This window comes from Anas platyrhynchos, chromosome 1 (genome assembly GCF_047663525.1).
Source record: "Anas platyrhynchos isolate ZD024472 breed Pekin duck chromosome 1, IASCAAS_PekinDuck_T2T, whole genome shotgun sequence".
NCBI classification, from domain to species: domain Eukaryota; kingdom Metazoa; phylum Chordata; class Aves; order Anseriformes; family Anatidae; genus Anas; species Anas platyrhynchos.
In genome coordinates this window covers 126,854,563-127,405,506 of record NC_092587.1, presented here as the reverse complement: position 1 = coordinate 127,405,506, position 550,944 = coordinate 126,854,563, and the positions used below count along the sequence as shown (strand labels likewise).

Here is a 550,944-nt window from a genome sequence, read left to right as displayed (position 1 = left end):
CAATAAAACCCAGGCAGTCAGGAGAGCTCGGATCTCGTGAAGCAGATGTTGGCGTCTGGTCAGATCGCTCCTACCCTGAACTCAGTCAACTAGACCGACAGGGACTACAGTGAGGGACAGTCTAGACATAATTAGGATATGAAGGCATGAAGTTGTATGAAATTAAACCCCATCCTGTGCTCCTCTGCGGGTGTGACCTGAAGAGAAATCACATCGAGAGCAAATTGGAAGCAGTGGCTCGTTCCATTAGGGAGAAGCAACTGAAGGACAGAACGAGAGGATGCCCCAGGAATCGCATAGGGAACCCAAGGACTCAGCCCATGCTTGCAGGTGAAATCTTCTCGAGAAGTCTTTGGCATGTGATGTTACTGACAGGCCCATGGGTTCTCCTTTAATCACACACCACAGCGCTCATGCTAAAGAGACACATTATGATTTGCAACTGGCGAACAGCAAACCAAAGGGAGAAAACCACCCATTTTGACACAAGATGAAATATTTCACACCCCTTCCATGGCTCAGAATGTTAACCTCTAACTCTCCGCCTTGAAATCCCAGGTCAAGTAGTCAAAAGACATGAGCTATGACTCAGCAATCCATCCAAACCTGAAACTGTGTGAGCTCATACCTCCACCTGGCTTCCTCCTCCTCCTCCGATTTTCCATTACTTCATTCTCCATATATTTTCCTTCCCATGTTCATTGCACACAAGCCGTATCACTCATCCCAGCCTTCCATTTCTGTTTTCTTTCAAAACATTTAATTTAATTCATTCAAAAACTTTCCCCAACCTGTTCATCTCCCATAACTACACACAAACCCAAAGACAGTTTACAATTAATGCACTACGGTGAACACAGAGATATATGGAAGCAATACGTTCCCTGTGGCTGAGCTGAGCACTCCTTGCTCCGGTCCTTTGAAAATACACAAAGCAGCGTTAAGTTAAAACACAGCAAAACAAAAAACCCACACCCACAAAGCAGCCACCGCTGCCCACTGTGCCTGATAAGCAAAAGCTACCATCTCAGGCAGGATTTTGGTGCATTGCTCAGGTGGGCCAAAGGCATCTCTGGGCTTGCAGTGGTGAAACAGAAGGAAAACAGATCCCCTGTGGAGAAGGGAAAGCAGCTCTCTGTAGAGCAAGCAAGGATCTCCAAGGAGGCCTCTGTATTTCTTCTAGGCCTTGGAGATCCAAGCAGCCTCCTTGGGACATGCACCTCAAAGCGCCGACCGATCTAGTAGCTCACCCCTAAAGCACAAGCATAAGCCAAAGCCAGACTAGAACTGAGCATTTATTTAATTTTGCTCTCCCCACTGCTGTGTTCATGCAAGCACACGCAATTAAAAGGCAGCCCGACGAACGGAAAGCTCTTTGCAGGCCACACCTTGAGTAGCAGAGCACTGCCTCGGGTGAGAGGCCTCTGCTCCTAGCACAGCACCATCAGCATTCCCAGGCAGCAACAGCACATTGCACTGGGATCATGCAGTCAAGATGCAGGGCCCTTCCCTTGTTTTTTCAAAACATGCAGGAGCAAGAAGCACGTGCCAAGACCCTTCCCTCAGAACAGAGGCTCTCCGGCAGGAGGGAGCCCTGCGCGGCTGCACCGCTCTGCAGAGATGGAAGCGGAGGGAAGAATTGTTCAGACCTGCCTGGGAGCTCCACTCCGATCTCAGCAGCATTAGCACAATCGCTTGGAGGAACACAGCACTGCCCTAACTCATAGGAAAACAACCCACATGTGAGAAAATGAGGAATCCAGTGAAATCCCAGCCTTTTGTGCTTGTGAAACAGACTGAGGTGCGCCATCGTTCACGGAGGTCTTCCCAGTGCCTCGCCAGTCCCCCTCAGCTCCCACCTGGGAGGGTGGATGAGCCTTTGTCTTTCCCATCCTTGACCTCACCGCTCAGACTGCCAGCGCAGGGTAATGGCAATTACCATGGTGGTTTTGTGGCGTATTCATTTCCTTCCAGCTGTCATAACTAGAAAGGAATCACTGGCAGGAGCGTGTTCCTGCCAGCTTCAAGCCGTACATCTGTTCACATTTGTCTGTTCGCACAACACGGGATGCGAGCTCCCTTTCCTCCTGCGCTGGCATCTGTCTGCTCACACGATTTGCCCTGGAAGGGCTTTGACTTCGGAGGCTGAAAAGTGAATCTCAGTGGATGAAAATGCCTTCGTGTATTTTAACAAGGCAAGAAGTGCCGGCGTGCAGCCTCCGCCATCAGCACTAAACAGTTCCACGGCAGGTAATGAAAGCTGGAATAAAACTAGCAGCAGCCCATAAAGCTAAGGGGAGAAGCAGCTCAGGAAGGACTCCTTAGATCATACAGCAGGGCTGGGAGACTCCGGAGCTGGTGGGAGCTGATTCTCATTCAGATGGGACAAATTACAGCTAATCAAAATGATCTGCTAGGACAAGGATGGATGATTCATGTAAGGGAGGGAGTTAAAAGCCTATCAGACCACTGTAATGGCATACTTGAAGCACATACAGGTCTCCCATCATCTCCACAGCCACAGCAGTAAGAATTTATTTAGGGCAAACAGGCAGAGGAGAACCTTTTAAGATATATGTGTTTGCTGTTTTAAAATTAATAATCTCTGGGGTTTCTGCTGTAAAAATGAATAAATAAATAAATCACAGCATAAAATGTCTCAAAGTTGCTGACTCAAAACACAGCGAGCTTACAACAGACCTCAGATTTTAAGATAAAGCCCCCAAATGGCTCTGCGTGATCTCAGAAACAACAGGAACACTGACAGGTTGGGAACGGGATCCCACGATCTGTGGGCTAGTCAGTAAGCTTCACGGAGCAAAAGATTGCAAGCAAGGCTTGAGAAAAAAGCAGCAACCCTTTCAGCAGAGAAATGGATGTGAATCACTTTCTGCCTCCCTGCATCACTTAGGCAATTCCAAGCAAGCACTTTTTACTCACTCCAATAGTTTTACATGCAATAAAAAAAGAGAGGAGGAATATATGACCTCCGAAATTGATCTCAAGGGGTCTTTTTTCCTTTTTTTTTTTTCCTTTGAACTAAGCCAGCCTATCTCTGTATAGCTTCAATTCAGCTTAAGCAGCAATAGAAACACAAGGGTGCCTTTTAACTTTTAGACCAGGTTCACACATCTAACGCTGGAACTAAACATTCATTTAACTCTATTATGTGAACAGCTAATCGATCAAAGGAAAAAAAAAAAATACTGCTATCCACTTCTAAAATCTGTTTCAGTCACACGCCGCTGCGTTAAAACAGACCACACTCCTCAGCTCCTACTTCGAACAGCAGACAGGGGACAAACCTAGGAACACTTCACTTTGCTTTCTCTACAACTTTCTACACCATTGTTACTTATCAGTTACTATTTAAAGTCTACAGGAGAACGAGCTTTAAAAATCACACAGTTTTAGAGCAACTGGCATAAAAGTCACTGAAGTGGTGTAGACAAAAAATGGGAAGACTTTCCATCCTTTCAGCCAATGTGACGTTGCTCTTTCATTGTCATTCCTGCAAGAGCCCTACAACATGTACACAGCCACACCGAATGTGTTGGAAGTGCTGTAGCGCCAACTGCGACGTGCACTCGCCCTGCCATGCAGTATTCTTCCATTTCCATACTGCATGGGTCTTCTGCAACAAGGGCCATGAGAGCTGCCAGCCCTCCTGGAGCAGCTGCAGTTTAATTTTACACGGAAGAGATCTTACCGTGCGCTGATGTGTCACAGCGCTGCCTCATGAGAGGCTACAAGACACAGAACCAGATAAGCAGATGAACCCCTGTTGATAGAAAAGCAACTCAGAAAAACAATGACAATACACCATGTTGTCTTTTATACTGCATATGCACCAAGAAGATATTCACTATCTTTTGGGAAAACAGATGCAAAATGCCTCTGGACTGTTGTTACCTCCAAGTTCCATAACTTCTCTGTGAAGTAACTGAGGTTACCATTAACACAATTAACGTTGCTTCTTAAACACAGGCAGATCACTGCAGGGAGGCATCAAAACAACAGACTTCTCTATAATATAAATGATAAATCCTCAAGTATATGAAGTTTAAACTTACTGGTACTATCTGCTTTAAAAAAAATAGTTCGGATCTTCACCTGAACACAGGACAAACTCATTTTTAGGAGTCTCTTCCCCTTAGTGATTTCTATGAGAATTCAGTAAACTCTAAGCAGCAATATACTATATTCAAACCTAAATAGTTGAATATATTCCTGAATTGTTATTTTGAAAGCACAGACCGACCCAAATTCAAATTAATTGCTTCAGATAAACTACATTGGAACAATCTCATCCTTCTGATTAAAGCTTCCTCCCATCAGATGTTGTCACGAACGGCCAGGTATGACAGCTACCCCTGCACACAGATGGTTCTTACACATAAAACAAAACAGGCAACAATGAACAAACTATTTTATTGCTGTTTACAGAGAAGACCATCCCATGGAAAATAAAGAATAAAAAATATATTCTGCTGCAACATTTTGAACGCATGAATCTCACCCACTGTAGCGCAGGGTGAAACCCTGGTACTGTAACTTCACAGTAAGCCCTGCGCACCTGGGCGCACACAGAGCCTCGAACAAATATTTATACCCATGATAGTACCATGTACAAAAAGCTCATTCCATAAAAGCCAAAGGGAAATTTGAAACATCTTTGTTTCTCCTATGCCAATGGCAGTTAAAAAATTAAAACTGTTTTCGGTGAAACTGCATGAGCAGTACTTCTTTTAAGCTAAAGAACTCTGAAATTCAGCATAAGAAAGCACAGAAGAAGTAAGTTTTAAACGCTATGCTCAACATGTGGGGCATTATGTTTTCCTCACAATGTAACTATAACTTTCATATTGTTTTACCAATGATCAAGTCAATATTTTCCGAACACAAAGAGAAAATATGCTTTCTCCAATCAATGCTCTGACCTTTTCTTACTACAAAGAGCGTGCTTGTATTATTCATCTAAGCATACACGCACCACAAAAGATATGCAAAACAAATCAATAGAGATAACCTTTAGTGTCAAATGTCTAATGATGGAATAATAAAAACAAGCCTGGAAGCCCGAACGACTTGCTAAATTAAAATTGCATTGCAGTCACTTAAACTAACAAAATTCTCAGACAAGCTACAAAAAATGTTATTTTGCAGCAGTATCTCTGCTGAAACCTGAGGAGTATCAGAGTATTGGTACAACAAGGCATTTTCAGCAAAAGGATTCATAAAAAATACATTTTTACTATATAGTTTCATATAAAAAGGCAATAAGAAATATAATAAAACCTACCAATTTAGGACTACATCTTCCTTAGCAAATAGCTTTCATCACTTGCACTATTACATACAGTACATTCAGTTTCCTACACAGAAAGTACATTTTCTTATCCCTGATGTATGTTACAATCGGCAGTGACAACAAACTGGTTCATTATCACCGCTGGTTCTTGTAGCTTACACAAACAGCATCAATTTTACCTTAAACAGGCTTATCAATTACATAATAGCACTTCCTGAAAGGAAATATAAGCCCAAAACATCAGAACCAAACAAGTGTTTTCAGAAATACACCAGCATACATGGCTCAGAGTTCAGTGATGACTAACCAGGAGTATTGCATAGTACAGGGATTTTGCCTGCAGGAGTAAATCCACCCTTTGATTGTTTGTCACCTTCTGACTCCAAGAGTGGACAACAAATTAAACAGGTGCTAATGAATATGAAAGTAGAATGTGACCGAAATTACTGGTAAAAAACAAACAAACAAGAAATCGTACAGTTCTCTCTGGCACAGTGCAAAGTACATTAAAGACTGAACACGTATGTACAGTGTGCATGTGTATTTTCATACATATACAGTATGCATTTCCCTGACACATACACGTGTATATATAAAAGCGTGAACACACATATCCATGCCAAACTTAGCAAAAAGATGGAATGTTTATAAGGTGGATGCATTGTTCCAGTCAAAGCTGTCGGTCCCAGAACTGGCTGTTTATACAGCCAATATGATCTTCCACAAAACAGAACTATTATCGCCGGCATAGATTGACAACACACTGTTCATTTGTCCTTGTAACTTTCCAAAGGACCGATAATCACACTTTATAAAAGCTTATATTTGTATTAAACCCTCTTCTCCACAACGCTTCCCTCCCCCCCGACCTGTTCATATGGCTATTCCCTTTATGGAAATCTATGAAGAAAAACCTAGCTGAGTATGACTCCGCTGGAGGACCAGGCACAGCAGTTACTACTGAGATGAGATCTTCTCTTTTACATTTTCCTCGCAATGTAAAAGTTTACAGCCACCCCTGTAAAAATTATTAACACCTGATGCTGTTTTTGTTTTTTTTCTTCCTTTGGGATTCAGCTGTTTTGGTTCCGAATACAAATGCATTGGCTGAAGTCTGCAACGGAGAATAAATGTGCTTTTCAGCACTGTTACCAACCTGCTCCCCAGCCAGTGTGACCAGCAGTCCAGTCCTTCCCTGCAAACCTTCTGAAACAGTTCACAAAATACTGGAATGTAATACAGATTTTCTTTTTCCCCTCTTTATCCTAGACGTCTTTTTCACATTTTGAGAGAGCCTTCAAAAAATACAAATGATTTCTGCAACAAAACACTTTTAAATAAAGGTGATGGCTGTTAACCTGAGAGCTTAGTGTGATGTGAACACACCCTTTGTGGTATCCCCATTGGCTAGTACTTTCCTTGTTTAAGTCTTTCAATGTGGTAGCACAACTTTAGGGCAGGTCCCAGCTTCAGTCCCATATATTTCATTATCATTTCACTCCTCAGTAACAGTAGTGCCTTCCCATCAATTTCCTGCAGAAGGAAGAGAATAAACACAACAACACACAACTGTTTTAACCATCTGCATGGTGACACCGGAAAGTACAATGCATTTGTTTCTACTGCAGTAAAAACGTATCTACCATTTATAAGGCAGTAACTTAGTGCAGTACTTTGATATTTACACCTGGCCACTGAAGGGAAATTTATTTCAGTATTTTTACGGTAAGACTAAGGCATGTGAGATGCTAAACAATATTACAGTAAGTAAAAAACTGACCAAGCAGCCTGCAAAATAAAGTACTAGCTGGGAAAAAGAGGAAAAAAAAAAAAAAGAATAGGTCAAGGAAAGAAAAAAAAAGCTGCAAAGGAAGGTCTGTGCAGTTGGAGATTAAATGATCCAAGCACTGAGGCCTTGCACTGAACCTTGAACACAGCTGTGGGAGGGTTCTGGCGTGTGCATGCAAATAGTCACGCAGAGGAAGGGGTTACAAACCATCTGAATCCGTGAAATAAGACAGATCTACATCCAGGTTAAGGCAGACAGATTGTTAGGATCAAGACCGAGGACAACTTAGGCAGATTGCAACTGCCTGGTTGAGAAGCTGCTGAAATATAGCAGTCCCAAGCTCTTAGTAGCATTACATACCGTAGACAGGCAATTAGTTCCCTAAAACACCATAAAGAAAACCACTCTGTCTTATTTTTTTTTTTAAAACATAAACCCGACAAAGCAAGTGACATTTGGTCTTGCTATACAACTAAGAATAACTAGCACATAAGACAGGAAGTTCTGTAAAAAGTTACTTTGCATTTTCCTTTCAATTCAGCTTAACGTGAAATTTATCTGTTAGTAAGAGCCAGCGCAGAACAAGGGGGAAATACCACTAACGAGAAAGCCAACTTCATTTTGGAGGGCCACGTATAAAATGAAATAATAAAGCAGCTCTTTGCTGAGCTACCTGCCATAGAAAAGCACAGGGAGAAGAAGGAAAAGGGGAGACCAAAAGCAACAGAAACCAACACTTACGAGTTTCTCTCTCTAAATACAACATCTTGTTAGATCCTAGGAAACTCCATGCATTGCTTGGCAAAACAGACAAATTAAACATTTCAATTCAACCTCTGAATTTTAGTATGAATGACCAAGTGCAAAGGTAACCAGGTAAAGCTTCTCTACTTTGGGATAACCAGTCTACGAAACAGACCAAAACACTACATGAGGAGTTTCAGGCAGAAAAATATTTTTTCAGCCTCCTTCTATTACACAAGTGAGTAGAGTCTGTTCTACCTTCACTTGCAAAGACAGTGACAGAAATGAAAGCTGTATGCTAAGAGATTAGTGTGATAGACAAGATCTACTAGAACAGAATGGATATGTGTCATACATGTCTCCTAAAGAGTTCTGCATGTGGAGCTAGAGCCTGCGGATCAGCCTCTTTCACAAAGCGCATTACTTCCTCTATCGACCAGGTGGAAGGATCCTTATTCAACATTCTTGAAGGTTCCCTTTTTAGCGAATTCAGGTCCGGTCCAGTTGTGGAACTTGCAGCTTTCAGGATAAAAAATATTGTGAAAGGAAGAAGTATCACTAGTCTTTACAGGGAAAACACATTTCATTTTACATAAGCCATTCTTACTATTAACAACAGGCTTTTATTATTCATTCTTTGCCATATATTAAGATGAAGGATGTTTTATTTTCCCCCAAGTAACACTGAATTGTTCCATTTGTCTTTAAATACCTTATACAACTGCAGATATTTACAGCAGCATAAACATTAGCACAATGACATACCTAGAGGGATTACTTTTACTCATATTTGGTTCCTGGGTCCTAAGATGTTGGTATTTGGGAACGTGGCAAATGCAAGCTGAAGTGTGCAGACAGAGGGACAGGAGGAAACCCTATCTCCATATTTCAGCAACACAGCAATGGCTGATAAAATGCTCAGGAAGCGAGTTGCACGTAACTAGCACTGCCCAGTCTAGTTTGAGGAAAGTGCAGCAGGCAAGACCCCTCTGGCTTGCACCACAGTGTTAGTTCTAACAGGCTTAGGTTCTGCATTTGAACTTCGGTTAACAAGCCTGACGTGCTTGGCAACAGCACAACATCTCAATCCATACGCAACCTATTTTCTATGGCAAAGAACTTCTTTATTCATAACTCACGGACTTTGTGTGTTAATAAAAGCTGCTATATGCTTTGGAAAGCCTAGGCGTAGAGCATACCTTCAATCCTCCTCTGTATTCGATTCCTACTGACTTCATAGAAACTGCTGCTCCCAGCAGAGCTCAAGGAGAGCCGGCGCAGGACAGGGGCTGAATTTGAGGTAGCAGTCACTGGCTGAAAGGAATTTCTGTAATATGCTGTGCTCCCTGAAGAACGATATTCAGTGGAATTTCGACAGGTCGGGCTGGAAGGATTTACTGAATTAAGTGCAGAATCCATAGAGTCCTCAGAAAAGCGATGCTCTTTGGAAGTGCTGTTTTCTTCTATAGGTAACGTTTCTGCTACAGAAAAGAGAAAAAAAAAGTAAAAAAAAGAAAGCATTGATCTGTTCAAAATAATGGGTTTTTAAACTCTGTTACTTAGATCCTTGCTATGTTCTTCTGAAGATAACTATAGGTTCCAAGCCTGGTAATGAATCTCCTGTGAGGAAAGCACTACTGTAGAATAGTTGACCTCTTCCTTGAGTAATCACTGGGCCCTTACTACATAAATAAATAAATAAATAAATAAATAAATAAATAAATCTAACATGTAAAGTTTGAGACAGCCTTCCATAAATTATTTCACATATATTTGTTAAATATTACCAACAGGGCAGGGACATAAGGATTGTTTTTTAATTTTAAATTGCCTGATGTTAGCATTAATACATACAAAATCTCAGCAAGCATTTCTATGATCTTTTTTTTTAATATAAACAAAAAACTTCTATCAATAACTTCATAAACAAGTGGACAATTATCATCTGTAGATCCCAACATGTCCAGAGACAGCGGCCATCAATAAAAATTGAACAAATTACACACAAAGCTACAGAAGGCAGTGAATCCCAGATACACACTAACACAATGCACCCTGACCACGATGCTGTATCGACGTGTAGTTAAAAACCAGTGAGAACACCACTCCATTCTCGAGCCCTCGTATGACTCATCTCCATTTGCACCAGGCCAACATCTAGCCTGAGAAAGAACTTGGAAGCATGATGTAAAAATCTGTATGAAACAAATGCTGCTTTGGCAGGAGAGCTAAGAGCTGGAAAATATAGCTAACAGGTTCACAGAAGTGTAAACCCCGCAATACCATCTTGAAAATTACTCTTAGCAAAGTTATAAAACATATGCTAGTGGAGTAGCATATTCTTTGGGATAACTGGTACAATCTGCGAAAACAAGTTCCTAAAATATACTCCTTATTACTCCTCTTATATGGCAACTTTCAACCATTTGTTGGGAACATACCAGGATTAAAGCTAAAGGAAGAGCATTTTTCTTAAACAAGAAAGAAAAATCAACCAAACTAAAATAAAAAAACAAAAGCCAACAACACCAGACTGAGCTTCTCAAGCATGTTTAACTTGCTCCGTGAGGCCTTAGGTTCTCTCTCCTGAAACCTGCTTAAAAGTGAAGTTTAGTGAAGAACATTAAGTGTGTTTTGCAGTAATGGTCTTCAGACAACATAATCCCAAAGGGGGGCAAGGATAATGAGAGCATCAGCTCCCTGCTTAGAGAACTCAGCACAGCAAGATCTACAAGATGATGTAACATCTTTCAATAAACTTGATAGTTGTGGCATAAAGAAGCCTTTAAGTACCCAAGCCCCAAAACCACCACTGCAAACTTTATAGTTTGTTAGATCTGTATCAAAAAAGCAGAGCAGCGGATACTGAGGTTTTCAAAGAAAACAAACCCCTTTACATTTGTCAGCTTGAAGTAGCTGCAGCAACTTGCCAAAATGAAACCAAAAGCCATCTTCCTATACAATTTCCAAGAGAATAACAGATGCAGTCAATGATAAGCACTGTAAAATTAGAGGAAACCAAGAGAACATTAGATCAGTAGGAAACGAGAACACTAACAGGAACCTCAGTCAAAGACCAAAAGGCAGAGTTGATATTTCAATTAGCTACAGCAAAGCAACACGAAGGTGTCTAAGGTTCAGCAGAACACACAGACACGGATTTCAGAAGGTGGGAATGCTGGCATGTTGCAGGGGGCAATCATCTTTTACAGCAGGTGCTTGTGCCTGGCAGCTACGCCATCCAATCCACTCCCTCTCCATCCACCCAGCTTCTCTACGAACAAAACCCAGCTGCAGTCTCATTGAAGAAGTGGTCAACTGGCTTGACAGCTGATTCAGGATTGCTGTCTGACACACAGAGCCTTGCCAACAACGCAGCAATGAATGACAGTTTTCCTACCTCAACATTTTGATCAGATGTGTGTAAAAATGGTATGGAAAGCAAACTGGTTTTTTTTTCCTGTTTCATGGGAGGTTCCACTGCAGAATGCCTGATCTGTGGATAAATTAATAAAAAGCTAATAAAAGGCGTTATGGCCTTATGTTTCAATTGTAAGGATGACAATAGAGTGTTTAGGACTGAAGGCCTTAGCAGGAATTGGACGTTTTGTTTTCTTGAAGCTCCTCCGGGAATAGGAAGTCAGTTGTTCTGCCATACATAACTGCGTGATGTAACTGGCTGCAGTGCTAGGAACACTCTGTTTCCAAGGGGAGGGAGACTGGGTTATTTCTCTTTCCTCTCCCTTATCTTTCAAAACTTTGAGAAGAAACTGTTAGCGAGCAGAAAAGACAGCAAAATCTGCAGAACATATCCCTGAGCAGATCAGAAGGAAAACGAGCTGTTTGAAAGACCCTTTCCCACAATTATTCCATTTTGCGTTCAAATGATATTTCAAAACAGCTCTTTCAAGACGACTATGTCTCAATAGAGCCAGAACTTTTCAGGGGCAGATCTTTCTTGCTAACCAGCCCATGACTGACCGCTATGAAATTACCTCCAGATTTTCAGCAGAGGACACTGCCCTAATGGGAAACACACAACACTAGAGAATACTTTGCCTCTTGAAACACACAGAGTGCAAACTCAAACTTCTGAAACCATGGCAAAACTTTCTTTATTTTTGTTTTTACCCCAGGTAACTGCACTTTGTAACGAATTACTGATTTTAAAAGGGATCCAGTATCGAACTACTCCACAAGGCATAAAAAGCAGTACGTGCATGCTGGCTTTCTTTGAGGGAGCTTTCTTACAAGAGAATGCAGCTCTAACTCAAACGCTTGCTTTGTCCAATTAAAACAACTATTTCAGTCGAATTAAATGCTCTACGCTTATTCCTGAAGTCACCTACCAGAAATGCCTGATTTAATTGCATAGATATTGTTCAACTACCCCAGTATTCCTTCAGGAAAGGTACAGTTCTGTATTGACTGTTAATTTCTGTCTTGCTGCTGTTACTGTACATTTGAAATGGTGACTCTTATTGAACTATCACTTTGAACATTTTAATTTGATTTCCTTTTCTGCTTTAACTGAAATCCTATGATTTTCTAATCTGCACAGAAAAAGAGATCCTTCTGCCCACGCTGAGGCTAATAACTACAAAAGGACCCCAGAACCTCAAAAAAAAAAAAAAGAAAAAAGAGAAAAAAGAATATGAAGAAGCAAAGAGCTCGTCTCTATCTGGCTTCAAAAAAAGCCTTTGGCAATTATATCCCAATATACTGCAGCAACAGAAAGCATGGATCAGATGGGATGAGTCACATCAACAAGTTACTATGACTTAACTAGTTAAGTAGCAAAAGGGGAATAAGACCATTCCCTCATAGATCTCTCACTGAGGTTTAAACCAGCATGCTTTACCTCACATCTGAGGCAGACGAAGAGTGGGTGCATGCTCAGTTACTGCAGCTCTGCTGTGGGGCAGGCAAAGGCACTATTTGTCCCGGAGCCAGAGCAGCCTAACAGCTAGCTGCCATGGGGAAGCTGCTCTGCTCCCCTTGCCATAGCTGCATTTTATCCAACTCTTTCCTGCACTCATCTGCGTCCACATGGAGTCAGTCCTGAGAAGTAAACTGCACAGACTCTTGGCTTCACCAAAATGTTTTCTGTGCTTTGGGTCACGGGCTCAGCTTGCCACCCATTCAGGGAGATGTGGGGCCCGCTACAAGGACAAGGAGGTGAGGAAAGCAGGATCAGCACAGCTTTCCGTGGCAGCCAGCCATAAATGGAGCTTAATCGTATCATCAAAATGCACCCTTACTCACCTGTTGGCTCGAGCCCAGAGTTATTAGAGTTGCTTCTAATTTATCTCCTAATCCATTTCAAGGCAATTGGTTTGCTACTAAATTGCCATACATGAAGCAGGAGGCTTCATACATCACCTATTTGCCTGGGTGACTTCATGAAAAATGCAAGCATGTTGAAGAGGAGGACTTCTTGAACTTGCAGTAGATCTTCCATAAGCACAAAATCTGTGCCACTGATCAATAATTAACACACTTCCACCCTGGCCTGTCAAGGACTACAGACAAACTAGACACATGCGTTGCACTCAGTCCATTTTGACTGAGAGTACTGAAATCACAGGTAAACCTCATATATAATAATACTACAATGTAATTACCTTCAGATGGATGAGCATCATTCCTGGGAAGTTTAGGGGAAAGGGGAGCAGTATACGGTGGAGAGTCCTGAGAGTATCGTTTTGCACTTCTGCATTCAGGTATTTCTTCTTTTGCTGTGAAGAGGAAAGTCACCACCTATTTATTCTGGCATAAAACTCTCACAGGGAAAGTAAAAGGACAAAAGCAAAAACATACATCAGGCATTCGCCAGGTTACAGATCAGTTTCTTATGTCACACAAACTCAGCCATTTCAATACAAACCTTCAAAGATGAAGTAACGGTTTAGTTTATATTGTCATCATCCAAACTACCTTGACCTTGGCTACTTTTCTGACAAGTGTTAAAACAAATGACTTTCATCTGACAGACTGAAACAAATACAATTTCTCCATTGGAGAGGAGAAAAAAAAAAAAGAATATGTTTTTTTTTTCTAAAGCAGCTCCTAGAAGTCAGACTCAGCTACCAGACAGCTGTGAGGAAGCTTCATCCCCGATATGAATCTTGTGAAATTGCACTGATGTCAAAGTTTTCTCAGCTACAGCTCCTGATAACCCTCGGGCTGGGATTTGTAATACCAGGCACTGCAAACCACCTGATGGGAGATCTTGCGCAAGCCATTTCCCTCTCACTCTCTCTACACTCCTGGTGTAGCAGAGAAAGATACTGGGCTGATACACAATATCACAAGCAGCCACCTGCAAAAGCCACCTTCTCTACTAGAAGACTAGACAGTATGTTGAGGAATTTAAAATTTTGGAGCTGCCACTGAGCAAGACGAATGAAGATGGAAGAAAGGACTTCTTCCTGTTATGGGATGGGCTGAACTCTATCACCTGTCAGAGCAAGCCCCTTCTTATGAGACAGTGAGTGTTTTTCTGTAAGCTTATTTTATGATTCAAACAGAAATTGAACAGATGAAATGTGAAGTTTTGAGCTTGTTCTCTTAGTAGCAGCCCAGTGATACATACAACATACATATGTTTCCTGGTTTGACTGCAAGGAAGAATTTGCTGAACAAAATGATTTCTGCACATGTGGTATGAGCTATCTCAACCTGTCAAAGCACGTGCACTCTGGAACGAATTCACCACAAACTGAACAATTCAAGTTATAGCAAGGCAGATTAAAAAGTTAAATTCCACAAAGTCACCACGCTTCTCAAAGACAACAGTACTTGAAAATAAGAGCTGCTTAATAGTACCTGGTTTGTTCCTGTCATACTCCGTAGGGCTATGTGCACATCCCATGTAAGGGCTGAAGGGCTGGCTACTGAAAAGATTATCACACTGCAGACTGTGGCAGAGTTTTTCCAAGAAACGTAGGACAAACGATGCACTGTTTACAGAAGGAAGATTGATGGCGTGCTTCTCCCCATCAAAGGAAGCTGTGAACAAGAAGACGATGTCAAACATCCCCCAAGCATCATGAAGTATAACAAAACACCATCAAGGAAAGGAGCTTTGATTTAAACAATGCAAGACATGAGAGGAGTAAACAATCGTTCTGATATTTAACAAATTTATCTCCAAAGGACTGATTCGACCTTCTGTTGGATCCATGCCACTTTAAATTTCTGTGGAAACTCACGTTAATAAAATAACTCTGGATTCACACCAGCATAACAGAACGAAACCTTATGGATAATTTCTATTGCCTGCTTTATAAAGCAGTAACCTCTGCACCACCTATTTGCAGGAGAAAACACTGAAAAGACCCATTGCAGTTTTTGCTGGGAAAAAAAAAAAAAAGGCAGGGGTATTATGCTGGCATCCATTGCCACTGAAATTCTGACTGCAGAAACTGTTTTGCCATTTGATATTTTACCATTGGAGAAATCTGTCCTGCTGTCAACTCTGCAGCGGTCAGGCTCCCATTTATTTCAACAGGAGCAAGGTGGCGGAGACACCACAACAACAGGCTCGAATGAGCAATTACGAAGAGATTGGACATGTGCCAGCGTCTTTTATTTGCTGACTTCCTTCCTCATCCCCCAAACATTCCGACTGATGTTGTTAATGGTATTTGCCTCTTCTGTGACAGTTGGTAAGATTTGGAAAGACTGAATCTTGCAAGCATCACCGGGACACAGATAAACAATCACCATTACATTAGCTGAATGTAGTTACTTCTGATTAGGCAGACATTACAACGAAACAGGACCAGACTTGTAACTTATGCTTAGGGTTGCGAAGAAGTAGCATAGACACCAGGTTTATGCATCGATTTGTCTTCTTGGGTTTTCAGCCTATCAAGCAGCTTTCTGTTTTTAGCACGAGTTTCCAAATGACAAGCAGAGCTGTAGAGGATCACGTTTTGTTGGTGGCAGATGCATTTTCAAAAATGAACCAATAAAAAAAAAAAAAAAAAGAACAGAAATGACAAGGAAGTCTTTAGTTACAGATCTGAGGCAAGGGACATTTCCATACTGTGTTACAGAAGAGGCGATAACATAGGGAAAAATAAAGAAAACGCCCAAGCTTTAGCATATTTTAGGCTTCCTTAGGAAATCACAAGTGTGACTTACACTGCTAACATAAGCAAGCTTATGATTAGAATTAATGGGAGAACACGGGTGAGCATCAACAATAATGTGCTACCTCTTGTCTGCTTTCATGACCCAACACAAGTGCCTAAAATTTAAGAGTCAGTACCACAGGGACAAGCCCTGGACCCACAGGTTTCCATAGCCCATTCATTTTTTCCAGACTCCAATGCTGAGATGAAATCCTACTGACACACATGTGGCTCAGCCACAAGGTTCCCTACCTCCTGCTTGGGGAACGGGTCTCTGCTGGCGTATTTCTGCTTGCAGCTCGACCCGTTTGGAGAGCAAATGGGCTGTGAGACCTAGCACAGGCTGCTCTCCTGGTATTTACTGCAAGGTAGTGCTGTCAGCTCCAACCACAATTTAAAACACTTTATAATAGCCTTACAGGTAGTCTTATGTGGCCTTGGGGAAATTACTTGTTCTCCACATCTTAATGTCTCATTTTGAAAAGAAGCATTGAAAAGAACAATATTATCTTTGAGTTGTCAAGAGGATAAAGCAAGAAACTTCCAAAGCCATCTGACTGCCCCAACAAGGCAGACCATGGGAAAAATCCACAAGTAAGGGTTCAGTCAGTGCAAACACAGCTCCCTCCTACTCCAAACCCCCGAGGGCAACCACAGGAACTCCAAGCAAAGGAGAGGGATCCAGATCCACAGGCACAACAGTCGGCTCTGCTTGTGGATACAGCACATGCTTCTTGCTTCCTAGATAAATGCCAGGGCTGAAAATAAAAAGGAGTACTTCCGAGGTGCAATAACCTCGGCATTTAACGACAAATACAGAGGGAATGGAGCTTGTTTGTGCAATCCCAGCCCATGGGATGAAAAGTCATTCGCATTTCTTTACTTTCCATTGTGTAGGCATGTTTGAAACAGAAAGCCAGGAGAAAGGCTGAGAGCTAAACTATCAGACAAATGTGTTTGTCTGATAGTGAAGAAAATCACCCAAGAGACTGATTTAATTCTCTGCTTGAGAAGATTTATCTGAAACTCAGACTATTTCATCCACCAAACGCCACAGTCTCTGAGCTACAAGGGGAAAAAAAGAGGCTGACACTACCACCATGAGTGGGCTTGTTAATCAAGCCTCTAATTTCCTTTCAGTTGCATTCGCCTGAATTGAAACCTTATGCATCAAGCAAAAATAAAATGGTTTGTGTTTCTGTTTTGAGTAAGAAAAGAGGGAAAAAAGCTAAATTCAACTCCATTCAAAACAATTATTTTCTCTGGCAGCTGAACCAAAGAACCCACTAATTATTCACACATATTCCAGAAAGATTATTTTATCCATGTCCCAGAATACAGCTTCCTCCTATGGCAGATACAATACTTGCCATTAAAGTTCGTGAGTCCACAGAAGATTTAGATTTCTTTGCTTAGTCTCTGATGCAACAAATTATTTTTCTTGCTAGTCTTAAAAAAAAAAAAAAAAAGAAAAAAAAAAGAAAAAAGCCTACACTAAAAACACTTTCAAACAAATTTCTACAAGAAAACACAATTTCATTCTCTCATTTTGTTCTACTGTTTATTTTCTGTTTTTCCATGATGCTCACAAGCACAGCCGGCTGTAATGTGCTACATTAACCCAAGTCACATTTTGTGCTTCTCAAAATGTATCACACGAAAATTTCTGATCAAATGACACGGAGTTTTAAGTGTTTGTTCACCCAGCTTTTCAGAGACCTGCCTGACAAGCCGATAAGACAAGAGCTCAAGACCACAAGAAACTCACTGGAGTCTTGTGGCTCTAACACCTGAGTGAGCTGCAGGACCGAGCTTTGGGAGCAATCTACAGAGGCAGGTTCCTCAACTCCAGGGCTACTGAATCCAGGCCTTGTATTGAAGCCTGGTGTAACCCAGCAATTCCTTTTCCTACAGAATTTGTGAATGTAAATAAATAAGAACTACACAGAAGAGAAGAAGCACCCGTTTTGTGAACAAACTCATGGGGATACATAGGCAAGGACTACTGAAGCTCTGCTCCATGCAGGTCAGGGTACTATGTTTTAAATATCGTTAGACAGCAACATCTTTTATGAGGATTTAATTAAACCTGTATCCCACTAATCATCTTTCACATCTGGTGTTAATGTAAGGAGATTAAAGTAATGCAAAGTCTTTTTACTACCAGTGATGGAATTATGAATTGATGTGCTAACTGCTCTGCAGAATATTTCCTAGCCCAGAAAGAAAAAAAAACGTCAACCAGCAGCTATTCAGTTTGAGATATATGGATAATTTATCTGTAGACCTGCCATTAATATGTAGCAGAGATAAACCTATTCCTTAATAGAGGACATAGGTGGATGAACACTGACCTAAGAGACTAGAGAACGGGGGAAGGGAAGAAGCAGCAAATTTAACATGTGGAATCACTTGCCTGGAAGCTAAACAGATTAGTTGGAAACTTTTCACCCACTTGCTTAAGGCATTAAGAACACAAATACTATGTATGGATAAGATTATGCGAATGACTTGAATTAATAAATCTGATATTTCCCTTGCACTGAGCTTACTTGACAAATGTTTGGCTGCAGCTGTTAAGTGAGGTGCACAAGCTCTACTTATAGGAACCTAACTGCAGAGTGTACATGGAATTTAACTTCTCTATTGCTGAATTCTAATTTAAGAATTGTTCAGAACATCCTCGGCCCACGCTGAGATAAATTACACTCCACCAGTGCTCTCTTAATAACAGAGTTCCCAAGTATATACTCTTGACTGTGCTTATGTGTTACAAAAATGATATGAACTCCCTGCAGTTCCTTCCCCTGTTGCGAAGAAACAGAAATCAAACATCTTCACATACCAGTTATCATCTCCCCTCCGTGATGGCCAGATTTCAGAAATCCAAAGACGGTCTTGGACTGGTAGGCACAATCCACACAAGCCTGTACAGCCTGCTGAAGTACCACATTGACAGGACCCGGCCCAAAGTGATCTGGAAGCTGCTGAACTTTCTTCTTGTCCAGGTGAGGCCCAGAATTTCCATGCTTGTTGACATAAACACACACTGCAAAAGAAGGAGCCGTGTGAACTGTAGAGTACTTCTGCTTTAATCACAGCTGGTGTGCACAGAAAAATAGAGACACGTTTCACACGCCTGATCTGCAAGCTGTTTCTGCAGTTTGAGTCTTGATGACAAGATGTACCGTTCAGCCCAAAGTGGAACACACATACCATCATGCATGCATACTTTTTGAGCATGCAGAAAGTTCTCTCTCTGCATTTTGTTGAGGTTCTCCTGCCTCAGTCCCATAGCCACTTCCCTCTGATCCCTACAGCCTTTCTCTACCCTGCCAAGGAAACAAAGCCATCACCATCTGTGCTATTCTTTTGACTCATCTCTATTCGCACCCCAGTACCAATAAAGTAAAAACTACCGGCAAGTCCTCTGAACTACCAAAAATCAATTCTAAAAATCTGGCCTTACCAAATTGCTTCCTTTTTTTTCCCCTCGTATTTGAGAAGCTGCCACAAACCAAACCCTAAGGCATATGCCTGCCATGGATGCCCGTTCAGAAGCACCTAGGCAGCATTGCCACGTGCAGGTATAATGGCCAGCAGCCCTATCCTCAGCAGCCCCAAACCACTAGTGTATGATTTCCACACTACAGCTTGGCCTTCTCTGCTAAATAAAAGGAACACGCTTCTCTGAAAACTGTGTGAGGTGGTTTAAAGCTTATCACAGAAGCAAACCAGACTTTCGAAAATACTTTTTACAGGGACTATGAAAATCTTTCAAAATGAACAACACTGTAAAAAAATAAGAGGAAAAGACATAACTGAAGATTTTTTATTTTTCATTCTTTTTGACTATTATATGGCCAGGATGGACCCGAGGCACTATTATAGCTTAAAGAAAAAATGTCTTTCTGTGCTGATTAAGCAGACAACCTAAGCATTCGCTATACAAAAGGCTGCCACGTTGTCTTAACTGCGGTGCTATTCGGGCTTAGTTAAAAACATTTGACTTTTATAAATGAAACATTTCTGTGAAGTGTTCCAATGATCTTCTATCTACGTGTGTATCAGCTTACTCTCTGATGTCTTCATCTTGGAGGATGCATCCTTGTATGAATTAAAAAAAAAGATACACATCAGCAAGAAGAGTTTTTGTGACATCTTCTGTCTGATCTCAGTAACAACTGAATCCTGAAAGGTTTATTTTCCTAGGAAACATGTAGGTATTTTCCCCTCATCCATCACTGAAGTGGGGATTGAGAAGGGCCTGACAACTTCTATTGTAAGAACAGTTTTTAAATGTCAAAAGTACCCCAAACAAAATTATCATAATTTATGGACTTTTTAGAAAGTTCTGAGATTTCAGTTGACAACATACAAATTGTTTCATTACAGGGTTACAAGTTCCTCAACGAGTTCGCTCATTAAGTAGCTTATTTTTGTTTTGCCCACCCTGTTTAAGATACTTTTCATTGCCCTTAAGTTTGCTTGTTCTGGGAGGAGGGACTTATTTCCCCTGATCGCCTTAACTTGGTTTTAATGGAATTGCTTTTTAATGTAAGGCTCCAGAGAGACAAAATCTCACTTTTGTTTTTTGATAGTCAAGTGTGAATGATGCTTGAGTATCATATTGGTTTTTCAGCTACATCTGCTCCCTTTTCATATATCGAGGAGTGCGACAGACATGGAAGAACCACACAGTTTCTCTTTCAGACAGAAACAAACTAGTCTCGTTTGTACTAGTCTAGCACTAGCCAGGTCTAGTAGATCTACCAAAAGTCTCTCTGTTCCACCACTTCTTGCTATAACGTAGGCATTTAAATATTAGTTGTGCACAGCAACCTACAAATACCTTAAAAAAAATAGTAGGCGATTCATTATTTGCTGTAATAAGTTTATAGTGTATTTTCCATAAAATGACATAACTATTTTTCTTGAAATGAAAGCAATTTCACACTGAAAATGTCATTATTTTTTACTTTTACCTGTGGATATAACTGCTGCAGTTGCACCAGATAAACTACCTCCATCTTTAAGTATCTGTGTAGTGCCACTGTCCCCATCAGGAGAAGAAAGAGGAGAAGGTGGTGCGGAAGACAGTTGTTCTGGGAAGATTTTTTTCTGTTTCAAGAAAAAAAATAATAAACAAAGTCAAAATGTTTAATGTCTTAAGTAGCATACTAACCCTTTCTACTATCAGTAATCACACTACTAGGAGTGTGTGTAGCTCCTTATTACAAAAGTACCACACACTGCAAAGACGATGAAATCCAGGAAAGGAAGTCCAGAAACTGCTCATTTGCATTGACAGCTACTTGAGTGAAGTAGCAGAAGACAAATGACTTAAAAAGAAACCCACCTCTACCTGAGAAGGAGCAAAAAACCAATGAGTTTTTATGTATCCATTCATAACCCTTCTACATTTTAGGAATCACAGAATAGGTGTTTTGGATTACTTTCCTGGCCATATTCTTCCAATCATCTGGGTTTATCATAACTCCAATAAATTAACTGGGCCATGTATATATTTATATTCACATATAAATCCTGATTCAAATTCAGCTGTCAGCTTTACAGTGCATCTACATTTTCCTTCAACTTGTTTCAAATGGGCTGAAATTCTCAACTAATCACTTTCAGGAATGGGTGTTTTACGCAAGATATCAAATAAACCCGTAGTTATAATCCAGTCACATGGGTTGCCAAAATATTCTTCTTTTCCCAAACCAAACTTATTTGCAGCCTATCATATGACAGACAACCAGAGCTCGTAGCCCAAGGACTTGGAAATTGGTCAGCATGCCTTACCTTCCAACTGAGGAAAAGCAAATGGTGTTGTAATTTGGTTTGGGCCAGGATTTAGGAAAGAGATATACATGAGAAAGGCACTTCTAACATGCTCTGACGTGTTATGAAACTGCACCGAAATAACAGAAGCAATTAATTGGAAAATAGTTCTTCACCTCTTCCTACACCATTTATTTTTGCATGAGAACAGGTTAAGTTCTCGTTTTCTTACCTACCACAAAAGAATAGGAAGGGAAGAGGTTACCCAAGGTCTTGACACTGCTGAAGGCAGCGGAGACCTGGCTACTCTGGATTGACTCTGGTGGTCTGACATTGTTCTGTAGTTAAGAGAAAAATCAGTCAGTTCCCTAAGAGAAGCTTCCACCTACCAGTAACCACTCTTACAAGCACGATATTTACTAAATAATACATTAAAAATTACGCAGTACGCAATCAAAACACACACCTTCCTAAGAGCAACGGTGCTTAACCTCCGCAGAACACCTACAGAGAATAAACTGATTTCCTTCCAAAACCCACAGCACATTAAAGAAAATTTCTGTGCTCATTACAGATCAGAGAAAACACGCTTGGCTGTAGAAACTATTTGACAACACGGTACTGGAGGGAATCACCACGAACACAAGAGAGAGACCGCCAAGGTTTGGCGCTGCTTTGTGAGTGAGTGGCTCAGGTCAAACACCGAGCCAAACATTGATGTATGGCTTGTCAGAAACTGCCCATGCATCTTAACACTGGGAAGCAGAAAGGTCTCATCCTCAGCACTGAGAATCTCCTCCTTAACACAGAGAACAAAAATGCAGTTAGGAAGTCTGGGCTTTTGATCTGAAGCCTGACATTCCTGAAACCTCTCCGGAGAAGGGACTCGCCAGGGGACCAGTTGGCTGTTGTCATGCTGCAAAATACCAGTGGTCGAGTTGAGAGGGACATGGAGGGAGGCAACGGGAGAAATGAGGCATGAAAACAAAACGCAAACACCAAGCTAAGAAGAACCAGCCACACAAACACCTAAGTGTGGTGAGGCTACTCAGTGATTTCTTACCTTGTCCTTTCCTTATTTCGGAAGACATGTTTTGGAAATACAGCGTATCGTGCTTGTTCAACTAAAGTTCTCATTTTGCAACCCCAAACAGAGGAGCAGCAAAGCTACGTCCTCCCAGCAGAGCCCAGCAGATTTGCCTGGTCCGAGTTTCACCACCTGGCCCTGCACACCATCCAGCCCCCACTGACTGCACAGATCTGATGTGGATGCTGCTCTCGTGGGATCAGATTTAGGGCTGTGATCCACACTCAGTCCAAGGCCCTTCCTCGAGAAGTACGTGTTAATCAGTGGGTCTGGAAGGAATGCTTGGCTTTGTTCTGCGAAGTGTACTTTAAAAAACGATGGAAGAGATGCAAAAAGATTTCTGCTTCATTGTGACAGAATTAAAAAAAAACATACTGTGCACGCTGTGGGTTGGGAATGGGAAATAAAACCCAACATGCATGTCATCCTCATGGAGAAGCTTAGAAAACATTTAAATAAAGGAGAAAATGACAAGACAGCTTAACACTCCTAGCTGTGTAATACAAATTAATACCTGCACGATGATAAACGTAGCAGCATAATGAGTTTAAAAAGGCAGAGCCCCAGACTGCCTCTTCAGTGTAAGAGTTAAGAAGTTGAACAAATCTATACTCCATCAGGCATAGACCAACCTTCCCAAACACACAGCCAGCTCACATCTGGAGCACAACTGCACAGTCTGAAAAGTGTGTGGTTTCTTTCTGTATCTGTCTTAAAAAAAAAAAAAAAAAAAGGCATTTCAATCTCTAAGCACGTTATCACTTACACTACATTTGTGTACTCATTGTGAAGTGTGTAAGCTCCGTGGCCCTCCGTGTCAAATACACCCCACAGATAGAGAGCTCCCACAGAGTGATTCCCTCTCCTCACTCAAACAGTACCAGGTATAACGCTGCAAAGACTGCACATGTGTGTAACGTCTTGGCAATCCTACCACGTACTTTAGCAATAGAAACTTTCCATGGCTTCTCAAAAGGAGCTCATTTTTAAAGTTTTTAATGCAGAAGTTACTATAGCGATAGGCCGAGTTAGATGGATAGCTCAAACCCAGAGCCTACAAACCTTAACTCTCGGTTCCCTGGTCCCACAGAGGAAATCAGAAGTGATTTGACCTCACACAGAGCAGGTACCAAGCACAGTGCTCCACGCAGATGTTTCCCATCACCCAGCCCAGAAAGCCTCTCCTAAAGGTGAGATGCCTCCAACTAGTCACTATTTCTTTTTCGTGACAGGCAGAGGAGCACAAAACTCTTAACACAGAAGCGCACATCCTGCTCCACCTGAGTACCTCCTTAAGATACAAAATGCATTCAGTGATCTCCCTTAAAGCCCCTCAGATTTACAGAGAACACCCTGCCCACCAGCTCAGTCTGTCCGGGTGGGCGCAGCTTTCTTCTCTTTACCCTCTGCCTCTGGGAAGTTTCATAAACTAAGCAAGAGATAAAGCTGGATACCACCTGCACCAGTTTGGATGCCTGACTGGGAGGGGAAGGCAGCAGAGAGACCGCTCAGGGTTCATTTTCCACTCCTTGGAATCATTCCTTACCCTGCTGCCATCATTTCAGCAAAGTGACTGGCTCCAGTTTCGTGTGAGCGTCTTTTAGGTGTGCTCCAATAAAGGTGTTTCACTAGCACTTCACACTGACCAGCACTGATGGGAGAGGTCCCACTTGTGCCATTCCTCCATCCCTTCACCTGCACCACCTGCAGTTCTTCCTCTACGCCCACACTGACCCAGGCTGAAGGGAAAAAAAAAGAAAACAACACAAAAAAGCAAAACTTCCACTTTTTGTAAAGCTGGGGGTGGATGGGGGTGAGAAAACCCAACAAAAAGCAATGCCTCCCACCCTCAACTTGTGCTAATGCAAAGCAGGGAGCAACAGGGTGGCAGACACAAACTGTCTGGGGAAAGACACTGCAGGGCTGCTGCTTCAGAGCCTGGCCTCAACACCCTGCAGGGGCTGAACGAGCCTCAGGAAACAGATTGAGCTTCCACAGCAGCTCAGGGCTTGTCTGAATCTGCCCGGCTGTGATCCTGCCCTTCCTCACAGTAGCAGCAGCATTCGTGCTTCTCTGTGGGGATCAGATAAAGATGGGAGTAGAAGGGAGAGGTGTGTGGGCAGCTGAACCAGCCCACCCTGCGATCATTCACCTGCCAGTGCTGGTGGAGGGGAATGGGGTGACAGCAGGGCTGACCCGATGGCAGCTGGTGGTGCCCGAGCATCATCCAGCCCTCGGAGTCAGCTCTGAGGTGAAAAAGGCACCACAGCTTTCAGGCTCGCACCTGGGGAAACCCACTGCCTGGGAGGAAGCTTTGTGGTTCGTGCACGATCTCCAGGACAAGGGGGTAGCCAAGAGATTAACATGGCAAGTCCACCTGCACACTTAAGATGCCTACATTTTGTGCCAAAACCCTTGATGTTCCTAACCCTCTGTTGCTAAACATGAGACAAAGAAGTAAGCAAACTGTGTACATATGGTTCAGTAACAAAATAATCCAGACTGAAAAGCCTAAAGGTTTCCCTGGCTCTTGCAATATTTCTGAAAATGGCCATTCCAGAAGAGTCATTTTCAACAGCAACAACTCACCCATAAAATCAAGCTAAATCGGTATTCCTGTTCTAGAATAAAATAATCCACAGAAGCTTATCCTAAAATATTCCAGAATAGCTATTCTAGATTGTTTCCTATGAAGACAGTTAAAGCCCTGAAGGCTGAAGAAAAGCCAGAAAATCAAATTAAAAAAATAAAAAATAAAAAAAAATCTCACTACAAAATTTTGCAATATAAAGTAAAATAGTAGATAAGGACTAACCTTTTTTCCCGGTTTTAAACTTTTTTTCCTTGTTTTAAGATTCTCAGTATGAGAGGTGCTTTTGGTCAGGGGGGTATTTTTAGGAGACCTGCCCTTCTTGGGAACTGCAGACTGTCCAGGGGGTTTGCCCCGACCTGGCTTCCTGCCTCGCTGCGCTGGTACTGGAGCAGATTTCTGTGGAGACTGCATTGAACGCCGGGTCACTTTGGAAGGGGAAGATTGGATTTTTGCACTGCTCTTTGTAATGGCAACTGAGGAAAAACAAAAACAAAAGGGAAGGGGGGGAAAACCTCAAAATGAATGATGGAAAGCAACTTTTCTAATAAAGGCTTAAAAAAAAAAAAAAAAAAAGAAAAGTGTAGTGCACAATTCACATCGTAAAAGAAATATACGTGGATAGTTTGAACTCAAGCAGTTGGCATGAAACTATTCAACTTCTTTAAAGCCAAAGAGAAAACTCTTATACCCATTAGTTTAGAGGGACTTGCCTAAGAAAAAAAAAACATTCAAATAAAAATAAAAAAAAAAGTATTAATCCACTCACCTTATAAATGCTTTCTGTAATTTTCATTATAACAAGCTAGAGTGCCATTCATCAAGAAGGCCTTCAAAATGCTTCTCAAGTTATACAGCCCATAATACATCCCCTCTCCTCTCAGAGCACTTCCCACTATCACAAGACATGCCGACTACTTCTAGGAAGCTACAAAGCGATTTGGAGCAGTGAAGAAATCATCCAATTGAAGAGGAGAAAGTGGAGCTAGGCAAAGTACCACGAATAAGCATTTGTCTGAAATGCTACTTTAGAAAGTTAAGTTCACATAATTGTACCCAGCTTTTTCTGCCAGGAGCCATCCAGACTTCAATTTTTATTTAGAAGAAGGACTTCCAAAATTAAAGCATAAAATGACATCTATATTCATTCCTAACACTGAATTGGTTCTCTCCAGTCTCCCACTGCAGTACGAAATGGATCCGGCGTGAATGTGCTGTGACTGCATTATAATTTGATGTGAACCTGCAAGCTGTAATCAGATTTCTCTGAGCTACACTTGCTAGTTAGCAATCATTTCCACCCATCTCACCTCTCTGAAGTAATAATGATGATTTTGTTGTAACGTTTCTCTTAGCAACAGATGGATTAAAACACCAGGAGGATGTCAGACAGAACCTAAGTGCATGGACACAGCATCAGGGAGATGCCCTGCACTGTGCTACTGGTGGCCAGCACAAAGCAATGACCCAAAGAGCCCAGGAAGAACTACATGCTGTTTCTTGGACTGGTTGCTGGCGGACAGATGCAAAAGCTGAAAGGGAGAGGGAAGCAGAGGATGAAAATGGGAGATTTTGTGACAGCAAACCACCCTTGTTACAGGAGGTGTGGGAAAAAGGAGAACACACAGCATCTTTGAAAGCATTTCAAGTCTTCACACTAAGATCAGCTGGATTTCTAGCATGACACTGTCTTTCCCACAGCCTTTTGTGGCTCCCTGATGCAGGAAAAGCTCCCCATGATCCACCTGAACTATAAACGCTGTGAGCTTCACGTGATGTGACTTACAAGTATTACAAGCTAGGGTCCAAGTGGGCTTTGACTGTGTCAGTCACCAGCACCTGATGCAAAGGACTACTGCAGACTAAAACTTTAACGTGGGTGACTTCTAAAAAGTTAATTTTTTGGATTTTGGTGAATTTGTAATAATTCTCCCCCCCCAGACCATTAGCACATTGAGACTTTCTGGTAAGCAAATGAAATATATATTTGAAAGGAGATCTCGTGAATATACCTGGAGATTAAGCAGCAGTTTTAACATCTAGCTGCACAAGTGATGGCCACCTCAACAGTTACCCAGCTTTACAACTGTTGTTACTTTAACTCTGAAGTTTTATTTACCTGTTACAAAGTTTTTGCAATATAAAATGTCAAGGCAAGACGAACTACACACTGCAAGCAGACTTCTTATAAAGTACAGGTTCTATAGACACACGTTTCTAAAGCTGTAGGAGCATTTACATACACTGCGATTTGTCTGGTTCAGCCAAACTAATCTAATATTCCTGAATGGCAGGTCAGGAGAAACTCCTTCAGTACGGCTGGCTGCAATCCTAAAACATTAAATACAGACATTATATCCCTAGGTACCCGAGAAGGACCACCTTCTTGACGTGGAAAGCAATCGCTTTCCTTGTATTTGTCTATACCCAAACTTACTTTCATAGGCAATGACAGCTTAAAATAAACCGAGGAGAATTTTAACCACCTCCTGGCAAGGCATTAGGCTCATGTATCTGAATTGCTGAGTGACAACTTGCATTGAGCAATGCTTCTGGAAAAGCAGACAAATATCAACTGTATGCTGTACTAAACAGTATTATATATTATGTCCTACATTAGGCTTACACGACTGTAAAATGCAGCTCTTTTTATTTAGTCATGCCATGCAATTAGGTGTTTAATAAAAGGATCATAAACTCGTACGTAAACATGGGTTTACAAACTCCTCGTGCCTCTGCTGAAATCTCGCACACGCGTATCTGTTCTCCCATGGTAAATAAAGCCAGTGCTACAGACAGAGCTAAGCGCAATGGCAGCAGGGTCTACGAGCACAGGTATGAGCTTCGACCCGCTGGGCAATCCCTACTCCTCTCCAGGAGGATATTTACAGACAAAGAGCAACAAAGCACGGAGTTTAACCGCTGCGGGCAGCCCTCCTGAAACACAGACAGCAAGGATTCTCAGCACAGCATCTGCCTACCTGCACACGCCAGAGGACCAAATATTAGCAGCATTAGCCATTAAGGGGCAGGCTCAGGTCCCATTTGATATTTTTTTCTTCTGACTTAAGGCTGAAGCCGCTTTTTTCACTAGGCAGGGACTACAACAAAGCCCATGCTGCCAGGGCAGCCTCCAAGATAGCAGCAAATAAGGAGGCAGCTATTTGCATTTGTTGATTTAAGAGAGGAGAAGGGGAGGGGGAGCTGGGGGGGCAAAGGGAGACTGCTAAAGTAATTCACATATTGTCTGCAGGCTGTATTGACAGTGATCATCAGTCACCTGCTCATACTTCCTTCACCCCGGCCTTCAGAGGGAGACCAAAGGTTACGCCGGGTCAGAGGATCTGGAGGGAAATGAAAAGACATGCAAAACCTAGCTGCCAGCCCACTGCATCTGCAGACAAAGTTATCCCCACTAGACCACATGTTCCAAAAACTAAGACGTTTTAATAGTCTCATGAGGACTTGTTAAAATATATCGATGAAAAGAATAGAGAGAAAAAATGCCAAGCTCTGCTTGCAATTACTGCAGTATTTAGCTGGGATATTTACAACGGGGGAAAAAAAAAAAAAAAAAAAAGCACATTTGCCTTTTCAGGATACTGCTTTGCATCACAATGCTCTTCTCATTTGCACAAACAAAATAAAGCGTTTGCTTCATGCTGCTCTTCTACAAAAATATCGACCGCTCAAGTTTCAGGAGCTCGATGCGCTGCGTGGCATTCTTTCCCAAGTCTCTTATTTAGATCCAAAAAGCTGTACTGCTGTCCTCAGCGACGGGAGACCAGAGAGCAGCCTACATAAACATGCTTTTCCATAGCAATGTTAGCAACTAAAAGGAGTTTTCAAAGGCCGCCGAGTTCTAGTTGCTCTATGGAGCTAGCAAAGGCCATAGATGACGATGCCCATGCAATGCACCAAGAGCTTTCGTACTGCTAATGACTGCTTGTTCAAAACTTTTTTTTTTCCCCAAAAAAATCACTCTAGTGAGAATAGAGCACGTATGAGCTTTGTATCCAGCATATTTAAGAGAAACGCACAACCCAAATGTCCTGGAACCCCCACCCTAAAGATGCGTTACCACCATTCTTCATTCGTGCAAGCAGATCCGCTGGAGTCAACTGAGCTTATTTACACGAGAAGGGTATCAGGCTTCAGATGAGGGCCAAACGCCACATGAAGGAACGCAAAATTTAACCCCATAACATTATCCCCAAGATCTCTCGCTAGAATAAGTCAGATACTTGAAGACAACTGAAATCTGAAGCTACTGAGAAGCTCCAGCACTTGGGAAGGGGATGGGGCAGATGACAGCTCCGAATCCTCATGCAAGTCTAATTATTAAAATTCCCTCAAATAATCCACAGCGACAGTGTCACTCTACCTCTTTAGCTAAAGCCAAGGAAAAAAAAAAGCTCCTGATTTATAGTATTTAAACATTTTAAATCTACCATTCAGTTAGTGTCACAGAGTCTTCAGAAAGCTGAATTGAGATCGCATGAAGCAAGGTACGGGCCCATTTTGCCATGCACTCCCTGAACACAGCATTGCTTCCTCGGGTGAACGTGCCAATTAGGACAGTAGAAACAGTAACTCGGTGCTTAAACAAGCACTTCTATCAAGACAGAAATTATTCTGTTCCTACTGCAGTACTGTTGATACGCCCCCACTGAGGAAGAAGCTGAATGCGGAATATAAAAGCCTGGCCTTTCTCTCATCTACCAGATACAAAAATAAATAAATAAATAAAAATAAAAAATGAGGCAAAGAAATTGAGCAACTTACCCTAAATCCATGTGAGAATTACACAGTGGAAGCAATGGAAACACACTTCTTGAATTCAAGCCCAGGGTTTTAACTATAAAATTAACCTTTCATTCACTAAGTACTTATTGTGATAGTTCTGACAAACTGGGAAAGGAAGCGGAAAAGATTAGCAAGTTTTCCAAGTAGCTTACTGTCACAGGTTTGTCAACGGGAGTTTGCCACAGGAAGCATGGCAAAGCCCACCTCTACCCAGTTTTAGCATCGTGGTTCTTGATGCTGTTACTTATTCTGCCCAGTTTTTGTCATTATTGCTCCCCACATAGCATCACCAAGATGAAAGGTGGGCCCCAGGTGAGACAAAACACCACAAGCTTCAGGGGGTAGCTTACGTGTACTAACACAGTAAATTGAAATTCACTCAGCCCCATCCACCAGTTGGACAACACAACCCCTCATGATATCAGTATCCAGGAGACCTCCATAAGAGGTCTCGACTTGTGCTGCAAGTGGGGCCTGGCTGAACAGGGAACTCTTGGAAGTAGGGCAGAGAAAGAAGATACATGACCTCAGGAAGCATGGCCTGGCTTCAGAGGAAGAGGACAGAGCTGCAGTCCACATCTGCAGCGAGAAAACGAGAAAAGCCAAAGCTCACTTTGAGTCGACACCGGCCAGTGTGGTGTTAAGACAACAGAAAAGGCTTTTTCAGGTACACCAACAGCAGGAGGAGGTCAAAGGAAAACACAAGACCGATGCTTGAAGCAGAGAGTCACCTAACAAGAAAGGGTAAGTATTTTTGGCCTTTTTTTTGCCTCAGCATTTAACAGTAACAACAGATCTTGGGCTGCCAGGTCCTCAGAGTTGTAGGACCGTGACTGTGGGAACAACGGCTTTCCATCTGTGATCACCGAAACTCTAGGAAGAGTTGTATCAGCTCCATGTTCTTACGTCCACGGGGTGAGATGGGATTCACCCCAGGGTGCTGAAGGAGTTTGTGGATGCTACAAGCTGGACCCCTCTCAACAATTCAGCAAAGGTCGTGGGAGCCTGGAGAGGTCTCTGCTGCCTGGAAGCTGGCCAGTGTTATACCCATCCACAAAAAGGGCATGGGAGAGGGCCCAGGGAACTACAGACCTGTTAGTCTAACCCCAGTCCTGAGAAAAGTTATGCAGAAAAGTGTCCGGGGGGGAGATACTGAAAGGCACTTAAAGAACAAAGCTATGACCAGGCACAGTCAACATGGGTTCGCCATGGGAAAGTCCTGCCTGAGCCACTTGTCTCCTTCTACGATAAGGTCACCCACTCGGTGGGTGAGGGGAAGGCAGGCAGCGGATGTAATCCTTCTGGATTGTAGTGAGGCCTTTAGTCCTGGCCCTCACAGCATCTTTCTGAGCAAGTTGTCCAACTGTGAGCATCTTTGGCAACGAGAGGAGGCCCAGAGGCAACCTCGCTGCAGCCTCCTGAGGAGGGGAAGCACAGGGGGAGGCGCCGGCCTCCGCTCCTGAGGCCCGATGGCCAAGCACAGGCACAGCACAGAGCTGTGCCAAGGAGTTCAGGCTGGGCATCAGGAAATGTTTCTGTGCCATGAGGGTGCTCACACACTGCAACAGGCTTCCTGGGGAGCTGGGTGCTGCCCCGTGGCCATCAGTGCTCAAGGGGTGTTTGGACAATGCCCTCAGTGATGTGCCCTAACTGCTGGGCAGGCCTGACGTGCTCAGGCAGATGGACTCAATGGTCTCTGAAGGCCCCTTCCAAATGAACTATTCTATTCTAAGAGCAAATAAAATATTTTCCATGTAACAATCAAAAATACATGTGCTTGAAGCACTTAGGAGTTTAAAAGGAAATTACAATTACCTTAAATAAGCATGGTAAGACAGTCAAGCAATCAGGCTTACAAACAAGGCCTCTGCTTTGGGAAAGGCAAAACCTTTATTCCTTCCTAAGCGCTTTCTGCCCTGTAGTGGCACCAACCAGGCCTTGCTGCAAGATGCCAAGAAACACTAATACCAAATTAAAAAAAAGCTTAACACGTGAGAGAATGTAGGAAATCAGAGTGTAGCCTGAAGCACTGAGGAGTTTTCATGTACAATTGCGAAGACAGCATAAATCTGCTTACTGTGTGTGCCTAACTACTGTGACCTGTTCATGAAAAGAAGCTGGCTGCACTGAAAGCAAAAGGAAATCTCTGGCAGGATGAAATTGCACAATTTCAGCATGTTTCTTTCTCTAACGAAACTTAAGATTTACTGTACTTATCAGATTTTTTTTTGCTACTTCGAACAATGCAGACTTTTCATAGATTCTACTGTAGCTCTCTCTAAAGTAGTTTCAATGCTGCTTTTGTTTTGTCTGCAAACATTGTGGAGTAGTACTGAAGTTTACAATGACGCTGTACATTTGCGTACAACTCTGCTGAAAATCCAGCAATCCTGACACAATTTCATTATCAACACCAGAGAAGTGCATTAAGTGCACTTTTGGTAACTACTAGCTTAAAGATCTGTACAAAATACTGAGATCATGTCTGAAGATTAAGTAAAACTAACTTAGAAATCATAAAACAGACAAGATATGTTTTAATCTCTACTTGGGCCTGTCTTACTCTTATCACTGCAGACAGCTTTTAGGAGGAGACCACATCATCACAGGCTGACTAGCACAGTGAAAGATGATCACTCTGGCAATAAATGCACGGAACTGGGAGAAAAGCAATGAGCTGACACACGGCGTGGAGGGGGAAAGAGAGGAGGGAAGGAAGGGGGCTAACGATAAAAGCTAGAGTGCTTCACTGCTTTTATTTAGATTACTACATCATCTTCCCTTGTTGACCAGGACTCTTTCCTGCAGAGCGCAGAGAGCAGTTCCTGCTTCACGATTTGCTGCATCACCTCGATCTGCCAGAGATCGAACTTCAGAAGACTGTGGTGGAGCAGATAACAGGGATCTACAAAAGCTGGTCCCTCTCCAGATGCAGCTCACACCTAAATGATAGATATAACTGCAATGAAATCAATCTTTGCAGATGTAACTACTTATTTCCTACATGGCTTGTCCCCACTTGTTCTTTTCTTCATTCTTCTTTGAGGAAGAGGTTTTGCTTACATTACAAATAAGAAGATGGGTTACCTAAACAATTGCCATTTACATGGAATGACTTAACAGTAAAACGAATTTTCACAGAAACAGCAAACCAAAATTGCTCCAACAATCTCCAGTCATCCTGCCTTCTATTTTAATCATAAGCCTCAGATACAAGCAGCTACAGTGCAATACAAAAATATTCTTAGGCATAGTAACAGCTCTCTGTTAGCCAACTGAGTAAAATAAAAATCAACATGTACAGCAGTTAAATAGAAAAGCATGAGAAGTTTGGCCCAGAAAAAGAGTTGATAGAAGAATATCCAAAAGATACCAAAGTTTAAAAAGCCTTTTTAAAACATATCAAAGGCAGAAGTTATATGGACCCAAGAGATGATCAAATTTCAGAACAAGCAATCACAGGCAGTAATGTTAAAGCAACAAGACTCAATGTTCTTCTTGCATTCACGTTCCCTCCAAGGAAGCTCACGCTAGTTCCCATATCAGAACCCCTCTTCACAGGGATTTCAAGCAAGTTCATGACATGAAGTACCAGTAGCAGAGGTCAGAAATCAGAGACAAAACAAACAATAGTGAGTTGGCAGGACAGACAGCCCTTAGATTAGGAAGGAAAAACGATGAAATGTCCAAGCTACTGACGGTACTGTGCAAGTTTGTCTCTAAAATTGCTTCAAATCCAAAGAGTTAAGGCACCTAAAATGTTAAAATGATGCTAACACTCCAGCCAGGAAGGCATGGACAGGACACCTGATGTGTGTACTGGGCAAGTTGCTAAAAAAATATTGTTTTAGCCATAGAACAGAGGTGGTGAACACAAAGATAAATACAATGAGCTGGGGGAGAACCGAACAGCTTTTATAGAGAAAAAGTCACGTCTCACAAACCCATCGTAACTTCTTTTTAAGGAGTCAACACATAAGCAGATGACTGAAAGTCAGCAAATGCAGTCTGTGAACTTGCATTTGACAAGATCACACACCACAGACAAACAAAAAAAAAAAACAGCAATAACAAAAAAAGCCTTAAGAACCCTTAAGTAACAGTGGAGGATATGAGAGAAGGTTCTTATGATACTTCTGAAGAAATTGTTAGAAAATACCAAGCAGTGTCCAGGAATAAATGGACATTTCCACAATCAAGAGGACTCTAGAGAAATCCTGATGAGATCTCTGCTTGGGCTTGTGCCATTTGAACCGTATATGATCTAGAACAAGAACAAAGCATGAAATGGCAACAGATGTTAAACAATTATATAGTTGGTAAAGAAAGATATTGCAAACTAAGCAGTTGCTCAGCAGATGAGGAAATAGAAGATGAAATTCAGTGTCAAGCAATTCAGAATGATCCAGTTTCTGTGACTAATGAAGCATCACAAAAGGGTCATCTTGGAATGAAAATAAATATTTCCAAGACAGTATTAATACATTGCTCAGCAGCAGTTCAAGATCCCAAATACAAATCTAGGAATAAGAGGAATAGAAAACAAAAGAAAAACCAGAACAATGCCACCAAGTCTTAGATACCTCGTGCACTTCTGGTTCCAGTGGCTCAAAAATGACAGCTCAACTGGAAGCTGTACAGAATAGCAAAGGTGATCAGTGGAATTAAACTGATCACATAACAAGGTAAAACAGAACAGGATTTTACAAGTTTGTAATAGAGACAGTTGCGGGAAGATGATAAACCATGGTGGATATGAAGAAAGCTGTTCGGGAATGGCCATTTCCTGACTCCTCCTGTACGAGAACTGGAGGCCCGGGAAGCTGTTTCAGTCCAAGAACTAGAGGGCAAAACATGAAACTAGCAGCAAGGAAAAAGCTATCTCCTCTTCCACACACCTCCCTGCTACAGGATGCTTTAGGAGCTAAAAGTTCATGTCTCCAAAACATAAGTGAACAGAAACAAACTCTTCCAGGAGGCACTCGGCATAAATTATTTGGGGCTTGGGCAGTGCTGGGCCATAGAGTGCCAGATATTAGGAACACATCTGCAAACCTCTCTCCTGCGTGCTTTTGCTTTTCTTCAAACATCTGCTTTCAGCCACTGCTGGAAAAAGCCTCCCGGAGCAGGTCCTTCACATTCGTCCAGCATAGATATTATCATGCCAACTTTTTTCACCAGCCATAGCTCACGCTGCTGTTCCTGTGTGACGAGTCATCTGTAAAAGCACTTAAGGGCCCAAGAGACTCGGAGAAAACAAGCTACTGCATCCTTAAAATATTAACCTTGGGCCAGCAGGTCAACCCAACATCAAGCACTGCTGTCAAACCACACATTACGTAAATTACTACTATCCTAGATATTTCTAAGGAATCCAGCTACAAAATCAGCTAAGTACAGCTTCTGCTCGTATAAACATTAAACAACTACATCTCATCCCACTAAGCACATGCCCTGACACCCAGCCAGGTCCAACCAAGTCACATCTGCTGGAAGGGACCAAAGACAAAGCATCAGCAAGAAGATTAAGGACTGAACATTAGAAAGTTGTTTTGGACTACTGTTTGTACCTACCTTCGTCATTTTATCTTCTATTGATCATGTCTTAGTTCTTGAGCTTATCTTTCTAAAACCAATGCGAGTTACAGAGCGCAAGGCTGAAGAGACCACATATCCTGTTTTGAATAAATTCACCAATATCTAAGAAGGCCGTGTACAAACTGTTCTTAAAAACAACCCATGACAGAGGGCCTACATTCTCTCTGGGCATCCTAAATGGCTAAGAGAGTAAACAGCTGCAATAAAATGTTCTCTAATTTTCAAATCATCTCCTTTACTGCAGTCTCTCTCTTGCTAAGTGCTAAATCAGACAACAAACACGTAAGTCTCATGGCAGGAAATTGTTGTCTTAGGTATGGATGAAAACTAAAGCATCATTTATCATTTTCATACTTAGATTACAGGATATTGTTTTTGCTTAGCGACTAAAATTTGTTTTGTTTTCAGCCCTTCACTAGTGATTTGCCACATTTAAATGACTTCAGGAAAAAAGGAGTTATAAAAAACCTGGAATATTTCACATAATACCAACTCTGAAATCTAAGCCACGCTCCGTCAATTTTTTTCACTCTCTACTGTTGCAATTCAAGACAGAAATACTAAACTAACCTGCAGGAAAAAAGTCTGGGCTACAACGATACCATAATATTTCAAGTGAATTCCTACAATATGTTATCTGTCATGCTTTCTTCCATAACAGGAGTAGTCAATGTTAATGTGACTTAATGAAGAATCCTGACAACATTATCAAATTTCTGAATTGAAATGACTTGATTACACTCTCCTTGAAGCTATTATTTACATTTTAATAAAGGACTCTCATTACAGTACTTTAATGGCTCAAAAGCAATCAAATAACAGTGAAATAAGTAACCTGAGAGCAAAAAATATTTCATCTAGCTATGTAAACTTGACAAATGCACGCCTGAAAAATAAGCACATGAAGCAAAATTTGAAGAAGAAACTTCCTGCTCTGAATGGGGAAAAAAAAGGACCACACAAAGTTTTAATAAAACTGCAGTTAACCTTGGAAACACTTTTAGAACTGCAAACAACAAAATCCTTGGCCTTCACCTTCCTGCTCCCACTTCTATCGCGTCTCTGAAGTTCTCCAGTTTTGACTACACTTCTGCAAGAACGTTGCCTTGGGTCTTATCAGTGCTTGAAGTGTCACTGTTTTTCATAAAAAGGGGATAGAATCCAGAAAGTGACATGGCTAGGTAATTTCAGCCTGCACCAGATTTGAACACACTCAGGAATTGTGTTTATTTTAATACCCAAACAACTGGAATATTTAATCAAATTTACTAACTAATTGTTATACAACCCTTTGATCTCTACCAAACACTAATCGGCCAAGAAGAATGTTGTACATGTTATCTCAAAACACTGCTGGGTTTCCAGCACTGAAACTGGAGTAGACTAAACAATTTCATAACGCTTCTTTCCAAAAGATACAACTGGAGTCAGCAAACTAAACAGTCATAAAAATATCTTCTAAAAAATTTACATCACTTATTTACACGGCCCCTTTCCTATAAAGCCATTTTATTTCTCCATAGCTGACATAATTAACTTACCATAATAACACACCTCATTCGGGACTTCTCAAGACAAAGTCACCCTTCTGAAGAAGCTGAGCTGTGCACTTTACACATTGGGAACACACACCCATCGGGCTGCAGTCAGTTTGGGACCCACTATATCATTTTGGTCAAATGTAGACTGTCCTCAACTCCCTTTCCCATGCCTTCTCACTGCAGGTTTGTACCTGCACATCTTGGATCTGTCCGTACAGCTCCACACACCATTGCTCCCTCGCTGAAATCTGCTGCTATGGACTAAACTAGATCAGTTACTGTGACCCGATAACTGCGGACAGTATTACTGAGGGGCAGGTGAGGACAAGGACACAGAGGAATCAAACAGCTGAGAAAGGGACTCTGAACTCATCTCAGCTAGGTCTTCCATGACCGGTTGACAAGGGACTGAGAAAAATAACAGGCAGGAAGAAAGCAGCAGGAATGACTGATTTCTTCCCTTCTTTGGCACCTCTTGTGGGAGTTCTGTGATACCAGTTTGCTTGTTCCTTACCTAGCAGCAGCTATGAAAGTGCTCACCATTAGAACAGCTCGCTCTGGTCAAAGGTATTGAAGTGTTTAACTAAAACACAGTTTCCTTCTTTAAAAACCTCTTTTTCATTCAAATCGGAAGAGGGCAAGGGTAAAAGAGCCCAAAGAGTTTGGCAGAAAAACCTTGCATTACAGAAATGTGACAGAGTAGGAGAGGGATTACATTCAGGGTATTTCTCTTTATTCTGTTTCTGACTTTCTAGGGTAGGTGGCTTCAGATTATAAAACAAGGTGGCCATTACTTAAGAGGACTCTATAACCATTAAGTACAAATATTCATAAAGGTATGAGGATGATAAAGCATTCAGAAGAGGCAGCTACAAGACAGAATTTTGCGAGTGTGAAGCAAAAGCCTCCTAAATATATATTTTAAACCTTCAACCTTCACAGAAGCAAAGTTGCCCTAATATTCTCTTCTTTAAAAGATTATTTTACTTTATTTTCTTAGCGGTTAGCTTAATGTAAAGTGCTGCTGCAGAGAATATATTGGTATTGTTAAACAGGAGCATCTATCTACAATACAAACGGCAAAACTAGTTTAGGTCCAAGATTTTTCACAATCCCAGGAAAATTCAAGATTATCAAAAGCCCTTCAATGGTAGAATATTAAATAAAATGTTTCCAGAGTTACTACAAACAGACAAACCTGTTTCCCAGAAACTATCCTATTAGCTTTAAAATACGTAAAGAAAATTCAACAATATTTCGTCCTCATCAACTGCTCGCAAATCAAATATCCAGTCTTATCTGCATACAGCCAGCTGGTTTTTAAAATTCTGCTGTAATTGAGGGGAAAAACAATTAAGCAATATTATTAGTCATCTTACCATTGTTCCCTGGTGGTTGTAATGCATCTCCTGTCAAGCTACACCATCCAACTGGGAAAATATCTCGAGAATCACATCTGCACCAATAGTCAAATGCTCCTCTCCAGCCATCAAACGTAACAAAAACTTCATCTCCTTTCACATCTCCAATGGTTGCTGGGCAAATCAAGTACGGGTTCTTTCTATCTATAGCTTCAAGTTTCATTCCAACTTTAAAGCAGTTTGTCACAGGTTTTGGTGGTTCCTACAATAGTAAGATTGGTAGAATATTTGTATTTGTATGACCCTTTAAAAATAATAATAATAAAAAAAAACAACAACAGGAAACCTATTTTTTCTTCAACATTTTTATTTCTTATACTCACTACTCTCAAGAAGTTATAACAGACATTCGAAAAAACTTACTGATGCTGAAAACTTGCATTTGCTTTTTATCTTCTGTGTTATAAAAATCTAGATTCTATTCCCACAAACACGGTTGGGATAATTAGCAAAATTCCCCATGGCAGCCAGGCTGTGCTGGAAGTATTTACATAAGCAATGGGTTGCACCCAATACATTATGCCTCGGCAGCAAGACAGCAAAGACACCACGATGAAATCATTACATGCTAATAAGGAAGAGAAGGTTTGCAGGGAATGGGAATTTCTGGGGACTGATAACTGTCTGGTAAAAGCTTCACCTCTCAATTAGTCCATGAAAAATTCATTAGTACTGGACGTTATTTATAGGCCTCTGGTAACTAAGCCTGCCTTAGACCAATTCCAAATGGACAAAAGAGAACCAGAAATAAAGTCAACGTGACCAGCAGAAGCGTACCCTCACTGCCGAGCTTGTGACCCAAGGGAACCCAAATGACCACCTCAGCCTCAGGAACCTCATTCCCCAAAAATGATCTCAGACATACTGATAGGCCAGCACAGGAAGTATGATTCATCACAGCCCCAAAAATTACAATAAGTTAACATGTAAGCAATGTGGCTGCAGGCCTGAAACCAACTCCTTGATTTACTGACATACTTCTGAATGTCGTTCTCAGTATCAGAAATGAAGACATCCAATGTGACAGCATCACAACAAAACCACATTAATATTACTATTGTTTTCATAAATTGTTTTTCATGTTTCACAGTAGTTTACCCAAGTCATGTTCAAAAACAAGCAGCTTTTTCTACCATCAACTACTTTCTGATTACATTTTAAATGATGAGTAATCTGCCCAGTGAAAACGCTTAACAAAACCTTTCAAAGTACTACTTTTCTCTGATGGTTCTTGCTCTCCACTAAAATTTTTTTTTTTACTCCTGTGCACAATGACTACGTGAATGTGATGCTGTCAAGGAGTGTGAGACAATGCATCGTATCTAAAATCCAGGACACAGAAAATGAACTAATGCAATTTTTCTGAACAACACAACATACTTTAGAAGTCTCAACTCAGGAAAAGAGATGCCATCCAACGGGCAGATCGCTTCCTGTCTGGTTTTGTACCTTGACAATCCACTTCAAAGTAGTTTTATATAATATTCTGGCCTTCCTGTGCTGCAGACAACAGGCACTATATTGGCATCCTCACTAAAAAAATGCAATCATGGACCAATTGATGGAAACTCATTTAGTAGCGGCTCTTTTCCTCTTACCTTCTTGAAGAACGCTGCGGGTGCCATTTCAGCTCCATTTAGAGTTCTTAAGAGAAACATCGGCCACGAAGATGCATTCATCTGGAATCCTAAGTAACAAATAAATTACTCGTATACAATATCCCTACCATCAGTTTGTAAGATATAACGGGAAGAAGATGATATAAAATTGGCTTTACTAATGCCTAATTCCCTGTGTTTTGCACATGGCCAAAATAAAAGTGATCAAGAAGGAACAGACAGGGCAGGTGCTGGTGCAGAAAGCTGTGCAGTACACTGCCATTTTCAGCACTTGCTCATTTGTGACTTTACAATTAAGTGTGTAAGACCTACCAACATGCATGTTCTAGCACAGGAGATTACCAGGTCATCCCACATAGCCCCTGGCTCAGTGGAACCTCCCTGGTACAGAAATGTACCGAGCTGATTTTTCAGGGCCACTTCTCAATCTCAACTTCCTCAGCTCCAGCTTCCCTCATTTATCGAAGAGAGACCCTCTGATTTTTGAAGCTGTTTTAATTCTTTCACCAGACCACAGACGAGAAAAAGACCAACTGGTTTCTCCTCTTCCCGCCCCCAAAATAAATAAATAGAAATTCTTCAACAAAGAGCACACAACAGAGAAGAACAAACATATAATGACTTTAATAAAAGCATGTATCGTATTGAGAAACAAACTGGAAGATATTTCTACTTCAACATCCTTCATTAAACAAGTGAATAAAAAGCACAAACAGTAATCGAATTTGTTCAGCTGAACTACCTTATTCAAGGAGAACAAAGGTTTAGCTGAAAACACTCTCGTTTCTGAGAACCTTCCCTCAGAATCTACTCTCTGGTTAAAGAAACAAAATGAAAAATATCCCCTTTGCTTTCTGTGTTTTCCAAATGAATGCTTCAAAGTAATGAGTAAGGTAACAAACGCAGTGGGCATTTTTTCTACATCTTTAGTATCCTGTGTATCTGGCAGATTTTTATAGGAAAACTGATGTAATAGTGAGAATTGGACATTTCTCCACAAAGCAAACATTACCAAAACCTGCCAGGAACTGATGAGCTTCCTCACAACCGAACCTTGAAGATTCTGTTGAAAAAAAAATGTCCCTAGAAAGGTGGAATGGATTTGCAATTCTTTATCAGTTAAATCATTACATCATCTAAAGTTGGACTGCATGGATTATATGGTTTAGCAGTCCTTGAACTTGCAGCTTCAAGCTATTTTCAGTTGGATAAACAGTTTACGTGTTGGAACTACCTATGCAACACCCAAATTAACACAAAGCTCACACCTGAGAAATGGCCTCATGATTTGAGGACTGCTGAGCTGATCATCACTCCTGGTTTGACACCAGAGTCTTTATGCAATCTAAACACGTGTGATTACTGAAATGCAATATTCCTAACCAGCTAGCAGAGACAGGATACATACACAAAGACAGAGGAACGACAACTAAACAACAGTTTCAATTAGCTTCACTTGTCCTGTAAGTTGTCCTGGTAAAAACCATACAAAATGTTATCTTCACCGTAATTTGTTGAGAACATTAAGCTCTCAAAACCATAAAAGCTCCCCTTTGAAAACCAGAAGCTGGAACAAGACCACTTTTCCTACACTAATCATTTTCTCAAAAACCTTAGGTAACATGTATAATTAAACCGATGTAAAAATCAGGTAGGAGGGGCTATTTTAACTTGTGATTATGAGATAACCAGAGCATTAGTATCCAGAAGGTTCCCTACTACTTAGGGAAAAAAAATAATAAAAAAAAAATCGGTTGCTTAAATGTCTAACAGGAGGTAATTATACACCCAATTAGCTCCCAGCTTTGCCCAGGAACAGGATGCTGTAAAGCTGCCAAAAAAGCTTTTTCAAAAATTTATCTAGGTATGCCAGAATGCTTGATTGCTGGAATTCAGCCTATCTCTAAAAAAAATCTAAGACAGGAGGGACAAAATAATGGCACTTGCATTCTTTGCTGAATAACAGCAATTGTTCTGAAGGCAGGTAAGCTTCTGTTTCTAGATGCAGGGAAACATCTGCTTGTTTGGTGCTGCGCTACAAGCAGCCTGACCGAACAGGAGTAAGAAAGAGTATCCAGAGAACGGCATCAGTCCTTCTGCTGATGGTCACGGAAAGTTTCTCTTTGTAATGGATCGACTGTCCCCATTATACATAACCCAGAGTTGTGTTATTCATCAGGCTAGTTTAGAAACACGTTTAAAAAAAGCACTGTGATCCTGGGCTAAAGCCATAATTTTAATGCCATACATACACGTAAGAACAGACGTACTCTTCTCTATTATGACCCTCCTTCATACCGGTATGACTGTACTCATTCTACAAGGTTGTACCAAGCACTTCAGAAAGGTTATACTGAGTTACTTCTCAAAAAAAATAATTCAGAATATTCCCCTCCAGTCTCAAAATTTTCCAGTGTTTCCATTCAAAATCTCTACATCCATATGAAAGCAGGAAAAAATAAACCCTTTCGGGTTCAGACTCTATCTCAACTAATACTTTTGCAGACTGGCACCCAAGCTGCACTGCTTTCTTGTGTTTCTAAAGCAGCACAACAGCACAAAAATCTACCCTGTTAATCTACATGAAGCATCTTAATGGTTACGTGAACTGCTGCTGTATCTGTTTGCCTGTTTAGGAGCAAATCAAGTTTCACACTGTAATGAAATTACACCTTTCGCTTCACCTTTCTAGCAGAAGATCCAAAAGCTGTTAACAAATACGGTTGGCTGGTTTCTTGAGAGGCCACTAAGAGGAAGCATACCAGTCTTCTTCACTGCACCTCTGCCTTGCCACATGTCACAGTTAGAAGACACCAAAGCCAGAACCATAAGACAGGAAGACAACAATAAGCAATTCTTGGCTACAGTTCATTTTTTACATTAAGAACATTATTTATTGCATCTTTTAAACATTACAAGAAATAGCAGAATAAAAGAAGTGTTACTGTTGTGTTTTGGCTTGGTTTTGTGGGGAGAAAATTAAAGTAAATGTTGGCTATTATTTTTCCATCTTTTCAGAAGCTGAACTATTTTCAGACCAACATGAAAAATCAGTTTCTTTAAAGATTTCCACACCTAGAAGTTTTAGATATAACAAGCATGGTACAAGAATGTAGGTCTAGATATACTGATTAATCACAGCAGACAAAAATGATACCACAATTACATGACCCACAGTAATTAATCAGTTAACTTTGAGTATTTGTTTTATAGCAAAGAATTCCTTTGTACAGTTCCACATTTAATAAACTTTCACAGTAAGCTTTGACTAAGCCCAAGCACCATTTCTCAGTTTGGGGAGACATGCCATGGGCCATACTGCTCATGGAAGGCAAAAGAAATCCTGCAGACTCCTTCTAAGCCCAGGATAGCTGCATCCTGTGCATTGAGGTTTGTCATGCTCACAAACTCCTCATGGCAAGCTGATCCAACCCACATCTGTCAATTTGAGTAGCTGAGAATTGCATGCAGTAAGCTTGCAGCTTGCTAGAGCTCTGGAGTGCCTTTTTCCTGCCTCTGAGCAGAATGCTGCATTAACCAACCCAGTGCCACCTTTCCCAGATCACAAGTTGCTCAGAGTGCCTGAGAAAACATTCCAGTTGTCCTGAACTGTATGCACCTTCTGCAGCCCAGCTGAGCCTTTCACACTCTGGTTAACAGGGAGCGCCTTCTAGTGGGCCACTCTGGTTTCCTGAAGAGGAAAACAGGAGTCAGCCTGCTCCAGCACTCTCAGTTCTTATGAAGGTCTACTAAAAGGAGCACGGACAGCACCTAGGATGAAAATGTTACCTACTCAGGAGGTAGGGTGTGTGCCAGGGGAACATTTTTAGAACGGACACATGACTGTGTCTCACTATTACAAATGCTGTCAGACACTACCATCTAACACTGAGGGCCTCCACTAAAAACAAAAAGCAAACAAATATACAAATAAAAAGACACACAGCAATTATGCTGCTCATTCTTACATCAAAAGAATCCAAAAAAGAAGAAAACCCCACATTTCACTTACCCTGAATTAGTTTGCTCACCTCTCCTTTCCAGTTAAATAACGGTTTGATGAAATGTTAGTACCACTGAATTTGCCAAGCCAAAAAGGTAAAATCAACTACACAAAAGCATTACTTCATACATGTGGGTTCAAAAGCTCTGTTTCTTACCCAGTGGAGGCTGGAGCATGCCCCCTTTCTTCTCACAGGTGCCAATGGGCTGTATGTCCGAGGAATCCACAAGCCTCCAGAAATCATTTTTGTTGTCACTTCCATCAAGCCGCAACCTTAGCCTGGCACCAGTGATTCCAATGACCGTGGCTATACAGACTGAGGTAACGTTGCGAGGATCGTGGGCTTCCAGCTTCATGCCGACTTTGAAATCGTTCGTAGGTGGACTTCTGGACTACAGTAAGAGACAAAAGACCTTTTCTTATTTTCTTTAGCGTTGCTAAATTTACAAGCTAGGTCACTATACAGCTTTCGTTCACCCAAACATAACAAATAACTGCTAAATATCAAGAAGCTTTTCAACTTGCAGCGTTTAGCAGCAGATCAGAGAAGAAGCGTGGATAACCTCCCACCAGCACCATCTCAGACACTTGATGTTTCTGCTTCATAAACATGACTGCCTGCTAAAAAGATCAGCACTGCCAGGAAGGGTAACAAGGGAATCCTGACAAAAACAGGAATACAAAGATGGGGGATTAATACTTGCAGTGAATGGAAAGCAAGGACCTCAAGAAACATGACAATCAACAAAACCAAACAAACAAGAATAAATATTTCTTTTGAACTGAAAGCTAGTAATTCTCATTTTACTAATGTTTTGGAAATTCAAACAAAATTTGAACCCTACAGCACTAGGCACTAAAAAAAAGCTTAAGTCATGAAAAAGGTTCTGCATCAAAAAAAAGCTTATAATGCAAAGAAAGAAGAAAAAGGAATTAATGTTAACTGCAGTTTACAGAAGAAGGAAACAGACAGTCCTAAAGACACACAGAACTTCTGTGCTGAGATATGAACTGCAGCTTGTGCTGATTCACAGAGAACTGAATACATTCATACAAACACACAATGAAATGCCAATTTAATTAGCAGCCATGAGATTTTTGGAAAAAGATAATGGCATGGGGAAAAGAAATGTGATGAATGCAACTTGGTCTTTGAGCTGATCTTTATGTCACAGCTAAAGGTTAAAAAGAGAAGGAGAGTATTTTTTTTACTGAGCTGTTACCAGGAAAAGAGAAAAGCTCACGGAAAAATACAGTGCTGCCAGAGACTGACTGGATGGCAGTCTGCTTGCTTGCCTACTGGAGTAATGTAGGCAATAAGCTCATCTAATTATGATCAAAAATTTGTATCAGCGCTAACTGGGATTGAATGATTCACCTAGTCACGTAGAAAGATTACTCCAAATCTCACTGTTCTCTTTAGCCATCTCTTCCCTTCCAGCCTGAACTTGCTCGTGGTAACTTATATCTTACCTTAAATTCTCTCTGCATCTTTGAACCTAATAACAAAATCTACAGTGTATTTCCAGAGGGCAACCTGATCATTTCGCAGTAATGTTTCATCAAGTTAAGCAAGCCAAGCACTGAGGTTTGTTGTAGGAGGTGATGACTGCTACTCTCTCATCCTGGAAGACCTTTTCTGCGCCTCCTCCAGGAGGAAGCTGCCCATGGACACAGACACCAAGAACCACAGGCAGCCTTCCACGTGCCATTTTAACCCAGTAACTACCCAATACAGACTCACACAACCCGAATCCTAACACGGGAGGCAGGTAGCAGGACCACAAACACGGGCATTCACACTCACCAGATTTCTGTGCCCCTTCCCCTGCCCATCTGGCCAGGTCAGGTAGGGTTGGGATCCACAGTAGGCACACAGGGTGCACCTGTATGCCTGGGCTGAAGAAGCTTGCTACCTGAACAAGCGTTAGCAATATTTTGTCTCCACCACATTCAATTTTTTAAAGCATATCTTGCTCTACCTTCACCATGCTGTGCAGGTGCAGTGTTCCAAACAGACCCTGATGAACAGGAGGAGCCCTGGAGGAGCCAGAGCCCCCCCCCCAAAAAAAACACACACCCAAAGACAAGCAATATTCAGTGAGAGTTGAGGGTAGCATCTGCCAGTGCTGCATTTAGCCAGCAGGCTGTCTGAAAGGGGAGCCTGAGCATATTAAATTTAAAGGGCAATTCAATTTCAGGATATTGCTTGTCAAGCTGTTACTTTCTACAACCATGAAAGGCAACCGAGATTGAAAATTTAGGGACTTGGTTTATTTGTTTGTAGGAAAGGTGAGCTTGTTTAAATAGTAACAACTCAAGGCACTGTACTAAAAAGGTGACTCCTCCATGGCAGTTCCTTGCAGCAAAATAATAAAACCTGCTAGATTAAGAGCCTTGATTTAACCTCTGTTCAAACCACAAGGAGCTTTTATGTTTTAAATTTTCAGCTGCTTGAAAAGAAGTTGCAGGGTGAGAGAAAGGGATGTGGAATGCTTCAAAATTGTAGGTAGTAATTAAAAACAACCGAGAGCAACAGATAAAATACATGCTGAATTAAGATAAAGGCTCTAATCAATTCCCATTAGCTGACTATGCCTGTATCTTAATTTATGGTAGAGACTTTAATCTACTGCTCCCCAGGTCATTTTTAATTACTACAAAATTTGAACTTTGTAAAATTCCCACAAGTCACAGTTTTTGGATATAATTGTCAAATTAAACTTCTCTCCGCTTGCTTTTTGGCTGGCCAGAACAGTGCCTTTCTTTCATTACACAGAGTGAAAATGACATGTACAATTCATGGGTAACCCAATAAAAGTCAAATTAGTCCTACACAAAGCTCAAGCGCTTTAGTTTCTAAAATATGCAAACATTAATTAGTGAGAGGAGCTAGCACTGCGATAATTAACATTGCGTATCACTTTCTACTTAAAGGTCAACCTCTAGAAGAAACAGCAAGTCTGCATATGTAAATTGTTTTGAAATTTGCTAAGCACAGACATTAAAGCTCTTCTTCCCAACCCACACACTGTTTAAGCAATCCAAGTCCCTCAGATTTATGTATCTCAGTTAGTGCACATTACTTAAACACCTTTATTTAAGATGTTATTCTGTTCAGTTCAGACCTCTTGAGCATTAGTAGCAAAGAGAAAGATGCAAGAAAGACACACGAAAAGGCTCCTGAATTGTTTTCTGCCATAGCTATGCATCTCAAGAGCATCTGCTCTGGTCATCATGGCCCATGGTCTGTGAACATGGCACTGCTGCTCTCTGCCTCTACCCAGGCAGGGCTTGGGGTCTCTGCTGGTATCCACTCTGAAAAACACATACTGTAGAATTAATTTCTGAAGATAATAAATTTTAGGTGCTCCAGGCAAAAAGAGATAGGGACATTGCTATTTTTTTTAGCCCTCTCTCACTGAAGCAGCATGAGAAGGGCATTTATCCTCATCTCCTGAAGAGAAAGCTGGGATTCAAGATCTAGTATGAGGAAACACTACCACCTGCTCTCCCCTCTCCCTGTTCTCTGTTCCTCCAAGCAACTTCACATACGCTGTGTGATGCTCCTCTCCTCCTTGGATTATCCATTCATGTTGCTTTTTGTTTGGTCCCCACTGGGGGCCAGTTATCACAGACTGCCAGTGAACCCTTGAAAATACCTTCCTGAACAGATACAGTCCAGCAAACCACACATGCCCAGCTTGTCACACCTGGTACAGTTCTCCCAACCTGAACTACCCGATCCCTCAGCATCCATCTGCCCAGTACCGTGAAGGCATACACACTGAAACTCTTCCTATGTAGTTCTATGCAGCCAGCTCAGACACTCCTCAACTTGGGAACAGACTGGACCGCAGCTCCCCCTACAGAGAGAAAAATCCCTGCAGAGATGACAGTCTCCAGAGGGCTAAACAGCTGAAGGTCATTAGCTGGAGTGGGTTTACATGGTGAGGTTCTGGTTGTGGGGGCTGCAGGGGTCGCTTCTGTGAGAAGAGCCCAGCAGCTGCCCCATGTTAGATAAGGGCCAGCTCCAGGCAGATCCAAATGGATCTGCCTCTGCCCACAGCCAAAAGCCAGTAAGTTATACCTCTGGGAGAGCAAATTTAAGAAAGGGGAAGAAAACTGCTGGGCAATGGCAGCTGGGAGAGCGAGGAGTGAGAAGCAGCCCTGCAGCCCTCAGGTGAGTGCAGCAGGAGGGCAGGAGGTGCTCCAGGCAGGCAGCAGCAGTTCCCCTGAGTCCTGTGCAGGGAGAGGCCCCTGGTGGAGCAGGCTGTCCCCCTGCAGCCCATGGACCCCACATGGAGCAGATCTCCACGCTGCAGCCCCCCCATGGGTGGAGGAGCCCCCGGTGGAGCAGGTGGATGTGGCCTGGAGGAGGCTGCGGCCCATGGAGAGTCCCCGCAGGAGCAGGCCCCGGGCTGGAGCTGCAGCCCGTGGAGAAGAGCCCACGCAGGAGCATTTCCCTTTGAGGAGGCGGAGTGAGAGCATGGTTGTGGTAGAGCTCCGCTGCCCAGTTGGGCAAAACCACCACGTTAGCTCACACGAGATGGTAGATTTAAACTGCATCAGCACATAGATACAAAACCATAGGACAAGGGGGGAATGAAACTTGCACTCCTTACAACCTCTTACTGAACAAGGAACAATACTGAATCCTGATAACCTGAGACTGTAGCTAGTGCGTGCATGCACTTCAGTAAGCTTGATCTTTTAAATTCCTACCTTTGATACATTTAACCTTAGCCACTCTCCGTATTTTGCCTAGCAGAAGTACCACTTCAGCAACTGTAACTACACTAAGTTCAGGGACAAATAGTTTTCTTCATGATAAATCTAGTATTTCCTTTGTATTCTATCACAGAATCACAGAATGGTTTGGGTTGGAAGGGACCTTAAAAATCACTCATTTCCAACCCCCTGCCATGGGCAGGGACACCTCCCACCAGCCCAGGCTGCCCAAAGCCCCATCCAGCCTGGCCTTGAGCACCTCCAGGGATGGGGCACCCACAGCTTCTCTGGGCAACCTCTCCCAGTGCCTCACCACCCTCTGAGTGAAGAATTTCTCCCTTATATCCAATCTAAATCTATCCACTTTCAGTTAAGAAACACTGCCACTTCTCCTGTCATTACAGGCCCTAGTAAAAAGTCTTTCCCCTTGTTGTTTTTTTTTTTTTGTTTGGTTGTTTTTTTTTTTTTTGTTAATATATATTTTTAAACTCCAGTATCTATTACACCCTGCTCTGAAAGAGCACAAATGCAACATATTTGAGAGATCCAGAAAAGAAGCAGTGAATAAGTTCTCCTGCACATGCAAACATGTATTTTGTATATCTTGTAGCTTTTCAGAATTGAAAGGACTCTTAAAGAAATGGGGCTGGAGAAAGACTCCTCTGATTATCAGCCAAATTTTAATTCTCACAGTAAACCTCCAAGATTACTGGAAAAAAATAGAAGATATTTCTGAACTCTGATAAGCCTATCTGTTTTCATTAACTAGTCTTCTTTTGAAGAAAAAGAGTCCAAAGCTACAACTTTAATGAAACCCTCAAAGTTTGGCTTAAGGCAGAAACCAAGAATGGAAAATCTCAGCCTCTGGCTTCTGCCAAAACTGTAAGCTACTGATAAACAGAGATCAAAAGAAGTCAAACAGAAAGTTTGCAAGCAGTCCGAACATAAAAGTTGCTTCATCGTCACCCTGTAACATAGAAGCACACACACATACGCTTGCAAAGTATTTGGCATACCTGTCTGAAGCAATGCAGAGGGGCAGCTACTGATTCAGTCTCTTTCAGATAGTCATCCCAATTAAACTGCTCTGGAAGACATAAGATAAAAAAGATCATACAGACAGTTTTAAAGGGAACACAAATTAAGAGAGGTTGGGGAAAGAGAGGGCAAAAAAAAAAAGAAAAACATCCAACTATCTCACAGAATACATTTTTTTCCAAGAAGAGGATTACAATAAAACGTAAACTCCATCTTTGCAAAATACACAACCCTTGAAATAGCTTTCTGTAAATCCATCAGCAGAAATCACACAATTGGCAGATACCAATATAAACTTCCCACGAGTTCTTCGTTTTGTGGTCCACACACAAAGACACGAGTTGGGATATCTAGACTTAATTCTCTGCACAAAGACCTCCCAAGCATCCCTGGACAAATCCCACCAGTGGTTCCACACCTCAGTGCCCCTAACAAGTGCATGGGAACAGCAGCACTGGTATAACAACTTTAGAGGAGTGCTGAAATAATACATGGAAAAAAAAAACACAGATGTTTTGTGTCTGATGAAGCATATGTTGAGAACCACTATCCCCAGTCCAATAGATCAAAAGGATTAGCTTGGCCTTCCAACTGCATCTTTCTGTCTTTTCCTCTGAAGTCACATAAAGGTCTGCCTTTTTAAGGTAAATACTATTGTAATGTTCAGCAACAGAATCATTTTTTCCAGCGTTAATATTGGCATTGCTTATGTACACAGCTGAGTGTATCCTGCATTTGATTTAATCAGCGTTACCATTTTTTGAACAAATGGAACCGTACGAAGCACTAACGCCACAGATATAAGCAAGCAGTAAATCAATATAAAGCACAAGAGAAAAACTACCATGCCACAGTTTTTGTCCTTAAATCACCTAGGTGAGCTTGTTTGTTTATTTTTCTTGTTCAGGCAGCTGGCATCTTCCTGATGTTCTTGAAGAGCACATCATCACTTAACCCACCCCAAAATAGTGCAACGATGCCACCCAGTGGCTCCAAGCAGCAGTCACTTCACAGAGCATAATCCGTAGCAGCAATGGAGAAACTGCATCATGGTTATCAGTAAAAACCCTACAGGGCACAGCTAAACACATCCCTGCAGTTTTCAGAAGCAAAGAAAAATCAGAAAATGTCAGTGTTTTCTTGCACACTGCTTCTCTGAAGGATGTCTGTCGGTTTGAACCTAGTGTTTGCCTGCATTAGTACAGCACTTAGTGAGGCACTTATATGGGGCTTCAAGCAGAAGAGAAACACCCCTCTGGGCTGCTCAGATCCTCATTTTTTGTCACAGCAGATTCAAAAGGGTATTAATGATCTGCCTGTGACACCACAGAGGGCATGCAGTTGCTAACTATATAGCAAGACAGTAACATTTCAAGAGCTGTTAATTTGGCAGACTGGACTGTCTACAGGCTGCTAACAATGACATTTCGGTAGGACACCTTTCAAGAGGAGAAACCCTATTTCACCCCCTCTGAAAACATTACATCCATACATCTGCATTTCCCAAACTACCTCAGTTGTTATAACAGGACTTGAAATCCTAGGTATTAGAACCATTTTCATCAAGCAAAATGATCTGAAGCTTACATTAGAACCACTCCACTTCTGAAGATAACTGTAGTAAATTAAAGGTCTCAGAAATGCCTGTAATTATCATTTAATTACTGCAATCATAGAAAAGGGAAATTAAAGTATGTTGGTAGCATATAAGATGCATGTCTAGGAAGACAACCATATGGGAAAAAAATCTACCAAAAAAGCTTCCTTGTATCCAACATGCACAGGTAAAGAAACAGTTATTTTCTACATCTTCCTAACTCTAAAGCCCCTGAAAACATACAACTTCTGACAAATGAAGAAAATTCAAGAAAACGAGCTCCTGCTAAATGATTTAACATGCATTCTATTCTCCTTCCCACTCAAACCTGCAGGCTGAATTAAACAGCACAAGAAAAACCTATTATGCAACAAGCCCAACTCCACCAACCCAGCAGCAAAGAGAAAATTGAAAAAAGGAGTTTTTATGCTGAAGAACAAGTAAGCATATAGTAGGAACAGGGAAAACAAAGCAAACAAAAAAAATCACAGAAGGTAATTAGGACACTTGGTTAAAAAAAAAAAAAAAAAAGTCTGTAGCCAGCACAGGAATGCAATTCTGAAACAGGGACGCAAAAAAAATGAGCGTGGCCCAACAGCCAGACTAATTAAAAAGCAATAACAAAAAATGGATGAAATAAGTTTATGCCATTGTTGCTCACAATAGCATAGACTTACACACCAATGGCACTTGCTGTTCTTTCCAAACCTGCCTCTTTTTGACCAGCTCTGCCCATCACAGAATAACTTTGTCTAGAAGGGACCCCACGAGGCCGCTAGTTCGGCTACCTAAAGCAGGTCCCATCACAGCCAGGTTGCTGAGTTCTGAGGATCTCTGTGGGTAACCTCTAAACTCCAATTTCTGGGTTTCATCACCTTCTACGTGAACGTTTTCTTTCCTCATATGACTCAGGAACACCTCACATCCCAACAAGCAAGGCCAAGACATCCTTCCCCTGCACCTTGGAGACGCATCCATCTTGGTCTTCTCCACAGCCACCTGTCAGGCAATTCAAGACAGCAAGATCATCTCCCACAAGCTGCTGCTTCTTCCAGCCAAGGAAATCAGTCTTCTGGTGTTGTTATCCATTTTCTGCTTACATCTCACAACCTTCTTGCTTGTGGTGACCTGCCAGCTGACTTGCTCTGGTACATCACTGTCATCTCCATGCTGGGGAGCTCAAAACTGAGCAGAGTACTCCAGACACAGTAACACAAACACCAAGAAGAAAGGGCAAACCCCTTCTCTCAGCCCGCTGCCTACATCGTTGCTGATTTGACCAGGGGTGCAGTTGACGTTCGTCACCACAAGAGCACACTGCTGCCTCACAGGCCCTTTTGGCAGAGCTCCTTTTGAGGCAGCCCGCCGCTGGCCTGCCTGGCCTCAGCAGGCCCCAGGTGCAGGTGTCTTCCCCTGAGATGTACAGGGCTCCCACCAGCCCGACCTGTAGTTCCCCAAATACTCCCTTCTTGACCCCAGGCATGTGTTTTGCCTTTCTCCAGTCATCATCAGACTTCCCCAGTCACCAAAATGATAGGGAAGCCCCAAATCCGACAGCTCCCACAGGCACCCCATCTGGTGCCATGGACAAGTGGACGTCCAGTTTGCTGGAGTGCTCCCTAACTCCATCGTCCTCTTCCACACACAATGCTTCAGTTTAGTTCCAATCCAAGTTTTACAAATTTTAAACTGAAAATTTAAACTACGATTCAAGTGTAGCTTGTAAATATGTAGAGTCTAAGGTTCTGGTTTATTGTTGCTTAGTACAGTATTACCACAGTCTAAGTTCTGTTTGTACAGATGGAGCACCTCGTGCCTTCTCATCTCATCCCAAGGATCCTTTAGCACACACCTAAAACTTCTGACACGGAGATCTCTCTTTTCTAGTCTTGATCCTACCACCCCTCTTTGCCAAAGACGATGTTTCCTTTTAATTTTTGTTTACACACTCCTGCAAACACAGTAGGTAACGTATAAGGTATTTCATATCCTCCTTTTATTCCTTGTAACCTTCCACACATTGGGATCATTCAGCTAGAATTTTTCTACTCCTGCCTTTCCCTACCTACTTTATTTTTTTTTCAGCTGCTCTTCTCACACTTCTATTTCCCATCCTCTTCAACTTTTCCTATCATGCATCCCCTTGAACAATCTGGAGACTTGCTAGATTGTAGCCCAAAGCACTGTAAAGCAACTTTCTTCAACCAATGACCAAAAGAGGCTCTTTCTTCTTCCTGGCCACCAACAAGCAACAACACAGGACAAAAATTTTCATTTAATCTATCAAAATCAGATACCTTGCACGATATTGAGCAAGTCACTCTCTCTAGGTGTTTGACAGGGCTGAGTCTGGATCTCATGAGTAAATTCAGTGCTCAGAAAGCTGATGAACAGCTAGCCCCCAGTGGAGGAACACTGACGACAGAGTAAAGCCTGCTTGCTTAGCACTATTCCTACACCAAGCATTTTCAACATGCTGCTCCCTACTTCAGAAGAAGGCAAGAAGTTTTATAGTGACTCACAAAATATGGTTTTCTTAGTCACATGTGAACAGCACTTTGCTGGTGGGGGCTGTCTTATGGGGCTCCATCTGTCATGTCAGACAACCTGATTTTGAAATACAGACATGCTGAGTCCAGTCTGACTGGAGTTACACTACTGCAGAGGGGAAACGAGACATGTTTTGAGACATGCAAAGTGCATTTGTAACAGAGCAGAACACTACCACCGATAGGATCCCAATAAATGAAAGAAAGAAGTCTGAGAAACTGCACCAAGCTGTACTAGGGCTGGTGGTAGCAGAGTATCTCATCCGTACGCAGAAGGTCATCAAGGCAACCACTCTATTACTGTACTGGTCAACCAGTATGTTCAATGAATACACAACAGTAACCCACTCCTCGGGCAGTATCCAGGATAACCCCTGAACCAGGCCATTTACTAGGAGTCAGAGGGTATGGAAATGCAAGCTGAGTGAGAGTTTAAGTAACCCACTGATACTTTATCAAGAGCTAAGGATTCCCGGAAAGATTTTCTACTTCAGTCAACAGTACTTGTGACAATTCTTGCTGCCCCAAATTCAAGCAACTACCACAAATATATGAGGAGCATATAGGGATGTTGCTGCCCTCTTACTGAACCTCACAACGGTCCAACTGCCCGCAGTCCCACATACATGCTGCCCCACGGCACCTGCTGAGGATACACCAGAAGTTGTCTACATTTGACACGAAGCTGGATCATTTTTGGTAAGTGTGAAGTTTCCCTTAGTTTGTTATTGATAGACAATTGATTTGAAAACAATTTTTTTAAAATAAAATTAGAATCCAGTTAGCAACACCCAAAAGCCTTTCTTTGGCACCAGCAAATACATTAAGGAAAGTAAAGGTAACTGCGGTATAAGAGGCATTAAACAGGGAAATACATGATTAGAACAACAGACAGATGAGTAAATGATCTAAAAAGTTAGTGTTTACAGAGAGTTTTTGATTATATGTATAACACGTACTTGTCTTAGCTAATAAAACTATCAGACTCAAGTCAAGCAGTTTCAACCATCATTTGCTACACCAAAACATGCTTTGCTAAGTTAAACAAAAGCAATGGTATGTTAACTACCCATCAGTAATAGTCAAAGACATTAGAGGAGGAAAAAAAAGCCTCAAGAGACATTGCAATCCAAATGCATACGTTTCCTTTCAGTACACCTTAACTAATAACCTGACAGCTGCAATACCTACCACTGTTTAAAGACGGGTTGTTTGCCTGCTGATTCTTGCCATCTTTCTCTTTTTTAATATTCTTTGAATCTAAAAGAGAAGATTCCATCACATAATAAATGCAATATTCCCATCATAATGATGTCCAGCATAACACAGAATGCTTTCAAACAGTACAGAATGTGTTGTTCCAAAAACTTTCTTTCATCTACTTCAGTGCATAATCAAAAGGTAAATTATATTGCAAGTTTAGACACTGTACTATTTCTCTTTCAAAATATATTGCAAAGTACAGCATGAAAAAGCAGAGCTTGATTACATTATATCACATTATCAGAATACATCTAGTTGTAGAAAATGTAGTACTAGCTCCACAAAAAGCATTCCTGCCTTTTTTTTCCAAATAACTATATTCAATCTACACAATTTGAGATCCTCAAAATTTCTGGGTATCTTTTTAGATCTTGTTCAGACCATTGCAAGCTGAGAAACAACAAAATAACAAAACCTAATAGTGTATTTCTGAGCTAAAGATGTAATTCTGTATTTCTTTTGTTGAATCCTCGAATCTATTTGCCTCACTGCGGCAAGGACTGATAGCCCCAAGGCTGATGTGGGGACTTGGGCCTGGAAAAGGTAGAGAAAAGGTCCCAGGGGAGGCTGGTCAGGACCTTTAAAGCCTATTAGTGTCGAGACACCTTCCACATATAAGATAACCCAGACCCCAGAGTTGTAGAAAACAAAGAGAATTTCAGTGACTTGAGAGAGGCTACATAGGAGTAAACTGGCAACTACGTAAATGCTCAAAATGTGCTGCAGAAATACCACCTGCTTCTCCCAAGGCACATATGGAATATCCCAGATCCTTGAAAGTATGGGAAAAAATGCAATGTTTACTCCTTTACTTAGTCTTCTTTCTTGACTTGCATGCTCTTTCTTTGAGAAGTTTGTCTTCAAAGGTTTGAAAGCAGCTGACAGGTGTCCAAGGAAAAATCCTTATGGGAGTCGACTTCAGATGGACCTGCTGCAATACTTCTGGGTGGTGCCCACAGAGCTCTAGGCCTTGCTCAGGAGTAGGGCTTTAACCTGCACAAGTGGACACCCTACACCTTGACAACTATCAGCGAGAACTCAAGGGGTAGCACTAAAACTACACCAGTGGCAATGACAAGACACAAGGACAACAGTCACCGTCTCCTTCCTACAGTTCAAAATATATTCCATTCAGCCTCTTTGGGATTGAACTGAACCCAGCCAGTGCTCTGCTGGGTGCTGACAATCACTAGAAAAACCTTTCCCTATGTTCTACAAGCTTGGTTATTCCAGCTTTCAAAAAAAAAAAAAAAAAGGAAAAAAAAAAAGAAAGTCATGGGACTGTCGCATGATAGCTTGCAGAACAGAAGACTTTCCTATCCACTTATTACTGAAGAGGAAATCCAGCGGAGTCCCACATAAGAGGCTTATTGAAGGACAGAACTAATAACTGCTTCCTGCGAATACCCAAAGCTTGAAAGGGCAGCCATGAAAGAACATCGACCCAACAGTGCCAGATTTCAAACGAGATGACAGCCTTTCATGATAAGAGAAATCAGGAACAGGTGAAAGAATGTGGAAACCCATGGCCTGCACACCAGATGAATTTTTGCTGACATCTCCCACCCAAATTGTTTGTTTCCTGTATCAGGTTTAACGCCTATTCCACAAATACTATAGCAAATAAAAACGCTGAAATGGAATACCCTCAGTGGCACATTTTAATTACAATCATCAATTAGAAAACTGTGAGAACAAGAAGAGATGAAAACATTAATGAAAAGAAATAAGTTCCTTAAGATACCTCTTTCATTTGAGCTGGAGGCATCTTAATTGATAATAAAAACTCAAAGCACTATCATTTATTTTTATATAATATACATACACACACACACATATATATATAAGATATATATATATATATATATATATATATGATAGATATATATATAAAGTTTTTATATAAGAATAGCAGAAAGCTATTCTTTAAAACGCTCAAGCAAAACACACCCAGCACATGCAGAGGTATCCAAGAAATAAGTCTGATTAAACCAAGATTGTTTTTCAAGTCCGTCTGTCCCATACTCCCCAGCTTTTACGCATGCCATATTTCAATGTTGGGAAGACCACTACAAAGCTGGAGTGTTTTGTCTGCACAGATGAAAAGCCATTAACTGTAAGAATTACTGTCCTGTTTTCCCTTGAGATACCCTGGGTATACTACCACCTCCCACCACTCGGAAAGGTTTCCCTCAGTCTGCACTTCACAAAGGTTATGATGCTTTGGTGCAGTGCGCCTCTTCCAATGCCATTAGTCAGGGTGGATAAGAATTTATGGATTATTTTTAGAAGAAACATTAAGGAAAATAAGATTTATTAAAAACTGAATTTATAAATCTAAGTGCCTTTAAGTGTGCCAGTTTACATTGGATATTTTGATAGCCTATACTCTGGTAAATTTAATTCCAAAAGATCACTGGAAACAAAATTAAGAAATGGAAGAGTATTATGTCAAATAATTGGACTGAGAAATATGACTCCCTCAGCAAATGAGGCTCAGTTTGGTCAAACTTTGACGTCTAATTTCAAAAATGAGGTCATGAATAGCTCTGCAGGTACAATCAGTATTTTCCCTTCATCTCCCTCAGCTAGCTGCTCAATGATTTACTTCCCTCAAAGCTGAAAAGTGGACTTGAAAATGGGAACTTTATTTATATATTAGAGTTTGAAGAGATTTATTAGTTCTAGAAGCTTGAAGTTCATTGTGACAAAAAGAAGCCAGGTGAATTCATTATCTATCTTTCTCTGTTCATAAAGTTCATTTATAAAGACACAAGCTTGAATGTACTTCCCAATGCAAAACACAGTATGTTTTAGATCACTTTGTCAGAACACAAAAAAAATGAAATGATGCTACTGTGGATCTAATTATATGCTATTCAGTTCTCTTTAAAAAAAAAAAAAAGGCAAAGAAAGAATTGGGTCCTAATTGGGTCCTATTTTCAAATAAAGTGTTAAAAATACAGCAATATATCTAAGTATATATTTAAGAGCTTTTATATTCACTGTGTAAATACATATATAGGTAGCCTATAATGCATACAGGCTAAATATCTACTTTCAAAACCCTGCAAAAGAATGTTTTCTTATAGGTAGCTAGATAAGAATACAGCATATATTAAAATTAATAAAAAATAATTAATTTTTAATTAATTAAAAAAATAAAAAGTAGCGGCACATTCTATTCACCAAATAGCAGTTTTTCAACAGCACACTCCATAAACTAAAGCAGTAGTTACAAAAGAAGATTAGAATAGGTTATTTAACATAGTGTTTTCTCCTTACTGATTCAAAACTCCACGTGTTTACATTACTTCACCCTATCTGTAACCACAGAATTCTTCTGCTGATAAGATTACTCAAGAGACGACAGGCAAGAGTAACCACATCTATCAAGCAAGAAATTAGAGACAAAGAAGAAACAAGACAAAGCTATCTTTACTGGCTTGTGAATGTCAAAAAAAAAAAAAAAAAAAAAAAGCACCGTTAGAACGTAATAAGGTCTGGTAAAGATGATCCTAGTGACCAATTTATATTTCCTCTTATAAACTCTCATGTTGAACTGCAGCTTGTTCTCTGAGACACTTAACAAATCCCCAACACTTCTTTCTGGGATAAGTTAATCTTTCAGCAAACAAGATGGATTCTTTGCCTGTATACTAGCAAGCATCATCTCTTTTGACAGCATTAGTTTTTAGAGGCGTGTTACATGAGGCATCATGTATTTGTCATCTTTTAAGACTTCCTATTTGCTTGCTGTCCATTATGGGGGAAAAAAAGTTCACAGTCATGCCTTCGAGATCTGTGCAGCTACTTCTTAGCCATCTTAAAGTCTTCAACTCCAGCTTGTGTTCAAAACTTGGCAGGAGACCGCTTTTCTCAAAGAAATCCTTTGTCTCTTCCAGACAGACATGAAACACGTCTGGGTGACAGAAACATTTGCTCTTCCCATGCCATGCAGTTACTTACCCTCATACAAAGTTTGCTAAGACGAGCCCAAGACTTACCATAGGTCAGGAAGGGGCTGCCTTTGCTTTCTAGCGCACAGAGTTGTGAGCACATTTTAGCTACCCTTCCCCAAACTTCAGTGCATGCAGTTGAGCATATCAAGACAGAGTGAATCTAAAATGCCTCCTTCCCTTTCTTTCTCTGCTTCCCAGTGGGATTCTTATCTGCCCAGCACAGAGTGCTTCTTTCAGTATATCTACACAACAGCCATACAGAAAAACTACAAGAGAAGGGGGTAGACTTCCTCCATAAACTCTTGGTTCAACAATTAAATAGATGACTGCTGCCATTCCAGAAAATCTATTATAGCAAGACAATTATTTACCAAGGGAGCACACAAGCACATAAAGCAGCTTGGGCTGAAGGTGGAAAGCTCAAGAAAAACACAAAAGTATTAGTAATGCTTTAGGAGGGAAGCCTACTCATCTGAAAGGTTTAAAAAGCAGCAGAAAGCTGGTTTGAAAGCGTGGGTCTTTCTCGCTTTACATTCTCTTTGTTTCACCAACCCAAACACACTTGTTATTTTTCTTCAGCCTCACTCTTTATTTTAGCACTTAATTCACAATTATCTTCTGCAGACATGACACAGTGGGTATCACACCTTTGTACTACACTGTGCATTTGTGGACAAATTTCTTTAAAAGTGTACATTTTTATCTTCAAGAGCTTGTAGAAGACAGCTGCTAATGCTATTCACTGCAGTAAACTTTTATTCCTTGCACTACTCAGTTATCCTCCTGATAAATTCTGTGCAGTTACAAAACAAAGCACTAAATTTCATTTAATACCACATCTAGACACACACTGTTCAATTTTAGAGTAGTATAATGACTTCAAGGCTGTCACAGGACAGAATTGCTTTGGCTGAACTTGTATAGAACTCCAGGCTAAGCTGAATTTAGCACACTTACTCTAAAACAATGTAAACTTCATACTTACCTGCGTTCAGTATATATCATAACTTCTCTTCTTGAATTTCATAGTATCCTAATTGTTAAGTAATGCACCACCACCACAGAAGAGACAGTTTAACAGGTTCCCTATTTTCTTTCCTCTTGGATAAAAGCTATCAGGCCTCACCTTTAGCTGCTGTTCTCCCCATGGTAACACTTCTGTGATCTTCTCTCTCACAATAAAAAGGCTGAAGTTGAAAGACCAGTTAATTCTTCCTTTCAGCACAACAGTTTCCTGTGGAGTAATAATACAACAAGTTAGGGGGGGTTGTTGGGGTTTGGGCTTTCTTGTTTTGGAAAAGGAGGATTTTTTTTTTGTATTGTTGTACAATTATCTTGCTGGTATAAAGTTGCAAACTTTTAACAAGCTGCCTGTAGAAGAGCGGCACATAAACAATGGATATGTCAAAGTAGCAAGGGTATAAAAGAACCCAAACTTTTATTTCGTTGATTTCGACAGTTTGTGGTAGAATGATTTGCATTTTCAGTGAATTTCTAATTCAAAGATATAAAACATGCTTTTTTCCTGTTCTCCCCAACAAACACTACTGAAAAATGGAAGAAAAACTCATGGATCACACGCTCCTCCTGGCTTACACACACAGAATTTATCTTCCATCACATAACTTTAAGCACCTCTGGACAAAATGCTCTTTCAGAACCACACCAGCAAGAGGAACGAAACACTGATGTAAGAAACCCACACAAAGGCACAACTGCTCACTGCTACCACTGCCCGTTACCGCTTATGGCAGAGGAGGGAGAACCCACCACAGGAACGCTGACTGCAGATAACTAGAAGTGACCCACACTCTTGCAGGGCTTAGAAACAACTTAGTTAAACCATTGTAACACAGCAAAAACAATTTCTGTGTGTGTGCTAGTGGGATTTTCTACTCCAGCATCAATTCTTTGCAACTTCGACTGCACTCAAACCAAGTGAAACTCAGCTGAGGCTTCTTACCCCTAAAGCAACAAAACGGGCAAGGTTATTATCCTTTCCCATTCACTATTCAAGTAATAATGCATAAAAATACATTCAAATTTCTGAATTATCTTCTTTGATCACTTTTTTTAAGGAAATCCCATGACCTTACAGTTAATATCATCAACAGTTCAAGATTTTTTTATTATTTTTTTTACTTAAACGTATGCACACTTTTTCAAAGATGAATTTTGCCAAAAATAACATTTTTGGAAGCTATACCTTTCCAGTGCTATAAAAAAGGAATAGTGGTTGAAAAGCAAGATATCTGTTTGGAATTTCTTGAATCTTACACTCACATGCTAAAAATTTGCACATAGATATTTCATGTAACAAGAGGTGTGTCATACAGGCAAGCATTTTCCTGAAATTGTGACATTTCAGTGAAATTTAGAGGAAATTGTACGCCATGGTGGTAGACTGCATGACAAAAACTTTATACAGTGCTAGCCCCATGGCTAAAACAAACTAAATATGGTTTTAAAAAGGCCAATGACTGAAGAATGCGTTTTGTGCGTGTCTGCAGCGCGTGGACATGCCGGATAGTTATTAGAAAAAAACTTAAGTGACTGAGACTTGAAAGCAGTTATAAATAAAACTGGATACTGACATAAAATAAGCAGGTTTTCCTACACAATAGCATTCACAGCATAAGTGATCATCAGGATTAAGAAGAGAAACCCTTTTAAGCCATCAAATAAATTTGAAATACGTGATACTTTCGGAGACTCCCCCCAAAATTCAAAGCTTTTCCGCTGCGAGTAATAAATTGCGAAAGGTGATGCAGAGTCAAAGTAACTGTTTTACAGATTACTTTAAAACAGTGCATGTTTTTTATCTTTTTGTTCCAAGCACCAGATTGCACTTGGTGCAGTAATAAAGATTCCAACCCTGCAGTGATAGTCATCAAGTTTAGCACAACCGGAGCGTCTGTCAGGACATAAAAAGGATTCCAGCGTTTCATTAGCCTCTGCTCCACCAGATAGGCGGTTTTACAGCGTGCCCACCGGCCTGTTAAAAATATAAGACAAGGGAAAGCTCTGAGAGAGCTCTCTGAAACAGGGCGAACCTCAGAGCAGGAATAAAATATACTACTGTTTGGAAGAGGTGCTACTTCAAACCCGCTCACACTTATAGTACTCAGCGTAGAGTCTCTATTAATTAGCTGGTAGATAGTGATGTTTGTCACAGAAGACATTCAAGAGTGGTGTTTCTGGGCCCCTAACAACCGCTACACGATGCTGGATGACAGCAAAATGAAAACTGGGTACCTCCAGAAGACAGGGCAGTCCCAGGAACAGCTTTCCAGCACCACCACCACCTTGCATGAGGGGTGAGCGAGGCTGATCACATTGCCTGCTACCTGAGGCACCTCTCACCATGGCCTCGCCATCCCCAGCAGAAACAGCCAGCTAGACCAGGGGAGAAACCTCCAGATGCTTTTTGGCAAAATTTCACAGAGAGGAGAGAGCTTGAGGCTTCTTTCTTGCGTGTGCAACAGGGTGAGAGAGCAGAGCAAGCAATACAGAAAGTTAAGGTTAAGAAATTAATCTAGAAGCTTTAAGAAACACAGGCAAAAATAAGTAAGTAAAACAAGGCCAGGAAAATGCAAGCAAACATAGAAATGTACTGGCGAGGCTGAAGCATGATAGAGTGAGCATGCACAAAGCAAGAGAATGAAAAACAAAGCTTCAAAAACCAAGCTAACCACAGTGACTGACAGTCATATACAGAAAATGGCCCAAACCCACCAATTTAGGAATGGAAGTACAGAATCTATACCAGAAACCAATGAAAAACTATCTGCTGTACATTAAAAAAGCAGAAAAATGCAGGAACCTAATGCACTGTATGATCTGTAAGGTCCCTCCCAACCCAAACCATTCCGTGATAACATTAAATTCATCATTAGAATATATCCTATTTAAAGCAATAGGGAAGATCTCCACACTCATCAACTGTATTATTTACATCATTTATTTCTTAATTCATCCTGAGTTTCATTCCTTCTCTGATTAGCTTCCGTTGCATCAGCTACTTTAAATTAAAAATAAATAAATAAATAGACAGAAAGCATTCATCTGCCTTTAATTCCTTACTGAAGTTTTTATTGTTAATGCCCAAATCACTCCTACTAGCCACCTCCCACTGTGTAAGTCTTTTGTCAGAAGGACATATATTACTAGACAAGCCTAAACCTTCCCCCTTAGCGCGTCGCTACCACATAGCACCAGGTGTCAGCAAACAGGATGGAAAGCATTTTTCCTAACACTGCTCTTCTCATTTTGAAAGACTTACTCAAAGGCCATGTGTTGCTGCAATTCCCGACCCCTGGTGGCCCACCGAAGGGACAGAGGACACAGAAGCACAGGCAGTCGTCCTCCAGGCTCCGTCCCAACAGGGCGCTTCGCCAGCAACACGCCGCTGCCACTGCCCTCAGAAGGCCCAGCCGCGGGGCTGGCACCACCACCCTGGCCTCTGTCACCATCCTCACTCCCTGTGTCCCTTCGCAGTCCCGTGTATCTCTTCACAGCCCCCTGCGACCCTTCACAGCCCCCTGCCCATCCCACAGCCCTGCAGACCCCGGCCCTACTCCCACACAGGGCAGCCCGTACCTGAGGCACTGACTCCTCTGACAGGAAAGCGCGGTCCCGCCACAGTGACTGCTCCTGTGAGGGGAATGCTGTCTTTTAACCTGCTCGTCTCTTCGCCTGTCATCTCTTAAATAAAAATACTACTTCACACCCTTTGCACAAGCCCTTAAGGTGCTGAAATAGGGCAAATACACAGAATAAGGTTAAGAAGAGGACTCCTGTAACATCCGATACTTCCAAGTCCCCTTGAAAATATCCTTCCAGGTAAGTCACCCGGTGCGTAGCCTCACGTGTACTTCAGGACATAGCAGCACATATCCCTGTATTTCTGCAGCAGGAATCTGAACTAATCTCCTGGAGCACACTGCAGTGCCATTATAGAAAGGTAAGATCTCAGGCTAGGAGAAGAAAAAAAAACTTACACCTGCACAAATATACCATAAGATTACAAGATGTGACACAAGCTTCATAGTCATAAAATCAGTATTATTTAGCATTACACATTTATGAGTTCAAAATAAATAAAAAAAACAAAACACCTGAAGATGAGGTTTTCCTTCATTTATGCATACATAGCCAGCTAGTGTTCTGACAAGAAACTTGATCTGAGTTAAAATCCCTTTGAGTTCAAATTCTCTGTACATAAATAAACACACAGATAAATAAATAAATGTGAGAATCATTCCAGGAAAGGAAATTAAACTTCCATATTTTCATATGGCAGAACTTGTAACGACCTGAGAGATCAGAACGCCTCTCTAGCAGATAAAAGCAGAGCTAGGCTCTTGGAGAATTTATGGGCTTTCAGAAGAGTAAATGCTAGCTAGCCATATGTATTATTATAAAAAACTATGGCTGAGTGTTTCTTAAGCTGTTAAAAGACAAGAGTAGGTAATTATGGCTCTCCAAATATCATTTTTTAACAGCGTTTGCCTTAACATCAAGAAGAAATTTTCTGCACTAGCGGAACTCCTCAGAAAGTCCCCAACAGCGCCCTGCTCACTATTTATGAAGTGATCAGCATACACAAACTTTTAAGCTGTCAGCAGTAAAACACCATTTGTAAATGTTCTGCCCTCCTTCCAGGTAAGTTTACAATCTGCTTTAGGATATGAGCAACTGTAATTACAGTGAATCGTACATTTTGAGACTACAAAAGCATAAGCTCTCAATCTGCACTAAGTGTATGGTATTCAGTACAGAGCAAGGCATTGTGTGTTTTAAAAAGCAGCGTTAACACGGTTTAGACCACAGATTTGTCCCCAAAATTCCTGAAGCAAAAAAATAAATACTTGTAAATGAGAACAGCTGAAAAATTAGGTCTCAGAATTAGATTAAATAACACAGCTGCTATCAACTGAAAACAGAAACATCCCATGTCATACGCTCAATATTTACTATTTGCATGGATGTTTTAAAAATTGAAGTTTAGAGCTGCTCTCTAGCTACAAGTGGAAAATATAAATAGCTTCTCCCCTCTACACACACCCCCCATCCTGCTTTAAAAGTTGGAAGATATGGGGTTGTAAAAACCTGAAAAAGGAAATGGTATGTGTGAAGTCAGCAGTTCAGCAAAGAGGCTGGCTGGCCATTAACAGCTTTAAATATTCTTAAAACACCAGCCTTCCCACATGAAAGGGTATTCTAACATTATATTCAAATAAATCAAAAATACAGTTCGAAGCACTTACATTTCCATCTAAAGTAAAACTGTCAGTTTTAGTAGTTTACCAGTGCATTTTTGCAGTAGCATAAGAGCTCGACAAATTGTTTAAATGTTTTGGTGGATTCAACTCACCAAAATCTCTGTGCTGCTTTTCTGCTTCCCTCTTCAAGCCTGGAATACTGTTCCTGAAGCATTCATCATCATTATTCAGCCTGGCTTCGTTCAAATGCCTAACTCAAATTTCGTTCACGAAGCAAACTAATTAAATCATGCATCAAAAAAATAAATATATACACATACACACATGTCTTGCATGATGAAGACTGGCTAAGAGCTAAATACCTGCACGAAATTCCCTGTACACCCAGATGCACCTCCTCTGCCTCCAGCTCAGCCTCCCCTGACACAGCAGAGAGCTCTCTATTTGTTCTGGGAGGCACCGAGCATACTTTAAGCACAGTGCAAATACAGCAGGTAAGGGAGAAAATAAATTGCTACTGCAAACATAGTAAGAGATGCCCAGAGCCTAGGGCGGAATGGGATGCTAGAGATCCCTACAGGGCTTTTCTGCGCTCATCTCTGACAGACAGCAAGCAACAGCAGCGGTTTTAAAAGCAGTAGTAAGAAAGAGTGTGTGTGCTCAGGGGAAACGGGGAGAAAGACAAGCAGAGGAGGGCTGGTGGAAAAGGGTTTTACAACCTCATAGATAACTCTGGCTTCCTCCCGTCCACATTGCCACCAAGCGCTGCAAGGGACTGCTCAGGCTCAGCCCCGAGAGGATCCGAGAGCCCCACGCACGTATCACAGAGCTGGGAAATCCATCACGATTTCACACGATCACCTTTTGTCTGCTGCAGAAATCTACGAAAGTACACGATTTCTTTTCCAGTGGAGGGACGGAGAACAGCCTTGGGATATTTCTGCATAGATCAGCCTTGCGAGCACCCCACACGGAGTCGGCTTGTTTCAAAGCACGACGTTTGCCTCTCCTTGCTCACACTCAACACCAGCAGTAACAAACTCCTGCTGCCACCTTCCCTCTCCAACCCCTGCCTATTCAGATGGACATTCATGAGTCCTGTTGGGTACCGCAAGGCATTCCCATGGACTCCCGTGCACATACAGGAGATTCAGCACTGGAAGTGCCATCGTGCACGCCCCAGCCCTTTCAGTCTGAGCCCTGACAGACAGCAGCGACAAGCTCCGCCAAATGTAGCAGCCCTGATACCCTTTCACATTCCTCCACGTACGAGACCGGCTTGTACGAACTGCTCTTTCCAAAGGGACTTTTAGGGGCGCCCCAGGAGCTGCGCTGGCGGCACCGACCTCCCCTGCCTGCCTTCATCTGCGGCAGATCCCACGCAGCACATAAATAACGGAGGTGCTCCGCTGTGTGCACGCACCTCGTCGGAATGGCGCTGCTCTCCCGCACGTTTCGTAAACTTCAGATGCTCCCCGAGCTAATGGACGCTGGAGATGATGAAAGGCTCAGCCTCGGCTTCGCCCTGCGCTAAAAGGGCTATCACATTACCCCGAGAAGGCAACAAACTGAGACTTCCATCAAAAAAGTTCAACCCTTTCATGAAAGGCCTAGGTTTCCTTGCTGCCTTAAGTGGAATTTGACCTGATTTGTGAAGCCGAAGGCCTAGAACCAAATGATTCAAAGGAGGACACCTACCTTTAATGTGATGCCTTGCTTGGGTTTAGATGACGACATGCTAAATGGGGAGCCACACAGATAATACATCACCTACAGGGGAAAAATAACACTCCAAAGCCACTGCACACAATGTTATTCTAACAAACCACAAAGAAAAACCACTTTAAGATTAGTTTGGACATAAGATAGCTAGAAAGCACCTTCCCTGTGGGGCAGAGAGGCTATTGCCTGCTAAAACGAGTGGAAGAGCACTAAAGTTCTGTTAGAGGTTTGAGGATTTCAGAATTACTTCCATCTCAATGGCTCTGCCAGCAATTCAGCAAAGCAGGAAGAGTGTGCATGGAAGAACACACTCAGCGCACACTTAGTGGTGCACCAATCTGGATCCAAAATGATCAAATGCTACACACGTAGCAGTCACCTTTGCTAAAGACAAGAACTACGAACCAGTTCTCAATCTACAGTGCTGAAACGAGACAGACAAAACTCACCAGCACAACAAAGAACCGTATATTTCTTCACATCATTCTTATTTACTGAATTTTTTTGTCCTGTTCCAAGGACACACAAACTAAAGCTGCAAGTTCCTGTGACAGCAGTCCTGCGAGGAGGTAGGAGACAGCATATCCCCTCTACTGCAAGTGACCTGGCTGCTCCGTATCCGTTGTGTACGAGAGAAAGCATCAGAGCAAGCCCATCAGGCAGAGATAAGGAGCCTTGTAAAGATAGCTGCTGATTTCTGAACAGCCATGTTGCAGCTCCTGACTTTCCTCCAGACCTATCTCCTCACCGACCAAGCAGAAAGACTAACAAGGAAGAGGCAGGAGTACCTCTGAAGGTTCTTGTACCACCATCACTCATGCCCTGGTTAACTCTGCTCGTAAACGTGCTGAAAGCAACAGGGGAGCGTGCCCTCCACCGCCAGCAGCTGTGCCACGAGTCCTTGCCCCAGCAGCAGCGGGTGCACAGCCCCCTTTGCCCATCCTGCAGGACTAGAGACAAGCTTAAAGAAGACTGCAGATGTGGGATGCCAGCTTCAGGCAGCACGAGGTAGCTCACCAAGCCATCCTGGCACGATGCTGCTGCCACCCAGGCTGGCCAGCCGCAGCACACTTGTACAAAAGATGGGACTGGCACAGGAACATATCCTTAAAAGAAGCTACAGCACCTCCAGGGACTTAACCAAAACTTTTGAGGGTCTTTATCTGCAGCATCGGATTGCTTCTCCACATAGCGCAGGTGAAGCTGTTTGCATGCACATGCTGCCTGTATCTCAGCATTATCAGCCATCACTGCATCTTGACTGCATGTATCTAATAAAAAAATAAACTTGACTGCATATAAATATTATTAAAGCTGCCCACCATTACATCAAGACATCACCAAATTAGAGAAGACTTGGAACTTAAAAGAAATCATACAAATTGTTATTAGCAAAACACTTCCCTATACCAAAAAACTTTCCTATACCAAAAAACACGTCATAGCAAAAAAGAAAGCATTCACCAGACCACACCAGAACATTAATAAGTATTCTGGGATTTCAAATTATGTTGAGCCAAACTAAAAGTATTTGCAAGAATACCAGGGCTATGACGTGCAACGCAAACACCTGTAACATTCAAGCACAAACAATTTTACCTTTAACATTTCTGTTGCTCCACATTTAAAAACAGCTCTATTAAGCCCCAGCAACTTCAGACAGGGTTTCCCATGTCCTAGAGAAATCGGAGTCCTGAGCCGCTGACGTTGCATGTCTTACATTTTAGAGAACACTAACAGCACAGTCCTCGACATTTAAGATTTTAATCTCTGGAAGAAGCAATCAGCACTAAGATTGGGTGCCTAAGGCTACCTCTGTCAAATGGGAGTAAACAGAACTTGAAAGCCCCAGCAGATGCAGAGGTCAAGAAGCTGGTTAACAGCCTCCCTTGTGCGGACCCCTTTGAAGCACTGTCCCAGTCCCCACCTGTAATTTGCTTTATATTTACACTCCGAAAATATTACGGCACACTGCAGTATTTTCAAAGATTATCTGAAAATATACAGGAAAAATTGCATATTTCACCCATCCCTGCTGGAGGCAGAGGTAGCCAGACGAATAAGGTCAGTAGCAGTGTCCTGGACAGTTAGCGACAAATGGCATTTCCTGTTGGCGACACTTCTTATTAATTATCGAGGGATAATTACCCAAGACTCCTTTCCTCCCCGCACACCCACTCCATCACGTATGGACTGCAACAGATAAAGGGAGCGAGCACGGCTCACTCCCAGCTCGCAGTCCCGTGTCAGCACTAAGAAAACAACGAGACACAATTGTGCGAAGAGGACACCCAACGTGCAAAGGGCAGAAGTCGCCACCTACATTTGCTTCGGGCTTTTCCATGTCCCCTCAAGTCCAGCAGGGTCGTTGTTTCGCACACTCAGCTTTTAGGCAGACATCCGAACGAATGCATTCTCTGTACCATGAGTTTCACGCTAGTGAAGACAAAATTATACTCGGCTGTCTCCAACACCTCTTCTGCACTCGGGCAGCTACCGCAGCAAACAACGCCTCTACCTTATCCGAGCACTGCACCGCACGCAGCAAGGGCAGCACCAGCAGCCACCCCCAACAAAAAAAGAGAAAGAAGAAAGAAAAAAAGGCACCTGTACGCTCAAAGTAGCAATGTACAAAGTCTGAGGAAACATCTTTTAGAGGACTGTCACCGCTCCTTCCCTGAACACCTCTACACCAAGATCAGCACTTACCATATGACCCAATTTTAAGAATGCCTTAATCGGAGCTGGTCACCTTTGCGTATCTACATGGCTTTTAATTGCTGTGCAAGGAGTTAATAACACAAAACCAGAAGCAAGCATTTCTTTTTACAGAATCTGAACAGAATTATGAACAGAATATGCAATACTTAATACCAACTAACCTGGAAGACACTACAAGCATGCTGCAGCTCTATTTGCAGCAACTGGAAAACTAGCACAACAACTCTGTCCCAAGAGCCTCAAACAAAATCAGAACACATTATTTTAATATTCAAAACTGGACCTTGTTAAAGTTAGCAGCCCTTATAGTACTTCTATATTTAAATTTCAGTTTCAACACACGCTCCTGCTTGCCTTACCGTGAGACGTCCCATAAATAACGCACCGAAGTGTCTTTAACACGTTTATCCTTCACACCAATTCAATATCTCATCGCCCATAAATAATACTTACGTTTTATTCTGCGCGGGGCTGCGGGGTGGGGGGGGGCAGCAGCAGCGGCGGCGCCGCCTCCCTCAAGCGGCTCCCGCCGCCGCCGGCCGCCTCACGCCGCCGCCATGTTGCGGGGGCACCGCGCATGCCCGCCAGCGGCACCGGGGGCGAGGGCCGGCCGCCGCCGCCCCCTTTCGGCCCGCAGCCGGGGGCCGGGGCTCCGGGACCTCTCCCGGGAGGCCTCGGAGCACGGGGATCGCCTCCCGGGGGCCGCCCGGGGTGCGGCTGGCAGGCGCTGAGCCATCGGTGCTGCCCGCCCGCACCGTGTGGTGGTGCCTGACGCCCGCCGGCGGCACCCCGGGGGCTGGCGGAGAGCCCGTCCTGAAGCAGCGGGCTGCAGGGTGCTCGCTTCCCCCGGGTATTTTTTTGGGGGGGATCGTTCCCGGCAGGATTATGACAGACGTCTCCGGAGTTTGGGGCTTGCTTTCCGTGCCCGGCTGTCGTCTTCGCTGCTCGGGTCAAGCGAAAGCCGCGTCTTAAATCCCAAAACAAACTGTTGCCTGAGAGCGAGATTCCAGTAGTTTTCCTAACAATAATAATAAATAAATCCAAATCTATACCAAAAACCCCTCAAACACTGCTGTATGAAAGTCAAATTCACCTGTCCAACATGAGTATCACACATCTCACATTACTGCTGCCACCTCATTTTAACCACTCTGGGAAGCAGCAAATGGTCCAGAAACAAGGCAAACGAGTCCCTGCAGTAAATGTTAATATTTAGTATTTAGACAACGTGATAGAAATGAGAAAAATCACGCTAACACAAATGTCTAAAAATATATGAAAGAAAGATAAAGGAATACTAAAATATGGTTGCATAAAATCTTTATAGCCAAGTGTGGCGTGCTCATAGCCAACGTAGGTTGATGCTGCTTAATTTGAAATGTTTTTTTTTTTCCCCATTCTCTCTTATTAAGCTCTTGCAGAAAATCAAAAAATCACCTTCATTCTAGAGTTGGATACAGGAATGTGCCACATGCCATGGAATAAGTCCTTGGGAGAGATGTAGGAAATGAAAACGTATTTTTAAGATACCCTTTAAACCCAAGCTGGTACTTGATACAGCATCAGAAAGATTCAGTGGTGACCACACCGATGGTTTCCGGAGCTCTTGATGCCCAGCATGAGCTGGTGTCCTCTGCCTGCTCATCGTGTGTCCCAGAAGCTGAGGAAATCACGAAGTCTGACCAGCATTAATACTGCTTTTTAGATGTTGGGAACTTGGGAATAAACAACAGACATAAGAATAAATGTCTGCGAGATGACAGAGGAGAATAAAATAAAACTTTTAAAGTTCCTTTGTCATCTAGGAGCCAAATTGTGTCCATAACACCTTCACAAGTGTCCCTCACCTACTAGCTACAGCTGATGCAAAACAAAGAATTTCCATACAGGATTATTAGAAAAGGAATAAGGAGTCCTGCCTGCTCCCATTTTCCAGCAGTATGATGAGCTTGTTTCCTGATGACTCACCCATCATCTTTCATTTCCCTTTATAGGTATTAAACTGAATTATTTGGGTCACAAAGGCAGAAAAAAAATAAGTCCTCAGTGTTCTTTACAAAGAGAGATAGAATATGTGTATATATATATATGCATGCGTATTTTATATATATGTACATATACACATGTACATGTACATGTGGCTTCACAGGTTTTTGCAGGGAGATTCCACGATTTTAGAAAGAAGCAATGACATCAAAATAAAAATGTTTCATGGAGGTAGACCCCAATGGACACCTACAACAGTTCAACGTGATGTTCTGGAAGGTTGACGCAGATAAAAAAATTGTTTAAGAGAGCTGGCAGTTCCTCACAGAAACAACATTAAGAGTGTGAGTAAGAGAACCATCAGTCCACACAGAAAAGATAAAGGCATAGTGCATGACCAACCTGGCTGTCACAGGCAATTCCAGAAGCTCAGGCAGGAGTGAAGCGTGCAGAAAAGAGAAGCTTTGTTGGGTTGCTCTGGAGAGCTACAACAGTAGCCCAATCACGCAGGGACGAAATCAGAGGAGAAGACAAAAAAGTGAGATGCAATTGATAAGGGGCAACAGGAGTAACACAAAATCATTCCAAGCACATCACCAGGAATGGAGAAGATCGAGCAAACGATTACTCCAGTGTCAAGCAGAACTGGAAAGTTTTTGACAGGTGACAGCAAGAAAGCCAAGCTTCTTAGTATTTTTGCACCTATTATTGATTTTTTTTTAGAAATATAAGTCATTATTGATTCCTCAGAAGACAGCTGGATTTCAGACTTGACTACCAAGTGAGAAATTATTCAGACAAAATTAGCTGCTTTCCAATCAGCTGCACTGAAAGAACCAACTGATGAAATCTCTGAAACTGTCGCAGAGAATTTATAGTGGGACAGATATTTAGAGGACAGAAAAGGACAAGCACAGCGTTGAAAGGAAAAGCGGAGATAGAAGTTGTATACCGATCTGTTTAAATTCAATGTCCAGGAAAGATACTGGAGGAAATAAACAGGCTATTTTTAAGCACTTATAAAGCAACAAGTTACAGACAACACAGCTTGGTCAATGACAAAAGACATCAAACGTCTGATATCTCTTGCAACAAAGCAAGAGGAATTCTCAGTGGCAAAAAAGCATTGGATGTCGCATTGGATGTCTCTTTAGTAAGATTTCTGGCATAGTTTCTTACAATATTCTTTAAGCAAACAAGGCAAACAAGGTAGGTTGGAGATATTTAGGGAGTGGTTACGAGTGGCTCACTGTCAAATTGGAAGGATGTTGATGAACTCAGCAGTGGTTTAGAAAACGTGTTTATCTAACCGCGGATTATTCCAAATCAGGAGAGTTTATTGTCATGCAGGACAGTTGTGGGATTTAGGGGGATTTTCATGCACTGACAAAAGAGTCTGTAAAAAGGACAGTTCTATTCAACAGGGATAAGTGCATGGTGCTGGGTTGAGGAATATAGGATCAGCTGTATGCATAGGAAATGGGGATTTTCTGCAGGAAAAAAAAAAAAAAAGGCAATTATGTGCAAAAGAAAAGAAGAAAACAATCTGTGGCTATGTGAATCACAGTCTGTACACAAGGTGACGATGTCAGAGTGCTGCAGTGAGAATGTCAAACCATAAGCAAGGATGCGAAAACTGAAGCACAGACTCGGTGTGAAACAGAGGGCTTTACACAGCCCTAGAAAAGCTCAGCAGCAGTGGTCTGTCAGGCTTTGGTAACTGTGTAGACCTGAAGAGAGCAGAAAAGATCAATTTGAATGACCAGATAGCTAAAAGGTATGTTCTACAAGAGAGATTAGGAGACAAAGCTGTAAAATGGTGAGGGAAGGAAGAAGGCAGGCTGGGGGGCTGCACAGCCCCAGACACCCCCAGGTGTCCCCCGGGGTCCCTGCCAGCAGTGAGCTTCACAGCCTGGCAGCTTTCCTGGAGGATCTGCTTCCTCAGGGAAGGGGCTTCATTGCTCCAGCAACCATGCGTGTGCCAGAATAGTTTCAAGGGGAATTACAAATTGCCTTCGTGCTTTCAGAGTCCTCCCTCCTTCAAGCTGTCACGGTGTGGTTGTCCCATGTAACTGAGTATATTACAGGTATATGAGAAGCTGCACAGTTTCGCTCCCTAAAGAAAGACATAATTTAGACATAAACAGGTCTGACTTCCACTCTTTGTTATGTGAATTCAGTAGAAATTGTAGATGTTTTATGTGAAGGCAAGGTGGCACTTTGTTCTTTCCTGAGAATGAATTTTACCTTTTTCTGAACAGTCTCAGAAGTTCTTCAAAGGTGACAATGACATATTCTTTTAATAACATCTTTTCTTTTTTTTTTTTCTTTTTTTTTTTTTCTGTTCTGCTTGCTTGTAGGAAATGCCATCACCTCCTTCACAATTTTTGAACTGTGTAGATTAAGAACAGGAATAATTACAGATGACAAGTGTAAAGAACACTCACTGCAACTATAATAAGTAAAAAAAATAAAAATAAAAAATTAAATCAAGCCTTCTAAAGCAGTTTAGATGTTTAGCTTAGGTGTTTAGATATGCATGCCAGAACTGCAACACCGAAAGGAAAGTTGTGTTATTTTCATTTGCATGGCACACCTGAAAATAACTTTTCTGAGATACAGAAAACTCTCAGAAATAAGTGAGAACAAAATCTTGGCCACAATGCTTTTTAAAATATTTTACGGTATTCATTAGATATTGGTTTGTAGGGGATGGGATAAGCAGCAAGGAACCAATTTCAGATAAGATAGACTTAAGCTAGGAGTAACCTTCTGCCATCAAACAGATAGTGATTAAAATTGCTCCAGCAAGGGAAAACAAATCTGCTTTCTTTGTTTTCTTATTACTTCAGGTGCATGCTTCCCACACAGTGACACGCAAAAAAAAAAAAAACCAACAACCAAGCCAAACAACCAAACAAAAAACACTTACTCCCAAAATACTGGGGACAAAAACCTGTAACAGATTTGTAGTACCAAAAAAGATCAAATTTGAGGTGATGAGGGGCTCTTCTGACATCTGTCAAATGCTCTGAAGCTTCAAGCTGCCTCTTAGTGAAATAAATAATACATAGGGCTAGGCAGAAAATTGTTTTTCTTCCAGAAGAATTTTCCATATTTCAAGTACTTTTTCCATCCTGATTGACACTGAAAAATCAAAATCCCCACTGGGTCCATAAGCTGACCAAGTAAAACCGTTTCAGTAAATGGAAATGGTTTCTTTCAATGGTTCTAAGTGCCCTTATCTGACCCTCTCTTTAATGTTTTTACATAAATTACATTTGAATTGAAATGTTGTGAATCAGAGTTCCCAAAGTTTTCAGAACTTCCAATTCAGAATGTCCTATTCTGAGAAATAAAATATCCAACCATTGTTGTTGTTTGTTTGTTCGTTTGGATCTAAGAACAACAGCAAAATCATCCCTTCACTGCAGGCAATTTCAGTGTACAAATGTTGCAGGAAGCTTTCCAACTAGTCCGAAACTCATGAATAAAATGGGGGAAGACATTTTGCAGAACAGATGTAAGCATGGAGTTTGAAACAAAGCAGTGGCACCAAAAAAACAAAACTTTTATGTCTGAGTCACAATCTGGAGAGATCAGTGGTTTGTGGTAGGGAGCCAAATGCAAATGCTACAATATACCTCCTAAGTCACTGGTCCTTATGCATCAATGGATATTTTAGTCATGTGCCTGACCCAAATTGAGATGTATTTTGTGATAGTTGAAACCTACAGTTAGTTATCATCCAGCTGAGGCGCCGCATATCACCACAGGGCAGGTGGCATCCCGTGCCCCTGTTTTCTCTTATGGCAGTGGCTTTCTCCACATGCTGGGTTCAGCATCTCTTCAGTGTCTCCCGTGAACTTCTTTGAGCAGAATATTGTGGGGCATTTGAGAGGCTGAGTTACCACAGAGCCCCGTGTTGGGTTTGGCTGCAGGGTCCTTGGTTCTCCATCAGGAGGGCCAGGCCTCTGAAGGCTGCTGTGCGTAGGGCTGTGAGGGGACAACCGCTGACTGGTGCCCTCTGAGGGAACACCCCAAACTCTGGAGGGCGTTGGAGCTGGGTTGCTGTGTTCAACACGCACGCTGAGTCCCAAAGAACTGCTAATAATGCCATTGAGACACTCTCAAAGGCTTGGCTGAAAACCACGCACACTTTAGTGCCGTGTGTCAGGCCAGGTATGCTCTGAGAGGCCACCACAGGCATGAATACTCTGACAAATGACATTCTCCTCATGAGCAGCGCCTATTGACGTGTCAAAGCAATGAAACCTGAGATGCTAAAGCGGTTAATCCTGTTTAGTGCCACCGTCAAGTTAGAGATCTGTCAGCATTGTGTTTTACCTCGATGACAGAGGCAGCTTGCTTGCAGCTATCTGCTGGCAAGCTCACAAAGGCCTTCTGCTTTCCTGAAAGACTATTATTTGTAAATAGGATAGCTTATATCAACCACAGAAAGTGATGCTCCACTTACTCAGCTTCTCAACTATTTATTTATTTACGCACTGAGTTTATTCAGCTTCATTAGGAAAAGACACGTGCCTGGAGGCAGCGTGCGGCCTGCTCAGCTTCTGCGGACCGAGCCCGCCAAGTGCCAGGTGCAGCCTCCCTATCAGCAGCCAGAAGTGAGGGTCATTTTCCCCAAAGCAGCTGTTTGCATTAATAATGGACAGCCCCGGATCTGTAATACATTGAGGTGATGGGTTTTCCTTTCACAGAATCACAGAATCATTGAAGAAGACCTCTAAGATCATCTGGTCCAACCAGTAACCTAGTACTGACAAGTCCACCATGAAACCATGCTGTGAAGTTCTACATCTACACATTTCTTGAAGACCTCCGGGGATGGTGACTCAACCACTTCCCTGGACAGCCTAAGAGACTGCAGCAAATGCATCTCTTGCAGCATTTGCATTTGGCTCCCTAATGGAAACACCACAGATCTGTGGTATTATGACCCAGCCTAAGAGGAAGAGGTGCTGAAACAGGATAAAGCAAAGGACAAGTTCTCAGGGCTAAATGATATCCTCAGAGAGTTTTGAAAGAAATGGTGGAACTGCTAAAATAAGATGCACTCACTCTTAGGCAAAACAAAGAGATCTTTCTCAGGAACGTCTTAGCAAAATCATTCTCCACCTAAGGTATTGTCTCCAAATGTTTTCCAAAAAATAGTCAAATATGTCAGTGGTTCCTAAGGCAAACTCTGCTACACTTTGCAAGTGTCTACATAGGTAAAAGGATCATGACCTATAAGCATCCTTGTAGGATCAAAGGATCATGCCTATAAGCAACATCGAAAACAACACTGAAAATAATACAAGCACAATATAAATCAGAGGTATATGTCCTGTTTTGTTTAGTTTTATTATCTCCCTCTCAAAACAGTGCAAATGAAGTTATTTCAAAGACAGATGATGAAATATATGCATTCTCTAGAGACTCTCATACAAGGCCTATACATGGGACTGTTTAATACAGAAATGAATGAGGAACAACACATAAACACCAAAACAAACAAACAACAACAAAAATAAACACCACACAAGAAAACATGGATAATGTAATTCATATTGGCTTTTATTATAAGCATAACATCATTTCCTGAATTTGAATAGCACGAAATTTGAAGAACTGAAATAGAATAAACCCCTTACCACAACATAACATTGCTATCAAAAGTTAAGAGGACATCATAAAGGAATAGACCCATAGAGGTTAAAATAGGCCTGGCCATCTTATGATGATAATAATAGAGATAATTTTAAATAGTGAGCATCCCTTCAGGTTTTTCTTTTGAAGCTGAGAGCTGCTAAAAGGAAGAAAGAAAATGCTTCTTTTTTTTGCCTGCAACAATTGCTTGTACTTTTTTTTGCAATCAGTTGGGTTATCATTGTCAGAGAAAAGTCATGGGACTGCATCAACCTCTGATCTTATAAAGCACAAAAATTCCTTTGTTCCTAAAGATGAAAAACTGTCATGACCAAAATACCAGCTGAACAAGAGGCAGGGAAGGAGAGTCATATTTCTAATGGAAACACCAGGGATGTAAAGAAAATGAGTCATATGAGAAGTAAGAGATCAAATATCTGAATTATCTGAACTTAGCATTCTTATTCCTAGCTGTTCTTTTTTGTGAGTTTAAGTTCTTACACGCTTGGTATTAATAGCTTCATCTTTATTCTTCCACTGTCTATGTATTTAATCTTGTGCTAGGTCTTTCTTTTTGCTCAGTTGCGTGTGAAGTTATTATCAAAATAGCTTCACAAATTAAGCTTTATTGGAAAAATTCTCATGCTTTCAAAGCAAAAGAGGCCATGAACACAGAGACTGAGCCAAGCCCTTCTCAAATGAAGCCCGCTGCACTGGCACAGTGTTGTTATTGCCCAGAAGTTCGTGTTCCCATCACAAGCGGAGCATTTCTATACATGCAGTGAGGATCCTGAGCTCCTCGACTGAATTTTGTGGCTGGGGAGGAAAACTCTTTACACTGGGACAGCAGCAATGCTATGTATTAGATCTATGTATATATGCTATAATATATATATACTTTTATATGTAAAGCATATATAGAATTGGCAGAGGTTGGGAGAGAACAGAGCTGGGAATGGCTGGGAGGTAAGGGACTACCTACTGATCCGCGCTCCCCTCTCAAGATGCAAGCTCCAGCTGAGTTTTGGGCCACTGGACCCATACACATTTCTTTGTGTACGGGAGAGGATTTTTACCTGTTATCTGTTTAAAGGACCCCAACCTCTTAAAAGGAATGTGAAGTATGAGCCCCTTAGCAGCAAGCTGGTCAGAAATGTGTCACTCTCATCAGTCTTGCCAGCCATCTGCTTGAAACTGTCTTAGCTGGAGCTGAGCATGTCTGAGCACAGCTTGGACATTTTTTGTGCTAGGAGTTGTCTAATCCCGCCAAGAGGCAAAGTGCTGAAGGGGTTCCTGCTAAATGAAGGGGAAGGTGGGATCCTATACCTGGTATAGGACCTTTCCTACCTCTGTGGAACACATGGAGTTAATTTCTGAAAGTCTTCTTTCTCAGATTAGAGGTGCCAGAAGCTAAGGAAAGAAAAATGATTTACCTTCAAATAGTTCAGCTGACCTTACACATTTATCACTTTACAGGATTTCATTTTTCAATGGAGCCTATTGTTTCAACACCATTACCTCCACTTTTAACAGACAATTACAGGGCATTTATTTATATACCAGAGACACATTGCTTGGATTTTTACATTCTTTTCACCTGAAATAGTTCTGTCACAAAACAGTTGTTTGTCTCAAGCAAATATTTCTTCTTTCAAAGTTGTACTTAGAAGTACTCAAATGTCTTTGTATTTGCACAAGACAAAGATCTTTTCTACACACTGTGACAAGTGAAGAACAAGTTGTGCTAACACACTGACAAGACATGGATGGCTTAGATAATGCCATACCATTGCACAGACAGACTTTGTTTGAGTATTTTTTTCTCCCTTACGCTAAAAATTAGCTTTCTTCCAGACAGCTTTTGTGAACAAATACCAAACTACTAACGTACTACTTGCATCTACTTTGTTATAATTATAAATAAGTAAATAAGTGATTTTGGATTTCCAAAAGGTTTTCCAAAACTCTCAGTTCCTCCTTATCTCCCCCACCATCAGCCCTATGGCAAACTCCTGAATGTACATGGTCACCTAAATCATTTGAAGATAATTTTGAATAATTTCTGATAATTTGAAGTCCATTTCCCCCCTCATTTAGAATCTGGCAAGTTTCCATGTATTTCCTTCTCTTCCCCTGGCTTGTGCTCACAGTGAACCATTGCAGTTCACGGCACCACTGCTGTATCCATGCCCTCTGCCACTCTTTTAGGCATGGCCAGCTAGGTGAGGGGATGCTCTGAGCAGACATGCCACGGCAGCAGCTGAGTTACAGTATGTTCTTAATTCATAATGTCCAGTTGGAAGCTGTCCCTTAAATACATGTATAAACTCGAAGATGCAATGGGAGTGCAGATTAGCCCATAGAAATCATGTGGACTGTGATCAATTTTTCTCATGGACCTGAGTCTACATTGTAGGATATTTTGTGCTTCCAGATGGAAAGAGCCTACCAGAGATGTGATTTATCTGGTTGAATTTTGTCCTCTGATCCAATGCAGTTACCTAAAGGAGACATGTTGAAGGGCTGTAACACCCAAGTAGTGCATTTGAGGTCATGGGATGGGAAAAACATTATGCCACGTGTTGTCCCAATCCAAATGTCACTACTCTATCCAGTCTTGATCACAGGAAATTACTTTTGAAAATAGAAATTCTCCAGGAGTGTTTTCATTACCTAAGAAACTGCAAACTTGTTTTATTTTAATATACAAAGTCAGGAACCTTTATTTTCAATGTTTCTTGATGTTAACTCTGCAATAAAACATCCATTGCAAAGAGGTGCCCTATAATTCTTATCTGAGCCAAGTTTAATAAACTGATGTCCAAAAGATGCCCAGGGCATTTGGAGAAATGACTTCTGCAAAGAGATAACACAAAGAAGTCACAGTGTTTCTCTTCTTTTTGTTATAATTGAAGTCCTGTACTTCCCTTTAATGAAATCAAAGACCCTTTTGTGCACATTTGCAGTGCTTCAGTAGTTTAAGGTAGCAGTGATCTAGAAATAATATAGCAGGAGCGTGGTAAAAAATCCAGAAAGCTACAGCAGATATGCAGGAAATGGGAAGGTATGCACTTAACCTTAAGGCTAGGCTACAGGCTCCTGTGAGATAGTGCACCTTCCAGCAGAAGGAAAAACTGGCAGACTGAATGGAAGAAAAAGAAGCTGCTGTTTTCATTTCATAGCTTTGGAAAGCCACCACTCTAGCCTTACACATCTTAAAACAACAACGACAAAACACCAAGGTTAACTAGGATTGTGCTTAAATCAGCTCCTGAATTTGATCAAACAAGGTGAATATATTCCAGAAAAGATACATTAACAGGGAGAACGATAAGATCCAGCCCCAAATAGTTTTCTCTCCCTTGTGAGTCAGGACCATGCTAACATGGCCTCCAGTAACACTGAATTTGAACCACATTGCTCTGAAGAACTTCCACATAATATCAGTCCTGACATGCACAGTGTTACAGGTCATAATGACCCTACCTTCAGTCTACCATCAGTCTAAGTATAAAACCATAAAAAGATAGATTTCTACACCTACTATTTTTTTACTCTAGCTGCATTTTAATTTTATGTGTCATGGTAGTTTCCTATATACATATATATATATAAACATTTTTATAGTTGCCAAGACACTTTGTGGTTTCCCTAGAGATACTCTCTGTAGAATGATGTGCTGCACTCATTCTTAGCATTGAGCAATTATTTTATTGCCCCTTAAATCACACAGCTAGCCAGTATGTGGGGCTTTATTGGGTATTTCCACTACAAAACAAAACAAAAAAAATGGAGACCAGTGATGAGTGGTTTTCCTCAGGAATCTTTGTTGGTGACATGGACAGTGGGATCGAGTGCACCCTCAGTAAGTTTGCCAATGACACCAAGCTGGGTGGTGCAGTTGACACACTGGATTGAAGGGATGCCATTCACAAGAGACCTTGACAGGCTTGAGAGGTGGGTCTGTGTGAACTTCATGAGATTCAACAAGGCTAAGTGCAAGGAACTGCACCTGGGTCAGAGCAAACTCAAACATGAACAGAGGCAGGTGATGAGTGGATTCAGAGCAGCCCTGACAAGAAGGACTTGGGGATGTTGGTGGATGAAAAACTGAATGCGAGCCAGAAATGTGTGCTTGCAGCCCAGAAAGCCAACTGTATCCTGGGCTGCATCAAAAGCAGCATGGCCAACAGGGCAAGAGAGGTGATTCTCCCCCTCTGATCTGCTCTCCTGGGACCCCACCTGCAGCACTGCAGTCAGCTCCATGGCCCTCAGCACAAGAAGGACATGGAAACATTAGAACAAGTCCAGAGGAGGGTCGCAAGGATGATCAGAAGGTTGAAGCACCTCTTATACAAAGACAGGCTGAGGGAGTTGGGGTTGTTCAGCCTGGAAGAAGAGAAGGCCCTGGGGAGACCTTACAGCAGCCTTCTAGTGCCTAAAGGTGGCCTACTGGGAAGCTGGGGAGGGACTCTTGGTCAGGGAGTGCAGTGATAGGACAAGGGGTAATGGCTTTAAACTAAAAGAGAGGAGATTTAAATTAAATATAAGGAAAAAATTCTTCACTCAGAGGGTGGTGAGGCACTGGCACAGGGAAGCTGTGGATGCCCCATCCCTGGAGGTGCTCAAGGCCAGGCTGGGTGGGGCCTTGGGCAGCCTGGGCTGGTGGGAGGTGTCCCTGCCCATGGCAGGGGGGGTGGAACCATGGGATCTTTAAGGTCATTTCCAACCCAACTGTTCTGTGATTCTGTTTCCATGAATCTTAACAGTGGCTTAAAATCCAACATTATGCAAATTTAATGGGACATTTATTACTACAGGGCGACTCACTTCTATGTGTTCAGCACCTCCTACAAACTTTCTTCTCTCCATTCCCATGTTACAGAATAAAAAATATTTAAAATAAAAATATTAAAATATTAAAATAAAATATTTAATATTGTAGCATATACCTGATTTGGCTACTTTAGTTCTCACAGGGAGCAAAAATCAGAAAATGTTTCCAAAATGAACTTAAACGCTTCCATTTCAGACAAACTTTCTTTGAAGACTTAAACTATTTTTCCACATCATTGCAAAAATTTGCTGGAATACAAGAAGCTAATGTGAAATGAGTGTCCCACTGAAACTGTGGTTACAATTATTAAAAGTAAGACATGAAAGAGAGCCTCAGAAACACCAATCAGTACAAGATATTGAAGTCAAACAGCAAGAAATCTTCATGTTATAATGTCAGGGAAAAAAAATAGCAAGTATAAAATGAAAATTTCTTCATATTGGCTATGCTAAACAGAAAAAAAAATATGAAAAAGATGAAAAAAAAAAAGCCCTAGAACTGTAATAATAATAATGACAGCAATAACACCAGGAACTGACAGTGCCGCAAAGGGATTAACCAAGATGTGTCATTATCTAGAAGCATTCTAACTTCATCAAAACTACCAGGAAAAAAGATTGTAATTTGAACAATCATAATACAACTCTGGCAGTATTTTTTTCTTTTTATTTTTTTTAGGCAAAGAACAATAACTGTGAGAATCAAACAAGGCATGTTTTAGAGACCAGTTCTGCATACAGGTCAGAAATGTCAATAGCCACTGCCTTTAGGTATAGGTGCAAAAGTCCCAAATCCAAGGCAATGTATAGTGCAGAATCCTGTTGAGCAAGTGCTCAAGAAACTGTTTTCATACATGGCTTGGGCCAAACATTTTGCAGCTGTACACACTAAAGCAGACTGAAGCTGGATCTTCTACTAGATGAGGATGCAGTACAAGTAATGTGAATCGGGCTGTGTTTGTAAGATTACTTGGTATTCTCAGTGTGCTGAATGCAGTGAATCAGCAAAACAATGGAAACCTAGAAAACCTAGGAGTATGCATATGACACTGGCAGGAGGCAACCATGAAATAAATAAGGTGCAATTTATGCAAACTGCTTAGCTAAAAGCTTTGTCCAACATATGGTTTACCATGAGAAGGGCACGACCAACAGTGACTCTTAAGATTTTTGGCCTAGTATTAAACATGATCGCAAATGAAGAAAAATGAAACAAAGGGAGGCTAGCTGTAGAAAAATAGCCTGATTCAACAGCACTTCTGTTTTCCTGCAGTCAAGGACAAGATGGCTCAGAAACGTTCATCTACCAGCATCACTCTGGCATTTCTCCCAGAACTTTCAGGGTCCGCTTGGCAGAAAATACGTAGCTGAATATTTTTAGTGTTCTCAAGATCTCTTATCCCGTGCTTCACAGTCATCTTCTCAGAAACTTTGCTTAGGCTCAAGGTGTGCAACCATTCGCAGCTTCCATATTTCAGCTTCTTCAGTGGTGAGAAGGAATCACTGACCACTGAGGTTAGTGTTTCACATTGCAGGCTAAGCTCAGTGATGGATAGCCTGGATCATGTGTGTGTGGGTGCGAAGAGGATGGGACACATCAAACCAGAGGCAGCAACCCCCATCACCTGGCTTTGATAAGCAGTTCTAGAGAGGATTACGATCAATAGAGAGCACTACCAAGAACACGGAGACTTCCAGCTCTTGAAATACCAGGCCATGATCAGCAGTATCAAAATCAATTGTAAAATCCATCATACCTAAATGAATCTGATCTTAAAGACTCTCTAAGCTCTTACTGATCTTAGAGCAACACACAGACAGTACTCAGGACTGGCATCATCTTGGATCTGTGGCAATGCAAAAAGTGAGCTTAAAATATACTCCAGCTATAGCAGAGGTCAAGTGCCTAAGGAAAGAAGGAGCCATCCTCTCCCCAGTTCCTCTCCTGCCTTGCATGGAGAGGGAAGGAGAGTTGGTGAGGATCCTGCACTGAAGGTCATCGCATTTTTCAGAAAAGTTGGCACTTTTCCTTCCGTGGGAGGGTGTGACAGCAAGCACCAGACTCAGCTCTACTGCTTTGTTTTATGGGCACAGTGAGAACAGGTAAGGGTTGGAATTACACTGTATCTATGCTAGGAAATATCCCTAGGAAATATCCCTATGGTAGATATGCTAGGGAGTATACCAAAAAATCTTCACCAGAGACCAAATGAAACCCAGGAAAAGGAAGAAGTCTGTTGGGACTTTGGACTTCTCATAGTAATCAGGTACATCAGCGCAGGTTGAGCTCCATGCTGTGGTGCCCTCATGTTTGTTTCCTCTTGCACTAATCATAAAGCCATCTCATGTACCTGCATATGGCACTGGAGTCACCTTGGTGTCCAGTCCTAACGCTCTTTTGTCAGTGCAGCTCTTTCTGTTGACTTCAACAGGTTTTGGCAGAAGACTGGCTCAATATCCTCCCATCCTACAGCTAGAAATATGTGGCTCATAAGATATTAAACATGAAATGTTCTTCCCTTTCGCTCTTTTCCCCTTTGTTTTAAATATTTTAGTTCACTGAAATAGAATGGAAAATTTCAAGCCGGAGCGAGTTCTCAGAATATATCAAGCAGCCAGAGAGTTAAGGGCCAGAATTTAAGTTTTGTGAAGAAAAACTCTTAAAATTCTATTACTTCTACCACAAGCAATAGAAAATGTACTTATGAGAACAGTTATTTTAAAATGCCTCCGCAGTTCTTAGAGTCCAAGCCTTAAATCATGAGTAGGTTTGCTCAGAGTGACTGGAATTTGAAATTATCTCAAAAGTAAAGGAAGAGGGCTTGCTCTAGCTTCAGGAAGACCTCTAAGAAGAAGGACAAACAGAATAAACAAAGGGAAACTGATAAAAATTTGGAGTACCCAAAACTCTGAAGGTATGATGCTCAACTTTTAAAGTCCTCTCTCTCGAAACGATCAATAGCTGTAGCACAGAAAGTTCCCATGTGGTTCTTGGGGCATGTGTCAGGCCATCACAATACGGACACTGCTTGGGGCACGTCCAACTTAGCTCCAGAATGTGCCTACAAGAAAGTCAAGTGGCTTCCTTCTCAGAAGATGTTCATATGCTAGTTGGAGTTGATTTTAAAGTGAGTTTACTGCCTTTGTGCCCTCCCCCTGATTAAACTATACAGTTGGAAAAAAAAAAAAAAAGTAACAAAAAGAAAACACAAAGTTGTGTCAAATCTGTCAAAAGAGAAAACAGAGCAGAGAGGAACCTAGATGTGATGTTATAAGAAAGTCAGTGGCTTCAATACAGATTGTGCTTAACCACCAATTTCAAAGCTGAAAAACTTTGCATAGCTCAACACTAGGTAAATGATAGGACAGTGCTGCTCCTTTTTATACCAGTTTGGGAGTTCTGACCATTAGTAGAAGGGCCACCAAACCGTGTCATTGTTCAACATGCACACGTTGTTCGACGAGCTGTTGGGTCATTATATAAAAGGTACAGTCCACAAGCACTTATCAGTCACGGTTAATTCATATGACAGGATTTATTTCCACATTTCACTGTTCAGACAGTTACAGAGGGTTTGCATGTTGTTTTTTTTTTATATATATATTTTTTTTCTTCGCACCTTTCCACCTCCTCACTGCCAATTTAGGAGCTGTTAGTCTCAGTTCATAGTAATTGTGAGAAAATAAAATTCCATCTGTTTCTGTCAGGCAAAGGGAAGAGAGGGAAAGGAATGAGAGAACCAACAGAAAATTCCACTTGCTAGACATCCTTTGCTGCTAGCTATTACCTTCCTAAGGGATCCCTTGCTCGGTTATATTGCACAAAGAACCTAGCACTTAGCATGTGCACAATATTTTAATTTATATATGTCCTCAAATTCAGCACTTCCCAGAATACAGCACCAAGCACTATGTTGCCACTGTTCATCTAAATACATAAATCTGACTCCCATGTGGAAGCAGTGCCGTATAGAACTATTTAACTAATTAACGGACCAAAGCCCATCTTTCTCTCATTGGATTTTCAGCTACAGGCATATTTTTAATAGGAATGTGGAGGAACTCATGCCAGAATTGTTGAGTGTAATAGCAAAATTCAGGCTTCTGTCTTTGCAATCTGTCTTTCCAATAGTTTTGGAATGGCTTAAAGGTGAACAAATAATGAGAAAGAGAGACAGGGAGAGAGGGAAAGAGACATGCAGCTCAGACAGAAGCTGAGATGGATTTAGGCTAAAAAAGCCATTAGGAGTTAAATGATCTGCAAAGAGGAAAGCCTTGAAATTAAATTTCACTAGATATCAAACAGGAGATTTAAGAGTGGTATGTTAGGAGAGGCTCCTTTCATGAAAATGCAAATAGCAGCAAGCTGTTTTAATTATAGGCTGTAAGAGTTGCATTCTGGGAGGATAGAAAAAAAAAAAAACAGAAGAGAGCAGAACCATAAAACATTCCCATCGGTATTTTCAGGTCTTTTTCAAATTTATTCTCAGTCTACCAACATTTTGCAGCCCCATTGCACTTTTCTTCTAGCCCACTGCTAGCCTGAGCTGTGTGTGTGCTGACAGGATTTTTCCTGCTTGGAGCTGTCCCTGGGAGGGTGGGGGTCTCACAGCAAGAGGGGCAGGATGCCATTTAATTCATAGGGGGGGAAGAGCAGTCATGAGCCCCTGTTCCTGTCACGATGCAGGGACCTGTCCCCACTGCTGCCTGGCATGAAGGTTAGAGCCCAAAATCTGCTCCCCTGGACAAAGGAGATGAAAGCATCCAGGTGAAGCAGCTGCAGACCACAATCCTTCACCAGCAAACGAGGCAGACCTTCCACTCCAAACGGCTGTAGGTAACACAAGCAAGTCACTGGGCAATAAAAACCTGGGTTCAGTTTCATTTCTGGCATAAAACAATTCCTGCTGGCAAGAAGAAAGCATGAAGAGAACACATTATCAAACAAGCTCTTCATAAGTGCAATAAAATACAAGCAGTTCACCTGAATAGCAGAGAGACAACTGCCCTTGTCCTTCTCGTCTCTTCATCTCTTCCCACCAGCAGAGGCAGTCAGGTCAGGGCCAGCTCTACCTGAACACCTTGTGCATTTGCAAGCCTCCAGATACCAGCCTCTCCCCTCCTTCAGAGAGGAAAATCCCTTCCCTTCCATTTTCAAACGGAGAACAAACTAAAGCTAATACACAGCCTTTCAGGAATTGGATGTCTGCATGCAAACCAGGTATCAGGCTGCATTAGTTGAGCATGCATTTGTTTAAAGTCTGGAAACATTTTGACGAGGGGTGCTGAGTAACAATCACATCGTAACAGCTCTGTGGTATGGAAAGGGAAAAAGATGAACCCCCTCTGCATTCAAAAACGCATTCAAGCTTCGATGATTGCGCTGTGGTTGAGGCCAGCACTGCTTTCCTGAAGGATTTTTTTGCTTTCCTTCAGTAGATGTCACTGCAGCACAGGATAATGCTGTGCTGCACGCTAGCTCTAGCACAGTTTGGGAGAAAAGGATAATATTAGCCTCACTAGGGAGTGGTCCACCATGGAGAACTGAAGCATTATGCCTTCAGAAGCAGCATTGAGTATCAGCCCTCACATCCAATTTTTGTCTTATGCCTTTGTTACTTGATTGGGACCAAACACAAGGAACTGTTTGCAGTTGAAATTGCATCAGGGAAGCTAATCTGGGATAGCCATCATTCTGAACCAGAACCAGCTTGCACGCAGTTCATTCATTTTGCTTCTGTGGACTCAGATAACCACCTTCCTTCAGATGCAGCCTCCCCTCAAGTCCTTAATCCTATGCATACATTATTCTCACTCATTATTCTCATCAAGAACTCTCCTCTCTGTGTTTTTGGCTCTGATGTGAGAGCAAAATGTCTACCAGGTTAGTTTTTCATTTTATGTATTTTGCTTCTAAGATGGCTTGGCTGCTCATATAGTAAAACAAAATGTTGTTTTTAAGCAGGGTGCAGGGAGGTTGCTTAAAAGAAGAAATCTTCAGATGTTGGCCAACAATGAACATATTTGAAAGTGAAATGTTTACCAGGTTGAACATTTCCATTTAAAAGATATTCCTGGAAAAGCCTGTATGTCAGACATGGAAGGGCTGAAGCCTGAAAGTGAAAATAACAGGATGTGTGTGAGAAGCACCCTGGGAAACCGAGGGGGGTTTTACAAGATGACAACCATGCCTTCAGCAAGCCTGCATGCTGTGAAAGGGACACGGCTCCTAGCAGAGGCATCAGAACGCGCTCGGGAGGCCCAAACCCCTCCTCTTGCTTACTCCTAGAAAACAAACCAGAACCACATCCCTCCCCGTTTCCCCCAGCTGAACAATCAAGCCCCAAAATAGGAAGGGGAAGGCTTATTTTGGAAGCAGGCCGCGTAGCCCCAGGCAGTGTTAATGAAGAGATGGGGCCCACCAGGAGCACTCGGGCGGGGGGGCAGCAGGAGAAGGCCTGCGGCTGCAGCGCCCCAGTGCTGCCTTATCACGAGGAGCAGGAGGTGCAGTCAAGCGAGACAGATCCCCTCCCAAAGCTTTGCCCTGCGTGTATCCCACCTGGGGAAGCTTCCTTCTGAGCTCTGGAAGTAGGTTTACATAATGCTCTCTGCAGGTATATATCCAAACCCCAGGTGACCTTGTCTTGGCCATTTGTTTTTCACTGGAGTTCAAACCCACGTGAAGCTTTGGTACGTACTTCAGCCAACCGTAACTGCCTGGTGTGATGAAACAGAGAGATTAGGTTTTGTTAAGGAAGGGCACTGTTAACAGCTATGCCTTCTCTCAGCTAAATCAATCACCTACCACTTTATTAAACATGATTTCTTTCAGCCTCTCCGACTGCCTAATGAGCACCCTGAGCAGGAGAGAGGAGGAATCAGTAGCTCATTTCCCACCGCCCTCCCCAGAGGAAAGCCCACACATCGAAGCAACTATTTGCAGATGGTCTTTGGAAAGAAACGAAGAAAAATGTTTCGAGGGGCTATGCTTTAAAGCCACTTTCTACTGAGATGGCTAAGCAGAACTTAAGACTTTTTACCATCCAATTTGGAAGATTTTGTCTTGCCTTCTGCTACGTTTTCCTTTCTTGTTGCTTCTACCTGTGACTTGTTTCGCAGCTTCAAGTTTCACACCCACACCCTTCTTTCCGCCCACTCTCTTTGTCTCTGTAAAAAAAACCTGTCATCCATGACTTCTTCATATGTCATTGCCTTCAGCCTCACCAAGGCCTGGATCCTTTTGTCTCTCTCTCCCTCAGAGGTTTCTCTTTTCCAAGCGTTTCTCCCCTCAGCATCATTTCATGGTGGTCACACTGAGCTTTTGCTCTCCCCCTGCCTGTGCTCCTCCCTATCTAAATCGTCTTTCTCCATTTTTAGCAGCATTACATATGACCCTTTTCCTCTGTCCCCTACCATTTTCCTGCTGCCTGTTCTCTATGCAGCAGTTCTGTTTGGTCTTGTTCTTTGATTTCAGCTCAAGCCACTCTTGTTTTCATCATATCCTACGCTAAGTCTGTGCTGATCCATCCGATCCCTTTGCCGAATAGCTGCACGTCGCCCTTCTGCATTCAGGTAGCATTCCTCCTTTGGCTCACCCTATGCCAAAGCTTACTGTCTTGCATTGATTTCATCACCCATTTTCCCAGATCTCTGTTGCTATGTTCCTCCCTTTTAAACAGCAATTGCGTATCCCTCAGCTTCATACTTAACCATCTTCATCTCCATATCCCTTGTCACTCAGTCTTTTGACAACTTCCAGGTCACGAGTATTTATTGGTATTTGTCTCTCCTCTCTTTTCCCATATTTCTTCTTTCCTTTCTCCTTCTGCCTCAAGGACTGACATTCATTTTCAGCCTTCCTTACTCCTCATCCTTTCCTTTTGCCTCTCTCTCACTCCCAAACAGCTAGTTCTGAGACAAGCTGTCCTTCCCCACTACACATTTTTTTACCCATGTTCAGTTCTTCCAGTTTCCTAATTAAGTAATTCTCATTCTCCAGTTTGAGAACATCTGTCATCTCAAGTAGATTTTTTTCTTCCCTGAATCATCCTCCCTCTTATCCTGCTCCTGCATCTTCTTTGCTCTCCTCATTGGGATCTCAACCAGCATCTTCTTCTTTGAGAAGACATCTGCTTTCCATCCCTTCCCTTTCTGTATCTCCTGTCCTTCTTCCATGTCACATATTAAGAACTTCTCTTTTCCAACTCCTCTGTTTGCCTCAGTTCTTCCATCCTGAACTCACTGCTCTTCACTCCTCCTTCAGTTCTCATGCTCCCACAAAAATATATGTGTATTTTTTTCCTGACCCCCTTTTCTCACCAGCTATGGACTGCTCTGCTCCTCTTTTTCATATCCAAGCTAATTGAACACACATCTTCTCCACTTTCAACCTTATACTAGCTTTTCCCCTTAGACAAGACATAATGTGCTCTTACCTGTGTCTCTCCTCAGTTTTGAATGGAACCAAGGTTCAAAAACAAGCATCCAGCATTGGAACCTTGTATTCATTAGCTTTCTGTGACTGTCTTTTCTTTGCTTTCCCCCTGTCCATTACCACTGAAGGCCACTTGGAGCTCTTTCAAGACCCACCTCCAGCATTTATGGTGACTTACCACTATGATGATTTAGTTATTATTTTGAATATTCATCTCTTCACTCCAGATATGCCTGTTTTTATTTGAAGGAAAGTCTCAGAAAATTTGGCTCAGATTTGCTCTTCCTGGACATCACTCCAAGAACAGTATGTTTTAAACAACACCTTCAATTGCATCTCCTTTGCAGTCACAGTGACAAATCTTATCTAGCCTGCCACTTATCTGCACCTTCCACCTCCTTCTTTTTTCTCATAACCAAACTATGCCATAATCCTAACAAGACTAACATTTCTAGTAGAAGGCTTTTTTTGTATTCATCTACATACCGAAAACTCACCCAAATTTTCCTTATGCCAAACATCATTGCTGCAACATCTGTTTCCTTACCCTTGCCATGCACTGCCATAACAATGATGCATCATCATTCAGAGAGACCCCAAGTTCTAAATCATCCTCTTTTACAACCCTTTCTTCGGTCTCTGTCTTCATAGCATCAGTGTATGCGAATGGACTCCATTTTCAAGTCCATTTGTGCTCTGTCCCCACCATATGATCTCCCAAGCTCTTGCATCCAGCCTACCCAGGATGATACTTTCCGTCCGACTGATAAAATTTCACATGGGCACATCCGTATTATCTCCCATACTTCACCCAAGTGCTTTTGCTGAGTTTCTCAGAAAGATCAAGGAAACCTTTTTGTTTTTCCCTTAAAAATCTCTGTTTGAAATTCACCTCTGCCACCATGATACAGATTTCGATAAGTTCAGTAAGTGAAATAACTCATCCTTTTCCAGTACTCTGTCAGCTGCCACCTCTTGAAGAATAAGGCTTTGTGGGCCAGGATTATCTTCTTCTTTGGCGTTTCCATGACACCCAGTCCACTAAGCAGTCAGGCCAAGAGTAGGGCTCTTAGGTACAACGGTGATGGTAACACATACTACAATAGGTGGAAACTGCAACATCTCAAAGGTGTTGATATTGTTCTGCAACCTTCTATCGCTGCTACATTTAAACCATATTTCAGAACATTTTCTTCTGTATGTCAGGCTATGGAAAAAAAATATTAAAAATACATTAAAAGCTAGTTATGTCTTTGATTTCATTGAAGATTACATGTAATGGGACAATGTCAGCCTAGATGCAATGCTTCGTATATTACTTTTTCATACAAAAAGTTTTAGGATTCTGTTTATAAATGCTGTCTGTAGCAGTGTGGGCTCTCCATCAGGCTTGGCTTAGGATGATAGTAAATTCTAATGCTGCTGGAGAGGAAGGATGATTCTTCTTTCCTATGGAAACCTATTCTCATAGAAAACAGGTTATGAGAGTGAGGGATACTGCTTGTATAGGTGCACATGACTCACTGACACAAGTAGGATAGTCACTGAGTAATGTTTGAATGCAACCAGGAGAGAAAGAATGAGGGAGAAGTAAGGCGGAGAAGGAAAATAGAGTATTTAAGTTTAATGAGAGGGGGGCATGCTCTGGGAAACAGTTTATGGAGAGTTCAGAGAGCTCTGAAAACAAGTGATTTTCAGAAAACAGTCACTGGAAAATAAGAAAATATGGAAAATGTGTGATCTAGCCTACTGTTTTCATCCTGACACCATTACTAGGGACACCTGAACATGATGGGAGGAAAGGGGTGAAGTAAGACGTGATCTATGGGACTGTAACAATGTGTGTCTGTGCCATTATTTGGAGGTGAATCAAGGACTGCAACACTGATGGGGCTAGACATACAGGAATTGCCCTCAGCACTCAAGGCGCAGACCTCTACAACAGAAAGCTGCCTTGTAGTCATGCCATCTTCCCCATTTCTTGCTCCAACCAAATGCTGATATAAAACCATGCATTATGCTCAGGGAGGAAACACCTCGTGGGCAAAGCTACCTACGTGCACACTGAAGGTGCCTATTACACACGGTAAGACATATTAGGGTGAATGAAATCCATTAACCATAACTGGTCATTATTATGGAAATAAAGATGTATGGTTCTTTGAAATGTCAGATTGTCTAAATTACAGTAGGCTGGAAAGAAACATTATTTAACTTTGCTCTGTGTACTATTTTCTTGTCATTGAGAAGTTATAAAAACACATTGACTTCAGACTCATAAAAGAACAACAGAAGCGTCTGATAAGAGCCACCTTATTTCATCAGCAAATACAATGCAAATGATGGTTTGCACACACGGGTGGTTTTCATCAGGTATCAGCACTGTCATAAACACAATAAATTACGATAAAAAGTGGACCCAGTTCAGAATATCCAAACAAATTAAATGTCAACAGCTCATTTATTCCTCTTTGCTTCTGCAAGTCAAAACAGTCACATCCTGATCTTGCGGGTTATAATTAGGCTGAGTCCCGGCTCTGCAAAAGCAGAATGCGTATCTCGCAATCTACCCACATACGTTTAGGAAGCCAGAAGAAAGGGCAGTGGTAATGCATAAGAGGAGTATACAGCAGGTGGCTAAGCACTGTAAGCCTATTTATAAACTAAGAGGCAGATTAGGTAAGTTCTAGATCTCTGGTACTTTTCATAGCCTTAACAAGCCTTCTTGAACACGACACTAAAACTATTTCTTACAGACTGGCACCATTGCTTACGTGACTTCCCCCCTACCGAAGGGCTCTGTTGGGTTTGGAAGAGCTGGGCAATTCTGCCACGGGGCTGCCCAGAAAACCTACATCCCTGCTGAATCCCCACAAACATGCATAGCAGGCAGATCCTGGGGAGCGCCCCACTTGCCAAGTTGGTGGAGGATGGTTGCAGCACCCACCAAACGGAGGAGGAAAAAATCAGTTTGCAGAACTTGCGTGGAAATGATCACGCAGAGGAACAAAGCCATAACTCTTTGATCGTGAGCCCAGTGTTTGAAATGAAATGATCCCATTCAAGAGCAATACTGGCAAATTACACATTTTAAAATACACATTTCAAGAAAAGCTTTGTGAAAGGATGTCAGCGCAGTTACAGCAAACTCTACCACCTGAGAATTGTGACTGTCAGCCTTTATTGCACCTATTAAATATGCAATGCTGCATAGGAAATTTGTGGCAAAACACTCTTTAAATTACTGCTTGCTCAACTGAGAGCATAGTTCCTGGGAAAGCAACAGCCAGTTTGTAGAGAGTAATAATAAAAGCAGCATCACTCCCTTTTGTTGCATTGTTTTCTCTCAAGACCCTAGGAAAGAAACAATATCTATTCACTTCTTCACGGTTTTTGTTTCTTCTGTATGTAATGAAATGTCACTGCAAGCAAGAATAATGAATAATCTGCTCCTATCTGTGTGCCAATTTCTCCACTTTCCAGCTAGGCAAAACTCCCATTGATATTTTTTTTTTTTTTCTGTGTAAAAACTCCTCTAAAATGCTCCGCTCCCCTTTTGCTCCGTGCATTTATGTTTACACCTGTCGGGGCTGTACGGCCAGTGCTGCCCACTTGATATCCTCATGCCTCTCCCCGTACGCCCATCGATGCTTGCGTCCATCACCTGGCTGCAAGTGCCAGTGGCGTGGCAGGGATGCAGCTGGTGAGCAGCCCCTTGCTGCCGAGGCTGTGTAATGTCGTGTAGCCATCGATCCAGTATGCCTGCCGCTGGTGCAGTGACCCGTGCAGGCTCCTCGAGGAGGCACGTGCCTGGCACTTCACGCCATTTCCAGCAGAATGGATCAGACCGCTCCGATCTGTGTGGGATGGCCAACCTGACACGAAGCCAGCTAGCGCCTGTGGGACCAAAGAAGGAACCGGGGCAATCTGGCTGCCTTCTTCATGCATTTGTCTCTGGCCTCGATCACTCCATGCCCCAATCTGGAGTCCCTGAAAAAGTGACACTTAGGTGGTCCAAACTTGGGCATTTTCCTCTCCTTTGTATAGGAAAAATGCCTAAAAACAGCATCTTATTATGAATGAGACCCACTTCTTATTTGTATTCAGAGTCATATATATATTATGACTCTCTCTCTCTATATATAATATATATATGATATTTATATTCATATATATCATATATTCAGAGTCATTTTTCCTATTTTAGTGACTTGGTGGAGTCTAGCCCAGCTTCTCACAAGAAAACCTTCATTATAGACCATGACACATGTCAGAAGAAAGGGGCTTGAGCTCCACACCCATGCCTGATTGGCAAGGGTTCACCTTAGAAAATTCCGTCTTTTTGGCTGCGTGAAATGAGCCTCGAGCTCTTGGAGGCAGTAAACAAAGAGCTGTTGTGCTCTGACATTTCTGTCATAACCACAAGGCGAGGGAGAACAATGTTATTATGAATATATTGAAGAAACCCAGAAGACAAGTGGGCTGTGATATCTGATTTCTGGCATGTAAACTTTGGCCTTGTTAAAGCAGAGCTCAAGACGAAGGTTTCTTACAAAGCATTTTATCCGCTCTATCACGCAGCTTATTGTGAGAAACACCCAAACCCAGGCAGCTCTCAGTAAAAATAGTAACAACAGCATGTCAGTGTGTGAATATGGTTACTTGTGAGAAGCACTGTAGGAAAATAAAATGGTTTTTGTGGAGTTTTAACAAAAAAATCCCCTCAGACTTTGCCACAGCCACGCTCCTGTCTCCTTGTTCTCACAGGAACTCGACACGCACCACCACGTCGCTTACAATCTGGCCTCACATGAAAACGACGAGACACACGCATAGAAGAGAAAAAAATAAAATTGCTTTAATTGCTAGCATATGTCACCGGAAGCTCAGTTCGTTATTTTTGAGCGTTAAGTCGTTTATCTTCGTTTGTAACCGGTAGCACCACTGCCTCCCGTCCTGGAGCCAGCACAGGCGGAGGGGAGCGATTAAGGACCACAACAGGCGTTGGTGATGTACAGAGTGCGAACACGGGTAGCACACTTATTACATTTAGTCAGTAGGGTTATATCTTTATTTAAATTCAATTTAAATTTTTGAGTTATGATTATGGGTAAGGATGCTGGGATCACTGCTGCCCCTGTTCCTGCCCCTGTCACTTGTCCCTGTCACTTGTCACTTGTCCACGTCCCCAGCCCTGTCCCTGTCCCTTGTCCTTGTCCCTTGTCCCTGTCCCCTGTCCGTTGTCCCCCGTCCCCAGCCCGGCCCCGCGGCCGTTGCCCGGCAGCCGCCCGCCACCCGAGCCTGCCGGGAAGGCTGAGGGGAGAGGCGGCGGCAGCGGTGGCAGGCTGACGGCCAGCTCCCATTGGTGGAAATTTACAGAGGGCGGGGCTTGGGACCGGCTCCCCGCCCTGCTATTGGTGGAGCGAGCCGTCAATCCGGGCGCGGGGGCGGGGCGGGGCGGCTAGCGGCTTGCGTTGAGAGGCGGGGGGAGCGCGGCCAAGGGGCGGCGGCGGCGGCGGCGGCGGGGCTGTGAGGGGAGCGGCGGAGCCGGCGCCGATCCGGAGCGGAACCGGAGCGAGGTAGGGGTGCGGGCTGGGGGAGCGAGCTGCCGGCTGCCAGCCCCGCCGGCTGCCGGGGTAGTGGCTCCGTGGCTGGAGCTGAGCGGCGCTGCCCGCTGCCGTTCGCCATCCCCGGGGGGCGTTGGGGGGATTTTTTCCCCCAAAATTGGGGGGGGTGTTGGGGGTAACGCCCCGGCCGTTAAACGGCCGCTCAACGCCTCAGCCAGAGCCGTTGGAGGGGCTGGGCTGCTTTTGTGCGTGCGGCAGGGAGGAGAGGAGGGGGGAAAAATAAAAAAAAAATAAAAAAAAATGAAAAAAAGGCTATTTTTATATATATATAAAATCTACCTGCCCGGAGTAGGAGCACGGAGCGCCATTTTAATAGGTGGACCGAGCGGCGGAGGTGTATCGCCTGCTGCCATCGCGCCCACGCAGCTGGGGGCAGCCTGTGGGAAATGGCTCAATTTGGGGATGGGGATGGGGAACCCCCCCCCCCCCTTAATCCCCTTAATTGGGGTGCCTGTGGATGGGTATGGGGCAGAGGACACCTCTGGGAGCCCCCTCCCAGCCTTATTTGTCAGGGTTTCCCCCCAAAATGCGGCTTTTGCTCAGGGTTGTGTGGGGGTCGTGGCGATGCTGAGGTGCCTTGGGTGTTGCTGAGGTGCAGGGGAGCTGCACTGCATGCGAGGCTGGGGGAAGGAGCGAGGAGGAAAGGGGCAGCGTAGAAGCAGCAGCGATCGCTTGCTGCAAGATGCGAGTGCTACACCCGTGTCTTGCACCTAGGGCTGCTTGGGCTCCTTGCTGTCAGGGCTGAGACCTGCGGCTGAGAGCAGCCAGCATCGCTTAAAACCACACACGTTTAATATATACATATTACATCTCACTTCCAAGTATTACATCTCACGGCCAGCGTTATTGGAACGTCAACAGCTTCAGCGAATCTGATATACGGTGTTGCTCCATGTCAGGTATTTTTATCGTGTCAGCCTCCAAAACCAAATCTAAACCCAGAAGTTCATTTTGCTTCCTTCCTTTTGTCTCACTTTGCAATCAGTTTTATCAAACCTGTTAGCGTTGCAGGTGGTACATTCTGCCTCGTTTCTTAAAGCTGGAGGTGTTTAAACAAAGAAATTGCAGTTCTGTTTTAACGCTCTACGTGGATCCTTCTAGTTTAGCCCAAAAATAATGAGGAGAAAATGCCCTTTGAGGTTCAGGTATTGAAATGTTTACTGTAGCTCTGCACTCTTAACAAAGCCCTCGAGAATATCAATTTCATAAGTCTTTCTGCAGTGAAATAGCCACAGGAAAACATTAAAAAAATGCACGGTTGCTGTGAAGAAAATGTCTTTATAATAAAGAGGTTTGGGTTAGCCTGTTGGAAACTATTATTGGAGAGCTGGTCCAGTTAGCTGTAGTACTAGCGCGGTTTGACACTGGCAGTGGCTATTTCTGTTGTGTGCAGCAGGGCTGTGTGAGTGGGAGGCGAGCTGAGGCTGCAAGAACAAGGTGGAATAAGAGAACAATTTCTATATGCAGGAGGCTCTCTCTCCTATATGAAAAGCCAGTTCTCCTCCATTATAAAAATAGCTATTTATAATGCTGCCTATATATGGACGCTCTCGAAAACCATGCGCGTGTAAGCGTTAGCGTGCTCTCTGGAACACACAATGCTCAGCAGTAGACATCTGGAAGATAGAAAAAACAGCAGTTTTCCTAGGTATTACTTAAATTCTGGACAAGGTATGAGCTCGTATTTATGAGATTTTTTTTGGAGCATCCGTGGTTAATCAGAGCAGAGCACAAACGTGGATCTGCTCTGAAAATGGGCTGATGTGGAAGGTGTGTGAAGGCTCTATGTGCTCATCATGTGAACAGAACAAGAATGGCGTGCATTTGTCATAACTTATTTTTGAGGATTTTAGAGAATTTTAGCACTACATTCATGAGCTAAGCTGAACAGCTCTAGGCTTTCATCTTAATTTCCACATCAGGAGATCAAGGCGAGAGAATGGCCAGTGATGTGCTATAGCTAAAGAATGTATGGGATATAATGAGGAATAGAGTTTATTTCCTGTTTCTGAATGCAGAATTCTGTCTTGAAGGCCACTCTTTGTTCTCTTCCACCTCTGTTTGTTTTACCAGACAATTCAAGGGTTGTACCTTCATGTCTTGGTGCAAAGGGATTTGTTTGTGAATAGTAATAACAGCTTTCTGCATCAGAAGCAGGGAGAATTAATTTCACGCTATAAATTAAAATGAGTATTAAAACAATACATAATGGCTTTCTGGGTGTACTTATTAGAACATCAGCCCTCTTGCTGAGTCTGCCCAGTTTAATAATATTAAATATCAATGAAGGAGAAATGTTGATCTTGTGGATGTTCACAATGCTGGTGTGTCCACCTAGATAAAAAGCCTAAGCTTTTTGTTGTTGTTGTTTATGTGACAATCTCAGTATATTACATGACAATCTCAGTGTATTTCTCTATGACTGTGCTAAATAAGATAGTGAAATAATTCATAATTATCCTGAAAGCACCACAAGGGGCCAAAATAAATTTAAAAGGTTCTGCGTGCCTTAAACTTTGCTGCTGTAGGAACATTGTGGGTGCGCACAGCTGCCCACGTTTTCTTTTTTTCTTCCCTTCTCTGAGGCAACCATGAGAACCCTGTAGGAATAAGCTAGCCTGCCAAGAGCTGCCTTGCCTGTGTCCCTGGGTTATTTTCAGCAAGAATAACCACCTGAATGTACGGGCTTTCAAGTCAGAGTTGTGCTCTGCTTCTCTCTTCATCCAAAGGGCTGGCACCTAAGTTATGTCTAGGTGCAGTGGAATTGAAAATAATCCATTGCGTTGGACTTTATTCCTCTTAAAATGAGGAAAATGTGCATGGAATAAACAGTTACAGTTAATACACGATGACTTTCCATAACGCTTGACTGTGATGCTGGAATGTTTAGGTCTCCAGAAGCTTTTAATTCTAGCTTTAGTGCAATGAGATCCAGTTTTCTATTGTTATTTCAGAAGAGATGTCGGTGTTCTAGCTTGCCTTCAGGCTTGTCCTTCAAATCTGAGCAGGTTGAGCCTTCTTGTGCTGGAATTGCCCCTTAACGTCTTGAAAATTAACCCTTTTCCCAATGCCTTTTAAATAATAGCATAGCTTAATTTAACATTGACATTTATTTTGGAAGAAGGAAGGTGGCACTCCTGAGAAACGGTTGCCTGGCAATACTTAAAAATAAAAATAAAGCCCCCCACCAAATTTAGCCTCTGAAAAAACAAAGCGCGAATCAATTCGTAGCTGAATCACAGTTATGCCAGCCACACAGGGCTCCATTATTCTGCCGAATTGTATCGCTGCCTCTGTTAATCTTTTCTTGCAGATGACTATGGAAATACGGCTGTTAATGGTAACACTGCTCCATTCAACTGAAGGTAGGGGAGGATGTGGCTCAGTAGAATCAAATATTTATTCAACTATTCAATGTGCAAAAAAAGAAAAAATAAATCTTGGAGCTTGAATAGGAAAGCAACCCCCCCCAGCCTTTTCTTCACGGTTAGGTGTCAACATTGAAAAGTCCTACTGGGTTGTAGGAATTGTACGTTCCTAGAGAATTCAGAGAAATGGTTAACACTTGAAGTTTTTTATTATTATTATTTTATTTTATGGTGGAAGGTTCTTATTTAGCTTAGTTTGTTAGAGCTGTGCTTTGTTTGTTCTTGCCATCTAGCAGCCATTTATAAAGCCCTTGTATTTGAGACAGGAACCCGTGGCTCTCAAACTCTTGGAAGTTGGCTTTGCGGTATTGATACGGGTTCATTTATTTTTATTTGGTTCCCATGGAGCTGATAATTTTCTAGGGGTGCCTATCAGGCTCTGAATCACCTGCAGTGCACCAGCTTTACGTTGAGCTTAGTGCTTAGGAAGAGAGCAGCTGCTCGGCTGTGCAGTTGCTTGAGCTGGAGCTGGCGGGCAGCTGCTGGAAGGCACCCCAGCCTCCTCCATCCTCGAGCTCGGGGTAACTTCGTGAGCTGGCTGCTGGCAACCGGAACGTCGGCTTGGTTATTTATCTTTCAAGCACAGAAATTTGGGAATGAAATTGAAACCTGAGGGAACACATCTGTGTTTATAAGCTCCATGCTTAGTGCTACATTTCCTAATCTGAAAAAGGTCCTTTTATTTCCTGGAGGAGATCCACATCTCACGAGCTCTCTGTATTTGCCTACGCGTGCGTCAGCACTGTGCTGGTGTTGGAATAGCAGAAGGTCCAGCATGCCCTGAATGTTGCAGGCTCACCGTGCCTGGTGTGCAGGGCTCTTCTTTTCTCCTCTCCCTTTCATCTGGACAACGCTTCCAAGACAGTGGTGAAGAGGGAGCTGCGCTCTGATGTGAGCCCTGTAGCGGAAAAGCTTCAGAAGCTTGCTGAAGGACGTTGGATATTACTCTGTGCTGGCTTTTGCAACCACTGGTGAGAGCGCCTTGCATCTTGTAGCATATCATGTTAATTGCAAATTCATCGGAGCAGTTTTCCATGACTAAATGTAATGTAGTTTGATTGTTCAGCAGCTTCTGAGATGGTGATTTTTTTTTCTTTTTTTTATATATTATGTTTTGACTATTATCTGAAATAGTAGTGAACCAAACAGCGTGGAAGGTAGGCATCTGTCACAGTCAGCTCTGCTGTTCTTGTCAGAGCTACTACACTTGTTCCCAATTTCCGCCAACGTGCTGTGTTCAGTAAAACTTTACAGTAGCTGAAAACAAATTGCAGGAAAAGTTTCCTCTTCTGTTTTTTATTTTGAGCACTTGGCAGCATTTTGTTTACTCCCTGGAGTCACTTAAGCCCTCTCTACAGCTATTTGTGCGCATGTCGTAAGTTAAACATATGTTCAACTTGAGTTGTATTGCTTATGGAGAAGTGTGTGCGGGATTGGGGCCTGTCAGACTCAGGTTTTTCTGTGACTCAAGCCAGGGGTGAAGAGATCTCGGACCTGTCAAAACATACAGCATCTCGTATAATATGTGAAAATGTTTTTAATCTCACATCTTAACTGGGATGTCAAATTCATATTGTTCAGGCTAGTTGATGGACATACTGGCAGCTCTTAAGTATCTTCTGGGTTGGTAGAGTAGGGGATGGGTAAAGATTTGTGGTAACTTAGAGTTTGCTTTTCATGTTAGGTACCAATAGAAATATTTTAATAATAAAAAATAAAAAAAAAAAATTATGTATAAAACCCCTCATCCAAAAGTTAAAGCTGTTCATTAATCAGAAAGTAAGCAGTTGTCCTAGCAGTGATGAGAGATGTTAATATTTCACTCAGGATGTGGACTTCCCTTAGCGATATCCTTTGTGATTGCTGGGTGGACATTGACTGAAGCGAGGTTATGTATTAGTAAGTATAGAGTAAAACCTTCCTCAGCCTTTTTGCTGCTGTTTTTAATCTGATTATGTGGGGTATCTTGAAGTCATACTTGTCATCAAGATGTTAGAGGCCTATTTCATGCTTTTTAGTTGTTCAGCAAGAGGAATTCCTGGTGGCTTGCTGCTTTTTTGGCAGTGCCTTGTGCATTACAAGGCAGCTCTCCTGTAAAACCTCCCTAATTGCACGTGCGCGCAGAATCTGGGTTCTGTTTGGAAGGGAGCTTGGGAGGCTGTCTGGCTAGGCCTTCTGCTCAGAGCAGTGTTTTCATTAAGATATATATATATATATATCCCTGAATATTTCTATATATATGTATTCCTGAAATATCAGTAGGGAGAGGTTGTGTGAAATTTACACTTTCTTCTCCCTTCACAACACCTTCACTATGCTATGCTTGCTTTAATGGCACTGCTGCATTAGCTTCCTTTGAGCACTTGGGAGGAGAGTTGCAGCCAAAAAGAAACAAATGTGTTGGGTGCAAGAACATTTTTCTTTTTTTCTTGTTGACTCAGATTCCCTCCCTTCTTTTTTCCTGCTGTTAATCTGCAGCATGAACAATGTTGTCATCTGCTTGTTTGCTTAACCTTGGCAAAAATATTTCCAGCCTTCCTTGGCAGCAAAGGAAGTTCCAGTATCCCCAAATCTACCACTCCAGCCAAGTTCATGTAGTAGGTTGTTGTCTACCTTTAAAAGCAACAACAACAAAACGAACCAAAAAAATCCACCTTCACCTTAACTAATCCTTGTATGAAAACACCTACACGGAGTCTACACTCACTTCAGAAGTTTCGTGCCTCAAAAACTTGAGCCTACCTTATGGACCTCTTCACACATTCCTGATCCATCTGTTTATCTAGCACAGCTTCTTCTCCATCTCTTCACACAGTCTTAGGCTGTTGAAATGCAAGCCGCCTTTGCAGTTCCTTTAATTGGTAGTAGGCTTTCTTTACTTTCCTACATCTTTCCATGTTTTGTCAAACACAGGATTTTGGGGTGTTTTTTTTTTTCTCCTTTTTGTTGGCATTATTATTACAAAGGATTTTAAAAATTATATGTCATTATGATGTTTTTAAGCAACCATTATTTTTCTACTTAGCTGTGAAATCTTGTTTGGGTACAGCTTGTGTTTCGAGACAGTTATTTATGGAGCACGGTAGCAGTGCATCGTGATGCACAGTCAGTGCTGGGTTGATCCAGTGAGTCTACAGGCTAAAGCTACTACTTTATGCACTATAGCCTATTATAAACCAGAAAACCTTGATGCAGGGAGTGGCTAGGGCTGACGGTGTGCTTTGTGGAACAGGTGGGACTTGAAAGCCTTAATTTAGTTTGAGGGAAGGGCGTTTATGCAGTTGCTCCATCTGTCCATCCATCTGTCCACTAGCTCGTCCTCCCACCCTGCCCGTAACTTCTGAGCCACTTGGTCAATTTTTAGCCAGCTTTGGGCGAGGGGCGGTGTTCTCCTACTCTGATGCAGCCATCCAGGCCTTATGGAAACAAGCAGATGGTTAGAGAAGAGAGACTGGGCAAGAAATGGGCATCTTGGTTTGTGCGTGTCTGTGGTCAGACTCTACCGAGGCATGTTGCTTGCAGGCCTCTGGGCAAACTAAAGGTAATATGGAAAGCAGGAGAGATGTGAAGCTGTTGTGACAGATGATTTCGTTATATATATGTGTAGGATATCATAGGGGTGATTTGGGGATGCTGTGCTCATGGGTGGCCATGGGACCTGGAGTTGTGGAAGGCCTGTTTGGTGCTGCCTGACATAGGTTATGCAGAAGGGTAGCTGAAGTGTTTAAGGAGTTTCTCATCTTTAAAGGAATTGTGGGGAGGTTGTTCAGTTAAAACCTATCATGAAGAACAGGAAAAAAGGAGAGAACTGCAGGCAAAACGTCGTCTCATGTACGTGGGTAAGGGATGGTGCATATCCTACAAAACTGGGGACAGAAATATGAGCTGGATGCAGGAGGAAGAGTGGCAGCCAACCAGGAGGAACTTCAGATGTGGAACCTTGTATATAAAATGGTGTGTGTGTGTCTGTGTGTGTGTGGCAGAGGTCCTATAGCACAGCAAAACGAATTGAGGTCACTGAAATACTTCTTGAAAAACTTGCAGAGCTGAAATGCCTTGTATGCTTCAGGGTTTCAAGAATTCTTTGACTTCCACACAACAAATTGGTTACTTGACTTGCTTTAGAAACTATTTATAGGTGTTAGAAATTAAAAACAAATTTCAGTGTGAAGGTGCCAGCGTGGGACGCCCACAGCAATAAGAAAACAGGATTCTCAGAAGGTGAACCTTGACTCTGCTTTTCCTAACCAAATAGCTGTTCTGTTGTTTGGAGATCTTTAAAAACTTCAATAAATGCTGTGCACATTGATGTTTTAATTGCCTAAAACTCTGTGAATGAGCAGCGTATTTGAAAAACATGGCCTTACTTCTGTCAGCATCGTTGTTTTTTAGTTGCTTCTGCTGACTCAAATTGTGACTCAGAAAAAAAACAACAACACAACACATGTATGCTCGTAGTTGATTTGTTTGAAACTTGGGATTATTTTAGCTCTAAGTCTGGGCACTGAGAGATTTATTTGTATTTTTTTTCCTCATGGGGTAAATCAAACTTTTTTTTCTTCCCTTATGGGGTAAGTCAAACTTGTCTATACAAGTAACAACAATATGCAGCGACTAAAAGCATGTTGCAAATGTGCATGGATGAGGGGAGATAGGAAGGTTTTTGTATTAAGGCCAAAGCCTACTCGGCTTTGATCATACAAAGAACTGAACAATCCTGGGAGGCCAGGAAGCCCGTCCTGTATTTTTCCACACCAGTAAAATGGGTGACCTTTTGTGTGTCTGTTCCAGTTACATTCACTTAAAATAACGTTTGAGCTATTGTTGGCTGTTCCACTGGAAATGAAATGGCAGATCAAGCTTGTTAGCTTGCTCTTCTTCAAAGAAATTGACAATGAAGAAATGTGCTGTCCTTTCAAATAATTAGCCTACATCAAGCTTTAATGCTAGTGAAGAAAGGTGGTTCAACTACAGGAAACGTGAATAAATTATTTTACTTAGTGAACTTTATTTTCTTCCTTTAACATCAACAGTTACGTGATTTTTTTAAGTACTAGTTCTTACAAACACTTTAGCATCTCAGATTTTTAAAAAATTATGAAAACAGTAGTTGCAGTTCTCACTTTGTTACTGTCAAACTTCTCATGGATTTATCTTACAGTGCTTAGGATTTAGTACAACTTTTTGCTCAGTTCTTGAATTTTGCTCATTGGTTTTATTTGTGATTTCTTTTTACTTTGTGAAGTGCAGTGGTAGTTACAAAAGAAGAGTCGCTGCCAAAATGCGAACTTCATGTTCTGTGCACCTTTCCCATCCAATAAATATACATAGCGCCAGATTTATGGAATGACTTAATAAAATATACAAAGGCAGTGGTGTGGGTTGTGTAATTCATGAAAATAAGAATGTGGGTTTGTACTGTAAAATCTTTGGGGCCGGGGCTGTATGATGGGATCCCAATCCTACTTAGTGCTTATGGAAGTTGCTGCAGAAATAGTTGTGTGGTGAATGCTGTACCAAGAAATTGCTACGATTTTTTTCCACCTATTGCAAATGTAAGTAATCAAAAAGGAAAAACACTATTTTCTATCTTTAAAGCTCTGTTTGAATACAGTACTGCGAATTTGGTAGCAGAAGCAGGGATGGAAGCAGGATGATTTTGCTGGGTACACATACAGGTTTCTCATCTGCTCTGGAGCCCTGATGTGGGAGAGCTGGGCATCGTGTGCCAGGAAGGAACATGTGCTTTCTGTTGGGCTACATGGCTGGGAAGGGTCGAGCACAAAGCTGTTGAAGATTGCCTCTGTGCACAGGGCTCCTGCTCGTATTCAGCCCTCCTGCCGGGGACAAAATTGCCTGCACTTGCTGCATGCCACCCCTGGAAGTATGCACGGGGCAGCAGGAGCTGTCCTAATGCTCGAGGGGAAGCATTGCAATAGAGCTTTGAACCAGGGAGCTGCAGGTTGAGCTTAATGCTCAGCGTGGGATTTGACAGCTCTGCATCTAGCATGTGTATTTGGGCGATGTTAATTTATGGGCTCTGTTAATCCTTGCACAGCTCATTTGTATCTCTTGCGATGAAAATCCAGTCCACCTGTGAAGCTGAAGTAATTGGGTTTCATTTGAGGTAAAATGATAGATGAAGATGAAAATGGACCTCTAGAATCAATTACTTTTCCAAGACGGATGGTGAATCTTCCCCAACTTTCTTTTCCTTGTCTGATAGTCTTCAGCATTTTATTGAGGAACTGCAGGACAGATTAAAAGAAATTGGAGGCTTTCATATTCATTTCATATGGCAGACTGGTGGTAAAGGTTCTCTGCCGAAAACCAGAAATAAATTTGAACGCGATGTGAATCGCTTAATGTCTGCCAGTGCCTGATAGTTACACAGAACAGATTTTCATCATGATACTACAGCAGAAGTGGCATTATAGTACGCTTTAATTTAGAGTTTAAATCCAGAAGCAGAATGGCAGAAGCTGAGATTTGTTCTGACATATAACACCAGTTGCACAAAAATGCTTTTGTCTGGTTGTGTTTTGCAAGTGAAAGCAGAAATATGTTACCGTTAGCATGGTGTGTGATCGTGTCTGGATTCTGTGGGGCTGATGGTGGAACAGCAAATGATGCAGGACAAATAAGTATCCGTAGGCTAGAGAAATTGCTCTTGTGCTTGCTCTAAGAATTAGTATAAGGGTACAAAAATACACAAAATATATGGCTAATGTGCCAGGGCTTTAAATACAAATCAAACTTTTTTTTTTTTAAATAAAAATAGATTTTAAATTACATAAAGCCTTATTTCATACTTCACTGAATCTAGTTTGGCTGAGAAGCAGCTCTAAGGGAGGTCTTGCTGCTGTGTCCAGTACTAGTGCATGCCACTGGTTCTCATATGGACCAGCTCTACAGTCATTTATGGTCCTGCAGGTGGGACTGACAGTGGTAATGTATTGATGCTGTTTTTAAAATTATTATTACAAGGAGTATACCTTGTATATATGCCTTTTATTTTTACTACTTAAGAAACAGAGATGACAATGTAGTGCAAACAGCTTATTTTCTCCCTTTTTTAAGGAAATTGGAAGCACTCATACAAAAGCCACAGCTTATATTGAAATTTCTATCCTTTAAACATGCCTCCAAAACATGTGAAATGAAGAGGAATGATCCAAATGGTGTGTAGAATACAGCAACACGAAGGGGAACCTTTTAAAATCACTTTCAAGGAAGTCTTCTGCTGGAATATAATCATACCAGATTACTTTTTCAAATAATTTCTTCAGCTTTGATAAGTCATCTTACCTTTTATCTAATTAAATGAAGTAGTTATTCTTTTCAGGCATTGTTCCTCAACAATACAAAGCAAAATAATATATGGTGGGCTTGTCAGCTTTGTACTTGTTGTAAAGCATCTTAACGAGTTCTAATAATTCCACCTGAGAAAAATAATACTGCTGTTTAATTAATAGCAAAAACAAATCATTGGAAAAGGAGAGACATAGTTAAATTACTCTTTAAAAAAAAAAGTCTAAAGCAGGTGTGGAGCAATTGCACTGCAGTAACTGAGAGAAGTGTCGTCTCCTAGAAGGAGAAACACAAAATACATTTACAAATTGACTTTGAGGAAAGCTGTCAGTAGTGGGGTGAGAATACTGTGCCTGTGTTAGTGATGTTGGGTACAGCTGTGATTGCAGCATTTAAAAAAAAAAAAAAAAAAAGGAATATAAGCCAAGATATCAACTGGACTAAATTCCAGATGAGTAAGAATTATGAATCTGAGAAAATCAAAACCTCTTGCTTTCCTGTCTCTTTTGGTAGAAGCTGCAAACTTCCTGAACTGTGTCTGAACTCATGGTGTGGTTTTCACCTTTGCTTGCCTCTCTTCTACTGTGGTCAGGGTGCTGCCTTTGTTCCTCATATACCACTGTTCATATAGTGTCGTTTATACCCTTTAGAGGTAGAGGAATGGCTGGTGTTTTCTTTGACACCTATTGGTAATGATTAGTTGAGGATGTACTCATTCGAGTAGCCCCTCTGCAAAACAAACAGATGGGATTTCCTCACCTCTCAGTGTATGGCAGTGCTGTGAGCTATCCCTGCGTTGTGCTCCCTGCTGATGAGGCACAACTTAATTGAGCTGGAAGATGCTAACAGCGCAAGTCCTTCATCTATTCTACTTAAGACACCTGGAAGGAAAACTTAAGTAGAAACAAGTTTTGCTGGTGGATGATTAGGCATTTTAGGCAGATTTTGCAGCTTTGTCAATGGCCTGAGTCGGGGCGCTCTGGGGACTCCCAGGAGAGAGAGTCACTGTGCCTGTCTCTGTGCGTCGGAAGTTGTTTGGAGCTGCCTTTGTTTTTTTAATTAAATTACAATTTCTTGTTTCAGAGCATTCGAGATTACTGAATAGAAACCAACACAAAAGGCTCCCTAGGTTGTAGGCTACAGTTAAGCTGGAGTACTGAAGTAAGCTGGGATCACTTTTCACTGTTAATTGCTATTTCTCCTTAGAAGTTCCAGTCATTTATCCTTTGCTGTGCTTTCATCCATTTATATTTAAAAGATGAAAGCTTAGGAAGGTTCTTCTGGATTTTTGCTTGTGATTAGTGACAAGTGACTTGTTTTTTGTATTAGAAATACAAACAGTTCGATTGTCTTGCATTTTTGCTTCGCTGTTGCAGTTTCACAGAACCTTGCAGGGTCTCATTTCTTGTTGGAAAATATTGCTCAAATTTTGAGTGGCTAACTCTTAATAATTTATATTAATAAAGATTGCTGTTTTATGCTGAGATTTGCTTTGAACAAGTGTCCTTTTTTATAGGACCTTTTGTTGAACCTCCAGAATGTCTGATTAAAAATCTGTCATAGAAATGTTTTTTTTTTTCTGTGTGACTTTTCTCCTTTAGGATTGCTGTTGTTGAACAGGGCAGTTGTTGAACGGTGTAAATTTAGGAAGTGCATGGGGATAGAGATTGCTTTACCTATTAACAATAATTATTTTAATGCGAAGACTAGGTTTGATTACTCTCTGCATTGTTTGAGTTTTCAGATGCTTTTCAGTAGCTTAAATGTTGATTCTAGAAATTGCTGGGATGGACTGCTGCTTTTTTTTTTTTTTTTTTTTTCAGTAAGGCTTTGTCCTTGCTGCTGATGAATATTAACCAAAGAGCTTTGAGTTCTTCTCCCACAACCATATTTGCAGTGGGCACTTAATAAGTGACTGTAGTAAACATTAGGAGTTGGATCTCACGGCTCTTTTGTACCCAAATTCACTGTGTGCAGAGAGATTAGGTGGTTTATCATCTCACCTCTCCCAGTTTGCTAGAGAGAGTAACAACCCCAGTGCCGTACTGAAATACATGCGTTTTTTGTCATACATCCAACAGTTTTATTCTAAATAGGATACAAAAACCCTGTATGATCTTCATAGCATTTTTTTTCCTGAAGGCTAAAGGTCTGATAGTAGCTAAGTCATACTTACATAAACTTTACCTTTCAAGCTTTGTCGTTCAGTTATACTCCTGTGTAAGAGGAAGTCAGAAAATGTCTCTTTATTATAAAATATGCAGGTGGTGTATGGTTGGGTTTAAGCAATAATTAACTAATGAGGTGATAGAATGTGGAAGTATAAGAGGGGAATCATGCTTATGAGAATGGAGGTGGTATTTTTTTCCCCTGTAATACAGCTATAAAAGTATCTTACAAATACTATACTCAGGAACAGCAGGCTAATTTTCTTTTCCAACAGTGGGAAATAACTCCTTAAGTGAGATCTGCCGTTAAACCCCATTTTACAGACAGCTTCATCTCTGTTCTTGAAATTTCCAGTGTGGGTTATTCCGTTCCTTAGGCTTCTGCAGTTCTGCGCTTTTTTTGTGTGACTTCTGCAAATGTCAGTTAGGGAGGGGGGAAAAAAAAATCTTGGTTGGGAAAAATCCTGGTGAAATATCAAGCTCAACACTTCAGTGTTTATTTTAGCAATAAAATTTAAGAAGTTCGCTCTTAGATGCCAGATGTGCGCCGTGTCAAGTTGGAATAGATAAAACTGTCACTCTGTGCTGTACATACAGTCAGTGGGGCAAAAAAAAACATGTATAAACTTGACTTCATTTGTTTTTCTGTGAAGTTGAATGCCTGCCTTTGTTAAATAAATTGCACTGAATTTTGTAATACGTAGTATCAGATTAGACGGTTACTTTCTGACAAATAGTCCACTCATGATACAGAAATACTCTGTTTTATAAATGCAAAGTGATCTTAAGGGAAGAAGACTTGTATGATGTGTGAGATTTTCATCTTTGTTTTTTTCTTACATTGCCAATTTTTTTCTCCCCAAATGTACTTTTGAACCTCTTCAGTTGTAGTATAAAGGAAGATCATTGCCATAAGTTTCAGAAGATGCTATGTTTTTATCAGTTGATTTAAAAAAAAAAAAAAAAAAAGACAAACTAATGAGCCACTTGTCTTTTTTCTCCTGCTGCTTTTGTGACCGTTACCTTCAGGTGATATTTGCAATACACAGTGAAACTGTAGAGAATAAAAATATCTAGCCTCGCTTTTTTGTTTGGCTTAAAGATGTGGCTGTGATAGTTTATCCATAATGTACGGTAATAAATTGCGGTACTGAACTAGAACTATTCCCCAAAGGCTTATTTACTGCCAGGTGCCCAAGAAAACACAGAGTGATGCAAGGTTTTGAAAAAGTAAATCATGCTTTCTGCACAGGAAGCCTATCTGAAATTAACGTTAAAAGCTGATCCTTGTTTCAGATGGGATGAGTATGCATTGATCTTTACTTTGAGTTACTGAAGAAAATGTATGTATTATTTAAGATCCTCTCTTCTCACAAGGCATGGATTAAGTTATTTGGTGGTGAATATTGGTCTCTATTGTAAATGTCCTGTCTGTGCTACTGGATGCAAATACACTGAAGGATCAGTGTAACAGTAATTTGTTGCAGAGAGCCAAAAAGGGTTACTGTAGTTTGGACAATGCAAATCTGCAAAAACTAAAGAGGCTAAAGGCTTCTTTAAAGACTTAAGCAGATTAGAAATGTTCAGTTTAATTCTCAAAACTTAAATGAGAGTATCTCAATATTGAAACTGTTGAATTTTAGAACAATAAGGAAAAGAAAGGGAATTCTTTTTTATAAGTTTGTTTCATGTAGAAAAAGCCTGTGCAACAATTGTGCTATTTTCCATTTCCTTCCCTCCCCCCCACTTGCTCGGCTCCCCTTTTGGGCTAGAAGTCCTAATTCAGCGCTGTAGCTGAATTGCTCCACTTACCAGCACTGCCTATGGTAAAATGAGAATAATCACTCATGACTACATGCAGTCAGAAGAACAGGGATAAACCGTGGCTGGAGCTATAATTTAATCACTTTGGAAATTTCTAGGTTCCTGTGTTCCTTCAGACAGCACTTGAGCCAATTCTCGGTGTTCAGGAAAAGCAACCTGAAACTGGGTTGCTCTGGAGCACCCGAATTGTGCTCAGCTTCACGTGAGCTGCTGGAGGTGAAATATATATAACCTATAACCCTTTGCTGGCTCCTCTGGGATTTGAGCCTTTTCTCCTGACATTTGAGCATCACTCAGCTTTGTGGCCTCTTATTAATGAATGAAGCATTTTTAGGAAAAAAAACCAAACATGTATAGTTGAGTCATTGCTTGGTCTTTTTGCATTAACAGTCGCAACTGTTGGTTAGCGAAGGAAGATTCGTTTTCAGCTTGTTCTGTTCCCTAAAGCTGTACTCATTTTACCACGAGCTAAGACTAATAGCATGTAAGTCTGGGAGTAACTACTGTAATCAACTGCTTTAGTCTGCTACAAGCCAATTTATAAAATTTCACTCAGCGATTTGTGTTGAAAGGATGATAACCTGAATTTCGAAAGAAACTGATTTTTAATCTGCATTTGGTGAATAATCCTTGAGTTAAATGGCCCTTCTTACCACTGTCTTGCTGCCAAACGATGGCCTTTTTAGCTTATGGGCTGTGTTGGGAAATGGCTTTGATTTCTTCAGAGTGCACAGAACAGGACTGTGCTGAAGCCTAGATTTGAGGCAGAGGTTATTTGACTTGAGCACAAGGAGGACACTAGGAGGTTTGGGGGTGTCTGTGTGGGAGAATATTTGGGGGAATTGTCTTCACATAGAAATCAGATGCTGGATTTAGTAGACCTGTGGCCATAAATGTGTAGCTATGTCAGTGTTATAGGAAGGCTGGGTCTTCAAAGGCCCCATGGCTGAGGCACGTGGCAATGCTTCATGCAGACTTGTGCAACGTTACTGGTTCCACAAATCTTTGAATTAACTACAGTCAGCAGATCTTACCAGTATTAAGGATCCACTTTTGGTTAAAAAAAAAAAAAACAAACAAACCCCTAGGAGCATCTGAACGTGCATAGAGAGGTTTCAGTAGCATTCGCTCCTTCCTGTAGCATGATGCTTTTTATTTTTTTTTTTTATTTTTTTTTTTTGAAGATGCTGCCTGTTTTCTGTGTGTCTGGTGAAGGAGGGAGATCTGAAAGATACTGAGAATTTGGGTACCTGGATGTGGTGATTGACTCTCAGGTCTCTACTCTGGTTCTGTATTTAGCAGATACTTTTTTGAGGGTTATGAATAAGATTTTTACTCTCCTCACTTAAAATCTAAATTTATAGCAATGAGAAATGTTTTAACCAAGTCAAAAAGTTAAGATGATACTCAAGGAAGGTGGAAGGACCAGAGCTAGAAGCAAATAGAGGAGGAAAAATAACCTTATCCTTCCCTGCCCATAAAAGGGAGAGTAGGCGATTAATTGGTGTTTACTTTGTTTTCACGTAGATGTTTTGGAAGTACCAGTTCTACCATTGCTCGAGCTGCAAGTCCTGTGCCTGGCTGTTCATTCTGTGAATCCCTGGTGAATCAGAGTTTTGCTTTAACAGGGAAGGTCTGGCTGTTCATGTCCCTCTTCCAAGTATATAAATACTGAGGGAGCTGGCAAGATGTCATCCATTTCCTAATGGTGAGAAGTACTGTAGCTGCCTTCAGAAATTCCTCAAGCAATTCTACATAAGGAATTTTCTAACTGAAGTTGTCTAGTTCTCTTTTTTTATATACATACTATAATAACTGCATTACATGATGTAGATCTTCAATATTAATGTGGAAGAAGCTGTGTGCATTAAAATTGCTTCATTAGTAGTCCTTTTCATCAGCATTTAGAGGATGTCATAAGTGGATCGTATTTTATTGTGAACAGGATGGAGGAATTTGAGGCTACTGAAACTTTAGGAACCTGAGAAAGAGAGAACTACTCTTAATCCATTCTGGTGGGGGTAAAGTCATGGTGATGAGAGCCATAAGCAGGACAGAGGTGATAGTTTGAGTGTCACCTGTACACTGTTTGAGTGTACACTGCAGAAGAGTCATAAATATACTTGGAGTTGGGCAAGCAGTGAGAAGGCAAAATTTTGTTGTTTCTGTGGGAATGAAAATAGCCGCTCTGATCCCTTTCAGTAACTTCTCACTGAAATCTTTTCTCTTTTTCGATGTTCAAAATAGTAAACTGTAGTAAATTTTCTTCATCTCTAGGACAAATTAAAAACCTAAAGTCCTGAGAGGACCATGAAGCATTGAAGCATTTTCATACATTTAGTTGGCAGTTTCATCAGTGTCCGGCTTGTAAGTCTGAGGGTTTTTACAGCACAGTAGTCTGACTTCTATTCCACAGTGTTTTGTTATTGCTTTTTAGACTTGACAGTATTCTCTTTATAATGCAAAGTAGAGAACTTGAACAGCTAATAAGTCATCTGCTATTAAAAAAAGAAAAAGTCACAAGGGCTAATACACTGGTAAGGCAAACCCAGCTAACCTAGAATGTCCTGAGCAGTTGTTCTGGGCTGCAGCATCTTCAAAGAATGTTAAAGTTTATCTTTTATCTCCATCTTATTTTCACAGTCAAAATAGCATAGCTCCTGTTGCTTCTTCTGGCATAGGAAGCTAGCCCAGTGAAATCATTCTGTTCCTGGGGGCCTCTAAGAGGGATCATTAAGTAAAAATCTCATTACCTTTGTCTTAGCATTTTGGCCGTGGAACTTTATTTCAAGACAAAAGTTGTAATTGCTGTTCCATCCCTGAAAATCACAGCCATTTGTGAACGTTTGCCAAAATTACTTGCTGTTGTGCTATGCACAGAAGCATCAACTGCACTACATTATGCAACATAACGAATTGGTTTCTTGAATATAGAAGACACGGGGAATAAAGAAGCAAAGCTATTTGTTGTGTTTTTTGTTCTTCTTGTGGTTTTATGTTTTTTTTTCCTTTAGAGGAAGATAAAAAGAAATCCTCTGAAAATTCAGAAGACTGTTTACATTGAAAGAACAGCTAACTGACCTTCAGCAGAGACAAGATCAGCAATACTGTGTTTACGTAAACTCTTGGTTTACACATGTTGGGACAGAGGGTAGCAATGCTTAGAAAACTAATAGCTGCCTCGAAGAAGTACGAGAACGTTAAAATGTAGGAGTTAACCATGGACCAAGACACTGTAGGGAGAGGTCACATAAACACGTGGAGTTTTGCACTCCTCCTGTCCATTTGAGAAATGCTTTCCTGTTTTCTGTGTAATACCATACACCATAGTCTTAGGAGAACTCCAGAAGTGTTTCGGTATTAGAGACTGGAAAGCACCTTTGGAAATCCAAGACCTGCTCAAGCCAGGTCACCTAGATCTGGTGATCACTTAGAACCTGTTGCTCTATCTCAAGGTGAGGGCTTATAATAATAGCAATTAATTCTGACTCTTAGAGTTTTTGATTTAAAACTTTGACTTTTGTGGTGGTTCTTGGACCAATTTTGTGTGGTTTTATTTTTTTTTTTTTAATCTCTATTGTGGTTATGGATCTTTTCTAAGAAGATGTGTTTTCAGAAGTGAAGGTTTAAGATTCATTTAATCTTGTCTGAAAACAGCATTCGAATGCTTCATAAAATCCCGTAACCTGTCGTCGAATGACCTTGAAAAGTTACCTGAATCTAAATGTCACTGAACCAGTTGCTGCACTTCATTTGGTTTTCAAATTTGAAGGGAAAAAAATCTCCTGATCTCCAGCTTGAGGTGCACCCTGTTTATTTCGCTTGTATTCTGGAAGTGCAGTGAATGACTAAGGAGAACGTCTGAGCATTTTTTCCTCAGCTGTCAGTGGTTCACAGATGTTGCTTATGCAGTTACGAACAGGGTTGCTCAGCAGCTTATAATCTGATCACAAGGCACTACCATATTTTTTTCAGTCTCACAAATACACGTTCAACCTGCAGCTGGTTAATTAGCTCTTAAGCAGTTCCTCTGTAATTCATTGGTAAACTCTGCTTGTTTTCTGTCTGTGGGTTAAGCTTCTGAACTAACAAAACGACAAGAAGAGCATAACAAACTTCTTGATGTGGTGACAATGATGAGAGCAAATGGGTTATTTTATGGCAGCATGCTCTGCAATCTGTATTTTTAATATCAGAGGTGTGAGTTTCCTAAAGATTCTCACCATGAACAGGCAATTTTTTTTTTTTTTTTTTGTGAAATTACCATGGTGATCAAGTAGATTGTGGAGCACAGTGAAGAAATACCTTTTTCCAGTTTATGAGTTGAGAATAGGAGGTTCTGGGAACCCATGGAAGGAGCAACTGACATCATATACCTGGGCTTGTGCAAAGCATTTGGTACTGTCCCACATGGCGACCTTGTCTCCAAATTGGAAGGGCATGGATGCGATGGTTGGACCTCTCGGTGGGTAAGGAGTTGGCTGGATGGTTGCACTCAAAGAGTTGAGGTCAACACCTCAATGTCCAGGTGAGATCAGTAACAAGTGGTGGTCCTCGGGGACAAGCACTATTTAACACTATTTGTTGGTGGCATGGACAGTGGGATCGAGTGCACCCTCAGCAGGTTTGCTGATGACACCGAGCTGTGTGGTGCAGTTGGCATGCTGGAGGGAAGGGATGCCATCCAGGGGGACTTTGAGAGGTGGGCCTGTGTGAACCTCACAAGGTTCAACAAGGCTAAGTGCAAGGCCCTGCTTTTTGTCCAGGACAATTCTAAGCACAAATATGGGCTTGGGGGAGAATGAATGGATTGACAGCAGCTGTGAGGAGAAGGACCTGGGGGTGCTGGTTGGTGAGAAGCTTGACATGAGCTGGCAATGTGTGCTTGCAGCCCAGAGAGCCAACTGTATATCCTGGGCTGCATCAAAAGCAGCATGGCCAGCAAGGAGAGGGAGGTGATTCTCCCCCTGTGCTCTGCTCTCATGAGACCCCACCTGGAGTCCTGCCTTCAGCTCTGGGGCCCCAATGGTTTTTAAAAGCTTTAAATGGCTAAAAGAGGGTAGATCTAGGTTAGATATTCAGAAGAAATTCTTCACTCAGAGGGTGGTGAGGCCCTGGCACAGGCTGCCCAGAGAAGCTGTGGATGCCCCATCCCTGGAGGTGCTCAAGGCCAGGCTGGATGGGGCTTTGGGCAGCCTGGGCTGGTGGGAGGTGTCCCTGCCCATGGCAGGGGGGCTGGAACTGGGTGATCTTTAAGGTCCCTTCCAAACCATTCTGTGATAATCAGGTTCAACCATTAATTTAGGGCTACCAAGTGTGCTGTTAAACCATGTTCATAAGCATCTACGTGATTTCTGTTAATGTCCTGTGTTTTATCACAACAGTTTCCATCCATGGCTGGAGTTCTGAACTTTCTAACCTAGTCCTATTTCATATATATGTACATGACAGTTAGTCTTATCAGCCATTTTTCCTTTCTCTCCTAAATGCACGCAGGCCATGTAGCGTGAATGTAACATGAGAAAACTTCTTTGCACTCAACTGCTTATTTTCCAGTGTTCTCCTCCCTTTGCGACAGCAGTTTGTCCAACAACTTTTATGCTGCTGTTGCAATTCACATGTTACTACTGAGGCTGACTTGCAAAGCATAGTGTTTGTCAATACAAACCACAGTGTATCTGCAAAGATCGCTGTTGGTATGGGAAAGTATGGATCAGAACAATGCTCTGTTTGTAAGGTGTTGCTGTTGACACAGAAGTAATAATACTTAGTAATTCTTCACCATGGCATTATAAATCTGTTCAAATGTCCATCTATTCTTGCGGTGTTCTGCTCTGTAATCCTAAAGCAAGAGTTAAAGGTGTATGAAACTGGATCACAGGGAATTTAATACCATGTAAGTCCTTAGTATACATCGAAGCAATGAGTTAGACCTGTGTGAGTCTGTGTTGGGGTTGCTATGGGGGATGCAATTTTGTGAAACACATGGGACACAGCAGTGTTTGTACGGAATTGCTGTGTGGTAGTCTGTTGTTGCTGCTGTCTACAGGCAGGCTTATCACCGATGTTAAAGACATAAACCTCAGGATTTAGGTGAAATCTGGGTTCATGGCAAATGGTATTGCTACTAGTTAATCGGTATAGATCACCAAACATCTTTTCCTTTTCTTTAAGGCTTCAGTTTAACTAAGCTGCACAACAGGTTTCATAATCTGTATTTAAACAATATTTAACTGCTAAGTGTGCTGCTCCCAAATACCATTCTTTAACCAGTTGTAACGTTTCCTATTCACAAGAACACAAAGGTAGTTCCAAAAACAAATCTGATAACTTTGTTTAAAATTACGAGTAGAAATTCTGAGTTGTATTAGGAAGATGTGTTGGCACAATTAAGCATTTCTTTGTGATTTGTTCATTTGCTGTTCATCATGCTGTAATGATATTACTGTGTGGTCCCTTCTGACCACGTGGATACAGTGACTGATACTAAGTCTTAATAGAAATAATATGGTGAGTGAACACTGAACCAGATTTTCTTGGCAGGTGTGTAAATCCAATTATCAATATTAATCTGCAGTGTTAATCCAAGCAACAGAATTTGCTAATTTTTTCCATGGTATTGAAATGGCAAAGTAGCATCACCCAGCATGGCTGGGTCTCCAGTTAGTACAAAACAGCACTGAACAAATACTTAAAGTATTTCTTCTCAGGCTGCAGAGTTCATTATTCTTCCTGTAATGGAAAAAATCATTCACGTCAGCCCTTTCAGAAATCCCAAATAATAAGCTGTGATACAAATTGATAAAACGGCTAGGGGGTTGAGGGCTTTTTATCCCAGTTATTCTAGAAAATGCCACTTCTACTAATGAAACTTGTACTCTATCTCTAGGTAATACTGCAAATGTCCTCCTGAGTAAGCAACTGGCAGTGTTCAATTTAAATTACATCCGCAGCTGTTTTAAGTCCATATCAGTTTGCTGATCTAAGTTTGTGGTTTAAAAAAAAGATACCCATGCGATGCCTGATGAATTGCATGCAGTACTTCAGAAGGGAGCGGTTCCCCCGCCCCCATGTGTGATCTGAACCACTCTCCCTGGGTAATTGCCTTCCCTTCAGCCACGTGCGTATTGAAGACGTATCATTTCCCTTTTTTTCTGCTGTTTTGATCCCTTGGTTTGTTACTGTTCTTGATTTCGGCCTTTCCTGATTCACCCAGCAGCACCTCATCAGCTCTGGCCGCAGGTTTCTCGTGATGGGGTCAAGCAGAAGCCTAGGGTAGCTGTGCTGTTGTATGGACTGCTCTCTTCATATTAACTCCTTTGTTGTGTTCTGCTAACCAACTTCTGAAGGAGTAGTATCACGCAGGAAAGAAATGCAGTGGGTAACTGATACAGGCTTCTTGATATGGTCTTAAACTTTGGGCAGAACAGAAGGCAGCTTCAAGAACTGAGAAAACAAACCCCCCACACAACTAAATGCATGCTGGTTCCAGGTTTGCACAAGGGTGTTTTTCTGTTTTTGTTCTTTAGCCCACTGGCTACTCTGTTCATGATTTGCAGTTCTTAGGATCACTTTGACTTTAGACATCAAAGTATATACATGTAAAGCATTCTCGTGTTATCTTAGTGGCAAATAAAACTCACACTGTCAGAGAAGAGGCCCCACCAGTTCCAAACTCTACGTTCTCCTACATCCATCACTTTTGCTTTGTCTTGCATCTCTGCTGTATGTGGAGCAAAGCCTTCATCAATATTGTGGTTGTCAACATGAAACTTGGACGTTTGATAGCTGGCTTCTGTAATGCTAACCATAGCCTGTGTTACATACAGATTTGGAGGTAAAATGTGAGATATATTAGTTTAGAATATGTGTGGATATGTATGGGGATCTCTAATATTGTTTATTTTTTTTTTCCCCAAATGCGAAAATAAAGAAGATACTGAAGCTTCAGGCCTTAGTGGTTTTTTTGTTTGTTTTTTTTTTTTTAAAGTAGACAAATCTGGAGCTACCATCTATAATGAAGGTTCCCAATGCTTCCCCTTTAAGACCCAGTTTTTAAATTGTTTGCAACTTTTGCCAAATGTGTTTGGGCTGACTTTTTTTTTTTTTTTTTTTCCTCCACCCTTCCTGGATGACTGCCTCAGCCTGATTATTTTATGGATTTGCATGTGGTTTAGTTCTGGCTCTTTTATTTTATTCAAGCCCTGACAGTTAATTGAGAAGGAGAGAAGCTACTTCAGAAGAAAAAAATTAAAAGGTTTCTTTTAAACACCTTCAGCACTTTCACAATATCGAGTAAGTAGTGGAAGGCTCACCTTCCCATGGTTATGCATTTGGTGAAGTTTTCAGAAATATGGTAAAAGCTTGGCCAAGCTTCATACAGCTCTCAGAAGAAAAAAGGAAAGCCACCCACCTGCTTCACCGCCCTTACTGCTGCTTGCAATTCAGCGGCTTACTGGATCCAAGCTTGAGCAGAGCTGGAGGAGAGTAAGGAACTCATCTGACTTGATGTGGAGACAGCTTGAAGTGTAGGATGGCTGAGTGAGGATGGGAGGAGGAGAAATTTGATGACAAAGTGGATGGATTATTAAGGACAGTGTAGAAGAGAACAAAGTTGGGAAATGAGGGTAATAATTGGAGCCTGCTGGAATTTGGGGTTTGGCTGGGGGAGGCTGAGCAGCCTCCCTTCTGTTAAGTCTGGCAAGTGGCAGGGTTCGTCTCATCTCTCTCTACTGCTGTTTCTTCTCAGGACCACAGCAGGGCTGAGGCTGTTGGGGCCCTCTGGGCTCACCTGCTCCAAGCCCTGCCCAATCAGGGACACCCAGAGCAGGCTGCCCAGGCCCATCTCCTGGTGGCTTTTGGAGATCTCCAAGGAGGAGACCCCACAGCTCTCTGGGCAGCCTGTGCCAGGGCTCCGTCACCCACACAGCACATAAGTGCTGCCTGGTGTGTTCCAGTTTGTGCGCACTGCCTCTTGTCCCGGCGCTGGACACCACTGAAAGATCACATTTCAGTGGGAGCAGTAATTGCTTGGACACATGGCTAGTTTAATCTGAGATTCTGACTAGCTTTTGAACTGTACACAAGCATCATGTGAAATGATTAAATCTGCTCTTCAAGTTTCTGCACAGTCTGGAGAGCCTACGTAAAGTATGAACGTGTGTGGATAGACAAATTGTTTTAAAAAAAAAAAAGAGAGTAGCTAGATAGAGTACTTGGTTAAGAAATGAGAAAATCAAGGTGTCTGTTTTCTTAATCTGTGGTTGTCTTTGTTTGCTTTTCAATAATTGTATGATCAGATACCTGCACTCAGCAGGAATTCATAAAAAAAAAAAATATTGGATAACTGCTTATTAAGTGACCATTGTGCAGAGTGAGTAAAACAGTAAAGAAAAAGGTATTTACATTATTCAAACACTCATAGGAGAGCCAAGTTCTGCACTTTCTCATGGGCTCTGTCTCAATGACTGTATGGTACGAGCACTTGGTACTGGGCTCTGATTTCGTGTTACATGTAGAAGGGGGGGTGCTCCCATTTCACCAGACTGAAGTAAGCAGAAAGTTCAAAATGCCTTTTGGTGTTGAGTGTCTTATTTTCAATACCTTAGTTTTTAGTATTTAGTTGAATACCTTAGTACTTCTGCTCTTCTTGAAATCCCTTGCAGCCATGGATGTTCTACGTGCTTGGGAAAACCTGCTTAAGCTATCAAAATTGGAACCCATGGAAGAATGACAGAGGAATTTTTCCATGCTGTGCAGATTTATTTTTTTATGTAACACTAGTTTTATGGAGCTTCAGTGCAGCCCATTTGGAAATAATTAAATTTATTGACTTGTTTGTCATGTGCTAGAACTTCTTGAGCTTAATTCCAGAAACTTTCTGGCCGTGTAACTGGCTTCTTTGTGCTGACTATCTTTGTTCATTAGAGGAGATGGCTAATTAGTGGGAGGGTGAAGATAATCTTATTATTCTTAGTTGAATTTCAGGAAATTTGGCTGCTCTTTAATAGCTTGCTTGTATTGGGATATCTAAAAAACAGTTTTTTTAATAACCCACCATGGATGGAAAAAACATAAGCTTTTTTTTTTTTTTTAAATTGTGTAGATTTTTTAAGAAAACAAAGTATACCTATCTTTGCAGGATGATTCACAGTGCTTCAGAGTATTTATATCCTCAAGCAAGTTTTCAATACTGAACTCAGCATAAGAATATTCTGCCTCATGTACGAGAGTACTTCTGTCTCTCACTTCAGGAAGGAGGGAGGAGTACAGACTCTTCGTGATAGCTACATGTTGGACACACACTGTTGTATAGGTACACTGTGATGCTGATTGTTATGCTTTTTGCTTGCTCCAGTTACCTTACCATTGTACCTTAATAATCTATGTTTGGTATCCAGAAGTGTTTGAACAGCATGGGTTAATGATTTACCCAGACTTACCCATGCTGCTGCTCTGGTAACAACATGGTGGAGCTTTAGAGTCACTTCCAGTGGAGGCAGAGTTGCAAGACAATCCTGAAAGACAAGACAGTTGTTGCAAGACAACAGTGAATAAACATTGGTGGTGTTGCGATATTACATCTTGACGTGTGTTAGAATCACGTGTTCTGGGTGGGTTGATCTGTGGCCTGGCTTCCTCATGAGGATGAGACTATCATCTATCACGAGAAAGTAGCAGCAGGGCTCTGTGGAAGCTTTGGTCTGTTGGGCTGGGGAGTCCTTGTGTGAAGGAGCGCTATTGATCTGGCACCCTGGGGTCTGGGTGGAGGAGCTGTTCCTGGGTATCCTCTTCTGTGATGCCAGCCGAAAGGGGGGAGCACAACGTGGGGGCAGGAGGGAGCCTTCTCCCTATCTTAATAGTGTGAAATCATACAGATTTAAAAACAAAAACAAAACCCCAAAACCTACAAAACGAACAAAAACTATTGCAGCTTTATGGCAAAATAGGCCTTCATCTTTTAAAATTGGATACTAATAACTTTGGGGATTTCTTCCATCACTGAGGAAAAATACACTAATTTACTTCTATAAATCAATATATATGTATAAAAACTTTAAATGAGATGTGGCAGAACTGCGGATTTGTAGTCAGCTATGAATTCTTGGTTTCGCTGACAATTTGGTAGGGACCCGTAGTAGCTAGATTTGAGCATCTGATCACATCCTAAAACACTTGGATCGCCTCCTTAATATTTGCGGACACTTATTTTGCTAGTTTTGGTTTTCAGTTCTATGGCCTTCTGTAAACCTATAAACTCCCACAAAAACACCTAGTGTACTATACAGGTTTCTATAACACATACCTGAGGAAAAACAAATCCCTTCTCAAACACTGTGAAACAGCCTTAAGATGTTTTAGTCTTCCAAATACATGCAAGGCTTACCAGTGAGGTGAAGGCCAACTTCTGTTACCTTCTCGTTGAGCAGTCAGACCCCTGTGAGCACAGCTTTTGCAGACCAACAAACTCAGTTTTCTTTGTTGGTAAGGTTCATAAATTTTTCTTAGATATCTTTCTTTGAATCAGGATAAGAGCCTTTTAGGTGGAGATTTTATTTTGTTTTTTTCCTGCAAAGGACAGATAATTTAGTCCCATGGGTTACTTTTGATGTTACATAGAGGCTTTCGTATAATAGACCCTGAAATACTTTAACTGGATAGTATGTTAGGGAGAGGAAACCACAAAGGTGAGGATGTTAAAATAAATTGTATCACATTTATGCAAAAGATACTTAGACACCTGAAGAATCTATGTTAACTAGGAATTAATGCAAACTAATTCCAATAAACAAACTTGGAGGTATCCTTGAAATGACCGGAGAAACAATGTGTGGATTTGAGTAGAAATGTATAAATTGAAATCTGAGGGGACTAAGCAGTAGGGGCTATGTTCTTTTCAGTATTTTCTCATTAAAATTATCGGAGTACTTAAAAGTCAGGCGGCCTTGGAATGCTTTTTTGCATAGATGACATCAGCAAGGGCGTACTGAAGTCCAGATGGGATCTGTGCTTTTTTGCGTAACCCATATTGGCCTGACAGCCATTACAGCAATCCAAGGCCAGTTATCTGTTGCTGTTGTTTCAGGTATGATGAGGTTTTGAGGAGGTTTGATTGAAAAGATAATAGATACTCAAAAGAAAAATAAATCAGGGCATGTGTTTGCATATGGCAGCCTTTCCCTTCTGCATTTTAATTCAGCATTGATTTTTCAAGAAGATTTTTCCTTTTCAAAAGGTGCACGGCATACCCGTGTGTTTATTGCGTGCTTCTTTCCACATACAGTTGTCAATGGTTTTAACAGCACTGTCAAATGTTTTGTAATAGGGATAAATGTTAAGGTCTACAAAATCAATATCAGTGAAGCATCTCAATATGAAATGCTTTCTATTACAAGAAAATAAAATCTGTTGTAGTATTGTATGACTAATACCTAAAAATAAATACCACATGTCTTGCAAAATTTAATCTGTTCTCTTAAAAGAATCTTTGTCAGTGCCTTTTGCTTAGGGTACCAACTGGATTTGGCTGACTCTATTCACTCTTTATAGTCACTGTTTGACCTATGGATGAAGTTATTTCACAGCACAACTCTTAGTTATTCTTTTAAGTAGACAAAAATATTTTTACCTTAATTGGTTTACATTTTTCTGGTGTGAACAATGTGAAAATACCAATAGGTTATATTTCTTGAGCTCTAAAGGCTTTATGAAATCTTGACTGCAGAATTTCCAGCAGTCCATGTCTGTTGTGTCTTACTCTGACAGACTGAGCTGAGACTTGTGTGGTAGCAATGTGGGGTATTCTACAAGTCTCATTTGGCCCTGTTTGATTGTTCAGCCTCTCTGGGCTCTAGTGTCTCCTTCTGCAATGTGTTTATGGATGGAACTCGTTTAAACAGGAGAGACCAAGTAAGCAGAGGGCTTTTCAAGATGGTGATTCGGTGGGGGGATTGACAAGTGCCTTTGCTTTCTGCATTCTGGCTTGCAGACTTGGAAGGTTTCCCACTCTATCAATGAAGCCTTAGCCGAGTGCAAAGAGGAAGGTAATAAGCCAACATGACACCGAAGGAAATAGATGGGATTCCATTTAGCTCCCTGCAGAGAAGGAAACCTTTATTTTCCTGTGGGGACTTTTCAAGAGTAATTGGGTACCCTTAGAGAAGATTTTAAAAGGAGGAGATGGAGTGAAACTTAACAGTAGTTTGTCAGACTTTGATTTACTTGGCAGAGGCATTTTATGATAGGTCGGTGTTATATTGGGAGATAGTTCCAACAATTAAAAATTAAATAAATAAATAAACAAACTTTGGATGTTGAATGACGTTTTTGCTAAATGTAAATACGTGAGTACAAGAGTGTTCAATACAGAGTCTCCCTTGAGACTTGAATAATTATCTGCTTATCCTTGCACCGTTAAATTTGTTGACGTGCTTTGTGTGTTTTTTTTTTTTTTTCTGTTGTCATTAGCATCAAATGAACTACATCTTTATGGGATTCTTCTTTTGTGTCAGATTCTAGTCAGAGCACTTTGTGGTAGCGTTGCTTTATCTTGTCTTACTAGAAACACTCTGCAATCCTAACAAGGATCATGAACAAAGCCTTGAGCAACCTGGTGAAATGTCTTTGTGCTTTGAGTGAGAGTGGACCAGATACCTACTCCAGTCCCTTCAAACCTGAGTTATTCTGCAGTCCTAGTCTGGTGCACTTTGGTCTTCATAGCTCTGCTGTTCATTTCTGGAAGACAGTTTTGTGTGTGTGTCCATCCATCAGTGTCCCAGCTGATTGTGGTAATTGGTATGTCATGCATGTTCTTGAAGACAAATTCTTCTTACATTTTTGCTTTTGTTATTTTCCATGTAACTATGTACACTATATAATCTAGATATATTTTTATGAATGTTTGTGTATATGTGTGCATGCATATGCATATATAAAAGACAAGTGATGTGTTCCTAGATGCATGGTTTATGTATTTAGAGCTGCTTAGATTTTTTAGTTCTGCTGCTTGACAATTCATGTGGTGTCAGGAGTTTACTACATGAAAGCTGATACTTGCAGCTTCAGCTATAGGTGGTTAGGAAATTGGTGAATGCTTCTACCATGAATTAGATTAGATGGTACACGTATAAAGATGATAGTTTTCAATTAAGGTAGCACATTTGGGTATAGCAGGCTTACACACTTAGGCCAAATGACCTATGAGTGTTGGGTAGTATTCTGCTCCACATTACTCATCAAAAGAAGTCTGGCCTTTGGCAAACGTTGGTTCCTTCCTTCCAGATGTAAAAAGTCTCATTTGAGTTCTCTACCATTTTTCAGGCCTGGCTAGCCATTGCAGCTGAGCATTGTGGTTATGTGTGTGAGCACAGATGCTTGTTTTACTCCTCATGAAAATGCTCCTTGTGAACTGATGGTTCTCTGGGGCAGTCTCTTTCTTGTATCTACGTGAGCACAGAACCAGAAAGATGCTCCTTGTTTGCCGTGGGGAAGATGTGCATTGCCATATTACTGCAATGACAATTGTTACTGATTGTGCCCTAGAGATGTGGTTAGATTATACAGCATCTCTGAAGGGGCTCTAAGATTATATATTATAAGATTATAGCCCCTTCAGAGATGCTGTATAAAGCTACTGCCGTGATCTGCCTGCTGCCTCACATGGTGAGGATGGACACAGGTACTCCCCACGCTACCTGTGGAGCACCTCAGTGGGGCGGAGGTGCCGTGCTTGTGCCCCTGATCTCAAAAGGGCTACCTACAGTAATGCTGAAGGAACTGACTAAAGACTGCCTTTACACAGCAGTGCCTCAGTACTGCCTGGCTTTAAAGGAAAAGAAACAAAAATGAAACCAAAAAGTAAACAAATTGGCTCCCCACCTCACGCCACCCATAACCTGTGTTTCTGTCTCACATCTTAAAGGACTTGTTTGGGGAGATGTTAAGGTTTAAACTGGTGAGGGGTCTGGAGCACAAGTCTTATGAGGAGCCGCTGAGGGAGCTGGGGTTGTTTGGTCTGGAGAAGAGGAGACTCAGGGGGGACCTCATTGCTCTCTGCAGCTACCTGAAGGGAGGTTGTGATGAGGAAGGGGTTGGCCTCTTCTCTCAGATAACTAATGATAGGACTCAAGGAAATGGCCAAAAGTTGCACCTGAGGAGATTTAGGTTGGATATCAGGAAAAACATTTTCTTTATTTTCTTTCAGAGTGGTCAGGTACTGGGACAGCCTGCCCAGGGAGCTGGTGAAGTCACCATCCCTCACGGTGTTCAGTAAGTGCCTGAAGAAGGTGCTATGAGATATGATTTAGTAGCTTAGTGGGTAATATTGGTGATAGGAGGATGGTTGGACTAGGTGATCTTGTAGGTCCTTTCCAACCTAGTGTTTCTATGATTGTATAGCTCCCTTGAGCAAGGTTTCTGAAGGAGGTTTCCCACACTGCAGCAGATCTTTTTGATAAGGGGTCAGATCTTTGGTAGGGTCCCAGGGCCAAGACAGTGTACAGGGAGAAAGGTGGTGGAGAGGACTGGAACCTCGCGCTCCTCTGTCCTTCACTCTGAGGGTGACCTGGGCCGCTGGGGCCTTGCCCTCGCCTTCAGCCCATGATGAGTAGCGTGAGGCCACAGCGTTGCATGGTGAGCTTCCCCAAGGTGTCCTTACCGTGAGAAATAGCATCGTTGCTAGGCAGATCGGTCTCTTGGGAGCAGCAGGGTTTCTGAAAAGTATTCTTCAGAACTTTAAATATCATATCAGAACTTGAGGAGGGGAAATCTTTGTTTTAGGTTTGCGTGAATCTACCGTCACATGCCTTATTTTTAACTAATTAGGTTTAGAAATGATCAGGCTTCATCTATTAAAAGCCTGTTTTCCTTTCCAAATTCCAGCTGATATGCTCTGTGTTCAAACAGTTTACATAAGCTAAGCTGGATAAATTTAAATTGGGTGAAGGACTACCAAAAGGATGCCAATTAAATTAGCTCTGGGTTTTTGTATGAATTACATTTGCCTAATGGGCACTTGACAGTTCTATTACTAAAATAAGTGTTGTGTTATGCGTATAATTTTTGTCTCAAATTCTTGAACTTTGGAAGTTGAATAGTTTGCTGCTCTAATTGGATGCTTGAGACAGAATTAAATACTATTTCTCTCCTGTTAAAAAATTGTTTTACTAAACATTCATCTCAGTATGTTTGAGGAAGTAAACAACAATTTACAAACAGTTTGAGGAGAGCTTGCCTGTGTGTAGTGTGTCTGGAGAAGGGATTTCCCATGTCTTCTGCAGGAGGTAGGGATGCCAGCTGTATTTGATGGCATCATGCATTTAAAAAGGGATGAGCAAATAGGAGAAATCTTCCACTGATGCGCCTGAAATTAAAAATTGCAAGGTCGTACTGCTTCAGGTTTTGAGGTATAAATATTTGTCTTCCTAAGTATAAATATTTGTCTTCCTATAATGACATTTAACATTTCCTATTACTAATAAAACTATATACTGGACATGAAGTAACATCCCCTTGTTGAGGAGAAGTCCATCAGCACTTCTTGCTGTAGACTTGCAATAGTTGCTTCTGTTTGCAGTATGAATATCTATCAATCTTGGGTTTGATAGATTCGCTAACCTTTTTCTTGTGTGATGCATGTGTTAATGTATGCTAAGGGAGTCTTTCAGAGTGCCTGAAATGAGCCATGTTTCATGCTCTATTTCTACTGGTACTTAGCTGCTGCTCGTTTATAGGCTGGGTTAGAAGTAAGATCACTGCATTGTACCACCATTGGAGCTAAGGGTACAAAGTTATTTTATTTATGCTCTCGTTTGGCGAACAAACAAGTCTCTAATAGTTGGGAAGCATGCTGATGGTTTTCTGTGTTCTCCCCCTCTCCCAGTTTAACTTCCAGAGCTACAATGTGTTTCTGAAGGGGCTGGAGATGTTGGGGTTGGAACAGATTCAAATACTGTAACAAGTTCTAAGGAAAGAAGAAGACAGGAGAAGGCTTGCTTTTACACGAGTAAAGGAAAAGGGATGATACCTCCTCCTCACGCCCCCAGACAAGATGAGAGTGGTATTCGATTTTGCATCTGAAAAGTCAGTTTTTAATTGCAAATAAATTAAAATGGTAGGGTAACCTGCTTTGACATCTCAGGGCATTAATGGCAGACTTCATATTTTGAGAAATTGCCTCTTCTAGTGCTGGAGACACTTGACTTTTCTTTATGGTTGTCTTCATTAAAATGAATGTTGTTCTTCAATATGCTGTACAGATTTTTTGCCTGCTACTCAACTTACAGTAGATAGTAGTGTACTGCACACTTCATCAGTGTGAGGGTAGAAGAGGCCCTTTGGTGCTTTGTTGGCCAAATGCAAGGTTGCTAAATGCTCGGTTCCTTCAGTCCAAAGTGTTGCTGTATTGTTGTTGCTTTATTTACAAATGTTTTGTATATGCACTTCTCAGGAGCAGTTGTCTACACCACTCCTCTAATCCTCAGTCTGTTGGGTTTTGTTTCAGAGTTGTTTTATTTTTTTTTTTCCCATGCTGAAAAAGTATCACATATTACTCTAATGATTTAGCCTTTTTTAGCAGATGTTCCAACCGTGGAGGAAGATGTCCATCAGACCCTTTCTTCACTCAGCTTCATTTCAGTGTAAGTTCAACTTGTGAACTTTCATTGAAAATAAGAAATAATGATGTCTTCCTTCCTCGGACAAATTGGAATCTGCTTGAAAGGGCTAAAAAGGGAACAAGAAGTTTTGATTTGAGGAGGCCTAGATATTCGTATCTAGAAGGTCAAGTAATCCAATTTATTCATGTCAATTTTCAATGAAGAAAATAAAGGTGATCATTTAGCTGAAGTTCTACAGTTCTGAAGTTTTAATGAACACTGTGTGTGTATATGTACAGATTTAAAAAAAAAAAAGGGCAAAAAATGATTTAACTTCGTATCTCTGTGCAGCTACTTACGGGCATATGTGTGAGGGATTTTGGCATTGATTTGCATGCAAACCAGTTATGAAATCTGACAGTCGGATTTCTAGGAACAAACAGGCCAAAGCGTTGTTTTCTCAAGCTGAACTAAGCGTAATCGTGCTTTCAATCAAGAAAGTGCCCCGACATAAATATAAGGTATTCTTGTAGAGGGGTGGGAGCTTGGGGGCTTTAAGTGAGGGGCTAAAGGCAATGAAGCAGTAACGTATTTAGAATGGGCCATTGTTTGGACTGAAAGATTAATGATGGCAAGAGATGTTACATTATGTTTTCTTGCTGAATTTCTTGAATATGTTGAATACATTGCACACTCCCCACAAGGAGAGCAGCGACAGTCTTCAAAAGTGAAACTGTAAGCTATTTATTTATTTATTCCCTCTTTTTTTTTTCCTTGACATGAATCAGTATGTTGGACTATTTCATCCTCCTCTTTGTGTATCACTGCTAGTGTGCTTCCAGATGGAGTCATTTTAAGGTATTTGTGAATTTTCCTGTGAACAGGGTGAGTGAGTGACACTGATCGGGTAACACCTGAATAAAAATTTGGAAATTTTCTGAAGTATGAAAAATGTCTTTACTCTTTATATATTACTGCATACTGTCTTTCTGGAGGGGGGGAAAAAAAGAAAGAATAATATGTATCCATAAGGTGAGCAATAACGAATTTTATGTATAATCTACATTACAGGCAGCTCGTTAAATTTATTCTTGTAAAACAATAAGAAAGCATGCAGGGAATATAGCCTATTTTTTACTATTATTCAGTGCTAACAATGGAGAAGAGAGGGTGGCTTCTAAAGTTGGGTACTTAATGCAAATTCATTCTCTTGCATAAGCTGCAGAGCAATAGAACATAACACTGTCATTAAAACTGACTCATAGCGTTCAACAGAAGGTGTGTTTGAGGCTTTAAAAGTGCTAAGAGAATTACTGTAGTCTAGTAAATACCTTGCAGTGGAAAAAATACTTCAGCTACAATATGTTGCAAACCACTTGTGCAAATTCTTGAGTGTATTTTGCCTTTGTAAAGAGTCTGAGCACATGAGCAGAGAAGTGGAGTTGTTATAAACTATGAAGTGTTTTGAAAAAATGGAGGCGAATAGAGCATGAAATGTGTTCGACATCCGTGTTTGAAATTCTAGCTCACGGATGGAGGCTCTTGCACTGCTCGATCATCTTTTAGCTCATTCGTGTGTATGGGGCTGTCTCCTAGACATGACACAAATATCTGTCTAACCGTAGGTGTTCAGCTCTCGAAGTTGCTGTTTGGTGGGGTTGGTTTGTTTGTTTAGAGATGCAAGTAGATGGGAATAGGAAATGAGCCTCCAGCACTGCAGGAAGCATAGATGTTAAACTTGCATTCAAATTGGGTCAGTATGTGGTCTTAGCCACAAAGTGGTACAATCCAAACAACATCACAGTTGTTCCTTTCTGACTTTGGGCTGAGTAAACATCACAGCCCCCGTTCTACCGTGGGTAACACAGGAAACAGGAGATTCTCCCTGTGCCTGTCTCATGTTGGAAGAGCAATGTTAGTTTTAAACATGCCACATGATTCCCTTCCACTGTCACCTTGCCCATTGTCTTCCACCGTGGTGGGCAGTGGTTTCTTTGGCTCTGTGCATCAGGTCAGCGCTGTGATGCTCTGTGATTACTGCCTGGAATGAGATACGTTGATAACGCTACCAGTCAGTTTTAGCTTCCTGATGACCAACGCTCAGGCCTGTGTTATAGTCATTATGTGCATGTGGCTTTGTAGAGCCTGCTGCTACCTTTAGGAAAGAGACAGCTGCTGTGTCTTGCTGTGTTATGTCGGACTGAGCCTGGGAAGCTCTTCCTAATCCTCTGAAAGGTGTGATTTGCCCTGTGCTATCTCCAGCTGTGATTTACTTAGGTTTCTTTGACTTGCCTTTCCTTTTACAGGAAATAAATAAGAGCAATTTGCTGGGAGTAGGCTTTTGTGTCCAAATCCCCCAAATGACTTCTGCGTCTCCCTTAATGCCGTAAGGCTATTTGTACAAGAACTAGGTACGCTAGAAACATGAAAGTCAGTTATGCAAATAATGACTTTGGACGCTGCAAGTCTGCATTTTCTTGTAAGCTAATCATGTAAATCTCATCTCATGATGAACTCGTTGCTCATGCCTGAAGCATCTTCTCCTGAGATTTTAGTTTTCCTCTTTTTCTTTCATTCAAGAACTTCCCCATATGCCAGCCATTCCTTGCCTTCTTCTGTGGCTCCCTGGAGTAGTTTCCCTTCCCTTCCTCCCTCACCCACCCTTCTTGCCCTTTGCCACAGACACTAGATTCCCTCTTTTTTTTCCCTCCCCCATAATTAAATGTAGAAGGCTCAAAGAGAAGTGCATCAAGGATGCAGATCAGCATTACAAGCTTTTTTTTTTTTTTTTTCCTTTCGTTTGGTAGGCCTGCCAACATTGTTTACTGTTTAGATGAAGCTCCCTTTTCTCAAGACCTGTTTTTCAGGTCCTCTTTTGGGTCACTTGCATATCCAGACGTGCTTTTGCTATCGTGGAAATCTCCAATGCAAGAAGCCATCAGCATGGCAGGGAGAAGTTCAGTTCGTGCCTGTGAAACAGTCTGCTTGGGAGAAAGGCCGGGCACCTGCCGCTTCCTGACTGCCTGTAAATATTTTTTCCATTGATGCTTAATCTTCTAACCTGAATGATTCTTCACTTTAGATTATAGTCACTAACTTGTAAATACTATTTATTTATTTATTTATTTATTGTCAGGTAGCTTATGACTTTCAGTAGAAGATTCCTGCACTTAGTTTAGAGATGTTTTTGCCAGAATAGTAGCTATGGTTTTGGCATTCTTACATTGGACTTTTATTTTAAATACTAAATTTCTGACAAAAATACTTGTTAAGCAAGATATATATATTTTTCCAGTATACAGATGATGGTGGGTGGGGGTAGAGAGCAAGTACAAGCTACGTTTGTGTTAAGAAAGTTTGTTTGATGGCTCATGTTTTTAATTTTTATTTATGATTTTATTTTTTAAGGCATTGTGGAGGCTGGCATCAAAACAACATTGTTTATTAAGAAAAAAAAAAATAAGAAAATAAAAAATTACCACATCCTGTTTCCAGAGATGAACCCAATTGCCTCCTAGTGTGTTTGAAGTTTTTTCCTGAGTCATCTGGTGAGATTTCATTCACCTCAAGACTTGCATTTTCCCACAGCAGCTCTGTTCATCCAAAGAAGCAGCACAGTGGTAGGGTTTCAAAGATGGCATGCTTATAACTTAGTTTATACAACACCCGGAGGCCTTCAATGTAGCAAAAAAAAGGTTTCCTTATCAGAGCTTAACATCTAATTAAAGACAAGATCTAAGAATTCACCCAAGAGTTGAAAGAAACAGGAGAGGAAAGGCAAACGTTTTAATGCAAAGATTTGTAATCAGATTTTCATAATAGGGGTTTTGGAATCCTTTAAGTTTGAGAAATAAAACAGAATCTCGTCTGTGCTAGTGTGGAATTAGAGGCACCAAGTTTAGAAATGGCAAATAATTTCTCCCTGTAGCTTAAGTACCCAGGAGGGATATATGGGGTGTAGTAGTCTGTAAATTTTAGTTGTTTTCTCAAACATTCTGGTTAAAGGAGCAGACATCTCCAAGCTCACTTGCTGGGTCTGTGTTCAGCCTTGCTGTGATCCACCTGGGTAAATTGTGCAGGAGAGCAGACAGTCGACCTTTATAATTATGTTACTGGCTCCTCAGTTCCCTTTCGTCTTTACTGAGTGTAGTTCTTCCCGTTTCCACCTAGGAGAGCTGCCCCACGCACTATAACCTGCTCGTCCAAGTGTGTGTCCTCCAGCCTGGAGCTGATTTGCACCATCTCAATTTAAGGCATGAGGATGGCTCACTTTTATTTTTATTTTATTTATTTATTTATTGTTGTTGGACTAATTACAATCACAGTAAAGTCTTAATGCAGCGTGAAGCACTTGGGAAAGCAGTCTCTTGGCTTGGCTTTCACTTAATTGATTTCCTCATCTGTGTGTGTTAAATAGGCTTTTATTTTTTCAACTTGAGTGGCACAAAAAGTCACTTTTCTTTTAGAAGTGTGGTCTGTGTTCAGTGACTCTGATAATAGATGTCATAATAAAAATTCTCTACTGTTAACCACGTTCAAATCTTTTCAGTATTAATTGTACTGATACCTCTGAAATCTGCAAAGTCAGAGCAAATCTCTTGTAAGTAGCTACTAATTCAGTGTGTTTGAAAGGCAGCATCTGCAAATTCAGTGGGATTTCATATAGGGATGTTTCTGTGGGCTTTGGTTTGTTGTGCTTTTTCCTTTCTGAAACAACTTGTTTTGAGGTTGAAAAAGCAAACAACCCAAACCAACCAGCAGGCGCTTTACAGTTTGCCCACTGCGCGGCTTAATCGCGCCTAAGGACTTCTCTGAAATGGAGGCTATAGTGAAAAGCCTTTGGGTTGTTTCTTTAAAGGGTTCGTGCTCGTGTGCTTCCATACTAATGTGACTTTAGTCACGAAATGACCTGTGTGTAGGTGGTAGGACACTCGGGTATTGTATGGCTTCTTTGTGTTCTTTTATGGAAAACTTGCGATGCCATTCTTTACAAGGTTAATTTTTGTAAAATATGGCTCAGTATTATTTAAATGAAATGCCTCTGACTTGCATGGAAAACACATTAAGAAGAAATAATAAATGATTTTACAGTAATTAGAGCATAATCCCGTTCTTAAGCCTGCATAGTACTTTCTTATTAATTAAATATTAAACTTTTGAGGGCTTCCTCTCTCTTTTTTTTTTTTCCCTTCTATATTTATTGGCATATCATTTAAAAGGAAAAAGTGATCTTTTAGGGTTTTTCTCTTTACTTCAGATAGTGAACCAGTAATCTGTATTTAATGACATGTTTGAAAATTACAAGGAAGTGCAGTCATTGTGGTTATTTTGATCTGCATTAGAATACCCACAGAATTCAGTTTCAGCGTTCATTTGGTATTTATAAGTACTTTACATTCACCTTTATTTTTCTGTTCTCTTCTGAGAAAACTCCGTCCCAGCCAAAACCAGCACAGAGAGGAACATCTGATTTTCGGAATGGGAATGGGAGTTATTTTTAGAACAATGAATACAAAACTGGGCTGCCAGAAGGGGGAAGCTGGTAAGATTAAAAGGATTTGAGTCTTGTTTTGTTAGGAGAAAGTCTCTTTAAATCACCAGCATGCTTTCTGTGTAATATCAGAAAGTTTTGGTGGCACGTCCAGTGAGGAATGCAGCAGGGGGCTTATTTTGGGTGGCCTGCTCTTCCACGTGCGTTGTTTTTGTCTGATGAATGAGTGACTGCTGCCACTGGAGAGCGGAGCCCAGCAGTGTGTGTTTTAACAGCAGCTGCCAGAGAGCAGGGGGACGGGGGAGCAGGCTGGAGGAGCTCAAGAGGCCCATTTCTTCCCCAGAATGTGATGCTGAACTCAGTCATGGTCATTTCTTCCGTCGAGCTGCACAGTGCTTCTAACATCTTCCCTTACAGACGCTGCATTGTACTTTTCTTGGGCAGGAGCTCCCTTTGCTCAAGATTGTATCTGAATGTGTTCAACTTTTTATTTTGTTTTGTGGTAACGGAGGAAGATTTTTATGCTCAACGCTCTTTCTTCTAAGCATGAACTTCAAACACAAATGTGGGAATAGAGTCACAAAGTGAGTCCTAATATGTAACTCTTTGAAAAGAGTAGTTTTTTTGGTAATTATTACAGATGAAAAAGCTGTGCCAGTAATATTACTTTATAGCCTGGGGATTTAAAGTCCGTGGCAGATCGTCAAAGATAATATGGAGTTGAATGGTAAGCAACATGACAAATGAGTGTAGGATATTACTGGAGACTGGTGCTCTGAGAGGAGAGAAGGAAAGACTGAAATGAAACAACCAACTTCTAATGAGAACAGTACAAACACTGTGCTAGACTTAAAAAATAAAATAAAATTCTTCCACAGGAACATATTGCATCATATTTCCTTATGACATGAGACCTTTTATCTTAATAAATAAACAAATAATTTTATTGTCCCCCTTTGCCTAACTGTTGGATGCTTCCATATGAAGTGAATGAGTAAGTGTCAGGCTCCTTGGGCCAGATGAAACTGCAGAGGCTTTGGATTTACGGGCTTGCTGGTGAGTGGTATCTCCTGAACACCGGCTGTTTTATTCAGAGCTGCTGCAGGTATGGTGAAGAATGCCCGGCATGCGTAAGGACAAGCATAAAGTGCGTAAGAAGCTGTCACACCCACAATAGGCATATTTGTTGAGGCTCTTGTGAGAAGGGAAGAAGACTAAAATGGAAGCAAAATTGTCTTTCCTGTCCTTCTGTTATGACTCATGGGAGCTGCTTTTGTGCTCGATACTCTTATAATCTGCTTATTTGTCACTGTGGTCTTAGAAGCATCCTGCTCAGCTCCCACTCTTCTTGAGTTGGCAACAGCTGTTAGAGCAGCTCATAAATCCTGCGTTCTAACTCTCACAAGTGAGTTCAGTTCTTACATTCAGATAAGCTGAATTTGGTTTTGAATCTGTACAAGAAAGAGCACTCAGAACACAATAAAACAATCATATTTGATGTCCTGGTCTCCAACCTAATTTTTCTTTTAGGGATTTATCCAAAGAGGTATGTCAAATAGTTTGGAGCTGGTTCAACACTTTTCCTAGCATAGTGCTTGCTTTGGGATGATAGCTGTGTTCAGGTTCTTTTTATTTTTTGATTTTTTTTCACCAGTCTCCTGCCATGGAGGTGAAGTGTTTGCTTTTTCGGCCAGTGATATGAAGATGACATCCCTTGATTTGTAACACATCCAGATGAGTTGGCAGTTTTCTCTGTATCAACAGCTATTTAAAAACACCACCACCAACAACAGTGAAGTCAAGTTCTAATGATGATGTTAGCAATGTTAATAAAAGCTTGCTGGAGCTGAACTTTAAAAACCTCTGAGGTGGTGTAAGCAACCTGTATTTTGCTTTTACATAATTTGTTCAGCTTGACTGTTGTCTTAATTTTGTATTTATTTTTGCTAGCTGTGCTTAAATTTTTTACAAGCAGAGGAGGCTAGATTGAAGCTTAGAGCATTAAAAATGGCAAACTTGTTTAGTTATGGGATCTTGTTGCTTTTAATCTTTTCTTCAGCTTTTTATTTTTTTATTTTTAAACTTTCACATTGTGTATTTTTTTCCATGTTATGAAATGGCTCTTCCTCCTGTACCTTGTCCTATTAGAAGGTCTATTGTATCTTCATGAAATGGAGAAACAAGTGGTAGCCTTTTTCTTCCAAAGGGAGGAGTTAGACCAGCAACACTGCACTAATAGTATGGCCGTATTGCTTACTCTCTCCATTCTTGAAATCAGAATATTACTACCAGCTTCCTACTTAAAACTGTTCAAATGCTGAATTTATTCTTGGTAATCTGTAACAGATGTCATATAGTACTCCTGGCACATTCTTGTGGATCAATACATTCAGAAAAATCCTGAGAAATAAAACTGCACCTCTAATGGGGAGGGGAAGGAAGAGCTGGTGTTAGTAGTGATACATCATGACTAATAGAGCCAGGTAAAGCTTCCTTTTGTGTGTACACGCTGTCTGACACAAAGCATGCCAGGGTCTGCATGAATGCGTGACCATCAGAGACGGATACTTACATGCTGTAAGTTGTTTTACAAGGGTTTCACCCCCCTGTTTTGCTAGTGAACAGAGGAAAATGTTCCGTAAACAGATTAAAAATATTGTTTACTTTTTTTTTGTTTTAGGAAAGCAAGAAAGGTGTTTGCTTACCAGCAAGAAGCTTGTTTAAAAGCTTGTTCAAAATCTATTGGGGAAGAGCTAGTTTTTTTTTTTTTTTTAGTTGCTTTAATTTAAATCTGCGTTATGTAAAACCAGCTGGTGCTTCTTTATTTCACGGCGTTTCGGTTTGCTGACTTGGCTGTAGGTGTTGTAGAGCACTGTGATAGCACTGTGATAGCACTGAGACCATCTCAGAGACCTTCTGGTTTAGGTCAGGAGTCACCTCAGGAAGGTGTGCAAGGAGATGAGCTCTGCTTCTCTGGTGCTGGAGAGAGGAGGAACAGCCTCACATCTTGTGCTGCGAGGCTTGTGATGGAGCCAGCAGGAGACTTCCTAAAACAGACCTGTGCGCTGCTCCGTGCGAAGAATGAAGCTGTGGTTGCTATTAATAAGGTTTTCCTTGCTATTTCCAGTGTTCAGCTGCTTGAAAGAATCCAGTCTGTTTTCACTAAGCCGCAGAATGAAGTGACTCCTGCTATGGAAAAAAACTTGAAATTACTGTTTTGGTTAAAACTTAATTTCTATTTTTTATTTTTGAGAGAGTAACTGTAATAAGAAGACTGCTGGCAAGGTTCATGGAGTTTGGGTTTTTGTATTACCAGATTTCCTGCAAGAATAGTGATTTTTTTTTTAATTTATTTATTTTTAAAGTCTTAACAAGGCCAGCACCTTTCAGAAAGCAGAATGATCCCAGGAAGTTCAATGGGTGCTGTCATGGAGCAAGTATTTTTAGCAGCAGGCAGAGGCTGAAATATTCATAGTGATTATTTTCAGTCTTTCAGGAGCTTTCAGTGGCAAAGATCTTAACCAAGTGTGTGTCTCCTGTCATGAGGTAGCTGGGGTTGTTCCTCTGAGAGAAAATGAGGGGAGCATTACGGGCAGCTCTTCTCTGGCCTGGTTATAGGACAAAGCTGAGCTTCGTGTGTGCAATACACAAATAAGGCCTGCTTTCCATGCCTCTCAGTTACACTAAACAACACTTGAGCAGTGGAGTAGGAAGGAATAAGGTGGGCCCAGCCAGCCTGGATTTACCACTGTCGGGGGAGAGACGAGTTTGAGCTAGTGCCTGGCTTGAGCTGTGTCACCAAGTCGGGGCACAAAGTACCGGCCTGTGGATCCTTTCTGCTGCGTGTGCCATTTCACTTCATTAGCAGTCCTGCTCACTTCAGGATGAGCTTTCCACAAAGTGCTTTCAGCAGGGGAATACATGGTGGTGAGACTGGGAGTAGTGCAGAAGAGGCAGGCCGCTCACGTGGCCTTTTCTTCTGGGAGTTCCCCAGTACGAGCAGTTATATCAGCGGTCTGTCACGGTGCTGCTCGGGTAGAATCCGAGAAACTGGTTTGTGTGCTTCCTTGGGACAGTAAGACTGCATCACTGCTGGTGGGTGGACATTGAGACGTACCTGTCAGACTCCTGCCTTTCAGGAAGGGTAGGCATGCTGCCCTAGATAACATGCGGTGTAAGGAGCCAGCCGCCTTCCTGCCGCCCTAAATTCCCCCTGAAAGAAAAGGGAAGAAGATGTGGTGGCAGGAGAGGGAGGCACACAGCACTGTGTTGCAGGGTGAAAGGGTAGCCGATTGCAGATCTAGCCTTTATTCCCAGTAAAAATACCAAAAAGATCCCTACTGAAGACACTTGCAGGAATCTTTATTTATATAAGTGTGGATCACTAGAGGCTTATGTAGTTTAAAGTAATTTCTGAGAATTTCAGAAATGATGAATGTGGGGAGAGGAACCTGCATTGAAAAAGAAGAGGGTATTTTATAAACCAGGCAAGCTTAGAAAAAAAAATGATTGATTAAAACAGTAAATCAATCACTGAAATAATCCATTAGGGACTGGGTAACTCTTACAACCAACCAGCCATCCCTTTTGATTGAGATGTCGCTGCTTTATTTCCCAAGTTTGTTTCCAAAATACTGGCTTGGTTAGCTCTGGAGTTGCTTTTGAAATACTAACAGCAACAAAAAAATAACTCCCTTTGTCTTGTTCGGGCTAGCATCATTGATTTCTTTCCACTATTGCGTTGTCCTTTTTTATTATACTTGACTGGGTCAACACAAGGCTTTTGGCCAGCACCCACAGCTTACCGTAAAATAACAATGAGACTTCCTCTTCGTCTAAGCCAAACCCAATGTCATTAGCCCGTGCTTGTTCATTACACATAAGTTAATTAGGTAAATTCACCTCTATCCTGCCATCTTGTTCCTTATGAGTACTCCTGTTCTCAGATCACTGAAGTGTAAAAATCTCCTATTGTCATTTCACAGTGTAACTATTAGTTTTTTTTCCCTATTTTAGGCCATGGGATATTTGCCTTAAGATTAGGGGCAAAAAAGCAGTTTGAATTGGCAAAAACAAACCTAGATGTTTCATTTGTTAAACTTCTATTTGTTAAACTTCTACAGGAGGTACGAATGGACTCTAAAACGAAGAGACAGAAAATACTTTGTTGATTTCCCTGTATATAGTTGCTTGATCTAACCTATGGCTCCTTCCATGTTTGAAAAACACTAGGGGAGGGTGGGAAATCTGTGAAAAAAATTTACTTCTTACTACACCTCCATTAAATGAATTGATAGAGGAAATAATTTTCTAGAACTGATTGCTAGTCAGTCTAACAAACAGTTTCCTTGAATTTTTTAAGCAATCATAGGAAATAATAGCAGGATGCTTCCTGTTGTTTAGTGTCCTTTGTGCCTTATTGTTTTTGCTATTACAGAGGACAAATAATAAAGTGGTTAAAACCAACTTGTTTTTGTAACTGTCTGTCAATGTAAAATGAAGTGAGAACATAGGTAATTAAAGGAGTATTTTTTGTTCACTGAGGTAGTTCCTATCAACATCTTGGCTTGCTTCTGTCTTACATAATTTTTTTTTTCTACAAGTTATTATTTTAATAGCCACAGTACTTTTACAAAGTACTTTTACACAGTACAGATTACAAAGCTAGCTGTTCTCAGATAGCAATGTGTATCATGGATTGAATGTGTAAGTTCTATTGACTGTGAAAAGTGGAAGTAAATTGTCTGCTACCATTAATGTTGGACAATAGTGTTTTGATATATATAAATCACTACTATATTTACTGAAATAAAACAAGTTACTTAGTATACTATTTCCTCTTTTTTCCCCCTCCAGGAAGATACTGACTGTCTAGAAATTAGGAAAGCGTGTAAGAAGTCCAGTTGATCAAGGTGGATTTTTTTTCCCAAGAGTCTTTTCACAATTGCCTTTTGCAAGACATTTGGACGCTCCCCATTGTGCCATGTTTTGTGGCTCTTACTGTAAGAAGAATTTGTCTTGATGAAGATTCCTAACATTGGTAATGTGATGAATAAATTTGAGATCCTTGGGGTTGTAGGTGAAGGTAAGTAGTATCTTTATAAAAATTCTAATATGTTTTTTATTGAGATATGATTTAGTCCTTTTGATGATAAGAATTTTTCATTTGCAAAATACTGCTTTTATGCAAATGTTAAGAAATATTCGTTTATTCTGTAGAGCTCCTAATTTCCATCTCAGATTGAAGGAAATGTTTGGAAGACAAAAAAAAAAAAAAAGGGGGGGAGGAGAAATGGGACAGTTTTGTTTAAGTTTATTGTATTAATCTCTTAAATGATACAGGATAGATGTAAATTATCCAACTTATTAGTATATTTAAAAATAATTTTAGTGTTTTAAAACCCATTTACTTTGAAGCCTTTTTAATTTTCAGTGCACAAAAATTTGGTAAGGTGCAAGTTTAGGATGGTACTGGGAACAGTATTATTTCTGCAGCCTGGAGATGGCTGAAGATCTGTATTTTCCTGATTATTTCTGATTTGAGATGATTTTCTGATTTGCTCCTATTTTCTTTGTTTCAGGAGCCTATGGCGTTGTACTTAAATGCAGACACAAGGTAAGTAAATTGCTTTAAGTCAGAGATAAATGTTGGTGTTTGGGTGAAACAATGACTTCTCATGAGAACTGAGGTGTTGCTATGCATTAGATGTGTTGCAATTGGGCAGGACTTTTGCAGTCAGTTATTCAGATTTTTAATTGCAGTACTGTCGGAGGAAACAGCTATATAGAGTACCAAAACCCATTTTTTTTTTTTTTTTAGCATTTAATATTTGCCTGAAATCTTTGAAGTATCAGTAATGTTTCACTCATCTCAACTAAGAAAGTTTTCTTAAAAATAAAATTGGAGTGCAGTTTACTCTGTCTCAATTTGAATATTGAATTAATTTTCCAATACTGCTATATGAGCACACACTCCTCTTGGGGAGGAGGGGGATCTACAAGTCATTTCCACAGCTGTTGCTGGACAATTAAAATGAAGTAAGAAAGCAGTCTACTTCTATGCTTGTTGAATTTAATCTGGAAGAAAATGAAGTGGGGTTTGTTTGTTTGTTTGTTTGTTGTTTTAAAGGAGGGGGTAGGGTGGAACCTTTTTCAGACAAAAGGGAATTCTGGCAAATTATCAATGCTATCAGAAGTGTTGTATAAGTTGGATATATCTGTACCTTCTGCTCATCAGTAAGGACCTAGTTTGCTGTCTTTGGAACTGCCGTGTAGTCATAATAAAATACCTTTTACTTCCCTAAAGCAAAACATTCCTGAATCATAGAATGATTCATTTGTAACGACCCAAGAATACATAAAAGTTTTTTTTATGTATTCGTACCTTGTTCTAGAAAACGTTAACACTGCAGAGGACCTACATTCCTGCAGTGGCTTTTATCACATAAACAAGTTCTTTTGCACAGGAAATGTAGTTATATTTGGAGTGGCTTACATTGTTGTACTGAGAATACAGAGCTGGGGCCTTGCTATGCAATAAGGTTTACCTACCCTTTTAGAACAATTTTTAGAAAGTAATTGTAGTTGTTTTTTTACTTGTTTTGTTTCGTTTTTTTTTAACTTCTGAGATTTTTAGAATACCACATGGTAAGATAATCATCTCTTACCTTCGGTAAAACCAAGGTAGAGCTTTGTGGTTACATTCTTACCTAGTGTATATTAACAGTGGCTATAAAAATAAATAATAATAATAATAAAAAAAAAATGATTAAAATGAGTGATAAACATTGTTCTGACTTGGATATGGATACCTTACAGTATGCCAGATGACCAGAGAGGAATGGTTTTGTGTTAGCAGTGGGAGGTGCTTCTTCATACAGCCAGTGAAAAAATGCTGAATTTCATTGAAGGATCTCATTTTTTGGGTAGTTGCTGCAGCATTTTTTCTGCAACTTCAAACTTAATTGAAACAACATTGGTACTCTAAAACAGACTGTTAGTTATTAACATTTCTAGCAAGTGTGTTTGCTAAGACGAAGGATTTCCAATATTTTAAGCTCACTGAATTATGATTTTTACTTAAGTCAAGCCCTTCCCCCAGTCTCTAAAAGCAGACGAGTCTAGGGGCTATCTGTTTTAGTGAAAAAGAATATCAGAAAATTAAACTTGGATACTTGGATATGTCTCTCTTTCCCCTGGACTTCCTCTGGCTGATGCTCATCTTTACTTTTTCCTATTATACATTTGCAAATATTGAGAGGGACTTGTCCTGAGCTATTTTGCAAGGTACAGCACAAATACATAATGCCTGCTGCATTATGAAAAAATAAAAGAAGACAAAACGTATTGCAGGGTGATATATGTAATTGTTCTCCTTGATCAAGAACTGTTTTTGTATACAAGTAGGAAAGTTATATTAAAAAATACGTAAGCGTTCACTTTCGTGCAGCCTTAACATAATTACCTGCAAATGCAAGGGTATGTTTTGTTTTATTTTTACTGTTTCACTGCTGATCGGCTTTGCTTAAAAATAATGTTCTTTTTTAAGTGGTTCTTCCCCACGATCTGTCTGCAGGTAGCACAGTTAATTTTGAGTGCCTTTTCAGCGCCACGTAAGAAACCCACACTGGAACATCATCTAGTTCTTGTGCTTTCTGGATTTTTTTTTTAAGCTGTATTGTGTATATGAGGCCATCCTTGGTCATGTTCCCTCAGCATATACTGCTTTTCTTTTTGTACAAAGCTAACAATTACGTTTAAGAATTTGAATGCAGAAGTATTTATATTCATCTTTACAAACAGTGGTAATATTCAAGCAGCAGATTTTCAACGACTAAGTCAACTCATTTCCATTGTGTTGGTGAGAGGGTAAAATTTGCATGAAATGAGGAGCTGGTCCTTAATTGCATCAATTTTTGCAACATAATACCGTAGTGCTTCAATAAATATGTAGCTTTTTGTACCCGTACATTTCGGTGGCATTAATAAATGGATATAAGTTGGAGGGAATGGACTAAGGAACAAATACCTTGTCATTATTATATGACTTTTTTTCTTTGATAAGGGAACATTATCAGGAAAGCTAGAGTAGCTCCTCTAGAATGACTGTGTTTACATTATTATATAGCATATTTTTATTACAAATTCTTTATTGCTACTTGTGCATAGCGGTTATTTATCTATTTTTTTCCTGACATGAAGCTAATACAAATAATGCTAATGCTAGGATAAAGCAGATCCGATGTTCTGAGAAGCTTTCTTATGAGAAGACATTTCATAAAGAAATATACAGGAATATATTTGAAAACACAAAATGCATTTTATTCTCATGAAAAAATAGTAAAATACTCTGTCCCGGCTAATTTACTGTATATCATCTGTCCTTTCTGAAAAGAAAAACAATTTGAACAGTTCAGCAGTGTCAGAGATCATGGCTAAGGAAACGAGTCTTTGTTCATGTTTAAGAATGGTAGGTATGTCTTTTAAATAAAACCACCATCCCCTTTTCACTATACGATGTAAACTTGCAGCTTCGTGCAGGGTTATCCTTAATACCCTGCCCACCCCAATAATCCTTATTAGGGTCTTAAGCACAAAGCATTCGGAGAAGTCTGATATCAGTATATGGAGCTAATAGAACAACGCTCTGGCTTAAAATCAATAAAATGATGGGACGGTGCTGTAGGAAAGCTATAGGATACCCAAAGATGAACACACTAAGAAATGAAGCTGAGGGGGGGGAAAGTTAGCTTAGATGTAGTTGTGAAAGGGGAATGTATAAATACACCAGGAGATAATAAACTGTGTATGTAGGAGAGAACGTTGAAAACTATAGCTGTAAGTAGCAGGAGTTTGTAGAAATGGGGTTAATACATCCTTGGACCACTGAGAAAAGTGGATGGATATGATGTCCAGGTAGACAAGGTCGTAACGTTGTTCTTCATTAGTGAGACAATTTGCCATGGGGTCAGGCTGGAGAGGAAGAAGGATTTGAACTTCTGGGGGTCAATTCAGAGATATTAATATGGCATGTCTAGCTTGCAAGTATTGATTCTAACTTCTGCTTTAGTTCTCATCCGCAGAACGTGCGTAAGTGTTTTATCAATGTTCACTTGAATTTTCATCCAGATGCAGTTCTGCAAGAAATATGGACATTTTGTCTTCAGAGCACGACTTCATTACTGTCCAGTAAATAAGGAGTAGACTGCATCTTAAGAAACAAGCACAAAACACCTAGATCCCTAAAACTGATCCCTCTAAGGCAGGAGAAAAACACTGAAAATATGCCTAGGGGAATTTGCCTCCCCCAAACCAATGTGCTCTGGGGACAAGGCAGGAGGGTGTGCAGGAAGGGATGTGGTAACATGAATTTTCTAAAAGCCTGCTAGAATTTTATTGAGTCTCCCAGCCTTGTTCATTCCCTTGCTATGTGCTGTGTGTTTACAGAGTCTTTGGAGCCTGAGGGGGTGCAGTTTAATGATTTAGAAATGTGATGCCAGCTCTTCTTGCATGTACAACATCTCCTGCCTGATAAGATGTTTTTCTGGTCTTTCATTTTAGAAGCGTATCTGGTTTTGGTTGTTCTCTATTGTATTTGAGATATTTTTATACCTTCTTCTTTAAGGTAAACATCACTGAATTCGCTTATTAAAAACAAGTGAAAAGAAACCTTAGTTTATAGAATCACTTGGCTACTTCAGTGCCATAAAGAATAATGACAAATAACCTTTTTAGTAGGTTTAATACATAAAGGCATTTTCATCTTTACCTGATATTTAATTTTGTCCTGTTTGAGCCCTCACTAATACTGTTATTGTCTTCAGACAAATTTTTTGCATGTCTCAGAATATCCTAAAAATATTTACACAGCTTCTTAAGAAACCTGCAGCCTAGTCATTCAAAAATATAATGGATATGTTTATGGGACATAATCACTAAATCTCACTTGAGTACCTCAGCTCTTTCCATGTCTTCTAGCATTACTGAACAGCAGGGTCACAGGTTCCTTGGCCTTCCCTTTGCTTTACCTATTAAAACCCTTTACTTTGCCATCTGCATTTACAGATTTTCAGCTGGTCTGAGCTTTGGCTTTTGAATTACAACCCAGGCACGCTGCAGGAAAGTTTCTTTGTGCCTCCAGGTAGCTCATCTCTGCTTCCGTGTTGTGTGCACTACTTCTTTGTGTTGGAGCTCCGCCAGGAATTCCCTGTACACCAGTGCTGGCCAACTCGAGACAATTTTCCCAGTGTTTTGCATGTTGGAGTGGGCTTTTCCTGTGCTTTGAGGAAGTCTCCCTTGAAGAACAGCCAGCTCTCCTAGACTCCTTTACTGTTTAAGGCTGTCTCTAAGCAGATCCTTGAATAAGAGTAAATATTTTTGGTCTTGAATCTTGAATAAGGATAAAACCTTTTGAAGGTCCCGGGTTGTAATTCTGCTGTTTTTCTTGTTCAGTTCTTCCAGTATCTTGAATTCCCCTATATCACGGCATTTGACATCAGGGATGCTGTTCCCTTGTAACCCCAGTGAGAAAGGCACTTGTGCTCTGTATAGTACCATTTAAAATGGTATTTATTAAGCCTAACCATGTAAAGAAAGTGAGAATAATAGAGACAATTTTACATCCCATTAGATACTGGAACCTGGAGTTGTGCAGTGTCAAAGGGGCCTCCGATCGGTCTGTAGCATGCTGTGCAGACTGCCTGAAGAAGGGGTTATGCCATTGTCATAATTTGAGCTACCACAGGACTTTCTTACAAGAAAACAACTCCATTAATAATTTCTGCTGTCAAACAGAATGGCTGTTTGTGTGAGAGCTTCTTGCTGTGCTTCTAGATAAAGGCAAGGGCATGCAAGTGTCATAATCACAAGTACAGAGTCAGAGCTGCCCGCAGGCACCTTTTGTACGAGGAGCTGGCTGAGTTTATCCTGTGGCCAAGGGATTTATGCAGAACACCACAGACCTGGAGGCCAAGCTGTACCTGCAGCATAGCTCAGCACAGGCCTTCAGGTCTCTGTTTTGCATAAATCTTGTTAGCTGTGACATGGATCACTAACTCCTTGATGTACAGAGGTCTTCTGGTCAGGATGACTGTACGTTGTCACTGCCTCTGAGGCCATGTACCTCAGAAACTTTAATGTTTCTGTTGGTTCACTGATGAGTTACCAAGAAACTGCTTTCTGCATCTTCCCAAAATCTCCTTATAGGCATCCTGTATTGCCCTTTCAGCAGATACGGAGTGCTCAAAGTCCCCCATTAAAACTGAAATTTCTTGTAAGGCTTCTATTTAAAAATATTTTACCTATTTTGCCTTCTTGAACAAGTGTTTTGAAGCAGATGTCCACCCTAATACCACTTCTGCTGTTCTGTCCTCTAACCCTCAGGCAAAAACTTTTGACTTTCTTCCACATTTCAAAGCAAACGTCCTTGCCTTCAAGCCTCTCCTTTGCAAGAATCTCCTTGCTTTTTTAGCTCATCTTCCTGAAATATCCTATGCATCTGTTCATGGCACCAGTCATGCAGGCTATCCCACCACACGATGTGTAACCCTAAGGAGTGATCTCACTGGGGTAACAGTTCTAGGGTAACGGTACACAGTTGCAGAAATCAGGGTTGACTCCCTGTTCCTCCTGTTTCCCTTGACACTTGCATTTGTGTATAGGTATCTGAAGTTTGGTCTGGTCATGTTGCTTTCACAGAGGGAAAGAGCTTCATGCTCATAGGAAATTTGGAGTGCATCTGATATTTATCATAGACATCAAATTCTGAATTTGACTGGTAGGTGTTAGAATCACTTCTCAGACTCATGTGTCTGCTGATGTTATTGATGTTCTTTCTGTTCTCACTGCCGACCTTCTTCTCATGTTGACAAGTTTCCTTTTAGTGACAGAATTAAAAAGTAAGTGTTCATAGAAGTTGTGTTTATCTTCAGTGTGTTGACACTACTGAAAGTCTTGCTTTGGATGTGGCTTGCAAGGCTCCTGTAGCTCTCCAGCATGTGCTAAGCCAAGGACATGGGCTGAATAATAGTCTTCATTAGGGTTTATTGTCAACATTATTTTGTTGGTATTATCTTCTACACCACTCTTTGTCTTTTAATTTGGCTTACTGTTTTGACAGTATTTCCTGTTTGGATTATTGAGAAATTAAATAATGAGTAAAAGAAAAATCTACGCTCTCCAAATGAGCGCAAATTAATGATGGCTGCATTTCCTTTTTTCCCCCTTAATGTTACAATCCTCAATGTGAGGGAGTATTAGGAGGTTTCAGCTACTCAGCTAGAGAAGAAACTAGTATTGTCTGGTACTTGAACCCCAGAAGATGAGCTGTGCTGATTCAAAAACTTCTGCTTGTTGGTGTTCTTATTTTACTGTACTTCTCTAATACTGTGATAATTTTAAAGGACTGTGCCTTTGTTCAGAAGTTGTATCTAGACAGCAAAAGATGCTTAAGTTCACACTACTCCAATGCTTAGCTATGGAAAAGTTGCTTAATCAAGAACAAAAAGCAGCATATATAGTTGTAGGAAGTAGGTCTTGTCAGCTGGACCAGATTTCTTCATTCAAATCGTGTAGAGCTGAAGGAAGCTACATACGTATGTGACAGTTCACTTATAAGTGAGAACTGCACAAGATTCTAATACAATTTTCTGTATAATTCTAGGTTTTTAAGGCTGTGTGGATTTAGAACTGACTGATTGATGGTTGTTTTAAGGTTCCTCAGCTCCGTACTAAGAGGAGGTATTTTTTCATCTGTTCTTGATAGAGAAGGATTGTAGGTACCATGTGGCTATTCAATGTTTTAATGAATAATCTGAAGGTAGATATGAAATTACTACTGTTAAAAGTTATCGAAAACACACTGAAGTGGTAAGCAATAAAAGATAACCTTGAAAAGCATTTAGCATTGTGTGGTAAGTGACTCCATGCAAAGCATGCTTTAAATATTTTTTTCTTATACAATTGACTTTCAAGATTAGGATTTTTCAGTGAAGTCTGAATTATGTCAGGAGCATTTTGAAGCAATCAGTTTTATTGTTTCAGAGTAGAGCTGAAAGCTGATTAATACACAAACTTTTATTGTTTATTACCCTGATATACCTAAGAATAATCATTTTGAGTTGGATGAGTTTAGTTCAGCTCAGCATCGTAAAAAGTGGCTTTGTGAGAGGTAAACAACAGATATTGAAGGGAAGGATGTAAGAACAGGACAAGCATGTTGTGATAATCCCTACGGTATTCACAGCCTCTAATTGCTACAGTGCTACTGGGAAGTAATTATCATCAGAATATTCTAGCACAGATTATGCCAGCAGTGGTGTTGATTTTTTTTTATAACTGTATCTCATGTATATATATATATATATATATACTGTATACTGTATAAAGTATTTTGTCCTTATGCATTTTTTTTTTACATGCCATCAATTTAGAGTTGGCTATCCTTCACCTAAAAACAGGTTAAAAGTACACTGCCAAATCAAAGTACACTGCCAAATTCTACTGATTTATACATCAGATGGCAACAGTAATGGTGAAAACGTGATACCTTGTTGCTGCCTCTGCTTCATCCTCAAAAATTTTGCTATCTTTGATTTTAGTTACAAGTAAAATCAAAGGCAGCATTGCTGACTTTTCCCTACTGATCAAGTGTGGTTTGGCTCTGTGGCAAGGTGATTGTTTTTAATCACGGTCAAGGGCAAACCTCTGTAGAGTGCACCATTTTCTTCCAGTAATGGTAGCATGCATATGGAGGATTATTGCACTTAATGTTGTTCCTTAGGCTAAAGCACAACTCCCTGATGCTTTTTGTGCTGAAACTTGGGTGAAATGCATACGGTGAAATTATGCCAAGCTTTTGAAGTAAATGGTGTATGCCAGTAGTAAATGTTTGTAACAGAGTTGAGGTCTGTTGTTTTGAGTTTTATGCAAAGAAAATACAGCTATTAGGCAGGCTGTAGCGCTGCAGATCTTATCACTCTGATAACCACTTGCTTCAACTTCACCATTAGGCAATGAATAACCTCCCGAATTCCTTACAGGGTTCTGTTTTGAAATACTAGGTCTATAGTATTTCCTTTGAAAACTTTCCGTGGCATTTGAGTGCAGCAGTGAGAAGCGAATTTGATAAGTGGTAATTCACTTCAGGAACCACTTTTCTGTACCCGTAGATAAATGGCATGTGATAAACTCTTTTTGCTCTGCAGGGTAGATGCTAATATGGTGTTGAAAGTTTCTAAAGCTTTCATTTTTTCATTGATGCGTTGTCTATACCTGAACCCGAGCTTTTTCCATAGTCTTTCTCAGTTCCCTGTGGCAGGGCAAAACAATCAAATTAGCATCATATTGTAAATTTTAAATGCTGATATCAGTGAAAACCTGTTTTGCTTTTGTTTTTTTTAATTGCATGGAAGATTCATATATGTACTGTTACTGCTTCGAACATCAGACAGTTGTCAAGAATGGAGGATAAAAATCAAATTGCTGAGATTCCTGGTTTGAAAGGACAGCTGGCTACTTGTCAGGCATGGAAATAAACACCCTAGTGGCACTAGTGGAAGACAGGTGCCTTAGTGCTGACATTTGTCGGTCTGTCTGTAGTCATTTCGATGGGACGGTGCTGCAATCCTGTCTGCAGTTGTTTTTTTTTCCCCCCTCTGAGTCTTTTATGACAGGGTACCAGGCAGCTGTGAGAAAGGGCCCTTGTATGATACTCCATCCCTTTGCCTCCACCTTGGTGCTTGTCATGTTGATGAATGCTGCTCAGATGTTCGGCAGTAGGCAGTATTCAAAAATGGCATTCCCTCTTTTTTTTCCTCCCCAAAGCCTAATTTAGAAATGGGAGGTGTGGGAGAAAGATGAGAGCTTTCGGAGAAGAGAAAGCTAATTCGGTGTAGGAGGAGATACTAAGATTCTTATTTTCAGGAGGGTTGAATTCAAAGCAGCGCAGTGTGAGGGTGGTGTTCGCAGTGCCACAGATCGGGGTGGCTTAAGTGGGACATCGGGTAATGGCATTCCTGCGGTGCAAAGCTGAGTGCGGGGAGACCTGATGCTGCACAAGATTTTCCAAACAAGAAGAAGGAGCAGGAGTAAATACATAATCTAACACCTTGTCCTTCAGTTACCCGCGTTGTTGAGGTATGAGTGGCATAAAGCCGAAGTTAAAAATAGCAGCAGCAGTACACCTTGCCTTGGCGAGGATATGTGAAGCGTGTTGCTGGTGGCTCTTGACTTAAGTCAAAGATAAGTGATTTGTTACATGGAGAAGGAGAAGAGATCAGTATTTTTAGTCACACTTCCAGCTTCTTTGTCACATTAACCGTTGTAGATTAACTTGACATCTGTAATGCTTTTTCTGTTATTTCTTAGAGGAACGGCGTGTCTTTCTGATGGACTTGTGCATAATGGGCTGCATGAATTCCTGCTATGGGTACTGTTTTTTAAATGAAGGATTACTGCTTATTATTGCAGATAGCACTTTTCCTTGGAAGATTGCCAGTAAATAGACAAGCTCCTCAGTAGTAGCTTCCATCTGCAAATGGGTTACATATCATCACACCTGGATTAATACAGGAAACATATTCAGACCTGCAGCAGTGTGTTGTGTGGCTGCCCCAATGGTTTTAATTGCAAAGAGCTAATAGTTGTGTATCTTATTCTAATGTACTGTCAGTGAAAACTTAAGTGTATATCATAAACATACAAGACAAAACTGTCCATGTAAATTTTTCATTTTTTTGCAAGAAGGAATATACTACACTAGAAAAATTAAAGTTATGAACCTGACTGCAGTATTTCTTAAAAGCTGTATAAGAAGAAATGAGGATTTAAGGATTTAAGACCTGATGTAGGGACTTGGATCATTAGGAAACTGGTGATGCAGGCTAGGTAATTCATAGATAATGAAAATTAATGCATAGGAGAAGCAGCAACATATGGCTAATTACAGAACTACATCTGTAGTAGTATGAAGTTGCTTGAATATTGGATTATAGTTTAGTCTTGTCATCAAATTGCAAAGTACTGTGTAGCATAATTGATGCAAAAAAGCTGAATTTTTAAAATTTAGGTTAGTTGTCTAGTTGTCTTTTGAAGGATTCTTATGGACTTCTTAAACTTCTGTAGGACATGCGAGCAGCTCTAAGAAAGCTAGGTTAATCACTGATCTCTGGACACTGTATTTAAATAAAGGCCAATAAAACACAATTCAGTTTTTGAGAAGTTCAGTATTAAATGTACTACGGTAAAGGTGGATGGATCTGGATCATGTGGCTGGTTTTCAAAATTATTTGTAGAAACCAAGTTGACCTAAAATGTTACCACACAAGATAAGTATCTTGGATATACCAATTACATTAACTTACTTCCTTAATTTTTTTGTGAATTTAAAGTTGTTTTTTTTTTTTTTTTGGACTAGGAGTTCTGGAAAAGGAACATTTGACAGTGAAGGTAAAACATTGACAGAAATAGCAGAAGCTTGCCCAGTATTTCACTTTATTTAGAAACTATAGGCTTTTCTAGGTACAATTATTTTTCATCAGAAAGGATTGCAGTACATTTTTTAAATAGTAAATTGTCCTTCTGAATGTCCTGGTTAAAGTTATTTTACATAATTACATAGTTTTGTGTAACTCCTAATTGGTGGTATGCCCTTTTAAAAATAAAGGAAACTCTTTTCTTTTTTGACTAGAAATTGTTGGTTGTGTTTTTGACTAGAAGTGCTCCTTTTAAGGTATAGCAGTGTTTATTTCTCACTCAAAAATGGGATAACAATAAATGGGGAAGAAAGGATAGTATTTTCGGTTTATAACATTACAACTGTTTCAAATGTTTATGTGTAGGTAAAAATACCTGCAAAATAAGTTAATAATTGCACTTACCCTGTATGGTGTTAGATCTCAGCGAAAAGATGAAGGGATTAGACAAGCCTGGCATCAGAGTATGATGATGAAAGCATTTTGGATACAGTGGCTGGCCAGTCTGAGCTCTAGAGCAGAGGTGATACTGTTGAGACTGCAGAGCGCTCAGTGCTTCTGTCTGGAAGGACTTAGCAGGTTTCCTTCAGCTCACAGCAGATGTTACAGGTTTGTACAGAACTGCAAGCATTCTTTATGCTACTTGTCTGTACAGAGAGCAGAAAGTAATATATGTGTATTATAAGACTACAGCTCTCTGGAACACATAGTTTTGATTTGCTGTATTTAGCTGCACCTGGGCAATAAAACTCAATTCATCTGCTCCTTACTTTTGATAAAGAAATCCAATTTTATGTTAGCATTCCTTATTCTAAAGGGTATATATTTAAGCTTTTTTTAGTTTAATTGGAGGGGGGGGACCCAACATATGACAACTTTAGATTTACAAAGTTTCTGTATTTTTATTATATTATCCCTGGATTGCTTTTAGCTTGTATTGGTAGGTGAGACCAATCTTCACGTAAGTTCATTTGAAATCCTACCGCCCTACAACATAATGGCTTAACTTTGCCCTTTATGGAAAATCAGCCACTTTGGGCAATTCTGTGTCCAGGTTTCAAGGTGTACAGCAAAGTGGGGGATTGTTTTTGAGTAGCTCAGGTAACTTGTTACTGGAAGCAGATACCAACGCTGCTCTTTGTTTTAAAGTTGTTTGTACCTTAACTGATAAAGCATCTTCCATTTTGTCCTCAGTGCGAATACTAATTTGTGTAGAGTACTGCAGCATGCAAATATTACTGTAACAAAGCTAAGTGTGTATTTGACAGAAGGGGAAGGTGAATACCTGCAGGATCTTTAAGGGGAATAATTATTCCCACTGCCACTCGTTCTTTCATGGATGTCATCCCCTCATCCCCTTATGCCCCCATTATATAGGTGCAGAGATGCGTTCCCAAGGGATTTAGGAATCTCCAGTGTGAAGTATTGAGGGCAAGGTTTGCTAGCAGTCAAGTGACTGCTGCATCTCTGGAGTTCTCTTGATGGTGATGACAAACTAGTTCTTACATCTTTTGCACATGTTGTACTTGGATGTTTCTCCTCCTTATGGACTGGTCCTTAGCCTCACTCTTAAGTATTTCGGCTTCCATAAATATTAAGTCAGTTTCCTGTTTTTTCTTGTTTGAAATACATGTCTGTAACATTTCCCTTTCAGGCCAAGGGGAAAAGGGCAAGTTCATGCTGTAAGCTGCAACCTAGTTGCCATCCTCCTGTTGTTGCCTGCAGGGTCTGCTTGCAATCAGCTGTGCTGCAGCCTTCTGGGCTTGGCATAATGCTTTCCTCAATTTTACGGTTGGAGCACCATCCTGGGAACAGTTTTCCTCAGCAATAAAAAATGAGTTTTGTGCAATTTCTTCTGCATGCTGCTCTCTGCACATGTTCGTGCTCTCGCAGTGCCACCCCCAACATCCTATTTATACCTATTCTGATCTGCTGCATGTCTGCAGCAGAAACAAGGTGCATGAACGTTTGTTCTCTGAAAAGTTTTGTGTCCTGTTTCCAGTTCTCAGCATAGCCTTGTGTTGCCCTATTGAACAACCGAGTATCAGTTGATCATAAAATGCTTTGAGAGAGAAAGCTTAGTGTTGGCGCTGTCTTATCTAGTATTTTTTAATTTTTAGGCTTTTTTTGATGGCAAGGTTTTCAGGTATCACAGGAGTAGGTGTCATAATTGTAATCACGTGCAGAGATGTAGAAAAATGAAATTATATAGGATCAAGAAAGGACTTGGTTGGCTGGTTATACACCTACCTCCTTTTCTGACAGTACACATCTTGACCAGGAGGCAAGCTATCTTCTTGAAATCAATTAACATTTCCAACAGAGATGGAGTAGTGCCATGTTTATGCACAGAAATATGTTGCAGGCAATGCCATCTGTGGAGTAAAACTGACTAGCTACTTCTACAGGATCAAATTTCCTGTGACTGTTTGTGTGAAAAATTCATCCGGGTGTTGTGTACCTTTTTCCCCCCCCCGCCCTCTCCTCAAGGCATCAGCTAGCTAAGAATGATGTTAAGAAATGTATACAATATACTATCTGGTGGAATTGCAGCCTGGGTTCTGAACCTGCTCGAACACTGTAAGTCTTTCATGCTTCCAATGCTATTAGCGCTGTAGCAAGGAGGAATCTGAACTAAGTAGGGAGCTAACAAGAATCAGCAGGAACGTTACCAGTGACTTTTAGGAAGGCTTATGGGAGGCCAAACAAAATCCATTCCGCAAACGCTAGCAGACCAAATAAATAAATAAATAATAATCATAAAAAATCTTGGGCATATTTCTGTTCAGAAATTCTGGGATGTAGCCCCTTCCTCCTCCATATCCTTCATCCAGGTTCCTCAGATGACCAGATCTCCCAGGTGAATTCAGTTTCAGAGAAGCAAATCAAGGGAGACCAGCCTGTCTATAGTATTTCTTACGTTCTGTTCATCACAGATGTCAGTGAAATTGACAGTTTTTCCATGTATATTGCTTGAAGATTCTTTTGGTGCTTGACCAACATCCCTTTGATTTCACATGTGTACATGTACAGAGCCATACAGAAATGCATATGTAAGCACATGTGCACATTTTTTAGTTAATGAGCTACATCAAGAGGTTTCTTCTGCTCTGTTGTGAAAACCAATGCTAGCCCATTCCTTCTGATGCATCAGCAGAATTTTACATGCACTAGCTAGCACACAGTTATGCCGATCCTTTTTATCCTCATGAGGATGAGTAGAGGTGGATGCTTGTGTCTCAATATGAAGTACAAATGGCAATGATTCTGCTTTATTGAAGTTTTCAGCAGGAGCATACAAGTGTCAACTCAAAAGATGAAGAAAATACTTTACAACTGAAGTTTTCTGATTATATTTTCTCAGATATCACTCGTGTCTTCATCCTAAGGTAATGGTTCAGGAAAGTACTGAAAAATTACCCTCTCTGCTAAAGCATCATGTGCTTTTTCCCTAAACATGTTTGTGTGAAGGAAGGCATTTTTTTTAGCAGTTCTGAGCTAGAAGAAAAAGTGAAAATGAGGTACGTGTATAATTTTGAATTATTTAAATTCTTTGACAGCTCTGTTTCTACAGTAAACAATAAGATCCAGAATTTTTCAATGAGAGAAAATACTACCTTCTGAGATTGTCTGACTGGGATATGATCTTGCATAGAATAAATTTGTAAAGGCAAATGTAGAGGAATAATTAGGTCCATGGATCTTTTGTGCTTGTTTTTTTTTTCCTCTTGATTTTTGGTATAGGGTAGGTTAACAGTTAACAAATTTGCAAGAGCTTTTGCTTTTTTGAGGAGATGGCAATAGCTGTCTATTCACACCATACTACGTGAATGAAGTCTATGTTAGGAGACTTCTTTGTTTTTGATGGTTTTATTTGGTTCTAAAGTAATTAATGGATTTCCTTGATAACATTCTTATATAATACTTACTATACCCAGAGCTTTGGATATTTAATCTTTTAATGTAGTGTAGTTTTAAAAAATAGAAACTAAAAATTAGACATCTGGAATTGTGGTATAACGAAACCAAGTCAGAGGTAGTACAAGCATGAATGCCATGAAAACTGCTGAAAAAACAGAAACTGCTGTTAGAGCTGCTCTTCATGCTCTACATGAGCAGAATGCTTGCTGCTACATCAGTTTACAGAGGACAGAAGACAACCTTTATCTGAAGAAGCTTTGTCATATATATCTACAACTAGTTCAGCCTAATGCAGTGCAGCTTCAAGCTTATTTGTACAACTTTAGTTAGCTTTTGTTTTTTCTTTAATAATCTTAAATGTTTTGTTTCTCCTTAATCAAATATGAAGTAACAGTATTGTTTTTAAATATTAACAAGTAATTTTACAAAGTGAAAGGTTTGAATTCCTTGGGGAGTAAAAGTTTCCAAAGCTCCTCTAATTGTTACTTGTTCTTCCATGTCCATTTAGATCAATCTTACAGTGCCTTGGTATTCAGAGAAGTACAGCTCTGGGACATCAATATATAACATACATTCTGAATCCAATTTTTTTTATTTATTTTTTTTTATGACAACCTTTCACATAAATATTTGAGGTCTTATTCGAGGATCTTAACCTGTAACATCCTCCTGGAATCTTAATGTAAGAAAAATAGCTACTTCCAATGGGGCTGTCTTTGCCTGTTATTTAAAGCTTTATTGATCTCAGGTAATACCTTCTATTATACTGGGAAAAAGAAATAGAAAGCTTCTAGAGGAGATATTTATAGCTTTATGCACATACTCATTGGAGAACGTGTGCTGTATTGTCCAATATGCAAGTTAAAGAAGATGGGTGAGCTTCAGAAATTCTGGTCTTGCTGCTAGCTGTGCCAGATTGCCTTGTGGGATGTGAGAATTGATGCTGTACGGTTGCATTGGCAATGGAGATGTTCTTACTTCAGTAGCACAGTTGGGAATACTTTATTTGTATTACTAGCTTGTATATTGCAAATACAATCCAGTGGTCTGTGGTGTGTAGCAGTGAAACCCAGCAACTCCTGATACAGAGGAGGTAATATATCTGAGGTTAATCACTTTATTTCTAACTGTACTGTAAAAATGTGTGTTTGTACGTGTGTGGAAAAAATAAAGCATCCAGAGACAGAAGGGTTGCAAAGTCAAGTAGCTTGGGTGGAATTAATCTCACCCACTGTTTCAGTGCGTAGGTCTTATGTAAACGAGGGAGATCAGTTATGTAAATTGAGACTCCAGCCCCCAAAAAGCAATTCATACCATCTGGGTAAAATTGGCAACCTTTTGGCCGAATCTTCTCTCCTTCCCCTGCTTTCACTAGCTGTGGGGAAAGCCTTGATCGCACATACTGGGTACATAACTCTTAGCAAGATAGACTGTACTTTGGAAATGTTTGAGGTTTGCTCTAGATGTATTGGGTCTTTTTAAACACAGAGCATACTTGTTCTCCGTTTAAATTTAGCTTGGGAGATTGCGTTTTCTATTTTGGACCTGAAGAAGGGCTTCAGTTTCTTTCGCGTGTATACCAGCAGTTCTAATAAAAGAACGTTACCTTTTCCCCTCAAATACTGCCTTGCTTATGTATGCTGTGATAAACTTACTTTTTTGCACATAATTTTCCAGACTCCTCAAATACAAAATTCATCATAGAGCACCATATGGAGACCCACGCAATTGTCACACAGCTGTCAGCTTCTAGTATTTGATATGGTGTAGCTGGTAGCCTGTTGCCTTCATCCTCTGCACATACCAGGACTCTGTGGAATGGGACTCATCTGTGGTTTCAGTGGGTTTGTAGCTATTTCTGAATTCGCCCATTCCTTTGCTTTCAGTAAAGGTGGATTCCAGTAAAATTGTAGATGTTCACAGATTTATTATCTTATTTGTATACTAATTTCTGAGTCCCATTTCCTTTTCTCAGCTGTCTTCTAATCTGTTTTCAGTCTGCATTTTTCTGCCTGCTCTTCCTAGACTATTTAGTTGCTGTGTTCCCTGGCTGTCAGATCTTCATTCTGCATTTTCTTTTACCCTCCTCTCTCCACCTGTTGTTTCCACATTTGGGGATGCTGTGGTTTAACCACAGCAGGCAGCTAAGCACTGAGCCATTTGTTCACTTCCCTCTAGTGGGACTAGGGAGAGAATAGGAAAAAAGGTAAAACTCAGGGGATGAGATGAAGACAGTTTAATAGGACAGAAAAAGAGGGGAAAATATATATACAAACCAAGTGATGCACAATGCAATTGCTCACCACATGCCAACTCATTCCCAGTCTGTCCCTGAGCAGCAGTGTGGCCAACCCCCCCAGTTTAATTGCTGAGCAAGCATGACACCATATGGTACGGGATATCCCTTTGGTCACTCGGGCCAGCTGTCCTGGCTGTGTCCCATCCCAGCTCCTGATGCACCCCCAGCCTCCTTGCTGGCAGGGCAGCACAAGAAGCTGAAAAGTGCTTGCCTTACAGTAAGCTCTGCTCTGCAACAAGTAAAACATCAGTGTGTTATCAGCGTTATTCTCATCCTAAATCCAAAGCACAGCACCACGCCAGCCACTCAGAAGAAAATTATCTCAGACAGACATAATAAAGATGATGAGACCTTCCCCTTTTGCCAAGAGTTATTCTTTTGTCATATTTGGGCAACCTTTCACCACGATCATAAAGTCTGCATGATAGCTTTTTTTCTGGCTCAAAAGTGCACGCGTATGTGTTTGCAACATCTAAGAGTTGTGTATTAGATAGTCTTACTGGTAGGGGGTAATTTTTGTAAGAATAGATTTAAAAAAAAAAATTAAAAAACAACAAACTTCTTAAATGTTCCTGGAGCTGGTGAGATGTTTAAACTTTTCCTTTTTGAGATTAAAAAATAAAAATACATAGAGAGAAGTCCTTGGACTCTGCAGAAATGACCTGAAGTGAATCCACAAGCTTCTTTCTCAATTAAGCTCCAAAACTGGAATCTTAGAAATGCTATTTTTATGAAGAAGTCTGAGTAATTACAGTTTTTTCCTCATGTTTAGTAGTGACAGAAGTCTTCCTTGGGTGCAGTTTCCTTTATTTCCTCACGTACATTTACATTACCATACACCTTGTTCAGAGGCAGCTCTGTGGTTCCTCCAACCTCTGCGACAGTGATCAGTAAAACCAGTGTATGTTTGAGGTATAAATTTTGTTAGCTGTCCTTTTTAAAGAAATTTGGATTGAATTTGAATCCTAGATACTGTTCTATAAAGAAGAAACAGTCTCTCAAAGGAATGCAGTTTTAAATGCTTGGCAGAGCAGAATGGCAATATTGTTAAGAGACAAGAATTTCTCCCTTATTGGCCAAAGAATGTGCAGTCTGTCTGATCCTGGAGAAGAAAAGCCCTTAAGCCCTTCTTTCTGTATGAACTTGAGTGTAGACACTCTGAGAAGAAATGAAGATGTCCATTTAAACCCATTTTGATATGTAGACTGGAAATTAAAAACAAATAAAATAAGCTAAATTAAAAGGGAACTAGGAAAGAGCATTGATTTAGGATTTATGGGTAACATCCATCAGGCTCATGGAGAGACTTGGAAGTGAGGAGGAACGATCAATGAAATATCAAGAAAAATAATCCTACCTTATGATACTAAAACTAGTTAAAAAATGAGGACAAGTGTAGTACCTATTTGTACCTATAGAACTTCCTCTGTTAGAAAGTTGCCCTAGAATTTGGCTTTGATAAGAGCATAGTGTAGTCAGCAAGTATGTCTCATGTTTTGTTGGGGTAGGGAAAGAGAAAAGAGCAAAAGATAGCTTTTCCTAAATGCCATAGTATTGTTGGGGGAAAAAAAAACAACAACAACAAACAACTTGCTGTAGTTGTGTAGAGGAAGAAGTAGCCAAAGAATTGAGGTTAGAAAACAGAGGTGGTATTTCTCATTCAAATTTCGTGAGTGAACTGAGGCAGAAGGTAACAGAGCACAGACCTTGAACAGAGTATTCAAGAAACTAGTTGGTGGGGAGCTCATGGAAGGCAGCTTAAAAGGCAAGGGAAAGCTCACAGTCCTTTAACAGCATCCTCTGAGCATATGAACAGTCCATCCTGGTGCTCAGGAAAATAGGTAGACTGATCAGCAGGCTGACTTGGCTGAGCAGGGAGTTCATGATGGAGCTCCAAGAGGGGGGAAAAAAAAGTATACAGGAGGTGGAATCAAGGATAGACTGAAAAGGGGGAATATAGCAACATTGATTGGGTGCATCTGGGTGGTGTCAGGAAAGCCAGAGCTCAGCTGAAGCTGAGATTTGCAAGGGCAGCAAGAAGCACATCTGTTGCTAGGTTGGCAGAACAAGGAAAGTGTGGACCCACTACTAAGTGGGGCTGGCAATTCAGTGACAGCAGACCCAGATACGTCGGAGGTGCTTGGTGCCAACTTTGCTTCTATGCTTAGTGAAGGGGTTGAGGAAGGAGATGAATTATCAGCAGTGGGTGAGGATTGAGTCAGGAATTACTTGAGATAAACCGTACAATTTCATGGGACCAGATGGGCAGCATCTGAAGGTACTGAGTCCTTGCAGCAGGGCATCTCTTGATTCACTGAAAGGCTGTGCAGATTGAGAGGTGTCTGATGAAAAGAGAAAGTTTGTTTTAACTATTATTTTAACAGTATTTCAACTGATTTTACTCATGACTGGAAAATCCAAATGCAATTTTCCCTACATTTCACAGTGTGGTTTAACCCAGCAGGCAGCTAAACACCACCGAGCAGTCTGCTCCCTCCCTCCCTCCCCAGTAGGATGAGGGGAGGGAATTGAAAAATGTAAAATGTGAGAACTCGTGGGTTGTGATGAAGACAGTTTAATGGGAAAGAAAGAAGAGGGAGGGGAGGGGAGAAAAAGTTGGTGCCAACACAATTACTCACCACCAGCCAAATGATGCCCAGCCTGTCCCCAAGTAATTGCAGCTCACCCCTAGCCAACTCCTCCCAGTTCCATAGCTGAGCATGACACCCTGTGGTGTGGGACATCCCTTTGGCCAGTTTGGGTCAGCTGTCCTGGCTGTGTCTCCTCCCAGCTTCTTTTGCATCCTAGCCTGCTTGCTTGCAAGGCGGTGTGAGAAGCTGAAACGTCCTTGGCTTAGTGTAAGCACTGCTCTGCAGCAGCTAAAATACTGATGTGTTATCACCATTGCTTTCATCACAAATCCAAAACAGAGCACCATACCAGCTACTATGAAGAAAACGGTCTTCCAGCCAAAACCAGGACACCTGTGCATACTTAAGATGAATATGGGACTTCATTTTCTTTTCATATGTTCCCACGGGTAGTAGACGTAGACAGTTGACATGATTAAGATAGAAATTCAGGTATGTATGTGTGCACCTGTACAAGTGTATAAAATTCTGCTGCAGTGAGTGGATGGCTCATCAAGGAACAGAGAGTTCAATTCATGCTACTAGGGGAGATGAAAGGTATACCTAGATACCTAGGAAATCTCAAATGCTGATGTTTAGGGTTACAGGATCTTGTCTGGAGTGACTCTCCAGCTCTGCTGATTGTAGTCGAAGTTTGAACACCTAGCTCCATGCACATACCTGAATTCAGATGTCTTAAATCTGAAACTGGATTCTGACTGAAGAGTTTCAGCCTAAGAAACCTGCTTGACAAGCCTGTCTTGGTTCACAGTAGATGTTTTTTTAAACAGGTTAAAAGAAAAATGCCTGTCCAACTCTTGATAAGAATAGTCTTAATGTCTGGCCAAATACTTAAAATGTGAAAGTGCCAGATAAAAAATGTTTGGCAGAAGAAAATAGACTGTATCACTTGCACAAGTAAAGATCTCAGAATTAAAGCTTGAACTGTGCTAAGTAAACTTCAGAAGTTCAGCCAATCATACAGATTCGATGCTCAAAGCTGAAAAAATAAAACTGAAGAGTCAGATAAGACTTTCATATTGATGTTTGTTTCAAAAAACTTTCCAATACGAATATGTTTACCTACTCTTGAGTTATCAGGTGCTCAAGGAAGGTTTGGTACATTACAAAGAACAAATAATTATGAAAATAGTGTATTTACATCCATCCTGATGTTCTCTGCATTTATGGCAGCAGCAGTATCTTAAAGAAAGCCATAAAGAGAGTACAGCTTGTCTTACTGTTTTTTTTTCCCTTCTTCATTATCACTTGTATTCCAAGTATTAAGATAACATTATAAAAAGTAATTAAATATCCTAGTCATTGCCCAGTGTAGTGTTAACCTATTTATAAATAGCTTTATTTTTATTACCCATTTTTTTCACAATTTCCAGACTTACCAGGAAAAAAAAAGTAGAACTGGAAGAAGATTGGGATTTGAACCTTAAATGACTACTGATTTTTCAGTATCAGAGAAACTTTACAGCTCCGTACTGAATTTGGGTTCCGTTTTACATCTATGGTTGGGATTAAACAATGCTGTCAAATTGTAAAATGATAGGGATTAGTGCTACTGTAGTGCTACAATAGGACAAAATGAAGCCCAGATTATTTTGAAACAAAAACTGCTGCAATAATACTGGTTTACCATGAAAAGAAAAAATAGCTGCATTTATAGTATTTAAAAGCCGCCTTTTTCTTCCAGATCCTTTTCATTATACTGTTGTACAGATTCTTTGGGAATACATGCTTATTTTCTTGCTTGGAGAAATGTGAATAAATATGAAAAACCATTTGGAACAAGAAAAGTTTCAGTGCTAACCACTATCATCAGCATAGTAGTTAGCAGCAAACACTTCCTTCAGTGTTCTTTTCAAGGTAATATTTGAGGGCTGTGGGGCTGCTTAAATTTTAACATGATAACCTCGGGTTCAAGAAACTAATTCCCACTGGTTATGCAAACCCAGCATTGAGCATAATGCAGAACAAGAACGGAGGGAGAATTTGTGCAGGGCTGACATCAGTCGAGAGCACTCAGCCCCCCGGGCTTCCCTTGGAGGCTGGGGAAGGGGGTCCTCTATTTATGCACCATGTCTTTACGCCTGCTCTGAACCGCCCTGTGCACCTCTGCTGATCTTAGATGAAAGCTGGAGGGACTAGGCTGCGAGGCTGAGATCAGTCTTTGTAACTTGCTGGGAAGCAGAGAGGGGGGAAAAAGCATAAATTGGTAGCTTTCAGGTCGAAGAATATCAAACGCCTTTGTTGTAGTGTGCCCATCTCAGGATTCAGGTGTGCCTCCTACTAAGTGCTCAGACCTACAGCAGGCTGCTCGTGATCCCATCAGGGTGGATTCTGAGGGGTATTTGGAGGATAACGAGGAAATCTGGAATATCTCCAGGGGTGTGGATGTTGGGGATGGCAGATAGATGCCTTCTAACCCCACCTCCCTGCAGGCCTATGGCCACAGTGTTCTCGGCTCCTCATCTTGTTCTTTTTTACCTGGGAGATGGTGTGGCCATCTTCTTTAAAATGGGCACGTTAAGTATATAAATCCTTGTTCCATTAACGGTCTTCTCCAGCACTTAGCTGGTTAGCGAATAACACTTTGCTTTCATGAGACGTGAATGGATTTGTGCTGATTCATTCTAGATGCTTCTTTTCAAGTAGATTCTCACATGTACCTGTTGGAGAAATTCTAATCAATTTTCCAGTAAGTAACGGCATTCTGAAAGCTCAGACATACTATTCTTCATTATTTACCAGGAGATCTGTTTCTTCTTTAAAATAAATAAGTAAATAAATAAACAAACCTTTTTGGATTAGGAAGTAATTTCCTGAAAGTCCTTCAATGCTAAGAGTGATATTTCATAGATAAACCAACTGTGGTTTTTTTTTTTTTTGGTTACTTTTTAAACTGAAAAATAGGAGAATCACATTTTTTCAAGTGAGAAATGTAAGATAAAAACTGAGAAACAGTTCTCAAGAGAAATTCCCAAAGTCTGTTAGGTATCCAAGACTACATAGCACTTTCATTGTACTTAAAAGTGGCATTTATTTTTTATTTTTTAAATAAATTGAATTTATCATTTTTCATGTCTCTTTAATTTACACAGAAGAATCTAAGATAGTCACCAAGATTTTAAAAGTAATATCTGCAAAATTGCCAGCACCTGGTATTAGAAGTCTCGAGAAGGCAGGATGCTGTCCTCTGCTCTGAATGGATCGTCTAGAGGTAGCAGTGCTTTAAGGCAGAATGCAGATGGAGTCAGAGCAGTGTCTGAAGATGTCCTCAGGACCTGATTTATGTGCAGTCGGTGATGCCTGTTACATCTCTGAGCTTGCACTGTGGGTAGCTTGGCAAAAGCTTAAAAATGTTTTTAATGACAAATGTGACATTTATGATAAATCAATCAGTACTGATTAAGATGGTAATATTTTGTAAGTTTTTTGTTTGTTTGTTTGTTTTTTACCTGGACAGTACGTAGACTGGATATGAGAATTATCCATGCCAGGAGCTGGACACTGAGCTATTGTCTGAAGAGGGTGTGCACAAGCAGGCTGAATGTTATATTAACTGTACTCTTCTGTCTGTGCTTCAAAAAAGTCTTGAAAAAAGGGAAAAAAAAACAAACAAAAAAAAAAACACTTGAAAAGCAAAAAGGTATTTTTAGAGAATTAGTTTTACTTTGTAGAATTGCAACTTGACATGTTTTTGAGGAGAAGAGAGCCATATCCATAAAAGAGATGAGATTTCCAAAACAACTTTAAAGTAAAGGGTTAATTTCCCAAGTATTAGTTTGATCTATAAAGATCAGATTCCTACAGAAGCCTGAGTTTTCTCTGTGGAGTTCCCTCATTGCTCGAAGTTCTGCTTTTCTCTGTATCTCTGATTCTGTCGAACTTCTCAGGGGTTAGCAATGTGGCGTCTGTTTGCTTTGTTGCTAGTCTGTCACTTGCTTGAAACTTCACGTAGGGCCCGTATCATCTGACAGCGCCATCATCTGTCTCCTAATCCAGTAAGCATATTCTTACCACCGTACTATATACCTGCAGAATTGGTCCGTATACAAAATACATTGTGTTTTTTCAATCTTATTCTTAGTTTGTGTGACAATATGTACAATTGTGGATCAACAGCTAAGCATTAGTTCATTGCATAGTCTACATATGTTGCTTATCTGCAGCATCATACAATGTATGGAGGTTGAGTTCTTACTGCTTTCCTCCACCAAGGAGGGATATTATATGTACAGCTGACAAAGCTCACAGTTTTTTAATTGTCTTTTTTAACATCTGAATTTCTCCGTAAAATTCTGTTGAAATTTGACAGCCAGTTCAGAATTACTAGTGGTGATGGTAAATGGAGAAACAGGCAAACAGGATGTTTCAGATGCGTTCTTCCTTTGGAAATGAGTTTAAACTGATCAGTGAGGAGCTCCTATTGTTTATATTACCTCATATAAATTACTGAATTGGTTTAGAGCACTCAGCCAGGAAATGGGAAACGTGCACTGAGCTTCAATTCTCTGTTCTGCCTGACAGCACTCCCAAACCCTGCTATTTTGGAGGTGTTTCAAGTCTTGGGGAAATTAAAGAATTTTTGACAAGCAGGTGCATCACATTAAAAAGATCTTTGTACAGTAGTCTTCAGTGATGGTCCATTTTAGCTTTGTCATGACTGCTTCATTGCTAACTGATTCCTAGAGGATGCCATTTAGATACAGTGGGTTCTCCAATAATCCTGGACAAGAATGTCCCAGCTTAAGGAGGAACAAGATGTTACTCGTGTAGCTCCACAAAGCACCAATTATCTACTCTCATTCTGTTCTTATTCCACTTCAAGTTATTTAAGTGTAATACTCTTTTTTGTGTGTGTTTTTTTTTTCTTTCTTATTTTTTTAAGATAGGGTATTTAATTTACTGGAACTCCAAAGCAAAAGGAATTAATGTTATATATAAATTCTTGGTTACTTCATTATGACAATATTAATTAGTTGTATGAAATAATACAATTGTTAAGGCTTTTCAAATGAAAACTTCTTCAACATTTTAGTATTTTGAACTGTCTGGATGACTTTTTTTCCAAATATGTTGTTAATGCTTCCAAAGTAATCACATTCACTATATACATCAGGGTCAGCAGACTAGTGGCACAGAGCCATATGGACTATATATTTTTGAATGGTGCAGAACTATTGTCTGTGTGAGGCAACAACTTTTAATTCCTACGTTTCTTTCAATTGACTTAGCCATTACTTTGGGAATGAAAGTACAGCATTTTAATGGCTGCCAAAACATCTACACATTTTTATTTTCCTTCAAGTGAAATAGGAAGAAAATGGTAGTGGATGAATTCGGCTCATCTGCGAAGTGGTGTGTGCATGCTGTCTAAACATCTTACAGTCAGTAGCGTCTTTTGAGGGCAATTACAGTGCTCCTTTTCTGAACAACCTTTCAGAGGCTTAATTAGCCAAAGTACCCAACGTTAGATACCAGAAGTCAAATGAGTTAAATACGCTCACCCTCTTAGCAGTGTTCTTTCATAGTGCTCCTACTACTGTTGTTATTATAGTTGGAGTTAATAAATATATCAATACTGCAACTTCGTAGGTACAGTAATCCATTCAGTTTAGTTTAGACCGTTCTGTTTGCAAGCTTCCTGAGGCAAAAATATATTGGAACAGCATTTGACATAAAAGCTATAGACAAGCCTTTCAGAGTCATTCCAAACCTGAAACGCATATTACTGCCTCCGTTCTGACGTCTATTTCTTTTATGTTCGGTAAGTTGGTTGAGCAATGTGTGGTTCTTGGACCTTCATAGTACCTCAGCTGAATTTCTGTAATGGCCTTCAGATCAGACCAGTCTATATGAAAGAGATTTTGGGAGCAGAAGAGTAACGCTCGTCTTCTCTAAAGCTTGTAGCATCTACTGAACTACCCTTCTTCAGTGTGAAGTACATGGAGTTTGGTCACTTAAATCAATACGCAACACAGTACTTCCCAGTTTCTCTGATAGATGTTATGAGTGATGGTCAAAGGATCGTTTTTAAACATGCAAATTATGGATACGTAATGTATTACAACCTTACGTTTGTTTTGGACAAACCACAAAGCTCTCTGCCTGGTAAAGTTCACTCTATTTTTAATACTTCCCAACCATCAGCTATAAGATGAATATGCAAACTTATTGTTTTGAAGTTTTCATTTGTTTATTTAAATTTGCAGTGGTATTGATTTTCATCTAGAGACTGTTCAGCATCTACAATAGTAATTCCATTTTTTTTATTTTAAATGGCATCAGGTGTTTTACAGGTTCATATGTTGCGACAATTTGAAGTTAAAAATGGAATAGATGTCTGTGTTGTTTAGTAACCAGTTATGCACATGTCGTCAGATGTTCTAGGAGGAATTAACTTTTTCGTTGCTCTTTTCCAATGAAGCCCCTGTGTGCTGTTAATAGTGGGATATTGTTATATTTTTGAAAAGTGTGAAGTTTGGAAAAGGTGTGTAAGGTAGCTCTAGCTTCTCAAATAAGTCTGGTAGCCGACTGCCTACCTGCTCACCTCACCTTATGCTGTGGCCTTAAAGCTTCTTCCCCATCACCTTACTTAAAATTTGGGTGCTGCACCATCACATGAAGTGATGTAATCGTTTGGCCAGATGCAGTCATGCTCACACAAGAAGAGAAGTGTCTCTGTTGAAGAGAAAAATGTGACCTATGATGGTAATGTTTGGTGAGAACAGATAATTCCTAGAGGACAGTTTTTTTTTTTTTTTTTTTTTGTTTTGTTTTGTTTTTTTTTTGAAAGTATGGAGAATTTATCTTCCCAACATCACATTCTCTGCAGATACATGAAATTTGGAACCCAAAAGCTTTTGGCATCCTAATATTAGATTCAGGTTACTTCAGGTCTCGTTGTAAACCTTAGTCATGTCCTCATATATTATTTTCATTTCTGTTCACAAGGACAAGCACACACACTCATACTTTGGTCAGATAAAAGATTGTTTGACTTTCAGAATAATTAAGCAGCAAGAATCACAGGAAGAACCATTGAAAATGTAATACCTTGTACCAAGTACAAGGTATTTAAAGATTAATTTTGGATATTTAACTTTATTTTTCATGCTGGGGTTCCTAATTGTGATGTCTGCGTACATGGGTTTTTGCATTGCATTTAGCCTGATCGCTGAGATGTTTACCGAGTTTTTATTCATTTTGCTTGGCATTGTCAAATTTCTCTGGATGCTTTTTTATTCTTTTTTACTCTGATGCTTGGGGAGCAGGATGAAACCAACTGGAAAAAAATATATATAACAAATCTTGCTCATTTTACTTTGTTCGCTTTTGCTTTACAGGAGACACATGAAATTGTGGCAATCAAGAAATTCAAAGACAGTGAAGGTAACCTTTTCTGCTGTGTAATCTTTCATGTCAATAATTACCTTGTTAATATCTCTCCAGTTCAAGTAAGAAGTCTAATATAGCAAGATGTGATTTTAAATGATCATGATTTATTAGCTCTGTGAATATTCAAGGCACTTGATTCTTTATACCCGCCTAGGGACTGTATTATACACTCAAACCAGAAAACTTTGGGCAACCTGTTTTAGTGGGAGGTGTCCCTGCCCATGTCAGGGGGCTGGAATTAGATGGTCTGTAAGGTCCCTTCCAACCCCAACCATTTTGTGATACTAACTACCTTCCTTTCTTGGAAACAAGACTGGCTTTTTGGCCTGCACATGTTCACGACAGTGAAGCCCAGTATGCTGTCATAGGCAAAACTGGCAATCAGCTGCTGAGAGCAGATGTCTACCTTGCATGCATCAAAAGTTAGCCCTAATCCCTCCTGGCCTAGCACAAACAGAAAGAGAAGCTGAGTGTGAAGTAATAAAAGGAGTAATCCCAGTCAGAGGTGATGTAGCTATAATCAGCTGTGCACCAAGGCTTTAGCAGAAAGCTCAACAGTCTAATGACGTGGTTTAAAGAAATAGCAGCTGTTTTATTATAGCAAATTTCCATTTTTTGGTATTGTTATGGAGTTGTGGATGGAGGTGTGGTTGGTTACAAGGACTGTAATTTTCAAAGTCGGTTAGACACAGCAAATTCAGATTGGCGTCTGTCATTTCCTGCAATACAAACTCTCACAGTGCGGGTAATTTTGCCAGATGCTTGAAGGGTGTAGCTGATGAATCTTCTGCTATTCAGAAATCTGTTTTAAATCCCTGTTAAAGAAAGAAGATCATTTAGTTGTGGTGGCCATCTTGACCAGGTCATGAGATTACTTCAGAGTCACATTTTCTACTTCGTGTCAACTGTTGAGTAAACATCAAAGACAATGAGGCTCAGTATTAAGCTCTAAACAGAATTATGATGTTAGACAGTACACCAAAAAAAAAATAAAACAAAAAATGCATCCTTGCCATTAGTTTTGGCTTTCCATGAGAATTACGTAATAGCAGTTTACATGACTGATGACTGCTTTTCGGAGTTGTAGCTAGTTGTTTACAAGTTTCTGGAAATACGACAGAAGTTCTTTTGATAGATTTGATTCAGGCCATTTCACATCTGTCTTTTTAATATGGTGCTTCATTACAAATCTGAATGTACTGTAATTGTCTCTATTGCCATTTTTGTTTCGCTGAATTTTTGCTGTTTGACATGTGCATGCTAAATGAGCTGGAAAGAGTGTGTCTAGTTTTAGAAGAAATTATGTAATTGGGCTGATGCAAGCCAACACTGAGCACTCAGTTTCAAAATGAAACGATTTAGATGGGTTTAAATTATATATTTTTAATCAAAACATTTGTGGTGCTAGTATTTTATTTTTCTCTCTTCTCCTGCTACTCTTCAATATTTTTTCATCTACTGATGATGATTGTATGCGTTCATATGACCTGTGCTTTTCTCTCTCTCCTACAGACCTGTTTTTACTTTTTGCTTGCTTGGAAAAGCAGTTTCTCTTCCTTTTTCTCTTATTTCTGTGTCTTTGTGGTACATGACCTGCCAGAGGGATTTAGTTTTGATTTCATGCAGTCATACACCATTCAATAGTTGTGGATAACAATACTAAGAGATTGAGAACCTGTCTTCTACATGTGCATGGGCAAATTTGCTGAATTAATAGATTCTAATATACTCCATTTTATTTGATAGTTCATTGGTACTATCCTCTGGAACTCAGCCAGTTCAGTCACTAACCTCAGCAAAGTGCTTATTCGTCAATAAGCACTCTACAAATCTTTTTTTTTTTTTTTTTTTTCAACAACCTTCAGACAACTAAATTGTCAAAACAATAGTTGAGTATCTTGACTTAGAATCACAGATTCAAGGCTTCATTGAATCAGTATTTGCTTTACTGCCCTCTGTGGCCAGGCCACTACATTGATCTGCTTTTCTGAATTTCATTTAAAAGCCGTATGTGGAAACTTAAAGGACTTACAAATCTGTGCTTCTGCCTTAATTTGTCATGTTTTTAAATTACTTTAGAATCAAATAGATCTTTTTTGTTCAAAACCCAGCAATGTTTGCATTCTAGTGCTTCTGGTGAGAACGTAACTTTGTCAGTGCTTCGTGCATGTGATAATTATATGTGGGGTGGAGGATGTCTGTACAGATACAGGCATATTTTTGGAAGTCTATTAGTGGTCTTCATAATGAAAAGATAAAAATGCAAATTATTGCTTCTTATGAAGCAACATTTTCTGCCACTGGAAGCCACGAAGGTAATGAAGGGAAGACTGTAAAGGTTACGTAATGAGTGCACAGCCATCAGCTACCTCTCTTCCAGCTATCTCTTTTTAATCAGGGATTCAAAATAAAGATTCATAACACTTCTAACTGTTTTCTTAAATAAGTTTTACTTTGTCACTTTTGCATTCTAGAAAATGAAGAAGTCAAAGAAACCACTTTACGAGAGCTTAAAATGCTTCGCACTTTGAAACAGGAGAACATAGTGGAGCTGAAAGAAGCCTTCAGAAGAAGAGGAAAATTATACCTAGTATTTGAATATGTGGAAAAAGTGAGTTGAGTTTATACTATCCTTGCCACGCTTAGATCATCAGCTTAATGAAAAAGTCTTTAAAATTATTTACACATTTAAAAATGAAACACTTATAATCTATGAAGAAGAACAGCAGAAAAACTGTAATACAATCTGAATTGTTGTAATTACACATTTATTGTGAAAAAAATGGCACCGATAACTTTATTACTGTTTTTATACTATGTGTTGGTCTTTAAAAAAAAAAAAAAGAACAGTTCTTCCATACATGAACAAACATATTAAATTTTGTACACTGGAATACATATAATTTGAAGAAAATTTTCCATCCAAATGCTTCATTTTTAATTGTGAAGTAGATTAACTGCCATGTGTTATATGTGTAATGAATTTCTTAGTCTTTCAGAACAAGATCATAGATTTTTGACCTTGGAATTTGTTGCAACTTTCTCGATCCCTGCCTGATAAAAATAGGATTTTTGTTTGAATGTTTCTCTAACAAGTCCACTATTAATCGTTGCTTAGAGGTATTTGGCAAAGATCACTGTCATTATTTCCAATCCTGACCTCATTTGAAGCAATTCCAAAACTTTCTTAGATTGGCCTACTATTGCCAAACATTCTGCCCTGTTTCTAGGGAGAAACAACCTAGAAGAGATTGGTTCTCTGTTATTTTTTGCAACCTTTGTGATGATGGTAGACCTTACATCTGTATCCTAAGCATTTAGCATTTCTTCATGGAAATAATTAGATGGTATTTGGATACAGTAAAATTAAATGCAAGCTTAAATATATGTAGCTTTCACGAGATACTGTTCCCTTGATTGAAATTTTCATTTAATGAAAATTTCTTGCCAATCCCTGCCAATGTGATGTTGCAGTACAGCTAGGTGCTAGTCCTTTTCAGTCAGTTCTTTCCTGTGTAAAGGTTCCCCACCCTAAATAGTGTCTCATTTACCTCAGTTTGCAATTTACTATGTGGTATAACTTCATTGCATAATGGGAGGTGACCTATTTTAGGCCATGGCTTGGCATAAGTCATTTTTGTTTTTCATCAGGTTAGCAACTCCAAATGTGGTGGATCTTTCTTAGCCGTAACATCTGAAGCTTGACTTGTTCCACTCATATTCGTTGTGATTGTTCCAGATTTGTGGAATGTCTTTGAACACACACCAAGCAGAACATATATTTAATTTTCTATTATAGTTGAATTAGCTAAGCTCACCCTAGTAGTGGGTTGGAAGACAAGCATCAATAAAAGACACTTAATTTCTCTAACAACAGCATATTTCAAAAAACGTTAAAGATAGACATTATGTGTCCAATGCCATTTTTGTTCTAAAATTGTTTCTATATGAATGACCATCTTTACTTACAGTTAAACTTCACTTTCCATGAATGTTTCACATTTTCAGATGTGTTGAGTAGTTTCCACTGGTTCTTATAGATGTCTATAAAACCAATCTAAAGCCCAGGATGATTTCTGTATTTTCAAATGAGAAAGAGTAGAAGGAATTAAATAAAACATGGTACAATATGCTAATACTTGTTTTAACTGGTGATGAACAGCATGTGTTCTTTAGGGAATCTTAGCACTGCAATACTCAAATCCAGATTACTTAAATTCACATTTAGTCTAATCTTCTTTATCCATTACCCTTAGTTAATGTCTTCATATAGGATTATGTCTTGCTGTGTTGATGTTACTATTTTCATTCATATTTGTAGCACTGACTTTTTGACATAACTTGTCCGGAACTATAGGTCTCTGTGTGGACAAGAATATGACAAATGAATATGGTTCCTTAAGAGAAAATTCCTTCTCTGAGCTCTGAAGTGTTGCACACAGCACCTAAGTTGCAGTATTTATTCACAGACTGTAAAATTCAGAAATGTTTTTAAATATTAATAGTCTCCCACTTGTTTTCTCTTCTATGTGTGTTATTAAAATATATTGCAAGGGAAACATCACATTTTCTTATACAGCTAAAGAAAATGTTTATCAAAGCTAAGGTAAACTTATTTTAAATGAAAAATTTGCACAAATGCTCAAATTCGTAATAAAATGAATTGTGTAAGGCAATATAGCCAAAATACTTATTTCCGTTTCAGTTTTCATTAAATAACACTCTATCCTGTCTTCAAGTGGGCTGCTGATGCCCATTATTCATTCAACTAGGATTTAGAGTACAAATTCCATTGTACTTCTAATTGTACAAAATTGGAGACATTTGCTAATATAATGGAAATCTGAATGTCATTTTTCAAAGGGGAAGCTTACTATTATAAACAGTTTAATTTTTGCATTGGTATATCTGTGAAATAGTATGGGCATAGTTACTGTAATGCAAAGATGTCTAGGGTCAATATAGCTGATAAATAACTATAGGATAGGTTATAGGTTACTGTTTATGCCCCTGTGAGGCATTTTTGTGTTATCTCATTAGCGATATTTTGTAGCTTTAGGTTGCTTTTATGTGCCCATTCACATACAGACATGGCTTGTGATTAATCATAGTTCTGCTATGTGAAAGCCATAGAAATAGCTTATTAATATTTAGAAAATGCTCTGTTTTACTAATTTTTCATACAGCCACAGTGACCTGGTATTTCTATTCAAGCAAGTTTCTGTATGTAAATGACTATTTAGAAGCTTTAGGATAATTGGTTTGATGACAGCTTTTTAAAGACTTGTGGTACATTTGTGGTTCACCTTCAAGGCTTATTGTTTTCACAAATGCTTTCTGTAGAATGAAAACAGCTTATCTATGCTTATCATTAGAATACACTCCCTGAGTGTTAAACTATATTTTTTTTCATAGTCAGTGGTGTATGTTGTTTTCAGAAGGCTGAAAATGAGTTGTGTTCTAGCTACTACAGTATAACTTATCGAAATAATGTCTTTTAAACTTTTAGAATATGCTTGAATTGCTAGAAGAAATGCCAAATGGAGTTCCACCAGAAAAAGTGAAAAGCTATATCTACCAGCTAATTAAAGCAATTCATTGGTGTCATAAGAATGATATTGTTCATAGAGGTAAGTGTGTAGCTCTCCACATGGAAATAAGCCCCTGATTGAAATTTACTTTGTACCAAGAAAGAGATTATAGCTTGAAGTAATTTGCATTTAACATAAACATAAGCAGTTCCTCTATGTCAACAACAGAGAGAAAATCTCTAAATTTGGCTGGGTCTTAAGCCTGCCACCTGACTTCATATTACTTTAAAACTAAGTTCATCTACTTAAAAAGCTTGCTGTCCAGTATCTTTGGTGTATGAGTAAAGGTTATATTAAATGCACAACGAAGTAAAACTGAAGTACAAACATTGCCAAAGGAAAAGGAATTTTTAAACATTTCTTGGCACTCAGTCGTTTCACTTCTGAATCTGATAATGGAATGGTAGTAGAAAATTAACCCAGAACTTAAAGCTTACTCCCCTGTGCTTTACTTCTGCTTACAGCAGTTCCTCCCAGCTCCTACATGTATGACTTAGGCTATGTATATTTACTTTCTCTCCTAAACTTCAAGGACTTCCAGTCCATATTTTGATGTATGATAATGTCTAGCTTTATGTAGTTTTTTGATTCATTTGTATTTTGCTTTGTGGCTTTGAAGGAACAACTTTTCTTTCTAATTAATGTTTCCAATAAATTACAGTTCTCATGCAGTTTACTTCTTGTATTTTAGACAGATCAAAATGTAGGCAAGAGTCTGAAATATTTTGTAAAATACACTTTGAACAAGTATAACATACACAGATACTACGACATGTAGATAGGAATAAGGCACAGACTTAAAACCAGAGAACACACTTTCTCTAAAGAAATGGCAAGAAACGCTTAAGAAGGGCATTGTAACTGAAAATGTTGAGCACGACACAACAGCTTAGTGATTAACAACAGCTTAGTGATTGAGTAATTCAATGACATTTTTTGTATTGTTTTGCAATATGCAATATTCTACATGTTGTTTTGCTCTCCAGAAATATCTGTAAGCAGCTTTTACTTTCCAATGTTTTGTTGGAAAATGCTTTAAGAGACTTTACGTGGCAGAAAATGATTTCAGCTTGTTCACAGATAGAATTGCTGTAGCTTGTAATGCGTTGTTTATGATTGCAAGAGTATCTTGAAATACATTATTATTAAATAATATTGTTGGCAAAGTTCAAAATTAGGAGAAATTAACAGCTGTCTTTTTTTTCCTTTGTTATTTGATGCTCTAGATATCAAACCAGAGAATCTCTTAATAAGTCACAATGATGTTCTGAAGTTGTGTGACTTTGGTAAGTTCAATAGATGGATTTCTTCTTACCTTTTCAAGGAAAATCTCTTGCAGTGGATTTTCTTGCCTTAGTGTTTAAAACCCTTTTAGTGGTCATTACTGAGGTTTGTGGCAATTACTTTAATTTCAAAAATCTATGGGCTTAATTTGCATACTTTGGAAATACCGTGTTGCCATATCAATGGAAATGCTGCACTTGTCTCTGCCTTATTTGATAGGGTTTTTACTAGCACTGGTACTGGCACTTAAAAAGAACAGCACAGATGATAAACTGATTAGAAGGCTAGCCAAACTATAGATTTATCTAGCCTGCATGTTAAAAGAAAAGATGGTTCTTGTTTTTGAAAGACAAAATATATTTTTGTATACTTTTTAAACCACCGGCTTTCGTGGCCTGTTAGGTGTATAGTTACAGATCAATTTTTATAGTTGTATTAATCAAAAAATCGTGTCAACATATGATTAATGGCTGAAGGATAGAGTCAGAGTGGTACTGGTACTGTTAACTTTCGTATTTCCTGACTTATCAATAGTCAGCTTTAAGTCTTTGAAGAATCAGCACCCAAGTACAAGACAAACTTTGCCCATGTGAGTAATCCCCAGAAGACAGCAGGGTGGCATATACACTGTTCCAACAATCTCTATTTTTATTTTAAATGCTACATAAACACAGAATAAAATATTGTTCCCTCTAAAAAGCTTACAGTTTGGCTTGGTGAAATAAAATTCAATTCCATGCTGCTACCCAAGGGCACTTTTCAAGAGAGCACTTTGAAAGCTGTCATTTCAAACCTTTGCAATTTTGAATGAAAAGAGGAACCACTGAAAAAAAAATAAATAAATTGCAGTAGGTTTTTAGGAACACAGAAAAAGCATTTGTCTTTTGCAGTGCTGCTTTTCTTTCAATCCTAGGGGTATTTTTGCCTAAGCATTCAGCACCAGCAAGCATTCCAGGAAAAGCCTTAGAATATTTGGTCCACATGAGTTCTTTGAACTGAGGGCATCTGACAGCGCACAGTGGTGCTGTTGGCGGTGCCTGCAGTGCCTTGGCCCTCTCTCTGGCCAGGGACCTACTGCCTGCCCCTACGCAGCCGCCCTCTCCTGCCAGCTTAGGCCCTTCGAGACCCCCAGGGTTGCCGGTGCTCTGGTGGGTGGCAGGGGCAGGTGGCGTGCCTATTGCCCCTGTGGCTTCAGCTTTGGGTGTCTGGGGGACACAATTGCTGCCTCTTGCAGAGCTTCACATCCAGTCGGCAGACAGTGCTTGCCCTTGACTAGTGTGTGCTCCAGTCAGGACAAATCGTGTCATGAGGAGGAGCATCCCATGGTAGTGCTCCCTTCCTTCCTCCATCTTTGTCCTCCTGAGAGCGAGGTTCGCCACTCGAGCTGGCACATGCCATCAGCTAAGCAGCCCTTGTACACCAGAATGTGTGTCAGCAGCCTTTGTGCTTTGCACTGCAGAAAAATGGAAAGCCAAACAAGCTGTACAATCATGTTATGGACAGCAGTTTTCTCACCAGATAGAGGTAATGTGAATTCTGTCAGTGGAGACAATCTGCGTTGTCCATAGGCTTGCTCGTGTCATACCCTCAAGGCAGATTCTCCTTCTGCTGTTGGAAAATAAATGCAACCCAAAAGTCCTTCTGGTGCTCAGCAGAGCCTTAAGGAAGAAAATTGGAGGAACTTCTGTTGTTATTGTTCACATGGATTAGTCTGGATTTTGCTTATAGTCTTGGACTTAATTTCAAATTCTAAGCAATACTTACAATTTGGGATCGATTCTAATTTTTAGCCATGTTGCTAATTAACATTCCTGTTAATAGCTTAAGTTATTACTGTAAAAATCAAAGATTATTACTGTCAGAGAGATATTATCCACAAGAGTGTTCCTTGCACATGTACAGATTGGGATGTAAGAGTTTGCCTTCTAACATGGTTTAACATATGTTACCTGCCTACCTAACTTCATTTCTTGGAACACAAGTACTTGTCACGTACAGTGCCACATTCCTCATGTGACAGCAACAAATGCAAGTAAAAGGTCTGTGCATCAATCCCAATGCAGACATTGCAGTAATTGGGTGTTCGGGAATAGCCCAGTGGACAGAACAATTTGACTAGAAAAAATAATAAAAATTAACAAGATAGTTCTTCGTAATCCTTGTGCCATGTTCTGTACATATCGTACCAGAAAAAATGGGGTTGAATGTGGTGCTTGCCTGGACACATGTTGTGTGGGTGTCATTTCTGCCAATAGAAATGGGAAAGAGAACAGCACAAAATGCCGATTACAGCAGATGCATCTGACTTGTTAGAAATTGGTAGGCATTCTGTTTAGTATGCTTGCTGTTTCAACACCAGGGCTTCAGAATTACTTGTTTTAAAAATGGCTTAATTTCTGTATGATACATGAGCACAGAAATCATGAAACAGGGCTGGAAAAGACCTCAAGAAATTCTCTAGTTCTTCCACCTACTCAGAGAAATGATTAAGCCTGTTCGTGTCATTCCTGACAGGTTTTGCTTAGCTTATTCTTGAAGATCTCAGTAATTCATGTTCTTTACTGTTCCTAGGCACCTATTTAAGTCCTTGCATGTCATTAGGAGGTTGGACTTAGATAATCTTTGAAGGTCCCTTCCAACTGAATTATTCTATTCCTTTAATGTTAGAATTCTTTACATTGTCTAACTTAATGTGCCTTATTTCTCTGTAAGAAACTGCCAGTCTTCTGAACTCCTTTTTCCCTCACACCTTTTACCTTGACATCTACCCTCCTCTCCTCAGAGTTGTTTAAAGTCCTTTCTTGAAATCTCATTTTTATTTTCGTTGTTTGCCTTCCTTGCATTGGGATACAAGCTCTGTTGCTTTCATAGTTGCTCTCACCCAAATCACTTTCCATGTTCATGTTCTGATCTATTTCTTCTTGCTGTTCAGAATTTGGTCTAGTCTTCTGCCTAATTACCTTCTCTTATGTTTTGTGTCAAAAATTGTACCCAATACCTCAGCACAGTTTGGAGGTAGGGTCAGTAAGCTAGCTCTGCCACAACAGAAAAGTAGCAATTGTCCTGTTAGAAAGGTTTTATGCTTTTTTGAACTATCAATTCTGCGCATCATCTTTCAGCATGGTGACATACAGTCAGAGCAGTAGTGCATCCATAAAGTGGTTTCTTACACACCTGACAATATCTAGATGCCACTGACTTGATGCTCTGGTGCTGGTGGGCTGGTGCTGTACACTACTACCACATGGGCTGCTGTGATGTGATTATTTGTATCCTGTGGCCCCTTTATCTTTCTCCCATCATTCAGGCTAAGGCTTCCCAGTTTTGGCTGTCCCATTTCCTCAGGATGGCTCTTGGTTATTTTCCTTCTCGTTTTTAAAAGCACGAATCAAAGATTTTTCCCGGACCAGATTAATCAGATGGGTCATGTAATTTGAAACAGAAAGAGGGCTGCCTAAGCAGTTCTAAATATAGCAATGTTTAGAAATTTACCCAAAAGTTAAGTTAGTTTTAAGTAATTAAAAAAAAATCCTTTGAAGTTTTTTCTCTAGCAGCATCAGTAATGTTCAACAGCACTGTGAGAACAGATTAGAATTATTCTTATTTTGAGATGCCTTTGAAATATCTTTTCATCATTGTACAGTCCTTTCCATTTACTAACCCTTGAAGGGAGAGGTATCTTAGAATTAACAGCTGTAACCTATGTCAAAAACAAATTTATTGTTTTCTCAAGCCACTAGTCCAATAAAATAGTCTCTGCACCCAAACCTTTACTCCAATTTGGAGTAAATTAGTGTACCCATAGGGAGCAGGTGGGGCTGGAGTCCTTCACTAATGCTGCCAAGTGAGATACACTTTCAGAATACTAAAAATCAATCAATAAATAAATGACAGCCTTACAAGCATAGTTGTGTGGGAAAATCACTTTTGGCAGCTTCTGCATAAGAACTCAGGAATAAAGAAAAATGACTGTTGCATTTAAGCAGCACTTATTGATTCTGAAAATCAAATTATGCTTTAACTTCTGCAAGACTTTGTACTTTTTATTCTTTCTTCATCGCTCATGCAATAATGGAAGGTTTCACTGAAGTGAGTTTTTGACCAAGTTTTAGTGCTACATCCCAGTAAGGAAGCATTTAAAAAACGTTGGTTCTGCATTTCAGTCCCAAAAGTTTGTTCCAGTTTGAGGTCAATTTCAACAGCAGAGACTTGCTGTTGAGATCTGTCTGAACTCTTACCTTATTATTAATTACTTGTTGGAAAAACAGTAAGATGCTTGATACTTTACCAAAAACAGTGCTGTCAGCTGCCCTAGAGTACTTCTACATGAAGAATCTAGTAACGTCATTATTGTGCTGCTCAGCTCAATTTTTATAAATGGAGGAGAACAAAAATAAAATTCAACTTATTCCTACTACTGGATTTTTCAGTATATGCACTTTTCTCACTGTTGATCTTGTTAATTGTTATACGTTAAGACAGAAGTTGAGTTTTGATACAACTGCAAGTAAGTTGACAGTTTTTTGGTTCTTAACAGAATGATGTGGAGGAGGAAGTTAATTTGGACTTGCTTTCTGATCCTAATTCACTGAGAGCCTTGTTATCAATACAATGCTAAAGCAGATGGGAAGCTGACATTTGTGGAGTGACCTAAATGCAGAAATAAAGCCGTTTTTCTGGTCTTTGGTAGAGTCCTGCCTTTTGTAGTTTGGGAGAGATTGCCCCATTTTTTGCCAAGAATAACACATGGCTGCTTGACCACATGAGAAAGTGGAATGCAGTGAGACTGTAGTAGTTAAGATCAATGACTAACGTGTCTACTCATTGCATATATGGTAAGTTTCTATTGTTATGAATCCTCTTCTGCAAACAGTATTTCACAGTGAAATTTAGTGGCAATCGCTCAATAACATACATGGCATACTGACTGTAACTTTTACCAATCTGTTCCGTTATAGTGAAGTCCCAAGCATAATGGCAAAACACCATAGATTTCTGAGGACATTACACAAGTAAAGTAGTCATTAAAGCAGACATTCTGACTTTCAGTGTTGTATCAATAAAAGGTTGTGTTTCAGTAGATGAGCAGTCCCTGGAAACATTCTGTGCTAAACAATTTATTTCTGTTTAAATAGATATGACCTCTTACCTCCAGAGTCATTGGGGATATGCATATTTACTTAAAATTGAATACAGTCTTTTACACGTGTTTTGACAGGCTTTGCTCGTAATCTATCTGAAGGAAGCAATGCTAACTATACAGAATACGTGGCTACCAGATGGTACCGCTCACCTGAACTGTTGCTTGGGTAAGTACAGTTTGTAGAGCAACCATGATAAATCTTGACTGATACTTTGCATTTTGTCGAGCACCTTTTGTAAAATTTGCCAGTGGAGAACTGTAGTTGATTTAAAGGGAAGATTTCAAAAGACTTCCACATTGTCATCTTTGTCATTGTTCAGTGTCATTGTTCATTTCCAGTAGGTTGGCATGAATCATTGACACGCTCACCTGTCTTGAACTGAATGGTATTTAACTGACTGAAAGATAAAGCTACTACATCACAAACCTACTTCAGATGCTCCTCCCCCTGATGTTCCCTTCGAAAGATGTTTGTATGGTAGTCCTGTATGCTGAAGTGTTCATTTTGTTAGCCTCATGTTGGATATTGCATAGTATTGGCAGTGCAGCTTTCACCATGTTACACTCCTAGTTGTCTTTATCCTTTAAGTCAGAACTATGGTTTGGCTTTCATTCCCAGTTGCTCTTTCCCAGCACTGCTGAAATGGTAAGAGGAAGGGTACTAGCTTCTTAACTTTTTATAAGTACCACCTCTTAAGAACATGGGAGTGGGCAATTTGAAAGTTTTCGAAATCAAACAGGCAAAGCAGAGGGCTGGCATGGATGAGCAGGGATCATCTTCTAGAGCTTTGGTGGAAAAGGAAAATGTATGGACACCGGAAGCGAGGTCTGGTGACATGGGAGGACTACAAAGATGTTATTTCCCGTTGTAGAGACATAAGTCATGGCCAGAGCTCAATTAAAGTTGATGCTGGCCAAGGACTGTGGGGGACAATAAAAAGGGCTTTTTTAAAAATACATTAGCAACAAAAGGAGGACCAGAGAGAACACTGGTCTGTTACTTGATGAGGATGGTCACCTCATAAATAGGACTGTAGACAAAGCAGACATTTAATACCACCTTCTCCTCTGTCTTTAACACCAGTGATGGGCACTGGGACTCCCAGAGCCCTGAGTTGAAGGACCATGACTGCAGGAACAATAAACTCCATGCCTACTCCAAACTTGTGCAGGATTTGTTGCTTCAGCTGGATGCACAGAAGTCTGTAGGACCTGGTGGGGTTCATCCCAGGGTACTCAGAGAGCTGGCTGATGTCATCATGAGACCTCTCTGAATTATTTTTCAGTGGTTTTGGGAATCTGGAGAGGTCCCAGTCGACCAGAAGCTGGCAAATGTTGTCCCAGTTTTCAAGAAGGGCAAGAAAGAAGACCCTGGTAATTATAGGCCTGTCAGTCTCCCTTCAGTGCCTGGTAAAATTATGGAGAAGATTTTTCTGGGAGTTTTTGAAAATCACTTGAAAGACAGTGCAGTCGTTGGTCATAGCCAACACAGAGGGGAAGGTCCTGTTTAACATGATTTCTTTTTATGACAAGATTACCTACCTAGCTGACCAAGGGAAACCAGTTGATGGAATCTTTTTGGATTTCAGCAAAGCTTTCTGTACTGCTGCTCGCAGTATCCTTTACAAAATGTCCAGCTTGAAAAATACATAATACAGTATGAACAACTGGCTGACAGGCTAGGCTCAAAGGGTTGTAGTGAATAGGGTTACATTAGGCTGGCAGCCAGTCACTAGTGGGGTTCCGCAGGGCTTCGTTTTAGAGACATTTCTCTTGAATGTTTTTGCAAATGATCTGCATTCAGGATTCAAATGCATACTAAGTAAGTTTGCAGATTACACAAAAATGAGAGGAACTGTTCATTCTCTTGAGAGTAGAGAGGCTTGCAGAGAGATCTTGACAGCCTAGAGGGCTGGGCAGTCACCAGCTACATGGAATCTAATTAGCAAGTGCTTTGGTCTGCATCTGTGACGGGGCAACCCTGTCTGTATGGACAGACTGGGAAACGAGAGGCAGGGGAGCAGCCCTGTGAGATGGGAGACGGGGGTTCTGGTTGATAGCAAGTTGAATATGAGCCAACAGTGTGCCCTGGCAGCCAGAAGGGCCAACCGTACCCTGGGGGCATCAGGGACAGCATTGATAGCCCATCAAGGGAAGGGGTTGTCCTGCTGTGCTATGTGCTCGGGGTGTCGCCTCACCTCACCTCAAGTACTGTGTGCAGTTTTGGGCACCACAATATAAGGAAGACGTAAAACCATGAAAGTGTGTCGAAAGTAGGGACACAAAGATGGTGAAGGGTCTAGAGGGGAAGATAACATGAAGAGCAGCTCAAGTCAGTTGGTTGTCACGCTGGTGTTGGATGTGAAGGCTTCCCACCCGCGGCGTGACTTAGCGGATGAGTGCAGAGGCTTTCCAGCCGTCCTCACCCAGCCGTCTGCTCCCCTGAGCTCCCCCTCCACGTATCCCACTCCCACAGAAGCCACCTCAACCCCAGGGCTCAGCTGGCTGGGGCACGGCCCGCAGGCTGCTTCCCTGTCCACAGAAACTCCCAGCAGAGGATGCATCTGCCCTGGGCACAGGGCAGCATTTCAGGTCTTCCACACCATCCCTCAGTCTTGTCAAGATTTTTCTGTCTGCCACAGTATGAAAAGGACATCAAACTATCAGAGAGTGTCCAAAGGAGGGCTACAAAGATGGTGGGGGGTCTAGAAGGCAAGACATGAGGAGCGGCTGAGGTCCCTTGGTTTGCCCAGCCCCAAGCAGAGCAGGCTGAAGGGACGCCTCATGGCGGCCTGCAGCTCCCTCACAGGGGAGCGGAGGGGCAGGCGCTGAGCTCTGCTCTCTGGGGACAGCGACAGGACCCGAGGGAATGGCACGGAGCTGGGACAGGGGAGGGTCAGGCTGGGAAAGGCTCCCTTAGGGAAAGGCTCTGCACCCAGAGGGTGGTCGGGCACTGGAACAGGCTCCCCGTGGAACTGGTCACGGCACCAAGCCTGGCAGAGTTCAAGGAGCATTTGGACAATGCCCTCAGACGTAGAGTTTGATAAAAATCAATTCTTTTTTGTGACGCTGTGGGGATCCAGGAGTTGGACTTGATGATCCTTGTGGGTCTCTTCCATCTCAGGATGTTCTGTGATTCTATGATTTTTCAACTGGTCAGGAAGAATTTGTTGAAGCAGACTACATGAATCATTTTATTAAAGCATTGAGAAGTTAGTTTCATGTTGTTTGTGGAAGCAGTAGTTGCATGAGTCGCCTTATAATTTAATTTCACTCTTTTATTAATCTGTAAAATTAACATTTTACTACTTCACAATGTTTAACAGATTTTCAAATATTGCTTGGACAAATTCACAGGACCTAAAAGGGCAAAAGTAGTTGGAAATGTACTTCTTGTGGTCTTCCCATTGCTATCAAATTTACAGTGTGTTTTTCTATACTGCATGAACACTGATAAAATGCAGTTCCTGAATATATAACATATACATATAGGGATATTCTAGAAGTAAGGAATTGGCAGCCACAGGAGCAAACAGAAAGTACTGGTCACTTATATTCTTTAACCAAAACATTGCATGCTGCTGAAAAACAGATCTTTCTTGGAACCTTTAGTTAGCACTGAACCAAAGAACAGACATTTCTTGAATATGTAAAGCATTGGATAATAAATATTCTTTCAATAAAGTCATACCAGTATTCCCAGAGCTGTGCTAATCTTAATCAAATTGGTATGCAGTTGTGTTGTTATATGCAGAATAGTATGTTAAAGTTGCTGTTAAAAACCTCAAAGCTCAGGTTTTCATATTTTGGAGAAGACAGATGTAACTGAACTTCCAGCAAAGTGTGTACGTGTATACGTACGACATACTCTCACAACTTGGAAAGAAAGCATCAATCATGGACTTTTCAGTTTTACAGCACTTCACACTTTGTCTATAATCTTAATTAAGATTTAAGAGGAAAGACATGAAAAACTTGACAGACATGGTATTAGTATGACCTGCAGTTTTCAAAACTATTTGATTAACAAGGAAATTTATCAGGAATCATGTCTGCATGTAATTGACTAAACTTGATTAGCTTGTACAGGAAGGGGACTGGGGTATGTGTATGGTATGTGTATTCAGTGCGTATGACTTCAACTTTGCTGGTGTATGTTTTTAATGCCAAGTTTTTCTGGCTTAGCATGATGTCTTTTTCTTGGCAATCCTGTTCTTGTTTCGCAATCATCTTATCCATCCTCCCATTTTACCAAATCTTTATAAACATCTAATAGTGGAAAGTCTTTCCAACATTATTAAATATTTATATTTTACCTTTTTTTTTTTCAAGTTTTAATGTGTCCCAGAGAGGTTTCTCTTTTGTAATAAAGTTCAAATACTTAAATTTCCTGAGGAAAGAAAATGCTGCGTAGTTACTCACAGAACATCCAAAATCTGCTCACTTTGAAGAGCCTCGGGTAACCGTTAGTGGAGGGCTCTGTACTCCTGGATGACAAAACATTGCTAAAAGCTAGTGGATTTTAGCATAACATATTTCTAGATGATAATATGTTTTGGAGAGTCTAAGTTGTGCAGCAGTACGCTACAGTACTCCTGATTAGTAGTTATTAGGTGTAACTACTTCTATTAGAAGTAATAGGAGTTACTTCATTTCTCCAGCCACCTCATTCTTGCATTGCTCGCCTGTTGTGCTCTGGAAGATTGATTGTGCCAGTCAGTAGAACAGGAGTCTTGAATCTGACTTTCCAAATGAAATTGTTTGGTCTTACTCTGCCACTTCATAAGAAATTAGTGTTTTCTGTTTGACTACGGAGCAAATAATGGAAACTTCCTAAACAGTGATTCAGGTTACTGTATTTGTGTTAGCATGGAAAGGTAATGGCCCTGTCTAAAAGGAGTTTTAGCCCATTCCTCAGTTGAAACTCTAGCTCATTCTCCAAGGCCCTGGGCTACAGCAGCATACCTTTTTCTGACTTCAAATCTCGCTGTTCAGAAGTGTGCCTTTTAAAGGGTTGCAACTAAATAATAGCTTGTTTTACTGTCGTAAAAAGGTAGGATTTTTTAGTTAGACTCTCACAAACTGGTTTGCTAACAGATCCTCAGTTTATCCGTGGTCATTTCGTTGTCAGTGGTCTATTTCAATGGGGGCAAACTTTGAATTTGTGACAATTCCATTTGTCTGGGGACTGCAGTGTCTCATGGCAGATTCAGAAAGGCAAACAGTTCTTGAAATGTTGGTGTCCCGTTTCAGCCTTCCTGGCTACCTTCAACTCCTGCAGTACGCATCTCAGTGGGCCTGTGATTTCACCTAGGCTACTGTCCAGCTAGAAAAGCTCTCTTGCCTTAACCTAACTAAACTATCTCAAGGGTTACAGCGTCCTCTGATCAAGTGCCCTCCCCATGAAGTGAAGTAATTGATCGGGAGTGGTTGCAAGCAGGGAAAAGTCTGACTTTTCTTCTTTAATCTAAGGGTACACTCTCCATAAATACCTTTATCCATCAGCATAAGGAAGGAATAAAGGGAATAGATTTACGATAGGATTTATCAACTGCAACTCCAGAAACAGGCAAGCCAGCTGTAACTTGAAAATATCCTGAAACAGAGGTTGAGTCGTTGGATTGCAAGTTTCAGAAAGAAGAGAATCAATGAAGTATGTTTTCAGTTTAGTGTTTCTTCCTGTCTTTATTCTTGTTTATTCTTTTTATATGCTTTTTCTTTGACCTGAGAGGAATTCCCCCCCTCATTCTGCCCAAAACCTTGACATCCAAAAGAAATTCTTGGCATAAGTTGAGTGTTTACAAAACAGCTTAAATCCGTCAAGCAAGAACTTGGGCATACAGAAAATGAGGTGCTTCGGAGCACTAAAAGCCAAAAGCATGTAACGCATTAGCTGTTGCGTGATTGAGATGGGCTGCTAAAGAAGCTGACCAAGGAACAGAACCGTAGAGGGAGAATCAGAAACTGTCCAAAAAGATTCTGCTTCTTCAGCATTCGTTGCCATCAGTCTGCAGGTTGCAATAGTCCCTCACCCTCTCCTCCTCATACAAACATCTATTTTCTATATTACAATTTTCTGCCCTGTGTATCTTAAGTCTATCATTTTTCCTGACCATAGCATCCTTATTGCCCGTTCTTCCCTTAAATACCCCTGTATGTAGTCTCAAGAAAAGCTGTTGTAGCCCTTTCCAGTGTAATACGCACACCATTGAGCCTTGTTTCCAGCAAGCTCCCTCCACCTCTTCGTTCCTGACCTAGCTTCTTTTGTCAGTAGCTGTTTAAAATACAGGTGGGTGCCATCCACCCACCACACAACGTTGCCTGCACACAGAGACTGCCCCTCCGAATTTCTCTCCAAAGCCCCACCTGTGTGCTTGCTTCAGGGAATACTTATTTTGTGATGCTTTCATTTTGTCCTCATCTGTGGTTTTCAACTGTTGAGTAGTTTCAGAAATTGCTTCAGGGACATTCTGTTTTCTCTCTAGTTAAAATTTGACTGTATGAAGGCTGAAACAAAGATTGCTTATTGTTTCTGTCCTCGCAGTGACCAGATCCAGTGTGTCTATCAACCTGCTAAGCACAACAGAAAAGGCAATTTCTATAATGCAGAAATACTGTATGGTCATTAACCTCTGGATAAAAGGGAAATTCGTGTTAGTTTAACTTTGGTAACAGCATCTTGGTCAAAAAGATTATTCTTGTAAGCTTTTTATTTTTTACAAAGGTAACCAAATCCCTGGGGGTCCTTGAAAATTCCTGTCCTGTCTATTGACGTCAATATGTCAAGCGATCCAGTGCGGAAACAGAGGACTTGGTATATGAGATGGCTTCTTTAATGTTAAAGTTTATTTTTCTGAGCTGTAAGGAAGCAAGGCATGGAAAATACAGCCAATAAACTAAAACAGCTTAGTGAGAGGATGGTGCCAGTGGGTGAAAAACATTGTACTTTAACTTTACAGAGCCCCATATGGAAAGGCTGTGGATATGTGGTCTGTGGGCTGTATCCTGGGCGAGCTGAGTGACGGACAGCCCTTGTTCCCTGGGGAAAGCGAGATTGACCAGCTCTTCACCATTCAGAAGGTGCTAGGCCCACTGCCAGCCGAGCAGATGAAGCTCTTCTACAGCAACCCACGCTTCCATGGCTTGCGGGTAAGAGAAAGCTTTGTTCTTTTTTTTTCCTCTTATAATTTACTCACACAGTATTTACACTATTGTCATTGTTGCTGTAAAGGTTCTTTTCATTTAGAGTGTTATCTGCTGCATGTGTTTCTGTGCAAGTACAGGATATTTAGATCATGAGGCATTCATAATTCAAAGTCAAATTCCAATTATACCATTATTGAGTTGGACAAGTAAGTTAATTTTACTATTAAAAGCTGATTTAAAAAAAATAAAAATCTGTTTATTTGGCTTTTTTTGTCATGAAAGTTAGTATTGATACCTAACTTAGCATTGCTGTGCAAGCTGTGCACTATGAAGTTTAATGGCACGGCTGTCTGTTCAGGATGTGGACAAATTGTGACCGTTTTCTTAAGGCTACTGTGATGGCGAAATTTGGGTCATGGATACTGCTGTGATGATAGGGGAGCTTTTTACCTTTTTACTTGTATTTCTGGAGATTTGATATAAGCTGCATGAGTCAGAAAGCTTGTTGTTCCCCTTTCAGGGGCTCGCCAATGCCATGTATTGACAAAGACTCAATAGAATAGAGAAACTGCTCAAGTTGGAACACACAGTGTGGCAAAACTCCAGATGAAATATATGATAAATAGCTCTGTTACCTTTAATAGCACCTGGTCAGTGGTTGTGCTTGCTTTTTCTTGAAATGCAGTGGGTTTTTTTGTTTGTTTGTTTGTTGTCGTCATTGTTTCCAGTAGTGAATGTTGCTTAGGTGAAATTATGATCTTGATGAATGGTATGAAATTGTTAATATAAAATCCTATAAAGACATGCTAAGGTTTTAGGAGACCTGGTCTGTGCTAAAGACTGAAGATCTGCGTTTTAGTCTGTCAAAGAGAAAACAGTGAATGAGAAATGGAAAGAGGGGCACCTAACTGTCTTAAAATGTGTTAAAGTTTGCTATAAATTCAGCTTAGCTGATAATGATAGGAAGATTAGTACTTGGCTTAAGATGTAAGGTTAGTTATTTTAGCTAGAAGGATAGCCAGTTCCTAAGAATTTTTGATGAAGCTGGCAGGCCCTATGTCAGAAGTTTTTATAGGACCTTGCAAGAAATGCTTGTTCTTTATGTATTTGATCCTGTTTAGAGCCGGGCTGGACAGGATTTTCTCTTTGAAAAATATTATACCCCTTATCAGGAAAGCTTTAAAAACTGTAAGCAAAATAAATAATTATATCTTAAATATTATTTATTATATTATAGCTGTGTAGTGTAATCTTATTTGGATAAATGCTTTGCAGTGTCTTAGGATGCAAATGAAGTATCTTTGTTTTGTAGCTTTAAAATACAGTGATTCAAGGAGACATCATGGACCTAACGTAATTAGCACAGGGTTGAGAGTCATGAGTCCCTGTTCTCATCCTGGATCAATGGTTTATTGCTCGGCCTCAGCCATGTTGCTGCCTGTTTATCCTCATCTCTGAAGTCATACAATTGATAACAACACTGACATATGCCTTGTAATAGAAACTAGTTGTAGAATACTGAAGTGAAGCCTGTAAAATGGCTTAAACATGAAAAATACTAAAAAATGTTGGTTTGGAATATGATATCCATCAGTTAACGGGGAAAAAATTATTCCATGCTATAAGACAACATTAAAAGTACAGATTTTTTTTTGAATAGTAGTGCTTTTAATGGTGGAAGATTTTCTGTTACATAGCAGACAAGATATGCTGTGCTCATGCAAATTGTTGTGCTGTGATTATGAAAATTGTTATTTACAAGCTGGATTTGGCACTGGCTGTTCACAAGTTAGAAACTAGCCCTTGAAGTAGAAATGTTTATCCATATGATTATCACTAGGCTTTGTGAATCTCTACCGTAAGTACTACCCTATTGTAGCACACAATTAAAAAAAAAAAAATCTAATTCAAATATTACAGCAACACATGTGCATTTATACAGATGCACATTTGCATACTTCATGTTTTCTTCCTGCTTGTTTCCTCCACACACACACACACACACACACACAGAGTTTTTGTCAGTCCTGAAGATTAGGGAGTACTTAGTGATCTCTCTTCCGTCCTTTTGAGAAAGCAAATATCCACGGTATGTTGAAGACCCAAGACAATACAGGATCAGAAAGTACTAATAGGTTCATGCCTTTATGGAAACATGAATGCTAATGTAGGGCTTTAATATTATTCTATAGATTAATTATAAATAAGCTGGAGAATCTGAGCAAACACAGTGAATAGCAATTGCATATTACAGCTTTGCATTTCTTTGGCACGTTTTCATGTTTCCCTAACCATTCCAAATGTAAAATCTGATTTAGAATGGTCATTCTTCATGAAGACAAGAATATTTTGTCCTCTTGGATAGACTGAGGAAGAGCTTGATAAGAAAGAGGAAGTGTGTTTGTTCAGAAGAATATTCCACTTAAAACAAGTTAGTGTCTGCTGAAAATCTGTTTGCTTTGTGTAAACAGTAGTGGAAGTAGGAAAGGCTTGGTCCATCTAGGGTGCTATCTAAGATCAACGTAGCCTTGGACTTAAATAACTAAAGAAATCCTTAATCATTAGGAAACCACTTTAAAAGAAAGCAAAGTAAAATGAAAAATGCAGAGACTATTTAGGAACACACATTCAAATAATGTTCTTTCATTTTCCTTCAAAGCTCACATAATGTCATTTATGAAAAGTAATGCCAGTACAAACAGTGGATTGCAATTCATAGTGACATAACACTTACACACATGCAGTTTGTGTGCAATCCATTCAGCTTCCATATAAATACCTTTTTGGAAAGGGAGGGTTGTACTGCTGGATTACTCTTGAAAGCATAGATTTGGAGGTAGCATTTACTCTGAGGGGAGGTATGTAGGTAAATGTATGCACCTGTATATATATATATATATATATAGCTGTAACAATCTCTAGATGTGAGAGTTAAAAAATGCACAAGTGAAAGTGAAGATATGAAAGTCTTTAAGACTTCTTGCTTGTTGACAGACCAAACATTTAGTTTGCATATGTGTTTATACTATAGAAAACACGTTCGTTTATTTTCATATTTGTTGGGTTGTTTTGTTGCTGTCTTAATCACTGACGTGAATTTTGTTGTTACCTTCTATTTTCAGCGGTGTTAAGTATAACTCAGTATTTTATGTGGGTGTATTTTATGTATGGCTTGAGCCCGTTGGGACATACAGTGATGGCTTTTTATGCATCAGGTATGTGATTGCCAGAAGACAAGACCAGCTCATGTTCCCTGTTGTCAGTACTCTTGCTATGATGCGTTAAGAGGGCTATTTAGAAAACACACAGTTAAGATGTGGATGGGATCAAGCCAGGCTGCAACTGAAGCACTTTTGCATACTATTAGGCAAATGCCACAACTCTGGGAACTGCTAACGAAGTGTCTGGATCTCAGCTGCGTTGTTTTGGATAAACTGTGATTAATGCCAATCAGCTGGCTGGCTGTTGTTTTGTTTCGTTTCATTTTTCCAGAGGCTTCTCTGGCATTCAAATGTGCAGTTTACTCTAAAATTCAGCCTAAGTTGGATCCAGGAGGATTTTTTAATGCCTATCTTGGATATCCAGCTTTAATTTCTAATTCTGAAAACACTGGAATATATGTGCTTAGCATTTAAATTGGAAGTTACTTCACAGAAAGGAGTTTACCTATTTGTTTGGTGTCAGTTCAGTGCATGCCATAGTCTGGAATTGGATCTCTGGTGTCTGTTTCTTTTCAATTCATTGTACTTGACATTATGTTATAGCACACAAATATTGAGCGGATTTTCTTCCATTTGATTAAAAAGAAGAAAAGATTGTTTTTATTTCATTTAACTAGTGCCTTGTTTACAAGGCAAACAAACAACCCAAAAACATAATCAATCAATTCTATGTTTTTGTTTTTGTTTTCTTCCTTGAATCTTTCCTGCCTGTGTTGTTCTTTCCAGACAGTTAGGACTAGTTTCAAATACTTCCTTCATCTGGTTTTGTCAAGACTGTAGCTGACAAAAGATGCCCTCCAGCAGTGTGTACTACTTCCCATGATGTTGCCGGTTCTTACTGCTGCATGATCACAGGAATAATCCTGAACCTTAAACTTCTATAGTTGCCGTTCTGGTTTTGTGATGTTTTCCACTTAAAAAGCATTTGCAGAATTGTCTCTTAATCTTTGATATTTAATTAGTACTGTATTTGTGCAAAAATAATTTTTCTTGAAACTATTTTAAATTATTTGGGAGGGGTATATTAATTATGTTATTTCTGAATCTATTTTAAACCACCCACCTCATGTCAGTCATTGTGCCACGAGCACATTTATAGATCTAAGTTGATGACTTCTTGTTTCAGAATGGTTCCTTGAGTGCCCTACTAATCAAGAATGCTTTCTTTGGTTAACTAGATGCATATTGTACATTAGCAGTTATTTGTTTCATCGTAATGTTTTGTAACGTTTCAGAAACCTGTAACTTCTTCAATGCATATGGTTTCCATTAAGTTACGTGTTTTTATTCACTGAGGAGGTTTTTTCAAATGTTGTGTTCATGTATACCTTGTTTACATTCTCAGTATATTTATGCTGTATTACTTTTACAGTTTCCTGCAGTCAATCATCCGCAGTCTTTAGAGAGAAGATACTTGGGCATTTTAAGTGGTGTATTGCTTGATCTTATGAAGGTAGGCAAATGTATTTATTTTCTGTCTGTAGTATATAGGCAAATATGTTAGTGAATTTTTAACTTTGTTTCCTATAGAGTACATCTTACAAATACTTGTGAACTTCCTTTTGAGATATTTTGATGTCACCGTGGTTTATAGGAAGGCTTGATATTTCTTAGGAATCAGGAAAATATCTTCTGCAAATGCCAGGAGAGTCTGTTCAAATTTGATTGATTTGATAAGCAATACATACTCCAGACAAAAGAACCACCATCATTTGTGGCAATGTGCATTCACAGTGACAACCATTCAGATTCACAGGTTATGTTAGTAATGCTGGTGGGTGAGTTCTCAACCTGTAATAAATTTAGATAAATCCGCAGTGAAAGAGGATTAGGCTTACCTGAGTTGTTGTTCATTTGTTAATGGATAAGCATGAGGACATGGACAGTTGTTAAAGATAAACTTCATGCGTGGTAAACTTTTTTTTTTTTTTTAACCTGTCTGAGGCCTTAATTTGCTTGCTACCACTCACATCTTCACAGCATGTGTGTTAGGTTGCTCTTCAGACCTGTTTTGTAACAACTCAGTTCCCCATGACTCAACTAGGATACAGTTTCTTGCCAGCTATCAGGGGAAGCTGGATTTCCTCAAAATGGCCAAACATTGTAAAACATTCTGCTATACGTTTCTGCCATATTTCTGGGTACGCAGCGCATACCCACATTGTTGTACTGCAAGAACTTCACAATGGTAAGCTGCAGTACAACCCTCCCATTATTTCAGTCACAGTAAGGTGAAAGAGTGAGCCATAGTGACAAAAATTAAGCGTAGAATCGGTTTTCTGTTTTCTAGTTCACATAAACCTTTTTTTTCCTGGCATCATATTAGCTGTAACTCAAGCTCTAGTAACGTATATCACAGAACAACAAATTCAAGATGATTTTTCAGACTGTTGCTACACATGCTGGGGGTTGCTTTTATTTTCATTTTATCCTATTTGTTATATGTTATATTCCAATGTCTTTTGTGTTCTTTTGATAAAAGTTGCAAAATGAAGTATTGAATATTAAGGAAGCATAGAATTACAAGGAATTCCATTCCATTATGATTTAAGAAATTCCTTTCATCTTTCCTCTTCATATTTCTCTGTACAAGGTGAGAAAGGCCAGGCATCTCCTAGAGGGACTATTTCGTGTTCAACCCACAGTACTTAGTTCAGAAGCTGGAGCATTGTTAACGAATGAGCAAAAGATAACAACAAGAGAACAGAAGAAACCTGTGGTTAAGTTGCATGCTGTAAATGCTCTACATATTTTCCTGTATGCCTTCTTTTCTCCAGACATTGGGCAGTCTGGCACATGTCCACAGTTGGTGTGTTCCTCATTATCTGCATTCCCAGGGACCTCAGGTCTGATTGCTAGATTACTGAATAACCCACACTCCAACTTAAGTCAGCTAAAGCTGACATATGTATCTCTGTTTACAGAGCATTTCTGGACTAGGTGAATGAAGAGTCATCCATTTGATGCTGTTGCTTTGCTGTTTCTCTCCTCCCCTCTCCTTCACAAATCATGGTGTTCTGCAAGCACAGGTTTGGGAATTGGAAGCTGGTTTTGCATATGCTGACTTGGGCAAAAAAAAGAAGTTGAATTATCTTGTGCTTCTTCATATTATCTGTCATTCAGTTGTCTCCCTCATCCATCAGCAGACTTTTTTTTTTTTTTCTGAGCTTCCATTTGCTGCTGAGATCCTGTAAAATCAAGAGATGCTACTTGATGTTTCTTACTTGATTTATCTATAGCTAGACTTTGGCATTCCTAATGTCATCCTCTGTGCCAAAGCAGTGTTTTTGTATTCCTCCTTTGTATCCTGTCCTTGGCCTTCTACTTCTTATATATGCCTATTTTGCGTTTTTGTTCTTCAAGCAGCTCCCCATTTAGCCAAGCTGACCTTGTGTGAAATTTTGTGGTCTTCCACACAATGAGATGCTTTGTTCCTGCACTCTCAGGAAGTTTTCTTTGAAAATCAAGTGGCTCTCCTAGATGCTTTTCTTCTAATAGCAGTTTTTCAGGTTATTCTGTCCAGGAATCCCCTACAGAATCTGAAGTCTGTGATCCTTTATTTGCATCCTAACCATAAACATCTCAGGGTTGCTACATCTCTGACTATCTTCTCTGACCAGTACTTTACCATTAGTGAACAGCAGGTCAGGTAAAGTGGAGTCCAACCCCTGGTTGTTTTGCCTCTCTAGCAGCTGGATTAGGAAATTGCCACAAACATAGTCTAGAAATCTCCTGGACCATCTACGCAGGCTGCATGTCTGGGTAGCTGAAGTCTGCCATGAGGATGAGGACCTGTAATCAGTAGATTTCTGCTTGTTGTAGGAAGAGTCGTTTTAGATGTGTAGTTGGTAGCACGCCCCCACCATAACATCATAAATGTTGGCTTTCCCTTCTAATCCCAACCCGGAGATACAATGGATATACCTTCCTTTTCATGCTGGCACTTTGTACAGTTCAGGCACTTGTTTATATGGAGTGCCACTCCTCTTCCTCCCCACCTCCCTGCTTCTGAAGCCAGCCATACCCACCAGTGACCATGCCCCTGCCATCAGCCCTGTCCCTGTGACTCCTCTGTGATTCCAGTCAGGTTCACAGCCTTACGATTGCCCATGGACTTCCAGTACTCCTTGCTTGTGGTCCAGCCTTTGCAAGAGGCAAACAGCCTCTCTTCTGACAAGGAATGTACAAGTCACATTTGTGTGGGCCAATTCTATCACTGTAGTGATAAGCACCAGAAATAAAGGAGGGAAAGAAAAAATCACTCAGTACAAAGTTTTTCACTTGAGAAAGGCAGATGCTGCATGCTGTGTGACTGAACTACACTGAAATGCTGAACACTTGCTTTGTTTTTTGAGCATTTTCCATTTTGAAGCGCAGGGATCCTGTGAAGGGAAAACTATTGTGTGGTCAAGTGGCTGAATACTATGCTAATGTGTATACAGATATGCGTTTGGTGCGTGTATGTGTATCCTTCTGCATATATACACATACTGTTGTTCTCTAGTGAACCTATATAATGCCTAAAATACCAGTTCTTTTTAATAGCCATTCAAACTTTTATCCTTGCTGACAGACATGCATGTTGAAGTATTCCAAGGTATGTTAAGTATGGCCCTATTCCTGCAAAGAACCTTTCAAAGTTATCAAAAATAATCAACCAAATGTTATTTGGTTTTGTGATTAAATGTTCTCTACATGTCAGAAGGTCTCTTTGTTCAGAAACAGCAGATCTTACAGAATTCTAAGGCAAATGTTATTCTGAGTACATTGTAAGCAGTATAAATGATTCTTTAAAAATATGTGGGGTCTTGAACCGTTACCGAAGTTAAAAAAAAAAAAAAAAAAAAAAAAAAACTCTTATATTTGTATATTTTAAAAAATGCTTACTTTAAAGGAGTTTTTTTATATGTCATATACGAGATATAAAGATGGTTCCTATATGTTTGTTCTGTTTTTTTTGTAAAGCCTGTCTCGTAGCATTATATTACTGGTAAATTTAGTATTTTTCATTCTAAGCAACAATGTTGTAAAGCATATCCAGAAAAGTATGCTTAAAATCAGTGTATTTTGAAAATCTGTAGGCATTTATAGATAAAACATACATATTTTTACGTTTGCCTATTTTTGTATTAAACATTTTAAGCACAAATATAGAAGTTTATAAGTATGCTTACATATATCCATTATGTACATATGTACATATATTATGCACATGTAGAATATATATAGCATATATATACATCATAATAAGTATATCCAATGCCTTCCATCCCTTAAGCAGAGCATAATATTTTTGAAACTGTTCATTTTGTATCATGTGTATTATAATTAATATATTCTGGCATTTGCATCTAATCACAGATACAGAGATTAAAAAACTATCACAGTGTTGTTCTTTATTTTGTTACAATTTTGCTGATACAAATACAGATATTAACACATACACTTTGGGATTTGTTTTCCAAAGAACTTACTGAAGTTAGATCCAGCAGACAGATACTTGACAGAACAATGCTTGAACCATCCGTCGTTTCAAACACAAAGACTCTTGGATCGCTGTGGAAGCTCACCGTCACGGTCAGCTAAGAGAAAACCTTACCATGTAGACAGCAACACGTTATCTAACAGGTAAATGTAGTTATGTGACCCTCATTACTGATATTTTCTGTGCCAGTGAATAAGTTGCTATCATGCATATATGGAATATCATCTTTGAGAGAACTAGTTTTTTGACAGTTCAGACACACTGCTCCTTGTTGCTTCACTGAATAAATAAGGTAGACATAGTTTTATTGTATTCTAGCTATTCAAGCTGAATATTTTGGTTAACTTTTTGCATCAGGCTTAATGCTTCTTGTAAAACAACAACAAAACACATTAAAGCCTTTTCTGACATGACAATGGTAAAATAAGTTGGCTTGTTATCCATCTTAAAAAAAAAGTTAGCTTCCTTCCTGAACAACAGTGGGGAATCTGTGATTTGGAGGTGGTCCTGAAATTCCAAAGGAGTGCTTTTCTATTTGGAATGCTGCCTTTACTGTACCTGTGGAAATCTGTCCACAGTTATGATATTTGAAGTTCAAAATTCACCAAAAAGAAATATGTTTGCATTGATCATGCTCCAAATTGGGAATAAACAGAATTTTGTTTGCAATTGCAGTTATGAATTCAGTCTAGTCTACTTCAACTTTAAGCAGGGTGTATTTGCTCAGTGACTCCCCTGTTGAACCCATGTAGCTTGAGAGAGAAGCTACTTGATTTTAATACATTAACAAGACAGGTTTACGTGTGGATGAAATACTTCAGTACAAAGAATCTCACCGTATTCTTTGAACAAAAGCTTTCCTAAAGGTCACCCTCTGAAGTATGCAGAGGTACAGTGGCTTTTAATCGTAGCCATGTTTTTCTTTAGTTCTTCCTGTTACATTAAATATATATATTCCTCATTTTAAGATTTTGGACAATTATGTTTACAACCTGTACTTTTTCTGAAACAAATACCAAAAAACTTCAGCTGATATTGTACATATTTAGGATAGAAGTTGTACCCTTAGAGCTATGGCATCAAAAAAGAAAAGGTAGGTCCGTGGACAACTTCATGTAATATGAAGGCTTACCTACCTGCTTGATTTAAAATTACTAGGTTCCTTACACTGTTAGGTTTTAAATCTCTATACACTTCTAACTTAAAAAAAATTAGCCACAGCACTGCTCAGTCATGGCTGCACTGTTTTGCAGGGCCATCGTAGGTCCAGAAGCAGAACTGTTTTTTGTTTGTTTGTTTTGTTTTGTTTTTGTGGTTTTCTTTTTTTCTGAAAATCTGAATTGTGCAAAAGTCAGGGTTCCTGTGGTAGACCAGGTTTGAGGTTTGGTGTTACAGGGCTTGCTTGGCTGCACAGACCTGAGGCTCAATCCATCTCGATGTCTTTACCAGCTCAACATCCTCTGTTCTCCCTGCTGCATCCACCCACCTCGGACAGACATTATTAGCCTGGAGCATTGATTGGATAGGACTTTTTGGCAGTGCTGACATGCTTGATTGTTCCACTTTAACTCTGATATGCCAGATGTGTTTAAGACTTCATTTTCAGTGGATACACAGCTGATTTTCATAATGTACTGCTTATAGTAGTGATTACACACACGTTACTCACAGACATGTACTGGATTTTATATCTTTTCTTTTTTCTGTGTTAGCATAATCCTTTAACCAAAACTGTGTTTGTCTGTTAGGATATAACCAGTAAAAAACAACAATGTACTAACATTTGCAAACTTGTTACTCTAGTGGGGCTTCTGATGCCTACTTCACAGTTGTTCATTTTGCTGCAGATAAATGTCACAGTTTTAAATGGCAGCTCCCTTCTGAAATGATTATGATTTTGTTGAAGTTATTAATGTATGAATGTGTAGTCTGGTATATTAACGTTTCTTTATGCATTTTAATGTAGAAATCAAGCCAGCAAAAGTTCTGCTTTGCAGTCACACCACAGATCAAACAGCAAGGACATACAGACACTAGGGATTGGCGGCCCAAGAGAAGAGGGTCTTCCAGCAAATGAAAGCTTTTTAAATGGCAACCTTTCTGGAGCTGCACACAGCCCAATGCATACAAAGAAATCGAGCAACCAGCCTGGATCGGGTAACAAAGACCTAGCCAATAACAACATGCCACATCTTCTTAGCCCAAAGGAAACAAAGGCCAAAACAGAATTTGACTTTAACGTGGACCCCAAAAGTTCTGATGGTCCAGGCACAAAGTACCTGAAGTCGAACACCAGATCTCAGCAGAACCGGCACTCGTTTATGGAAACTTCTCAAAGCAAAACCGGGACGCTGCAGCCCGGTGATAAGCATAGTCGCCACAGCTACATTGATACTATTCCACAGTCTTCTAAGAGTCCTTCGTATCGGACAAAGTCAAAGAGCCATGGGGTTCTGACAGACTCGAAATCCGTGGGCAACCTGTCTGAGGCCAGGGCTCAGGCTGCAGAACCGAACAGCAGTCGCTATTTTCCATCCAGCTGCATGGACTTGAACTCCCCCACCAGTCCGACCGCTCCCCGACACGGTGATAACAGAACTTTGCTCAGCCCATCCGCCAGGAATAACCGCAGCGAGGGTACCTTGGACACCCGAAGACCGTCGACCAGGCATTCCAAAACAATGGAGGAGTTAAAACTGCCAGATCATATGGATGGAAGCCATTCCCACTCGCTCTCTGCTCCGCATGAATCTTTTTCCTATGGTCTAGGTTATACCAGCCCTTTTTCTTCACAGCAGCGCCCTCATAGACACTCGATGTATGTGAGCCGGGACAGAGTGAGGTCAAAGGGCTCAGAGGGTGGCTTAAACATAGGGCAAGGGATGGCAGCCAGAGCAAACAGCCTGCAACTGTTATCTCCACAGGTGCAGCATAAGTCACTCACAAGGTCTGTTGGCTCCTCACGAGAAGACTGTACAGAAGATACTAATAGGGTTAGTTCAAAATATCACCTGTTACAGAAGACTTACCTTCCTCGTCTTATTTTGTGTGGGAACAGTGTCCTGCTTTCTCTCTCCTATTTATTTGTTTCCATAGTTAGTTATTCATTCGTGGTGTTGTAAGACAAAGAATGTTAGGTGTTGGTTTTCTTTTTAAAGAAGGTTAAATATTTGGAGTGCAAAATGAGAGACCACGTTAAAAACAGTAATTGGACTGTGAATACTGTTCTTTCAAGGTACTGAAATGTGAGAACAGAGAAACTGTGAAGTTAAAATTTAATTAGTTCATAGTCTGTTACGTTCTCTGTCATTTTTATCGTATTATTTTTGCTTAATTAACCTTCCCATTTTTGTTTTTATTTAGCTTTTCTTGTATGTCTTTCTGTTGTGAATTCTAATCTTAATTTTTGAAGTGAGCTTTTTCACTTGCTTAATAGCATGACGTTATTGATGAAATGGCGTAATGTACCAGAGGGATATCAAAACCTGCAGTATTTCTCCTGATTAGTATGATAAATAACTGAGGTATTTGATGTTGGAGAAGCCACCAGTAAATTGGAGTAAACTGACTCCCTAGCAGCTATATAATGATTACTGTCAATAGTTACCTTACCTTGTTATGTTATTTCATTAGTCTAGAGGAAGGGCCAGTTCTCGTGTTGATTTACTTCCCTTATATAATACATAGGAATTATGTAATGTCTTACACAAGATGACTGTCCCCAGATCCTTAAATTGCTCTTACCATTGATCCAACATTGGAGCAAAATGGTGTGGAGAGAAGTACATAGAACAACTATTTGTTTTTTAATACACATTTGTGTAATAAAGTGACTTCAAGGGAGAGAAATTCTTGTTCAGATTTGTCGACAAATTGAAGGAAGTCAAAGAGCTACAAATATTATTGAAGGTCTAGAAATATGCTTTACTTTAAGAGACTAAACAAACCTCTGCCTACTATGTAAGAAATATGCGTAGTGGACTTAATGTAGTCTGCAAGTAGCACAGCACATAAAAAGTTTTCATGTACTGGGTGGCTCTTCAGTAAGAAAAAAAAAACATAAAACATTTCTTCTTTTAGTATTTATTTATTTAAAAGCACATTAAATAATTATACCATAATTAAAATACATTATTTTTGTACTTACCACATCTTCTCCATTCAGGATTATGTGTATTCATTATAAGGAGAGAAGAAAAATCTCATGAGGAGAAATACAATCTAATTTAAAGAACAATAGCTACTTAGAGAGGATTACAGCTCCATTTCAAAATGAGATTTTATTTTTTCTTTGTGTAATCATTTTGTTCTCTCTCCTATTTCAGTTATAAGTTACACATAAGTTAAATTCTTATTCTTCAAGATATTACTGTAGGAGGGCAGTAAAACCAATATTTGACTTTCTGATAAAAGCTCATGCTGCCTTGTATTCTTCAGAGTATCAGCATCTTTTTCTGAATTATGTAGTGGATATTAAATTGATAAATAACTTTAATTTTATTTCATATTATAGATCATTCTTTGTCTTTTGACAGCTGGTTGACAAACTTTTATTTTGATAAGAAAAATCAATGTACATCCTAATACTTATGGTTTTGTTCATTTTGGTTTACTTTGCAATGCCTAATCATTTGTAAAGAATTCACCTTTATCTTTTATGGTCAGTGTTTGTAATCTGAAGCCTTTAATTCATTGTTTTAAATTGGTATTTCAACCAGCAGAAGTCTGAAAGGAAAAATACTCTTCTGAAATGTATGGCAAGTCTGTAAATTCTTACCTATATTTTTTCATTTGAGTAGTTTGAATAACAAATCAGAATTAAATTAACAATATTCATATGCCTTATGAAGGAATTTACACAAAAGTCATTCTTTGATTTTTTATTTTTTTTTTTTTTGCCACAATCTGTATTACAAATGAAAAAAATTCTCTTCCTTCAGCCTTAGTGAACTTAAAAATTCAGGAATAATATAAATGCTCTCAAATAATCTCTATTATTTTCCTGTTAAATTTTTCCATTCAGTTCTTCTGGTTCTCTCCACTACTGTTCTCTATCTCTGTGCTCACATTTTGTGACGTTTCTGTACTTCCCTGTTTCTGGTTTCTCTTTAGCCATCACTAGGTCATTTTAAAGAAAAGCATTCTTTGTTTGCCAGGTTTTAAATCTTCCTTTAAAAAAGAAAAAAAAAAAAAGACTTACATTCTGTGTTAGGTTGGGTGCTTTTCAAGTCTAAATTACAACACTGTTAATTTAAGGGCTCTTTTATTTTTAAGCTAAATTTATACAAAAGGAGGTAAGCAAAAGAAATCAAGTGCAAGTTGCTATTACTGTCTGATATTTATAACTTCACTGCTGCCAAACAAGAGGTATCTTACAGATAACTTAATCTGAAAAAGAGGTAACTTAATCAAATCTATGAACCTCTTGCAAATTAAAAAAAATAAATAAATCTCTGATTTTAAAGCATTTCTTTAGTTGCATTTCTCATCTTGACAAAGTTTCAAGGGCTGTTTTGTTTTTGACAGTGAGACCAGATCTTTATTAATGAAAAGCGAAATAGATTTTGCAGATCACTCATGCTGAATTGAAATTCCAGTTTTTAATTCTGGTTTGTCATCTTCTTAGGTCTCATCCTTCTCGTTCTAGATTTAAATTCATACAGGGGTCTCAGTACAGTTTCCTGTGAGGTCTTAGAATATTGAATTTTATCTGGTTCCTTCTGCAGAAAGAATTGCAGCACTTGGTTCATTTAAGAACTGTGTTAAGTTATATTTGGTTGCAAATTCCATGCATATGAATGTAGCTGAGGGTGTACTTAAATTTTTAGTAAAGTACCTTCCAGGAAGCATTTTCTTCAGGAAAACAGTCTAATTTAGAAATGATGAAACTCTGTTAGGTCTGGCTTACCTATTCAGTTTATAAATCTCTTAGTTCCGGGACTACCTCTTATTTTGTGTACAGTAGACTTTGTGACTGTTGGTACCTCTAGGTACTACTGTATATCAGCTGATAAGAGATAGTGCTTTGGTGTTGCAATAATCACAAATTACATGCATGTCCTGTTTACTGTTTAAAATTTGCCATTAGCAGAGTGACCAGATTCCATCAGAAACAAATTTAACAAGACCTCCAGTAAAAGATTCCTCCAGAGATGTTACAGCTGCATTTCATTCACGGCGAAAATCTGAGGTCCGCATCATGCTAAAGTATTTAAAATTACAATTAAGAGGCAAAATTTGTTAATGCCATTTTTGTCATTTTGGAAAAAATGAACAAACAGCTAAAACAAATAATTACTGATTACGGGGTCTGTGATTTGAGGCTGGCAGTTATTAATGACATGAAAGGGAAATTGTGTGTAGTGAAGTTGAGAGTTTATTGCTGACTATGTTGGTTAAAGCCACTACAAATCACTTTATAGTCTTTCATTTTAAATAGTTGACTGTTCTTTTGTTTAGGGTGGAGCGTATCATGATCCACACACAGAAGATGGAGCATCTACTAAGGAAAATAGAATTCTGTATAATGACCCTGTTCCAAGAAGAGTTGGCAGCTTTTACAGAGGTAATTTTATGGTGCATCTTTAAAATTTAAACAAGAATTTTAACGTGGAATATAAATGAGGTAGTGAAAAAGTGTACAGGGAACTAATGTGAACAACAAAAAAAATTGGAAAAAGAGTTTTTACTACATTTTCAGATACTAGGTTGACCTGTAAAGTTGTATGTAGTAATTGTATTTGTATTCTACTTTTGCAAAAAGTATTTCTTATTGGAACTTTTTTATATAGTTCCTTATATACCAGAAGATAATCTATTAGAGAAAGTTAAACAAAATAAATGAAAATTATCAGATAAATAGTTTATTAATGTTTCTAAACATTTCCTATTTTAAATTCTTACTAATACTAAATCTAAAAACATTTTTACTTATGACACCCCTATATTCTTATCTTTCGCCCATGTTTACTAAAGTTCAGGGTTTCCTACAAGTAATATCCCAGGATATATATAGTAATATCCTAATATAATCCCAGGAATGTGTGCGCGCGTGTGTGTACATATATATATATGTATGTGTGCATATGCTTATATACGTATACACAAATAGATACTGTTTTAGTATGGTACAGAAGACATGGTAATTTGTGAGCAGATGTCTCATGGCTAAACCTGGGTAATCCTTTTGAAAAGGACAAGGATGATAAGCTAATTACTGTTCCACAAGTGCTAGGAAGCTTGTGGGGTTCCCCTGAACCTTAAGAAGTCACAATCAGCTAAAATTCGATTACGAGTCACCTAATAACCTTAAGTAGAGTCACCAATCTCCCTCTGATCCTCTTCAAGTTGATCAGTTGGCTGATGACCTGATTTAGACATGTTCAAATCTGCCATCCCTCGCAGGTGTCCCTTTGCAATATGCAAGCTTTAACATTGCACTAAAGTTTTAAGTGTTGGAGCAATGCTGTTGAGTTTAAAATTTTACAGTGTAACAGAGAATCCTTGAAGAATCCTTAATCCTGAATTGCTTTTATTAATCTTTAAAACACTCTTAAAACACTGGCCACTGTGAAAGAGAGGCACCAAGAAAGAATGACCTTCCATAACTCATGTGCTAATGAAACTGTAGGTCTGGGGCTGTATTCAGTACTTTATTATAAATTAGAGGTTTCTTCCTCTTTAACTACATCTATGAAACAACTTGATTTTAGTTCAAAGACTTAATACCACTTTTACAATGAAATAATTATATTCAAGTAATAAATTAATAATAGTATATGTAAAAGCTGTTGAAAGAAAAAGTTGCCATGAAAAAGCAAATTCATATATATTCAGTTCTTAAGTATTGACTTCACACGGATGTTATTGGCATGTGCTTTTGTACTAAAGCTTGAAAAAAACTTCCCAATTCAATTTTGATTGATAGTCTAGTGTGATCCTGAAATAATGCTGCAGCTAGTGTCTGATGAATTTTTAATCCACTGCATATATTTCTGGTGATACTCGTACTTCTGATAACGTATTGTATTTAGGTGTGTAGAATCTATTTTGAAAATACAGTATGATTCTTTTGAAAACATACAGTATCTGATTTTGATCCTTTTATTTTTAATGAGTAATTCATTACTCTTAGTTACATCAAAACCCAGTAATTTTTTTCAGGGTGGGTATTAGCCTTTTTTTTTTTTTTAATTAAGTCCTGAGTGAAGATGAATTGTAAACTGTATTATTTCCTGTCTGTAATAACAATATTCCAACCTTACATTCTGTTTTCTATTCTTAACTATCAGTCGCACTTGTGGGCCCTTATAGATAGAGGTGTTCTCAATACCCAACAGCATCTTACCCCAGTTCTGATGATGCCATCATTTTACAACATTGTCTTGGAAGTATTAGTATTAGGCTTACCAAGCTGTATGAAAGCACAAACTACTTTCTTTTTTTTTTTTTTTTTTTGGTCTCTTCATTCTTTGGTTTCTATAAAAGAGGTAGAGAGGAAGCAGACAACTCAAAAGATGCGATTTTGGCAGAGCTCAGTATACAGTGTTTGCTATTTCTCTGTTCAGTTCCATCTCCACGTCCAGAGAGTACATACATAGAAAACAATGTGTCAAACAGAGCCTCTGTATTACCAGCAGACAGCAGCACGGTGGCAAACCACTCAAAGAGACAAACCACCTTTGATACCTGGTGAGTTGTTATTTATACAGATGTGTAGAGAATGGCAGGAAAAAAGGGGGTGGATTTTAAAGAAGAAAAAAAAAAAACTAGAACTTTTTTTTTTCAAAATTTGTGATTATTTATACATGCTTAATTGCTTCCTCTGACTATATTGCCATAGCATTGCATGTTTGCAGTCCCTTTTGAGCAACAAGAAGTACTTCATCACACCATCACATTGATTGCTTTAAAAATTGTACACTTTTGTTCGGTCTTCCCTGATTCTTTTTTCTATTATCAGTCTTTGGTTAAAGATGATGGAAGTGCTTGTGTGCGTATAGCAAGCCCATAGCTTCATCTGTGGATTCCAGAAGCATGAATTGTCAGAAAAATGTAAAAAGTTATCAAAATGCATGTTTCCATATATAAATGACTGTATTAATGAAGAATATAATATTCACCCTACAATGGGGACTGCTGCTCTCTTTGCTTACATACCACAGAAGGAATTGAATATATTATATGGGAAAACGGTGATTTTAAAGGGTTTTAAAAAACATTGCATGACTCCATATAGAACATAGAACAATTAACTATAATTATGCTAGTAGAATGACAACATACGTGTAGCTTTGCAGGACTTAAAGGGGAAATATCTTAATTTTGTTGCTGTGAGAGCTGTACAGCTCTAAAGTACTCTTAATGTTCTACTTTGATCACAATAAAGCACAGTGAATAAAAATAAGCAAATGAAGTTTCAAAGAATTGTTGGGAGGAATGGACTTGTATGCATTCTCATGGTTCAACTGTACTTCATACCGCTATATGAAACACTGCTCTCTGAAAGTGATGAAACTATGCTATTTAACGAACTGTTTCAGTGGTTTGTTGACATAATGTAATTTCATATGAACAACCTATGAATTACCTGCTTAAAAAAGAAGGGGGTGGGACACAAACAACTGGTTATTTCAGCTTTTATTCAGGTTATATACCCAAGTCAGCAACAGAAGATGTTTACTCCAGAACACTTGTCTCCTGCTCTGATACACTAGAGTCTGCTTCCTGTCCTTCAGTAGCTCCACCTACATCAGTTCAGTGGATGCTAGTTTTGGGAATCTCATCAGTTATGTAAAAAGGTGGTACTTATGTTGTAATTTGTGGCTAAAGAAGGTCTTTGTTTCCACTGTTGGACCTTCTTACATCTTTTCCTGTCCTTCATATTTGAATCTTTTTATCTGGCATACAACAGAAGCTAACTGGAATCTTGTTTTGCTTTATATATCATTTGGCAATATATTACCTGTTATAATGTGGTTAATACAAAGAAATATGTAATGTTATTCTAATTCTGAACTGAAATAATAGTATATGTTGTTAGAGCTGGTTGGGAATTTTTTGGCAAAGTATATTTTTCCTTACAATGCTAAATTACCAAAACTTTTCAAAGGAACAGACTAATATCTACTCACCTTTTATTGGAAATATTCTTCAGCTCCAGGATGGAATTCACAGTCAAAACCAGAGAGATACTCAAAATAACAGATATTTGGGGGTCAGCATTACATTTTTTCGTACAAGGAACTCAAGTGCACAGCTTTTGTTCTTCTTTATTTAAACCAGAGATGTGAACAGAAATCTTAGATCTAATAAGTGAAAGACCTGAACCAGAGGTTAGAGGTTATTTTGAAGCACATTCTCTGTTTTTACCCTCAGTATATTCTCTCGAAGCTGTTTCATTTTGTTGAAATAATGAAAGGACCACAAGAGATGCTGAGTATAGCCTACTGAATAAGGCTCTAGATTAACTTTGAGACAGTTAGATTTAAGTCTTTGCTCCACTTACCATACTCAAATATTTCCATTAAGTGGAGCAGCTCCTTTGAGAGAAAAACCCACAGAAGAATAAGCTTTTTGTCTTGTAAAATGGAAAGAATGGCAGTGCCCTCCACATCAAATTACCTGCTATTTTGGCATGCATTCCTCTTTCTCTTTGCTTTTCCAAGTCCCTATTTTCCTGAAATGTTTCCTGCCCAGCTCTACATGTTACTCTGTGCAAGTTGTCCTGGCAATGGTCTAATGTTGTTGCAAAATTGTTCTGTGCCATAAATGCAGATTCCTGAGTGATGTAGAGTCTGTTCCTCTACTTATTTTTCTGTATAGAAGTTGTGTAAATGCTTATGAAAATGTTGAAAGCTCTAATGGAATGTGATTCTGCTTACATCATCAATTTTATGATGAAATAAATATTTGATGTCTGATGGACATACATGACTGGTACATGACAATTCATCTCAAATTATGAGTGACATGTATTCCACCTGGACTTGCCACTACTGTAAAATATGGCTCCTCTCATACTACTGCTCTGTGTTGCCTTTCTTCTGTCAAAGATTTTGTGAATGTTTGCTAGACTGAATTGTCACAAATGTTCCCTTGTCTTTGTGTGCATTTCTTCACTCTGTCCTCACTGTCCTGCCTCTTTAAAATAAAGATGTTATGAACTCAACTTTTGTTACCAGGTTTTACTATTAAATTTCTAGATCATTTCAGAACTTCAGATGACTTGGTTTGAAAAAGGCAAATTTTCATCTTTCTAGAAAATCTTTGAGTTTAATTTCCTGCGAGTGACCTTGAACTTGCTCAATTTTCCATCTTTAGATACAAGAATTTTATTCTCTCTCAACTTTTGTCTCAACCTGGGAAAAATTAGTAGGTAATAGGCAAGATACTTAAACCTTGTTCTGCCAGTGTACCAAAATGCTGACCTGAGTTACTATATGTAATAATTGCTTTATTACAGTTCTAAGTATCTCCTTGGAATAAACTCCAACATGCAGCATTTCATCTTCCATCATGCTGGAGGTGCTTCTTGTGTTGGTTGCTTACAACATATGTGGGGACTTTTGGAAAGTTTGGACCTTTTATGTCCATTAAAATGTATTAATTCTATGACAAACAGCTGGTATATGTTATACCTCCCTCAAAAAATAAGGGGAAATACATACAATATTATTTTATATATAAATACATAAGCACACACACTCTGACTCAAGAACAAAACAACAAGAAAACAAACAAACAAACAAAAAAACACCCTTACTGTTTTATCTATCTGCTGTTAGTTTTGTAACTCCAAAACGTTACAGTATGCTATGAACATGACCCGACTGGCTTTAATTTTGCTGTTTCAATGGCAGCGTGACAATGCAGTCGCACTGAAGTCCATGGAACAAAAAGGTTGCCAATACCTGAACAAGGTGGTTGAAAGCTTGTTCAGTTGTCTGTATCCCATCCATTCCTGCATTGCAAGTACGCTCCAGTTCATTTACAGATTTTTAGATTTTTTTTTCTAAAAATACCAATATTCCAAATTTGTTGTTTGCAAGCTTAAAAAATCAGCTGTGTGTTGCACTGGTTGAGCCTTTAGGAATCTGCTCAGCATAGCCTGAAGATATTCACCTTCCTAATGCTATTGCTCTCCCTCTGACGTTTCCTACCCAAGACTCTCGTATATGCATTATCTCCTACGTTTGCTTTTTTCATCTGTATGGCTGCATTTGAGCCTCACTGCCAATGCATGTAGGCTCTCTTCTAGTAACCAGCAAGTGCCTCTTCCCCAGCCCTTCACCAGTCATCAGTGATTTTTTTTTTTTGTACTAAAATTTGGTAATGAAATACAATGTTACTTGCAAGGAATCCTTACAAAATTGTAGTTGTCAATATTCAGTCCAAGAAATAAGCCTAGGGAAGTACGAGGTCATGAAGCCAACTAGTTCCAAATATTTGTTATTTACTAATATTGAATTATATTGGGGAGGGGATGTGTATATATATGTACACACACATACAAGTATGTATACTTCTTTTTAGTAAAGCCGTAGCCTTAAGTGATACTGTGGTTATAGAGGCTGCTGTGTGGGATTCTGTATATAAGATGGTAGACATGGGTTTCGTTCCAGCTAATAAATCCAACTTTTTCACATGAAAGAAGGTTTTCAGCTTTTAGCAATGTTCTGAGTTGATCTCTTGTTTTTTTCAGCTTTCAGTGCCAGGCTATTACACCTAGAAGTTTTTACTAAGCTTGCAGGACTGATATTTTTATTTTAGGTAAACCGTGTATTTGAGTTTCTTCACTGGTTTCAGACATTTTCTTGCCATTGTTTATGGTAACTGTATAACTTCCAAGGTGGATGGACTTTTTAAATATTCGTTAATATTTTGAAGAAAACTTCAGATATTTCAGTAACTTCTCCTTTAGGCCAAAATCTGACTTACGTAATTGTGAGCTGTGCTGTAAGGGGAGTAAGTAGTATGGTGGCAGCTAAAGAGGATTTCTAACCAGGCTACCTGCTGAAATTAGGGGTACTGAAGAGCACAAGGAATTGCCGAAAAAGGAGCCTTGTGCAGTATGAACGCATCTGTGGCAGCATGAGTGCAGCACGCTTCCTATTTCCCTTTTTTTTTTTTTTTTTTTTGAAGTAAATGCTGAAGCACAGCAGTTTCTTTGCCTCCATCCATACATGCTGCTACACACCGATGTACCTGCATGAAGTTGGATACCTTTCCTCCCCAGGGGCAATAAATGCTAGCGATAGTCAAAGCATTTCTCTAGTTTCTGTGTCTTTTTCCAAATGTCTCTGACCAGAATAACCAATATGATCTATATTATGTGTCCTAAGCATGCAAAAGGCACAAAAAGGGATAAAAGGGATAATGGAGAAGAGGAAATTTTGCCTTTAGTTTCTGCTTGAGGGTGAGTTCTCTCAGTGGGGGCTCTTCTCTAGGGCTAGTCTTGCTTCCTAGTGATAGAGACACAGGCTGTGGTGTAACTGCTGCTTTCAAAAGCTGAAGCTTTATGCAAAACACCAGGACTTGGCCGTTATATTGGAAGAATTACCGTGTGGCTATACCATACAGATTTTTTCTGATAATCCTCACTTATTCCTGTACTGTCCATTGTCTGAAACCCATCTTTCGGGATGCCTAAAATATCCCGGTGTTTCATCTCGGCGATCAAAATGTTCTGCTCTATTTTTACTCAGCGCAAAATCCTGGTGTTGAAACTTCCTGCTATAATGCTATATATGTTCGCTCTCTTCACATAATGAGCATGTGTTTGGAAGCAGTTGCTTTTCAAGGTCAGTGCTTTTTCAGACAACTGTGCTGCAATATGAGTCATAGGAGTTAATGACATAAACCCGTCCATGTAAAACCACTGGCTTTTGGGTAGGCGGCAATTGGAAATGAGCAGAGTTCTCAGCCCCTTGCATTTTTTTCTTCCGGTCACTGGAGTTAACAAAGAGGAAGATAAAAAACAGAATTTCACTTCTGGCCTTTCCACTCACCTGCTGTGGGGAGCAGTTTTCTTGTCTAGGTTCACTGGGCTGAAGAAATGAGTTACACTTGAGTGAATCTGTCTAAAAGCGTGCAAAAATTGTCCCAAGTTTTATTCTAAAGAGTAAGTTCACTTTTTAAAAATACAGCATCTCCGTTGAAGAATAGGTGTTGGAGCAGAAAAGCCAGAGCAAGACGTTGACAAATTTTAAAGGACGGTGCAGGCAAACCATGCTGGCACTTAGGATCTGAGCCTAGTTCTTCAATGGGCAGCACAGTCTCTGGGTTGGTAATTTGCACTAAGGCCATGTTTTGGGGGTACGTTTGCAGATGAGGATGTGCAGTAGCTTCTCTGGGAAAAGATTTGGGAGATTTTCAGCCCTTTTCACATGACTTTGAGAGTGCAAGCAGGATATTTGTGCATGCTTTTCTCCAAGCTTTCTAACAAATTACAGAAGATGAAACTCCTAAAAATACTTCAGTAAATAACTCAGTAGTTGTTTTGTCTGTGTGAAGTTGCTCTTGTGAGTTGACAAAATATGTAAAGCTGTCAGTAATGTTTACTTTTGGGCTCTGCTGTGATGCTTTAAGTGAATTATACAAGACTTACTGCTGTTATGCAATGGTACTAAATCCAGGGACATGACATAAGCAGGGATCTTTAGCAATCCCGTATATTTAAAATATGTGGTAGGAATCTAATAGTTTTACTAAACTAGAGATTTTTCCTGTATCTACTTCCAGATTTCAGATTTCAGATTTTCACATTGTTTGTATCACTGAACATGTGAATGTGTTTTCTGGATCTAGATTTAAGTTGAAAAAATTTAACTTAGCAAAATTCCCACCGTCTACTCTGCCTATAAATCTTTCCTCTAAGCCCATTTCTTTTACTCAATTATTATACCTTGTTACAGTGTTTAAATACTACATGCATTTAGTTAGAACCAGGTAGCACTCCGAGTTTGAGATGGTTTTGGGTAGAAACGGAGGAACTGACCAAACCCCATTTCAGATTGAAGATGCTCATTAATAAGGGGGACAACTGTCGTCATTCCCACCTCGATAATGTGTTTCTCATTTGCTTGGAAAAAAAAGTCAGCTTGGCATGTAGTAGCAGCTGAATCACCAGTTTACAGCATAGCATTTTAAGCCAGATTTAGAACCCAAAGATAACTATAGCAGGCAGCAAAGTGTTGCTACATTACAGTTGCTCCAAGCAAAGCTGCCTCTCTTTGCCATTCAGAGCCATTAGAACTGTGGCTGTCCCTCAGGTTTTCCAGCAAGACAATAGAATAATTTCTTTTTTATTTTCATACAAATTAAGGCTCAAAAGGGGCAATTAGATCATCCAGTATGACTTCACATATGTTAGTTGCCAGTAATTGTCATCCATTCTCTGGGGTTGAGGCCCAGCAGTGCGTCTGGCAGAAGCGTACGCAGTCCTGATTTGAAATGTCAAAGATGGCAAATCCACTCCTTCACTACAGAGTTTCTTCTTGTGGTTAATGATTCTCATTGTTAAAATCAGTGCCCTATTTCTAACAAGACTTCTCTGGCCTAATCATCTACCTACTTGTTCTTGTTATGTCTTTGCCCTATACTTTAAAGGTCTGTAATTTTTGTAATTTCTTCCTGGTTAAGTACCTGTGCGCCACAATCAAGGAAGCTGTAATTGTTGGGATTGGCTTGGCTGTGTTTTTGACATTGTAGAGAGATGGAAATCTCTGACTCTTTTAATGTAGACCATTCTTTTTATCTTCGTGAAACTTCCCATCAGCACTTCCAATTTTCAAAATAGCTTAAAGGGCACTAGAACTGCATACAGCTATGTCTCACCAATGTCCTTCATAAGCCATCTTTTTGCTCTTTATCAGTGCTTTACATCCTTAGTTTACTGTGTACACTTAAAGTAACGTGTTGGATATCAGCTGTAGTTAATTCTGCTGTAAACAAGATATGAGGGAGAAATAAATAAAATTCAGTCTGCAGGGAAGTCAACTGTTCCACTTTTGGGTCATCTTCTTTTGCCAGCACTGTCTCACGCATGCATAACAAACTAACTGAAGTTTCTAAGTTGAAATGGATCCCCAGCCTCCCTGATGATAAATTTGGAACCATGTCAGCAAAGGTCAGGAGTGTCAATTGAAATTGGTTCTGTCTGGCGAACTTTGCAACTCCCAGCTCTCCGGCAAGCAATGGATAAACTGGACCAGTGCTTTTGTACCTCCTCACCAGTTGTATGTTCTCTCAGATACGATTTTCATTTTTCTAAAAAAACTTGTGTGTGAATATTTTGGTTTGAGTATTAAATTCTGGCTTAGAAAAAACATGCATGCTTTAACCTTTTCCCTAAGTAACTCACTGGTTTGACTAATCATTTTACCCTAACACTTTGTTCCTCCTATCCCATTTAATAAGACTGTTACTTGTATAGTAACCATTGAACCAATGAATGTTTAAACATTAAGAATCTTTTTGCTTCAATCAATAATTTTCATTCTTTGCCATAAGGTCTCACCATTACACAGAATTTGCATCATATCAAAATAAACTCTGTCTTACAATACCTTATCTCATGTTTAGGAAAAGTCCTGAAAATCTTAACAGTCACTCTGAACAGCTCAAGGAGAAAGAAAAGCAAGGGTTTTTCAGGGCAATAAAAAAGAAAAAGAAGAAATCTCAAACTGTAAGTATGCAGTTATTTCTAAAAGAAAATAAGTTTATCAGTTTTGAATGGTACTACTTTAAAATGCTAGACTAGTACAGTAACTTTATATTATTTGTGATCATACCTGCATGTATCTATTTGTTCTTTTTCTGTTTTCACTATATGACAGTCAGATACTCTTTCTGTGTCTGTTTTCATTAAGATACTTCAACATCCAGTTTATATGCAAGTTTTAAGCAGATGTTGTAGCAAATCCTTTTGCAGCATATGTTGATACTGTTCAAAAAGTAGCAAATGCATTATTGTGTGTCCTCAGAGCTTGAATAATTTCAGATACCCATTAGGAGGAAATCAAACTGCTATAAAAGAGAATTCTTTAAGAACTTTTTCATGGCAGTGTCTTGATGACAGCTTCCAACTTCTTGCCATACCCTGTGACTGGAATAAGGATGATGTGCCTTAGCCATTCTCAATGTTTTATTTTATGTTGGGGGAAAAGGTGTCTTTTATTGTATTGTGTATGCCTTTGCTATCTTTTCTGTATTTCTACATTTACATCTAGTTTTCGGGAGAGAAACATTATTTATCAGAGGGCAGTGACATATTAGTATTTCAAAAAGTTTTACAATGAAAGTCCCTGTAAGAACTGGGAAAACCTAAACATCATCTCATCTCAATCTTGGAAAACAGTTCTGGAAACAGTAAAATACTTAAAATTACATTTGCATATCTGTTTAACAAAATTTTAAAACTGCAGGTACTTTATCTAAAATTATGGCTAGTAAAAATGTGCTCTTGTAATTCTCAACCAGGCCACCGGGCTTTCTATTAGTATAGTAGTATATTACTAAATTTCATGTGCAAAATAGTGTCAAAAATATACCTTTGTCTCTTTATGTTACTGGTTCTTTCCAGTGTACTTCATTCTTACATAAGTAAAATGAAGAATTCTACCCAACTTTTTTTTTTAAAACATATTTTTTTCATTAAAATGTAACTTTATTAATTTGTTAATAACATTAGTTCCTTTTTTGATTTTGGTGTCATGTCAGATGTTCTCAGTGTACAAAAAAAAAAAAAAGATAACTTTCAGACTTGACTTGGAATTTGAAAATCAAACTGTTTTATCTAGTAGTGGGATCATCATCTCCAACAGTAATGTATGCTCTCCTTTTCAAAGTAGCTTGCTTGAATTCCCCACATTTCAGGTTTGGGTTTCAGAACTCAGTGCCATTGAAAAACTAGGTTGTAATATTTCTGTAAATGAAATGGCAGTTATGGTTTTGAAGGTTCTTGAAATGGAGTAAATTGTGCTCACTCATCATAGTTAAATAGGCTTCAGAAGAAGTTAACAGTACTGCAGGGCAAAGGGGAGTAACTAAGTTAAAATATCTTCTGTCAGAGAGTGAGGTGGCATGACTGGGTATTGTTGGAGGGCTGATCTATTGAAAACTGGGGGAGAGGAGTGTTTGTCTGCTTTTTTTCATTGTTTGTTTAATTTTCTTTGAACTGCATGGAATGTGCATGCGTGTGTTAACTAGCACACAAAAATGCACCATATCTCCTTGCTAGCTAGGTTTTAGGGTAGTGGCTCCTACCTCTCCTTCTGAACTTGTTCACCAAGATACCTGTTCTGAACTAAATATCTAGTTTAAAACTCTGGGATTTTTTGATATCACAATGTCCATGAAAGGGTAAGCACGCCTAATTGGTTTAGGTAGCACGCTGGAGCCATTGGTTTCAGTGATGCATTTGCCAAAAAAAGATGTTATATTTGCACTGTTTTAGATTTCAGCCATTCAGACATGGTGGAAGGGAACATATTAAAAGCCCAGCTGATAGATCAGGTATCAACTACTTCCAGATTAAACTAAGTGAAGGAATTAGAGACTGAGGTGAGTTGTGTTGCAACGCAAAAATCAGCACTTTCCCAAATATCAACTGACAAGCACCTTGCTCTGTAGATACTGAAAACATCACTGATTACAAGCCAGGACAGATTTACACATGCTCCTTACTCCTTTTCATACTTAAGGAGAGGGAGAGAGTGTTTGCATAACGAAAAATGCATTGGCTAGTTCCACCTAGTCTTTCACAGGAGATGCATAATATTTCTGAAATGCGATAGTGATGAAACTGTTGCATCCTCATCTACAAGCTTGCTGACATCAACTTCATTCAACCAGAGACTGAAAAACCTCTTCTCGTTTCTACTTGCAGTTGTTTGACAGAACAGTGTCTAGGGACAGACTGTGCACACCAGTGCGTGTGCAAGTGTTTGCTTCAGACACTGCTCTTTGTTCTTCTTTGTCTGTTCGTTGAGGAAGTCTGCATAAAGAGCATTGGGATGTTCATGAGGGTCTTCCTCCGTGAATGTAATTTATTACCTGAAAATTATTTAGCTCCAAGTTTGACTTCAGTAGTAAAAGCTTTTAACAGCACTGTAGTAATAGCTCTTCAACTACAGCAATAATGGACTCATATCAAAAATCTTAATATATTGTGACTGTCCAAGTTTTTTTCTGAGGCTTAAAACTCTTAGAGTCCTAGATGTATGCAATTCTAGCTATGTACCCTGATACCAGCTTTCTGCAGCAAATAACAAGCTAGACCCAGAGAACAGTCGTATTGAGAAGCATGTAATAGTACGCGATTGTACACAGTGTTAAGAGGGTGATAATACCACATCCATTGCTTACTACTTACATCCACTGTTATTTGGCAAGTTTTGTGTTGCTGGTGATCATCGTAAGAGTCATAAAAGATGACTTGGGACTAAAGATATCTTCTTAATAATGTCATTCTCAAAATCTCCAGTAGTGCGGAAGTGATACCAGTTTCTGATACTTCCTCGTGCAGAGGATTATTCTCTCTAGAGTTCTCCAGGTGTAGTTCTTTATGGGATAACAATCACTACTGTCTGCTATGGGAATTCTTTGGAATATTGTTTTTGAAGAGCTGTTTTTATCCATTCTCCTTTTTATCTTGTTTTGGAATCTTTTAGTAATGCAGCAAAAGGTTTTGATTTTTAGAATCACATTTTTTTCTGCAATCTGTCACTAAGCGTTTTGGTATCCATGAGGGCTGTGTAAAGTGTCAATGTGCACTATCTTCAGAAGAGCCTGAGTTTTGCAGATTGTGGCACATATTGCAAGCTACGGATCTGAAGAGATTATGTACTTTGGAAAAAACAGTTGCAAGTGACCCTTCCTCCTCCTGATGCTTTGATTCCTTTTCAATTTACTGAACTTCAAACAGAAAGTTCTTCTGACCACAGAGTTTCTAAGCAAGCTGTGCTAATTAATGACTTTGTCTTTTGTTAGCTTGGATGGAAACTAGAAGCTGGGAATTTGTTTGAAAACCTTCTCTTCTGGTAGTGCACCCATCGTTATATTTAGTCATATAACCATTTCAGTATAAAGTTTTCTTTTGGTAGGCAAATGGCACAGCAAGTGGCTTGGGCTTGTTTGCACCTGAGAGGAGGAGAAATCATCATGTTCATAATTTTAATACTTGACAGTTCTGTTTGTTGTTTGTGCATCCGTTGGTATGCTCTTTGATTGTCTTACAGAAATAAAAATATAACTGCCAGTGCCCTTGCAGTTGTACGTGAAGTTGTTGAAGGCATATTTTTGTCAGAATTGAAATCATTCATCTTGGAGCCCTAGCTCTTTTTAAAAGCTAAAAATAAAATACTTTTCTTTCTTCCAGAGGTAACTATCAACTACTCATTCTAAAACCGATTGCTGCTATTACTAGTATATCTTTGATATTTTATTTATATAAAAATAAGAAATGCCATAACATTTTATATCATTATCATAAGTAACAAAATTACAAGATTTGATCTATAGCTCAATAAAGTCAACAAGACCTACCTGCAGTTTTCAAAAGACTTTATACTCTACATTCCTAATGGGAGATAAAAATAGGTGATCTCTTTTTCTGTAAGAATACTGATCTCTTTTTCCATGCTGTATATGCATTGAGTTCCTTGAATTTGTTCCATACACTTTCTTCATTCAGTCACTATTATATTTTCCTGAATCAGATTGATACCATGTACTGTTGGAACTACAAAAATATAATTATGAGTTAATATAGTAAGGACAGATCTCCTGAATTGATATACTATGCATTTAGATTTTGTATCTTATATTACAGACAAACTCAACCAACGGGGAGAATCCAAGCATCAAGAAATCCCTCTTCCCTCTTTTTAATTCAAAGAATAATTTAAAGCATAGTTCTTCTTTGAAAAAGCTTCCTGTAGTCACTCTACCCATGGTATTAATTTTTAAGTACAGTAGCTCTGTAAAACGCTCCAGTAAACTTATTTTACTGACTACAGCAGCATGTGTTTTATTTTCATGGGATCACTTTCTCTTCATGCCAGTTAAGTATCTTGGGCCAGTTCCATAAATTTAAGTAAAGTTTGTGGTTCCATTGAAGTAGATTATGTCTTTAAAAAAAAAAAAAAAGTCTCTTGACCATTTGTTATACTGAAAATGTAATGTACACAGCTCCAGAGAGAATGAGCGCCAGGACTAGGGCTAAAGGAGGAAAATAGTTGTGAAATTACCCATGTTTAAATTTTCTCATTCTGTTTCAATCAGGAAAAAAAAAAATTAACCTGGTTTGTTTTATAGCTATATTAGAGATACATTCTGTGTGCTAACTGCTCCTTTATATATAAATTCAATTAGATATTAATGACACATTCTCTGAAAAAAAAACTTAACTCATGTTTCTAACATATTTTTGTTTGTGCTGATTGTTCACGATAAAAGGCAGACTGCATTAAAAATAGATTAAATTTAATTGTTCTTTTCTGCTTAAAATTCCTGAAATAAAAGTCTCTATAAGCTTTACATTGTTATTCTGCCATAATATTTGATGAATTTATATCTTGTTTTTTAGTGCCGTTGAATTTTTTTTATTTTTTAATTTGGCTTGGGTTATTTGTGGAGGAGCAGAAAGATGAGGAAAAGAAAATCTCTTCCTTTGTGATGGCAAAATCGGCCAGATGTCAGTTTAGAGATGATTTCGATCTGCTTCAATTAGGAACAAATTTATAGAACTGATCCTTGGTCTTAACTGCAGTATGGAATGCTTTTTAAATGAAGATGACACTCAACAATTCTGTTGTTGTTGTTGTTTTTTATTATTATTATTATTTTATTTTTCTTGGAAGCCTTGTTTAATTGCTCTCTCTTACAGCAAATAACACTAACAGCATGCGAATGCTTCAAGGGCTAAGGGTAAAGCAACTCTGCATGACCTCCGCAGCCACTTACTCTTACTATGGGGAAAAATAATGAAAGGACATTGCAATTCTGCTGCAGTATTGGGCTTCACTTGCGTTGTGTAATTAACTTGGGAAGAGGATTTACAGCTATTCTTAAGAAATATATTAAAAGCCCAGTTTTTAATGTTTTGTTGCAGATGCCTAGCACTGATGGTCAGGATCTCTTGGCATTACAGAAAGCCATTCATTCTACTAATCACCAGAGCAGCAGGCAGAAGGATTGGCATCCTGAGAAGATGACAGAAATCCAGCCTCATGTAAGTAGCATTATCAGTTCCCTGTATTTTAACATCACGAAGGTATCTTGACAGATTTTTCTCCGGTAAATAGAAAAATTGCATTTGATGTTATTTCCCACCCTCCCCATTCCCTCCTCACTAAATATAAAAACTCATGTACCTGTGGTACTGCATGATTCTTTGAAAATCTAGACACAAGTGACAGGGAAAGGAGGTGAGACTGTATGTCCTTATGTCAGTCACTGAGCCTTTAGAAATGGTGGTTGTGTGCTTGTTTTGGAGATAAACAACGTTTCAGTGCACAGCCGCAGTAGGCACTGCAGTACCGTGGCAGTGCCCTCAAGTGGGGGCCTGCTGCTGCGTGGCTGTGCCTCAGCTGGCACAGGCTGCTGGTTTTGCAGGCTGGCTTGGTGGAGCATCGCACTGCATGAGTGCAGCTTTGTGTCCTCCAGTTCTAAAACCAGCCTGGGGGACAGGGCTTGGAAGGCAGCTTCTCTGCCATGCTCTTGCCATTACAAGGTTGAAAACTTTGAAACATTGAAATTGCAGCTGGTGTGCTTGAGGAAGCAAGTTGTTCTGTGAGCTGTGGAATTTAATGGTGCTGTTATCCTACCAATTTGTGTACTCAGGCTTACCACAGCTCTTGCAACTCATTTGAGTAACCCCTTGTGTCTCTTCTCCTTTGGTGTGCTTTATCAGCTAAAGAAGCTGTGAGGGACAAGAGCTGCTTACCACCCCGCTGCAGGCAAACCAAATACCAAACTGCTGAGCTCTGCCAGCCTTTATTTCAGTGCAGATAATTACTCAAGGTTCTCTCTAACCCCGAGTTGACATTCAGGAAATTTTTAGGTACTTCGTATTTCTGATATCTGCGCCTCATAAAATGTGGCTTGAGGTTCTAAAGTTAATAGCAGGAGTGCTGACAGACGGAGAGCTAATGCAATTGCCTGTGCCTCTGTTTTCATAGGACACAAGGTTAAAATAACCGACGGGAACAAAAGCTTTTTTTCTGAGCTAGCCATTCCGTCTTTTCAGGTAGCTGATGGATTTGAATGATAATGAGAAAGCATTTTTCTCAGGTGTGTAGTCATAGCTTGGAAGGAAATACTCCAAGTGAGTACATACTAAAAGTGAAGAAGTCCTGCAAAGTTCAGGACGTTCGATTTAGGATATGACAGTTTTGTCATAGGAAGTCTGATACGATAGAATAGCAGCGAGAGCAGAAGGTCAAGTGCTTTCCCCGTGTCTTTTAGAGCCAGCCATTAAAATCTCTTCGCAAGCTATTACACCTCTCCTCCTCGAACCACCCTGTCCCTGCTGAGCCTCGCTTCCAGCCCCTGCCAAGCCAGCCGGCCAAAGCCGCTTTCTCCGAGGTGCGAATCCACCCCATGAGTCAAAGCTCCAGCAGCGGCAGCAGCAACGCGCGGCAAGAGGCGCCGGCCAAGGGCAGGCCCACGCTGCAGATCCCGAGCCAGCTGGAGCCCACCTGGCACGTGTCCCCCGTCAACAGGAGCACGAGCGACGGGCCTCCCTACGCCGAGCAGCCGCCCGCCAAGAGCGGGCAGAACGGGCACGCGTACAGCCGAACAAACCGGTCACGGATGCCAAACCTGAACGACCTGAAAGAGACAGCCTTGTAATCGCACTCCAGGCAGTAGGCCAGCTCGCACGGAGGTCAGCGTAGGGGAGTGGTGGTGGTTTCTGGTGATGGTAAGACTGTATTTTCAGCTTTATAAAGGTGTGCAATATGTACATGTGGAGCTATGTTGTTTGGCGCCACAGCGAGAGTCAGGGATTATACAGTAAACCAAGTCGAATTACGAATTACTAGTCATCAGAAATGTCACCGGACGACAGGCAGAGTGTGCCGTCCAGGGAGAAAAAGGTATTGCCATTTTCTCTCATTTACATTCCAGCTTAGAGCACATCTCTGTCAGAAAGCTGGGAGACTTCTGGTATGTATTGGCACTTATAAGGGTGAAAACGTTCATGTCTAGACCTATGCCCTTACTACATTTTTTGCTGCCTAGTTAACACAGTGGGGTTTATGTGATAAAAGTGTATCCCCGTTAAGGGTTTAAAGTTAAATTGTATGTCTTAAATTTGTTTTTTAAACTTCCATATTTGATAGGATTTGTAATATTTATTTATGATGACCTAATATCGTACTGTTATAATCATATCTTTTATGTTATAATGTAAAGTTATTTTGAGCTGTTTGAAACATTGTGAAGCAGTGCAACAGCTACAGTAGTTTCTATAAAAAACTAACAGTAACATTTATATATTGCATCAGGAGTATTTTATTCTATATATAAATATATATATATAAATGGAAAATAACTGTCTGTTTTTTAAATATACTCATTTAAAAGAAAAGTATTGTTATGACACTATCTGCCATATTTTTATACATTTGTGATATAAAGTGCAGTATTATACTTCTAATAAAAGGAAGTTGAATGTGGATATAAATGTGACTGTAACAGTATGAATCTTGCTCAGCTATGAGAGCCCAATATTATAGGAATTACTGATAACAAACAAAAGACAACATTCAATTCCAAGCTTTATTATGGGCTATTTTGTTGGAAGTATTGGCTAAATGTAAGAGACTGCAGAACTGTACAGTAATCTAAATGTGATATGTTCTCCCCTGTGTCCTTAGATTTCCTAATAATAATCATAGGATTTCTGCATCTGCATCGAGAGATTAGAGCCCCAGAACCATTTTTTTTTTTTCCTCTAAAGAGATAAAGTGCCCCATGACTACAAGCTAAAGCAGGTGCTCTTCCACTTAATTGTAGGGGTGAAAACCAAAGAAACATAGCATGAATTGCAAGTGAAATGCCAAACTTTGACACTTAATGCATAGCATGGCACTGCAGATCATGGTATAAGCTTTTATGCATATGTGTATTTTACATCTTGTTTTAGCAATCTATTAACTAATAAGATAAACACTGTATTTAAATTAAAAGTACTCTTGCACTTTTTCTTATATTTCAGGATGTATTTAAAACTACAAATCTGATATTTGGATATTGAGGGAGAAGGTTGCCGTGCAGCTTAATTTCTCCTTAGACCTTACTGTCCCAATATTCCCATACGCAGTTCAGTGACCAGTCTCAGCAAAATACTAGATCTTGGGTTCCAGTCTCCTGTACAACATTGTTAAAACTGCCTTTACGTTGGTGAATGTCAAGTATAGCAAATATATAACCTGATTCCTCTGTTGCTACCAGTAAAATACATGGAAGGTGAGTCAGTAGGAGTCAAAAGAGTTATGCCAGTCTAAACTTTGTGCAATAAGAGGAGAGTCAGGCCTGTAGTGTCAGAACAATACGATCTTTCCTTTTCAAACACGTTCATTCAGCTCCCTCATTACGCTGCAGCATAGTTCATTTTCTATTTGGTGTCGTCAGAAGACACTTGTACCTGCAAACATGTTGTCTGTTCCGAGAAGAGATTAACCTGAATGTAAAATTGATGACTTAGCCATAGATATAGTTAACAGAAGTAGCCAGACAGTAAGAGCTGAACTTCCTACTTTGAAAACAATGCAAACTGGACGTGACGTTCGGTACCTCTTGCATCATACCAAAGCTCTAACAACAACACATTCGGCACAAACACTTTGAAAATCTTTGTCAAGTACAATATGAAAGGATGTTACAGCAGGTTTGTCCAGGGCAAAAATTAAGCCTGGTGAATTTGAAAAACTATAAAATGAAAATTCCTTGTCAATTGCCTGCAAGAAATGTGCATATAATTTTCTATAGATATATATGGTTTATAGTATATTTGTATATGCTATAACATATAGAGTATTTATATAGCATATATAAATACAGTAGACATGAAAGGATATTCAGTTTTTGGTAAGTTCAGTGGGCATCCATGAAGGTTATTGTGAATTTACTAGTCCTTACTATCAATATCAGTATATTTTAAAAGTCTCTCTTCGATTCACCAGTTCATCACAACTAGACTACTCCCGTTCTCTGCTTTGAAATGGGTTGATGCCACTGAAATCCTCACAAAAGCATTGCCTGGGAGTGGGGCTCTAAGCAGTACTATCAGAATGTCTCCGCGTGAGCATTCAGACTAGACTCTTCTGTACTTTATGGATGTATTTCCTTTTGCCTCTATAAGATTTGTATCTTGATAGTAAGAGCTTCCTGCTGGAGATGATGCCACTGGGCTGTATATGGCTGTTCTGGTTTCTAGCAAGGAAAAATGTTTCCCAAGGTTTTTGTTTGTTTGTTCGTTTCCCTCAATATGCATTAAGTTAAATCAGGGTAATCTCTGACTGTACATATAGCTATTTAAAGTAGTTAGCAAAGCTTCAAGAGTGACCTAAGGAATGTTCAAGTATTTATTTGGTGGCCCATATTTACAGAAAGTTGTTTCTACTTCATACTGCATTTTCTTCTCAACTTCAACAAACAGTAACAGATTTAAGTTGAATACTAAATTGTGTTGAATGTATGTAGTATTTTCTTCCTTCTGTTAGAAAGAACTTCCAGCAGCTCAGCCAGCTGGTGCTGGGATAGATTGTGTATTTTTAACCTGGTCTAACTTCCGAATATTTAAAATATTGCTAATGTAATTTCGCTGAGGCTTCCAAAGGAGTCTTATTATATGGCAGAGATTTGCTGTCTCAATAAAGGAGAAGATAATTACAGAGCAAACAATTTTCTAAGTGTGAGCTTTCCTCTTCACTGGTCTTTGAGTCTTGTGCTACATGTTCTATAGATTGACTTACTATAAAGCATCTTATTTAAACAGCATTTTATTCTTTGGCAAGCTGCTTTGCCTTATTATGGCATCATTAATGATGTGAAAAGTAAAGAAACTAAGTTTCAGAAATGGATTAGTCATTTTGCAGAACTCAAGCTGCCTAAACCTGTAGATAAGTTTTTACTATAGCTCTTGAGCTCTTGATAATCGACAAAGAAGCACCTTAAGCTCATCTTAATTGAAACTGTGTGAAGCTATGTGGTTAAGCTGTCCTTTTAACTGCCATGAAAATGCATTAACCTAAAACAACACGTGGGGTTTTTTAACAGACCTGACCACAGAGAACAGTCCCTTAGGGCTATTTAACGCGTTTTGCTCTGTTATCGCAGTCCAAGATCCCTCGTTCCTCCGAGAGGTCGCCAGCACTGAGCACCAGGACGAGCTCTTGGCAGGAAGTCAGCGGCCCCAGGTTCGATCCAGTCTTTCTAAAAAGTTCCCCATCCCACAGGGCTTGGGCCTTGCACCAAGCTTTCATGCCTGATGCCAGGTCAGGCCCACCTCAGCGCACCCACTCTACGTACAGATAGTTGCTCTCTTAGATCAGTATTTAAGCAGGCCTCAAACTTCCAGACTTAACACACACCCTCAGATCATCTTCAGGCTTGCCGCCTTTCTCTCTGCTGGACCAGCTTGTTTCGGGGAGCGGAGCTGCAGTGATTCTCCAAGCAGCAGTGTCCTGCCTGTGGACATGGCTGGTCATTGCAGATGGGTCTCCTAAAGGGTCAATATTCGTAGTATAAAAAGCCACGTACCAACCTTTGTTTTTACTTCAAAAGCCTCTCTAACTTAGCTGAGTAGACCACTGTGTTCACCCAGAAAAAGCTATGTATTTGTAACAGTTCAGTGCTGTAATTCCTTGTAGTGAAGGGAACTCTGAAAGCAATGCTATCATCTATTTAGCTAAGACAAAAAGCAGCCGCTTTCGAGGGGAGCCATGAGCTAGAAGCGTTTGGGGTTTTTATTCTTTTGTTGTTGTTGTCTTAATTTGGTAGCGAGACATGCTTCAGAAATACCTACATGTAATTAATTCTGTATATGCTGAACACTGTCAGAGACTGGGAGAGTATTTGAATCTCAGTCACACACAGAGTACTAAAAGGATAGCCATATATAATATACTGCAAATTGTGGGGTGGCAATGAATGTTCCTTTTTTCCGTTCCAGCTAGCATGAACAATACATTTATTAGTGGGATTTTATCATCAGTCACACATCTGGGCTGTTCGTGTACGTAGGCCCACCACTTGGAATAGGACAGGAGTGTCACAGAAGATGCTTGGAAAGGTGAAGTGCCCTATTAAATCATTTTAAATGACCTTTAAGTCAGGACACTGTATAAGAACAGGTGCCTTTCCCCAAACAGTCCTCTCTAATGGTGTCATGATACTACCCATTCATTAGCTGGGTTTGTAGTGCATGAGGAGAAAAGCCATTTAACTTTCTGGCCTTTGTTAAAAAGGGAGCAATTTGAGTAAACCCTTTCAATATAACACCGCTTGGAAGTTCTAGATGTCGGCTCCTTTCTCAGAGTCAAACAGCACCAGTGCATCATTGCTTCAGGCTCATCAGGCTAGTGAACACTTGTACATGTTGCTTGGTTCAGGTGTTGCAATGAAACAAAGTTCGTGATGGTTAAGCAACGCAAATTTTACAGGAGATCCTCTTAATTTGAAGAGCAAACCTGTCGTAGATAGCCTGTTGTCTCAGCAGTCTGTTTTAATAGCTACCGCATGAGGCAGGATAGATTAGGTTTGAAGTTTACTTGCTCCAAGTTGTGCTCGGATGCTTATTTGTTACCAGGAATATCATTGCATACAGTCAACTGTTCGGAGCAAAAGATGACTTTTTTGCCAAACCAAGTGGAAGATGCACATGAAGTGAGAGGATGAGCCCTCCATTCTTTAATGCTGTTGTTTGAGCCAGTCAGATTGCTTCTCAGGCTCTTCTAGAATATAACCCAAAATATGTCGCCAGGTAAATGTGTCTCTTAAAACATGGCTCAAGGGTCTGAACTTGGAATTTACGACTAAGGCTAAGAGTGACTCTACACATCTCTTGTCTTCTCTACCAGTCAATCTACCTCCTCTCTCTCGCAGAATGTGGTCGAGGTTTGGTTTGTTTGTTCCGAGTTTATTACTGACTCCAAATTTTGAACAGATGTATAAAAAGATTCTTCCTCTAGGTACTGTTAGCAACCAAGTAATAAAATTTTGATGGGCCTTCATCTGGTACACTTCTAAAACCTCCAAGCCATCTTAGCTCTCCTTCTAGAATCCTAACGCCATCCTTTGCACTGCTTTGCAGTCTTCCCTTGCTCTTCCCCCTGTGGTTCTCGAATATTGCAGTTGCCTTGTTCTTTGTTCTTTCTCTAGTGCAGATTATCAGGGAGTTAGAGGCCTTATCTACTACTCCACCCTGTTTGCTGTTTTATTCAAACAGCTATCCTTAGACTTGCTCAGGAGTTTCTTCATTTTTATTTTTCATTTCATCTGGGTGAGATACCGTACCTCATCGTGCCCCCACCAAAACACACAGCCTGCCCGGCTTTCTGTTCCACCAGGTCTCTGTTTTACAGGGCATTGCTTCTCTGGGTCCACTGCGAGAAATGCAAGGTGGCATCTTAACTGTACAGGCGTATAAATGCTTCGTGGAGTAACTGCTTCCGTAGAGCTTTCCATTAGCAAAGTTAAAGCATGTTCATAGCGCAAGATGGAAGATGTTATTCAAGTTTCCTATAGCATATGAACCTCTTGGTGTAAACTCTTGACTTGTAAATCCAATGGCAGAGCTTTTAACTGTTTAGTGAGGCGAAACTCTAGGTGTAGCTAACTGTCTCAGCTTTCCTTTTCTCGTTACTTTTTTTTTTTTTTTTTTTTTTTTTTTTGGCTAGTGCACATCTTAGACTCATACTACTGAAGGATATGTGTAATCTAAAGGAGTGACATCTATATGCATTTGGTTTATATGGAACAATAAGCTAAAATTTTCCATGAAACCATAATTTGTTGGAAATTCTATGCAGGCATTTTTCAATCTGGTTAATCTGTCAAGGACTTCCAGGACTGCTTAGATCTCCACTGTGAAAATCTTGAACTCTGAACTTATTTAATTGGGGAGAAAGAAGGAAGAACTAGGTTAAGAAAAAAAAAATAGGATCTTTTTTTCACAAAAAAATGGGATCTTTTTTCACAATCTGCCAATACAGACTATTCGAACAATACCAGACTGGGGAGGTTGCTTTCAAATATTCCAAATTCATGGATAAGGTTCCCCAATGTTTTTAACAACTTATTAGAAATCTGAAGCGCACAAACTTTTAAATCTATCATGCTTTCTGTTGTGGAAGGAACGTGGTGTGGTGTTAATCCTTTTAATCCTGGAATACAAATTGATTTTAAAATGTGTTGAATATTTAAGGATGACTTCATGCAAGTTAATAAACCATTTGTAAAGTGTTTGTATACAACCCTTTGTATCATGTTGTTGGTACACCTTACCAAATTTTTTTTGGGCATGTATTCCATTCTTAACTTCTGTACAATTTCTATCGTTGCTGTAAATATTCTAAAAGAGAAAAAAAAAAATCCTGTGGTAACCTTAATTATCAGCATGGAAATGGTTAATTTTTACTGAGCACAATGTATTTTTGAATGGGCCTTCCAAAATATGTCTTTAATAAAAATGCAGATTTTGCACTAGAAGACTGGCCTGGCTCGCTGGCTCCTCGTGTTCCTGCCGCGCTCCCTGCGTTGGGCAGGGTAACTGGAAGCAAGCTGAGGAGCCAGGAGCACGTCGTGGTCTCTCTGCTTTCCCTCTGTGCTCCCAGCCAGGACTCGACGTCTGTTGAAGGACGTCTGAAACAGGCACTGCGTGGCTCGTGCCATTGCCACGGCTGCTCTCAGACCGCACTGCTGCCTGGTGCCTCCACTGGGCTGCGTCCCTCACGTCTCAAACAGGGAAACCCCAGCTACTGGCTTTAACTCCCACCAGTGAGTGCTCCACGTTGGTCTCCCTGGGACATAGAGCAGGGTGGGTGTGGGTATCTCCCTCTCTGATGGCCATTAAGGGGTCATTTCTGCAGGAATGCATTAGGGAAAAGGGCCTACTCTTATAGGAGCTGTGCAGCTGGAGGGCCAGAGCTGGTCTCTTACCACATAATTTGGATTGGGCAAGCTTGACTACTCAGCACACTTTCCTCACTTATTTCTGTAAGCACTCCGGTCTAAAAATTCATGGCACGAGGCTAAAAAGAGCTCTTATTCCTACTTCCTATTTCAAAACTCTTCTGTTTTACAAGTTGCAAAGCCATATATTGGTCTCCCTACCTTTGCAGGTAAACTCCTGCAGGATTTCGCACTCCTAGAAGATTGCCTTTTCAGCACTGCTGGTGTCATTTCTGGCTGGCACAGCTGCTCTTCTGGTTAATGGTGATTGGAGGCATCTGTGCCCAAAATTAAAATGACATTGCTATGCCAGGAAAAGTTTGACTTCATGAGGAAAAGCTTTGTAATTGTGTGGCTGCTCCTGTCATGCTTTAATAATGCCCTCGTTCGCACGCGTACTTCAATACGCTGTGTTTATGCAGAGCTGGAAGTCAAGTGCATTTCTAAAAGCGTTTCAGGACCACTTAATTAATTAAGGCTCTCAGCACCCCTCTTTTCAGATAAGAGGCAGAGGTTAAGTGAATTTCCAGAGGTCGATTAGGAGGCGAGCGGCATAGCTCGGATGAGAAGAGAAACGCCTGCTTTAGCGGGCACCATTTTGATGCTGCAGATAAAAGCCAGCAGCAGGTCCCTTCCCTGTCCAGGCTGAGGGGTGAAGTGCAGGCAAAGGACGGGGCGAGGCAGGACGCAAATGAGCTGTGAAATTCAGCGCCTGCCTGTTAGTTCCACCTTATTTATTGCCGTACATCTCCGTCTGGGAAAAGGGTCTGCGGTCCTGTCTGAAACTGGGAGGCTGGAAGAGTGATAGCACAGGTCCTTTCTACCTGCACGGCCTTTCCTTCCTCTGAGGCTTTATCATACCCTAATATAAGCTCAGTCATGTGGTGGCAAATATATTAGCATGGTATCTTGGTATATAAGGGCACGTGCTTCTGCTGACCTTCCCCGCAGAGCTTGCCTGGACTGCTAGGCTAGCATTAATGGATTTACTGATTTCTTATTAAGAAATGTGCCCCTCAACCTATCTGTGGATAGGCAAAACTCATTTTGGGGGAGGGCACGGGGGAGAAGCATGAGTGATGTGACACAGTAATAATCATAATTTCATCAGGTGGGGACCGGTCTTTCCTACATCTCCGTAGACTTCATACTATTGGTATAGTAGACGAGAAGTTTTCAGGCTTGTCAGAACAGCCTATTTTTCTGACAGCTATTATTTAGCTTTATATGCAGGGGGGGAGGAAATTATGACAGAAACATCCACCCTGTGAGTGAATAAAATGTGATGAACTTCATGGACATCCAAAGGTTTTTATGATCTTTTTGGTCACATCTCTTTAGTTTTAGTCACATCTCATCTTTTGCCCCACACAGCAGCCATGCAACTCTCTGCCCGTAGGGATCAGAAGAGGTCACAAGAGGCAGAGCACCTGCCTTAGTGCTGCTGTCGAGGCTGTGGCAATGAACCACCTCCATTTTTTTGGCGTGTCCCACAAAAAAAAACAACAAAACTTCTACAGTAGGGTTTAGCTTTATCACCAGGCATGGCATAAAGCAATGTTTTATTCAAGAAAGCCCTTCCACTTGCAGGGCGGGCATTTACACTGCAGGACCATGGCCTCAGCACACATCAACAGTGAGATGAGGTGGCCGTACAGGCGGACACCTCCTCATTCCTGTCCCAGAGGACTACGCGGGGCTGGCAGGGGCTCAGCCGCACTTGCCCAGGCACTCGAGGAGCTCCATGCGGATGGCGATGCGCACGTGCCAGCCCAGTGGGATGAGGCGGATGTAGCGGGCCACGATGGGCGGCCGCAGCAGGTTCTGCACTGAGGACGACCGGTCCGAGTTTCCGTAGAAAACCTGGTGAGAGAGACACGGGCAGGCGGTTCGGGGACCAGTCAGTGTGACATTCACTGGCACCGTGGCAGGGGGATGGCCACAGGGATGGAGCCATGGGGTAAGCACCGAGCCCCATCCACCCTGCTTCTCCCACAGCCCCCCCGTCTTGAGGTACTTCCCCCCAAGGCCCAACACTTTCATGCAAGGTCCACCCACCCGGTTGTTCCCGGTCTGGTCCTTGTAGTAAACCCAGTTGAGATTCTCGTCGGTGCGGTACTGCACGCTGTACTTGGTCATCCACTCGTCAGCATCACAGCGCCCTTGCGTGAGGATCCCCGAGATCACCTTCACCTCCTTCAGGTCAATCTGCAGCCACTGCCCGTTGTCCTGGTACTTGGAGAGCCAGGCGCACCTGGGGGGACACCGCCAGCCCCGCTGCACCCTCCTCCACCACCCAAACCACCCTTCCTGCCCCATGCAGCCTGGGGGCTGGCCCCCCAGCCCCCCCACGGGCCCCCCATGCGCACAGGGAGGGATTTTCAGACTCACCCGAAGCCTTGGCCGTTGAGGCGGGCCTTGTTGGCTGTCCATGAGGAGTACCAGCCCGTGTACTGCTCGGGGTTGGAGCAGCTGATCTGGTCGGGGGTGACAGCGCCGGACTCAAAGCCCAGAGGCTTGTGGTAGGGGCACTCTGCAGAGCAAGGGAGAAAACATGCTAGAGTCAGGGACTGAGCTGCTCTGCCTCCTGGTTGTGTTTGCCTGGCTCTTTTGTCAGTACCCTCTGTGGTTTCCTTGCACCCCTCTGGCCAGGATGCTCTTAAACCTGGACAACAACCCCTGCAGAATTTTCTGCCCAAGGGAGACAGCAGCTTAATTTCTCACTCCTCTTGCATGCAGTCATTAAACTTCCTAGGTCTGTACTGCTTGCAGCATTTCGGAGGGAAGGTTTTATTAAGATGCTGTGATCTCCCGGTTTCCTTCTTCCTGCAAGCAAGCACAAGCAAATCCAGGATGGATCCATGGTCCTTGATCCTGTCTCCAGGCTACTCACCTCTGCCTGGTCCTTTAGAAATGTCTGGCACAGCTGTTCTTGCCGAGCTTCAGCTCCTCAATTCATTGTCTTCATATACAGCTGTGCCTACACAGCAAAATTGCTGAGCCTGCTCCAATCATCCCTCCACAAGCATCCTCAGATCTCCTGCATTTTCTCTTATGGGGATTATCTTTGTATTTGGAGATGGTCTGGCCTTATGGAAGATGTGCAGGTAGGTTGGTGTCAGTGAGGAGTAATGCCTGGCCCTACTGAAGGCTCAGGGACCTCCTTGTGAGTTTTTGCCTTCAGTCCTTCAGGCTACCAAGCCTGACTCCGTAGGGGAGCAGGGACACACTCATTGCATGTGTGGTGCCCTCATGCCATACCAGCATGGCTCATTTCAAGGGAAATAAAAGAGCAAGTGAAGCTCTGTGCAGGTTTGCTCATGGGTGGGTCATTTTCAAGCTCTAGCCACATCTGACAGACTGGCGTAATGCCTCTCGGTTAGAAAATGAGCGGGGTGTCAGAGCACGCCCAGAGCACAGCGTGACCACTGCCTCCTCCGGCCACTGCCCCGTGGTTGGCACAACGCCCAAGCATACCAGCAGGACGGTCGAAGTCTCATCAGCAATTTCCACCAGGCCAGTATCTTGCATGTCAATATCTCATTAACATATTTTGTTCAGTTGGTCCCTCATTAATGTGTTTTCCCCCAAAAAACACACAGCTGCTGTCCCGCCTTCCTCCAGGCATGGAAACACCAAGTGCATTAACAGCCACTACCAGCTGCTCGAAACCTCTGCACCCACAGCACACACTTCGCATTTATATGACATTAAAGAAACAATCAGAAGGGAACAGATTAGCTTTCACCTTTCTGAAGGGCTGAATGCGGTGTGGTGGCAGGGGTAAGACCATGCTGTGGATTTATAGCCACCTGCCTTCTTGAGGACAGTTAATCATGCCCCCACCAGCTTTTCCACCACATTAAATGAAGTTCAGAAAATAGAAGTATAGAATCACAGGACGGTTTAGGTTGGAAGAGATGTTTAAAGACCATGTAGCTCAACCCCCGTCATGCCCAAAGCCCCATCCAGCCTGGCCTTGAGCACCTCCAGGGATGGGGCATCCACAGCTTCTCTGGGCAGCCTGTGCCAGTGCCTCACCACCCTCATAGTAAAGAATTTCTTCCTTATATCTAATCTAAACCTATCCTCTTTTAGTTTACAGCCATTCCCCCTTGTCCTATCACTTTACTCCCTGACCAAGAGTCCCTCCCCAGCTTTCCTGCAGCCCCCTGTAGGTGCTGTTAGGCCTCCATAAGGCCTCCCTGCAGCCTTCCCTTCTCCAGGCGGCACAACCCCAACTCCCTCAGCCTGTGCCCATAGGAGAGGTGCTCCAGCCCCTTGATCATCCTCCTGGCCTTCTGGACCCATTCCAACAGGCCCATGTCCTTCTTTGTGCTGAGGGCTCTGGATCTGGATAAGTTTCGCTGTTTGTGTAAGAAACTGCTTGTAGAGAGCAGCTGAGGTGGCCCCACCTGTTTACTACTCGGCAGGCTTATCTCAAAGGCAGCGTGGTTTTACTTTTAGCAACACTAATCACCAGATCACAAAACCGCAATGCAATTAGCAGGTCACCTTCTGGCACATAGTGCCACGCTGCACACAGAGACCCCCCAAGCAGATGCTTGGTGCCCAAACCGGCTACACCACATCATGCTGTTACTGCTGACCTGAAGGAAACTCACTGAGTGGCTGTGAGGCCATGCAGAGAGAGCACTGCTACCACTCCAGCACAGCTGATCTGCAAACCCTCCCCGGGCAGCGTGGTCACAGGCAAGGAGTTGTGCAACATGCATTATCCAGGAAACAGACCTTCGTTATGCAAGGAGGAAGCCTTCTGTGCAGCTACAAGATGATAATTTGTGAGAGCAGTCCTTCACACCCAACCTAGCCAGGAGGTCTGGAGCCACTCTTTTCACATGTGTCCCTTCCCTCAATCACAGCTGGATTAATCAGAACCAAATCTGTCTCCTGTCTCTCCTTGGTGCAAGTGACAGCAGGGCAGTACCATGTTTTTGCAAGGCTTTGGACTGAGAACCAATAAATAAATAAGTAAATAAATAAATAAAGGTATTATTAAACAGCAAGAGTATGCAAGGTAAGAGCAGGCTGGCATCCCAGAAGTTAGCAGTGGTAGGGAGCCACCAGAAGAAGGACCCCGTCCCCTTGGGTCCTGTCGCTGTCCCCAGAGAGCAGAGCTCAGCGCCTGCCCCTCCGCTCCCCTCGTGAGGGAGCTGCAGGCCGCCATGAGGCCTCCCCTCAGCCTGCTCTGCTCAGGGCTGAGCAAACCAAGGGGCCTCAGCTGCTCCTCATATATCTTGTCCTCTAGACCCTTCACCATCTTTGTGTCCCTCCTTTGGACACTCTCTGATAGTTTGATGTCCTTTTCATACTGTGGCAGACAGAAAAATCTTGACAAAACTGAGGGTGATGTGGAAAACCTGAAATGCTGCCCTGTGCCCAGGGCAGATGCATCCTCTGCTGGGAGTTTCTGTGGGCCATGCCCCAGCCGGCTGAGCCCTGGGGTTGAGGTGGCTTCTGCGGGAGTGGGATACGCGGAGGGGGAGCTCAGGGGAGCAGACGGCTGGGTGAGGACGGCTGGAAAGCCTCTGCGCTCATCCGCTGAGTCACGCCGCGGGTGGGAAGCCTTCACATCCAACACCAGCGTGGGATAGGGACACCTGTTTTTTTCTCCCTCTCATTTCTGCAAGCTCTGCCGGCGATGTCATCTCTTCCGTCTCTTGCAAATGCATGTTTTTATTTGGTTTCCAGCCTGTCTTGGCTCCACTCAGAGTGCTTCCAGGGTAACCCACCCACCCTCCTCTTCTGGCAGAGCAGCAAGGCCAGACACTGGGTGCCAGGGTGGCCAGTCCCCCCATCTCCCCTGGGGAACCAGGGGCAGCAGAACACACCTCCAGCCATTGCACGACCTCCTGCAGGAGCTGAGAAGAGGTGGCTGCTTGTGGGCACGAGGCAGATACCTCTTTCAGGGGCACCTGGCCAGAGCTGTGAGTCCCTCTGAGCATCAATGTGACACAGGTGTAGACGGGATGTTGGTTCTGTGGGACACATGAGCTAAATCCAAAGACCAGTCTGGCACCAATGAAACCTTCCAGGGGTAACACCTCAGAGGAAATGCAGAGCAGTTGTAGAGGAAAGAGCATGAACAGAAATCTAGGAAATTGGGTCTCTGAGGAGCTGGGTAGGGGTGGCCCAGAGAAAACCGAAACGTAATTATGGTCACTTATTGCTTAAAAATACACTACAAAGAAAGGATATACCATTTTCCACAGCTCCACAGCTTGGAGCAAGCACTGCTGTAACCTCCTCATTACAACACAAGGGGCAATGGGGCAAGCTGCTGAAGACCATAACACAATCACTGCTGAAAATGATCCGGCCCATTACCTGGCATGCACTCTAAGCTGTTAGTTCTGCTGGACCACACCAAGTTAGGACCTCCTTGGCAATCGCATTTGCAAGCCTTGCTGTGCCACAGCTCCAATCTCTCATCCTAAAGGGAAAGAAAGTAAATAAATAAATAAACAATCTGCAACGATAATGACACAAAGCTAAAAATGAGTCCAGAAGCGAGTTTAGTCACCTGTGTGGCTACATAGGGTGACATCCACAGAGAAATAAAAGGTGTCTGCATCTGAATTTGGCAACCTAGTTGGCTGCTGTTGAGCCACGGTGTCACCGCAGGCTTCAGGGCCCCCAAACCATGCCACTGAGTGAGTGCCAGCTGGGTGCCCCCAAAAGGACACTGCAAGAGTGGCAGCTGAAGGTTGTTGCAGAGGAGACCCTGGCACCAGATGCCTCATGGGGGGTGTCAGATTTTACTCCCTGATGCCAACAGCTGCTCCTAAATGCTGCCTGTGAAACTCGGGTGAACTTCATGGCTACAAACCCAGATTCACTCTTGTGGTGCGTGAAGAAGGCGTAGGAAGAATTTCAAAATACAAAGATTTGAAAATTGCCTCAGCTAGGGGGACCAGCACCCTCAACTTGCTACCAAACCTATGGCAGATGTGGTCCCACACCCACCCCACGTTACCCCACCTGGCCCCCAGAGGTGCTGAGCATTTGTTGCTTCTCCTACCGCCTGTGGGGAGCCAGCCGTGAGGACTTACCTCGCCGGGGGAAAGGGCCAGCGCAGCTGGGGCAGGAGGCATGGGGGGAAGAAGAAAGAGAGTTCAGACATGAAGACGCTGCCCACGAACATCAGGAAATGCAAGGAGTATTACTCCTGAGTTGGGTACAAATAAGGGGAGAAAGGACTGATGAATCCCATGCATCTCCCCAGGCTGATTGCCAGGGGGAAGCAAGAGGACATGGGTACCAGCTGGGGGCAGGAACAGGGCACTGTGTATGCCCACTGCGACTTCCCAGGGGGTTTTCTGTTTTATGGCTTTGATGTCTCCTCTTTCTGATCAGACATGCCTGAAACATCCTGAGGAGAAATCCACATCAGCTTCAGCCTCTGCTTTCCACCTGATGTTGCTCCTATTCCTCCTTTCCATCTTCCTGCCCTTAAATTTTTAATTTCCCATTTTGCCCACAGAACCTGGGAGCTGATGGCGGGTGAAATCCCAGCCTGCAGCCACTGCCAGTCACCGGTGGCTTCGGAGGAGACGCGACTCCCCTAGAGGTGGCTGTCATGGGAGCCCTCCCTCTGAACTGAGACGGAGGAAAACAAAATGTAAATGGGTCTTCCCAACCAGTCTGACATGCAAGACTCCTTTCTGTTCTTTTTTTTTTCGATTGGGTGGTTGGTTTTTTTTTTGAGGGGGAGAGGGGGGCAGGAGGTGCAGTGGCTGTAGAGGAAGAGCTTCTATTTTTGCAACACCTGACCTGTTTTATCTCCTGCCTGTCCCTGAGCAATGGCTTTTTTAATACGAGCCCTTTCCTTGCTGAAAGGGCTCTCCCACTTCCCCCTGAAGCCCAAAGCTGACTATTTTAATAGCATTCGGACTGGCAGAGTAGTGTCGAGACAGCTATGAAAATCATTTTTAGAAGCTCCTGTAACTGCTGATACTTCATCAGTACAAGTCAGATGTCAGCCCTCGGGTTTCCGATACCCACGGTGAACTTCCAAGCCACTAAGAGCCAAGCTGTGGAGCAGGTAAAATCTTGCATACAGAAACCATGAGCATACAGCAATCTCCAGACAGAGGTTTTGTGAACAGGAAAAGAGGATCTTTTGATCAAATGAATTAGGCTCTGAATTATTCACTGAAATCCAGTTATGATTTATTCATTCACACCCTGTTACTTTGCTGAGCCTAGGAAGGTCCAACTAATGCTGGTAATTTACATCTTGCATTTATACCGCAAGTTTCGTCTCAAAAGATTCACAAATGCTGTGCAATTATAATCAACTGAAATATAAACTGTATACAAAGCTCCGTTTGTTGCTGAAATGCAACCGCTCCTAGGGCTTGATAGTGAGCTCGAATGTATCAAGAGCCTGAAAGGCGAGCTTATAAAGGAACAAAATGGTAAAGAAACACATAAAAACAATTTTAAATACGGAGACGTTGCCTTTGCTTCAGTTTCCCAGGACCCTTAGGCAAACCTCCAAACGTCCCACCTGGGCAGCGTGGCCTGAGAGCCCCTGGTGTTGGGAGAGGCAAGCAGAGGGAGCGATGCCCTTGCCTGCAGAAGGCTGGAAAAAGCAGTAATTGATATATTGGTGTGTTTGCAGCCGTGATGGGCCCTGTCCTACAAAGGAAATGAAGAGGAAAGCTAGCTGCCAATAGCCTAAAAATGTGATGGCCAGCGTGCTTTTATAGTGAGCGTGTTTGCCTTCAAGGAAGGTTAGAAAGATAATTGGTAATTGTAGGTCAGACAGAACGAATTGCTGCAATTCGTGGAAGAGTCAGAGTCCTGCACGGCCGCCGCAGGCTGTTGTTTTAAAAGCACAGGACTGAAAAAAAAAAAAAAAAAAGAAAGAAAAAAAAAAAATAAAACAAAAAGGAAAGAGCCCTATTTACAGCCCCTGAAGTGCCCCAGGACATTTGGCAAACCATCAGTTCAGTGAAATAAAATATTATTTGTGTGTGTTTGTGTGAGAGAGAGATCCAGCTTGTCCCTTCCGTGTCCCTCCATCCCACGTGCCGTGAGACACATCCAACACACGGCTGGGCACAAACACAGCACAGTGTGTGGGGACTGGGGCTCAGCTAAGCACCCGTGGATGGATTTGGGTGCTCATCCTGGTGGACAGGATGTTTTTTCTCTGCTTCTCCCCTTCCCTCCTCTTTCTAGCGGGGCAATGTCTGGTTTCAGCCCAGATTGCAATGCTCTTCAGGGAAGGATCCAGGTGATGGCTCCATGACCACCACAAGAAATTAATTCCCCAGTGAGGTTTGTGTGAGTCCTGCAATTTGCAAAGGCCAAGGTGCTTGTCTGAACACTGGGGCTCATTGTGTGGCTGCAAACAATGAGCAGGGATTCACAAATCCAGAATGGGCAGGCAGGAGAACAACAGGCTGCCATGCAATGAAGCGCTCTCCTTTTAGTGACAGGAGCAGAAAAGTGCAGGGCTCTGAAAATCTCTGGTCATGGAGAATGTGACTAAACAGGAGGAAGAAAGGAATAAGTAAGTGTGGCCAGAAGTAACATTGGCAAAGGCTGAGCACATCTCAAGAAGGTCACCTCTGGAAAATCATATTGAACGTCCTGAGCATTGCCACGACAGCAAGCGGTCCTTCCTAGAGTGGCTACAATTATTGGCAGGTGTACAAGGATCAGAAAGAGCACTGTAACATAAAATGGAGAATTAAAATAAAGCATAGAGCAAACGTCGGTCACTCGATTTACCCAAGTAAGTCGGTAAGCTGCCTGCTCAGTGCAGGCACAGTATGTGGAAAATGTTAATGACTGTTTATTGACTTTGCAATTTAGGTGGCGTAGATCTTCATCTGGAAAATAACGTTACCTCTCGTCTGTGCAAGCAGCGTCTCCACTGAACAGGGCTCAGAGAGAAGAGCAAAACCTGACAGCTGCTCAGCTCCTTCCCCCCTGCATGTGTGGGACATGGTACAGGGGGAAGGAAAGCATTTTAAAATGTGGAGAGATGTGACTGTGGCCCCAGAAAAGCTGTCTCAGGAATAAAAGAGGAGAAAGGAGTGAATGGCACTGGCTCTATCACGTTTCTGGAAGGGTGCTGCATTTCAGGTTGGCTAAGGCAACACAGAGGGCCAAGAGCAAAGAGCATCTTTACCTGCAAAGAGTGGGAAACCTCCTCGTAGGGGGGAAAACGCAGCCAGGAAAGGGCCATGATGAGCCATTCAGTACTGCACCTTTCTGCCTGCAAAGCAGCCACGAAGCCACAGAGCATTTTGCACCCAAAGGGTCCCAAGCCCTCCGAAAAAGGAGGCGAGTTATCTTCATCTGCAGGCAGGAGCCACCCCGGAGTCTTCAGATCTGCCTCCAGCACAAGATTTGGGGTGCCACACAGGCATCACGAAAGCAGAGGGGAGAGGGGCTCATCCGTCGCGCTCAGCTCCTCCCTCGTGCTCTAAGGCTGTTACCTTTTTCCTCATTTATTTTGTCTGAGTTGCTCTGTTTTTTTCCCTTTTTCATTTTCTTTATTTAAATGGCTTTTTAATTGGGTTTCCATTTTTGTTCATTTGTATCGTGTTTCATTTAGCGTGTTCTGGTATTTCTCCCAAAGTTATAAAAACCTTATATAAATAAGGACAAGAATACCTATTTAAGTCATAGTCATTTCTCTTTTACACCTGCTGTCTCCACAGTGTCTCTGCAAATCTTTTATGTTGTGAAAATATTTGGAGAAAAAAAATCAGGAAAAAAAATCAACCTTTTCCCCTCTTCTTCTTTCAAGCGGGGCAATTATCTTTTTTTCCAAAGTGTTCCTTTGAACATTTTTGGCCTTTTCTGATCTTATTGACGTGTTTGTTCCTTCTCACTCGGCGACGCAGAGCACTGCCTGCATAGTAATTTTAGTAATTTTGTTAGATGTATCAGCTGTGCCAAAGGGTGGCACTAAAGATGTTATTTAGTGCAATCCGAAGGCGGGTTCGGGCTTTTTGATTTTTTTTTTGGTTTTGATTTTTCCAAAGCTGTGAAAAACACAGAGGGGTGAAAAAAAAAAAAATCCACCTTTTTTAACTGTTGAGCTGTGCCTGTTCCCCGACGTGTGATGAGCTGGGACGGAGCGACGTGGCACCAGCACGTCACATTCAACGTGCCCCAGCCCTGTTCGTGTTACCCCCGACTTGGGGTGCTAGGGATGGGGCTGGCAGCTGCTGGGGTGCTGGTGCAGGATCCTGCTGCTGCTGTTTCGGCAGGGTCCCCAGCAAGTGGGAGCCCAGCCAAAGCGCGGGGGCCGGGGAGCTCCTCTAAGCCGCTGGCTCTGCTGGAGAAAATCGTTAAGGAGCTTACGGTGGCATCGGGGCAGGTGGCTCGGGGCTCACCCCCAGCACCTTCTCCACAGTGAGAGAGGAGGGGGCTGCCTGGGCAAAGGGTCGCTGCCCACCGATCATATGGAAGGGGCTGCTTGGGCCGTGGAGCACAGGAAAAAATAAAAACTACACGGTAGATTAAAAAAAGCAGTAAACTAGGGGGGGGGGGAACATAAATACCAAAATAGTGATGCCTGGAAAGTGATCCTGCAAGTGATTTTTCACTGCAGGCTCTCTGAAAATATCCTGATGTGTGGGTGTCTATTAAAGGCAAGCTGTGCCTGGGCTTCAGAGCAAGGTACAAGCTCGTTCCAAGGGCTGACGGCAGTAATGCCGCCCCTCGGGGAAAAACACCAGAGTCTGGGTAACAACCCTCTCCCAAGAAGTTCAGGCACCAGTAACATTTTTAGGTGAAGTGAAGGACAGGTGAGGGATCTGGTACGAGGGCAGTGCACAGCTATGTGCTGGAAGATCAGAAGGAAGACCCATAAATTGGAGCAGGCTACGTCTGAGCATATCAGGATGAAATGGAGGTACAGCTACTGGAGGAACGCTTCCCTGCCCATTGCGTTTGGCAGACCAAAGTAAGCGGTGGAAATAGAGGAGGACTTTAAAAATTAGACAAAGGGAAACACTGAGAATTCAGCATCTATGGGTGATACATCTGTCCCACACCGACACATCAATTTCCAGCTTACAGCCTTAAGACGTTCAGAGCTTTCCTGTCAGCTCTGAGTAAGTCAGAAGTTCAAAAACAACCCCAAAATGATCTCCTCATTCCACATTTGGGTTAATTAAAATGGGAGCAGACCATCACCCTGACACTTCTATCTTCTAGTTCCCACTTAACTGCTATCGTTGTTATTTTTCTGAAAAGTAACTTTGAGAAAGCCCCAAAAATGTTAAATACTTTTCCCATTTACTTTTTAACTTCTGATTGCTTTTTATTCTTAAAGAGCCTTTGAAATTCTTTTCCAGGACAAAATACCTGAAAGAGCCTTTAAGAAAAAGCAGATCTCTACCAGCAATGTCTTGCTGCTAGAGAAAATGATCGGGTTTTGATTAATCAAGAGTTTTGATTAATGAAGGACCAGTCTTTCACATTCTACTGTACCTCATTTTTCAAATCAGCATTATTATTTACTCACTGGCTCAGCTGCACTACAATTTTCTGTGCAAATTCATATTTTGACAAATTACATGGCAATTTTTTTACTCTGCAATTACTTTGTAAGACAGAGTTGTACTACTGAATATTCATAGAGCTGTAAGAACGCTGCTCGCTCATGTACATAAATTACACATCTCCTCCACAATTCCTCCTTCCCCTGAATTATTATTATGCTTCCATCAGAGTGCAGAGGGGAGCTCACTCCGTACCCCACGGCCCCCAGCAGCACAAAGAGGAGTGGATGAAGCAAGGAATGCAAAGAGGGACATCAGAAAGCGCCTCTCGGGAGGCAAAGTGCATACCTTTGTACCAGAAAAGAAGAGACAGCAGGACGCTTCCCATCTTGAGCTCCATCTTTTCCTTCCTCTTTCAGGAATAGCTACTTAGCCGGCTGCTCAGCTTTCTGGGAAGGCATGAGATTAACTTAAGCATTGCCTAAGCACCTTACGCTCCTCCATTCTCGGGATTTTATCAAGCAGCATCAAGCCAACCACACAGTTACTGCTGTCAAGCTGCATCCTAGAGGATGTGCCATGGGTAAAAGGTAAAAAGTACGGAGGTACTGGCACCGTGAGTGAGAATCCAGGTGTGCATTTAGGCATGTCCACATAAACATGGATATGCCTACCTAGAAACTATACATACCCCCCATACAAAGGCAGAGGATGTGTCTAATGCTTATAAAATATAGTCTATTATATGTAGTGAATATTGTCTGTTTTGTGCAGTATGCATTAACTAGCTTCCACCCCAACTATTTACCCCTACACCATCGATGCCTGTCCTAATAATTGCTGTGTGTAGGAATCTGCCCTGGCCTTGCTGCTCTTTCAGTCACCTAATTGCAATGGGCTGAAAACTACAATTACTAGATCAAACAGAAATAGCAGGCTTTGGCTGTTTACTTGCAGAGATGCTAAAATCTGAAATCAAAAAATGAAACCTCCCTTTGCTAGCAGTTCTGCCTATCATGTTCTCTTGTCACTTGGTCACTGCTTTGGGCCCCAAACACAGGGGCACATCAATGCATCTGTAGGCACTCAGCAGAGATGAGCTGAGGCCTGCAGTTATCTACACTCAGCATTGATTACGCCCTTTTTTAGGTCACCCATCCCAAGGAAGGCCAGTCCTCCTCTTGATGTCATCTCAGCCCTCCACCTCCAGCAGTTGCAGAGATGGGCCTGGTCCCAAATTCACATCTACCTCGCAGGGCTGATACATGGCTGCCCCCATCTTCCTCATGTTCCCTTCTGCATCCTCCCGTTGTGCAACCTCCCATAAATAAACCTCTGTTAGCAGGTCGGTCCTGAAGCATCCCACTCCCTGCTGCCACCCCATGCTGTAGGGCACCACATGTGATGGGGCACAGCGGGGCAAGCAAGCAGGCGGCTCACTGCCAGGCACCAGAAAGGGGGTCATTTTCCTCAGGACAGGGCAGCTCCTGATTTTTTGCTTAGAGGCCTCACACTCATTCACAGCATCTCTCACAGGACAGCAGGAGCCATCAGAAGGTCCTGCCATAGGTCGTAGTTTTGTGTGAGAAATACAATAGCTCAGGGATGGTGTTCAGAAACAGCACAGTTATTATCAAAGAGCATTTCATTCAAAGGGATGTCCTCAAAGCTGGCAGGTCCCCGGTTATAAAATTCTTTCCACAGAAAAAAAAAGGGCAGCCTTTGTACAAAAATATGTCTGTGGCATTACAAAATATGGAATTGTTTCACATGAAGAGTCAGAGAGAGTTAAAACTGAAGTTTCTGCACTCCAGACCCTCTGTGTGTATTGCTATTGATAGTGCTTCGTTTTAATAACTGCAAATGGCAAAACCATGCTGCCACTGCAGACAGCATTGCTAAATGAATCACGTAGTTCACTGCTAGCAGCCAGACAAATACTTCCAGGTATAAAAGACAGAAAACATTTTAAAGCCAGTGCACAATACAGCACCACAAAGGGCTATGTTTGCCATTTATTTATTTATTAAAAAAAAAAAAAAAAAAGATACATTTTAGCCTGGCATTGGTTATGATCATGGAACACAATTGTGCCTGGTACAAACAGCCCAGAGTAGGGCAATCTCATTATATCCATGTTTCTAAGTAAAACAGTCAGGTCCACCCTTTCGACACATCTTCTCCAGGTCTAGCTCATGACCTATTGACACTAAGACATTTTTGTATGTTTTTATGGCCCTCGGATATTTTTGCCTGCTTTCTTCCCTTAGACTGTTGGAAATAACACAAAGACCCCCCTGCACCATCAGGATGTTTTTATTGCACAAAGCTGTGAGTATGGCTTGCATTTCCAGGGGTACATAATGGTGTGAAGCCCAGGCAGGAGGGGGAATCAAGCACAGTGGAGATTGACTCAGTGATGAGGATGTTTACTGGCATGCATCCTTCCCCAGAAGAGTGCAGGCACTATGCAGAGTGGCTAGTTGGCCTGCACCACAATTTTACCAGGAGCTTGTTAAAAATTAAACAGCATGGATGGCTGGAGGCCACTGGTTAACAAATGCAACCACAACTCCACACCGTTCGAGCCCTATGCCAGCTTCTTAATGCAGACTTGCACTTTCTGATAGAAGCTTTGTTTTAATGAGAAATTAATCAGCTTCTGGGCACAACAGAGCAGTGTTTCCAGGAGCTTTCCAAAGGCACCAGCAGCTGCAGAGCCTTCCTGGCACTGGACTGTACCTGCAGCAGTGTCCTCGGGGGACAGGCAGGAGATGAAGGTGCCTGTATGCAAGGGAAGCATAGCTCCACACGGTGATTTTGTGTTTCTCCCAAAGTCAGAGTGCCAGACAGCAAAATGAGAGCAACATGCACGAGTTTGTATGTCTGGAATCCAAGCACAGGCGCCACACGATTTCGTAGTGCTAATGTGTGACTGGAGCACTTTGGTCTTAGCACAGTTAGGGAATGTACAAAATACAAATTTATATATGTACGTGTGAACGACAGGCATCGCTCAGAAGCAGGATACAGACGTGCTGAGAGAGTGAAACTGCCAATGGTTCTGGAGCTTGAGTCAAAGCTTCAGGAGCTGTATTCCCTTGGTGGATGGAGCAATGGAGCAATCTACACACGCTGAAGATCTGTCATTTGAAATAAAATAGTAGCTTAAGTCCTCTTCTGGGGAAAAACAAACAAACAAAAACAAAACAAAGCAAAACAAACAAACAAACAAAAAACCTTTCTCCTCAATGCAACAGAACAGATGCAGCTAGTTACTTGGTGCTGGCCGGCAGGATCCGTCCCAGTCCCCTGTGACACTGGGGCTGTCATTAGCAGGGTGAGCATCATGGGATCACCACCCCAATTAGACAGGACATACCTTCACTGAAGGCTTGCCTACACTATATTGGAGAAGTCTAGGTGTAGCTGACTCATATTTGGACCTGGAAACAACCGTGCCATGACAGGTGTTTTACGCTCAAAGCAGGACTTAGCATGGAGATGGGGTCCAGATGGGGTCTCCTCACCTCGGTGTACTGGAGCAAAGGGACCCTCTTCCTTCCACACAGGCACCTTTTCCCCAGGCCCTGAGGAGGCTCCCGGGGTTACCATTTTCTGAAAGCTTGTATGTGCAAAATGAGATGGCATGCAGTTAAGTTGCTGTGATGCAGGGTGAAAAAACAAGATATGAGGAGCAAATGAGGGAACTGCGTTGTTTAGTCTGGAGAAGAGGAGGCTGAGGGGAGTTCCCATCACTGTCTACAACCACGGAAAGGAGGTTGCAGTGAGGAGGGTGTCAGTCCCTTTTCTCAGGTGACAAGTGATAGGGCATGAGGAAACTGCCTTAGGTTGTGCCGGGGGAGGTTTAGGCTGGGTATGAAGAAGAATTTCCTCACAGGGTGGCCAAGCATTGGAAGGGGCTGCACAGGGAAGTAGTGGAGCCCTTCCCCCAGAGGTGCTTCAGAGACAGGTGGCACTAAGCAACAGGGCTTAGTGGTGGGCTTGGTAGAGTTAAGTGATGGTTGGACTTGATAAAATCTAAAGGGTCTTTTCCAACCTAAATGATTCTCTGATTGTGAGTTAATCAGCTCCCGGTTAATACAGGTGACGCTAGGTTCAGCGCTGGGGAGGCACGCAGGGAGCTAACCGCACAGAGGGAGGCCGGCCGCTGCCGGGGTGTCTGTGGGACCACAAAATGGCTGCGGGGCACTGCGGCAGCTCAGCCAGCGGGTGTAAATCCTACAGCTCCTGCCCTGCCAGGGAGACGGCTGAGGGAGCCTCAGTGCCCCAGGGAGCAGCAGCCAGGAGAAGCCACACCTCGCTGCCTTTCTCTACGTATTTTGTTTTGTTTTTTTTTAGGGGGAAAAATGAAGTCCTGCGGTGACACTGTCTAGAAGTGTTTGGACTCTTACAAAAACGTGCTATTGCACAGGGCCTGCGGCAGGTGTAGGGCTGCCTCTCAGCCCCTCTGGTGCTGAGGGGTGACCATGTGAAGCCCTGTGGGGACAGGCTGTCCTGAGTGAGTGGCCTTTCTGCTCCCTGTTTCTCGCTTCTCCACCCCACACAAGGCTTGCTTCGTTTAGACGGGCTTAGCCGGTTGCCCATTTCAACAGGAAAAAAAAAAAAAAAAAAAAAAAAAGAACAAATCGGTATTCATTGCAGTCAAGGTAACGATAATGTTGAGTGTTAGACACAGGAAGAAGAAAAAGTGAACGCCGCTGGTTCCACTGGGGCTCGAACCCAGGACCTTCTGCGTGTAAAGCAGACGTGATGACCACTACACTATGGAACCGCCACGGAAGCCCAACGCCGCGGCGCTCCCCCTATCATGTAGGCATGGTGGGGAAGGGGGGGGCGCCTCTTTCCCCGCCCAGGCGGCGCCAGGCGGGGCCGTTGGGCGGGGAGCGGCGGCTTGTGAGAGAGGGCGGGGAAGCCTGAGCTTCAATATATAATTCTTTATTTTTCCATGTTTATGTTTTTGTTTGTCAGTTCATTAAAAGTTTGATTGAAAATCGTTGAGCGCAGCGTGTTTTCTGGTCTGCAGACAGCTACAGAGCAGCAGCGGAGGGGGGTGAATCGCTGAGGGAGTTTCACCCGCGGTGAGGTTTCCTCTTCGCCTGTGGGCAAGCCCAGGGTGTGCGGCCGGGGGACGCAGGTAACGAGCCTGGCACTGCCTCACAGCCTCACGCTGCATGGCTTGGGCGCTGAGCACTCCCTCCCCGGGCACGTTTTGGGGACATTTTGCTGTCAGCTCCCGCAGCCATCGCTGCCATCTCACCCCCCTGGCAAACGGCTGGCAGGCCTCCCTCTGCACCCTGCTGCTGCTTGGCTTCGCTCGGCTGCTCTCGTCCTGCAGATCAGCAGAGAGCAGAGGGCATCACAGAATCATATCAACCTGGCACAGTGCATTTCGGTGCCCCACAGGTCGGCCAAACCGTGGCAAAGGCGGACTGGGCTTGGCAAGAGCTGCACGAACACCCCCGCTGCTTCTGGGGAGCCTGGCTGCGGGATTTCTTGCAAAGCAGTCACGGGAAAGAAAGCTGTTCGGTGGGGGAGGAAGGTGGAGATGAGCCTCTTGCTGCAGAAGGCAGCGTTTTAAATAGCATGCTGAAAGGGAAGGCAGAATCTGGAGTTTGTCAGTGGTGGTAATGCCCTTGAAGCTGTTGCGTGGTGCCTGACGGATCCACCCAAGTATGATTTATCCCCCCAGGCGCAGCATGGTACATACTAATGAGCGTTCTGAAAACGAGGCCTTTTGCCCTCAAAAACCCGACTGGAGAACTTCGAGGCTTTTTCTTCACAAACCTGGCCGAGGGGCTGACAGGGGGCCTGCCCCCCAGCCCTGCCTCTGGAGCAACTTGTGCCTTCCTGCCCAGCCCCTGCTCTCCTCCCCCGGTAACACCTCAGGGCCACCCCAGCACTCCTTGCTGTGCAGCTGGGTCCGTAGGGACTGTGCATGACACTCCTTTGCAACCAAATTATTCTTTTTTTATTTTTTTTAATGGGAAAGATATATGTATATTACGTGTTGATGCAGCACAAGAAGGCCTAAGTGCTTGTTTCTGCTGAAGGGAAGCTGTTGGAGCTGCTCATGCAATCCACTTAAAGCCGCCCACACATGTAGGGATGTCCAAGATTGCTTGGGTTGTGGCTTGCTGATGGATCTGCTGCAGGAGATGGCTCTTTGTGAGGGTGCAGAGCAAGGCAGGCATCCCTGTGGGTCCAGTCAGGCAGGTATTTATGCATTCCAGGGCTTCCTCGGCATTTGTCACACCACACCGAATTCAATGATCGTCTTAAACATAACATCTGTTATGTTTTACCTGGGGTTTTGCACCACTCCAATAACTGCAGTGCTCGCTATACCAAATCCTCACGTCCCGAAGGGAGTGAGTGACTTGTAGAGGGACAAATGAAGGCTTCTGTTCTGTGCTTACAGGACTGTGGTTAAAAATTGCAATGAGAAATTGTTATTTGTCATATGCAAGGTAAATACATTAATTTTCAGAGGCATGTGGTGCCTGTAAGCAAAACAATGTATTGTTTGTAGCTAAATATCATGGTTGCCATGACTTTTGAAATTATTAATATTTTGCTGAAGCAGCAGGTTATATACAGTTGCAAAATTATGCCTTTTTATTTTTTTTACTTTTGCCTTTTTTGTCATTAGAAGCAGTTTCACAGAAGTAATATGAAAACAGAGGTGAAGAACATGATATTTCTAGACTTTTTTGACCATCTACTATGTATGTGATGGCTGCACTTACTAACTGGTAGGCCTTAAAACAAACAAACAAATAACATATAAAATAAAACCCTTTTACATCACAGTCATCAGTGTGTGAGCCAAACAGCTCCCTGTGCCCTCTTGACCTGGAGAGCCTGACTTAGCATTGAGGGTCCCAAAGCCTGGTAAGCTTGAGGCTTCAGGACATAGGTTTTGCACCAGGCTAACAACATGCAGATCCAACTTTCATTAGGCAATTCTTATGCCCGTTTATTTTTCCCATTTATGCCCATTTATTTATTTGGTGAAATCTGAGTGCTGTAGACAGCTGTCATCTCTACAGGCTCCAAGGGGAGGCTGAGACTAGCTTGTGGAGGAGTAAAGTTGTTGAAATTATGCCATTGGGCATTGCTTTCCAGAATAATCTGCATTCAGCTAACGATTTGTGTGTGTGTGTGTGTGCGTGTTTGTTCATTATTATTATTTCGTTCTCATTTTTACAGAGGGCATCCTGGTGCTTTCATAATGTTCCTGTCCAGTTTCTTGCCCTTCAGCAGTTTGGAGGCTCTACAGCTGCCTTTCTTAGCCCGTGTTTCTGGTTTTATGTACTTTTTGGATGATAATTTTGGTGTCTTGTATCTGTCATCTTTGCACCTCAGAAATGCACATTGCAGGGGGGGATGTCTTCCTGTTCACCCAAATTAACCTCCTTGGGCTGAATTGTGAGAACAGATTTCTGTCATCTCACCAACTAAGACACAGTTTAATATGGAAAAGCCGGATAAAATTATTCCGTCTATTTGTTTCTCCTGTATCTCTTCTGTCCCTTTTATTCCTTCTGTTTGCGACCACGTGTCCAGATCTCTCAGTCGGGGGCTTGTCCCCTGGCCAGTACTTTAAAATACCTTCTTGGATCACATAAAAATACTTCCCTGAGCTTAACAGGAACAACAGCGCAGAAGGAGCACATTCGCTCCAGCTATGTTCCTCTTCCAGCCTTTTTGAAACATACTGACCGCATCGCTTTGTAGCGGGTGCCTCTGAGGAAGAAGCCTGAAGCAGATCTTGAATTATGCATGTGGGATGCCTGCATGGAGGCTGGCTCAGGAGGTTGATTTCCAAAGCATTTGGAAAACAGAACGCGTGCTGTTATTTAAAGGACTGCTTGTAAAGGGGTCTCCCGCTTTCTGCACTAGCAACGTAGCTTCATTTTTTTTTTCTTGTGCTAGACAGCTCAACAAAATATTATCAGCGTGTTGTTGCCTGCTGTCTGTTGCAGCTGTTGATGCTTGCAAAATCCTCTTCAGCATCTTAAATGTGCGTGTGATACGTGGCTGCTGAGCAAAAAAGCTCAGCATGTGTGTGACGTGTTGGCGGGACTGGTGTGTTCCCTTTCCCCCGTGTAGAAAGGAGGATGGTCTTGTTAGCTCCAGCCTTCGTCCTTGGACTTGGATGGGAAAGGCTAATTTGGAAGGCACTTTTGTTTGTGTTTCCTCAAGCTGCACGTTTCCGTGATCCCCACACGTAACTGGAGAGGTGCCTTAGCCCAGCAAGACTGTTTTTTTTTTTATCAGGTTGCTCAGTCACGTCAGACCACTGAGACAGGGGACGAGCAAATTCCATGAATGCCAGGAGAAAACAAGCAGGAGAGTCTTTGTCCTACAGGATCTAACAGCTAAAGGTTCGATTCCTCTCCCACTCATCGTGGATGAAGCATTTTCTGATGGATTTCTTGGCTACTGGAACAAACCTCATAGCCTCTCGTTAGCAGAAATCTTGCTAAATGCCAGCGTAGATGAATTTATCAGACACAGTCAATGTTTTATAAATGGCGTGTATCCCCAGAGTGCAGAGGAAAGAGGTTATGATGTATTTTTGCTTGCATGCATTTTGGCAGAACAGCGTGATCATACATAAATGATTAGCTACTGTAACTCTGATCAAGGCAAGCGCATCCTGCCAGAAAAGCAAACATCAACGCTCTTCTGGGTCATGCCGAATTGTGGAGCCTGCTATGTATTTTCTTTGCTGCCTCACTTCACAGGAAAGGAATAGCTTTGAGAGTGGAAGCTGGTGTCTGGCACTCCAGAACCTCAAGGACTAGCCCAGTCAATCCAACCAGTGCATTCACACGGTGCCTTCGACTTTGTGGGTTTGGCACTTTTAATATCTTTTGCATGTTAAAAAATGTGTCCATTCTGTCACAGTGAGGGAAAGCCTCTGTCCGTCCAAAAAGATGATTTGAACACTGTGTCCAAGTGCCCAGGACCATGTATAGTGGTGGAACCACAATACATGTGTCTGCTGATACCTGGTATTTTTGAGTTTGCCAGTGTACGTGTTCAAAATCGTGGTGTCCCCGTGCTGCTCGTGCAAGACCTGGCAGATTCTTCCACCAGCACTTGGACTTGGTGGCTCTGCCCTTTTTGGGCACCTGTGAAGTGACTGTGAGCACACGGCCAACGAGGCAGGGAGCTATGTCAGAGGTGTGGGCCTTGCAACCAGGGATCAGGGTTTGATTTCAAATCATGCAGCAGCACAGCACGGCTTCCTGACCGCACAGGGCAGCCACGCTCACCAAACCTCTCGGCCTGTCCCACCTCTTCCCAGCAAAGGGATCGGATGAGCTGAGTCATGAACCCGAGCCCCAGTCACACCCTTATGGGGAGCACCCAAATCACTAACGTGTGGTTACAGTGCCTCGTGGCAACTTCAGCTGGCAGCATTTCTTTCCTTAGGAGCTTGCATAATCATGCCAGTCACATCAGGTAACCAAATACCCAGACAGTCTGCACGGCTTTTTTTTTTTTTCTCCCTCGTGTAGTCCAAGATCTGCTAAGATGCAAATCATTGCCTCATCCCGGCGGTAAGGCCGTGCCTCTTGAGAGAGGCCATGTGACTTCAGATGCGAAGCCAAGAACTTCAGCCCATCCCTGTCTCTGCCTGAGATTCGGGAGGCATGGTGACCAAACAGGTCTCCAACAGCACGCAGCGCAGCCGGAGGGCTGCAGCCATCAGCTTTCACATCGGGCTGGACGGTGGAAATGGCTTTTTCCCCTGACTGCTTCTGAGGAGCAGGGCTCAAGAAATTTCCTCTCGGGAAGCTGAATAAACAGGTGGGAAGCCTGTGCGTTGCCATTTGTGAGCTTCAGATCCCCTGGGAGAGCTGGAGTACCTGTTCTGCTGAGCTGCACCCCTCATTGTGCAGTGCTGGTTCCAAAAGGGGACGGCTTTGTCTTTAAAAGGGAGCCTCTGAGGGTACTCGTGGAAAAAAATCTCTGTGCTGCTGAAGAAGAAATAAAAATCAGGTAACTTCTTTGGGTCAGGTATATATCTTTTTTTCTTAGCTCACTTTTAAGGAGCAAAAATTGCCTACATCCTATGTCTATGCAGTGAGTGATAGAGGTGTGTGGTACTATTTATAATTCTGCCCTGAGAAAAAGCAGTGTGCTTCAAACTATAAAGTTTGACCTGGACTGAATCACTTATCCAGAACTTCTGAGTACTGATGAGATCAAATAGCTCTGAGGCTACCGTAGGCTACCATATTTCATGTAGTTTTTGCTTTAGGGGAAAAAAGAAAAAAAAAAACAACAAACTTTTAATGATGATAATCTTGAACCTTGTTCTGATGCTTAACTTAAACTTGATTAAAACCAATATAACTTTCATCTGAAGCACAAATTTCGTTTGTAAATGGGCTCAAATTTCAACACATATTCTGGAGCTTTGCTTTTTAGCCTATTTCCCCCTTCAAGTAAGGAGAAGGGATGTCATGGGATATCATCAAACTCCTGATCATTATCTGTCTGACAGTCGTGATTCAAATTTCCCACTTCCTCTAGGATAATAACCTACAACTGTCGTTGCCTTTTATGCTTCTGTTGGGTCTCCATTCAGTAGAAATAATTTTGCATTGGGATTTTGAGTTTTCTCCTTGCTTCCTACAGGGTCCTTCATCTAGAGGCATTTAATGTTTCCGAAAAGTGGAATGATAGCTTCTTTTATACTTTAAGGTGATCTACATCCTATTTGTGTGCTTGTATTTACTACCTTCCTCACCCCCCTCAAGTCTTTCTTTGCAAAACTCTGAGGCTGCTTGCTTTGTTTATTTTCTACACAAAACCTGGAAATGTTTTGTGTAAATGTATCACCCCTTTGTAGATTACATGAACTGACTTTCTCCCATCATTTTCCTACAGATTCTCTTTGGACTTGCATGCAGTTCCTGAACTGAGTCATTGTTTGCACAATCTCTGCATGCTCACACCTTGTGGATCTTGCTTTTACTTACTTTTGCAGTGCGTTTTTGGGCTCAGGAATATGAGTCCACCTTAATGAGTTGGCATATCTTCATCCTGTTCCCTTTCAGTGAGGCTCTGCTGTTTTCCCATTGTTGCTACATCCATCCTGTATTGATTCCTGGCCCAAACATTAAGATCTATCAAGCCATTGCCAGAAGTGATTCCAGCAGCTCTGCATAGAGCTTAACTTTGCTTCTCTGAGCAGGCTGAAGAATATTTTTCTGCTATGTATTTGAAACAAATACGTTGAAACAAAAAGGCTTTCTCCTTTCTTTCTTTCACCTGATAGGAATGCCAGTTTTTCCCATGGATATAAAATAACAGAGAGCTAAACACGTATTGCTTTGTCAATGTTTGATGTTACTATATCACCCCTTGGTTGGCCAATCTCAATGTTGATTTATAAAATGACTGCTCTGGTGGTCCACAGCCAGGTTCTCTTTCACTGCATTAGTTGACTGTGGCAGCTTCATCCCACTTTCTGCAGGGTGAGTCTTTTAGCTAATGAATCTAAATTATTTCTATATCCTTCATCCTTGGCAATCCCGACTCTGGCAGTAAAGCAGTTCTGAAGAACTGTCCCTCTAAGGGTACTGACCTGGACGTTGTGATTTTGTGCCTGGGGTTCTCTTTTCTAGGTTATTTTGCTCTTTCCTCCGTCATTCCCTCAGCAATGCACAGAAGAAAATCCATCATAAACCCATCTTTTATATTTCTTAGTACTCTGCAGTCCTCATTTCCAATGGAAAGCATCTCTAAGTGAAGCCTGTGAGTCACAGAAAATTAAAATGTTAGTAGTGAGAAGACATCAAAGCCCCTGGCATTGGAAGCATCCATCCATCCACCTGATCTTAATGGGAAAACTGTCCCTACCTCACCACCTCTGCAACCACATGTACCTTGTAATGCATGTTATGGGAGGAGATAACTGCCTGGTAACAAGTATGGTTGAGAAACGGAGTAGGAAAAGGAGGCACATCACTGGAGATTGAAACAACTTGCAGGGGACGTAGCATAGCTATGGAAATTTCATCCAAAGAAAAATAAAAGGAGGAACGTTACTTTCTTTGTTTATCAAAGGGAAGAAATAAATGGAATAAAGAGTCAGAAGTTAAAGCCTAGTGGCTCTCATTCATATGTCTTCCATATCCACAAGCTTGACCTAGACCCAGCTCACACCTGTCTGCAGTAGTGTGGCTTATCTAAATTTAAAAGAAGCACTAGGCTTGAAGAAACAGCTCTCTGCCCAAAGGACCTGCAGCCTGATTTCATTAAAAGTCAGCTATAAATCTTTATGAGATTTCCCTTATTTTTGAGGCAGCCTGGTCTTTACATGACTGAGAAGCTGAAGGCGTGATTGATTTGGGGCAGCACCTATTACACCCTTATCAGACACTGCCGGCTCATCATCTCTGCAAATCAGGCAGCTCGGGATCTGACAGCCAGGTTTCTGAATGCTTGCTGCAGTTCAGCCTTCAGGGACTCCCACCCAAAAAAGAGCAGGATGTGCCCCTGCTGCCTGGCCTGCTGCTTGTCTGTTGGCATGGTTGGAGCGACATTTTATTTCGCTTCAGTGGATGGGCCACATATTCATTGCCTGTCCGATCACAAATTCACCTTTTTGCTGAACTGAGGGAAATGTAGCAATTTCTTGGAGTTATATCTAGGAATGGGATGGATCACTGCCTTGTAGGTACTGAATTATTGTCTGCTCTTTAGTGAACACGACAGACTCCCTTAAAGGTGAATTATACAGTACCCAGGATGCTAACACAGCATTATATCCCAAATTCTCATCCAGCTACCTTCTCTCACTGAAGCCTGTTCTGATACCTTGAGATAAAGCCTAACTTTCCATTTCTCCTGGAAACACTTTGGGGAATTTTGTGATGGCAAATGATTGTTCACTAGCCATCGCTGCATTACATTGTAAATATGTTTGTAGAAATAACTCTAAATTTTAAACACTTGTTTTTCAACCTTCTTACCCATGGAAAGCCTTTGTGGTCTTTGCCTGGTATTTTGAAACATGTTTGGCACAGAACAGGAGCTACCTTGAACTGATGTACCTTGGGGGAAAAGAAGAGAGACTTCTTCCTCTGGAGATGCTTGGTTAGGAGCAAAGAGGAGCTTTTACCTGGAGGAGACACTGGCTCTTTCCATAGTGGGTTGTTCTGATTTTTCATGGTCCTGTAGTCTGACCAGAAGAGCAGAAGGAGAATTCACTGAGCCGAGATGGAGGCTGTGCTGGGGTCTGGAGATGTGGGCTGGCTGCCAGGGCAGCTCTGTAGCCACCTGAGAAGCTATCAGGAAACAAGGCAGTAGGTTGAACGTTGGCTATGTCCACTTCAGGATACAGACATTTGGGACCGAAGATGATGCTTCCCCAGGCTTGGAGTGTATGGCTTCATTTCCTGCTGCTAGCATGACATTTCTGTTCCTGCCTCTATTATTCCTTCACTCAATGATGCTCGAAGTCAAAGAATTTAGGGGTAGGAGGAGGGAAGAGTGGGGACGACTGGGAGAGAAGCCCAAGTGGTAGCAAGTAGGGTGCCATGGCCTTCACTTGCCTGGGTCATCAGGGCACTGGTGGTTCTGTTTGGGGCTCACGTTCCCCGGTTGCTCAGGACGCGCTGCCCTGCCCCTGGGCACAGGTGGTCTTGCTGGAGCAAGGCTGAGATTGTAAGCTCTGGTTTGGTCTTGGTCTTCAGATTGCTGCTCAAGTCGTGACGGGCTGGTTTGAGATGGTCTAGCGAAGGCTCTTCTTTCTCTGCAGAGGGCATGTGAGGAGGTGGTGCTCAGGGCAATAGCAGTGGTCTGGAGAGAAAAGTCGAGCCATTGGCAGTATCAGTGCTGTATTTGCTGCTGTCAGAATCATTGCTTGGCTCAAAATTAATACAACCACACTTTTTTGGATTTCAGTTTCCCTTCAGAGGGAAGAAAAGCAGAATCCATAAACACCCAAACCTAAAGTTCTTCTTTCCTGAAATAAATATTGACATAGAAGGTGGCAGACATCACAAAATGTACTTTATTTATTGAAATCAGGGGTCTTTTTAGAATGTTTCTGTACAGATGCAACAGAAAAATTGATATTTTATTTAAATGAAATCTGATTATGAAACAATTTGCTGTGCCACTGTTTCTCCTTGTAAAGTTGTTGGTGGTTATGATTTTATTCTGTATAAATCTGGGTGGGGGTTTCTGTTCATCTAGAATCTATGGGAAAACTTTCTTCTCTCTGTAAATAAATGATAAACAGCTTTAGGAGACTGAGGGATAAAAGGATAAATGGAATGCTAAGGTTCCTTTTCAAATGAGCAGTGATAAGAGCACTGGCGTTCGTTGTTATTTTTATTTTTATTGTTATTTTTTTATTTTTATTTATTTTTATTTTTATTTTATTTTTTTGCTTGTTTGTAGTAACATCAGATGTAGTTTCAAGTCCTTAGTATTTTGCAGCTCTGATTTTCCAATCACAAGAATAAAAAGCAACATGCCTGTCTTGTTACTTGTCTGTAGTAGTGAGGCTTTGGCTTGGGCTAAGAAATCCCCAGTGCACATTAACATTTCAACTAACATGTCGGGAGCAAACTGTATTCATCTCTGAGTTCCTCTGTCTTGAGTGCAAGTTGATGGTGATCAGATCTGGGGGGAAAAAAATGAGTATGGTTTATTAGTTCAGGTTTTATGGGGCGTGCTGTGAAGTCATTAGTGATGAGCTGTAGGTGCTTTACATTCAGTGTTGTCAAGCCTTTTTCTTTTTCCTCTCCTTCCCCTCCTCCTCTTAGCAGTGAGAAGAGGAGCACAGGAGCCCTCCTCGTGGCTGAAGGACCAACATGAGGGATGCATGCAATGCTAACAGCGAGAGACATATGCTTCCCACCAGCAGTCATTAAAACCAGGCAATGGAGCACATCGTTACAGACATGGGGTGCAACGCTTCCATAGATGACAGAGAAGAAAGCAAGTCAGAAAAAGGTGAGCGCTCCCATCATCTCCACATCAGAGGTGTTCTCTCTGTACCACTGGAAGAGGATTGCAAGATAGTATTTCCCCCTAGCCCTGTTGTCAAATGCTTGTTCAGAGAAAATTATTTCCCCCAAATTTTCTTTATTTAAAGGAGTGCCTAGTTTTCGGATGCTGGCTGAGGTCAGGAGGCAACTGCAGAGCACCTGTAGCATCTACACATTGGGTTGGAAAAGATTGATACGGAACAGAAGTTAAATTTCAGGCACGTGCTCACTCACTCTGGCACTGACAAAGCATATAGCGTATGGGACTGAGGGGGGCCTGTCGTGGCTGTGCACAACATGAGGTTCCTGGGTAAACTGCTTCCATTTCCCTGCTGCTGGGTGATAATGAAATGAATGCAATGAAACAGAGCTACTACAATGAATCCCCAAACTGACCTTCTGCCAGATAAGTCTGGCCTGAAATTTTCCCTGACAGCCACTGAGGCTGTTGGTGGGAAGGCCCCACAGAACATGAATAAACATTCTATTTAAAAACTGATTTATTGACTCCCTGCTTTTCAGCACAGTACACCTGGACTTTGCACAGGCATGAGGGGTAGAGGGTTGTCTCAGAGACCCCTGTTCTGACCCTTTGTATTCTTGTTCAAGATCTGATGTTAAAACATTTACTGGGAGCTGTCGTACCTGACACCATGCATTGTCTTAGAGTATTACACCAAATAGCACTGGTTGAAAAGGAAAAGGAAGGCATTGTTGGGCTAGAGTCCTAGACCCATCCATAAAGGAAGGATGGGGTCCTTCCTTTTCAATTTTGCATGCCATGCACCTATGTGCCTTGCAGGGCCACAGAGACAAGTTACTCGGGAATATTTCTGGGGGTGCAAAAACTCAGAGAGGCCATGAGGAGCTGAACTACTTTCTCCGCCCACAACCAACGCTACATGTTGGTGTGGAGCCTGGCTCTGCTATCACAAAGCTGGCTTATAACCGTGTGCTTGTTTCATAATGTCTTGTCCTCTCCCGTTGCTGGTGGTAGTCTTTCTGCTCTTCAGCAGTTGTCAAATTATGCAAAACCATCATTATACCTGCAGTCTGGGGCTGTACATCCCTCTAATGCATTAATAACATACATTTAATGGATACTTGGTGGTGTAGAGATCTTCCACAACTGGTGACTTATTTTGCAGAAGCAGTTTAGCCTAGTGTGAAGGTCATGTTCCCATTAGTCCTGAGAATAACAGTGCTGTAATAAGTACAATTTAAAAAAATAAGAGCAAATATTGTTAGATTTGCAACATTAACCATATTTGGCAATATTCATTGCAAGTGCCCAGGGCCCAACCGTTAAGCGACCCAGAGGGGATTTAATGGGGAGTTTCATGGTTCTGATGCTGGAAATCAATTTCTGTGCTGGTGGCTCTGCTCTGCCCCCTTAGGGACTCGTCTAAACAGAAAAGATGACAGCCTTGCTGTCAGGTCTGGGGTGAGGGGAATTCCAGAAAGGACAGAACACAAGAGAGATCCCAGAGTTTATGCAGGGTGGGGAGTGTGCTCCTAATCGTATAAGGATTGCACTTCATTCAAGCAGGGGATTTTTCTAGGAGGGATACGATATCTGTAGGATGGGAGTCCTTGTTGATTTTGGCCTTGTCTGGACTAGAAAACTTGAGCAATTTAACTGTGCCACATAGTTGTTAATGGTAAAATAAGCAAACAACATGCTATTATGGCACCTGTATGGATTTTTATTAAAAAAAATATCTATAGTGCTATACATATTAATAGAATCACATCTCCACAGAGGTTATTCTTTACTTGTATAACTGTCAATTTAAGAAAAAAATATTCCCATTCAGAGGGTGCCACTCATCCTACTCTTATAATCCCTGGTATGTGCAATCAGTTGAAATGATTGACAAGTATAAACTGTTGTTCCTCTAGTACAGAGCTCTTCTTTGCTGTTTTGCAGGAAAAAAATAAGCACTAGTCTGGGCTGTTGGCTATTATTCATTGCTTTGGTTTGGTTTTAGTATCAACTGTTTATTCTAGCAACTGTAGTAAAATACCAGCATATTAGTGTTAGGACGTTAAGTGTTGTTTTTAGTTTTCTCTTCTTTCTCTTTCATGAAGTTGCAGTGCTGTGCAGCGATGGTTGTATCAAACCCTGGAGTTCTGGAGAACATCTTGGTTTTGTTCCCCTGTTTCTCCTGATCATGTCTGCTCAGAAATGAGCAGTGGTTCCAGCCAGTGTCAGGATCTCAGATCAATGGTCCTTGTTCCTTTGATAGCATCGTCCTGCAGCTGCTTTGACTTGTTCCCCCACGATCAGAAGCCTAAAGACTTTTTGTGTGTGTGTCTTATGCTGAGCTGTTAAGAGCGAGTAGCCCTGAAGCTCCTTGAAAAGAGGTATTAGCTGCAGGGCTGGGGGCAAAGGCTGTTTGTAAACAATACTGTGTACGTCAATGTATGTGTACAATACTGTTTGTAAACATTTTATCCCAAGATCTGTATTTTGCTGGCTTGCTGATATAGCTGGGCAGGCAAAAACTTTCTGTTAAGTGAGGTTCTTACAAGCTTTGTCATTACATGAAGCTCATGTTACAGCTTGCAAAGTCTGAAGCTTTTGACTGCAGCTTGGTAAAAGAATACATTTCATTAGTAGACAAAATTGATCTTCTTTCTTTCCTTACCTTCTCAAAACCCACATACTGCCCATCAGCTGAACATGGCAGACTTCTTATATGCTTACTATCTTCAGGACAAAGAAATGGGTAAGGTTTCTAATAATATAGGCTTGAGCAAGTCAGCTAGTTTGGGATATGTCCCTCAAGACAGAAATAATTGATGCATCATGTATTCATTATCAGAAAACATTTTTCAGTCTTATTTTTACAGACCTCCATCTTAATGCTGACTGTGCACAATGGACTGAATTTGTCATCTGTCTGCAAAGTTCTGCAAAGGTAATGTGTGTTTTCATTGCACTGATCCATTGCCTTCTCTTTTGACAGCAATTAGAGCTGCTGTTCTCATCCAGAAATGGTACCGCGCTAGAAGGGCCCGGCTAGAGATCAGTCGCCGCTATTCTCTGAGTATTTTTCAGTCAATCGAATATGCTGATGAGCAAGATCAAGCACAGGTTTGTAATCCTCAGTTCTTCCTGTACAAGCAGCTGTGTTATTCCCAGAGCACAAACAAAATGGACACGAGACTGTTTCTCCCTACAAAGCTGTGTCCTGAATAATAAAACCACTTCCCTGCCTCACACGTGAACTAGTTAAGTCGTGTGTGTGTGTGTGTGTGTGTATGTATATAAAACTACGTAAGCAGTAGGACACCCGTCTGCCCATACAACCACATCTATGTTAGAAGTTCCTGTAGGATGGCTCTGTTTGCCAGGGACTGCATGTCATTGCGCTATGGGTGATCTGAAATGAGTCAGCAAGGCAAGACATGCAAGAGGGAAATAGAGATATCAATCTCTCAGTACATCAGCCCAGGCTTCCTTCAGAGCCAGTACTGGGTATTAGGAACTTCTAAGGCTTTGTGTTCAATCTAGCATCAGTCTAAAGTGAGTTGGGTGAATAGTGGCTGATTCTTTCTGTCGACTGTAAAGGAAGTCTAAGCAAATATTCTGGATGATGGGCAAGATGAATTACACCCCAAAAAACAACAACATTGATGTAGTCCTAGAATTCTGAATGTCTTCAAATAATGTCAACCTACTGCTTTAGAGGTGATGCTATGGGAACATACATTAGTGTCACAGATCCCTCTACATGGAAAAACTGCTGATATATGACTAAGGAAAGAAAATGTTAATGCTTTTTGGATCCCCTGAACTGATCAGTATGTGTTTGTTCTTTTCTCTTCCATATTCAGCTAGCCAGCTTTTTCACATTCATGCTGGAGCGCTATGCTAGTCCTGATGCAGGTAAGGATAAAAGTCAAAGTAAAATGGGGATTCTGTTTGAAAACCTTATGTGAGAGAAGTTAATTTTCTACGTAATGTTTACAGCCTGTGGCACATGCTGGGATGAGATTTGCTTTCCCAAATATTGCTGTAAGAATTTGGTAAGAATTTTAAGTATTGACTCCAGTCAATATCTGTGCAGTGAGTTAAGATGTCAGACAGGAATGGATCCCTGTTGTCCTCTATACAAACACTCAGAGGTGCTCGGAGAGCTTTCTTACATGTCACTGCTGCTGAGCTGTTCTCATGGTAGTCTTACTGCCCAATTTGCACAGTTTTCTATGCATGTTTTTCTTAGACTATGAGACATGATTATGTAGAAAAAGTGTGACTAATTGGTTTAGGGCAGGTGTAATCAGACAAAGAGGTGGTTTTGTTCTTCCTTTTTCTTTATTTTTTTTTCCTAAAGTAGTTTTAGACCACTTTTAAACTTAATTTATTCTAGATTTTGCTACAAAATGTACCAGTATGTGAATGATTAAAAATGAAACACATTTAAACTGCTGGAGATAAATGTTTATCTGAGCTTTAACTGAGATGGTTACTAACCTTTAATTTTGGAAGTGTTTGGGGATGCTTGGACAAAACTTACTTTTAAGTCAAGCTTGACAGAAGGACAGATTGAAAGTGACTCCCTAAAGCCAGCAAACGAACACTGACTTCCTGAACAAATTGAGAAAAGATCTAATCTCAGCCCTGTTAAAAAGGAGGCTGCCCCCTTCCTATTCAATTACAAGAGAATATACTTTCTCCTTCATCTGGTCCAGCTACAGAATACACCAATTAAAATTTGCACAAGACACTTTGATAGCAGGCTAAAACCATCACCAAAACTGTAAGTGGTTCAGTGTTCTAATGACAACCATTAGAAATTGTAGCCTTTCTCTCTTAAATACCTTAGAGTGCCTCTCTGTGCTCTGCAGAGAAAGAAATTACATTTGAGCCTTGCTGCAAAGCCAAGACAGATGATACAGTTGTCCTTCCTTTGATTTTTTTTTTTTCCATTATCGTCTTATTCTGCAAAAAGTCATTTAACTTCCTGGGAAGGAAGTGGCAAATTTAAAGAAAATAAAACACTGCTCACTTCACCTACTTCTATGGTGACCTCAGTTCAGCTTTTTCACCTGAGCGAGGAAGAAAGTTCTGGTGTTGGGTCTGGGATTTGGTACAATAGTGTTAATCTCTACTTTCATTGTCGTATTAAAAGGGAATTTTACAACTGCTTGTTGTAAAAGGTGATTTATCCACCTTTTTAACCATGCCTATTTTGACAGAAGGGATTAACACAACTGAGGTGCCTCCAGCAACACCAAAAATGATACAGATAGATTGTGTAAGATACGTGTTTAATACAGAAGCAGACCAGGGTCTTCTGCACAAAGGATTTTTCAGACTGAGAAACTGCATATTGAACTTGTGTTGCCTGGTTTGTGGTTAAGTTTGTCCAGCAGCTGGCGATGTGCATTCCTCACTGCAAGCTCTTGCTTGCCTGCACCGCCGAGTGACCTTTGCAGTACTTGTGCCTACGCCAGTGATTTAAGCAAACTCTGTGCCAAACAGAGAGGTTCTTTAATGAACTGCTTCCATTTCTGCTGGATCATGGTCTTAAGATGGGAGCCACTGTGAGTGTAAACATAACAAGCAGAAAGCTTTCAAATTAGCTTTGCCATTCCCAAGCATTTTCTAAAACCCACAATTCTCTGATTTTTTTTATTTTTTTTTTCATGGGTGTCTGGTCACTTAAATGAGGGCAATAGCACATTGTTCAAAAGCCTTCTCCAAGAACATAGCAAATAATATTCTTACCAGAGCACAGGTTGCTTGCTCTTCTCTGTATGTGACGATGAGAAAGCTGCCTGAAGATTTTGTGATCCCTGTTTTTCATTACATTATAAACCCCTCAGGACTCCTCTATTCATCTTGGAATCTGCTTGTTCAGAATGTGTTTTTTCAGAGAAAGAAAGCAGTCACCGTGTCATTAACAAGGTAGAGCTTTTGATGTGATTGTTTGTGTTATACCCTGAAGCTCTTTTCATCCTCTCGTCCTGCTTAAGATGTCGGTGCAGTTGGAGATGCAATTGGGATATTACGTAGCTGTGTGTTGTTCTTGTTCTGCTGGTGATTAAAGGCTATTTCCCAAGGGTTGGCAGGAAGTAAGAATTAAAATGTTTTCCATCCTACACTTCTCTCCCTCCATTAAAACCAAAAAAAATCTGTGTACCTACTCAGCCTTTCAGTCAAGAGATCTCCAGTCAGATGAAGAAAACTGCTTTTCCAGCGAAAGGTGACCCATTTACTCACTCTTTTGTGTGCACACCGAGGGTGAGAAGGTTGCAGACGTGTTCTGGGCAAAGTGCTGGGACTGGGAGTCCAAGGCAGCCCTGGCTGTGCCTCTCAGGGTCCCTGGGCCACCTCCCAGAGTCATTCTTCAAAAGGGAACTGAGCAAGTCTTGCTCTCTGCAGCTTCGCACCCCACCACAGCTCCCTTACAGCACTTCCAAAGCTTTTTGCACAGAGTGATTCCTGCAGTGGGGAATAAGCCACAGCTTGCAGCTTGCCACACCACGAGCAGGGTGAAGGAACAGGTAGATGCTTGGGGCACAAAGGAAATCTTCATCCTGTTCTTGGGCTCCTGGTCCATCTGCCATTAACCTGGCATCTGGTGCATCAGTGCCTGGAGCTTTTGTGTTTGTTTAATGTGGGGTATGGCCACTGGCAGCCCTGTGGGGTCTGCGAGTAGGGGCCAGCACACGCTAATCCCCAGGCTGCATTAGGACATCCATTAGTGGAAGAGGTGCTGACTGCTCCTGGGTGAGACACCCTGTGCGGGAAGGAGCCTGAAAATCAAGCTGAAAGGCTGCCCGAGGAGATGTAAGAGCACTCTACGGCTAATGACCACGGCTGCCTTTTGATTCTTCATCCAGAGGCAGAAAACAGGGTGTGCTTTGCAGAGTTGTGCCCTGCAGGGAAGGAGATTGGGTTTCCCAGCCTGGACACCTGCCAGAAGGGAGCCGAGGCGGTGAGGAAGGCAGCTCTGTGCTCACAGGGGAAGGAAGGGGAAGGAAGACCGCTGACACTGGAGGAGTCACAAGAGGAGAGCCCCTGGGCAGGACCTGGTGGGAGCTCTGAGCCCTGCACGCCTCCTCCTTTCCCGCAGCCTGCGTCCCTCTGCACGGCTGCGCACAGAGGGTGCCGATCAGCTTGCAGCAGAGCAGCTGAGGAGAAACAGTTTTGTTTTTAAATCCGGAGCTGGTAAAAAGGATGCTTTTTATCTGCTTGTTTCTTTAACGTGAATTTTATGCCGGTGAAAGACAAGCTGGCCTTTATGAAGCTCAGAATTTATGAGGCCACATGCAGGTTTTGGCTGCTGTGCGTTTTGAGTCACAGCCACAGGTATTCCTTCAGCAACAAATAATGTATCTGCATTTCCAGTCGCAGGGTTACAGAAAGCTTACCGTCAGCCCAGCAAAAAGAGTTTCCACCTCACGCAAGCAGCTCTGAAACAGCAGCCTGCAGAACTGTCCTCTAGGGCTCTGGGTGTCTCCCTTAAAATAAGAGATGATAAAGACAGTCTGCAGGGAGCAAACAGTGAAATCGGTTGTTCTCTCAGTTATGTATAAAGGGTTTGCAAGAATATATTGGCTTGAAGCAATTAGCAACACTCCTGCTCTCTCCATCTTCAGGAAAATGAGAAGCTGGCTTTGCTTGCTTTAGGTCTTCCATTGGTTTTGTGGCAGCCACCCAAGAACTGGCATTGTCTCCTCATATCAGAAAGGAGTGCCATAAACTCTGCTGTGAAGGAACACTGCTTGGCTGCTGGCTTTTTTAATACTCAGTGAGCTGCTGGCATTTAGCCTAATTTTTTAACGTAGAAAATAAAAGCAGCACAAGCAACTCCTTAAAACTGGTATTAACCGTGTAATCTTGAACTGTAAGCAGGTGACAGTCCCTGGATGATCGACTTCTGAATCTCCTTGCTGTGTGGGGGCAGGAGAAAGCCTGTGACAGGCTGTGTTCTTGTTACCTAAGAGATCACATTGCTCCACAGCATCGGGGCGAAGTGTTTTGCACCCTGACCGCAGATGCTGGTTGTTGGGACGGCGCCTTGGCCTGGTTTTGTTTGTTTGTGTTTGTTTCTGGGTTTGTTTAGCATTGTGGGTCAGTCTGGGGAAACCCAGAGCTGCTCCCCCGTACGAGGTAGGAGCTGGCTGCTCCCATAGTGCGGCAGGGAGAGCATCAGAAACATCCACCGCTTCTGGTCGCTCTGTTACAGCCCCTGTGAGACTGCTGGAGTTTCCACATTCCTGTTTTTCTTCCTTCTCGTTGCAGTTGATGACACTTCCAGCAGCTCCTCTGTTTCTCATGAGGGCGACTCATATCTAACCGAGTATGAAAATATTGAGGTTCCTGACTCCTACTGCGGACCACGGCTCTCGTTCCCCCTTACTCTTGCAGATGCCAATGCTCTTCTTCATGCCTTCAAGAACGGACAGGTACATTGCAACTAGGCTCAAAGAGATATTTCTGCCTTCCTTTCCATCCCACTGCTCTTTTCTGCTAACACTCAGTGGTCAGACAGGCACGTGGTGAGCTGTCCTAGGAATCCAGTCAGGTTGGGAGCTAAGCCAATAAAACCCAAAGCACCACTTCTCAGTTCCCAGGTTTGATTCATTTTTCCCCCATTCTTTAAAGATGAATTGAGTTGCAGGGATTAATCACCTCATTCCGGTGTGCAAGACCCCACTGCAGTGGGGAGAGTGAATATAAACTGTGGCCAACGTGCTAGCACAGATCTCGTGAGCTCTGGCTGCCACTGCTTTACTTGGCAGGGCTTGGTTTGAACTCGTGATCATTTTGCTTAACAATATACTGTATATAAGGGATAACTTTGGGGTTATATGAGGGGTCTACCTTTGCTTTTAATTTACTGAATGATGTTTTGTTCCCCCCCTAATTTTCTGTGGAGACTTATCTTAAAAGTAGCACAATATAAAGCGCGTGATAAATGAGCCTACCCAGACTTCACCTCGTTGTGGCTGGCATTTTGGTAAGGAAATTATTATAGGCAATTGGCCTTTTTTGTTTGTCTTAAAAACATTAATCTCAAAGAGTCAATCTGTAGCTCATCCATCTGTGTTTGAATTAAATGCCTTAAAAATCACTTACTGACCAAATTATTGTAAGAAGCATTAGCAGGGAAGACCAGAAGAGCACTTTTACAGGAGCTGCATCCCTTCTGAAAGGAGCAATCTCTGAAGGCTGAGTGTTCCGTTCTCGTAACATCTTCACAATGAGCATTAGCAAGGCAACCCTTGCTGGAGTTCCCTCTCCTTGGTATTTGTGCAATTTGCTGAAATACCATTTATGGCCTCTGTTTTTGTTTTGTTTTCTTTTTAGAAGTACATCTTTTTTTTTTAGTTCCTTTGAACAGATGACCTTAAGCAATGATTCTGAGTGCTGCATTACCCACTCGCTTACCATTTCTGTAGATGGGAAGAGCAGAAATGGTACACTAGAAATAAAATGGGAAAATATGAACAGCAAGCTCACTAAGCAAGTGCAAAGCTACCAACGCTCCTAATTTCCAGCACTAAACCATGCAGCCTGTAACCATATTTAAGGGAGATCTGTAGTACAAATAATCTGATACAGCTTCCTTGGCAATATGTGTGTAGTGCTAATAAAGCAGACAGTCTTTACTGCTCCTCCTAAAAAGCCTTCCTTTTCTCCCTGATTTTTTTTTTTTTCATAGCTGCTTCATGCCCACTACGTACTGAAGCTGCTATGTGAAACCAAGAAGGTTCTCAAGGAGAAGCCAAATATCAACGTTGTTTCGGTTTCCTACTCCAAGGAGATAACCATCTGTGGTAAGATGCCAAGGAAGATAACTGCTTTGGGCATTTACTATTTTTGTAATCAATGCATAAATGGGAGCAAAACAAACAAACAAAACAATGTTCCTGAGTCGCACTGAGTGCATTTTAAAAAAGTCCTTCTCCTCCTCTTTCCTTTTCTTGTTAAAAGTTTCTGAATGAGTCAGTATTAGTTCAATTAATACTTCAGTGCAGCTTAAATATTGCTGCACTTCCAGCTCTAAAGTGCCACTAAGTACTGTGATCACTGGCTGTGGTTCTCAGTGCTTGGTCCTTTGACTGAGAAAAAGACTTTACCACGATAGTTTACTCACTGATGATTTTAATGAGGGTGTAATAGGAGCGGCAAACAAGACCTTTCATAGACAGCGTGACTGTCATGAACAAATTGAAATGTATAAATAAACCCTCATTTCTAAAGGGACCCAAGAGGATGCATCAGTCTTTATGCAACGAACAAATTAGCCTCACAGAACGATATGTCACAAGGTGAAGAATTAAGAGCTCATTGCACGTCTATTTGATTATGTTTTTGTAACTTATGAGCAAAGGGATGCAGCATGCTGCCACGGCACAGGAAGCAGTAGCTGCAGAACAGAAGAGCAGTGGTGGCATCAGCTCTGACAGCCGTGTCTGCGCTGTGTGTAATGGTAAAGCAGCGTAGGGAAGGGCACTGAGACACGTGTGAAACAGTAACTGATGTTTGTAAGATGTGGTTGTGCACCAACTTCAACTACCAGGAAAGGGCTTCTTTAAATAATGTTCTGGACAAACAATAATTTGTTAACCAACCAAATAAAATACCTCTCCAAACTGAGGAAGCATGGAGTCATGCTTGCTCACTACAGTACGTTGGTGTGAATCAAAACATCCCTCCTGTTGTTTGCATCTCATCTGTGCTGTGCAAGCAGCATCTGAAGGGCTCCCCTTCCTGCCATTGACACCAACAGCTTTTGCAGCCAGATAGATCCTCTGCAGAATAGAGGAGGGAGGCAGGTTTTTAAACCTAATTGGTCCAAAAGTCTTGATGTCCTTAAAATAAGCTGTCCCTCCTTCTATTTCCTTCTAATTTCAAACAAATAATGCAGATTGAATACACATGTGAAGTATTTGTGCCCACACATGTTTAAAATCTATCATGGCCCAAAGGAGTCCTTAGAGTGACTCCAGCAGGTTCATCACCAACCAAAAGTTGCACAGAAGACATATGGACATGGTTAGAAATGACCCTTCTGTCTTTTGATAGAATCATAGAATCGCTAAGGTTGGAAAAGACCTCCAATATCATCTGGTCCAACCACGCCCCTACCACCAATATCACCCACTAAATCATTTTCTTAACCATTGGTGGAGAAAGCCTGTCCTCAGGCAGTTCTGTGGCTTCAGGGTGGTGAGCCACAGGTGCGGGGAGCAGACAGTGCAGGGGGGTGAGGTCCCCCTGCCTGTTCCAAAATAAACCTCAGCAAGGGACAACTCTGCCGCTCCTCTGGCTTTTTCACCAAGGTGTACAGGCACTGATGATCCCTCCATCAGTAGTCATCAAAACCTGGCTCTGAACCAGACAGATGCCTGATTGTGCTTCATACAGTAGGCTACTTGGTAAATTCAAACCTGTTAGTATGTGGAAGTCTATCATATCTCTGAAATACTCATCTGTTTTCCAGGTTGATATTGTGTTTGCTCATCTTACCTCCATTTCCCTGAATGAACCTTTACCTGTGTGACAGGTCTGATCTTCAGATCCACCTGCAAGGACAGAAACTTTATGCAAAACAATTGTGTACTCTTTAAGTGTTTTATTGCCTGGTTTTATTAGGCAACTTCAGCATGTACCTTAACATGAAGTTGATATAATCCCAATACAAGGCAAATTATGAAGGAAAATACAAACTACTAAAGAAGGCATGGGGAAAAACTTCTCAGGACTAGCTTATATAAATCCAGTTTTATAATTCCATGTATTTGGTAACAGATATGTGTTTTTGTTTCCTGTAGGAGATTTGCATGGAAATCTGGATGATCTTTTTTTGATATTTTATAAGGTAAGTGGGCAGCCTGTGATATATCATTTTGACTTTTTGTTATTGAGAATATGTATTTGTCTGATAGTTTTTGTCACTGTTAGAACTGTAAATGTGTGTGCACCTACCACACACATAAACCCCAGAACAACTTGGATGGTGCCTTTGTCATAGCTTTTCCTTCTCCTTCTCCTCTGGCTCACTGTGGAAGAGGAGATCCAGGAGATTTATCTCCTAAATGTCAAGCTGGAGCATGAACTTAAAGGGTTCCTTGCAGTGTCTATCACATCCAGCCCACATTTCCTATTCCATGCTGAGTGAGGTCTAAAATCTGGAGCTAACAGTTCTTGATGTGACACTACACCGCAGATAATTTCAGTCCTCAAGCAGATAATGCAGAAGCTTTCTTGGGCCCTTTCACTGATGCCCATAAAGGTGTTTTTCATTATCGTTTGTTTACAGGAAACAAAAAAGGGTGCTATCTGTTTAAAAGCTTTTGAAACCTTGGAAGCAACCATATAGTCTGCACAAAATGGAAATACCTTGGATGTCCTTTCCATATCCTTAAGCAGCTGCTCACTTTTCAAGTTAAAAAGCATAACTCTTTTACTGAGGTGAAAAAAAAAAAAAAAAAAAAAAAAAAAGGAGCTCCAGGCTATCTTTTTCACCATTGTATATTTAACCGAAGGTGCAGGAGTTTTCCTATATTTAGTTTCCCATTTATCTTTGGCATGAATCACCACCTTTCATTTAGCAGATAGTCTCTCCGATCTGAGTTTTCCGGAGGAAAGGGTTTGTGTCTGATCCTTACACATTCTTCAGCCCTGAATGGAGACTGAAAAGAGCTAAACCAGGTGTTTCAATGATGTAATTCCCCTCTGCTTCCAACGCTGCTACCCTTTATCTGACATGGCTGGATGGAAACTTGGTGGTTTTGTCCAAGTGCGTACCTGAAGCCTGCTGAAGCATAATCAGGCCTCTGCAGGCCTCTGCTTTTCTTATTAACTGATTGCATGTAGCCAGTCCTTTTAGCTGTTATTTTAATTATGCAATCTTCCTTTTTGGAACAGGATATTGAAACAGAATCAGAGTATGATTCAGGTCGGTTTCATATACCAGACCTGTGGGGGAAAAAATAGCTGTTCTGGAGGTAACTGCTGCAGCTATCTCCAAATAATTAAGAAAAACCTGTGAGTGAGGACCAAGTGCTGATTGTAGTGACTTCAGAGCCAGCCCCCCAGCCCTGGGCAGCAGTGCTCATGCTGCCAGCTGCTGTTTGGCTTCGGGGTCCCTCCCCTCACAGCAGACCCTATGCAGTGGGCAGATGTTTTGTCCTCATTTCCAAGCAACTGAGGAAGAGGAGAGCGCGTGGTGGAGTCACGGTGCTGGGACAAGCCCCCAAACCTCAGGCACGGTAGGACAAAGCACAGCCAGCACAGTGCTGGGCACAACAGCACATGTAACGCTGAAACTCAGCAAGGGTGAGGCTCAGAGAATTCCTTTTTTATCTCAATAGCCAATTTGTGAAGTCCATTCGGTCACTGCATTAATCTCTGTCAAATTACAGCATTTCCTGGAGTTCCTTGAAACACTCGCATTTTCAAATATGTATTGCTAGGTTAGATTGTTAAATAGCTGCTAGGGGTAGGAATAGCCCGGAGCTGCAGAGAATGCAGACAACAAACGGAAGTTAATTAATCACTAACCCAGCCGATACAGTAACGATGCCCAGCAGCAAGTTGCTAATCATCAGAGCGCCTTGTTCACCTCTTTGACATGTTGGGGCTGCAACAGCCTTTCATTTGCTGTTGCTCTTATTAGTCAGAACTGTGGAAAAGGAAATAAAAACTTTGCAGAAGCATGGAACAGAACCACAACTCCTCATGGAAGCCAGAAGTTAAAACAAACTCTCCTTTAAAACTACGAGCTGTGGGTAAGCCTTTGCAAGGGAGGCAGGGCAGAGGCTGGAGAGCACATCAGCACGTCTGTCCTTCCACGAGGATGGTGGCTGTGGCGTGGCTGTGTGCACACAGACCATCTGCTGGGCAGTGTCCTGCCCGTGGGTTTTAAAGCAAAGCTTTGATCAGTCCATCTCCTGGTCTGACACAGCCTCGTTCAGGAGGCAGGGTGTGTTGCAGTGCTGCCTGGCCTCCTCAGAGTGGCTTCTGCAGTGGTGATATGGTTTTGTAGATGCTCAGTTGATCGTTCTCGTGCACACCATTTGTAAAAGCAGCAGGTTTTTTTTTCCTGGCAAGCCAAGAGTGAGATGATATTTCCAGTACTCATGACTGGAAATTAAGCTACACGTAGCTGCTGCTATACTTTGTGTAAGCTGATGGCACCCGTTGAGTGTTAATAACTAATCTAACAGCACATACCAGCAATTCACAGGAGTAGCTTCTGATGCCACCATTCACAACAAAGCATTGCTCTGTATCTTCCGGGGAAAAAAAAAAAAAAAAAAAAAAAGATAAAAACTACCTGTACATGCAGTCTTCCAGGTGCACAAGCTTCCTGGTATGTCTTTAACAGCACCCCTGGCAAAGTGCAAGTATGAGTAAAAGTCAAGTAATGCTTTCAGGATTAAAGCAATTGGAAAAAAAGAATTTCTTCACATCTCTGTATTAAGATTCGGACTGTAGTTCTGGAAGCATAGACTGCAAACAATGTAAATATCTGAAATCCAGTTTCTTCTGTGTAAGGAAATGCAAGGACCTTCTGACTTGTGTCAGAAGATAATTTCTGGAGTTCTTGTCATCCGTTCAAAATGAGTGATTCCCTTCTATTTGCAAGTGCACAACTTCCCGGCAGCAGTTGCATTAAGAGAAAAGTATGTTTTATTACAAGAATAATGTTCCTACTGGTCCCTTTCAACTTAATTTAATAGGTAGAGGAATGGATTAGAGACAGCATCATAAGAACCATCAGAGAGGTCGTCTCTTCTCTGATGGTTCATACAGGATGTCTGATTTGGAGATTTCTGTTCTAAGCAGTAGAAATAAATGCTGTGTCTCTGAGTTCTGTATTACGCTTATGTTTTTTTTTTCCAGGTTTTATAGCAAGGAGTTCTCATTAGAAATGGTATTTCATTTATTACAGTAGCATAACAGTCTCCAAATGTCCTTGTTTTTGTTTCTTTCTGCAGAATGGTCTACCTTCAGAAAAAAAACCTTATGTCTTTAATGGTGATTTTGTTGACAGAGGGCAAAATTCTGTGGAAATACTTATAATCCTGTTTGCATTTCTTCTCATCTACCCCAATGATGTACACTTGAATAGAGGAAACCATGAAGACTATGTCATAAACTTGAGGTAGGTTTTAGGGGATGGAAAGGAGGGGGTATCTGATCATTATTGGAAATGTTGGAGCTTTTTGAACGCTGCTTTAGCCACTGTGCCAACATCTGATTTCTAAAACATAATTAATGTTTTATTGGGTATTCAGGTGGAGCTTTGCATCTTCAAGATGTGTGAGGGGGAGCTAAGTACATCCTAGTTACGCACAGACACTCAAACCGGAGTCACTTCTTGTCTCTGACATAATCACAGCCCATTGAAGTCAGTGGTTTCATTGGAGCTGCCCGAGTACCAGAGCAGGGGATGGGTGGAAGGACAATATTTTAGTTAATTATAGGCTTTTTCCACAGCATAGCCACAGACACGAGTGTAGTATGATGGAACCAGGAAACCAGGAGCTGAGACTTTGCTTAACTTCAGACTAAGATGTCACTTCCCAAAAACGGGGGAGGAAAAGGGGGAAGGACATGATAGATGATGCTGTCCATGCAGGTTTTGAGGGAATTTTTACACAACATTGGTTAGGTTCCTTTGAAAATTCTCTCTAATATCTAAAGGGTAAAACTGCTACGCTATTACATTTAGATGGGAAATGGGCTGCTTAAAATGATTGGTCTGGACGCTGTTTCTGATCCCTTATATGCACAAGAAATCAATTTAACTCAATTATTGAGATAAAACAGAAGAATGCACTTTTAAACTGAGGTGAGACATAAATGACAGGAGGAAAAGAGGGTTGGAAAATTCCTGGCAATCACTGTAGCGTGGAAAATGGTGCAGAAAGGGCATACTAAAACACAATTCATGACATTGTTCTATTTTCAGATATGGCTTCAGCAATGAAGTTTTTAGCAAGTATAAGGTAAGATTCTTCCTACTTTCCCTGTATTTTCTTTTAGTCTTGCACATGTAAAATGAAAAATGTCTGAACAAGGAAACTTCCAACCAGATTATTTAGGTATAGTGCAGAATGAGTTTAGTAATGTAGTTAAAATTATTTTGGATTTTCAGTGGCATAACTGACAACACAATTCAAAGCGGTAACATCTTGTGCTCAGTGATCTGTGGGAAGAAGTAAATAACATTGGTGAGGCCACTCAGGAGCACACAGAGAGGTAAATGAAGTGCTGGAGAGACTTTTGAATGGCTCTTAGAGTAAATTTCAGGTCATATTTGTCGGTGTTGCAACTTGGGGTGTCCCCTGGGAGGAACTGTTCGTACAGACAGTTGCAGACACCTCAGCAAGATCTTGAATTCAGAAGCAACAGAATCTATCCGAAATAGGATCTAACCCAAGAGTACACTTTGCAGGTCCACGCGAAGGTAATTTTGTATGTTCTGCAAGATGTCTTCAGCTGGCTCCCCCTTGCCACTATAATTAATAAAAAAGTACTCATCCTACATGGAGGAATTTCAGACACGACAGATTTGGATTTCCTATGTTCACTTGAGAGAAATAAGGTAAGGGAGTGTATTCGTGTGGGGTTACTCTTATATTTTTTAAAAAAAATTAGCAATACAAATGCTAAGATCAAGTTGTTTGCATAAGGAAAGGAAATGGCTACTTTATAAGGCATGTAAGGAAAGAAAGGTCTTGTTTTTCTTCAAAATCAGTCTTTAGAAGGGGAGGTTTCAGTAGGTCTTGGGAGCCAATTGTTTGGCTGCTGTAAAATGACATAGGTCTTTCGACTTTAAAATAGTTGAAAACACTTTAGATACTCCTTCCTGCGGTGATAACACATTAGCCAGAAAGTATGAAAAGTACGTAATTCTCAGGCATTTCTAAACACTTCAGAAATCAATCTAACCACATCTTTTTAGCACCGCCTGTTGCCCCGGGGCTGTGCTGCTGCCATCTGCTTGTGTGGGACGTTCTGCACCTTGCAGCGCGCCCGTGGCAGCACATGTGGGAGAGTCCTTCCAGCAGGAGCAAACCTTGGGACCTGGCCTTGAGAAAGCAGAAACTACTGCTGCTTTTCATAAATTTAGAAGACAGAGGCATCCATTTTTATTTTTATTTTTTATTTTTTCTAGAATGAACAGATACATCTTTTTCAAATCAGTGGAAAATTGCGTGGGGTTTGGTCTGGAAGATTTATACAGCTAGAGATACCTGCTTGTAAGCTGGGTACTTAGGATCCTCATACTCCGCGGAAATCCAGGAGATCTGGTGAAAATCCAGGTCTTGCCACTGGTCTGGTGTAGGTCTCTGGTGCTGTTCCTGGAAGCACGGCCAAAGCCTGGGGGGATTCCCAATGGCCTCTGACTGCCTCTGCACAAAGTCTTCTTCACAGGTCTCCTCTGCTGCTCTCCTCCAGGTCTGGTTCGTGTCTGTGCACCTGGTGCTAATTGACAGACATGGCAGAGCACCCCAGATGGCACAAGACACCAGTGTTTAAGCAGCTGAAATGTGTTCCTTGTCACTTGCGGCTGTGCAACCCAGAGCTGCTGCTCTCACCCTCGTGATTCCTAGCACAGAAGGAAATGTTTTGCCCATCAGCCAGCTGCAGCCCAGTTTGTTTCTCAAGGATGTTAAAAAGAGCGATGAATACACCTGGTTATCTGCACCCAGGCCCTGCTGGCTGAACCAGTGCACTCTGAAACTGGGTGCCTAGGCATGGATACAGGTGTCTCAGCCCTGAGCCAAGTCCTTCCCATGCTTTCCCTGAGGCAGGGAGGGGTGTGTTACCAAGGCACTGCCTACCCATGAGCTGCACAAGTAGCAGGTTGAAGCAGCTGTGCCTGGGCCACAGCTCAGGGCACAGTCACTCAGGGCTTTTAATTGGTACAGCTGGCAACCGACAGGTCTTCAGATGCCGGTCGGTGCTCTGGGGAATCATTTTTTGCGTCATTTTCTTTGATAAATAGTTAAACTTTCTAGTGATGGTCTGAAGATGAGACAGTATGAGAGAATATCCAAAGGGAAGAAAAGACACTCCCCAGGTGAGTCTATGAATGGGCATTCATGGAGCCACAGCATGACTCCAAAAAAGCAGATGTCTGTAAATACTGAAGGTTAAATTTATTTAACAGTGAAGGGACTGGAGTAATACCTTATGAACTGTATCGTTATCCTCCTGATGCTTTGATACATTGATTTCAGCCAAATTAACCTAGCAGCACGCTGTTGTGTGAGAGCAGCAGTGAGTGTGGTTTGACCTCAGTGTAATACACCTGCATATTTTTAGTCTCTAGTGAAGCTGGGCACTCAAGTATCCGCCCTGAGCCCAAGTGCTGTCCCTGCTGTATGGTGAGACCTGGTGGCTGAGTGTGGCTTGGGATGAGCGAGGTCTCGTGACAGGAACACGAGAGCGCTGCTGAACAGGCTGGCGCCTGGCAGATGTGAAGCACGATGCCCGCAGGTGCAAACACCTGCAGCTTCCACCAAACACGAGAGCTCAGGACATCACAAGACTTAAAGGCTGCGTATGGAAAGGGGGGATGGATGTGCCTCTGTATCATTGTGTTCTGGTAACTCTTCCAATATTCCGTGGGGTTTTATTGTTTGATCAGTTTTGTTTTTTGTTTTCAAGTTGAAATCTTTGATGCGGCCACCAAAGCCAGAGAGAGAGGAGCAAGGAAAGGAGAGAGCTCCAACAGCCAGACCCAGCATGTGTGCTGCCAACGAGCATGTTGCAGGGAGAACACGCAGGCTCTCCTCATCGGGCTTCTCTGAGCTTTCCCGTCAAAATTCGCAGTCAGGGCCCACCCTGAAGGAATGGAAACAAGTAGGTGAAACCGAAGACAGGCACAGAGACCCCTGCACAGCAGCAGCAGGGGCTCTGTTCAGAGGGCATGTCCGAGTCCAAGGGGTTTGTGTAACACATCTTTTGGGGGAGTATACTAGTCAGCTATACATTATTCAGATGATTTTGTACAGCTGGTAAAAAAAGGCTTGTGATTTTAAGCCTCGGAAAAGGATTTACACAGTGTTTTCTGTGCCTAGCTGTTAGGAGGAGGAAACTGCTCTGTATGAGGTGTGTTTGCATGCCCTCATGTGGTTACATCTGTTCGTACATACGTGGTTGTCAGATTAAATAGGTTGGATTTGGCAATCAATGTGATTGTACACACCTTTTTTTGGCTGTGGTTTTGGCAGCTGAATGCTGATAGTGTCCAAAAAAACCCAGCTCCTGAGACCTAAAGGTTGATTACTCAGAGCAGGAAGTTTTTGTCCTCTGGCTGTTAGTTTCCCCTTGAATATTAGAGGTAATACAGAGCACATGCCATGCTGTAAGTTAATAAATTGTAACGATTTGGAAAGCTTAATTTGCACATTAATTTACAAGCTCAAAATTGAGTTGTGGATATTTATTTTTTTTTCTGGTCTTCCCTTCAGTCAGCTGCTTTAAGGAGTAGACAGCCTTGTTTTGCCTCTAGAGATAGAGCAAGTCTCTCTCAGAAAATGTGATTTCCCAAGATCTGGCCAAAAAACTAACGTAAAATGCTGTAGTTGCTCCCTCAAATCAGACACTCCCCAACAAATGGGAAGTAAATGTTTTTGTGTAAACCTTTTCCAGTGAGGCTTGAACAGATGCATTTTGCCCCATGTTTGGTGCTGACTGAAATTAGCATGTTCAAGCCCTGAGAATTCATCCTGAAGTCTCGATTCTGCTAAAATGTTGATAGGTGAAATCTTGTTTTGAAATATGAGCTAACCAAAGGCAATAAAGCCAAAGGCAACTCCTGCCACGTATTGAGCAGGTATTCTCAAGCTTAGTTTAGGTAAAACCAGACACAGGTGTCTGTCAGGTCTGCGCTGACAAGCAGGGCATGCCTCTCACATGCACAGGCAGCTTTTGCTCTCTTTGCCCACGCACCGTTCCTGATGCACCGACCAGAGTCTGGAAACCTCAGCTGTGAAAGAAGGCACATTACTGAAAAGATGTTTTGTCTGAAAAAAGGTAATGCAAACTGTAGAAAATGGTTTGTAAGAAAAGTGGAACAGAGGTCCTAGCCCAAGGGAGTGCACTACTGAAAGAAGAAAATGGGAGGCCTGTTGAGGACCTTGTTAGCTCAGGTGTGTTTTCTGCCTGTACTGTGGGGGCTTTTGCTGTGGTCCCTAGTTCAGGCACACACAGCCCGTCAGTCCTTGCCTACTATCAGTCCTCACTTGAGTTTGCTCTTGCCAGGTCATGGACATTCTCTGGAGTGATCCAAGAATGCAGAAGGGCTGCGTTCCAAACAAGCGCCGCGGAGGAGGTTGTTACTTTGGCCCTGACACCACTGCCAGGCTGTTTGAGAGGTATAATCTGAAGCTGTTGATCAGGTCCCACGAATTTAAGCGGGAAGGCTACGAGCTCACTCATGGCGGGAAGGTAAGGTGCTGCCACATAAAGCAGAGGTCTCCCGTGAATTTCAGGGGCACATCCACAGATTTGTCTGCAAAGTTAATTAAGAAAATGAGTGACTTCTTCAAAATGGGTTTGGGGGAATCATGTGCTAAATAAGTAGATGTTAGAACAAATTACGGAGTTCTGACAAACACAGAAGTCTCTACAGCTTCAGGGAGTGGGGACTAGTTCATTACTCATGTGAAAACAAATGAACATCAACAAAATCCCTTAGGACAGCTATGTGTAAATACAGCGTAAGAGATGCTCGTACACTCTTAGAAGCCTTTTAACTTGTTTCTCTTCTGGCGTTGCTTGCTGACATGCTGTATCAAGATGCCAGCAAGAATCCTGAAAACAGCTCTCTTAGACATTTCTGCTACAGTGTGCTATCACACTGCCCTCTAAACTGTGACAGGCCAAAAACGCATGCCTGGAGCACTGACTTGAAAAGTGCAAGCAGTCTGGTGAATGACATCGTTTCTGGTTTTACATGTTGACACTTCATTTTGTAACCTGCAGGTTTTTCTAAGATCAGCTTTAGGAATCAGTGTCACGAGGAGTTGTTCTAGCCAACACAGTTTCTTTTTTTTCCTATGATCAGGTTATCACTATATTTTCTGCCTCTAACTATTATGAAGAGGGAAGCAACAAGGGAGCGTACATCCGACTGAATCCGGACCTGATTCCTCATTTTGTACAGTATCAAGTGCGCGAGTGCACAGACAAGCAGAACTACTGGGAGAGGTAAAGATGCATCCTCATGTGTGCAGTGAGCGTGAGCACCTGCTGTAAATCTGTAGCTTTATTTTACTTTGACAGGCATCTGTTTTCCTTCTTTTTCTGTTTTTCCCATTTAAATATTAATACAGAAGGCAAAAATGTATTTGGAGTGCTCTGACTTAGTTTCCTGAGAAATTCCCAAAGGTAATTAAGAGCTTAGAACAGACGATTGTCAGGGACTCCTGAAGAGCCTATGCCTGTCTGTCAGGTCTGCTTTAAGGCTGCAGTGTTAATCTGGAGAAATCCTGTTATGAATGGAGTCCAAAAAGTTTATCATTACAGCTTTGCCATGCCTAGCACTGTGGTCAGATTTACTAAAGCAAAGCAGCTTAGAATTACCTGCATAAACTTGATTATCTCTTAAGTTCAGCTTATTCTTCTGGGGCTTTGTTTTGTTTTTCCCCAGTGTTGCCTTTTAGGATGACCCTGATGACGCTGCATGTTCAAGAACAGAAGAATTTGATAATGAGTGTTGAAAAGCATAAATTGCTGGAGGATTAAAATCCTTTAATGATCAGCTTTGCTTTTTTTTTTTTTTTTTATCTCAGGGTGAAAACAATTGAACGTTCTGCCTTGCAAATCTTACAAGAGAAGATTTTTGCTCACAGGTCTACGCTCACTGAGGCTTTTGAAAAGCATGACTGCGACAACACAGGTAACGCCACCTCTTATGTGTGCATGGGGGCCTGCTGGCCTGAGGCTGGTTGGTGACACACTCTCACTCCTCCTAGCAGAAGATGTGAGTCGTGAATGCTTATCCTTAGAAAGCAACTTGGAGGGTGGGGTGGGACGTTAAAGTATGAAGAAGGGAAGAATTAGAACACGTGAGCAAACTCACTGGGCAGAGAGTTTGGGCAGGGAAATCTGATTCCAGAAGCTCAAAAGTCAACACCTTCACTCGGGAGCATCTTCAGATGTCAGCCAGGGAACTGGGGGCTCAGAGGATGGAGAACTGGTCTCCTAAGTCTGGGAGCTCTTTGAGTAGTGTGGCGAGGCCACCCACTAGTGGACAAACAGTCATGCATCAGCTGAAGAAAAGTCAGTAATAAATTGGTAGATGAACCTTTTATGTAGGAGCAAGGCATTGATGACTTCTGGCACAAATACAGCTTTTTCTCCTGATGGCTTCTCACCTGACAAGGTTGTCATCTGTGCCCCTAAAATGGCAATTGATAAGGTGTTGGTGCTGGTTCTCCGGCTGCTGAGCAACCGATCAACATATTTCTGCCTTGTTGACTTTTCAGCCATACATCTCTATAGATGCAACTCAGCTCAAATCTGAAGCGCGCTTCATAGAATAATTTGGTTTTCTCCAGAAGTTTTAAAGCATGCTGACCATCATAATAGAATGACAAAATTGTTGCTGTTGAAAGGGACCTGTGGAAACGTTTGGTCTGACCTTGCTGCTCACTGTTAAGAATCTTTTTATTCCCCAGCATTAGGAGAAAATGTTCATGTTTCGTGACCTCTTAAACAAAGTCAGAAGGCATGCTGGTGTCTGATTTGTGCTGCATCATGTACCAAATGTAACCATGAACTGACCCCTTTGGCAGGCAACATTTCTGTCAGTGACTGGGCAGCAGCGATGGAGTCTGTCCTCTGCCTCGAACTGCCCTGGAGGACACTGCTGCCCCATTTAGCCAAGACAGATCCAGATGGAAAAGTTGACTACATGTCGTGTTTTCACAATATGGAAATAGCTCAATCTACAGAAGAGGTAAGGAGGAAAACGCCTCTTTGCAAATCTGGGAGGGAGAGCTTTTTGCAATTTGAGGCACAAGACAGTGGTTTGGCCAATCCGGTAGACATCTACATCTGAACTAGTTACCTAGCTTCCTTTTATAGTCATTGGAGGGAAACAAGTACTTCTAGGGCACGAATCATCATTCCCTGCTAAGGTAGATTCTTAAAATAGGTTGGATGAATCACACGCTAGAACTGCTTCCTACTTTCCGGTGACTCTCAAGGGCATTTAGATAAGGTAGCTGAGGAGATATGTGATGAATCCCACTCGGAGCAGCTTTGCAAATGTGCACAGAACCAATTCTGGCACCTGTAGGATGAAGTCACAGTTGGAGATGGGCTGGAGATGTTTGACCATCTATAGCTGAGGTCTCTTCTTCAGAGTCCAGTTGTTACTGCGCAACTGCTTAGCGGTTTGGTTCTTAGCTCTCACCACCATTTTTCTAACATTGAACATTTGATGTGAGTGCATGACACCCAGCATTTTCTCTAGGTCATTAGTATTTCCACAAATAATCACTGAAGGTAGGAGGTGTGAAGGGTTCCTTTACAGGATCCTCTCACCCAGAAGGGACAGGTTTTAGCTGATTTGGGGCAAGACAAAATATCATCTCTTGGAACTCAAGCATAAGGCATTTTTCCTAGTATTTGACAAGTTAAACTGGGAAAATAGATTTGTATAGTACATATTCTGGTGGCTAAGCTTACTCAAACCCAAGGTCTGAATGCTTTCCTGTGTATGATTTCAACACCAGGTTCAGCCAGCTTTGGTTGAAACGCTGTGCAAATACAGAAAAGAGCTGGAGGTAATCTTTAACATCATGGACGAAGATCACTCAGGTAAGTGCCTGTAACTTCACAGCACCAGCCCTAGGAAGCCTCTACTACTTATCTTTCCCCATGGTTTCCTCCTTAAGGCTTCTATATATAGAGGAACCAGGGGTGATGTCATTTTTCCACTTTAGTGAAGACTAATTTCAGCAGTCAGGCTGTACCCATATAAGGGACAGCGCACAGAGCCTAATTCAAGAAAAAAATCTCACATACTCAATTTCCAGTACTGGTGTCACTTTTGGGGGCTTTTTCTCCCTTCTCCTCACACTCTCGGTATTTACTGCTTTCTTAATTCCACTGTTGAAAGCGGTAGCTCCTTGCCTGCAGTAAAAATGTACTTCAGCCAGGAAATCACAAAAAATCACGCAAGCCACGGTAGGCAGGTAACTGTCTTGCAATAAAGGAGTGTGCACGCATGTAGAACGGGGAAACAGCACTGGAAGAAGCAATTTGCCATCTGTCTCCTTTAGGTTTGATTTCTTTTGATGAGTTCCGCAAGACCTGGAGAATCTTCAGTTCTCACCTGGGAATTGACGCGTACGATGCCTCCATTGACAAGCTTGCCCAGAGCATCGACTACAACAAAGACGATTACATTGACTTCAGCGAATTTTTAGAGGCCTTTCATGTGGTTCACAAACGAGACAAGAAGCCAGCCTAATGAAGAGGCAGAACTTCTTGCAGGTTGTCATGGAAGTTCACCTTCCTGTCATGAGTCACAAGCAGCCTGGGAACCCAATTTCCACACTGACAACCAATAAATAGTAATAGGTGTTGTGGTCACTGTGATGATGTAAACCTGCTAGTAATGAGACCAGAAGAGATGAAAAATCACCATATACAGTATTACTGCCTCACTGCCACATCAGTACCTTACAATTTATCCTCACTCTTGGTTTCACCTCCTCCACCTATCTTACCTGTGAATATTACCAAGGTAGCACCTACAACCTCACGGGAGGAGAAACTTTGGTATGTTTCTTTCTGCAGCCCTTAGAGACAGATGAGAAACAGTATTAGTGACCACAAGGAATATATCTGTCACTCCCTGGGGATATAGCATGAACAACAGAGGCTTTCTGTGGACTGACTATCCAGCCCAGGCGAGATTAAAAAAACAAAAAAAAAGAAGAAGGAAAAAACCCCATATCATTAAAATAGGAAAATAGGTAGTTCTGCATTTAATCTTTCTTTTTGCATGATGCAATAAAATTAAAACATTCCAGGTGACTATGTATCCTCTCTGAAGTTTACAGACCCAACTTAAAGGGTCTTATTTGAAAGGCGTTTACACTTGCAATAGATTTGTTCTTGCCAATGGTTACTTTTGCCTTATGGTTGTTGGGGTTGGGAGCCAAGAAACAGTCATAACCTGTCACTTTAATGCTGGCTAAATCCATAGCATGTTAATATAATGTACAATAGATCCTAAACTAAAGCTTCAGCTTTCACAGTAATGTGTGTGCGGTGTCTTTTTGCCTTTACTAGTGTACTAGTTGGTAGGCTACACATAACGAAGTAAAACACTTTTTGCCTGTAGTTGAACTGCATTTCTTTAAAACCAGGAGATGGATAAGAACACAGAAGTAACAAAGTTTGGTATTACCGAACCTAAATAATCTTGCATACAGTTGAGCATAAATTCTCTGTCAAGTAAACTGATAAATTCTGTAATTGACTTTATGGAAAGCAGCAAGATGGCAGAGCCCAGTGTCCCGTGTCTCCCCTTGTATTCCTCTGCTGCAAGCCTGTGAGCCAATACTCCCTTTCCTGCACCTCACTCCTGGACCTGACTCACTCGCATATTACACTCTGAAAGCAACACACCGATATAAAGTGCAGCCAGATCAGGAACTTTATAAAAAAGACATTACCTTAATTCATCCTTATTAAATACAATGTATGCAGAGTGCTTTCTGGGTAGTAAACAGTTCCAGCCTAACCAGTCTTTAAAATTTAATACTGAACCATGAGGTAAGTAGGGAGTTTTTAATTTAGTAACAGTTTTGAAAATGCAAAGGAAAAAAAAAAGCTATAGCACCCTTCCTAATAATGTATCATTACAGATACAATAGCAGTCCAAGCTTCATAGAGTGCCGTCATTCCTACATCTTATTTTTAGTCAATGAAATATGAAATGCTTTTCCAGAAGTATTTTGTACATTAACAGATGAGCGACTAAACATGCACATACTTATTTCTATTCCCTGGAATAGAAATACGTGGTAATTGATCACAGTGATAATAAATGTATGGTAATTGAGGTCATACTATGAATTTTAAATCAAAGACACTTGTTTTAAAAAAAAAAAAGAGTTAAGAGGTGTTTGTTTTGCTCTAGGCTCTGAACCATTGCTTTAGTGACTTGGTGTGCTCAAGATCTGCACTGTTACATCCATATGTTTAAACCAAAGGATTTATTTACTGAGAAACACACTAGGTGATCTCTCACAATGCATACAAAAACAGGGGAAAAGCACAATAAAAGAAAAAAAAAAACAAAAAACAGGTACCATGCCAATAAAATGACTTCCACATCCAAGTGTGCACTAGTTGTAGCTGAACCGTACCTTGCCACTTATCCCTCCACAGGTCCACAGTGCCCATGATGGTTAACACAGTTCTTGCCTCTCAGAGCATCCAGCAAGCAGCTCCTGGACTGCCAAATTCTCCTAAATCCGAATCACCTCCTGAAGCCTCCCACACTCGTTGCTCTGCCTTGGCTCTCTTGAGCAAGTGCCCAGATGCTGCAGCAGCAGCAGCGCCTCCATGGTAGCTGTGCCACCTGAAGCCTGCCTTCCCTGGGACCACAGGTGCTGGCAACCAGCAACTGAGACAGGCTTATTTCCCTCCTTTCATCAAGGTATTTCAGGTAACTGCATAAAACCACAGCAAATTGCAGCTGGTGCCTGGGGTGAAGCAGGGTTTTCCACTCCAGAAGCAGCCTACCTGTTTTCAGATGAAGTGGCCACAGAGCCATTTCCCTGCATGACACACGCTTACTCTCTCTCCTTAAAGCAGCTCCAAGCAGCCACTGAAGCTTATTTTCAGTGGACAGCATCATGGCACAGGCACAAACCTGGGAGCTGTCTGGAAGAAGACTACCAGGGAGCCCATCCCTAACCATGACTGACAAATGTGCCTTTAAAAAAAATTAATAATAATAACAAAGGAAAAAAAAAAAGAGAAAAACATCAAAGCCTTCCATAAACTCGCCCTGCGCTGGAAGGGTGGCAATTATGCCATTCTCAACTCTGAGGCTATTTGCAAGGGAAAGGATCAGGAGACTTGGGAAGGGTGCTCGGGTGGCTGAGGTTTATCTTTCTCCGTTCAGAGAAAAGGATTACAGGCATAAAACTGTCTGTCACCTTGGAGAAGCTGGAGTCTTGAGATTTTCCTGTGAAGCCCTGGGGATGCCGGGAAGGAAGCCACTTTGTTCAGATTAAAGAGAGAGGCAGCTTCCTGAGCAAGGCCATCATCTCAAATTAGAGGATATTGTAAGACATTTGTCTCTGCGGCACTAGCCCTGTACTAACTAGGTGCAAACGAGATGAGAATCAGGGTAAATGTGTATTAAAAATACCACCTGGTTACCTCCAGTTATTCCTATTCCTCTAATTTACATTTCCCTGGATGTTTCACACTGCATTAGTGATTCACAACAACGACGTACGTTTACAGAGAGCAGGGGAAAAATTAATGAATTCCATCACTTCCCTTGTTTGGGAGACTTTAAGCCTGAGATAGAGCTCCCTCGTTTTATTATGCCTTTTGATCTCCACAGAGTAATCTGTTTTCCCCTTGGCAGAGCTGTTTAATTCTTGCTAATTTAATATGAATTACATTGATGCACTTCGGGCAGAATGAGCTTAATTATTTGTTATTTCTCACACCCTCCCTTAAAAGTAGGCCACATTCCACCTACCTGTCCCCCGCAGGCAGGCATGCACATACCATGATGTTTCGCATGAAGTGCTGAGGTAGTGTATGGCACACACACATGCAGCAACTAAACAAGAGGTTTGAGGCAGCGAAACGGGGAGGAAAAGCTTCCTAGCCTTTTCTCCCTCCTGAGACACTGCTTATTGCATCACACAGCCTGTGCTAGGCAGGAAATCCTGTAAATAAATAATTATGGCTTTTGTCAGGTATGTCATAGTCCCATAGGCCCCGCTTGGAGCGCTGTCGTAAAAAAAGTGGCAAATTCCTGTGGCTATGTCTTTCTCCAAGATACCACCAGTAGCTCCAAACGATTTCTGAAAAGACACACACAGAAAAAGAAGTAGGGAACGTTAGGCATTTATGCTTATGTATTGGGGAAAAAAGAAGGAAAGGCCTCATGATGATTTTACATTCGTGCTGAAGGCACAGCTCCGTTCCCTCATTAAAACCCTTACTGGGATTGTTACAGGATACACACGACTTAGCTGGATCAGCCTAAGTAAACAAGGAACATCTAGCTTCACAAATCTTGTCCTTTTTTTAAATACTTAAATATTGATAATTCTAATGCTTCACACTCTGCTTTCACAATACTCTTCTATAATTAGGTAGAGCTAAAAGCAGCTAACCTGGACGTGAACTTGTTCTCTGCCTTACTGTCTGGCACGTACACAGCGTTGTCTCCGAGCTGTTCTGTTTCTGGCAGCTGTACCTGCACAGCTTTTCTTGACTTTCTGCTGATGGAGGACTGAATGCTTCTCCTCAGAGTGGCTCGTGCAGTGCTTTGGTAAAGCGAAAGTTCTCTTCCATCTGCCCACTTATTTCAGAGCTTGTTAGCAGCTATGATTTTATCCCCACTAAATCTCCCACAATTCTTAAATTAGTTTTCCAAATATACTTCCAGAAGATACTGAGGCGATTTGGTTTTCCTTCGTAGGGGCATAAGGAAAAAATCGTATTCTCCACACACCAAAGAAGGAATAGAGGAGTAGATTTCAAACGTGAAGGCTGCCCCTTGGACTCACTCACCAGTTCCTGCAGAAAGAGGTCGTTGGCCATGTGCACTATTCGATCCACGTGGATGATTCCCCCGATGCTGTTCACCTCCACGTCAGACAGGAACGTAAGGACAAGAATCGCTTCCACCAGGAGCTGCCGGTACTCGGGCTGTGGTACGTGGTTCAGCACCGACTCCACGTGCACAGCAAACTTGATTTCGCAGGGGGTCATCTGGTGAGTGAGAGTGGAAATGGAAATTAAAAACCCACAGATCCAAAAGACTAGCTCCACACACATCCCCCAGGCACTTAAACACATGCTCCTCTCCTCACGTGGGGGCAGCCCGACTGAGGTGAACAAGATGTTTTTATGGCTTTAGCACTGACAGAAACTTTTTGTGTCGCTAGGCCCTGATCCTGCACGCAGTTATGCAACTTCCAGAGAACTGCTCCAGCCCTGCAACCCATCACACACACACTTCACTTGCACACAGGACTGCGGATACTCAGCTTGCAAACTAATTCTCTGCTTCTAATGTGCCAGTCTCGGACATTTTGCCTTCCGAGTACCCTTCTGGCACTGCAGGTTAGTCGCAAAACCAAAATGACTGTGGAGATTTAAAAATAGCCACCTGCTTAGCGTGAATGCGCTTTCACACAGGCGAATACCTACATTGTTTGTAGAGCAGCCTAATTCTCGCTGGCAGAGCTGTATGGATGTCATGTGAAATGCTGACACCCTAGGAGGTTTGTGCTCATTTAGTTTGATTCCTTTAAACAGCAAAATTAGATACTGTCTAGGTCTGACAGGCTAAAAATATAAGCTTATTTATCTACACAATAGGAATAAATAAAGCTCTCCATTCTGCAAAAGAAGGTTTAAATTTGGCAGAAAATTCCAGCTCTTCTCTTCAGCTGTTACCACCAGAAAAGGAGGAAGCCAGAGACAAATTGGGTGCAACCTGACATGAAAAAAGTCTCAGGCATGCAAGTATCTCTCTTCTGCTGAGAGATCTCTGTTTGCAAGAGTTGTTTGTTTCATATTTGTGAACTTAAAACTTGCCAGAGTGCCTAAAGGCAGAGCAGCAATCCAACTGAGGAAAAAAAAAAACTATAAAGAAAGGTTAAGATTATGGATTTAAAGAGTGAAAGCTTTGGTGAGAAACCATCATCCTCAACTGGTGTTTACTCTTGAGGCTGTGATGCCAAAATACATTGGCTGCAGTGGCAGCATTTGAAAAAAATGGGGGTGGGGAATAAGCAATGTGTCTACTTTATTCCAACAAAGCTGAGGTTTTTTGTTACTCCGCCTGAATGACTGTAACCAGCCACCCCCTTTTCAGGCAGTGCTCTGTGTGAGCAATACACTACTGCCATAGAATCACAGAATCACAGAATTTCTAGGTTGGAAGAGACCTCAAGATCATCAAGTCCAACCTCTGACCTAACACTAACAGTCCCCACTAAACCATATCCCTAAGCTCTACATCTAAACGTCTTTTAAAGACTTCCAGGGATGGTGACTCCACCACTTCCCTGGGCAGCCCGTTCCAATGCCTCACAACCCTCTCAGTAAAGAAGTTATTCCTAATATCCAACCTAAAACTCCCCTGGCGCAACTTAAGCCCATTCCCCCTCGTCCTGTCACCAGGCACGTGGGAGAACAGGCCAACCCCCCCCTCGCTACAGCCTCCTTTAAGGTATCTGTAGAGAGCAATAAGGTCGCCCCTGAGCCTCCTCTTCTCCAGGCTGAACAATCCCAGCTCCCTCAGCCGCTCCTCGTAGGACTTGTTCTCCAGGCCCCTCACCAGCTTTGTCGCCCTTCTCTGGACCCGCTCAAGAACCTCGATGTCCTCCTTGTAGCGAGGGGCCCAAAACTGAACACAGTACTCGAGGTGCGGCCTCACCAGAGCCAAGTAAAGCCATGAAGGCATGCAGACAGCGGGCACAGCGAAGGGGCAAACCTACCTCAAAACCCACCCGCTCCCAGGCCTGGCTGGCAGAAAAACTCATCTGCACAGCCCCAGTGAAGCTGGCAGGGGTGCTGGAGGGAAGATCCAGACCTCATCTCCCTCCTGGAGTAGCAGCCACTTCTGTTTTTAAAAAAGGTCCTGCAGCATTGGCCCTGCTCTGCATCTTATGCTGTGATACCCAATGTTCAGTCATGTGGCTAGAAAATCCTCAGTGTTTTACTGTACCTCTCTGGTGGTTGAAGAAGGAAGGACGTACCCATCAATGGACAAACCGTGGCACTGAAACAAGAAACATTTCCACAATGAACAGAAATCATAGTTCTTGCAACTAAGTCTGAGTGAATTCTGATCCAAGCCTGTATGTAAAAATTTTAAGCTAAACAAACAAAAACACCAAGAAAACACCACCAAATCTACCACAAAAAAAAAAAAGAAAAGAAAACCTGTTAAAATTTCACCTTTAGTCAAGAGGCTATTATGTAGCCTGCCAAATGTTAAAAATAACCTTATGTGACACCTGCGTGGTGTTCTGTATTCCACTTTAGCTATTGAAGGGGAGGAAAGTACTTAGAGAGCCACTACAGGAAGGGGCAGACAAAGGACAAAGCCAAATCAATGAGAACCTTCTGTGGAAAGGATGTAGAAATAAAAGATAATGCAAAAACACGACAACAAACCATGAAAATGAGAACCTGTATTTCTCATTTTCACTAAAACAACATTTAGTTAAGTGTTGGAAACCCAGGGCACTTCAGCTCAAGCGTGTCAGCATGCTGTGGTGCTCGGAAATGGGCCACAAACACTGGCAGAGAGGTGGTGTTAGAAATACCAAGTGGTATAGAAGAAAAGGGTGAGAGAACCCAAATGGTGAGAAGGCAGGCTATGGAATGACACATCTGGGTACCTGAGGTTATAAGAAATAAAAAATAAAGAAAAAGGGCACATCAAGAAGAGTCCTTTTGTGAACAGTTCATAGTGTAAGAAATATTTAAATAACTTTAAATAAGCATAATTAATTTTAATAGCCAGAAAACCATTAAATACTGCCAGCTACTACAGTAGGTCACGACAGAAGTGATGTTCACTGTTGAACGTATGTTGAACATACTAAAAGATCCCATCAGCAAATCTACTGGCCATATATGACTCATCTTGGCTGATACCAGCTTCAGAGTAACTGATTTTAAGACAACCAAGAGTGCTCTAAGCTGGTGATGCACATCTTTGCAACGGTGTAGGCTTGAACAGCTCAGTTTTGCAAGCTGCCAAATGCTGTCTGTCATCCAGCAAAGGAGAACAGGTTCACCACTTTGGAGTAAAGAGAAATTCTTAATTCCCCTCTTTTCCTTCCCTGAGATCTGTTTCAGTACATTTCCACACCCCTGTTCTCCAAGGTGCTACCAAAACACAATAAACAAAAACCATCAAGAATGGCATGCGGCTCAGAAGAGCCAGCAAGAGATCTCAAGACATTTTAGAAAAGTCTGTGAAGTTTCCAACCTCATTCCCTGCAGCCTTTTTCAGCTGGAGCACGTGAAGTGCACTGCATTACAGTGCCCCTCCGTGGCAGTGACCACAACTTGCATAAGCAATGCAGAACAGTGGTGAAACAGAATTGTTCAGCCAAAATGCATCTCTGGTGTTTTCAGAGAAAAACACACTTTCAAACTAAGATGTGGAATTGCATTAGTGGAGCCTTTATATGTTTGGGAGACACGTTCCTACTAATAACTCCAGTTTCCACTGGTCTTCCAGCTGAAGATCAAGTTTAACCAGCAACACAATACCCCTAAACCATCACCTTCCCATGTTCCCACACATATTTTTTGCTTCCTGCCTTCCATAGCTGTCAGCCTACCTTCTGAAGGATCTTCCACACTTTCTCATAGAAGCCAACAGGAACTCTGTTAATGGCACCATCGAGCCTCCTCCTGCGCAGCCACTGCCCTTTGCGGTCCCCCCAGCTGATGTCTCTGTCGGAGCCCGTCGGAGAAGTGCTGGTGGGAGACGGCGGGGTGCTGCCCCTCTGTCAGAAACATTAAGGTTTTTGTTAGTTTCCTTCTAGCACCACAAGTGCTTCTGCTTGTGAACATGTTGTTCTGTTACAACGCTAGCTGAGGACCAGGAAAGAAAACCACAGGCCAGGACCTCACACAAGGTGATGGAGAAGGACTGATCCCTCTCTACCTTCCACAACAAGCTTCACTTCTCCAGTACTTCAGTCGTTTCTCAACGAAATAAGCAAGCAGTTCAACAAGGGATAAATCAGTAAACTTCACTGCTTGTTTCAATACAAGGCATGACTGCTCTGACAAGTACCAGTTGAAGGGCAGGGCAGTGTCACTGCTCCACCAGATGGTGGAATTCACTGGCTGGTCTGATTTGGACTTCAGGCTCAGGGATGTGAGGTCCTCCATGCAAATAGCTCCATTAATGTGTGTTGATTAAAAACTGACTTTGTGTGGTCATTTAATTACCATGCCCACCTCTCCGTAAGTAGCCACCTTGTTTCCTTCACTGTCACTGTTGTTCTATTTTGCTCTACCAGCCTTGGAGACTAAATTAGGCAGCAAATCTTCTTCCAAGTTGTGGCACATTCTCACTGTCACACCCATTACTTTCAGCCCAAAGAGGACTTCACTGACAGCCCGTTCTCAAACCCCATCCTCTCTTAAGTAAGGAACTGCCTAAACAAAGTACTGGGGAAAGTGGGAAATAAGACCAAAAAGTACAAGTTTGCAAAGGAGAGGCTCAGTGACCCCACACAGCCAAGCTCTGCAAAAAGAAAATGAAAACAAAGTCTATTCTCTCTCCTGTTGGTGTCAGTGACAGATGGATGATGTTCCCTTGATGGTCTGATGCACCCTATTCCTTTACTTCATGCTGACTCAGATAGTCAGAATCTCCTCCACGCTGTTTAGCAGAGCAAGGGGATGCAGGAGGGTCTGTGCCAAAGCAGAGAAATCCATCTGCACGCAGTAATTACTCTGGCTACTCAGGTGGTTCAGACAGGCAAGTTCTCACTGAACACTTCCATGCATGTGAGTCAAACAGGCTTCAGTTCTACACTGGGATGTGGGACAAGTGAGGCAGCAGCAATCTGGCAGTTGTCAGGCCTGGCCATGGGGCCAGGGGAACGTGCACCTGGGGGTGCTCTGTAATGGTGTATTTAGGGCACCTGAGTGGTGTGCCAGTGACAGCAAGTCTCCAGGCACAGAGATCCTCTCATCACAGCTGCCAGTTCAAGGTGCAGGCGTAGCTGCAAGCCTTCTGTCTCCTGATGACAGATTCGGAGCCTCAGACTTTAAACTGCTGAGGTTTCTGCTGGTAAAATATTTAAACAATTATCTCTTTTCTTAACAGCGAGAGCTGAAGAAGGGCTACAATTCTCTGCCTTGAAAGAACGTGACAGCCTGAGGAGACACCCAGGCCTGTAAAACCCCTGCCTCAGCAATCTGGTTTCATTACTGGCCAGAAACTGCCAGCAAAAATGGTACATTACTGTTAAATACTGATGACACCTGTAATATAATCAAGTAACTAAATCTGCAACAGTGCTTTATCTGCTACGACTACTTAACCTTCAGAAGAACTAAGTGGATCTAAATGAGACTATTAACAGATTACTGATGAGAACGGGCTCCCAGTGAAGATGAGCTAAACGAAGAGGTAGGGTTTTACAACAAGCTTTCACACAGAAGCAGCTGCAGGTGTTCAGAGCCAAGGTTCCTGCACACGCATACACACAGAGCTGCAGGTGGTGTTTTACCGTGGAAGCGAACATGCTGCTTGACATGGAGTGGCTCTCATGAAAGAACTACAAAACAAAAACAGACACCAGCAGGTCAGACAGACAGCCACGACACAACAGGACGCAAACAAGGTTAAGTAACCCATCTGTGCAAAGACGAGGAGCAGGGAATAAGCTCAGGTACTCAGGGGAAAACCATGGCAGGCTCTAGCCTCCTGCAGCGCCGCACCTCAGCTGACTTTGGGACAGCCACGTCTGATGGCCAGGGTCACCACGGCATGGCAAACACCAACCACCACAGCTAAGGAGCATGCTGATGTTTTTCTGCAATTCAGGGTCAGAAAACAAAACACAAAACAAAACAAAAGAACCCAAGCTCCCCACTACCATTCTCCACTCGTTATGTCAGTTTCTCTTTGCAGCGTGAGGCCATCGTGCTGCAGAAAGCCTGCAGGATGCCAGCGGGGTCAGCAGTGTTGAGCAGTGAGCTGCAAAGCAGAGCTTTCACAGGAACATGGATGCACCCCTTTCCACACTGAGCACTTTCCTGTAGCTGTCCCCTCCCAAGCCATGCCCTTTAATTAGTGTTAATGGTTCAGACCTAGGCGAAGTCTTGGTTTTCAGACTCTAGAGACATCAGCAGTAAACAAGAACAAGCTGCAGCTGCTCAGCACACAAGCTCTGGTGTAAAGCAATGTTGGTGTAAGTATTAGAAGTGTCCTTCCTGACACAAAGCTGATTGTCCTCACCCCCAACCCAGCATGACCTAAAATTGGTATTTGGCAAATTATGTAGAGAGTGCAGTGAGATCAGGCAGGAAGCACCATGAATGGACGGGTGGGGGGAATAAAAAAGTAAGAACAGCCAACTCTCCTCATCTGTGCAAAAAATGTTTCCATCTAATGCAAAAACAGTGCAAGGAAATACCTTTTCAGCCTTAAACTGCACAGGGATTCAGCTCAGGCCTGCCTGTGTATTTAAAATAAAATAATGCTGCCGCCTAGTGCCCAGTGCCCCTTCCTTCTGGGAAAGGCTCTGAAGTCAGGCATCCACAGTCGGCTGTAAGACCAACAGCCATGCTCAAACTGAGTTACTAAGGCCACTTTGGAGCCTGCACTAAGCACTCAGCAGCGTTTTCACAGACACAGCTGTACCAATGGAGGGGACAAGGCAACAGTAACACTAAGGCACCAGCACGGCTCAAACACCGCGACCAGATCTCATGAGACACAAACCACACGTTTTGCAGGCACCCTCACTTCCCTGATTGACTGTATAACAAAGAGAATTATTAACTTACCTTTATGTCAGCATCAAATGCCTTATGTCAAGCTCATACAGAAATTCCACTCCTCTCCAGTAGCTTAACAAGCAAACTTGTTTCATACAATCAAGGTGAACACAACACACTTTCTTAGAAACTTAGAGATGGCCTCACAGTAAATGCAAGACTTGCTTATTAAGCTCTCAGCAGAGAGGGTGATTTTGAAACGTTTCTAATATAAAATACTTCATTCTCATATATGCCTTTTATCTGGTCATGACTTTGCCTTAGATGCCACGAATGCATTAGTGCTTGCTCAACTTCTATATGCATCATGTGAAAAAGAACAAAAAAGGAACTACAGTTTGGGAGGAAACGTCCCCTTCATGCTTTCTATCAGCTTTAAAACAAAGGATGTTTGGAAACTTCTGTGATTTACCATTAACTTAATCAGCACTAAAAACAGTCTCCCAAAATGCATACACAAAAATCTGACCTAACACAGCTCCAGAGTACCTGCATTTTCTGATGAGCATTGACGGAAAACCCTCACCTGCTTCATCTCGCTCTTCAGTTTAGTAATACCACTTCTTCCTGTTTTGGTTGCTCCAGAATGCCCCATCTCATGAATAGAAATTGCAGGGCTAGATGAAGAGGAATCCATAGGTCGCACTAGAAGAGGCAAATGGACATTTTAAAAATTATATAGGTAGGAAAACATACGAAGTTGTATCTAGAGGTGGCAGATAAAAGCATGTCCTTTCATAAGCACGCAATGCTCTTTTTGACAGCATCCTTTCAAATCACATCAATAGTTCAAGCCTGATTGCATCAAGCCAGGTGGTAGACCCACAGCTGGATATTGGGGCCTGATCTTCCAAGACACTGAACAATCACAGCATCAAATGACATTGGAGTCACAATGAGTCTGTGAGGGCTTAAGAACAAACCCGGGAACCAGCAGAAGGGCCAGCTGGGAACTCAGGGCATCAGACATACTCCTTGAAGGCAGGCTGGATATGCCCTTTTATGGTCTTCACTCAAAATTTCTTCATTTTAAAAGTTTGCCTGATACAATCTTGAGGCAAGTGCAGGATAGTTTCCATCATGTGTGTGTTTGTTTTTTTTATCCCTCATCAGCTAACATACACAAGTATGTTTAATACATTACCAGTACTTCTGTTTTACATGCACTGAGAGTATAACCTTGCTTATACGATGATCTAACTCTATATTTACAGCACTCACTTAACATACGGACAACTTACAGCTTCTTTCCACACCAAACTCTTTTCCACTGAGAATATGATGTAGGAGATTTTTCATATCAAAGGGGCTTAGATTCATCAAACTCTCTGAAGCTTCTTCACCTAGTTTAAAAACAACCATCAACAAACATTACTATAAGCTGATTTACAAATCGTTTTCCTAACTGAACTGCTGGCTGAATGGGGTCCCCACCACATTTATTTTTGTAGCTAATGCTTCCTTTACAAAGAAAATTAATATGTTGTCATTTCAAAGAAAATAAATTTCAAGACTAAACAACAAACACTGCATGGAGATGACTCTATTTGCATTACTGAACAGCCTGTGCAGGTTGTGTGAAATCTCACTGAAGCTTATGATGAGAAAGCAGTTGCTCCTTCACAGAGCAAGATTGCTTGAAAAATCACTACAGCCATCTCCCCAAAGCAGATCACATAGATCTAAATTACAGAGCTAGAGTTGTTCCATAAAGAACAGCATGCAAATGGAAGGCTTGTGTTTTATTTGATTAAAGGATCGTGCTTGTAAGTGAGAGAGAAAAAGCACATACATACACATGAGCGCACATGTGCACACAGACAAGTCTCTCACAGGGGAGCATGGAAAAGGCAGCAATGAAGCTGAGAGCAATGTACAAAGAAATAACTAAAGGAGCACTGGAAAAAGAGGCATTGAGCAGTGAATGCAGCAGCTTCTGGTACTCAGCTTCAGCTTTGGGGGAAATAGGGTTTTCTGTGTACTCCTCATAGAGAAACAGGGTTATGCCAAAAAATCTCTTAGCTACATTTATCAACTTCTCCTAAGAGACAAACCTGCCACTTCCTCAAAGGCAGGTATCCACCTGATTTTCATAGAAACATAGAATCATTTAGGTTGGAAAAGGCCTCTAAGATCATCTGGTCCAACCTGTTGTCAAAGGGAGCAGCAGTGTCCAAAGTGGGCACCCTTTAAAATACGACTCATGAAGTTCTCCCCTTTGAGGTGTATGAGTACATTAGAAACAGTGATGAGCTAAGCCAGAAAAATATGGTCCAGATCATGCCCCTAAACGTCAGCATTTGACACTACATATTCATCACATTAACTTGATCACTTCTGATGATGGTTTCTTCTTGCCTTTTGACCCCTTTAAACTCCTCTGATGTGGAAAAATCTTCAATGTTTTTTTCAGGTATCACATTAGTTGTTCTTTGTTCAGAAGATAACCAGGATCCTAATCCTTGTTGAAATTAACAGCATTGGATCCCTAAATACACATGCATACAATTTGATGATCAGCACCTCAAACACATACTGGAAGTCAGAGGGCTTAAGTACTTACTATCTACTCCATATTGACAACGTAGGGGGAAAGGAAAGGCAGGAATCTTTAATTAAGTCAAAAAGGGAAGTTATTTTCAAAGTTATTAATTGTATATGTTGAATGAAGAATTTAACACATAAATGAAAAAATGACGACTAAGGTGAAGCAGAAATAATGCCACAAGTATCTCCCATGATAAAATTACACTTACCAGAGCATTTCAGACTCCGAGCCAGCTCAGTGGCCATCACCTGAATTATCAGACCGATGCGGAGCCTGAGCATCTCCATGAAAAGACTAGGCTGTGACCGAACGTACATTGCCAAGTACATAATTATTTCCTGTAAGGACAAATCCATAAAGGCAGCTATTCAAAGTGGGTCCTCTTAGCTTTCCCAGTCACAGCAGAACACTGGCATCGCACTGGGCACAGCTTAAAGAACTTTTTTTCCCCATGCTACTTACCTGTGTCAGGACAGCAATACTGATGTCTTGGCCACTGGCTTCGTAAATAAGATCTGTGAGCTCCTCAGGTGGCAGGGGGCTGCAAGAAGGCAAACCACAGTTAGCAGTCAACTCAGGCTCCTGCTGTTGACTTTGTGAACGTGCTCCGGAAGCAAGTCACCCAGAAACATCTTTGCACTACAGGCTTTTCTGTCTTGGTGGCTGCAATCCTTTCTGAAGTTGAGAAGTAACTTTTAAAACAAGATGATAGCAGCAGAATGGTACCAGCAAGATGCAGAAAGGCAGGCTGCTTCTACTGAGACTGAGCTCCAACTTACTTGGTAATGATTTTCTCACGGGGTTCCGGTGGCAGGCCCACAGTAAGTTGCTTGTGGTGTGACAGGAGGTCTGTGCACGCCTATCATGATGTGACAGGAAACAAGAGACCTTTCTCTGAGTCATGCAAAAGTGATACAGCTTTTAATTCCAGAAAATGAATTGTTTCTTTAGCAATTTTAGGTGCATTTCTATTAACTACCAGATGTGCAGATCCAGCAGAATGCTGTTAACCACTTGCCAAAGATCCCCTGATGTCAGCAGGGCTATGAGACTGCGTAGGCTGAAAGCCTGCTTGCTCACACTGAAATCAGCAGCATAAAGATTATGTACTCCAGTGGGGCTGGAAGATCAGTAAAGGACTTAGAAGATAAACATTTGATTTTTATTTAAGACCCAAAAAATACATTAACGGAAAGCTTGGCAATATTAGCTATATATATATTATATAATATTTATATATAGCTAATACATGTATATATCTATATACATGTATATCCTGTATACTAGTATCTCTCTTTAAAACAAAATAAATTAAAACAAAAAATTACATCACATTTCCAAATTGCGCACCCTGAAATAGATGCTTCCTCCAGTACCAGTGTTTTACTCTTTTATGTGTACTTCCTACAAAAGTAGGTTTTTAATTTTTAGCATCCTGAAACAAACAGCTCACTGACCTGTGTTCTTCTGATTTCCTTAAGTCTGTTTTCCTTCCCTCACCGTGGAACAAAATCACTACTACAAATCACCTCTACTCTCATCCTCCACAGTTCTTCACCAACATCTTTGAAAATTATCATACATAGTTTTCTGTGAGCATGTCTGTACTGCTCATCCTTCATGTCTTGAGGATAGAAAAGGTACCTAATGAAGTACCACGCAGGGTGACTATCACAAATTGCTCCCTGGTATAGGTATGGCTATCAGAGCTTTGAAAATGGACAGGAATTAGAGAAAGAGTTAATTGGAAATAACAGCGTTACATACAAATTGCTGTACTTAAAACAGCAGAGAGGAAATGTTTTTGTAATGGTCAAAATGAAATCTGCGCCCTTAAAATGGATCTTCCTTGCTAATCTTAAGTATTCCCAAATATCCTAGTGCCTCTGTACACCTGCAGCCACTCGCACTACAGACTGCCTGCCCAACGGGACAGGAATTACCAGATCATGTTTTTGCATAATCTCTGGCACCATAACACACTGGTGCTCCAAAAGTGTTTATGCTACGACAACAGCAACAAGCGATTGCCAGCGACCACTACAACTTTCAAAGCACGTAGTTAAGCTTCTCAGATAAGCAGAGATTAAACAAAGCCTTCGCAATCATTTGCAGTTTGACAACCTCAATCCATTCCAACACTAGCACAGTTCTCAGTATGGATGAAAGGTAAAGATGCTGCAGTAAGATTTTAGATCAGAAAAACAACAACTTTTACTGAAAAATACTGCACTAGGTATGTTGTAAAGACCTAGAAGAAGGCAAGCACAAGCCCCACAGGCACTTTTGCTTCATATTGGTAGCCTTATCTCCCTTTCCAGGCAGGAAACTGAACCAGCACTGTTTATATTTCATACCTCTGCCAGGACTTCCACTCTCTTTTTAAGTATACCAGAAATATAACGGATTAACCCCCACTCCTGATTGAGGCCTGCCTTTCTGTAGAGCTCGTTGAGCAGGCAATGAACAGTGACCCCATATTGTCCGTTCAGCTCCGTATCCCAGTCAGGGCCTCTGCCGGAAAACAGAAGGTAATTTTCATTAGACAAAACAAGCAGATTTCTAAGGGCTCTCCTATGAAGGACAGAGAGAGGAAACAGGAAACTAACAGTACTACATCGCTTCATCTTACCACACAACAAGCAGCCTGATTTTGATTGAATTGCTCATTTTGGTGACAGATTTAAGTACACGGGACATGGGGGCCCTTCACCAGAGATCAGGAGACCTTTTGTGACAGCAACTCTCATATTAGCTAGAACACTTAGCCGTAAGACCGTGACTTCAAAGCAACCACCCAAAGGATTTCCCATCAGACTTCAAACTGAGCATGCATGCAGGTAGTTTGCTAAAGGAACACTCCATAGGTTGTTCCTCAGGAGCAAAATTCATCACTTTCTTCAGTACTGCTGAAGACTGCACCCATTTTTTCACACGCTTCAGGGACCTCTGAGTTTTTGTGCCCTGCCTCTTTCTTATCTACTAATTAGATTTCCACGCTGATAAATCAAAGGAGATTTCTGGTCCTCTCCTGGTTTTGAAATTCACTGCATTATGGAAAAAAAGGCACTTCTTGTTGACAATGTTTTGAAGCACCACAGAATGACCTTTCAGCTCCTGTTAGAGGGACAGAGTTCACCAGAGTCCAAGAGAGATATCAGTGTTTAAACAAATCTAGAACAGGAAATTAAATGTCTTTTACGTAGTTAAACAACAACAACAAAAAAAGGTAGTTTTTCAGGATCTCCTTTAATCTTCAAGAGAGGCTACTAAACATTTTGCTTAGGAAAACAAGATCAAAGAAGAGACCCTCACAGGAGAAAGACTAAAATAAACGAAAACGCAATCTCCGTAACACTATGGAAGACCATCTGTGATCAATAAATGCATGTCTTTGCACCCTTAAGCTATTTTTCTGCCAGATTCTAGCTGTATTCTCCTGCACAGAGAAAAGAAAAATCCCAGTAAGAATATGACTCTGTTGGTCTGTATTTGCATTTTGTTCTCATCAAACCTATTTAATGAGCAGCTGTTTACTAACCCTAGTAGCTCGGGTTAAACTGTTCCCAGAAACACTTTGAAGAGCACTGAGTTTTAGCCAATGATGTACTTAAGCATGCAAGGATTAGAGGAAAAAATAGCGACTACTCATTAAAGCTGCATCTGTGCTTTAGTTAGAGAATGACAAGATTAAGTATCCCTCCACTTCCGTCCTTGTGTATAAAAACCACACCAAAGCTTTGAGAACTTAATTAAGTGCCACAAATACAGCAAGGGGTGTTCTTATTCATGTAAAGGATTTATACATTTCACTGGAGTGCTTAAGAGCCTGTATGTATGCACAATTGCGTGCCAATCAGCCTTGAAATTTGCACAAGCATTTTTTTTATTTATGCAAATTATTTATGTAGTCAAGATAACTGAAAATATTCCCGTTAAAGCAAGAAGTATTTTAACCTGTCCCCTCCAAACACTACCCTGAACACTGGCAAGCTCTTGCACAAGAAAAATCAAATACTGGGGCCTTGGCCAACCTGATCTAGTGGGTGGTATCTCTGCCCATGGCAGGGGGGTTGGAACTTAAAGAGATCTTTAAGAGATCTCTTCTAAGCCAAGCCATTCTATAATTCTATGAAATAGCTGCAACCAAACTTAAAGAAGCTGAAGTTTATATTTGGATAACTCACTTGACTATATGCAAGAGGTATAAAATATCTGCTTGATCATGAAGTGTTGGGCATTCGTTCAGATGCTCAACAAGTTTCCTGCAATCCAAATCACCGTGAGCATCTTTAGGTAGGTTCAAAACATTTTCAGAGTCCTAATAACAAAGAGGGTTGAAAATTGAGTAAGTATTGAAAAAAAAGAGGAGATCAAATTCAAACTGTAGTTTTCCATTATAGAACACAACAAACATGCAACATAACTCTGCACTTGGACTATAGATATATCATGTAGTTCCTGTCACATTACTTCAGGCATGAAAAGGAGGCTGATCCCCAGAAACACAACACCCAGAATGGAACTTTTGTCTCTAGTTTTGGTTGACTTAACAAGAAAAGTTATTTTTTGAAAAAACAAAACAAACAAATACTTCATAAAATAAAGAAACAAAATTATTTGCATGCTTTTCCTGTCTTGTCATACACTGCTACTTGCAAAGACACAGAAGCAGAATGGTACTACTTTTATTTTTGGTTGAAATCATTTAAAGTTCTGTCTCTAATCAGTATATACGTGGTGCTTTAGGAATGCAGATGTTGCCATCATAAGTTTTCCAAGCTTTTGAAGCTAGCATGTTAACTAGTCAGATGATGCAATACAGCACTGAGTTCTCAGATGAAGAGAAGTTTCATTTAACAAGCTATCAGCAGTATGTATGGTCCTAAAATACCACTTCCACAGACACAGCCTCTAGAGCAGAATCCTCCAGCAGGCTGGATACAACCTCACGTAACTGCTTCCAGCAGCTGCTCACATACTAGGAGAGAACAAATGCCCAGCACAAACCCATCCTTCATGGCTTCCAGTGGTATTTAACTGGTGCCTTAGGACATCAGGGGTTGGAATTAGATGATCTTTAAGGCCCCTTCCAACCCAAACCATTCTATGATTCTACGATCTGTCCTTTCACATACTATCCTCCTGAACAGAAATTACTATAAACACCATTTCTTGAAGAATATTTCTAAAGGTTATGAATATCCTATTTTTCCGTTTGTGAATTCAACTAGGACCAAAGATGATGATATAAGCCTTGGCCCTTAAAAACAAGCACCTATTATATTACTTTTCTTTACACACCCTATTAAAAAATTCCATGTGATAATGTCTGTTTAACAAAAAACAAAAACAATCAAATAAAAAACTCCCAGCAAAAACACCACCACCACAAAACAAACAAGCAAACCAACAAACTGATGGAATTAACTTTCCATCACCCCAGACAGAATGGGTTGCCTGTGAAGTTAACAAAAATGACAACCAGCATATAACTTGGCTAGTAATGACAGAGAAGGTCATAATATTAAGTGTTAAAAACACAAACAGCATAAAAAATCCCACAGTTTACCTTTCTGTCAAAGGAAAGGGGAGTATCAACAAGATTCAGAGACTTCCGGTGCGTGTTCAGAACTTTAGTCGGAAGAGACATGGAAACAGCTGGAAAGAAAAGCCAGTGACAACAACAACAACTGAAAATCACCCATTTCAGTAACGCAAAAAGTAAAAACACCTACATAAAGCAATTGTAGCAGGTAAAAACAACAGAAACAAAAGAAGCTTGAAGGTTTATTAATATACACTAAAGTTAAGGGAAGCCTTGCCTTAACCCTGGTTAGGGTAAGGCTGCCCTTAACCTGGACATTGGACACTACATACCTACATGTAAAACACTGTGTGCTGGAATCCACTTACAAATTCAGTCAAGGAATTATTTGGGTGAGAGTCCTCTCATCAGTCTAACAGTAATGTAACATTATTAGGAATACTGTTTTCCCTCTCTACACTATACGTTCTTAGAAATTTAGAGAGTACTTTTGTTTTCTGCCATTTCAGTGAAACATTTCATTTCACCACAGCTTCACTAAAATAAGAACGTGCATTTTGTCTGCCTTTGTACAATGACAAAAAAATACATAAGAGAATTCACTGACTCAGGTTCTAAAATTCTATCCAATCAACTCGTTTTCGTAACATTAAATTTGATTCACTGCAAGTTATTTATCCACACGCCGTGACATGGGATACCATGGGAACACTACAGAGCAACAAATTCAGACTCATTTTTATTTCTTGATAACTACAACACACTTGAGTCACTAGCTTTTTTCAAATAGCAGAGTTTGGAAATACTTGAGTTTACCCCTTTTAGCACCCAAAACCAATACTAGGGAGAAATACCTGGAATCTCCAAACCCTTTGCCTTGGCCATTATTGACAGTATCTCTTGAGTGGAATGGTTTGCACTGAACCTGGGTGGTTGATTAGCAGTCTTGGAAGTTGGAGGCAGGTATGACTTCAGTGCTGTACTCTGCAGGATATCATTTATATACTGATCCAGCTCATCCTGGCTTTCTAGTGAGAAATACATAAAAGAAAAGGAGCATTAAATATAAAAAAACATATAAATTATCAGCACTTTCTTTTTCATTACACACCATTCTGTTCCTGTTTATATAGAAAGGCATGCAAAAATGTAAGAATATCATAAGCAAGAGACTCTTAAGCTGAAAAAAAATGGAAAGAAAATAAAAACTAAACAGTTTTTGATACTTCTTAAACAGATAAATTTAGAAATTGTTTTTCCCTTTGAAAAGGATCAAAACGTTTTTTCTCTTGCTGGTAGTCTAAAGACCAGCTCTTCCATACAAACTTGTATGATTCCTCACACTCTCTACCTTCCTCTAGCATCTTTCACACAAACCCAAACTGCTGATTCCTCAGACTCAGTTTTCCCACAGCAATTACCGGTCAATGCCACACCAAGAATGTGGGAAGAATATACACAAACTCCTTCTCCAAACTAAGTCATGCTTGTACTGTTCTCAGGCTGAAGCACGAGAAACCTGAGTGACTATCAACTGTGCACAAATTAGATTCTGCATAGTAAGGCAAACCCAGGCTCTAACTGACAGAACTTTACAGAGAAAAAAAAAAAAGTGAGAAAACTACTACCTTTTTCACAGAAATCTGCTGGATAGCCTCCATATTCACTGTCAGGGCTACAACAGCCTTCGTTAGGGTCATCAAACAGTTTTACGTCACAGTCTGGATCCAGAAAGCTCAGATGCGTATGAAAAGAGGTGGTAAGAAATTCTGATAGCTTGCCTATCTTCACCCTGCAAACAGGAAAGCATGCCAGAGGGAGCAAACATACATCATTTTGATACTGGTTAATGCTCACTGAGCTTTCAACAACTCCAAAATCTATAAGGCTTAGCTGTCAAGTCCACCTTTGGTAACTATGAAGCCCTGGGGAACAAAACTAGTGACCAGAGGTATCTTCATTCACTATGGCCCTTTGAGCTCTGCCACTGATCCAGTTCATCACTTAGTGTAGCATGAACCTGTTCACCTCACAACTGCGGAATTTGTCCAAAAGGATACTGTGAGGGACAGTACCAGAAGTCTTGCTAAAATGCAGAAAAACTACATCCACTATCTTCCCTTCATCCACTAAACAGATGATCTGATTGTAGAAGGATATGGAGTTAGCAAGACAGGACTTTCACTTTGTGAACCCATGCTGGCTGGGCCCGATGGTGGTGTTATCATGTCACTGCCTTTCTTTGGCACCCAGCATGATCTTCTCCCTAAGTTTTCCAGGTACTGAAGTTAAACTATATAGGTCTATGATTTCCAGGGTCTTCTCTCATGCCATTCTTGTAAATTGGGATGTTGGCTACTTTTCAGTCAGCGGGGACCTCCCCAGGTTCCCAAGACCTTCTGTAGGTAACTGAGAGGGGTCCTGCTATAACATGGGAGAGGTGTTGGAACTAGATGATCTTTGAGGTCCCTTCCAACCCAAGCCATTCTATGATTCTATGAACATCCACTAACTCCCTCAGTACTCTGGGATGAATCTCATCAGGCCCAACAGACTTATAAACATTCAGCTGATGCAACCAGTTCCTTACAATTTCAGTATTAACAAATGGAAAGTTGCTGCTCCCCTAGCCATGGTCCTCCACTTGAAGACAGGGCAACCCAAGGCCTATTATAAACATTAATACCTTTTTTCACCTCAGTCTTTAAATGCCTCTGCCTTTAATCAACTATTAATGGCAGTGAGAGATGGTGCACGTCTTGGGAAACAGATTTTTCCCCACTGCATTTGAGGTCCATCTACCATCTGACTCCCACATAACCATTAAAGCTGCTCTCTGTCTTGAGCTCCAGCATGAGGTCTATGCAGTATCACAGGTTCAAACCCAAGGCTTGTACATGATTTAATTAAAAAAATCACAGAGAGAATCATTTGGTGGTTATGGCAGTACCTTGCACCTCCAAAATAACCATCCTCTAACTTTCGTATGGTGGCAAGAACTGCTGGATGAATGTCAGTACCATCATCAACTGAAAAAGAAGAGTGTGAAGCTTACCAACACATTCTTTAATTATCATGGCCAACTAAGTGGATTATTGAGTGTTCTCTACAAAGTAAACTAAATTTAAAACAGAACCAACAAGTGCTATCAATACCAGATTATTAAAAAAAAAAATAATCAAACAAAATCAAAACAATCCCAAACCCCTCCACCCATGACAAGTTCCAACAGGTCTTGTATAGAATTACTTTGGACAGAAATACAAATAGTATGAAGATGGTGAGGAAGTGCAAGGATATCAGGGAGTAAAAAAAAAAAGAAAAATATTACACATCATCCAAGTTCAGCATAGACTTGAGAAAGTTAAACCGTACTTTTGATGTTAAAACTCAGATGTTGAAACAGTCATGCCATCTGTCTCTGCTCAAACCTACCCTCATGCTACTCCCCCACAATAATCTATTCTGCTTGCAACCAAGAAAATCAACTTTACCAAGCATCGTGTGGGTGATGGGAAACGTCAGGGTTGGTCTCCCTGTCATTCTCCAACAAGAAGTGAGGTAAGCCAGCTCTGTCTTGAGCATCTCCACAATCATCTGATTGTCTAGAGCCAGATAGAAGTGATGCTGGTCAGTAAACTAGAAAACAGAGAAATATGGTATGTAAGTACTTGTCAGTGCTCTCCTCTATTTTTTCGCAGTGAAAAAAAAAATGATTTTTTTTGGTTGAATTAACCAAATAAGGCATGCTGTTGGGAAAAAAAAAAAAAAAAAAGACCCATGCTTGTGCAGAACATGCATTTTCTTACACTTCTAGGCTGACAGTGAAAAAAGGAAGCTATACAAATAAAAAGTAGATGATGACCCCCTTGAAGTAGAATTCTCCCAGTGATGAGTTACAGTAACCTATGATCTGAAAGATCAAAGTAGCATAAATGTGGGAGAAAATACAACAGCAGCAATACAAACAATAAACAGGCTTAAGTGCATGCTGGGGACTGGAAACTAGTAACCATATAAGCTCTTGGGAACAATCTAAAACATGAGCACAATAGGAACAGCTGACAGTTACTGTGGAAAAAAAAAAAAGTGTATTAAATGTACAGTGGTAAAGGATGGTGTTCTCTCTGTAAAGGAAGGCCAAGAACCGCAGTAAGTCACTATTACGGCTAGACCTTAAACTGGGAAAAACATGAAAAGTATGTCAAATCAGCCACAACAAAAGTTAAAAGCACACCAGCATTAGGGAGGGGTTGAAAAGGGAAAAGGCTGGGACGTAAAATAAACATCAATTAGTAAGACACATAATGGACAAGGAGAAAACTTTCTGTAAACACGTCAAAGGTAATAGGAAAACACAGAAACTGTGGACCTGTTAATGAAGAGAGGAAGAGGATAGAAAGAGAGGACACAGACAAGCTGAAGCATTCAGTGCCACCTTTACTGACTGATGACCTGTAGTACTACTTATAAAAGAGAAACAGGAGTTCAGCCTGAGCTTGGGAAGAAAAGGTTAAAGAGCACGTAAATTCAAGCTTGCAAAGATGTTTCTTTAGAAAGGAAGGGCCAGAATAATGTAGACCAGACAACCCCATTTCAGTGCCTGAAGTCAATTTGAGAGTGCCAAGAGAATTACAAAATGGTAAAGACAAGATGGTTGAGTCAAAAAACAATCTCTGCAAATCAGTCTAATTTCTAATTTACCACCTAGATGGTACACACAAGGAAGCAGTAGACATATCTTGACTTTTGCAAAGCCTTTCACACTAGCAATCTGAAGAAAAAACATCTGAAAAGGTCAAACTGCTTCAAAATTGCTCTCAAACAGTAGTTATTAACCATTTTCTCAAACAGAGAGGGTGTCTAACTGGGGTCAGCCTTTGTCCTATCTCTAATCAATGTTTTCATTAGAGAACTGGATGAAATGCAAACTATGAAACCACTAAATCTGTGGACATTACTCAAGATCAACAAAAACGAGTTAATTGCTAACCTTCGGAAGGTGAAATTAAACATAAATTCCACTCCATCAGAAAAAGGGGCGAGGGGAATGTTTGCCTAAGAAGTGCAATGGAAAATGTTATAGAGGTTTGTCAAATAAGGAAAGCGTGTTGCTGATGCAAAGATAAATGCCATTTTGGAAAATATTAGTAGGTATGTCCATACTTGACACATGCCAAGGTTTCAGCTGGAGTACAGTGTCCTAATATTTATATAGCAAGATGTGGACAAAGAGATATTTAAATAATAGTCACAACTCTGAGGAATTTTTCCCTAATTTGCAAAAGTGGATATTGGTGTGGTGGAACAACATAACACAATAACCAATCTTCTCGTGCATGAAGTATCTTGTATAAAACCTGTTGTGATCAATTGACCTGGGCAAGAACAGAAAGGGATCCACACTACTTGCAGTAAAACTGATGAAGTCTGGTCATTATGCAGCACTGCAGAAGCCACCTGTGGAATCCACTGAATCTATTCCAATGGAATTTAAAGATTATATTAATCAAATATTTAGGAGGGTGTGAGCATTCCTCCCCCTGCTCCATTTGCTCATGTTTGGTGTAGATGACCCCTTGAACTTCTAGTACAAACGGCTACAATAAGGCCACAAGAAGTGTGTAGTATTTCTTTATGCTTATATAAAAAAAAAAAAAAAACACACGATGTTTAATTGTAGGAGGGTCCAAACTTCTAGTTACATTGAAAAAGCTGCTAAACAGAAAAAGAAAGAACATCGTTTTTTCTAAGTGTCTTTGGGGTTATAGTACTTGGCACACTTGAGTGTAACTACATTTTCCATCTAAGAAATCAGAAGAAACAAAATATCAATGGGCACATTTTTGGATAAATTATTTAATTAGCTAGAATGTTGGTTCAGGCAGCAATCAGTAACAACCTTGCACTATTGATTTGCTGTGGCATTCTGAGCCAAAAGCCAAAGAAGCCAGACTCTATATGACAGAAGAGGCATTTATCAGTACTCCTACTACCTCAATCATCCAACGGTCCTAAAAAACCCGCAAAGCAAAGTACATCTGCTTTATTAGCCCTGCTCTGCCTAAAGTGGAGTGACAGCACATGAAAGCAAAGTTCTTCATTAACGATTAGCCATTAAGTACACAGGGATTCCCCTGCCAGCTTTACATGCTCACCTGAGGGGTAAAGGCAAAAATTTGATTTCTGATCACGTACAGCTTGGAGGTACCCAGCACTCCAATGTGTCGATGTGGACGTCCACTTAATTTCATGTTTTCATTCCTACCTGTAAAGAAAATAGGAAAAAAAGTCACCTAACACTTCCTCTTTGGTTTTCCACAACCACCATTTTAGGCCAAGAGATCTACTTCATTCGTATCAGCAGAGCAAAAGATAGATAAGAATGAGATGCTACAGACTGGTGTGCTTTGTATCAATATAAATCAAATTTTAAATCAATATAATAGCTAGGGTTCTTCAAAGGCCTGATTCAAAATTGAGATTTTGGCTTTACCAACCATGGAATTAGGTCTTTTATATTCATTACTCAGCCCACAAAACTTCACCACCAAGAAGAAGAAGTATGCCCTTTCAAAAAACAGGCCATCAACATGTAACAGAAATTTCATTGCCTTTCACTGTAGAACCTTAAAAGTCCTTGACCTTAAAAGGCTAAAGCACACCTCAATACAGAGACAGATTTTCTTTTCATGGGGGTAATAAAACCCAATTTTCTCAGTGGGGCTTATTAGCTAATGCTCTGCACTGCACCCTTTGCTCCAGCACCCAGGAGCTGACTTGAATCTGTCTGACAAGAAGAATAAGCCAAACAAGTATGTGCCTGAAAAGAAATCCCTGTGAACATTACCAAAAAAGTCACTGTTAAAAACAGTACACCAATGTGTCAAAGCAGCCTACTCACCCCCCACTAGTGAAAGAAAGCTATTTCAAACTATTACAGAATAAATGCAAACTTCAGCAAAGCCCTGCAAATGTTTCATTTGTTAGAAGTTCTTTGTAATAAAAAGACAAATTCTTCAAAAAAAAAATAAAAATCAGTATATGGAATTTTCCTTCACATAAAGGGCACAATTTCTAAGATTTATTTGAAGGCCATGTTATTTTGGATGTTTCAAAGGTTCTAAAAAACTTCCTATTAAAAAAAAAACAACAACAAAAAACACACAACAACAAACATAACAATGAAAAATAAAACCATGAACAGTCTCATGCTCTTCTTCCACATTATCCATAAACCTTATTGCCATGGGAACATGCTATAGATAGGCAGAGAAGCATGATATAGCTCCCCTTACCTATGCTGAAAAAGAAATCTATCAATGTTGACCCACCTCATAAATCTTACTTTGTAGTAATATCCATAGTTTTGAGTCATAAACTTTTGGCATGCTTCAAGTAGTAAAAGTAAGTTCAATTAGGAATACATGTAACAAATTTTCACCAAGACTTCCTTCATTCCAGCAAGGATTATAAGAAGAGCCAGAGTTGGTTGAAGGCTTGTCTGATTTTCAGCTTAACTATAATCAGTTTGAGATTTTGTGCATTTATTTAATCCAGTTGTCAGGCTCAGAGGGACAACAGGCCTCAAGGGCCACTGCTGAGGAATTGGAAATTTATTTAAAGTCTTCAGGTTAGAAAAGACCTAAAGGCTTTTGGATTTGCAGCAGAAATGGAAGCAGCTCTACTCAGCTCAGGGTTGGAAGGAACATAGCAAGAACCTGACAGGCCAGAGTTGCTCTGATAACAGGATAGCTTCCCTGGTTTGGAACCGAAAACTTCCCAGAGAGTCTGCTGGTAGAATGGCAACTGTACTGCAAGGTCTCCAGACCAAAGACAGAAGTATTCTGACTTCTGAAAGGAGAAACATTGCTTTTTCTACATTTTTTTCCAGGCCTTTTTTTGTTTGTTTGTTTTTAAAGCCAGTTTTTCTTTTTGGAAGTAGCTCCTGCAGGACAAAGAGTCAGTGCTTGCCTATCTCTGTCACAACTGGGCACAGAGAAACTTGTATTTTGGCCATTTTTTCTCATGAGTCAGTTTTTCTTCCCTGTTGGAGACTCTTATTTAAGACAAAAGTTGTAATGCTGTTAACCTTCCCTATACAAATGTGGGAGGTTATTTGTGTTTGGTTGTGTGTTTTTATTTTTTTGTTTGTTTGTTTTGTTGATTTTGTTTTTCAAAGTCAAAGATGTTGAGACAATGGGAAAGAAAACATAAAAATAAAGAACTGTACAGCAGTAGAGAGGCTTCCATATTTAAATACCTACCCAACTTGGTGTAGAGATTACTCAGGATGCGAGCTGGCTGCACTCTCAGTGGATGGATATCAGCAATGCTCTGAACATCAATTCCATGGTCTTGCAGTAGATTCTTAATTTGATTAGATTCTGCCAGAATAGTTACTGCATCACAGAAGACACAAACACCAGTAAGAACCAAAGTTCTTCTCTTTTTAACTGACTGCCTTTATTGTCACCTCTCAGCTACCGTGTAATTGACTAAAAATGCACAAAGACCTTACTTCTTTCTTAATTTATGACTCCATGAGATCTAAGGGGATTGCAAGAGGATTTCAGAGAGCTTCAGGCTCTCTGCTGTTCAGTACATCTTGTCATTCTTTTCCACTCTGGATCACAAAGTAACTCAAATTGGAAGGGACCTCACAAGGCCTCTACTCCAAACTCCTGATCAACGCAGGGCCAGCTCTGAGGTTAAGATCAGCTTTCTTGGGGCTTTATCATTTTTTTTTTTTTATCTTTTTCAGTACCACAAGTTTGGACTGTGCAGTCTCTTTCAGGAGACAAGGCTTTGCCCCTGCAAGACCCTGTATTTGTTGCTTTTGTATGGCACATCATATTTACATAGTCAGGTCAATGGCAAAGAGGTGCCATTATCCGTACAGCAATAAATGTTAGAGGCCATTAACTTGGCAGAAGTAGGGGGAAAAAAAGCCCCAAATGGAGGAATTTATAATCCAGAGCCTGATTCTGCCTCTTGTCCTGCATGAAGTTTTGCTCATGCCAGATGGCTCATTGATTTGGAGCTAATAATTCAGTATTCTTTACATTACAAATCGTTGTCAAAGAATGCTAAAAGTAAGAATGCATTTATATTTATGTGAGAAATCAAGCATTTCAGAGTAACACACCACCACCACAATGATACACCAAGGGGGGGGATAAACAAGCACCTGTCTAGGTCAAAATACCACTGATTAAGACTGCTCCTGCTAAATGTGCCATTCTGGAAAAGCAGCCAGCTCAGACCCGGAAAAGGCTTTATCCCTGATCAGTTGGTGTTTGCCCTCCACTTAATTATGTGGGTTTGGCTGTTCCTGAACTGATGAAAGATGCTACTCCCTGAAGCACACAAAAGGCAGCTCTAAGTCTGGCTGCTTTCTGCTCTCTCGCTTGCTCCTCACCTCCAGGAACAGATCCACCCCACTCATTGCTCTCCTGCTTCCCCTGAAAAAGGGCTGAACAAAAACCTGACTGAATGGACAGGTCTCCTGTCAGTCCTGCTCTTTTCTGCTAGTATCTGCCATGACCTTTCTTTTCAATTTAAGATCAAGTCTGCCACTCTCCATTCCCCAGTCTTTAGTCTTAAAATTTTACAGAATCACAGAATTTCTAGGTTGGAAAAGACCTCCAAAATCACTGAGTCCAACCTCTGACCTAACAGAAACCAATCCTCCACTAAACCATATCACTGAGCCCTACATCTAAACATCTTTTAAAGACCTCCAGGGATGGTGACTCCACCACTTTCCTGGGCAGCCCACTCCAGTGCCTAACAACCCTTTCAGTAAAGAAGTTCTTCCTAATATCCAACCTAAACCTTCCCTGGCGCAACTTTAGCCCGTTCCCCCTCATCCTGTCACCAGGCACATGGGAGAACAGACCAAAGAAGTATTTTTTAAGAGGTTTGTTAAAGCTGATCTTCTCTCATGGAAAAAAGCAGCCAGAGAAACAACCCTCTTCTCATTATCACAGTATCCCAAAAGCATCTGTGTACCATGTGAAAACCCACATCATTTTAAGACATGTCTTTCTTCATTCCCATACATATAGACTTCACTGCCACATACTCCCATTTACCCAGAACGTTTGAAAAATTCCCTGACCTTGTACCACAACATCAGGTTTAAATCCAGTGGAAAATCTCCTGTTTAAGGGATCAATTTCACCTGCAGCCAGAAATCCCTAGAATAAAAGCAGAATGAAGAAAAAAGAAAGGACACATACAAAAATTAAGTAAAAGGCTTTTGATGACATCTAGAATCTATCTTAACCAATTTTCATTTTTAATGGGGAAGCAAGTCTTAAAGTCTAGTTTTACCATCCACTAAGCAGTATATTCAATAAAAACAGCTGCAATATTTTTCAGAATAATGTGGAAACGGTTATGACTGACACAATCTGCATATCCTGAATTCCTATTTCAGAGTTGCAGCAAGTGAAGCAATTTGCCAGGTCAGTGATTTTTCTGCAGCTCTACAGAGATACTCAGCTGTTCCTTTAACAAGCCCATGACTAATACTGGACAATTCTGCAGGCATTTTATGCCACAGAATAAGGCACAACCCACTGGAGCCGAAACAGTGCAGAATCTTAGCTCTAAAGCAGCCAAGTCAGCTTGGAGTTCACACTCTTCTAGCCTATGCCATATACCCAGTCCATCTGGCAACTTACTCAGCTTGATAAGAAACAGACAATTTAGTATCTATCTACATATATACAAAAAATAAAAATAAAATAAAATAATAAAAAAAGAAAGCTCCTGAAAGCTCAGAGTCATCCCTTCATTGTCCATGTGCATGTTCTGGAAAATCCAGTGTCCCCTGCCTGACAATCAAATTTTACTTAAAGCCTAACCCAGCTCAGTACAAAATGAAGTACAAACTCACCTACTATACAAGAAATAATTACCTCTGCTAATAAGCAGCTAAGGACGTACATTGACTGGCCCCAAAGGTGAGGCAGCTTTCCCATGGGGACGCGATCCACTGAGTGAGGATTTTCATACTCCTCATCCACCTGACAACAAAAGCACAAACAAGAAAATTACCTTAAAGTTCTGAAGAACAATCATTAACACGGATTTGAAAATACAAAGTCTGTCATCTATCCACTCTAATCTGGTATTATTATTATTACTGATATCTCTTGATTTTACTTCTGAGGCTGAATGCTCTCTAGGACAAGAACTATGCTTCCTTAATGGAAACCACCCGGACTTTCAAAGCTGGAGGTTGAATGGGGACTCTGCATGCAACTAGAGCTTTGGTGTTAGCACCTCCACTTTCTTCTTAGCATCCCTTCACTGCCTTCCCTCTGGCAGCTTGAAGGGAATTGTCTGCTTTCCAGCTCCTTGAACAATGATGCCTGAATTTCAATGATGACAATCTATCTTCCTGAAAGTTAACTTGAAGGTGCTTTCCAAAAATGAAGGCTATTCCACATTTCTTGAGTTAGCAAGAATGTTCAATGGAAAAATTAAGACTATTAATTTAGGAAAAACAAAACAAACAAACAAACAAACAAAAAAAACAAGACCCTACAACAACAACATGACTTGATTTTGCAGTATATACATCTTTTGAGGATAGGGGATAAAACCTGCCAGCTAACATCTTTATCCATCTTTAAGCCATTTTGAAATATATAAATAGCAGGCAAAAAACACCCCATTTATTTGTTGTGTTCATCAGATCATCATCACATCAAAATTCACAAGAAGACTGAACTCCTACACACTTGTTCCCACTAGGCAGATAACTCAGAGCTTCAGCCTCAGATGTCTGACCAAAACATCAGCCTTTGGCATTCCTTCCCTTCTCAGACCAAGCCAGAAGGCCCCACGCCCTTACTGCGTGAGGGCTGAGAAGTCTGCAGTGGGAGGAGAATTGGGCAGGGAGAGATACAAAAGCAAATACCATGGAAGAGCACATAATGTTGTCTGAATTTCTGTCACAATGGGATAAACAGGTAAAACAGTGACAGCAAAAATGGGAAAAAGAAAAACAATAAACAAACTCACAAAAAAAAAAAAATCTAACAAACCCCAATTCATCTGAAACCTGTATTTATCTTAAATACAACCTCTACGAGAAAAAGAGCACAAACCATTGACAGAATAGGCAGGCAGGACAGTTTATGTTTATTTCTTCTTTGAGCTTCAGTTTGTAAATCAGCAGCAGCCCTTTTTAAATATGTCTTGTTATAAGAACTTTAAAATTTTATATCTACTCTAGAACTTCCCTAGGCACTCAAGATTCCGAGCTCCCAGATTTCATCATCTGTAAGCCTGAAGTTTACCATTTGACACTGATTTTGTTATCTATACTTCCCATACAGAAGTGGATGCTTCAGTTTCACAATACCTTTTCTGGAGGGACTGCGTACAGCTCAGGCATTAGAACTATTCCATTCTTTTCTCTAATAAGTATTCCTTCCAAAGCTTCTCTGTACTCTTCTACCTGGAAATATTTACAGAAGGGAGAATTGACAATACATTCAGCGAAACAGAAACAGTAAAAGTTAAAATTTCAGTAATTTTCTGTTGAAAATTAGTAACAAATAAACAACAAGGGTGGTGGTGAGGTGGATCACGACTTGCTGATGGAAGGCTTCAAATTCTCAGATATTGTTCCAGCATCTCAGTATTATCAGCCTCCAAAACATGAGCACACATCTTTAACCAGCAACAAACTACTGAAGCACTAAACACACTACAATTGAGAAGTTACTGGAACAAATTCTGCATGCAATTTGATGATGATGATGCAGTGACATGGAATATGTCAGGACTGACAATATCCACGAGGAGTGTAAGGTGTATGAATTGTTAGCTTTCTACCAAGCACATTTGTCTATGATTTTCTGAATCCTGCTTTACAAGATTGGGAATTCAGTTTCTCTTAAGAATTCACCCTGGGGAAAAATTAAAATAGATGTAAACTGATTAAAAATACCTAAGTTAACTGAATGGAAAATCCTCTTGCTCTTGTGTTGCTAGACAACATGTTATGAACAGGAATATCAGGCTGATACAAAATGAAAAACATTCAGTATTCTTTTTGCCAGATTCCTTATTTTCTCCCCTTTCTTAACTACTGCACTCTGAGTTCTTACAGGGAAGCTGTCTTCCAGCACTACCAGAACTTACCTTTGAAGTCCTACTTCTGCTATACCTTTCTGAGGAAGTATCTACAGTCTAATGCACAAGTTAAGGTACCCACATGTTCTGTCAGAGTACTGAAAATACTAGTGTACCATATCTTTATCCACTCTTTCTGAGTCCTCAGGCTGCTTGTTTTCCTAACAAGTGCTGCCACTGCAACTACATGTTTGCCACAGTAACTATGGAAGACTAGACGCTCACCGGAGTGTCTCAAGTCACTTTATGTTTATACTGTGGGAACTGGGGGCAATTGTACATTCTGAGCTCACCCTAGCACAGAACATCTGCATACCATAAAGATAATCAGGTACAGACTTTCCTAGATCACCTAACTAAATTCTAAAGACTGCTTTCTGAAGAGAGAGCTTATTGCCAGAGTTTCAGTGAACTCTGATTTTTCTCCTCATGAAACAATGCCATTTCTCTCCCCACCAGACTACTTCTGCTTTGTACAACAAAGCAACTCATATTTCTTGTGCTAGTAAATATCTCACTTGATTTATTACCTCTGGCACAGCAAGGTTTTTTGATCTGAAATTCCCAGCTTTGTTTCTGATGGCATTTTATTTATGATGGATTATATTTAGCAAACTCCAGTCCCTCTGCATACTGGGCAATTTTAGATCACATGTATTCGTTACTTCCTTCAAGCCACCAATCTGCAGAACTCTTGGTGTGAACACACTTAGTCCTGGTTACTTGTTGCTCTTTAAGTTATCAGTAGCCTCCAGGAACGACTTTAACCTTTGGAGGGCTACAGTCAATTTAGCTCCCATGACCACTGAATGCTTGACACAGCAAAGGCATGAAACAACTTAAGGAACCAGCAATTAACTTACGAAATCAGTGAAAACGAAATGGCTCCTCATAAGGGTCTAACCTACCCCAAATCTCCCTGAATGTATGAAAGTGAATTCTTGTGAATCCCAGTGAATTCCCAGTGGTGTTTGATGCCAACAGAGCATCAATAATGCACGAGATTCAAATAGTAACACCTAACACACCACAGCCCCAGAGCAGCATGCAAGACCAAAAGCTCCATGTCCTCACCTAGCTACTGGTATCTGCAGTACCTGATTCATCTACACAAATACTTAATTCGTCTACATCAATATTGCATATGGTGAAGGATCTGCCTTCTGCTGGGTTCTACTACAGGAACGGGTCATTGGGACTTTCATGGAGACAACTAGTAAGCAAAATGAACATAGAGCAAAGCTACAACATACTTCTTTGCATTTCCATTCAAAGGTGTTTCCTTTTTCCTCACCTGAATTTTGTCCTCATTAAATACTCCATCAATTAGGAAGTACGTCCAGAACACTGGCCACTCACATTCAATGTTCTCAAACAGCTTGAGCTCAGCAGGATCGTAGTGCAGCCTGCTTGGATCCTGGAAATTCAATCATGTTCATTTAGTCACGGTGCTAAATTAGTCACTCAAACTCCATACATAATGGAAGCCTATTTTATACAAGTAATTAAAACCAAGAAACCAATAAAAACAAAGGAACCAGCTTCCATGCAGCCTCTTGATTTCTTTTTCACATTCAGTCCCAGGCTCATTTAATCTGTTTCCAGACAAATCAACCCTTCCCAGACTTAGAATCTAGGTGTCATCCAATAATTTGTCTCTGCCCTAGTTCAAAGACACCCTGGGGCACCTCAAACACACTGCTTTTCCCTTAGGCACCGTAAGCATGTCACTCCTTGTAGAATGATGCATTAACTTCTCTCAGTAATAAGTGGTTTTCAAACCACTAGTCTCCTTCAGACATGAGTCATTCCCAGGGCGGATGCCTGGATTGCTACCAAAGATGTCGCCATTAAGATGTCTTAACAATGATGCAGAACTTCACCCTTCATGTACATGAGACAAAAAAAACTGTCCATAAACAAGAAATAATGTTCTTCCTAATGTCTACTGAAAATACACATCAGAAATACCTCTCTGGGTGTCTTGTAGCCATCCCGGAGAAAACGACAGCAGCCATAGCGGCCCTATAAAAACAGACAAAATTACAGAAAACTTCTCATAACCATTCTTCTTCATAGACTGACATCTGTGTATAAGCAGTGAGATTCCAGTGCCACTTAGGGATTTTCCTCCCTCTGTTCCATGCAGAGCCCCACCAAGTCTGTCAATCTCTGTTTAAGGATTTTCAGTTAAGAACAGAAGTTTTGCTTCTCTTTCCCTCTGAAAATAAAAATAAATGAAATCCTTACCTGCAGTTTGGATATGATTTCACTCTTGGTTACATTAACAAGGTTGACATCCTCCACTGCAAAAGCCGGGTAAGAAATAATAGAGAGAAGGCCAGCATCTATCTCCTTTGACGTGGATGCCCTTGGCAACATGGAGTAAAGTATAGACTGAGCAAAACAGGAACAAAGAGAGGGATGTAAAATAATTTGTCTTGTTCAAAAGACTACGTAAAATGCAAATGGAATATACTATTTGCAAACTGAGAAAGAATTCACTGCATAATTATTTTAGCTGAGTTAATAGGAGAACACACTTTCATGTGATCTACTATAAACAGGGTGAACAGCGCAGTCTGAAGTCATCCTCATTAAGTTCAGTTAATCAACATTAAATTTAAGAACAAAAGGGAAGGGGAAAGGGACCTGGGTTTTCTCCTGGCAAAGGAAAGAGAAAACTAGTTTTTACCTGACAATGTTCTACTTCGTCAGGAAGAACATGAATCACTGATTTGTGCCCTCCGTGAGCTCCAAAAAGATCGAGTTCATCTATTGCTTCCAAAGCAGCCTTCAAAACAAACACACACACACACACACAAAGAAAAACAAACATTAAATAACTTTTAAGTCAAGTATACACCCTAGCACCCGTGCTTTTCTTCAGAATTAAATTAGGTTAGACAGAAATTTGCTCCACAGACGCTTTTGCAACTTAAAGGGGAAGCACTGAAGTATTTTAGAAAAAATAAATATTTTTGCCTTTCCACTAGAAGGATACTGGTGAGCTGGTGACCCTTCTTATGATTAAAATGCAATGCAAAGCAATGGGGAGCGCTGCTTCTGCTGAGATAATACCTAAAGAATATTTAGTAATAAATGCTTCTCCTGTTCCACAGCCCAAAGTAACTCCTCCATTTAGCAGCCTTTCAATCCTCCTTCCTGCAGGGCTATTCACAGAAAAAGGCTTGCTCAACATGCCCAGGACCATCGGAGGCTGGTTCCCGGAGAGGAGAGCATTGCCATCTCTTTACTGATACCAGCACCTCCTGAGGGAAAGAGAGATGAGATGTCTGCTCTCTGCATTCCTAATGGCCAACCAGACACATCGTGCCCTGTCTCTGCATATCTTGTACCTCACAGCCATAATGTGTATGCCTAGGGAAGACATTAGCAGCCCAACCACTTTGTTTGAGCACCCCTACTTTAACCTAGAAGGCTACGAAACCCTGGCTTTGCTGATGTGGGGCTTGCAGAGCCACCCAGGGACTGGGGCAGGAAGAGAGCAAGGACTGGGCTGCCAGAGCCAGCTTAGCAGAGCTTTCCCCTGAAACTCCAGTTTGCTGGGCTGTGGTAGCACTGAATGCTGTTCCATGTCCATTTGTATCCTGCAGCTTCACCCTAACGCAGAGGGACCACAGCAACCCCCACCAGACTGTTCAAGACAAAAACCTCACGCTGAGGCACCCCCACTGAACCTGCCTTATCACTATTTGACTCAAATGCAGCCAACACCAGCAGCTTCTCCCTCTTGCAGCCAGCCACACAGGATCTTGGTTACTGATAAATCATGCTGAAATGCAACTGCAACTTCAATGTTAATAATACTCAGCTTGTCAGTCCCCCAGATGCCTTGTGAATTATTTCTTAAGACTGATATCCTGCTGTTTTCCAGAATTTACATCTTACTTAATCTTATCACAAAAACATCCCATATAATACTGAGGGTAGATAATTAAGAAGGAGGAACGGAAAAAAAAAAAAAAAAAAAAAAAGGCCACTTCATGAGACTGTACCTCACTGAATCTATCAGATGCATGCCTCAGTGACCCTGCTAGATGTTTTGCAGTCCTTGGAACAACTGTCCTTCAACGGTAGCCATTATCACAAGGATTTGGCACTAAATATTCAATTCACACCCAAACAAAAATTCTTATACAATCAGTTAACAGCTGCAGGGGCCAAGAAAGCTATGCAAAGGAAGCTATTGGGTTCACTAGAGCCATTTAGAGTAAGAGAACAGCCAAGAAGGAGGAGTCAGGAAGACATTCTCACTTTGGCCATCCCTACGGAGCTCGCATTCAGTTCAGGGATGCCCTGGTTTGTCTTATCACCACGTTCCCAAATGCCGTAATCCTGCAAGAATAACATTTAAAAAAAAAAATGGCATGGTTACACACAAAACTAGTTATTTCCCTCCCTTGCCTCCACATGCACAGCCCCACCACAAAACAAGACCCTTGTATGAAACTTGTCTATTGGCCTTAAAAATAAAATAACAAAAAATTCCCCAAGTTTCTGAAGAGCTCCTCCTAATGTTTAAAGAGCAGTTCATAAAGACATATCCCAGCAGGACAAGGTCTATAATCATGAACCACTTTCTGCACAGAACACACAAAGCCCTTTATCCTGCATGCTTCCCCCTGTACCTCTTCAAGTCTTTACTTTCAAAAAAAACGTTTGACAACAATTTGCTCTTTTTAGACAAGCCCATAAGATGAGACATCAGGAGTTATTAATTACCAATAAAGCTCAAAATAATAATTTAAGAAAATCTATTATGATGATAGAACAAATATACCTCACCCAGGCAGCACTAAATCCCTCTACAGCCCTCCCACCATCTCCAGAGGTGCTGCTCACAAGGTGAAGTACTGAGAGATTCTGACATCCTCTCATGGAAAATTAAGCCCATGTTTTCATTCACCATCAATAAATAATTTTCCACCCATATCTGAGCAGTGTTGAGATGTTTAACACTTAAATAAATACTTACAGCAACTTTGTAGGCAGCTTCTATGTAGAAAACAAGGTTCTGAATAAAAGCAACTTCATCAAGGGTGAAGATGATACGTAATCCTGATTAGAAGAGGGGAAGAAAATAATTACACATATTAAAATAGAAATATTTATTCTTCAGTGAGTTTCAAGCTTTTGCGTCTTTGCTACCAAATACTGCCCACAGAAACCAATGGAAAAACTCACACTGACAAGCAGCTGCTTGTTTGTTTTTGGTTTTGTTTTTTTTTTTTTTGTTTTTTTTTTTATTTGCTGCTGATAAAATATTTCAAATGCCACCAATACACATCACTTGTTTCAAAGACCAGCCAAAAAAACACCCTCAGCAGGAGAGTGGCATTCATCCCCAGAGGGCACAGAGCAGAGATGCCTGGGCCAGCTCTGGCTCTCAAGAACTGTGTGGCACAACTCCAGCAGCAGCCCCACCCCACCATCTGCTTCTTGCTCTGCCAGGAGATCACCAGGATAAGAGCTTTATCCTCTCAGGAAGAGCACAAAGTGAAATAGTGCCAGCAAGAAAGGAACACAGAAAGGATTAGTGGCACCTGACTCGATGTGGTCACTCTCTGAAGAAACCTATTTGTCCATCAGCACAATCCACATAGTCTTCAAACACAGCTCTTCTCTGACATGACTCTGTGTAGCTCGTGTATTTGTATGCCAACAAACTTTAAGTGGATGGACACTGCCTTGGCAGTTTACTGTGCTTATGATCCAATTTCACATCTCTATCTCTTTTCCACAGAAACATTTTCCGAGTAATAACTACGCAAAGATCTTTGAAGCTAGTTACAACTCTTTTCCATTTAAATGAAAGCTAAAACACAAAGACTGCAACAACATCCAAGGCTAGCATAACTTCTGCTTACCTGATGCTGTCATCTGTGCCAAGAAAAGCAGGTAAAGCGAAGTTGCATCTACTTGCAGATGTCCCCACTGGTCATCTCCAACCACCGTGGCACAAGTAGCTGAGTTATACTTGGCGTGAAGGCAGTCTTTGGTACTCTGTGTGCATTTGAACTTCTCTACCTTATCTACCTAAAAACCACCAGAGATTTCGAATATGAATAACATTGGAAGAAATTCTCCAAATAACTTCAAAACAAGCACCTTGTCTTAGGAAAGATGAAACACAAGGTCCTAATTTTTGTTACCTCAGTTTGATAACAAAATGAGGTAATAGACAGAGAGTGCTTTAACTTCAGACTCTAGCTAAATCCTTGTCAATTTGGGAAAAAAGTAGATTTAAACCACCTTGTTGAAGTTCAGATCTCTGTTACAGGTATGCATGTTTGGGAAAATCAGTTTGCAAAACGGATTTGCTACAAGCCTGATCTTAAAAAGGTGCAAGTAGGACCAGTTTTGCTCAAAGAAACTACACAACTTTAAAAAGACATCCCATACCACCTTGTACAAGTGCAAAAACACAATCATTTTGCAGGTAAAAAAAAGCAAACAACAAACACATGGAGTATCTGCTTCAAATGAAATGCTTTGTATTTACAACACATACTAGTTCAGCTCATACCTACGCCAAAAAGTTTTCTCCCCCACTGGCAACAAACACAAGTGGAAGTCAATCAAACCATTCACTGCTGCTTGCCTGCAGGTCCGTGGTACTATGCTACTGCCAGATGGACGCTTTCCATACAGTAATGGCTCGGAGAGCTAAGGCTCTTTTCTGGGCACCCACGTTTGCCAGAATAGTTTCCTTCTCTCCCTCCACCCACAGCCCTGCATCTCACCTTGCTGCTACCGGCAGTAGATGTTGCTGGGTTATAACATACCTGTCTCATCATGCACTGTAGGAGCCCCCGCATCAGCTTCACAACGTTCTGCAGGAACAGAGCAAACCAGTGACACTCGTGCATCGCCAGTCTTATCAGATGTTACAAACATTCCAAAGTCACAAAGTTCACATTCCCTGCTAATGTCCTCCCAAACACAGGAAATTGTGTTTGACTCAGATGCTTTAAATGCCTTTTTTAATTTATTTTTTTTTTATTTGGTTGATCCCTATCTAGGAGAATAAATCTTTTCCCATGGGTCCTCTCTAAATAGTGGAGCAACCCTCTGTGGTCTTTCTATCTGGCTAAGGGAGAGTAATGTCACACATAATGGTTTGTAGAGCACCAGATCCAGGGAACACTGCTAAATAACTGCAAGCCATTGACACAGTAACCTGTGGAGTCTCTTCATCTCTTTACACAGCACAGCAGCAAGCAGATGACTAATGTGAAGAAAGGGACTTTAGCGTGCACAAAGAGAAGTACAAGATTTAGTCTGAAATGAAGAAATCAAACCCATTTTTTTTTTAATCCAGAAAATTATTAAAGCCTCAAAAGATGATCAAGCAAACTGAGCCAAGGTTGTGTCACCACAGACCACCCCAGTTTGACAAGTACACATCTGCATAAAGTTTATGCCTTCAAAACTACAGCAGGATACTGACTCCCTTGCCTACCATTTAACCTGCCTCTACACTCTCTCTTTTGATACCCACTTTCCCAGCTATGGACTAAATAAAGTAACTGTGTGAGCTACCTCCCCTTCCAGTTCCCTCCCACTTTGGAGATCTTCACCTTTCTTTCTGACCAAACGTGTCTATACACCATGTATGCCTTTCATGAGACTACACACATGCACATTTCAAAGACAGCTACTTTAAAGGGCATGTTCCTCCTTAAGGGAAAGAACAGTCCAGCAGATAAAATGATATCCCAGGATTCAAGCAACCTAAACTTGATTTTTGGCTCCACAATACACCTCATGAGGAATCTCAAGGTTTAATCTGAGAGGCTTGTAAATCTGGGCATAACATTTCTCGGAAGCCACACAGTGGAAGTTTGACTCCTACCAGTTTCTATTTTGTTTATATTTTAGTTCAGATGTTAGCCTCTCTGTTGCTCAGTTCTCCAAATCTTACTTCCTGGGAGGCAGCTAGAAATACAGGCCACCTTGTGGCACACAGACACTACTGCCAAGGGAACAAAACACCTATTCCATGCTGGGAAAACTGTGCCAGATCCTACACAAGGCAGCAATGCAAGCACACCACTCACAACCACCATCCTATGAAAAACAAACAAACAAACAAAAACAAACAAAAAAATAGCACAGCTGGTTTATGCCAAAAACGTTGACGTACCTGCTCAAGCTCGTAGGCTTTGGCCTTATCCTCGTCCCGGTCTGCATTCTTTCGGTAAGCCATCCCGAGCCCCCACACCGCCAGGATGCTGTAGACGTTGTCCCGTACCCAAGCATCCTTATGGTCAGTACCAGCTGAAAGCAGCCCTGTTACTGGGTTCTAAGCAGAGTACAGAGAGCACAGAATGGACATTATTACCTGAAATCCCATCTATTCAGATGAACCGATTCTTTCCTTATTAAAAGAGAAAGAAACAGAAACAAAAGAGAGAGCCAAGGATGATTTCACACTGGTTGCACACTGCGGCTGTCACAGTTTTACAACAAAAGAGAGGCTCAGTCCTTTCCCAAACTCGCACAAGGAAAATGCAAAATTTCTTTTGATGCTTTGGGATATAACTTACAGCACCTAGCTGGGCATCCTCATCCACCCGGGATGATTAGCTAAGTCACTAGGTGAAATCTGAAACACACCGAGGAAGTATGAACTTAAATTTTGCATATTTGGAGGGAAAACAGGGTACTGAGTTAGGACTAGAAACCTAGATTAGGATCTGTTCTTGCCTGTGGCATGACCTCAGCCTGTGGCATGACCTCGAGGAAGTTAAAGAAATACTACTTCCCTTCCAGGAGGTGAAAAAAATATATGTTTATTTAGCTGTGTGGTTTATGAAAGCTGAAGCATGAATGCATGCAAAGTCCTTTTATATCCTCCAATGTGTAGGACGGCAAATTGTGACGGTGCTTGACAGCAGCGCTGCCTGAAACCCAGCACGCCGAGTGGGTAGTCTCTTGCACTCCAAACACTCCATTAATGTTTTCATTTAATCACTGACTCCCGTCACTTCATTACCATTAATTTTTCAGGCTGTTTGTCAGCTGTGTGTTCAAACAGAGAGGCTGGGATGGATGTAAGATCAATTGCTGCTGGTGAGATATCTGACCCCTGGCATATGGGACCCCTGGCATATGGAACACGGGCTCGGTGCCCGCCGCCACCGCTCAGCATCTCGTGTGCCAGCTCCACACGCCTGGCATGCTCCTGGGCGCAAGGTACAAGGTCAGGCACGTAGCAAGCCCCTGCAGCATCTTAAACCCTTGGCGAAGGGGCTGGAGGCGGATGGTCCATGGGGTCCCTTCCAACCCAAGCCAGTTTCTAAACACCTCCTGCTCGTGGGCACGCAGGTGGCTCGCTCGGGCTCGCTGCTGAAGCCTGGAGACCCATCCCACAGCATCTCCCCAGCCCCTCCCGAGCTGCCTGCCTTGCTGCCACCCGGCGTCTCCCCCAAATCCTCACCGCCCCGTGCCACGCAGGGATGCAGCCCAAGGTCACCCCCGCCTCCCCTGCAGCGACCGCGGAGCCCCCCCAGCGCCTCCCCCCCCGGCTGGGCTCCATTCCCCCGGCCTCGGCTCTGCCCTCACCTGGTGGCAGAGGATGGTCCGCTGCACCAGCCGGGCGTAGCCGTCCAGGCGCACCCCCGAGTTGCTGCGGCTCCTCATGGCCGCCCTCAGCCCTCCTCAGCCCCCGGCCGCGCTCGGCAGCAGGAGATGGCGGCGGCCGCGGGCGGGGCCCGGAGCCGCCTCCTCTCAGCGCCCGGGGCGGGAGCAGCGCCGAGGCCGAGAGGGGCGGCACGGCTCGGCTCTATACCTGACCGTGGAAATAAAAAGTCCTGATCGGGGAGCTGCCGGGTGGCTTGTGGCTCTCTGGCAGCATTTGGGGACGATCTGCACAGCAGGAGCGGGGGCAGGGCTCTCCTCACAGGCTCGTTACCTCCCTCAGTCGCAGCCGTGCAACTGCGGTTCGGTGAGGGTTTCACAACCCCACAACAGCATAAACCTGCACGTTTACTGCTCCAGGGCATCGCTTTTTACTATAAACGTCAACGCAGATTGCACACGCTCAGGGAACAGGTTTGCTCTCCGAGGTGGTGCCAGCTGCACACCGTGTGCTGCTGTTTACCCAAACCTAAGCTCCAAATCTCCTGACACACGTCCTGGGCTTAGCTCCACAACCACAAGTCGATGCGTAGTCTTCCACTCTGCTTTCCCCCAGAAAAGGGGTTGCAGCTTTCAGCAGGCTCTGAGCTGCCATGGCCACACCGCTAGCAGCACACAGAGGAACAAGTGCCAAGTCTGTAGGCCATAATATGGCTTAGTCGCAAAGCTGTATGTGAACTACTAGGACCTGGAAGCCACAGAGCTATGTTAATCACAGCATGCCAACTTGTTTAATTGCATTTTTTGGTTTTGTTTTCCCCAAAATAAAAGCAAATGAAGACTCCAAGCAGTGACAGGAGATACCCTTTCTAGTATGGAATTTAATCATCGAAGCCAAACTCAGCTATGTGCTCCCAGTGGTCTGATGGAAGACTTTCAGCAGACTTGAGGACAAGCATTGAGCAGACAGACTTAGGTCAGACCTTCTCTCTGCTAAAAACAGATCTGCTAGAACCATGAAACGTGAAATATGATGTAGGAAAAAAAAAATAAAGGCAAGGGCAAGGTCAGCATTTTCTCCAGCTCATGTCATCTGAAGAATTGTAACACAATTCAGTATAACGACACATTTATCTAAAAGACAAAGTTTATGTATTTTATGTGTTTACTTGCTGTAAATTTATTATTTTTTACAGTTGAAAATATAAATACAAGAACATTAAATAAATTTACAAGAAACAGTGCAAAGGCAATTCACCAATAGTTAAAGCATTCACAGAAATGCATTCCAGCTACTAGCATTCCAGTACCGTCTTTTATTAACATGCAGTTAAAACCTCATGGATAAATACAACAAATACTTTAAGTTCGCACTTCAAAAGCATATTCAGAGTAGTCTCAGACACAGGTGACCAAAAGAACCCAGGCATTGCATATAGGACTGCAAGAGGGTTTGAGTATTGAAGAGGTTCAGTTGCTGAACTATGAGAGAGCCCCAGAAAGGAGGTGTTCAACTGATGCATTTGGTTGAGAAGAGCATTTCCAGGGCTCCCTACTGAGTCCTCTGGGAAAACAAAGTACTCTCTCCCTTGCAGCATATGCCTGCCTCAAAAAATTCCCCTTCCAGGGTCCATCAGTCTGCAGTGTGGCACTAAATTTGTTCTAGCTCTTTCTCTGGCAGCATCCAACCTTTCTCCAAGAACGCACGGAGCAGAAGAAATGGCCACAGCTGCACACCTGTGTAAGAAGTAGGCACAACCAGGGCTCCTGCTAATTTCTCTTCAAAAGTCTTCACAATGTTGGATGGGTTCTATTTTCGTTCAGGTGTTTCACATGAAGAGCCCAAATCCATCTTTTCCAGACAAATAACACAAAGAAAATGAAACCTTGCTTCATGAATTACTGAGCTAGTGCCTCAGGATTTGGTTTGCCAAAAAAGGACCAAAGTACAAACAGAAATACATTGTAACTGCTCAAGAGCTGCCCCTTAAAAACAGCCACTCAACAAAATGAACAATTTACTAGACTACTAAATACAGCAGCTAGCATTTATTTTCTGTATTTATTTTTTTAATTCAAAAAATAACACGTTGTTACTTTATCGTTGCAGATGAGAAATGGCAGTGTGTTTAATCTCTGGAACCCACACTCAAGACAAAATATTGACTCTGCTGAAATCAATGGCAAAAGCTTCCACTGACTTCCTCCAGCCACTACGGCAACGTAGCTGTATTTAATAACCTACTGGCTACTTTGCTTATCAATCCCTCATTCTTGGCACTCTCCTTTGAAAACACCCAGTTTCTTACACCTCTCTGTTGTCGTATGAGGTCACTAAAGGTTAAAGACCAATAGTGTTTGTATTTACAGTCCTGTATCTGGTGAATGTATTTAAACCACTGTAAGTGATCTTACTTACTGAACAAATTAGCTTCTGTATCATTCTATGTTAAAGTAAATTATTTCAATTAAAGACAAATGCAAAGTACAATAGAAGTTAAAACAAAACAGCAATTATTTTTCTATACAAAGGAATATTTAAATTTACAAGAAATAAATATAAAAGTATCACTAAGATGCTTAAAGGCAGACATTTCCTGCTTATGTACAGCACTATAGCCTGCAACTACAACATACAAAAAGTTGAAGACAGTATAGCTAACATTTTTAAAGATGTAATTTGTATGCAGAAGTTGTAATTTCCTACATTTATACAATACTACCTATGCGTTATAATTATATCCAGATAAACTTAGATGTAATGAAAAAAGCTCTAAACAAAACTTTCTTTTAAATGTAAAAATCCTCAAAAAACCTCTAATGAAGAATGAAAATGGGAACACACCAGCTGTAATTCAACATCTGAAATACCTTGTCAAAACAGTAGCTCCCTCCCCACCTTTTTTTTTTTTTTTTTTTCCAATTAGTAATTGTCCTTGTCAATACATTACATGCTGCCTTGAAGTTTCAGTACCATATATTAAATAAAATCAGTTTTTGGTCTTCTCACATTATGTAAAAACTGTTGAAGTAAATCTCTACTTCACGCTGTAAAACAATGTTCTGTTTCAAAGGAAATCACATTTTCTCAATGAAAGTTAGGCTTCCCCTCTTTGAAGTCCTTCTGAGTGAGATACGGCTATTTTGGCTGCCTGTATCATCCTTTTCTTGGAATGCAAGTTGTTTGCCTGAAAAGTCATGAAGACACACGTCACCGTTCTGTACGCTGAAAGAAACACCATTCTTCTCACTGGAAATATGTCCTGTAGAAACAAAAAAAAATGCATTCCCTATCAGAAAAGTAGGAATTACGTATTTTCAATAGTGAAAGTCACAATTCTCAGAATATGGACTTTGACTCTGAATAAATATCACTAGATAATATGCAAAATAATTCTAATTCTAGTTTTTCATTAACTAGTTAAATAAAAAAGCGTTCTTAGTTTTGCTTTGTATGTGAAACAAGAAACTGTTGGACTAAACATGATACTTTTTTTCCTTTGAAGTGCACTCATCTTGCAACATTTATTTCTGGAGAACAATCAGAATATGGCCTAGCTCCAAATATTTTTCTAAGCCATATTTAGATTGAGAATCTTAAACATTTGGGTAACCCTACAGTGAACATGTGTCATACCACTGCTGATTGCCGCCTACTAATGCAATGTAACACCAGCTCCACAAATGCCTGATTCTCCAGATACAATCTCCTACATCTAGATAATTTTTCTGTGGATTAGGATGTCTTATTGTACCTATTTGTGCAAACACTTCCAGATGGATTTTATTCTCTTTTTTATTATTATTATTTTTTCAGAAAGCATTTACATTTAAAGATGTGTCGTGATCCTGATACCATATGTATCATATGAGTAGGACTAAACAGGATAGAAAAAAAAAACAAACAAAACTAGTATTTCTTCTGGGAGAGGATTATTTTGATATGTTAAACATGAAAAGTAAGTTCAAAAACACTGATGCAAAACTGTCATTTACACCAGAAACAGCAAAATACTAATAAAAAATGTTTAATAAAAACACAAAACATCAGATTTTGCTATTTGCACTAATATAACACTTCACAAACAAACATCATCAGAACTGGCTATTGTTAAATCTACTGAAAAGACACAACAATCAATGCAGAAACTGCTTGCCACTTATGGTTTTGGCAAGAGCAGAAGTACTGGTGAGAAACACTGAGACAGTGAAAGATGAGTCTGTTACAGGGATCAAGATCTGATGTTCCCTAGTACACCTGGCTTCAGTTCATCAAATACCTCGAGTATCCTAGAGCAGAATCCTGCTATGGCTCTGCCCTCCCCTTTCACTTTCTTGCTGCCTTGGGCTTCTGAACAACCCTTGCAGAAGCACGTGCAGGGCCCATGCAAGGCCAAGTTACCCTGTGCAGGGCCACATTACAGGATGGCTTTTAACTATTTCTTGAGGTCTCCAGGGGCAGAAGTATGTGGTGACATTCCTCCCCTGCACTTAACCCTTCCTGCAGAAAGGATTCAGCTGCTTGAGTGACTGGCCTGGACTGCTCTTCTCTCTTCTGCTTCAGCCAGGGCTCTTAGGCACACAGCTTTAGTATCGCTCTACCCAAATAGTTCCTCTATAGCATAAGCATTCACTTTAGGCAGACTGCATGCCTTTCAGCAGTTCGCCTACTCACTCAGGCATATGTCAGTGTATCAGCTGCATCAAAGCCTCATTTCTACACTATTCTTTGGAATTAGACAGTATTTATAAAATAACATGTGAACATGTGTTTTTTCTAGTTAATAAATCTTCCTAGCAGTTTGAAAATGTAATGCATATACAACTAAATCTAAACATTTCAGAATGAGAGTTTAAGGAGGTGAGCTTATAATGATGGCTGTCAAATAAAAATTACAAATTCCTTGCCAAACTACTGAGGTGCCACTGGGACTGCAAAAAGGAAACAACGTCTCAACAGATTATACAAAACCTCTTAAATATAAAGTTGACGTTTAATGATTAATTTAAAAGGTCATCATGCACTAAAACATACACAAAAGTAAAGAGGGTAATATGAGCAGAAGAGCTTTCTTAATCAACTCAAATCAGATAAAGACTGAAATGGGAGACAACAACCATAGTTGCTGACATTGTAATTGAGCATAAATACATGTTTATCCCCCTGCCTGACGGATACTGATTTATTTTAGAAGCAGTATTCTAAGCAGCCATGCCCTAACGCTAGGGCAAAATCTGAGGAGAAAAGGCTATTCAATGAACAAAATCAGAAAGGTTGTTTCTGTTCCTCAGAGAGGCAATTTGCAGGTTCAGTCATGTGATACCTATTGGGAGTTTCCCAAACATGCAAATCTGTAACAGAAAAACAGAAAACGAGGAAATATTAATATGTGATGAAAAGATGAAGTTACATAATCCCACAGGCAAGCAAAACCACATTCTGCATAGACAACCCAAAGATACCATGGCAAATCATTCAATCCTGCATCTGGATTAGCATTTCTGTGGAAGTAGTAGGGCCAAAGCCATTAAGTGTTTATAACTTAGTATATTTATGACATAGGTCTCAATTTCCAGAATTGCTTTTTTTTTTTTTTAGCTCATTTTTAAAAATAAAAATATTACAATATTATTTTGCAGTTCTAGCTGTGAGAGCAGGAAAATCAGGTACAGCAGATTTTTTAGAAGGTTCTGTGTTCCTACCCGGCACTGGGCAACTAACTACCTTCTGGAGGCATTTGTCTAGCTCTTCTGAGACACAATTGCCCCGTATTTAGAAGATTAAGTGTAAGGAATTGTCTTAAAGAGTTTTGTCAGGAAGATGAACTCTATCCAAGCATAAATTTAGACTCTTTTTGTAGAAGTCCTACAGACCCAGAAGAGTCAATCAAACCATACAGGCAAGGTTTCATAAAACCCTTCTGATATAAACGGAGGATGTGGTACAGGGTTCACAGCATTCAAAACATACAATAAAGTGGAAGAGGAGAGGAGATGGGTCATCTGAGACATCTATATTCACGGGTGTATACAAAGTTATATCAAAATTCTTTCAGCTGCTTTGTCTGAGATAATTTTGGCTCAGGCCATGCAGACTCTTACACTGGAAAAATTAATCAAGTGAATAAACTAGGACAGAACAGGAGCATGTCACATAAAATTGACATCCCTCAATGATTTAGACCATCAACTTTGCATCTCGTTCTAAAATACTACCCAAATCAACACCAACTTTTTCTGGAAAGCCACAACAGAACCACTCACTCAGTTGCTATAAAACCTGAATTCTATAAAATATTTCTGTTATCTTTCTGTTGAGAAAAATAGCCAAAATGCATTTGTAGCTGTGTATAAGCACATCAAATGTTGCAGGGGCAGGTATCATTCATCAGAGTAACTATTGTAGCATGACAATATGCTACAAGATGTGCAAGCTTTTGCACCTGAAAATCTCTCTTGTTTTAAAAGATACTACTTTTAACTAAAAATATTGCCTTGCTTTGTATTCGATGGCAGTGAGAGTTACTGGATTCTTATCTCTCAACTAGCCTGTTAGATAGAAAGTATGTTAATTATTGCATTGTGTGGTTTCCAAACACAGGTTTTACATAGGGATGGCAAAAAGAAAGGAACTAATTTTACAGACTCAACATGGAAAGCTATTGAGAGTATGTCTAAATGACATTTGTTGAAGTCTTGTGATTTCTTTACAATATGCAGCTCACACATCCAAATGCACAGTATAACACGTTAAGGGGGCAGCATGTATGAATTCCATAGTTTTTACTCTGTACATCTGAGAGATTATTGTGCTTTCCAGTTGACCATCTGCTTTCTTCTGACACCATGTGCCAGGAAATGAGGACAACCTAGCCTTTGTGAGCATGTCCTACAACTTCATACTAAACAATCTAGCTGATGCCATGACTTCTTAGCCACAACTCTTGGTCAGTTGGGAAAAATACCTTAGGCATACAAATAATTTTACTTCAGAACAACTGTTTCCTGCAACAAAGGTATATTTCTATCAGCAAAAAGTATCCTTAACACAGTGAATATAAAGAGTTATGGAGCAATTTGGCTTCAATACTTACTCTGTAGCCAATAGTGAGGCACCCCTCTCAACAGGGCTTTCTTCACTGAGGTGGTTTTACAGGTTACATTCTCCATTTCTCTCACTTTTCTCCTCCTCTCATAAACAGCTTCCATGTGAGTGTTCCATTAATGTTAGCAGGAGTTCTTCATATTATCTCCTACATCCCTTCTTTCATACTCTCAGAACATCTCTGTGGGGTATCCTACGTTTCGTTCTTATTCCGTCTATGTTTATTTTTATAAGTTTTTAAATATGAACTGCTTTTAATCATTCTTGAAGCTTATTTTCATATCATCAAATGACAAGAAAGGTATTAACAGCAGCTTTGGGTAAATGATAGCATTGTGAGGAATATTACCTACCGTTTCATACGTAAATCAATAGTTCCTACTGAGTAGGATAAATTGGTATTGTAAAACTTTGTGTACAGTCCCCTAAAATAGATGTGTGGTGTTATTTGTGAAGACATTAGGAAATATTCTGACCCTATATTAATAAATAATAATTGGTCAGCATTTCATTTTAAGACAGCATGAAAGAGCATAGCACTGGACGATACGTACCATTTCCATTTGCGTGCACTGAATAATCATTATTCATTAGCAGTGTTGTAGAATTAGTGGAGTTACTGTTTGATTGTAAGGAATTGGAAGAACTGGATACACCTTGATTTACAGTCTGCTTCTTCAAACCATTAGTAGCAGTTCTACTCCAGTCTACAACAGATACACGTTACAGAAAATTGTGCAACTGAGACAAGCAAAACATAAAAATATAGTTAATAATGCATCTAAATTAAAATAAAAAACAGGGCTTTACCCACCCTCCTCATGGTACACTAAACAGATTAATATTCTCCAACAAATGTCATGATTCTTGATGTTTACATTTTTTGTATGTAGTTCCTTTTTCCTCTTTGGCCCTTTTTAATACAAGCCAACTGTCTCAGATTTGTGACTGTAGGCAGATCAGGATTTTCCAACAACTAAAGTACAGTTGATCATCTAAGCTGAAGCATATAAAAAGTGTATATACATGTATATATATAGCTTTATGAGAAGTCAACTACTGAACAACAAAATAATATAAACCTATTTTTAGATTTTTTGATTTAAAGTATGTTTCACCTTGCTCTTGTTGAAGCAATTAGCAAAACTACATTTGACATAGAAGCTAGAACCAATCTTACAGGTTCCTAATGATGATCAAAAGTCTTCCGCAAAGACATGCCCATACATTGCGATGGAAGTGATCAACTGCAGTTAACACCTTAATGCGACAGCATGCAAGAACTGCATCAACTGCCACCTTTAAAAAGCATAATTTCAGAGGTTTTAGCATATCACAAAATACTAGGAACTTAACACTGAGTATAAGTACTGAGAAGTAAAAAAAAAAAAAAAAAAAAAAAAAAAAGTATTTACCAGAGTTTTCAGCCAGCCTGAATTTCCCACAACAAAGGTATCTTCTCCACTGTTTACGGACATTTTCCTTTGTTACACAATAGAAGATAAAAATGAAGAATCCTGCAAAGCAATGATTGACTTTTACTACTTCTTAATAAACAATGTTTTGTTTTTCCTACATTTGTTTTTGATTTCTAATCAAAAGGGATGACACCTTTCTTTGGTGAAAAAGTCGAGAACTCTGAATGCTGGAGAATACTTTTCCATTGAACGCAGATGAAAGGATTCACATCCTTTCATCATCAAAGGATACACAAATGCAAGAAGAACAAATATAACCAAATCCCACAAAGTGCATGAAGTTTCTACTTTCAAATAGGAAGGGAAAATTTCTGCGGATTCTGAAATTTGCTTAGAACTTTTGGAAAAGAATTCAAAGCAATGTCAAACATAGGGCATGATACGACTGTCTACACAGCTCTCAACAAATGGCATGACATTGCCACAGCTTGTATTAGCAGACGACCTGTTACTACCAACTGTAATAGAGCCAGTAATAAAAAAAATAATAATAAATTTGGGATTCCTAGCTCCTGAAGCGCCATTACTGAACTTTCCACAAATTCAAGGAACTATTAATTGGACACAAAATCATAGCTATGTCATTTAGAGAATCATAAAGAAAATAACTCATACCTAAAATATTAAGAAACAGTACCCCCTTTACCACAACTTAAAGCCAAATATTTTCTAGAGGGGACTGGGCTCATCCCTATCTCTTGACAGCCTTGCATTACAGACATTACTTGCTTTGCATTCACTTCTACTGACACACAATGCAACCTAACTCTCCCTGCTAATACACGTCCTCCCTTCCATCTTAAGGAAGAGTAGCACTTGGTCTTTGCACAGTTTTCCAGCTGCAACGTGTCCTTGACAACATTAGGTTTATAATGAATGGAAAAGAACAAGGAAGAAAACTAAATGTTCAGGCTGGCACAGACTTACAAGTATGTTATGTTCACTCTACTTTTAAGGTCAGTTAAACACACAAATTCCTTCTAGGAGAGGTTACTTACATCTTTGGTAGCTTAAATAACTTAACTTTGGCTTTCAGGATGAATATTTGAGTGTAACTACATCTTGCTCTACTCATGGTTCTAATACCACTTTCAAATTCAGTTTTGAAGCACTGGCATAAGTTCAAAGTCAACGCAATTTATACATCCTATATTAGTTTTAATATCAGGATTTGTCTAGCATCTAAGTTAAAATTGAGTAGACGTGGAATTTAGCCTCACATAACAGAGTAGTTTTACCACACAGTCCTGAGTTGGTTCCATGGTTTCATGTAAGACTTGTGAATGTAAGGGTTCAACACCCCTGTTAACCAAATAATATGGTAACAAAAATCAAGATGCTGACGGGAGCAGCCATAAAGGCAACCTGACTATGAGGAAAATACTGACAGAAAATGTCTGCTAAAATATTAACAGAATATGTCTGCCAGCCTGAGAACTACTGGCTTAAGAACTAGACCTGTGAACCAGAAGCATCCTTGAGAAGTGCAGCTGGCCTCTTTGAAGGTCAGCTGGGTACCTAAGAACCAGAGACATCCTGCAGATAATAATAACAGTAAAACCAAGGAACTGTAACTGCAAATTATCTGGAAAGGTTGAAAAATGCTGTGGAACGAAGGTAAAACACCCTGAGAAGGTTGGAATCGGCAACTGCTACTGGCTGTTTTATTCAAAAGAAGCCAGGCAGTCTGGGAAAAGTAAAATTGTGTCTGGAAGAACAGAATCTACACCCTCTTATGTCTCTGTGATATAAAAATGACTTGTTTTTCATGCAAAATGGAATTTCTCTCTCTGAGAACTTGCTGTGCACAGACTTTTCCTACAAGATTTACTTGTTGGGGACACCTGGCTGACTCCAAACTCCACGATGAAGATCATCTTCAAAGTGAAACTCTGTCTGTTGTCACTTCTGGGATCAGTCCTGCTTCTGGGATCAGTTTGCTGAGCACTTGGTACAGGTAACGTTTTGAATATGTATGTGTAAACGTATGTATGCATGCATATATGCAACTAACTGTGAACATATTCACTACTTTACTAGTGCTAAGTTTGTAGTAACCTCTCTTTTGATACATTTGCTGCTATTGATTGCAGCTAAATATATATATATATATATATATATATATATATATATATGTATGTATAATGCTTTTCCGTAATAGCTTGATATATACTTAATTAATCATAGCTACACTTGCTAGAGGTGATTTATGTTAATCTGTATTAAAGTAAACAAATGTATGAAATAAAGCCTCTGTGTCCTTGTGTACTATGGAATCCTGCAAATCCACTGTCACGATCTCTATGCACCCACAGGCCAGGGAACCATTTAAGCTGTGTCCCATACTAAATAGGGGAGTGGTACATACACTGAATTGCAATTTTAATTGCTTTAGCCTCTCTGGAAAATTACTCAGCTAGTCACCTAAAATGCCATTTAAGCAGAAGTTTGTATTCAAAGTGCAACAGGATAATTCAGGTACATCCAGATAACTGTACGCAACTACGGTACCACATGTTTGTATGCAAGCTTTTGAAGCTTCTGAAGTCTGCTTTTGGATATATCCAGTAGCATCCTGGCCTCTGCAAAGCTGCATGCCTTCTATGTACTAAAGGCTCAGGAGTTGGACCACTCAGGAGCTGGACCACTAACTTTACATGTTGCAGCCTTGCCTGTCTCAATGGCCCTTTGACGAATGTCCCCCCTCACCCCTCTGGCTTAGAGGTAAAGAGAAATAACACAGTTTTCACTACATTAATTGCATTATTATGTGAGCACTTACAGTAACTGTAAGTTACTTGTAATTTACAAGTTATCTATTGACTAGAGAAAGACAGTCACTTCCAGCGGTGTCTTGTTTGCACACATTTAAATTCTAACAGTTATGGGTATAAATATATTATACATATCATTAGTAGATACCTTTTCTGCACCTTATGGTAATGTAACAGTAACATAAGATTAGAGTAAAGCAGTATCATATCAAATTTAAGTAACATCTTAAAGGATGTATCAAAATTACATTTTTGCTGCTGAATCAAGAAAGTGCCATTTTCAAATGTTTTTTTCATTATAGCGTAGGCAGTGGGCTGACACACAAAACATGGACTTACCTTGCAACGTGTTAAAAATGGTAAAGAGGTAAGTAAACACATCATTTACTGTGAAGAAAGCAAATCCCCAAGTAATTCCCAACAAGAACGTGAGGCCAGCAACACTCCTGAGGTCTTGAATACTTGTTTTTCTTTGAGCACCAAGTTGTTTTTTCTTTTTAATGCGACAGAGCTGAATCAGCACAACAATGAACATGCTGATATTGATTAGGAATATCACACTAAAGTATCCCACAGCAGTGATATAGAAGACAATTCTATTTTTAATCCAGCAACTAGAAAACAAAAATAAAGTTTGTCAGCTACTACCAGAAAAAGACATTAAGTAAAAAAAGTATGAGATAAAGCCATGCTTTGTTGTAAACACAAACCATTTTTGCCTCTTTTTTAAAAACCTGTATGTTTTTGACAAAGGGTAAGGGCATTCATGTAGGTAGATACCACAAAGCACACAAAATGCTGTAGAGCCATAACATTTCAAAGCTCTCTCATTGCTTCCTTTCCTCCCCCACCTTTACTTTGAAGAAAACCAATTTGGTAGGACCTTCACCCCCCCGAAAAGTACCTCCTTTCAACTTACAATTCATCAGGTCTGGTTTTCAAAACTTTTCCAGTGGATATAAATCCATAATTATCTGGTGATACCGCCAACACAATGGCCACAACTACTGCTGGTAACCCTAGAATATTATGAGAATACATGTAAGTGAAAATCTTGACAAAGACAGTACCATGATAATTTGAAATTACTACATTTTTCAGTGAAGTCTACATTCTGAAATTTGCCTGTTGAATTATGCTGTATACTAGCTGTCTGAAAAAAATAATAATAAAAACTGGGGCATACAAACAAGAGCATGATTTAGAAAGATACAAGATACATTCTCTGCAGCTAACTCCAAATCTTTCTCAATTAAGCAACAAATAGTATCACATCAAACTGATTTAAGACATCAAATACAGCATATGCAATTTTCTTTCTTATGCCTGTTCAAAGAAAACCACCATATTGATTTTAGTGCCTTCAATTGTGTTTAGTCAAGTGGTCAGAGAGAATAATGAGGCCTAGAATCTCTGTCCTTTAACCAGTTATATCTATTTTGACACTTTTTGTTATAAACAGTGCTGTTCCAAGAATGTAATGTATATATATAATGGCATTTATTTTCAAAACAGAACTGATGCCGTCTGTCTAGTAAATGGAAATGGAAGTGAGCACATTAAAAATTGGTTCTATTATATTTGCACAAGTAAAATCCATTATTCATTTGCATTGAGGCAGCCTAAGTTTTTCACTTTATGATCTGAAAAAATCTGCACTTAAGGAGAAGTTCACTATCTCAAATGTGAATATGAATTTGGAATTCATACAATCAGATTTACTGATAATGAATACTTCACCACATACAGGTCATAGCATTTAATGACTGCTTCATTTGCATTTCTGAACTGTGTTACGTTCACTGAGATACTTGGTAAGATGATGCATCTATTTAGCATCCAAAATAAATAAATAAATACATACATACCCCAACCAACAATGCAAAATTTAAGAATGTACTTCCGTACATAGGTATTAAAGACTTTCACGAGGGCAAGATACATGTGGAAAGCTTCTAGGCCCATCCAGGTGAAGGAAACCAATAGGAAATAGTGAAGAAATACAGCAACTGCAATACATAGGCCTTGTGTATTATACAACGCAATCCATGAGTCAAGGAGGAAAACTAGGTTGAGTAGAAGTAATGCAGCACACAGCTGGATTAAGATTTTGGAGGGGTAGTCTCTCCGGATTTTCCTAAAAAGCAAAATTAGTGAGATGACGTCAGCTGTCCTTGGATCCCTGGCTTACTTTCTCTCTTGTATTTGTCAGTGCACAAATGTGAAGAAAAAATGCAATTTTATATTTTCATTCATATATAATGATTCTTAGATTGCATTTATACATTTATACAGTGTTTTATAAAACATTTCCAAATTAATGGTCCATATGCATAAAGTTTGTTATATTAAGATTACATAAATACGAACACCAGCTTGGATTCCTAGGTATCAGTTCCATAATTTTTTTACATTGTATGTTGGGCTTCTCCTTTTTGGAGTACTTCCAAAAAACAAAATGTGAGTGTTCTTTAATGCTAATCTAAATTAGGCTTTCGACTGGGCTTCTAGAACTGTGACAGAGCCAAATAACTCCTTAATGATAGGATAGAGTAAATGTGTGCCAAATTGTTTCTGGAAGGATTTCCAAAACATACTGTTGAGGATTTAATAGTTAAGCCTCAGCCATCTTAAGAAAATGTTCCAAAAAAAAAAGTTGGTATGCCGTAATTGCATTTCATTAGAGAATATAAATGATTTCAAAATGCTATTCAGAAATACTCTCTGTATGTTCTATCTTAAACACATTCCTTCACTCTTCTTCTATAATATACTGTAAAACACTTTAAAGTGTTACTTCATCACTTCTTACTGCATAAATCCTCATGACTAATTAACCTGTCTATAAGATTAACCCTTGAGCAAGACTGAATCAACCCCTTCCAAATTTGTACATTACTGAGACAGAATCTATAACTACTGGAAAGGACTTTGCAGTGGAGATTAAAAGCTATCATCATTGAAGAATAATGGGACTTTGTTGAACAGGTACTTACTCGAAGGCTATGTAGGTCACAAGAGTGATAGAAAGAAAAATTGCAGAGAGACCACAGCCTATATAGGATATAAAAGTCAGTACCAATTCTTGTGTGGGACTTAAAGGAGTATTTCCATACAAGTTCTAAAATGGAAACAAACAGAAGTTAATTTCAGAGAGTATGCTTATTAAATAAAAAAGTGCATAACAACAAAAAAATACCTTCCCTCCTGCACTAAAAATACATTTCTTTAAATAAAAAGAACTTTTTAAAGGTTAATGAAAAACAGAAATGTCGATCTAATTGAGAAATCCCATCTGGTTAAAACACTTAAACACTTTTCAATTTGATTTATACTAATTTCCCTTTTCTACAGAAAAAACAACCGTCTAAATATATAAGGTGTGGTTTAATAAGCACTTAAGCGATTTTGACTTCAGTGGAACTCATGGGCCCCAGTTCAACAAGCAGCTTAAGTACATCACTAATATTATTACTCTACATACTAACACTGAAGTGAATAGAACCTGATTAGTATTTAATAGATGGTATGTGCTCCCTGAATTCTCACTTGCTGAATATGACACATGCTTTAACATTTTCTTGCATAAGGGTAAGACTATAATTTTTGAAATGCTTACCATCAAAACTGCAAAGCTTGTGAGGTGGTTGCATGAACAAACTGTTTCATTTACTCTACTTTCTTTAACAATGCAACCTTCATACGACCAACCTCCATGTCCACCTGTTAAAGAAAAGAGCTTTGTTATTCGTTAAAGCACGTCTTTATATTATTAACATGAGTTAGCATACCTAAAGCAACATCATTATCTTGGGTGGTATCAAGTACTCACCATTTTTATTGAAGTCCCAAAATACACATCTAACTGTTGAATTATCCTGTTTGTGAGTTTAAAAAAAAAAATAAGAAAAAAAAAGATGTTTTACTAGACTGTGAGTTAATGATAAATATATACTTCTTTTACATGAATGCAAAATTAATTTAAGTGTCAATGTCATTGCAGTATCTCCCTAGCAACCCCCACTGTCAGGCTTTTATTTGTTGGGCTTATATATATATATAATTTTTATAGGTTTATGCTTTGGAGAATAAAACTCAAGCATAGGTAGGAAGGATAAAACTTCTTGGATGAGTGATAGAGCAAAATTACATCAAATTAGAGAATAAAAATTAATATCAACGATAAATAAGCAAAGATGAGTGACTTTGAAGGTCTAGTTTGAAATGAATTGTGCACACTATTAAAGCAGAACCAACTGATCTGAATTTTTGGTACAATATTTCTTCTACAACAACTCCAGTAGAGGCAATAAAACTACACTTTGTCTGCCAAAACATAAGTCATACCTGATTAGGTCTGATATTCTGTAAAGTGACAGTAATATTTGCCTTTAAGTTTTTAATTGTGAGGTTAGCAACACTTGATGATATAACATTGCTGATTAAAGATGCATTCTTCAAGGACGGATCCTGGAACGACAAAAAGTAATCAGATTTTAAAATCAAAGAAAATGATGCAGAGTACAGCATACAGAAGTTCAGGTATTATGCGGAGTGAGTATTCAACAAAAATAATTACTTTTTAAATCGGGAAGTATTAAAATGTGTTTTGTGGGAAAAAAGTCCATATTTGATTTTGCTCTAGTCTTGAGTTTAAAACCCTTATGAACAAAGAAAGGATTAAAAAGATACCTGGAACACAGCAGTCTTTTTAAAGAAATTGAATATAATTCTAGAAGCCAAGCCCAGCTCTTCGGGAGGTAAATTTGTCAGCAATGATGAAGGAAGTGTAATTGATCCAAGATTATTTAAGTCTTGAAGTGCATTAATGCCAAGAGAGATCTGAAAAATAAATGCACAGCTTACACTTGATTTCTGTCACTAAAGAAAAAAATAAATTATACCTTATTTTCAGTTTAGAGCTTTGAAATACGTATCTAAGGACTGCCAGGAACTCATTCCTGTCTCTCATTCCTCTCATGTGCCAAAGAACAAATAGTATCTGCAGGCCTGAAAATAGTGCAACTTATTTCAGCTCTGCCTATCATTGAATATACTCTGTCTTTACCCATTTTTGTACAGGGGCAGAACTTCACTGTGGTGGGTAATATTGAATTGAAAACAATGATAAGCAACAGTCTGGCTAGGTCTATATAACTGTGTAGGGTGATTAACATTTCACAGCACAGAAACCTGCAAAACAAATAATTTTTATACCCCATGTGAAAAAGGTATATAATTTCTAGATTATTTTACTACGAAATTTAGGGGTTTTATACTCACGGTACCTACCTATTTCGACATTAAACCTGCCCTGACTATTTTTAATTCCTTGGCTAATTTCAACCAAACTTGAAAGAAGAAAGGCAGATAAAACAGATTTTTAAGCTGTGGCTGCCGAAAAGAAAAGAATTCTACTATTCCATGAGGAAAGCCTCCTCCATTCTTTGCTGGAATTCCTGATTGATCTATCACCATATGTAGAGCTACAGAATGACCCCAGAAAGTACTGCCTCTTGCCCAACCAGAAGGCCCAGCAAAAGTAGGCCAGAGACATGGGAAAAGCGAGCAATAGGAAAGAAATGAGAGTGTCAGGCAGCAAACAGTTGTAGTGGACGTGGAAGGGTGGTACCATAAAGGGACTACGCCAGCTAATGTGGTTACAAGGTAGGGAGAGAAGACGTCTGGAATCTAAATGAAGAATCAGGATAATGAATGCAAAGGAAAAGTATAAGAGAACTAAGGGTCCTGAAGTGAGAGAAGCGAGATTTTTGTGCTAGTACAGGAGCAAAGAACAAACCCACAGGCAGACTTCACTAGTGCCTCTGCTCAGGGATTATAACTGCAATTAAGACTGAACCTTTTAAAAATGAATCCAGAAAACTCCAAGTTTTTAAGTAAAGTGTTAAGCGGAACCTAGAGCTATAAAACCTAAATTCATGTTCATCTGCTAGAAATGGCAAAAATAATCTGGATAAACTACAGTTCAGATATCTCAAGAGCTAAATGATCTAGCATGGTAAAAGAATATCTGAACTGTCCCCCAGTTTTCTGTGCTGCATTTATATGACAAAGAGCTTTGTTTATTGCAAAAACTCTTATTTTTTTCTTGAAAGAATTTCTGAAGTTAAATTTGTGTTTCTTGTAGCACATTAGTCATCTTACATAGAAATACAAATACCTCAGAGTTCACAGGAGATGTGAAACAGTAGCGGAACTGAAGAGAGAAATTATGTGTTTTCAAACAATGTTTGTAACAGAAACAACAAGGTGAGCACTCCTCAGTGACCTACCAATATGGTTTAACTCTTCTGTTTAGACCAGTGGTTTCCAAACTTCTTTTGACTACACACCCATTAGTAAAATTTTTTGGAATATCCACCCCTAGATATATATATATATATGTTTTTATGTATACATTACATACATTGTAAATGTATGTACGTTGTAAAACATACACAAAAATAGAAATCAAAAAAGGATGAGATAAAGATTAAATAATAATTATTTATATATATAAATTTCATTTATTAATGGCAGAAAAATATTTTCTTCCTGCTCCTCAATGGATTCTGTGCACCCCTGCAGCACCCACACCCCACTTTGGGAACAACTGGTTTAGACAGCCACAAATGAAATCCCAAATCAATTCCACTAAAGCATTCCCATTGCTCTGTTTTGAACTAGATGATATTCATTGATGATTCTCTGTATTTCATTGCCAGTGCCATCAGATTTCCAGAAGATCATTACTTAGCAGTTATCTATTTTTCAGCACTACCACCTCCAAGAGTCATCTTAGACTCATGCACTACATATTGCTAGGAAAACAGAAAATAACTCAAATGTTACCATATCATATAATTTTCAGTTTTTCAGTATCACAGAACAGTTCCAGTACTACTAATGGTTCATGCTAGCTTACTATGTGTCCTTCTCCAAGAGGACAGAATGTGCCAGTATCTGTCCAGAACTTTCCATCTCTTCTCACTTAAGCCTCCTTGAACTGGTGGTATTGTCCAAATTAGAATTTCCTCAACCACGAGGGGAGGTTTGAGTGAGACAAACTGGATCCAAACTTTCTAAGCACTTTTTTCTTGGCAAGACCAACTAGTTATGAGCGACAAATATAAGAATGTTATTATACAAGCAACATAATAGTTCTTTCCTGGCACCTGTAGTTTCCTGCAATTAATTTCCTTCTAACATATGAAGCCATCTGGCAACACTCCTTGACAAATTTCAGCACTGTCAGGGTGGGTAATTAAATGACTCATGATTCAGGGTTCTTGAGGCAAAATTATTCAACCAAGCAGTCTATCCATTCTGGTGTTCTGGCGTTATCCTGTAACAGCTTATTAGCTGAATGCCAGTTTCTGCTAACTGTGTTGCTTATTTACTTCATAATAGAAAACAAAAGGAAAAACTCTGAAAGACTTAAAAAGGAAAGTCTTTTTCTCTGAAAATAACATGAACAAAAGATCCTGAAAAAAAATATGTTTTACATATAAACATTAAAACATAAATAACATTAACATTTAAAACTTCATAAAATTTAGAATTATCAGTGCTCTACCTGGAGATCGGATGAATCCTGGACAGAAAAATACATTTGGTTGGAGCGGATGCTATTGGTTTTGACAACTGCCAGAGCCAAGGATGGGGAGGAAAAATCAGCTGACGTTGTTGAAAAGTTCAGTTTTAAGCCCATGTAATCCACCAGTTTTATAATTCTGTTAAGGAAAAGAGATACTCAGTACTACTTCTAAGCACATACCCTTAACGTTCTCAGGCAAGCTGTGGCTATGGAGCAGCAATCCATCCAAGCACAGTATAAAATATGGCTTACTCTGCTCTCTTATTGTGGTTTCAACACAAAAGGTATGCTGTTTTCCCTTTCCATACAAGTACACTAAAGAACAAGTAACATTCTTTTGGATTATGATTCTGAAAAAATGAAACTTGCTAAAGGTAATTTACCAAGACAGTCAATACAACATACCTTTAATCTATTGCCAGAATGACCTACCTGTTAGAAATCTGGGATGGTAGTTGTTGAGAAGCAGTCAGGACTTTGCTAACCTCACTAACCATTCTTTCTACGTAATTTGGCTCTACTTTTCCGGCTGCTAGATCATCTTCTATTTTGGACACAATTTGCTCAGCTGTGGTGACATTGATGGTAGTATATATGGAAGTTATGTACGTAGTAGCTGACAGTATCTTTCCTGCGACAAAAGAAGAGTAGTGCATTTATAAGTATTGTGCTCAACAAATCAAGTAAGCCCTGAGAACCAGAAAAATTAAGCAGTTCTCTTGAAAATTAAAAACCTTACCACAAGTGTAAGGTTTATTAGCATGTTACAGGAAAGAGAATGATTTTTTCTCCCTATGACTTTGCAGATAGCAATATTTTAAGTCTCAGGAAAACATAGAGCAAGGTTTCAAGGGGCCATTGTTGACTCCATTTTTTTTTATTATAAAGGTCCTCTCATGAGAAATCTTCATGGGAAAATACATAGTCATTAAAAATATTCCTAATCAATTAGAATATTTTAAGGAAAATCAAACTTTGATTTTCAGTATTTTAAATACTGATTTGGCAAAATAAAATTACCTAACTGTCTCTGTGACTTTAATTTTTCTGCCAAATATACCTGTTGGGAGCTTAGCACACAGTACTTAACTACCACAGTTACCAAAAAATTGTATAGTGAGGTAGCACTCGTCATGGCCAGAGGCATCAGAACACGTTCTAAAATGAGTACACAGCTTTTGAAAGTTGTGTCAGGCTCGTCACAGTATTTGGAAGGTGATAGCTCAGATACATAACTAAAATCTTGTTAATAAATTTTAAAAGCAAATTCAATATACGGCATTCAAGTTAAAAATATGTATTTTTATCTGTCATATTTACCTGTGCTTCCATTAGTCAGGCTACCATGGCCATCAGCAGTAGAATGAGGATGAGAAGCTGAGACAGAATGTTTGATAGGACCAACAGTAGGGGCCAAAGTTATTGTAAAAGGAGTAAAAGGAAGAGTAGGTGCTGAAGTAATGTTTTTGTTACCAGTAGTAGGTTGAGTTGAATCTGTAGCAAGAGGAATTTGTGCAACAGATTTGGTGGTAGTCTCAGTAGGTGGAAATGCTATTGGAGGTCTGGGGGGAAGCTCAGAAGAGGAAACTGCAGTAGGTTTAGTGAAACCTACAGCTGGAGAAATAATTGTGATAGGCTTGCTAAGATATGTAGCATCAGATTTAATTGAGAGAGCAACATTAGCAACAGATTTTGTTGCAGTTGTGGAAGACAGAGCTGTAGTGAGAGATTTATTAGAAGCTATAGAAGGAAAAGTTGGCCCAGTAGGTTGAGCAGGGGACTCGGAAGTGGAAAGTGTAGTGGTATCAGTGGTAGAAGATGAAGCTGCAGTAGTAGATGTGGCAGAAGTCTCAGATAGAGGAGTTGTGGAGAGAGTTCCAGAAAAAGAAATTTCTGTGAATGGTGGGATCAGTGGTCTAACTGTGGGGTATTGTTTTACAGAAAGCACAGTGGGGGAAAGAAAAGCATTAGATTTGAAGGAAGGAACTGCAGTCTTTTTAGGGGGAGAAGAAGAATGAAAGAAAGGAGTCCATATGGGATGAGGTGGCACTTCTATAGTACTGTAAAAAAAAAAAAAAAAAAAAAAAAGCACAGAAATGCATGTTAAATGTAACATTATTCATATTTTAAAGAAAACGAGTTAGAAGAATCTATATGAATGATATGGACATACTATTAATAGTGCATATTTCAAAATTTATCAGATCAGGTACCCCCTGCTCTAGTGACAAATACTAATTTTGTAGCATTTTGAGGGTTCATGCATTCTATTTTGCTGTAGCTGTTAACTAGCAAATCCATAAATATTACTGTGCCATTTGTTGTCTGCTTTGGAGGTGACCTGATTCTGAACACAAAAAAAAAAAGTTACCTGCATAAGGGAGAAGAAAAAAAAAAAAGAGGGAGGAAGGGAGGGAGGAAGGGGGGGAGGAAGGGGGGGAGGAAGATGTCTTTCGGGTTGTGTTTATAGAGTCCTTCCTACCTATTCTACCACACCATGAAAGATCACTCTACTTATGTGTTACAAAGATTAGGAAATAAGAATGTCAACCTTTTTGTATTTATACTTACTACATTTTTAATTCTTCAGCAGTCAAGGAACAATACTTCAGTGATGAGCAGCAGCACTGTTCTGAGATGACAAAGAAGCATTAACCTAGTTTGTCCTGAAGCATAAAAATTGCTAATACCATTAAGTAAGGTATTCAAATAAGTGTATGCTTTACTTTTTTTTTTTCTTTTTTTTTTTTTAACAATAGTGCATCTTGTATAATTGGTTTTGATTTTCTTCTGAAATGACATTTGCAAGACTGATCTTGATATGCCAAAATAAATGCCCCCAGATTTTTGCTCAGTGCCCAAGAAGCACAGATTTCTCTTTTTAGTATGGTGAACGAACTAGAATGCAAAGATACGTGCTTTTAAACAAAGAGACAAATGGTATGAGCCACCACTCCATACTATCACAATATCACTAAGAGAACTTGACTACATTATAAACTTGTCAATTCAGGCCATCAGTTCAGAAATACATTTGTGTTCTCAAGCTATGTTTCCGCTAATCCTTTCAAAATCTGCTCTATTGATGTACGCAGCAATTTTATACTTTTTTTTTTTTTAACATATACATATCTCCCTCTCCCCACCCAAAAATCAGAAAGGCTGCATTTTTGGTGCATTTAAATTGTTCAACAAAAATGTATTTTTATTTAAAATTAAGTAAGATTTCTCTCTTATCTACTTGGAGGTCACCTGTAAAAATATGACATCTGTAAAAACATCTGAAAGGGTAACTGTGATGAGACTGTGTTTAAAGCACAACTTACCAATTTTGCTTACTTCTGCTCTGTCTCTTAAAATGCTTATATTCTCTTTCTCAGCCAGCTTTAATATGAAACTGCAGTGTATACTATAATGAGAAGAAAAAGCCTTAGGCTCAAGAAACAGATACGCCTTGTCTTTACAATGCATGAAATTAATGACAAATACTAAGTCAGAGAAAGCACTTTTTTCCTAGGCTTTTTCAAACATGAGGATATTTCCAATGTATTTAAAACACTTCATCAAGCTAAAAAGAAGAATAATATATCAGTTTGTGGCAGCTTATTTTCTGTTTTCTCTACAGACACTGTTGATCCTTAAATGGGATCCTCCCTAACCAATGCTAGCCTTTAAACAGTTGGTAATTTTGTAAAGATAATAACAATCTCCATTTTTACTGTAGAGAAACCCCAGAGAGGAACAAGCAACTGGATCGTTATGTTAGTGTATACAAAATCTCCATCACCCGGGGAAAAATCTAGTGTTCTCTCTCAAGACTTCAGAGGGAGCTTAAATGACTCACTCAAGCACAGAACTAGCTTTTTACAATTATGTTTGATGACATGAAACTGTATGAACTAGCAACCATACAGTCAGTATTCTTAATATTAGGCAAAACCAAACACACAGGTGAATGAAAAGACAACATAGAAATGATAACAAAACTTCTTTCCAGCTCACCAGAATGAAGAGTACCCTAACTACTGCCAATAGATGACATGAAGGTGTGATCTGACTTTTTGTCCATTATTATTGTGGGGTTTTGGACTTTTGCTTCATTCTAAACCAGGAAGATAAACCCCAAAACTCAAGTATCTGGGGAAATGAAGTTTCAAATTTTGTTTTAGAATGTAGCATTTCCAATCTGATCTGTTTAAAGTACCATCAGTTTAGCTGTGCATAGCAGTTAAGTTGAGAGACATGATCTACATTTCAGGGTTTTGAGGATCACCTGCTGTGGAGCAGCTTTGCCATTCTGGTACTTCATGGCTTCGTGAGTCTGAACAAGTTTACCTTCTCAGGCTTTCCCTATCCTGAGTATGATCAGTTTCCCAATCTGAAACACTTAAGCAATTACCTCAGAAACACTGCACTGCAGAATTACATTCACAAGCTCTGGCAGTTTGGTGATCCCCAATCTCACAGCCTTAGTGGCTAAGCTGCTAATGTGATGATGCAGGAGAACTACGGCAGGCAAGGCCATATTCCAAATTCAAATTCACCGGATTAATTAAACCAGTTCGGTTAAATATATACATATATATATATAATGTAAAATAAATCAATAATGCTAGGAAACTAACAGGATCAGAATTTCTTTCCTTGTTAGCCTGCATGTATTTCTCCAGCCTGTTTCTCAGACTTAACTTCCTTGATAGCTTTTCTCCTGTTACATAGCCATTCATATCACAGACAATATATGAGCTCTTAAATACAAACTTAAAAAAAAACAAAACAACAAACCTCTGGTTTTCTGCACTGCATTCCATAACAGAGGACTGTAACAACAAGGGAAGAAAAGGATAACATTGTTTTGTCAGGAGAAAGCAGGACTTACACTTAGGTAATGACATTATCAGAAATAAGTTGAAAAAAGTTTTCTAAATAGTAACAACAATTAGTCATCTTACCTCACTTAGTTCTTGCAACGTTTTGTTGAACTCTGAAATTCTTTAAAATAAAAAGTGACAGTCAAGGAAGATTTCTAATTATGTTTCTAAAGACAATTATAGCAGTATTACAAAAAAAAAAAAAAAAAAAAAAAAAAAAAAACACAAGCAATTGCCAAGGAAAAAAATCCAGTTGATTGCTGATTTTTTAAAACTACGCCGTTCTAGTATTGCAAAAACACTTTTCAAAGGACTGAACTTGTCAATAGTTGCCTTTTGTTAGTCACTTGGCACACTAAGTTTAAACCTCTGTCATCACATGTTTTAACAACAATCCACTTATTTAAAGCTTACTTAAAAGAGCGAAAGATAAATCTTAATGTTGCCTTTTGGCAAGCAAGCATTAAGAACAGAATTCTAAACTTATACTCAAAGCCACAAAAGGAAAATGAGTAGGAGATACATGTTTCTTCAAAAACAAGACCTGCTGGCCAACTGTTTCTATTTGATTTTCAGAGGGAGGTTGGGAATAGCAGTAAACACAGACATTCAAACCTCTCTGGAGAGCAGTATGAATATGAAATGTGTCAGAAAGAGAAAGGTAAGCAGAACTATGGCTGGGGACACAACCTAGGCAAAAGCTTTGGTGCTTGTGGAAAGAGGAAAGAGCACATCTCAGGAATGTTGTGAAGGAAGAAGATATACAAAACTAAAAAAAAGCAAATATGACTCCATGAATCAATAAAACCTACAGCCATAAAAGCTCACTTAGTAATTCCTAAGAGACAGACCAAATCCCTGAAACTATGACAGACATTTATCCATGAAGAGCAAAAGCCAAATTGGCATTCTCAACAATCCATAGTTCACATCCTCAAGAATTATTGTCATCACTATTATTAAGATCATCAGCATACAAACAACAAGGCACTCAGGCCTTGTTAAACCCCAAGGAAACTGAAGGACCTAAAATGAAATCAGCAAGTTTGTTAAAACAAACTCCAGTGGTAACTAAAACAAAACTAAGACTACTCTAACCAATATGAACTTGATGATTAAGAAAAACAGTTCACAATTCCTGAAGTTTTTTAATTCTGAAGCGCAGAAATAATGCAAAGTGGAGAGTCTGCTAACCACATGAAAGGGTTGCTTGCTTCATCTTTTTCAAATACTGCAAAGATTTCAATCTTTATTTAAAATTACTTACCTCAGCTCTTGTAGCGTTGGTGCTGAAATTGGAATTAAGTTTGCAACTTGATCATTGATGGTTACGTTATTAATCTGTTAGAAACAAAGATTCCACTGCTAAATAAAACAAGTGATGTTTAGCATTAAAAGAAACTTAGGTTTATTTCACACATTTTAACAGTCTGAAATTCCAAAGATAAGCAGCATTCTTTCTCCTGAATACACTTCAATAGATATTTATGATGACTTTGTTGCCACAACTGAAGGAATTGGCTTATCCAGGATAGACCTAATAACATGATCTAACTTGTGAAAAATATAGGAAACAGGATAGTGATTCCACACTGTCTTATGCTGGAAAATTAGGAAACTGGCTCAGTCTGCAACAGAGATCTTAAGCCAGACATGGAAAAAAACTTTCTAACTGCAATGATAGTGCAGCAATGGAACAAACTACACAACTGACATAAATAATAGACAGAATCCTGGGAGTTAGAAATCAAGAACTGAGGTGAAACACATAGTATGAGTGATCTAAATATATCTGATCTAGCCTCAGGGCTGAGGGGTGTACTAAGGTTTTTCTAAAGGTCCTTTACAGATCTGCATTCTTATGCTCTGGTTTCCACCATTACCTGTTATTTTTACATTTCAAGCAGTGAGTATCTTAATGAAAACATCATCTGACATATATGGTACTTTACACAACCACAGAAATATTCTGCTAAAAAGCGAGAGTTTCAATAGACAGGAAACCTATTTTTTCTACTAGCTGTGAGCATAAAGTTAATATGCTTTGGGATACTCAGGCCTACCCCTACCCAAAGTCAGTGCTCAGTGTAGCTCCTGTGCAGTAGCTCTCTGGGGCAATTTTGCTGACTACCCACAGGCTTGCAGAGGTTGGTGTGTGAAATCTCAGACTGAGTGTAGACAGGGACAGGTAGGAGAAATGTACAAGGACTGCTAACAAGCTAATGTCCTTTTATCTTCTTTTCTTGTCTCTTATTTTCTTCAGTTTTCCATTTATAACAACTAAATACTCTTACCGTGCTGCACAGAATGATGCCCTTTTTAGGAGAGCCTCAACATAAATTATTGTCAGGATGCAATCCAACCTAATTTATGCCCAAACTGCTAGCAGTTTGATGCCAGCCTCCTCAAGTGTCTACATTCATCACCAAAGGAAGATTCTGCATGCCTAAATTTAGACTCTTAATTAAGCAGTTCATACTTCTCTCTCCAGACTTTCCAGGGTTACCTTCCCCTTTTCAGTGGTTATACAGAGAATAATGGACCTTGCTGTAGGAACTTCACTTAGCTGGCGTTCTAAAATTTAGCCATGCGGCAGTTGTTTAGAGAGAGAGAGAGTAGATCCATCTACTGCAAATATTAACTAGCACTGCAAATTGTACTTGAAGTAAAATAAAAGCATAAACAAACATTATAAGAATCATAGTAGGGTATCAGCATTTAAGTGTAGAAAAAGAAACTGACTTCAACCTTCCTTACAACAAAGTTTTTAAAAGAGAGAACACTTACTATTTCTACATTTAGTGATGTGTTACGCTCTTCTCTTGCCTGAAGTTTTACCTTGCCCACATAGAACACTAAAACCAAAAGGCAAAACAGTTGAAGAAAATCAAAACTTAACATGATGCAACTTTACTTGATGTAAATAATTTGAGAATTAAAAAAAAATCACTGTCTTTTGTTAAAATGCAAGGGAAATAAGAACACTTAAACTAGTTTCTCTGATCATTCTCTATTTTTGCAACTGTTTTTCCATTTCTTCAATTACAATTTCCACATATGAATTAGTCTTAGTTTCATTGTTTTCCACATATTCATTTTTGCAGGCTATTTCTAAATTCTTCCTAGTTCTTTTTTTTCTCCTATACAATTCCAAATCTTGTTATGAGCATAAAATGTGAATACATTTATACACACAGAATTGCATTTGACATTGTATACACTAATAGCATACTGTTCTCTTCTTTTCTCAGGTCTGTAATTCTTATCTGTAATTCTATATATTTTGATAAGAAAAACAAGATCAAAAATCTTATAGACTGAACAGTACTTTTAAATTAAAAAACACGTTTTATATTAATTTTAAAAAAGCTACACACAAACTCTCAAATTAGCAATAAAATTTAATAGAGAGCTAGTTTTTATATAGTAACTAAAGGTTGCCTTGTTACTCAGAATAGAAAATAGTTGAACATGACTTTTATAAGAAGAGTGGAAAAAGAAAATCACTGACCTGAAAAATTGCAGACAGATGATGTGTTGCATAAAATGGTTTCTCCTGCTATATTTTTGGGGGAAAAAAGATCTAGTGAGTAGAAGAGTTGAACTTAAGAACCCAGTACTGGCAAACACACATATTTACAATCATTTCCTTGTGTTAAATGTAAAGGTCTTAACATTTCATATACTGTCTAGGGCTTCACTTCTCTAAGTGAAGTCTCTCATTATCTAAGACATGGTGTTCAGAATGAGACACACTGGCTTTGATTAGTTGATTTTGAAGAATTTTCTGTAAGAGTTTCCACAGAATATCTACACACAAGTGGTATATGCTTTTTTTTTTAAAGCCAGCTTGGTGGAAAGCAAAGTAGCATTTAGCCACATTAGAATATAGTTCTATCTAATACAATATGCAACATACATAACTAAGTTGTTAATATATAGGTAGGACTGTGCTCTAGTGGCAATATACATCTGCTTTTTATTAACTGTGTTGTGTGGCTATTTCCAAACTTAATATTAAGAACTAATACAACTGAGATAGTCAAGTCCTGAACTCTCACTGCAACTTTCCAGGTGCAAGCAAGTTCTGATGTAAAGGGCTCTTTGTTGAGATTATCAAAAATAAGCTGATATTTGTAAAAACCACTGAGACAGTAAACTCTTCCTATACAATCAAGATAAAATAGAAATCAGCATAAGTCCCTCAAATATTAGAGTATTCAAATGTTAGGTAGCATGTTATCTGTTTCTGAGGATCCTACTACAGCTAATTACAATGGAACTAAGACTATTCTACCTGACAGAAATCGAACTATGATGCTAGAAAACATGTATTCTCTCATCTAATACAACATGCCTTTAGTTAGTTACAATAAGCCTGTAGCTACCACTGCATTTTTTAACACTACCTATACTGCAACGAAGTAACACTGATCCAAATCAAGTGTTTCGTAAACAGATGGCTCTGTTGTATAAAACCAAAGTAAAGGACCAGGAAGGTATCTGCATCCAAGACAAACTCCTGCACCTGTTCCCAGAAACAGTGTGGCAGCATAATTTCCTTTCTTTAAATGGATTACTTAATTATGTTGAGGAACAGCAAAATGGTTCAAATTAAGCACTATATTTTGGAATGAGAATATAGATTGGCCTCCATTAACATAAAGCAAAATGCTGTTTTCTCTGTTGTTATCATTAATTAGTACCAAATGAAATGGGAAATTTTTCTTTCCTTTATTTCTTTTTCAACTTTCTCTGTGGCCCAAACATATGCCTGTCATAGCCTGTTATTTCTTCAATTTTATCACCATCAACAGCCATCAGAGGGTACGGACTGCAAGCTGCTGACAATATTCAAAATACTAGAAAAAAAAATTATTAGCAATATAAATTTGCTTTCACTCCTTTATTGTCAGTTGTCAGTAAACTAGTAATGAAAATTGCATCAGTACTTTTATTTAAAAAAAAAATCCTTAAAGAAATAAAACATTCATAAATAATTAAATTTATCCAAATTAATTACATGAAGGAGATTTATAAAAACCCAACACACAAACAGGAGCACCACAAAAATAAACAGTAAGGTCAGCCTGGTTATGTTTGCACAGCACCTACTAGTCTTGCTCAGGATCTCTATAAGCCACCAAAACGCACAAAATCAAATAAGCTCCATGAGGATAAACAGCTGATCAGAAGTTGCTATAGCTTCCAATCCTCAAAGATCATCAGATGATAATGGTTGCAAGTTTCTTGCAGGTCATGTTCACACAGTGAAATTATACTAGCCAGTATGGCTCCAAGTCAATTGTTCTACCACCTACTCTAATTCAGTGCAAACATATTCTAGTTGGTCTACTAGACTCCTATATAAATAATAAAAAAAATTTAACTCAGTCTACTCCTATAGACTGTATCTGCCCTGAGAACATCATGTCTGGGTTCAGTCTGCTTCAATCTATTTAAAAGCATGAGAATTTAATTTTTATTATAGTAAACATGGCTTCTGAGACAGCTTCTTACATCTTTGTGCCACTTGACACTGCTGCTCTGACTTACAAGATAAGCAAACCTTTCCATATGTGGCTGTCTAGGTAAGCACAACCAATTCTAAGAAGGATAAAAGAGTATCAGTGGATCATTGATAATCTATGACTCCTACCTGGTGTTATGGTGGGGTAATAGTCAGTGATGTTAAGAGTTTCTGTTGAAAAGAAAAAATAAAATAAACGTTTTAAAATTAAGTTTTCACATTTTAATTTAAAAAGACCATGAGATACGGATCATAAAAAGAAGGTTCCCAATTTCCACTTCCCAAAAAGTCTTCCCAGAAGTGTAAATACATGACCTTTTGTAAGGGAATTAAGTTGCTTTCTGCGTGGGAAAGGAAAAAACTCTGTTCTGAGTAAGATCCACCCAATCAAATATTTATATCCACCTCTGAGCCAGTTACTCTAGCCTCTCCGTTATTCCATTGAAAAAGAGTTGCTTTTAAGGCATGATTCCCATCTGACCTACATGGATACTTCAGTGTAAAATGAGTCACAGTATAAAAATGTCTCTTTCTCCCCAGCAGCTATGAAGAATAGCAGGGCATCCAGCTCAGATACAGATGTGCAGGCATCTGTACTGATAGGGGGTGAATCTACTCCTTGTCTTCAAATGTACACATCAGGAAAAAAGGTGTAGCCAGTTCTCCTAAAGGAGACATTACTGATCCACACATACTGATACACACATATCATGCCAGAGTCTTTAAGGAATGCTGTATAGATTTGAGTTTTGCAAAATATTTTAAATACTACCACAAAATATAGAAAACATTCTATCTATGTATATATGCCCCAAACCTCCATACTTGCTAGACGTAAATATGCCCAGTTTGGGTTTTGGTAAGCAATGCAACATTTCGCCTAAAAAAGAAAGGCTAATGGCTTACTGTTAGTATAACACACTTCAAAACCCTATTACCCATGGAGACTTAAAATACAGATTGGAGACAAATATAATTTAAATATAATGTAAGAAAAGAATTTGGACTAAACAAAACTCACTTGAGGAAAAAAAAAAAAGAACAGCAAACTTTTATGAATGCAACACACGTTCCCTTGCAGATACAACTACCCTCACGCTAATTCTCACCTGCAGTTTTCGCAGTATCATCTGAAGACATCTCTGAAGAAGAAAAGTTAGTAATAGTAAAAACAATAAAAATAAAAATCTAAAAATCTAAAAAATCTAAATCTAAAAAATCCTAAATCTAAATCTAACTAAATCGGAATAGGAGAAACATTAATAAAATCTTGCCTGAGGGACTAATAGGATAGGTGATAAAAGTAACAATAGAGGATTCTGGAACAAAAAAAAAGATAAACAGAAAAGGTATTAATGTAATCTTTTATTTCTGTGAATTTTGGAGAAAGAAGGTTAAGCATGCAACAACTGCATCAGGAACTGAATTTTAATGATCAAAGTTCCTTTTTGGGAACAACTTTAGAGCTCATTAAGAACTTTAATTCAAAAATCTGAGTAGGTATCTGAATACAAATAGCTGGTAATCGAGTTCCTTTAGCTAATTTCCTTTTACTGGTTTCATTCTTTTGTAAGAGGTTGATGAATTTCCCCTATTCAACTGCTCAGCCCCAAGGCCCTTTTTGTGCATGAACTAACAACACTCAAAAGCAGAGATGACACACTTGGCTTGGCAAACTGTTTCTCAAAAAAAGCTATTTTTGCCAGAAACTGTATATAAATACAGTGAGGGAAGGGAAGGGAAGGGAAGGGAAGGGAAGGGAAGGGAAGGGAAGGGAAGGGAAGGGAAGGGAAGGGAAGGGAAGGGAAGGGAAGGGAAGGGAAGGGAAGGGAAGGGAAGGGAAGGGAAGGGAAGGGAAGGGAAGGGAAGGGAAGGGAAGGGAAGGGAAGGGAAGGGAAGGGAAGGGAAGGGAAGGGAAGGGAAGGGAAGGGAAGGGAAGGGAAGGGAAGGGAAGGGAAGGGAAGGGAAGGGAAGGGAAGGGAAGGGAAGGGAAGGGAAGTTTAAAGGTTGCTCAGAAAATAAATGTAGAGTAAGCACATTTTAAGTGTCAGCGCAGCAATGTGAAGCAGTTTGAGGACCACTTTGCATCACTCCAATATAACAACTTAGTGACTTTTTAAAAACAGGTCAGAGCAGCTTCGTAACAGCCAAACATTATGCTTTCAAAATTTCACTGCTGAAAGCATCACTGCCATCGCTAAAAATAGTATCTTAAATATAATTAAAAAAACAAGTTGTCTACTTTGCATAGAGATAGCTGCACATCAAGAGAAAAAGCAATCTACTTGTTAAGGGAAAGGGAGCTTTTCTTTTTATATATTTCCATCAAATTACCCATTTAGAGCCTTTTCAGAACTGCCTTCTTAATTCCATACCCAGAAGAAAGCTAAGCATATTCTGTTTCTAACTAATAGTCCTGAAGACAAATGATTTTCTACAGCAACTTAAAAGCCGCCAAAATATGAGAAATCTGAGTGAAAGCTAAATGCTGACTTCATCTGCATTATTTCACTTGGTACAACAAATATTGAATTGTCTGCAGTTGTTAAAGATGAACCATTCCCAGAGAGTGACTGTATCTGTAAAAGAACAAAAGTGTATGTGTTCTTGTGCCTGTGTTACTTCTTTTCTCTAGAGCACAGTATGTCAGCATACATTAACCAAGAAGGCAATTGACTCTTCCCATGTGTATACAGCCTTTGTTTTTTCCATTATTTTTTTTTCTGTTAAAAATAGATGTCATTGATGTTCATCACCTCTGGTTCTGCAAGTTAAATGACATACATGCATCGAGGCCCTGGGCAACCTGCTCTAGTGGGTGGCATCCCTGCCCATGGCAGGGGGTTGGAACTAGATGATCTTTAATCTCTTCCAACCCAAACCATTCTGTGATTCTATGAGCTACTAGGGTGGGAGATGTACGGGAGCTGGAGTCCCTACAGTGTTCCCCCTCTGTCATCTCTGCAAACTGTTCAGGTTACTGAACAAAAGGCTCCTGATCAAGCAATTTTCACCTACGTCATCCTCAGTGATCACTGACAAAATCCATGAATGATCCTACAAGTTATGCTATTTCAATACAAAGTCAAATGTAGAAAATGAAGACAAAAAATTAAAAATGAAAACACTGATGAAATAAAAAATGAAAACACTGTTGTAATTCATTTACACTACAATTCTTCTGCATTACTTCACATAAAAGCAGCAAGGAATTCATCTAGTGGGAAATAACAGACACTGTAGTATAGCAAAGTCCTGATTTTCTTACCAGAACTAGTTGTTGCAGCTGATTCTCCTGAATGTAGAACTTTTGTTTAATATGTAAAAAAAAAAAAAAAAAGGAAGAAAAAAAGAATATAGATTAATAAATGATGTTTCAGACACACACACAACCATGCTCAGCAGCCTTTCCACATATTATCTAAGTTAACTGCATTCACCAGAAGAGGGCGACACCTGCTTATCAAAAGAACATTTCCAGATTTGAAAAAAAACATGGACATAAAAATCTCTGATTAGATAACCTTACAACTTTTATGAATTTAAATAACATTCTAATAAAGATTATTTATTTCCAGTAAATACTGGACATTTTGCATTGTATAATGTTAAGAAAACAAAGATCATTGTCCCAAGATACATGAAAATTGACAGCTAGCCTGAAAGCCACAGGCCTATCCTGAGTGTCTTGCCAATTCCGGAAATGAGAATCAAATGTATATGACAAGATCACTGGACTTGGCTTATGAAGAACTCTTCTCAGACTCTGCTTAATAACACTGAGACTTGCCATTCAAATTTGATCCCATACATACCAATGCTCTTTTCTATCCGGCAACAAGCAGCACTACAAAAAAATAATTCTTTTCAGGTTTGAACCTCTGATCTTGATAGGAGCCAGCCAACTATTTATATAGCAAACACTAGCTACCAAATCTTTGATGTTGTTACAGCGAGCATTCGGATCAAAAAGAAATCAGGTAATTTGATATCTGGTTCACACAGCAACTTCAAAGCTCTTTCATTCACTGAATGATTTTTGAGGGTGCCATGGGGAAGTACAATCACAGTTGTCACAGAAATATAATATAAAGAGCAGCTGGCTACAAACAGAATCACAGAATGCTTTAGGTTGGTAGGGACTTTAAAGATATCAAATTCAACCCCTCAACAGAAACACTGTTTTAAAACAAATTGTACCTAAGATATTTCAACATCTCCACAAACTCAAAAGCTATCCTGTAATGTTACTAACAAAACACTAATTACACTGTAAAACAAATACTGTTGTGGCAGAAAACAGATACTGAAGTCCTCTGTGGAAAATCAGATGTTTTTGGTTAAACGTAATAAACACAGAGCTTCTGAAATGCTAATCCCTCACATGATTCCTTGCTTAGACTTTTCTTTTGCCTTACTAAAAACTAGTAATAGCTTCTTGCCAAAGAATAAACCTAAATATAATCTCTGCAATGGAAGGAGAATCAGAGTCATCTCAGTGACTTTTCTTGCAAAAATTACTGAAGCTATTTGCACCATGAAATACAAAATAAAGAGAATGATCTGGATAATTAATTTTCAAATATTTACACATTCTTAATTAACTCAATGAATTAAAAAGTCACAGCAGCAGCAATTTTCCTACACACTTTCTAAAGTGCTACAACAATGAGAAAAAAATGACACAGAACCTTCATATACCTGTTATCTGATTTCTTTCAGGCAACATAGTAGCAGCTCCAATTAAGAAGGAAAAAGTTTTCTAGGAGCATAAGTTTATATATATAATTTATACACACACCTACAGACAGATTTTTTTAACACAACCATTTTATATATATTATTATGCTTGGAGTTCTTTTACAATAACTTTTGATTACTTTTTATTTTGTGCTGTCAAAATGTTCATTTGTGTGAAAATAAATTGCTTGGAAAGTACTTTAAGTTTGTTACAGTAGAACTGAAAAGATGAGTTCCAGTTTGTGCAAACAGCTTTACTGCACAGGCCAGTATTTCACCTGCCTTCAGTCAGTGTGACTAATCCTGCTGGTTTTACATTGACAAACCAATGCTCACCTGCTGGTCTGGTGGTTTCTTCTGTATCTGACAAGAGAATAAAAAGAACAGCCACAATTAGGTCATAGATCTAAGGCTAGAGAATTTTGTACCAGTAAACAAAATTAAATAAAAAATACTCCCCTCCTCAAAAACAAACAAAAAACCCCACTAAAACACAAAAAGTAATAAGAGATAACAGGAGAAACCCAACATAGTCAAAACAAAGCAGAAGGCATTTAGCATATTCATTCTTCCTAAGAATTTCAGGGCCCGGCATTCAAATTAAAGTTCAGTCTTAATAAACCAGAACAGTGTGCTAGGAACTTAACCAAAAACAAGAAAGGACAGACGTTTACACTCATCAGCAATGGGTGAAACTCACCTAGAGCACTTACTGTCAATCAGTAAAGCCTTGAGACTATTATTCATGCACTAACCATTCCTACTTATTTTGGGACTGAACGTAATCCTCCTGTTTCCCAGTATGACCCCTAGTTTCTAACAGGACGCAACACCTTTGTTCATGCAGGTAAAAAGAATTATTAAGATGGGATTTTCTCTTCCAATCAGAATGTACTTTTTAAGCACACTTGTATCTTGTACATGTTCACACGCCCAAGAGCCACACCACCAAGAGCATCTAAACAACGAGCAGGTAGACCAGGCTGCCAGAGCTGAAGAGGCTCAGACGGACCTCTCCTGCACAACATCTTTATCTATAAAATGGAGAGACGTAGATTTGATGGCCGGACAACTCAGAGGATAAGGAATTGGCTGGATGGTTGCATTCAAAGAGTTGCAGTCAATGGCTCCATGTCCAGGTGGAGATCAGTGATGATGAGCACTGGGGACTGGGGACTCAGTTGGGACTGGCGCTAATTAGTATCTTTATCAGCAACACAGACAGTGGGATTGAGTGCACCCTTAGCAAATTTGCAGATGACACCCAGCTGAGCAGGGCAGGGAAGGGATGCCATCCACAGGGACCCTGACAGGCTTGAGAGCTAGGCCTCTGCGAACCTCATGAGGTTCAACAAGGCCAAGTGCAGGGTCCTGGACCTGGGTAGGGGCAATCTCAAACATGAATATGAGCTGGGAGAAGAATGGATGGAGAGCAGCCCTGAGGAAGAGGACTTCTGGAGTTTGGTGGACGAAATACTGAATATGAGCCAGCAGCCCAGGCTAAGGAACCCACCTCTTGAAGCATGAAGCATCTGACAGGACACCACACTGTTTCTGCCAACGACAAAAAATAATCTACCCAGGGACTCTGACCTTAAGGTCATTCTCAGATACTTTTGAGCATTTCGTGCAGATATATTCACTGCAGACACACTGCTTTTTCCATTCTCTATATCCCTTCAACCCATTTTGTGGATTTTGAGAATACAAGTAGTATCCTGAGGTAGATAAGAAACCTTGCCCAATGACACATTTAGTATCGTAGGTTAGTCAGTAAGAAGACAGAAATGTCTAAAAACACCAAAAGCACGTAGTCATAAATTCAACAGCACGGGGAACAAAACAAGCTAAAGACAAGCCATGAATCTGGAGCTGGCAAACACAGCAAGTGATGGTGGCATGCATAGCTGTGGAGCACTTTTTCCTGGATCAGATATCTAATCACGACTTTCTTACATCACAGCATTCACATGCCTATTGTTGTTAGAAATTATCTGTAAGAAAGAGGCTTTTCACTGACCAAGGTGCAGCAGTAGGTTCACTAACCAAGTATTTGTTCAGAATCACCTTTGCATACAGAGAGGTGGGAGGAGGAGAGGCTGTCATACATGATTCAATTCCACTTATATTTGTCAACCCTACTCCTCTGTTGTATTAAGAGCTAGAAAAGAATATGAATACAATTTATTTGGAGAAGGATTAAAGTCCAATCCAAAATATTCCTAAAGTTGGCATGCAGAAAGGAAAGTAAAATAATCAAAGGTGTGCTAGCCACAAGCACACAGAACGTTAATTTTCCTTGGGTTCTATGGATAAGAGCAAGAAAATCTTTACACATATAAAACCTGTTTTTATTTGCCTTGTGCATTTTCATGTGCAACACTGTTTATCTGCAGCAGAATAGTCTCTCTTGCACAAGAAGGGGTGTTTCTCAAGGAAAAGGCAACTCCGTTCAATGAGATAAGCACCGGTTTCTGTTCCTACCACGCATCATTAGAAGTGAAAGCAGCAAATCCCTTACCATCTTCCTACCACTTAGCACTGTTCTAACATAAAAAGCTGGCTACGTCAAGATTTGTGAATCATGTCGATGTAGGCAGAGGAAACTGCTCCAGTGGCATGAAACCAGTTCAGCAACTCTTGCCATTGCTCCACACCGCAGCTGTAAAAAGCTTACCTGGGAACCAGAATTCCTTGCATGGTAACAACCTTCATTTCCCATAATGACTTCTCAAGACAATGGGAATCAGCGCAGCCTTAGCAGCTCCGGTCTGTTAGGACACTAAATCCATCAACAGCAGTACTTTAGGCTAGGTCCACAAACCAACACAGCTCTGACAGCACCAAACCTGTGAGCTTTAGTATCTCTGAACTTCATCTCTACGTTAGGCATTGTAGACATCCCCAGGAGAGAGGCATTTCAGGGCAACGTTCACAACAGCCTGTAACCTGTAGTCCTTTTTGGAGATGAAGTGTCTACCTTTGGGTTACAGGTCCCAACTCTAGTTAATATATACATATATAAATATGTGTGTGTGTGTATATATATATATATATATATATATATATATACACACATATATTGACAGCATTCCTTAGCACAAGAGATCGTAACTATCAGTTTACCTGCTCCTTTAGGATGGGACAGTCTCTGCATGTCCCCCTGAGCTTTTTGCCAAACGATGCAAAATTCAAAAATGAATTCAGCCAAAGGGAAAGGAAGAGAGAAGGCTTTGTAAACAGTAGTCAAGATAGGAAAGGCAAGATTTGGGTTCTGGTCCCTGCACCAAAGGCATGGTCACTCACAGCGTGCCCTTTGTTCAGTAACTTTTAGAAATAGGATACAGAGAAAGCCTTTAAAGCATGAGCAGTATAAAATCATCCACCTACAACAGGGAGAATGAAAAATATCCTTTTCTCCTCCCTACATTAACCTACCTTATGGTCTGTACACTCCTCCTTTAAATTTTTGGAAAGGCAACACCCTCTCTGATTCACCTGTCTTCAGGCAGCCCCCTCTGCCAGGAGGAGCTCAGTTTTTCCAGGGTGGAGGAGTGAGAAGCAGCTAGAACCTGGCTGCAGATAACATCCTGCGAGTACTAACCTACTGGCAGCTGCTTACTGCTCCCCTATCTCAGCGAAACAGCGCTGCTGCTGACTAATATTGTTTTACCTAACATTTCATTATCTCCTTTAAACTTTTGCAGAAACCATTCTTTGAGCAAACCTGCGACAGCAACTTGAGTGTTTTTGTAGAAGAAGGAGAAGAGAATCTGAGCTGTCAGGAACCAGAGCCTGCACCTGGACACTCGCTGTGCCTTCAGCAAGGGCAGGGGATGGCAGAGCAGAGCACGAAGGGTCATGTACGCTGACCTACGCCTCTCAGGAAACCTGGTGAGAGAATGTAAGAGACCGTTCTTTCCCTTCAGGTCCATATTCCTATCTGAAATAGGCACTGAACTCTTCCTCAGCAGCAACAGACCTGGACATCTGTAGAAGCACGGATCGTATCGCTGGCAGAAACACGTACATCTACGGACTTCAGTGTTCTGGGGCCTAGCTGGCAGGTTTATGAAATAAAATACCTAGAATTTTATGTGGATTAAATGAAAAGCATGCCAGAAATGAGAACAGCTTATACCATCTCTCAGGACTATTATTCCAAACCAAAGGCATGTCAGATCTCACAAGGAGATAATGGGCAGAATGTGAATGGAAGGGCACCAAGAAACACCTTGGTGGCTAAGCACTAATGTCTCCCCAGGCTGACACCACAGAATGGCATTAGATGACCAAAACTATGTATTTCTGAGACCATCAGTTTTTGACTTACAAACACACACCAAGATACCAGGAATTGGTAAAAATTAGATTCTTGAACGAAGAAGTGGTAGCAAACTTAGTGCTGAAAGTTTTTCCACTGAAAGATTCCATCGATTCAGGCAGGGAAAATGATTTGCATTGCAAATTCTGATCAGAAATGGGAATGCCAAAATTAAAGCTTTTGTTTTGAACAGATATATCGGATCCCCTTCTGGCTCAAAAAAAAAAGTAATTCAAGACATTGTACAATGAAAAGTGAATTCCATGCTGCATTTTTAATCCTTTCCAAACCCTCTTCTAAACACTCTCACAGGCAACAGCTCTCAGTACATGTGGCATTAGTCACCAGCACCACGCAGCAATTACCCTCCACTTGTATTCAGTGTTACTAAGACACAGCGGTGTGGAAATGCCCCTCATGAACTTGCCCATGAATAAAACTGAGAAGTTTGACCAGCAAAACGTCAAAGTGCTGATGTTCTACAATCCATCTACTTACCCATTTACCCATCTATATGCACCCAGAGTACTACACACCAGCACGTAAAAATCTTCCCCAGCCATTCCACTGCAGACATACTGACCCCTATTGACTTTCTGTGTGAGGTAGATTTTGAGACACGCTGGATAGGTTTATAGGATAAAACTAAGGGCGATCTTAATCCCACATGCTATGCCTCTCATGAGGTAAGGTCTCTCTGAGTCTCAGAGGTGGCAGTATGGAAGGAGCGATGGGTTACCCCTGCTGGTCAGACAGAAGTGAAGGGAACAGCGAAAGCACTTGTTCACACTGCCACTTTGGCCAGTTCATTTTAAGAAACCTTAACAGAAAATTTAGGTGCGCTATTTTTAACTCAGCTTTGATGCTAAACAGGCTATTTTGGAAATTTGCTTACCAACACAGGCTTTATCAAACTCTGATTGTTTAAAGATGTACATTAGAGGCTGAGGTGAATCAAGTCACCTCTTCTCTTGTAGGCTGATTTCCAAAAAAATATCTCTTTGGTACCGCAGAAGACGGAGCCAGGAGAACAAAGAAAGGGAAGGTCAAACCTGCATTCTGTTAATAGGTACAAAGTAGAGCTGTACGTGACTCATCAAACAGGCACTCCAGAGTTATGTATTTTTCCCCGTCACATCTATTTACTTCCTTCAAGAGCTTCTAGAGATTTCTATAGCACCGTGTCCTTACAGTTCAAAAAAGAAAATGGTACTGGGGTAAATAATTTCTTTTTTTTGATCTCCAGCTTCCATAAGCCACTCAGTAAACACAACAATACGGCCCAAAGTTTGGTACCCAACAGGCTGCAATGCAGACTGGACAAGTGGCAGCTTCGTTTCAACCTTCTGCCTGAGCAGGTAAAGCCCTGGGGCTCCAGCCTCGCTTCCTGGAAAGCTGATTCTGTCATCAGAAACGTAAACAGCTCACAAAATCTTTAAAAGAGATTATATGAGCCTAAGTCACACCTCCTACTGCTCGTGCCTCCAAACCAGAGCTGTAGCTCACGCTGAAATTTTCCTCACCCTTGAGCATTCAAGGGCAAAAGAGTCACGCGGGGTGCTGGTGACTTCCCATCCATATTATTTTGTTCCCACAAGCCTGGAGACCTCCTCCAGCAACATCAGTAACAGGTTGATCCATACAGGCAGTAAAAAGGACACATGGAAAGAAAAGAACACCACCTTAATCTTAAAGGTTGGGCAGGATGGTTTAGAAAAATTAAAATGTCGCAATCCAACACTGAATTGTATTTATGCAAAAAATGCAACCAAAGGCTACAGACCTTGGAATCCTGTTAAATATTAGGGCACCGGTCCCACAAATGAGGTGATACCTTCACATCCAGTGACACTACTTTAATTATGCCACTGGTCATGTATTTCATTTATTCCTTGAAATCTGTAAAAGATACCCTGTCATCTCCGTGCTCTGTGCATAAATACACAGTGTAACAGTTTGGATATTTATATTTGGGTTAAGAATGTTACTGCTTAATATGTAACTGAAATGATTAATGTTTAAACAGTAAACTTCTTCCAGTTGTCAAGTTACTACTAAAGGTGACTTGCAAATACCCCATGCAAAAAATGACAGTGACACTTGTTGCTCACAAATGATGAAAACTTCTTTGCAAGCATTTAGCATTTTAAACTGACCCATTTTTGTATGTCATTGTATTCTCCTCAATCATCCAGAGCTTTGTATTTCTTAGTACCCTTTTTTTCTTGGATTTTGCAGAGACTATAGTGTTATCACTCACGTTGTCCACATTAAGGTCTGTAGCAAAACAGGAATCAAAAAGGAAGCTACTTCGCAAAAGTTCAGCGTGTCTTTTGAGTGTTTATCATGTGTGTAAATCTTACCAGAATGAGGACTCTGGTCCTTCTAAGACCTAACATGGATAAGAAGCAGCTAGGCAAATTCTTGGTACTCTGAATAACCATTATAAAAATACATGATAAGACCAAAAGAAAAAGGTATAAAGAGTCAACAAAAGGAAAGGCAGAAAAAAGGAGGTAAAGAAACAAGCTGGTAATGTGACACTAGGTAAATCTAAACTCATTAATGGAGTGAGTCAGTGCCTATGAGACACCAAGTAGATAATGGCTCACACTGCACGAAGATCTTGAGAAATCACAGAAATCATGGTAACCCTTGGCTTTTTACAAACTGTTGCTTTATGTAGGCACAAAAAGCCCACTGGATCGTGACAAAATTCTGAAACTTGTCCTCTGGCACAATTATGACCACCATCAATCACATCCTTTTCACCTCGTCTGTCTGCACAGGAAGCACAGCCCTTGCCAGTTATGTTCTTTGCAGCTGCAAAATCGGGTCTTCCAGAAGACTTACTATTCTTAGTCCTGCTGTTTTACCAACAGCAGACAAGTCCCACAAACCAGATAATTTTTACACAGGAAGACTGAAGAACTTTTAGAAAGAAATCCAGTTGGAAGGCTTTGAACTTACTAGGACCATCAGTTCAAGTTGCCTTACACTATTATATACTCCTCCAGTCAATATTTCTTCTCTGTTTAACCGTTGTACTGATATTTACTAAGTATGTGCCTTTCACAGGCTGACTTTTTCTGGAGGGAGGGGAGGCAATCGGCAAAAATGCATCCATGCCTGACAACAGGCAAATACACTGTTAAAAAAAATAAAAAATCCAGTAAACTTCTATTTGAAAAGTTGTTATTCTTCCAAGTTACCTAGAAGAGATAACTTAAGTTTGGCAGCAGAGATTGCCTCTTGTACTGAAACAGACCTCTGCCAGCAGAATTAAAGTTCAGTTTGGCTAGGCAACAAGAGCTTTGGAAACCTTGCACAGTCACTAGAAATCTCCAGCTGTTAGACAAAGGATTCCACAACCCCAGAAATTACTTATTCTAAAATCACTAAGCATTTGTGGCTGGGGCTGGGTGTTGCCTAACCTAGATGTCCTGAGATGGTCAAGGATGCTCTGCATTCAGGACAGAATGGGCTAGAACTGGAAGCAAGAAGTTTGCCCTTTCTGTGCCTGAGTGAAAAGTAACCAGACGCACCACTCTGACCAGGATTAAGTCTGCTATCTGGAAGGATCTCTCTCAAACCTTCCTTGTACCAGCCTTTTTGTCTGGTAGCCAGAATGTTCTCCCTCTCAATCCTAAGGCTGCATTCCTTCAAACACAATCACACAAGAGCAAAAGACAGATATCCTTTCTTCAGTTCTTCTCTCAGATCACATAACCCAACAGAGAAGATGTGCTCCCAGCCATCAGTCCAGCAGAAGCATTTCATTTGTTATGTGACCCGATGTTAAAGGCATCCACCATGGGGCCTGGTTTGTCTGAGGATTTTCTCTCTCTCGCAGAAAAAGAAGTCTGCACACCCTATTTTCATGCCCTTCCTACAACTGAAATATACCCGGTCAAGGAGTGATTTTAATATTACATAGTTAAATAGTATTTGTTGGTTTTCACAAGATAGGTAGGTACAGTTTTTAAGGACAGAGATGATGAAGACTAAAACTGGTGCCACAGTCCAACTGAAGCACCTATGCTATGTAAGTTTTAGGAATCAAGTGAGTTAATCACATTAAAAACTCTGAAAGCCTTGGGGGTAATACCATTTACTGTAGCTGATAAATGGGATCCTACCCAAATTTGATTTGTCTTTTATGTCAGTAGAAAGGATAGCAAAAGCTAGAAAGAAGATTATTCTCTTGCTTTTACTCTATTTCAAGTCTATTAATACTCAATTTCTCTGACAGTCAAATTTTGTTTTGTTTTAAAGGTTTTCATGGTTCTTTTTCAGGTCAGAGAGGAATTTTGAGAATAGTATGGGAAACCATTTGGTCATTTTAATAAAGGAAGACATTACTGATACAGAAACAAGTAGAAATCTGAGCCTCCAGTAACCTTTAAAGATGTAGACCAGACCATGTGCCAATGAAGAAGTGAAAATTTGCACTTGTTGAAGTCCTCACCCTGCAAATGTGCAAAATGAGGACAAGCAATGCTTCCCTCTTTTTTTATTTCCAGAACAGAAGGTGTATAAATGAATTAAGATGACATTGACAGAAAGCCCTAATACTCCACAGAGTTTCAGTTGGATGCATCCTCCTCTCATTGCCATTACATGGACAGCAGACAGACACAAATGTTGGAGCAAGTTGGAAGTCTTCAAAAAGCATAGCAGCAATCCTCTAAATCTGTACGAAAGCTGTTGAGAGCTGCAGATCCCCACATGATTTCTTTAAGCATTTAGTTAGAAATTATCAATTGACAAAGACTATGGAATAGAAATATTAGAAACATTGAGATCAACTTTTCACAAAAACTATTTTAGAAACAGGGGTGTGATGGTACTTACCACATGGCAAAGAGTTATCCTCTTCTATTGTCGTATTATAGACCCAATCCTCCTTTCTCCAGCGCACAACACTACCATCTCTGCAGTCCTTGGCAAGTTTTATATTTGCTTTATCCCACATTCTGAACATGTACAGCTCCCCAGCCATACCCAGGTTAGGTGACGTCGCTGTACCTGGCAGCCTTGCACAGCCGAGTAAAAACTGCCCTTTTCCAGGGAGATCCATTTTTTCAGGTAGCTTCTTGTTTCCTTTTTTTGTTCCATTTATGAATAACTTTACCTCCTTGTCTTCACTTTTCCACTGGATACATATTTGATGCCAGGTATTTTCATGAAGCACTGCTGTCATATTTATTTGATTTCCAAACAACCATATCCCCAATTTACCACGATCTCCGGTAAGTCCAAGATCATACTTATTTGCAGAGAGATTGCTGGTAGGTGTTTCTTGATTGTACACATATGCTGTCCAGGGACTCCTCGAGGAATTTAGCTTGAGGCTCACACAAACAGTGAATTCTCTCAAGGAAAGCAGAGAAATTCTTGGTGACATAATCCAAGGATCTTCACATTCGGTCTTAAATACTGCTTTGTATCGTCCTAGGAAATCCTCGTGATCTAAATAAAGAAAAGGTGATTTGTAAAATTACTTCTTTTTTGAAAGGATCTTCTATATGAATGTTATTCAACCATGTAGTACCTTATTTGGTATTTACCTAAGAGTTTTCAAATGACATATTATCAAACGTCTTCATATCCTTCTCATAAGCTATTTTTTTGCAGTGGGGAGCAACAAATTTGGAGGCAGTTAATCAATCCTAGCTTCTCAAGAAGGCTTTGAGATAAAACTCATGCACAAGATGAAGTACAATCATGTAGCTCCCTAAAAAGGTACTCAAACTACAAGCAGGAGGCAAAGACAGAATCACGTTCCAGTTCCTATTGCCAAGACCACACAGGTATTTTGCATTTAACAGATAGTGCATAAAATGCAGACACAGAGTTAGAAGAAGGAACTGTAAGTCTTACTGCCTTCTCGTCTCCCCGAGTTGCATGCTGCTTTTCTGAAAAATGTCGTGCTCCTTTGTGCTTTTTTTAAAAAACAAACAGACAAAACAAAACAAAACAACAACAAAAAAACACACCCTGAGACACTGGCACAGCTTCAGCAGGAAAGGTAGAAAATAGCCATACTAAGAAGAGAATGAGCTTGGGTAAATTTCAGGAAATGTGGCTTGGAGTCCTTGCTTTGTTTTAAATTTAATCCCATCCAGCCCCCCCTCCCAGTTCTCTAACAGAGCATTTAGTTGCAGAGACATCCAGTCTACGAATCCCACATCTGCTTAGGCAGAGATGGCAACCCGGAGTTTAACCATGAAAATACACAGAATTTTAGGTGCTAACTGTAAATTTACTGATGAAAGCAAAGTGTCAGGCTATGCCAACACTGGTAAAAACAGCAGTGCCGTGGAATACCTGAACTACTTGAACCTGATCTTAATTGTTAAGTTCTTGTTGATGCCTCATTTCCTCCTTTATCCCACTACAGGTAAGTACAGGCTTTTGTGGCTGTAGACGTAAGCTCTCTGGAGTGGGGCCTGACTCTTCACTTCTGAAAAAAGGCACATCCCAGCTATACAATCATTATCACGATTGCTTGCTTTATTGTGCACCCATCAACAACAACGTGAATGCAAATAAAAAAAAAAAAACTCCTGTGGGATGCGTGAGGGAATTATGGGAAAATGAAACAGTGTGGTAGATGCTGAAGCTCTATAAAAGAATACATTACTGATAGCTTTAGGAAGGCATTCATTTATCAATATATGCAGAGCTTTTATGTACCCTCCAGAAAAGGTATGTGAGTAATCATGACTGAATCATAGCAGAGTAAGCTTGGTCAATATACAAATAAAGTCTTTTTTTTCATTAGCTCCCCTGTGAAAAGACAAACCTTGAGGCAACTGGGATCCAGGTTTTCTTTTCAAGGCATGTCCCATTCATAGCCCTAGCTAGCTGTCAGGGTCACTGCCCGCTCTTCTCTGATCATCTCAGCCCACCAGCTTTCCTCAGAACAATTCTGAATCAGGAATTTGCTCAAATTTTGTCCCTCGATCCTGGGGCTGCCAAACTTCTTTTTCAATAGCAATGAAAAACAGGAAAACATTCCTAATTGTGGCAACTCCAGCTTGATACATACAAGCTACCAGAAAAAAGTTATAAACAACATATTTTTTGATCCAATTTCATGGGAAGTCACTGATAATTGCTCTTGTGACATACTAGAGCTCGGAGATTCCCTATGTGACGTTAATTAGCAGAAGCTTGCAGGCATCTTTCACAACCCTGAATCATTCCTGAAGTTCAGCATACACCATGGTAGTGCCATGCAAGGTGAGAGACCAAGCGGACCTGAAGAACTCTTGAGGATTCAGGCCAGATCAAGTGAAATTCCTAATTAGTGGAGAGTAGATTTTTAATGGTGAGACTATGCTTAGCATTGTTCTACACATCCTGGCAATGGGTAAGTGAAACAGACTTGTTCTAATGAGAAGCAATAGAACTACTTCCCCCCCTCCGCCACACCCTAAAGTATGAGTTCACTCATTCACTTTGGCCATTTGTCAGAGTGCATCAGGCAAAATCTGGTATGCTCAGCAAAGAACAGTTCAGCGTAGAAAACTAGTTTTTAAAATGTGACTTAAAAGCTGGGGTGAGGAAGACTGGGTGGGGGGAAATGTCCCAGAAGTGGAATTTTTTTGGATACAGACTCAAATGTACCCTTTTTAGTAAAAGGCAGGCTGCAATTAAAATCAATCTTTTACTTTCCAGTTTGGACAGAGCACAATGAATCTGACTATATGAAGGAAGCAGAGAGCTAGATGCACAGTCACATGCTAACAATTGTGACATAGGCCCCCTAAAGAAAAATAATTGCTTAACTTTTTCACTACTAAGTAGGAATTACACTGGAGGTTTTGAAAGATCTTATGTAGCTGCTGTTCCTCATCGCGCTTACATCAGCAATTTATTTGCATAAATCAAATGCCCTCCAAAATTCCTGTAAGCAAGATTGAGTATACAGAGATTGCCAAAGTGACTGGTGAAGGAAGTCTCCTGACACAGCTTCAAAACATGCAGTCACTGTTAACAATCCAGGATCCCTTTATCTTTCAAAAATTTGAAGTCCTTGTCAATCAAAACTTGAGATATGAATAGCAGACGTAACTTTGGAAGTGAACAAATTCTGAGAGAGGCTTGATTTCATGTTAGGCAGGGCTGAAAATCATAGCACATTCTTTACAGGTGCTTGACACTATGAAGTTGTCAAGGTAGCCAAAGTGCAAGCCAGACATATACAAGCAGTTTGGAGAAACATGAGGCTTCAAAGAGGACGTGAACTTGCAGATGACGGCTGTCTTAATGCAGGTAACCAAGAGAAATGGAGCAAAATGAGATCAATCCTGATGATGATTCTCCTATGCTGCTTTGTGTCGTTCAGGAAGACTTTTGTCCATCAGTACGCAAGGTCTGGTGGATTAGTTTAAAGGAACAAAAAAGTTTACTTAGAGAGGTCTACCCTTCACTATTTAAAACCTTGAAGAAACTGGGATGTCTGGAACACTTTGTCCCAAACAGTTCGTAAAAAAAAAAAAAAAAAAAAAAAAGTGTCAAAAAGTGGTGCCAAAGCTAGAGACCTGATACTAATCTTGTTTGAATTGTTATAGCAAAGGCTTGAAAAACTTAACGTGGCCAGTCGATCCAAAGAACACTGAAAAAGTGCATAAGAAATCATAACCACAATCAGAAAATGCATTTCAGTGGTCCAAGTGGAACACACAGCACAGCACTAAATTAGTTAGAAATTAATTATCAACATCATCTTAGCTAGGTCTGTTAGATATGTGGGTGGATGCAATACAAGAAGGAGATAACATTACTTCAAAGCCCTGGAAGTTCTGTTAATGATCGTTTATTTTCTCTGGTACTTTTGGGCTGTGGCCCACCCTTGACCCTAGAAGTGAGGAGCTGGAACTGGCTGTCCTTTGCCAGGGGCATTCTGAGCTTACGATTAGTTCCTGTGGGTCCAGACAATACAAATCATGTTTGGAAACCTGCCCGTCCAATGTACCTTTATCACCACTGCACAGAAAACATTGCATGGAAGAAAGAATGTTCCAAAAATCTTCAGATTAAGAAAAATAAGCACAAACCTCCAGATGGAGTCAAGGAAACTCCATCCAGTAGGAACTAGGGTCTGACATTTCACGGACGTTTGCTGCGCTCACACACTTTATTTCAGAAATGCAAATTGTTGCATTTCATCTCTAACAGATGCAAGCACTGGGGTTTTCACGCTCACGAAAACTAAGAGCATTCACTTAAGCATGCTCTCTCAAGCACTAGAAAAAATCCTTAAGTGCATGCATCTACTTTCAAACATTTAAAACAAACTTTTTCCTTTTCAAAAAGTAAAACAGAAGTGAAACAGAAATGCAACCTCTCTTTCTTCAAAAATTTCAGGTCGCAATAACCGGTATCTCTAGAAGAGATGGTCAACCATAGGTAATAAGAATTAGACCTGTAGGATTCTTTCAGTACATTAACAGCTATCATTTTCCTTACATTACTAATGGCTACTATATGAGTACAATTGAGCATTAGTTCAGTTGTGTCTTCCCTTCAGTCTAAACAGTCATGTGTTTATGCATATGCACAATCTGGCTTTTAACCAGTAACAACATCCATTAATTCCTGTACATGTGTTTGCCACCTGTAACACATTTGGGTTGTTACACTCCATTAAAATGACATCATAAAAATCCTGATGTATTCCATCTAGAGCTGATAGCTGTTCTTAATAGTAAGTTTAAACTTTCTACATATGGGTCACTTGATTCTGCTGAACGTCTTGGAAATCCGAAGCTAACAACTGTTTCCTCAAAACAAATTTTGTCCCTCGTTTTCATTCACAGCTCTATTGAGATATATGGGGATAAACTACATCGTATTATCCAGTGTCCTATTCATCAGAAGGAACACAGGCAGTTCTTCCCTCTTCCTATTTCCTGGAGAACACAAACACACGTTGTCACCTTAGTTGAGAAAGGAACTGAATAAAGATGCTGCTGACAATGCTAACAGCCTAAAACCTAAACAAAACAACAGACAAGCAAACAAACAAGAGTGTGGAACCATAAATAAACCCTTGTATCAGTTTATATCTTCTTGAAGGACTACTGTCTGGCAAGTCAAGCATAATTAAAAGACAAAATCCCTCTTTGCTTGCTTCCTCAAAACTAGCAGTTGAACTGTTGGAAACTCTGACCTTCTGGTGTACAATAACATGCACAACACAGGAGGCAGCTCTAAAACTAAGCATTAAGTAAGCGACAAAAAAACTCCTGTAATTTTGTAATATTCCAGGCCTGACACTGGCATGATTAATGCATTAAACACTATCAATGCAAGAAGTTTTACAAATGACATGCACTGTATCAGTTGAGGTCCAGAGTAGTGAGACTTGCACCTGCCAGCTTACAGAACAACAATAAACACAGATTTGCTGCTTCTACTGTACCTCATACACAACAAACATCACCATACCAGTTATTCATTTTCTACTAGAAATGACAAGAAGTATTTATTTTTCATTTAGTGTTATATAAAAAGCATACAAGGTTGAATTTGAATATATCATTTCTGTTACATGTTTTGGACCTTATTATCTTTTCCATAGCCATATTCAGATCCACAGCCAGAAACAATGCAGGAGCTTCTTAATGTTCCTATCTGCACTATGTACAGTGAAGCTAAAAGGATCTTGAGATGTTCATGAAAGAGAAGTATAAAACATTTAATAGAGGCTCTGTAATGGTAACAATGCCATTTCAAAAAATTGCAAGAAAGTAGTTTGTCTTGTTATCTTGTATTGTATTTATATTCTTTCCTCGTCCATAGACCAAAATAAGTTACTACTGATGACTTCTTGTGAAAACAAATACTGTGAATTTAGAGTTTGTATATCCCAAGTGAGCATTGTTTTAATTCTTGCTAATGACAATTGTTCCCTTTGATTTCAACAGGGCAGAAACTTGTTCTGTTCTGAATATATCCAGAAGTCCCACTCACCAAGACTAACATTGCTCACTTGGAATACCAACACTAGATGAATCAGGAAAAATGTGTCTTACCTTTGCCTGCTGTAGCCAGGAACAAATGAAGTAAAAGGACTGCTAGAGCAATCCTGAATCTCAATAAAACGTGCTGTATTCTGCCAACACAGCAGTGCTGTTTTCCCCAGGAAACCATTCTAGAAGAAAAAAAATGAGTAAGTTAAGCACAGTGACTATAAAAAACATAGGTGCACAAGCATGACGAATGACTCCTGGTTTCCAACCAAGGAGTGCAATCTTTTCAACACTGTTATACTATTGGGCATACATAGTACACAAATACACAAACACTCTGTAGAGTGCTGGCAAGTCACCAGGAATGAAAAAGCTGCTTGCTGTAGGAAAAAGAAACAAAACACTCAAGCTCTAATTCTCTGAAGAATCACAAATACATCAGATCACAACCATGAGTCCTTCCACAAGTAAAGCTTTCAATATCTGAAAAGCAAACAAACAAACAAACAAAAGCAAAACACAAACAAAACAAAACAAACACAGAAGAAATAGCCTGAGGAGCTTTTCCAAAAGCTTTGTTAATTTCAGAAAGTATATGGCAAGCATGTCCTTGGGTCCCCACCCACAGGTTCTATTACCTGACACTTTAATAGTCAAAGTGTGAATCCCTACGGAACACACAAGACTTTGATTCCCAATCCTCATCTCATTCTCAAAGTAAAAAGTTACTGCAAAGCTCAAAAAAATTAAAAACATCAAAATTCACTGTGTGCAGAACGTTCCTGGAGTATATCATCAAAACCTGATTCCTCCACATCTCTTCCTAGGGATGGCTGCTTCAGGTGAGCAGTGGGACATGGTGCTGAACCTGCCTCCTACTATAAGATACAACACTCTATGAAATGATGCATTTTTAGTCAGATCCTTGCCAAAAAAAAGTACATTTTCTGGATATTTTGCATGCTGAAAGAACGATTAAGTGAAACATTCATGTGGTTTTTGAATGCATTAGCTCTTTAATGAAGAATTTTAGAGACTCATAGTACGAGTGATGATTCTTAAGATAAATGCAAAGCAGTAAACTCGATATATTTATTATATATCTTTTATGTATCAGCTTTATGGCAGATCAGATCATTCTGCATGACACCAGAAGTTTAATTTGGCCATCACGAGTTTAGTGGATTTATGAGTGTATTGATTAGCACTGGAAAAAAGTTTGCAGTCATAGTACCTGTAAACTTTACTGCATTTTCGTACATGCTACATCAGGCTTCAACAGATTTCCCTATTTGGGAACCGTGAACTGTGAATTCCTTCAGGTGTTGTAAATTCATGCTAAGGTTGGAGTTAAACCGATTTTTTTCAAGCTTTTATATTAATGTAAATATTTATTAGCCTAAAATGGTTACTATGGGCTGAACACTCCAAGTAAAATGCCTTGGGAATAAACTGAGAAAGAATAAGTGAGTGAAGTTGCTAGGTAATCAACACTTTGGAAATTGATTAAAATTACATGCAAATAAATTACACAAACATAACAGCGTAGCACAGAAAACAAAGTAATGGCTTTATAAAAATTAGAACTGTGCAACATTACTGCCAGCCAGTGTTTCCACCAGTTACACAGTAGGTGATATTTCTAGCAGAAAAGTTAAATCATACTGATTGTATTGAAGCAGACTGATCTAGATGGTGACCATAGTGTTTCCATTTTGCAGATGCTGGATGCCACACTTAAAACTGAAATGCTCTACAGAAATAAGTCAAATTGTGGCAATACCATGAACGACATCTGCATGGGTGCTGCAGATGTTAATAAGTAGAAAGAAATGCTCCTGATAAAAGGAAAACAAAGATTAAGCATACTAAAACTGAGAGAAAACACATGGTATGCTAAAAGAATGGACACAGCTAACATGAACAATTCTATGCAGGAATGGACCAAACCAGACAAAAATAAACAAACAGAAAAAAACAAGAAACTTCAGAAGCCAACTGGCTTTCTAAAGATTTGCAGGAAACGTATCCTATCAGGCATTTCCCAAACCAGTGTTGAGCTTGTCCTGAACACCTAAGTATCATCTATTCATAAAGCTCTTCTGTCCCATTCAAATTGCGATTCTTCATTTCTCAGCAGTAGAAACAAGTGGCACTAGAATTGTTGTTGTCCTACCATATCACCACGAACAGATAGTTACCGTACTAAAGAAGAGATTTCCCCATGAAACGAAGGGATAGATGTGCAGCTTGGATTTGCTTGGAAGTGATCTAATTTGAGATGAGACTGGGAAGAGGGAGTAAACAGAGAAAGTACACAGAGAAAGTAAACAGAGAAAGCACACACAGCTTTTGGTTGCGCCTTTCTTTTAACACTCGTAAATCATACCGTAGATGAACCATTCTTGAGGTTGTCAGTCAAAAACACTTGAATCCTACAGATAATAAAAAATGACATGCTTTAACATCAGGTCTTTAGGATAATTAGTGTAATTCTGCTACTTAATTTACTGACTGCAGAATCCAAAAATACTCAGCGTATAATTTTCAGCACCTACAAGTTTAGTAATTGGTGTTGGTAAGTACTGAAGCAAACTCTTGCCCTGTATCCCACATAATCCTGACTCAGAATGCCACTAGAGTCTCTGCATCTCTTTTATTCCTCAAGCCTCAGGTCTGCAAAGAGATGTACATGAAATTAGATGACTAGGACAAAGGTTTACTTCCATACCTTCAACCATGCCCTCTGTTTGGTCTGGCAGACCTCCTTACACAATCCCATTAGTGCCTCACCCACTACATAGGACAACTGCATTCTAAGCATCCGAGTTTGAGGGTAGGAGCCAAGAAATCCCTGCTTCTAATTTCAGATCTGCCTTGAGTGCTCCGTAGCCCTTAGGAGTTTGAACAGACCTTACTCTAGCTTAGGCATCCCACAGTGAACTTTGCTAATATTTGTCCAGTGATTAAATGAAAGGATGTAATAAATACTTTCCGCACATTTAGATTTTTATCCCCCTTGTTGGGTTTATTTTTTCTGGACATTGTTCTCACTTCCTGAGAAGGGCCTGGCAAAGATAAATGAGGACAGAGGCACAGATTCTTATTGACAGAATCAAGGATATATCAAGAATCCTGAGGCTATTCAAAGTTATGAATGCAAATTAATGCTCTCAGGGAAGCAGTAACAGCCAGATAGGAGCAAAATGAATGAATATGTAAAGGGAAATCCAGACATGATCACTGCTCGGTTGACTTTTTCAAAGACCTTCAGCATTTATGCTGGCTCATTATTTGTTCCAGTGTCTAGCGAAAATTACTACAAAAGAAAAAAGTTAGGAAATGACATTAGTGCTGCTTTCTTTTTTGCAACAATCTTGTTGACACACTATCAAAGAAAAAGATCCTACTAGCTTTGAGAGTTCTTTTTTTTAAAGCAAGATGTGAAGTAGGATTTCACCACATCTATTGAAATGAGATCATATAATACATTCCAAAATGTTTGGACATCATGTTTCTGTTAAACCTATTTTCATCCCCTCTTTGTACAGGGATTCTAAAGATATTCTCTTAATTCTAAAAAGTAAATTCATCATAAATATACATTTGTGAACATTATAGACAGGTGTAAGTCATTTTTTTCATTCATTCGTATAACCGAACAATTTCATTGTTCATTACAATGGATTGATAGAGTATGACTCATAAGCACAGCATGAATCTGCCTAGTTTTTGCAGCAGGAAGAAAAATTTTCACTTGGAAATCAAGCAAATCTAATCAAGTGCAACAGCTCCTGGGTGTAACTACTGAACCACCCACGTGTGGGAAAGAATTCTACACAGAGACCACAGGTAAAGATGTTGTCATAACTTTCTGGTTGTCATAACTTTCTCACTTGCTATTCTCAAATAACAACTAAGCAACTTGTATTTACAAAGAGCTAACTGCCTGAAGTAGAAGAGAATATTCAATGACTTTCAGAAATTCAGAAAGCAGGAAATAAGAACTGAGGCATAAATCTGTTCCATCCTGTTTCCTCTCCATTGAAAGTGCTGTATTTTGACCAGCGACAGGCTTGTAGCCTTGGTACCCAGGTTTCAGACTACTTATCACAGCTTGTCATTAATTTGAAAGTGATATCAGAATTGGAGGAACTTTCCTTAAAATAAATGAATAAACACACTTTGAAAAATTAGATGGTTGTTTTGCACGCTGTGTTACAAGTTGCAGTTTTGCATTGGCATCACACTCTCCAGAACTTACAGAGGGTACTGGAAACAGCCAGCAAGATGTCTACAGAGGCGTCTGTATTCTTACCATTACTGTTAGCTGCCTTATGTCATGCTATTTTACTAGCTTTCTGATGGCATCGTCCTTCAACACGATGGGAGTTTTGCCTGCCTAAGGAGCACAGTTTCTGCAGGAGCTGTTACTGAAATCTAACAGACTTACGAGGACAACCACTGTATCAGGGAGCTTGCTGCAGAAGGACAGGCAAAATAGGGCCATGGAGGTCTGTATGCCAAGAGCAACTTACAAGAGCAGGCAAAGAAAATTGCTAAAACCAAGGCCCGTAAGGCATCACTCTGCTGTACCCAGCTTTGTACCTCTGAAAGGCAGGTAGCACTACTTGTAGCTGATGTTTTGCAAGCACTTCAGCTCACCAGTCAGTCACATGCACACACCTCAAAGAGGGCTCAGAGGTGCCCCAGGAAAGCAGGCATGCTGAAAGCCCAGTGGGAAGGCAGAGGAGATGGGGGCCAAGCATCTGCAACCAGCCTCCAGGGTGGCTGCCTGGCGCAGCTCCACTCAGCGTGCAGCAAGAGAAACTTGGGCTGCTTTCCAAGTCTGCACCCGCAGTGACCTGTGGGGATACCCGGCCTTCCTTCAGCCACTTCTCGCCTTGTGTTAGATTTTCAATAGGCTTAAAGGCATAAAAATACAGCTGCTTGCACCGTATTGTACTCCGTTAAGCCAGCGTTTGAAAATGACATTCACATTTTACACTGCTTGATGAATATATCTATTTACTGGCAGTTGTTAAAATGCAATAAGCTGTTGGTTCTCTCGTGCTGAGCTTTAGCCAGAGCAGGTTCTCACAGCCAACGCATAAACTGTTGGTAACAGAAACTCATGTTGGAAATTATAGCCCAAAGCAATCAGTCATTTACTTCTGACTAGGCTGTCCACCTCAGGCTGTTTTGTTCAAATCACACTTATTTCATCCATGGCCACTGGGGCCCAATTTGCCTACTTTCACAGATACCCTCTATTAAGATCTTGGATTTTTAAAAAATGAATTTACCAAATAGAAATGTCTGTCGAGGAGGAGGCTGAGAGAATTGAGGTTGTTCAGCCTGGAGAAGAGAAGGCTCTAGGGAGACCTTACAGTGGCCTTCCAGTACCTAAAGGGAGCTGCAGGAAAGCTGGGGAGGGACTCTTGGTCAGGGGGTGTAGGGATAGGAGAAGGGGGAATGGCTTTAAACTGAAAGAGGGTAGATTTAGGTTAGATCTTAGGAATATATTCTTCACTCAGAGGGTGGTGAGGCACTGGCACAGGCTGCCCAGAGAAGCTGTGGATGCCCCATCCTTGGAGGTGTTCAAGGCCAGGCTGGATGGGGCTTTGGGCAGCCTGGTCTGGTGGGAGCTGCCCTGCCCATGGCAGGGGGTTGGAACTGGGTGATCTTTATGGTCCCTCCCAACCCAAACCATTCCGTGATACACTAAAAATCAACATTAAGATTCTGCCTGTTCTTTTGACAGTCTGCATTATTCAAATCTTTACCAGGTGATAAAAGGCAGAAAAGAGCCAAAGAAACATCATATTGCCCAGGTCTGAGAACTTCTTACTGCCTTTAATTACTTTCAGAAATGGAAGACTACAGACTTCTTCCATCAACCCCTTATACTTTCCAGACTGGAACCAAAATGTAGTAAAGTTTCTATGTTATTTTTAAATTTTGGCAGGAGCAAGTTAGATGTAATAGGGAGGACGCTATGTTGGAAAGTCTTATGTCACTGTGAATTTTGGCACATATAGCATCCACCAATTTAAGAGCAGAAGTAGCACCATCGATTTAAAAATGTAGTTCCAGGTGTTTGGTGTTTTTTTAAATGCATTTTTCCAGAAGACAGTAATAGGATTATTACTGTCTGACAACAGTTTGTTTTTCACTAATTCTATTCATTATTTATCAAAGGCTATAAAGTCAGACATACTATGTTCTACGAAATCCAATCACTTTGTTCAGAACATCAGCTTTTGCTAAAACTGCAACGGTAATGAGAAGAGACAGCTCAAGGAATCTCCAAACAAGTCCTCATGACACGAATCTTTACTCCTTTCAAATGTATTTAATCTTTTTCATAAATTGGCTTACAGAGCGCAGCAAGCTGCTTGGTTACACACACTGGCCCTCTGTAGAACTTGTAACTCAGTAGTTCGTTTCTTAACAGAAGTACATGGGAGGAAAAACGCTTGGAGAAATCCATTCTTTTAGTTAGTCTTTGCTCTGCTGCAGGATATCGGTATTAGAAAGATTTTATTTATTTATTTATTTTACAAATACAAGGCTGTGTAAGCCAAGGTCTGCCCTCAGTTACACTCGGAGTTCTCCCCTTATACTTGTGTAAAAGTGTAAGCTTAATCATTATATTTTATGTAAGTGGATTCATGAGTGTAACACCCTACGGATGGCTCTCCATGATGGCATTCAGTACCATAAAGCACTTTAGGTCCTTAATTGTCTCTTACATTAACTTGTCTCATCTTATATAGCACAAAAATGGATCGGGACAACTTCAAGCAACTGCCTTGCTCTCTTTTACCCAGTGTGGCAATGTTTAATTTCCTCATAACCTGGAGATCCTCTTCCTAGCCCGTATAAAAGTTCTGCACTCTCCAGGAAATCCTCTTCTACACTGTGTACTCCCTCAGGAGAACAGTATTATCTGTGCAGTCTATTAAACCTACCAGAGCAAACGAAAAAGCCCTTCAGTGACAATACCTAAGCAGGTTTCTACTTCAAAGAGTTTCCAAAGTACGGACGAAGTATGACAAGCAGAGATGTAATAAAGTAGTTAATTTGTCACAGGTCCGGTTGCTTCAGCTGCAGACGAGTTAAGTTTACATTTGCATTAGTAATACATTGCAGTATGGAGTAGAGTATATAGGTTTCATGGGAGAAAAAAAAGTGTTCTGCAGAGTTAAAGAACAAAGCAAGCTAGAAAAGTTGTAAAAAAATTACAAGGCTATGTTTAAATTGGCACACAGAAAAAGATTAAAGGAATGCTAAGGATATACCTTGAGCCACGCCAGTAAAAGGGATGAAGAAGAGTGTACAAAGATCTTGGCATTGAAAACAAGACAAATACAGCTTTGCAAAACCTTCCTATTCAGTAACAGAACTTGAATTTGATGGAAGGAAAAGAGGGAAGGACAAAGACTTTTCTAAAGCCAGAATATTCAAGCCACTGAACAAAGCAAGCAGACCGTAAGGAGTCAAGTGAGGGCCAGGGATGACAGGAAGATGACTCTTCAGCTCATGCTTTCAACTTTCCTACTCTTAGAAAATAAAATCTGCAAGTTTCTTTCAGATAACTGTAAGTGAGGGAAAGAAATTAAACAGTTGTTTCTGCTAAGTTTACACACTTTCCTTCCTTATTCTCCTTGCTAAGTTCTACCAGCCTGCATAACAGCATCACCCCTCAAAATGTCCAATAAAGAAATGAGATTGTGATTTCATCCTGAACTTTATTTTATCGACTTAACATGTCTCTTGGACCATGCCATTGGAGCTGTTAAAATCTCTTTGGAAAAGAGATTTTAAAGAGCACCACGCTTGCTGGAGGGTTTTTGTTCTTTTTTGTTTTGTGTTTTGTTGTTATTTCCTTTTATGTTTTTATTTTTCTTAAAATAAATAAATAACACTTCTCAGCCTGTTTTAATCAACAGCCCAATGGCCAAAATGCATAGTTTGTATCAGCGTAATAAAGCTCAACATTTTTTAAAGATGGATGCACTGAAGCAAGCATCTTCCAGAGCCCTACTACAACTCTGCTTGGGAATATGGTATCAGTATCCTGTGCAGCACAAGGAACTTTGGCACCTCTTTCTTCATGTGTGTTTCTTCAATATTTTGGGGTCCTCTATTAAGACATTCTATGAAATGGGGTTACGCCTTAACACCTTAGGCTCCTCCTTAGGGTACCATATAAGTCTACAGAGCTCAGAGCCCTGTGGTTGTTCCCTTCAGGAACCAAAGTATCAGCCAATACAGCTGATACAAGTTAGGCAATCCTAACCAACTCCTGAAGACTTGAAAGCAGTCAGACAACAGAAGCTGGTGATTTCAAAGAGACTTCAAACTGATTTAAACCAGCACCATTTCTGTCTTCAGCCCCCACTTACACATCAGCTTCGAAAATTTACTTTTTAGACTCCACATGGTTTCTTTCACCATCACCACTTCTATAAAAATGTGATTAGCCTTCTTACAAATAAACCACCCTAACCACAATGCTGACTTGCTGAAACACAGATAAGAAAAAAAATGCAATTTTAAATTCAAGTTATATGAGTACTTGGACTATGCTATGAATAAGTAATGAAGGAACAAAGTCCCCTAGACTTCAAAACTTGATGTATTGTAGTGCATTATCAGAAACCCATTCAGTCAACTTATGTCCATATAATTAATTTGGTGCAAAAGAAACAAAGATATTCGAAGTCTGGTGGGGAAGTCAAAAATTAAATGTGGAACTTGGCAACTTTCACAATCAGGCATGCCCAGAAGACTAATAAATCCAGACAACCACAGTGATTTATTCTCTAAAAGCATAAAAGAGATTTTTAAGAGAATATCTAAAACACTAAAACATCAGGAAAAAGATGTTGGGTTTTGTAACACGTGCACAATAATGTTCCTGTAATCAGCACACCTACACTGCTCATTTTCTCACCACTTGTACTGTTTCTGAATGTCTCTTATCTTGTCAAATGTGACAGCTTCTGGCAAACCTACTGATGTATCTTCTGGCCTTAAATCTTCAATGACTCTTTTAAGGAATGCCATAAATGAGAACATACATAATGCTTCTGCTGTGAGTGGCTCTTCTCTTTTGGCAACTAAGACGTCAACAGACATACTCATGCAAACTTCAGAAAACAGAAATAATGTGATAAATTCTAACAATATTCTCTAAATTCTATGGAGTGAAAAAGTATTTTAAATAGATTAGAGGACTTCATAAACTATTTCTTTTCCATACATTGTCTCATCTAGCATAACCGACTTTCTACATTTTTCTGTTAAAACAAATAAAAATATGTAAATTGTGTCCCAAACTAATTTTTGTTTTTGTTTTCTCTATGATATATCAAGAACACTATTTCAACAGTCTGCAGAAGAGAACCTAGAATGGAAGAACAAGAACCACTGCATTAATAAGGCATGAGCTGAAAAACAGCTGCTACATCAAACAGCAAACTGACTTCTAGGCTCCACCACCCACAGATAAAACAGAAAAGACTGAGGCTGGAACTTAAGCTGCCACATACACTTCCAACATCTTGTGTTAGTTCCACTACGCATTACCTGAAATGAAACCGTCCTGAGGCTGATGTAAGTTAACACTCAGAGCTTGTGCACCTGTGGCATATACACTGTGTTCAAGTCACAGCTGGAGACAAATCCATGTGACTCAGGCAGGGAGGAGGCAGAGATCCCTTTTTCTTTGGTCTTTGACTTAATGACAACTACAAAGGGTTCTTTATCCACCCTGAACAACAATAAGTTTCAAAGATATTTTGGCACAAAAGAAATGCAAGACTCCTAAGCAATTGAGTCCTACTAATTACCATATAATTTATATAAGTCTGTCTTTTCACCCAGCAAATATAGATCCTTTCCAAACTGCAATTCCACCAGGAACGTATCACTGGAAAGAAGACCTGCTTAGTCATGAGCACCTGTCTGATAAACCCGAAATGTTTCACTTCGCTCCGTTCTTGTTCACAAGATGAGTAGCACCTACCAGCGTTCTGCAACAAATCGTGATTCTCTAGGCATAACACATAACACATTCACCTAGGCATAACAAAACTACCGGACTTACCATTTATCAGAAAGCTCACAGCTCAGGCCAAGTATAGCACGCCCTATTCATTCCAATTCTTCAGTTGAAGTCAATGAGACTAATTCTATGGTCTATCCTGACTTCGGCCTTCAAATAAGCTAACCTAGCATTCCATTGAAAATATAAAATTCAAAACTCATACATAGCAGTTGGTTTTAAAGTCATGCTCTGTTAAGGACACTGATCATAATACATATTAAGAATTAAAAATTGTCAAAATTTAACAACAGTTATTCTTTCATGGAGTCCAAATCTCTCCTGAATCCACCAATACTCTACTGTTATTAGTGGATGACCTGACTACAAGTATTCGTTGCCCTAACTGTATAAACTGAGCAATTAACTTGAGAATTGGAATTTAGTCCTTTATTTCTCTCCAGCTGGCTCTAATTACAGACCATTTCTGTTGATAGGAATACAGGTTTAACATTAAATTTGGATGGCACTGAAGAAAAATCTTGCTTGCAAATGTCATCTGATCTGTAGAATTACCTTAAGATATTAAAGTAAAACTAAGATACTACTAGCATTAGTTTGCTTGATTTTTGACTGCCACTGTAGAAATAATACTACTAACTTGTAGTGTAAGTTGAAAATTGCAGTGGCACTAGTTCATGTCTGAGCAGAAACCCTTTACACACAATTTCTGCCTGCATCTTCTTTCAAAGCATTTTACGTTTGAGTTTGTTTTTATTGACAAGTTCTGCATGCTTCCTTCATGAAGACAAGCACTCAGAGACCCTCCTAAGCAGAGAGATGTTTGCTGTTCTTTAGTTTAATTCAACACACGCATTTCCAGGTCACCCCCCACAGGACCAAATCCTGCTCATTCCACTCCTGTGCACATTTACAGAAGTATACTTTCCATCTTTAGGAAAAAACGGCTGAAGCCATAAATTTTAAGCTTAAGAACAGGAAGATCAGCTTGAGCAGCTGTCTTATAATGATGATGTACGCTGTTAGTTTATGCCAGCAAAGGGATGAAGCTGTACTTTGTGTAGAGACGTGCAATGCCAACAATCCGCACAAGTGACAGAGCTAAAGACCCACGTAATTTGCCTTGGGGCTGAATAACACTTAAACCTGCATGCCAAAGGTTGTAAACTCTCCTCTGGCCCGCGTGGAAGCTCATTCTACCATGTCTTCAGCATGACTATTGCCGATCCCACGTAAGTCCAAACGAGCCCAGGCTTGCTCAATCACACTTTTGATTTGCTGGACGGGCATGCCATCAGAGGGCTGGTGAATTAGTTTACAAACACTTCTTCAGCGCCTTCATGTAAATCAATGAAAAGCAACCAGGCGGTGAAGGCAGCAGCATTCAGTGCTGTTATAAATACTGCCCGTGAGTGACAGAACCTATACGTTCATAAAGCAAAGCGAAAACCATCGCAGCCAGGAAAGGACGCTACCAGCACACTGATCATTCCTCACTCAGTCTAAATGGGCAAAAAAAAGACCTAAAAAAGGGCTGTTGTGCACAACAGGTGCCTCTGAAAGCGCGACCCAGCCTAGAAACGCAGCCCTTTAGGAGGGCTCTTTACCATAAACCGCGCTCAAACCCTACCGAGGCGCCAGCCCAAGTGACCGGCTTTGGGGCTCACGCGATTGCCTCGCCGGTCTCCATCTCCACCGATCTCCTCGCTGCGTTAAATTTTGGGGTGGGCAGCAGGCGGGACCCATCCTGCCACTACACCCCCTGCCCGCACCCACCTGCTAACCCTCACCCTCCCTGCCCCAACATTCCCCAAACGTTCCCAACGCCCCCAACGCTCCCCCAACAGCCCCCAACGTTCCCCAAGTGCCCCCTAATGATCCCCAAATGTCCCCCAAAACTCCCCCGATGTCCCCAACCCGTCTCCCCTCGGCGCGGCGCGACCCCCACCCCGCAGCCGCCGCTCTGCCGGTGCCCAGCCGAGCTCACCTGGCCCCGGGGGACCGCCCGTATCGTGTCGCGTCGTGTCGTATCGTATCGTATCGTGTCGTCCTGTCCTGTGGTGTCCCGTCCTGTGGTGTCCCGTCCCGCCGCCCAGCGCCGCCGCCCTGCCCGCTCAGGCTCCCGGCGCTAGAGGCGCCGCGGCCGGCCCCGGCAGCTTGGGGCAGCCGCTGGCCGCGGCCGAGGGGCGGAGGCAGGCGAGGGAGGTGCTGAGAGAGGCCGGCAGGGAGCCGGGGAGCCCGGCACGTAGCTGAGGGGAGGCGGAGGGGGCACGGCGGGGCTCCACAGCCAGCCCCGTGAGGGGAGGACATGGGTTGGCCCTCAGGGTAAACTGCGCCAAGGTCCCCCCCCGGCTGTGGGTCTCCACGTCCCGCTTGTGTTTGGGGTGAAGCCTGGCGCCCACTGCACATTTTTAGGGAAAGGCTGGAGCTTTAGGGAAAAACAAGTCTTATTCAGTTATATTGAGGAACAGTTATATTGAGGCAACGTGTACAAACTCCATGGACAGCAGATGTTCCCCAGGATGCAGAGTGTGATAATAAGTCCATGGGGGGAGCAGGATTTCATAGAGACATATATGCAACATAGAGCTGGGGTGAGATGAAGAGGCATGTTTCATTTTGCCTGGGTCTGAGGTGTTTTTTGAGGCTTAGGAGTCCCTTTCTATCAGTTTCTAATGGAACTCAAGCCCAGTGCTTTGGTGGTTCCTCAAAAAAAAAACTGAGGCATTTGCTTTCTGTACCTTGGCTAGTGGGATCCTTGCATGTTTAAGTACATCATGTTTTCCTCTCCTAGCTTATACCATCTCGTCTCGTCCTAGCTCATACCACCTGTGAGAAGTAGGTCTCCCTCCCTTCTCACCTGGGTGTCCAAAGTCAATAAGGAAGAGGAGAAAATTGGCCTGAAGGCACTGCTAGGGGTGTGATGTATGATGACACCGTTTGTTGGCAGAGGGTAGAACCTAGCGGTTCTACATCAGTGCTCTTTTGACACATCCACAAACAGTGTGCTTTGCAAATGTGCCTTAGCAGTGTTTCAACAGAGAGGCTGGAAGGTTGAATGAGCTTGGAAACTGAAGCCCAGCTTGCCCCTGGGCATCTTATATGCTGTCAGTGCACGTTTGGTAAGTTTACTGTATTGCATATTGTGTGAATAACTACCAGTGTACAGATAAATGTCAGTCTGGCTCTGGCCATCCAACACCCCTGGTAAACAACATGTTATTTTGGGTAAAAATCAACCAGCTGATGAATTTTCAGGCACTGAAATGTAAGCTCAGGCAGAAGGATTTGCCTCAAAATACCTTCTCTCCACTCAGATCAAGCTCATTTATTAGGAGAAAATACTGTGTGACTTGTAAAAGACAAAAACTCTACTTAATTTGTATCTGAAATTGCTTATTTAAACTGTGTATTACATAAAACTGGGTAATATCCAGTAACATACAGAAAAAAAATAAAAAATAAAAAATTGATTGGTAATGATCTAGGACCCAGGACTATGTAAAGAACTTAATTCCACAAATGCATTTTTATAGCTGTGCTTAACTGAAGAAGTCCCTGAAATCGATGAGCATTCACTCAGATGCCAGTACTCCAGCCCTACAGTTCTAGGACTACGTTGGGTGCGTCACTTACAAGGTGAAAACAAACTCCTATGCACTTCCCAATAAAATGTAGACTACAGCATGTCCAAGGCACAAACATGGGTAACTAAAGGATAAAGAACTTTTCAGTCCCGTTATTTTTTTCATGTTTATGAGAGAACACACACACACACACACACACACACACACACAAAAAAAAAAAAAAAAAAAAAAAAAAAAAAAAGGATCTCTTAATTCAGGTTGCTCAATGCCTCCTTTATTGTAGGCTTGTGCAACACTGAACACTGGCTTACTAGGAACAGCAAGTGACATACGCAGGTTTGAGGGAATGATACTCCCTTGGAGGGAAGCAAGCAAATTTTTTCTCCCCAGGCAAAATGATCATATTACTTACATGCTGAGCAAAGTTCCTGGAGCTGGGAGACTCTCCTGAAATTTACTGATCAAAAGGGGACTAACTTGAAAATGAGGGTAAGGATACAATGAACGGGTGTTGAGATGAGTTTGTCCGTGTATCCTTGTTTGGCCACTTAAAAAGTGGATTTCAAGGGTTTGACCTCTCAGGCACTTTTCACCTCTGGTTAAGAGGATTAAATGTAGAAACCTCAACAGTGACTCCAACAAGTTAAGTGGCCAAATTCCCAATAACTTCATCATGACCAGAATCTCATATTATGCTTTCTAATTGGTTTGGCATGATGGTTTTTTTCTTCTTTTTTTTTTTTTTTTTTAAAGAAATCCTTCTCTATTTGTGTGTGTATATGTTTCCTAGTGACATAAGACATTACTGTAACACATCCCATTGCAGCATTGGTTTCATGTTTATAATTTATGTATGCAAATGGGACTTGTTCTAGCCATGTAATTCATGTCTCAGGCAGTAGAAAAAAAAAAAGGCAAATAATTGACAAGAGGAAAGGGAGAGAAGAAGTGGTGGGAGAGGTGAGCTCTGCTTCCCTTTTCATTTTTGCTGTGAATGTGGGATGCTGTTGTTCGCAGAGGTGCTTGAAGGGACAGAGTTCTCATGTGCATAATTCTCCCTACTCTTTTCCCATTCCTACTGTGCAGGATTGGAGGTTGTTTCACCCTGTGAGACGTACATGGTCAACCACAGGGAGTTCAAGTAGATGTAAAAAAAAAAAAAAAAAAAAAAAAAAAAAAAAAAAGAAAAAGAAAGAAAGAACTAAGCATATAATTAGGGAAATGACTGTTTCAATGAATCACATCGAGGTAACACTCTTTACGTCAAATCTACTCAATTTAAAAGCAAAACAAAAAGACCTCCTGATAATTTCCATGGCTCTGGATTTTGTCTTTTTGCATTTTTTCTCCTTCTTTGACACATTAAAGGTTTGTATGAACAGAGACTGTTCAGATGTACAAATAAACAGTTGAAGTGGCTTGACTTCTCTGTTTAATGTATAAATGCAGCAAAAAAAAAGTAAATCACTCATTTTATTCTATAATCTCATGTACTAGTTCTAGCAGTCCCATAAACTGTAGAATATTAGGTAAAAATTAGGTGTTTTTTAAACTGATGGTAACGCTGAAGTACAATCATCTACAAACCTTTCAGTCCATTTTCTGCTTTCAGCATTGCAAAGAAATAATGAAATGATGTGGACTACTTGTGATGCTAAAAGGAGTTAAACATATCAAGGGAGGAGGATCTTAAGTCTAATCTTAAAGCTACACATATTTAGTACAAAGTTGAGAGCTTGTTTTGTGAAAAAGAGGCTGCCTCTGTTCAAAATTTGTGCCTGGCCAACAAATGCGTATCTCACAAAAGAGTCTTTAGACTAGATAAACCTATCTAACATTCTAATAGAATAACTACTTATTAATATTCTTTTGTCAGAAAGTAGCGTATAGGCGTGGATACACTGAGCACAGTGTTTGCTGAATGTTAACTGAACCAATATGTAAAAGAAATCTCTTAGATATGTAATCATTAAATAAGGAGGTTTAGTCTATCCAGCTGTGTGATTTTACACATGTTGTCAAATACAAAGTACAACACCCAGGGTAAGGTTTTCTTTTGACCGCTGCAGTTTCTTAATAAAAAACTTTTTAAAAAAATAACACAATATGTAATGTCTTCTTTTCGGAAGGTCCAGGAAAGATATTAAATTAAGAATAATTGTAACTCTGTAATTAACATCTAAGCCTCAACTCACCAAAAAAATCTGCATTTCACTAAAGAAAGCATGTTTAGAGAGCTGTGTCTTGTAACATTACTGAAAAGAAGTAAGATTTGTATTCACCGTGGTATTTGGCCTGACTGAATTCCATGTTTCAGGTCCTCCTGTTAGTGCCAAGCAGCCATCTCCTATCTGACTGCATTCCAGCACTGTGTCCCGATTACATTTAGACTTCAAGTGGGACAAAAAGGTGAAAGGCAATTTGCAAGGTACCCAGGTCAAAATAAAAGAGAAAATGTCAATGCTGCTTTGTTCAGCAAAATTTCATGTTACACGTTCAAAGAGGGAGTGGCTGTATGTAGCGGCAGTGTGACCATCCTGCTCTGCTGGGTGATCAGCCCTTTGATACTTCACCCTCTGCATATATTTTCATGCAACACTCCATTTCGTGGAGCTGAGAGCCCTCAGCGTTCCCTGTTAGAGTTAAAAGTGAATGGAGCACAAACTGAAAAGCAAGGAATTCCTTTTAAACGTAAGAAAAAAACATGTTTGTGTTGAGGATGATCAAACTGGAGCAGGTCACCCAGAGAGGCTGTGGTGTCCCCATCCTCAGAGACAACTCAGAAGCCCCCAGGACACAGTGCTGGGCAACCTGCTGCAGCAGCTTCTCAACGATCCTCAGTGCTGTCCTCCAGCCACTGCTGGTCTGTGGCTCTGGGGAAAAAGCAGCTGGTAAGACTCTGCTTTCCCTCGCTATAAAACCACACTTCGGGCCAAGTGAAGGACAATGATCCTCAAATTGTAAAAAACGTGATGGTGACGGAAGGCTCTCATACCCCAAAGCCCAGACTGAGGTGCTAATTAATATTATGGGAAAGAACAAAAAAGAGTTGCCAAGGAAAGCAATTCTGAAGAGAACGCTTGGAAAGGACTGAGACCTTTCAATTCGCTATTTATGGCACTCACTCTTTTTAAATTTTACCATTTTTATTTCCATTAAACAAACGTTTTAAAGGGGTTGTAGCTTGCCCATAAAAAATCAGTCTGTGGATCTTGGCAGGCAAGTTCTCATTCTGGGAACATTTCACTTATTCGTGTTTCTTTTTTTAAAACTTAATTTAAAAAAAAAAAAAAAAAAAAAAAAAAAAAAAAAAAAAAAGCTGTATTAAACCCTGAAAGTTTACACTGGCTGCAGTGATTCCAAATTAATTGCTCTTGTGTAGCAAGGCTTTCATCATACTGTGAGCTGTTAAAATAAAAGCAAGGAGGGAGGTAACTATACCTTTGTCGATTCCCAGGGCTATATAAGTTGTAAAGCAACACAGAAGGATCCTTTTTTTTTTTTTTTTTTGTCAGGGGACACTTTTCCAATCTGCAGTGCAGATCTGCCAGGTACTGGGAAAAATATTTTAGCTTTCATGCCAAATCCTTTCCTCCCTGACAACACTAGTTTTTCCTTTCTTGAGAGGAAAACTTACAGTTGTCCTGTTTAAATGCTGTTTTTGACTTTGCTATATCCTCTAAAGTATTTACAACTTGGCTGTAAAATCGTAGAGGTGACAGGCAGAGTAAAATGTGAGATGCCATCATATCACCAAGGAAGGGAACCTGCTTTTGATGTACAAGAGGATTTTTTTCCCCCCCAGTTTAACACTGTAATTTATTCCTCTGGTTTGCAGTGTTGAGCTATGTTCATACTTCGCAGCAAGTGATTAAATTGGGCAGTGGGGGGAGGCCTTGGCAAACTGCTACAGTACTTTTGGAAGACCCTTCTGCCCTACTTTCAATTCCCATGATTTCACGCCAATGACCATATTCCATTTCAAACTTGTTCACTCTTCAATATTTTAGTAGTTTGGAGGCGAGGAAAGTTGTTCCTAGAAGATCAGATAATCCATGCTGCCTCTGATTTTACACCAGCATAAATATGTTTCATAAAGTTTCTTTTTAATCATATTAGAACTTTTGGGAGGAAAAACAGAGTATGAAAATATTTCAGCTCAGAACATGGAAAGCCTTTCCTCTGCGGACCTGTCTGGGGTGCAGAAGCATATATATGGATGTCACAAGCTCCACTGGCAATACTGGCATTCTGTGGGAGAATAAGGGAAAGGAGAAATCTAGCTTTCGGAAGAGTAACGCATGTGGACTTCACAATAAGTAATTTCTGAGGTGGAATTTCAAATGTTATTGAAGCAACAGCTTCTGGGACAGGCTGTGTGTAGCTAGACAATCACCTGCAGGTCAACTATATTGCAACAACGCCTACGCCTGGTTGGAAGCAGATGCTGTGCATGGCGTGAGCCATCACACGGAGGTAAGATGTGGCGATCTTCAACTGGGATGCACTGAAATCACTGCTGGATTGGCTGATGACAGATGGAAAACAGCAATGAAATGGCAGACATCCGTACTGTTCACCTATAGAACTGAGGTAATATTTCAACCTTTTTCTGTATGCATCAGTTGTTTTATACTAAACACCTTTCTTATTTAGTCTTTTAAAATGTTAACAATGATAACAGTATGTCATTCTTGATGGTGCCAGAAAGCTCTTTGGCTAAGTGAACCACAGTTTTAATAAACCTCAGCACTGCCATTAGTTGTAATTTGACTGACATTCTGAATGCTCTATGCAGAAAATCCACTTCTTGTTTCTACCTAGGTCAAATAATTTGCAATATTAAATATTAAACAGCCCACAATACTGGTGGATTGAGATAAAAAAAGAAGTACATAAAGCCTCAAGTGCCAGGAAATTAACGTTTTCTTTTTCCCTTACATGCCTGTCTCCTCAAATAGTTTGAAAATCTTAAAAGTTCTAGATTTTCCATGAAACTTAATTTTATTTAAAAACTAGTTTTTCCATCTGAAATGACTCCACTGAATAATGCATTTGTATAATAGAAGCTACTACATTTTGTGTTTTGGATAAAGAAGTTTATTTTAATTTGAAGAATTATATTGGCTGTGGAGCTTTCCTGAACTGAATCCCTTAATAATTATTTGTTTTCTTGACTTTCCTCTTTCTGGGTTTCTTTGTTACTTGCCCTGTTTTTCAGATTTTACATATATTCATCTAGACCAGAGCCTCCATGGGATAAGCAGAGTGAAACTCCATGGAGCTTAAGGTAGAAAAACCTTTAAAGAAAACTGTCAGTCTGATTCTAGACTCTTGTATCTCTTCTACATTATTTTTTTTTAACTCTTGAAACCTTACTTACTCCTATTGCTTGCTTACATTACTTACTGTCTCATTCTTAACCACTTTTTCCCTCTTCTTCCCCATACTATTTTGCTGTTGTGGTGCTTGTACCTTGCTAGGCAGCTGAACTCCACCACAACCACTCTCTCACTCCCCCTCCTCAGATGAGGAGGGGAAGAAGAAAAGGAAAGAAACAACTCATGGGTTGAGGTAAGGAACATTTAATTAAAGGAAAAAAATATTAAGGAAAAATATTATTAATTAAATAATTTAACTAAAGGGAAAAAGGCAAAGGGAAAACAACAACAAAAGGCTGTGTGTGGAAGTGTGAAGGAAATTCCCACCAACGAGTGATGCTTGACCACGTCTGTGAAGCAGGGCCTCAATGCACATAGCCAGTGCTCAGAAAGACAGATGTTTTCACAATGAGAGCCCACCCGTCCCCTCTTCTTCCTTTCTCTACCTTTTATGGCTGAGTGTGACACCACAGGGCATGGAATATCCCTTTGGTTGGATTAGGTCAGCTGCCCTGGTGATGTCCTCTCCCCACCTCTTGCCTACCCCCAGCCTGCTGGCTCTGGGGGTTTGTAGGGAGTCCTGATGCGGTGCCAGCACTGCTCAGCAGCAGGCACAGCACCGGTGTGATACCGGAGCTGTTCTAGCTCCAAGTGCAGAGCCCAGCACTGTGTGGGCTGCTGCAGGGAAAGTTAACTCCATCACAGACAGACCCAGTTCAGCTAGCTGCAATGATTTGGACAGCTGTGGAAGCTACATGATTATAGTCTTCTAAATCCAGCTTTGCACTGATAGTATTCACTTTAATACTGAATTTTATCCACATGAGAATTATTGCACTGATATCAAATGGGCATTTTACTGACTATATAAGTCCTTACGCTTGTGTCTCTTATAATTTGGGGAATGCTTTTCTTGTCTTTCACAGCATCTTTAAACTCTTAAGAAAATTCTTCTTGAAGTAAGCAGTTGGATACATATATTCATATTATGAAGAACATGATATTGCTGTATTGCTTTATGCTAAAGAGCAACTTCAATCTTTCAGATTAGGTTAGCTTTATTTTACGAGCAGAGAGAATAGAAAGATACTCAGGAGAAAGCAGTGTTTGTATCTTAGAATCCACCTTGCAGCAGTACAAAAAAAAAATGTGAACAAACTATTATTATTGTCTCTTCATGTAAAGTTACTGGAAGGTACAGATTTAGAGAAAACAAAGACAGAACTTTTCATAACGTTATGCAACCCCAAATTCTGCTCCAAAGTTCTTAAAATTTGCATTGTTTCAAAACTCTGCTTACTTTTCTGTGCTTTACATCAAGTTCTTGCTCAGCCTGGTAGCTTTGAGATCAGGCAAACTGAAACATTGGAGAAGAATAGTAGCACTGTACTTGCGATGCAGAATAATAAAATTGAAACTGTCAGAACTGATATGTCATTATATGATATGTTAGCTATCTCCAGTCTATTTTATTTTGCCAAGGTTCCTTCGTTATAGTCCCTATTCTTTTTTCTAGTGAATTATCCTTTATCACCTTCAAACCTCTCTGACACAAATTTGGATGTCACATGATTTTCTGAAATACGTTACCCCCAAGTTTAAGTTAATATTTATCAAGATCCTGAATCTTTATATTGTTTTAAATAAGCAGATCTTAAATAAAAGCAAATATATCTCAAGTATAATTTATTAGTGTTCAAAAGGCTAGGAGAATGCTTACATGGAGTTGGTGGAGATAAATGTCTGTTTTGAGAGCTCAGGTATTATTTAAGTGATTACTAGGTCTTGTGCAATATGGGTGAAATTCATTGCTTTTTGGATGTAGAACTGGACCTAGTCCTGTCTTTTGGAAAGGAGGTACATTTGTTGCTCAGGATAGTCTTTGAATACCTTGCATACTTTTCAGGTTCAATGGCATCGCAGTCTGATTGTCTGATTCTGAAGCTAAGATACATGGCAAAACTGAAGAACTACATGTTTCTCCTTCATGAACAAACAAGATTTCTGCAGGGAAAAACAACAATAACAACAACAACAAACTTATACCTTATTTTATTTTTATTATTTTCTCTGTATAAAAGGTCCAGTGATGGTCCCTTGGACACTCAAACAGACTTTTAAGTAGACACTTCTTTATGCCAATTTGTATTAATCTCTTTGTTTTGCTAAAGAACCACTAAGGTCTTAAGAGGAGTTTTGTTTAGCTTTTCTCCGTATTTGGAGATGTCCTTTCAAATGGGAACGGGCCTGGAGAGATTGTGCTAGGTTCCCAGGTCAGCAAAATATATATGGCTATGTCCACAAAGCCAAAAGAAAATAATTAAAGGGACAAAATACCACTGTGTTCCATATCTGGAAATAATATTGCCAACCAAAGCTGATGAACACCTGAGATCTCTTGTCAACTGACGCTTGAAGCATGCCTCAGTTAGATAGTTCTGCAGAGCTTGACATAAGTAAGGATAATTGCCTGGAGCAGATCAGACTGGATATAACAACGGCCTTCCTGTTTTCCAAGAATACTGTGGAAAAAAATAGAATAATATAATGCAAAACTACATCAGAACATTACTTATACTCAGACAGTAGGAGCTAAGATTTGATTTCAGTAATTGTGTTTCATTGCACACAGATTCGTATACGTTCTCTAGGGACCATAGATGACATTTTACACAATCTAACATTGTCAGAAGTTTCCCACTAGCAATATAAGTGTTAACCTGGTACCTTCCAGTAACTTCAGGAAAATCATATTTGCAAAGTCTTCTGGCAATGCAGTCTTGGGTACCATGCATCTTTTTTATCTGCTAAGTTTTTATTTAGCCACATATTAGTTGTGGTTTCTTTGCTTGCTGGTAAGTACATTCTTCATTTTATTCAATTGTTTAGTACATTAAAATGTTGTATCACAGATATATTTATTTCAAAATAATTAATCACACTGCACTAATGCTTGGCTCTTAAAAACATTAACTGGATGAGATCTTCAAATTTGTCTTCAAGGTTAGTTCATGCCATTAAAATAATAGAAACTGAGTATTTTATTCAAATGTATGATGTTTGGTAGGTAATTTCTGTGGTCTCTATGTTCCAGAGAATGTATTGGGCATAATAAGTGTAAGAACAATTAATGTCACCACAGCCAACAAGCCAGAGATCACAGTGAGCATCTGGCATGTGTTCCTCTCTGTCATATCTGCACAATTCTTGAGTTCTGTATTTTGTAGCTTTGAGAATTGAGACTGTGGTCCAAGCTGCAAAAATACATAAGCAGAGGCAGTATAGTGTAAAAGGGAACAGATATTGCTGCTTATAAAAGGTAACAGAAACTGTCATAGAGTATGTGGTGGGTTGACCTGGGCCAGTTGCCAGGCACTCACCCAGCCACTCACTCTCCTTCCTCAACAGTATGAGGGACAAAATAAGGTGAAAAGGTTTGTGGATTGAGAAAAAGACAGGCAGATCAGTAACGGACTCAACTCAGGCAAATTTAATTTATGTTTGGATGGTGAGAAACATAACAAAAACACCTTAAAACATCTTTCCCAAACCCTGTCTTCCCCAGGCTCAGCTTCACTCCTTCATTTCCGACGCCTCCATTCCTGACTCCTCTATCGCCTCTGCCACAAGCAGGGTAGGGGATGGGGAATGGGGGTTTGTGGTGAGTTCATGACAGTTCTTTGCTGTTCCATCCTCTCAAAACTCTTTCCCTGGTCCAGCATGGGCTGCGGTCCTTCAGGAACTGCTCCAGCAGGGGTCTTCTCCATAGGCTGCAAGTCCTTCAGGATAAACCTGATCAAGCGTTAGTCCCCCACAGGTCACAGTTCTTGTCAAGAGAAACCTGCTACAGTATGGTTTCTCCAAGGGTTGTCATGCCTTCAGGAAATATTCACCTCCATATCTACCTCCACGGACTGCAGTGTGGGCATCTGCTCCACGGTGGTCTTCTCCGTGGGCTGTGGGAGAACCTCTGCTTCAGCACATTTCACCTTCTGTTGAAGCACGTCCTCGTCCCCTCCTTCTTCTCTGAACTTTCTGTTTGCAGGGTTGTTGTTTCTCACACGGTTTTGCCTCACGTACACTGCCATGTGGCATTTTGCCCTCCAAATACGTTATCGCAGAGGTGGCACCAGGGTGGCTGCTGGACGCAGCCGTGCCCTGCAGCGGGGCCGCTGGAGCCGGCTGGAACCGGCTGTGTCCTTCAAGGCAGCCCTCACAGAGGCCCCCTGCAGCCCCTGCTGCCAAAACCTTGTCGTGTCAACCCAAAGCACTGCATTCAAGTTCAGTGTTCTGTTTTTGGAACTCCACAGCTTACATCAGTTTTTAAAACAGCTCCGAATGAGAGAGGGGTGACCCCCGGACGCCTCTCAGCAAGACACGGGTACCTGGGGGTACAGAGTACCACCCTAATGCCACAAGATGTTTATGAAACCCCAGATTTGTTATGATTCACGTGGCAGTTGGACACGGTTATGACAATAAAATTCTACCATAGACTAATGAAGTATTTTCACAAATTACCTAAGTTAGAAAGCACGATTTGCACATCCTAAGTTGATTGTTTTGCCAAGAAAACATTTCAAAGTCCAATAACTGCATTTTGCATGGAAAATAAAAGCCCTTTGTTTTTCCTGAATCCTGAAAAAAAAATATGCCTGTTTTTCTGCAAATCTATTAAAAATGTGTTTCTCTCAATTTAGTCTACTATCTCCAATTCCATTTCATTTAGGTTTGTTGACACTTCAGATTTCTTTTTTTTTTTTTTTTTTTTTTTTTGTGTGTGTACTGGCTATCTAGCATTCCATTAAAACTATAACTCTAGTTTAAAAGACGCGTCTATTAAAATATAAAGATTTTATCGGATTAAAGATAATGTAGATTTTTAGGCCTAGTAACTCATCTAATCCGGGAAACAGATGTTTTAGATCTGTCTTCAAGCTATTGTTATGTGAACAGAGGGACAAAAAGAGACTTTATAGTTTAAGCATTCCTGCATAATTAGGATTTAGTCTCACAGTTGATAGCTGGAAATCAAAAATCTTGAAAGTACTTATCTTAAGGTACAATAAACCTAGCAACGGGAAGTAATTTACTGGGGGAAAAAAAGGATCTTGCATCCTGGATTCTTCCTCTGACTTGTTTTCCAATATTGTAGCACTTAACTCTCCACATGTAATACATGATTTATATACTGCATAACATGTAATTAGTATATGACTATATAGTAATATGTCTCTGTCAGCCTGCAGTATATACTCTTAATACCTGATTCTCCTCTCAGTTTGCATTTGTAAAACTATAAATTTAGCCTGAGTTACAAGTATGTTCTACTCCTTGTGGGAGGTATATACAGTATTTAATATCTGCGTCAATTTATGCTTATCTTTTAGGTATGCATGTATGTTAAGAGTAAAATAGAATCAGCAACACAATTAAAAGATCTGATGTTTCTTTAATTATTTGGCATCATAAAATCAAAAATTCATCAACTTTTTCTGAAATGTAAAAACAGTTTTCAGCAAACTTGAATTGAGAAATGCCCCTGAGTGTTCTCAGCAAGTATATTATCTGAAAACATTTACTTTGGTATGAAAAATGCTATTTTCATTTGCTTTTGAGTTAGAAAATGATTTCAGCTTAATTTGTTCTGCACCTTAGTTAAGAGCCATGACTTCTTACTGACTCCTGTTGAGAGAAGGGGAGGAGGCATTTCCTGGAGGCACATAAATAACTCTTTGATGCACATAATTTTCAGTAATTTTGTGAGAGACTGAAGAACAATGTATTTGCAAGCAAATGGGTGGAGCTGGGACAGGAATAAAGACGACCCAGTTTCTTTCTAGTGACTAGCTAACAGTAGGTGAGCATATCTTGATATAATTCCAAGAGAATGAGAGAGAATCACTTTGCAGTTCTGGCGGGTTATGACAAGATCTTGTAACAGAGACATGAGAGAGCACGAACTGTAAATGAGAAGTTACCTGAGCTACTTGGTGAATGTGCACTAAAGAGATCTGAGCAACCCAGTACGTACAAGGCCTCGTTTCTACCGATAGCATCAAAGAGTGAGCTGATTTCAATTTGGGAGCAGAAAATGAAGGAAAGTGTCCTGATCTAAAATCATTAGAGAAAGCAGGGGAAGAACGATTCTCACTTTGCAGACAATGAAGTGCAAGGAAGCATGATTTGCTCATGATCTTACAGGAAATGTGTGGGAGAACAGGAGGGATTATTTGTCCCTCCTGACTCCCAGCCCTGCGTCTGGGCGTAAGAACATTCTTCTTCAGTTATGGTATGTATTCCTGAGTGAAACAACTAAGATTTCTCCAAATAAATGCTTATTTACTCTTCGTTGATTAAAAATCTTCCACCACTCTATGCCAAAATTTGACATATATCTTATTAGAAGCTTGACAGTCTTAACCAATCCCTGAATATTCCTTCCCATCACTGAATTATTTGAGCAGTAATGAAAAAGAGAGGCTGGGAGCTGATACTGTTACTTTCAGCTACAACTTTGACCAAGAATGACAGATACTGACATTTTTGCAGATGAATAAACAAAGATTAATAGAGATACGGCTGTGAAGATTAAATAATCTATAGTCTCAATTGGATGGAGAAAATGCTCAAGAAATGTGGTGGGAACATATAATAAGCATCTTGTAGAATGATTGTCAAAGATTAACCATGTTTTATATTACAAAGTCTGGTAATTCATCCAGGTTTAGCTTAATAATAAGTTTGATGTTTTGCTTCAGATATAATACAGATTTATGTGGGTTATCCCATATAAACAACTTAGATACCACTGTCTCCCACAGGAGTAATCAGTAAGTATAAAGGACGAGGAAGTCCTCACAAAGTTTTCCATAGGGAAAAGAAAGCTATGAAAGGCCATTACAATTACAGATGGTATAGAAAGCCTCTGTGGATAAATTCATTAAGAAAGGCAAATGTTAATTCCCCAGGCATACCCACTCCCTATTTTCAGGGACTTTCAGGCTGGTTGTGTTTGCTGAAGAGTGCAGTATCAAGAGACCTGATGATAACCCTTGAATCATAATCCTTTGTGACAGGATGCTACCCATTTGTGTGTATGTGTGGTTATCACAAACTACAGGATTTTCAGATGTGAAACTGCATTTTGAATCGTACTAATGCTATTGTTCCATAACAAATAACTGTGAAATGGCTAAATACACCTGAGCTTTCTCACCAACAGAGAACACGAAGAAGGAGGTGATTATCAAGAAACTCAATCCCTTTATATGCATGAAGCAAAAGTCTTTATATGCATGAAGCAAAAAAGACCTGTTGCTGTGGTTTTATGACTAGGTAAACTATTTCATCACCTCCTCTGCTCTTCTCCCTGTGCCCTTCTCCATGGGTCCTTCTCCCCTTTTCACATCGTGTGCTGCTTTGCACCAGCACAGATGTTCACGTGCCCACTTGGTGAACCAGGGTTGCTCAGAAGGGTAGTGTTAACCTCGGTTTGTGCCTCAGCCCAGGTGGTGAGGAACCACACGGGATGCTTCGCGTGAAGAGAGCAGGACAGCTCATGGAAGGAGCAGGAGCCAGAAAGGGTGGGGGCGCGGCAGGGCTGCTCCTTCCAGTGGCAGTCTGGGCCTGAAGCGCTCATGGGACTGCTGTGTCAGTTAACGCAGTCATTTCCTGTTCTAAATTTAGTTCAAAGTGGTAATGCCAGATATTGCCGTGTGGTAACTGCTAGTGAATTCCTCCCTTTTGAAATAACGAGCACCAAATGTACAGTTAGTGAGACATTTGTTGCTATATATTCAAATTATGTTGAAGGATCAGTCACAGAAGAGGTATGTTCTTACTAAGCCCATGACATTTCTTTTCATTTCATTTTTGATGACGAAACCCTGTTACATCTTTCTCAGCATGCAATGGTTATGTCTCAATGTTTAGTAATTGGGCTTTTTGTATGGAGATTCACTTTAGAAGGAACATGATATCACCTTAAAAGAACTGTGCAAATAAACCCCTGTATTCTGTTGATGTATGTGTGAGTGATTGAAAGGTGGCTGAATTCCTAGACTCATCTGTATGCCATAAATATACATCCCAAAGAAACAGTGCCTAACCTGCAAACCCTGTAAAGCTCTCCTGAGTATAGAGAAACCTTGAGATCTGCACGGAAGGAGAAATCAGGCAGAACCTGATGTCAAAACAGAACTAGTTCATTGATTTCTGGACATCCGAAAAACAGAACAACACTATTTTTGATTGTGTGAGACACTGTGCTCTAGTTCACAGGTGGCTGAAAAAAAAAAAGAAGTGGAAAGAGAATATGCGTATTGTTCCAGACTTCCTGTCTCAAGACATCTGGGCCTTTATTATGGTTGCTTAAGTCAGTGGTTCCCAAAATGAGGTTACAAATCAGTGAGGGCTTACCAGGACATTGTATGAAATTAGAAAAAAAAATGTATATTTAGGTTAATAGATTTAATAATCTATATTAGATTATTAAATTAAAATATTTGTGATAACAGCACATGGAGATTAATCATAATCTGAGCCTGTCTTCCAGTTTGTGGACACACGAAACATCCAAGACATACGAAACATACGAGATATACGAGACATATGAGATATACGAAAATGCTTACAGGAGCCAGTGGTTTCTTAGGGAGCTACTGAAAAACTTTCAGTTAATTCACAGTAAAATCACTTCACTATATCTAAATGATACGGTATCCACTTTAGGGTTGTTTTTCTTTTTTTCCTCTTCTTTAAGTGCCTGAATGATGGAGGGATGACTAAGACCCTTCTGATCCTTCAGCAGATACAGACTTCAGGAGCTCATCACCTGTGGGGACTCCCTGAGTCCTGCAAATGCTGGTCTGTACCCAAAGAACTCTGCCCTATTGTATTTGGGCAGATTGTAATTCTGTCTGGATTTCCTTGTTGTTGAACTAAGTGGTTGGTTGGGAATCCTGTGTAAAGCCTGTTTTTATCTACTTGAATCATCGCATGTTTCTGGAAAGGTAAAGAGCAACCTTAGTAATGTATTTTTTCATGTATGGCCCTAGCCACACAGTATGTACACAAGAAATCAAAAGCAGAAAGGATTAAAGACAAGGAGCCATTGGGAAAACAGGTTAGAGCAGATCAGAGGCAAGGAGGCTACTTGAGATAAGCAGGCTCCAGGGAAAACTTCCTCTTTGCTCCCACGTTCACAGTCCACAATGTGCTGAATCTTGTGTGGGGAGAGAAGCTACTGCGACCTGCAGCTGTTCCAGTAGAAATGCAGTACTGGGAGGCCAGTTAGTCCTCACCGAGAAGAGTTACGCTTCCCAACTGAGGTAGTCAGCATATGGATTGATGCCAGATGCCAAAAGACAGCAAGATCCTACATCTGCAAGCAGATGAAAAAGGCGCGTCCCGAGGCATAATCATACTCAAGAAGTTAAGACCATGGCCTACTGCAGCAAGCCTGAACGCTTGGTCCAACGGGTACCAGGACTGGGATAGACCTCAGTTACTAAAGTTTAAAAAAAGGTGTTATGAAACTTCAGCGTGGAGGTGTGCAAATAGCTAGAAGTCCTACACAAAAGATCTATAGACGGTATCAAAAGCCCTAGTTTTCTATTAAATAATAATATCTTTGTGTTTTGATGACCTTCCTGTCTCCCAAATTAGGAGTTTTTAATAAGTGGATTTTGCAAGCTTTCTTTTCAATAACTGATGACAAATCCAAGGGGTATTGTGAAACTTACTTGGGATCTGAATAAAATACAAAATAGTTTATTTCCAGTGTATTCCAATTATGACATCTTCTTGGCTCAGTGGTATCTAATAGTGCCAAGATAACTTCTAACATTTTTTAAATAATTGGCTGATTTCACAATAGTATCTAAAGTCATCTGATTTTTCTTGGACAACAGCCCGTGATTTTTCTACTGACAGAATAATGACCTAACTGCACGTGTAACATATATTGCCTGCTTAGAAATTCTATTGAATGCCTTGCTGAAACCCACCATCCTGAATTAGTTACGGACTTGTTGGAAACTGGGGAAATTGTCTTACATACAGGATAAGTTTTCTCCCATCAGCAGAGTTCATTTCTCCAGCAATGATAGATCTTCAGGTATTTCTATGATTATTTGTGCATACTAGTCAAGAAGGAGCACCGTCAATCTGATCCAAAGATTAAGCAGAACTGACTTCCAACCTCAGAGCCACAAGAAACTTAAACAAGTCAAGTTCTTTAGGCATTTTCACTTGGTAAACAAGTAATTCTAGCTTCTAAATGAAACAGGCAAGGTAACCGCTGTGGTAATTTCTGCAGAGGTGAGTGCCATACTCTGCTGCATACTGATATGACCTGTCAGCTCTGCAGGCCCCTGGTGTTAGGCGTATAAACAAAGATGAAATGCCTCTGAAATGCCAAGTGCCTGCTCTTGTCATTGACCATCTCACATGCAAAAAAGAGGCTGTTTTGACATCTAAATCCAGATATGGATGCCCAAATCTATTCTATCATAGGAAGTTGACTGAAAATTCTGGCCACAGTCTGCAAAGCACTTTCTGCTTTTTTGTAAAATTACAAAAAAGGATTTACAAAAAAAAAAAAATGATTTTCAGGACTTTAGAGCTGAAAGGGTTTAAACTATCCAGCCCAGAGAAGAACATTTTGGTTCCATTACCTTATCAGACACACTTTAAAGGGAAATAAATCATGTGAGCTAGCTGAACATTGTTTAAAGCAGTCAGTAAGTAGTGATGAAACCACTAGATATATTAAAGGCTTCTAATTAATTTGGACAATATTAAGAAAATATAAAATTTTAAGCATAGTCTTCATTTTAACATGGTTTGCTAATTCAAAGAATTCATCTAATGATTAAAAGGTTTAAAAGTCTTTTAGGCATGTTAATTGTATTTCACTTTTTATCTAAATGCACTTAACAAAACTGAACAATAAAAAACCCACCAACCACCGGAAAATAAAATTTCAATAGAAAACTTGCAGTAGTTCCTCTTCTGTGTGCCATCAGCAGTTCAGTCTGACTGCTGGGGTCAGCAGTGTGGGGAACATTTAGGAACCTGGGGTGATTTTGCAGAGTTTTATATGCTGTCTTTTCTTCCTCTAGTCTAGAGATCATCATCGCTTTCTGTAATTTACATTTTGGTCAACTGAGAGCAATGTATAATTATTTTAGAAACATTACACGTACAGATTCTTTGTTGGTTGCTGTCAAAGTTCCCAAGAAGACGCAGGGAGGAAAATCACTTCATGCCTTTTTGTGATCACATCAGTGAAGTATCAGGGAAAGTGATTATATGATTTAAAAGTTCAAAAATCCATTTGATTTAAGAAAGGGCTTAGAATGCCGCAGCTTTCTACTAAATAAAATGGTGACTGCAAAAATGCTTTGCACTTTCATCAATGTCTTTCTAGCTGTTTATTTTCTAGCAAGTTACCAGCAATGCTCCATTATGTACAGTAAAAAGTTTGTAAAAATAATTTTTCCATTTCTAAAACCAAATACATTGGTTTTGAAACATGATTAGGTTACGGAAGTAAAGCATCCCATAATTACTGAAGAAAAATATTTTCAGACTCTGTGGTGTTTCTGGTTACATCAGGATATGTAAATAAAAGCACTGAGCCAATATCAAAATATTGAAACAAGAATATTGCAATATGAAGGAAAAACTATTACATGAGATCACAGACACTGTAATTATCAAATCATATTTACAAGCTGAGTGTGCCAACTTCAGTTCTTGTTTCTCTGAAGCTATTAAAATTTCTGCGTCACATGCACAGCTGCAGAACTCCAGCCCCTCATTGATTTCAGGAGAGGGAGATTTCAGTCTCTCCACTTAACCGGATGTTTTACTCCACAACTTCTGAAAATAAACACATAGTCAAAGTTCATCTTTAATAATCTCAACACATCCACTTCTTTTGGAAAGGTATGTGCAGGAGAAACAGTGTAAGAGCCTAGTCTCTGACATTTTTAGTGGTGGTGTGTCAGCCTTTCCATTCTAAAGCCTTACTTTGAGGTGTTTATTAATAAATTGTAATGTTTGGCAGAGAAGCTTTTAACACTGAGGAGATTTGTTTTTTTTTTCTAAATAAATAAATATTAAACTAATATAACCATTTGTCATTCCAGGACACAGACAAAGAAATTAAGTCTGTGGTTCCTTTCCACCCCAAGCTGATTGCCTTAAAAAAAAAAAAAAAAAAAAAAAAAGTTTTAAAATGTTATAAATCTCTCTGGCCTCTCGTGTGCGCTAAGATACTTAGGAGTTGGAGCAAATGGAAGAGCCTCAATGATGAGACTGAAAGCTAATCGCTTTCGTAATAAGAAGTGATTCCATTCATTTGTAATGAATTAAATTGTAATGATAGTATAAAATCATTAATGCGTTCGACGCGCTTTTGCTCTTCAGAGCGAAGCAGCACCTGGAGAGGGGCCCAGAGCCCGCCTGTGCTGTCTGGGTTAGGAACATGTTTTCTCGAGCCCTGGGAGCCGCCGCGGCCTCTGGGATGCATTAGGGAGTGGCGTAGCGGCGGCCCCACAGCTGCATCTCATCCCATTTTCCTTGGACCATGCCGCTGCCTTCGCAAGAGCCAGCCGAGGGTGGGGTGTCCCAAGCGCTTCAAACCCTGGCCTGCCCCCATGCTCCCCCAGCCAGAGCAGGGCTTTTCAACACCTACTTAGTGTCAGCGTGAGCTCTCCCGGGCGGGCCAGCGGAGAGGATGCTGCACGCTCGCCTTTGGCTCCGGGCTCTGCTTCTGCTGTGGGGTGGCTCGGGAGGATGCTCCAGCCACCACCTGCTAGCCGGACCCGCTCACTGGCCAGCCCCTAAAAAATACATCTGTAGGAACTGGAGGAGCAGCTCGATGCTGTCAGCCACACGCTGCATGTCTGCTGCTGCCGACAGCGGTGTTTTGGTAGGAATTCACAGCTGGGGTGAAGGGGGAAGGAGGGAATGTCCCCGTCAGCCACAGCGTGACCTCCAACTGGCCCCATGAGCGAGGAGGCTCAGCCCGGGGTTTTTCTCATCCAGCCTTTCCCCACCTCATGCAGAAGGCCTAAGGGAAGGAATGCACTGTGGTTTTGTCTGGATTTACCACAACAATCAGTTTTTGAAAGGCTGCTGAAATGGGTGTGTAAAAAAGCATCAACAGTGGATGTCAGGCGGAAGGATTCTAGAGACTAGACTTTTTTTTTTTTTTCAGATACTTTTAGTGGGAAAGCCACAGATCTATTTTTGCTCTCTACCTGGTCACACAAATATGGAGCACCGTGGCCCATGCAAGCATTGTACAAACAAGTTCTTCTGATGTTTCCTCAAGAGTGCATGTAAATGTGACAATTCAGGGAGAAATAGTGTAGGAAACCCAGTCCTCCAGCCTGAAAATACACCTAGCCTATGACATGTTTATTCTGTTAAGTCATATGTTCAGCTAGCAGTTTGAAAGAAAGTAACTTCGCCCGAAAGAAAGATTTCGTCTACATGTTTTTAGACCAACACAAGGAACCAAAAAGACAACGTACTCTAAAAGAGTCGGGGATACACAAAACTGTATCAGGCTGGCTCCAGGAGAACCCAGAGACCTTATAGGCTTCTGTCTACTTTAGGACTGGCCAATTTATTTTCCAAATATCTCTAGAAAGGGGGGGAATCATTTCACCTTGGGCAGGCTACCCAGTGTAATATATACATATACAGGTTTGTGCTATCGATGGTGTTATCATACAGCCTTAGCTTATATCTGTTCTCTCTCCTGGCCTTTCTTCACCACATTTGCTTACCTTTAATGCTTTCTTATCTGAAGTTACAGCTCAAGTGTTCCCCTGGGGCAGTGCTCGTTCACCAGACAGTATTGCTAGCTCCCATTAAGTACTATTTAAAGTCAAGGTAGGCGGCCATCAGCTGATACTTGAGCTGATGCTTGAACAAGGGATGTTGCTTAGCCCAGCACATTTTAGGTGGGTCACCTGTGCTGCTGGTCAGATCAGGCTCTCTTCCTGCCAGGCTTGCTCACACTCCCACTAAGCTAATTTAAGTGAATCAAGATAACTGCTGGACACACAGGATACTTCTGCTGTTGTCAGACCCAGCTATGAGGTTAGTGTGTTTTTGAGGCAGGGTTTGTTGCAAAAAGACCTTCTTCCTACCTGTGAATAATTCACAAGTTCATCGTGATCACTGTAAACATATTTTGCTATCCCAAAGCTTGTGCCAAAGAGCTTAGGAAATATATATTTTTTTTTCCAGAGTATTTTTTTGACTATTCACTGTTAATGGTATGCGATTAGTCACTACGTCTAACAATTTTTTTCTAGTTGACTGCCCAGATGCCTGAGAGCTTTAAAACAGGAGAAGGAATGATGATTATCAAATCCTGAATAACTGAATAATTGACAAAATTTTTGTACTTGGAAGGGTTTCATGTTGCTGCTAGTGTACCTTAGAACATGTACTCTGTAAAACAAGACACCTGCTCGTGCACCAGAACTTATCTGAAGTTACATACCACTGATAAAGAAGTTTAAGTTACAGCTGAAGTTACTTATATTAAAATTTTTATCATTTTACTTTAGGTTAAAAAAATAATTAAAAAAAAATAACACCCCAATACCAATGCTCCTTTTCTTTCCATCAGAATGTGCACAGCCAGTTTGGGTGTTCCCAATTTCAACTCAATGGCTTGCTCATGTTGATTACATAATGACACATTTTTCCAGGGCTATGGTTGGGTGCAGGTGCTAAGATCAAGTTCTTGGTGTTTTGATTCTCAGGAGGATCCTCAGAAAATGGAGCATCTGGGGTTGCATTTATAATTATAAAATCATGCAATGAGATCATCATAAATCTCTTTGTTTTCATAATAACAGCACGTAACATTTTAAAGCACATAGATTGTATACTTGAAAATTCATTTAACAGGAAACATTCCAACATAAAAAGTCCTGAATTTTTTAAAAACACTGCTTTTTTGTATTCTTGGAGGTTGTTTTACAGTCATCTCTCTCTCTCCCTCTCTCTTTTTTTTTTTTTATAGGCAACTCCTTAATGAATTATTTCCAACGCTTTTCAAAGAAAGTATACAAACTGAATTGCAAACAAAGGCAATACCTAAGCTATGCACTAATGGAAGAATCTTTGTTTAATAAGTGAAATTAAAGCGTGAAAAATCTGTAGCCACTTTACTATTCTCTAAAAAAGCTACAATTTTTATTGGCGTTAATACCTTTTTTTTTCTTATTAAGGAAATGGGAGTTTGTACACAGTACTGTTTGCTCTACATGATACAACTGGAAATAATAAGCTAGTGGCTAAATATTTACTTATTACATTCTTCCCCTATATGCTATTCACCAAGTCATGTGACTTGCAGTTTTACATAGGAAGATGATCAATGATTAACTCAAATTCCCTGGACAATACCGTAGAGATTTCTGCAAAAAGGGTTATATTTATTAGAGACGGGTACACACACAAAGATTATTTCCTCTTTTTTTTTTTTTTTTTTAGGTGAATTCCTTCTGAGTCTAACATACTGTTTTCTTCCTTTTTTTTTCTTTTTCTTTTCTACAGCATTTAGTACATACAGAAAACTGAGAGTGTGACAGAATATCTAAAACACTAAAAAAATCTTATTAAATGTAAAAGTACTTTCCCACAAAACCCGAATATTTCCAGTCAAGATAACTGTTTAGGCTTTCAGTATCCTGAAAAATTTCTAATTTTCTTTAGGATGGCAAGTGTTTTCCACAAGACGCTTTGTTCATCCATGATATTTTCTATGAAGGAAAAAAAAAAAAAAAAAAAAAAAAAAAAAGAAAAAAAAAAGAAAAGAAAGAAAAGAAAAGAACCAAACAAAAAGCTTTCATGAACATTTCAGGCCCTGGAGGGTAAGAACAGCTGATAAAGGGAAAGGTGTGCCTCTCTGCCTGACTCACCTCCAGCACACAGGGACTCCTGTGTGTTCGGTCATGGCCACCTCGGTCGTGTGCAAGGACAGTTCTGCCCCAAGCTGCACCAGTCCTGCTGGGAGGCACGGTGGTGGTGAGGGCAAGTGGAAACAGCAATGTGTCTTGGGGAAATGTTGAGGGAACATTAGTGCAGTTGAGTGACGGAGCCGCACAGAACTGAGGAGGGATTCGCTCCTCTGTCACACACCAGCTGGCTCCTCTGCACTACTCTGTCAGGTGGAAAAGCTGAATGTGCTCCACATCATGGGGCAGGGAAAAGGCCTCCACTGAGGTAGGAAGAGAATATATAGGATTAGCCTCACCTCAAATTTTCCCTCTGCTTGGCATTGGTGAGACCAAATCTGGAGTACTGTGTACAGTTACGTGCCCCCAGAACAAAAGGAGACATGGACACACCAGAAAGAGTACAATGTAGGGCCACCAAGATGTTCAAGGGACTGGGGCACATCTCCTGTGAGGAGAGGCAGAGAGAGCTGGGACTGCTCAGCCTGCAGAAGAGAAGGTTCAGGGGGAATCTTGTCAATGTCTATGAATACCTGAAGTGAGGGTGCCCAGGGACAGAGCCAGGCTCTTTTCAGTGGTGCCCAGTGCCAGAACAAGCAGTAATGGGCACAAACTGGAGCCCATGAGGCTTCCTCTGAGCACCAGGCAGCACTTCAGTGCAGTGTGGATGATGGAGCCCTGGCACAGGCTGCCCAGAGGGATTATGGAGCCTCTGGTCTCGGAGATCTCCAAAATCCACCTGGACGTGGGCCTGGGCAGCCTGCTCTGGGTATACCCCCTGAGGAGGCAAGTTGGACCAGGTGATCTGAAGAGCTTTCTGCAATCTCAATCATTATGTGATGAATAAGGGCAGCCCACAGAGCATGATGAAGACTTCAGTGTATCCTTCCTTGTACACATCCTCCTGAGAAGCTCATTTGCCATTAAGTATGTGCAGGCCCAACAGTTGCACTGTGTGTCTATTAGTTATTCATGCACTGTGTCAGGTACTTCATTGACCAATTTTCCCTAGCAATCTAGGAGCAAATTATCATCTTATTTATTTATTTATTTATTTATTTATTTATTTTTGATGGAGTGGTCGGTGGGAAAGTCAAAACTTAGATTTAATTCATTTCCTGGTCAGGGTGCATGCTTCACTCGCTGATACATGTACACGTATAACTCTTTAAACCACTATACCATTCCATGTACTTCATGGAATATTTTGTCTGAAGCCCAGTTAACCTCTTATTCTCATAATTTCATCCTCATTTAAAAATCAGGGCAAAAGATACGGTGGCAGGAACACATTTACAGACTTATACGAAGGGAAAATAAAACACATTTCATATACCACTATAGATGCACAAACATTGTAACATACCATGCTGAACTACCTCTAATCTTACTCCTAAAGAGATCGCTCCACATCTGCTGTCATCATGGCAATCTCTGTGCCACAACTGTAAATGAACTAGAGACAACAAAGGTGAGGCTGAAGCAAGTATGTTGCTTCCTCAGTGATTTATACATTATATATTCTGTCATGTCATTTACAGGAGAGAAAGAATACTTAAAATACCTGGAATTAAAAATAATAAGTGATAAATATAAAATCAAATTATTTTAGAGGCTGCGGGAAGAAAACAGGAAGTCACAAAATGTCAATGTAGGTATTTACAGAGTTAATGGACTTAAAAGATAGTACGTTGCTTCCACACCACTGCTAGTGTGGTGCATTCCTTATACTACATTCTCCAATACTTCAATCCACTACTATGTTAATATTTTCTATTTATGCTTATTTTTGTTAAGTGCATTATGTTGATTTTGCATTTCAGCACTCCACAAAGACTCCTACCATCATTAGGGTATAAAATAAGCACGTAAGAAAAGAAAGGAATAAAAAAAAAGAAATAATCCTGAGTTGAGAAGTTGCAAAGTAAAGACATAATATTAATACATTAGGCACTCGATGAGTTCATGTGCGCAAGCAGTCCCCCTGAATTTAATAAGAATCTTGGTATCTGAAATCATTTTAGCATATATTAGCATTTTAAACACTTTTTTAGATTATTTACTATATGTCTAAACTTTCTTATTCGGCAGCATCCAAATATTGGACACATATATAGGAAAACAGCCAAGAAATGCTGTTTTAACATAGACACAATGCTGCATTATAAAATTTTAAAAAAAGCGGGAGAGGGGGGGGAGAAGGGAGTGGAAAAAAGGGAAGAAATTTCCCTCTCCTATACAGAGAGAGATTCATCCTTGAGATTACTGAAGCAGGGTCAGGCAACATGGAAGGAATACAGGGACGCTGTTCGCGTTTGTAGGGAGAAAATTAATGTGGCCAAAGCCCAATTAGAGTTGAAGCTGGCCAGGTCTGTGGGAGACAATAAAAAGGTTTTTTTTAGATATGTGAACAGAAAAAGGAGGACCAAAGAAAACACAGGTCCGCTGCTTGATGGGGAAAGTCACCTCACAGACAAGGACATAGGCAAAGCAAAGACATTTAATGCCTTCCTCACCTCTATCTTCAACACTGATGATGGGCTTCGGGACCCAGGGTGCCCTGAGCTGGAGGATCATGATGGTGGGAATGATAAACTCCCAACCAACCCTGAACGTGTGTAGGATTTGCTGCTCCACCTGGATCCATACAAGTCCATGGGTCCGGGTGGGATTCATCCCAGAGTGCTTAAAGAGCTGGCTGATGTCATCGCAGGACCTATCTCAATTATTTTTCAACAGTCTTGGGAATCTGAAGAGGTCCCTGTAGACTGGAAGCTGACAAATGTTGTACCAATTTTCAACAAGGGCAAGAAAGAAGACCCTAGTAATCAAGGGCAAGAAAGAAGACCCCCCGGCCTGTCAGTCTCACGTCAGTGCCTGGTAAAATGATGGAGAAGATGATGCTTGAAGTTACTGAAGTGCACCTGGGGGCAATGCAGTGATTGATCCCAGCCAACATGGGTTCACAAGGGGTAGGTTCTGTTTAACAAATTTCCTTTTATGATAAGATCACCCATCTAGTTGATCAAGGGAAACCAGCTGATGTGATCTTTCCGGACTCCAGCAAAGCTTTTGACACGGTTTCCCATAGGATCCTACTGGACAAAATGTCCAGCATACAGCTAGACAAAAACATCATACAATGGTAGAGCAATTGGCTGACAGGCAGGGCTCAAAGGGTTGTGGTAAATGGGGCCACATCAGCCTGGCAGATGGTCACTAGTGGTGTCCTCCAAGATGCCAGCCGGACAGCTGTGTGGAGGAGAGGCATGCCTATCGTCCAGAACACAGCGTGGGACCCAGCCATGGCTGTAACCCAGGAGGCAGTGTCAGACCCATGCGTGGAAATCAACTGGAGAGTAGCATGGGACCTCGGTGTGGGACTGGACGACCCCCTGGTCCGGCACCCTGGCCAGAGAACATTCCAGATGGAAGGCATCCCCTGTGGGCAGTCCCGGGCAAGGATGGGCTTGTCCTTCTGCCAAACACCGTGGAGCCCATGGAGATGGATCCACCAAAAGATGTGGAGGAACCAATGGGGTTGGATCCACCTCGGCCAGGTCAGACCCACAACTGCCCCGGCCTGCCCCTGCTCCCTGCCATCCGAGCGCACCAGCAGGAGCAGCAGTGCCCGGCGAGCTCCCTGCTCGTCGCGCAGGCTCCATCCCCAGCATTAGCCTGGAGCCGCCAAACACCACGGACATCCCGCAGGCTCCCCTGCAGGATGTCCCAGCAGTAAAGAGCTGTGTTGCCAATTCTCAGGGCTGTGTGAGTGCTTCTTTCCCATCTCCAGCCCCTGTGCGAGAGGCGGCAGCCCTTCTGCATGGAGCCTGGAGGAAGAGCACAAGAGACCCAGCTCCCTTCGGGCTGCTGGTGGGTGACAGGAGGAGAACCCGAGGGCCGCCATGCGCCTTTAACATTTGTGAAAACAGACTGAGGGGTGAAAATAGTAGTGTGTAAGCGACTATGGGTGGGTAATTTCTTATCTTAGGAATGAGTTTCTATATCTGAGTAATTGGTAACGACAGACATAGAGAAGGCTGAGGTACTCGGCAACTTCTTCACCTCTGTCTGCACTGGTAGACGGGCTTCCCAAGTCTTTCATTTCCCTGAACCCATAGATGGAGGCTGGGGGATCAAAGTCCCACCCACTGTAAGTGAAGAGGGGGTTCAAGACCACCTGATAAATCTAAACAGGTACAAGTCTATGGGACCTTGTGCTAGCAAGAAGCTAGCACAAAGTCTGTGCATTCCTTGACTAATGTTTACATCTTTACTTAAATGGAGCATAAAATTTGTGGATTTTTGCCTCTAAGGCAAACAAAATGCAATCCTTTTACTTTTCTGTTTCATCAATATGTAATGATAGTGCACAGATAAATCTGATTTGTAAGCCATGTGCTCTCACTATCCATTTGTGTGTTTTGGTAGAAAACCACTAAAACTTCCATCTATGTCACTCAGGGTACTACAGACACCCAATATTTTTGCAAGATAAGTATGTTGCTTACTGCAAGATTCAAACACACAAACAAACAAAAAAACCCTGCTTTTTACTTAGTACATCCAAAAGACTTCACCTATTCTAGATAATACTGCAGATAATACTATATGAGCCCATGTTGTTTACTTTTTATTTTTTTGTTTAGAGTTATGTGTGGTAGAACAAGAGTTATGAATTTCAGTTTTACATGTATATGTAAGCAGGAGAAAGATAAAAATATTTTATTTGAACCATATCTGACATGGAAAAAAATTCTTCTTCAGATTTTGAATTAAAAGAGAAGGAGCCAAATGTTTTGTTTCCTTTGGCAGCAGAGATTTACAGACTAGGTTTTGTGGGATGATGGTGGTGCTGCTCCGCCAGCTGCCAGCAGAAGTATCCAGCCAACAATGGTGGGCATTGGGGCCTTACAAACATTGGGCTGTGTTGTTATTGCTAAGACACTCGGTCACAGCTTCTCTGTCTAAATGACATCGTAGGTTATTTGGCTGAGGAAAGCACGCACTTGAACCAAGAGTGATGTCTGCTCTGGCCCAGCCGTACGAAAACACGACGGAGATCAGCTTATACTCCACCGTGTCTTCCATCCCTCGCTCACGCATGTTTCCTTCATTCATGAAACCTAAAGGGGCACTGATGCTGAAAGTGAATTATATTTCTGTTACAGTATAGATCATCTCATTGTGATGGATTCTGAGATTGCACAAAATACCGCTCTTTAGGCAATCAGTATCTATGGTCTCCTCTGAGGTATCTGCATTTTCTGGTTATGAAACAGCTGCCATGAATTTACTAGTATGCTCCAGCTGTAACACCTGATTTTCTCTTACCAGTAGCATTATTCCATGATGTTTCTAGTTTAATTATCAAGACTAATATAGTATCTACTCTATGTGACGTTTTTAATGGTTACATCGGATGGTTCTTATAATAGCTTACAGACAATTTAGGAACAACGATTTGTGTGTGTAGGAGGCTATGGCATGTAGTTCTACACCTGCTGGTAAAATAAGATGCTAGCTGGCTGCAGTATCCATCGTGGGGGTCTGATTTTATAGTGCAATTTCAGGTCATCCTTACACCAGTGCCAATGAACACTGCTGGTATTTTCATTAGGGGCACAGATAGATAGTACACTTTACCTTTAATGGCTTGTACATATGTAATCACTAGAGGTCACGTAGAGGATCTAGTGCATGTTAGATCCATTTTTTCATTTGTAAATATTGCTATAATATGTATTTTATTTATTTATTTTTTGCAAATAATACTCATTTGAAAATGTACTATTTTAATTAAAAAACAACACGATGCTCATGCTGTTTTATTATGTTGTAATTACTAAACATTTCATTTCAGTTCACGTCATATCTATACCTCTTTTATTTTGACTAAAAGCGGCAGGGTCATAACCTCACAGTGACTAGCTCAGTGTCTGAGCTGTTTTCCTGCAACACCTAACTTAGTACAACTTGTACAACTTACTGAAGCTGATGACAGCTTCATCAGTTTATGTAGCCAGTGACGAATGGGATTGGCACTTTGCTGGAGTTTGTTTAATCTATACTTTTCACGGGCTTTCTAGCTTCCTCAAGCATGAAACTAGATTATCCTTAGTTCTTCCATAGCTGTGCAAAGAATTAAGCCCCATAGAAATCACTGACATAGTCTATGCCCCCCCATAGTGAACAAGAGGCTCAGGCTATCAGAAAGGTGGCTTTCACTTTGGCGTTGCTTTTGTAACTGCCTGGAGAAGAGACATGAGGCTGCAGGACAAGCAGGCACTGTGCTGATCCGGGCAAGAAGTGCACATTTGAATGACTCTCTCTCTGGGTAAAGCTTACAGTTGGAAAGATCAGGCCATCCTCTGATGATGAGCAATTGTCCCTGGCATGTGAATCTGTTGTACAAGCCAGCAGTGAAGTCTTGTAGGCTTACATGTCTGCTGAAAAGCTAAAAGTTATTTGGGGATGGAGCAGAGGAGGACTAGTTCTAGAGTTAAGTTTGAGAGTTAAGGAGTCCTCACCTCTTCATATTCTCCCTATTTCTGCAGTCCTATCCCTATCAACAGTGAAAGGGTTATCCCATCTCTTGGGTGGACTTCCCTTCTCCCGTAGTTTGTGTTTCTGGAGATTTCAAAGTTATGTGTGTTTGCAGCTCACAGGTGCACAGCCTTGCTGTGAAGATATATTGGTGCATTGATACCTCTTCTTGGAAACTGGAATATAAAGATGCCTGCTGTTTGTGGTCTTTTCTACATAGTCCTAAACACACAAACATAGTGTGTGTGATGATTTGTGAAAGGGTTGGATTGTTTTTGTTCTTATGTTATTAAGTTTGTAAAAACTGGATTAACAAAGCCATGCCAACCACAACAGAACAGTAACATTTACAAGGCAACTGGGAACACCTAATAAACACTAATACGCCGGTGGACACATACACAGTGTCAGAAATACACAGTGTACCATTTGGTCAGTAGCAACTGCTATTTAGTTTTAGAGATAGCACCTTTAAATCAATAGCTCCTTTTTAATATTTAATGTCCTCAAAGCATTAGCTTGCTCTTGTGTGCCTTTTTTCATTGCTAATCGAAGCTATTGGCAATGACCTTGACATTTTTTCTAGGTTTTTAGTGGCTCAGATTTCACTTAAATTAGCTATCAGAGGAAGAGCTTTTTGTTGATTTAAAATTTACCTACATTTTAAGAACTTTCATTGCACTTTGTTATTTCACCAAAAGCCATTCTGTGGTTTCCTATATGAAATGTAAGGTCTAAATTAAAACGGTCTGGACTTTCTATTTTTGTTCTATGTAGTAGCCAGATACAATCCAAGTGACTTCTTTTATATCTAATTATGTTATGCCTGCAGGATAACAAAAAAAAGAGAATTCCAATCTTCCATTGTAATTATCCAGAGAATTCATTGTCAGTTTGGGTTCCCAGAATGGCTTTGTAGCTCGTTTGAAAGGGCATTCGAGATATTTTCTTATTTCAGGATTGTTGTGTAATTGTGGTAGAAGGTACCCAAATTCAATGAAACTTCTGTGTTTATTAAATGTGAAAAATACTTTTACCTTAATAAGTTGTAACTATCAGTGACGGAGTTACTGCATGGTTAACTACATCTCAAGCACTTAGCTGTGTATATCAAGTACAGTGTACGATAATATTCTCTATGACAAAGAAAAGCACACAGCATCTCATTATTTAAATTAGACAGGTAAGAATAAGGAGCAAAGTTCCAGAAATGAAAGCACACAGCAGTTAAATAAGCATCAATCCAACACTGGTTTTCTACAGACTGCTTTCCTGCTAATGGTATTTTAGCAATTATCTTATCAGTTGCTTCTAGCCGAATAGTGATTTACATAATTCTGCTTGTGTAGTTAGACTAGTGTTAGATTGTATCCATTGAAATGAACATAGCTGTTGTATTAAATAGTTCATTTACTTTTCAATGAGTCACAGGAAATACTTAAACCAGTTTACTTTGTACTAGTAAAAGCATTGTACTAAAAGTTACAAAATAAGTAGGATCTGATCCAAAGCTTGTTGAAATCATTCATATCTTTCCACTAACTGCAATTGGCTGCTCATATAAATGTACAGTATTTAAAGAACAGTGATGGTTTCCCCTTTAATTTCTCCCACCTGCAGTAACTCCTGCAGTTTCTCAGTATGTACCTTTCACTGCAGTTTATCACACAATCATAGGACCATGGAATATCCCAGGCTGGAAGGGACCCACACAAATCATCTGGTCCAACTCCTGGCTCCACACAGGACCACCCAAAAATCACACTACGTGTCTGAGAGCATTGTCCAAACATTTCTCAAAGCCCATCAGGCTCGGTGCCATGAACACTGCTCTGGGGAGCCTGTCCCAGTGTCCAACCACCCTCTCGGTGAAGAACATTTTCCTAGCACCCAGCCTGACCCGCCCCTGACACAGGGAGTTACTCAGGTTCCTACACAGAGCCACATTGAGAGCTGGGGTGTGTTGTTAACCCTCCTCTGTGCTCCAGGCTGCGTCTGTGCAAGTGAACTCCAGAGGGGTCTTTCAAAGTAAGCTTGGCTGGAGGCAAACTTGGCAGATTTCCTAGAGTTATATGGCACTTTAGCTAGGCGCTGGACAGACCAGAGGGAAATGTAGGTGATACTTGCTTAGAGCAGAGTAGCACCTATTCTCGGAAGGCATCCGAGAAGGATGGAGGTTGAGCTCCAAGGTCATGACTTTTTCCTGCAAACCACTGCTTGTAGGAGCCAATCTTGCATACGTGACTCCACTGATAGAGGCACATTAATCGCCCAGCAACATACTGAGCATTGTTAGCAACACACCTTGCAGACCAGAGCCAAAGGCAAAGCAACCCATAAAAGTTAATGAAAAAGTTGACATGGAAGCAACTGTGGAGAAAATCCTAGCATAAACTGGAATAAAAATTAATTATATGTATGTGAACAATCCTTTTTCATATAGAGGTCTCAAGACGTTTCCCACATGCGGACAAATATTTTCTCTCTCTGTGGGCAGGTGGGAAAATTAACTGCAAAACTCTTAGTGACTTCCCACAAGTGACAGTGAAGATGAGTGGTAGGCCTAAACAAAATTATGTTGAACTATCCTTTGAGGAATCCTTACTGCAAAATTAATGTCATTCCGTTCTGTTATTTCTTCTGTTATAACTTGTTTTTCCGAAATATACTTATCTCTTCACACTGATGAACACCAACAAGCATAGCTTCCCTGAAGTTACTTATACAAGAAAATACCAATACAAAAACCATAATACTGCTCTTTAACAAGGTTTCTGTGCCCACAGGAGTCTAGATTTGTATCTCTTTGTGCAACAGGAAGCTTCTTCTTTTATACTATACATGAATTTCAGGAAAACTTGCCAGGTTCAGAGGTATGTTCAAGAATTAGTGGTACTCTACAAATGCTGTCTAATGAATCCTGTGGGTTCAGTACAACCAGAAAGAACTTGTCGGGCTCAAATTATTCAGTTCTCTTTTGGTTTGACATTTTACTTTGATGGCTTTGTCCCCAATGAAGCAGACTCTTGAACAGCAATCACAGCTATTAAAATATCAAACTATGAGAATATTAAAATTACTAAGAAATGTAAAGGATTTATTCCATGACGCAAATGCCATGCATGTCAGAATGGCCTGGCTTTTGGAAGTGCTCAGCATGTCTTGAACATCAGGCCTTGTTTACATCTCTCACTCTTAAAATAAGGTATTACAAATTGCAACTTGGACTTGAAAATGTTAGCTCATTTTTGTAGACAGACAGCTCAACGGCTTAGTTAAGTGCAAACATACCTTCCTTGCTGTTGACTTGAAGTGTACTTGACTGGAGGCTTAATTTCAGCTGTTTATTGGCATGCTAATGAAATATAAAAGAGAAAATGCCTTTGTACGGTCTGCTGCTGGTGTTGTTATTGTTTAGTAATTTTCAAAAAGTCAGAATATAGAGACAATGGTGACACTGGGCCAAGCCTGAAGAAATCAGACCTGTTCTTAGATATGTAAATTAATTTATATTCTTAGAGCCAATGCACATTATTCTCCAATTCTTCTGGAATGAGTTATTTGCCTTTGCAGCGTGATTTTTATTTAGGACTTCCATATCCAAGTAATGAAGCATTTAGGTTAAAGTTTATATTAACATTCATTTTATAACAGAGTAAGTAATGGATTCAACAGTCTATCTAGATTGTTAAAGCACCACACCAGAGAACATATAAGCCTGAGGGTTATATACCATGGTAATAAGCAACATGTTTATCTGTTGAACACTTAATAATATGTTGTCATAAATCTCTAATATTCTAGAGATTTAATCTCTAATAAATTAAATCTCTAATATTTTAGAGGTTTATTAATTTTATATTCACAAACCCCTTGTACAGAAAGCGGGACTAGATTCACACTGAAGGAATAACAAAGCAAAAACTTCTAAAATATTCATGTTCTTCTCATGCCTCAGTGTCTTCAGAAGGCGTCAAGAGATATGCACTTCTGGGTCAATTTTAGGGGTGCACTAGAACAGCAGTCCCCTTGCACCCCATGCTAAGGAGTGCACAAGGGGCTGGAGCAGGGTAGAGCACTAAGCTAAGTCAGGCAGCATAGGTAGGGATGGAAGAAAAAGCAGCTTCTGCCAAGGGCTCCTGCAAGTCCAACTGTGAACCACAGTAACAACCAAGCTCAGACATCCAAATGGCAACTCAGCTTCTCAGTGTTCTGCTGAAGAGCAGAGGTCAACAGGCTCATCTTATCCTAATGCAACTTTATTTCTGAGAAAAGAGCCATCAAGGAGCAGAAAGGACATGCAATTGCTATTACTGAATTGCCTCATGTTCCTGGGATGCCTCATTCTAAGTGCAGGCCAGTCCTAAGGAAGAGGCCAAACACAGAAATGTTAATGCTTTTAATTAAAAGATGGCAGCAAAGTTGAATTTATACTGTTAGATCTTCTGTTGAATTCCAGCACTAGCATACACCCTTATGATGGCACCAGTGGACTTTTATTTTGACTCTTGAAGTCATCTTTTACTTCAGATATGCTGATGGAGAGGAACACAGTATTTCTGACAATTCTTATTAAGAAATCCTGCATCTGAGCTACCTCAGATTTCAGATACATTGGATCCAGACCAGGATCCTTTAGCTTGGACTCATCTCTGTTACTAATTAAACTCTCAGAGGAATATTGAAGGAGTATTAAGGTTGCACTGAGTACAACAGATTATGGTAGTCTGTACAACCTTTACCTGGCTTCCTGAAGGAAGGTATTGTGATAATGTATTTAACTACACACTGTCAGCCTTCTAAAAATAGATCTCCTTGGTAAAATTTTCTTGCATTTATCGCTGCAAGTGCTTCAAAAATGCAAATCTGTTTTAAAAATGTCCCTTTGTGGTAAGTAGGTCACTTTAGGTTTATATAGATGAGTGCTCAGAAAACCTGGTTCATTCATTCAGAGTGGTTCAGGTTGGTATAACAATCAACAACTGGTATAATAATCAACAAGTATTGGTATGCAACACATTCAGCCTGCAGCCATAGCAGAGAAGTCATGACACACACTTTTTTGGGTGCCAGAGTGACATTATGGGCCAACATCTATATGCAGATATATATTCCAATATATGTTCAGCCCATTGTAGCACAGGAAGGGTTGGGTCACTGGCTTTTTCAGCGCCACACATGAACTCTGTGTAGTCACATGAAGTTTATGTGGATTCAGGAGCGATGGACCAAATACCTGCAAAAGGGATCCACTCTGGGGTTATTAGCCACCGAGGAAAGCATTTGATTTCAAGTGATTCCAAGGCTCAGGAAATCATTTGAAGTGCTAATGAAGGTGAGCTGAGTACTGGAGGTAGGAGAGAAAATAGTTTGTCATGTTGTTATTCTTCAAAATGGTCTGTTTCTGGCTCATCCTGGAGATAGAAAACTGAGCCACGTGGCCCATGGACTGAACCAGGATTGCCACATATGGGAGCTGCCTTCAGCATGAAGCACATTTTCTCCTGTGATTCCCTGCCTCATAGCATACTCTCCTCCACATCAAGGCTCACCTGTTTTACTGCCATTGGGAAATGTGTGGAGGGATAAATAAATAGTGCCTAGTGCCTGGCCGGGTGCAACTATTGCAATCCATGGGTTAGAAGGGTTACAAGAGCAAGAGGAGCACTCAGGCTTTAAGGGGGAGACCCCGTTGCCTCCAGGGTGAGTGGCATCGTGAGGCAGCAGCTGTTTGCCTGCCTATGGTCTCCTGCATGTCAGACTGAGAAGACTCTGAAGAAAAGGATGATGGAAAAGCCTTCTGTATCTTTGGCAGCTGGAATATGGATACACAATGCCTTGTCTGTGCATTAGTTATCAGGCCATTGGCAAGCCATAAATGTTCCCAGAAAGCAGAGTGATCCGAGTGCCTACCTGAGGCCCTCCCTCACCACAAGTGCCGAGGCGTGAGCTGCTAGACTTGTTCAGCCATCCCATACTTCAATCAGAAGTATGAACTCTTTCTCTCTTCCCTTCCTTTGTCTTTTGTAAACCTTTTAAGTGGCATTCCCTGCTCCGATTCTGTGAATGAATGCTTTTGTTTGCATCTTTGGTTAACTTGGCGTGCATTAAGAGTGATTTCAAGATGACTGAATAACAACAAAGCATTCCCCACCCAAATACACAGTGAAAATATAAACCACAGTGCCTTAACAGCACTACGACATACACCTCCTGCTTATCAAAGGATTACAGCATGTTCTTTGTAGGGGCCAGGACAGGAAGAAATTCCCAGTGATCATTAGACAATGAGGAAGGCTTTTGGCCAGGCAGCGAGATGGTGGGAGCCATGACTGAATCCAGAGAGCAAACCAGTGATGTCTTCTGAGACGGGGTTTGGGCTTGTTCCTAGTTAATTGCAACAAGGACTTCGCTGTTCTGGGAAAAGCAGGGGTCCTCTTGAAGACTAAATACAATGACCTTTGCTGAGACAACTGGAAAAGATGACAGAGACAAGGAAGCTAGAAGAAATGAAAAGGCAGACTGAGGGGCTGCAGGGAACTGGAGGAAGAGGGGCTTCACAGCCATGGTGTCCAAGTGTAGTGCCCCAGGGACCCAGGAGGTAATTTGACTTTGAAAGAGGCCTCCTCTAAGCTTCTGTAAGGAAGGATTGTGTTAAGAGTCTCTTGCAGTCTTTGAAAGCTGACTGAAGAGCATAAAGTAAACAAAGGACCACTGGACGTCTGCTTTACTAATCAAGCTGGAGAGTGACGTGCTGTCTGTTTCCAACAGCCTCGTCAAGGGTGAGCTTCACATTAGCTAGCCTGGAGAAGCTTTGTTTAAAACGTCTTGATTTTGGACTTTCAAGGACAGAAAGACTCTGACTCCTCGTGTCGAGAGAGGACATAGTTTTTGAACAACAGCTGACTCTCACTAGACAGACGCATTCTGTTCCTTTCCCTTGGCTCACAGTCTCTTTAATTAGCTAGTTCCAGTCTTCTTATTCCCTTTCTCATCCACAATTTATTTTTTCACATCCTGATCTCCTATTGCGCATCTCTTCATCCTACTAAAAGTTTTTTGACCTAATTTGTTATTTCACCATTCTGTTCCACCATCCTGATCTGTCTTCTATCCCTTCTCATTCAAATCCCTTTTTTTCTATCTTCTGGAAAACTGGGAGTATAAAGGGAGGCAGATTCCTCAGATCCGGCAGACAGCTACACCTGAGCAGCTTGGGAAAATCTATCAGAGTATAACCCCATTTGTTAACCTGCATCAATGGTACACACACCACCCAGGCAGCACTTTTAGGAACTGCAGGAAGGTGCCCAAGAGCTTGCCCAGAGAGAGTGCCATCTTTGGAGAGTTCAGCAGCAAAAAATTGCATTTAGATTCCACAAAGCTTGTGAGGTTTCTAATTCCCCCCCCCCCCTTTTTTTCTTTTTTTATTTATTTTTTAAGTAAGAGCATATTTAGGTATAATTAACAAATTAACATTTTGGATGTTAATGGGAACATCCAAACATGTGTCTCTGTCACATAAGCTGTACTCTGCCAAATTTGAAGTTCCTGGTCCAAATCAGGAGGACCATGGAGAATATAAAAGGAAAAGGTCTCCAGAATTTCTTAACAAAGGCAAAGCATTGTGCTTCTTTTAAATTTATTCATGGATATGGCTGAACTGCTGGAAAACCTGCATTAGATTAACCACAGACTTCAAAAACTTTACCCAACTGTTTTATTTTTGGCAGTATCAAATTCATGACCATAAATAGGTCTCATGAAGCTATCTTCACCAGGATTGCAGACCTCAGCTCTGTCTAGAATATGCTTGGATGTTTTATATTACTTCTGATTTGTTATATTACTTCAGCCACAGACCTGCAGCAAGAGATTTCACAGTGCTATGTCCCAGTGTTCTCTGTGAAAAACAACAGAATACCATTTAGTTGCTTCATCTGATTGCTGAGATGAGCAGTCTGAGGCCCTTAAAAGAAGGATGTCACAAAAGCTCTACTGTACTGGTAATATTATTGTTGATGTTGAAAAATTGCTTGGATACTACAGCAATGGGCTCTACAGAACGTGCTGCATGAAAGAGAGAAACTAAATATTTGCACATGCTGGAAAGAAAGTGAGTCATCAATCGAGTGGGAAAGTTAATCAGGACTTAACAATGAGCAACATTGTGATGGGTCTTGCTTCCTCCATGGGATTCACCAGAACTTTCTCCAAAAATAAATCTTTATGGAATGGGCTCAACTGGAAATTCTTTTGCACAGAAGTGCAAAAGGAGGTGGTTTAAAATTATATTTATTTTAAACCTAGGGTATATGCAAAGGACTAGCAGGAAACAACTTTTCATTCACTCCTGAGACCTCACTTGGCTGCATATAGGTTATGGAGGGATGTTAACTGGCTAAAAAATCTCTTGGGCCATGTATTAACTCCTGCCTGGAAAAATGGTGCTGCCCAGACAAAAGGAAAGAAGGCAGTGAATGGAATCAGGGAGTGACAAGCCAGGAGGAATATTTTTAAACCATCCCCAAAGTTTAGAACAGTTGAACAACTCAGTTTTCCCATTTGTCTTGGTTATCCAGATAGTCATTTTGATACCTTGCCACATTACGCATACGAGCTAGTAGAATGAATACATCCTGTTCAAAAAATAAAGCAATCAGTCACACAGTTGAATCTCTAAAAAACAAGCAAAGAGCATTGTTCACAAATAAGACAGCGTCAGAAATTATGCAGCCTTCTATATCAATAGCATTCTGGAAGAAGTCCAGACCTGTCAACACCGTAACATGTAATATGATTTAATAACTATACCAAAAAGTTTGGGTCCAACCCATCTTTTAATGAAGACAGCAAACTGTTGGTGTTCCCACGCAGAATATAGAATGTTCAGCCTGAATGTGATTTTATCCTCAAAACATGAATTGTTATTGTGAAATCCATTAGCAAATGTTTGCTAAAGAGGGAGAACCTTGTTAAAGTGTTTTTTTCTTTTTTTTTTCTTTTTTTTTTTTTTTCTCTGTGTGTTCACCGAGAAATTCTGGACCATTGTTTCCAAATAGATATGCCATACCTGAAACACTTGATAAAAGTAGCAAATCCAAATTAAGAAATGCTTTTATAGGCTACCCAATTATTTAACTAACAACTTGTGAAAGACTTGAATGCTAAATCAAGCATCACCCTTGCTATCCAAGGGTGTTTCCTCAAACAGATCTTTGAATATTCTGGGTGGAAGTGTTCAAACAGGTTTCTTGAAACATGAGAAAGTTGAATAAGATCCTTATTCACTGCTGAAATGCAGTGAGCATCACAGGCTAACTTGAGTTGCTCTGGCTTATGTTTGAAACCAGAGTGACTGCAAGCCAGCTCCAAAATGTGGAAGACCCCAGAAGGAAGATCTAGCATCCATACAACTCAACCCTTGCTTCAGTTACTGAAGCTGAATTGCCTTGAGGTTATTAATTGTGAACTTTCAAATTCTTGAGTTATTTTTAGTTTGGGGACGGAGTTTATTAATTGTGGGGTCTGTCTGCTTGTTTGGGATGCAGTCCTTAGTTTTATAATTTTAATTCTCCAATGCACTTTAAAGTTTCTTCTCTCACACTTTTGCAATATACAGGGAAGTAATTATTTGCTTGGATACCTAACTCACTAAAAAGTTAAACAAAAAAATGCTCAGGTTCACACAACCGAGAGCAACAGATAGAAATCTTCCGATCTCAAGTATTCTCAAAAGGTTTTCAGAAGTCTTACATGCCTCTGTATAAAAAACTCTGTGGCTAATATGAATTTTCCAAACAGTTTCTTAATGCAAACAGATGGATCTGCTGTAAGGTTTGGTATGGTGCTTGTTATAAACTTTGAAGAACCGAAATTTACTATATATATATGTAGTTTAATTCAGCAAAGTATGTCGGTAGGCATAAAAGAGAATAAAAAGGAGACTTGAGTCTCCTTAAGAGGAGACTGGCCTCTGATCAGTTAGCTAGAAGTGTTGCTGTTTTGTTGTTGTTGTTGTTTTTTAATTATTATTTCAGCATATGAGCACCTGCTCATTTCAGGCCTTGTACAAAATCCTCACCACAGCAACTAAGGCGAAATCTCCCATTAAGCAATTGTTTTGCAGAGAAAGGTGAAGTCCAAAAAACACACATGATTAAAGCAATACAAAATTGTATTGTAACATTTATGCAAAAGGTGATTGAATTAAAGTGGGAAGGGAATCTTTTTGTCTGGTAGTGTCTGGAACACTTGGCTGGAACTGTTGCCACTGTGTCAGAGTGGTGTGATTGCCCTGGGAAAAATGAGACACCTTGAAGCAATGACCCCACCTGTAATATTCTCACATCCTTGAAACAAAGCATATGTATAAACCATTCTCTTTGTCGGGAAGTTCTGGGCAAAGCAAGGTATTCTTTTGACGTCAATTCTCAGGTTTCACCTGAGATTCAGCCATTTCACCTGAAAATTTCTCCACAAAGTTCAACTTGAGGAAAAGGCCCACCATGAAAAATTCCATTTTAGCTTTTCAAAGAAAGAGGTTATGTAAGAAACCGACAGCAGGAAAAAAATGAAAAAAACCACTGGGAAATACCAAGTCACCTTAGCTACAGTCCTACATATGTCTTCACCTAAACTGTGTAAATAAAAGCTTGCTCTTTCTTATGGCTTCCATTTCCTTATTCAAAATGTGTCAATTTCCTATTATGTCTAACTATATATCATGCTTGGGACAAGTTCTTTCTGCAGCTTAATAAAATGGAAGGGAAGGGAAGGGAAGGGAAGGGAAGGGAAGGGAAGGGAAGGGAAGGGAAGGGAAGGGAAGGGAAGGGAAGGGAAGGGAAGGGAAGGGAAGGGAAGGGAAGGGAAGGGAAGGGAAGGGAAGGGAAGGGAAGGGAAGGGAAGGGAAGGGAAGGGAAGGGAAGGGAAGGGAAGGGAAGGGAAGGGAAGGGAAGGGAAGGGAAGGGAAGGGAAGGGAAGGGAAGGGAAGGGACACAACAAAAGGCTATGAATGAAATGCAACTGAAGTCTGAAAAAGTAAGCTCATCTATAAATGCTTGCTGCACAGAAGCCCAGAACTGTGACCAGCTTTTGTGCAAGGAAGAAGGTATAGGAAGTATGCACCTTGAACCCATATAAAAGAAAGCACAGTCTAGCCAAAATTAAAATCTTAGTGTAACTGGAAGGGAAGACAGGGTTAGGAGAGTAAATACAATACTGGAATTACAGTATTTCAAATCTCTGGGATCCAAATCTTTGTAAATAAAATCACTGAGAAATTTTATTTATTTATTTATTTGTTTGTTTGTTTTTATTTTAAAAATAAATTTATTTGTTTGTTTATGTATTTACATTTTATGTGATTGTCTTATTGCACATCTTTGCATTTCTGTGTGTCAAGTATGTGGCAGAACATTGTGGTGAGAGAACTTAAAATTCAATTAAAATGTAGCCTTGACTTGCTGATGAAAACAGAAGTATTTCAAGGCAAGTTTTTGAGAGAGAAGCCATGTCTTTCATGAGTGCAATGGAAATACTTGGAGAAGGACACATGCTTTTTGCCACACCAGCCTTTCTCTCAGTCTGAAAGAGCAAGTACCTTCCAGGTTTGGCACAAGTGTGACCTGTTAAAGAAGTGGCTGGTGCCTGCAGAGCTGGCTCTCTGGATCCTTTTTATAGCCAAAAAAAAAGGGATTATATGGTCCTTAGCCTCAGCAATACACCCAAATCCCTCGAACGATTCATACCAGAGAATACACAGTGCAATTGCTCTCCTCTGATGCACATACTGGCATTTTAATACCTTGAAAGGCAAGCTTAGGTGTAGCCCCACAGCTGACACTAGAATAGAGGGGTTTTTTTGTGGATCTGGCATGACTTCAGATCCACCACATGGGAAATACTCTTGGGCCAGCACACAAAGGTGGTCAGTGACACAGCTAGAGATAGATACTTCTTTGCTCTGAAATAAGGGATGATTAACTGTGGTAGACTTGAACAGAATTACAATTCTAAAATAAGCATGTATCTTGAGTTAAAACATTTACTGGCAAGCAGAGTTTTGAATTTAAATTCCAAGGCTTGCCATATTAAGCTATTTTGTAAGTCTCCCTTCCTGTGACAATCCTGTTTCGTCTTGCCAGTTTTCACCTCTTCCCCCTCCAAATTAAAGCGAAGGCTGCAGACTGTTCTGTTTCTTCAGTTTTGTTTACTTTGTTGAGAACTTGGCTGTTGCTTGCCCATCAGACAACTACGATTTCCCTCATACTAATTGCTTCAGCAAAAGGCCACTAACTTGCAATAGCCTCTCTCCGAGCCTTTTCCAGACAGCATCACACGTGATAACAAGGGGTGGGGTTCCACCGGCCCCTGCTAGAAATCTTAGCACATGCCCTGCAGCAAACCTGGAATTGATTTTTTCAGTCTCTCACAATTTGTACTTGTAATGTTATTTAAATGTTATTGAGGGTTGATTTTTTCTTCACCCTGAAGCCAAGTGATGCACACCCTTCTCAATGAGTAGTATATGCCTGCCAACTTTTGGAATTATACAACTTCAGCCTTACCCCTGTTCTGATTTGATTTGATTTACGTTGTTTGGAACCACGGATTGTTTTGTGTTTTGTTTTAAGTGCTGTGTTCGGGTGCCTCTTACCCTAATCAAAACCAGAGCAGCAAAAATGATTTGCTCAAGCTTCTAAATGAAAAGTACACCACAGGCAATTTTTGGTGTTAAGTCCTTCTTGTCACTTCAGCTCTAAGAGTGGAGATGAGAGGCTTGTTACAGTGTAAATCAAGTCTGATCAACCTCTTGCAAACAGCTCAAATGCGGACGAGGAGAGATGGAGCCTGCATCAGAGGCTGCAGAGGGAGACCATCGATGCCCCAGTGGTACACTGGCCCCAGCACTTACCCAGAGTGTTTCACTGCCATTCCCAGGAGACGTGTATGTTCTGCTTGTGACTCGTGCTCAAAGCCTCCTTTCCCTGCGCTGTATGCAGTTCTTGGCCATGTGAGGGGTTCTGATGAACAGCTGAGGAGGGTCAGCTGCTTCTGATGAGCTTCATCTCTTCCATCACTTACTCTCCTCAGCAACAGCAGTCATGCACTCTGATCATCTCTGGAGGTCTGCTTTGCACATCTCCCTGCCAACTTTGATGCAATTTAATTTCTTACAGTAGAAAAAAAATAAAAATAAAGAAAAACAGAAGGGCGGGTGTGAACTTGCAATTCTATGAGAATCCCAGTTATATTTGTTGCTATTAATAGGCTTTGAACTGGGACAGGAACATGAACAGCCAAATTATTTTGCACAGGACAGCTTTAAGGAGAGGTTAGTACTGCAATGACATTAGTGGGTGTAGGGAAGAAATACGAGATCTGGAAAATAAGGGTGACACTGTTCCAAGTTGTTTGTGCCACCAGCTGTTTTATTTTGCCCAGGGAACTCTCCAAATATCTCACCCTTGGCTAGTAAAAGCAGCTGCTGAAAAAATACTAGCAGAGATACAGGGAACAATGACCTACAGATTTTTGACACAGTGGCCAACAGACAGCATCCTGGGGGATATTTTCTGCCTAGTTTTGTTAAGTTCATCGCTATGGACATGATGCTTGTTGGTATCTGGTAAAGAGTGACAGCTCTGGTGGGGGAATAGTTAGTATTCAGATATTTTGGTATGCTTCCCAGTGAGAGAACACAGGGAACTAAGAGGAGAGCAATAAGTATGAAGACTTAAATATCATGGGGGAAGCAACTTTTTCAGCATGTAAGGAAAAGGTAAGAAAAAAAAACACAAAAAACAAACAAACAAAAAAAACACCTCTGAAAAGCTCATATTCTCAGCACAACAGGTACACTTTTATGTTGTTTTTCATCAAAACAAAACAAACAAACAAACAAACAAACAAAAAAACAACAAACAGATTTTAGCGATGGCAAAATCAAATTTCTCATCTGAAGATATAACTATTACTTTGCTTCTCTGTCGGAGGCAGTGTTACATTTCCATTTGGATCTTCTGAGAATACGGTTGAATGAAATAGATATCCAATTTCTGCTACTGATTCTTTTCAGCCTGTTTCAGGCATTTGTAGATGTGAAACTCAGATAGCCTAAAGCTGTATTCTGGATTTATGGTGCAGAAATAACTGAGAGGCTAAGAGGACTTTTCTCTCTGGCAACTCAGATATTAAAAAGGAATGTTTTAGACCATGTGTATTTGGAATGTGCCCACAAGCCAATATTCAGTAACATGGTCAAAAAACACTGACAAAATCTTTTTGCTAGTCGTGCAAAAGAAGAAAGCTTGTGAAATATTTGGAAAGTATCCTTTTAAACAGACACAGAACTGGCAACGTAACAACAGCTCTTCTTTGCTGGCATCTTCATTCCGCTGCTAAGCACAGCCTTGTCTGTTACCCCTTCATGGAAATTAAATTACACACTACAGGAGCATTTGTATCCTCAGGCTAGGACTACTGCAAATGTCTCAATATCTCAGTAAATACCCTCTTCTGGGACTCCTATCTAGTAGGTCTTCTGGGTCACAATGCCAATATGACAACTGAAAAATTCTGTAATGGTTCCAAAATGCTCATTTCTGTCTTTTTTAGGTAGTATGACAAATGCACAAGCTAGACAATGTTATATGATTGTATGCATGTCTTTTCTATGCCAGTGTCATAAGCACTTTTTTAGTATCCTGTCAGAATTTTTCTCTCCACATATGAGTTCTCTTTTGATTCACAAGTTATAAACAGCAGGGCTGAAAGGGACTTAAATTACCTGGTGTATTTTGGTCCATAGTAATATCAAATGCACCTAAATAATTCTAAATGCATTCTTGTGTCACATCCACTGAAGAGCTTCATGGTACCTATGCCGAATATTACAGCTCTTCAGGATTCTTACTATTAAAAAGATTTTCCATGTCCAGCTTACACTTCCCTTTCTGCAAGTCTGTTTCACTTACTTGGAAGAAATGTGTAGAAGATGCTATGTCATTTTTCTTTTATCTTGGGTCTCCCTCTACATTCCCTTTTTAAAGTGAATCTTTTTCTCTTTTGCTAGGCTCTTAGATTTCATCTAATCCATCCCCTGATCCAATGAAGGCTTTTCCATATTTAAGCCATTTCTGTTTATTGTATCAGTGTTTGTCTGCACTCTTAATAATACAAATTTTATGAGCAGTGTAGCCATAGTTGCGCAATTCTTGGTTCATATCCAATCTTTACCCAGAAATTTCTCCTCTGACTTATTCAACATACAATAAACACTTCCTAAATCTATAGTGGAGTATCTTTGCTTACGTGCTGCTTCTCTGTTTCATATTAGGAGGTGTGGAGTCCCCATACTACGAAATAACACAGAACAGCAGGTGCCTGTCACTGCTAATATTATTTATATATTTTAATTATATTATATATTTTTTATTTAATTTTTTAAATTTATTTAATTTTATTTAATTATATTATATATTTTAATTTATATTATTTATATATATTTTTATATATATTATTTATATATACTTCTAAAATGCTTCTGAGTATAGTATTTTATCTAGAGCCCACTTACAAAGTGATGGAAATTGTATTTCCCTCTCTATCACAGAGCTCTGTGATGTTGCACAATGGTAATTAAGACAAAGTGTTTCTTATGTTTACTGGTATAGAAGCAGTTGCAATGCTTTTGAAAACACTGCATAAATAATTTTGTTGTAACTTGTGATGATCGAAAAAGCATGAGAGATGGTGACAGGGATATTATGCTTCTTTAGGATGATCTACAGAGGTGGCAGATGGCTTTGCCATTCTTCTAACATGCAGTCTTAAAACACAGAGACACACAACATTTCAGACATAAACACAGCCTAGCGTCCTCCAGTGCCTTTCTGGTGTCTGCAAAATGGGCATTCCTCCACTGCACCAGGGTTGTGTCTCACAAGACCAAGCCTACTGCTGTTGCCCAGAGGCAACATGCTCCGTGGCTGTATAGCCCATAGATTGCTCAAGGCTTTGGTGCTTGTGTTTTGAGGAAGGCTTAATTGGCCAAATTGCTAACTCATGGTCCTTCCCATAGACCAGTCTAAGTAACTGCTTTAAAAGTGCTAAAGCCACCTAGTTCATTGCACTCCTTCGTATGATAGTGGTATCCACTTCAATATGAATTATATAGATAACCTACATCTTCCTTAGCTGTTTTTAGGACACCTTTCCTATGAGAAAACCTGTTTCCATCTTCACAGATATCTTTCTGAGGAAAAATGCAGAATGCAATATATTAACATATTATTAAGCAATAATCCTCTTGCAAGTTAACACTTCTTTTAATGAGAAAACCTGTGCAAAGTCCAAACGAATTTTCATTTTCTGTGAAGATAATTAATATGGAATAAGGACATGGACATACACTATTCTGTGGTGAGCAGTTGTAATAAAATAAACTGAGAATTGTTAACATTGAGTCATCTACAGTAATAAAACATAAAATAATACAGGCTAGAGAGGGAAAAGACCTATTAAGTCATCCACTCCATCTCCTGCCAAGGCAGGCTTTTTTTCTGCCATATATTATTAAGTGCTTTGTCCAGTCTAGTTTTAAATTATTCAAGCAATTTGATTTCCACCATTTCCTTTGGGACACCAGTCCACAATTCAATTCAGAGTTACGTTTATTTATTCCTTGCTCTTCATATAAAACTTTTTTCTTGCTTACCTTCACTACTTTAAAAACTACTTTCCAAATTTTCTCTCTTTTATTATTATTAATAATAATTTTATTTATTTATTTATTTATTTATTTATTTATTTATTTATTTATTTATTTTTAATTTAAGGTCAGCTCAAGAAACTCCATGGTGTTTCAGAACATCACTGCGCCCTGTGAGCTGGTGCACAAGGTACCACAAGAGGAAAAAACAAGTACTAAATGTGCAGGACAGTAGGAAACAAGCAGATGATTACAGGGAGTGATTAAATGGCATGTGTGTGGCAGAAAAAGATAAATAGAAAGAAATCCCTAGTCCCAGTTATTAAGCTGTGCCTCGTTAAGTGTTTCAGCATGCTCGTCCTGGCTGTACGCTCCGGTACACTTTACAAGAAGTTTTCAAGTAATGGGCATTTAAAAATTAACTGGTGCAGCCTGTGCTGCACGTTCATGATCCAGAGCCCTTGAAGCAGGCAGAAAAATCCCCACCAACTTCACAGGGCTTTGAAGCCGGCCCTGAGCACACAGAGACGGTAGTTAATTTTCCACTTAGAAGAAGACGGCTTGTGAGCAGGGCGGCCTGGTGGCAAGGCCTGTGAAGGGCTGGGAGGGAATGGCTGCCGGGGGGCGCGGAGCCTGAGCGCGGTCACCTCACACAAAATGGCAGCCAGCCAGCGCCGCGGCTGCTCTGCAGCCCTGCCTCAGGCCGGCACCTGCTTCTTGTGAGCTAGGCTAAGTCAATGCAGAAGGACATGGCAAAAATAATCTACCCTTCCTTTGAGTGAGTGCGAGTCTTCAGTCCTGGGAAAAGCAGCAACCGCAAAATGATCCCCTGGGAAACATCTTTTGCTTAGCAATGCAAGGTAGACATAATATAGGGACAGCTGAAACAACTCTGAATCCTAAGAAATACATTAAAGGGTAAAACATCCATGGTTTTGGAGTAAAACAGACATAATGTAGCAGAACACTGCTGTTTTCCTTATAGCCACAAAAGAAAATGAAGATCCCCTTTGCGCGTTCCTACAGAAAACTGTAGGATTAGGTGGCAGCCAACAACAGCAGCTGTTTTGTTTAGGGCTCCTTTTACAATCTGCTGACAGAAGTGAAGGGATGGCCCAGTGCATGGTGGAAATGAAGTAAAACTCTTGCTCCTTGAGCAATGCAGAAGATGAAGCAGTGAGGTGGAGGCGCAGCGAGCTATCACCTAACGTGGTTGCCAGCCTAGGGCCTGCCTCACTCAGCAGCTCCTGCTTGGGACAAGCTGGGGGAGGCTGCCTTATTGCTGTAAGACCCCAGCCTCCGTCCCCTGCCTCTGCAGGAGTGGGGCAGCAAGGGCTCCTTCCACACTGTCCCATTTGGGGCTCTTTTCCTACATTGTCACAGCTCCTCCCCATCCCCACAGACCCACAGTGGCCACACTGGCTTGGCAGCCAGAGATACACGATGCCATCTCCAAGGCACTGGTTAGAGGCACACCAAGGCCATGGAGCAACACCTGAGCATCACCCTACAGGCATCAGATTGGAACGCCATCTTCAGAAAGGATTCCTTGTGAACTAATCCCGTTCCCTTTGCATAGTAATATGTCTACCTCAGAGCCTGGGCACACACATTTTGAGATTAGAAATGTTTTGTAAGCCATTTCCTTTCATTATTAATCACTTTCTGTTTTAAGAAGGTCATCTGCATTACATTGCGCTCTCCCTGATGTCTGATTGTACTCCTAAGTAGTTTTAGAAGAAGAAACATTAAAAACAACAGCATATATAAAATAAAAAATAAAAATTCATATTATAAAATATAAAGATGTGAAGTGTTTCACCATGTATCTTCAAAATATTGGTATGTGTTACAAGTTTCTACAAGTTTCCAGTTTGTAGGAAACCACAGATATTGCCAAGGAAATGATTTATTTTACTAGGCAAATTAGTCAAAATTGTAGTTTTTACTTAAACAATATATTCTTATTTTAACTATATGAACTGTAATTAGCATTATCTATCTGTATCTACGTAATTCAGTACGAGATTCCCCAAGAATGACCACCACTTCTGACAGGCCATTGGAACAGCTGTATTTCAGCAATCCAGTTTGGAAATCAGATCAGTAAGATTTACCTGAACAAGTTTTTGCCTATTCCAGCACATGAACCGAACAACTATCAACATTTGAGCTTTGTAACTATAGATAGTACTTGCTTCCCTGGCAACAGATAGATTTAAACTCTATTTACATGAAAAACACAATATTATGAACTCATGGGGGAAAAAAAAAGCTCTGGTAAACTGAGAATGGGACTTGGAAATGAGAACTAAGTAGGGAGTCTACATATTGCATATAAAAATTACTGTTATTATATAAATTTATTTTTATATAATTTATATATAATTTCCATTTTATATATAAATTTTCCATTATTAACAAGCAAGTTCAAAGTAGTCCCTTCAAAATAGCTCAAGAAGGGTTGACCCTGTCCTGGAAGAGGAGGCTGGGCCACAGCAGTACGGTATAACTTTGTTCTGACTACAGGTCTAAGACATACAAGTTGACTGCAGAAAAATGTTAAAGAGAGTTTCCACACCATGGAGAGTGGTTGACGGGTTACAGCAAAATATGTTGCAAAAACTCTTTATTTTGACTTCTTAAACTCCTCTACCCAAATGTGTTTTTCAAATGTGAAATATGTTTCACTATTCCGAGAATTATGTGAAATAAATATATTCTAGGGTTGGTTAGTAACTCTACGTTGCTGACAGGCTATCTATGTTATTTGTTAAGTTCTGTATGTAAAAAGAAAAAAAAAAGAGAACTTTTACTTCCCAAATAGAGTAGTCAAAGTGTTAAATGAGCATGTCTTTTCTATTTGGATAAATATTTACAATTGTTGTCATTAAAGTAAAACCTTACCTCACAGTGTCATCTTTATGACACCATGGCAGTTTTATAGAAGCTTCACTTTCCTGTACTATACAAACTTGGGAAATAGTTGCTTATTTTTGATGGTGTCCTATACTTGAAGTTAGGCTATCAGTTGAAGAATAATGTTTTAATTTTTGTTGTTCGTTATATTAATATTAGGACTGCAAAAACTGAAAATACATGTTTTGTTTTGAATTTGGTTACTAATTCTAAACCTAACAATTTTCTTAGACTCCTTCTTATGGATATACTGCCCTAATTAGATGGACCAACATGCAGACATCAGCCAAATCCTGTTTAAGAGGGAAAACACTTGCATTCTCATTGACTTGTTGGGAACAAAAAGTGAGGAAAATAACTGCTCACCCTTGACTAGAGTCTCCCACAATGCTGAATAACACCTTGCTGCTGGAACCAACAGTGCTTTATTCTGGAATAACATTTCATGTAACAGTTACAAAATCCGGTTCTGAGATTGAAGGAGGTGAAGGTATGCAAATAACTTAGCCCATTACTTCATGGTATCACTGCGCATCATTGCACACTCTTTGGGATCGAAGGGTAATGTCTTACCCTGTGCCACAGTGTATGGAGCAAAAACTAGCTCCCAGCAGTTTTACTATAGCCATGTGGCATCACACTGTCCAGAAAGCTCTATAGCTTGCAACACTTCCCTTAGTTAAATTAGTCCCACTTCTTAGCAAAGCTAACCTGAGTACCGTCTGCAATTACAAAATATTGCCTCCAGTCCTGAATCTGGCCAGGTTGCTGCTAGCATGAGGAATATCTGATGTCTGTGCTCTGTTATATAGTTTATATGGACCTGTAAGTAGATGTTTTTAAATGCTATCATGTTAAATGATTTCAACCCTGTGTGAGTGTCACTTAGCCAGAGGGATGGAAGATGGTGTAGGCTGGGGGACATCTGTAGGCTGGAATACCAGATGAAGACAAGTATTTGCTGTGACGTATATAGTCATAAAAGAAATAATGTTTATTTGTTTGTTTCTGCAGATGGATTGCATTTCACTCAGTCAAATGTCCCTGCACAGAGTAAAGCTAACTCTCATTTGTTCGCCAATTCCCCTCTCCCACAGCATTGCACTGATAGCAGGGGACATTTACCAGTGTTATGCGGCAATGGGAACTGCTGCCTGATCAGGAGTGCCTGGCCACCAGATGGGAATGGACTGCTGCCCTCAGACAAACACTGCTAGTCCTCTTCTGCAGGGAAGCTGCCCCAGAGCATGCAGAAGAAGTGCTCCTGGCAAGACAAACACAGGTCACTGTCTTCCTATGGGTCATCTGCCAAGTTATGCAGATGTAAGAACACGGTTAAAGAAAAAAATATGTATGGTGTCCCTGGAAGAGAGATTTATATATTTATTTAAAAATAAATACCATCTCTGCACATGAACTGGCAGATTCCACTTAAGAAAGAGCATTTTCAGTAACAGGAAAGCTTCCAATTAAATTTAACTCCAGTCTCTTTTATTTATTAAACATCATGTTCAGTGATTCTACAGGAATGATTTACATCCTAAAATATCTTACTCTCCTTTAGCCTCCATTGTAGTTAAAGCTGTAGACATCACATATTGCTATAGCAACAGTTTGCTTTCAGAAAAACAAAATTTGTGAGTGAATATTTCACTTCCCTACAGAATTAAAGAGTTGGTAAAGACTAAAACAGAAAAGTCTGAAATCACAAGTTTGGGAATATAGATGAATGAGGTAGTACAAACTTCTTATTCGAGAGAGCTGCCAACTTTCCCATTTATTTAGTATCTGAAAGCCCAACACTTGGCATCCTTTTATTTGAACGTTTTGAATTTTAAAATAACATCAGCAAGTAGTTGGAAGAGAAGAAAAATAGTTGATCACTGTGATGGAATTTGCTGTTTATAGAAAAATACTTGCCTAAACTACCTGAACAAGCAACTTGGCAGTACTGGTATGCAACTATGACTACTAAATAAAGAATTCATTTGTGAATAATATGTTTGAGAAATTGAGGGGATCATTAAAGTCAATAGATGATGTGAGAGAAACTATAATAATAAATTCCAGTGGCTTATACAAGAATAGACAACCTGAAACATAATTCATGCATATAAAAAGTTTCACATATCACTTATGGAAGGCTGGTGGGAGTCATGCACATAAAATGCATACCACAGAGTCAAATACCTCAGTCTCATGCAACTTTCTCACCCAGCAAATAAACATACTGTCTCTGTTTCCCATATTTACAGATTATATTTTTCAATTACAAATGTCTGGTTTGTATACTGAGCATAATATTAATGTATTTATAAAATTTATAGAAAAACTCTTCAGAGCATTGATAAATGTGTAATAAAGCACATTTTGGAGCTTGACTGTACAACACCTGGTCATTGGTTTTAAAAAGCCAGAAAAAAAAAACAAAAAAACACTTGCGTGAATTTAGAGGAAATGTAGACTATGACTGCCAGAACTTCTGCTGAGAATGAGACACAAGAGAAAGTAATTCAGCACATTCATACAGAAGGATGCCAGCACAGTATTTTCACAGACCCCTGTCAGAAGGAACAGTTAGTGCTAGCTGCAATTTCATTTAGAAGCATCACGGTAATAATAGCTCATTGCTGCAATATTAAAACATCCACAAGTGTTTTAGGAATAAAACAAACAAACAAACAAACAAAACATAGCTAAAACCTCACATTTCTGTGTGTACGTATTATATCAATGTATATTTACCTTCAGTTTCACATGAGCAAAGACATTGTGAACAGCATTGCGGTATGTTAAAAAAAGGGCAGAATCAGGCAAAGTTGCTGAGGATACTGATGCATATTTAGCACTGAATTACAGAATGACACCATGAAAGCATGTGCTGGCACTTGTGGAAAACTAGAAATGAAAATCAAAATGGTGAATGGCTCTGACAGGGTGTACTTCATCCCATTTGTCTTGTGAGCCACAAGGCACCAATTTTCTATCAGTTTTATGTTCGATTTACAATCCAAACACTTGTAATTGGAAAAACAAACAAACAAACAAAAACACACACACACACACACAAAAAAAAAAAAAAAAAAAAAAAAAAAAAAACGCACAGAGAGACAGTCTTGTGTATTATTTGGGGGAAGACGTGGAGTAAATGTGAGAGACAGGATGCCACTTAGACCAGTATCTGTCAAGAAACTGGACCAGTCCGTAGAAAATAGTATTTTTAATACTCTTTAAGTTTCGTATATTACAGTTAAGAATCTCAACTAATATTTCTTTCAATCCTATATGTGCTTCTCATTTCCCAGAATAATCCTGGAAATAGACAGTGAACTTGTTTCTTGCAGAGTAAGCTGGACTGTCAGAAGAATCATCTCTTGGACATCCTCAGTATTACAGCAGGGAGTTGCCTTGGGAACTTAAATTCAAAAGCAGAGAGAAAAGATTCTCAAACATTACTTAAGACCTGTAGGAAATGTTAACCGCTTTAGCTGACTTCACTACATATTTAACACAAACGTATTTGTCCCTTAACTGTACTAAATCTTTTAATAGAACTTTTTCAGGATTAGAGTTGTCCAGGAAAATTCCAGACTTCACTTCGGAAAAGAAAGCCAAGAACAAAAACAATCTGTAAAACAGAAGTATGTTAGTAGGTAAAACCTGAAGCATTCAGATGCTAGGGAGAATTGGACTGATCTTCTCAGAGACTGGGACAAAGGACACAGGTACCACTGGCCAGCATTTATCTGAAGATTATAGTGGTTATTTTCAGTGTTTAGGTTTGTCTACTTTTTCATTTGAGCACCATCCAAGAATAATGCAAAGGCCATACTGCTTTTCTAGAGCACTGAAATGTTGAATAAGAATACAGTTAACTTGTTCTAGCTATTAATTATGCGAAGTATTACACATCTATATTTTTGGTTTAAATGTTTATCTTTTTATTGGGTAGATGGAGAGACTCACTATTGTTCAAAGAATAAAATAGTTTCCTCAAACTTGTTTTTAAGTATCAAAACTTTTCTTTCAAGTCCCAGTAGAGTCTTCACTTCCACAGTCGATTTCACATGGAAACTCCTCCACGGAGATAGTTGCTCTTGTAATCACCCAGGTAAATATGGTTACAAAGATAGGTGTATTTATTGGTTACCATTATGACAATAATACCTCCGGTCCGCTAGATTATCACAGAATCATCAAGGTTGGAAAAGCCCTCCAAGATCACCTGGTCTAACTGTCCCTCTACCACCACTGTCACCCACTAACCCATGTCCCCAAGCACCACGTCCAGCCTTTCCTTGAACACCCCCAGGGATGGTGACTCCACCACCTCCCTGGGCAACCCGTTTCAATGCCTGACTGCTCTTCTGAGAAGAAATGTCTCCTCATTTCCAACCTGAACCTCCTCTGGCACAACTTGAGGCCATTCCCTCTAGTCCTCTAGCTAATTATGTGTGAGAAGAGGCCAACTCCCAGCTCCCCACACCTTCCTTTCAGGTAGTTGTAGAGAGCAATGAGGTCTCCCCTGAGCCTCCTCTTCTCCATTATATTTTGCCTTCCTGAGCCTGCAGACATCTTGAAGCCATTCCTCTGAAAAATGTACCAATCCTACAAAGAGGACCACAAGAGAAATAGCCAATGTAAGCTTTTATCATGTTATAATCTGTTATTATCTCTTCAAAATTTACCACCGCATTTCCATTACATCAGTTTTCAACATTGGCACAAGAATCAGGGAGGAACTGTGATAAATAAATTAATTGGCTATGGAAACATTCAGGTGTCTCATTTTCTTTTGCATTGTTATCCTCATTTCAATTATTTAAAAAATGTGTGTGTGACATATATATTTACACAAGCGTGTGTTTTGGGAATTTATATGGAAATCTGCGTGTTTGATAAAGACTTTGGGTACTGTTTACCCCAGCATACACAGGCATTGTGAACATTCCTGTATTTGGTTGCATTTGTAAATTAGTTCATGGCTTTGGTTTTGGATTACATGCATTCTGCGGTTTGCTTGCTCTACACTGTAGGCTCTAACTTCAAAATAATCCTGAAAAAAACAGATCATTTTAAGCCCCGTGCTCCAGGCTGTCAAACAGCCTCCCAGCCACCACTGAGTGTCTTTGCTAGGAAGGCCAGGGAAAGATTTTTCGAAATCCAGGTCATGTTGGAATTTTTATCTTTTTTGAGAAAAGTATTCCTAGCTTTCAGAACAAAATGCACCTTTAACTTTTTAACAATACAGCCTATATAAACTAGGTATCTTTCTCTAAGCTTGCCACTTCTGCTTCACTCTTTTCTTCTAAGTTTCATTTCATTAGTTATATATTGCTCTTTTAGCTTATGTTCTCTTACATCCAAAGATCTGGACAATAAAACTCTGGTATTCAGTCTTCTAAATTCCTTCTCCTTCTGGTTTTGACTACATTCTTTTGTCTGCTGGAAAAGACAGAAATAAGTGGAACTCTAAAGCCAAGCAACCTTTATTTTTCCTTCCATGTCGTCAGATTTTAAGATACATAATCAATCAGCAGAGGAAAGTGTAGTACTTAGAATAGTAGGTTAGACCTAGCTGGCCATAGTGCAAGCATTGGAAGGTATGGGGTGGAAGCAACAGGATGTTGCCAAAAAACCCATCAGCCTTTAGGCACAGAGCCCAGCAGTGACACAGCAGACGTTGGAGCCTTCTGTAAAGCAATGTAGGATGTTCCAAGCTGGGATGGAGAAAGACAGTGAAAGGAAAGAGACGAAGCAGGTGGCTTCACTCAAGAAAGAAGGGAAGGGATGGCAATAGCATTTTGTTGTTGTTGTTTGTCCTTAATGTTAATTAAGCTGTTCTTCCAAAACACTTCCTACACAGCCCCAGGGAGGACAGTCTACTCAGTCTGAACCAACAGTGAATATTTTAATGAAGATATTTCTTAGACACTCAGACTAGTTTCACTCAGATCAATCTTCATAAGTATGGAAACTTTTCAAAACCTCTTAGACCATCTGACATTTCCCTTTTCCAACCCACACTCTGCTGGACTTCCACACTCTGTCAGATCCCTCCCCCCTATTTTGTCTGAAGTGTACTTTTATCTTCCATTCCTCTTTTCTCCTGACTTCTTCTTATGACAATCTTCTGACATTTTTGGCTTTCCTTTACTAATCTCAGAACCCTTTTGTAGAAGGCACCAAAATGTAAAGACACCAAAATGTAAATAACTTGGAAGATATAGCAGAAGAGAAATCAAGACCTAAGTTTGAGAAAAGAGCTGTCCGTGCCTCCTCCCATTAATTCTTGTCATGATACGGTGTTTTGTCTGGTGCTTTGGTATGAACTCAAACAAGATTTTTACTGTACTGGTCCTTTCTGGCCCTAGAATCCATGCATCCCTGGATCTTGCTTGGATTACATTTCCCACAAAGAGATACCCCAAATTTTTGCTTAGTATTAGAATTAGTATTAGAATTCCATAGTATGGTCTAACTGATGTGGTGTGTGGGCTTTCTTCTTCTTCTTCTTCCTCTTCCTCTTCTTCCTCTTCCTCTTCTTCTTCTTCTTCTTCTTCTTCTTCTTCTTCTTCTTCTTCTTCTTCTACTTCATCTTCTTCTTCTTCTTTTTTTTTTTTTTTAATTTGCAATGCCAGTCCTAGAGAATTAACATTCATGGTTTAATTTAACATTCATGGTTTAATTTCAAGCCCACAACATTAAATCGGCTTGAATATTAGGCAGGGAGAGTCTGCCCAACTGTAAATACATGTGAAATGCTTACACTTATTCCATTACAGCACACATTGGTTATTGCATTAAATCCTTAATAAAGCTACATTAAAAGGCTAGTAAGAGTGAGACAGAAACTTCCCATGGAAGGGAAATATTGAGTAAGTATTTCTGCTGTGTCTTTAATTCCTTTTGTCTAGACATCACAACAGCCTTTAGGCTTATCCTGCCAATGTTAATGAAGTCTCTTGAGGGTACGCAATAAATTAACTAATATAGCAATAAAAGTGATAGGATGAGAATTACCTAACTATAACAATAATAGTACAGCTTATATTAACAAAATGTGTCCACACACCTGCATACAAATACCTGTAATTACAGGCATATATATGCATATGTATAAGCTCCATCTCCCTCAGCATAGAGCAGGTAACAGCCCAGCATCCTTGCAGCCACTGAACCACCATTTATGCCCATCATGTTATGACTGGGCTGTATCTGCCGAGAACCAAGCTCAAAACTGAATTAGAGAGACTTGAGAAACATTTTCTCTCTTTAAAGTGAGAAATTTCCACTTTCTCATAGTTTGCATCCCACACTATGCTTCTTCTGAAATTGTTGAAAATTAAAAAATTAAAGCAATAGTGGACATTGCTATGATCTTTATTTTTTGTTGTGAATTTTCAGGCAGTTTGTACCTCTTTCTTAGAACAATGTAATATTATATTTCTCATACCTTATTTTTCAAACACCCCCATTGAATGTTACAGTTGATTTCAGGATTGTACTGATGTTGGCACTGAATGAGCATTATCCACACCAACAAACCTTCACCTACCTCTCCAAAAGCCAGTAGCATTTCACCGAGATTAACTGTGGTCCAGTTTGTCATTAGGGACAACTGGAAGGGTTGAACCTCCTTTTAGAAGGGTACAAAACAAGAAAGTTTTAAAGTTTTAAGCATGCATGCTGTCCTTAAACTGCTCTGACCAGTCCTGAAAGAGTTAGAATTTTTTTATTTTTTTTCTGTTTGTTGGTCCTTGTCACCACAGCAACTAACTGGTTCTACATGAAGTTACAAGGCAAGCCAGCGAGGCTGTAATGGAATACATTCCTTAGCTGAGTCAACGCCTGTGCTGAGGAGGAAGCACACTGTTTTGGAAATAGGCTCTAAAATGGTGTGTGCTGCTCAGAGACTGGAAATAAGAAATTGTCTGGAATCAGGTTTCTCCCTCCTCCATGCATTTTTGATTATAAGTACTTTGGTTATGCTCTGTCTGTGGTGGATCAGTAGTCCTGCTCTTCCAGTGTGGCTGCAGCAGTGGAAATGAGGGAGCTGACGCTGCCTTGTGCTGTGCAGGAAAGAGACAGAGATCTTAACCAGGCTGGTGCAGGCTGGCAATTATTTCCTCTCAGAGCCTTCGGTGCAGTGGTTTTCACACTGTGTCCCACAGGCCCCTGGGGATTTGTTGACTGCTTCTGAAAGGTCTTCAAGTGGGACAATAGAAGCCAAGCTCACTGGCACTATAATTTAAATTCAGTATCCAGGGATCTGTGTTTCCCTTGGGAAACTATTGAAGATCAATAATGCCAAAACAGATAAAATTCATTTATATTATATGCACAGTGGAGTGATACGCACTGTGTGAAGTGAGTCTTGTTCTGCCTTCATGCATCAGTCTGGAGAAACTCTAATTGCATTGGTTCTTAAACTGGTGAAGATGTAGAAGGAGAAACTTTTTCCTGGCCAAACTGATCTGGCTCATCTTGTATGGAAAAAAAAAAAAAAAAAAGCTTTAGACATTGATTAGTAAAGGATCAAATATATTTTGTCAAGTAATTGGGGAGGGGGAGGGGGTATGACACATTTTTAAATCATTGTAAAGGCAAATTTGAGGAAAAGTAAAATTAAATTGCATTCCAAACAGCAATTCACAGTAATGGTTTAAATTAAGTAAATTATTAACACAGTGCATTTAATAAGATGCATTTGAGGTTACCAGTCTGTGGAAGCAGCTGCATGAATTGTAGATTTATATTTTAAAGCAACACTGCATAGCCTGAGTCTCTGAGTCTGTAAATCAGCAACCAGAGGAAACCTTAGGGTAGATTATTTTTGCACCAGTGTAATTTTCTGTGCAGTCAGAGCTACGTTGGGTGAATTTGCTGAAAGCAGAATGAGAGCTCACTTTGCATTGCAGATGTTATGTCATCTCCTTAAAAATAAATCTACAACTCCAGCCACAGACTGGTAACCCCAAATGTAATGTCAAATTTATCTTAATAAAGCCAACACATTGATAACATTTTAATAACGACATTGTCTTGGAATTGCTGTTTGGAATATGATTTAATGCTACTTTCCCTCCAAATTTCATTTAAGACATTTATCATAAATGTCTTAAAATTGAGCCATAATTTCCTCAAAATAAAACCAGATGATAAAATACATTTGCTTCCTTAACAGTCAAACTTAGGGGAGGTTTAATGAAAGGCCTATGCAGGATATCAGAGTTAGAAATAAATAGGTCAATAAATATATTATTTTTGTTCTCAGCTTAAAGTAACTGATTGATCTCATTTTCTGACCAAAAAAAAAAAAAAAAGTACATTTTCACATATGACTCTATATATCTCGACAGCTGAGCAGCCTATTTTTATCCCATCTCTAATGGGCAAATTGCAACCACAGTAATCTCATGAGCCTTTCCAAGTGGACTTGCAGGGGCCACCCTAACAAACTGTGATTCATTGACACTGTCAAGTAGAATGCTTCCTCAGAAAAGGAAATGAAATAATGGCTTTGTCTTCTCCATTGCAACATACGGAGACAATACGCGAGGGTAAAAAGGAGAAGAAAATAAATTGCAATTTATTTCTCTCACTTTAATAAATGTTAATAATGTAACTGAAATCGGCAAGGATGTCCACATGGACTGCAGAATTTGGCCAATTAAATCTTGCAGGTGTATAGATTGTAAAGTCATTACACTATCAGCCTGATTTCTTGTATAATGTCATCCAAGGAATGCAACTCATATATTGAGTCTAATAGCTTGTGTTTGGCTCTGGAAAGCACTTTGGGAGTTTCAGTTCGAAGATGGAGAACCCCATGCTTCTCTCGGTGTAATTATTTGTGTGTAATTTGTATTTGGGTGTGATTATTGACACTGTTAAACATGCATGCTTTTTCTTTGGTAGAATAATGTAGCTCAAATTTTCTAGCCTTTGGTTCTTGAAGAACTGGCAAATATCAGATATTCACGCAGTTCTCCCCAAAGTAAGCTGAAGTGGTGCTGGATGCTCAAGTCCATTCTGTACCAGTGTCTTAATGTTCTGCTAGAAAAGGCAGGATGTTCCCTGCCAAAATAGCAGTTAGCATTTCTGTATATTAGTTGTGACCTGAAAGGGAGCAGTAAATCACAACTAAATGTCTCCTCTCTGGTAGTATATAACTTTTTTTTCAGATAAGAAAGCCAAAGTTCAGGGATTCCTTGGAGACTGTTATTTTGTGCCAATTCACATAAACAGAAGAAGCAGGACTTCTTGTAGGTGTTGATAAAATCCATCCTGTTGCAAATTAGGCCATATGGCACATGAAAGCTCCCTCCAATCCAATTTGTAAATGAAAAAATGAAGGGGATTGAAACAATTTAGGATTTCCTTTTATCCTGCCTCTCTCCTCCCCCACAAGAGTGCAATCACTTAAACATATGCTTGGATTTATGAAAATGAGCAGAACCATAATGGGTCTGTTCCTGGTTGTAATGTTAAGCTTCTGCAAAAGTGCTTGCGGGACTGGGGCTAATTTGGCAGTCAGGCCAGAGAACTTCACTCTGATTTCCATTATACTTATTATCTACCGGAGGCTGGAAACGTAAAGATTTTTAGAAGCGGTGTAATCTTCAGTTTAAAAAAATGCTGGTGGTGCAGCTTTGTCAGATTGGGAAGCTATCGATCACACATACCCCCTTGCTTATTTATTAGCCCTCCATGACTGGAATAGCTTTATTTTGCTAAGTACCAGGTGAAAAAACCAAGTCCAGATGCCAAAAAGCAGAGTTACTATACTCACAGTGATGTGACTTATTTCGGAGAGGGAGATCAGCATGTTGTAAAATGTACTCCAAGAATCTCTCTATTGCAGTGTGCAAAGCAACACTAACAGCTGGGAGGCAAGTGTAGACTCTTGCCCTTGACTACATGGAGAAGAGACGGTGTGAGAAGCAATGTACCAAAGTCCGAGGAACCAAGGATACCTTAGCATAGTCTTTTCAGAGATCTCTTTTCCATTGTTGACTGGAGATGGAGGATATCTGCATTACTATCTGTAATTATAGTAAAGAAATAACAAGATTTCTGTATGTCTAGCAACTAAACCAAACTCCTGCCAAACTCCTGCATGAGTTCCAGCCTAGGTAGCATTTGACACAGTCAGAAACTGACAGGATGGTAAAATCCCCCTTCTTTTTTAGTATGCTTTTAAAAATCTACTAAAGGTATCTGTTTCATTTCAGTACTGCCCAGAACAAATAAAAAAAAAAAGACTGAAATCCATTAAAAGGCTACTGCGGGGTGGGTTTTGCTTGTTCAACAGGAGCTATGAAAGAGGAAATGAAAATGGTACTCCAGGAGCAGGCAAAAGATGGGCATGACAGAATTCCCAGATTCTTTTTGAGCTTCTATTTCTCGTTAAATGGAAAATAAATAAATAAATGTTGAACGCAGAATCTGTAACATCTGATATTTTAATGAATACTAGCACACCAATGAAACCTACCTACTAACCTTTCTTTGCTCTGAACTTGGCTCTAATTGTTGACGCATTGCAAGCGTGCATTGCTTTGAAGTTGTAACACTGACGCCAAGGTGTTTGTTTTCATGGTTGATAGGGCCCTTTAACGTTTTCTGTTCTATTCTACTTAGTACAAACTAATGTTTAACTCCTATCTTTCTTTTCTATCATGATCTTGTTACATGTGGTTCATCTCACCTACATACATCTGTTTCAAATTAGGTACCTACTCTAAAACAGTCTCTTCCAGACTGTCACTTATTTTATTGGTGATAAATGTTTTAGGGTAAATCCAACCATTCTGTAGATTTGTTTACCTCTCTTCAGTGACCAAAAAGTCTAAATAAGGAGCTCAGACAGCATGTCTCACTTCTAGATACACAAAACTATATAAGATGATCCCATCATTTTTCAGCTAATCCTGTGAATCCTTTCACTTGACCTCGCAGATCTGGCAATTCTCATGGCTTTTGGTTTCTTATGTTAAATTGTTCTTCTTAAATAACTTTGCATTCTTTTCATTTATTTATTTATTTTATTTCACCCCCAATTAAGTCCTATCTTTAATATGAAGTTTTGCATGAAATCACAAGGCTTTAGTAATCCAGTGGATGGCTATTGTCACAGAATGACCTCCAAGAGAAAACCTGGCACTGCTCAGCCACATTTTGCAAACCTGTTCTCTACGTGCCTTTGCTCTGACTATACACTCTGTGCAGGTGGGACCCTGCTCCTGCCTCCTTTTTCTGTTTTTGTGCATATTGGACTCTTGTCTGAGAAAGACTGTATGCAAAGAGGGGAAAGTTCTCATCATTTAATTAAGAGCATAACTAATGACATCTTCCAACTTTTTTCCCAAGGGGCAATCCATACTGTTTGTGTACAGTTTTATGTATGCACATATGCACACACAAATACAGCACAGCTGCTACACAAAATTCCCAAGCTAGCTCAAACAAAGAGTGCAAAATAGCAAGATGATAGAGAACTGTGTTAGCATATCTGAATTTCTTCTGGTACACAGATCACTTGATTTACATACTTGAGTATCTCGATATGATATGATATGATATGATATGATATGATATGATATGGTATAATATGATCTGATATAGAGATACTTGGGTATCTCTATATGATAAGTATCTCCATATGATATTGTATTGCTGTGACAAAAGAAGATATATTTTTTAAAATCTATTCAAAATGTGGATTATTCTGATTTATCCTTAATGGAGCTCCATTTTGGGGAATAATGTTAAGCAGTCATTACTTGTATACAATTTCACAAGACTTACTCCCACCAGCAAAAGTCCACAAATCACTTCCCTGACGTGAGCAAAGTTCAACTGATGGGAAAAAGAACATCAAAAAAGGGCAGAAAACTCACAATCAATTTTCATTATGTTCCAACTATGTCACCACTGTCTGAAATAGATGGATTCCGGTCTGCTGTTTTTACTTACTTGAGTGGCCATTTCTTAGACGAGTAATCAAATTAATATCATTACATCCTTAAATGCAGAAGGACTGTTTCCACAAGGCTTATGACACAATAATGCATTTCTGGAACAAGCATGAATGTATTTATATTGCATTTATAATGATAACAAATTTCAGTTTGACAACATCAAGTGTCATCTATTAAGAACCTAACCACCTGACTGCCTAGAGATTTTTCAAGAACCCTTTAGGGCGAGCAGATGCATGGCTTTTCTTGTTTATGAGCATCCCACTGACAACAATGTAGTTTTGTACATGCAGGAAGAGGACTCGGTCCTTTGTTTTCACAATGAATGAACGTTGTAGCAATGGCTTGCGAAGATGTATTGTCAGAAACTCCAATTTGGATGCCAGGATTCCTTCTGTTTGGATTCTTCATATACTCAATATATTCTTAGATTTGTCATCTGGTATTACAAATGCTGACAAGTACCGGTGACTTCCCTGATGCTGATAGATAGTCTTGTTAACAAAAATCTCTCCTTTTGCAAAAAGTGCTCGTCCACTCAGTTTTTCAGCTATGGAAGGGATAATGGCCTTGCAAGAAAGAGGCTTGGTAAGAAATACTACCACAGCATAACAGTCTATATCAGAGAAGGCAGCTGGCAGCTTGGGGGATGACTTCACTCAGCCTTTTAACAGGTCAGACGTCCTACTGTGACTGCACATGCTTGGACCTTTTCTTCGATGAGCAACAAGTGAATTGAGAGAACAGCTCAAATGGACAGCAGATTTGTCCCAAACTGGCATCTGTCCCACTAAACCATTCAGTAGCCCTGATCTAAGCGGTAATGAGTCTCTCAGAGGGCGATACTGTCTCACCCTGGTTTTCAGGGGGCTGACGCTTTATTAAAAAAAAAAAAAAAAAAGAGCCTGTAATATAAAATGCTATAGTGATAGCCTCAAGTGCTCCTTTCAGTGTCACTGTGGGGCTCATATTAACTCTAACAAATTAACATGAGAATTAATTACACTTATGAGGACAGCACTGCAGCTTCAGGGTCCAACATTTAGGTTGATCCAAGGCGTTCCGTTCTCTGCAAAATGGTTCAGTCTTCCTCACGATATGCCTTTTGCAGCCATGGTCCATTGCTACAGGGGCATAGCTGAATCAAAACCACACGCGATGGGAGAAATGAAGAAGTTATTCCTACGCACTGTCCAGGAAAAGCCAATTTAGAGGCAAATTGTTGGCTATTTTATTCCATTCCCTTCCTGGAATAATTGAAAGTCCTTTGATGTACCGCTAATGAGCAACCTTCAGACTACACGAGTCTTCATAAAAAAATCAGTTATGCGTAGGCCAAGATCAACACCAGGTTAAGACAAAACAGAATGAAAATCAACTGAATCAACACCCTGCTGCACCACCGCTTTATATTTCCACATCTTCTGCTATAAAAGCATGGAAAGAAGTGTGCAGGATGAATGAGGGAGCTCTTCAGCTGACCAAATCTACGTGTTCAGAAAGTCTGGAAAGATAACAGGAAAACTTACACTGGCTCAGATTTCCTTTGCTTCTGTTTTCTGATCTGCTCTTTTGGCTAAACTTCTCTTAGAAGAGCTATAAAACACCCCTGCTGGCAATCTACAACATTTACACCAATCTGGGTAAGCCAGCTGGATCACTTGTCTCAAACACTTTTCCAGCCACTAAGAAATGTTCTGTCACAACTTCTCTGCATCCATCTTTCCTTATTAGCTTTTCAAATGGTTGGTGGCCACACTATTGTGACCCAATATACCAAATCTGTAGACTAGTCTTTTCTTTCTCCATTTCAGTAATGTTCCCAAGAACAAAAGTAGGTAAAAATAATATTCAAATATTGTGCATCTCCTGGTTTCATCACTGCCTATTTCTGACAGATAACTGTGATTACTACCGATGAGTTTTCTCTATTAGAACTCCGTCAGGATTGTTAGTATTGGAAATTGATGTGTGGTCTTAATGTGCTCTAAAATGGGCTTACTTGACTATTTTTTCCAACATAAATCTTAAGATTTTTTCAAAGCATTGATTGAGCTGAATATCTGGAGAGCAGACTCTATGTTGATAGCTTAAAATGGTTTTAGCATTAAACTCTGGGGGGAAAAACATATAAAATGCATGAAAAACAAACAAACAAACAAACAAAAACAACCAAGATATAACTATCAACCCTTAAAATCTTAAGACTGTGTATTTCAGTTTTGCAGATTCTTTGTGGAAATTTACTTAACCAGATGCTTAGTCTGCTCATCTACACTAACTGAAAAAAATGATGAAAAATTAATGGAAAAAATAATGAACCCATGTCACAGGAGAACAAAAGAAATCGCTATCAGCCTTGCTGAAAATTACTGTCAGACTGCCATAGAAAAATATAACACAAGAATTTTCCTTGTCTGTACCCACTCTATCAGCTGGTCTGTTTCCTTATCAAAATGTACTTGCTTCAGGTAAATGGGTAGCAGAATTTTACAAGCTTGTTTTATTTGGTTAATATGTAAATCAAACTCATTTGAAATAGCAGTTTTATTCGAGGAGAAAAACAGCCACCTGCAAAAAAAAAAAAAAAAAAAAAAAAAAAAAAAAAGAGAGAAAATGTTCCAACAAGCATAATTTAAAGCAAATGAGTGACTATTGAGGTTTCTAATGGGAAAGAAAATTTGCCCTCAGCTGCATTATATGGCACCAGAAAGAGACTACTGGATTCTAGCTGCTGAAGGATCAGGGGAACACTGCTTGTTTGTGAAATACGAGACAGATGCTTGAAGAAAAAGCAGAGCAAAGGGACATGGTATCATGTGGTAGAAAGATCCAAGGCATAATTGTTGTTTAAAGTACCTGTGACTCTAAAGCAGTTGAAGTTAGTCAGACAAAAGCAAATAAATATTGCCTTATTTGGCAGACCGTAAGATTAACAAACACTTTAAAACAGTTTGTCTGTACCCAAGAAGGAATTCTTCATCGTGTTTACTTGTTTAAGAACAGCTAAGTTTAATCATGCCTTCCAAACTTTGAACATAGGACTTCTGCATATTTTTACAATCTTTAAATGATTTGCCTGCATTATGTCAAAGTGTTATAGACCTGTATATATGAATGCAAATATATGCACATCGATATGTTTGGAAGCTAATACGCAATGGGTTTGAGTTGCATATAGAAATCAATAGGAGATTTTTATTGATTTTGACTGTGTCTGGGGAAAACCTATAAAGTAAGAACCAGAATGGTAAATCGTGTTCTCATCGAGATGGTAGATGCACAGGTAACCCTTCCTGGCCTGCACCACCTGCTTTCTGAAGAGGCATTCCCATCTTTCTCCCACTCCTGTGGCTTTACAGTGAATCTTATGGCAAGTAAGTCTATGTTTGAAGCACCCCATGGTTCTTCAGGCAGACTCCTTGCTTGCAGGCAAGTGAGACACACTGGGGAGATACACAGCTGGAATCAAAACCCACATTTGTTCAGGACCAACCAGAAACATGAGCAATGCTGGGCTTTGCCTAGGACAGCTGACTGCCAGAGGCAACACAAAGGTCATGGCCTGGTGCTCATTTTGCCTGTGCCCTGGAAGGCTGTGCTGGGTGTCCACAGGACAGCAGTGCTCCTCGGGCAGGGCACACTGTCCATGCTCCCCATCTCCACCCAGGCCTTGTGAGCCACAAACAGCTCGGTTCTCCACCCCTTCCTGCCCCTAGCCCAGGACACATCTCCAAATTTTGTGTTGCCAGCTCAGTCTTGCTTGATAAAAGTCTTGAGGTAGTGCTGTGTTTGGTCACTTGTTCAGGACTTGCCTGGATGCTATCATGACAGATGGCACTCTAAGCAAACTTCAAACTTCTTTTTCAAAAGAAAACTAGTTATACAGCCAAAATATTCTTAGTTTCCAGGCCAGAGTCGTATGAAAACAACATTTAGAAAAAAAAAAAAGTCCAAATATTGACTGTAATGCTCATGATGAGGTAACACTAAACTGAGCTCTAACAAAGCTACACTTCATTTTAAAACCTAGGAACAAAGTAACAATGCAAGACTCATTCTAGTCATGTAGAAAGTCACATGCAGATTACCAGAAGAGATTCAGCAGTTTGGTGAAAGACAAAGTTCCCTTAAATTCTTGCATTCAAATGCTTTTCGATCATCCTGAAGAAACTCTATGTTCTTACTCAATTCACTCCACACATCCCTTTCCATTTGTACGCATTTGGAGTAGTCTTAATTGCATAATTGAGGGTAATTTTGAATGTTCTTAGTCATAACGGGGGGGGGGGGGGGGGGGAAAGAGAGAGAGAGAGAGAGAGAAGAATTTTTTAAAGCGTGGGATTAGAGAGTTGGATTTTATTCATAAGTCTTCCACAAATGGGCAAGAGTGTATTTTGGTATCAAAGCTCAGGAAGCCAAATTAAAGATCATCCTTAATTCTGTTATTTGTTTGATCTGCTTTCATAAACAAAACATTCCCTCACATAATTATTTGCAGATTTTCGGCACATGGATCCAGATGCATGCATGCTAAGTGGCACTCTATCGTTACTCAACCAGAGAAAGCAAAGGATGAATCAGAATCCACTGGGGGCTGTCAGAGACAATTTGGCTTCAGATCATGCAGGTCTGGCACCAAACCTTTTTGTGACAGGTGACCCTTGCCATATGCTATGGAAGCAGTGTGGATTTTCCAGTGGTGCCAAAAGCTTTGCAACCAGTACAGTTGAGTTTCTTTGTTGTGGGGACAGTTGTATAAATTTGACTCCCTTCCAGTCTAGGAGCTTCATTAAAACTAGATAAACATCAAAATTACTGGAGGACCAACCTAAACTAGGCACCTCTTCCCCCAAGGGAGACGGGACTGTGGGCAACAGCAACAGATTTGGTATAAACCACCAATTTCTTGTGCTCAGGGAAAGGAAGCAAACAGCCTAGATGCAACTGGGGAAGCAGTACCAAGCTGTCACACCCTTTCTGTAATGTAACAAGTTTATTTTCAGTTTGTTCCCTTAACATTATCCTAATACTTTCTCAAGTAACTAAGCAACCTCCAGTGCCTTACTGCTGAAAGGGTTTGAGTCACTGTTGGGGCTCTCGATAGGTTTTTGGTAGCTACTGGATGTAGCAGGAAGGGTAGCGGGTTGTCCTATCCCCTGTGCTGCAGTGCCACCTTACGGCACTTGTTCTACAAACGCCTTATTTTTTCCCTTACACCCACCGTGTTTTAATCTAATAAAATGCGGTGCAGGTAGCCCCGAGAGGGGGAAGCAGGTAGGACTTCAGAGAACTGTAGCTCCTTTAACAAAGTCTCTTCCATATGCCGAACCACAGACAAGAAAGCTGGAAGAAACATAATCTAATTAATACTGTTGCCTTAAAATTAACTAAAGCTAGAGCATTCCTGACAGGTATTTAACAAACCTGTTCTCGGAAATGTCCAGTGGCAAGAAGCCCAGGTCCAGTTCCTCACCAGCCCTTTTGCTGTGTTGCACACTCCACGCAGCTTACCTGCATCTCAGCTCTTGCTAGCTTTGGACCTCAATTCCTGCCCTCTTTACAGGGTTTTTTTCCTGTATAACAATTTCACATTTAAGAATCATTAACCAACTCTCCCCAAAATTTTCTTCGGATGATGCAATATCCATTCTTTAGCACTTTTTTCTGGGTCCTGTCTTCCAGGCCACTGATCACCTACATTCTTCTCATCTGGATTTTCTCCAGTGAGTTCATATCTTTTTTCAAAGCATATAGTTACACTTCACTCAAAACTGGGCATGATACTTTATCAGACGTTTTAGCCATGACCAAATAGAGAATAGAATCATGGAATCATAGAATGGCTTGGGCTGGAAAGGACCTTAAAGAACATCTAACTCCAGCCCCCTGCTGTAGGCAGAGATGCCACCCACTAGATCAGGTTGGCCAAGGCCGCATCAGCCTGGCCTTGAACACCTCCACAGATGGGGAACCCACATCTTCAAATGAAACTTCAAATGACGAGGCAAAGAGTGAACTCCTAATGTGTTTACAGACTGTAACCTTGTATGTGCCTTTAGATACTTCATTTCAGGTCAGAGGTCTCCCAAAAGCCCGTATTCAAAGAGGAATTATTCATGATTCTGACGGTGACAGAATGCTGACAAAACCTTTCCTCACAACATTCTGAGAGTTTCAAACTGAGCAAAGCTAAGCTCAAATAATCCTACAGCAGTTGGGCTAACCCACTATGGTAAAATAACATCTCTTTTCTCCCAGGAGTTCACTACGTAAATGAAGGCAGCCTTTTCAGCAGCAGTGCTCCTCTCCCTGTTGTAATACGGATTACTTGGAGGACTAGACAAAATACATAAAATAACGGGAAGCATGGAGACAAATGGCATGAACGGATAAAACTCAAAGAGGAAAAATTACATTATAAATTCAGTAGCATCTTGGCACTTCACTGTGTTCCAAATAATAATACAGGAATTTTATGATTCTAAATCAATCAGAATAGCAAACAGAAACCATAGCTTCTTCATCCATTTTTCTGTCACTGCTAGAAAGAAAACATCTGGAAGATCCTAGAAAACTACTTCTCTTCCAAAGCCCAGCAAATCCAAAGGAAACAAATCATCTGAAGAATTTTGACAATGTAATTAATCGTAATTCCTCCATAAATATAGAGTGCACATCCCAGTATTACAAGTCAGGAGTAGTGTTGCTGCCTATTACAGGAACTCCTCGAAAGTGTAAGAGTGAATGGGAATTGGTCAGAAGGGGTGAGAGTCAAAATAGAAAAAAAAAAAAAGTTTTTTTGGTAAGGGATGTAGAGGAGCAATGTGGACCTGAGAAAAGGAAGAGAGGAACAACAAAAGAAATGCCAGGTAAGAGAATCAAATGGGATAGGGGATGATAGAAAGAAAAATGGAAGGATATAAACCAAATGTAAACTCTGAAGAAGGAATAGCAACCAGAAAAGGATGGTTCCTGCTGAGCATTCTTAAACAGTCTTAGAAGTGGAGGATGCACCTGGAGTGGAGGCTGGTGATTCAGATTCTGAAGATGGAAAATGAACCAGGGCTACATTTGTTCTGTTTGATAACCTCACTCTTCCGTTCAGGCACAGGTCCTGGTCTCGTCGTTCACCTTTCAACCCCATCATCCCTCTGTGTGGTGCTGGAGCTACCTGGCCACTGCCCCCTGTGAAGAAGCCAGGGCGCAGCTCTGGCAGCTGCTCCCCGCCAGCAGTGGGGGTGAGGCTGTGCCTGCCCCATCCCAGCCCTCCCAAGTGGAGCCAGCTCACCAGACCACGCACGTTCCCGCACACCGCACCACCAAACACACTGCACAGCGTCACATCACCGTGCCACTGAATCCCCGCTAAGAAGGGCTGCTACGGCCTCGGCTTACTTCAAGCATTTGGGACTAAATAAGCACAAGGAATCATTACTACTGCCTTCTGCAGGCTGGATCTGGTGGCATGGGAAGAAGAAAAATCAGGCAGTGAACTGGCGACTTGTGAAATGAAGCAGGGATCGCTTCCTACTGGATGTAGACACAGTGAGCTGGGACAAGCCCTGAACGCCGGGTGCTCCCCCCTGCCTTTAACACGACGGCAGACGCTTGTAACGGCGGCTGCAATCCAAGCGAGTGATAACATTTCAGGATCACACCCCGAACGATAGAAAACAATGAGTTTTGGCCTCCTGTCACGCAACACACCCTTGATGTGGTAATACTAGAGTCACACATGGCAAGGTGCTCCATTATGAAACATTGCATAATCGTCTTCAGTAAGTAAATTATTTTCTATTGGCATTCTCTGCTTATGATTTATGTTTTCCTGGTCATTGTTTACCTCATTCATGAATTAGCTTTCTGCATTAGCTTTTTGGGGGGAGGGATTTAATTATTTCAACATGTTGTAAGAGTTTTTAATGGAGAAAACACATGAATATTGATGAAATAGCATGAAAAGTAAAAATGTCACAGGGGTAACATAATCAGTGCTTTACCATTTTTCCACAGGGGGATAAAAATGTATCCTTTCCCATCAAAAATAACTACATTATATGACTATTAGAAGTGTTCATAACATGTTTGTCTATAGGTGCATAATTAGAAACATTTCTCCACTTTTTTATTTCATGTGATGAAGGAATAGGTAGATTATACTGAACTTGGAATAAGCTTGACAGCATTTTTTTTGTAATAAAAACAGATTTTTTTCCTTGAGCAGGTCCATGTCCATAGTTAACAATTGTACATAGGTCTCCTGAAACCTTTATGTCATAGTGCTGCCATTTGAAGATGTTGTATTTGAGTTTCTCAACATGCTTTCCATCTTGCATATGGACACCAGTAGTACACTTTACTCTCTTGAGCAGAAGCAGATGAGCGTTATCTACAGAATAACAGAACACAAGAATAAAATCATGAGTGCTTCTTCTGCTGCACACCACAGGGAACTCTGACAGCCTCACCATCCTTCCCAGGCAAATGACCTAGGCTCTATGTGCCCTCAGCTGTGACCAGAGGCCAGTTTTCTGAACGAGAAAAAATTTGCTCAACAAATATGGATTAATAAGAACAAAAGCTGGGTGTGTAGGAGAGGGCAGGAGGGGTGCCAATGTTACACAGAGGTAGCATAATGAAGAGGACAGGGCCAAGAACACCTTGCTAGCGTAAGAGAGGGAAGAAACAGCAGCGGGCTCTGCTGAGAGAGGTTGCAGAGAATGTTACAGTGCAGGGTCACCCCAGGGAGTGCCTCAGCTTCCCCTGCCCACCTCTGGGTGCTGCCAGGCGGCTCGGGAAATCCTGCAACACGCGTGGACAGCCGGATTTCTGGGGAACACTCCCCACAGCCCCCCCGGGCCCTTCCTTTCTCTAGAGAGAACCCCCCTTCAGGCATTTATACAAATTTCGCCCTCAGCCCTGACAGAAACCCTGACAGAACCCCTGACAGAACCCCTAACGGCCCCAACCGCCACCGGGCATGCGCGCAGGGGCCGCGGGGGGCGGGCGCTTGGGCGGGCTCGGCGGTGGCGGCTGCGCGGCTGCGGCTTGAAGGAGACTCGAGGACGGGGCCCAGCACGGTGCCGGTGCCGCCGCCGCCGCCCTCCCTCCCCGCTCCATGCGCAAGATGCTGCTGGCCGCCCTCTCCCGAGTGCTGCCCGGCCCGGCCGCCGCCGCCGCCGCCGGCAGGACGGTGAGGGGGAGGCCGTTACCCGGGGGGCGGGGGTAACGGCCCCAACGGTCGCTGAGGGGGGGAGGCGCGCGCTGCCTCAGGGAGGGGGGGGGCTGCTGGTGTGGGGGGGCTGACGGAGAAACAGCAATCATAATAAGAAATTATCAGTAATAATAAAGGGGTTTCAGGGCTCTGCTCTGCCAGCTCTGTGCCAAAGGCTGCATAAAAATAAAGTCAAGATGGTCGCTGTGTGTGTGGGGGGGGTGTCTGTAAGCAGCCGGGCTCTGACTGCGCTCGCAAACCGGAGCGTACCTCAGGTGTCCCGCTCGCCTGACGCCAGGGCAGGGCCGGTTTCCGTGTTGAGGTTAATATTTAGGGAAGTGCGCCATGTGCACGGCGAGTGCTGTCACACGGGGCGAGGACGTGCCGCCCCAGTGCTGGCTGGAGCACGGCCAGGGTGCGGCCTGGAGGCTGGCACCCATAGGTGCCCCGTCCAGAGGCTCCTGGTGCGCGATCTAAATTAGGTATAAAACACAGCGATCCCTTTTTGAAGGCCTTTTGCAGGCCCACTTCAAAATTCCCCCACCCTGGCCCCTTTTTGGAGTGCTTTGCCTTTGCTCAAATAGCGATCATTTGAGCTCTTCCTGAATTTTAGTTCAAATTGTGTTATTTCATGGCATTTGTGCTTCATTTCATCTCTTTCATGTGAAACATTTTCACAATTCTCTTCTACTTTCTCATTATTATTCCATTATAACGACTGTGGCCATGAGGAGAAAATAATCTAGCTGACAAAAAGGCACATTGGCAAGATCATATATTTTGTTTTTGGCAGTGTTAAAGGGTGCTTTTTGGTAATTGAGATCAATAGCCTTTTCGACGTTGAGAGCATATCTCTTACTGTGCTCCTGAAGTAATTCACTTGCCTAGTAATTTCTTGCCCTGGCACGAAAGCCTGTGGGTGGCTGGTTTCACGGGAATGGCATGAGAGAGTAGGTTCATCAGCAAATCTTTCTCTGTGCGTTGGGACTGTATGGAATATGCATCTGAAGGTATTCCTTAATTTACAGCTAGATTGCATTAAAATTTACAGATGGATGCCAAAAACTTGTTCCTTACTGCATGTACTTGGACTGCTTTTGACACGCTGTGCTTTCCTAGATGTCCAAACCAGACCCATTTTGGATATCTTAATGTAGTGTTTTGGATCCTAGTGACTGACAAATATGCAAAGATTTCTCTTTACTTGTTCTTAGGCATTTATAACACAGGCATAAAATAGCAAATAAATAGCAGCAGTCTTAATCCATTAGGCAGCGTTTTATACCTGTTTTGATCATATTATTAAGTGTAAAGATAGTTTTCTGTGACTCAGAGCTTACCTGTAAACTGTATTGCAGTTTGTTAATAATGTGCTGATTTCTCCTCCCCCAATGGTTTGTTACAGTTACTTACTCTTTTTTTCTTTATCCTTTTTCCCTTCCAAATGCTGCTAACCTAGGGAGCTGTTAGTGAGGTAAGGCCTAAACCAGTTTGGTCAAGGTTTTCTGTCTTTATTTTTTTTAACGTGTACTGGCCATGTATTAAGAACTTTTGTACAGACTGCCTCGCATTGCTTTCGTGTAGTGCTCAGGGCTGGGATCAGACCAGGCCGGCCTCCAAAGGTCCCTTCCAACCTCAGCCCTTCGGTGGTTCTGCGAATAGTAAACTCTTGACAGACTTCCAGCTCTAGAACTAAAATAGCTTTTTATCGCTGATAATACTGTTGCATTATGGTAAACAGTGTGGAAACCTGGTTTAAATTTAAAATCTTCAAACATTTAATCTGATAATGTTGGGGGGATGGGAGATCATGATAGCCAAATCAAATAGGCAATGGTAGATAATGAAGAAGGATTAAGAAAATTTCTCCTGGCCTTTTTCCAAATTTTATATCTATCAATCATACCATTGTTGGAGACACAGGACTGGATAGTCTCAAAATTTTGAAAGAATGAACCTTGATCTAAGTGTATGCAAATTCCAGAGTTGAATAAGCTACAGAAATTTATGGGTAACTTAATTAGCAATATGATTTTGCTGCTAAAGATCAAGTGCACTCCTTATGGCCACAAGGTGTGCATGAATAGATGAAGTAAATTTATTCAAGAACACCAGTTATCGGTCAGGTAATAATAGCCTGTATTCACACTGTTAGAAAAGACATCAGTATTTGTTTAAACATCTTTCTTGTCTCTCCCTTACTCTGCCAGCCATTCTGTACTTGTGTATTTCATGTATCCTCAGGTAGTGGCCATGCTATTACCCACTTACATAGTACTCTCCTTCTTCACTGCTTGTTGCCTTGCATCCACCCACCTTCTTTTCCTGTTAAAAGGAAAGAGCAATTGTAATTCACGTTCCACACATCTGACGTGTTTTGTTTTTTTTTCCAAAGAAAGTTTTTGTTCTGTCAAGGTGAAATTCCAGTCAGTGCCAAGAGCCATTGAAATATGCAGTAGTTGTGTAGAAGAGTATGTATTTTTAGGATTTTTATGCTCTTCACGGTATTTTGAAGCTTATAGGTTTTCTTTAATTAATCAAGGATATAATTTCTAATCTTAATTTCAAATCCTGTGTTTTAAAGGAGTTCTAGTACGTATGTACAAAATGAAAGTTCTCTAATACTATAAGGATATGCCACCGGAGAGTTTCATTAAAAATTATTTCAATTTGGGTGTTAGAATTTGACAATTCATTTGCTTTATCTTGTAATTATATTTCAATGTTGCTCATATTTGTTTTTGTGTTTTTTTTTTAAGGCTTCTCGAGTGATGGTAGCATCACGTAACTATGCAGACTTTGCAAATGAAGCTACATTTGAAATCAAGGTAATGATGAAGCTGAAGGCTTTATACTGGTATTCTTTGTAAGCACTGTTGTAGATCTTGAAATGATGGATGTTTAAATTAGAAGAGTTTTTAGAACCAAGCCCTGTACTACCTGGCCTGATTTTTAGATGGAGCTGGAAGCATGCTGCTTGGAAGTGTGTGGTTGTGTGACTGTGTTAATTCAAAGTAAAGTAGTGTGCAAGTGCATTGTATGAAATTCCTCAGGGCATTGTCGGAGTTGCTCTAACACAAAATGTCATGTAACCTGTAAAGCAGTATTTTGCCCATCTGTGTTGACAGAGCTATTTGTTGGTCCCTTCCGCTGGACTGGAAGGATTTTTGGTATGGGTACCTAAAATCAGCCCTCCACGCAGCTCAGGATAGGCCATGGTTTGGGGAGGAATTGTTGTGGTATGTGTTGTGGTTTGGCCAGTGGGGTGGCTGCTGCCGCAGCAGTTTATAGCTGTGGGTAAAAGTGGTTGTAGAAGAGGTGAGGTCCAGACTTAAGACCAGATCTTAAAAACTCCCACAGAGGAAACTCCTGTCTTGTCACTTCACTAAGCCTATGTGCATCTTGTCAAGTATTTGGAATACAATAACCATGGAAATGAGCTTTTCTAGCATTTCATGAGCACTTAACTTCACCTGCTGGTAGTAGGAGCTATAAGCTTTCATTTTGTGAATGGAAATCTGTCTTTATTGAAAGTAAAGCTTTTATTTTCCTGAATTTGGAAACGGTGCATAAATTTTGTACTTTGTTTGACCTGGGCATTTAGGTTTTGCTGGCCTTCTTTTTAAAAAGGTATTACAACCAGGATTTGAAAATGGTGTGGCATTTTTAAAAAAAAAAAAAAAGTGATAGAAATGGGATCAGCTACTTTCAAGAAATAAATACTTGTTCAACTTTGCAGAAATGTGACCTTCACCGCCTGGAAGAAGGCCCTAGTACCACGGCAGTGATGACTCGAGAGGAGGGGCTCCATTACTACAAGACGATGCAGACCATACGACGCATGGAGCTGAAGTCTGACCAGCTGTACAAGCAGAAGATTATTCGTGGCTTCTGCCACTTGTATGATGGTCAGGTGAGATTCTCCATTCCTTCCCCCCTCCCAAGATGTTTTTATATTGTCTTGCCATAGTTACGTAGGGATTTGAATAGATGGGAGAGTAAATCTATAACTGGGTGTCTGTGTAGAATGGCTGAAGTTGTCGTGGGATCTGTGATTTGGTTCTTTATTTCTTTAAAACCTGTCTGTGAGCGCACAAGGGAATCCCTGGGGTCTTGAGACAGCAATAGGAAGAGAGAGAAGGCAGGTTTTTGTTCCAGTGGTTCGTAGATCAGGTACCCACTATAAAACAAGAGTCAGGAGAAAGAACTTCCTGAACTTGGTGAAACTTTGCTGTCTGTCCATCCTCTGCCCATTTTTGAATTGCAATTATTTAGATACTTCATTTGGGAGATGTGTTTAGGAAAAAGCTTGCGCGTCTTTTTAGCTTCTCATATTCCTCCTGTCTAATTTTGTTGGCTGCAGACAGGACAGGTTGGAATATAGAGCCCAAGGATGTTGTAGCTCCAGATTTTGGACAAACAGGCCTAACATCACCTTTGTATTCAAGGCAGCCTTCTGTAGCTGTGCTTTTTCTCTTTTCTCCTTTATTTCTTGTAGGGGCACCAAAGGTAGACCTTGCCACGCTGCTGACTGTGGAAACTCTGTGCTTTTCTTCATTGCTAAACTTACTTTTCATCTGTAACAGGAGGCTTGCTGCGTAGGGCTTGAAGTTGCCATAAAGCCTACAGACCACGTGATCACAGCGTACAGAGCTCACGGTTTTACCTATGCACGAGGTGTTCCCGTTCGAGAAATTCTTGCTGAGCTTACAGGTACGTGCTGAGTAGAATGAGGATTCACGTGCTGCTGTACTCACATCAGACTTTTTTTACTCAAATTCAAAATGCTGTTGATGTACAAAGTGTACTGGGGCTTCAGAAGTAATTTAGGGATATAGTAGAAAATCTTTTTTAATTTATGATGCAGCCACTTCTTATAATAAAACGTAAGTCATAAGCTGGTCATATGCCTTCCAAGGCATAACTTTAGAAAACTTCTTGATACTGTATGCAATGTTTGATGTGCTGTAGCAGCTTGCTTAAATGAAGCTTGCTAGCGGTTGTCATTTATTCTCAATATGGCAGGGTATTACCTTTTCTTGGAGGCAGACTTGAATTTTCTGAATTATGCTGCTGAAGTCTTAGACTGGTAGGCACTGCTTGTAATGATAAAATGAATGGTTTGGGAAATTTGTGACTCTTTTTGAAAAACAAGAGCATGACATGGTGATGTCTACCTAAATTTTTGCGGAAAGGAGGTGGTTATTGACAGTCAGATTGTAAGGGGAGCAGGCAAGAGGAGTGGGTCAGCCTGCTGAGATCTGCGTACTGATGTCAGAAGTGAAAAATTAACAAGGAATTCGAAGGCCTTTGTATGCTGCTGGTATTATGAATCATTGCTGTAATGAAGACTTAATCTGAGCATTTGCATGCTTGAAACATTAATACAGAAAAGCACATTATGGAGATAGAGAAGAGGTATGGCTTTATATACTAAGATAGCATGTGTTTGACTTGCCAAATGTTGTTAGGTACAGGTAAGGAAGAAAGTAAAGAAGGAAACTTTGTTGACTGAGGTCTGTTATTGGACCTGAAACCATAAATATCGGTGATGTTATTGTCTAATTTACTTCTCAATGCATCATATTCTATAGCATTACACTTGGTTTTAGTGGAGCCCTTTTAAGGGGGGAAGAACAGCAGCAGTACAGAGACCGTTGTTCCAAGAATGGTGCTTGGGGCAAGTTTCTGGATAGGTGTGCCACTGGAGTTCATTTTTAAGAACAAAGATCTTGACTGAAAAATGCAAAACTGAAAGATAGCCTGAGTTACAGTGACCAGGAAGTGACAGAGTTTAAAAATGTTTGAACGAGCAGGAGGCAGAGTCAACCAAAGACTAATAGGTAAGATCATCCTATGGGAAACAAACTGTAGGAAAGAATTGTTTGGGAGAATTGACAGTTCCCTGAGGAATGATATTGTGGAGACCAGGTTGTTCTAGGAGGAGTAGAAAGAATAGGGAAAAGTGACTGTGGTAAATTAGGAATTGCAACTAAGCTAAAATACAAGAGGTACAAGAGGAAGGGTTGTACAAAAATGTGAAGGAAGGTTACTGATGTTTAAATGTAAAACAGTATTTTTATGATGAAAATTAATCTTTGTTTGGTTTGTGTTTTTTTTATTTGGACTTTTTTTTTTTTTGCTTTGGCCCTAGCTGCAGAATCTGTCGAAGCCCATGTGAAACCACTTCATGGGCATAGTAAAAGTACAAAGAAGACCAATAATAAAAATGATTCACCCTTAAGAAAGGGAAGTACAGATTCCAGAGCAGCACCAGCATTCTACTTCTAAAACAACCGCCAACCCTAAGGCAAAATAAGCAAACTGTGCTTAGAAGTAAAATACAAGCCTTTATGATTAAGTTTAAAAAGCAGATTATGGTAAGAAATGTAAGAAGTGGCACAGGCTGATGAGAAATTGTGTGTTCTTAGATTAGCTGGGCCTGGTCCACCTGACCAATTTAAGAAAACTTCTTGCAGCTCAAACTTGCTTTAGGCAAAAATTTCTGTAATTTAAATCAGTGCTGCATCTGAAAGTATTGGATTTACAGTTATATTTTAAAAAGTAAATGGAGAAAAAATAGAGAAATAAAGCAGTTGGCCACAGTCTATTCCTGGAGAAGATGATTAAATTATGCTGTGAGTACTTTATTACCTAAAAGGTGACATTAAGAGCCAACATAATTTGCCAAAGTACATTATGTTAAACCAATCTAATTTCCTCTTCTGAGAGGAAACAGAACTAATGGACAAGGAAGAAACACACAGATGTCAAGCTTTCCTTATTATTGTTTAGTAAGTCTTTTGACGGTAGCAGCTGTGATCCTGTATAAGAAATTTCACATAAGTCATGATTTGGTAATGTAGCTGGAAAACCACTGATTATCAAAGTTCTTGTTGAACTAGACAGGTGTATTCAGCAGGGTTTAAGGTTGCTCTGCTGCCTACACAGTGTAGTTCTGTTCATAGTTAAGAGAACAGTGTGGAGGATTGCACTTGCTGAATTGGTGGAAGATAGCAAGCCTTGTGTTGGGGAGAGATGGGCTTGAGAGGTTGCTTTTTGACAGCTATACATTGTTGCGATACATTTTATTAAATGAAAATAATCTTAATGCTTAGCATCTGTAGGACCTCAGCTGGAGGGCAGTATTCTTGCTGGTTTTGATAACTGGTTTGGCAGCTAACAAAAATTAACTCTTTACCTTGTTTCTGTGGGAAGAGGAGATAACAGCAAAGAAAAAGTCTGATTTTTGAAATTGTAAAAGGCACCTTTTAAATAAAAAGTGGGTTGGATTTGGAATGGTATTGGAGTGTTTTACTTTCAGGTACTGATGGCAGCAGTGAGTTTGCTCTTTTAGTGCACTGTCATGGATGCTACCTTTGTCTTCCAACTACGTTTGAGTACACTTAATGTGTATTTGAAAAAGTTACTCATTTGATGGGACTTCTTGTGGTGCTTCACGGGCTGCCAGTTATCTGTAAACGACAGCTTGAATACTGCTGGGCTATGTATTGATGTTTATATGGAGGGTGGGAGTTGTGTTGTTGTATGGCTGTTGGTTTTCTTATTTTTTATTTTGAATCTGTAATTTTTACTTCTGGTTATTGTCAAAGAGAAGACATAGATTATTGCAATTATTTTGGAACTGTTCATATTTCTACTGCAGAAGCAAGAATTAAAAAGGACTGTATATGTACTTCTTGTTACAGTAGCATAGGTTACAGGTATGAGAAATGTAGACTGTGTTGGTTATTTAGAAAAATAAAATCACTACTTTGCTAGAGAGTGCTTTTGTGTTGAGGACACTGAAATTCCTTGGGTGGCTTTGAAGTTTCTTCATAAATCTCGTTTTGTATTTCTTGAAATGTTTTCATGATCGTTCTTCCTCCTGGTTATTTATTTATTTAGATAGATAGATACATTTAAATGTAAACTCTGCAGATAGAGGCCATTATGTCCTTGGGAATCAATGTGTTACCTCTACTGAGGTGAATCTGGTGACAAATACAATGTTGTCTTAGGGTTGTTACCTTTTAAAGGATCAGATTAGATGTTACCATTTGTATAGTATTTTTCCTCTGAAAAAATAAATCCCTTTTTGATCATGTTTCAGGTCGAAAAGGAGGATGTGTGAAGGGAAAAGGAGGATCAATGCACATGTATACCAAAAACTTCTACGGTGGTAATGGTATTGTTGGCGCTCAGGTATGTACATGATTTCTACTTTAAAACACAAGTTGAATTTGGCTTGTGTCCCATGCCACTGTTTCCTCTCTGTGTTGGTAACAACTCTTCATTCCTTGAGCAGATCCTTAACACAGTAAATGTCTCTTGACATTTCACCAGCTACTTGTTTTCAGCTCCTCTGAACATTGTTCTAAATTTTTGCCTTCTCCTGTGCTCTGTGACAGGTTCCTCTTGGAGCTGGGATTGCTCTGGCCTGTAAATACTTTGGTAAAAACGAAGTCTGTCTGACTTTATATGGGGATGGTGCAGCCAATCAGGTAAACGAGCTTTGTTTAAATGTGGCTCTGTGAGGAGTGTGTCTGTGGGTAATCTGTTTTCACTCCGTGAACCATGAGCTCTGCCTTTTTGCAAGGTAGCAGGAGCACATCTTTAGCCTGTTCAGAGTCTGCAACCCAGACAACATCTGTCTTGGAACTAAAAACAAGATTTTATGTTGGACTTCCTGCTGCAAGAATGCTTTATTAAAGAAGGCCACTGATACCAAGTGTCTTGCAGAGCTGCTTCAGACATTCGGACAGTTGTTTTCATATTTTGGGCAGAAAAATTAAGCCAGATAAGAAATCAGTGTTTTAGAGTGCAGTGTTGATGTATCTTGCCACTTCAAAAACACAGGTTAAGGGCTCAGCTCTTGTTTTTCTTCTGTGTTAAGAGTTAAAGTCGTAAGGCTGATGCAGTCGATGTGGTTGAACTTTTCTTTTACTTTGCTGTAGCAGTGCCCTGCCAAGTTAATCAATCAAGAAGTTTCTTATGACTATTCGTAAAATACTTTGATTAAAGTAGGTTTTGTGCTATCAGAACATGGATACTAAAATAGGTTTAAAAAAATAATAGGTTTAAACATACAGAGGATCTATGAACTATTAGTTGAGGTGACAGTTACCTTACCAGGTAACTTCTCTCTTATTCCTGCTGAGCTGCAGCGAGTAGCTGCTTTCAGATTACTTTTAGTGTTAGAAGTTTTACTAGTTAGACATCTGCAGCTGAATGATTTTTCATTAGAGCCTCATGCTTGCAGTCTGAGCTCCCTGACTAGAAATAACTTCTCCTTTTCTTTCAGGGCCAGATATTTGAAACATACAACATGGCAGCCTTGTGGAAATTGCCTTGTGTTTTCATCTGTGAGAACAATCGGTATGGGATGGGAACTTCGGTTGAAAGAGCTGCAGCCAGTACGGACTACTACAAAAGAGGAGACTTCATTCCAGGGCTCAGGGTGAGTGCAACTCCAGTTTGTTCTGAGGCGTGCAAGTATGTGCAGTAAATGTATTTCTCGGTATATTTATAAATACTCTTAAAAATAGGAAAACTTGAAATTGAATTCCTGTTGCACTTACAATACGGAAGTACTGAACTTGCAGGCTAGTTTTTGGCAATTCTTTGGCTCAACTTGCTGTTCTGTGTCTCAGGTGGATGGCATGGATGTTCTATGTGTCCGAGAAGCAACCAAGTTTGCAACTGAGCACTGCAGAGCTGGAAAAGTAAGTCAATAGCCACTCCTCTACCATAGGTGGAAGTCGTAGCAATAGTTGCTGCATAAAATATTTCTCATCTAGCCCAGTTTTCTGTAGTAGCTATGACTTGTTTGACATTCATTTCCTTTTTTCTCCACCAAATGGAACCTGGGAGTCATTGAGAGTTCTTTTAATACTGTTAGGATTGTTTACATGCAATTGGTATTAATGAAGCTAGAAGAAAAAAAATCACAGACCTGGTACCCTGTTAACTTCTTCCTGCTTTCTATCTTACTTAAATTCTGCTTAAAACGTGTGGACTGTTAGACAGCTGTGTTCTTGTGAAGAGATTTCTTAGGGTAAGTGGCAAGGAAAACAATTCTATATTTGCAACAAAGGGAAAGTGAAGTTCTGTGAGACTTGATACAAGCTGATAAGAGATCTATTTTTATATACCTCCCTAGCAATGCATACAGAACTAGATAAAACCTTAAGGTTTTTCAGCACAAGTGTCTGTCACCCAAGTATGATACATTGGTTCTCACATTTGTTGAAATATTTAGCAAAATGATATTTACGCTTGGAATGCACAGCATGAAAAGAAGAAAATTTCATAAAGAAGAACTAGTTTCTGCTAGTTACAGTCTTAAAGTGAAAATAATAGGTGATTTGAAGTAGTCTGGGTAGTGGTTCAGTGGCATTGGGAGGGACCAAATGGTGTAATACTGCTCAATAAAAACACGGAAGTAAAGGCTAGTAGTATCAACATAATCTTATTTGAAAAGTTACGTTTCATTTTACTAGTTGCCATAATGTTATGTGAATTAATTAAACTAAGAAAACTGCATTAAAATCATTTGTCATTGGTGCAGTATTGCTATAGGTGAGCTGCTATAATAACACAGCGATTGCTCGAGGTGATAATGCTCTGCATCTCCTGTCTTTTTGAGGGTCCTATCGTGATGGAGTTGCAGACATACCGTTACCACGGCCACAGTATGAGTGACCCTGGAATAAGGTACTGTGAAATACTTTATTGGTATTTGCTGAAAATAATTAAGTATTGATGGTCAAAATCAGGAAACTGTCATGGATTTGGTGTTTAAATCCAGTGTGAAGTGCGTAAAGGTAGTCACGATGAAATAAATCACTGCCCAGTCTGGTCACTCATCTCATCACTCAGTGGGTAATCAGGGGCAATGTAACATACACGTTTTATTTGCACTGGTAGGAAATTTAGTTCTAGAACAAGAGCTGAGTTTGTTAAATTTCTGTACTTTTTATTAATGAATTCTGCATTCAGTGTGAGTTTATGGTGTGTTAAAAGCAAGCTTTGACTGAAAAGCAGCGCACTTCTCTAGGGTTTTTAGAGTATATAAAATCCTCTAACTTAAAAGTATAACAACAGATGGAGTCAAATGGAATACTTAAAAAATACAAACATAGAGATGCTAGAAAGATTTGGGCACTGTGTGCCATCTGACAAACTTGAACTGACCTACATGAAGTAGGGTGTGTCTTAACACATCATCAGAAACTTGTAGTGAAATGGAGTTTTTCATTGATTGAGCTCATGAAACACGTCACACACTGTGTGACCCACCTAACGCCACAGCAAGCCACCAAGCCCCACTGTTATTTCTCCTCAGAGGAGATGGGGAGGGGGAAGTGCTACCTCTATAGGTAACTGTCTCAGGCTGTGATAGCTTCCCTTTCCCTGCCTGCATTATATTCAAGTCTGTATCTACTTCAGCTCAGCATCCACTTTCAAATCTAAGAAGTGTTCTAGATGTGGTTGTGCAGTAATGAATGTTGCTGTATTTTCATTGTGTTCCTGACAATTCTTTGGTCATGCCTCTTCTGTAAAAGGGAGCTGTGTCCAGAACCTCACTTCTGTTCAAGGACACCACTAAAGGCTACCGTCTCTTTGCTTGTCTCACTCCTAGCTATCGTACTAGAGAAGAAATCCAGGAAGTGAGAAGCAAAAGTGATCCCATTACTTTGCTGAAGGACAGAATGATCAACAATAACCTTGCAAGCATCGAAGAATTAAAGGTATGACTTTAAATTGATGTTTAAGCCAACTCTTGTGCATTCACATACTAGTTATCTGAGAAACATATTTACACTGCGTTGTGTATCATCACTCGTTCTTTCAGGGTTTTTTGTTGGAATATATTTTTTTGGAATATAACTTGTTGGGCTACTCTACTGTGAAATTTCATTGTAGACCAGCTAATGAGACTACTCATTACATTGAATGAGCTGAAACAGCATAGCTCAGTGCAAGGCTCTTCAAATAAATCTATTGTCATACTAAGATCTAGAAATCAAACTTGCTCATATGAGCTAGAAAGGAGGCAAGTCTCTGAACTCGCGGTGTCTTAACAGTGGCAAAGGTCATTGGTTGTGAACAAGCCAGAAACCCTCAAAGCAAATATTCTAAAACTTCTGATCAATTTTGTTTTTAAAATAAAACAAAGAAAATGCTTCTAGTGAAATCTTACAATGCCCAGTGTAGCTGCTGCTGTATATGTTACCGACCTCAACATCTTTTGTATGTAAAGTGACAAAGAATATATGGACAGTTAAAGGTTAAGCTACAAATAGAACGTGTCATATACTTAGCCCTCTCATGTATGGGTTACCAAGTTTATCACTACTGAAAAAAATTATTTCTATGAAAGACCTGTGTGGAAGGTAATACAGTAATAGCAAGCAAAGGTGGTATTGAGATCTACTTACACCTTATGAAGGTCTCTCTGCATCTAAAGTGATGGGTTGCATGGTGATAAACTGACTGACAGGGTTGCAGTAAAAGTTGGCTGCATTCTTACTGTTTTGCAGGCTCAGAATTCAAAACGAAAAATGCTCGGTGTGGTCATGTTCCTCTATGAATAAGTTAGTTGTCCTGTCTAAAGGGACAAATGCTTCACTTTAGTAGGGAGGGACATTCCACATTTTTTTTTAGGTCTGTTATAGACAGTGTTAACACAAAGTCCAGCCAAAGTCTGGCTTCATCACTGCTTTTAACTAACTTCAAGATTAGGATGCTTTTTCTGAGCTGACTTCAAATTAACATCTCGTTTCTTCATTTAGGAAATTGATGTGGCAGTGAGAAAGGAGATAGAGGAAGCTGCTCAGTTTGCTACCACTGACCCAGAGCCACCACTGGAAGAACTAGGAAACCACATTTACTACAACGAGCCACCCTTTGAAGTGCGTGGCCCAAACCAGTGGATAAAGTACAAGTCTGTCAGCTAAAGGCCTTTTTATTGGGCATAACTTATTCATAAGAATAAGTGAATGCATTACAAGAACTGTAATGACTCAGAAATAAACCTTGATCTTATTTAAAAGCTCTTTCAAATAAGGAGGGGTTGTGTAAGGCTGTCCATCAAAGTATGGGTTGTCTTAAACACGCCTGAATGTTGTTTTGGAAGGAGCTGCATTAAGAGAAAGCAATGGTTTATTTAAATTGCTATGTATTTGCTTTATAAACTTTCCTTTGGAGTGCTGTATGTGTCATGTACAGTGTAAAGACAAAAAATTAAACTTCAATAACATTTAACTTGGTTGTCTGTTTGCATCATTTCTTTATGAACCAACCACTTGCCAAAAAAAACATTTTGGTTAGCTGCGTTTTTGCTGCAGAGAAGTTACTAAATAAAAGCATCAGGCCAGACTTTTCTTAGCAAGAGTAGCTTTAATACAAAAAGCTATATAGAGTCAACTACAAAGAGGTGATGTGCTTAACCCCTTCCTGCTCAACCATCCCCCTGCAGAGCTGTAACACGTTAAGTTCACAGTTTTCACAGCGGTGAAGTGGTACATGTTTTGCAGACAAGTTTTGTCTCAGCTAAGGCTTTGTATTTACAGTGACAGGCATTTGACTTCTGCTTTACTCTTTCATAAGCTGTTACTATTCACTGTGTTACACTGGTGGTCAAACAAGCTGTCTAGTTGTGCAAAACCTGCAAGGCCACTATACATATATGTACATCTAATAACTTAGGAATGTATCTTTTAGGTGCTTATTCCCATTACGTGTTCTGTTTCCAAAGAGCTAACCTTCTGCCTCGGAGGTCTTATCAGCTGTTTGGCGGTGGATTAATATGGCATTCCAAATTCTGCAGAGAAGACCACCTCTGCATGAAGAAGAGTGGAGAACAATTAGGGACTACAGTAACAGGTTAGGAGAAAACACCCTCATCTCTGTTACTCTACAGTGAGCAACCACTAAACTCTAGACTTCCCAATGATTTGCCATTAAGATGGCACAGAAAACGCTCTATGCTCCTTTAAGGTTAGGGCCAGAACAACTTCTTCCATGTCATCCAGGGGTTAATGGAATGACAATGAAAGGATTTTAATCAAGGGGTAGGAAAAGTAAATTCATGCTTTCCATGTGTTCACTTAGTCTTCAATGATGGAGAAATAGTTCTCAACCTTGGTAAAAACCAAAGCTTAAGTGGCATGAAGCACCCTAGGTTATATTACGGTGTGTCAGTTAACACATGGACAACATTAACAGAAGATCACAGAGTAAATTAACAGAGCTATTTGAAAATCCTAATGTCTAAGGCCCACTTTTTTCATTTTTTTTTAAATAAATTAAGCTCTCAATGACCTAAGAGGTAGTTCCTTACCGCAGTTGAAGGTATCGCAAATCATCTTTAGTGATATCATTGAGGACAATGCTTAGTGTATAATCCTCTTCAGCAAACTGAAAGGCAAATTTGTTCCTAAATTAGTAGTCCTTTGAAACTGAACTGCTAGCAATGACTGCAATGATGTTTTGTTCTGTTTTTTTAAGGTGATTTTTTTTTTTTTTTTTTTACCCTCTTAATTGCATCCAAGTCTGCTCCTTGTTGTTTCAGCCAGTTTGTGAGCTCAGGGTCTGCATTCTCTTTAATTGTTGATGCAGTCCACCGAGAGTCTTAAACAGAAAAAAAAAAAATAAAGCATGGGTTAATACACTTAAAAACTAGGACAGAAGTGGTGGTTTGAGACTACTTAAAATTGAGGCTCTTTTTAGATACCTTGAGCCAAATCTATTTACCACTAATCATGTGATCTAAAACACTTGGGTATAACTGTCAAAGTATGCAGTATCTCCTCCTACCTTTGGGTTTAAGTTTTAATTGAAGCAAGCATAGTTCCTGAGTTTTTTGCTCCAAAGATTGTTGTAAGAGCGTCTGATACTCTTTCTCCTTCTGAATTAGGTTTTCCAAAAGCCTGTTAGCATACAAGAGAGAGCGAACATAACCATAGTGAGAATAATCAAATTTACTTAAAGAAAGAAAAAAGAAGTAGTATTTTTAACAACTACCACAGGTCAGAGATGTTTGATACTCTTCCCAGGAAGATAAAACATTTCATTTTGGTTGTCTGAGACTCAGCATAGTGGTGGCACTTCAAGGCCTTCATCGTTGTGGCAGAATTTAGTAAATATGTATGTGTAAATCCTGTTCCTATTACTTTGTGGTTGCCCTGGGCAGAGTTTCTGCCTTTATACTGGTGTTTTCCTAAAACTCGCAGGAACATCTCTGAGGACACTGGGTCAGGTGGCATCCAGAGGACTAAGGAAGTAGGAAAGAAACCAATGCAGTTACACAGGCCTAATTACTTAACGGTAGAAATCCAACAGGACATTCTGCACTTTAAAAATATTTATGCAGGAACAAAAGTTGCACTGAAGGCTGCTGAACTGTCCAGCCAGTGCTGCCAGCATATTCTGAATCTGATTGTGTTCCTGGAAGGTCTGCTTTATCACAGTCTAGGTGGTGTTCTTACCATGTATGTACCTATCACTGCTGAAAGCATGTCTGAGCTTTTCAAAGACTGCCTGAAAGTAACTCCATAGCCTTTATCTAGGGATTACCTGACGGTCTCCTGTTTGAGCCTACCCAACTCCAGGCTGAGTTGCTGCGGCGCCTCATGGGACACCACGGAGCTGAGGGTGCTCACTCCTGATGTGACGGCAGGGTCCTCGGCCCCGTTTTGTTCCGTGGGCTGGTAGCTCTCCTCCACTTCGTCACCGTCTTTGTCCCCACCTTCCATTTCCGATGCTGGCTCAAAGTGAGCTCGAAGCTCTGATAAAACAAGTTTGTTTGTTTTTATACAAGGATAGCTCCGTGGGCTGGTACAGTTTCTTCTTTATTACTGGAATTGAGGATGCTCCAGCTGAGGATGTGCACTTTTTTTCATTTTTATTACAGTGGTGAGGAGGGGAGTAGCAAAGCCTTGTTAGCTGGGCCACAGATTTTATGACCGCAATTCTAAGATAAGTACAAATGGCACTGTAGTAGCTCAGCTGTAGTTTACCAGTAGAGGTGGCTGTGATAAATATGCTTGTGCTGAATTACAAGGCAGTTAGTGAAATGCGTTAATGGGAAATCCATGAAAGCTTGTTAGGCTTTTGTTCTCTTTATTACTCTAATAATTTTTTAAAAGTTTTTTTATCCCTAATGCCCTTTACCAAAAAGTTACAAAGCCATTTTCTTTCCCAGGAAGCATTTCTAACCCTATTTCTCTCAGAACTTGCTGCAGGCTTCTGCCCTTCCCACCAAAGAAGAGCTGCCAATTTTCTTCTGACAACGAAGTCTTAAGACATTTTGCTGATTTGGTTCTAAAGCCATGGCAACTTCAGATTGAAAGGGCTCACCATCAGTAAGTGCACTCAGAATATTCTCATACCAGAAAGAGTGCTTAGCACTTCAGAGTTACAAAGCTGCTTGCAGCTCTCCAACTTAGATGTATTCCTGAACAGTGCATCATCTTTTAGCCTCTCCCCTCTTGGTGATGGTGGTGATTTTTCCTACTACCCATCTATAGGCCAAAATCATATTTCTCATACAAATGCACTGCTCCTTCCCCTTCTTTGCATCTGCTCTAGAGCTCAGCAGTGATTTTACAGAACACATAACCAGACCAGACAAGCAGCAGATTTCCACACGGATTTCATTAAAATGTTGTATAGTGTTATTTTCCTTCTTACTAGAAGTGGTTCCAGGTCCAATTAAATATTGGACTATATTGTCTCCACAGCACAGAAAGGCTGCTGAGGTCCCTGAAAGCTCTTGATCAGCTCTTTTTTGTTATGTTATTTACAGCTGTTCTGATTTACCTGGAATAAGAATAGTGACTGCTGCTTGGACTGCACGGCGAATTATGTTGTCCATTGCAAACATCCAGTGGGGCCGTATTAAATGATTCCTTAATACTTTGTTCACCTGCAAATACACAAGTAAAAGCTGTAGGAAACAACAGGTGCTTACACCTTAGGAAAGAAAGTCTTGTTTTTCAATATTAAGGTGAAGTTTATAAAGAAACAACTGCATGAGTCACTAATGCCCTCCCACTTTCCAAAGTCAAACAACAATTTGACAGTTTTAGCTCCTCTGTTGAACCAGGGGAGGTAGGACATGAAATAAACGTAGGGCTCAGAACAAATCTTGCAGCTTGCTGGTAGCCTATGGGCAGCCCTCAACCCCCTGCTCGGCTTCATGGCCTGGCTGGCAGCACCCATCTCCCTGAGCGCTGCATCCAGCCCGGTGTGTCCCTCTGCTGTTCAGCAGGAACAGGCTAAGGGGCAAGAAGTGAGGAAGAGAGGAGAAGCTACAAACCCATGGGGAGAGCTCTGTCCTGGAAGAATTCCCCTCCCTCTGTGCCTGGCAAGGAACTCACCGCATCCTGAAACCCAAACAGCACCAGATGGATCTGATTGATGGAAGTGCTGTCAAAGTCCAAATCCATTTTCAACTTGGATATGGTCGAAGCCATCACTCTGTGCTCAGGGGAGCGAATGAAGTCCCTTAAAATCCCAATAATTTGGTTGATGTGGGCTTTTGAAAGTTGCAGTTCTTCAGAGCTCTGGAGAAAAGATAATAAATGTATATCAAGTAAATCCCAGAGTCATATAACATCTAATTAGTAGTATTAATATTTTGGTTACAATTTATAGCTTTGCAGATGCTTATTTCACATCTCTACACAGAAGTCACAGAACTTTAATTTCTGCTTAGCCTTTATTTTCTACATTTTTTATATTTTTATTTACAGTAATTCCTATTTTCCAAAAATGAATTAAGTCTACTGCTACAGTGGCTGTTGCTAAGGTTAGAGCTTCAGGACGATATTTACATATTTGTCCAATGTACTGCAGAGGGCAGCTCTTCTCCATAAAAGTAGCAGAGCAAGGTGGTAAGACACCCAAATTTTAATGGATGCTCTCAGCTTTTTGAAGCTGAATCTGGACTTTAACTAATTATGCAGACATACAATTTCCTTAGGCAAAACATTATATTTATACACACATCTATGGTAAGTCAGAAAAAGGTCTAAGTCACACAGTGACAGTTCTCAAATGTTCATTCTCTGATTTGCTGTCCATAATCCCTATAGTTAAAGCCATTCAAGTACTTGTAAGAATAACAACCTGTGCAATTCAAAGGAAGATGGAGAAAAGTATTACAGCAATTATGGAAAGGAGATGATTAAGGCAATGCTGCAGAACAGCTGGAGACTGAGGTAGGACTTGCTGTTACTAAATAATCCTTCCTTATCCTGGAAAATATTTAAAACCTTGCTTACTTCTGACCAAGATGCCACATACAAAGTTTAAAGCTAAGGGCTATTCTGCAATTTTGTCCTTAAAAAGCAAAACAAAACAAAACGAAATATGCACAACAACCAAAAAAAACTAGCACACCAATCTCAACTGTCTAACAGCCACCAGATGCCCCAAAACAACAACAGGAGGCCAGCAGCAGGCAAAACGTGATGTTTGCTGTCCATTCAGGCAACAGCAAAGGGCTCACACAGATACAGCCCTCAGAGATTAAAATATTCAGAAGTGACAATCCAAGCAGTTGAAGTTGACACACCATCAAACACGAGTGCCAGTATGAATGTGGACTACAGAAAGAACTACTAATTTAAAACTGTTGGCACCTTCATTTATTCGTTTTCAGGAAAGAAACGATACCGACTACCTAGCTTGACATTTACCTTTTTGAAGCAGGAAAAAAAATAATAATTAAAAAAAAAAAGAGTTGAAATTACCTGTGCAATACATTCCTGCAAATTCGAAGCAACTTTATCCTGTTCTTCCTTCAGGATTTTGTACAGAATTGCTCGGCGCTCGCTGTCCTTCCGTAGCAGAAACAGACCAGAATCCTTATCCTCAACAGAAGGAGAGGCGCTCCTGTCCTCCAAGGCCAAGCCCTCATCGGGCACGCTGCATCAGCAACAGGGCCACAAACAAGAGAGACCTCAGAATTACCAACGTGGCAGCACTGCCAGAAGGGAGGGGTACTTGGTAGGTTACAAAGTGAGTCAAGCTACAGAGGAGATGGTGCAGCCCCTCAGCAGGTGAAAAACCTCACTGAAGGCACACTGCTCATCTCACCCTGCTGAGAAGCTGGTGCCAGCATCACCCAGCACTGGTTCAGTTTTGGGGAGGGAAGCTGAAAATCTCTGACTGAGGATAATTATTCATTTTTCCTGGCCCCACACTCTAACATACTCATTTGAAAGTACTGTTTTCTGCTGTCTGATCAGCAGAACTACCAAAAAAAAAAAAGGAAAGGGGCAATTCCTTCACTCACTCCTGAATCCATATCCACTTGCTCAGTAGGAAGACTAACAATTATAGGGGAAAAAAAAGTACACAAATACATGGAAACATTAAGGAGAAAAAGCAATTTTTCATTAGTTAAATATAAGCCATATTTAAGTTAACTGATAACTTGCCTCTGCAACTCACCTGCTTAGTGAAGTTGCTAAGTGAAAAAACTTGCCTTCAGATAAAATATAACATGAATCAAATCCACACAATTGTCATAGGTGTCAAATGAAAAGAAAATGTTTTACCTCAGTAAGTGGGAGATGGGATGCTTTACGTGAATCTCTGAAATGGATCTCTTTGGCCTTTCAAAAAACATGTCGTGCTGTACATCAGAGTCTGGCGAAACGGAGCCATGCTCGCTGCTGCTGCTGCCAGCCTGCTCTCCGTGGATGGGCAGCGGGAGGGATGTGTTGCGATTGTAATCTACAGACAGACATTATAAATATGTAATGCAGCCAGGCAGGAAAGGGCAATGTGCTTAAAGCAGCTGTGATCATCTGCAGTGATACCGAGGCCTCATTTTGCAGAATGGCTGAGGGAGAGAGAACGTGGATAGAAAGCAGCAAAACAACTAAATCATTACATGCGTAAGTAACAAAAGGTACAAATTAAATTCTGGATGAAATATGAAGGTCATTTTGTTACCCTCTATTGCACACATACATCCACTCCCCCTTGGTGCTATTCCCACAGAGGGTACAACTGAATATAGAGATGTTTCATGAGCCTGTCTCGATCCAGCCGGGTACCACCAGCTGCTCCACCACAGCTGGACCTCTAAGCAGAGAGCACTTTGATACCCGGCCCCCCTCCTGCCTCAGCTCTGCCTGACGGTGCTAATGGACATATCTGCTCCCTCTCTGACACTCAAGGCATCAGCTTTGTTCACATTTCCCCTTGCCCTCAGTAAGGAGCCTCTGTTTTGGGAGAAGCCTGGAGGAAATCTCTTGTCCGACTCCTATTAATCTTGAAAGAAAGAAGGGGGGAAAAAAAAAAAAACAGATACTGAGAGCTTGTTATAATCCTGATTGCCAAATTGCAGCTGCATGATAAGAACAGTAAGGAAGTTCTGTCAACTCAGAGCACTCATGTGTGAAGCTAAAATTTTGTGAACATTTCACAATGACTTGTGTGGAGAAGCAAGGAGCCAGGAGAGGAGGAGAGCTAGAAGTTAAAAGTTGTTCAGAAAGCTCTGACACACTCCAGAGTAAATGGTAGATGTTCAAACAGTTGAGGTTAAAGCATAGCAGAAATGAAACAACATATGTTGCCCTGTGAGACCTGGTTCAAGGCTTCTCAGCAGTATGGAAAACTGAAAGTTGTCATGCCAAGAGTAAGAGCTTTGATGCAGGCTGCTTTTATCAGCAGAAAGAAAAAGAAAAAAAAAAAAGAGAGATGATGGAAAGCTGGGAGCAAAGATGTGGAAATCGGTAGTGAGGAAAATGGCAGAGGGGGAAGACAACGTGACCTGCGGGAGCATGACCTGCTTTGTGCTCCCAAGCTCCCCATGGAGATGTCGGCAGCTGCCAGCACGGCTTTCCTCCACTCGGTGCAGCAAAACACGCATTCAGCTGCAGCCATGTTGTGTTTCTCTTTCCTCACCCAAGAAGCAGTTTTTGTGGCATTTGCCCTCTCTGCTCACATCTGAGCCAATGCTGAGCTTGCTTCTTGCTGCAGCCCAGGGCTTGCACCCTGCAGCACCAGCTCCTCAGGCCACCCGAAGGAGTCCTGTAACCTCACCAACGAGTGGGGGAAGAAAGAAGGAAAGCAGGAGGAAGGAAGGGGTAGAGAAGACAGCAGGAAGGGCAGGCAGCATCCTTTCTAATGCCTCACAATTGCCCCAGAAATGTCCTCAGCCAAGGGCTGAAAAGATCATTGCAGTGGGGCAGAAGGCTGCCACCCTGCCAATAGCTCCTAGCAGAGCAGTGAACCACGAGGGACTGCAGTTCTTTTCACCCACTGCCTCTCAGATTAAGAGGAGATGCCCATTGCCTTGCTGAATCCAGCTCAGCGAGGTGTTATAAATTCTTTGCTTGTTTTTCCCCTTACAATCCCATTCCTTTTCTCTCAAAAGCTCCCTGCCAAGGGGAAAAACGATCAAAAAGGGAAGTGATTCAGTTTGCACTGGGAGTATGTGCACGTGTGTGTGTGCAGACAGTGAAAAGATCAATGGTTTTGCTTGTTTTTAAATGGACGGTTCCTTCAAATGCTTGGGATTTATTTGGCAGGTCTGTATTAAGAATTGCTTATCATTAAGAAAGTGGCTGATACACTGCGGGAGTGGGGGGACACAAGCTAAGTGGATAAAACAAATCAACCCCCAGAACAGATACTTCATTGCATTTCCAAGTTACATATCAAGTCTGAAAATGCTGAGCCATGTAGACACCTGACAGACAAATTTTCGGGTGCCAAGGACCTCCTCTATAAAACCCAGATCTCTGAAATGTACATCATTGTGAATCTAAAATGTAGAGCTGCTTTGGAAATTCTTTACTGAACGTCATTTTTCTAATTTCAATTTACTATAAATGGGGCATTTATTTTTGGTGGAAGGAAGAACGTGGCTGGGAGTTTTCAGCAAGAAAAAATGCAAAATAAGCAAGACGCCAAAATTAAACAATTCTCACAAAATACATGTAATTACAAATCACAGGCACTTTCAACTGTTGAGTTCCTGCTGATTTCTTGGCACAAGAGAAGTCTGTAGTAAAATGAAGTGCTTAATGGCTCCAATCTTTTATATAACCCTTAATAACGATGTTGACTTGCATTTGACTGATAATTACCTGAAGGCTTGAATGCAATTCTGCTTTTCTTGCCCTTGTTTACTTGTTTCAGGAAGTAATCTCTGAGCAAATCAGATGCTGTAACACGCTTACAAGGATCGGGTTCAAAACAGAGCAAAATAAAGGCCCTTGCTTCAGTGGACAGCGATTCTGGAATTTCAGGATGAATCTTAAACATCCCAACCTGCAAGTAAAACACAAATGCAAATTATTTTAACCAAACTGCAAGGAGAGCACGGGCCAAAGCTTTCTTAGTATGACCTGTCACAACCTCAGTGACTGCAAATGGGAAAAGCAGAGGTCCAGGTACCCACACAGCAGTGAAGTGACGAGGTTCTGATCCCGTGTTACTTCATTGCAAACACGGCCTGGATGCCCTCTGTGTTACACAAACGTCAAGGTACAGATGTACCCAACCATCTACCTCCAGACATTCTCGGGACTTGGACATTATCCACATCAAGTGCTTAAGATGCTGCTTCTCACACTAGCCAAGTGTTGTCCCTCTTGAGGTAGCACACGCTTCCCATCACCCCACTGCAGTGTTGTCTCTCAGTTGCTGACCTCCTCCAGCACATTTGTGTCCTGGAACAGGAATAACTTCCTCCTCTAGTGCCGACTGCCTTGCTGCCTGGGCTTGCACCTGTTCTGCTCCAGCTGCTGCCAAATTTCCTTGTACGAATGCTGACAACGACCTTGCCAGACCTTGTCACCACCCCAGGCACTTGGGCCAGATGTCTTCTGCAGGCATTCAGTGTCAGGTAATGAAAATCACATGATGCCCTAAGGTTTATCAACACACACACACCCTACAAAGTAATGAAAAATGTACTTGTCCAGGTTGCTCCCTAGTGATTTCTCCAGCTCCTTCACTGCCTTCTTGCTCTTTAATGCCAATCTCGTGTAAATGTCTCGAGGTGCGAGCTGTGTAGTGCATGCACTGTATGTCAGGTATCTGTCTCATAGACTCAGCATCTTTACGTAAAGCAGGTGCTGGAGACCAAGCAGAAAGATAGAGGCCACAAGGGAGATAGTAGCCCAGCAGTTAAACAAGTGCCAGCAGCTTGCTAAAATGAACAGTTGTTTAAATAATCTCATTATACAGCTGCGTTAACATGCTGGGGCACTCACGCACTTACGATAGTGGTTCTGCTTCAATGCAAGCTGAAGCAAAAAAATGCTGAGCAGTGCAAGCAAGCTGCACTTGCTTTCAAGTGACAGTGCAGAATGTAAAATGCTGATAATGCATTAAGCCATTCCAAACCAGAATGCTAAGCACATTCAAAACTCATTATATCCTGACCAAGAACTGCAGGTAACTCTTTTAAATAGATGCAACTTGCTAACCTCTGCAATTAAATTGATGTATTTAATAAATAATTAAATTTATGTAGTGCCCTGCTGGGCACATCCATAGTTGGATCTATGCATCTACCCTTCCCGATGAAGCATTTTTATCTGATTTGCAAAGTCCCATGTACATTTTGGACGGTGCTTTATAAATGTGGTATAGAGTTTCACCATTTCAAAATGCCAGCCCAGCAAGACTTTTGCTTCGGGCACAGAGAGAAGAGAGCCAGCTGCTCGCTGGGCTGTGACGACTCCTCTTGACGTGCCCTTCTGCGTGGTCAGCTCCTCTTTGTGCACTCGGGAGGCAGGCTCAGGCAGCCAGCTTCAGCTATGTCACAAGCTGATGGCACTGTGGTGCCGGGTGCCCTTAAGCACTTAAACAAAAGCCAGGACAGTCCATTACACTGCTGGAACAACTACGTCAAAAACTGTAACTATCCCTTTCTTTCCCTTTTAGCTTCGGTGCATGGGACAAGCCACAGGCCTAGTATGAAGCACGGTGAATTGCAGCCCCAGCTTACTATCCATATTGATAAATTTTTGATTTTGCTACCATGGCAGCAGTAATAATTTGCACTAATGTTCACATTGTGACTTTTAACTGCATACCAAGGAAAAGCCATTTAACAATATCCATAATTTAAAGTAGTTTGCTAGGTTATGGAGATAATATATTGCCCACTGTAAGAAGTCCTGGAAAATTAGACCACCCTCTTCCACCAGAGCTTTGTATCACCTTGCAGAGACTGGGCCTTTGAAAGACATGGCAAACAGATCCTCTGGGAGGAAGGCTTACAAAAAAAGACTTAAAGCAGCAGCAAGAACTTGGTTGTCATAATTGGAGACTCTGGTTGCCAAGAAGGAAATCGTTAATCAAGAGTAGGAGATGACAGAAGTAAGAAGTTAGACAATATTAGTTTTCATAAATCTTCACTCATCTTTCAGGTTGCTGCTCTGAGTCATGACCTATTTCCAACACAAAAATGAATTATTGCCCCCTAGAGCAACACAACTTAGAGCAGAGAAGAATCCTTCAGACGGAATTAAGAATACAGGACAGACTGTGGCTTTGTGCAAAACAGTCCATATAAGAAAAGGTTACTACCAATTAATATAAAACAATTAAGGTAGTAGTTGAAAATTCATAAACTGGGCAGTAAGAAAAAAAGAAAAGAAAAAAAAAAGAAGAAGAAGAAAAAAAAGAGAAAGTACTTACTTTGAACATTGCTGCTTGAGGCTCCCCTAGCTCATGAAATGGAGGTTTGCCTGTTGCCATTTCAATAATGGTACAACCCAGTGACCAGATATCAGCTGGTGCACCGTATCCTCGTGGTCCTTTATCAATGATTTCTGGAGCCATGTACTGCAATGTTCCTAGGCAGGACAAAAAGGACTGTCAAGTTTTATGTTCTTCATTTTTTAATAAAGAGAATAAACACACCACTAAGCAATACAAAAAATGTCAAATTCTGCCTTGGTGCAGGACAGCATCTTGTGATAGAGATGGAAGGCCTGAAGATGGGATCTTTAAGAGTAAGACAGCTACTGCTAGAGAGAAGAAAGCTGGAAGAAAAACGACTTCATGGGGAAAAAATACAGTTCTATACTGGAAAGTAGAAGTATAACAGAAAGAATGCAAATGGCCTGGTGGTTAGAAGTGTTAGAAGTAGGGAAATGTCATTTTTCTGTTAAACTAGGGACATGCACAGCTCCAATTATCATTGTTTTGTAAGTACGGTCTGTTCTCAGAAAGCTGTGTTGTGGTGCTTTCTTAGAAGCAGGGGCAAACGTCTTCAGGAAAAACTTGTGTGAAATTCTTGGCCACTGTCATCATACCGTGATCTCAAAGCATCAGCACTGGTAGGAAACAGCTCCTCCAGAGTCAAATTGGCCCCTGAAAATATGCCCACACAAGCAGCAGAAGACTTGCTTTGGGAAATTAATCAGAGGTTCCCAACCTTGTGAAGTGCCTCTGGAAAGACAGCCACAAGACACAATGAAAGAACTGAAAAGAAACTGAAAGAATTGAAAGCCTGAAACAACGGGACAAGCAGAAGGGGTAAACATGCTTGCTTTTTACAAATTTTTCAAAAATAAAATTTGTCAGTTCTTCACCATAAACAGAATAAGATGTAATTTCATTCATTGTAATATACAAATCGCATGATAGGTATTTTTAGGGTGATAATTATTAGTAATATTTGCTTTGATAGTTATTTCTTTTCATATTGGCAATTCACAGGTCTCTATTTCAATGTAGGTGTAATTTGTTTTTCCTATCAGAGAATTTGTTCTTTAATATTACTGGTGAAGCAAGATTTAGTCAATAAGGACTTAGTAGCTTAAAAACAAATCAACATCTGCAGGAAATACCTGTAATGATGATGATAAGGCAAAACTACATAATGCAAATAAGGTAAAATCTCAACAACAACAACAAATCCCTATGTGTCCAAGCAGTTACTCAACTTATGGTTTTTTTGTGAAACGTACAATACCCTGACAAGTAGATGAATATATTTTTTCTGCAAAGAAAAAGGTCTCATAAAAATAAAGGAGTTGGGACAGTACCACCAAAGGAAAAATATCTGGAAAAAAATATTGGTATTGCAAACTAGGGATAGGGAATTTCAAAAACTTAGTTTATAAAGCTTATTTTGTACATGTAAGATGATACAGATAAAACTTTTTTTCATTGTTTTTTGAATCTGATTTTTTATACAAAGAGAATACTGGTTGTAATCAAGGTATTATCAATTATATGATAACTACAAAAATAAAGGAACCCATCAAAAATTGCAGTTCAAAGAAGTCTTTTTGATATCCTTGGGATTTTTGACATCCAGAGTTAGAGAGAGAGAGAGAAAAAAGAAAAATCTATTGAAACTTCTAAAGTTATACATGTTGGCAAAATAATGGCCCTGCAGTTGGCTGTTAATGGAGGAATCTGAATGTCTCCAAAGTTTGCTTTTAGACAATCTGACTGTAATACCAGTTATAATACTGATAAACAAAAAACAGTAAATAAATGGAACCAAGTCTGGAATCACTGATACTCAGTCACATATTAAACCAGCTAACAAGAGAATTTTACAAGAAGTCACCCACACTACCAAAGGAAACCTATAAACACCCTCCTTGTTTCAAACACTAGAATATTTTTTCCACATTAATTCCTGCTGGATCTTTTATAACATCTTTAAATTAAATTATTTTTCTACTTAAGAAAGCAATGAAATTACACTGTGGTAAAGCTGTGAACAATTAAGTAAAGGATGTCTGGTGAAGATAAAAGGGATGGGGTATTAGTATGCTCATTAAACATGATTGCTGTAGAACAACAGTTCAAGCCACGGCTTTGCCTTCAGGCTGAATGTCTTGAATGTAGGAATATAATGTTTAAACCACAAGAAGTCTGACCCTTGAATCATCTGGATTGTATTGCAAAATGCCTGAAATCTGCAAAGTTTATGTACTGAGTATAGGCACTGGAATGTGCTGCCCAGGGAAGTGGTTGAGTCACCATCCCTGGATGTCTTTAAAAGATGTTTAGATGTAGAGCTCAGTGATATGGGTTAGTGGAGGACTTGTTAGTGTCAGGTCAGATGTTGGACTGGGTGATCTTGGAGGTCTCTTCCAACCTAGATGATTCTGTGAATTAAGAAACTTTAAAAAAAAAAAAAAAAAATCACGAGAACTTTTAAGCCCTTCCTGGCCATATCTCCCTGCCTACTCATTTTAAATCCAAACTGAGAACTTAAGTAAAACATTTCTTCTTATGGTAAATTACCCTCTAAGGCACAAGCAGGAAAGCAAACATACAAGAGAACAAAGAAGAGTCCAAAGAGTCCTCACTGTATTACAGTGTGGTGACTTTCCATCAGATACCATGTCTCCATGTATCACCACTAACAGCAATCAGTTGCTGAAATCCCACTAAAGAGTACATAAAACACAGGCAGGGACACAGTGATTTTCCTCTAGTGTCTGCCACAGCCATAATAGTAATCAGCCACCGTGACTTCCTGGGCCAAAATTAACTTTTGGATCATTGTTTTTAATAACCACAAAAGGATCTTCTGCCATGACTTCATCTTTTGCCTTACTGAACCCCTTTATATACTTATAGTCCCCACAATATCCTGTAGAAATGAGAAGCGCTGTGCTGCGATACACCACACCACTTGGTAGTGGATCTCTTTCCCATGGAGTATACCATCATGGAACCAGTCTAAAAATAATGGCAAAGACAGATGTTGCAGGCAAAAACTGAAAATATTCTTTTCTGGATATGTGTATGTATTTGAGAATTATTCATCCCATTGCATAAGGAAGATTATTCATTAAAAATATATTTGTTAAATAAGTAGGTTGGAAAATATGATGGAACTCCTTAAAGAAATGCTTTAGAAGCCAGCACTTAACCAGCTTTGTTCAGAGATAGATTGTCATTTCTCTGTTGCAACAGCTATGAGCTGAAGAGATTGCTTCTCACAGCTCTTCATTGTAAACAAAACATTCAAATGCTGCATTTGTGATTCCAAGCTGTACAAATAATATGTGTTTCTTCTCTTTAAAGGACTCCTAATATACCTTGATTCTAATTAGAATCATTAAAGCTTTGCAGAAATTCATTCAAATTCATTTCAAATGTCTTCTCCCAATAAGATGTTGATCTTATCAGGCAGATGACATGTGTCTTGTTAAGATTAGGACGTAATTTTAGGCCAATTTCCGATTCACAAGCTTTCCTAATAACTTAATTTTCTAAACAGTTTTTTACTTATCTTTTCAGAACATTCATAATTTTATGGTCATGGCTTCCTTTGTAAGAAAGCTGGAGGAACTGCAGAACTACCACCAGACAGATAAAAAGAAGCCTTGGTTGTTGTCTTCTATCTTCCACAGGATGTCTGTGTCAATGGATCATTTTCCATTCTTAAATTGCAGGCCAATACCAGACTTGTGATTTGTGGTACTAGCTTACACTTATGGCCACATCACAAGAGGAAACATCATGTTACTTTTATTTTCCACTAATAAGTGAATTTAGTATGTGACCATTTTGTCATTTTTTCAGTCTGGAATTTCAGCTGTTACTCAGCAAGTTTTGTTTTCCTGGAATGTTGCAAGCTTTTGCTATTTTGTTGTGTAAGGAAACTTTTCTCTAATATGCCTGCCTACTATTTTCATCTAAACAGCTTTTTCCTGGTGATAACACCACATGGGCCAGTTGGCTGGGTTTTAAATTTAATATCTCAAAACTGAAAGTATTTGGAAGCTTGTGTTTGGTTTGCTACACATTTAGGCAGGCTTTAAAAAAATAAAAAATAAAAAATAAAAGTGTGCATGCATGAGTTACTGCTACAAGGATTATTAAATAAAAAAGTTGTTTTACTCCAGTGTTTCCAGATGTATTTGCAACAGATCAACTGCTACTGAATGAAAAACACTTAGAATAAACACTACTACCACATCACATTTAAGTAATTTATTAAAATTAATAAATAAAAGGAACTAAGTAACATTAATAAAGAAGAAAGATAGACTGTTTGTGGTGATCACTCTTCCATTCACTTTTCTCTGAAAATAAAGAGACCTAATCCTATTTTCACCACAAATTCAAAGAGCACCTTGGCTCGAACTCCAAAGCTATCCTGGATCCAGACCTAGATCCTAAGGAAGAATTTCCACTAAGAACACCCTTACAAACTCTGTTCAACCAGTCTTACCTGTAAATGTTTCAGTGCATGGATTGATTCCTGCCAGCCGTTTGGAAGTACCAAAATCAGAGATCTTTACCACGCCACTGTAGGTGTTCACCAGAACGTTGTCCCCCTGTGGTTTGGATGAGAGAGAGAGCAGAGGGCGTAGGGTGGAGGGGTTGGGTGAGACACGAGTACAGATTCCAAATCAAAATCTCAGTACTCCTACAGGTTTGTGGTTATCTTTGTAATGTACCTGTCTGCAAAGGAATTTTCCAGGAGCACCAGGGAGGAGTTGTTTTATTCCTTTCTTTTAAGCTTCCATGAAATACTATCAGAAATTCTACTTCAGCTTAGAGTAAAACTAACCGAAGTAAATAAAATGAAGAGCAAACAAGAGAAGAAAATTTACCTTTATATCTCTGTGTACAATCTGGTTCTCATGGAGATACTTAAGGCCTTCCAGAATCTGCTTGGTGTAAAATTTAATTGTGGGTTCTTTCATTGGGCCCCACTTAGATCTCAGGAGAGCCGAGAGGCTGCCTACATGATTTAAGAAGAAAGTGTAGCAAGATAGCAAAACCCCAAGATTAATATTAAACATTTAAGGCCAGATTAAGCTTAATTTAAGCACTGACTTCTGAAAATATTTAAGACAGAGGAAAGAATGTTCCTCAAAACAACCAACTAATGGACAGTCAGAGTAAGAGACAGGTCATCTACAATTCCCCTACCTGTAACGTATCTAATCTTTTCTTAAATAAGTTTAATTGTGAAGCAAAATAAACAGTCTTTCTACATCTGTCCATATTAAACTAAGTGCAGCGGTCTACTTTGTGCCAGAAAAACTCAGATAAAGGGAATTTTAAGTCTACACCAACAGCTCTCTAAACTGAGGTTAGCTGAAAGAATCTTGCATAATCTGAACATCTGGTTTCTTTTTAAGACTGGTTGCAAAGTTCAAAATAACAGAATTGGTTCCATGATATCCTGACAATAGCAACTAATCACAGCACACTCCACTGTGCATATATTAATAGGGTGGGGAGAAAAAAGGTAGGTAAACAGCAACAGCTGATATTTTTAACAAGTGTAGAAAAACAAGTCTAAGTGTTGATTTAAGCTCATCGTATCAGCATGTCATACATGTCAAAGTGTCAAAGCTAAACAGGAAAAAAAATCAAAGCTTTTAGGTGAGAAGGTCACACGATTTCAAAAAACAACTTCCCATCCTGAATGCCCCAGATTAATTTATTTACACTTTGAACCTGGTGTTTGGATCTTCCATAGGAAACCTGCGGTTGTTTTTTTGTTTGTTTGTTTTGTTTGTTTTTTGTTTTCCCTGTTTTTCTTATTTCTGTTTTGATTTTGCAAATTACACTCTTACAAGAACTCATCTTGACATATGCTCAACATTGAACAGCAAATAGCAAAAGAGAGGTGGGAGAATAACCTAGGGAGGATATAGAGGGACTTCACATCTAAAAATGTAGAAAAGGCTTGTGGAACAAAACTGGAATTTATGATCAATGGAAGCATACCACTTTTTATCTCCAATTCGTCTAAGAAAAAGCAGTGTTTGGATGCAGCAGGTAGAAAATAATATTCAGTTTGCTCAATCAGAATTACTGCTCAACTGAAAGCTACCTTAAAAGTTCCATTTTTCATCTAGGTGTTCAGGCTAAAAGGAATGTACAGCTTAAATGCCACTATTTTATCACAGCGTATTGGACACCAAACATTAATTGACTTTTTTTTAACGACCCTTCTCTAGATTTTTAATATTACAGGAGGGGGAGAGGGTACTTGGACTTGTATGCTTCAAATCTCTGCTTTACATACAAAGAATGCCACTGGTAGTTAACATCTCAATAGAAAAGCCAATCACAGTGCACAAACCCATTAAGTGTACATTTTGCCTTCCACTAAGTTTAACATCCCAACTGTTTTTGGTTTCTTTGAGAGACTAAGCTCAGAATGATACAGACCTCCTGGCACCTGCTCCATAAAAATCTTAATGTAACCATCTTCTGAAACAGATCCAAGATACTGGACAATGTTCCGATGCTTTAAATATTTATGCAGTGCTATCTCTTCGTGAAGAGGTTGAGAATATCTGTTGAAAACAAATAATCAAAAAATAACACACACACACAAAACAAGGAGTAACTCATGATATGGGAAAAGGTTCTAGGCTATGGTTAAATGCTCTTTTGCAAACAATGGGTTTTAGGGGTATTGATCCAATTCTCAGTAAATTCGCAGTCTTCCATGACATTCAAAATGCAGTGTGACTGGCTGCCTACTGAGGAGTACAGAGGTAGATCTCAAAGGAACCCAGGAGGAGAAACATGCCCTCAAAGAATGTATTTACACATGCATCTCTTCTGCATCATTCTGTAGTACCATCTTTGCCTTGGTAACTCCTTTTATCCTTTTCCTCCTCCGTGAAAACAGTACAAATGAGATAAAACTGCAACTTTAAAAATGAATTATTTTTTTCTAGGATTTATGATTACATATATATATATAAATATAATGTATATATATATATATAATCTTATCAAACTATCATTTTTATACATAGATTATATATACATGTATATGTATATACAAATATATATACACACATTTATACATTCTTTTCTGAACAACTGAAAGTTGTCATTCTCACAAGGGTACTGTTGAGTACCAGGAGGAAATAAAAATTGCATGCTTGTTTACTGGGATATTATAAACTAACTACATAGAAATACTTGTTATGAAGAACAAAAATTTCAGCAAACTACAGCTTTGTTAGCAATGTGCATATATGGCAATTAGCTTGCTCTTACCTGCTGTCTCTCTCAGGTATTTCTTTGATGGCTATTCGGACCTGATTGCTAAGGTCTCTTCCAGCATAGACTATTCCATAAGTACCTTTTCCTAGAACTACCCTCTCACCATTCTCATCGTAATCGTATTCATACTGCAAGCAGAAAAGATAAACAAAGTAGTACACAAATTTTAATTAATAATGTAAGATTACAGAGAGCTTTAACAGTTATTTACTACTCTGAGTACAGTGCAGAGTAGTTACTGCAGTACAGTTGTAGGTTGCCCACCAGCCTGGTGCATTATACAGCTTTCAAAATTCCCATGTTACTTGCTCTATAAAACAATCTTCCCATACCAACTTCCAAATGCATTCACCCAAACAAGGAACACAGCTGTAAACAAAATTCAATGAAACAATGCTATCAAAAGACAGTTCAGATGTCCTATTTGAGAACTGCTGACAGAGCCCTCAGAACATGTAAATGTATGGAACATATGTATGAAATCTATGGTTAAAAAAATAAATAAAATTGACATTCTTATTATGTCAATTTGGATGGACACTGTTTTAAGACCCTATATACTCATTTGAGCTTAGCTACAGAAAAATTCATTTCTGACATTCCCCTAATTATGAAGTTTTCTCCTAAAGGAAAAAAAGACCAAAAAAATAAAATAAAATATGGCCCATCTCCCAAAAGGGTAATTAAATACTAGGGTTTCCACAGACTTTTTCTACCTTCCCAAGTCCAGAAGGATGACCCATATAGGAAAATTGCATATTATCTTCTGTGGCTCTATGTGAGTTCCCTATCCAGAAATCTTTTTAAATGGCCTATTGATATTTCTATCCATAAATACTTTTTCTGCTTCATGCAATAATACTATCACATACAGAAGGTAACTTTGAGATCTAATACCTTGAAGTGAAGGAAACACTTTTTTGCTGTGTGAGTGACAAAGAGGCTGTGGGATCTCCCTCCTCGGAGATCTTCAAAAGCCACCAGGAGATGGGCCTGGGCAGCCTGCTCTGGGTGTCCCTGCTTGGAGCAGGTGAGCCCAGAGGGCCCTGCCATCCTTAACCTTCATGTGATTCTGTGAAGCACCTTCCAAATCTGCTTTGCAGTACTGGTATTGCAATGTCCTTGAGTCACTGAAATTCCCTCTCTCTTCTCAGAAAACATGCTATGTTTCAGGCCACTACATGGAAGGAGCTGAAGAAAAACTGTCTGTCATTTATCCTAACAACATACTCTGCTCATTGGAACTAAAATTAAGTTAGCATAGCTTTAGCGCAGTTTCATTTTCCATGTTTCAGCACTTCATGGTTCATAACGTTATCTTGGTGTATGATAGGCACAACTGACCCAAAACACCATATGTAAAATTTGTCAAGTTCTTTGGTAGTAGCATATCCATCTTTCACAGCTATCATATGACATAAAACTGTGCAGAAAAAAGACAGCAGTCACATTGCAGAATTTAAGATTGACAGCAATCCTATCTGCAACAGACTAATCCAATGCCAACTCTATAATTACTGTAGAGAAGCCTATGTTCTCTAATCTGGGACATGATACATGAAAATTATTGAGATTCGTAGTTCAGTGCTAGTTGGCAGACATTTTAATAGACTATATACATTAGATGTCATTTGACATTTGCCTCCTCTCCAGCAGCCACAAAAAATTTGAACAAATCATTGCTCATTGCCAAAAGTCTGAGTATGTGAACAGCATTGGGGTACAGCAGGGACTCTGAAAGTGATAAGAACTTCTTCAATCTCAATATCCAGAAACAAATATCCTAAGGTAGAAAGAACTGCCAAACACACTCACCTTCCAAATCCTTTTTATTTGTAGAACTAAACTGAGTTGCTTTCAAAGAACACTGCAATGTAAAATATACATCCCCTCGGGACATTTTCACAGGAATTCTAAATGAAATCAGGTCTTCTTCCCCCAAATTGTGCTCAAGGTTATTTTTTCCCTTCCTCAAATACTAACAGATGTTTTAATAATGGTAAGAATTTCTGATTTATCTGTGCTTGTCAAGACCACCAAGAACATACAAAGCTGTATTTTCCATGTGGTATCTTTTTAAAGATCTCAGGTTGCAGAAAGGCATTAGGAGACTTAACAAACTAATCCTCCCCCGCATACCTTGATTTCTGTCATAATTTCCTGACCTAAGACAGTAAGAACAAGGTGATAATTCTGAAAACATCAAGACATATAAAATGATTCAGCTCAAGGATCTAAAATTTATTTCTCTAGTCATTTCTCCATATGTCATTGACTGATGCAGGATTGTCTCCTGCTGTGCATTCACAAGTGCTTTTCCCAGTTCAGTTTTTAAGACTCAAGCCATGGTGAACTCCCTTCCTCTGAGAAATTATTATATAGTTGAATAGACTGTGGTGTTTGGAGGCTTTCCCGCTATTAGCGAAGCTCACAACTATGTAATGTAAAATCTGCAGCTATAGATTATAGTCTTTCTGATCCTACATAATGTACATATCTGATCCACAGATGTATGTATCAAGATGGACTTAACAGATGTGCGTATCTTGTCCTTTTCACTTGAGAACTCTCTGATCATTATACATACATTTTAGTGCAAAAACTCTTCTTCTCCACAGTATGTAAATATATTCAACAGTACAGTAGAGGGCCATCTGGTTTCTTGATCCTCTTCTGAAGCCTCAGCTACTACAAACAGTTCACCATTGTAAAGGCTCTGAATTGTAAACAAAACACTATTGCTGGAATAGCAAAGTCAGAAAGATACCCAGCTCAAACAAACCACAGCAGGGCTTTTACACTTATCAGTTGGATTGACTTCATTTTCTTGACCGCAAATTAAAAGGTACAACCTACTTTTTCTGGTGGGTTTTCAGAGTTCAGTGCAAACAGAAGCACAGAGCAATTGCTGCTACAGAGGTAAACATCTGTATGGAGGTGAAAAGTTTGTCTTAGGAAGATTCACCTACCGTAACCTGAGCCTACCTAAGAGCTAACTAATCCTTTCCAAGTTTTTTTCTCTGTAATGATTATAAAGAAAGGCTACATCAGCTAGGTTCCTAGCATGTACGTTTCAGTGATGAATCAAAAGCACAATCTAATCCTAAATATCTCAAATCAGTGTGACACAAAAAGCCTGTCAAATGAACTTACCTGGAGTTGTAATAGTATCAGATATTAGCTAGAAAAAACAAAGTCCCTTTGCTAAATGTCTTCTTCCTTGAATTTATTTCGTTTTGTATCTTTTTTATCCACTTGAGCCACCTGATATAGATGATTCTTATCCATAGATTGTTTGCAGTGTAAATACAATATCAGTAACACACGTCTTCTGGGATTTATGGTTTACAGTGCTAATGTAGTTACATTCATTTAATTAAATTCTCATTTCATTAAAAACAAGTGGTTTTTTTTTCACATGAATGCAGCTCTTGTATATAAACAGTTTGTAAGAGTTGAAATTTCATATGTAATAAAGGAATTTAAATTTTATTTATTATTTTTCCAGTACGCCAATATGAAAGTACACAGGAACTGGAGAAAATGTCTCAAAGTTATTAGATCTTTTATTTTTGACATACCTCCAATGTGTCTCCATCTATTTCCCCTTCTAGCTCCAAAGTACTGCCAACTGCATCCGACAAAATTTCCTTCACCAACCCACAGAATCTAAAAGAGCAATAAATAGCACAGGATCAAAGAAAGATATCCTTTCAGGAAGAGATTAAACAGATTCTTCACAACGTGGGCTTTACGTACAAGCAAATAAACAAACTGAATAATGTATTCAGACATGGGCTTTTTTCATTATTTACTTTTGCCATACTTAAAATGAGGAAGAACATCAAGTACACTTTGAAAAGCTTAACTATTTATATAGTTATTTATATATTTATATAACTATTTATTTGATATACCAGAACCATTTTTTTTTTTTTATCGTAATTGCATATTAAAACCTTGGTACATCCAACAAATACTTTTGCTGTACACTTTCATGGAAGGTGCTTAATATGGCCTTGTCTTTACAAATGTAACTAGGGAAAAAGTTAAGATACTCAAAAATTAAGTATTGATTTTCACTGATTCAGTGCAGTAGTGCATTCATGACGTTACATTTGGTGGTTCTTTTTCTGGGTTGTGATGAGAATTCTATTACTTTCAGCTTAATTTAAATGTTCCCATGGACTTTGGTTGCAAGTATCATTCCATACTGTTTCTGAAAATCGGATTTGGTCATTCTAGACAGGCATCTAGAAAGACAACAACACAAAGCAAGTAACATTTTGAAAAACAGAATTTTAACTGATTTCATCTAGTTCTCTGGGATGGAAAACCTTAAGCACAAGACCACGTTTTCCTGTAGTCCCTTGTGTGAACTGCTAACTCTTGTTTTGTTTTCCAAATTCCATAACAAATGGTTAGAAATCATTAAAAGTGAACATTAGACATTCATTACACCTGTTTCATTGACTAACAGAGACACATTTCTGGGACAGACTCCTGCTGAGCACTTAAAAAGGCATAAAAAAAAGTGACAATGCTTCACAAACTGTGATGCCAAATTAACGAACAGGTAAAAATAATGTTGGTATTTCCTATCTTTTAAGCTCTGCACTCCATAGAGTTAATAATTTTCTTTAATCTTAATTTATTCTGTGTAATACATAATAATTATTGTAAGAAAAGTAAATATACAATCAATCCTCAAATACTGGGTATTAACAGATCGCTCCTACTTCATTCAGAAGGCCCATATGCCAAACATTAGTCCCCAGAAAGAATCCGGTTTGTAAAGATTTAGGTCTGAGAAATTCAGTTAGCATTCCTACTGTTCAGAGGCAATATAATGGTTATCAGAAAATATCTGAACGCATGGCAAACCATAACAGGTATCCATGACACAACACAAGCTCGAATTTCCAGTACATCTAGTTGTTCTTACCTAAATCAAACTGAACAGGCACATAAGGGAATCTAAATCAATGTAGTCCCTTAAGTGACATGGCCAAGAGACAGAAAAAATGGATAATAGCTATAAATCAGAATAAGCTATTTTAACTTAAACTGACCAGAACCAGCTGTAATGGGACATTGCTCTCATAATCTTATATATTACTGAATTTAGTTCATTGATTTTTAATCAAGAAAAATAAATTAAGAAAGTAAAAGAAAACAATTATTTTCTTGAGCAAAATTGTCAGCATTCATCCTTTACTAAACTAATTATATTCAGGACAGACTTTGCATGCAATACCCATACAAACGGAACTCACCTACTACATTGGTTTTCTGTAGAAAAGTAGATTTGAAAATCATCAGAGTTGTCATGGACATAAAGAAAACAACATCGTTCATCGAACTTGGAAATACTGTAAAAATTAACATTAAAAAAAGATTATTTTGGATGTAACCATTAGAAGAAACAGAGCAAGGAGAAAGTTTTTGTTTGCTTTTATTAAGAACTCTTAACAGACTTTTTTTTCATAGTTCATGACTTCAGAGAGGCTGTTTACAATTATATTTGTTTTCACTACATTTAGATACTGTGAGTTTATTTGTATATCCTAGAGTCTAAATTCCTACCCACAGTTTGCTGAAAAACTTAGCTACTGCTTATTTTGGTAAAATACTGATTTATCTGAAGTGTTTTCAGGTTTGTTTGTTGTTCTTCTCCCCTTCCATTTTTACACAGTTCCATCAGGTTTCTTGGTATTTTCCTATACCTCTATGGAAAGTGAATCACTTTGACACCAATCCAGCTATCAGGAAAGCTTTTCTTTTAAGCCTGACAAATATTTCATATTTTTATACTTCCATTACTCTTATAGTAAGACTGAACAGCAAAATACAGTGTAGCAGATCGTTCACATTATATATTCTTATGGCCTTAATGGTAAGAAACAAGTTGACCAATATTTACTCCAAACTGTAGCAATAATTCTGACAAAGTGATTATTTATTGCATATTGTGTCTTTCCAGTGTTATATCTAGCCCATCTAAATGCATTGAAGCTAAAAGTGAAGAGGCCATAAAACATAATATCAATATGAAAATAAATCTACGAATGAACCTCTTATAATTCCAAACACTTCAGTATCATTCTGCATAAATACCAAGTTATGATTGCTAAGGTACTGTCATTATTTTTGTGCATAAAATGAATAAAATAATTTGATTCTTTCCTGATCTGACTAATCAAACTCTTTCAGATCTTTCCCAACCTGTGTTAAGCCAGTTAAAATACATGACAATAGACTATAGTAAAGGTGCATAATGTTGTAAGACCAATTTGCTGTAGCATTGTTTGGGGCTACAATGACTTGTTCCAAAAAAATTTGAATTTTGCCAGAAGATTTTTTTTCAGAAATATTTTAAAATATACTATGTCATTCTGTAACTTGGTTCTGATCTAGCAGTTCCTAGTCTAGCAAGGCAGATTAGCACATACCTGACCTGAGAACTAAGTGGCAAAACAAGATGATCCTTCCATGAACAAATACAGGATAGACAAGACAGTAACTAAATACTTTATTATAAACAGTGTTATATGTGCAGTATGTAAGATGAACTGGGTAGCATAAATACAACATCAGGGTTTAGACAGAGTATAAGTTAATCAAAACCACAAACTTTTTTTTTTTACACTAAAATAAATGCAATTTCAAAATTATTACAATTGTAAGCTGTCATATACAAAGAAAACATTCAGATCCACTAAATATAAAAGGATTGCTTCTTTAAACTTTGTAATCCCCAGGAGAGATTAAGAATCAAAGCAAATGAATTGCTTGTCTCCCTTTAATGAGTAGCTATCTTTCTCAGACATGATTAATTTGTGTGATGTGTTGACTGAAGGTGATTAATGTGTTCCAGAAATGTTATGCTGAGTTATGCTCAGTCAGCTCCACAGTCTTTAATAATGGTAACTTCACATCCACTCACACTGCACTGCAGTAGCAAAATAAAACATCGCAAATAGCGAAGGTATGGTAGAACCTATGTCCAAATCCACAATTACAGGCTTTCATAGCAATTACCACTCACCATATTCAGATATCTTTCATTAAGCTAATTAGCTTAAGAATGGTATGCAAGTTCACAGAAGACAAACTTGGGACTTATTTAAATTTAAATATTTAAATTTAGGTGCTTATTGTCAAAACTTAAATTTAGGTGCTTATTGTCAAAACTGAGGCCAAGAAAAACTCTGCTTTGAGAACTACAGAACTCATTAAGTATGTAAATTTATGCTTGTACTTCAGTTATAAAGTTTTTCAAGCAGTTAAGCTTATGCACTTACATAAGTGGACCAAGCCAAGAGCTATTTATGTCCCTGGAAAGGACTGACCCACCAACACAGTGACTCACAAACTCGAGCAGAAGGCAAAGGCCCATCTTATGTTCCATGTGCTTAAAGTTACTCCGGTTCTAAGCTACAGCCTGAAAAATGCGGACAGAGAACAAGAACACCATAGACACAGCCAGGCTGTACAGGTAGGTTTCATTTTGTTTTCTCTCCTGATTCACTCTAATTTTTCTGCCAGCAAAGTAGCCCAACTTTGGAAAATGTATAAAAGCTTAGCTCAAGTTTAAAAAAGCAACTACGTAATTGAAAATAGGAACTCTACAAGAAACTACAGAGACACAAATTAGATGAGTATTCTTATGAGAAACATACAGCTCTGACTATGCATGGAAAGGCAAGCCCTTCTCTGTTGACATTTCAAGCCAGGCTGGACAGAAGAAACTTTTATACTAGGTAATCTCTGCAAAGCAGAGATTTAAGGCAGAATTCAGATTTCCCACTTAAGGAAAACATAAAACATACATTAAAAAAAAAAAAAAAAAAAAAAAAAAAACCTGTTTTCAGACATACCAACCTTATTCCCCTTATGGAAGAAGCTGTAAAATTCCATTCATGAATCTGTTTCTGTGAAGAACAAAGCCATATCAGATTAATACAGACACTGTTTAAACTTAATATTGAAAACAAAGTCATAGCATGGTGAGCAAAATAAGGTTTTTCTAGCATATCTCTTCCATTCTTTCTTCCTTCTTTCCTTTTTTCTTTCCTTCAACTCGCACATGAGATTGATATATAGGTCAGAGAAAGACCATATGTTGCTGTTTCACTTATTTGAAGAAAAATGAATACAAACAGTGCAGGATGAAAGTAAAGGGAAAGTTTCTCATGCAAAATTAAATTTGAATAACAAATCTTGAAGTACAATTTACCAAACATTATGTTTTGACTCAAACCATCATTTTTTCATGTAAAGCAGACTAAGACCTACTCTTATATAGTCTCAGAGGGAAAGAAAACTTCATGCTTCTTCCTAAAAGGTATTGAGCCAACAGGTGTGGCTCAGGTAGCATGCAAGGAGCAAAACAAAGGAAGGACAATTTATGCCTAGGAATATAGCCCTCCATAAATCTCCAGTTAGTAGCTGCATCATATTTAGCATCACCAAATATCAACCAAGAATTTGTTCCATAAAGCATAGTTTTGTCATGTTACATTCACTCAAAGCAGTAAGTAGTATGTTATTCTTGAAAAGACATTCACAGATCCTGGTAACTATATGATTGTCTGTTGCTCTAATATGCCTCTCTTCCACACTTTGTCTCTCTACATTTTTAGTCTATCTTCCACCTCCGTTGTTCTGACATTAAGGGGTGGTCAAATACTTTCCAATGTGAAACTGAAATTATTTCAAATTCTTAAGAGATTATACTGTTCATACTCTTTTCCTAATCTTGTAATCTCCAATAATCCACGACACCAAATATTTAATCACTTGACATTTATTTGTCCTAGGCTGCCATTTTTTTCTAGTTTCTAATATTATAACTGTAGAAACTTTAAAAATTCTAAAAAAGTCTTTAAAAAATCTACACAGTACTGGTCTTTAATTTTATCTAGCTTTGAGCTCCATTCCAATAAAAACACATGATTCTAATGAGAAATATGAGAAAAACAAATAACCCAAGCACTTCTAAGAGTCACAGTCAAGTGACTCAGGTCAAAAGCACCTGAGTTCTAATCCTAGTACTTCCCTTTTGTTTTCCTTGTGAAAAGTCAATTTTCACATTGACACAAGAAAGAAATTGAGACTTGTGTTTCTCAGAAACATAGCAGACTTTAAATGACTATAAAGCACTCCAAAAATCTACATGTGAAAAAGTGACTTAATCACAATGAATCAGAATACATGAAATGCATCTCCTGGTAGTTTTTACCATTTCAGTGGGAGAGACGTGCCACAAAGAAAGAGATCTTTCATCTGCTTCATTGTTGATTGAAACATATGCAGGCTGGTATACTTTAGTTGGTTCTATCACCAAAACCTGGAGAGAGAGAACATTTTTCCTTAATAAAACAGGAGCCAGTACACGACAGCATATTTAGAAACAAAACTAATGCTCTGGTATAGACAATGCATAATCACAAAGGCCTAAAAAATTTCCAGGGGGAAAGAAAAAGAGAAGGCAGGGCAGGAAAAGATTGTGTTCCTGTGTACAGCTAAACAGTATGATAATTATTTATGTTAGGAGACTTTGAAGTATTTCTTAGAATGATTTTAGGGTGCTGGGTTAAATGTTTTTTAAAAATGAAAGATTAACTGAATATAGGAGTTTTGTTCATGCAATGAAATAACAGACAGTTAAGCATGTAATTATTGTGTTTAGAGTCTTCCAATTCTGGTTATATCCTATCCAGAAACATAAGACAAAGAAAATTTGTTTGGACATAACATCTTACTGGAAATCTCAGTCCATTAGTTGTTTCTTTCGTTGCCTCAAAAATTATATCTAGCCAGAAAGTCAATCTTTCTTGTCTAGGAGAATGTTCTATGGTGAGTTTCTTGAAACGCTGAATTAACATCAGATTCTGAACTAATGATTTCAAGTACCTAGAATGTATTGAATTAGTGAGTTAACAGAGAGAAAACAGAATTTGACTAGATTCTAAGAACACTTAACTGGCTTACACAATGAAAAAAATTAATTTCAAATGTAATCCAAAGCAAAATTAAATGTACTCTAAAAGCTACCATGATGGAAATGTTTGTGCTGATTTTTACATATTTCTGGAAGAATAGCTAATTTAGTCTAGAACTTGAGTCATAAACTCATTTGGACATTCATGAACAACATCTTATTGCAAAAAGGTACAGTTACATGAGTAGTTACATGGTGGTTAGACAAGATATTATGAGCTAGAAGATGGCAGAGGACAGAACAACAGCTATCTAAACTGAAAAGAACTGTTTAACAAGGAACCATCACTAATTTCTAGGTTTTTTACTATAAAACACACTTGAATGGGATCTAAAACCAACAATGATAGTTAATTTCTTACAATTTCCCTTCCTCATACTTTCTTTCCCAGAATAAAAGAACAGAGTATGAAGTCAGAGTTACAAAAAATTCGAGATGGAAAAATCCAATTAAGTTATCCAAGTGTCTACAAAACGGTTTTACTTTCTGGATTTCCCAGAGCTGGGTACTTGTGCTATAGCCTTCTACTACATACCATACTGGAGGTTTCAGCTTAAAAAGTTTCTCTGCTGCTTGTACTGCTTTACTAACATCGTTAGCCAGCATGCTCACACTGAAGAACTGTCCCACGTCCCAGTAATTGTTCATTTTTTCTAGGCTTCCTTTTCTTCCCAGTAAGCTGTTTAGTCGTACACCTGTAAAATTTCAATTGAAACATTTTCTATCAGTAAAATACTGATAAATCTATCAGCAAAAGTCTAATAAGACTTCAGCAATAGTGATAAAAATAGTGATTGGTGATTCAGCATTAATGATAAAAACAAAGAGGTACAAGGGTCCACCACACAATATTGCTCAATACAGAGGCTAAAACAGAAAATAACAATCCCAATATGGTTCAAACAGCCAGAACTCCCACCACATGTGGTGCTGAAATATCTTTTGTGCTGTTGTATTGGGTTTACATGGCAAGGTTTTGGTAGCAGGGGTTCTGCAGGGGTGGCCTCTGTGAAGAGTCCAGCAGCTGCACCACGTCAGATAAGGGCCAGTTTCAGCCAGCTCCAGAAGAGACCTGGCTCTGCTGAGCTGAACCAGTAAGTGATATTGGTTGTGCCTCTGGGAGAGCAGAATTCAGAAAACGAAAAGCAAAAATAATACTGTGGCACAACAGCAGCTGGGAGAGATGAGTGAGAAGCAGCCCTGCGGCCCCCAGGTGAGTGCAGCAGGAGGGCAGGAGGTGCTCCAGGCAGGCAGCAGCAGTTCCCCTGCGGGCTGTGCAGGAAGAGGCCCCCGGTGGGGCAGGCTGTCCCCCTGCAGCCCATGGGTCCCACAGGGAGCAGATCTCCACGCTGCAGCTCCCCCTGTGGAGGAGCCCCCGGTGCAGCAGGTGGATGTGGCCTGGAGGAGGCTGTGGCCCACGGAGAGCCCCATGGATGGAGGGGAAGGTCTTTGTAGTTTGCTTTTAGTTTCTCACTGGTCTTGCTTTTCAGTAATAGGTAATAAATTACATTAAACTCCATATGTTGAGACTGTTCTATCCATGATTATAATTATGGAGTAATCTCCCTGTCCACATCTCAACCCTTGAGCCCTTTTCATTGTATTTTCTATAAACATTTTGTTTTCTGCATAAAGAGAGGGTCAGAAAATATGTCTGTTGCAGTGTGTTTGAATGCCTACCTATTTTTCTCAGTTCCATTGAGCTTTCAAATTGTTGTCCTGCAACAAGTAGCAAAACTGCAAGGTTAATTCCAGAATACAGAGTTGACTGGAGTTCAAATCCTTTGCGATACCTGCAGAGAAAAGTCAGAGCTCACATCTCACTGCACAAGAGAACAGAAATAGCGCAAAGTTTTGGTATCTCTTTTAAGCTATTAATTTACTGGAAGGACTTTATGGCTAGTTAGTTCCTATGACACCTTAAAAAGAGCACTTGGAATAAAGCAGCTCTTTGTCTTAAGTGAGAAAGAAAAACTTGCTTAGTATTATGACCTGCCATCTTCTGTAATTTTGCGAAAATAAAACTTAAACTGGTTACTGCAAAATTCTTAAATGCAATAGAACGCAATTTCTATTCATATGAGAAAAGCAATAAAAGTGTTAGTTCAAGTTTTACAAAAAGGCTCCTAGACCTTTGTTTTAAAGCTTTATATTCATTAGAAGTAACTGAGATACAACTGACAAAGGCTGACTACATGCCACTAGGTGATGTAGCATCAAGAGATTGATCTGAAGTCTGTAAATTCACCACCACCCATCCACGTTGCACTAATCACATTGAGGTGATTTGGGGGAAAAATGAGAGAAACAGAGACAGACAGATATTTTTACAATTACAATTCAAACCCACATTGCTCATTTTTTTGTACTCAGCAGTAGCTTGTATGATTATATAAACAAACACACATAAACAGTATGATAGTGAGAGCACGTCTTAAGAAAATTCATAATGTAGTTCATCAATATTGTTCCTTATACACAGGTAGATCTTTGCATTTCCTAGGGCTCCAAGGTGGAAACCATCCTTGCACAGAGGACCAGTGTAAGTCCCATGACCTCACTTGCACTTCATTTTGGCCTTGAAGCAGATTAATTGTCTATTTTTTCTAGAAAACAGTGGGTGTATCACTCTATATTCATAATAGTCTACAAAGAGAAGCAAGGAAATGTATCCAAATATCTGGTGCTTAGTAAATCATTTACTCAAATTGGGCTATTAAAAACAAGGAAACAAAGAACATTTGAATTTCTAATTCATACAGCTTTTCATAACCATAAAAGTCTGAAGAAGTTTTTAAACACATATATATTTTTTTTCTGTTACCATTCAATGGCATGATCTCGACTATTGGTATCTTTACAGTCAGAATCGAGAAACATATCCTTGTAGATCCTCCCACATAAGCAAAACATATCTGGAGCAGGGTGATCACATGTCTGCAGGACTTGAAGCATGACTTGCAGTGCCTTCTCCCTGTCACCCGCATTATTTCTTCTGAAATCAAATACAAAGAATAAAATAAATGAGTTCAGATCTGAAACAGCAACTGCAAGGTAATACAATAATATTATCCCCGTCTATCTTATAAGCACATCCATCATTGCTATATAAAGATTTTACTTTATTTACACTGATATATGAGTGTTGGTTCGTTGATAAAAACAAATGTATTATTTTTTCATGGGACACTACTTCTAGCTCAGCTAAGAACTGATTTAAGCTCAGAATTCCTCTGTGAGAAAAAGTGTCATCTCACTTGATTCTTCCCTGTGTAAGTAGGCAGACTCCGCTGATATTCCAGTAAGAAACAATGTTTGTTTAAGTGATTGTTTCTGAAAATGCTGATGATTTGCAGAAGTCTGGCTAATAGCTCACTGAGCTGTGAGTGGGATTTGTATTCTTGAATCCAGAGGATCCAGAATCAGTATTTGACAATACTGACCGAGTACAGGAGAAGCCAGGTGAATTCCACTTCAGACAAAAGAGTGGTAGAGATTAATATGAGGACTTAGAACTACAAGAAAAAGGGCAAAATGTATTTGTATTTTTTTCTTAAATAAAATTCTTCCGTTTGGAGAAAAAATGGAAAAAAAACAGCTGTCATAAAGCTTGTATGTGGTCAAATATATATCAATCTCACGAGTAAGAAAAAAACAGTGATTAAATATATCTTCAGTTCCTTATTATTATTGAACAGAACACAATAATTTTTACCTCACTTTACCCTGCTGGTTTTGTAAGTTTAGAATTTACTTTTTACTGCAAAATGTCACTTAGAACAAACCAAAATGTTTATTTCCAAGTGTAAAGCAAACACAGCTTCAGAGCTTAATAGCCTCTCCAAGACATTTTTTAATCACTCAAGAGATTTAAAATATTTACAAACCCCCTTTCAGAGCAGTTTACAATTTCCTGATCCCTACCTAGGTATCCAGGAACAGGCTTACAAGTACTATGATTACTTTGTCAGCAGTATCAGTAGGAGATAACAGTTTCGTGTGAATCTAGTATTTGCAGACCCTGAAAGGATTAATATGTTCTGTAAAATGGCTCAGTTTCTTAGGTAACCAGCTGATATAACAAAACCAATAACCACACATCTGCAGGAAAACAACAACAATAAAAACAGGCTGCTGTGCACGTTAGGTGATGGAGAACATTTAATAAGATTAAAGAGATTTGTAGCTACCTGTGCAGGCTTTATCCTGCCGTTAGTGTCAGAGGCGTAGAGTAAACTTTCACAGCAAGGACTTGCATATTTTTGGAGCATTATTTTCTTCAGATCAACTGTTGTTCTGAAATTAATACTGGTCTTCTCTAATGAGCACACAAGGAGAAATTTGGTATCTTCTTTTAGTTTTACATGAAATGAAATTTAGAAGTGTGGGGGTAAAATCCATGGCATTCGTCAAAAGCTTTATACAAACCTCTTCTGAACTAACCAGAGCCTCCGAGCCAGATATCATTGTTGTTAAGATGAACAGAGAAAACGGGGTAAATGAAGTTTAGAACAAAATTGGGCCCTAAAATGCAATTCCAACAGTTCCTAATAAGCACGTGCATAACAATCACAGAATTTGTCATGTGCTCAAGCCTTTGCTGAAAAAGCAAGAAATGCATGAGTACCTAACTTACAGCACTTTCATGTGAAAAAAATGACTGCTTCCAAGACAAGACAAATGGACTCAACTCTGTCCTGTGCGAAATCAGTTTAAATTAACAAAATTAAGATGTGTTTTGTATTGGTTGAAACAATTTTAAAGAAAAAAAAAAAACACAACACATAAAGCAAGACGGCTTAAAATAAGACAGTACACAGATTAACTCTTTTGGACATCAAAGGATGATATACCTTTGACAACCTGTACACACTGAAAAAAAGTACGAGGAGCATTTCACAAGACCAAGACATAAAGAAACAGTGTATTAGAGACCTCAAAATTAAAGGCTCTTTTTTCATAGTAGGGAATGCTGTGATTTATTTGGTTCATATAAGGTAAAAAGCAAATCTTCATTAAAAATATATTGTTCAGTGCTAAATTTCATTTATTTTAAACAAGTATACACTAATCTAAGACAGGATATTATTAAACAAAAATCAGTTTAGACACTTTTGTATAAATGGTATTTTTCATTGCAGCATATTGATGACTCTTGGGCATCATAAACCCAATTACAAAAATCTACAAATTTAGGAACAGTTATAAACCTCTAAAGCAATCCCCAAAAGAGAGGACTAACAAAGAAAAAATAAAATACAGTTAAATAAAATACAAATAAAATAAAATAAAATATTACATATTTTAGGCTATAAGCAACTTCTATATGTCAACGTGAAAATAGACTGTTTTATAACATACAGTTACATGCATGGCCAAGACAAATTTTCACCTCTTATTTCATACCCCACACTTTAGTATCTGCATGTTTGACAGTTTATAATTTGCTTTAATGTGTCTTGAAAACAGGCCTGTAATGCTATCAATGCAGTATAAGACATTACCGTATGTCCTCAAGGCTGTAGCACTAGCATCTATTTTATTTGCCCAATATCCATTAGGTGAGCTTCCCCTGCCTCCTCAATCCCCACGTAGAACTGTAGCAGAGCGAATCACAGAAATGCAGGTTGGAAGTGGCATTTGAAGGTCATCTAATAGAATCTCCTGCTCAGAGCAGGACCATCTCCCAACAACAGATTTTTCTGAAGAGCTGAATCTTTGTATTGAGTTTACATGGCAAGGTTTAGTTAGCAGGGGGCTGCAGGGGTGGCCTCTGTGAGAAGAGCCCAGCAGCTGCCCCATGATAGATAAGGGCCAGTTTCAGATGGCTCCAAAGGGACCTGCCTCTGCCCAAAGCCAAACCAATAAGCCATGTTGTGCAGGAGGGCAGGAGGTGCTCCAGGCAGGCAGCAGCAGTTCCCCTGCAGCCTGTGGAGAGGCCCCTGGTGGAGCAGGCTGTCCCCCTGCAGCCCATGGGTCCCACATGGAGCAGATCTCCACACTGCAGCTCCCCCATGGGTGGAGGAGCCCCCGGTGGAGCAGGTGGATGTGGCCTGGAGGAGGCTGCGGCCCATGGAGAGCCCCCGCAGGAACAGGCCCCGGGCCGGAGCTGCAGCCCGTGGAGAGGAGCCCCCGCAGGAGCAGGGGGTCTGGGGGGAGCTGCCGCCCACCCGTGGGGGACCCGTGCTGGAGCAGTTTGCTCCTGGGGGATGGACCCCGTGGTACGGAGCCGTGTGGGAGCAGTGCTTGAAGAGCTGCTGCCTGTGGGCAGCCCCCACAGGCTCAGCTGGGGAAGGACGGCATCCATGGGAGGGACCCCATGGGGAGCAGGGGCAGGGAGGGACCATGAAGGAGCAGCAGAGACGAAGCATTAGGTACTGACCACAGACCCCAACTCCTTGGTTACAGGCCAGCTTGTACTGATGTACGTGTGTTCCTCATGGTATGACACACACCAGTCACTTTGAAGACTAATTTGAAAGGCATTTTTCATTGGCAGTCTTCAGCATACAATTTATTAGCCTCTTCATGTCTGGGATATGATACAACTTAAACAACTTTGCATATATACATGCAGTGAAGTCCTAAAGGTGCCCAGGGATGTGCTCCTGCTCTCTCCTTATATCATACACACAGCATCTTTCTTAGCTATTGGTATTTATGGTATCTGAGCCACTAAGTTTCAGATTAAAAACTCATGAACTGCTAACAGCACCAGAAACACTCCCTCTGGAAATCAGTCCTGGCCCCACTCCTCACCTGCATGATTCTCTAGGCCTCTCCTGCTGGAAGCTCAAAAATAATTTGTTGGGGGTTGCTTTAGTGTGTTCAAGTTTTCTCTGCTTTTGTACTAATGGAAAAAGGTTATGAAAGCAGCAATCATTCATAATTCACAGAAAACTGAATCTTTATAGAAATCTATCCTCCTTCTTCTTTCCCAAATTTACTTGATAAACAGAAAATTTACTGCCGCTGTCTCAGAAAGTCACTGAGCCACAAATTGGTGGACGTGGTAGGAGTATCTGGGGAGATTTTATCACTATACATTTTCTGTCTCCATATGCTTCCCTAGATATCTGCTACTGACCACTGTCAGATGCGAATCTAAGCTAGAAAGAAATACACCCTGAGAGATTATGGCCGCCCTAATGCTGTTTCTCTCCCCTCACTTGCAAACATCATCTCAAAATCATATTGACATCAGTGTTTTACCTGGAACAATGCTGCCTTTTGACAACAAGCAAACTCTTTTTTCACCTTATCTGTCATTTTATAGCTTCACATTTCTTTCATCTCCCTCAAATCCATTATCTTCTGTAAATTCTCTCTCCATTGTAGTCATTACTATGAGTCCTTACTTCAAATATCCCTAAAATAAAATTAGTTCATGTTTCATAGTTTTTCATGGTTTTACCAGCTTTAAAAGAGCCAGAACTACACTCAGTGAACAAAGTCTTTGTCCAATTAAGTTAACAGGAAGAGCAAGGATTTTGCTAGGACAAGAATTAGCTTGCATTGCAAGTACCAGGTAATAGAATGCTCTTTTTTTCTTTTTTTTTCTTCACTTTTTTGTTCACATCTTCTCCTGTATGGCTTGTTTCCATCTGTCTAGCTGGAGACTAGTATACACTACAGAAGACCTTATATCAGTGAACAATATTTTGTTCAATGGAATGCAGCTTTAGTTTCCTTTATATGTCATTTTTCCTTATTGATTTACCTTCTCTTATTGGTTTAAGCAAGCAGATTTATTGAAGAGCAATGTGCAGGAGAACAAACAAAACCATAACAAACATGTTCCTGAAAACCTTTCCCACACAGCATTACATTCAAAAACAGTAACCTTTTTTTTTTTTTTCCACTGCATTCATATCTGGATCTTGATTATCTTGTGATTTCAGTCTTGAAGCAGCTGGTTTACAGCATGCATTGCCATTAAAACACCTGATCTCACTGTCACATACCAGAGACAATGTGAATGAGACAACTTCATGTTAGTATAAACACTACTATTCAAAAAATAACTGGTCTTTATAGACAACAGTGTGTGCATTTATTATCCTATATAAGTTTGCTTACAGTAATATGCAATTGATATTAAAATGTGTATTTTGAGTTTTCTTACACAAAAATAAGACCCTGAGTTAGCTATAGATATCACAGTGACTGTATAGCAGATGAACTGAGCTGCTAATAATCGTATAGAAATCTACAGCAAAAAATAATTCAAAAAAATCATAATTTTTGAGAATTGCAATAACTACTTTTATTAGAGTTATTGCACATAACCTTTACTTTAAAAGGTAATAATAAGTAATTTGTGAGTTAAGACATTTCACTGAGGATGCAATTTGATTGCAGAACCAATTTGATTGAAGAACATTTGATATTCACAAAAGTGAATGAGGAAACAAGACCCCAAATTAAGCTTTGAGATTAGAACTAAATTTGCAGGTCTTCAGATAGCCGTGACAATGAAAAAATAGCAATTTTTTTTTGCTCATGTACACTTCAGATGTTTCATGCAAGCCTCTTATATAAAATGAAGAACCCCATGATGTGATTTTTCTAATCTGAGTCATCAGAGAACAGAATTACATTTCAAATAACCCAGTGCATTTCAATAGGAATAATTTCCTATAGCTACTATTACTCACAATTACTAGTGATTTTCTACTTGCACTCTGTTAATCCCTTCACTTGGTAATTGCTTTTTGTGTGTGTGTATTGTTAAAACACAGCATGCCGAGTTAAATAACAGCAACTGCAGATGACCTCGTCTTTAATAAGTGAAGACAGAACTGCCTTGGAAAGAGACCAAAGTCTTCACAGCTCTGGCTTCATGCCTGGTCCGGTCTGAAAGTAGCCAGAATATATTCTGTTTTGAACAAAATTTGACATAACCTTTGCCTCTTTGCAAGCTTTCAGAATTTGAAACTGTGTAACATCTGGTAACTCCAGTTTTGGTAAATAAGGGCAACTGAAAGGTATTCATTCAAACTTAAGTATGCGGCAAAAACTTTGCTATGCAGAGCTAAATTACTGAAGTAGATCCTACGCAAACATCCAGTTGACATCCACCTTAGCATTTGAATTAGCTATAAACATCTGTACTTCGTCTACTATATGTATATATATACACACACACACTACATCAGCAGGAAATAAAACTATGAAGAACAAACTAGCATCCTTTTTCATTACTCTCCTAACCTGATTACAAACAAAACAAATAAAATTCATAGAAATGGATTGTAAAGCTTTCCCATTCCATTGACTTTGGTCATGATTTGTTCTGCTCACGTGACTTGCTTCAATGCTTTTTAGATAATTTGAGGCAATATGAAGTACAGAACAAGAAATGGTTCATTTTACTCCTAAATGATTAAATAGAAGGTATTGTATAACTTTTCTTTAGAATGTGTTGTCACAGTACTTGTTTTTGATGAAAGAATGGTGGAAAACAATAGTAGGCTTTAAAAAAAAAAATTAAAACAGCAATAAAAATACCTTTAAAATCCTTTTTTCATCACTTGCCCCCCCCCAATAAAAAGCAAAAATTTAACTGTTGCTTATGATCAATTCACATGATACTTTAAAACATTGAAATACAAAAGGCATAAATATATGCATGCAATATTAGAAACTAAATCAAATCAATTTACATGCTCATTTCCCTGGAGAAGAAACTTGTTAAAAAAAATGGGGCAGAGGGGAGGAAAAATCTGAATTCACACATTCAGATTTTCTAAAACATCAAAATGAAGGTGAAAGCTTCCATCATGCTTTTTTCTTTAAAAGAAAAATCTCCTTGTAGATATCTCCAAGCTGAGAATCTTTACTTAGTGGACTTCATGCATCTTTGTGTTAGTTCCACATCTGTAAAGTAACACTATTGTTCTATTTCTGCATGATGTGGTGATGAATAACTCAGCTATTGCAACAACAAGTATGAAAGGACCCACAAGGAACTTAATGATATTCCATGTGTGGGGTGGAGAACTGTGATGTATAATAAAAATGCATTTATTATACAGTACAGGCACATCCTTGATAAGCAGAACATCACAAAATATTGAAATACTGACCAGTTGACCTCCAGCTACATGCACCAGGGAAAGCTCTAAATGGAAAAATCAGCCTTCAACTAGACACCAATTTAAAACAGAGAAATTAAAATGGAAACAATCCAGAAATTTCTTAGCTTTCAAGGATCTTGCAATATGAGAACATCCTTTCACAGCAGCTCATACAACTCACCTACTTACATTATGCTTGCCTCCCAGGCAAGGTACACTCATGGACTGAAGCAAAGAGCCATCTACCTCTGAAACAGCCGCAGACAGCCCTCAATGACACACTGTCTTACTTCATCCCAAAGTTGTGAATACAAATATTGAAAATATTCATGTTGCACGTTTGGGCTGAACTTAAACTTGAAGATGTGTCCCATCTTATGCCTAAGGTAAGATACAGTCAGAACTAAATCTTATCTGTGAGACAAAAAGAACAATGTTTTATCCCAACCCACATCTGCATTGACAAGAGCACTCTCTACTTCTGTGTGGAGTCAAAATTAATTAGCTTAAAACACTTCAGAGGAACAACCTTCTGCTCCCTAGAGCTTCTAAACAAGCAGTCAGGAGGGTGATTTGGAAAAAGTCTTGGAAATGTGCTCAATCCCATCATTGCAAATGCCCATTACCAGCCTGAAAGTTATTATTAGTCATTAGACATGACAAATTTAAGGTGCTCTCAGTGCTCCGAGATGGAAATCTGGGAGGAAGATATTGATCTGGAAGAGAGGCTGTGCTTATTAACATGCTATGTGAATCAGGGTACCAGAAACATACATGCAGCTGTCTGCTTCTCTAAGTGCTGCATTGCCCTGCAGAGTACTCTGCAGGCAGGCCCAGGCTTGCTTCACTCACAATCCAAGCCAGGTCCGACCCAGGCTGTCTCTGAACCAGAAGACATGCAGCTAGGCTGGAATGGTGCCCAGTCTGAAGCCATACACCCTGTCCCTTCCCTTAAAACACGGCTTGTTAACTTGGATCCAGAACCACACACAGTCGTGGTTCAGATTGAGCTTGTGCCCAATGAATGTACCAGCGACAGCCCACAGCCCTCAGAAGCGATCCCTTACCCCTTGCCTGCCACATTGCTAGCTCTCTGCAGCACTTGAACAGCACTGTCTTGAAAACACCGAGTGCAATTAATTGCCAACAGAACTCAGTTACAGATGCCAAGAGGAAATAAATGAACAACTTTCTCTGTTGTTTGTGATCGCAGTTCCGGCACGCTTTCATAATAAAATTAAGCAAACATTAACTTCAGCAGGCTGTGATATTCTTGCAACTACTAATTGTTTTGCTTTTGATGTATTTTGTCTCTGCTGAGCTCAATTAGTGATACTAAGCAACATCTAGACTGCTCCGTACACTAACATTAATAGAATCTTAAATGAACACATTGTTCTGTATTTTTATAAACAGATTCTAATAAAACATCATTAAAATTATTTTAAAAAAAAAAGTGGTTCAAAAATCCCAAAGATGATGCTAAAAGCAAAACCCTCGGGGACATTTTTAGCTTAAGTAGACTTGTTCTGAAAATGTTCAAGTCCTAAACTCTGGACTTTGGTCCTGCACTTTGATCTAAGAAGGCAAAAACTTCCGTAGAAGGGAAATTCTGCAGTCTTACTAGTGGAAAACTGGTCGTTCATTTCTGAAAAAAAGTTCCATAGCAATACTTAAATTGTTCCCGTAACAGAAGTGGAGTCGTGCTGGTTCAGGCTAATGATGAATTTAATGAAATCTGCCGATGGGGAAAGCAGGTGTGTGAGCAAATCCATTTTGTCTTGTCTTACAAGGACTCTATTGGCAATGCTGAAACAACACAGAAGATGTAATGGCCTGAGGGTCACGTGCTGCTCAATATACAAAGAATTTGAAGACAAAGAGGACAAGAGAATGTGCCAGTTTTATTAAAACTTCATCACTTACATGTGCATAATAACTGTGGTCTGATCAAACCAGGATATTTTCCTAAGGACAAGGCATGATCCTGACCCCAACATCTTGAGTCATATTCACAAAATAATGAAAAGTTGGAATATTAATAAATAAATAAATAAATAAAAACAAAGATAGGGCCAAATCCTTTTTGTTGAAACCACTTCAAGAAAGCAGCATGATATCTTAAGGAAATGTGAATTTCAGAAGCTTTCAGAGATCAAGCCTGCAGTTTTTAGGGATTGGAGGGAAAAAGGTGGAAAATCATACCATAAAATGATAACTGTACATACAGGAAGCAAATTGCGACATGGTTTAAAGTGTATATCATCATAAGAAGCAGCAAAACACTGGTTCCTACTTTAAAATACTGTCTTATGTTGTACATAAAAATTTTATACCAAAAGTCTATTTTCTCTTATTTTTAGGCAGCCAAATGAAAAAAGTATCTTTCACTAGATGTGATAAATACCAGAGCAAGCTGCAAAATTCCATCTTCATGTATTCAGATCTAAATTTTATGAAAGATATACTTCAGGAAAAGAAGTTAACAGACTCAGTAAAAAGTTAATCAGCTAAGATTTAATAGTACACGATATCAGGAGTAGAGGAGAATCAAGACAACCAGTGTTTGCTTCCAGTCTTAAAACAAACAACAACACAAAAAAAAATATATGTAACGAGTTATGTGTAAGAATTATACTAATATATTTGATGTCAGGAACTAAATATTAATAATTTTTCCTTCTCCTTATCAAAAAGGCTTTGTCATCTTTCAGGTTTGGGTTAGGGTTCCAAACATGGGTCAAGTTATCCTTTTCTTTGAGAAATTTGGGCATTGTCAGGTATCTGATGAATTTCCTATCACTGACATACTCCCCGTTGTAATCAATTCACATTTCAGAACTGTTTTCTTTTTCTTTTTATATACAAAAGCATTTTAAGTAGGTTTTACTCCAGCCTTCAAAGAAATCTCTATAGCTAGTTGTCATAAAAGCACAGACATTAGAATTATGCACAGCATCAGTCCCACCTATGCTGTATGCTCTAAATGCTCTGTATTACTACTGCATTCTTCAAGGATCATTTAAGACTTTGCTTGCATCACTCAGCCTGTTAACAAACCACCAAATCCTTTTCAAAAATCACTTCCTTCTATGAACTTTTCAACTGGCTAGTACTGCATTCTTTGTTCATTTGTATGACCTTGCATATAGCGGCATGCAAATGAGCTTCTTTTTGCAGTGAACACATAATATAAAATGCTGTTTGAAGATTGTTTCTTGGCACGGAAATGAAGAAGCAATATCTGGTATTTTTCTGAGCAATGTTTCTGTATTTACTCCTTAGTTTGATGAAACTGGCAAATGGTATTATCGCAGTAATGGTAAATGGCAGACTTATTCCAACTTCCTAAAAAAATGCCACAAGAAAAAAAAAATCTGGTGGGGATTCCCCATCAACAACTGTTCTCCTAGTTCTGTAACTAAATACTTAATCCCTCTGGTGTTTTAATCCCATCCTTATGTGGCCTTTTTTATTTTTCCCTTTTCTTTAAGTTTGATTGCAGGTCACAACTTTTAACAACATCCAAATTGCATCTAAGCAGTTACTTTCATTATTACATCTAATCTCATTTGTATAATATCTACTTTCCGATACAATCGTCATACAAATTGATTAGAAATGAAGCAAATATCATACATAGGCACTACAGAAAGCTGTAGCTATCTAGAAGAGTTCAATAATATATTGTTGTGCTTCTTAATCTAGGAGAGCTAACTCAGCAAAGAGCCTGGAGTTGCAGATTGCCTTTCAAGCTTTCAAGGAAGCTGCATCATGAACAGACCAAGCACTACTTGCTACCTCTGACTCTGATAACTCACCAATAACTCTATTATGCTAAACTTTTCCAGATGTTCAGAATAATCAGTGACTCAGAATAAACAATCTCAGCCTGGCCAAGAACCCGCTGGTATCAGTGGAGTTTTTCACTATTACTCTGGTGGCCTTTGGAACAGATGTTATTGTCTGAACTATACATTTAAATATAAACTCGTGGAACAACAGCAATATAATGAAACATCCTCAAAAAATTATCCTTACCGATTCAGTGCAAAAGCATAATGAAATTTAATGTTGTGTTGATCAGCCAGATCACAGGTAGGAAGCATTTCAAGTGTTTCTACCAGCTTCACCATAGCATCATAGTCCTAGCAGGAATTCAAATAAATAAAATAAATAAATAAAAATGAAAGAAAAAAAGAAGCTGAAGAATACCTCCATCAGAGGAAAGCATCACTACACTAACACATCGTGACTAGAGAATATCTCAGGTGGACTGTTCCTAAAAAAGTCAGTTACAGCTACAAACTGTGTAAAAAATAAACAGGGACTTTGCTATCCACGTCAGCCCTTGTTTCTTCTATTCAATGGCACATATACATTGCTGAAGAGGCCAGTTTACTGAGATCATAGATGGCCTCACACTACTTCATCTGTTTGTTCAATATGTATTTGAAGATGATTGTATTTGTCAAAGGAGACCTTTCAAAAGAAAGAAAATGCTCACCAGAGATGATCAAAATGAAGTTGGATAAAGGGCTGCGTGAAAATACATGTCTCAGAATGGAAAGTTGGGTAACAAAGGGCAACCCACAGCTCTCATGACTTATTTATACTTACCAAATATCCAACTTAGCTTCTAAGACAGATAGAAAACATTTCTGTTTAATGGTTTGAAGTATATTTTAAAAGTGATATCAAATACACAGATTAACTGTGTTTTAGCAAAAGTAGAACTTATTTAAAAACAAAATCAAGAAAAGGTGCACTTACATTTAAAAAATAAATTAAGATTTCTTTGAATGATAATTCTCAACTTGGGCACCTCTAACCAAAACAGTGGTCAAAACAAATGTCTTTTCTTATTCTCTGAATTTATTTGACCTTGGGGGCAGAGGAATAAGGGGAGGGAACGGAAGAGCAAACATTTTGCCTTTTTTTTTTTTTTTTTTTTTTTTTTAAGGAGATTAAAAATGACAGAAAACAAACAAGGAGACCTCTAGAAGTCACCTAATCAGTGTCTCTTGTTCATAGATAAAACAAGTAAGAGTCTAAGGCCCCTTAAATAGCCTAACAGTCAAGTCAAACGGTTAATGCAGAAATGCAGTGTCAGCTTTGAATCACTGTTTAACAGATGAAGAAGTATGCAACAAGACCTGAAGTCCCACGGTAAAATCGTATTTCTTAGTCTTTAGAAACATACCTGTATATCTCGGTAAGAAAGAAGCAGGTTTATGACAATATCAGAAGTCAGCACTTCAGTATTATCCATTCGAAGCTTGATTCTGGCCAGCTCCTTAGCAAGTTCATCTCCTTGATACTTCTCTCTAGCTTTTCTAATATCATTTAGCAGTGTTTCTTTATAGTATGCACTAAAGAAGTAAAAGAGACATTTGGGAAGAAGATTTGTTATTTCTTATGAATCACAGAATCATATATGTTGGAAAAGACCTTTAAGATCATCAAGGCCAACCACCAACCTGACCTACAAAGTCCCATCACTAAACCACGTCCCTTAGTGCTACGTCCAATATTTCCAAGAACGGGAACTCTACCACTTCCCTGAGCAGGGGAGGAAAACCATGAAACATGGATGCATTTCTAATAAAAGCTATGATTTCTAATTAAAAGTACCATTTCCTCAGAATGAAGTTTACATCAAACGTTTCATCTAAGTTGATATTTTTCGTTAAATCATTACACACATTCTACCTTGCTTTACCTCAGCCTATGGGGCTATATATATGTGTATGTATATATATATAATACCAGGATTTTGAGATAATTTTATTACCACAGTAAAACTGCGGCATATTTTGGCCCATTACTGACCATGACAAATGTGGCACTTTGTATCTCTATCCTTAAGAAGGCAGCAATTGGAATAATAAAGTGACACAGAGACAAGAGACCACTGTGATGTAAAGAGGAGATACGGGATTTTATAACCAAAGGAGGAAAGAAAATTTCAAAAAAAGAAACCAAAACAAAGACAACCTACCAAAACCTTATTTCATTGTAGTTTGTTTGATGAATATAATGCATAACGTGCATTAATATAAATATAACACATAACAACATTAAAAACCCCAGTAGCTGTTTACACTTTATTTATACTAATGTCAGTGCACAGTGCAACACCAGATATTTTATAGAATACAAATTTATATTTATGTTATCAGTCTGGCAGTTATAAACTACCTGGACCGGCTACTTAGGGCTAACATTATCTGGAGCAGCTTATGGAGTCAGTATCTGGGAAGTCAGCAGATGGTGCCTGACATCCTCAAGTGCACACGGTGCCTTTTTTGTTTACAAGTGAGCATCGCTAGTATTCAACTTTGCTAAACACTAAGCCCTACACATAGCAAAGAAGATTAAGTGCTCCAAAACATTATGTCTTACATTGAATGCATACAATTTTTATAATGCAAGGCAGCAAGGTCACAGTAGATACTACTGGAAAGCTTTTAATAGCTGTTCTACCGTCAAGTGGAAGTTAGGCCTAATTTACCACATATTACCTACATCAAGTTTCTATCCAGCACTGCCTTCCCCCGGGCTAATGATAATTATAGTCCTTTTGTTAACCAAACCAAAGGGAGATGGTGTTTTTTGAAATTATGTTTTTCAAAAGTATCCAAATGACTTAGGAATGGAAGTCTCACTCTCAAGGAAGATTTAACACTTAACCTTTTCAAATTTATTCAAGCTTTTGGAAGAAATATGGGGTCATCTAGCTACTTCTTCTTCTTCATAGAGCTCTTCCACAATAGTGTCTAATTATGCAGCAGTACTAAAGCCTTTTTCAGGCACTTTAGCCTGAAAATGGAAGAGGGAAAAAAAATGGCTTTACTGCAGGGCTTTCAACACAATTATCAAACAGAAATCACTCACAGCCTTGGTCATAAATGTCAGACAAAATACACAGGTAGCTTTGGATAGCTCGTTCACAGAGCACCATTTCATAATGACAGATATGCTAAATGGTAGCAAAATTAATTACTGCCAAGACCAACTACTAAGCTGGTTGTGCTACTAATTTCCTGAGTCCTGCATTGCCTAGCGCAGCTTGCCTGTATGCTGCCAGCTTCAGTGAGTTTCTGCCTCTCCTCTTGTCCCTCTTCTCAAAGTGGGCCTGTGTTGCCTACCTGTAGCCTTCCCTCTAGCACTGTGTTGGAGAAGGAGGGAGCCTGTGTTTCCTCAGGCCGGCAATATCCCCTTCACAGAGAACAGCAGAAATGGGTGTGGATGGAGGTAGAATGGCAAGGTGAGTGTGGGCTGGGCCATCTATACATCCTAACAGTGGGACTGGGAGAACAAAAAGCACAAAAGGTGGCAATGGGAAAGAGAAAGAAATCTGACGGCCCTCAATGCTACCTTATGCTTCAGACACAGGAAGATAACCAAGAAGCTCAGTCTTTCCCATTTTTTTCCAGAAAAACAAACAAAAACGGGCTGCAGAGTACATGGAAAGCACTTCAGAGAGAGACACTTTCATCTCCAGCCCCAGTACTCAGAACTCCAACAATCCTTTGTACAAGTGGCTTAACAGTATCTCATTTATTGTGTGATATCAGAAGGCTAATATTAAAACAAATAACAAAACATGGAAGGGTTACATTTCATTGCTGCCTTATATATATACTTATTGGGTGACAGGAAAAAAATGGTCTTTGGCTTTGAGTTCTCTGAGGTGGCTATGATCTTATCTCCCATTACAACCTCATGCGCTCTAATTCATGTTGCAGCACTTTACCTTACCTGTGGACTGACTTTGCTTACTGATATTTCAGAAAAGTAACCATAAATCGCTTTCTAACATAACATGGCTAGTTAACTGCAACAGCTGCAGGACATTGATACAGAAAGCCATAAAGTCAGAAGCCTCTTTTAACACTGTATTAACTGCAGCAAAAAATCAATGCTACTAGAGATTCTGCATCTCTTTCCATTACATTAAAAAGAGAATATCAAAGGTTCTGGAAGTTTGTGTGTTACAAAATTACCATGATGTAACATGAACATCCTTCAGAAGGCTGATAAACCTGTCCACCAGCGGGACACAAAGCGGCCCCAGGATATTGTCCCAGCTGGGTTGCATATATTCAGAAGCTCTTCGCTGGGCATCACTTTCACAGCAAAAGTAGTCAGCACATGGTGTGACAATGTACGGAATAAAATAGTAATTGCCACTGGAAGCCTAAAAGAAAAACAAATCTAGTTTAGAAAACAAAGTGGAAATATGCATGTGTATACATAGAATTCTTTTACTGTCAGGAAAAAAAAAAAAAAAAAAAAAAACTAGATTAGTCTTGGTGCAATGTTTAACGCAAGCATTAAATTCAAGGAGTTTTCTGTGGAAGAGTTACAAATATTAACAGGGGTAATGAAAAAGGGTCTGGATCTGAACAATCCAATAAAACTGTTCAATTTTTTGATGTGATGCATGGACCCCAAGAGGGCCTGGCAGAAGAAGCTAACTTCTGGTCCCACATTTTTGAGGTCAGGGAGGATGTACTTGCATCCTCTAGGCTTACTCTGTGCTAAGAAGGATATGATGCAGAGCTCACCATAAACCACGAGAGAAATCCAGAAACACAGGCATTGTAAGGACTTTATGGAGATGCTTAATCCAGAAAAGCTTACAAAACATCTGCTTCAAGCTGGCACCAAACACCAAATGATAACAACAAAAACAACAACAACAAAAATAAACCCACAGTGAAATGTTTTGTAATATATTTAAGACTTTTAACACAAAATTCTGAAGGAAATAAAATCCTTAATAGGCTACAAATAGCATAAATATGATCAAGGTGCTGAAATGAGAGAGAAAATGGGAAATGCCTTTCAGACCTCAAATACAATACGTTCAGATTTTTCAACTCCTGAGCAAGACTCAAAAAAAGACAACTAAGAAGTATTTCACAACTACTCTAAGCACCAGTGTTCTATTTTGAGCTAAAACAATTCTCTGCTGTTTAATAGAGAAGTAAAAAGTCAGCCAAACAATGCATTCAGAGTAACTAATCATGAACCCTGAAGTCAGTGTGATACAGTTAATGAAATCAGCTACCACTCAATATCCTTCTGCTGTCACCTTGGGGATACCAAGGCATCAAATATCTACTACATCATCATACTTTTTATTTTTCGTAATATCTAAGCCTGCAGTAAAGCAGCAGCCATTTAAAGTTACTATGAACACTAGGAGAATGATGAGATGCCTGAAAGAACAGATATGAGGATGGCGTGGTTTTATATGCATTAATACACTGGATAAGAGGAATAAGCTGTTCACAGGAAATAATAACAAATTAAGGTATGCACTTACTGAAAATACAGACAGGAAAAAACCTGTATCAGAGACATGCTGTTACTGATCTGAATCTGTAAGGATTTCAAATTTTAAGTGATTTCTAACAAAGATGAAGCTACTTGCCTTCTCCACAAGCCTTGCAGTACACTATCTCTGTTGCAACAATATCATTATCTGTTGCAATATCTTTACTTCACACTAAAATTTGGGAAACTTGCAACCCAAGCAATCAGTATGCTAAAACAATTAAGTCTGAGGTTTATTCAAATAAACACAAAGTTCAGCACAATACAAAAGTTGCTTGTCTATAAATTCTGGTTTTAAGCTTGTAATAATGAATTAGATCTTCCTGCAATGGGAAAAAATAAAAAAAAATAAAATTAAAAAAAAAATAGAAGTATGATGGATCTTGTGATGTAAATAGAGCTACAGTTATATCCTGGAAAATAAAAGCAAATTTTAGGAAATATTAATTGTATATATGAAACACCGTATCTACCATATTTGGCCAGCATCTCATCTGTTTGACCTAGGTTTTTAACCTCTTTTTGGATATGAAATCTGTTCAATTAAAAACACATTTTTGTGTGCAGAAGTCAGGAAGCCTGCACATATTTTGGCATGTGATCTTGAGCAACCAGCACAGCTGTACCTCCAAAAATTAGTTTGCCATGTTTGGGAAGGGCAGTCCATACCCAGTTCATTCAGGTGACAAGGTATGATTTTTGTGCTGTACATGAAGGAAAAGATATTCTGTCCCCTGACAGAGATGCCATTTGGTATAGCACCAAGAAAACCAAACATTGTATGCCCTGATAGACACCAATCTCCAAATTTTTACTTTCTTCTGTCCAGTATTTATATGGAATAAATTCTAAAGTCTCTTCATATAGAGGGAAGAACTGAACTTTCTAAAAATAGTCCTCTTTATCTTCATTATGTAAAAAAAAAAAAAAAAAAAAAAAAACAGTTCTGTTCATCTATTTTTCTTAAACTATCAAGGGCTAGAGATGGCTGTATCACCAGTAAATATCACCAGTAAATATCATCATTACTTCTTCAGATCATCTGTTCTGGATGCTGATCTCTGATACCAAAAGCTGTGAAAATTGCTGTCCTGTCACACACCAACTACTGCTTTTTAAGATAGCAAATAAGTGGCACAGGTTTGTATTAAGGAACAATTATAGCCATTCCAGCTGCAAATATGTATTATCTATGAATTATGCTTTATAATTCATAGATATAGAATTATATAGAATATAGAATAGAATTATTCTATACATAGAATTATATAATTCATAGAATTATATGACTTTGGTAATTTATAAAGACTGTATGCTGAGTGGGTTTATTTCTGGATTATTAGCCGTTTTTATTATCTCAAGATTTTTTTTTTAAATTTAAAAATAAAACAGACTGGAAAAAAAGGAATAACTCTCAGTAGCTCATCTTCCAGCACATAACATAAGCCCAGTGCACTAGCAGTGAAAATTTTGTATTTGATCACAACACTTTAATCCAACAAAAAAAGAGCCCAAGGTTTAGGAACATAAAAGAAATAAAAGTAACTGCTGGTAAATTGAGAAAAGTACCTGTTTTTCAGAGAAAAATGGTTACAGGAATAAAGCACAGAGATACGCCATAACTGAAGGAGTTAGGCCTACAAAGGCCATTTTAGGCCAAATGTAGAGTTCTTTTTGTCTAAAAATACTTCTCTAAACATTTCACTAATGCTGTTAAAACTGAACATTTGGCCTTAATAATATAAACAGGTGTGTGCTTTTTGTTGTTGTTGTTTGTTTGTTTTTTCACTTGTCCTGCTATAGGTATTCTGGTCAAGCTGTCACTTTGTGCCAGAGATATTGTACTAGATCTCTGCATCTTCAGAAAGGGAATTATGCCTGCACAGCTGATAGCACAATTATTTCACTGTAGCCATGCCAGTTTATGTCACTTTACTTTTCACCACTTCCTCGAGGAGTATTAATTAGCAGTGCTTACCTTAACTCACAAAGCAATTAGAAGAGAAGCACATAGGATGACAGAAAATGAACTGCATTGACTCAAAGAAGTCACACCCTTTGAGTATCCAGGGAGTTTAATCCACTGTTGTCTTAAAATTTAAGGTTTCTGCATTAGTTTTCTATGCCATCCCATTCCTATCCATCTTGTAATATGGGTGACTCTAAAATATCAACTTTATAAAAATACTTCCTGTTCAAAAGTTGAACATATGTGGCGTTTTTATGTAAATACTATGAGAGAGATTACCATAAACCAAACACTCCAAGCACAAGATCTAGCTTGCAAGTAATGAGTACTTCAAGATTACAGTTACTTTGAAAGTAAGAACCTACCAAGCATAATTTAAAAAGCATCCTTCTATAAAAATGCCTAGAAACACAGTAATGAGATGGCATATTTATTCAACAGAAATCAGATTGAAAGCGATACATACTTTGCCTATCACATTACCACTGTGGTATTCAGGAGGTACTTGAACCCGAAGGAAAGCTTTGTGGTTGGCAACCTACTCCAAATTGAAATAAAACAACATAGAGGAAAACACCACCACAAAATAGCATAAGAATCAAAACAACAGACAACACATGAATAGAAAAATGATTAAAGACAGAAACAAGAGAAAATGAATATAGATATTTATAGCAAGCCCATATTTACAAGAACAAGAAAACAGTGCAATAAGTTGCCATCAAGAATGTAAGAGTTCTTTATCTCTTTTATTTGTCTTTACATCTCCCTGTGTCATCATGAATATGCTTTAAAGTCTTACTTTCAAGAATGTGGCAGATTCATTACCTATTAACTATAATCCAGTCACTACAAATATGCATCCCTTGAGACAGTAACATTTCCATTAAAATTCATAAATATATTTTAAAAGCCTTAGTTTTCATTATGTCAATAGTAACAGTGGCATATTTAATGATAGAAATATTAGAAATAATATTTATTGGGTTACCCTTTGCCTTTTTACTGTTTTCCACCCAAAAGGAATAATGATTGTCTGCATTTAAGATGCTCCTATATAATCTTTCATTTTTATATAATAATCTTTCATTCTGTGCCCTTTTCAAACTCTTAATACTTCTGCTGCCTCAGAGGCTTTTTTAGAAAGATATCTTTAGATGATCAGTCATATAACCTTTTATATACTGTAAAAATAAACAAATATAAAGCTGCTTTATGATACTGCTTCTTTAGGTTACTAAACCCATATAATATATATCACACTTTAGTCAATCCATTGGGGCTACTAAATTGGAGAAAATGAGTCTAAGTGCCAAAACCATTTTATTTAGTTTTCTTAAATATTCATTAACCTGAAAATGTAGAGAGTCTAATTTATACAGCTACCGAAGCTCTGAAGAGACTTTCTGCCAATCACAATAAAAAGTGATTTTTCAACATAGAAATTCCTTCTGGCGAGGATAAATTATCATCCTGTTCCCTTTAGATCAAGGAGAATTTTTGCTAATGACTCCTCCGTGGCCAAAGCATCATTCTCTCCTTATTACATAAGACCTGCTTCAGGATTTGACAAAACGAAACCCATTTTAATCTCTGAAAACACTTCTTCAGGTCCACAGACCTAAGTAATAATAAACCTTTTGGTTTAATAGCCATCCTACTTTCCTTTAAATATTTCCCTCAAAGGAAATGAACAGGGTTATTCAAATTTCTCCAGGCATACTATTAACTAAAGAAAAATGAACTCTCTCTCTTTATATTCTGTACTTGCTTTAATAAGTTTTCCAAAGAGTGAAACTCTGTTATTTTCAATGCTTATAAAGCTTACATTTTCAGTCTCACATTCAAAGAAACTAAATGGATCAAAGTATGTATTTCTGAAACTATGTGCAATCAATGCTAGAACTACTGCGAGAAGGACTGTACATTTTGCCTCCTACTCCAGGAGCATTTAAAAACCTTCCTGTGCATTCTTTCCTTCACTCCATCTTGGACATTTTAATGCACCATTCCTTAAAATTTTGTAGATGGAGAGAAAAAAAAAAAAATCAAGGGAGAGAAAAAAAAATCAAGCACCAAAATAAAATAACTTTTATTTATATTAATAAAATTAATTTTATATTAATAAAATAACTAACATGGATTTTGTGTGTTATGTTGCTTTGGGGAAAGATTTTTTTAAACAACTAACGTGTTTGAAAATCTTTGGAGTTTTATTTTTTCAGTAAACCAGTAATAATCTGACATTTAAAGAAACTCCAAGGCACAAGCCTGCTTTTCAGAGAGAAATGCATTTTCCTGTACCCTACAGTCCAGTAGCACCCACTGTGCTCTCAATCCTTGATTTTTCCATAATGATACAGGAAACAAACTGTTCTGCCAGACGGGATGTATTTAATTTATTTTATCAAAAATAATTTTGACAGAAACAAGGGTGCTGTCCATACGTAATAAGTAAAATTATTAGAAGGTTGTCCTCAAAGGTCAGAGGAGCTCCCTGGAAGGAAACCTAACTGATGGGGCACAGAGAATACTGACCCTGAATTTCATGCCAGGGCAGCTCTGTCTCTGGGAACTGAACTCCCATAGCCAATAATTCTTTCCTGACTTACATTCCCCATCTTATCTTACTCCTGAAAATCTCTTTCCTGGATGATGGAAGGAAGCTACATCCCCACTTCTACTCTCACACTTTTTCTCAGACATTAAGCTATTAAATCCCTCAAACTCACACCACCACAGCATGTCATTCTATAATTTTCATTGTTAGACCAGCTGTGCTGAAGCCAAGCAAATTAATTGCTCACCTTTTTTTCTACACATTGTTTTTAGCTTTATGTTCAGTTTCTTGCCTCCTCCTTCTTGCTGAATTTGCATAATGCTTTCTTTACAAGGAAATATTAATTCCTTGTTACAAGTAATGCACAAAACGAAAATCACCTGTAGATAGACACTACCCATTCATCGTTTCTGCATCTTTAATATATTTCCACATCAGTTCCAAACTGTGATCTTTTTTTTTGCACCTTTGTACTTGATTTGAGATTTGCAGGATAAGTTGAGAAGAGGAGAGGATTTCCCTTCATAGAGAAAGTTGTGGCTACCTCTGGGTTGGAGGAAGGCTTAGCAGATTAAGTATCTGTCCTCCTTCCAACATGTCTCCACACCCTAGAAAATACTGCATTTAAGCTCTTTTTACTATTTGACACTACAACAGAGGCATACCAATACAAAGATTGCTTCAATCGGGAACAGAGAAAGAAAAAGACAAAATCCTAGTACAGTGTATTAACAGTTGATAAGTAACACTGACAATTTAAACTGAAGTGGTTATATGATTATTTCCTTCATTGGACACAGCAAATTCACAGTTTTGGTAACTATACAACTAATACTGCAACCCTCATTCACAATGACCTTCCAACAAAACATTGTCTGTACGGTTGTTATATATTTAATCCAGCAATGAAGCAGTGGCACAGTACTGGGACTGTAGCAAACTACACAGCTGTCACGACACCTCACTGGATCTGGGATGAGTGGAAAGCAGTTATCTATTTGAATTCAATTCCAACTTTATATTTTTATAAGTTTTAACCTATTAATTATTTAGCTTGCTAATTAGTTTGTCACAATGTCTGATTAAAAAAAAATGGCAAAAGAATGTAATACGGGAGCATATTACAATATAATTTACTATCTAATAAAAGAGAATATGAATAACCTCAAATAAGAGAATTCATACCAGGTATATAAAGTCAATTATTTTTTCCTTTGAGTTTTATTCTGTTTTTTTTTCTTCAATAAACTCTTTTTAGAGGAGAAATCAGGATCCCAATTTCACAATTCCTCCCTGTTCCTTTTTTTTTTTTTTTTCTTTCCAGAAAACATGTTTCCATACTTATCGTTTCTTTCCTTCCACATGGAGGTGAAGGAGGTCATAACTCCCTCTGTGGGAGAGAGAATCAGCCAGAAGAAAGGATTGCAGGCTGCTAATCTGATGGTGCTAGGCTGAACTTGTCACTGTCCTCTGCCTTTCCTCCATCTCTGGAGCAACCACCAAGTGGCTCTGTCACAATTCTCCCTTTTGGAGGGGAAAGCAAATACTTGTGACATTTTGATTACCCACCAGTTGTGGCCAGAAGGTGGTCAGCAGCATTATTCACAAGCAAATTGTTCTGAGGCCCCTTTTCACAGAGCTGTGGACCTGAAAATGCAGTCCCCACCACACAGTGAAACTAGATCAGAGATCACCACGACAGACAGGAAAATGACCTGGACTTACCCAAGTGCTCAACCTGATCTATCTTTAGCCTACATACAGTGCTGTGGTCAACTATAAACAGCAACTCAAAATAAACTGCTGTAACTAATGCATTCTCTCTTCAGTTCCCTTTAAATGATTAGTTTAGCAAAATCTAAGAACATTTTATTATTTTAATCCTGTTCTATTTTATTTAAAAGAGAATTTAAATGTATGGTGAATGTGGGGAAAACAGAATGAAATAAATCTAAATTTAATATTTTTGCAAATTCAATAGTCCTCAGCAAAACAGTGTGCAGTGTTTAATGACCTCTGATAAAAATACCCTCTGATATGTGTATTTAACACTTCACATCACAACTATGTAGGATATTGTGGTACATTAAAATAAGTCTAAAATAACTACAAAAATTTATCTTGGTTGAGGTTTCCTTCCTTGTTTGGTTTTACTTGTATTAAAAGTAAGAATAAGAATAATTTTAATTTGGGAAATAAGCTTTTGCATTCCCCAGCAAAATCTGCGAATTTGGGAGGAAGAGGATGGGTACACAGTAGCCAAATCTGTTTGATATACAAGACAGCCTTAATAAGGCATCACACACATTCATACGCGTCTGCACAAGTGAGTGAAAGTAGTAGCAGTAGAAAGAGACTTTGAAATTCTGAGTTTGCCTCTTGATCTATGAACCTATGTGGGTAACATATCTACTGGCACCTTTCTAGAACTTAAAAAGGAAAAAGGAACTTCAAAAAAAAAAAAAAAGTAATTTTAAAATCCAACTTTACTTTGAAAAGGAATTCAACAAGATTTCCACTAGTCTAAACTGTATATAGGGAAAACAGATCTCCTTCTATGGAGTAGAGAATATATATGCTTGGCAGTTTTGTTATTAGAGTTGCTTCAAATGTGTTCATTTTGCTTTAAAATGAATGTAGATTTAATACTTACTGTGTTTTTCTGAGATACCATATCCTGGAGGAAAAAAAAAAAAAGAGAGAGAATAAAAACAATTAGTCATTTTTATTGTGAATTATTATGTACAATAAAAATAACTGGTATACACATATACACACACACACACACGTGTTCTTCACAGCATAATCCACATTTTCTGCCAAAGCAAATTCCAAGTAAAGAGACATAACAATGTCAAAAGAAGTCTCAGTAGTTCAGGTTAGGAAAGAATTAATGATTCAGAAAAGAAACCTATTCAAAGCAGTGTTCAGAAGATGAAGAAAACTAGTACTTGCCACTAACTGGAGTTTCTCAAGCTGGGCACTCCACATGCCCAGTCACAGACTGAACTTTTGTGAAACAAAAGCATTCAAAGATGGAGATTTTTTTCTCTAAGAGAGTATCCTTAAGATACCTACGCCCCTTTCCTACTTACATGGGCACAGCCCAACACACCCCTGCACCTTAGTTCTTCTCATTTTGAAATCTAAAGAGAGCTATTGAAACCATGAGGCAGATGATAATTTAATGGACACGTAAACCAGATGTAAAAGGTCTCCAGTTACTGGTAACTTTCTCCTCCTTTTGCGATGGTCTGCATGTCCAATGAATACTATTTGGTGAAATAAACAGATCTCCAGATAAGTCACTCTACAAAAATACAGACTTGTTCCTAAGCAAGGTTTTTGATGTCATTTAATTGTATGTGCTCTGACAACCTAAGATAATTCTGCTTGAGTAACTTCATACCCAACAGCCTGAAATCCACTTGCACAGAAATGTCGCTGCCTATGTATACCATCAAACCAAATGTCAGGGACCATCTAAGAGGTTTCATTCTGCAAATGTAATCCTCTTGAAATCCAGACTATATATATTTCATGTGTTTGAAACTAGCCTTTTTTCGAAAAGACATTGGTGAAACTGAAGAGACAACTCTTGGGAGAATTTCAAGAATAGTTCTATGAAATAAGCTATATAAAGTCAGGCTGTCTGAACCTCACAGCTCTTCCCAGTAGGAGTAATAGCAGGAATACCGCCTTTATAATAATTAGGCTAGCCACTCTTAAGAGGCATATATAGCAACCTAGATCTAAGTAAAGTGATAAATTCCTGAAGGCAAGAGAAAAAAAAATGACCAAATTAGTCAGCAATAAAGAACCACCAGCAGACAGTCAACAATACATACTAGGGTTCCTATACCTAAACAGAATTACTGATTAATTCAAATTCTTCAGGCCAATAAAATACATCAGAATAAAAATGATGGGAAGTTTAGACATCTGAAATATGACATGTCTAAAAATAAACATGTCCACCTAGCTAAACAAGCATCTCCAGTAAAGCTTTATTTACTGCTGATAAATCATTTTCTCACTGGGGTAGAGATGAATGCTTCTGAGAATTATCCAGCACCTACACCATGAAACACATCACAAGATCATGAAATATTCTTCACTGAAAGATCCCAAGAACAATCCCTATCCACCTTATGAAGTATTCCTAAGAAGAAAGGTGCACTAGTATATTTGAATGGTATCCAACTGTGAGCTGGTTCTCAATTGCAGAAGAGGTATCAAGGACATCACAATAGGACTGAACTATATGGCGGTGTCCTGCTTCAACTGCTCTAGTGGTCAGTCCAGATGATCTCTTCAACTTATTTACAGCAACTTAAATCAAGACTTGTGACGCACAGGCACATCTTACTATGTCAGCCAAGGAGGTTATACAACCAACCATAAAATAAGGAAAAGGTTAAGTGGGACCTCAGTGGCACTAACAGAGCTTCTAGCAGAAGAGAGATGAAGGCAGATAATAGCTTTTCTAGCTCTATGCGATCCAGTCATGCTCCAGTGTTCTCAGGTCCCCCGAGTTGTCCTTGGGCTTACACACTTAGAATAAAAGCCCCAGAACCTACACTGCAAAAACTTGAAAGTTCTGGCAGTGAACAACCTGAATATCTGGCTAATGGACAGATGTGACTGGAGGTCATTCATCACTCCAGCTATGGAGCACATGTTTGCATATGTGCTTGGCACAAACTGCAGAAATCAAAGCTATCCGCAGAGGTCCTCACTAGGCAGAGACGTATAGATGATGACAAAGATGACTAGCCTGTGCTTTCCAAACTTTGGCACATGCTGGGGAGAACCAAACTGACTAGAACATCTGAGAGACAGCTTTAAAAAAAAAAAAAAAAAAAAAAAAGATATAAGATGTTAATGAAAAATAAAAAGTTCTCTTTGTAGTCAGGTATATTACCACTGCAAGATGAAAAGTTGTATGCCTGCCCACTCCAGTTAGACAGAGGAATGGAAGGCATGCAAGTGTGCCTTAGCACTTATCTCTTTTATTTCTTTGAGCACGGGGTGAGAGAGACTCCATCTCCGAGTTCTTGAGAATCCAGGTCACACAGAAAGGGAATGTACATGTGGACCACCACTTACAGAAAGGAAGTATGGGGTATTGGACACATCAGAGTAAAATCAACGACATTGAGAACAGAAGAAAAAAGGAAAAAAACTGTGACAGAACACAGCTTTTGGGGGAAGAAACAAGAAAACTCATACAACATTAACATCAAACTTAATATTCTTATGGCATCAAGAGAGGTTGGAGAATTCCAAAGAGGATTTTGGAGACCAGTGGAATGAAAAATATAGGAGAATAAATAAGAAAAAACAACCAACCAACCAACCAAAAACCACAAAGTATGAACAACACTGTTCTTAGTGAAGGTAGCAAGAAAATGATATTAAAAGAATCAGTAGGTAATAACACAGAGAAGAGTTGTCTAAATGTCATCCAAAACCAATGAAAATCTAAGCTGTGAAAGACAGAAAAATCCATGACACAGGACTTACAGTCAGAGCAGCAATTATGGAACTTAAGTGTATAGCATGTATTATCCTACTATAAAAGTGAATGGAGAGGCCTATAAAAAGATTTGATGAGGATCTGTTTATCTTCATCACAGAGCAATAAAAAGATTCCTGTAGTCCTAGCTACTCAGAACCTAGGAGATTCTAACCTTATCTATGAGGAGAGAGTCGATAGTAGGAGTAGGTTGCAATACATTCCTTGTTCAAGTGTCATTATTATACAATGCATAACTTTTTTTTTTTTTTTTTTAACTTGTACTCTAATTAAAAGATGATGAAGTGGAAGGACAAATTAGACCTCAGTTCCAAATCTAACTGTGTGAAGCAAATTCAGTACAACACTAAGGATCTTTACTAAATAAACAAGCTTTTATGCTGTTCTAATCACTGTTGGTTTTCACTTGTAGATAGCAGCTATTATTCTTAACATGATTCTGTTACATAGCCACCAGGAAATCACACTCAGTCAAAGTTTCAGAAAAAACAAACAAACACAAATGTTTGCAGGATAGGGTAGTTAAAGGTGTTTCTGAAATGAAGCAGATGTTGAAGTGAGAAGCTTACTTTGAGAGACTGAGCAGTGTCAGCATCTGTGTCATGGTAGAGTATAACATTATTTGCCATGTCAAAGCTTTCACGCACACCAAGGTGGTAGAACAGTGATGGTTGCTTGGAAATATCACTCATATCCACAACAGCAACATCTGAAATGAGAGAAGGAGGAGAAAAAGTGCTAATAGTCTTAAAATCCATTTTATTCTTACAAAAGTTAAAATAAATCTTGAAATTACACAGAAATTTCAACAGCCAAAATCAATACGCTCAAATAAGGATCATTTTCTCATGGCACAAGCAAATTTTACAACGCATTTAAGATACCATGTCCAGGAAACGATCACAGTTTTACAATAACTGAGGCACAGTATATGAATTCACAGTTTGAAGTCACTGCATCAGGGATACCACAGGTGAAGAAGCAGGTCTACGTTTGCTCTGACACCCAGAACACCCAGTAATCTGGAGGGCTCTGAACCTTCAGGGGGAACCTCTGAGGAGAATAGTGCAGCTGAAAATTTGGGAAAAATGCAAGACAGAGTTTATCTTAAGAGGCTGATGTTTGGAGTACAGGAAATTCCTAACCTGTGGAAAAAGAAAAAGCTTGTGAAAGTTGACTCTTAAAAGCTACATGCATTATGGAGTTCAAGCCAGGGCAGGGGGAGGCTGGAATGAAGGGATTCAACACAGGCAGCCTGAGCAAGACTTGCACATCTCTTGGGTAGCACAGTAGTCACAAATGGAAGTGAAAATTTATGTCAATGGAAGACAACTTATGCAGAGAGCTAAGGAAAAATACCCCATGCTATGCAGAAGAGACAAGGTACAGGCCATGGATCTGGAACTCACCAATTGGTTCAGATACAAGCCTAAAGGCCAGTACAGAGAGAAGAGGTAACTGGAAAAGAGGACATTTACCTTGAGTTTCCCCCTTGATACTTGTATTTCTATGCTAGCTAAGAAAGCTGTGGTTTAAAGCTTTCCAAAGGTCTGTATCTCTATGACTGTCTGCTTTCACTGCTGTGGGACAGATGGATGAACTTAAATCCAAAGTATTCATTAGACCGGAGCCTTGGCATTCAAACCACAGGGCAGCCTGAGGTTCAAAACGGATTCCAGAGACTCAGTGCAGCTGGGCAGTAAATCCTGCATCTCTGAAGTTGCTAACAGACAGCTCCTGTATCTGTGGGGAGCGACAGCGAAGGGTGAGCCACCAATAAACAAGAAATCCAAAAGCAGGACTGATGTGTGAGATTCAAACAGCAGCCAGTTGACCTGGGCTTCACCGAGGTTACCCATCACGAGAATCAATGCCCCACACTCAGCATGCGAGCTCTTGGTGAAGCCTGCAATGAATGCACGTTCCTGTAGAATTCCACCTGGCTGTTTTATCTGCAGTCCACAGAAAGTGATGCGCCTCAAAACCAAAACATTGCCATTCAAGAGCTGGGAAAAAAATAAATAAATAAATAAATCACGGCTACATGAGAAAATTCCCTTACCCCTGATGAATCTCAGACCCTGCACCACCTACTGATCCCCCTTTCTAGTGCCTTTATACAGCATGGATATAATTCTTAGTATACTGCATACCGTAGGGTGAAACAAACTGTGAGGGCGTGAAGGAGTAAACCCCAGCTCCATACCTACATCCAAATCTAGATTATCCCCACCCTCAACATTATAAAACCATTTAATCATCTTGGAAAATGTAAGTGATCTATAAAAAAAAAAACAAAACATTAAGATGAAGGAACAAGCAGACCCAGAATCAAACTACATCTAAGAAAAAAAAAAAAAAAAATGAAGTCTAAGATATTGTACTAGTTTTAATGCCTACATAAACTGTTTTTGTGGAACTAGAGTGCTGTGAAATCAAAACCGCCTTCCTGGTGAGAGAATTTAGACAATGTGCTCATGTAGCACACAGATATTGCATTTTACAATACAATGTGAGCAATGATCCGTAACAGAGTTTATTGCAACAAGGCTGTACGCAGTTCATTGCTGCACAAATAGTAGTCTACAACTGAAATTTGTCTTCTATTGACTGCTGCTAGGTAACAACGCAAGCAGCACTGAACCACATTAAATGGACATAAGAACAGAAGCATCTGCCTTAAAAAGGGGGAATTATTCACCACTTACATATTCATTCACACAGATCAAAGGTGATGAATAAGAATGATTTTTCCTTGTTTATTCACAGCTCGTGAACACAACTGTGAATAAGGTAAAATGAAATAAAACCAGCAGAGGAGATGAAGACGGTATCACAAAAATATACGTTCAAGTGGAAAAAAAAACTCCAGTAAGACAGATGAATGGATCCAGTCTGACCATGGGAATCAAGGGATGAGACAGAAGCCAAAGTCAGAGTGAAGCAGAGCACCAGAAGAGCTGGAGGCTGTGGACCGGAGCAGTGCTGAGACCCTGCATTCCCAGGGAGGCCTCCACGGCCTCCTCCAGCAGGAACAGCAGCAAGCTTGGAGCTGGGAGGAAAGACTGCTTGTATCTACTTACAGAACAGCTTCATCAGGTGCCAGTGAAACATCACTGGAGTCTGGTGAGCCCAGCAAGTGAATGCAAATTTGGGTGGAGAACAAAATGACCGACAAATAATTCTTACTAAAGAATGATAGAATCATTTAGGTCAGAAAAGACCTCTAAGATCATCTTGTCCAACTTTTAACCTAGCACTGCCAAGTCCATCCTTAAACCATTTTGCTAAGCTCTACATCTACATGTGTTTCGAAGACCCCTAGGGACGGTGACTCCACCACTTCCCTGGGCAGTCTGTTCCATTCCAGGAAGAATTTTTTCCTAATATCCAACCTAAACCTCCCCTGGCACAACTTGAGGCTATTTCCCCTTGTTTTATCACTTCATGCTTGGGAGAAGAGACCGATCTCCCACCTCACTATAGCCTCCTTTAAGGTATCTGTAGAGAGCAATAAGGTCACCCCTGAGCCTCCTCTTCCCCAGACTAAACAACCCCAGTTCCCTCAGCCACTCCTCACAGGACTTGTGCTCCAGGCCCTTCACCAGCTTTGTAGCCCTGCTCTGGACATGCTCCAGGGCCCCAGTGTCTTTCTTGTACCAAGGGGATCAAAGCTGAACACGGTATTTCAGGTGCGGCCTCACCAGAGCCAAGCACAGGGGGAAAATCATGTTTTCCCTAGTCCTGCTGGCCACGCTGGTTCTGATAGAAGCCAGGATGCTGTTGGCCTTTTTGGCCACCTGAGCACACTGCTGGCTCACGTTCAGCCAACTATTGACCAATACCCTCAGGACCCTTTCCACCGGGCAGCTCTCCAGCCACTCTTCCCCCAGCCCGTAGCATTGCTGTACTGAGGTGCTGCTAGTATGGTATTCAGCACCACTGATCACTGGGTCGAAACACACTCCCCAGGACGGCTGCTTTCAGGGCTACATCTCTCTTCCTCGTGTAGGCAGTTTGTGAATCACTCAATGAACAATGCCAATAACGTGTTAGAGCAAATACTGCTCTTCCAGTTGCCGTGCATTTTGCTTATCGTTGATGCTAAAATCTTTCATCTACAATTCCTGAAACATGGGCCCTATGCTACAACCACATAGTTAGTGTGGTTGCAAAGAGATAATTTCCTTATTTACAGAGTTCAGGAAATACATAAAAGAAAACTACAACAGTGATACCTGCTTAGCAAAGCTTGATTTGTGAACAGAAACATAAGTCAAACACAGTTCGTCCTCAACTCCCATCCTCCATGTCAGGAGAGCCTGCCCAAAACAAAAACAAAAACAAAAAAAAACAACAAAACATGCTTCCAGGCTTCTCCTTCCAAATATAGGTTTGACCTCCTTCATTTCCTTCATTACAAACAAGTGTGAAGCAAGAGCTAATGCCAAATTTGAACAAATGTTTCAACAAATGATGAATTTTATGCAATAATTATGCAATAATAAAAGGGTTAAGAAGGGCAGAGAGTAGGGGAAGGTACATCCCTTCTGTAAAGGTAGACTTCTAAGACAACTACAACAAACTTTACAACCTATCCACCACAAGGTGTGGAAGGGGTTGGGATATGTTTAATGTTACACAGAACCAATTTTGGAACAAAACATTTAAACTCATGGCTTCATTTCTGTAGCAGAAACTCACATTCTCAAGAACATCCACGTAAAAACGTGTCCTTCCTCATTTCTTCTTCAGCATAAGAGATCTTTTCAGCTTCTGTCCTTTCAGTTCTCTTGTTGCATGTAAAACTATTTTCACCCTGAAAACAGTTTTCTTGTTAAGAACCTAAAAACTGGTCTTGCTTTATTAAGAATCTGATTGCAGTTTATTTGTCTCAGGCTTCGCCTCTATTGTAAAGCAAATACATTAATGTGTATTTTATAGTGCATTAAAGCAATTCATCAGGATTACTAGTACAATCTTGATTAGGCCTCTGCACTGCTGCAGCAGATGGCACATAAATAATTTCTTACATTACATTTCGTGTATTTCAACACTAGTGTGTCTTAAGAGACCAGACCGGAACCAGAAATAACTATGGCAACTGAAATGAAGATTAGAGATCATTACCTGTGGTAAAACAGTAGACCGTGGAACTAATAAATTACCCAACAGGCAAAACATTATTATAGAGAATTAAATCTTCTGGTTTCAACCTCTGTCTGGATGGCACCTGAAGGCATTATATAATTTAATGATCTAAGCAACTCACAAGTCTTCACATGAGTGTTGTAGGATTTATGGCATTGCTAGCAACAACAAAAATAACATTGACACCAAGTTTCTGGATTTGTCAGTGAAAACCAGTAAACAAGAGAAAGTGCAGAAGTGGCCTGAAGTGTGCTGAAAGTCTGGTGGAGTCTAGAAGGCCGAACAAGAAAAAGTCAGAAAAAGTCTGGAGGAAAATAATACAGAACTCTGCCCCTTATTATTCACTAGCATCCTGGGAGCAGCTAGGGACCTTCAGATTGCTATTGATTATTGGTGATTTGGATCTCTATCCTTCATAGTTAGTGAATAAACAACTGTGTTACCCATGAAACACACTGGAAGAAACTGTCGATATTATTCTTCTGAAGAACAATGCTCCCAGAGAAAACAATCACCATAACCATCCTCAAAAGTGTAACTTAAGGGATACACAAAGTGTTTTTTCTGCATGTCTGCACGTTCCTTTAAAGGAAAAAATACCAAAGTTTTTTTAAGAGAAATAATTTTGGAAATACTTAAAAGTGTATTTGAAAACTAGGAACCCTTTTGCAGCTTCTACTTAAGCTGGACCAAAAGACACAGCAACCATGGAACCTCTCACCCTTAAAGCAGTCACAAACATGAATTGCAATATTCATTGCAAACTGAAATTTAAATGAATTGCAATAGCTTAGCAATAGTTTACGATGCGCCTCAAGAAGGCAAGTTGTTCTTATAAACTGCAATCAAGTTTTGCACAAGAATTCGGTTGAGGCTGGGCTCTGCCTACATGTTTCAGCCCACTTCCTACTTCAGAAAAGGAAACACAGCATCATACTGGGGGTATTTCACCATAGAGGAAATTTAAGAATGAAATTAAATATGATTCCTTGGATGTTCATTTAGGAGAAAAGATTTTTTATTTCTATTCACATTATTGATCTCTGAAGAAAAAACAGTGAGATTTATGGGGATTTTTAATGATACCAATCAAAACTTTGAGAAAGGAGACAACTTTAAGATTGGCCAAATATTTTTACATAGTATTTAAGGACAATTATCTCCGGATAGAGACGAGAAGACAGAGAAAATTACATGCTGATTCTGGTGTATTATCCATCTACACCCATTCTGACTATGAAATAAAGCAAAATCTCAACTTAAATATATCTCATTTTTGCCAGCTCCAATGGATTTGTTGAGTACTTTAGGACTTTTGAAAACCCATGCAAATGGCAAAAATTCTGAAATGTGCTCTTCTGTTTTTCATCTGTTTGCTTAGGAAGGCAAAAGGATTGTCATGAAGTGACAATTTCAGGCACATGTAGCTTTATCAAAGCCAAGGCAACTCATCTAATCTGTCTTCTCACAGGGAAACTGCCATTTATCTTTTACTCAGGTGTGGCTTCAGCCTTATCTTTGTCTGCCACAGGTTTTACATAGCAAAGTGACCTAATAGCAAGAAAGGTGCACCATGCACCAAAACCTAAGAATTGTGTTCACCTCGTCTACCAAAATAGAAGGTTAAAAAAAAAAAAAAAAAAAGACTGAAATAGGGTCCTTCCAAAAAAATCAACACTATCAGAATAGGAAACATAAAAGTCAGACCTTTCTTTTTCATTTCTTCCTTCCTTCCTCTTTGTCAAAAGTTGCTCTGGAAAGCAATTTCACATCTGCTCACTGAATCTGAATTCTGCTCTGTGAACCTGAATACCATGAATGCTGAAGAAGTCATTTTAACTATGTATTAGCTGAGCAGAAAAGGCATCCTCAGCTAGGGAAAGGCAACTGTCGTAACTTCCCAGAGAGGACCAAGCAAATCCAGAGCCCTGCTGTTGCTAAGAAACTGCAAACCTTCACTTTCCAGATGAGCCCTTCCCTACATGACAGTGTTGCGAACTGCTCTGCTGCATTTGGAATGAGCACTGAGGCTGGCCGTGTCTCACCTCCAGAGCCAAACCTGGCAACAGCTGGGTTAAGCAAAGTGTGAGGAAAACAGAGCCTATGGAGATGTGCTAGAGCATCCAGCACAGCTTTCACGTGGCCCAGCAAGGCATCTCCTCCTTCCGATGCAGCTAAAGTGTCTGCAGCTCTTGAACTCAAGCCTCTCAACTCCCAAAAAACTGAAATGTGTCAGTTTTAATGTTACCAGAATGGGTAGAAGTTACCAAAATCCTGCCTTGGATTGCACTCTGAAAGAGAAGATCAGGAAGCCAGTACACTTGTTTTGCACGTACATATCACAAAGGTGACTTATACATGTGTGCTTCCCTTCAAACTGATGGGAGAACCCCTGGAGGCTTAAAAGGACGCAGGAATGAGCTCCTTCTGGATAGCCATGCATGCAGGTACTCAAATCTGAAGTCCAAAGAAGCAGCCAGCAGAATAAGCCAGCTTGGAAGTAACAGCAGCACAGCTGGAGGAATAAAACAAGTGATGAAAGCAACCCGTATGGCACATACACAGAGCTTGAAAGCATGTTAACATAAGAGAGGAATAGAAGAATTATATTTATTACAAATATTTACTTTAGTCACAACCAGAAACTTCTTGTTCTTGGCTTCATTTCTCACCTGTAACCTTTTGCCCTCTGAATTTCAAATACCAGCCTCGGCACCAACAATTCCCATCCAGCAAATTTGCCCCTGGGGATACAACGCAAACCAGCTGGCTGCCCAAAACAGCAGCGTGGGTAAGACCAAGGGACCAGTGCTCACCTCGAGCTTCCACAGCCCTGCACGAGTACCCATTGCATCCAGTCAGCTCCCAAAGAGGGTCACATGCAGACCCAAACACACTGCAGCCACTAATCATGTCAGCACCGGGGTGTTGCTTTACAGCTGCACTCTGATAATGCATCTTTCATCTGCCCTCAGGTACAGAGAACACGCATTAAAAATAGAACTAGAACATATTTGTCATGCTCCAGTAGTGCTTACTGCAAATCGGGAGAAACTAGCATTTAAAACTATCAATTTTACTACACTATGATGAAGTATTCAGGCTGTATTTATAATTGACATGCATTCCTTATTATTAAAATAATCTGTTCCAAAAATTAAATCGACCGAGAAGCTACTCTTCAGTTACAAGCAGCAGAACAAATTACAGTAGGTAAGCAATACTGCCAGGTCTAGGGATTCATTGGAACCCCAGTTCTCATTTTTTTTTTTATGTTTTGGGGTTTTTTTTATTCATTAGATACATCACCTGAAGCTTTCAATTCTTTCCCTTCAGTTGCATATAAAGGATTTTCTTTGCTGTTGAATGGGTGCTTCCAAAAATCCTTGGAAAGCAAATGCAAAAGCTTTACAAAATATTCTTAGATTTTTTTAAATAATTAAATTCAAAGTAAAACTCTAAATTTCAAAGAAGGGTAGGCACTGCTCTAAAATTAGAATGCAGTTCTACTAATCCAGAAAAGCAAAAATTCTGTCCAGAGCACGTCTGTGCTTATATTTAACTCAGCTCCTAAGAGAGTCCCTCGGGCTCTGCCAGAGCAGAATACACCTGTGCACCTTCGAGAAGCAGTGTGTGAAGAAAAGTAATGCAGGGCACATCCAAATTCAGAACGCACCTTTAGTGTTTCTGCACAAGTGTGAAGTAGAAAATATTGCATTATTGGAAGTGGAACACCAAAAAGTCACCTGTCACTCAGAAGAGGTCAGACAATGTGGATATCCTCCTTTCAGTTAACTGTTTAGGTAAAGAAGGAAACAAAGAACTAATCCTCAGAGAACTTTTCTTGCAATACTGAATTGCAGAAGTTAGGAAATGTGTAATTCGCTGCAGAGTATGCCTCAGCTACGAAATTGCTTAATGTTCTCCATGACAAAGCTTTGTTTTCGGTTTCTTAACTTTGCTAGTCTTTGCTTGAGGTTGTGTGGGTTTGTTGTTGCTTGTGGGTGTTTTTTTTGTTTGTTTGTTTGTTTGTTTCTGTTATGAAAGATTTAATTAAAACCAACCCGGCCATTTCTGAGACTGTATTGGGGAGCTTAGTCTTTTGGTCAATGTTCAACATCTTCTTGTGCCAAATTAAGAAGCCGTGCACCAAAATCTGTCAGAAGAGCCAGGCTGTCTAGAATTAGTCTTGCTAGCCTCAAGAAATGTTGCTCATTACAAAGCTAAGACTCATCAGTGATTTGGGCAGTCACAAAGGAGGTGTTTGGCCTCAGATGAGCCAGTCTGCATTCCCCTCATCGTCAGTGCAGAGGGGGGAAGAGCACTTTCAGAGCATCACTCACCTGATCATTCAGAAATCTTCTTCAGGACAAGAAATGCAACCCAGAAGTGCCTGTTTCTCTCCTTTAGCTACGGTGGGAGAGAAAGATGGCTGCAGAAAACTCCCACTGAACATGTTTGGGGCAATGAAGCCACTCCACAGATCCTAGCAGTTCTTCTCTGGAGTCAGATTGAACCATTAAAGAATAAGCATTTCAGTCCCTACTTATGTCACCTCAGCACATGTTTCCCCGCAGATGTTCCCACCAGCTGACCAACAAATTGGTGGCCACTGGAGAAGAACTACGGCTCTTCCTCACCAGCACCATACCTGCAAGCACTCTGCCCTCAGGGAACAAAAAGGAAGGGTTGGCACAATTCAGACCCACAGTTAGGATTTCCAAAGGAGACTCTGAACACCTGACTCTTAAGTTTTCTGTAAATCAGGTGCTCCTGGCCTATGGATGAAGTTTTTACTCATTAAATTCCCAATACAATTACCTTTCAAGCCAAATGCAAGTGTTGCATTTGCCTGTAAGCTGATGACAGTCATACTATGGCTAGAAACAGACTTGACTTTTTATTTCATGCCACAGCTTGTGATATCCTGAAAACAACACAGCCTCAAGTCTGAGGGAGCCAACTCAGTGGTGAGAGAGATCACAGTAAAACATAATAATAATAGTAAATAAAAAGCCTGAACACACTGTCACTGGAAACCTACCCAGTACACACCTCTTTGCACACTCACCCTTCCTTGAGGAAGGGCTGTAGAAGTTTGCCCACTCCAGGCCCACATGCAAAGTCACAGAGCTTTAGTCACCAACCACAATGAAAATCAGATGGGTCCCACCAAGGTCTGCATGCCACATGGTTTCCAAAAGTTGTGACATGCGCAAGAGGTCACTATTTATACCATTTCCTTGTGAAATTACAGCCTTCGGGCTCCTGGGTTAAAAACTGAGAGGGAGATCTGATCACTTGGCTCTTAGTCATTTGGGAGGTTTCATGGCTCAGGGAGATGAATGCTCATGCCTGCCTGTAACTCCTACCTCTTTCCCATGACCCATGCTCTCTGCTTCCCTCCCTTTCCACCCCATCCTCCCCATGGAGTTTGGACACTTCTGATCTTATCCCTCAGCCTATATTTAATTTGATAAATTCTGCTTAACTTAGTGCAGGCACAGCAGTAGATAGAGGTTTGTCACAACACCTGATCTGTCCTCCTGGGAGTGGTATCAGCTACCAGCCTCCTACGAGCCTCATGGAGAAGTGCTTTAAGAAACCGTTAGACTTTACAAGAACTGAAAGAAATAAAAGTTTAAAAACTTACTTTCATGAAGATCCCTTTTTGTGTATAATATAAAAAATAAAAAAAAAACTTGCATCTGCAGCTAAACAGTCAGGTACTGTAAGTAGTAGAATAGAGTCTGGGCTGAGACAAACACCTCTTGAAGAACAGTCATCCACACTGTTGTACAATCATACTTATGGAGTGCCAAAACAAAGTACTTAAATTTACAGTGACTGTTTTTTCAACCATGGAACCATGCACCCAACTGAAGTTAAAAAAAAAAGCAATAATAAAAAAGGTAAATTAAAATAATTTACTATTGCAAGTTGATATCCCCCGTTCCTAATATTTTACCTAAGCCATTCCCTCTACCATCTAATTGTTCCTAGGCACGAGTTACAACTCAGAAAGCATGATTTAGCAGCTAACTTTCACCTGCCAAGCAGCTAAGTATCTACAAAGCAATCGGTATGCCTGAATCCCTCCTCAAAATAGACAGCTATTTACACTTCCTACGTGCTCATTCAACCCCGATACCCAAATGTACCCAAATGAACACTGACAAAGCAGCACTCAAACATTGTCACGGCATATTTAAATAACCTGCATTTCTTTCCCTTTTTGTTATTCAGACGTTAGGCAACCAAAGTTTCCAGAAGTCACTCATTTCTCAATTTTTCCCCAAGTTATTATCAGTGATTGAAAAAGGCCTCTCAACCTACGCACCCAGGACGCCACAAAAACACTCACCCATCACAGACTGTCTGAGAATGAGATACCTGCTCAGTAATTCTCCCTGCTTTTATGCTCCTACTATATTAAAAGCTTTGACATAGATGCTAGGAAGCCATAAAGAGTAGGCATCTCACACCAGCCATACTTTTAACTACGCAGGCTCACTGAGGATAACATTCTCTCCTAAACTTCACTGCAAGTTAAAGAGCCTGGTAATTCTGCACAACCTGTCATTTCATTGCCCTAGTTAACAGAGGGAAACGGTGGAGTAAATTAAAAACAGGCTCTTCACACTTGCCTGCTGCACTAGCTGTGTGCCAAGCGTCACATGAGGATATTCCCACTGCAATGTTTACTAGAGCTGAGCTCGCCAGCAGAGAGAGCGTACAGAAAAAACACCCAACCCTGAACCTCACTTGAACCTTGCCTGCAGTTCGGCGGTGGAGGGGATAAGAAAGGTGAACTTTATCTAACTTCTCCTGCACCTCTGCACTTCCTACACTGGGTTGCAATAGGCACTGAAAGGGATTAAAGTATCATTAAAAAAAAAAAAAAAATATGAACTTCAATGAGAAAGGCTGTCCCTTCCTCCACAACTCAGGCAAATTAATTTCTAGGCCAAGGAGATTTAGATAAGCTCCAAACTTTTCAACATCCAAACTAAACCACTTAAGAGTCACCCATCATTGAATGTTGGATACCTTGGCTATGGAGGAGAAAAAACCTGCCAAATCTGCACATCTCCAGCAGGTCACACACTGGTCAACAATATACATCAAAAACATTGGAAAAAATACAATTATGCTGAGCTTTAACTTCTGCCCAAAGTAATCAAAATACAAAGCATGACAATGGAAAGAAGGAAAAAGATTTTGGTACACTAAAGTTCACGGGTCTGGGTAAAGCCATTGAAATTTTTTTTTTTTTTTTTTAAGAATTAAAGCTTTAGCACATATAGATAAGTGAGACTTCCCTACTCTTGATCCTATTTTCTTTTCAAATAATCTTTAAAAAACAAGCATCAAGAAACAGCTCCGTCACTACCAGTGTGTGAGGTATCCAGCCTCATAACTAGATCGCAGATTTCCTCTTATTGGGACAGACTCTCAGCCTTTCATTTAGGGCCCATGTAAAGTACAATAAATTACACATAAATAAATTGTTAATTAAAAGCAGGCAGCATTATTAAAGTGGCAAGGCAAATAAAGTTTAGAGAAAACCACAGATTCTTGGTTGGCCAAGAGACTTCCACTCACGTACAGATGCAGTGCTCTTGACTCAGTACTGAGTCAATGGTGGGCATGCTGGGCAGATGTGGACTCAATCCATTTTTAACTTGCCTGTAAACACTACAGGCTTTATGAGCCAGCCTAAATGCTGTGGGTGATACTAAAAAAATCCTGATGTACCACTGAATATTGTCACTTCAAAAACGTGCACCATCCATTAAAAAATGAGAAAATTATTTCCAGGCACTGGGTAGTGATCAATACAATCTGGAATTTCAGTAGAAGCTCTCATTTCCAAAGCAAGTTGCAAACATTATCTGCTTTACCTAGCCTATGAATACAGTACATATCATTACTTCCAGCTTCCAGATGAGGAACATTAAGCACAAACCCAGCTTGTTCACTATCACAGCACATCCATTCTAAATTTCCCTATTTTAGCTTAGAATATAAGTAAAAGTAAGTACAAATTATAACCCAAAGCTAATCACCATGGGATCTCTATAGAATCACAGGAATATTAGCGCTTCCAAGTTGTGATTCAGCAGACAAACTGAATCACATGAAACTGATTTAACAGCAAGCCTCCAAACGTGGTCTCTGTCATTTATTAGAGTGTAGAATGGCTCACCTCAAAATATATGTACGTATAAAGTTGTCAGGAGATGCAGTCCACCATGGATGCTGACAAGATCTCAGCTTTAAAGAGGCAAAAAAAATACACCAACAAGTATTTAATACATCCCAAGATACATTGGCTTTTTCACTGAAAACTCAATTCTACAAGTATTGTTAACTGCCTCTTGAGGGTAATTATAGTTGCAATGTTCTATGTATTACACAGCTGAATCCACATTGCTGTTCCAATCAACAGGATATGGTTCCAGACAGACTTCAGGAAATCTCTGGCACAACTTGCTGAAGCATACTTTTCTTCATATTCTGAGGAAAGAATGTAGTTTCTAGAGATTTGGGGTTGGTAAGTGAAGAACAATAAAAACAATAAAATAAATAATAATAGTAATATAAAAGCTGCACCCCAGCTTCACACATCTTCATCCTAGAACTGCTTCTCTGCTTTGTCCCAGTGATCACAGTGTAGTGTAGTACAGATAGATGACTGATCGGAACTAAGCAGTACAAAAAAAAAAAAAAAAAAAAAAAAACAGCTAATGTTTGTTGTATTAGTCACTCTGAAAATCAGCTTACAACTTTCACAGCACAGCTCCTATTTGTTCCTTCAGGCCATCAGGACCATCTTTGTACTGTGTTCTGGTCTGCAGTTGGACGATGAGATACCCAGGCTATCAAAGGACGTCAAATCACAGAATCATTACAGTTGGGAAAGACCTCTGAGATCATCTGGTCTAACCATATCCCAACCTCCAGTATCACCCACTAAAAATCACATCCCTGAAATGCTGTTGAGAGTGGGCATTTGCTGTTTTTTCCTTTGGAATCAGAGTTAAACTGAGGTTTACTAGTTGGGATTAAGTACTAACTGTGCAAAATGAGATTAAACCAGTATATTTTTCAAAAAATACTTTCAAAGTGTTCAGGAAAGCATGATAACATGGCCGTTTTCATGCATAGCAACATATACTCCAGGAGGAGGAAGGGATCTATACCACACATTGCAGCACTTGTGACTCTTCAAAGCTTTATCAACTTTAATGAGGCACTTGTCAAAGTCAGGGTTGAGCAACTACCACAGTCAGATCAGAGGCCCCATGGATTTACTAAACAGCCAGGATAGAATGGCACCTGCCAGCTATTTCAAGGACCATAAGGTGGAAAATCCAAATGTGGTCATATTGAAGGAAAAGGATCAAGTGTACATAGCAATCAGTACCTTGTGAATCTGTCATGGTGGGAAGTATGCCACAAAGTTTTGATTGAACAAACTAAATTCTGGATAACCATCTTTAAAATGGTCTAAAATAGCAAAAGTTAATGAAGGTAACTTGGTATTCTTCTCCACAGTTGTACTGTATCTCCACAGCGGTGATCATAATCACAAAACAAGGAATCCAAATAGGTATTAAAGGGAAAAATAAAAATAGAGACAAATCAAGCATTCCTTTGTGCAGTCTTGACTACAAGCCACATAGTCAAATCAGCTTGTTTTTTAAAAAATGGTATCAAGACTTACCTAGTTTTGAACTGTAGTTACTAAAATAAGCCAAAAAAGCTAAGTTTAAGCAACTCCAAAATCTAATTACAATGGAAACAAAAAATCCAACTTGACCATTTTCAAACTTTTTTCCACTCTGGGCTGGGTACTTTCTCCATGACCAAACTCCTTAATTTGGCTGTTAGCTTAAGGACCACGCACCACATTAGCAGGCAGAGGCACAATGTCTGGCTTTGAGCTGGGTGATCACATCCTTCTCTCACGCTGACAGTATAAAGACCGGAGTACATCCAGGACACAGAAAATACCTGAAACAACCCAGCTTTCTACAAAAGGCAGAGACGATGCTGACAAAAGCAGAGAGTTGTTCTATTTCACAGCAGGGCTTCTGTGTGTGCAGCGCTAAGTAAAGACGCCTAGTACAAAGCAGCAACTCCACTGCAAACATTTCTTTGCAGGAGCTTTTCTCCTGCAAACTTTTATTTCCAGCTAAGATTAAAGCAGCAGAGATGACTGGTCTGTTGCTGTTTGAAAACAGGGCACGCAGAATATAGCACTGTAACTGTTTCCATTCACAAATTCTTAGTCCTGTTTCAGCCTGTCACTCTCAGAACAAAGGCAAGACAGACAAGAAACCTATCCCCCCAACACACGCATGTATTAGAATTTAAAGGGAAAAAAAAAAAAAGTTTTACAGCTGTTTTCAGTGCTCTTGGAGGCAAAAGAGTTTCCACAACTCATACATAGCACTAGTAGGAGGTTGAAGAGTTTTAGGGAAAGCTCATTATCATATTGATTTACAGCTTATTTATTTATTTTAAACAGAGCTAATGCATTTGATTTTACACCTGAAGAGCTTCAGACACTAAGTGAACAGCATCTCTCAAGTTGTCAAGAGGCCAAAGACCACCCATCATTAAGCTACAGCTCTGTGCATGCAGGCAGGTTCTCCTAAATGGAAGAAGAGAGAGACACAAGCAGCAGAGAGTTTAGGCATTTCCTCTCAACTTAATGCAAAAATGAAACAAGAAAGATAATACCCAGGGAAGCAGGTTTAAAAAGCACCACAAGATTATTCTATTTACAGTTACCCTTTGTTTCCTTCTTTAAACAGATATTTAAGAATGTTTCATGAGAATGTAAGCCTAACAGCAGTGTATACTATACTAGACACAACCGTGTGCCCAGATGTTCAGCTATGGCAAACCAAAGGATTTCCCTTAATGCCGGATTCAGCTGCAGCACCCCAGCTGAGCAGAAGGCTGGGGATGTACTCTTTTAGCAGCACCACTACTGTTTTGGATTTGTGCCTGGCAGCAGAACCCACTTCATTCAATGGAAGGTCACGCTTACCAAGGCCGGGGCCATGCCCTTTGGCCATAAGAATGTATTATGAAGGATAAAAAAAGCAAGCACATTTTATCATGGCAGACTGATCCAACGCTTTTAAGTGTCAGAATTCATGTTGCAGCTTTGGGCCCCCCTCCTCACAGACCGCAGAGGTGCAGTTTTTGCTCCTGAACTGCCTCTATAGCAGCCCCAAGCTCCCAAGGAAAGGTGCAGGTAGCTGCAGCTCCCAAAAGAAAGGTAAGAGGTTAGGTGGAATCGTACTGTGGGACACGTGTGGCCTCCCAGCAGCTGCCAGCTGAACCACGCTGACCTCAGCAGGGACTGCAGCTCTGCTGTTTACAGCAAGCCCGTGCCTGGGAGCAGGATAAAACAACAGCTGCCCTCCCTCTTGGCTCAGTCTCAGGCACACACGCTGCCGTTCAAAGGTAGCTTGAGGTTAAAGCATCTCCCGTCCACACTGAAAAAAACAGAGCCTACCTACCGTGTTCACAGATTCCACCTGCAAGCAGTAAACCACCCCGAGGTCCTCCTAAAGGAAGACCCCTGCCTGTCTGCACGGCCTCATTCCAGCCACAGAACATCATTGCAGCGTGAAAGGAGGCGGCAGCTACGCCAAACAGGCGCTGCAGGGGCTGCTCCTCTGCGTGTGCCAAAGCAGCAGCATGCCCCAGGGGTCAACTGGACACAGGCTGCAGCCAGCACAGACAGCCACCCAGCCTAAACTTGAGGCCATCGCTGAGATAGAGTGCAGAAGAAGCCAAAAAGTCTGGAGTTCTCATCCCAGCTCTGCACCAACTCCTTATACGCCAGAAAAGCTTTACCTCAATCCTTCTACATCTGCAAAACAGGAACATTAGTTACTTTTTAACTACGGAACACATCAATATTTGTTTAATATCCACGCATAATTTGACAATAAAACAAAAGTGAGGTATAATTACACTAAAAAAAGCAAAACGTGACAGCAGAACGCCACACGAGCTAACTGCGTTTCTCTCACCATTTGTCTATTTCATGGAAGAACGAAAATTAAAGCAACGTAATTAACCCACATAAAGAAACATTGCCTTTTAAAAAAACATTTAATTATGTGAGCTCAGGTCTTACAGAAACAGTTTGCAAATCTTAAACCTATAAAGAATATGGTACACACAGCACAGCAGGCCTGAACAAGCGTGCAATGAGTGCAAAGGAGCCAAGGGACCAGGCTCATACATCAGCAGCCTCAGGTGTACAGCCTGGTTGACTCAAGCCAGTCAGCCTCACTTCTCTTCTCACTGCTGCTTTTCAGGAGCTCTCTGATATTGCTCAGACAACTGGAAATGCAGCAAGGTAGAAACTGCTTGCTTACAGGGTTTCATTTTCCCCAAAACGTTTAAGCAATATTTAAAAACAAAACAAAAATGTCATCTCTGGTGTTTTCAAGGGCAGTAAGTGTGACAATAATTTGTCTTCAGATCAAAGACAGCTGATGATATATCCAACCATTCATTACTCATTGTAATGGGTGCAAAAGCTTCTGCCTAATTAGATCTATTTCGAAAGAATCATAAAGTGAAAATATTACATGCAGAGCGAATTAAAACAAATACAAACACACAATTTGCATGACATTCAGGGAGATTCTTTCTCAGCTGACTCAATGCCTAGAAATAATCCGATGTGCTCCTAGCTACAAAACTCCATGACACAGGGTTCATAGCCAGACTCTGAATCCAGATAGCTCCCTCAGATTTAAGGTTTAGGAACAGGAGGGGAGAAAGGCAAGCAGAGAAAGTGGAAAGCTGGAGGTGATAGAGCACGCATACACGTATACTCTCACCTTGGAACAGGGAAAGGAGCCCAGATTGGTATGATTAACAGCTGGTTTTTAGAGATGTAAACAATTAAATTCAAGGCTTCATTAAAAGGTAGCAACTCACACTGGGCTTTTATTGCCACTATTCCTTTCCACACGACCAACCACAACTAAAAAGAGAGGTTCTCCAAAAGGAGAAGTAACACAAGACTCTCTCTCCATGAGGGAGTCAGGGTATATATCTTCTTTTCTTCTTTTTTGTTTTTAACATCTTTATTCTCTGAAGGCAGCTCCAATCCTGTATTTGGCCGAGGGCAATAAACCACAAGAACATTAACGGATTCTTTATAACCTATTTATGGTTACTTGTTTGCATGTTTCTAAACTTGTTCCACCAACTTCAAGGAGTTCTTTCATAGAATAGCTGGACCAAAGTGAAGCCTTTCAGGTTATGCATTCGAACAGCAACAAGTTTGATACAAAACCATTCTCCATGAATGTAACCGTGCACCACAGGCCCAGGATGTAGCATAACACAGTAACACCTACACGTGATGGATCGTCTCAAGCTCACCATGGTCTTTTAAAACTCACCTCGTGCACTTGAGTGTAAAAGGACTGCAATACTCGTAGACGGCAGAGTTTTGTCACCAGAATATTTAGTTTGATGGCACAATGCGGTGCTTTGCTGGAGACACACTGACTTGCTCTAGATATGCAGTACCACGTGGAGATAAAAGATCAGATGACAGTGTATGCATCTCCTCAGGTTTAAAGAAAATACACCCCCAGACACTGGGATAACTGCAGGGCAAAAAAAAAGTGGAAGAAAACCCACCAAGTATTCCTCAGTAAAACAGCAACCCCTGCCTGCTGAGGCAGCAGCAGATAGCTAACCTCTAACCCCTTCTCCGCTGTTCGCTGTCACAAGGGCAAAGATAAATTGCAGCAGCAAGGTGTGCCAAAGCTTATTTAAGAAGTTATTGCCCTCAGCTGTCATCCTCACCTTCCTGTCAGAGATTACAGTTCCTGCAGCAGTCAGCAAGAAAAACGTGTGCCTCCAGCTCAACTCTGCTAGTTGCCATGCTGTATGTTAGCTTAAACTAGTGATAAATGTTGTGTTGTGTTTTGTTGTGTTTTTTTTTTTTTTTTTTTTTTTTATTTTCCCTCAGGCAAACTTCTAGCTTTATTCCTCAGTACTCCAGTCTCTCCCTAGTTTTTCTTCCTTCCAGCTGACTGTCACGTTGCTGGTTGCTGACTTCAGTGACTGCCGTCCTCTCAAGACACCCTGGCCAAATGAGCCAAGGAATATTCCAAGCCTCAGAACAGACTGCTGTGCATCCTTCCTGAGGTAAAAGGATAATCAGCTACAGAAACAGGATCTCACAGAACCAAAACGGGAACGTGCAAAACTTGTACAACTGTAGAGGGTGCCACTCCTTCACTTAGTGCTGTGGCCAAAGACTGTGAGCAATAAGCCTTGATAAAGTTTTAGGTAGACAGTTAAAAGCCACTGCTCTTTCCATCTGACATCACCCTTCCACAGGTACAGGGCAGACATTTAACTCTGGCACCATGTTTTCTTTCTTAGCACATCCGGAACTGAAAGACCCTTTGTGTATATAGTCAGACCACGAAAAGACTAAATCGATCTGTAACGCCACTAGCAAGGCCACACTCACCCTTTCACCATGCCTCTTCAGCTGGTTATGAACACACTACAGTCATTTTAGTTTGATTTTCTGCAAGGGATAATTCTGAAGAACTTCAAAAATCCTCAGTCAGTTCCTAGGCTTGCTGTTCTTGTGTAAGATTGCTTTTATTTTGCGAGAAATAAAATAAAAATAAAATAAAATAAAAATAAATAACTACACACCAATGCCTGGTATCTGTGGCTTTCTGCCTAAAAATAATGTCACTTTCTTCCTAGAGATGTATTCAATGTATGCCAGCATCCCGGTTGTTTCTCCTAGGTAGATACCATCCTTCATTTCTGTATAACATACATTACTTTGTTGCCAGCTAGTTTCTATAACACAGCCTGAGCAAAGAGAGCTCATCTTTTTGTTAACAAGCCCTAATTTCACCATTCATTGCAAGTTTGCTCACAAGAGCTGCAGAACTTCCAAGTTCCCTTTTATTAAAGCATCTTCGAAAGTTTTGTGGTTCCTGAACATCAGTCACTCTGCATTACCTGCTGCTCTGAAATAGCTTACGTAAGGCACGAGCCACAAGTGACATTTGTATGCAGGGTAAGATTTCAAATGGTGGGAAGTCAGTAATGAGCACACTCAAGGAGAAAAGAAAGAGACATCATCCTCTTATGACAGAAAACGGCTGTTTTTGCAGCACTCTTCTCAGTGGTTTTCCAAAAAATCATCTACGAGGAAGTCTGCCTGCAGACAGGAAAAAGAGGCTCCTGCTGATCTTTCTCCTTGCACTCTGTCATTAAAGTTTGCTGGGTTTGTCTTCACAAAGGTACCGATTCCAAGAATCATTATATCACAGACCCACACTAAACAAAATGTGCATGCCTGGGGGCAGGGGGAGAGTGTCTTACAGCTTCAAGTAAATGGCTACGACCTCAGGCAGAATGGAGAAAATGGGATCATGGATGGCACTCTCAACAGAGAGCCCACTGACCTGATCCAGAACCAGGGGACCTCTTTAAACATTAGTGGATACATAGTGGTCAAGATTTCAACTAGTAAACCAAAAGACAACTACAGGCAAGCATCTTCTAGAGAAGCCCTACTCTCCTAAGAGAGCAAGAGGAACTGCTTCCCAAAGTTGTACACAGAGTGTACAGAAAATAAATATGCATTGTACTAGATCCATTCAGTATGGGAAACATCCACTAGACATCTTACACAAGCATAACATTTCTTTCAATTATATATATATATGTATACGTGTTTTGAGTAAGTCTGCAGATGACACAGAACTGGGAGGAGCTGTTGACTCCCTCAGTGGTGGAGAGGCCTTGCAGAGGGACCTTGACAAGTTCGAGAGCTGGGCAATCACCAACTGCGTGAAGTTCAACAAGAGCAAGTGCTGGATCCTGCACGTGGGACAGGGCAACCCTGGCTGTACATAGGAGAGGCTGGAGAGCAGCACCATGGAATGGGGTCTGCGGATTCTGGTTGATGGCAAATTGAATATTAGCCAGCAGTGTGCCCTGACAGCCAAAAGGGCCATCCGTACTGTGAGGAGCATCAGGCACAGCATGGCTAGCTGGCTGAGGGAAGGGATTGTCCTGCTCTGCTCTGCGCTGGTGCAGCCTCACCCCAAGTGCTGTGTGCACTTTGGGGCACCACAAACTTAGGAGATAAAACTATCAGAGAGTGTCCAAAGGAGCGACACAAAGATGGTGAAGGGTCTAGAGAACAAGATACATTAGGAGCGGCTGAGGTGCCTTGTTTTGTTGAACCCCGAGCAGAGCAGGCTGAGGGGAGGCCTCATGGTGGCCTGCAGCTCCCTCACGAGGGGAGCGGAGGGGCAGGCGCTGAGCTCTGCTCTCTGGGGACAGCGACAGGACCCGAGGGGACAGCATGGAGCTGGGACAGGGGAGGGTCAGGCTGGGGGTTAGGGAAAGGGTCTGCACACAGAGGGTGGCAAGGCACTGGAACAGGCTCCCCAGGGCAGTGGTCACGGCACTGAGCCTGGCAGAGTTCAAGGAGCCTTTGGACAGTGCTCTTAGACACAGGGTCTGATTTTTGGGTGGTGCTGTGTGGAGCCAGGAGTTGGACTGGAAGATCCTTGTGTCCCCTTCCAACTCAGGGCATTCTGTGGTTCTATAACTTTAGAAGTTCTAACTGAGGTTTTCTCTGAACATCTGCTTTAGACACATGATAAGAATAGAGAAATCTCCAAAGGAAGGGGAGGAGGACAGTACAGCCCAACTGTTCAAAAAATATATAAATAAATAATTTAAAAAAAAAGGTAAAGGCAAGAACCAGTGAGCTAAGATCTTCAGTTAAAAAACAGACAGTAACTGCAGCAATGCAAGAGCAAAAAAGTTATTAAAAATGTTGATGCTAGAAGTGGTACTTACTAAAACAACAGAAGAGCAAAACAAATATTGTATTAAAATGATAGTTTATACCTAGCTTTTTTTTTTTTTTAAGGATGTTCACATTTTCAGGGTACATTGTAGTTGATGGTAGCTAATTTGGGATTCTTATCAATGAACAAATGCTAAGCTACCAGTAACATTCTGCGTGATTTTCCAAAAAGTATATACTGACGAAAACCTCTCTGCTTTTCGACAGCTTGCAGTCTGATTGACAACAGTGACTTGTGCTAATAGACTTGAGTTTCTCTCACTACAGGTAACAACATTAAAGGATGCTTTGACCAAAATTTTTGCCAAATAAGGGAATACATTACACAGATTACAGAGTTGTCCCCCTGGCTGATCTCAAAAAGTTGTTACTGGAAAGACATGGATACAAAGACTATTTCAAATGGTCTCCTTTGGAACGATTATTGGTTGAGGACTGTTCAATTAGTTTTTAATAGACATAAAAATTATATAAAACATTTGCTTACTAAGCCTGTACATAAGAGCGTTGCAGTAGTATTCAGCAGTAAGGCAGTTCAGTATTGCAAACCATTATTAATCACTTATAAAATGATCTTGGTCCTACAAGATGACCTGAACACCGTAGAGGTTTGCAAAGTTAGGCCACGCTCCCAGACAAGACACCTATTTCATAATGCAACTAAACAAAACTAATAGCTGTCTCATAATAAGAGCTCAGTGCAAAGCAGAACAAGTGTGTGCAAATACATTAATAGGACTATTAGTAGAAACAGAAACATTTTTGCATCGATGAGTCCACCAGGAAGTATATATTATGCTTACCTTCAGGAGAGTAAGCATACAGTAATCCTGGAGCAATGCAAAGAAATTGCTCCTTTATGGCTGTGTACTAAAACACACGAACAGTATATCTGTTATGCACAGAGAACACTTTTCAACTCTGCTAATAGAGATATAATAGAATCTCCTGATTGGGAATTTGAAGTTAAAAAAAAAAAAAATGAAGAAAACAACAACAACAATGTGAGGTTCCTCAATATTTGGGTGACTTATCAGGAGATGAAATAGACTCAATGTCATATGAGGATTTCAAGACTACAGTCTTAAAAAGTCTACTTTAACATATCTCATGAGCAAATCAAAGTTTCTTCTTGTGTAAGATGGGCATAAACCTGGACTTAATGGTACTTTCCTCTTTGGAGTCTGTGAATCCCCCAGTTTCCTGAGGTCCACTCATAATGATAGGAGAAAAATCGGTCTGGAATTTCTACACACACACTCACCTTGATTATTTTTAAAATTACCTATTGACCTAGGAGCTTCCTCTGCTTACTCACAAAGCTCCTGACTCTCTCCTGCACTGTCCAACCTAACAGGTGGTGGTTTTTTTTGAGTGGAGAAGGGAGAAGAGGTTTCTTCTGAACCAACAGAGCCCAATCACCAGCTCAAGCCTGAACAGGGTAAGCAATACTGACAAGCTCTCTTCTTCAGCCCACACTTCTACACACCCTTAGAATCACAGAATCATTAAAGTTGGAAGAGACCTTCACGATCATCTGCTCCAACCATCCCCCTACCACCAATGTCACCCACTAAACCATGTCCCTAAGCACCAGGTCCAACCGTTCCTTGAACACCCCCAGGGACGGTGAGGCCACCACTTCCCTGGGCAACTACATGACCCAATTTCACTGTCCAGGTCTGGAGCAGTGTACATGAACTATCTGAGCAAGCCAGATCAGCGTCTTCATGCTATGTCTTCATGCCATGTCCATCTCTAACATGTCTCAGCTCTGAGATCTCAGCCAGGCTTAGAGCTGGAAGAAGGTTCTCACCAAACTGCACAAGCAAGAAATTTGCTACTCCTTGAGGCTTGGCTGTCACTGGAGGCTTGCCAGTCTTACTGGGGCAATGCTCTGTGGTGCCTGAAGGAGCTGGCGTAAGGAAGAGACATTTTCTCACACCTCCTGCTCCTTGGCCAGGGTGCTCCTGGAAACCAGGCTCTTGCTGGATGTAAGCGTACAGAAAGGCAGTTTAGCACCACAAAGTTGTATAAACCTCTTATAAAGTGACCTTGGTCTTGAAAGACGACCACCAAGGTAGCCAGACAAGACAGCAATAACACGAGGCTCCCCTCGGAGCCCTCTCCCCGTCCCCACCCCCCCCCCCCTCCGCCCAGGCTCCGTCCCCCTCACCCGCGTCGTAGAAGGCGTCCAGCACCGCCGTCTCCCCGAAGTCCAGCTCCCCGAAGTTGACCGTGCCCAGCTGAGCCCCCTCAGCCTCGCAAGCCCTCAGCAGGCACTGCCGAGCCCCCGCCTCGGGGCTCCTCGCCCCGGCTCCCCCCTTGGGCGGCTCGTTCAGCACATACACAGCCCGCAGGCAGCGCGCCCGCGGGGCACCCTCCGCCGCCTCCACAGCCGCTGCCGCCTCGGGCGGGCAGGGAGCCGGCAGCTCCGGCTCCGTGCCGGGGTGCCCCGGCTCCGCCGCCGCGCTGCCGCCCGCGGGGCTCTCCATGGCCCCTCCGAGGGCTGAGGGGGGCCGGCGGCTGCCTGCAGGTGCTCAGGCGGGGCCGCGCCTCATGGCGAGCGGCTCCCCGCCCGCCCGACCGCCCTCGGCTGAGGGACAAGCGGGCAGCGCCGGGACGAGGGGGGAGGCGACACCGTCGGGGCGGCCTCGCCTCGTTTATGGCTTCCCTTCCCCGCCCCTGGCAGCACACACCGCCCCCCCCGCACCGCCCTGACCGCCGAAAGGGGTTATAACCCCTTATAAGCCGTGTGGACCCGCTGGGCTGCTCCTGTGCCGCTGCCCCTTCGCCGCCATTAGGAGCCCCCCCACAGCCATTAGGAGCCCCTGTCAGCCGTTAGACGGAGGCGAAGAACTTGGCGAGTACCTCAGCCTTCTTCATGTCTGTCGTTACCAATTACTCAGATACAGAAACTGATTCCTAAAATAAGAAATTACCCACCCATAATCGCTTACACACTAC

The 550,944-nt window shown here is 40.3% G+C and overlaps 8 protein-coding genes, 1 long non-coding RNA gene and 1 other non-coding gene across 44 annotated transcripts; 3 read left to right on the top strand and 7 right to left on the bottom strand.

Moving 5' to 3' along the window:
• Nucleotides 1-4,412: 4,412 nt before the first annotated feature.
• Nucleotides 4,413-71,113, bottom strand: SCML2 (Scm polycomb group protein like 2). Of its 7 annotated transcripts, none has more exons than XM_072028984.1 (15): nucleotides 70,698-71,113; nucleotides 60,704-60,811; nucleotides 55,544-55,612; nucleotides 50,185-50,255; nucleotides 44,595-44,829; nucleotides 40,414-40,502; nucleotides 38,774-39,017; nucleotides 25,675-25,925; nucleotides 20,971-21,106; nucleotides 18,831-19,034; nucleotides 14,673-14,855; nucleotides 13,469-13,582; nucleotides 9,044-9,322; nucleotides 8,200-8,363; nucleotides 4,413-6,844 (listed from the first exon to the last, which is right to left on the bottom strand). In XM_072028984.1, the coding sequence occupies exons 2-15, from the start codon at nucleotides 60,723-60,725 to the stop codon at nucleotides 6,719-6,721; spliced, it is 2,187 nt and encodes a 728-aa protein (XP_071885085.1). In that variant the 5' UTR covers nucleotides 60,726-60,811; nucleotides 70,698-71,113; the 3' UTR covers nucleotides 4,413-6,718. The 7 variants fall into 7 exon arrangements, with proteins under 7 accessions (XP_071885085.1, XP_038028857.1, XP_038028856.1 ...); XM_038172929.2 differs by having other exon boundaries at nucleotides 9,044-9,325; nucleotides 70,698-70,848; XM_038172928.2 differs by lacking the exon at nucleotides 70,698-71,113 and adding an exon at nucleotides 70,604-70,689 and having other exon boundaries at nucleotides 9,044-9,325.
• A 25,479-nt stretch (nucleotides 71,114-96,592) lies between these two features.
• On the top strand, nucleotides 96,593-226,919 carry CDKL5 (cyclin dependent kinase like 5). Of its 12 annotated transcripts, none has more exons than XM_072028936.1 (19): nucleotides 96,593-96,731; nucleotides 140,452-140,680; nucleotides 141,177-141,211; nucleotides 168,278-168,323; nucleotides 170,804-170,940; nucleotides 173,839-173,959; nucleotides 175,147-175,206; nucleotides 180,423-180,513; nucleotides 187,307-187,496; nucleotides 192,087-192,167; nucleotides 196,182-196,342; nucleotides 198,166-199,192; nucleotides 202,291-202,389; nucleotides 202,659-202,764; nucleotides 204,767-204,890; nucleotides 212,784-212,886; nucleotides 217,033-217,155; nucleotides 218,314-218,433; nucleotides 219,669-226,919. In XM_072028936.1, exons 2-19 carry the CDS (start codon nucleotides 140,617-140,619, stop codon nucleotides 220,053-220,055), a joined length of 3,075 nt encoding a protein of 1,024 aa, XP_071885037.1. In that variant the 5' UTR covers nucleotides 96,593-96,731; nucleotides 140,452-140,616; the 3' UTR covers nucleotides 220,056-226,919. The 12 variants fall into 12 exon arrangements, with proteins under 12 accessions (XP_071885037.1, XP_071885003.1, XP_071885041.1 ...); XM_072028902.1 differs by having other exon boundaries at nucleotides 202,288-202,389; XM_072028923.1 differs by lacking the exon at nucleotides 96,593-96,731 and adding an exon at nucleotides 113,055-113,218 and having other exon boundaries at nucleotides 202,288-202,389.
• A 1,982-nt stretch (nucleotides 226,920-228,901) lies between these two features.
• Nucleotides 228,902-235,294, bottom strand: RS1 (retinoschisin 1). Of its 2 annotated transcripts, XM_005014188.6 has the most exons (5): nucleotides 234,455-235,294; nucleotides 233,730-233,835; nucleotides 229,773-229,914; nucleotides 229,440-229,635; nucleotides 228,902-229,244 (listed from the first exon to the last, which is right to left on the bottom strand). In XM_005014188.6, the coding sequence occupies exons 1-5, from the start codon at nucleotides 234,494-234,496 to the stop codon at nucleotides 229,092-229,094; spliced, it is 639 nt and encodes a 212-aa protein (XP_005014245.2). In that variant the 5' UTR covers nucleotides 234,497-235,294; the 3' UTR covers nucleotides 228,902-229,091. The 2 variants fall into 2 exon arrangements, with proteins under 2 accessions (XP_005014245.2, XP_071885067.1); XM_072028966.1 differs by having other exon boundaries at nucleotides 228,902-229,635.
• A 9,306-nt stretch (nucleotides 235,295-244,600) lies between these two features.
• Nucleotides 244,601-244,673, bottom strand: TRNAV-UAC (transfer RNA valine (anticodon UAC)). Its single transcript has one exon. It is a non-coding gene; the product is annotated as a tRNA-Val (tRNA).
• A 124-nt stretch (nucleotides 244,674-244,797) lies between these two features.
• Nucleotides 244,798-280,203, top strand: PPEF1 (protein phosphatase with EF-hand domain 1). Of its 9 annotated transcripts, none has more exons than XM_027448242.3 (17): nucleotides 244,798-245,036; nucleotides 254,707-254,893; nucleotides 257,901-258,028; nucleotides 258,772-258,823; nucleotides 263,192-263,355; nucleotides 264,615-264,729; nucleotides 266,731-266,777; nucleotides 269,902-270,068; nucleotides 270,879-270,915; nucleotides 271,365-271,514; nucleotides 273,587-273,781; nucleotides 275,186-275,371; nucleotides 275,991-276,133; nucleotides 276,718-276,824; nucleotides 277,723-277,886; nucleotides 278,668-278,752; nucleotides 279,217-280,203. In XM_027448242.3, the coding sequence occupies exons 2-17, from the start codon at nucleotides 254,821-254,823 to the stop codon at nucleotides 279,405-279,407; spliced, it is 2,004 nt and encodes a 667-aa protein (XP_027304043.1). In that variant the 5' UTR covers nucleotides 244,798-245,036; nucleotides 254,707-254,820; the 3' UTR covers nucleotides 279,408-280,203. The 9 variants fall into 9 exon arrangements, with proteins under 9 accessions (XP_027304043.1, XP_027304008.1, XP_071884985.1 ...); XM_027448207.3 differs by having other exon boundaries at nucleotides 254,704-254,893; XM_072028884.1 differs by lacking the exon at nucleotides 244,798-245,036 and adding an exon at nucleotides 247,652-249,724.
• Nucleotides 280,204-281,144: 941 nt separating this feature from the next.
• On the bottom strand, nucleotides 281,145-321,864 carry PHKA2 (phosphorylase kinase regulatory subunit alpha 2). 2 transcript variants are annotated; one of them, XM_027448191.3, is made up of 32 exons: nucleotides 321,547-321,864; nucleotides 320,126-320,284; nucleotides 318,765-318,812; nucleotides 317,847-318,015; nucleotides 316,955-317,037; nucleotides 316,234-316,314; nucleotides 314,651-314,749; nucleotides 314,206-314,352; nucleotides 313,927-313,980; nucleotides 313,250-313,372; nucleotides 311,180-311,275; nucleotides 309,726-309,833; nucleotides 308,921-308,999; nucleotides 307,065-307,199; nucleotides 304,956-305,065; nucleotides 302,292-302,436; nucleotides 301,748-301,826; nucleotides 300,426-300,589; nucleotides 299,652-299,825; nucleotides 298,822-298,910; nucleotides 297,437-297,570; nucleotides 295,607-295,763; nucleotides 294,029-294,108; nucleotides 293,712-293,790; nucleotides 293,458-293,587; nucleotides 291,943-292,044; nucleotides 291,228-291,346; nucleotides 289,429-289,476; nucleotides 287,518-287,685; nucleotides 285,885-285,938; nucleotides 283,718-283,918; nucleotides 281,145-283,002 (listed from the first exon to the last, which is right to left on the bottom strand). In XM_027448191.3, exons 1-32 carry the CDS (start codon nucleotides 321,622-321,624, stop codon nucleotides 282,829-282,831), a joined length of 3,666 nt encoding a protein of 1,221 aa, XP_027303992.1. In that variant the 5' UTR covers nucleotides 321,625-321,864; the 3' UTR covers nucleotides 281,145-282,828. The 2 variants fall into 2 exon arrangements, with proteins under 2 accessions (XP_027303992.1, XP_027303998.1); XM_027448197.3 differs by lacking the exon at nucleotides 289,429-289,476.
• An 852-nt stretch (nucleotides 321,865-322,716) lies between these two features.
• ADGRG2 (adhesion G protein-coupled receptor G2) lies at nucleotides 322,717-383,365 on the bottom strand. Of its 6 annotated transcripts, none has more exons than XM_027448298.3 (28): nucleotides 383,028-383,365; nucleotides 371,029-371,147; nucleotides 364,835-365,452; nucleotides 355,993-356,019; nucleotides 354,185-354,223; nucleotides 352,026-352,058; nucleotides 351,046-351,087; nucleotides 348,898-348,945; nucleotides 348,174-348,241; nucleotides 346,654-346,727; nucleotides 345,468-345,507; nucleotides 345,301-345,335; nucleotides 343,842-343,924; nucleotides 343,087-343,147; nucleotides 341,836-342,575; nucleotides 340,948-341,146; nucleotides 340,495-340,651; nucleotides 337,611-337,760; nucleotides 337,266-337,388; nucleotides 336,751-336,796; nucleotides 336,538-336,641; nucleotides 335,915-336,039; nucleotides 334,787-335,055; nucleotides 333,838-333,937; nucleotides 333,258-333,532; nucleotides 330,082-330,183; nucleotides 329,221-329,373; nucleotides 322,717-324,824 (listed from the first exon to the last, which is right to left on the bottom strand). In XM_027448298.3, exons 1-28 carry the CDS (start codon nucleotides 383,348-383,350, stop codon nucleotides 324,640-324,642), a joined length of 4,338 nt encoding a protein of 1,445 aa, XP_027304099.3. In that variant the 5' UTR covers nucleotides 383,351-383,365; the 3' UTR covers nucleotides 322,717-324,639. The 6 variants fall into 6 exon arrangements, with proteins under 6 accessions (XP_027304099.3, XP_012949877.4, XP_021124323.4 ...); XM_013094423.5 differs by lacking the exon at nucleotides 383,028-383,365 and adding an exon at nucleotides 382,671-382,844; XM_021268648.4 differs by lacking the exon at nucleotides 383,028-383,365 and adding an exon at nucleotides 381,083-381,292.
• A 66,112-nt stretch (nucleotides 383,366-449,477) lies between these two features.
• On the bottom strand, nucleotides 449,478-454,087 carry LOC106015316 (uncharacterized). Its single transcript, XR_001187262.5, has 3 exons — nucleotides 453,946-454,087; nucleotides 450,599-453,563; nucleotides 449,478-450,517 (listed from the first exon to the last, which is right to left on the bottom strand). It is a non-coding gene; the product is annotated as an uncharacterized lncRNA (long non-coding RNA).
• Nucleotides 454,088-454,161: 74 nt separating this feature from the next.
• On the top strand, nucleotides 454,162-467,657 carry PDHA1 (pyruvate dehydrogenase E1 subunit alpha 1). 2 transcript variants are annotated; one of them, XM_027448327.3, is made up of 12 exons: nucleotides 454,162-454,367; nucleotides 455,848-455,862; nucleotides 457,148-457,216; nucleotides 458,128-458,301; nucleotides 458,975-459,101; nucleotides 462,502-462,593; nucleotides 462,800-462,892; nucleotides 463,693-463,848; nucleotides 464,042-464,113; nucleotides 465,037-465,104; nucleotides 466,033-466,141; nucleotides 467,186-467,657. In XM_027448327.3, the coding sequence occupies exons 1-12, from the start codon at nucleotides 454,293-454,295 to the stop codon at nucleotides 467,348-467,350; spliced, it is 1,215 nt and encodes a 404-aa protein (XP_027304128.2). In that variant the 5' UTR covers nucleotides 454,162-454,292; the 3' UTR covers nucleotides 467,351-467,657. The 2 variants fall into 2 exon arrangements, with proteins under 2 accessions (XP_027304128.2, XP_027304131.2); XM_027448330.3 differs by lacking the exon at nucleotides 455,848-455,862 and having other exon boundaries at nucleotides 454,163-454,367.
• Nucleotides 467,658-467,761: 104 nt separating this feature from the next.
• Nucleotides 467,762-550,622, bottom strand: MAP3K15 (mitogen-activated protein kinase kinase kinase 15). Of its 2 annotated transcripts, XM_027448310.3 has the most exons (30): nucleotides 550,154-550,622; nucleotides 526,472-526,611; nucleotides 523,017-523,040; nucleotides 518,270-518,341; nucleotides 514,496-514,689; nucleotides 511,690-511,858; nucleotides 510,528-510,634; nucleotides 499,232-499,402; nucleotides 498,088-498,200; nucleotides 496,943-497,102; nucleotides 496,169-496,319; nucleotides 495,646-495,753; nucleotides 494,286-494,335; nucleotides 491,678-491,773; nucleotides 489,983-490,070; nucleotides 486,396-486,529; nucleotides 485,550-485,677; nucleotides 483,974-484,104; nucleotides 483,589-483,694; nucleotides 479,073-479,230; nucleotides 476,507-476,690; nucleotides 473,963-474,140; nucleotides 473,153-473,327; nucleotides 471,776-471,961; nucleotides 471,216-471,321; nucleotides 469,971-470,181; nucleotides 469,212-469,324; nucleotides 468,928-469,025; nucleotides 468,736-468,812; nucleotides 467,762-468,234 (listed from the first exon to the last, which is right to left on the bottom strand). In XM_027448310.3, exons 1-30 carry the CDS (start codon nucleotides 550,470-550,472, stop codon nucleotides 468,153-468,155), a joined length of 4,029 nt encoding a protein of 1,342 aa, XP_027304111.3. In that variant the 5' UTR covers nucleotides 550,473-550,622; the 3' UTR covers nucleotides 467,762-468,152. The 2 variants fall into 2 exon arrangements, with proteins under 2 accessions (XP_027304111.3, XP_027304112.3); XM_027448311.3 differs by lacking the exon at nucleotides 518,270-518,341 and having other exon boundaries at nucleotides 467,763-468,234; nucleotides 550,154-550,620.
• Between the last annotated feature and the right edge of the window lie 322 nt (nucleotides 550,623-550,944).

Coding starts and splice junctions, on each gene's coding strand:
- SCML2 (XM_038172929.2), bottom strand. CDS start 60,725: ATGGGGAGAACAGCAGCTAAAG. Junction 44,830..50,184: donor CTCTGCATTGCTTCAGACAG/GTATGCCAAATA, acceptor CTCTTACTGTAG/TCCAGAAGTCCACCTACGAA. Junction 14,856..18,830: donor CGGAGGGGAGATGATAACTG/GTATGTGAAGAT, acceptor TCTTGTTCACAG/CTTCCTTTGATGGGGAGAAG.
- CDKL5 (XM_072028902.1), top strand. CDS start 140,617: ATGAAGATTCCTAACATTGGTAATGTGATGAATAAATTTGAGATCCTT. Junction 187,497..192,086: donor CACGCTTCCATGGCTTGCGG/GTAAGAGAAAGC, acceptor TTACTTTTACAG/TTTCCTGCAGTCAATCATCC. Junction 217,156..218,313: donor CTGTAGTCACTCTACCCATG/GTATTAATTTTT, acceptor GTTTTGTTGCAG/ATGCCTAGCACTGATGGTCA.
- RS1 (XM_072028966.1), bottom strand. CDS start 234,496: ATGCCTCCTGCCCCAGCTGCGCTGGCCCTTTCCCCCGGCGAG. Junction 229,915..233,729: donor CAGCTTAGAGTGCATGCCAG/GTAATGGGCCGG, acceptor CTTGCTCTGCAG/AGTGCCCCTACCACAAGCCT. Junction 229,636..229,772: donor CTCAACGGCCAAGGCTTCGG/GTGAGTCTGAAA, acceptor GTGTCCCCCCAG/GTGCGCCTGGCTCTCCAAGT.
- PPEF1 (XM_027448242.3), top strand. CDS start 254,821: ATGGAGCACATCGTTACAGACATGGGGTGCAACGCTTCCATAGATGAC. Junction 258,029..258,771: donor ATGAGCAAGATCAAGCACAG/GTTTGTAATCCT, acceptor TTCCATATTCAG/CTAGCCAGCTTTTTCACATT. Junction 258,824..263,191: donor CTATGCTAGTCCTGATGCAG/GTAAGGATAAAA, acceptor TTCTCGTTGCAG/TTGATGACACTTCCAGCAGC.
- PHKA2 (XM_027448191.3), bottom strand. CDS start 321,624: ATGAGGAGCCGCAGCAACTCGGGGGTGCGCCTGGACGGCTACGCCCGG. Junction 307,200..308,920: donor ACCTGATGTTGTGGTACAAG/GTCAGGGAATTT, acceptor TCTGTGATGCAG/TAACTATTCTGGCAGAATCT. Junction 283,919..285,884: donor CTTCTTCAACCACCAGAGAG/GTACAGTAAAAC, acceptor CTCACTCACCAG/ATGACCCCCTGCGAAATCAA.
- ADGRG2 (XM_027448298.3), bottom strand. CDS start 383,350: ATGTCCTCCCCTCACGGGGCTGGCTGTGGAGCCCCGCCGTGCCCCCTC. Junction 348,946..351,045: donor TTACCCCACCATAACACCAG/GTAGGAGTCATA, acceptor CCAAAAATATAG/CAGGAGAAACCATTTTATGC. Junction 333,533..333,837: donor AAAACCAGACCTGATGAATT/GTAAGTTGAAAG, acceptor TTTGTTTTCTAG/TTGCTGGATTAAAAATAGAA.
- PDHA1 (XM_027448327.3), top strand. CDS start 454,293: ATGCGCAAGATGCTGCTGGCCGCCCTCTCCCGAGTGCTGCCCGGCCCG. Junction 458,302..458,974: donor GCCACTTGTATGATGGTCAG/GTGAGATTCTCC, acceptor CATCTGTAACAG/GAGGCTTGCTGCGTAGGGCT. Junction 459,102..462,501: donor AATTCTTGCTGAGCTTACAG/GTACGTGCTGAG, acceptor ATCATGTTTCAG/GTCGAAAAGGAGGATGTGTG.
- MAP3K15 (XM_027448310.3), bottom strand. CDS start 550,472: ATGGAGAGCCCCGCGGGCGGCAGCGCGGCGGCGGAGCCGGGGCACCCC. Junction 494,336..495,645: donor ACGTCTCTCCCACTGAAATG/GTAAAAACTACC, acceptor TGTTCTTCACAG/AAACAGATTCATGAATGGAA. Junction 471,962..473,152: donor TGCAGGAATGTATTGCACAG/GTAATTTCAACT, acceptor TCTTTTCTCCAG/AGCTCTGAAGAACTGCAACT.